This window comes from Ovis aries, chromosome 6, assembly GCF_016772045.2.
Source record: "Ovis aries strain OAR_USU_Benz2616 breed Rambouillet chromosome 6, ARS-UI_Ramb_v3.0, whole genome shotgun sequence".
NCBI classification, from domain to species: domain Eukaryota; kingdom Metazoa; phylum Chordata; class Mammalia; order Artiodactyla; family Bovidae; genus Ovis; species Ovis aries.
This window is the reverse complement of record NC_056059.1, coordinates 7,011,802-7,588,517: the sequence shown is the minus strand read 5'-3', so window position 1 is coordinate 7,588,517 and position 576,716 is coordinate 7,011,802. Positions and strand designations below refer to the sequence as shown.

Below are 576,716 nucleotides of genomic sequence, written 5' to 3'. Positions count from 1 at the left end.
ACCTGCCTATGGGTGTTTGAGTGTCTCCTGCAGAGGTACAGGTCAGCAGGGGCCTGCCGCAGGGGCGGGAGCTCTGGGGCAGCAGCCCTGGGAGTGGCATAAGCCCTCTTGGAGGAGGTCGCTGTTAACCCCAGCTCTATAGAGCTGCTAGAACTTACACAGGACTGGGGAAACAGACTCTTGGAGGGCACAAACAGAACCCTGTGTGAACCAGGACCCAGGAGAAAGGAGCAGGGACCCCACAAGGGATTGACCCAGACTTGCCCATGAGTGTCTAGGAGTCTCCAGCAGAGGCGTGGGTCAGCGGTGGGCTGCTGCAGGGTCAGGGGCACTGAGTGTAGCAGTGCACGTACAGGACCTTTTGAAGGAGGTTGTCATTACCCTCATTGATGGAGATGGTGAGAACTATCAGATTCTGAAAATACTTACAGGCCTCGGTATGCTATTCTATTTAGTTCCTGCATTCAAATCACAGCCACTGATTTTTGTTTAGGTGACAAAAGATAGTACTTGTCCAAATCCATTAAGTTATTGAGCTTTGGAAAGTGAGAGTTCACTTACCAATGGTTACCTCTATTTTGAAGGTAGCCCTGCTTTCTGATGGATCGGATATGGACAGTTGAGAGGAGGCAGGGATAACTCCTGTTGTCTGAGCAACTGGAAATATCTTGGCTTTACTGAGATGCAAATAACTGCAGAGAGAGCATGTTGAGTTGGAGATGTTTGCTAGATGTCTGAGTGGAAAAGTCAGTGGCGGATACACAAATTTCAACTTCAGGAGAGAAGCCTAAGTGATAGATACAAAATTCAGAATTGTCAGTACATGAAGGATGTGGTCATCGTGAAACACTGCAGATTAGCTACTTAAGTGTTTCCCAAATCTCCTTCCCTGTGAGTTCTCTGTTAGGGTTTGCCACATGAGATGTTTACGGACAGTTTGGAAGATGGAGGTATACCAGCAGACCTAACCCTACAAAGGCCAGGCGCCAGGCCAGGCTGTCCAAGCATGCACGCTCTTGCTTATCTGCTTGTGCACCTTAACGGCACAGGCCACACTCAGGCATACAGTTGTCCCAGCTCGCACTGAATTTCTTCCTTTAGCTTCTCCAAGTCCTGCACCAGCATAAGTGCAGCTTGTTCCAGATGTCCAAGCAGGAGGAAGGTTCCAGTTTGTCTCAGTGGATTCCAGTTTTCCCTTACTTACTGGATCTGTGTGGTCCTCACTCTCTCAGGCTTTATGTCCACATTTTATTCTAGACTGCCACCCCTAGTTGATTTACAGTGACCTTAAATCATACCAGATTCAGAGCCAACAGGCTTTCGTAGAAGTTCAGCAGCAACCACAAAAGATCTAATACCTGTAATAAATCCCTTATTCCATATCATGTGGATTCTGCTTTGAACTCTAACTGATAAATGTTACTTAAAGCCATGTAACTACCTGAAATTACTGAGGAATTATAGTATAACCATAGAAAATAAAAGGTCAAAGGATTGGGTCCATAAGTCAGGGTAAATTGGAAGTGGTCAAACGGGAGATGCAAGCGTGAACATCGACATTTTAGGAATCAGTGAACTAAAATGGACTGCAATGGGTGAATGTAATTCACATGGCAATTACATCTACTACTGTGCGCAACAATTCCTTAGAAGGAATAGAGTATCCCTCATAGTCAACAAGAGAGTCCAAAATGCAGTCTTGGATACAGTCTCAAAAGTGACAGAATGATCTCTGTTCATTTCCAAGGCAAATCATTCAATATCACAGTAATCCAAGCCTATGCCCCAACCACAAAGGCCAAAGAAGCTGATGTTGAACAGCTCTATGAAGGCCTACAAGACCTTCTAGAATTAGCACCAAAGAAAAAATAAAAGTTGTCCTTTTCATCATAGGGGACTAGAATGCAAAAGTAGGAAGTCAAGAGATACCTGGAATAACAAGCAAGCTTGGCATCGGAGTACAAAATGAAGCAGGGCAAAGGCTAACAGAGTTTTGCCAAGGGAATGCACTGGTCATAGCAAACACTCTCTTCCAACAACGTAAGAGAAGACTCTACACATGGATATCACCAGATGGTCAATACCGAAATCAGATTGATTATATTCGTTGCAGCCAAAGATGGAGAAGCTTTATACAGTCAGCGAAAACAAGACCAGAAGCTGACTGTAGCTCAGATCATGAACTCCTTATTGCAAAGTTCAGACTTACATTGAATAAAGTAGGGAAAACCACTAGACCTACCAAAATCTAGGTACTACCTAAATCAAGTCCCTTATGATTATACAGTGGAAGTGACAAATAGATTCAAGGGATTAGATCTGATAGAATCCCTGAAGAACTACACAGAGGTTCATAATATTGTACAGGTGGCACTGATCAAAACCATCCCCAAGAAAAAGAAATGCAAAAAGAAAAAATGGTTGTCTGAGGAGGCCTTACAAAGAGCTGAGAAAAGAAGAAAAGTAAAAGGCAAAGGAGGAAAGGAAAGATACATCTGAATGCAGAGTTCCAATGAATAGCAAGGAAAGATAAGATAGCCTCCCTCAGTGATCAATGCAAAGAAATAGAGGAAAACAATAGAATGGGAAAGACTAGAGATCTCTTTAAGAAAATTAGAGATACTAAGGGAATATTTCATGCAAAGATGGGCTCAATAAAGGACAGAAATGGTATAGACCTAACAGGACCAGAAGATATGAAGAAAAGGTGGCAAGAATACATGTAAGAACTAAACAAAAAAGTTCTTAATGACCCAGATAACCACGATGGTGTGATCACTCATCTAGAGCCAGACATCCTGGAGTTTGAAGTCAAGTGGGCCTTAGGAAGCATCGCTACGAGTAAAGTTGGTGGAGGTGATAGAATTTGAGTTGAGCTATTCAAAATTCTAATAAATGATGCTGTTAAATACTGCACTCAATATGTCAGCAAATTTGGAAAACTCAGCAGTGGCCACAGGACTGGAAAAGGTCAGTTTTCATTCCAATCCCAAAGTGTTCAAACTACCACACAATTGCACTCATCTCACATGCTAGCAAATTAATGTTCAAAATTATCCAAGCTAGGCTTCAACAGTACATGAACCAAGAACTTTCAGATGTTCAAGATGGAAAAAGCAGAGGAACAAGAGAACAAATTGCCAACATCCATTGGATCATCGAAAAAGCAAGAGAGTTTCAGAAAAACATCTACTTCTGCTTCATTGACTACGCTAAAGCTTTTGACTGTGTGGATCACAACAAACTGTGGGAAATTCATAAAGAGAAGGGAAGAGCAGACCACCTTACCCACCCCCAGAGAAATCTGTCTGTAGGTTAAGAAGCAACACTTTAGAACTGGACATAGAAGAATGGACTCGTTCAAAATTGGGAAAGGAGTACGTCAAGGCTGTATATTGTCACCCTGCTTATTTAACTTATATACAGAGTACATCATGCAAAATGCTGGGTTGGCTGAAGCACAAGCTGGAATCAATATTTCAGTGAGAGAGATCAATAACCTCAGATATGCAGATGACACCACCCTTATGGCAGAAAGCAAAGAGGAATCAGTTCTTTAGAAAACCTCTTCATGAAAGTGAAAGTAGAGAGTTAAAAAGCTGGCTTAAAACTCAACATTCAAAAAACTAAGATCATGGCATCTGGTCCCATCACTGCATGACAAATAGATGGGAAAACAATGGGAACAGTAACAGACTTTATTTTCTTGGGCTCCAAAATCACTGCAAATGGTGACTGCAGCCATGAAATTAAAAGACACTTACTCCTTGGAAGAAAAGCTATGACCAACATAGACAGCATATTAAAAAGCAGAGACATTGCTTTGCTGACAACAATCCATCTAGCCAAAGCTATGGTTTTTCCAGTAGTCATGTATGGATGTGAGAGTTGGACCATAAAGAAAGCTGCATGCCAAAGAATTGATGCTTTTGAACTGTGGTGCTGGAGAAGACTCTTGAGAGTCCCTTGGACTGCAAGGAGATCCAACCAGTCCATCCTAAAGGAGATCAGTCCTGGGTGTTCATTGGAAGGACTGATGCTGAAGCTGAAGCTCCAATACTTTGGCCACCTGATGCGAAGAATTGACTCATTGGAAAAGCCCTTGATGCTGGGAAAGATTAAAGGCAGGAGGAGAAGGAGATGAGATGGTTGGATGACAACACCGACTCAATGGACATGAGTTTGAGCAAGCTCTCAGAGTTGGTGACGGACAGGGAGGCCTGGCATGCTACAGTCCATGGGGTCACAAAGAATCAGACACAACTGAGTGACTGAACTGAACTGAAGGATTGGGTCTGGAGTCAATCTTACCTTTAAAGATCAATTTTATAAGAAGAAACAAGCAAATGAGACTGAGAAATTATAGGCAATATGGTAGGAAAACAACTACAAAATTTTTCAAGAGAGAGTGATCAATTACACCAATATTACTGATATATCACAAATGACCTTGGCAGTAACAGTTTGGGTGGAGTAATGGGAGCATGGGGACTAATCAGATTAGGTTCCAGACAGGAGAAGATAGAGACAGAGAACATAGACCATCCTTGATGAATTTTGTGGTAAAGGGGGCAGATAACGATAGCTGGAGGGAGAAGCTGTGATAAAGGGAAGATACTTTAGATGATACAAAGAGTCGTGTTTGTATATTGATGAGACTGATCCAGGAAAGAGGGAATTATTAACTCTGCAGGCAAGAGAGAGGCATAATGCTGGAGGGATTTTCTTTAATAATCAAGAGGAATAAGATCCAGTGCCCAATTTAATGGGTTGATCTTATATAGGAGCACTAACTGCTTATCAAAGAAGCAGAAGGAAGACTGAGGTTTTGACTCAGGATCAGGAGAGCAGGAAGATGCTTTCTTGAGAAGCTGTTAAAGTTCTCACTCTTAACCACTAACTAGAACACCAGGAAACCCCAAGCTCTCTTCTGTTTACTATGCTAGGAAGCTAAGTTTTCAGCTAGGCATAAGGACAGGGGAGAAATTTGTAAAGGATTAAGAAGCAAGGAGAGGTTATGGAATAGATGGGAAGCATTAATAGACTAGAAAACATGGATTTCCCAGGAAGCATTGATAGTGAACTAAATATTAGTGCCCATAAATTTAAACTACAATCAGTCAACATGACTGTTTTCTCGAAACAAATTCAGTTGAGAAGATGTGATTATAGTCAATGGAGAATATAGTTTGACCAGGATGGGGGGTTACCAGATAAGTATGACAAAAAGAGAAATGTTGAAGATTATGTATTTTTTTTACTATATACAGAATAAGTAGCTCCTCCAGTAGTCAATGCATTCTTTTGCTCTTGTTAAGTATTTTGTTAATTACAGTGTATGCGCTTTTCTGTTTTCAAATAACAAATATTTACTTAGTACTACTAATAATAGCTGGGCTTCCCTAGTGGCACTAGCGGTAAATAACCCACCTGCCAATGCATGAGACAAAAGAGACGAAGGTCCCCTGGAGGAGGGCATGGCAACCCACTCCAGGATTCTTGCCTGGAGCAGCCCATGGACAGAGGAGCCTGATGGGCTATAGTCTATAGGGTCGCAAAGAGTCAGACACAACTGAAGCAACTGAGCAGACAAACACTAATAAGAGCTAATGTTTACTATGTTGCAGGCACCTTTCTAAGCACTTTCCAGCATTTTTATCACTTAATCTTTGCATCAATCCTATGAGAAAGGTAATGTCCACTCTTTCCAGATGAAGGCACTGAGACACAGAGAAACTAAACCTTGCAGAGGACCAGAGAGTAACTGACTGAGATATAAATCCAGGATGAGGGAGATTTCAGAACCTGGATTCCTGATCATCTCCCTGCAATGGTCTATGAATCAAATGGCCTGCCAGCAGTGATACAGCATAAAAAGCAGATGGTGTTTAATTAACAAATGACTTAAGAAAATATATACCCATAAAACAAAGAGTGAGAAAAACAGATTAATGTAATTCTATAAACACAAAATGTTTCCTAATTGGAAATTCATATATAGGATAAAGAATTTTCAAAATGGATTAAGCATGGGGAAGATGTAAAGAGAAGAGAAGACAGCTCCCCAGGTGGTAGAATAGCAGAAACAAAGTTTGGGAGATGGGCTTAAACCAAACTTACTCTTCCTGGAGCATTTGGTTACTCCAGGAAGAGGAAGGGGTGTGACAGGGTGAGGTGAGGTTGAATTTGGATGAGATGGCACTAGTGGTAAAGAATCTGCCTGCCAATGCAGGAGATGCAAGAGACGGGGGTTCAATCCCTGGGCTCGGAAGATCCCCTGGAGAAAGAAATGGCAACCCACTCCAGTATTCTTGCCTGGAAAATTCCATGGATAGAGGAGCCTGGTGGGCTAAAGTCCATGAGGTCACAAAAAGTCAGACATGACTGAATGACTGAACAGACAGTGTGAAATAAATTTGGGAGGGGGAGGAATGGGAAATAAATTTGCAGGTAAGGTGTTGCAGAGGAAGCCAAGGGCCATGAGATGACTGATGCACATGACTGATAATAGCATGCTTTGAGGGCATGGAGGAGGAATGGAAAATTCGCAAATGTGAAAATAGCTTTGATCACTAACTGAGGAAGCCAAGCAGGGATCGAGAGGAAGCAAGGTGTTCCATGGCAACCAGCTCAATTCCAGAGGGCTCATGGATGGCTATGAAGATGGGAGGGTCAGAATGGCTGCGAGGCAATAAATGACCCTGTTGGTGCAGTACAGCCAGGAGAACAGTGCGGGGCAATGGGGCATTTGTGGTTCATTGGCCAGGACATGGAAACAACCTTGTCCATCAGCACTGTGGTACATATACACAATCTCATCATTTGAATCAGTTCTGATGCTTGGACTCTATGGAACTTGATCACTAACTGAATAAAGGAAGAAAGAAAATACATTTCATGTTTTAAAAAGTTTCCTAAACCAAGATACTATCTAGGTTAATGGCAAGGAGAATATTGAAAAGCGAAAGCTATTTAGAGAGAATGAAAGCTTCTGGACACCAGGATAGGTATAAACATTAAACTTTTCAGCAGTTCACTCACATGTGGCAAAGTGGCTCATTAGTTGCCTAAGAGAAGTTGTACCCAGCATCTAAACCTGGTAGAAAGTTGTGCTTTCCAGTCATAAATTCATTGTGGAGCTCCAGAAGAATTATGAAAAGAGGTGTGCCCTTTTTTGGCTTTTGGGAGCGGGGGGAGTTTCGGGAGTTTGGGCTTCGTTTTGAGAGGGGGACTTGGGTTTTTTGTTTGTCTTTGCCTCCTCCCTAGGCGGGAGTAACACAGTAACAATAGCAGCTGGGCTTATGTATTTCCCTCTCCAGCATAAAGAGGTTTGTTCCACTATATGCAAACCTGGTGTGTAATTATATATTTACAAGATATACACAATAATAGCTAGATGGTAAAACACTAAGGTAGTAAAATGAGAAAAAGCTCAGTAGTGAATTCAAAGAGACTTTAGAAATATCCTGCTGCTCAGTGTACCATGCACAGCCTTTATGAATAAATTTCATGTGTGTGAATGAAGTAAGAAAAGTTAATTTGACAGCTAACAATATCAAGTAAAAATTTTACCCTTTACAGAACTGCAATGCATTTAGATTCCCCCCACACACAATTTTCTCAGGCTTTGGTGGGTGAAATTGTAAGGCTTGAATTTTTCTCACTTCTAAAAATAGAACTATAGTGATTCACGGTTTCCAAGGGGTCTTTGTCAGCTTAGTTAATTGGGAACCTGCTTTCCCAGAATTCCCTGCAGGGCTCTGAGCTAGAGGAACTTGTACAAAGTTTGAAAAACAGCCATTAACCACTGCAGGAGCTACGCTTACATTTATGACAGAAAGGAGCACTGGTCCCACAGGTCCTCACTGTCCTCTCTCCCTCTCCCAAATCCATGCCCAGCTCTTCTTACCACTGCCAGCCTTACTCACCAGCTGTGCCCTAAGCCCACCCTCAGACCATGGTTATGGACCTACAGAAACAAGACTGAAGCGGAGTTCCCTGACTCTTCAGCTTTATTAGGGTATCACTTAATACATTCAGAAGTCAAAGTGAATTGCTCAGTCATGTCCAACTGTTTGTGACCCTGTGGACTATAGAGTCCATGGAATTCTCCAGGCCAGTGGGAGCCTATCCCTTCTCCAGAGGATCTTCCCAACCCAGGAATCAAATCAGGCTCTCCTGCACTGCAGGTGGATTCTTTACCAACTGAGCCATCAAGGAAGCCCAATACACCCAAAAGCATATATTTTTAAGTGCAGTGTCTAATGAGTTTTGACAAATGTATACACTCCTGTCTGCTTTATTGACTATGCCAAAGCCTTTGACTGTGTGGATCACCATAAACTGTGGAAAATTCTTCAAGAGATGGGAATACAGACCACCTGACCTGCCTCTTGAGAAACCTATATGCAGGTCAGAAAGCAACAGTTAGAACTGGACATGGAACAACAGACTGGTTCCAAATAGGAAAAGGAGTACATCAAGGCTATATATTGTCATCCTGCTTATTTAACTTCTATGCAGAGTACATCATGAGAAACACTGGGCTGGAAGAAGCACAAGCTAGAATCAAGATTGCCAGGAGAAATATCAATAACCTCAGATATGTAGATGATACCACCCTTATGGCAGAAAGTGAAGAAGAACTAAAAAGCCTCTTGATGAAAGTGAAAGAGGAGAGTGAAAAAGTTGGCTTAAAACTCAACATTCAGAAAACGAAGATCATGGCATCTGGTCCCATCACTTCATGGGAAATAGATGGGGAAACAGTGGAAACAGTGTCAGACTTTATTTTTGGGGGGCTCCAAAATCACTGCAGATGGTGACTGCAGCCATGAAATTAAAAGATGCTTACTCCTTGGAAGAAAAGTTATGACCAAACTAGATAGCATATTCAAAAGTAGAGATGTTATTTTGCCAACAAAGGTCCATCTAGTCCAGGCTATGGTTTTTCCAGTGGTCATGGATGTGAGAGCTGGACTCCGAAGAAAGCTAAGCACTGAAGAATTGATGCTTTTGAACTGTGGTGTTGGAGAAGACTCTTGAGAGTCCCTTGGACTGCAAGGAGATCCAACCAATCCATTCTGAAGGAGATCAGCCCTGGGATTTCTTTGGAAGGAATGATGCTAAAGCTGAAATTTCAGTACTTTGACCACCTCATGCAAAGAGTTGACTCATTGGAAAAGACTGTGATGCTGGGAGGGATTGAGGGCAGGAGGAGAAGGGGATAACAGAGGATGAGATGGCTGAATGGCATCTCTGACTTGATGGATGTGAGTCTGAGTGAACTCCGGGAGCTGGTGATGGACAGGGAGGCCTGGCGTGCTGCGATTCATGGGGTCGCAAAGAGTCGGACACGACTGAGCGACTGAACTGAACTGATACACTCATGTGCCCACTTTCCCAAATGAAATACAAAATAATTCTATTAGCTTAGAAGGTTCTCTTTTCCATTTAAATCTATTACCCCGTTCTCACCCCTAGAAAACCATGGTTCTTTTATCAACATAGTTTTGCCTATTCTAGAACTTTATATGCGTGCCATCATACATTAAGCAACTTTTTTAACTTGGCTATTTTTGCTCAGGTCTGTGGTCACAGGACCGAAAAAGGTCAGTTTTCATTCCAATCCAAAAAAAGGGCAATGCCAAACAATGTTCAAACTACCATACAGCTGCTCTCATTTCACATGCTAGAAAGTCATGCTCAAATTCCTTCAAGCTAGCCTCCAGCAGTACGTGAACCAAGAACTTCCAGATGTAAAAGCTGGGTTTAGAAAAGGCAGAGGAACCAGAGATCAAATTGCCAACATTTGTTGGATCATAGAGAAAGCAAGGGAATTCCAGAAAAACATCTACTTCTGCTTCAAGGATATGCTGAAGACTTTGACTCTGTGGATCACAGCAAACTAATTTCCTTTTACATTTCTTGTGGGGCAAGTCCAGTGGAATTGAATTCACCCTGTTTTCATCTGTATAAAAATGAGTTTATTTTTCCTCAGTTTTGATAGACATTTTTTCTGGATGGAGAAATCTAGATGGGTTTTTTGCAGTACTTTTAATGAATTGGTTCTATCATGTTTTCTTTCCATTGTTTCTGATATGAAGTCAAATACTGTCTATAAAATTGTTCAACTGTGTAATATTTCTTTTCTCCTCTGGCTGCTCTTAACACTTCCTCTTTATCTTTGGTTTTCAATAATGATTGAAATATATATATATATATCTGATATATATATATATATATCATATACTATGATATGCCTAGTTGATTTATCCTGTTAGGGTTTGCTGAGCATATGGGATCTACAAATTTATTTCTTCATCAAACTTAGGAAAATGTATGCTATTACTTTTTCAAATATCTCATTTTGGGGACTTTACTCATATGTAAGACTTCTGATATATTGCTCAGATCACTGAAACCCTGTTTATTTTTCCTGAATCATCTTCTCTTTATATCTTCCAGTAAGATAAGTTTTATTGATCTACCTGTAAGACAACTTCCCTTTCTTCTGGTATCTCTGATCCAGGCAAAAATACTGGAAAGATTTTATGACTTTCTAAAGGCAACATTTATCTCTGATAGCTTCAGGGTCAAGATTTATGAAAACCTGAACCAAAATGTGAATCTATAGGTGTCAGAACATCTATTTCTGTACAGTTCTGGCACACAATATTCCAAAGATCTATCTCTAATGTAGAGGCACTTGAGAAAATCACCTTCACTGCAACATAAGTAGTATGTTGTACTTCCCAATTATTATGCTGTTATGATTATTTCATATGCCTAATCATCTCAAATATTTAAAACCATAAAATAATTAATATATCTTGTAAAAATTCTCGAGCATCTTCTTTGCCCATTTGTTACGCCTTTATATGGCACTTTGAAAGTTTGAAAATTTACACGACGATACGTGTGTGTCCACAGTTCATAAGATGATACAATTTCAATTTTTATAGGATTGATTTTATCCCAGTTTTTCAATATAAGAATCTAAGTTAAAGAGTGACAGGTAAAAAATTGGAGGCTTTTGTGGCCTATTGTAAAGACTTTTTGGAGACTTCAGGAAAATTGAGAAAGTGAACGACTCTAATGACTACGTTACACATTCTTTTGCAAAACTAGTGATTTCCAGCTCTTTAACAAAATTAAGAACCCAGGCAAGTAGTCAGGTGGGAAAGTATTAAAAATAGTTTTGCTAGGTGGTGTTCAGTATCTCACGAGGAAAGACTGAAAAGAACTGAGTGACGTCACTGATACAAGGCGCCTCGGAGTTTCCTACTCGCTGTCATGGTGATAAGGATTCTAAATAGCTTGCGTCAATTCACAAATGTATTTTGTGAATAAAATCGAGTGAAGTTATCCAGAAGCGAAGTGGAAACACTAGCTTAAACAAAAGAAAAAAGAACAACAGCATATCTGACTATTGAAGCATTTGTTCATATGATTTACAAATGGATGAAAATGATAGGAAATCACAATTCTATTTAGATAACATTAGATACATTTAAAGTTGAGACTGAAGAGTTATTTAAATGCTACAGTGAAACTATACCTGCATGCCAGTTATCAATCTATTGCTTTTCAGCTCCAAATTTACCCTTCATTATCTGTTCTGTGATAATGGACTTCTCATTATCCTGTGAAATAGGATACTATGAAAGTTCTCTCAAGCATCCTTCTTTTGCAGCAAGCATGACATCAAGCATTATTATTAGTGGGAACAGGAGGAATATTGCAAAAGGAAAAAGCCCTTTCCAGTTCTGTTGTTCAGTCACTCAGTCATGTCCAACTCTTTGCAACCCCATGGACTACAGCACACCATGCTTCCCTGTCCTTCACTATCTGCCCGAGTTTGCTCAAACTGAGATCCATTGAGCTGATGATGCCATCCAACAATTTCATCCCCTGTTGCCCCTTCTCTTCTTGCCCTCAATCTTTCCCAGCATCTGGTCTTTTCCAATGAGTAGGCTCTTTGCATCAGGTAACCAAAGTTTGGGAGCTTCAGCTTCACCATCAGTCTTTCCAATGAATATTCATGGTTGATTTCCTTTAGGATTGACTGGTTTGATCTCCTTGCTATCCAAGGGACTCTCAAGAGGCTTCTCCATCACCATAATTCAAAAGCATCAGTTCTTTGGTGGTCAGCCTTCTTTATGGCCCAACTCTCACATCCATACATGACCACTGGAAAAACCATAGTTTTAACTATATGGATTTTTGTAGGCAAAGTGATGTCTCTGCTTTTTAATATGCTGTCTAGGTCTGTCATACCTTTCAAGGATCAAACGTCTTTTAATTTCATGGCTGCAGTCACCACCCACAGTGATTTTGGAGCCCCCCAAAAATAAAGCCTGTCACTACTTCTATTTTTCCCCCATCTATTTGTCATGAAGTGATGGAACCAGATGCCATGATCTTAGTGTTTGGAATGTTGAGTTTTAAGCTGGCTTTTCCATTCTCCTCTTTCACCTTCGTAAAGAGACTCTTTAATTCCTCTTTGCTCCTACAGTTAGGGTGGTGTCATCTACATACCTGAGATTATTGATATTTCTCCTAGCAATCTTGATTCCAGCTTGTGCTTCCTCCATCCTGGCATTTCACATTTCCCAGGTCCAGGGTGCTGCTATTTGGGGGTTTCTTGCACCAACTTCACTGTTGGCATCAGCTGTATATATCAGGCCCTCCAATGTCTCTGCTCCAACACCATTTCCAGAAGGTACAGTCACTCAGTGAGATCATAGTCTCAGGCCCAGCTTGGTAGCCACCTTTTGTCCCTTCTGACATGGACACCTCGCTGCGTGCTTTTGCGCTGCTCTGTCAGTAGGCAAGCTTCTGATGCCATGAATCCCTCTAGGGATCCCTGGAAGCACTCAGGTCCCACAGAGCAGAGTTTCTCCAGGGCTGGATCCTGCAGGGCACAGCTCTCGCTGCTTCTGTCCCCTGCAGAACCTCTTGTGCCCAATGCCAAGTTCCTGTAGAACACCATTTCTCAAGCTCTGGGCACCTGCATGGTGTGACTTTCTTTGACACCCAGCTTCTGCAGAGGACAACTTCTCCACCTCCATGCAGCATGCCACTAATCAGCAGCTTATCATGGCATCTCCTCCAATGACTTTACAGCAGGTCCTGAGCCATAGCACATCCGTGCAGATGGCGTCCACAGAACTCTAGACAGATCCCCAGGGTGTCTCACTGGTGTAGAACCTCAGTGATTTCTCCATCATTTAGTGAGGCCAGCCCTGCCCTCTCCAAGGAGATCTGGGTCTCAGCCTAAGGTGGGTAACTGAAGTGAGGGGCGGTACAGTGGCTGCTAGACTATTCTATCTCAGCCCAGAGATAAGAGATAATGTTTATTATATGTTATTTATTCATTTTTTAGTTTTTTCACTTATTAGCTACTTCCTCATTTTTCCAAATCTTGTTATAGTTAAGACTTTTGTTTTGTTTTGTTTTTAGAGTTAAATTATTATTCCTGTTAAGCATTTTTATTTTAAAAATTACAGCCTTTTCATTTTATATTTTGATTTTCCCTGGTTATTTAAATATAATTCTATTAAATGGACATTATCCAACAGTATATCTTTTACCAGTGAGAAGATAAATGCTTTACTTCCTGATCTTTGGGTCTATCAAATTCATCTTCATTTTGTTTTGGCAGTAAAGACAAGTCAACTGGCCAGAAGAATGTTGTTATATGTATTTCTTTTTTATACATTGTACAGGTTTCTCTGTTGTTATCTGTCATCAACAATTTCCGAGAAATCTAAAGTCATCTCACTTTCTATGTGTTGCCTTCTCTTTCTTTCCCTTGGATACTAGCAAGTTTCTTTCTTTACATTTGAAAATCAATGAGTTTATTTTATATTTAGTAGTTTGTATCTCTTAATTTCATACCCCTATCTTGCCCCTCTCCATTCCTCTCTCCCTACTGAAAAGTGAAAGTGTTAGTTGCTTTGTTGTGTCCTACTCTTCGGGACCCCATGGACTGTAGCCCGCCAGACTCCTCTGTTCATGGAATTCTCTAGGCAAGAATACTGGAGTGGGGTGCCATTTTCTTCTCCAGGGTATCTTCCCAACCCAGGTATTGAACCCAGTTTTCCTGTATTGCAGGCAAATTCTTTACCATATGAGCCACCAGGGAAGCCCCTATTGGTAACTACTAATTTGTTTTCTAAATCTGTGACTCTGTTTCTCTTTTGCTACTATTCCATTGTATGTACAGGTTTCCCTGGTGGCTCCGAGGTAAAGAATCAACCTGCAATGCAGGAGCTGCAGGAGATGCAATTTTGATCCCTGGGTCAGGAAGATCCCATGGTGGACAGCATGGCAGCCCACTCCAGTATTCTTGCCTGGAGCCTGATGACCTACAGTCCATAAAGTTGCAAAGAGTCAGACATGACTGAAGCGACTTAGCATGCACACTTGCTTTGTATGTATGTATGTTTGTGTGTGTGTGTGTGTGTGTGTGTGTGTGTATCATGTCTTCTTTTTATCCATTTATCTGTTGATGGACACTTGGGTTACTGCTTCCATATCTTGGTTTTCTTAAATAGTGCTGCAAGGATATATTGTACAGAACAGGTAAATATAGCTGTTATGTTGCAATAACTGTTAGTGGAGTATAATCTATAAAAATACTGAATCACTATGCCATTGTACACCTGAAACTAATATATTGTAAATCAGCTCTAATTCAATTAAAAATGAAGTTTTGTAATTAAAAAAGAAAGAAAAGTACCTGCCTAGCTGCAAAATACCTGACCAGTAGTCCTCAAAACTGCCAAGGTCATCTGAAACAAGGAAAGACAGAGAAATCAAGAAATCAGTGAAATTCAGAGAAAGGAAAGACAGCCAAGAGAAGCCTCCAAGAATTGTGACATCTGAATGATGTATAGTGTGCTCGATAGGGTCCTGGAACAGATAAAGGACAGTAGCTAAAACCTAAGGAAATACGAATAAAGTACGCATGCATGCATTCTCAGACACTCAGTGCTGTTTGATTCTTTGCAATCCCATGGACTGTAGCCCACCAGGCTCTTCTGTCCATGGAATTTTCCAGGCAAGAATACTGGATTGCCATTTTGTACTCCAGGAGATCGTCCCAACCCAGGAATCAAATCCGTGTCTCTGTGGTCTCCTATGTTGGCAGGCAGATTCTTTACCACTGCTCTACCTGGGAAGCCTATAAATACATTATGGACTTAGGTTAATAATTATATACTGGTATCAGTTCATTAATTGTAACACATGTACCATATTAGTATATGATGTTAGTAAAATGGGGAAATGGAGGGCAGTTATATGGTAACTTGCTTAGACTATGATCTTAATTTTTCTATAAATTGAGAACTTTTCTTAAAAGTAAAGTCTATTTTTAAAAAACTTTTAAAAAATAAAATCAATTGGTTTACCAGAAAATGCCTGTCTTTTTACCTTTATTAATAGTTTTAAGTCACTGAAATTCACCGGGTATTTTAAATCTGCTATTCAGTTTATCCTTTACTATGGGAAATATTCTTTTAGTTTTTTATTGTGATAAGAACAACTACATGAGATTTACCCCCTTAACAGATTTTTAGGTGTGCAATGCAGTATTGTGATCTATAGGCACAATGTTGTACATCAGCTCTTTAAAAATCACTCATCTTGCATAACTGAAATTTTGTACCAGCTGGTCAGCAACTCCCCAGGTCCCCTTCCCTCCAAGCTCGGGCAACCACCGTTGCACGGTTTCTATGAATCTGACTATTTAGACCCAATATAAGTGGAATCATACAGTAACTGTCCTTCTACGACTAGTTCATTTCACTCAGCATAATGTTCTCAAGATTCAGAAATATTGTTGCATATGACGGAATTTCCTTTTTTTAAAGGCTGAATAATAGTACACTGTGTGTATATAGCACAAAGTTTTTTATCCATTCATCTGTCAATGAACATGTGATTTTGTTCCACATCTTGGCTATTCTGAACAATGCTGCGGTGAATGTGGGAGTGCTAATATCTCTTCAGGATTCTAATTTCAGTTCTTTAAGATAAATACCTAGAAGCAGGTTTGCTGGGTCAGTTGGTAGCTCTCTTTTTAATTTTCTGAGGAACCTCCATATTGTTTTCCATAGTGGCTGCTCCATTTTGCATTCTCACCAACAGTGTACAAAGGTTCTAATTGTTCTACATTCTCACCCACACTTGCCTTTTTTTTTTTCTTAACTGTCCTAACAGATGAGAGGTAATATATTATTGTATTTTGATTTGCATTTTCTGATGATTAGTGGCATTAAAAACCTTTTCATACATGTGTTGGCCATTTGTATGTCTTCTTTGGATAAATGTCTACTCAAATCTCTAACTCATTTTTAGTAGAATTATTAGGTTTTCTTTTTATTGAGATGCTGTTGTTGTTCTTTAGTGGCTAAGTCATGTGCAACTCTTTGTGACCCCATGGACTGTAGCCTGCCAGGCTCCCCTGTCCATGGGATTTTCCAGGCAAGAATACTGCAAACGGGTTTCCACTTCATTCTCCAGGGGATCTTCCCTACCCAGGGATCGAACTCACATCTCCTGCATCAGCAGGCAGATTCTTTACTGCTGAGCCACCAGGAAAGCCCACTATTGAGATGTAGAAATACCTTATATATTTTGGAAGCTAACCCTTACCAGATATCTTCAGGAAAGGTACAGGACACAAAATCGGTGTTTAAAAATCAGTTGTGTTGCTATACAGTAATAACAAACTATTGACAAAGGGAATTAGGAAAACTATCCCATTTACAATAACATCAAAAAGAATAAACTATTTAGGGATAAACTTAACTAAGAAAATGAAAAATTTGTATACTGAAAAAGACAAAACATTGATAAAATAAATAATACAAAAACAACTGGAAGGAAAGCTCATGTTCATGCATTGGAAGAATTAATATTGTTAAAATGTCCATACTACCCAAAGATATTGGAGAAGGGAATGGCAATCCACTCCAGTACTCTTACCTGGAGAATCCCATGGACAGAGGGCCTGGGGGACCACAGTCCATGGCATCCCAAAGAATCGGACATGACTGAGTGACTAACACACTACCCAAAGATATGGACAGAGTCAAAGCATGATCTATCTAAGTCTCAATGGCACTGTTACAGAAATAGAAAAGACAATTGTAAAATTCACATGGAATCACATAAGACTTTGAACAGCCAAAACAGTCTTGAAAAAGAAGAACCAAGCTATAGGCATCAAGCTTCCCTATTTCCAAATATATTATAAAACTATAGCAATCAAAATACCATATATAGACATAAAGACAATCACGGAATAGAAAAGAGAGCCCAGAATTAAACCCACATGTATGTGGTCAACAGATCTTTGACAAGAATGGTAATACACAGTGGGGAGAGGACAGCGACTTTAACAAAGAGTGCTGGAAAAACTGGACAGCAACATGCCAAAGAATAAAACTGTCCTCTTCTCTTACACCACACACAAAAATCAACTCATAATGGACAGATTTTGGTTAGAACTCTCGGAAGAAAATATAGGAGAAATCTTCATAACATCGGTCTTAACAACTATTTTAAGGTTATAACATCAAAATTCAGTTCAGTCGCTCAGTCGTGTCCAACTCTTTGCCACCCCATGAACCGCAGCACGCCAGGCCTCCCTGTCTATCACCAACTCCTGGAGTTCACTCAAACTCACGTCCATCGAGTCAGTGATGCCATCCAACCATCTCATCCTCTGTCATCCCTTTCTTCTCCTGCCTTCAGTAACATCAAAAACAGGCAAAAAAAAGCAAAAGAAAAAGATAAGTGGTACTATACCGAACTAGAAGGCTTCTGCACAGCAAAAGAGATAATCAATAGTGTTGAAGACAACCTAAGGAATGGGAGAAAGTATCTGCAAGCTAGCAAAATGGTTAAAACCATTAACCTATTGAATGTGCTCTGTAATATAACAGACAGTAGCCACTTGTGACCATTTAATTTTAACTACATTAAAATGAAATAAAATTTAGAATGCAATTCCTCAGTCATCCCAGCCACATTTCAAGTATTCAATAGCCACATATAGCTAGTGGCTATCATATTGGACAGCAAAGATATAGAACATTAGCAGCATTGCAGAAAGTTCCATTGCACAGTACTGTACTCAAACAGTAGACCAACAGAGTATTGCTGCTGCTGCTAAGTTGCTTCAGTTGTGTCCCACTCTGTGCAACCCCATAGACAGCAGCCCACCAGGCTCCCCCATCCCTGGGATTCTGCAGGCAAGAACACTGGAGTGGATTGCCATTTCTTTCTCCAATGCATGAAGGTGAAAAGTGAAAGGGAAGTCGCTCAGTCGTGTCTGACTCCTAGGGACCCCATAGACTGCAGCCCACCAGGCTCTCCCATCCATGGGATTTTCCAGGCAAGAGTACTAGAGTGGGGTGCCATCTATTAGGCATATATTAATCACTTAATAAATATTTGTTGAATTGCTTAAGGTAGGTGTTCTTTCCTAGGAAAAAGTGATCATATTTTGCTATGTTTTGATACATTTATGTGTAGAAAGTTTAAGCCTACTTATAAAAACTTGACTGCTAAAAGTTCATAAATTTTGAAAATTATGATTTTGGGGCAGTTCCTTTTGAAGAGTGTAGTTTTTCCATAACATTTCACTGACAGAGTAAAGGAGAAGACACTAGTATGCTCATGAAGAGAAGATTCATACACCCATGGTAACTGTCTCTTGCTGTGCTGTTAAAGATATGTAGATGAGGAGAATGATTTCAGAATGCTAAGACCATGTGACAGGTGAGTGCCTCTGGATGCCCCAGTCGATGAGCAGGCTCTCAATAACAGGAGCACAGTCTGATCCATCGTAAGAATGTCAGACAGCTCTCTCCCCCAGCTACTTCCTGTCTTTATTCGGCAGGCCTTCAAGGATGGAGGCCGGACATGAGTTCAGCCTCATGATCCCATCACAGCTGACTGGTCAACCTGCCAGAAGTAGAGGCCAGAGCAAAGCTGAGCCCCTAAAACATTATTTCTAGCAGGGCTAGCCAGCTACCTTGTGGCAAGCTGACGGATTATACTGAACCTTCCCGTAGGATGCGGTGCTTCATCTTCACCGGATTACATACATTTTCTTGGCACAGGTGACCTCCCTTCATGCCGTACTCCTGGCAGTGCCACTGTTTGTGGGCTTTCAGTAGCAAAAACGAGCTGGGTGGTATACACTCTTACCCAGAACAAGTTGGAAGCTGCTCCCAGGAGCACTGACCGCCTGGCAACTCTGGCATTGCCTGTTCAGGGACTCACACTTACTTCCGCAAACAGAGAAAGTCCTCTGGATGCAAGGGGCAGCTGCATGCGGTGAGGAGACCCTGGTGTGCCCAGAAGTGGTGAAGGCCTAAGAGGTACGAACAGGCATTAACAGTGTCTCCAAGAAGTAAAGACTGGTTTTCTAACACACTATTTTTGTGGTAATGTGGATTATAAGAATTTGTAAGCATTTTGAGAATGTTAAAGACATGAAAAAATTAGAACTACTGATGGTGTTGTAGAAGAGATGTGATCAAATGATTTAAAATAAAAACTTTCATAATTTCTAGAAATTATCCTACATCTGGGATATCCCCAATATCAGCAAGTAAAACTGAAATAAGAGTTGAATGTCAACTGAATAAACAAAATAGACTAAATATTTATTATTTAATGATTGCCACAGTGTTTCACTTAATATAGGGCATCTTTATTTGGTCTGGTTTAGCTGATTTTCACTTGTTTCAAGGGTGTGTGGGGAAGCAGTTCCTATTTAGAAGGAATCTGGATATACTGCCTTCACCTATAAAACTAGACTTTGGGGACACAAATTATTTTATCTCTAAGATCTTCTTCCAGATGCTATATTTTCTAATTGTATAAACAGAATGAAAAATAGATAGTATTATGGCATCAAAATATTCTCCCAAGAGTTTAAATTTTTGAAAAAAAAAAATCTGAGGAAAAAGAATAACAAAAAGAGTATCTATTTAAGGGACATGATCAATTACTATTAATAAAGTAGGATTGATAATGAAATATTTCTTCCTAGAAATCAATTTCACACATTTATCCACAAAGGAAAATAAGAGCAAGGAGAGTGGTGAGCACCTGGTTATCTCTTTCATTCTTACTCCAAAGACAATATTGCCAGCATTCAGCATCTGCTCTTCAGCTAATACTTCAAGGAGCTAAAGAAATTTCATTCTAGCTGATAAATCCACTCAAAAGAAAGGCTGATGTCAAATGTGAGCAAACTGTGTGCTGCAGTAGAAAAGCACAACCATTGGAAGTAGATGTGAAGCCTGGTTCTGGTTCTACCATTTCATCATCTTAATCCTCCCGGGTCTTTTCTTCATTAATTCAATAGAGACAATAATACCCTCACCACATACCACTCGTGTGACAGTCAAAAGACACAGTGTGTGTGAACAACAGCTTGAAAAGTGCAACGCGACTTGTTCTTTCCGTTGTGCATAAGCCTGTGGTTCAGAACTCTCCTATTTAGTCTTAGAGACCATGAGTCAGTAAGAAGGAGCAAAGTGGAAATCTGCAGAAATGGCCCTTGTTTGATTGACAGCAATCTCCCCATTCTTAACCTAAATTTTTCATCAAAAGAATAACACTATAAGAACAATGATTTTTCAGTCTTCAGAGTCAAGAACTTAATGGGTAACACTGCAGTTTTCTCCGTGTTCAAGTATGCTTATGACTAGTGCCCTTTTCTTATCAAAGGTGTCCTACTTAGCCTATAATTACATAATCACTACAGAGTGCTAATAATCAAGTAGCAGTCATTACTGAGTGGTCATTTATGTAGTCATTAGTAAGAAACTATCCAATGCTCTCTGGAGAAGGAAATGGCAACCCACTCCAGTATTCTTGCCTGGAGAATTCCATGGACAGGGGAGCCTGGAGGGCTACAGTCCATGGGGTCACACAGAGTCAGACACGACTGAGCGACTGACATACATCCAACACTCTGCATACATGAGGTGCCACCAACCCTCTCTCCCTGCCAGTTCCTTGTTGGAGTGATCGATGCAACTAATAAAGTAACAAGGGAATCACTGGATTCATTTCTAGAAAAGTTGGAATACTATGACTAAGGTTTCTCACTGGAGTAAAAGTCCAGTTCCTTCTTTCTCCATAGAAATAGAGTTTAGCTAGTTCAGGGCTGCCACCCAGAGACTATACTTCCTCCTTCTCTGTGCCATGTGTCACCATTGGCTGAGCTCTGATGAACAGCACGTTTGAAGGGGTGATGGGTAGCACTTCCAGGCCTGGCTTAGAATCATGCATATACCCCACATCTCCCTGTGGAACTCACAGTAACTCAGCTTTGCTCATTCTGATGACAATCGTCAAGGGACAGAAGCATCTGTGTTGGGCAGAGCTGGCTCCTGCGCTACATCACTCATCTCAGCAAAGTGAGAGAGAGATACTTGCTTGTTAGGCCATTCTGGGTTTTGGTCTTTTTGTTACAACACCCCCTCTTCCCTGTAACTAGTAGAGAGAGCTTTGAGACTGGACTCCTTTGGAAATAAAGTGCAGTGCTCTAGCAGCGGAAGGAGTAATCCAAGCGGCTGCAGAGAGACAGACACTGCGTGGCCTCCTCCCTGGCCCTCCTCGCTTCCGTGCCCTGCTTCTCTGTCACACGAGTGGCACGGTCAGGAAACAACAGTGCTGCACTATGAGAGCCCCACCTCACTTTTACTTGAAAACAGTTCTTCCCCACAATAATTCAAAAGAAATCTCTCAGATTGCCTACCGATCATTCACACGCACCACCACCACCACCAGCAACTCAACTCCGTCTTTCACTGCCTTTCGTCCCCTGCTACCAAAGAGACGGAACACTGACCGGCATGGTTGTTGAAGGGCCACATTAAACCCTGGTTGACAGAAGCACGTAAATAAAAGCCACACATCATTAAAGGAGACATAGTAGGTTGAGGGAGATGAGAGAAAGTGAACAACCAGAGCAGATGGCTCCCACAGATGCAGGAAAGTCAACTAAGAAGGGATATACCATAATTCAAGGGAAAACAAACGGGGAGAAAAAGAATGAGACACTACACCTGAAAGATAAAACAGGAGACCGAAAGCATAACCAAGTAATAGAAATGTCAGAACAAAAATGAGAATGAGGACAGAGAGAACTGAAATCAAAATGATAATGGATGACAACTTCCTGCATTTACAGACCTCACCAATTCTTGTGCATAACTAATTTCTTAAAGCATCCTGAGACATCTCTTGATGAGCATTCTCAAATGTGAATTAGACCTCTTAAAAACATACTGGACTCTAACGTGGGATGCTGAGAGTAGAGGAGGTTAGGTGGTGATGGGGTATATGAGAACCCCTATGTACTTTCTGCTTAGTTTTGTTATAAACCTAAAGCTGCTATTAAAAAAAAGTTTTAAAATTTTATATATGCAGTATTATCATTGAAAACATCATATAAGCAAAATTCAATTACAGGAATTTTGTATCTGTAACTGGAAAATACATATGCAAAAGATTATTTGCTAAGTAATGATAACTTTAAGGCAAAGAGAGAAAAGTACGTGGTTGAAGAATCCCACACTCAGCAGCCAAGATACCATTCTTCTACAAGAGAAAAAACAATGCGACTTTCAGGGCTTACAGATTACATACACAACTAAGTGTTTATCTATGGAGCACACTTGAGGAGGTACTCCAACGAAATAAAAATGAGTTCAATTATAGGATCCCAAGCTGGGGGAATAAGAAATACAAGAGAAAACAGTGGTGAGCAATGACTCTTGCATTTTGAATAAATTTCAATTGATAATCATATGAGTAGAAATTAGTGTTTAATTAACAAGTGAGGATTTTAAGAACCAAAGATATTGGAAGGTAAAACGTTATAATAGCTTAGAATTAAAAGTCTAGGTTATCTGAGGAAAACCCAGGAATTGGCAGAAGGCGAGTATGTAATGTGAGGAAATAGAGAAGCAAAAACCTTCCAAAGTCTTACAGGGCAGATGGGAGGAAGTGGTAAGTGAAATGGCCCAGAGAGTACAGATATGTATCTGAGAGTGAAAAACAGGAAGGCAACCAATAAGAAAGAAAAAAACATAACTTCTTAGTGAAAGGAGGGCACAAAAGAGTCTTTTAAAAGGATAAAGTAGGGGAAAAGTTATTGAAGATGAAATATAACCTAGTCAAACAAGAAAATGTAAAGAAAGAAAAAATAACAAAGTAGAATTAAGAATAAATATAAACTGATGCACAAAAAAGCATAATTAAGGGTATCTTCAAACCAGGAACCCTGCACCAAATAACCATGAACAGGCTGAACACTGCTATCAAAATCTATGACCCTCAGTTTGACTTAGAAGCAAAGTTCAAATTGGAATACCGGAAGATAAACAGAAGAAGGGTCTCACCAACATACAGCACATGCTTAATCAAAATCATGACTGGAAAAATAAACAGTCACTTAAATAAAGGCTGTTTACAAACATATGTCTAAAATAAAGTGGTTTTTTTTTTCAATAGCTAAAAATAAGAGACAGATAAAGATATATCAAATAAACGCCAGAAAAAAAGAGGACTGTGGCATTATCAACACAAGACAAAACAGAATTCAAGTTTAAAGAACTAATGGCCTAAAGACTTTATGATAATAATAAACATAAATCTCCAACATTGATGTAGAGACAAAGACTTCACTTACTAAATAATAGAGTAACAAAATCCCGAAGCCAAACATCTGATAAAACTGATAAATTTGTGCGGTATTTTTAGAGTAATAAGTACAGAGGCAATGACTATGTTTTCCTAACAGCTAAAACTAAGAACCAGGAATTTGTTTCCCTTTGCTTATGAGACCATGTTGTTTCATCCAGTTTAACTGTTAATTGGCACACAGGATTCAGACAAGACATTGGTCTAGAAATGAATGAAGTTCAGGGAGCGAAAGATTAACAGAAGTTTTAAAAACATTTCTTCTGTTTAACTTCTACCTCAAAGACCCTGAAAATTGAATTTTATTTGCCATAATTATAAATATAAAGGTGTTAATAAAAAGTGGTGGAGTATTTGAAAACTGAAAAGATATCCAATTATTGTTCAATAGTTCTTATTAACTATACAAATGATCTCAAGAGTGTTGTATCATATTGGAGTCTCTACCAACAGGGAATCCCTGCATTTAGTATATTATCTTAAGTATCTATCCCTAAAAAACCAGTGATGAAACCTAGAACCACACACTGAACTAATGCAACAAGAGGCATGCTCATGAATCAATAGAATGAGAAATTACTGAAGCATGGGGTTCACAGCTACATAGGAAGGCTTATATGGGTAACTAACTGCTAATGAGCTTGTTTGGTACAGTACAAAGAGCTACTTTATCCTTTCTCCCTTTCCCCCTTCAATAAGTCTCTGGAATCTAGTTCTTTCTAGCCTTTATACCTCATCTTATTCACAGAGTCGTCTCATCTCACTTCAATAATTAAAATTCCCAGTCCAATTTTATGTAGTATTGTGCCTCTACTTTCAATTAAATATAAACACATCTCTTCACTCAGCTCAGGTCTGCCTAAGGAATGGGAAGGAAGTGTGGTGAAAAACATAATAATGTTTTTCTAATAATGGTAAACACATTTTCTGGCAATATGGTTGTGAAGCTAAAGAACCCCCATTTACACTCTTCTCCTATAGTTGGGAGTGGGAGGTAAGTGCAGATACATCGTACACACCAAAAATCCTCCCCAGTGGAATCCTCTCCTGATACTCCTCAAAGTCTACTCATTCCTAGGGTCCAGGTAGAGGACTCGTAAATTGGTATAACCTGACTCATAGGCTCTTAACGCATCCTTGTTAACTTACTTTAGATTGTGTCTTTGCATAACTTCACATCAACTGTATGTTTCTTGGTCTTTAATATCTCAGTTGAAACTGAAGGGGAAAAAAAGAGTCCTGCTTTAACACTATAAAGAAAAAGTGAAAGAGAAATAAAATAGCTCATTTGGGAAGGCAATGAGATATGTTACAAAAGTGAGACAGCGAGACTTTTAAGAGCCAGTGAGAAAGTGAGTAGAGCATGTTTAGCAAAGCTGCTTCCAATCTATAATCTCCAAAACTTCTATTCAAGGCTAGAAAACCAGACGAAAGGAATGTAAAATGTTTACTGAATCAGAAACTCGGTAGAAGACAACTGTCTACATCAATCTCATGAAGTCATGAGATCATGCAGTCAGTCTCATCAATTAGTCATGTAATTATTCACTCAATAGACATTTATTGAATATCTACTATATTTGGTAGAGGAAATACAGAAATAAAAATGGCATAACCTTACTTCCCATAGAGAGTTGGCCATCTTATGACAGAGAAAGACATCTAATAAGGGATACCTACAAGCAAAGTGGAGTGAAACAAGACAAAGTCTTGGTGATTGGATGAGGGGATGAGATTATCAGTACCAAATTAAACAAACCAAGAAGAAATTGCATCTTAAATAAATAATTGAAAAACTCAAGTGATATTTTAGTGAGTTCCTAGAATGGGATAGTCAAATTGAAGACTCCATTTATCTTTCGATTTTCTATTAGCTTGCTAAATTTGGTTGGTGTTTTTTCCATAAATGAGAAGCTGCAAAATTGCTATATATATTTAAAAGAGAAAGTGATAAACCTAAGAACTTTATTAACCCACTTGTTTATGGATAATCCAACCTGGAAAAATACTAACAGTTTCCTTTTAAGAAGCAAAATGCTTCATTTCAAACATTTAAGACAAATATGAGACTAAAAGAGTAATGTCTGGATCAGAAAGGATTATATGTATCAATTCAATCCAGTGGAACAGGTTTTCCAAAGGTCAATGGAGGTCATAGTTTTTCTACAGCCGAAGCCATTTGGCAACAGGTAACTAGTGGCAAAGTTGACAAAGTTACCACCACAAGCACCAGAGACAGAATGGCATCTGCGAGCCCTGACCCTCAGGGATCCATAGATGAGTAAGAGTTCACAGTGTTCCCATGGGTAAACTGGATGGGCTCACACTACCTAACCAGAATAGATGGAGAATGGGCTGAGAGAATGCATAAGCAGATATGGAGGCAGATATGGAGGTTATGGGTGGGCTCAACAGTAAGGGGTCCACCTCACCAAGGCTGCCATAGCTACTCCAAGTGCCTAACAATCAAAAATAGAGATCAAGGCTGAGCCACCACTATGAAACTACCCCTCAAGGAGACCAATCAGCCACTTGGTAAAAAACAACAAGCAATTCATTTTGACGAGAATCAGCGTTTACACCAGATTTGGATTTAGCTTTCCCACATGCAATAACTTGATTTAGCTCAAGAGTTTTAAATCATCTAGGGTCTGATTTGTCATCCTAGGACCCTGCATATATCATCTTGACTAAGAGGTCCATTTTTTTCAGCTAAAGAGCTGCCACTATGAATCCATGATCACAGATTCTCCAGGCCTACAACTTATCACATGATCCATAAACCACTGCTTCCCAGAACTTTAGAATGACCTCTGAAAGACTCAACTAAGGCATTCGGTTGCAGATGACATCATGCATTGCTGGGATGTTGTCAGTCAATATGCTATAAATACTTTAAACCAATAGACTTTATATGATGCTGAAAAATAGAGTATTCTAAGTCAAAGCATTAGAGGTAACACCTTTCACCGTTACTCACAGTTACCCACTTGAGAAATGGTACCAACAGAGGGCATGCTAAGTGGGTACTAAAACTAAACTTGGGGCTAAGCTACTGTCTGGACATTTGGGGGTTTATGTGCCAGTATATCAGCAGGGAAAAACCAGCAAAGAACAAAACAACAGATTTACTATAATAGTAATATAAATGGATCCTGGTTACAATGAGATGGTTCTGTTGTTACATAGCAGAGAAGGGATGATATTTCCGGAACTCAGAAATTTTATAATTTTATTAGTGGTTCTAAACCCTAAGTGACAAAGACATGGTAACCAGGGGTTCCAACCACTCACATCAAGCTGCATGTCTAAGGCTGGGTTTCACCAGAAGCAGAGTAAGAAACAAGGATTCACCTGAAAAATGATTTATTGGGAAAATGTTCCTAGGAAAACAAACAGGAGAGTAGATAATGTGAGACTGAGAAGGAAGAAGGCCAAACAACAGTATGATATCAAGCAAAGGGCAACACAGAAATAAAGTGTCCATCCCACAGGACAGCTCTGGGGACCATGTGGGTGACATCTCACAGAGGTACTGAAAAGGAGTCAGCGCATCAGAGTAGCTACATCCTACTAGTCTCTGGCTAAGAGTTGCCCCCTCGAGGATAGAAATCTTCATGTAATTCTGAGTTTCCTTGTCTGTTGGCAAAGTGGGTTCCAGCAGCCTGATGCTAGCCCAGTGCCAAAATGATTTTGGCACTGGGCTAACTGTTGGACATGAAACAACACTGAAAATCAGTGCACACACAGACACAGACACACACACACAAATAGTGAAAGGATCCAAGGAGATGTGGGCAAGGCATCTGCTATAGTCTATCTGGGTTACCGCACTGGGCAAGCAGCAGAGATCAGCAAAAAGGACACGTAAGAGCACGGAACAATCCAGAATGGGGGACGGAAAAGAGAAATGATGAAAAAGAGGGGGAATAACAGTGAAATAATAAATCAAACATGGGACCAAAGTCCTCGCAGAGACTAAGCTTGTAATTTGCCCTTTCAATTTTTGTAAGGTTTTTTTTAAGAAACTGTGACCAGTCACTGCCTTGATACATGGAATCTGAGATGTGGACTGTAGCCAACAGATTCATATTACTTTTCGAATCTTCTCTTTTGCTGTCACCTGGAAAGCTTCCAGCCGCCGGGATCTGCCAGTGTGAGTCTGAGGCCTTAGTCTCAGTCTCTGCAGAGTAGTTCTCACAGGGACAGCAGGCTGGAAGGACCAGGAAAACACCACCTTTTCTCTTTCTCTTTCAGGCTAGAGACATCCTTCAACCATCTCTGGTTGGGATCATTCTGAAACAAGAATTTTACACTATCACCCTGAGCTGTGAGGTTAAGCTTCAAGTCTCCACAATGAGAGCTTTTTCAATAGTGTATCTTCTTTCTAGAAGAGAAGCTTTGCCTCCTTTTCTCACTCCCCTACTCCCCTGCTGTTTTCTGCCCTTTCCAAATACACTCCTTGCACTCAGATCCTTGTCTCAGGGGTTGCTTCTGAGGGAATTCAAACTCTAATAACCAGTTCCATGATTATTGGGCCCTTTAAGCACAAGTTTCTCACCTAGGGGCTTCCCTGATAGCTTAGTTGGTAAAGAATCCACCTGCAATGCAGGAGACCCCAGTTCAATTCTTGGGTGGGGAAGATCTGCTGGAGAAGGGATAGGTTACCCACTCCAGTATTCTCAGGCTTACCCTGTGGCTCAGCTCGTAAAGAATCCACCTGCAATGCAAGAGACCTGCATGCGATCCCTGGGTTGGGAAGATCCTCTGGAGAAGGGAAAGGCTACCCACTCCAGTATTCTGGCCTGCAAAATTAATTCCAGGGACTATACAGTCCATGGGGTCGCAAAGAGTCGGACACAACTGAGTGACTTTCACTTCTCATCTAGAGCAGGTATATAAAAGCACCGAAACTCTTTGAAGGGTCCTTGAAGACATATAGCAGAGTGCTATGAGTCTTACCTCCTAGAAAGAAGGAGAGGAAAATGTCGCTCCCCTGTAGCAAAGATAAGCAAAGCTGGACACTAGGGGAAGCGGTAAAGCCAGAGTTGAATCTGTAGCATCTATTGCAATAGAGAAAAGTCCAGTGTGAACTGAACCCAACTTTGATTTCTACAGAAGTTACTGGGTGCTTTAAAGGATGACTGAAAGAGCAGGGAGGGAATTGAGCCAGGGCTCCATAGAGTGGCAAGGAGTTGATCCATGTGAAATCATCCAGATTTGCTTGTGGAAGCTAGGCTTCTCCCTCCCACAAAGGCCCACAAGACTGGGAGTCAGGGGCCCTACCTTCAGGTATTGACTGGAATAAACAGTACATTCTTTTGGCATCCTTGAGTTTTCTCAGGCACACACTTGAAGGAGGACTAGGGTCATCAGAGCGGTGCAGCCTTGAGCTGTTTCAAGATCTACTGGTGTTTGTTCAAGCCTTTATAGGCACCACCAACCGAAATGGCCAAGAGGAGCCTGGCCAGGGTTTGGTTAGGAGAGAGTCCATGTCACCTCTTGACTACAGAGGGCTGCATTGCTGGGAGGTTGGAATGTGTTTTCTGTAGTTTAGAAGCACCAGACCAGATGAGAAATCTTAACTGAGAAGTGAAAGCTAGTTAGTTCCTTCCTGCAGAGAGAGCAAGCTGACCTCTTCAGAACAAAGTGCTTTGATGTGTCCCAAGAACCAGCTGTGTACCACACAGTACAGAAGGGTGATACGAGGCAGGTTTTCCCAAAAAAATTGCCAGCGTAGAAGAGTCATTGTCTCCAACAGGGAACATCTGCTGGGAGTTGCCCCTAGAAAACCAGGAGCTGAAGAGGGAGCAAACAGCCAGACAAGTAGGGAGCAGAGAACAGACTCCATAAGACTGACAGTCAAGAGGCTCTCAGAGAAGTCTCCAAAGAATCCACAAAAGGTCAATTTGAAGTATTATCTGGGCCTAGAGAGAATGATAGCAGCTTACAACCCAGGCCAGCAAAGTCCAGAGTCTCTGCCCTCCTTTTCCATTTCTCCCTCCATTCTGGACATAGAAGGTCAGAAACAGCCCCTTACAAGTAGGAAAATAGCCAAAGAAGAAAGAGAATAGTAACCTACCTTATACTTATCTCTGGAGGGCAGGAAACCCACATTATGTATGTCTTCTACACACCATAACTTTGACATAGGCTGAGTGTTCTATTTTAAAATTAAAACTTGGTTTTATGATCTAAAGAAACCAATGGACTTTCCATTGCCTAAGAGAACCTAGAAACCTCCTGGAATGTTATGGGTTGAATTGTGTCCCCAAAAGATAGATTGAAGCCCTAAACCCTGGATCCTGTGAACATGACCTCATTTGGAAATAGGAACTTTGCAGATGTAATTAAGTTATGAAGAGGTCCTAATCCAATAAGACTAGTGTCCTTACATTGTAAGGAGAGGAAACTGCCACGTGAAGACAGAGACACAGATCAGTGGCCATGTGGCGACAGAAGCAGAGACTGGAGCAATGCGTCTACGGGTCATGAAATTAAAAGACACTTGCTCCCTGGAAGAAAAGCTCTGACAAACCTGAACAGCATATTAAAACACAGAGACGTTACTTTACCAACAAAAGCCCATAGATTCAAAGCTATGGTTTCTCCAGTAGTCATGTATGGATGTAAGAGTTGGACCACAAAGAAAGCTGAGCACCAAAGAATTGATGCTTTTGAACTGTGGTGTCAGAGAAGAATCTTGACAGTCCTTTGGACTACCTCGGATATGCAGATGACACCACCCTTATGGCAGAAAGTGAAGAGGAACTAAAAAGCCTCTTGATGAAAGTGAAAGAGGAGAGTGAAAAAGTTGACTTAAAGCTCAACATTCAGAAAACGAAGATCACGGCATCTGGTCCCATCACTTCATGGGAAATAGATGCAGAAACAGTGGAAACAGTGTCAGACTTTATTTTTGGGGGCTCCAAAATCACTGCAGATGGTGATTGCAGCCATGAAATTAAAAGACGCTTACTCCTTGGAAGGAAAGTGATGACCAAACTAGATAGCATATTCAAAAGCAGAGATATTACTTTGTCAACAAAAGTCCGTCTGGTCAAGGCTATGGTTTTTCCAGTGGTCATGTATGGATGTGAGAGTTGGACTGTGAAGAAAGCTGACCACTGAAGAATTGATGCTTTTGAACTGTGGTGTTGGAGAAGACTCTTGAGAGTCCCTTGGACTGCAAGGAGATCCAACCAGTCCCTTCTAAAGGAGATTAGTCCTGGGATTTCTTTGGAAGGAATGATGCTAAAGCTGAAACTCCAGTACTTTGGCCACCTCATGCGAAGAGTTGACTCATTGGAAAAGACTCTGATGTTGGGAGGGATTGGGGGCAGGAGGAAAAGGGGACTACACAGGATGAGATGGCTGGATGGCATCACTGGCTTGATGGACATGAGTTTGAGCAAGCTCTGGGAGTTGGTGATAGACAGGAAGCCTGGCATGCTGCAGTCCATGGGGTTGCAAAGAGATGGACACAACTGAGCGACTGAACTGAACTGAACTGATCTGATCTACAAGCCAACAATGCTAAGAATTACCAGCAAAGCACCAGAAGCTAGGAAGAGGGACACCCTTGCTGTTTCCAGAGCGAGCGTGGCCCTGCCAAAACCTTGATTTTGACCTCTAGAGCCATGAGACAGTAAATTTTTGTTATGCTGAGCACTTGGTCTGTGATACTTTGTTAGGGCAGCTCTAGGAAACTAATACAGAGCCTGCAATAATTTTCATACATTTTGTTGTTGTTCTTTAGTTGCTAAGTCATGTTCAACTCATCTGCAACCCTGTGAACTGTAGCCCGCCAGGCCCCTCTGTACATGGGATTTCCCAGGCAAGAATATTAGAGTGGGTTGCCATGCCCTTCTCCAGGGGATCCTCCCCACCCAGGGGTGGAACCCCTATCTCCTGAATTGGTATGCAAATTCTTTACCAATGAGCCATGAGGGAAGCCTTCGTACCACAGTAAGAGCAAAACACCCCACCCTAAATAACATGTTAAAACGACAATGGGGACAATTGAAATTAAAATTAACAAAATTTCATGTATAACCACATCAAAAAAATTTTGAAATAATTTTGCAAAAGAAGTAGAAGACTTATACACTGAAAACTTACAAAACATTTTTGAAAGAATTTAAAACATTTCTAAATAAATGGAAACAAACTTCAAATTGAGTAACTGGAAAGACTTAACATGGTTAAGATTGTACTATTCCCCGAATTTTATACACATTTTTTCCTATATATCTACAAATTTCTATACATTTCATGCAATCCCTATCAAATCCCTGGCTGACTTTCTTTTTTGCATAAATTGAAAAATTTATCCTAAAATTCTTATGGGAATGCAAGCGACACAGAAGAATGAAAACAATCTTGAGAAAGAAGAACAAAGTTAGAGCATTTACACTTGCTGATTTCAAAACTGACTACAAAGCTACGGAAGTCAAGACAGTGTAGTACTGGCATAAGGACAGACACATAAATCAACAGAATAAAATTAAGCACAGAAAATAAACCTTTACATCTATGGGCAGTACGTGAACTGAGAACTTCCATATGTACAAGCTGGGTTTCTATGAGGCAGAGGAATCAGAAATCAAACTGCCAACATTTGTTGGATCATAGCAAAAGCAAGGGAATTCCAGAAAAATATCCTCTTCTGCTTCATTGACTACACTAAAAGCATTGACTGTATGGATCACAACAACTTTTGGGAAAGTCTTAAACAGATGTGAATCCCAGACCACCTTACCTGTCTTCTGAGAAACCTAGATGCAGGTCATGAAGCAATAGTTAGAACTAGACATGGAACAACTGACTGGTTCAAAACTGGGAAAAGAGTACGCCAAACCTGTATATTGTCACCCTTCTTATTTAACTATTTAGTGCATGCATGTGCGCTAAGTCTCTTCAGTCTTGCCTGACTCTTTGCAACACTTTGTAGCCCATCAGGCACCTCTTCAGGCAAAAATATGGAGTGGGTTGCCATGTTCTCCTGCAAGGTTACAGCATGTGAAATGCCAGGCTGGATGAATCACAAGCTGGAATCAAGACTGCTGGGAGAAATAACAACCTCATATATGCAGATGATATCACTCTAATAGCAGAAAGTGAGGAGGAACTAAAGAACCTCTTGATGAGAGTGAAAGAGAAGAGTGAAAAAGCTGGCTTAAAACTCAACATTCAAAAAACTGAGATCATGGCATCCAGTCACATCATTTCATGGCAAATAGAAGGGAAAAGCGGAAGCAGTAACAGATTTTATTCTTCTGGGCTCCCAAATCACTGTGGACGGTGACTGCAGCCATAAAATTAAAAGACATCTACTCCTTGGGAGGAAAGCTATGACAAACCTAGACAGCATATGAAAGAGCAGAGACCTCACTTTGCTGACAAATGTCTGTATAGTCAAAACTATGGTTTTCCAGTAGGCATGGATGTGAGAGTCTATGGATGTGAGAGTTGGACCATAAAGAAGGCTGAGCACCAAAGAATAGATGCTTTTGAATTCTGGTGCTGGAGAACACTCCTGAGAGTCCCTTGGACTGCAAGGAGACCAAACCAGACAATCCTAAAGGAAATCAACCCTGAATATTCACTGGAAGGACTGATGCTGAAGTTCCAATACTTTGGCCACCTGATGGGAAGAGTAGACTCATTGGAAAACACTCCGATGCTGGGAAAGATAGAAGGCAAAAGAAGTGGGTGGCAGAAGATGAGATAGTTAGAGAGCATCACTGACTTAATGGACATGAATATGAGCAAACTTCAGGAGACAGTAGAGGACAGTGGAGTCTGATGGGCTGCAGTCCTTGAGGTTGCAAAGAGTTGGACAAGACTTAGCGACTGAACAACAATTGTTGACAAGAGCACCAAGTAGAACATTCCAGTCATGAGATTCTCTCATGGTTAGGCAGAAAGGGGCTTTTCATTTATAGCAAGAAAATAACAAGGCTAAATCAGGTGTGAGGGTGGGATGACCAAGGCTGCTCTGATCAGACAACAGATCAGAGAATGTTTTACCTTAAAGACAGACTATTCACTAGAGAGATCCATAAGAGGATGGCTCAGGCTGAGTGTGGGTCAAAGTTCAAGGGCCTAGGGTAAGAACAGAAACTTTTCAAAGTTTAGTTAATAAGCATCTCATCCTGATTAATCGATAGGGATAAAATACTTCAGCTAATCATATATGAAGGTGCTAAAAATTAATTAATAGAAACCTCAATTAAATAGGGCTTACCTGGTGGCTCAGACAGTGAAGAATCCGCCTGCCAGTACAGGAGATGCAACTTGATCCCTGGGTCCAGAAAATCCCCTGGAGAAGGAAATGGAAACCCACTTCATGTTCTTGCCTGGAGAATCCCATGGACACAGGCGCCTGGCAGGCAACAGTCCGTGGAGTCACAAAGGGTCAGACAGGACTGAGCAGCTAGCACTTTCTCTTTCAATTAAAGAGTTGGGAAACCAGGAGGGGGAATTTGCCCACCCTGCAACTAATTAGAGCCCAAAGGAAGAACACAGACGCCTCTTTTTCCTCTTTACCATTCACCATCCAACTTTCCTGGCACCGCCTCTCTCTACTATTGCCCACCCAAGGTTCCGTCTTCCTCCTTTTGAAAGCAACACCCTCCTTCCCTTTCCTTGGAGACTCACCATGGTTGCGGACTCTGTACTGCAGTTCTCTGCTAATCCCAAATAAACCCATCCTTGCTGGAGAAACATCTGTAAATCTATTTCTTTCAGGTCAACAAAATAAGAATGAAAATTTGGAGGGTCTGTATCTGGCCTTGTCCTAGGTAATTAAGTGGACATCCCCAAAGCTTACCTAAGTTGTGGGGGGAAGGACCATTCTTTATTTTCAAGAACATTTCCCAGAACACAAAAGGACAGAGGAACTTCTTATGTTACTGTTTTCTAGCAGCACAGGTCATTCTAGGAGTTCGTAGTAATTTCCTCAGTGTTATCACTTATACTACAAAAATTACTTGCTTTCAGGTATCCAGCAAAGGGGAGAAGGACAAAATTTTATAGAATTCTGAGACTTAGAGACCCCAAGGGAAGATGTAAACCAGGGGAAAGAATGAACAAGCAAGGAGCGCAGAGCAGGCCGGAGAATGCAGACGTGAGAGTCTCTAACACACGAAACAAGTCAGAACCCCCAGACTGCTAAGAGGGGACAATCCAGTTTCAGTATATTGAAATAGAGAAATGCCTGCTAACTATCGCATATTGAAGAACAGGCTGTCAACCCGATTTTCAGAGTTAGATCAGGAAGGCAAGGCTGCCATTAACCAAGTTATTACTTGGAGGGCTAAAGACACATCATCTGCCTTGCCAGGGCTGATCATCAATGCTAAGTCTGGGTACCTCTCACCTCAAGGATGAGAAATGAGGGGGAAAAATAAGGAACGTGAAAAATGCTAAACATAAGAGCAAGGAACACTGCCCTAAAGACACAGATGAAAATGAAAATGTCTGTGAAAATGACTTTCTTCAAGAAAAATATGAAAAATATTTCTAAAGAAAGATTTGCCTGGTATTCTTGATGTTTTGTAAAAGCAGGTTTTAATAAAATTCAAGAAGCTTGGCCTTAAGGAGTCTATAAGAAAGAAAGTCAAAGATAAAAGAAGAATTGCATGAAAAAGAAAAAAGAGAGAGAATTTAAAATTCAATGACAGTTTAAATGTCCACTGGAGGCTAAAGAAACAAAAACACAGCCTAAAATTGAATTGCTAATGAGAAGACAGAAACACAAAACTCAGGATGTAGAGAAAATAATAAACATAAGAAATGATTTTAAGCTAGAAATTATAGGTGTTCAAACAAAAGAATGATATTCAGAGACACAATAAAATAAAATTTTTCTCACCTATAATAATTCTTCAAACCAAAAATCTCACTGGACTCCAGGAAATTTTTGTGATTATAAAAAGCACCACACTTTGACCTAACCTGGAGAAGGCAATGGCACCCCACTCCAGTACTCTTGCCTGGAAAATCCCATGGATGGAGGAGCCTGGAAGGCTGCAGTCCATGGGGTCCCTGAGGGTTGGACACAACTGAGCGACTTCACTTTCACTTTTCCCTTTCATGCATTGGAGAAGGAAATGGCAACCCACTCCAGGGTTCATGCCTGGAGAATCCCAGGGACAGGGGAGCCTGGTGGGCGGCCATCTATGGGGTCGCACAGAGTCGGACACGACTGAAGTGACTCAGCAGTAGCAGTTGACCTAACCTGGTAATTTTTTATTTAAACATTAATTTGTTTTAATCCTAAAATCCTTGAGGCAGAAGGAAGTAAATAAAAAATCATGAGAGAGAGAAATAATAAACAAGATTGAGAATAAGGAAGGGAATGGGTGATACAAATGAGAATTTTGGTTTGGTTAAAGATTTATCTTTTTTGTGTTTTTACAAGAACATAAAGCACAGTGGCATGATAACAAACTGGAAAATTCGAATATAACAGATATTTTGATAGGAAAGAATAAAACTGTTAAAACTGACCTAAGTAGGAACCTAAGTAGAGGAAAATAAATTATGGAAAAAAAGTGAAATATAGTAACATACCTTAAAATTTCCAAACAAAGCTCAGAGTATAAGTAGTAATTTAAACAAGTTCTTTTAAATTTTTGAGTAGTAGAAAATTTTTTTTAAAACTTTAATCACGTCTGGAGCCTAGAAAATTATGGAAAACTGTTCAATTCATTTTCTCACTGAACCTAATACCACATACGTATTCACACATACCAACAATAGATGAATTTCATTATAAATAAACAGTTAATATTTTAGGTATGATCTTCTCATTGCAATTTTTTCTAGAACCTCTGAAACAATAAACAGAAAACAAAAATAACTGCTATACCCTTCAGCAAAGAGGATACAATTAACAGAAATAAATGGGAAAAGTTGGTGTATAGGCACATTAATAACATTATTGTTAACAATAAAAATAAAAATTGGAACCAACCTAACCTTTTCAAAAAAACTTTCTATTTTGTATTGGGGTGTAGCTGATTAACAAGGCTGTGACAGTTTCAGGTGAACACCAAAGGGATTCAGCCATACATATATATGTATCAATTCTCCCCCCAAACTCCCCTCCCATTCAGGCTGCCACATAACATTGAGCAGAGTTGCATGTGCTATACAGTAGGTCCTTGTTGGTTATCCGTTTTAAATATAGGCTTCCCTGGTGGCTCAGAGGTTAAAGCGTCTGTCTGCAATGCAGGAGACATGGGTTCTATCCCTGGGTCGGGAAGATCCCCTGGAGAAGGAAATGGCAACCCACTTCAGTATTCTTGCCTGGAGAATCCCATGGACGGAGGAGCCTGGCAGGCTACAGTCTGCGGGGTCGCAAAGAGTATGTAAATATTCATCTCAAACTCTATACTAACTTTTCCCTCACTCTTCCACTCAGCAACCATAAGCTTGTTCTAGAAGTCTGTGAGTCTGTCCCTGTTTTGTAAATTCGTTTGTATCATTTCTTTAGATTCCATGTATAAGGGATGTCATATGATATTTTTCCTCTGTCTGACTTACTTTACTCAGTATGACACTCTCTAGGTCCATGTTGCTGCAAACAGCGTTATTTCACTCTTTTTAATGGCTGAGTAATATTCCCCTGTATATATATACCACACCTTCTTTATCCATTCCTCTGTTAATGGACATTTAGCTTGCTTCCCCATCTTGGCTATTGTAAACAGTGCTGCAAGGAACACTGGGGTGCATATATCCTTTCAGATCATGTTTTTCTCTCGATATATGCCCAGGAGTGAGGTTGTAGTGCCATATGGTAGCTCTTTAAGTTTTTTAAGGAACCTCCACAATTTCTCCATAGTGGCTGTACCAATTTACATTTCCATCAACAACGTAGCAGAGAAGGCAATGGCAGCCCACTCCAGTACTCTTGCCTGGAAAATCCCATGGATGGAGGAGCCTGGTGGGCTGCAGTCCATGGAGTCGCTAAGAGTTGGACACAACTGAGTGACTTCACTTTCACTTTTCCCTTTCATGCATTGGAGAAGGAAATGGCAACCCACTCCAGTGTTCTTGCCTGGAGAATCCCAGGGACGGGGGAGCCTGGTGGGCTGCCGTCTATGGGGTCGCACAGAGTCAGACACAACTGAAGCGACTTAGCAGCAGCAGCAACAATGTAAGAGGATTCTCTTCGCTCCACACACTCTCCAGCATTTATTGTTTGTGGATTCTTTGATGATAGCCATTCTGGTTAGTGAGGTGATACTTCACTGCGGTTTTGATTTGCATTTCTCTAATATTTAGCGATTAAAGAGGGGATATCCCCCCTCAAGAGAGAGGGGATATTTGTATACTTATGGCTTATACGTGTTGTTGTAGAACAAAAACCAACACAACACTGTAAAGCAATTATCCTCCAATTAAAACTAAATCTTTTTTAAAGTACAGTAATCTAGCCTGAATTGATTGCATGTAATACCAGCTCTGTGGAATTGGAAAAAAAAAAAAAAAAGGAATAATAAGCTACAAGTTGACCTATGACTTTATGGTGACAGTACAGATATTTTCACAAAGCCATACACACAGGACAACCTGACCCAAAGCAATATTGCCTTGCCAGTTTCCACTCCTCTGACTGCACAAAACTCCCACTGGCTTACCTTTTATGCCAATATCTTAAGTTCAAATTGAACGTATTTCTCGTTTGTTATTCAAATCCATTTCCTCCAGCTATGTTTATCCAGCTCTTAATAGTAATCTATTAATTAATATAAAAGTGAGAAAAAGTGTTTGCAATATTATCTATCCCAAGGAGTCAGCATTTTAAACAATGATAAGTTCATTTGTTCATAGAAATATTGTAAAAGGCAAAGTTTTAACCAATATATATGAAGATATGGGGTCCTTTTCAGCTAGATTACCATACACACACACACACACGATTTTAAAGTAACAGACTTAGTAAATCAGAGGTAGATGATAGTGAGGTGCCAGCTCAAACCCCCTTTTCTGAGCCAGCGGCCTCATCTCTAGCCACCCTGGTAAATGCTGGCTCCTAAAGGCTCACAGCTGCAACTTCCTGCAGTGAATTGCCTTCTGGAGAAGACTCTTGAGAGTCCCTTGGACCACAAAAAGATCCAACCAGTCCATCCTAAAGGATATCAGTCCTGGGTGTTCATTGGAAGGACTGATGTTGAAGCTGAAACTCCAGTACTTTGGCTGCCTGTTGTGAAGAGCTGACTCATTTGAAAAGACCCTGATGCTGGGAAAGATTGAGGGCAGGAGGAGAAGGGGACAACAGAGGATGAGATGGTTTGATGGCATCACTGACTCGATGGACATGGGTTGGGGTGGATTCTGGGAGGTGGTGATGGATAGGGAGGCCTGGCATGCTGCGGTTCATGGGGTCACAAAGAGTTCAACGCGACTGAACTGAACTGAACTGAAAGGGAACTAAGGAAAGGTATGTCCCCACTCACCATTCAGCCTCACATGCAAACCCACAGCAATGAGTAATGACACACCAGCTCAACAGCCTCAAGAGGAGGGCTGGGGGATGAAGTTCGCTCTTTAATTCAGCCCCTATAGGCCAGGCCCACACTGGGCTTTACTTCTCCCCTCTGTTCTGCTTCGTTCACTTCCTTCAAAGGTTTTCCTCAACACTACCACTCCCTCAACAAAACACTTGTGCCTGAATCTCAGGCTCTGCTTCTAGGAACAAAACTTAAAGCAGTATACCTTGTTTCTTGAAAATAACTTGACATTTAGTTCCAATAATTCCTGAACTGACTCATTTAATAAAAAGATCATCTCCATTTGTCAATTAAAATAAAGAAATGAAGGCAAAAATAGAAGAAAGGGTGAGAGATGCATGCTTCAATTTCTGTGATTATCTTTTATATTTAAATAATTAAACCCATTCCTTGATGAAAGTGAAAGAGGAGAGTGAAAAAGTTGGCTTAAAACTCAACATTCAGAAAACGAAGATCATGGCATCTGGTCCCATCACTTCATGAGAAATAGATGGGGAAACAGTGGAAACAGTGTCAGATTTTATTTTGGGGGGCTCCAAAATCACTGCAGATAGTGATTGCAGCCATGAAATTAAAAGACACTTACTCCTTGGAAGAAAAGTTATGACCAACCTAGACAGCATATTAAAAAGCAGAGACATTACTTTGCCAACAAAGGTCTGTCTCATCAAGGCTATGGTGTTTCCAGTGGTCATGTGTGGATGTGAGAGTTGGACTGTGAAGAAAGCTGAGCACCGAAGAATTGATGCTTTTGAACTGTGGTGTTGGAGAAGACTCTTGAGAGTCCCTTGGACTGCAAGGAGATCCAACCAGTCCATTCTGAAGGAGATCAGCCCTGGGATTTCTTTTGGAAGGAATGATGCTAAAGCTGAAGCTCCAGTACTCTGGCCACCTCATGCGAAGAGCTGACTCATTGGAAAAGACCCTGATGCTGAGAGGGATTGAGGGCAGGAGGAGAAGGGGGCGACAGAGGATGAGATGGCTGGATGGCACCATCGACTCGATGGACGTGAGTCTGAGTGAACTCCAGGAGATGGTAATGGACAGGGAGGCCTGGTATGCTGTGATTCATAGGGTCTCAAAGAGTCAGATACAACTGAGTGACTGAACTGAAGTGAACTGAGTGGCAAAGATGATGCTTCAGTCCAACGTTATTCATAACCTTCTTGGTTATTTACTTCTTTGTTTTTTTTTTTTTTTCACAAGTCACCTTCATCCAAAAGCCTGCTCTTATTATTAAACTGACTGTAGACCTATTTTTTACAGTATTTATCTGTGAATATAAATCTGCTCTTTTGCTGGACCACATCTAAATTTGCTGGTAAAATTCATCTGTTATATATATAACATATATATATATATATATGGCATAAACCCACTACATAACAATCACTGAGATACTCACTGAAGTACTATAATATTTGCTTAGAAAATATCAGTGGAAAAAGAGCAAGAATGTGTATGTATGATCTCCTCGGGAGAAAAAAAACTCCAGCATTTAGATTAGAAATGCATGTGTAAGCTTCAATATTTTCAGAAATACACTCCTCCGTTTTCAGCTTCTTTATTAATGAGCAAATAAAGCACCCTGACACTGAAAACATAAAGGTAACAGATCTGAAAACAAGACGTGCCGCGTGAGCACTTTTTCTTTGCGATGCCAGAGCCGAATCTGCAGAGAAGAAAGGAGGCTTGTAATGAGACATAAGCAGTTGTGAGAAAAGACACCACGGGCAGTTTCCTGACAGAAGCCTGAGATTTAATCACCCGAAGCAGCTTCTGCAGCCGCTGCCGAGGCGCGCTGGCTTCGCCGTCAGGGAGCAGGATGCCTGTCAAGCCCGCAGTGAAACAAACGAATCGGTGCCAACGCGCTGCCTGCGGACAACGGATGATGCTCACTCGCCGTTTATATCCCTCCCACACATTTTGATCGTGTTTTGTGTTATCTACAGAAAATACTGAGCCTGTATATCACTACAAAGGGACAGTGAGGGAGAAAAGATGGTTATTAAACCTGTGAAAAGGGAGAGAGGGGGAAAGCTTCCTTGGAATTTATTTAAGCTACTGAGCAGAATGCTATTGCTAAGCAAAGCTGAGATTCATTTGAATCATAACTTCAAAAGCTATTGAGTTTTGGAGGCAGGTAATTAAATTTTTTTTATTTGGAAAGAGGGGATGGGGAAATGGGCTAATATATTCTGTGTATTGTAATAGTAACAGCTCCATATGTTGGGATGTCCCTTAAGCCAGTCAGCTCACTCATACAATTTATATGACCTTGAGTAAGTAGTCTGTGTATGAAGTGGTATAAAAATGGTACCCCCTAGTTCCATAGAGGCGCAAATAAAATAATGTATATAGAATGGAAAAGAAAACAAAAGATAATGTGTACAGAGACCCTAAACAGATTAGTTCCCTTCCCTTCCATGAAGATAAACTCCCAGATTATCCAGTCTGACCCTGCGTATTGTCTTCCAATTCACTGTTCCATCATAAGTGTTCAATAAATATGTTATTAAAATAATATATAAAATAAAAATAATGACTGTATATCCTAATGGTCACCCCTGCTGGGAGATTGTGAGGCTACACAGAAGGTTGAAGAAAGACAAAAACATAGTCACAGTGTTGAAAAAAAGGCTAATTAATTATAGAACATTCATTAATTTCAGAAATGACTTATCTTGATATATTATTGTGCCTAAGGGAGTAGAATTACATGAAATTTGAGGCATTCAAACAGTTATTACAAAAGTTATTGTTTTAGCTCTGGTGAAATGACAAAAGTAAAATCATGAACATAATAATAGCTGCCAAGTACTGAGCTGGCACTGTGTGCTTCCTAGGAGGACTCGCAGTGAGGTGAATTGTGCCCTCAGCCACCACCCCCCTCCAAAGATGTATTCTCAGGACCTGTGAATCTGAGCTTCATTGGAAAAGGGGTCTTCAAAGATATAATTAAGGACTTTGAGATGCAACCATTTTGGATGAAGAAAGGCCCTAGATACAATGACAGGTGTCCTTAGTTTATAAAAGGCAGAGGGAGGTTAGAGACACATGGGAGAAAGCCATGGGAAGACAGAGACAGAAATTGGAAAGATGCAGCTGTAGGAATCCTGACAGCCACCAAAACCTGAAGAAGCAAGGAAGTGTTCTCCTCTAGGGTCTCTAGAGGGAGCGTGTCCTTGCCAACACGCTGATTTTGGAATTCTCGTCTCCAGAACTCTGAGAAAATATATTGTTTTTTTAAGCCACCAAGTTTATGGTAATTTGTTACAACAACCATAGGAAACAAATATAATACTTTTAGTATTCTCATAATAACTGTAAATAAATATACTGTCCCATTTTCTATACTAAGAAACCGACTCAAAAAACAAAAGTAATTGAGCAAGAGAGAGTGAGCCAGGATTCACACACAGATCTGTCCAGTTTTAAGGGCTTTTCTTTAAGAAGTCAATTTTAAGTCAACCTTTTCTTGAAATCACTTCCTTCACTTCTCCTCATAGCAGGAGCTGTCTCTCTTTGGCTTTTTTCTTACAATTTGCGAGCCATTTCTTAGCAAAAAAGCGAGCAAGTTTACGCTAACCATGCATTAAGTTCTCATATGGTTAGTTCACGTTATTTTATGTAGATAGACTGAGGAGGAGAGAAACACTGAAGTCCTGCTTAGTTAGTGAATGAGAACCGAAAAGGCATTCCTAAAAGTTGGCTTTTGGCGTCTCAGAGTCCAAGGAGACACTGCTGGCTGACTCTGTGTTGTGGATCTAACCTCCTAACTCGTTTATTCATAGTTTCTCAAAGGAGCCTCTGGGTTCCTAGATGATAGTTCCCAAGGATCTGGGGGCTGCCAGTAATCTTTGAGACAGCTCTGACTGGCCCCGCTAGGAATGAGCTGCTGTGCAAAAATAGAGGCTGCCAGGGGGTTTTCCTGAAGCAAAGTCAGACCTGCCAATCAGCTCCAGCCCTGGGTATTCACAGCCACTTCTGAGGTCAGTTGTCACAGACTGTTTACAAAAATGAGTCTGGAAATGGCTTCCCCATCCTGTCCTCTATGGTATATTCTCTTCACTGTTTTCACATCTATTTTTCAAACAGCTTTCTTGAGGTATAACTTACATACAATAAAATTAACCCATTTTAATCCTACATTTCATGTATGTTGGCAATGTACACTGTCACGTAACCACCATGATAGTCAAAACAGACATCATTTTCACCACCACGAATTTTCTCATACCCTTCTGAGGTCATTTGCTTTCACCAGGCCCAGCTTCAGGCATTCATGATCTGATTCCTCCCATTAGAGTTCTCTCTCTCCTAGAACTTCATATAAATTGAATCACAGAGTACATAGTCTTTTGTATCTGATTTCTTTCATGAAGCACGGTGTTTCTGAGATTCATTCAAAATCCAAAATCATTTTGTATAGCACAAAATACTATACAGTAGTTCATTTTCTTTTTTTTCTTTTTCTTCTTTTTTCTATTTATTGCTAAATTCCCATTGTATGGATGTGCCACAATTTGTTTAACCATTAACCAACTGATGAACATTTGGACTTTTTTCAGTTTGAGTATGTTAGGAATAATCCTGCTGTCTTGCATCTAATTTTATTGCACTTCTCTTTTTTAGTCTCCCTTCTATATCTTCAGAACCGTTTTTCTCTTTCCTATCCCAAACTGACCAAAAATAAAGTTTAAGGGGTCTATGGCAGTGGTTCTCAATGTAGTTGCCCCTTGGGGCATTTGTTTGTGCCAATGCCTAGAGACGTTTTTGACTGTCACAGCTTGAAGATGCTACTGGCATCTCATTATGAACCCAAGGGTCTGCTTCACAGCCTACGATGCACAGGAGAGCCCCCACAACAAAAAAAGTGCTCAGGGCTTCCTTGGTGGCTCAGTGGTTAAGAATCTGACGTGCTATGCAAGGGATGCTGGTTTGGTCCCTGGTTCCAGAAGATTCCACGTGCTGCAGATTAACTAAAGCCACGGAGCACAACCACTGTGGCAGCGCTCTGGAGGGTCCCAGGCCACAACTGCTGAGGCTGGCACAGCCAAGAGCCTGCGCTCTGCAACAAGAGCAGCCACCACAAGGAGAAGCCCGCACACCGCAACTAGAGAAACCCCATGCACAGCAGCAAAGACCCAGCACAGCCAATCAATCAATAAATCCTGGGGAAAATAGAAATACTCAACCCAAAATGTCACCAGTGCCAAGACTGAGAAACAAGGCCTAGGGGAGGATCTTACAAAGGGCTTTCCATGAAACTTATTATTAAGTGGGAATTTTAAATAAAAATGTCTTCATTTCTTTGAGAGAAAAAAAAAAAGCCTAGAATTCAAAGAGTTATTTCTCATTTTTATATAGCTGCTGTTGCTGCTAAGTCGCTTCAGTCGTGTCCGACTCTGTGCAACCCCATAGACGGCAGTCCACCAGGCTCCCCCATCCCTGGGATTCTCCAGGCAAGAACACTGGAGTGGGTTGCCATTTCCTTCTCCAGTGCATGAAAGTGAAAAGTGAAAGTGAAGTTGCTCAGTCGCATCTGAGTCTTCACAATCCCACGGACTGCCACCCACCAGGCTCCTCCATCCATGGGATTTTCCAGGCAAGAGTACTGGAGTGGGTTGCCATTGCCTTCTCCTTTATATACCTACTTCTAGTAAAAGATACATAGGCAACAGTACCTAAATCACTGAATTGATTAATAATTCTTTTCTGGAAGTTATGCACCAAAATCATATAGCTCACAGCTGAAAACCTTAGTTAAAACGTAAAGGTGTGTCTGATCAGATAGCAGTTGACAAGCCAAACATCAAGTATTTCAGGACTTGGAAGAGGAGGAAATAGCTATTTTGTCACTGGCCGGCTCTACCCATCATAAAAGGTAACAGTGTTGCACTGCTCGCCTTCCTTTTCCAGTGTCTACTCAGATATCCTGAAATCCGTCTGTTTCAGGAACTTCTAGGCTTCTCACCAGTTTTCAGGAGGGCAAATGAAACAGTCCTCAGCTTGAAGAAATGACCACTTAAGACAGTGACTGATTCATACTTTAGGATAAGCCTACTATGGAAATGAGTTCTGGGAGTATGAAAAGTAACCTCCTGAATTTGGCACAAAACGTTCAATTTATTCAACAGACCCATTAGTTTTCAAACCTTTATACAGTATTCCACAAAGAGCATGGAATAGAAGCCAGAAAAGGTTGACTATCGTTCCAAGCGCAAGATTTGGATTTTATACAAACAGTGCCAAATCCCTGAACCTCTCTCAGCCTGGGCACCCCCCTCTGTGAAGATGGAGGGGACAAGAGCTAATTTAGAATTCGTGTAAGGATTAGGTAATATATTGCAGACATAGGGCCTAGTGTGTTTTGTGTCTTTGACAAATATTGATTTCCTTGTTGCTTTTAACTGTCAGCTTCAAACTAAATGGCTTTTTAGAAAAAAGCATTCTCTTCAAAACACAACAAATATTAATATTTATATAATTTATATAAGAATATATTGTATATATACTGTACATATAAATATGTATAATTTATATAGTTTATATAAATGTTTAAATATTATCCATGCAACATATATTTCTTACCTGATATTCATGAAATTTAAGAGTTAGATTGATGTGTAGAACAAAGGAAACTTTCACAAGGCCTGCTGATAGAACTAAATAATTTGCAGAAGAAAAAAATGTCATAAGAGCAAATCACTTCTAGCTAGCTGAAGTTACACATATTTTTGAATTTAACTGATTTGTGATAGTAAGTTATCAGTCCTTATTACTGAATATGTTCATAATTCATAAAGATATTTCACCCAAAGTGAATCACTACAAAACCTGACTTAACCATAAGGGCTTATACTATAAATATGCTACTTCTTTTTTTCTCATGCATTATTCTATCTCTCCCTATATAATTTTTAAAAGTTTTAGATTTATAACTCTCTTTTGAGTTGTAAAACCATTTGAGACACATTTTACTTGCAAGATATTATAAAAAAAAAACATAATTTTCTCATTTAGAATGTATTGTTGTCCCTCAGCATCTATGGGGGATCGGCTTCAGAATGTCCCTCAGTCTCCAATACCAAGGATGCTCAAGTGCCTTACATAAAATGGTTTAATATATTGCATATAGCCTCCACACATCCTCCCATATAATTTAAATTAGCTCCAGATTACTTTTAATACTTTACACAATGTAAATGCTATGCAGTTCCCTGCAAGCAGCAAGTTCAAGTTTTGTCTGGGGGAGTGTTCCACAATTTTTTAAAAGTATTTTTGACCCCTGGTTGTTGAAGGCATGGATGCACAATCAGCAGATGCAGAGAGCCAGCTGTTAAGGCAAATTTGCACTTTGCGGGGAAGTGGAATACGTCTATGTTTCTATACTATCCTTGCAAATTAAAAGAAAAGGGAAGGACGGAAGAAAGAAAAGGAGGCCAGGAGAGAAGGAAAGAGAGAAGAAAAGAAAAAATATGCATTCTTTCACATTAAGCGTCAGTAGCAATGAAACATCTATGGTGTGGTCCAACAGTGTCTTCCTGGCGCTCACGTCCCCTTGATCTCTGAGCTTATGCCTCACAGAAAGTGGCTAACCTGCATGGTACTAACCATGTAATGACATGGAGAGATCTTGTTTCTCTCTCTTGGAAGAAGAAAATGGAAACAGATGTCTTTCTTTATAGAAGGATTCTCAAAGGGAGTTACATCACTAATGAGGACAGGAGAACCTGGAAGAAGAAAAGCCTGTGCCCAGAGGCAAAGTGGAGTTGGACCTTTATTTGATGATCCCTGAGAAACTGAACTCTCTGTTGGAACAAAGAGAAGGCCACTCTGTACAGAATACCTTTTCCAAATTTGTTTCTCAGGCTATGGATTGCAGATGTGTTTTTAGCATTTTTAGTTTAAATAGGACTGCTGTTTCTTGACTGGAAAGGTGTCCTCATATGAGGGCATCTTACCATGCCCTTCTAGGAATCTGTTTCAAGGATTTTCTTATCTTACTTTTAAAGAGCTATGAGATCCTCTCATGTTAAATTGAACTGGGTATTGAATTTAAAAAAATAAGATAGGGAGAGTTCTTGAATGAAACAGAGAAATGGACAACTAGAATAAAGAATGTAGATATAAACTCATATACAATTACTTATATTTATCATATTGAAAAATATCATTGATGTGATTTACATTAACACAAATCTAACCCTGCTCTTCTTTGTCAATTGCTTTTCATAATAAACTCTGTACTATTATACAAAGGATCACTGTATTACCTGTTTCCTTAACATCTACGCGACATCATTTTTCACTGCTCCACATCTGCCCTAAATATTTAAGCAATTTTAAATGATTTAGCGACTGTAAAAACAGCAATAACAACAGTAATTTTAAATCACCTGTTGTTCCCAGACAAATCTCCAGGCATTTGCCAGTGCCTCTGCGTGGAATATACCTTTTCCCCATCACCAGCTAAAAAACAAATGATCTGCTTTTATGGTTCAGTTTTCACCTTTGGCAGGAGATCTTCCTGGACTCTGCCCAGCTGACTGGACCTCCTATTTCTCTGCACAACAGTTTTACTCTGCCTATAACTCTATTATGTACATCAACATATCATAATTGTCAGTATGATCACTGATTCCCAACAGGATTAGAAACACCACATTATGAGGGTAAAACTGTCCGTTCCTCATCGTGAGCACCTGTTAAACGTTCTGAACCTGAGTGAATAAATGGCTAGGTAAACGAACGAATGAATCAATCGGCTATGAATAGAAAAGAGAAACGTTCTTATGAGTCTTAACACAACTAAAAGTCAAAATCAGAACAGGATTAACATTGTTCATTAGTCAAAATTAAATAAATGTAAACTCAACGTCCCTAGGACTCAACCCTATCAATGCAGACAGGGTTGAGGTGTGTTTTCTAAGTCTGTGAATCTGTTTCTGTTTTGTAAATAAGTTCATTTGTGTCATTGTTTTTAGACTCCACATGTAAGTGATATATATTTGTCTTTCTCTGACTTAACCTCATTTAGTATGATAATTTCTAGGTCCATCATCTGCTGCAAGTGGCATTATTTCACTCTTTTTTATAGCAGAGCACCAGTCCAGTGTACGTATGTACCATATCATCTTTGACCATTTATCTGTCGATGAACACTTAGGTTGTTTCCATGTCTTGACTACTGTAAATAGTGCTTCAGTGGACATTGGGGTCCATGCATGGTCTCAAAGTATGGTGTTCTCTGGATATATGTCCAGGGGTAGGATTGCTGGCTCATATGGTAGTTCTATTTTTAGTTATTTATGAAAACTTCATATTATTTTCCACAGTGGCTGTAGCAATTTACATTCCCACCAACAATGTAGGAGAGTTCCCTCCACAAGCTTTTTGACCATGTGCAACATATTTTTCCTAGCCTTTCTTTCCTCGTCTGTAAAACAGACATGATACTATCTCTCTGTTAACTTGATTTCTAAATTACATAATAATGGTATTATAAGTGATAACCTATTCAAAGTTTGATAAATTCTAATTCACACAAGCTCATATATTCTGGGAGCATGAAAAAAAATTGATAAAAGAAATTTTCTGTCTTTTGCCTTCTTTTCTTCCTTTCCATGCTCCCAAGTACAATAAATGTCATCAGTTTTGCTGTATTCTTCTACCTATAGTCCTATACTAACAGGTAAATTATATATCCTGTTCTGGATCTAACTTTTCATTTTACCATATATTTTAAGGCTCATTCCATACAGCATAGATAGAACTATTTTGTTATCATTTAATGGAGGCTTAGCACTCCAAACTATGGTGTTTCATAATGCATTTAACTTATGATCTACATGGACAGTGGTTTCCAATTTTCACTATATCAAAAATTCTTCAGTTAATGGAGTTGATATTTGCACACACATTAGATATATAAATAGTAAGAATAAATCCCAAAGCAGAATTGCTGGGTAAAAGAATATATTCAATTTAAATTTTAATAGATATTTTCAAGTATTTCTCCACAGAGTTTTAACCAGCTCACATTCCCATCAATAAAACAGTAAATCTCCTGCCAACACTTTCACCCATTTCATTACTAAAAACTTTGTCAATCTAATTGGCAAAACAAAAAAGTGGTTTTTGATTTAATATTAAAAGTGTAAAGTTGAATGTCTTGTTTTTGCTTACAAATCATTTTTTTTTCCTATAAAACCTGGCCATGTTATTTATTCATGTTTCAATTGTTTTTAATAGATTTACAGTCGCTTTCTATATCTTTTGCAGTTAGATCTTCCTCATACATTTCCAAATATATTCTCCTAGGTTGCCACTTGTCATTTGACTTGTTTATAGTATTATTTTAATAAGTTTTTATGTATTTTATCAACATTTTATGGCTTTAAGATTTTTACATTGTTCTCCTCATCTGAAATAACCTTTAATTTTTCAGAAGAAGCTCTCGGTTTTTCTGGAAATGCAGTCATATCTTTCCCAATTGTTGATAATTGTGCATCACCTTTACATTTAGAGACCCTGTGTTAAGGAAATATATCTTACTTAGGAATCTGTGACAATTTAGAATTATTACTGGCTTGTCCTGAGGTAGCAGAGTGAGTCTCTATGGTGGCAAGTGCCATCTTTCTTAATACATCCTAATCTTGTGTTAAGAGGTCACTTACCCACAGAGAATAAGAGAAAGCACTTATCACATAAGATTCATTCAATTATTCTCTGGGTAAAATTCCTTATGCTATGTCGACAAAACACTTATTTGGGGCCACTCCTCTAGATATGGAAAAAGTTTATCCCTCTGAGACTAGAGAACTTTCACAAGTATATCTTTCCTTCTGTAAGGAAACATGAGAAATAAAACCAGTAAAAGTTTCAGTTATGAAAAATACAACATCAGAGAAAGCTCCAGAATTGCTGGTGGGCTTTATTATGTGGAGCCTGGGAAGGCCAGCAGAAGGATGATGGGTAAAGTTTTGTCTGACTCTGGTTTTCTCTGAATATGACAAGTTTGTCTGTGGAGGATTGGGTGGTATTGATGAAAACTGTCAGAATACTTATTAAAAGTCACCAGTCAAAACATTTAATATCTTTTCCCTTTGAATTTTTACCAGACAATAGAACGGTATATGCCACTTCTTTGTTCTACTCAGATACTAGTTCTAAACATACAACAGATGCTCAAGGAATAATTATAGATTAGCCAGGGGTGATGATGTTAATTGTTTATCACTCTCAGTATCTCATAAATGTGTGTGTATACACCTATATGCATATATATGTGTGAATACATATCAGCATCAGTTCAGTCACTCAGTCATGTCTGACTCTTTGCAACCCCATGGACTACAGCATCCCAGGCCTCCTTGTCCATCACCAACTCCCAGAGTTTACTCAAACTCATGTCCATTGAGTCAATGACGCCATCCAACCATCTCATCCTCTGTCGTCCTCTTCTCCTCCCACCTTCGATCTTTCCCAGCATCAGGGTCTTCTCCAATGAGTCAGTTCTTTGCAACAGGTAGCCAAAGTATTGGAGTTTCAGCTTCAGCATCAGTTCTTCCAACAAATATTCAGGACTGATCTCCTTTAGGATGGACTGGTTGGATCTCCTTGCAGTCCAAGGGACTCTCAAGAGTCTTCTCCAACACCACAGTTCAAAAGCATCAATTCTTCGGTGCTCAGCTTTCTTTACAGTCCAATTGTCACATCTATACATGACCACTGGAAAAACCATAGCTTTGGCTAGACAGACCTTTGTTAGCAAAGAAATGTCTCTGCTTTTTAATATGCTGTCTAGGTTGGTCATAACTTTTCTCCAAGGATCTTTTAATTTCATGGCTGCAGTCACCATCTGCAGTGATTTTGGTACATATACATACATATATTTGTGTATCACATATATGTGTGTCTATACATATATTATATACATATATGTTGTAACTGAACATCATGCAAAATATTATCTTGCTCCACACATACCTTTTGGGTCCCATAGATAAGGCCTAATTTATTTGGCTAACAAGGTTAGTGGCAGCATGAAAATTAGAATTCCAGAAATAATCATTCAATTTCTACCGTCAAATCATTATAATTTGTTTTTTTTAAGGAATTTTTAAAAATTCTCATTTTAAAGAAAATTATATAATATTCCTAGGGTCTAACTCAAGTCTTAATTAAGTTTATACATAAGTACAACCCTCTTGATAAGAAGGAAGGAGTAGAGTAAAAAAAAACTGGCTTGAAACTCAACATTCAAAAAACTAAGAGCATGGCATCTAGTCCCATCACTTCATCGCAAATTAAAGGGGAAAAAGTAGAAGCATTGACAGATTTTTTTTCTTAGGCTCCAAAATCACTGTGGATGTTGACTGCAGCCTTGAAATTAAAAGACACTTGCTCCTCAGAAGGAAAGTTATGACAAATCTAGCGAAAGTCACTCAGTCGTGTCCGACTCTTTGTGACCCCTAGTCCATGGAATTCTCCAGGCCAGAATACTGAAGTGGGTAGCCTTTCCCTTAGTTCTCCAGGGGATCTTCCCAACCCAGGGATTGAACCCAGGTCTCCTGCATTGCAGGCGGATTCTTTACCAGCTGAGCCACAAGGGAAGCCCATGACAAAGCTAGACATCATACTAAAAAGCAAAAACATCACTTTGCCAATAATGGTCCATATAGTCAAAGCTATGGTTTTTCAGTAGTCATGTACAAATGTGAGAGTTGGACCATAAAGAAGGCTGAGTGCTGAAGAACTGATGTTTTCAAATTGTGGTGCTGGGGAAGACTCTTGATAGTCCCTTGGACAGCAAGGAGATCAAACCAGTCAGTCCTAAAGGAAATCAGTCCTTAATATTCATTGGATGGACTGATGCTGAAGCTCTAATACTTTGGCCACCTGATGTAAAGAGTCAACTCACTGGAAAAGACTCTGGTTTTCCTGAGTCTTTTGGGAAAGATTGATGGAAACAGGAGAAGGGGGCAGCAGAGGATAAGATGGTTAGATAGTATCACTGACTCAATGGACATTCATATGAGCAAACTCTGGGAGAGAGTTAAGGGCTGAAGAGTCTGGTGTGCTGCAGTCCATGTCACAAAGAGTCGGATATGAGTCAGACGCAACTCAGTGACTAAATAACAAAAATAAGTGGGGATGACCAAAATCTGTTTTGTGGATGTTGATATAGAAAGCTATTCTTTGGCATCTTCTATACCTCCTCGGAAATTTGTCAGATTTACAAGTATTTGCAGAACTTGGCTTGATAATTTTTAAAAACAAAATGTACTTGTGAATTATACTATTTTTGAACCAAATACCTGAAGCCAGATGCAAAGCTGGCACACAATGGTATACAATTGAAATTGTGCAGAAAATTAAAACAGCATAAATATTATACCTCCTCGGAAATTTGTCAGATTTACAAGTATTTGCAGAACTTGGCTTGATAATTTTTAAAAACAAAATGTACTTGTGAATTATACTATTTTTGAACCAAATACCTGAAGCCAGATGCAAAGCTGGCATACAACGGTATACAATTGAAATTGTGCAGAAAATTAAAACAGCATAAATATTATAAATAAATGTCCATGCAGGATGCATTTGCAGTAAGTAGAGAAAGGAATTGGTCCCCTCTCCAAATGTGGTTTGCAAAACAGTTACTGTTACACCTGTCTCTTCCTCTCTCTCCATAACCACAAGGCAAAGCCAACAGGATATGGTTTCTCTGATTGTTCTCTGCCCTGGAAAGGCTCACTGCTTCCGTTCAAACACAGGCAGCAAAGCCCTGACAAATGGCAGCATCAAGAATGACTGATATTCCATGAAAATATTTACAAATTCTTCAAGACAGTGCACAAATACCTGTGATGCAGGGATAAAACTTTTGCATCCATAGCTGACTGATTTAGTTGGGCATTTAGGTGGCCTTGGGTTGAAAGAAAATAGACTGAGGAAAAAGAGTATGTTGTTGATTTTAATTATTCCTTTGCCAACCATGCCATGAACAGAAACTATAAAAGTTTATCATCTGACAAATTTTCCCCTTTCACTGACTTGTAAAGCCAACTTTAACAGCCATTGTGTTCTAAGCTATTGGCTCCAAACTGTTAGAAAGCAGAGAAAGTGCAGGCAGAGGCATGATGCTTTGCATATGGTACAACCTTTGTGTTCCAGCAACTTCATGTTTGCCCAGAGCCATCGTCAAGTGGCAGTCCATGCTTAATAAACACAGACTGAAAACATCTGTAACTCTGCTCTTAGTGCCTCCTATAGAAGTGCCCAAGTCCCCTCTGAGTGAGGGATCTAAAAAACATGAAAGCTGGTAGTAAATAAAATGGTACAAAAGCAAATCTAAAATTTAATTTAAATGACATCATTTTTACAGTAAGCTGTGCTGTTGTTTTGGGGTTTTTTTTGTTTTTTTTTTTTCCATTCATGGTGATAGATGTACATAGCTTCATGGACATGCCAGCATACGGGAAACAATATGCCAAGGTTAGGAACTCACAGTCATTCCACAAAACTGTTTTGAAAGTCTATTATGATATTAGGCATGATAATATATATCAGGGAAACAATACTGGTAATGTACCTGTAGAATAAAAGACAAAATTAACTAGTTCTCACAATGATGTAATATCATATTTCAATCTAACACAGGTTGATGCTAATTTTTAATTAAAAAATAATCACAATGATAATAACCACAATTACCAGTGCTTCCTGAGTGATCAGTGACCTAAATATTGTGTTCAGTGAGATATATATTTATATGCTCTATTTCAGTCTTTAGGTGACTTCATCCTGCTTCCAAGCAAAGTATGGCAGTCCACAATATTATCTCAAGATAATATAATCTTATTCCCTAACATGGCCCCTAATAATTCTTGGACCTTTTAGCAGTCACAAAAGTGATTTCTGTTTATTCTCCCAAGTTTTCTAGGAAGGGAAAGCTCACAGACTGCCACTCGTAGTCAAAGGATTTACCACAGGTAACCTGTGTTGCTAGGCTATCACCTCCCACAAAGACAGAGCAAGAGGAAATCAAGACATGAAAGCTGCAATGGGAATTCACGGTTGTATGTGGTACGGAGCTCTACATGCCACTCAGGCTGTGAAAGAGATGTGTATCTTCTGCTTAAATGATGAAAAGGAAGAGGACAGGATGTGTGAGCAGGAAAGAAAAGGAGGACAGCATTCCAAGATAGGTCAGACCCCAAAGGACTGCAGCCCTGTGCTGAAGAAGCTCTTGCCCAGCTAAAAACTAGGGCCATCCCTCACAGACAGGGCTCCGCCAGGGCATCTCCCAGCTGCACTGATCCTGGTGCAAGTCAGAGATTCAGTGACGGCTTGCTGAGATCGGGGCCATCTACAGACGTGAGACACCCCGGGTCAGCTCCTCTTGGGGCTCCCCTCTTCAGTGATTCTCAGTCGTCTCGGTGCCCTCCTAATCACATCTGACAACACAGAAACCTACAAGGCTCAAAAGAGGTACCCATCCCAGCTCTGACAGGACGTGGGTGTGGAGGAGGTTCGCTCAGTAGTGCCCAGCATGCTCTAGGGGAAAACCACAAATACACTCTGGAACAAGCTATTATACTCCCTTGAGAAGCAAAGGAAAGGTCCTTGGGAATAATCCATAATGCCATGAGAATAGTCTAACCAGGCAGAGATTGATGGGGCAAGTAAGAAGTGAAAGCATTAGTCACTCAGTCATATCTGACTCTCTGTGACCTCACGGACTATAGTCCTCCAGGCTCCTTTTTCCATGGAATTCTCCAGGCAAGAATACTGGAGTGGGTTGCCATTTCCTACTCCAGGGGATCTTCCTGACCCAGGGATTGAATCTTCATCTCATGTGTCTCCTGCATTGTAGGTGGATTCTTTACCATCTGAGCCACCAAGGAAGCCCAAGCAGGGAATGGACAAGGGGGAATACCTTTCTTAGAGAGACTGAGACTCTGACTCAGGTTTTCCCAGGGCTGGAAAGAAGTTTGACCCTGGACAGCAGTGAAATATTCTGTTCACCCCAGCAGGTAACACTATTTTGTTTACAGGTCTCAAAGCTCAGGGACATGGCTTTCAAACTGCACTCCAAAAAGCTTCACTCCAAAAAGCTGTACAGCTCAAAGAAAGGGCCTCCAGGAGCAGCTGTTGAGAAAGGGAGTCTTGGGGCTTTCACTCCCGTTCCCAACAGAGCAGCTCCACTCTGTATGTTTTACATATTAGGGTTTCACAGTTGGAAGAAATGGCTCAACTCTTAAGAATTTTTGAAAGCCCCTGGCTTATGGACAATGTCACAAAAGTTTTTAGAACTGGAAATGTAAACCCCATGACACACACATTTGTTAATAGGTTCTGCATATCTTTTTGCTCAGAGAGTCATTCCAGCATTCCAAGATCTCATTTATAAGCCACTTGACAGCTGTGAAGAAGCACAAGCTGGAATCAAGATTGCCAGGAGAAATACCAATAATCTCAGATATGCAGATGACACAACCTTTATGGCAAAAGTGAAGAGGAACTAAAAAGCCTCTTAATGAAAGGGAAAGAGGAGAGTGGAAAAAGTTGGCTTAAAGCTCAACATTCAGAAAACTAAGATCATGGCATCTGATCCCATCACTTCTTGGCAAATAGATGTGGAAACAATGGAGACAGTGTCAGACTCTATTTTTTGGGGGGCTCCAAAATCACTGCAGATGATGATTGCAGCCATGAAATTAAAAGAGGATTACTCCTTGGAAGGAAAGTTATGACCAACCTAGATAGTATATTCAAAAGCAGAGACATTACTTTGCCAACAAAGGTCCATCTAGTCAAGGCTATGGTTTTTCCAGTGGTCACGTATGGATGTGAGAGTTGGACTGTGAATAAAGCTGAGTGCCGAAGAATTGATGCTTTTGAACTGTGGTGTTGGAGAAGACTCTTGAGAGTCCCTTGGACTGCAAGGAGATCCAACCAGTCCCTTCTAAAGGAGATCAGTCCTGGGTGTTCTTTGGAAGGAATGATGTTGAAGCTGAAACTCCAATACTTTGGCCACCTCATGCGAAGAGTTGACTCATTGGAAAAGACTCTGATGCTGGGAGGGATTAGGGGCAGGAGGAGAAGGGGGCGACAGAAGATGAGATGGCTGGATGGCATCACTGACTCGATGGACGTGAGTCTGAGTGAACTCTGGGAGTTGGTGATGGACAGGGAGGCCTGGCATGCTGCGATTCATGGGGTCGCAAAGAGTCAGACACGACTGAGTGACTGAACTGAACTGAACTGACAGCTATAGGTTGGTAGCAGTTGTATGAACTTACCTGTTCATGCTAAGAGACAGAGAGAGAGCTGATCCTACTCCTCCAGAAGACTGGAGAAAACCGTGCAGTCTGGGGGAACTGTCTCCATTCTGAGTAGTGAGTCCTACACCAGCAATGAGAGCCAACAGAGGGGTGAGGGAAGGTGGGGGTTGATTCAGTGTTTAATGGCAGCCAGCGAGGGTTTGCTTGAACACATAAATATCAATTGTGAGTCCCTACAGAGATACACTAAAGAGTGTATAACTGTGCTGAGAGTAAAAGGGAACTGTCTCAAGAAGAGAGTTGTGAAGAACGGTAGTGTAAGAATTCAGTTGTGATGAACAAAAATGGGAAAGGATTTGAGTTCAGAACCAGGAATAGCCATTTGATGATAAAGGCAAGAGCATCATCTAAAATGGTAGAACTGATGTGAGTTGGGTTCATACAGGATTAAGTCAAGTAATGATAAGTTTATTGTAAAGATAAATGTTCACATGAGGACCAAAGGAATCACATGGCAGTCTTGGAGCACTTGGTCACAGGGAGAGAAGCTCAGAAATAGAGACTGGGACAGAGGTCTAGGGAAAGAACTGATTTTCTTTTTACCTAGGTGGCAGAAGCTTACTGGTTCTCTGCCTGCAAGATATTCAGCTCCTGTTTCCTCTCTTTCCACAAACTATCAACAAGACCATCCATACATTTTAGCTTATTTCCTCGTGGTCTCTCAGTCCCACCTCTTTGTCTGAATTTTTTTTTTTCTTTTTTCAACTTCTGCTTCAACTACCCAATCCCCTGGTCCATATTTCCAGTTTAAATTCACAAGAGTATAATTTGCTCAGCTGATCCTTGTTCAGGCAGAGTTTTTAATCTGTCAAATGGCCTCACAGGTAAGGCTATGGGTTAGACAGGTGCCTGCTGCAGCTCAGATGCTCTCAGTGAGGACTGGGGGTGGGGGTGTTGTGGTACAGACCATATTCACCCCACTTCTGGAATGACTGAGACCTCCTCCCTTCACAGAGGCTGTGGGTGAGATGGTTTCCCCCATGGGGATTAAGAGCAGGGCCGACTTGTCTAATACAGCCGTGATGAGAAACACAGGGAAATAGGGACACGGATTCAAACAGTGGGGGAAGGAAGGGGAAAGGGAGCACATCACAGTGCTACATGGGAGAGTACAGAGATGGAGCATCAGAGGACCTGCCTCAAAGGGGAGGAAGAGATAGTCCTGAGTTGGTGAGAATGTAGCCGGAAAGTCAGCCCCATTCACTGATAGATAAGATACACAGGAAATACACAGATACAGAGAAAAAAGGCACTTAAAATACATAGCAGACAGATGCGTAGATGCACACACAGACCAAAACTAGAGTTTCAATTTGGTCCTTAAAAAAACAGCTGAATTCCTGCAAAACACTTCATCTTCATCATGTGCAGTTACCTCCATCAGTAGCAGCTCATTAATTTAGCACAGGGACCTGAGTAAAACTTACAGTATGTGTATATTAAATAGAAGGAAATAAACAAGGAGGATAGATAAATCTACATTAAACACCAAGTTTTTGATGATTTTTATAGCAATAAATTACTTTAAAATGAAAGCTGCTGCTGCTAAGTCACTTCAGTCGTGTCCGACTCTGTGTGACCCCATGGACTGCAGCCCACCAGGCTCCTCCGTCCATGGGATTTTCCAGGCAACAGTACTGGAGTGGGGTGCCATTGCCTTCTCCGAAATGAAAGCTATATAGTATTAAAACGGAGAAGGCAATGGCACTCCACTCCAGTACTCTTGCCTGGAAAAATCCCATGGACGGAGGAGCCTGGTGGGCTGCAGTCCATGGGCTGGCTAAGAGTCAGACATGACTGAGCGACTTCACTTTCACTTTTCCCTTTCATGCATTGGAGAAGGAAATGGCAACCCACTCCAGTGTTCTTGCCTGGAGGATCCCAGGGACGGGGGAGCCTGGTGGGCTGCCATCTATGGGGTCACACAGAGTCGGACACGACTGAAGTGACTTAGCAGCAGCAGCATAGTATTAAAAAAGGAAAAGCAGAAGTTAAGAAAATGAGCAAACACCCAAGTAGAAAGTATATTTTTCTTATAAGCCAAATGTAGTCCACTTACAGAAGAGACTGTCGGTTCCTTCTTCATATCCAGCTTCCCCTTTTACTTTTGACAAGAATTCAAGTTTTGGATGAACATGCTGCTGCCAAACTATATAAGATTATACTAGGCCTTGTAACTAACTTGTAGCCAATGATACATAAATGGACTCACTGTGTTCCACATTCAGGGAGTTCTTTACTGCGAAAGGCATAGCCTGCTTTCTATCATCTGCAGCACGGATGGATCAGTGACCACCTACCAAGTCAGGGGCCCCCATGACCACCGGATGATTCACTAGCAGGACCCAGAAATGCTGTTAAACTCATGGAATGGTTTATTACAACAAAAGGACAGAGAAAAGAAGCAACGTAAGAAAAAGGCACACGGAGGATCGGTCCAAGAGAAACCGACAGGAGTTTCCAGGTGTCCTCTCCCAGAAGAGTTTCATAGACAGCACTTAATTCTCCCAGCAAGGAGGAGTGACAAGTGTAGAGGGCTCCCAAGCAGAGGAGCTCACCTGAATGTCCATGGTCTTGCTGGGAATCAGTCACCAAGGCCAGGAGCACACACCAACTGACCTGAGTGATACAGCCTCCAGCCCCCATGGAGGCCAAACTGATGGTGCAGTTCAGGCGCGGGAGAATAAAAGCAGGTGTTCACTGTAAACCACATTGTTACCAGAAGTTATGTGCCGTGGTCCAGGGCCTCAGCAGCATTCTTATCAGGTGGGACATTCCAGGGGCTCAGAGGTTGTCGCTGCCCCGAAGCCAGGCAAGGGCCAGTCCTTTCTTTGCTATGTGCAGGGTTGAGCCCCCCAAGCGCTCTGAGTCGACCCCTTAAGGCACAGTGAGCACCCCTCACCCACTGAGCGGCCCTCTACTGCACACTTCCCATGAGGCAGCTTTAGGATGAAGTTATGTAGACAGAAGGGGGAGAAAAGCAGCTGGGTCCACAGTACCACTGGGTTGCCCCTCTAGAACTAGATGACCCAGCCTTTTTCTTCATTTATATCACTAAGAAATATGCATCTATTATTTTAAGCCACTATTTGCCAGGCTGTTTTATTACAAACAGCTGAACCTAATTGAACCACCATTGGGCTCTTTTCACAGCTTTAGGCCATTAAAGCACAGCCTCTCCTTTTGCTTATGAGAAAACTTTACTTATTCACAGTTTATCATATTCCAAATGATCCAGATCAACTCTAAGCATCTAAAGGGACAGGAATTTTATTAGTAGTCCTCATTTGTATAGTTAATTCCTACATGATATACACTGTTGGAACTGAAGAACTAAATGGCACAGTTGCATGGGATCATGTCTGTCACGGTTTACTTTCTCCCAATCTTTGCTTATGGAGAAGGCAATGGCACCCCACTCCAGTTCTCTTGCCTGGAAAATCCCATGGACGGAGGAGCCTGGTGGGCTGCAGTCCATGGGGTCGCTAAGAGTCGGACACGACTGAGCAACTTCACTTTCACTTTTCCCTTTCATGCATTGGAGAAGGAAATGGCAACCCACTCCAGTGTTCTTGACTGGAGAATCCCAGGGACGGGGGAGCCTGGTGGGCTGCCGTCTATGGGGTCACACAGAGTTGGACACAACTGAAGCGACTTAGCAGCAGCAGCAGCAGCAGCAATCTTTGTTTAAACTGCAGTTCCCAATTTCCAGTCCCTACTCTCATTATCTCCTTTCTTTATCTTTTCTTGTCTCCCACAGCATTTGGGACTTCTAGGATCTGAATATTTGTGTCCCTGCAAAACTCATATGTTGAAAATTCTAGGGCCCTGTGTAAAGTACCAGAAGGCGGGCCTTCGGGAGGTCCTTAGGTCACAAGGGTGGTGCCCTCTTTAATGGGATCAGTGCTTATAAAAGAGGTTCCAGAGAGATCCCAGCCCCTTACATCATTCGAGGGCCCAGCTAAAAGGTGCTGGCTGACAACCAGGAAGGGTGTCAGAGGTCAACTGTGCCCAGAGGTCAACCATGCTATTACCCTGATCTTAGACTTTCCAACCTCCACTACTGTGACCAGCAAAATCTTATAAGCCACCCACTGTGTGGCATTTTGTTATAGCAGCCCAAACAGGCTATGGCAGTGACCACATGCCCACGATCTGCTTCACTCCTTTATGTACTGTCTCCAGCCCCACTGGAAGGTGGGCCCCTTGAGGGGCGGAGAATCTTGCCTATTTGCCCACAGTTGTATTTCCAGTATTCAGAAATATGCCCTGCATATAGTATTCATGCAAAAACATCTGTTGAGTGAATGAATGTTTACTATATTTGATATGTACTATTTTCTAGTTAATATATAATATAGAAAGTGAAAAACAACTCTGCAAATACAAAATAAATTTTAAGATTCTGCTTCAGTAAGAGATCATCTTCATAAATAAAATAAATGTGTGCTAGACACAGTTATGATCAGTGGGTTTCAAGTCGTGGTATGATTTACCTACCTATCTTTAGAGAGAATAATGCAGAGCTTTTCCAAAGCTGAAACAAATTGTGTACTTTGGGGCATAACACAACTTGACAACAAACATCCAGCAAATTCTTTCATTAAAAATAGTGCCAAGTAATTGAGCTAAAAAAAATTTTTTTTAATTACAAGAAAAATGAGTTGCAAAGGGTTGGGAATGGTATCACAGTTTTAAAAACATATTTGGAAAGCTGATTTTTTCATATAAATTACACGGTAAGTGAAATGACTGTGCAAACTCTAACACAAGACACTTTCCATATTATTCTTTAAGAAATAAAAACCAATAACATTCAAGTGACAGAATATTATGCAAACTAAATACCATTAATAAAAAGGCAAAAAATACACTGTTTTGCAAAAATGCTTGTCTGGCTAGTCTAAAACACTTCATGAGATAATAGGACAAAATGACACATCAACTCCTTTTAAAGTAAATATTTATGTCCAAACAGTGTAATATGGTTTCTTTTATTTAGAAAAGTAGAAGTAGTGGTATTTTTCAAATTTCCATTCTAGTATCATTAAAACAAATAGAATATGTTCCACTCACTGCTCTATATTTCTGTCTTTGCGCCAGTACCATATTGTCTTGATTACTGGAGCTTTGAGTATAGTCTGAAGGCAGGCAGGTTGATTCCTCCAGTTCCATTCTTCTTTCTCAAGATTGCTTTGGCTATTCAAGGTTTTTTGTATTTCCATACAAATTGTGAAATTATTCGTTCTAGTTCTCTGAAAATTACCATTGGTAGCTTGATAGGGATTGCATTGAATCTATAGATTTCTTTGGGTAGTATACTCATTTTCACTATATTGATTCTTCCAATCCATGAACATGGTATATTTCTCCAACTATTTCTTTGATCTTCTATTCTTTGATTTCTTTCACCAGTGTTTTATAGTTTTCTATATATAGGTCTTTTATTTATTTAAGTAGATTTATTCCTAAGTATTTTATTCTTTTTGTTTTGCACTGAAAAATGGAATTGTTTCCTTACTTTCTCTATTTTCTCTTTGTTAGTGTATAGGAATGCAAGGGATTTCTTTGTGTTGATTTTATATCCTGCAGCTTTACTATATTCATTGATTATCTCTAGTAATTTTCTGGTGGAGTCTTTAGGGTTTTCTATGTAGATGATCGTGTCATCTGTAAACAGTGAGAGTTTTATTTCTTCTTTTCCAATCTGGATTCCTTTTATTTATTTTTCTTCTCTGATTGCTGTGGCTAAAACTTCCAAAACTATGTTGAATAGTAGTGGTGAGAGTGGGCACCCTTGTCTTGTTCCTGACTTTAGGGGAAATGCTTTCAATTTTTCCCCATTGAGGATAATGTTTGCTGTGGGTTTATCACATATGGTTTAACCTATATTATGTTGAGGTATGTTCCTTCTATGCCTGCTTTTTGGAGGGTTTTATCATAAATGGATGTTGAAAATAGAAAATGGATGTTGAAAATAGATAAATCCATGCACCTATGGACACCTTATGTCTGACAAAAGAGGCAAGAATATACAATGGTGAAAAAACAATCTCTTTAATAAGTGGTGCCGGGAAAACTGGTCAACCACTTGTAAAAGAATGAAACTAGAACACTTTCTAACACCATACATAAAAATAAACTCAAAATGGATTAAAGATCTAAATGTAAGACCAGAAACTATAAAACTCCTAGAGGAAAACATAGGCAGAACACTCTGACATAAATCACAGCAGTATCCTCTATGACCCACTTCCCAAAGTAATGGAAATAAAAGTAAAAATAAACAAATGGGACCTAATAAACTTAAAAGCTTTTGCACAATGAAGGAAACTATAAGCAAGGTGAAAACAACAGCCTTCAGAATGGGAGAAAATAATAGCAAATGAAGCAACTGAAAAATATACAAGCAGATCATGCACCTTAATTCCAGAAAAATAAACGACCCAATCAAAACATGGGCCAAAGAACGAAACAAACATTTCTCCAAAGAAACATACAGATGGCTAACAAACACATGAAAAGATGCTCAACATCACTCATTATCAGAGAAATGTAAATCAAAACCACAATGAGGTACCATCTCACGCCAGTCAGAATGGCTGCTATCAAAAAGTCTACAAACAATAAATGCTGGACAGGGTATGGACAAAAGGGAACCCTCTTACACTGTTGGTGAGAATGCAAACTAGTACAGCCACTATGGAGAAAAGTGTGGAGATTCCTTAAAAACTGGAAATAGAACTGCCAGCAGTTCAATTCAGTCTCTCAGTCATGTCCAACTCTTTGTGATCCCATGAATTGCAGCATGCCAGGCCTCCCTGTCCATCACAAACTCCTGGAGTTCACTCAGACTCACATCCATCGAGTCAGTGATGCCATCCAGCCATCTCATCCTCTGTCGTCCCCTTCTCCTCCTGCCCCCAATTCCTCCCATCATCAGAGTCTTTTCCAATGAGTCAACTCTTCACATGAGGTAATCCCACTGCTGGGCATACACACCGAGGAAACCAGAATTCAAAGAGACATGTGCACCCTAATGTTCATTGCAGCACTGTTTACAATAGCCAGGACATGAAAGCAATCTAGATGTCCATCAGCAGATGAATGGATAAGAAAGCTGTGGTATATATTCACAATGGAATATTATTCAGCTATTAAAAAGAATGCATTTGAATCAGTTCTAATGATGCGGATGAAACTGGAGCCTATTACACAGAATGAAGTAAGTCAGAAAGAAAAACACCAACACAGTATATTAACACATATATATGGAATTTAGAAAGATGGTAATGATGACCCTATTTGCGAGACAGCAAAAGAGACACAGATGTAACAAAAAGACTTTTGGACTCTGTGGTAGAAGATGAGGGTGGGATGATCTGAAAGAATAGCATTGAAACATACATATCATCATACGTGAAGCAGATCGCCAGTCCAGGTTCAATGCATGAGACAGGGTGCTCAGGGCTGGTGCACTGGGATGACCCTGAGGGATGGCATGGGGAGGGATGTGGGAGGGGGTTCAGGATGGGGACACATGTACACCCCTGGCTGATTCATATCAATGTATGGTAAAACCACTAAAATAATGAAAAGTAATTAGCCTCCAATTAAAATAAATAAATTAATTTTTAAAAATGTGAAAATAAACTTAAGTGAAGCACACAGGTAGGATAAATAGTAAAACTGATATACCTGCAGAAATGTTAAGTGAGTTATGTAAATAGAACAATAAACTCTCCAATAAACTACTTCATATCACAAATATACTACAAAAAGTATGTTTAATAAATGGAAAGGTGTTACATGTACAGATAAAATAGGTGTAATGTTAGAATTTTCATTTTTTAAAAATAAAGACCACTATTTACTGTTACTTGCTGCTTAAAAAATTTTGCAGCACTAATAAATTTACATGTTTATAACAATTATAAATTTATTCTGGCAATCTTTATATTATATACTAAATTCACTCATCTCTTGCTCAAGGATATAAAGTTTCCACACAAAAAACAATTATTATTTCTCCTCTCTTTAAATCAGACTTGATTGTGTGTAACCTTCCAATTCAGAGAGAGCAAAGTTTCTTCTCTAGCTTCCTTTAGACAGCAGGAATTAAAGGCTTAATCCAGTAAAATTCCAATCTGTGTAGAAAACGTACTACCACCCACTCCCATGAGATTACAGATTTTATGTAATACTTCTTTGCCATATATGGTGGCTTTCTGTCCCCCCTCCCAAAAGCATAAAAAATTTACAAGTCCTCTAACATGAATTTACACTGTTTTTTCTTTATAGCATAATGTAGCCCACCACACTCCTCTGTTCATGGGATTCTCCAGGCAAGAATACTGGAGTGAGTTGCCATTTCCTCCTGCATGGAATCTTCCTGACCCAGGGGTTAAACTCAAGTCTCCTGCATCTTCTTCATTGATAGGTGGGTTCTTAACTGCTGAGCCACCAGGGAGCCCTTATAGCATAAATATATCACTAAATAACTCATTGTATATAAAATTATATTAATAAGTATACAATTTTATTATAAGAAACACAGGTTAAATGCATACTATTTGAAATCTCAAAATAAATTTTAAAGAAAAACATTCTAAGTTTATATAACTTTCTCATCTTGGTATGTTTATTTTAAACATTTTAATTCAAATGAATTTTTAATTAAAAAATAAAAGTACTTTTTCTTACTTAAAAATGTACATGAAAATTTTTCTTTTGTAATCAAATATTCTTTTAAAATACAAGACAACAGTAATCATCCCTTTATAGGATTCCTGAGAACACATTTTGTCTGGGATTGTTTTAATCCTTTAGCAGTATTTTAAAAATCATAACCCACACTATATTGTACTGAAATATAATTTATTCTTACTTTCTTTCTTGTTGCTGTTCAGGTGCTCGGTCATGCCCAACTCTTTGCGACCCGGTGGGTTGCAGCACAGGGACTCCTGCAATTTGCTCAAACTCAATTCCATTGAGTCAGTGATGTCACCCAACTGTCTCATCTTCTGTCACCCCCTTCTCCTGCCCTCAGTCATCCCAGCATCAGGGTCTTTTCCAATGAGTCAGCTCTTCACATCAGGTGGCCAAAGTATTGGAGCTTCAGCTTCAGCATCAGTCCTTCCAATGAATATTCAGGATTGATTTCCTTTAGGATTGAATGGTTTGATCTCCTTGTTGTCCAAGGGACTCTCAAGAGACTTCTCCAGCACCACAATTCAAAAGCATCAATTCTTTGGTGCTCAGCCTTCTTTATGGTCCAACTCTCACATCCATACATGACTACTGGAAAACCACAGCTTTGATTATATGGACCTTTGTTGGCAACATTATCTCTCTGCTTTTTAATATGCTGTCTAGGATTGTCATAGTTTTTCTTTCAAGGACAAGTGTCTTTTAATTTCATGGCTGCAGTCACCATTCACAGTGATTTTGGAGCACAGGAAAACAAAATCTGTCACTGCTTCCACTTTTTTCCCTTCTATTTTCCATGAAGTGATGGAACTAGATACCATGGTCTTAGCTTTTTGAGTTTTAAGCCAGCTCTTTTCATTCTCCTCTTACACACTCATCAGGAGGCTCTTTAGTTCCTCTTCCCTTTCTGCCATTAGAGTAGTATTATCTGCATATCTGAGGTTGTTGATATTTATTCCTGGAAATCTTGATTCTTGCTTGTGAATCATATAGTCTGACATTTCACATGATGTACTCTGCATATAAGTTAAATAAACAGACTGACAATATACAACCTTGTATTCTTTCCCAGTTTTGAACCAGTCTGTGGTTCCATTCCAGAACCGTGGTTCCAGTCTGGTTCTCACCGACCTGTGTACAGGTGTCTCAGGAGACAAGTAAGGTGATCTGGTATTTCCATCTCTTTAAGAATTTTCCACATTTTCTTGTGATTGACACAGCAGCGTGGTCTCTACTTCTGTTGGGTCCATACATTTCTGTCCTTTATCGAGCCCATCATTGCATGAAATATTCCCTTGGTATCTCTAATTTTCTTGAAGAGATCTCTAGTCTTTCCATTCTGTTGTTTTCCTCTATTTCTTTGCATTGTTCAATTAAGAAGGCTTTCTTATCTCTCCTTACTATTCTGTGGAACTCTACATTCAGTTGAGTATATCTTTCCCTTTCTCCTTTGCCTTTTACTTCTATTTTTTTCTCAGCTATTTGTAAGTCCTCTTTGGACAACCTCTTTGCCTTCTTGCATTTCTTTTTCTTTGGAGTGATTTTGGTCACTGCCTTCTATATAATGTTATGAACCTCCATCAGGCACTCTGTCTTCCAAACTAACTCCTTTAATCCATTAGCCATCTCCACTGAATAAACATAAGGACTTTTATTTAGGTCATACCTGAATGGCCTAGTGGTTTTCCCTACTTTCTTAAATTTAAGATGGAATTTTGCAATAAGGAGCTCAAGATCTGAGCCACACTCAGCTCCAGGTCTTGTTTTTGCTGACTGTATAGAGCTTATCCATCTTCGGCTGCAAAGAATATAATCAATCTGATTTCCCTCTCAGTCCCTCTTAGCTTCCCTGGTAGCTCAGATGGTAAAGCATCTGCCTACAATGCGGGAGACTCAGGTTCAATCCCTGGGTCGGGAAGATCCCCTGGAGAAGGAAATGGCAACCCACTCCAGTATTCTTGCCTGGAAAATCCCATGGACTGAGGATCCTGGTGGGCTACAGTCCATGGCATCGCAAAGAGTCGGACACGACTGAGCGACTTCACTTCACTTCACTTCACTTCACTTCAGTCGCTCAGTTGTGTCTGACTCTTTGCGACCCCCATGAATCGGAGCACGCCAGGCCTCCCTGTCCATCACCAACTCCCAGAGTTCACTCAGACTCACGTCCATCCAGTCAGTGATGCCATCCAGCCATCTCATCCTCGGTCGTCCCCTTCTCCTCCTGCCCTCAATCCCTCCAAGCATCACAGTCTTTTCCAATGAGTCAATGCTTCGCATGAGGTGACCAAAGTACTGGAGTTTCAGCTTTAGCATCATTCCTTCCAAAGAAATCCCAGGGCTGATCTCCTTCAGAATGGACTGGTTGGATCTCCTTGCAGTCCAAGGGACTCTCAAGAGTCTTCTCCAACACCACACTTTAAAAGTATCAATTCTGTGGCGCTCAGTCTTCTTCACAGTCCAACTCTCACATCCATATATGACTACTGGAAAAATATAGCTTTGACTAGACGGATCTTAGTCAGCAAAGTAATGTCTCTGCTTTTGAATATACTATCTAGGTTGGTCATAACTTTCCTTCCAAGGAGTAAGCATCTTTTAAATTTCATGGCTGCCATCACCATCTGCAGCGATTTTGGAGCCCAAAAAAATAAAGTCTGACACTGTTTCCACTGTTTCCCCATCCATTTCCCATGAAGTGATGGGACCGGATGCCATGATCTTAGTTTTCTGAATGTTGAGTTTTAAGCCAACTTTTTCACTCTCCTCTTTCACTTTCATCAAGAGGCTTTTGAGTTCCTCTTCACTTTCTGCCATAAGGGTGGTGTCATCTGCATATCTGAGGTTATTGATATTTTTCCCAGGAATCTTGATTCCAGCTTGTGCTTCTTCCAGTCCAGCGTTTCTCATGATGTACTCTGCATATAAGTTAAATCAGCAGGGTGACAATATACAGCCTTGACGTACTCCTTTTCCTATTTGGAACCAGTCTGTTGTTCCATGTCCAGTTCTAACTGTTGCTTCCTGACCTGCATACAGATTTCTCAAGAGGCAGGTCAGGTGGTCTGGTATTCCCATCTCTCTCAGAATTTTTCACAGTTTATTGTGATTTCCCTCTCAGTAGTGTATAATTTGCACAGTAAGAAATGTGTCTCTTAACCAACATTGTATTGCCATTGTCTGGAACATACTAGTTAGACAAGCCTATCATAGTTCCTTGAACTAAACTGCAATATTGTTATATTATAGTTATGTCCATTGATGTGACTATTTCTTCTTTTTTTGTTTGTTATTATGGAAAATTTCAAATAAAATAATGACCTCCATGCTCCCCTCACTGTGTTTAAAAATTATCAGTTCATGGCAATCATTTATTTATATTCTCATCCACTAACTCTACCAATTTTATTTTGAACCAAATCCCTGAATGATATTACTTCCTTTTATAATATATGAATGCTTAAAGCTAAGAATTTTTAAAAACATAACCACAGCACCATTATCACACCAAAATTAATTTAATATTTATTCCTAATGACATCCAATATCCAGTCAGTGAGAATGATTATTTCTTCTATTTGCCCCAAACTATATTTAGTAATGCGGCTGCTGCTGCTGCTGCTAAGTCACTTCAGTCATGTCCAACTCTGTGCGACCCCAGAGACGGCAGCCCACCATGCACCCCCCTCCCTGGGATTCTCCAGGCAAGAACACTGGAGTGGGTTTTCATTTCCTTCTGCAATGCATGCATGCATGCTAAGTCATGTCAGTCATGTCCAACTCTGTGTGACTCGATGGACAGCAGCCCACCAGGTTCCTCTGTCCACGGGATTCTCCAGGCAAGAATACTGGAGTGGGTTGACATTTCCTTCTCCAACATTTAGCAGTATACACTAAGATTACTACTATTACACCTAGAAGAAATTCTCAATTCTAAGAAAGTTTTTAAGTAAAATGTAAAACAAAAAAATATCATTAAGGTAGAATATCAGAGTATAGGGAAAATACATTTCATTTGATTTTTTTATGAGATAGCACAAAGAAAATAGTGCTATTTAAATTTGAATTCCCATGGTGTCTCTGCTTTCATTTGTTTAGAAAAACTAAAACCCTCACAGAGCACATGTGTGCTAGAGTGTGAGCTCATACCTCTCCATTCTCTGATCAAAAGATAAAATTCTCCTTTGCTTATGAATCTAAATAAATAAATAAACAAAATCATCACAAAATTATTAACCTATAAAAGGCTTCACTGTTATGCTTAAGTACTCCAGGTTCAGACTGCTCAGTGGTTACAGAACGTTGGTTGGGTCACAGCTATTTCCTCACCTATAAAGAGATTAAATATCTCCCACTCAAAACGATTGAGTTAATGAAAACAAAGCATCCAGTGGAGTTCCTGACACTTAATGAATCCTTAGTAAATGATCACAGTTGTTTATTGGTGTTGTTTTAAAGAGAAAACACAGACAGTACAGATGGTTGAACTTTCTTTACTTTATGATCTAAATTCTAAAGGATTTTTAAAGCACATTAAGGAACCGAGTTGGAAATGTTTTATTTGCAGAGGCTTCTTAACAGTACATAGAAATTTTAAAACTGCTATTGAAGGCTGCTCCATAGTTAATTCTGGAAGACCAAAACTATCTAATAGTTTCTCATAACTTCCAAGATTACAAAAAAACTATTACTGGGTTTTGAATATAAAAGAGTCCTAAACTATCATTTTCTCATTAAACATATTTTTTAAAAATATACTATTATAGAAAGACTTTGGGTTCATAGTGTTTCCTTAGAATCTATCTGTGTCCAATTTATAACCTACCTTAACACAAAAATGGATTTTTGAAGTCAAGAAGGGGAAAATCTATTCCCCTCGCACTTCCAAGGAGAGAGAAGTGACATGGACCATTGGCACAGTACACTTGGAGAGGTAAGTAGCATCAAGGTGGATATGAAGAAAGACCTTCATATTTAAGGTCTTTAAATATGTTTAAGTTTTAATACAAACAAGGTGAGTTCAGTCGTACACATGAGTTCTTTGTCCAGGTCTCCACCAGGTGCTGTGAAAGGAGGCAGGGAGGAGACTGTGAGAGACCCCCTCAGTGACAAGAGGTACAGAACCCAACCCCATCTCTACCCTTCACTCACACAAAGCAAAAGCCTTAAGCAACTGGGACACAAGTTATAAACCACCCGTCCCCAGGGTCCCGGCAAAGAAAAAATGCCTCAGGGCGGAGGGCAGAAAGAACAGCTATTTGTCCCAGGAGGCGGGTAGGACACTTGGTCATGCTTAGGGGCACAGAGTGATAGAAAGCTGAAGTCTGCTAACACTGGGGCAGCAAGAAGGAAACCCTCTCCCACCCAAGACCATCCAACCCCAGGTATGTGCGTGGCGCACACACATGCACAAATACACACATGGAGAGAAGGAAGAATTTGGCTTTCATGTGAGGCAGGGAAAGAAACGCTGAGAAATTCTACTCCAGAATCCAGAGTACATAGGACCTGCCTAAGACTGAAGCTGGACCAGGAGAGGTGAGTAACAGGCAACAGGAGTCTCCCCTCGGAGGCTGGCAAGAGGATGGAGAGAAAACCCACTGTGGCACATGTGTGCAGGGCTGCTCACCAGGAGGAGTGGACCAGAGACATGGAAAAACCCAGCCAGTATCCCAAATCCAGCATGAAACACAAGGTGGTAGTGGGTCACGCCTGGACGAATCTGAAGTCTGTAGAGCACTAAACGTGATCATAGCAACAATAAAACCAAAACCCAGTTTAACTACTGACCAGTGGGTTCAGTTTTCAAAAGAAATGACCAGAAAGGAGAGGAAGGGATGACCATTTCAAGAAGAAATGTTATTTATTATAATACATACCGAAAAAGGGAGGGAAAGAAAACAATCAAGAGAGAAAATGTTTAACACAAAGGATTCGGAGATAACCAAGATATTAGAACTAATAAAGTCTTTAAAAAAATAACTATGCTTATCATATAAAATTGTAAAGTAATGGTAAAGATGACAAAATTCCCATAAAATGAAAAGTAAAATTTAGCAGAAAATGGAAACAATGTCAAATGGGAATGCTTGAAATAAAAACACGATATTACAAATTAATTCTCTGGATGACTTTCTAATCAGATTGGACAAAGCAAAGGAAAGAATCAATAAAATTAAAGGGAAAAATCAATAAAATTAAATCAATAATTAAATCAAATTATTAAATTAAATAAATTAATTATTTTTAATTAAAAACAAAATTAAATCAATTCAATTTAATCAATTAAATTAAAGAATCAATAAAATTAAATTATTAATAAATCAATAAAATTAAAGGCAGGTCAATGGAATTTATCCAAACATAAAGAGAAAAAGAACACCAAAACAGAACAAAACACCCAAGAGTTGTGGGACAATAACTGTTGGTTAAATAAATGTACCGTTAGGTCCTAAGAGGACAAAATACATAGAATGGGGCAGGAGGAATATTTAAAGAGACAATAGGGAAGAATTTTTTTTAATTAATGAAATACAGCAAACAAACCACAGATCTAAGAAACTCAGAGAAATCTAAGCTGAATATATATACACACGCACACACACACACACACACACACACACATATCAGTTCAGTTCAGTCTCTCAGTCATGTCCAACTCTTTGTGACCTCATGAACCACAGCATGCCAGGCCTCCCTGTCCATCACCAGCTCCCAGAGTCCATCCAAACCCATGTCCATTGAGTCGGTGATGTCATCCAACCATCTCATCCTCTGTCGTCGCCTTCTCCTCCTGCTCTCAATGTATATATATATATTTAAATTAGAAACAGCCTAATGAAACTACTTTTCTTAAATATATATAAAAAGAAAATCATGAAAGCAACCAAATAACAAAGAAATGTTACCTGGAAATAAACAAAGTATTCAGCAGACTTCTTGTCAGAAATGGTGCAAAATCAGTCAACAATGAATTACTGAAAGAAACAACTGTCAAAACAGAAATCTTAACTGAAAAGAATCTTACAGAAATAAAAGCAAAATAAAGACTTTCCAGTGAAACAAAAGTGAATAAACTGTATTATCAGGAGGCCTGCACTATAAGAAAGCTAAAGGTAATTCCTTAGGCAACAGGTTTGGTACAACATTAAAATTTTTATTTACATACACAAATAACAGCTATAAAAGTGGTAAAAAAGAAATGAGTGTAAATTTTAAAGCCATTTTTATATGATGTTTAAGCAAGGCTATGGTTTTTCCTGTAGTCATGTATGGATGTGAGAATTGGACTATGAAGAAAGCTGAGTGCCGAAGAATTGATGCTTTTGAACTGTGGTGTTGGAGAAGACTCTTGAGAGTCCCTTGGACTGCAAGGAGATCCAACCAGTCCCTTCTAAAGATCAGTCCTGGGTGTTCTTTGGAGGGAATGATGCTAAAGCTGAAACTCCAGTACTTTGGCCACCTCATGCGAAGAGTTGACTCATTGGAAAAGACTGTGATGCTGGGAGGAATTGGGGGCAGCAGGAGAAGGGGACGACAGAGGATGAGATGGCTGGATGGCATCACTGACTCGATGGATGTGAGTTTGAGTGAACTCCGGGAGTTGGTGATGGACAGGGAGGCCTGGCATGCTGCGACTCACGGAGTTGCAAAGAGTCGGACATGACTGAGTGACTGAACTGAACTGAACTGAAGTCTCCTTTATCTTATGTTTAAGTCTGCTTTAAAAATAATTTACAATTGCCAAGGTATGGGAACAACCTAAGTGTTTGTCAACATATGAATGGATAAAGAAGATATGGTACATATATACAATGGAATATTACTCAGCTGGAAAAAAAGACTGAAATTTGATCATTTGCAGCAGTGTGGATGAACTTGGCATTGTGCTAAACGGAACAAGTCAGACAGAGAAGACAAAAACTGTATGATATCACTTACGTGTGGAATCTAAGAAATTACAGCAAACTAGTGAATGAAACATAAAATAAGCAGACCCACAAACTTACTGAACGAGCTACTGGTTACCAGTGGGGTGGGGAGAGAGAAGGAGGGAGAGGAAATATAAGCGTAGATGAAAGAAAAGACTTATTACAGAATTATATGAAATCACCTGTGTGAAACTTTTAAAAATTACAAAGCATATATAATTTAAAGGATCTTTGATTCAATAAAAACTTTTTAAGTAATTCTCTAAAATTAAAATAGTAACAATGCATCGTGAAATTTACACAAATGTAGAAGTGAAATCAATGACGAAATTATCACAAATGAACACAGACCAAGGGGAAAAGTTATGTAAATTAATATACAATCATAAACTATAAGCACATGAAGGAAAGAAACATTAGAGGTTTTTCCATAAGCTGTCATTTGCGTTTTTACAGAACATGATAAGAATTTTGAACTGTATTTCAAGAGCATGGAAGATCAATAAATGATAAGCTAGGAGTATCATAATATTTTTATTTTAAAGAGGTCACTTTAACTAAAGATGTGCTTGTTAGGAGGAAAATGGATTCAAGAACATTTGGGAAGCTATTTCACCAGTGTTAAGAGCCAAACAATAGAATTTTGACCTAGAATGGATTCAAAGGAGAAGGGGTGACGTAGAGTGATTTGAGAGACATTTAGGAGTTAAAACCAATGATCTTCAATGATGGAGAGAAAAGAACAAGGTATCTTTTTCAATGTAGGTCATGTAGGACTCTTCTAGAGACACACAGGAAATTTCCTAGGAAAAGAAAGTTAAGGGAATATTTGGGAAAAATAAAATGGATCCATATAAAAATTTCTGAGGCTCTATAACTGAATCACTTTGCTGTACACCTGAAACATTATAAACCAACTATACTTCAATTTTAAAATGCCAAAAAACACATTATTTCAGTATCTGAAAAGCATATTTTTATATCTATAGTATTGATATAATAACATTCTAAAAAACATTTTATTTTGTATTGGAATATAACCCCCATACAATGTTGCAATATGAATATGTTTCAGATGAACAGTGAAGGGACTCAGCCAAACTCCCCTCCATTCCAGGCCGACACATAACATTGAACAGAGTTCCATGTGCTATACAGTGGGACACCATGGGTTATCTATTTTAAATATAGCAGTGATACAATAACATTTAACCAGATGACTTGAATGCTAACAAATTTTAGTGAAAACTTTTTAAAAGTTTCTGAGGCCTACATATTAAAATACAGAATGCTTTATAACATAGTTTTTTCCCAGTGCAAATAGCAAATTGGTATTGTAATTTGTATGCTATCACTTATATGTGGAATTACAAGTATACAGAATACCTGCACTATGGGTGTAGGTATTTTAAATATTTCAATTCCTTGCCTTTTAGGCTGAGCACTGGGTTTTTTTGTGCTGAGCCAGCCCACCATTTATGAAAGCAGGAGAAGGTTATAGGATTTTAAGAATATCTGTGTCAGGACCATTTATTAAACTGATTTTTTCACAGTATGCTTCTGTTAGCCTATTAATGACAAATTAGTACATCACAGCATTGGTGTGTACAACTGCAAAATTTGTAACTTATAAAATATTTAACTTGCGGTATGGTTATTGTTGCTTTTTATTCCAAAATGCCTTGGATGAAGAGAAATTTAATTATTCATACTGCTTTACCTGGAGTTCATTTCTGTCAGATCTTTTAAAACATAGAAACCAAAAATTCTGACACAGAAACTTCTTTGGCATTCACAACTTTATGAAATGTTTTCTCTTAAATTCTTTAAATTATATTCCACAAATTATAGTTCCAAATTACACAGAAATAATGAGTACCAGTAAGTAATGGTGCTTGATGTTCCTTATGTCTAAACAAGCTTCATTATAAATAAGAATATTAAGACAAAGATAAGTGTATGAAAAGTATTTTTCTTTGAATATTTAACTCAAAGATTATACTAATTTTCAAAAATTATGAAAATAGTGAATTTCAACCATAAAGATATATTTTAAAATATCTTCTTCTTCTGGTTCAATGAGAAAGGATAAAAAAAAAAAAAAACATACATCATTTCCCCTTTCCCTATAGTCCTGCTGAAATGTCAGCAAAGTGCACAAAGAATACAGCAGGTCTCCAAAAGCTCTGGATTTGGAGAGGGCGCCACAGCGATCACAGTTCCTCTGTCCAGTGACTCCCCAGAAGAATGCCAATCTTGTTATTCACCAGGATGGGGAGCAAAAAGTGGGCCATGCAGTAATTATCAAGGTTACTTTAAAGAGCAGATTAGAACACTTCCAGATGCTGTGATTAGAACACTGTCCAGTCGGACCCAAATCCTCCCAGTTGTCTCACAAGAGTCACCACTGAGCCTGGCTCTTTTATTTCTAGCTTGCAGATTCAGGATGTCATAAATCGTGAAAAGAAAGCGGTAATCTTTCTTTTCCTAGAAAATTGACCTCATCTAGATTTTCAAACTGGTGTATTGAATTATACCTAGCACTCACTGGTAAACTTTTAAAACACTTTTGTTACAGGTACATATACATGATTTGACAGTTCTAATGTCCTTAATTTATTTATCTCCAGCCTAGAATACTGGAATGGGTAGCCATTTCCTTCTCCAAGGGATCTTCCAACCCAGGGATTGAACCTGGGTTGCAGGCAGATTCTTTACCATGTGAGCCACCAGGGAAACTCTAATTTATTTTCCCCTCTGTTTGTTTTTTTTCTTTCTTTCTTTCTTTTTTTTTTTTTGGTCACACTAGGCAATTATTTTACTTACAATGTTCAAAGAACCAGCCCTTGATATAAGTTATCACAAAGGCCTGCCTACTTAACCCACCAAGTGTTTCTGAAGAACTTCCTCTTCTCTTCGTCCTCATCATTATCACACTTGTCCAGACCACCCTCATCCTTTACCTGGCAACTGTGAAATCTGCCTAGCATCTCCCTTTAACCTTCCTCCAATCCATTCTCCACCTTGCAGGTGAAGTTACCTTCACAATAACACAACTTTTACTCCATCTCCACCCCTGCTTACAACATTCAGGGAGTGCCAATTGTGTGCCCACAGGAAAAAGGCAAACTCTAGCACAGCCTACCCAGTTCTGTTCAGCCAGCTCCCCAGCGGCCTCTGATCCCTGGCCTCGTCTCACCCCGTGCACCTCTTCCTGCTTCATCCACGCTTGATTTCTTTCAGTCGCTCATACCCACCCACCATGCTCCCTTATCTCAGCAGACACTGCAGTGTCCGTCCTTGGTGGCTGACCACCATTCCATGCTGGTCCTGCCTCTGTACTTAGGGAAGCCTCATATAGCTGCACCACTGTGTCCTCTGAGAACTTTTCCTGGGCTCTCTCACTAGGTCCTAAGGATACTCTCTTGGTACCGTGTACTTCTTCCTGTCATGAGTCACAATCACAGTTTTACTTTCTGGGGGGAGTGATTTAGTTCTGTCTCTTTGCCTCACTGGAGGGTAAACTCTATAAGGGCAAGCTCCCACTAATGTCTTCCACTTTACCCTTGGACTTAGTAGAGAATCTGGCACATAGTGGACACACAATGCAGTTTTGTTAAATTGATGAAAAGTGTTAACAAACCTGTGAAACTGCATTGTATGGATGGTGAAAGTTTTGCATGTGAAAATAAATATTTTTCAGCTCTTCAGTATTTCTCCAAGTAAATTCCTCTCCCTCTTTTTCCTCTGCTTTCTTTTTGTCACTCTTAATACATATTTTTTTAATGTCTTAGGATTCATTCTCTAAACTTCTTATCTTTTCAGTTCAGTCAGTTCAGTCACTCAGTCGTGTCCGACTCTTTGCGACCCCATGAATCGCAGCACGCCAGGCCTCCCTGTCCATCACCAACTCCCGGAGTTCACCCAAACTCACATCCATCGAGTCAGTGATGCCATCCAGCCATCTCATCTTCTGTCGCCCCCTTCTCCTCCTGCCCCCAATTCCTCCCAGCATCAGAGTCTTTTCCAATGAGTCAACTCCTCGCATGAGGTGGCCACAGTATTGGAGTTTCAGCTTTAGCATCATTCCTTCCAAAGAACACCCAGGACTGATCTCCTTTAGGATGGACTGGTTGGATCTCCCCGCAGTCCAAGGGACTCTCAAGAGTCTTCTCCAACACCACAGTTCAAAAGCATCAATTCTTCCGGCACTCAGCTTTCTTCACAGTCCAACTCTCACATCCATACATGACCACTGGAGAAACCATAGCCTTGACTAAATGGACCTTTGTTGGCAAAGTAATGTCTCTGCTTTTGAATATCCTGTCTAGGCTGGTCATAAGTTTCCTTCCAAGGAGTAAGCGTCTTTTAATTTCATGGCTGCAATCACCATCTGCAGTGATTTTGCAGCCCCCAAAAATAAAGTCTGACACTGTTTCCACTGTTTTCTGTTTTAGAAAACACTGTCTCCACTGTTTTCTAAATCCCTACAATTTTAGATCTCTTTATATTTTGGTTACCTTCTGGGAAGTTACTTTGACTTTATCTTCCTAATAATAGAGTTTATTTTGATTGCCATATATATTTTTAGGTGGTATGCTCTGAATATCCCTGTGAGTTTTTAAGACTTTTTATGAGTAAATATTATCTCCTTTGAAGTTTTCTTCTACTTTCTGCATTTTCTCTTAGTTTCACTGTCTGTTGATTTGGTTTTGATTTCAGTATTTTATGTTGGAGGCATCTCTCAAATGTTTAGCTATTATCTTTGATTTATTCATATTTAAGGGATAATAGCCAGCAGATTCAAAGTTTTACACACGTGGGTGCATTTTATTTAGGGGAACCCAGCCAGTTTGCTGAGATATCCACAGAGGTAAGTAATCATGTATCTTTTCTGATGAGCTATAATCTGTTGACTAACTTTAATCTACCAGCAATCTGTGCCAAGAGATACAAGTCTAACAGACACAAGAGGTCTGGGTGGCCTCACCACTCAATATGTGGGCTTTTAATAAGCTCCTCTTTTTGGTATGGCACCTCCAGCTGCTATTCTTGCTGTCCCTGGCCTATGGTCTCTTGGTTCAATTTCCCCAAACGAGAAATCTCCGGATTCCTGCCAAAACCAGTGAGGGATGGGTTTATAACTGCACAGAACATAAGAGGGAATAAGTGTCCAATTGATCTTTTAGGACTCCTAAACAATCCACTGGTTTCAATAATAAGTCCCTACCTTTGGAAATCACCACTAACTTTTGGAGCAAAGAAAATATTAGGAGTAATAACATAATTTTTCTAATTATTTTATTCTGAGACTGAAAGTGACTTTATGATCAGTAGTCATCAAATGGGACTTTTCTCTCCAGTCCTGCAATCACTAGCTTTTTCACAACTGGCAAACATAATACTTCACACTATAACTCAGCTATTTCTCTGACAACAGAAACAATATATGCACGTAGGTTTTGGAAACCTAAGAATTAAAACTACTCTAGCTAGGATTTTGTTTTTTCCTTGAGAATCAACATGAATCATTGAGAAAAATAAATTAGGAACAAAAAGACCTATTTATCAGTTCCAGCTCTCTCAAAAACTAGTTCTGTATCTTTTAACAATGCACTCAACTACCCTAACATTAGTTTTTTGATCTGCAAAATGCTAAGACTGGATTAGGGATCTCTAAAATCCTTTCTAACATTACAGGATGATTAAAGCAACGTGCTTGTATGCTGAATAGAACAGAATAATAGACAAAAGTGTGCTGTACTTTACCAGCCCTTTATGGAGCTTTACTCTCTAACACTTTTAGTAATTAGTTGCCAAGATTAATGACAGAGTTATCTAAAAATAAAAATATCATAACATACTCATTATCAGAATCAAGGATATTGAACTTGCAAAAACTGATACCCTTTAATTTCTGGCCTTCTATAATTAACAATTTGTTTAATTTTTTTTTTAAATACTGACAGGGCATTTGTGAAAAGCAGGGTTAGGTTTCTTCCTACAAATGTAGATAATTTCTTACATTTATACAGTTCTTTACAGTTTTCTTTACAGTTTTTACCTGCATTTCCCATCTAATGGACACAATGATCTCAATGAAATCAGTATTAACAGGCACTGGTGTTATCCTCATTTCCAAAGGACAATATAAAGAGCCTGTAAATGTCACAAAAACAGTCATGTCCAACTCTTTCATGATCCCTTGGACTGTAGCCTGCCAGGCTCCTATGCCCATGGTATTTTCCAGGCAAGAATATGGGAATGGGTTACCATTTCCTTCTCCAGAGGATCTTCCCCATCCAGGGAGCGAACTCACATCTCCTGCATTGGCAGGAGGATTCTTTACCACCGAGCCACCTGAGAAACCAAAGAGACAATAACAAAGTCAGGACTTCTCACTTCAAGCCTGATTTCCATATCTTGTGCTGCTTTCCCAGAAAGGCCCTGGAAGGTAAGCATACATCCTTATACATAGAGATGTCTGAGTGGTTTATTAAAGACCCAAATTAACCAGAGATTATGAACTAGTAAGTACTGGATCCAATGTCTCACCATCTTCATTCTCAGTATGACTTTTAGAGTTCAAGAGTAATTTTCACTTCACAACCAAAATTAGCAAGTTCTATTATAATTTTCTGTGTTGGTAGAAGTCAAATCAATGTAGGATGTGTCTAAACTTTGTTCCACCAAATTCAGAACACAAAGTAACGTTTAGGTTATCCACCACAAAAAACAAGAACACATCCTTCTCTTTTTATAACTTCCTAATGTCCCAAGCCTTACAGGGTCACTGAGCATGTGTTAGGCAGGGCGCTTCCTACAGATCTGTAATCCATTCAGAAATATGTTCGTGGCACTGGCGTGCATCCCTCTACACCATCAACCAGTCCACTTTCTGGAACTGAAGGACCATACCCTTTGTTCCCTCAATTACTTCCGTTAGTCTTTAGAAGCACACACTAATCTTCTTTAACTGTCTACAGTGAATGTCCAGTGTGACATCACCTAACAGACATGACCCCTGTACTCAGAGCAAAGTTTTTATTTCTCCCAAGAATGAGTCTTTGGAGGATATGTTCCTCCTTAGGAGCTTAAGTTGTCAATGTCAGTGAGATTCATTTTGATCCAGAATTCACTGAGGCAAGAAATGAACTGAAACGGATCATTTAATCTTGCCTCTCATGAACAATTCCCAACTGTGACTTAGATCTTAAAAAAAAAAAAAAGGTCTGTTTATAATCATATGGAAAGTAATAAAATTATAAATTACAAATTTAAATTTTCACCCTGTGAGACTGCCTAACAATATAAGGAATTTATTGGCTTACGTAACTGATCTAGAAACATAACTGATAAAGTGACTGGATATAGTGACTCCAAGATTACCACGCAGGATCGGTTCCTCTCCAAGTCTCCACTCTGGTTCTGTAGTAAAAGCGTCAGCCTCTGCTCCACACAGTGACTGGCCACAGTACATCCTACCTTGATGGTGTGTGTTAGTCTCTCAGTCCTGTCCAGCTCTTTGGGACTCCATGGACTGTAGCCTTCCAGGCTCCTCTGTACATGAAATTCTCCAGGCAAGAATACTGGAGTGGGCTGCCATTTCCTTCTCCAACCCTGATGGTAGTGAAGTCCTTTTGAATTTATAAAATTCATATCCTTGTGTCTTATCAGAATTTTCCTTCCATCTCACTAGCTCTGTCTGGGTTACCCATCCCTACTTACCCATCCCTCCAAGGATCTCTGTTGGCAGTATTCTGGCCACCCCTGAGATCAACTCCACCACCCTCATATCGTACTGAATTAGATGGGTATTTTTCAAATTGTAAATAATATCTCATTTGTGGACCATACACTCATTACAATGGACTGCAAGCAATTTTTTCAAATACACTAATATAGAACAGAAATAAAAATATCAGAGTGCATTACCATTAGTAATATTTTTGTTGAAAATTGATTAGTTTTATATAAATACAAATGTGTTCGGTAGGTTGTGATGTAATTTTTTTCTGTGAACTACAGTGGAAAAACTGAAAGTTAGAATAAGAGAAATTTGTGTCTTTTCCAGGAAAATCAAGGTGTTGATTGGAAATGGATGCTGGATAGAAAGCAGCTGAAAGATAAATATATACTATATGATATTTATTTGTTGACTTATCATCTTTATAATATGCAAAATATTTGCTTTTTTAAACTAAGTTTGCTAGAGTTAGAAAATTTGACAAGTTTTCTGAGAGTTTGGGAAAGCAATATTTTTTAAAGGCCACTTAAATCTTTCATCTGTGTCACCCTGAACAAGAGGTATATTTCCCCATCTAACAGACTTTTTCCACTTGTGCTGTGAAGTAAGCATGACCTTTAGGTCTAAAGCTCTGTGTGCTCAAATTTCAAGTTATTTCTTCATAGTCCTGTCTTTCTTTTTCATGATGGTTATTTTAATTTTAATCTAGAGACTTCCCTCCAATCAGTCCCTGGATGGCATCTGTGTGTGTAAAGAAGAAATTACACAACAGAGAGAGGACAGGACCAGCAATCAGAGTCTAGAAACCAGCCCAGTCCCAACCAGTCCTAGCAGCTAGGGTCTTCTCATTCTCTGTGGCTCAGTTTCTTGAAATGTTTAACATTTTTAAACAGTGAAGTTCACTTCTAAGAGAGCGCCCATTTTTACATGACTCATTTGAGTGATATGAAGTTGAGTAGGGTTTTTCAGTTGTTAAGGAAAAAGATATATACCAACTTTTATTTCTGTATCCCCAGATTATAACCCAATAAGAGTAAAGAAGTCTCCTAGTGAATGGACAAAAAGGAACATCAGCTCAAGCGTTAAGTTTATTAAGTGAGTTAACAGGTGTTAGATTTCTAGCACATTGTCTGGGTCTTTAACTTCTCAAGAGGAACAGGATATAAATAAATGCCTGGTAAGCAATGTTTAATTTCATCAGTAACAAAAGAAATACAATATAACATGATGATATGCTATCATATCATTAGATATTATAACAAAAGAAACTAATTATATCTTTAGAAACAAGAAAAATCAGTATGAATGGAGTAATTGGGAAAAATTTCACATATCATATATCAGTCTTCTGCAGAGAAAGCCTTGTGTCTCCTCCACTGGCCTCTAAATAAAGCAAACCTACCGTATATTTCCAAAATCCTCAGAAGTTTCTGGAAGGAAAACAAATGAGGGCATGGTGTTTGTCAGAATATTACACATACATATACACAAATTTTCATTATATTACTTGATGGTGTAATCATTCTAGGAAGAACTGCCCTCCAACTCTGCAGCTAATGAACTATTCCTTGCCAGAACAATCCTTATGGACCACTGGACCACCTGCAGCTGTGACTGGAGAACCCCCCACTGCTCTACACCCTGTTTGTGTCTGTCACATGCCAGATTTCCCCAGGAAGAAAATGCTGAGGGAGAGTTTAGTGTGTGAGGCAGTTATTAGGAATTTCTCAGGTTCAATATCTGTGAAAGGAGGAAAGAAAAACCAGAACTAGACAAAAGGAGAAGCTGAGCATCAATGCAATCTCCGTGGAGGCTTAACCAACTCTCTGAGAAGCTGTAAAGCTGGAATGATCCTTCAGAGTTGGCCTGAGTCAAGGAGAGAAGGCCAGCATTTTTTTATATCCCATGTAGATCAGTCATTATTGGAGTCTGACCTTGGCTGGGTTACTTCTCAACAGAAGCAGATTCTGTAGAGAGATGACAGCTGAGGTCTTTCTGCCAATGGCACTCCTAGCAACCAGGGAAGTAAATCCTCCAGCCCTAAAGTGGAAATCTGGGTGGCTTATCACACTGTCCACCACATGGCCCATGTCAATAACGTTGTATTAGCCGAATACCCCCAGGAACCCCCAGAACAGGGTGGTGCTGTTCCTCTCTATTCATACTCCCCCTCTTTCTATTGATTCTGCTATTCAAAGACCCCAGGATATATCCTCCACTGAGAAGAGAGGCGGGGATGTGAGAAGACTTCATATAAAAGTCACATTCAAATCAGAAATCTGTTGTCTGGACATCTCCAGGCACAGTCTGATCTGTGTGCCGAGGGCATGGTCTTTCCTCCTTACTTTCCCAGTGCATGATGTTGCAATGGCTCCATGTTCCCCTGGGACAGCAGCACACCTGCTTCTCTTTGTAACTATCTGTCTTACTCCATTCAGTCTACGATCACAAAACACCATAGAGCAGGTGGCTCACAGACAAGAGACATTTCTGTAATGTGGAGGCATGGTTCCTTGGTTCCCAGCTAATGCCTCTTCATGGTGCTCTCATGTGGCAGAAGAGCAAGGGGTCTTGGTGTGGTCTCTTCTGAAAGAACACTATCATGAGGCCTTCACCCTCATCATCAAGCAAGTCTCAGGAGCACCACCTCCTCACAGCATCACAGCTGGCATTAGGATTTTAACATATGAATCTGGGGGAGAGGGGAATGCAGACATTCAGACCATGGCACTACAGACCTGAACCCAAGAGAAGCCCAGAAAACACAGAATTAAATTACGCCTTCCCACTGCTCTGAGACACTGCTTTTCCTTTCAAGACCTAAAAACTAGGAAGGCCCAAGATCCTCTCCAGGGGAAATGTGTTTTTCCTGTCTTCCCCACACCCATATTCCCACCTATTCCTACAGAGAACACTCAGCAGTACTCAGCCTGCCCTTCCTCCTACAGGGCTCACACTCCCTTCCAGCCAACCCAGATTTCAACATGGGATATGCAGGCTTCCCCTCTCCCACTCTGGACCCTATAAGGAAACACTTTCAGAGTAAATGCCATTACCACAACGTGAAGGCCAAGACTGCAATTGGCTATTAGGGCCATATAAGATCAGTCTCCTATAGGTGGGGCTGGAAGCTTCAAAAGATTCAGAAAGGATGCATCTTATTATACACACTCACACACACAATTGGAAAGGCAAGCCTTTTACAGAAATGTGCAACATCATTCATTCAGGATTTCAAGATAGCAAGTCTGGCATCCTAGGGAACAGATGTTAAAGAGGTTGTGAGTCTGGTTGCCTTTGCAGACCTGCAGCAAAGAAAGAAAAGGCTTCAGCTACTATTTTTCTCATTATGGCAAAATGAGAAAATGCCTGCTTTAGAATCAGGTCTGGAGTAAAAGCCCAGCTTTTCCGTTAATAAGCTGTGCCAATGTATTAAGCGTTACTTTGCCTCTCAACCTCAGTTTCCTATTGGCAAATGGGAGAAAATATCATTACCCTGTAGGGTTTTTGTAAAGCTTTAATGAATAAATAAATAAATCTCACCCCAATATGGTACCTGGCAGATGGCTAAATACTCAGAAAATAAGAGCTGTGATTATCACTTCATGTGGAATTTGATGAGGCCTGTCCTCTCCAAGGAGCAAGCTATACCTTTGTAAACAAGAACGTTTAGATTTCTTCTCTGCTGCATCTATTTTCTCGGTTCTTTTTCACTATTGAATAAGGTGTTTGAAAAGATCAGAATTTCTCAGTTGCATTAAGAAAAAAAATTAGAATCCAAGTCCACACAAGCTGTCAGGCAGGCAAGTGCCCATTAAGGGGAGCAGTGTAGGGGGCCAGGACTTAGGCAAATTTTTCAATGCTGACCACTAAACTTAGTTTCATTCAACCTGTGCAAACTCTAAATCTTCTGTGGAAAGAGAACGAAGGATGAGATAAAGTCAGGATATCAAAACTCTCATAACTTCGGTTATTACTTCTCTTTATCACTATAACTCAGTACTATATCCGAGGAGAATATTTCTCACCAATGAAAACTGGTTTCCAAACAAGGGAGCAAGAGTGGGTCTCAGTCCAGGACATGCCAACATGGAATATTTAAAGCCCCATGAGTAAACGTAAGAAATTCTATTAGGCTTTACAGTTAATCATCCGTATTTACACTAAAATATGTATTTAGTTGACTTCCCAGGTGGCTCAGTGGTAAAGAATCCACCTGCCAGTGCAGGAGATGTAGGAGACACGAGTTCAATCCCTGAGTCAGGAAGATCCGCAGGCGGAGGAAATGGTAACCCATCCAGTATTCTTGACTGGAAAATTCCATGGACAGAGGAGACTGGCAGGCTACGGTCCACAGGGTCGCAAAAGAATCAGATATGACACCAATACAGTATACTAACACATATATATGGAATTTAGGAAGATGGCAATGACGACCCTGTATGCAAGACAGGGAAAGAGACACAGATGTGTATAACGGACTTTTGGACTCAGAGGGAGAGGGAGAGGGTGGGATGATTTGGGAGAATGACATTCTAACATGTATACTATCATGTGAATTGAATCGCCAGTCTATGTCTGACGCAGGATGCAGCATGCTTGGGGCTGGTGCATGGGGATGACCCAGAAAGATGTTATGGGGAGGGAGGTGGGAGGGGGGTTCATGTTTGGGAATGCATGTAAGAATTAAAGATTTTAAAATTTAAAAATTAAAAAAAATAAAAAAAAAAAAAAAAAAAGAATCAGATATGACTGAGCACTCACGTCTGCACACAATTTCACATGGATTTTGCTATCAAAATGATCGTGTGAAATGAAGTTTTATGTATTGATGCTTTTCCCTTCATGCCCACAAAGGAGCTGCTGCTGCTGCTGCTACTGCTACTGCTAAGTCACTTCAGTCGTGTCTGACTCTGTGCGACCCCAAAGACGGCAGCCCACCAGGCTCCTCTGTCCCTGGGATTCTCCAGGCAAGAACGCTGGAGTGGGTTTCCATTTCCTTCTCCAGTGCATGAAAGTGAAAAGTGAAAGTGAAGTCGCTCAGGCGTGTCCAACTCTTAGCGACTGCATGGCCTGCAGCCCACCAGGTTCCTCCGTCCATGGGATTTTCCAGGCAAGAGTACTGGAGTGGGGTGCCATTGCCTTCTCCACTCACAAAGGAGAGTCCTCTTTTATCTCCCGACTGCCAAATCCTTAAGATAACTACATCCATTCTTCTAAGCTTTTCCACAGTCAACGCCATGGCTGCACTCCACCTCTTCTAACTCTAAACCAGAACACAAGACCTAGGAACAGGAAGTTTGTGAAGTCCTTTAACCCAGCTAAGTACACAGCCCAGTAGTTCACAGCAAATAGGGGAGGTCTGAACCTGGGGACCAACCTTCCTCACTGAGAAAACTGCAGTGCTAAGGCTCAAGAATCAGCCTCAGGGAGTAAGATTCTAGCCAGGAGGGAATTCAGTATCCAAAAGAGGAGCCAGGTGGAGGTCCAGAGAAGGGGCGAGACGCTTGCACATGCTGCCTCGTAGAGCTTCCCCCTGTAAATGCCAGGCTGATTGCAGTCAGGATCAGCTCAGTCACATAATCCGATAGTACTGTTGACAATGAGCCCCAGTCTTTTACGAAGGTCTTCTCAGACAAAGTCCTAAAAATAGCAGAAAATCTTTGGTCTCTGAAAACCAGAGAGAAAGGGCTGTGTGACAGAGATTTCTATATTTACAGAATGATAATTTCTGTATTTTCTGTATTTTCCAGAATGATAAGTTCTATATTTTCATACCTGAGTGGTAATTTCACACACAGTAATGCCACTGGTGGAAAAGCCATCCTCCAGGAGAAACATGCTACTAAGAATGTCTTTTGGAAGCACATCAATCCTGGCACCTTGTCCAAGACAAACACTGGACCGAATACAAGGGGTTCTCGAGACATCACCTGTTCTGCTGGTTAGTCAGGCGGAAATCATGTGGTCTCTAGGCTAGTAAAAGAGGCCTATGGAGGTGGCTGAAGCACAGAGAGCCAGCCACGCCAACACTAGTGAGAAGCTCAAGCTTAGTTGTTTCAGTCGTGTCCGACTCTTTGTGACCCCATGGACTGTAACCCACCAGGCTCCTCTGTCCATAGAGATTCTCCAGGCAAGAGGACTGGAGTGGGTTGCGTGTCCTCCTCCAAGCGATCTTCCCAACCAAGGGTTCAAACCCACATCTCCTGTATTGCAGGCAGATTCTTTACAGTGGAGCCACCTGAGAAGCTCCCCTTTGTTTTAATGCAGGGTCTTTCAATCCTTCTGAATTTGGAGAATCTGCCTTCACACACTACTACTTTGTGCCCTTACTTGTTACCTCTCTTCTTTTTCTCTATCACCTCTGTAAGTCCACTGAACTTCAGAATAAAGTTATGGCCACAAAATAAATCATTATGAGGAAAAAGTGCTGGGACAGGGATGGCAGGGTGGAGGGTGATCTAAAAAAGGCCACACAGAGTTTAGGATGGCAGGGCATTGCAGAGCTCCAGGTGGATACAGTAGAGCTCAGTAGCTCATACAAGGTATTATGGAAGTACAAGCAAGGAAACTAAAGAACCAGACAAATTATTAAGATATCATTAAGATTAATAAGACAGTAACCACTTACAACGGAGAAGGCACTGGCAACCCACTCTGGTACTCTTGCCTGGAGAATCCCATGGACAGAGGAGCCTGGTAGGCTGCAGTTCATGGAGTCACTAAGAGTTGGGCACGCTTGAGTGACTTCACTTTCACTTTTCCCTTTCAGGCATTGGAGAAGGAAATGGCAACCCACTCCAGTGTTCTTGCCTGGAGAATCCCAGGGATGGGAGAGCCTGGTGGGCTGCCGTCTATGGGGTCGCACAGAGTCGGGCACGACTGAAGCAACTTAGCAGCAGCAGCAGCAGCAACCACTTACAAAAGCCAGGGTTCTCAAGAACAGTTGTTCTTAGGATCAAGACAAAATTCATCCTACCCGCTCTAGCCCAGTGAAGCCTAATAGAAAGGACCCTAGATTCCTAGACTATGTATATGGTTTATTTATTTCAGGATTTGTCAAAAAGATTAAACTCTATCAGATTAGTGTGACAGAAAATGTGAACCATATAATTTTGGATTTTCCAACTTTCAAACAGAAGACATATTTCACATAAAATTACCAAATATTCAGTGTTGGCCACCAATTGAAACTTCAGTTCAGTTGAGTCACTCAGTTGTGTCCGACTTTTTGCGACCCCATGAATCACAGCATGCCAGGCCTCCCTGTCCATCACCAACTCCCGGAGTTCACCCAAACTCACGTCCATTGAGTAGGTGATGACATCCAGGCATCTCATCCTCTGTCGTCCCCTTCTCCTCCTGCCCCCAATCCCTCCCAGCATCAGGGTCTTTTCCAATGAGTCAACTCTTTGCATGAGGTGGCCAAAATACTGGAGTTTCAGCTTTAGCATCATTCCTTCCAAAGAAATCCCAGGGCTGATCTCCTTCAGAATGGACTGGTTGGATCTCCTTGCAGTAAGAGTCTTCTCCAACACCACACTTCAAAAGTATCAATTCTTTGGCACTCAGCCTTCTTCACAGTCCAACTCTCACATCCATACATGACCACTGGAAAAACCATAGCCTTGACAACACGGAACTCAGTCAGCAAAGTAATATCTCTAATTTTGAATATGCTATCTACGTTGGTCATAACTTTTCTTCCAAGGAGTAAGCGTCTTTTAATTTCATGACTGCAGTCACCATCTGCAGTGATTTTGGAGCCCCCAAAAATAAAGTCTGACGCTGTTTCCACTGTTTCCCCATCTATTTCTCATGAAGTGATGGGACCGGATGCCATGATCTTCATTTTCTGAATGTTGAGCTTTAAGCTAACTTTTCACTCTTCTCTTTCACTTTCATCAAGAGGCTCTATACTTCCTCTTCACTTTCTGCCATAAGGGTGGTGTCATCTGCATATCTGAGGTTATTGATATTTCTCCCAGCAATCTTGATTCTAGCTTGTGTTTCTTCCAGTCCAGCTTTTCTCATGATGTACTCTGCATAGAAGTTAAATAAGCAGGGTGACAATATACAGCCTTGATGTACTCCTTTTCCTATTTGGAACCGGTCTGTTGTTCCACGTCCAGTTCTAACTGTTGCTTCCTGACCTGCATACAGAGTTCTCAGAGGCAGGTCAGGTGGTCTGGTATTCCCATCTCTTACAGAATTTTCCACAGTTCATTGTGATCCACACAGTCAAAGGCTTTGGCATAGGCTATAAAGCAGAAATAGATGTTTTTCTGGAACTCTCTTGCTTTTTCCATGATCCAGCGGATGTTGGCAATTTGATCTCTGGTTCCTCTGCCTTTTCTAAAACCAGCTTGAACATCAGGAAGTTCACAGTTCACGTATTGCTGAAGCCTGGCTTGGAGAATTTTGAGCATTACTTTACTAGCATGTGAGATGAGTGCAATTGTGTGGTAATGTGAGCATTCTTTGGCATTGCCTTTCTTTGGGATTGGAATGAAAACTGACTTTTCCAGTCCTGTGGCCACTGCTGAGTTTTCCAAATTTGCTGGCATATTGAGTGCAGCACTTTCACAGCATCATCTTTCAGGATTTGAAATAGCTCAACTGGAATTTCATCACTTCCACTAGCTTTGTTTGTAGTGATGCTTTCTAAGGCCCACTTGACTTCACACTCCAGGATGTCTGGCTCTAGATGAGTGATCACACCATCGTGATTATCCGGGTCATGAAGATCTTTTTTGTATAGTTCTTCTGTGTGTTCTTGCCACCTCTTCTTAATAGCTTCTGCTTCTGTTAGGTCCAGACCATTTCTGTCCTTTATCGAGCCCATATTTGCATGAAATGTTCCCTTGGTGTCTCTGATTTTCTTGAAGAGATCTCTAGTCTTTCCCATTCTGTTGTTTTCCTCTATTTCTTTGCATTGATCGCTGAAGAAGGCTTTCTTATCTCTTCTTGCTATTCTCTGGAACTCTGCATTCAGATGCTTATATCTTTCCTTTTCTCCTTAGTTTTTCACCTCTCTTCTTTTCACAGCTATTTGTAAGGCCTCCCCAGACAGCCATTTTGCTTTTCTGCATTTCTTTTCCATGGGGATGGTCTTGATCCCTGTCTCCTGTACAGTGTCACGAACCTCATTCCATAGTTCATCAAGCACTCTATCTATCAGATCTAGGCCCTTAAAAAAATTTCTCACTTCCACTGTATGATCATAAGGGATTGATTTAGGTCATACCTGAATGGTCTAGGGGTTTTCCCTACTTTCTTCAATTTAAGTCTGAATTTGGCAATAAGGAGTTCATGATCTGAGCCACAGTCAGCTCCTGGTCTTGTTTTTGTTGACTGTATAGAGCTTCTCCATCTTTGGCTGCAGAGAATATAATCAGTCTGATTTCGGTGTTGACCATCTGGTGATGTCCATGTGTAGAGTCTTCTCTTGTGTTCTTGGAAGATTGTGTTTGCTATGACCAGTACATTTTCTTGGCAAAACTCTATTAGTCTTTGCCCTGCGTCATTCAACATTCCAAGGCCAAATTTGCCTGTTACTCCAGGTGTTTCTTGACTTCCTACTTTTGCATTCCAGTCCCCTAGAATGAAAAGGACATCTTTTGGGGGTGTTAGTTCTAAAAGGTCTTGTAGGTCTTCATAGAACTGCTCAACTTCAGCTTCTTCAGTGTTACTGGTTGGGGCATAGACTTGGATAACTGTGATATTGAATGGTTTGCCTTGGAGAAGAGAACAGAGATCATTCTGTCATTTTTGAGATTGCATCCAAGTACTGCATTTCGGACTCTCTTGTTGACCATGATGGCTACTCCATTTCTTCTGAGGGATTCCTGCCCGCAGTAGTAGATATAATGGTCATCTGAGTTAAATTCACCCATTCTAGTCCATTTTAGTTCGCTGATTCCTAGAATGTTGACGTTCACTCTTGCCATATCTTGTTTGACCACTTCCAAATTTGCCTGGATTCATGGACCTGACATTCCAGGTTCCTATGCAATATTGCTCTTTACAGCATTGGACCTTGCTTCTATCACCAGGCACATCCACAGCTGGGTATTGTTTTTGCTTTGGCTCCATCCCTTCATTCTTTCTGGAGTTATTTCTCCACTGATCTCCAGTAGCGTGTTGGGCACCTACAGACCTGGGGAGTTCCTCTTTCAGTATCCTATCACTTTGCCTTTTCATACTATTCATGGTTTTCTCAAGGCAAGAATACTGATGTGGTTTGCTATTCCCTTCTCCAGTGCACCACATTCTGTCAGACCTCTCCACCATGTCCCACCCATCTTGGGTTGCCCCGCAGGCCTGGCTTCGTTTCATTGAGTTAGACAAGGCTGTGGTCCTAGTGTGATTAGATTGACTAGTTTTCTGTGAGTATGGTTTCAGTGTGTCTGCCCTCTGATGCAGAAATTGGAACTTAAGCCCTGCTAATTCTATAAGTGGAGATGAAGAATTCCACTGTGTAGACTGCACATGCAGGAGCAGAAATTGAGGGAGGTTGTTAGATTTTTAAAAATAAGTAAAGCATACAGAAGTAGATTCACTTTTCTAACTTAATGGAGAAATGGCTTTTTACACTAGAATTAAGAGAAAAATAATTATTTCTTTTGTGGCAAAGGATGTACAAGCAAGAGTAAATAAGATATTTTACTTTATGTTGATTAAAGATATTTTTAATTATAGTCATGATGGATAAGTGCAGTTAAATAAACACAATTAAGCATTTAATAAGGATACTACTGTCTTTTAAATCTCTCAGATTTAAACAGGAAATATCTTTGTCAAGTCAAAGATAACACCAAATCTGAAATTTGACAGTCTATCCATAGACTTACAGACTTCCTGAAAGATATGTAAATCCACTCTGGGCATAGAAAGTTCTGGAACTGAAGAAAAATTTCATTGATATCAGGAGTTCTCATTCTGTGTTTAAGTTTGCCACTCTTTTTAGTAAAACAGGAGACAGTGAACAAGCTTCTTTGTCTTTAGACATGGAAGACCAACTGAGTTTTCTTCGAAAATGACTTAAATATTTTGAGATTAAATTTTTTCCTAAATTTTGTATTATTCTCAGTTCTAATATGATATAAAAGTTACACACCCAGGAAAAGAAATTCAATAGAGCAGAGCAGCCCCATAAAAACATCTATTGAGCCGCAGAGGATTTGTTTGTATATCAGATTCTAACTCATTTCCCACTTACCCAGAGCTCACTGCTATCTGCTTCATATAAAGCAAACTAGACTGTGAAATTCAGAAAGTGCTAAGGTTGGCTAGCAATGCTGCTCAACAGAAAAGGAAGCAATTCTGACACACCTGAGACGCTGAAGAACTTAGAAAACAAAACCCTTTTTTTTCACTTGCCATTTATCTTGGGATGGGGTTGGTCAAAATCATAAAAATGTTTACCAGTTGAAAGCTTTGACAAAAAAAAAGAAAGTCAGCTAATCTCTTTGCATTAAGAAAATACTAGATGCCATCGCATTTTTAAAAATATATTTAAACTACACCAAAGGAGAAATAGGAAGATATATGAATACTAAGAACAAAAGGTAAAAGCAATAAATGAAATCTAATCTGTATTTAATGAGTGTATGATGGGAAAAATCCTGAGCGCTACCAGGGTATACAAAACACAGTTCCTTCCTTAAAGGAGCTAAAATCTAATATACTAGCAAAACAATATAAAGATATGAAATGATAAATAGTTTCACGCATGGAAAATACAAATACTTTGAGAGGAAAAAAAAGGGATGAAGCAACATTGTATTAATTACTAAAAGAAAGTCACAATCACTACAAAGAAGAAAGGAGTAACTTCAGCCCTTTCTTGTCCCTGAGAAAGAGAATTCAAGCTCCAGCTCTGCCTTGGAGGACGGGTGGAATAAGTGTGGTTGTAGTAACATGCTGTTTTACACACTTGAATGTTAAGAAGAGTTTTCACATAAAACTCTAGGTGTCTGTCTGGCTTCCTTTGAACCCTCAGCCTCTATTCTTCCAAGGCAATGAGCAAGATCCTGGTCACAGCTGCACTCCTTGGATGGGTCACACACTGTAAATGAAACCCAAACAGCTTTGTTTATTAGTACCCAGAGTCTGGCCCTTATAGGATTTGAGCTTATAACCCCTGATCTGAGCTGAGGGGTTTACCATCCTGGTGATTGCTGAGCTACCAAAATGTCTAAGTACCTCGGTTATACACTGAAGAAAGAACAGAACGTGATTAGATATGTCTCTATATGTATATATTTAATTTCATAGTTTATTTTGCTTGTTTATATCTTCTTTATCAAGTAATATAACCTTGCTCTACGTTTATCCACTAAGATTTAACTATCTTTGTGAGTATATATACGATTTTTTGGTAAACAAATACAAATATGTTTGACACAATAATGAATTATATGTATATAAGGAAGTTAAAAATATAGAACATTTTTATCAGCTAATAAACTTAAGTGATACACCAGATTGCACGTATCTTCACAGCAGAGTCACTAAAACCATCCAACACTGCATATGTTTTAAGTAGTGTTATGAATCCATAGTGTTCAAATATAAAGTATTGGGGGCTTAAGCTATGAACTCTGGGATGGAACTATTTTCATGAATACTTCAAAAGACTATCAATAAACTATTAGCTAATTATCCACTAAAATGCAATACATGCATTTGAAATATCAACATATATTTTAAAAGAAAAATATCTGTAATTTACATATCTAAAAGGTTTTTTAGTTTTTCTTTCCATATGTACATATGGACTTGGGTTTATATTTCTGATTACACAAAATATTGCTTCTCACTTTATGCCATTTAGTCTGACATCCCAAACACTTCTTCATATTGCACAAATTTCATAACTTTTACCTAGTGGCACCAGAATATTACATCCACTGCTTGTACCTTGCTTTACTTAGTTATTCCCATGTTTTCAGGATTAAATTTATTCTCAGTTTTCACCATAATCATTACTGTAATGAGCTACTTAATTCCTACAGATTTTTTATGGTTTGTGATTCTTTTTAATTACTTTATTTTTTAATTGAAGGATAGCTGCTTTATAGAATTTCGTTTCCTGTCAAACCTCAACATGAATCAGGCATAGGTATACACATATCCCCTCCCTTTTGAACCTCCCTCCCATCTTCCGCCTCATTCCACCCCTCTAGCTTGATACAGAGCCCCTGTTTGAGTTTCCTGAGCCATACAGCAAATTCTTGTTGGCTATCTATTTTATATACAGTAATGTAAGGTTCCATGTTACTCTTTCCATACACTTCACCCTCTCCTCCCCTCTCCCCATGTCCATAGGTCTATTCTCTATGTCTGTTTCTCCACTGCTTCCCCGTAAATAAATTCATTATTATTTTTCTAGATTCTGCATCTATGTGGTAGAATATAATATTTATCTTTCTCTTTCTGACTCACTTCACTCTGTATAATAGACTCTAGGTCCATCCACCTCATCAGAACTGACTCAGACGTGTCCGTTTTTATGGCTGAGTAATATTCCATTGTGTCTGTGCACCGCTACTTCTCTGTCCATTCATCTGTCGATGGACACCTAGCTTGCTTCCACGTTCTAGCTATTGTAAACAGTGCTGCAGTGAGCAATGGGATACACGTGTCTTCCTCAATTTTGGTTTCCTCAGGGTATATGTCTAGGAGTGGGATTGCTGGGTCATATGGTGGTTTTATTCCTAGTTTTGTGAGGACTCTCCATACCATCCTCCATAGTGACTGTATCAGCTTACACTCCCACCAACAGTGCAAGAGCGTTCCCTTTCTTCACACCCTCTCTAGCATTTATTCTTTGTGGACATTTTGATGACGGTCATTCTGACCAGTGTGAGCTGATATCTCATTGTAGTTTTGATTTGCATTTCTCTAATAATGAGCGATGTTGAGTATCCTTCCATGTGTTTTTTAGCCATCTGTATGTCTTCTTTGGAGAAATGTCTGTTTAGGTCTTTTCCCCACTTTTGGATTGGGTTGCTTGCTTTTCTGCATTGACCTGTGTGAGCTGCTTGTATACTTTGCAAATTAATCCTTTGTCAGTTGTTTCATTTGCTATTATTTTCTCCCATCCTGAGGGTTGTCTTTTCACCTTGCTTATAGTTTCTTTTGTTGTGCAAAAGCTTTTAAGTTTAATCAGGTCCCACTTGTTTACTTTTGTTTTTATTCCCATTACTCTAGGAGGTGGGTCATAGAGGATCTTGCTTTGATTTATGTCATCGAGTGTTCTACCTATGTTTTCCAGTAAGAGTTTTATAGTTTCTGATCTTACATTTAGGTCTTTAACCATTTTAAGTTTATCTTTGTGCGTGGTGTTAGGAAGTGTGCTAATTTCATTCTTTAAATGGAGATGTCCAGTTTTCCCAGTACCATTTATTGAAGAGGCTGTCTTTGCTCCATTATATATTCTTGCCTCTTTTGTCAAAAATAAGGTACCATAGGTGCCTGGGTTTATTTCTGGGCTTTCTGTCTTGTTCCATTGGTCTATATTTCTTTTTTTGTGCCAGTACCATACTGTCCTGATGACTGTAGCTTTGTAGTATCATCTGAAGTTAGAAAGGTTGATTCCTCCAGCTCCATTCTTCTTTCTCAAGACTGCTTTGGCTATTTGGAATATTTTGTGTTCCTGTATGAAATTTTTTGTTCTATTTCTGTGAAAAATACCATTGGTAATTTGATAGGGATCACACTGAATCTGTATATTGCATTTGGTAGTATAGTCATTTTCACAATATTGATTCTTCCTACCCAGGAACATGGAATATCTCACCATCTGTTTATGTCATCTTTGATTTCTTTCATTAGTGTCTAATAATTTTCTGTGTACAGTTCTTTTGTCTCCTTCAGTCAGTTCAGTTCAGTTGCTCAGTCATGTCCGACTCTTTGTGACCCCATGAATTCAGCACGCCAGGCCTCCCTGTCCATCACCAACTCCCAGAGTTCACTCAGACACATGTCCATCGAGTCAGTGATGCCATCCAGCCATCTCATCCTCTGTCGTCCCCTTCTCCTCCTGCCCCCACTCCCTCCCAGCATCAGAGTCTTTTCCAATGAGTCAACTCTTCGCATGAGGCAGCCAAAATATTGGAGTTTCAGCTTTAGCATCATTCCTTCCAAAGAACACCCAGGACTGATCTCCTGTCGAATAGACTGGTTGGATCTCCTTGCAGGCCAAGGGACTCTCAAGAGTCTTCTCCAGCACCACAGTTCAAAAGCACCAATTCTTCAGCACTCAGCTTTCTTCACAGTCCAACTCTCACATCCATACATGACTACTGGAAAAACCATGGCCTTGACTAGATGGACCTTTGTTGGCAAAGTAATGTCTCTGCTTTTCAATATGCTGTCTAGGTTGGTCATAACTTTCCTTCCAAGGAGTAAGCGTCTTTTAATTTCATGGCTGCAATCACCATCTGCGGTGATTTTGGAGCCAGAAAAAATAAAGTCTGACACTGTTTCCACTGTTTCCCCATCTATTTGCCATGAAGTGATGGGACCAGATGCCATGATCTTCATTTTCTGAATGTTAAGCTTTAGGCCAACTTTTTCACTCTCCTCTTTCACTTTCATCAAGAGGCTTTTTATTTCCTCTTCACTTTCTGCCATAAGGATGGTGTCATCTGCATATCTGAGGTTATTGATATTTCTCCCGGCAATCTTGATTCCAGCTTGTGCTTCTTCCAGGTAAGTTTATTCCAAGATATTTTATTCTTTTTGTTGCAATGGTGAAGGGGATTGACTCCTTAATTTCTCTTTCAGATTTTTCATGTTAGTATATAGACATGCAAGTGATTTCTATGTATTGATTTTGTATCCTGCAACTGTGCTATATTCACTGATTAGCTCTAATAATTTTCTGATGCTATCTTTAGGGTTTTCTATGTAGAGTATCATGTCATCTGCAAACAGTGAGAGTTTTACTTCTTCTTTTCCCATCTGAATTCCTTTTATTTCTTTTTCTTTTCTGATTGCTGTGACTAGGACTTCCACCACTATGTTGAATAATAGTGGTGAAAGTGGACATCCTTGTCTTGTTCCTGATCTTAGGGGGAATGCTTTCAGTTTTTCACCATTGAGAATAATATTTGCTGTAGGTTTATCATATATGGCTTTTACTGTGCTGAGGCAGGTTCCTTTTATGCTCATTTTTTGAAGAGTTTCAATCATAAATTGGTGCTGAATTTTGTCAAAGGCTTTTTCTGCATCTATTGAGATTATCATATGGTTTTTATCTTTCAGTTTGTTAATATGGTGTATCACATTGATTGATTTGTGTATATTGAAGAATCATTGTATCCCTGGAATAAACCCTACGTGGTCATAGTATATGAGCTTTTTAATTGTTGCTAAATTCTGTTTGCTAAAATTCTGTTGAGGATTTTTGAATGTATGTTCATCAGTGATATTGGCCTGTAGTTTTCTTTTCTGTGTATTGTCTTTGTCTGGTTTTGGTATCAGGGTGATGGTGTCCTCGTAGAATGAGCTTGGAAGTGTTCCTTCCTCTGCAATTTTTTGAAAGAGTTTTAGAAGGGTAGGTATTAGCTCTTCTCTAAATGTTTGATAGAATTCTCCTGTGAAGCCATCTGGTCCTGGGCTTTTGTTTTTTGGGAGATTTTTGATGATGGCTTCAATTTCAGTGCTTCTAATTGGGTTGTTCATAATTTCTATTTCTTCCTGGTTCAGTCTTGGAAAAAATGACTTTTCTAAGAATCTGTCCATTTCTTCCAGGTTATCCATTTTATTGCCACATTGTTGTTTACAATAGTTTCTTATGATCCTTTGTATCTCTGCATTGTCTGTTGTAACCTACCTTTTTACATTTCTAATTTTGCTGATTTGATTCTTCTCTCCTTTTTTCCTGATGAGTCTGGCTAAACGTTTGTCAATTTTGTTTATCTTCTCAAAGAACCAGCTTTTAGTTTTATTAATATTTACTATTGTTTCTTTCATTTTTTCATTTATTTCTGCTCTGATCTTTATGATTTCTTTCCTTCTGCTAATTTTGGGGGTGTTTGGTTCTTTTTCCAGTTGTTTTAGGTGTAAAGTTAGGTTGTTTATTCGATGTTTTTCTTGTTTCTTGAGGTAGGATTGTATTGCTATAAACTTCCCTCTTAGAACTGCTTTTGCTGCATCCCATTGGCTTTGTGTTGTTGTGTTTTCATTGTCATTTGTTTCTAGAAAGATTTTATTTCCCTTTTGATTTCTTCATTAACCTGTTGGTTCTTTAGAAACATATTGTTTAATCTCCAAGTGTTTATGTTTTTAACAGTTTTTTTTTTTTCCTTGTCATTGATATCTAGTCTCATAGCATTGTGGTCAGAAAAGATGCTTGCTATGATCTCAATTTTCTTAAATTTACTGAGGTTTGATTTGTGACCCAAGATGTGGTCTACGCTGGAGAATGTTCCATGTGCACTTGAGAAGTGCAAATGTATTCTTCTGCATTTGGATGGGATGTCCTGAAGATATCAGTGAGATCCATCTCAGTTAATGTATTATTTAAGACCTGTGTTTCCTTATTAATTTTCTGTTTTGATGATATGTCCATTGGTGTGAATGGGGTGTTAAAGTCTCCTGTTATTATTGTGCAACCATCAATTTCTCCTTTTATGTCTGTTAGTATTTGTTTTATGTATTGAGGTGCTCCTATGTTGGGTCCATGGATATTTACAATTGTTATGTCTTCCTCTTGGATTGATACCTTGATCATTATGCAGTGCCCTTCCTTACCTCTTGTAATATTCTTTAAGATCTATTTTGTCTGATATGAGGATTGCTACTCCAGCTTTCTTTTGCTTTCCATTTGCATGGGATATATTTTTCCATCTCACTTTCAGTCTATAGGTGTCTTTAGGTCTAAAATGGGTTTCTTGTAGACACCATATATATGGGTCTTGTTTTTGTATCCATTCAGCTGGTCTGTGTCTTTTGGTTGGAGCATTTAAAATTCATTTTCATTTAAAGTAGCTATTGATATATATGTTCCCATTGCCATTTTCTGAATTGTTTGGGCATTGATTTTGTAGTTTTTTTTTTTTTTCTTCTCTTGTATTTCTTGACTATATAAGTCTCTTTAACATTTGTTGTTTAGTTTAAAAGCTGGTTTAGTGGTAATGAATTCTCTGAACTTTTGTTTGTCTGAAAACCTTTTGATTTCTCCATCAATTCTGAATGAGATCCTTGTCAGGGAGATTCTTCCCTTTCAATACTTATATATCCTGCCACTCCCTTCTCACCTGCAGAGTTTCTGCTGAAAGATCAGCTGTTAAATGTATAGGGTTCCCTTGTATGTTATTTGTTGCTTTTCCCTTGCTGCTTTTAATTTTCCTACTTTGTGTTTAATCTTTGTTAGTTTGATTATTATGTCTTGGCATGTTTCTCCTTGAGTTTATCCTGTATGGGAGTCTTTGCACCTCTTGGACTTGATTGACTATTTACTTTCCCATATTGGGGAAATTTTCAACTATAATCTCTTCAAAATTTTTCTCATACCCTTTCTTTTTCTCCTCTTCTTCTGAGACGCCTAAAATTCAAATGTTGGTACATCTGATATTGTCCCAGAGGTCTCTGAGACTATCTTCAGTTCTTTTCATTCTTTTAACTTATTCTCCTCTTCAGAAGTTATTTCCACCATTTTTTTTTTTAGTTTTTATTTTTTAAATTTTAAAATCTTTAATTCTTACATGCATTCCCAAACATGAACCCCCTCCCACCTCCCTCCCCAGAACATCTTTCTGGGTCATCCCCATGCACCAGCCCCAAGCATGCTGCATCCTGCGTCAGACATAGACTGGCGATTCAATTCACATGATAGTATACATGTTAGAATGCCATTCTCCCAAATCATCCCACCCTCTCCCTCTGAGTCCAAAAGTCCGTTATACACATCTGTGTCTCTTTCCCTGTCTTGCATACAGGGTCGTCATTGCCATCTTCCTAAATCCCATATATATGTGTTAGTATACTGTATTGGTGTTTTTCTTTCTGGCTTACTTCACTCTGTATAATCGGCTCCAGTTTCATCCATCTCATCAGAACTGATTCAAATGAATTCTTTTAACGGCTGAGTAATACTCCAATGTGTATATGTACCACAGCTTTCTTATCCATTCATCTGCTGATGGACATCTAGGTTGTTTCCATGTCCTGGCTATTATAAACAGTGCTGCGATGAACATTGGGGTACATGTGTCTCTTTCAATTCTGGTTTCCTCGGTGTGTATGCCCAGAAGTGGGATTGCTGGGTCATAAGGTAGTTCTATTTGCAATTTTTAAGGAATCTCCACACTGTTTTCCATAGTGGCTGTACTAGTTTGCATCTTCCAGCTCACTGATTCATTCTTCTGCTTCAGATACTCTGCTATTGATTCCTTCTAGAGTATTTTTAATTTCAGTAATTGGGTTGTTTGTCTCTGTATGTTTATTCTTCAATTCTTCTAGGTCTTTGTTAATTGATTCTTGCATTTTCTCCATTCTGTTTTCAAGGTTTTTGATCATCTTTACTATCATTCTGAATTCTTTTTCAGGCAGTTTGCCTGTTTCCTCTTCATTTACTTGGACATCTGTGTTTCTAGTTTGTTCCTTCATTTGTGCAGTATTTCTCTGTCTTTTCATTAAATTTTTAAAATTTATTGTGTTTGAGGTCTCCTTTTCCCAGGTTTCAAGGTTGAATCCTTTCTTCCTTTTGGTTTCTGCCTTCTAAGGTTGGTGCAGTGGTTTGTGTAAGCTTAGGATAGGGTGAGATTTGTGCTGAGTTTGTTTGTTTGCTTGTTTTTCCTCTGATGGGCAAGGCTGAGTGAGGTGGCAATCCTGTCTGCTGATGACTGAGTTTGTATTTTTGTTCTGTTTGTTATTTGGAAGAGGCATCCTGAACAGGGTGCTACTGGTGGTTGGGTGATACCAGGTCTTGAATTCAAGTGGTTTCCTTTGTGTGAGTTCTCACTATTAGATACCCCCTAGGGTTAGTTCTCCAGTAGTCTAGGGTCTTGGAGTCAGTGTTCCCACTGCAAAGGCTCAGGGCTTGATCTCTTGTCTTAGTGAGACAGGCAGTATCTGGTGTGCAACAACCCCACGAATCTGGAATTGAACTGAATGCTCGCCGATCCTTTAAAGAAAAGTGTCTCCAGGAACAGGTGTGAGTGGTATTCACAGAAAGTGCTCAAGAGCACCATTCATGCACACTCATGCAGGGAGAATCAGTAGGGGTGGTGGGGTATTCTCAATTTGTGAGACTAACCAAACAGCCTCCTTGGAAAATATACAGAGACTCCCAGCTCTCCAAGAAAGTCTGCTTTAGTTTCAAAGGCTCTCAGCCATCACCACAGTCCACAGGCTTTCAAAGTTATTTAGTCCACAGGCAAAGAATGCTGGGTAGCATCACAGAGGACCACCTTGCCGCTGCCCACAGACCACCCCTTGGTCACCGGGCCATCCATCAGTCCAGCGATCCTGGGAGGAAGGATGAAAGGGGTGTCCCTGTGCCCGGGACAAGCTCTCAGCAATGTGAGGTGATGTATACAAGGGGAGCCAAGGCAGGTGCAACTCCCACCGTGGATGCCACTGATTCCCAGGCCAGAGGTGTCCGAGGGCCTGGGTCCTCAGGATTGCGGTGCCTGGATCCCAGCACTCACCTATGGCGTGGAGGCTCAGTGGCCTGACACAGCTGCTCATAGCCTTTTTTCCCCTCCTTTTATTTATTTATTTTGCTTTTATTTTTTAATTTAAATTTATTTATTTTAATTGGAGGCTAATTACTTTGCAATATTGTATTGGTTTTGCCATACATCAACATGAATCTGCCACGGGTATACACATGTTCCCAATCCTGACCACCCCCCTCCCCCCAGCCCACTGCCACCTCCCTCCCCATACCATCCCTCTGGGTCATCCCAGTGCACCAGCCCCAAGCATCCTGTATCCTGCATCAAACCTAGACTGGTGATTCATTTCTTATATGATATTATACATGTTTCAATGACATTCTCTCAAATCATCCCACCCTCTCCCTCTCCCACAGAGTCCAAAAGACTGTTCTATACATCTGTGTCTCTTTTGCTGTCTCGCATACAGGGTTATCATTTCCATCTTTCTAAATTCCATATATATGCATTAGTATACTATATTGGTGTTGTTCTTTCTGGCTTACTTCACTCTGTATAATAGGCTCCAGTTTCATCCACCTCATTAGAACTGATTCAATTGTACTCTTTAACGGCTGAGTAATACTCCATTGTGTATATGTACAACAGCTTTCTTATCCATTCGTCTGCTGATGGACATCTAGGTTGCTTCCATGTCCTGGCTATTATAAACAGTGCTGTGATGAACATTGGGGTACATGTGTCTCTTTCAATTCTGGTTTCCTCAGTGTGTATGCCCAGTAGTGGGATTGCTGGGTCATAAGGCAGTTCTATTTCCAGTTTTTAAGGAATCTCTACACTGTTCTCCATAGTGGCTGTACTAGTTTGCAAAGATTCCTCAGGGCAAATTTTCAACAGTAGAATTACAGAGTTAAAGAGTATAAACTTCTCTATGGTTTATGATATATATAGCCAAAGTGTTTTCCTAGAGGTATATAAATTCACATTGAATGTGCCAGACTTGTTAGAAACTTGCCAGCCTTAACCTATTACCATTTTAAATGTCTACACCAATTGAAAAGATCACTGACTCATTTAAACTCGCATTCTCTTGAATATTCAGAATGTCAGAAATTTCAGCATGGGACTTGGTATGCATGAGTGCCCAGTCACTCAGGTCCTACTCTTTGTGACCCATGGATTGTAGCCTGTCAGGTTCCTCTGTCCATGGGATTATTCCAGCAAGAATACTTGAGTGGATTGCCATTTCCTACTCCAGGGGATCTTCCCAACCCAGGGATCAAACCCATGTCTTCCATGTCTCCTGCCTTGGCAGGCAGATTCTTTACCACTAGTGCCATCTGGGAAGCACTTATTTGGAATACTGGATCAAAAAGTTAGATAATCAACTTTTCTTTACCTAAATAAAAAATAAAAGTGAGATATCCTCATAATGAGTGTTGACACCACAGGAAAATTATTTAAAAATAAAGAACTTTCCTCACTTTATCCCAACCCACACTGCCATCAACATGATAATTTATCATGAAACCATCTACATGGAATTATTGGGGTGGCAAAACATTCCTTTGGGTTTTTCTGTAAGATGCTATAGAAAAACCCAAACAAATTTTTTGACCAATCCAATATTTTCTTATTCTAGAATGATGCTTTTGAATTGTGGTGCTAGAGAAGACTCTTGAGAATCTCCTGGACATCAAGGAGGTCAAACCACTCAATCCCAAAGGAAATCAACCGTGAATATTCATTGGAAGGACTGATGTTGAGGCTGAAACTCAAATATTTTGGCCACCTGATCCAAAGAGCCAACTCACTGGAAAAGATCATGATGCTAGGAAAGATTGAGGGCAAGTGGAAAAGAGGGTGACAGAGGATGAGATGGTTGGATGGCATCATTGATTCAATGGACATGAGTTTGAGCAAACTCCACGAGATAGTGAAGGGCAGGCTAGCCTGGCATGCTGCAATCCATGGGGTCACAAAGAGTCAGACATGACTTAGCCATTTAATAACAACAACAAATATCTTCCTAAAGCTGATACCTATAATATTCTTAACTGTCTGATATTCTGATATATTCCAATACTGGAAAAACATCCACCTTTCAAATAATTCTTTATTCATGGTGTTTTCATTTAGTTCTGAAATAATTCTATATACTTGAGGCTTCAAAATAAGATGTGTTTAAATTTCATTCCTATGACTGCCTTGAATAGTGTTTTCCATTGACTGGATTAACAATAAATTTTATGCAGCTTCAACTTTACAATTACCACTAAAAGCAAAATATTCTTAGGGAGGTTATGAAAGACCAGCTGTTTTCATTTGCCACCAGCAACATACATACTTCCTGCTTTTTCTTCAGGTGCTGTTGCGGTTAGACGGTTCTTTATTGACCATTGCAGCCATACAGAATTGATTACAACAAAACCTATTGATCTAATTTGGACTTAGTAGTAAATTATGAGAAGAACATGTTTCCCACCAAAAGGATTATCACATGAAAGACCCCAGGTCTTTCTATTATCGATGACCCCAGGTATTTTTTTATAGTTTGCTTTAAACAAAATAAGAGATAATAATAAGTGATAAATGATAAATACAACAAGCTTAAAAACAATTTTCATGAAATTGAGTTCCAGATTTGAAAAAATATATGTAAACATTAATATTAGCTATCCAAGTTTATTTTCTATTATTTTTTTCTGAAATAGTCCTTTAAATAGAGTGATACTAAATGTATCTTGATAATACTGAAAATGAGGTATGCTTCGCCACTAAGTGTATAATTTGCAAAGACTGTTCTTTATTTTTGTTTGCTAGACTTCCATATGCCTTATCAAAAAAAAAAAGCTTAACTACATTTTGGGAGAATTGCCAGGCACAAATCTAGATCCTAGGATTTGTACTATAGAATATAGTTTCTGAAAAAGAATTCAATAAGTGTTTCACATATCTTTTGAAGACTATTTCAAAGAAAATAATCAAAGACCAATTTCATCAACTAACATTTACATTTAAAGATTAAAATGTTTACATTAAAGGAATAGTCTATGACAGGCATATAATGTATTTTTTACCAAAAAAAGAAGGGGAGAGGAGCGAAGGAGTGAATATTCCAATAAATAATTATAGCATTATATGGTTAAATTAATAGATCAAGTTTAAAAATATAATGCAATCTCAGATGTTGAAGAGGCTTTTGATTAAAAGAAAAGCAAATTAAGCTTAAAATAAAATGAGCTATTCTTAATGGGATAGATATAACCTATAAAAAAGATTCTGTGTGTGTGTTAAGTTGTACAGTTGTGTCTGACACTTTGTGACCCCACGGACTGTAGTCACTAGACTCCTCTGTCCATGGAATTTTGCAAGCAAGAATACTGGAGTGGCTTGCCATTTCCTACTATAGGATATCTTCTCAACCCAGGGATCAATCCCACTTCTCCTGCATTGGCAAGAAGATTCTCTACCACTGAGCCACCTGGGAAGTCCCAAATATTAATATATATTAAAATAAATATTTTAAAATATTTCAGTGCCTAAATTCTTCAGCAAAATGCCCAATTCTTCAGTAAAAACCTTACCTGAAATTGAAAAGTTTTAATTTAGTGCTATTTATTCATTTTAGTACATACTCATAATTACACCAGGAAGGAAATCTCTTACTTGTTCTTAACAGTTCAGTTCAGTCGCTCAGCCGTGTCCAACTCTTTGTGATCCCATGAATCACAGCACACCAGGCCTCGGTGTCCATCACCAACTTCACTCAGACTCATGTCCATCAAGTCAGTAATGCCATCCAGCCATCACATCCTCTGTCGTCCCCTTCTCCTCCTGCCCCCAATCCCTCCCAGCATCACAGTCTTTTCCAGTGAGTCAACTCTTTGCATGAGGTGGCCAAAGTACTGGAGTCTCAGCTTTAGCATCATTCCTTCCAAAGAAATCCCAGGGCTGATCTCCTTCAGAATGGACTGGTTGGATCTCCTTGCAGTCCAAGGGGCTCTCAAGAGTCTTCTCCAACACCAAAGTTTAAAAGCATCAGTTCTTCAGTGCTCAGCCTTCTTCACAGTCCAACTCTCATATCCCAACATGACCACAGGAAAAACCATAGCCTTGACTAGACGGACCTTTGTTGGCAAAGTAATGTCTCTGCTTTTGAATATACTATCTAGGTTGGTCATAACTTTCCTTCCAAGGAGTAAGTGTCTTTTAATTTCATGGCTGCAGTCACCATCTGCAGTGATTTTGGAGCCCAAAAAAATAAGTATGACACTGTTTCCACTGTTTCCCCATCTATTTGCCATGAAGTGATGGGACCAGATGCCACGATCTTAGTTTTCTGAATGTTGAGCTTTAGGCCAACTTTTTCACTCTCCAATTTCACTTTCATCAAGAGGCTTTTTAGTTCCTCTTCACTTTCTGCCATAAGGGTGATGTCATCTGCATATCTGAGGTTATTGATATTTCTCCCGGCAAACTTGATTCCAGCTTGTGCTTCTTCCAGTCCAGCTTTTCTCATGATGTACTCTGCATATAAGTTAAATCAGCAGGGTGACAATATACAGCCTTGACGTACTCCTTTTCCTATTTGGAACCAGTCTGTTGTTCCATGTCCAGTTCTAACTGTTGCTTCCTGACCTGCATACAGATTTCTCAAGAGGCAGGTCAGGTGGTCTGGTATTCCCATCTCTTTCAGAATTTACCACAGTTTATTGTGATCCACACAGTCAAAGGCAGTGGCATAGTCAATAAAGCTGAAATAGATGTTTTTCTGGAACTCTCTTGCTTTTTCCATGATCCAGTAGATGTTGGCAATTTGATCTCTGGTTCCTCTGCCTTTTCTAAAACCAGCCTGAACATCAGGAAGTTCACGGTTCATGTATTGCTGAAGCCTGGCTTGGAGAATTTTGAGCATTACTTTACTAGCATGTGAGATGAGTGCAATTGTGTGGTAGTTTGAGCATTCTTTGGCATTGCCTTTCTTGGGAATTGGAATGAAAACTGACCTTTTCCAGTCCTGTGGCCACTGCTGAGTTTTCCAAATTTGCTGGCATATTGACTGCAGCACTTTCACAGCATCATCTTTCAGGATTTGAAATAGCTCAACTGGAATTCCATCACCTCCACTAACTTTGTTCATAGTGATGATTTCGAAGGCCCACTTGACTTCACATTCCAGGATGTCTGGTTCTAGATTAGTGATCATTATTATCTGGGTTGTGAAGATCTTTTTTCTACAGTTCTTCTGTGTATTCTTGCCACCTCTTCTTAACATCTTCTGCTTCTGTTAGGTCCATACCATTTCTGTCCTTTATCGAGCCCATCTTTGCATGAAATGTTCTCTTGGTATCTCTAATTTTTTTGAAGAGATCTCTAGTCTTTCCCATTCTGTTCTTTTCCTCTATTTCTTTGCATTGATCGCTGAAGAAGGCTTTCTTACCTCTTCTTGCTATTCTCTGGAACTCTGCATTCAGATGCTTATATCTTTCCTTTTCTCCTTTGTTTTTCACCTCTCTTCTTTCACAGCTATTTGTAAGGCCTCCCCAGACAGCCATTTTGCTTTTCGGCATTTCTTTTCCATGGGGATGGTCTTGATCCCTGTCTCCTGTACAGTGTCACGAACCTCATTCCATAGTTCATCAAGCACTCTATCTATCAGATCTAGGCCCTTAAAACTATTTCTCACTTCCACTGTATAATCATAAGGGATTTGATTTAGGTCATACCTGAATGGTCTAGTGGTTTTCCCTACTTTCTTCAATTTAAGTTTGAATTTGGTAATAAGGAGTTCATGATCTGAGCCACAGTCACCCCCTGGTCTTGTTTTTGTTGACTGGATAGAGCTTCTCCATCTTTGGCTGCAAAGAATATAATCAATCTGATTTCAGTGTTGACCATCTGGTGATGTCCATGTGTAGAGTCTTCTCTTGTGTTGTTGGAAGAGGGTGTTTGCTATGACCAGTGCATTTTCTTAGCAAAACTCTATTAGTCTTTGCCCTGCTTCATTCTGCATTCCAAGGCCAAATTTGCCTGTTACTCCAGGTGTTTCTTGACTTCCTACTTTTGCATTCCAGTCCCCTAGAATGAAAAGGACATCTTTTGGGGGTGTTAGTTCTAAACTGTCGTGTAGGTCTTCATAGAACCGTTCAATTTCAGCTTCTTCAGCATTACTGATTGGGGCATGGACTTGAATTACTGTGATATTGAATGGTTTGCCTTGGAGACGAACAGAGATCATTCTGTCATTTTTGAGATTGCATCCAAGTACTGCATTTTGGACTCTCTCGTTGACCATGATGGCTACTCCATTTCTTCTAAGGGATTCCTGCCCGCAGTAGTAGATATAATGGTGATCTGAGTTAAATTCACCCATTCCAGTCCATTTTAGTTCGCTGATTCCTAGAATGTTGGCATTCACTCTTGCCATCTCTTGTTTGACCATTTCCAATTTGCCTGGATTCATGGACCTGACATTGCAGGTTCCTATGCAATATTGCTCTTTACAGCATCGGACCTTGCTTCTATCACCAGTCACATCCACAGCTGTGTATTGTTTTTGCTTTCGCTTCATCCCTTCGTTCTTTTTGGAGTTATTTCTCCACTGATCTCCAGTAGTGTGTTGGGCACCTACTGACCTGGGGAGTTCCTCTTTCAGTATCCTATCATTTTGCCTTTTCATACTGTTCATGGGGTTCTCAAGGCAAGAATACTGAAGTGGTTTGCCATTCCCTTCTCCAGTGCACCACATTCTGAACTGTTAGGAACTTATAATTTCACAAAATGTATGAAAGTTGTAGAAGGGTTTTTCTAAGCAACTAGAGGCAAAGCTTGTGTTGTTATTTTGGGTTTGGGGATTATCTAATCTATAATTTCCTCTGATTTTTGTGCCATTTAGCTTTTCCTTCGAAATCAAAATACCTGAATTGTTCTATCACTTACTTCTGTAAAATTCAACAAGTTGGTTACGTTCTTCAATCTTTGGCAGCTTCATTATTAAAATGGGATAAGATATGGATAATAATATCAATGGGATCCCTTCCTTTCTGCTGCACAAGGAACAAGAACTGCTATATAAAGAAAATCCAGTTCACTGATTTACTAACACCTTAGAGATCTTCTGCTGTTTACATAAGACTACATTTTGAATTTTCAATTATAGAGCAAGATTAAAATATTTTTAAGTACTTAAAAATTAAATCTCTGGATCCTAAGTAGATTGACAGTTATACTGCAATATATCTGCAATAGTTTTGGCTGAAGGTTTTCTTTTCACACAAATAGGAATGATTATGGACTTCTTTAGAAACGGAATGTGTACTACTTAAGTTTTGGAACAATAAGTCTTTCAGTATCCAAATTACTTAATTGTCTTTCCCATTTGACCTTTCAGCACACTGGCAGAATCAAACAAGAAAAATCAAAGAACCTTCACAACCCTGAACTTAAAAGCATCAGGGAACAGATTTTATGCAAAATATTTCCCTGAGGCTTAAGGGTGAGATCACATAGTCTTTCTTTGGCTTCTTAAAAACTCTTAATTCTTTGCTTTAACACTTTGCTGATAAAAGCGGCAGTCAGACTATGAAGGATAATACTCTATAGGGTGATAGATTGAAGTGAGCTTGTCCATTAAGCTACAAGATAATGTGCATTCATGAAGTTAATGATAAATGCTCCTTTCCTACATTAATGCATTACTTTATTTGCCATAATTATTGATCCCTAAAAGCCACTCTTTGTACTAAAATGCTTTAACCAAAGTACTTTAGTAGAAAGTTCATTAGTGACCTCATAAAATGATACACATGCAAAAGGAAAATAGAGTTAAATCACAGATATCAAAAACTTGACTACCACATACACAGTTGGAAATCTTTCAGTATAAACCACAAAAGAACAAGTAATATTAAGAGAAATCTAAATCTTGTGTATGCTGAGTTTTGACCAAAATGGAATTCAACCAAGATTCCCTTGAGGAACACTGCAATGATCCATCATTTAGCAGACATCAGAAAGTAGAAAAACAGTAGAACTATATAAAAACACATTTTCAGTAGATCTAAGACCAAGCTCTTGAATCTACTAAGAATAAATTTGAGGGAGAGAGACAATGCACCCCTGCACAGTACAGCAATTCATCTTCATTGGATAAAGTGTAGGACACACTCAAGTATGCATAAATCATTTCATGTTTGTTCCATCTGTACCATATGTACCTTGATAAGAATACTTTGGACATTGCTGATGTCAATGAGAAGAAATATTACAACAGTCAGACAAAGAAAGGTTATATTCCTTTGCCAAAGATACAGAATTCATTTCTACTAGTCCATGATCAGGAACAAAGTGTCAAATGGCTGTTGGAATTAGAAAAGTTACACATGACATAACTAGAAATTTCATGCTCAGAAAATACCTCATGTTGGCAAATAACGTTGGCTTAGTAAACATGAAAAAAAAGTGTTTAAAATTCTAGCTGTGCAAATTTGCTCTATGTAATACTCTTTAGTGGGATTTCCTGGTGGCTCAATGGTAAAAAATCCACCTACCAGTGCAGTAGACGCAAGAGATGTGGGTTCCATTCCTGGGTAGGTAGATCCCCTGAAGAAGAAAATGGCAACCTACTCCAGTATTCTTGCCTGGAAATCCCGCGGACAGAGGAGCCTGGTAGGTTAGAGTCTATACGGTTGCAAAGAGCTGGACACAACTTGGTTACTAAACAACAAAAACAGTTAGATAGTAAAACAGTTCAGTTCAGTTCAGTCACTCAGTCATGTCCAACTCTTTGCGACCCCATGGACTGCAGCACACCAGGCCTCCCTGTCCATCACCAACTCCCAGAGTTCACTCAAACTCATGTCCACCGAGTCGGTGATGCCATCCACCCATCTCATCCTCTGTTGTCCCCTTCTCCTCCTGCCTTCAATCTTTCTCAGCATCAGGGTCTTTTCAAATGAGTCAGCTCTTTGCATCAGGTGGCCAAAGTACTGGAGTTTCAGCTTCACCATCAGTCCTTCCAATGAATATTTGGGACTGATTTCCATTAGGATGGACTGGTGGGATCTCCTTGCAGTCCAAGGGACTCTCAAGAGTCTTCTCCAACACCAGATTTCAGAAACATCAATTCTTCAGTGCTCAGCTTTCTTTATAGTCCAACTCTCACATCCATACATGACCACTGGAAAAACCATAGCTTTGACTAGATGGACCTTTGTTGGCAAGGTAATGTCTCTGCTTTTTAATATGCTGTCTAGGTTGGTCATAACTTTTCTTCCAAGGTGTAAGTGTCTTTTAATTTCATGGCTGCAATCACCATCTGCAGTGATTTTGGAGCCCAAAAAAATAAAGTTTGCCTCTGTTTTCACTGCTTCTCCATCTATTTGTCATGAAGTGATGGCACTGGATGCCATGATCTTAGGTTTCTGAATGTTGAGCTTTAAGGCAGCTTTTTCACTCTCCTCTTTCACTTTCATCAAGAGGCTCTTTAGTTCTTCACTTTCTGCCATAAGGGTGGTGTCATCTTCATATCTGAGATTATTGATATGTGTCCCGGCAATATGATTCCAGCTTGTGTTTCTTCCAGTGCAGCATTTCTCATGACGTACTCTGCATAGAAGTTAAATAAACACAGTGACAACATACAGCCTTGATGTACTCCTTTTCCTATTTGGAACCAGTCTGTTGTTCTATGTCAAGTTCTAACTGTTGTTTCCAGACCTGCATACAAATTTCTCAAGAGATGGTGTGATCACTCACCTCAGTTCAGTTCAGTTCAGTCGCTCAGTCGTGTCTGACTCTTTGTGACCCCATGAATCACAGGACACCAGGCCTCCTTGTCCATCACCAACTCCCGGAGTTCACTCAGACTCATGTCCATCGAGTCAGTGATGCCATCCAGCCATCTCATCCTCTGTCGTCCCCTTCTCCTCCTGCCCCCAATCCCTCCCAGCATTACAGTCTTTTCCAATGAGCTAACTCTTTGCATGAGGTGGCCAAAGTACTGGAGCTTCAGCTTTAACATCATTCCTTCCAAAGAAATCCCAGGGTTGATCTCCTTCAGAATGGACTGGTTGGATCTCCTTGCAGTCCAAGGGACTCTCAAGAGTCTTTTCCAACACCACAGTTCAAAAGCATCAATTCTTCGGTGCTCAGCCTTCTTCACAGTCCAACTCTCACATCCATACATGACCACAGGAAAAACCATAGCCTTGACTAGACGAACCTTAGCCGGCACTCACCTAGAGCCATACATACTGGAATGTGAAGTCAAGTGGGCCTTAGGAAGCATCACTATGAACAAAGATAGTGGAGGTGATGGAATTCCAATTGAGCTATTTCAAATCCTAAAAGATGATGCTGTGAAAGTGCTACACTCAAAATGCCAGCAAATTTGCAAAACTCAGCAGTGGCCATAGGACTGGAAAAGGCCAGTTTTCAGTCCAATCCCAAAGAAAGACAATGCCAAAGAATGCTCAAAGTACTGCACAGTTACACTCATCTCACACACTAGTTAAGTAATACTCAAAATTCTCTAAGCCAGGCTTCAACAATGCATGAACCGTGAACTTCCAGATGTTCAAGATGATTCTAGAAAAGGCAGAGGAACCAGAGATCAAATTGACAACATCTGCTGGACAATTGAAAAAACTACAACAGTAGAGACATATTCAGTCATTTCTGGTGGGTAAAAGCCTTACAATCTTATCCTGAAGATAACATACACAATCAGTAGATTATGTACTAATCATTTTCTAATAATTGATAATTTATTTTCAATTGTAGCTTAATAGTTATCCTCATGTTTCTTCTTATTGTTCTTTTACTATACTTCTGTCTTTTGACTAGGGCATTCATTGGAAATCTGCTTTATATCTATTATCAGAAGGATTGGAAGGAAACGCAGTGCAAAAGATACGTGTTGGATAATATCATGTGTCTAATAGACAGAGGCTAAACAGATTGATGAGTTCTTTAAAAGGGGCACTTGGAGAAAGTGCCTCAGAGCCATTGATTTTCGGTATGTTAACATTTCTTATGAATATTTCATAATTATTTGTTTATCCACTTTCAAGGAAGAATGCTTCTGACATCTGAGACTGCAAAAAGTCTAGAGCTGTGATTGGTTTCTTTTAATTGGTTGTTACAAGCCAATATTTCAGAAGTGATAAACATACCCTGAAATATTCTTAGTTATATCTAGTATTACAATTTAAATTCTTTATCATATTAACTATGCATTTTATGAAATGTGAAAAACCATTTTATACTAAATTGAAAGTCAATTGCTAAAGCTAAAAATCTCACATTTAACCCAAGGGTCCCATGTTGTGAGAGTACCATAATGGTAGAGGGAAAAGGAAGATTTATGTTCAGTCAATGATTTTTATAAATGACTAATCTACACACGTCACATTTTTCCCAAGACAAAAGTAAATTATATCTTTCCTTCCATAAAGGTCTCAGGCTGAACATTCTGTTTTTATATTTTTCCAATTAATATTATCTTTGATGAAAAATTATAATCTAATCTCCTCAGTGTAAAACTTTTAGCAGATGAGATAGGAAGATATTTAGGGCATGGGGACCAGTAACAGTGTTATGGTCATGAAGTGAAGTGATAGCTGCTCAGTCATGTCTAACTCTTCAGGACCCCATGGACTGTAGCTCACCAGGCTCCTCTGTCCATGGAATTCTCCAGGCAAGAATACCGGAGTGCATAGCCTATCCCTTCACCAGCGGATCTTTCCAACCTGGGGATCAAAACAGGGTCTCCTGCATTGCAGGCAGATTTTTTACCAGCTGAGCTACACTCAATTATCTCAGACAACCACATAAAGAATACTCAATTTCAGGTCTATATCGTCTTTTCTTCCTCTACAATTAAAAAAAAGAAAAATTCTTTCATACTATTGTTTCCTTATTTTTACAAAGGAATTATGTGCTTTCCCCCTATAATTCAGTCAGAATAATATGGAAGAGGAGAAAAAATATGTTACTAAGAAGCAGTAATATATATTTTTAAAATCAAGCTAAAATGGTACTCAGGAATTTTCTAAGAATCTGCTGCCCTTATGAAGCTTAACAGAGGAGTGAAGATTCATCATTATCTTTGATTTTAGTACCTCTCTCAATAAGTTCATTTTATTATTCTCTTCACCCCTCTTCAAAGCTCTTCAATCATTCTAGTTTTATTTTCAGTGCTTTCCTTCAGTACCAAAATCTTGTTGAAATAAAACCTGACTGTGGAATCCTTATAGGATTTGGTGGCAGTGTGATCGTTAAGATTGTGTATCTCCTTCATCTCTGTTATAGATCTTCTTCTAAGGGCATAACATAACACCAATATTATATTTTTTATGGGAAGAAAATTTTTTGTATGTTCTAAAAGTCAGGAGTAAGGGAAATCGTACAGCACTAAATTATTGCCGACCAGAGATCAAACCCACATCTTCTGAGTCTTGCATGGCAGGCAGATTATTTACTGCCGAGCCGTCAGGGAAGCCCTACAAAAATCAGGAGTGAGGGAAATCACACAGCATTAAATTTTTCCAAAATTTTAGTTCAAAATAGCTCATAAGGAAATGACTACAACTTCATTCATCATTAACTATATTTACAGATTTTAATTTTTTTATTTTATAGAAGAAATAATAGTATTTTAAAATGACTGCTGTGCCCCAAGTATGGTATTTAAAGATCAATGGAATCAACAGAGCAGTTTATATCAATAAGAAATAAAAGAAACTTAAGGAAAATCTAGGAAACAGATATAGGAAAAGAGGATCTTGAACTTTAGAGTAAGACTCACTTAAGGTGACTGAAAAATACAGCTACCCACATGTCATCAAAGACTAGAATTTAATGTGTTTGGTCAGATTTGGGGAGTCTGCATTTTAGCAATACTCCCAATGCTTCTGATTCAGACAGTCTATTTGAGAAATACTTAATGAGCAGAACTCAACACCCTGAATTCCAAGTTCAATATTGTTTCTGCCATTATGTTTAAATTCCATTTTTAAGCAAGGGTTATTATTTGGAAATAGAATTACAAAGGAATTAGAATTCCATGGACAGAGGAACCTGGTGGGCTATAGTCAATGGGGTCACAAAGAGTCAAACACAACTGAGTGACCAGCACTTTCTTTTATATATTTATTATATTTACTTATTTTATATATATATGCATATGTATTTGTTACCATAGCACATTTAATGATGATAATTTAAATTCTGTCACTCATATATTCCCTGCGTAGTTTTTGTTCAAGGTGGTGGCATCCTTGTAATCTTGCCAATGAACAGTGGTTGTATTCCAACCCAAGGGTTATGTTTTGAATCCCCACAATCAAGCAGATTCTTTATAGTCTAAGCCACCAAACAAATTTTATATATATATAAACAATCTGGTCTCTAAAATAAATATTGCTGGGAAAACTGGACAGCTACATGTAAAAGAATGAAATTAGGATACTTCCTAACAAAATATACAAAGATAAACTCAAAGTGGATTAAAATTCTAAGTGTAAGACCAGAAACTATAAAACTCTTAGAGGAAAACATAGGCAGAACACTTGATGACATAAATCAAAGCAAGATTCTCTATGACCCACCTCCTAGAGTAATGGGAATAAGAACAAAAGCAAACAAGTGGGACCTGATTAAACTTAAAAGCTTTTGCACAACAAAGGAAACTATAAGCAAGGTGAAAAGACAACCCTCAGGATGGGAGAAAATAATAGCAAATGAAACAACTGACAAAGGATTAATTTCCAAAATATACGAGCAGCTCACACAGCTCAATGCAGAAAATCAAGCAACCCAATCCAAAAGTGGGGAAAAGACCTAAACAGACATTTCTCCAAAGAAGACATACAGATGGCTTAAAAACACATGGAAGGATGCTCAACATCGCTCATTATTAGAGAAATGCAAATCAAAACTACAATGAGATATCAGCTCACACTGGTCAGAATGACCGTCATCAAAATGTCCACAAAGAATAAATGCTAGAGAGGGTGTGAAGAAAGGGAATGCTCTTGCACTGTTGGTGGGAGTGTAAGCTGATACAGTCACTATGGAGGATGGCATGGAGAGTCCTCACAAAACTAGGAATAAAACCACCATATGACCCAGCAGTCCCACTCCTAGACATATACCCTGAGGAAACCAAAATTGAGGAAGACACATGTATCCCATTGCTCACTGCAGCACTGTTTACAATAGCTAGAACGTGGAAGCAAGCTAGATGTCCATCGACAGATGAATGGACAGAGAAGTAGCGGTGCACAGACACAATGGAATATTACTCAGCCATAAAAACGGACACGTCTGAGTCAGTTCTGATGAGGTGGATGGACCTAGAGTCTATTATACAGAGTGAAGTGAGTCAGAAAGAGAAAGATAAATATTATATTCTACCACATAGATGCAGAATCTAGAAAAATAATAATGAATTTATTAGCAGGGCAGCAGTGGAGAAACAGACATAAAGAATAGACCTATGGACATGGGGAGAGGGGAGGAAAGGGTGAAGTGTATGGAGAGAACAACATGGAAACATACATTACCATGTGTAAAATCGATAGCCAACGGGAATTTGCTGTATGGCTCAGGAAACTCAAACAGGGGCTCTGTATCAAGCTAGAGGGGGTGGGATGAGGCAGGAGATGGGAGGGAGATTCAAAAGGGAGGGGATATATGTATACCTATGGCTGATTCATGTTGATATTTGACAGTAAACAACAAAATTCTGTAAAGCAATTATCCTTCAATTAAAAAAAAATTAAAAAGAAAAAAAATGGGCAAAAGTCTTAAACAGAAATTTCTCCAAAGAAGATATATAAATGGTCAATAAGCACACAAAAAGATGCTCAATATCTTTGATCATTAAGGAAATGCAATTCAAAACTACAATGAGATATCATTTCATATCATTTAGATGACTATTATGAAAATAAATAATAGGTGTTGGTGAGTATGTAGCAAAATTGGGACTCATATCACTGTTCTTGGGAATGCAAAATGGTTCAGCCACAGTGGAAAATAGTATGGTAGTTCCTCCAAAAACTAAAAATAGAATTACCAAATGATTCCTCAATTCCACTTTTGGGTAAATACTCAAAATAATTTAAATTGAGGGGGCTATGGACAATGGGGAGGGGAGACAAAGCCATAATCCTATTTCATACAACTTTTGAATTTTGTTCCAGGTGCCTTTCATAACTGAAAAACAGATAACATTCTAGAAATGAATAATGAGCTTTTCAATTTAAAAAAAATCCTTCCCTTGTGGCTCAGATGGTAAAGTATCTGCCTGCAATGCAGGAGACCCAGATTCAATTCCTGGGTCAGGAAGATCCCCAGAGAATCAAATGGCAACACACTCCAGTATTCTTGTCTGGAGAATTCCATGGACAGAGGAGCTTGATGGGTAAAGTCCATGGACTCACAAAGAGTTGGACACAACTAAGCCACACACACACACACACACACTCACAATTTTAAAAAGTGTTGCATCTCTACATCTCTCTAAAATTGAAAATTATTCTTAAAATGGCAAATCATTGGAATATTTTACCTTACCTAGAAACTTAGAAAATAAGACTGCAACAAAATGGAATCTAGAAATGTACATCAAAATGTGTAAAGCAATTTGTTAATGAAGAGGAAAAAGCAAATTATCCCCCCTTTCACCAGCTTTCTGCTTTACCTCCTAGAAGAACAGTTAGTGAAGCAGAAAGTGACTAAATCTAAAATTGGGCCAAGTCTAAGAAACGTTGTAGAAAGAAATATCCCAGAAACAGAGAGAAAACGGAACTGTTCAATTTAGGATAATAACAGCTTTTTTGAAATTTAAATAACAAAGAATTTTTATTCTTTAATAAGGCATGGATTAAAATGACACACCACCGTAAATAAATGTTCCTTTTCACAAGAATGAGAGTTTGTTCAGAGGAGTTAAAGGAGCAGAACTGAAGACTTCATTCTACCGCTGAGGAGAACGTCTGAAAGGCTGTACCTTGAATCTCTGCTTTACCTGTAGATAACACATGGAATCATCTAAGAGTTTAACAGAACTTAATTATCTTGAATAATAAAGTATTTGCAAAAACTGAAGTATTTTGCAAACAATCAAGTCTTGTTTTTCAATCCCACCTACATTTTGATTTTCTAATTAGGAAATTCATTTCCCTTTTTTACATAATTATGAGGAAGCATAGGAGGAGGAGTTAGTGGTCAGTCATGTCCTACTCTTTGTGACCCCATGGGCTATAACCCACCAGGCTCCTCTCTCCATGGAATTCTCCAGGCAAGAAAACTAGAGCAGGTTGCCATTTCCCTCTCCAGGGAATCTTCCTGACCCAGGGATAGAACTCATGTCTCCTGTATCACCTGGAAGTTCAGTTCAGTTCAGTTCAGTTCAGTCACTCAGTCGTGTCCGACTCTTTGCAACCCCATGAATCGCAGCACGCCAGGCCTCCCTGTCCATCACAAACTCCTGGAGTTCACTCAGACTCACGTCCATCGAGTCAGTGATGCCATCCAGCCATCTTAACCTCTGTCGTCCCCTTCTCTTCCTGCCCCCAATCCCTCCCAGCATCAGAGTCTTTTCCAATGAGTCAACTCTTCGCGTGAGGGGGCCAAAGTACTGGAGTTTCAGCTTTAGCACCATTCCTTCCAAAGAAATCCCAGGACTGATCTCCTTCAGAATGGACTGTTTGGATCTCCTTGCAGTCCAAGGGGCTCTCAAGAGTCTTCTCCAACACCACAGTTCAAAAGCATCAATTCTTCAGCACTCAGCCTTCTTCACAGTCCAACTCTCACATCCATACATGACCACAGGAAAAACCATAGCCTTGACTAGACGGACTTTAGTCGGCAAAGTAATGACTCTGCTTTTGAATATGCTATCTAGGTTGGACATAACTTTTCTTCCAAGGAGTAAGTGTCTTTTAATTCCACGGCTGCAATCACCATCCGCAGTGATTTTGGAGCCCAAAAAACATCTGCTGGATCATGGAAAAGGCAAGAGAGTTCCAGAAAAACCTCTCTTTTTCTGCTTTACTGACTATGCCAAAGCCTTTGACTGTGTGGATCTCAATAAACTGTGGAAAATTCTGAAAGAGATGGGAATACAGACCACCTGACCTGCCTCTTGAGAAATCTGTATGCAGGTCAGGAAGCAACAGTTAGAACTGGACATGGAACAACAGACTGGTTCCAAATAGGAAAAGGAGAATGTCAAGAGTGTATATTGTCACCCTGATTGTTTAACTTCTATGCAGAGTACATCATGAGAAATGCTGGACTGGAAGAAACACAAGCTGGAATCAAGATTGCTGGGAGAAATATCACCTGGAAAGGCTCACATAATTATAAGGATTTTTAAAATTTTTATCAGCAGATGAATGGATAAGAAAGCTGTGGTACATATACACAATGGAGTATCACTCAGCCGTTAAAAAGAATTCATTTGAATCAGTTCTGATGAGATGGATGAAACTGGAGCCGATTATACAGAGTGAAGTAAACCAGAAAGAAAAACACCAATACAGTATACTAACACGTATATATGGAATTTAGGAAGATGGCAATGACGACCCTGTATGCAAGACAGGGAAAGAGACACAGATGTGTATAACGGACTTTTGGACTCAGAGGGAGAGGGAGGGGTGGGATGATTTGGGAGAATGACATTCTAACATGTATACTATCATGTGAATTGAATCGCCAGTCTATGTCTGACGCAGGATGCAGCATGCTTGGGGATGGTGCATGGGGATGACCCAGAAAGATGTTATGGGGAGGGAGGTGGGAGGGGGGTTCATGTTTGGGAATGCATGTAAGAATTAAAGATTTTAAAATTTAAAAATAAATAAATAAATAAATAAATTTAAAAAAAGAAAAAAAAATTTTTTAAAAATTACAACTTACTCCATAAAACAGTCATACCTTAGAGATATTGCAGGTTCATTTCCAGACCACCACAGTAAACTGAATATCACAATAAAGTAAGTTGTACAAATTTATTGGTTTCCCAGTACATATAAATGTTTTGTTTACACTATACTATAGTCTATGATGGAGAAGGCAATGGCACCCCACTCCGGTACTCTTGCCTGGAAAATCCCATGGACAGAGGAGCCTGGGGGGCTGCAGTCCATGGGGTTGCTAAGGGTCAGACACGACTGAGCGACTTCACTTTCACTTTTCACTTTCCTGCATTGGAGAAGGAAATGGCAACCCACTCCAGTGTTCCTGCCTAGAGAATCCCAGGGACGGGGGAGCCTGGTGGGCTGCCGTCTATGGGGTCGCACAGAGTCGGACACGACTGAAGCGACTTAGCAGCAGCAGCAGAGTCTATGAAGCGTGCAATAGCATTATGTCTGAAAAACTTTTATGCATATATTGATTTAAAAATACCTTCACACTAAAAAAACACTAACCATTATCTGACCCTTCAGCAAGTCATAATCTTTTGGCTAGTGGAGGGCTTCAAAGATTGCAAGAAATACCAAAACGTGACACAGAGAAAACGTGAGCAAATGTTGTTGGGGAAATGGCACCAATAGACCTGCTCCATGCAGGGCTGCCACAAACCTTCAATTTGGAGAAAAAAAAAAAGGCACAATATCCTTCAAGCACAATAAAAAGAAATATAATCAAACAACTGTTGGGATCCTACCATCAGGGCTCTTGTGGCATTATAGTGCAAAGACGCAGCTAAATACCCTGGGAGGATTTCAAAAGAGGAGCACCTCAATTTGGTTATCTATTTTCTGTGAAGTACTCTTGAACATGAAAGCTTCTAAGTGCTAACTAACACCTTCACCTTGAATTGGAGAGTTTCTACAAATTATCATTTTTTGGAAAATGTCATGTTGCTCTCTTCGTATCATTTTATTTAGTTTTCCCCATTTCCAAAGGAAATACAGTAAGATCACATGGACAGGTTTGTTCCTTTCAAGGACAATACACTGAAACACAATGACCTGAACAGTGTGTCCTTAATATGACTTTAGATCAGAAGTTAAGGTTACTGATTTCCAAAATTCAGGCTTGTATTTCCTTGCTCTCTATTTTCTTCTCAAATCTTTCCCCATGGATGAAGTAAATTCATACTTTTCATTGAAAATGATTCTACTCATTTTAATAAATGGAAAATACAGCTATTAATAGAGATTTGAGCTCTGATGCTGGGAGGGATTGGGGGAAGGAGAAGGGGACGACAGAGGATGAGATGGCTGGATGGCATCACTGACTCGATGGCATCACCGACTCGATGGACGTGAGTTTGAGTGAAGTCCGGGAGTTGGTGATGGACAGGGAAGCCTGGCGTGCTGCAATTCATGGGGTCACAAAGAGTCAGACACGACTGAGCGACTGAACTGAACTGAACTGAACTGAGCTATATTTATGAATTCACTTTCCAACAAAAAAGCTAATCACTCTCTATGCCATACAGACAAGCAGAAGAGAGGCAGGAATAAGAAAGTCTAATTATTAGAAAGTATCAGGTTCTAATGCCATCTGGGTAGGTGCAGAGGAAATAATCTCTGGAGAAATCATAAACACCTGATTTAATCTAAGAGAGACTCTATGAAAAAGCTGAGAGTTCAACTGAATTTTAAAAGATGGGTCCATTTCAGGTGCAGAGAGGACTTCCCTGGCAGTCCAGGGGTCAAGATTCCTCACCTTCAATGCTGGTGGCCCAGGTTCAATCCCTAGTCAGAGAAATAGATCCCACATGCCACACCTAAGAGCCAGCACAGCCAAATAAATAAAAAATAAATATTTTTTAAAATAGATCAAAAAATAAAGTGCAGAGGGGATATGATCATAACAAGCTGGAGAGCTGAGTTAAGGTGTGAAGGAAAGAGCTTTAGAAAGCTTATTTGGGGTAAACCAACAGGACAAGAGCAAAGGGTTGTCTTGGGAGGTACTTTAGTAAAGACAGACTGGTCCCAATATGTAGAAGATCATAACTACCAAGAACCTTGGACTTGAGAATTTTTAGTGTAAAACTCTCAAACAAAGGTTAGCAAATCTTCAACTTTTAAAAAGCTGTAATGAAAAATACAAGTTTGAGTTCAAATGAATTTTAACTAGCATGTGAAAATATTAGCAAAAATCACAACTCATATATATATGTTTACAAAGTTAAGCAATAATCTGAGATTCATCATGGAATGCAAAAAAAAAAAACAAAAACAAAAACATATTTTGGGTGCCCAAAATTAACTTCTATGTCAATAGCCAACAGTTCGGAACATGAATTATCTGCTTAGATATAGAGGTCATATTTCTGAAGACAAAAATAAACAGCCTAAATTGACTTTTAAGCTTTTAAACAGCTTAAATTTAGTGAAAAAAAAAAAGTAGATGAGATATTTTGTCTCTCTCTTGACAAACGCTTGTTTGATTGCATTTTCCACATTCCAAGCAGATGTTTTAAAGTAATTTCAATAAACTTTATCTTAATGACAGAGAAGTCATGACATTTAAATGTCATAAATATTTGCTATAGATGTCTTTTTTCCCAACAGTTAGATCAAAATACTTTAGTATTTATAGAAATACACTACATGTTAGTGGTGGATGTTTCTGAGTATAAAGTTATGAATGATATTTCTTTGTTCTTTCCAAATCTCCTATAATAAACATATAATTTTATTGTAATAAACAATAAAATGAAACAAAGTCCAGTTAATAATATTTACAATATTATTTGGAATAATGATAGAAAAACTAGAAAAAGCAAAATAATGACTCAAATAAGATAAATGGTTATGCTCACATGAATTCCCCTGCCCTTAGGAACTTAGATGTTTTCCAGCTCAAAGCACCAGCATTCCAAAAGTGTGGCCCACAAACTCTTGGTCCAGTAAAGATGTAGCCGAGTTTTACGCAAAGGATAGAAGACAGGAAGGAAGAAAAAGAGGGCAAAGGGCTTGTGCCAGCTGTTTCTGAGGAACTATATTAGTTATCGTCCACAAAACAAGCTACCATGCACTTAGCAACTTTAGCAACGATATTTATCTTGGGTTTTCCTGGTGGCTCAGTGGTAAGGAACTTGCCTGCCAATGCAGGAGACAGAGACGTGGGTTCAATCCCTGAGTTAGGAAGATCCCCTGGAGAAGGAAATGGCAACCCACTCCAGTATTCTTGCCTGAGAAATCCCATGGACAGAAGGAGACTGGTGGGCTACAGTCCATGGGGTCACAAAAGAGTTGGACACGACTTAGCAACTAAATGACCACAATTTATTAACTTACAGTTTCCCTAGTCAGGAATACAGACTCAGCTTAGCCATTCCCTTAGGGTTTCACAATATTGCTGTGAAGATACTGGCCCGGCTGCATTATCATCAGGGGACTCAGCTACGGAAGAATCTCCTTCTAAGATGACCCAGGTTGTCAGCAGAATCTGCTTCCTATGCTTGTAGGAGTAAGGGTTCAGCTCATTGCTGGCTGTTGCTTGGAGGCTGCCCTTGACTCCAGGAGGCCACAGTCCCCAGAGGCATCCCATGGTTTGCTGAGGACTCCTGAAGTTCTTTAACATATGGGCTTCCCCAGTGTGGCCACTTACTTCATCAAGCTGGGAAGGAGGAGAGCCTGTAGAGTTAACATATACATTATATAACACAGCATACAAAGAGTTTTGACACATGACAAGTACTTGTTTTCTGTCTCATTGCAGTATCTGTTGTTATTAATGTGTAGGGATTCATTGCAGTATGTCACTAATGTGTAAGGGTTCTATCATTACTATTTGTCAAAATGCTTAGGTTCTTAGGTAAAAGAGTTGTATAAGACTCACAGAGATAGAGTATATAAAATAACTAAGACTGACTTCAAAGAATGCTAATACACAGTTTATTATTTATAAAGTAATAAAAATTAAATTGATATGGTTCTCCTAGCATATGGTTTAAACTCTATCCTATGCTGAAAATTAATATTTTTCTATATTGAGTTAAAGTTAAGATTTTTCACAAGAGCCAGAAAGCTTTTGCCCCCAGAACAGTCAGGCTTGGATAAAAAACACTTCCATTATCACCTCAAGCTCTTTAATCAGTTTTAAATTTTTTTCTTTTGCTGTAAACACAAGGCTATGACAAGTTTTGGAACTCTAGAGGCTCTCTGCTAACCTTATCCTCTGCTGTGATCAACAAAAGAATTAAGTTCTAAAGGTATAATTTATATACAAAACCACAGGAACAAACTACAAATGGAATCTTTCAAAGATGAATTCTTAAATATAGTTTACATAAAGGGCTTAAGGAAAAGAACATTTTAAGTTCTGGATTCATTTGTCCAACCAACACGTATTTATCTTTTCCAGAGGGCTGAGCTCTATCTGGCAGAGGGGAAAAAAAGTGATCATGGATTCTCAACTTTAAAATTAAAATGAGACTTTGGAGAAAACTACTTTGGGTTTAACCATTAGGTTCCAGTAATTTTAATTCTTTTAAGCGTATGTGTTTGATTTCAAGTGTGAGTTTTAAGAAAAATTAATAAGGGCATCTACATTTTTTTCCTCAGAAGGCAGAAGATGCTGAACAACACTTAAATTTAATGCTAAATGAACTGAGTTTCCATTTTCTATTTCTTCTGTACTACTGAGAGCACTTGCTCAGGTCTAGGGGAGAAAAACTATATGCATAAATTTTCCCTTTCCCAATTAAATTTTCATTTTTATACTCAAAGTTCTCCTAATTCAAATGTTTGGTGGACAGTTCAGTCCAAAAGCCTCAAGCCTAAGAATATTGGATGTGTCGATCCATAATGTAGAGGGCATCTCAATTTTCTCTGCTATTTCTCTTTTATTCTAACAACTTCCCATGTCACTATTTCAAAGATACTTTCAGAGGAGCAAAACAAAATTAATTCATACAACTCCTACTTCTTGAATATTTATTATTTTCTTCAATTTTTTTGAAATTGAAGAATCAGATATAATGGAGAAACATCATACTAAAGTGGTAGGGAAAGTATTCTGCGGGCTTTTTATGAAGCTTGTTTTCACACAAATTGAAAGAGAAATCATCCATTTTACTTGCACAATGAATCTCTCTTGTACTACATGGCATGAGGCCAAGCTATAAAATGATGTTTTAATGTTGCAAGCTAGATCAAAGGAACACCTTAATGATGTTTGGTCCTGCCTGAATATTTATGAAGAGATAGCTTTGAAGACTCACACAGTATGTTCTACAATCTGACAATTGCTCCTATTTCCCCATTAAAATGGAACAAAACAACAGTTATTGATGAATATGCTTATACTGCCAAGTAGCCATCACCCAAGGCTGGTAATTAATTACATACATTATGATCAGAACAGAAGAACTTAAAACTAGTTGCACATTAGGGAAAAAGCTATTTTTGAGGACAAAGCACTTTAAAATTAAACAGAAATGATAGAAAATAATGTGTAGAGGTATTTTTGGCTAAAAAATAAAAACAATTTTTAATGACAGAATAAGGTGATTTCCTTGATCAGGGACAATGTAAAACATTACCTATTATCTAAGAAAGTAATGTCTTTCTCTTCTTTACTTCATTTTAAATGACTCCTGCTGTGCAAGACCCTGGTCCTGGGGCAATGAAAGACACAAAATAAACCAGGGAGGGAGGCAGCCCTCAAAGAGGTAAGCACAGTGTCTGTTCACCTGTTTGAAAATCCTGCTACTTTTTATTATGCCAAAGGCCCCATATTTTTTAACAAACGATTTCCTTTTCATTGATGATTTACTTAATCGACTGTATGGGAAGCCAATTAAAATCTTGACTTTATTGTATATTATGGTCAACAGAAAAAAGAAAAAAAAAAAGAGAATCAGTTTTGCAAACCAAATAATGTATATAATAATAAATGTTCATTCTTACAGACCATAGTTCTCCAGGCCTGGGTCTTGTATCAAAGGAGTGCCAGAGGCAGGGTCTTTTGCCCTTCAGGAACTTTATAAGGTATAATAACCTCCCCACTACCATCCATTTTAAATCTTTTCCTGGAAAAAAAAAGGCTGAAAATAAATAAAGATAGAAATAAACATTAAAAAAAAAAAATCCACAGTCTGGGTTCTCAGTAGTGCTCTAATCCAGAGGATTGTAAAGAGTGGTCTCAGACGAGCAATATCACCTTCACCAGGAAACTTGCAAAAAATGCAAATTCTTCAGCCCTACCCCACTCCTAGTGAATCAGAAACTCTGGGGGTGAGGCCCTGCAACCTTTGATTTAATAAAGCTTCCAGATTACACTAATGTACACTAAATTTGAGAACCACTACTCCAAACTTGTCTATTAAGTTTTAAATTGGTCTTTATAAAATAAGGCAAGATTTTCATTCTACTAAATCAACCCAGTACACTTTTCACAAGCCTGTTTGTAAGGAGACTTAGAAGCAGGTAAAATTCACCTTTTCTGTGGCTTTTGAGAAGCCAGATACCACTTCCATTTCTCTTCCTCCTAACCAATCATTTTTTTGAGAGTTTTGGTTTTGGTCTATTTTCACTTAAACATCTCTTTAGACAATAAAGAAATTTGGGGTATATTTCCTTGAGGTGAGTTAGCAATTTTCAGCTAGAATATGCTTTCTTTTAAATCTTTATCCCATTACATTTCAGCAGCTTTATAATGTCATTAATTACCATAACTATAAACCCAAACTGAATATTTCCAAGAAAAGTAATTCTTATACTTACTAGCCTGGAGAAGGAAATGGCAACCTACTCCAGTATTCTTGCCTGGAGAATCCCATGGACAGAGGAGCCTGGCAGGCTTCAGTCCATGGGGTCACAAAGAGTCGGACACGACTGAGTGACTCACACACACACACACACACACATACTTACTAGCTATTTCACAGCAGAAATACCAATGTATTCTTTATTAATACTTGCATTTTAAAAAACTTATTAGAATACTACATTACTTTAATTTAGACACTGAAAAAATACAAGACTCTGCAAACTGCAGTGAGTTTCCTATTCCTTCATAATCATCACCTCTACATTGAAGTATTTAGATGAAGGGGGACGAGACCATCAAAGACAGAAAGAATTTTTAAACTACAAAGCATAAATTTTTAAATCTCCATTTTTCAATGTCTTGTTTCACAGTAACTAAATTCAAGGTTGACTATTTCAATATACAGAAGTGTATATTTTTGTTTTTTGTCTCTTCTTTTTAATGGTTTCCACAGGTATTTAATTTGTAGACTCTTCCTTTTGGATTGGAAGCTGGGCCTCTAATAAATATATTTTATATTGTCTCAGAGACTGATAGAAGTCTGAACTTTTTCCATTTTTGAGGTAGGTAGTATTTATATAAATAGTAATAGTAGATATGCCAAAGCTATAAACTCTGTGGTTTATCCTATAAGCCTAAAATAAACCTAACACATTAACCACATTAAAAATATTGTACAAACTCATTTAGAGATTATACTAAATTATACAAGTGCTTCGCAAACATGAGGAATTGGACCAGACCACCTTCTCCACCTCTGCCTCAGCCACTGCCACAGTTTCTTTGCTGTCTATAATGAGTGTTTTGCAATTTGGAATCTCTTTAGAGGAAAAATTATTCCCTGGCTTTAATATTTCTCAGTTAAGGAAAGATGACAGGAAGGAAGGGCTGGAGGGAACAATGGTTGACAGTGATATCTGTTGCCACTTTACCTTCTGCTGGGGAAGTAAAGAGAAAGGAAATAGAGGCAACCTACCAATCTGCTATTACACTGACTGCAATTTCACATGTGCACAGATAGGAACTTGTGGAATAGATCTGTAAGATTTGTCTATCTCATAGGAAAAAAATCCCAGAAGATCCCCTGGAGAAGGAAAGGACAACCCACTCCAGTATTCTTGCCTAGAGAAATTCCAACGGACAGAGGAGCCTGGCAGGCTACAGTTCATTGGGTAGCAAAGAGCTAGACACAACTGAGTGACTAACACTTTCACCTTTTCTAAGATGTCTGTACTTCCAGATAGATGGCTAGAGTAGCAGTCAATGGTGAAGGGAGCAATTCTTCCCAAGCACCAGAAAATGTGTGCCTCCAGCACACCTAGCTGAAGAAAGCTTCAAAATACAGTCATAAAAATACTAAATGCATTATTTTATAGTAGAACTTTTCCATTTTTTGTTTGTAGAAAAGTCTGACTTCCTATCCTTATATCAATACATAACAAGTAACAGAAGTGCAGGAAATGTTCCTGCTTTTATTTTCTTATTAAAATATTATCATATTTCCAGGACCATTTAGTAGATGTGCAATAATTTCTTTTTTTTTTTTTTTTAATCACTGGAATGAAGACTGTAAAGGTGCCTGGATGACAGAGGAAGCTGTTTGGAAAAGAAGTATAAAAAAAAATAAATGTAGAATCTTAAAATTCCTGAAAGGCACAAGACTCTGGGGGAGGGGTGAGGTGATGGGTGGGGGAACCATAATAAAATAAATAAAAACCAATTTAACACATGTCATCTGGTGAAACAATTCTACCATCTTGACATCTTTTGTGACTTCCCGAAGGAGTAATTGGTTCAGTTACTTCTGTAACCTCTCAATCAAAAGAGCAAAATCCTCAGGCTTTTAAAGATTTCCACGTTAGGATCTAATCAAAAGTCCAGCCATACAATATCCAAATGCCCCCATTAGTAATCTACCAAAATGTTTAATTTCTGTATCATTTTGGGTCTCTTCAGCAGAAATTTCAACTCAAGCTGCCTTAAGACAAAACTTAATTTGGTGATTCATATTTGAAAATATCCAGAGTTAGGAGCTTTTTTCAGCTGGGTTCAGAGCTCAAATATCCCCATCTAGGTTTAACTTTCCTCCAGCTCCCAGGCACACCTCGCTGAGTATTATCTGCATTCCCAGAAATCAGATGATGCCACAAAAAAGCTCTACGCTCACAACTCACTCTGCAAAGTCCAACAGAAGGGAGTCTCTTCCTAAAGGGGGCAAAATGGTCCCCAAACGGTGCTTTCTTGTCTCTGATTGGCCAGATTTGGTCACATACTTTTCTGTAAACCAACCCTAGCTACTAGGAGGACAGAAAGCTTCCAGTGGCCACACGAGTGTCGTGGGTCACCCACTGAGTGGTTGACATCACCTGAATCAAATGGGCTGAGGGGCGGTGGCTCGATCGTCCAAAAAGTAAACGAGGGTACTGTTTCCAGGAGGAGGAATGCGTAGCTAGAGGCAAAACCATAAAAATCCAGTACAACGTATATCTTTAGTAGATCCACGTCCACCACTTCCTAAAACTTTCACATATGCTGTTGTTAGTGGATCAAGCCCCGGGAGAAGGGCATGGCAACCCACTCAGTGGATCAAAACAAATTAAAAACGGAAAAAAAAAAATCGTTCAACTGAGGCTCCTGGTCAACCTATATCTTAGGACAAGTGCAACCTCACACCTCGTATCCAAAATGTCGCTCCAGTCGTTGGCCTTCATTTGTCTTCAAGAACTGGAACACAGCACGTGGCCTTTAGAAAGCCGGCAAGTCGAGGCAATTACCAGCTTACGGTCGAAGCCGCCCGCAGCGCTGCTAGGTTCAGCGTCACTGGCGGGAGCGCGACGAGAGGGGACGACGAGGGTGCGCCGCACCTTCCCGCGCCGCCTCTGGAACTCACACCCACTTCCCACACACGGCCCAGCCCTTCTCCTCGGCGACCGCTACCAACCTGCCCGCAGTGGCCGTCGGAGCCGGCCGACCGGGGCGGGACACCCAGGGTCCCCACGCCGAGGGCTGGGCAGGCAGCCGGGCGGAGCAGACACGGGCGCAAGGCGGGCGGCTGCAGGCGCCTCCAGCCCCCGGGCTCCCGCCTCCTCCCCTTCCCCCGGCGGGCGAGCGCGCGCGGGCCGAGAGCGGGGAGGCGGCGTGAGGGCGGCGGCGGCGCGGCCGGGCGGGTCCCGGGGCCGCGGAGCGCGTCGGAGCGAGCGCACGAGTCCCCGGCGCGCCCGCCGCTCTAGCCCCGCGGCCGCTCCCGCCCGGCGCCGCCCGCGCTCCCGGACCCGGGCGCGCGAGGGGAGGGGCCGCCCGCGCGCCGTCCCCGCCCGGCTCCCGGCACCGCGTCGCCCCCGAGCGCCGCCCGGACGGCGGGGCGGCCGCGACCCGCGGAGGCCGAGGACCCGGGAAGCAGGATCCCGCGGACGCCCGCAGCCCGAGGGAATCGCCAGGGACCGGCGGTCCTCGCCCAGACACCCGCCCCCGGAGACTTGGAACGCGGACTCCAGAGGCGGCGCGCACGGTCAGGACAAGTTTCTCGCGGTTTAAAGGGGTCCTGAGACTGCCACTCGTTTTATTTAATCGACCTTTCCTCGTCTGTTAAAAATAAGTTTATTTAGACAAAGAAAAGAAAGATAGCTTCCTGGATGACTGGAGGTTTTTAAATACAATCCCGAAAGTTTTGCATGGTGTGGTTATTTGCTTATACATATTTATTAACCTGTTAACTCTTCAGCTGGACAGAAAATTGACGTATAAAATATTATTTGAGAAACATTTCTAGTTCACTGCTGCTTTCAGGCATCGTGTTATTTATCAGCTTCTCCAGCATCTGTCTTCCCCAAGTGGTACCGAAACCTGTCCCTTGGCGACCGGTCTTGCATGTGACACTCTTGCCCTCTAGTGCCTCAGCAGCTTGGTAGCAGTTTGATGGCTAATATTAATGAGATGTTACATAACACGAGGGTACTGGGCCTGAACTGGTAGTATCTGCCACTTGTAAAGCCAAAAAGCCTGAGCCAGTGGTAGTGGATACTGCTGTTTCAGTTTCTTTCCTATCTATTGAAACTTTCTGAAACGTTTGCAGCTCTTTCCGTTTTAATACCAGGTAAGTGTATCTATTTATTTATACTATAATGGATAACTCATAAATGTAAGAGTAGCAACTTTGTTTACAATCGATCTAAGAATTTCAGGATTGAACAAGTGCCTAATTTTATCCTTATAGAAGAAATAGAGCATTTAATTAAATTGAGTGAAACAAAGAAATGTCTTACCCTGGCTTAATTTTAAAGCTTCTCTTTTATAAAATAAAAAGTATTAAGGCAATGAGCTTACAGTTGTTTCAGATTTCCACCAACAACTTGTAATTATTCTTCACAAGATTTGTTAAACAGAACATATGTCTGTTGCTTGTTGGACTAGAAATTTGTAAGCAACACTGGAGATTTAAACAACTACCTATCTATATAGTAATGATTCTCAACAAATCTTTCTATTTGATGCAATTCATTTTATAAATATCATTTAAAATTATACAGCTCATAACATTAAACACAACTGGTAAGAAATATCCTAAGTATTTAACACAGAAGTTTAAAATTAAAAGAAAATACATATATAGTCCATTTAATATATCTACATTTTTTTTAAAGAACTAAGTTAGATTTTTTTAAGGGGCTTACCTAGATGATCTTCCAACTAGTTCTTCTAATATCTGGAAACTACTTAAGCCTCAAGCTCATTTAAAGTTGAAATTTATCCATATTCTCTATAAACATATTGGTTATAGCAACATATGTAATCTGGAACAGTTTTAAGGAAATCACTCCTAAGTGATGTAAACAGCTACATCTTGATATTAAAATACAAATCAAATCTTAAGGCACATGTGAAACTGATCTCAAATCCACTTTTTATTTTTCTTAGAAAATATGTTATCAACTATTGAACAATGCTATTCACCACAAGAGAGCAGAATGATGTGGAAGAGAAACTCCCAAACATCTGATACTCAGCTAAAGGACAAATTTTTCCTTTTTCTTCAGCCAAAGCTCCCTATTAATATTGAACTTGAGAAGGAGATTTCAAAAATAAATTTGAAAGACATTCTTTTGGAAAATAGTACTGAACATATCAGGAGTCTTGCCTTAACAGAAGCTTTTCCCCTTTTCTTTCTCCTATTAACACAGACAATATCTGCCATTTCTCTGATATTTTTATTGTTTTTCTTTATGGTCTTGATGGTAAAACAGAGGTTCCTTTCTTTGTATAAGTAAATATTGATATTAAACTGGTCACATGAGTTAATTTTCTTCATAGTCTTTAGAATAAAGATTCTCATGTTAATAAGCTATTTTAGCTGAAACAAAACTTTTATCTCTTTCTAGAGAGATTTTATAGTTCAGTGTAGTTGAGTTATAGCATACCCAGTATTCTTGCCTAGAGAACCCCATGGACAGAGGAGCCTGATGGGCTACAGTAGTTCGTGGGGTCTCAAAGAGTCAGACATGACTGAACGACTAACCCTTTCCCTTTCCTTCCCTTCGCTTTTAATACATTTCCTTGAGAAAAGTGTTGTCTCTGAAGATTACAGCAAATGTTAGACTAATTGGTGCTGTGACTGAAAGATTTGTTTAAAAAAAAATGACAGTGGAAGAGATAACCAGGCATTTGAGGTTCTTTTTTTCTGAACAGTATATTTTGTTGAAGAAGTTATTATGAGCTAGAATCTTTATATTCAAAGGCTGACTTGTCAATTAAGAATTTTAAAATAATAAAGAAATTACAAAATTTTCACTTAATTCAGAGAATCTTCTATGACTTCATTGAATCCTGGTTGAGTCTTAATTGCTCTTTGGTGATTAATGGCAACTTTTAAATCTAAATAAAATCTGAGCTATAAAATACTTTGTTGTTTGTGCTACAAAAACAGGGAATTAGAATTGGTAATAAAAACACTATTCTCAGCTAAATGAACGCCTTGGGTTTCTAATTGCTCAACAGTTTAGACAGCAGAGAAAAGACAGTGGAAGTCTGCCTGTCCTGCGCTGTGACCACTGGAGATGAGCATCTACGCTGAAATGCATGAACTCTGAGCAGCTGTCCAGATTAGAGGGCGCTACCAGGCCACCACAGTAACGGCCTGCATTATGGTGATAACTAGTCTGAACAACACTTAAAACTGTTTTATAATAGAAGATTCTCTTAGAATACCCAAAGAATTGGTTTTAGAAAACCAATTGGTTTATTTGGCTGCTTGTTTGCTTTTAATACAAACCATATTCTCAGCTCTGGGATGTCACAGTGGGTGATTTATCCCTTCATGTTGCGTTAAACATTGCTCATCAATTTCATGTAAGTTGTATAACTAGGAAAATGTCAAGCCCTTCTGTAATTACTTTTCTGCAATTATTATGTATAATAAATTATTTCACAAAAACTCCTGCAAATTACTGAGAGATGTAACTCTTCACTTGTGTGTGTGAAAGTTGCTCAGTCGTGTCCGACTCTTTATGACTCTTTATGACTCCATGGACTGTACAGTCCATGGAATTCTCCAGTCCAGAATACTGGAGTGGGTAGCCTTTCCCTTCTCCAGGGGATCTTCCCAACCCAGGGATCAAACCCAGGTCTCCCACATTGCAGGCAGATTCTTTACCAGCTGAGCCACAAGGGAATCCCAACTCTTTACCACCTGTTGCGAAAACGTCAGGTAGCAGAGTTCTGTGGTAAAACCTTTTAGCATCTCACTGATGGGTATCCATTTGACATACCTTTCTCTTTTAAATCTTCTCTGATTGCAGGCTTTGAGAAGAAACTGAAACTAGATCTCCTTGTAGGCGGGGTTCTGCCATGAGAGCTCTAGTCTTGGACAACTCCCTTGCTGGCTCTGGGCCTCGGTCCCTCAGCTGGAAAATAAGGCTCTCAGAGATCCTTTCCTGTCCTCTGTATTGCCCAACGCTGTGGAAGTTATTCTGAAGGACTGGACACCGAGACATGAAAAAAAATTAAAGAATAATGCAAAACTAAACTTAAGTGCTACTGTCTAGAATTTTAGTAGTAGATGTGTTCTTGAAATAACAGCGAGGTTATGATAATAGCAGTTAGGACTGCCCAGGTAGTCCTGTGGTTAGGACTTCTCCATCAAGTCAGGATGTACAGGTTCAGTCCCTGGTCATGGACCTGAGATCCCACATGCTCAGGGGCCAAAAACCCAAACCGTAGAAACAGAAGCAATACTGTGACAAATTCAATAAAGACTTTTAGAAAAATGGTCCACATCAAAAAATCTTAAATAAATAACAGCCAACATTCATAGGATGGACACCTGTACCAGGCACCATTTAAGCAGTTTATATATTAATTTTCAGCTCATGTAATCTTCACAAAGATTATGTGAGGTAGATACTGTAATTATTTCCACTTCACAGATGAGGAAATTGAGGCACTGAGAGGTTATCTACCTGTCAAATATTGCATCCCTGGCAAGTGGTAAAGCCGGGATTCAGTTTGACTCTGACTCCAATGCACATACCCTTAACAGCTAAATTACATTCTCTCTCCATAGGCTTCAAATATTTGTGCTTCATACACCTCTTGATATAACACAGGAAACTCATGTACCACTCCAGTCATTTCTACCACCTCTCCCCTTATGGATGAAATGGTCATTCATTTATTCAAGAAAAATTTACTCTGTACCTACTTTTGTGCCAGGCTTAAAGCAGTTCCCAGGACCATTACATGTGATGCCTTCCTTAATGAGCTGTATTTAGTCTAGTTTAGGTGATTTCTTTCTCCTCTCTTGCTACTCCAAGTGGGTTGAGTTTCACTTGTTCTGAAAGCTGCCCGTGACAACAGAGGAGTAATTTATCTGACCTCTTCATTGATGCATCCACAGGGTAGTGAGCAAGAGAACCAGGACCTCAGACCTCCTCAAGACTCCCTATCATACTTTTTATTGCTCCTCTCTGCTCTGCTTTATCTTCTCTATGCGGATTGACTTCCTCTGCCTCTCAGCTTCATGTAACCTGCCCTAAAACACAGCCCAAAACTGCTCTGTAACTTTACATCTTACGGTCGAGGCAAACAGTGGAGACTGGCTTAGCATCTTCTGTTCCCGTGTCTCTGGAGAAGGATAAAGTGGCACAGGTTAACGTCTGTGCTGAAGGCTGCACTGGCAACAGGCATAGTGCCCCGCTGTTAGGCGCGCACTATACATACATTCTAGCAGAATTTACGAAGACAGAGGCAGACATGTTCGCCCGTAAGTCACAGAGGCAGAAACAGCAAGCAGCAGTGGGGGAGTTTTCTTCTCTTGCCTCACTGGATGGCACACCACTGGGGGAAGCGAACAAAATAGATTCCTTCCTTCGTAATTTCTAAGTACAAAGGAGGGAAGTCTCAGTAGAAAGTCATTTTCCATCTAAGGTATTACACAAAGCTAATACCCCCATAAGTGCAGCTTTTCTTCCATCCAGCTTTAAAAAAAAAGAAAAGCCCAGTTCTAGCGACAAGAGTATATTCTTGGTTGTAGTCCATGCAAATCAGCAAATTACTTGCCTACCACAGCAGGGTTCAATAAATATGACACAATTTCACACATTCTTTCTCAGACAAAAGCATGTTTTTTGTCAATTTTTAATATTGCTAAAATTACTTTTAGCAAATCCATGCAATGTATTTGAGGCCTCCCAATGCACTTTTCAATAGTATAAAATGTGGCTAATTTTGTGAAAGAGGAATACTGTCAAGATCTTTTAAATATCTTTCATTTATGTTAGAACCTGAAGTTCTTTAGTTATTAATACTCATTTTCCAGATGGCAATCTTTTTTTTTCACATTCCTTATGCTGCCAACATGATTCTATTTCATTTAAAAATTGATTTTTACTTTGGAGTGATGATGGGAGAGAATGGAAGAAACAAGATAGGTTACAGGGACAAGTAGGTGCTTTCCCCTGCAGATTTTACAATGTTTTGCAAAGTGTAGGTTTGTATATAGTCAGTTCTTCACTATGTATGTAGAATGGCCTGTGATTCCCCCAAAATAATTGCTCCCTCTGTCTTTCATTAATGGTAGATAATTAAATAATGGCTGGCTGATGTTCCCGTGGTGAAAAACAGATGTTTTCCTTTTTAGAACCAGATGAATTGCAAAAGAACTCTAACCACTCTGAATTCTGAGAACTATCAGAAGAGGTAAAAATGGGTATTCAAATAAGTCAGTAAAAGGTACATTCTGGATGTGTCTCATTTATGGCTGTGGTCAAAGTGCTCACTGCCACTGACAGTGTTTGTATTATCACCCTGACTGTTTGAGGCCAGTGTGACTGATTGAGGTATCCATTCATGGGAGATGGTTTTACTTCATGACTGCCCTAGTTTGTGACTGCAGCTACCATTTGTAAAATTTAGTAGAGACTCTTTTTTGCCCATTTTTCAAGTATTCAGTGGGATGTGCTCACTTCAGGCACTGTGTTGATATCAAGAGTATAGAAGTGAACAGGACAGGTGCTTCCAGCTGTTTCCAAACTGTGAGGAAATATTACCCAGAAAATCTACAACTAATTATAACTGGAACGTGCTGCAGAGCGCAAGTAGACAGTGATGTGAGAGTGTGTTCTGGGGACCTGGCAGATCGGGGAAGCAGGGAAGTTTCTGCGAGGCTGGGACATATACGCATAGAGCCACAGGATTTGGAGAATGAAGTAAAATGAGAAGAGCAGAACAAACGTCCAGACAAAGAAAACAGCATGTGAGAGCGTCCTAGGTCAGAAAAGAGTTTCAGGCCCAGCTCCTGCCCACGCGTAAGAGTAATCCATAGAATCAGGCCTGAATCAGGCCTGAGATGTCAGAGGCAGAGGGGAGCATGCCTCCAGTCTTGTGGGATATGTACAGGAATTTGAGTTTTCATCAGCAAGTGAGATGGGTGGCCATCGCTGGACTTTCAGCTGGGAAGGAAATCAGAGTTGTACTCTGATGCTGGGTTGAGAAAAGTAGAGAGGGAGCTGAGAGGGTTTCTGGTAGGGCTAGCTGTTGAGGTGGTTCAAGTGAGAGGCACCCTGCCAGGAAAGAGAGAAGGGCGTTGCGTCTGAGAGTTTTGGAAACTGGAAATGAGAGCACTTGGGTCTGTTTTTTCGATAGGCAGGAGTGCAGGAAAAGAGTGCTGAGAGAAGCCACCAGATGGCTGCAGGAGGGTTTAGAGGGTGGATCGCATGTTTAGTTACGGACAGGTTGAGCTTGCTTGTGACAGTTCCAGTGGAGCCAAGGAGTGGCTGGTCTGTCGTTAGAAAGGGCATGGTTACTGGAAGTTGTTATTATACCAAGTCAGTAGTTCAGTTTGAAATCCTGGAGCTCAGAGGATAGAGGTTTGAATTCCAAATAAACACTTGCAATTTGGGGGAGCATCGTTGGTAATGAAAGCCAGGGGGTGTGTGAGCTCATCTAGGAGAAGGGGGAGAAGGGGGAGGAATTAGAAGCCCAAGGGTGGATACAGTGCCAGTTATGTCTCTTTTGGGGCTTCTTCCTCTGCTGAGACCCATCTGACTTTAGATTCCTGCATCAAAAGTGGATGTACCTCCCACCACGCTGCTTATACTAACATGTTTGTAGCTATCCTTTTATGAACTCTTAGTACATTTTTATTGGTCAACTTCAGGATATTTCTCTCATTTATTATGTTATTTATATCATCATCACAGGTTAACATTTAGTATATTCATTCTCGGTGCCAGATAATTTTCTAAGAGACTTTTACACTTTTATTTCATAATCCTCATCAAAACCATCACAATATTGTAATCATCCTCCAATTAAATTAATTTTAAAAAGAATAAAATGACAAAAACAGTGCATGTAAAAAAAAAAAAAAAAAAACCCTGTTAAGTAGGTACCACAAGTATCTCACTTTTAATGAGGAAACTGCAGCATCTGAAGGGAAGAGCTGCCTGATATCCATTTCCTATGTGTTCCTAGCATGAAAGGGATGTGTTTGCAGTTGCCTTCTCGGGTGGATGATATCTTGAACGTGGGCTGTCAGGTTCTAAATCAGTTCAGCTGCTAAAGGCTGTTGTACCTTGGGCAGGCTGCTTAGCCTTTAAAGGGCCTCAGACGGTGTTGCTTATAGTGAGTGTTCATTGATGTTAGCTGAGCTGCTGTTGCTGGCATCCTCCCTGCCCACAGATGGGATTTGCTTCAGTGTGCCTTATAGGATATCCTCATGAGGTGGTGATGCTTATAACCAGCCCAACCTTGTAACTTCCTGTATCTGCTGTGACTGTTCCAATACTTTGCCTGCCTAAATGGCTTGTTGATATTCTCAGTTTCATATACAGTTTCTTGGTCATTCAGCATATTCCTTATCATGGTCAGATACGTAGCCAAGTTCAACCATAGCTGTCAGCTCTGTGCTTTAAGACAGTGGTGTCCATGGAAACTCTCTTGACCCATAAGCTCATGTGTCTGTTCTTCAGTCAGACCATGCAGAGTCTGTACTTTCTAATATATTGTTGTGAGAGCACTTCAGGAACATACTAGACTTTGTCATACACACTTTGTCACTATACTGAAGCGTTTGCCTTGTTGATCTTCCTGACCTTTCAAAATGTTTTTTATCCCATGTCTTGTTTAAAAAGATCACTGGGAATAACAGGAAACCTACCCTTGGAAATTTCAGTCTGAAAAAGCAGTGAGACCTTAAACAAATCATGTTGCTAATAATAGTAAGCCTTTAGTAGAGGCCTTAAAGGAAAAGTGATTATAATTAGAGTCTATAATCTGGGGACCTGGCCTAAAGGGGAGAGGAGTGGACTTGGTCGCAGGGAGTTTCCTGAAGAACTGAATTTGTGCAGTATATCGAGATTTGCCCGCGACCCACCAATTTTGGCCCTAGTCCGTTTCCTCAACTTTCTTGTTTGTCAGCATCTGACTATTTTGTAGAAGACTGTGATTTTGCTGTCGCCTCACGCGTCATTTGGTCAGCTGCTTGAACCCTCAGTGTCCAGCAGTGGCGCACGCCAGTTTGCACTCTGCCTGGTGCTTTTATTACCGGCGCTGTCCTTCTCCGAGTCCCCAAGCCTGCCTTCCGCCGCCCCCACCAGTAATCAACGTCCTTTTCTCTTTTCCTCCCGAGTCCCTCTTTGTTGTCATCCTCTCTGATAGCCACCTTTGTCTGGACTCAGACCACCCCTACTTGGCTTGTGCAGCAGCGTCTGCTGGAACTGTCCTGATTCCACCTACTTCTCCACTCCATGCAATGCCGCGCGTACTCTCTCTGTGCGTATGATTGTTTTTTGTCCATTCTGGGTGTCACTGCTACACTAATCATCTGTAAACCCTATTTTTATCGTCTCTCTTCTGTCCAGATACATCCAGTGCTGTTTCCCAGTCGACGCTCTTGTGTTCACAGTCACTTTAACCTGCGGCACTTTTTCAGTGAAACATTATTTCCATTTCCAGTCCAATACGTAGTGCTTATGATTAGTTTAGACTGATCCTCAGATAAATGCGCTGTAATCATTGCATTTCATCCTTGCCAGGTTTCTATGCCAGGCATGCACACCACATCCTTATACCCAGATCCTGCCCATCATGCTAGGCCCCCCTCAAGCACCATGTCTCTTAGAAAGTACCACTGACTTTCCTAAGCTTCATTCTTCTCTTGCTCTTTCTTCTGAAACTTGCAGTAGACGTAGTCTGTACAGCACAAATCCCTACTCATTATGTGCAGCATAGAGTTGGCTGTTGTTTCACACGTTTTTCAGTATTTTATACCTGCTAATGGAGGAGGCAGCTTTGATAGGTTCCTCGTAACTACCCTACACAGTGAGAGCTAATGCACCTCACCACCCTGTCTCATCACAGGTAAGAATTTTATGAATTACATGCCTTTCACTTCTGGCAATAGGAACAAACTATGAGACACTGCTATCTGAACTGCAAAAAGTGAGAACAGGTTTTGTATCCACTCAGAAACACTTCACAGCTAGAACTAAAACAGGGGCCTAGAGAGATGTGAGATTTTACATCCTGCTATTGAACCACAGACTATTATATTATGCATAAACATGTACCTAACTTTAAAAGTGCAATTACTTTTCAAAATGAAATAGCTACAGTTAACAATGAAAACTCTCAGTTGTCCTGGTAATTTGGATTTGCTTGAATTACATCTAAACCTGTGGGGAAATGTTTAAAAGAGTAGGATTTCTTTTGGAACATGTCAGATCCCTTAATGGCGTTTCTCTCGGCCAAGGGTGGTGTCCCTTAGACCTTCGGTGGCATGTGAAGTTCAGCACCTCCTTTCTTTGCAGCTGTCCCTCAGACTCATCCATGCCATGTTCTGTCTGCTCTGTGATCACTAAACAGTTTGTGCTTGGACTGTGAGCAATGAGCCTGCACTGGCTTGCCAGAGTCGCGCTCCCACTGCCCTGCGATATCGTCTACGTTCTTGATTAATTCATTTTATTTCCCAAATCAGGAAAACTTAATGGTTCCCTACAAGGCTTTCTTAACAATAAACTTCTATGTTATCTAATCTCTACGATCTGAGTTACCCGTATTTATGCAATTTACTTTTTAGGTATTCCTTACTCTTTCCTTCAACTCTTCAGTGTCCCTTGCCCAATACTGTACTGATTCCTCCTCTGTAAAATCCCCTCTATCTCACATGCCCGTTCACTTACCCTCATCCCTCAAGGCTCTGCCCAAGTCCAACCCCTCCCCACACTGCAGACACCCCCACTTGCCGTGGTGTCTTTGTTTTCTCTCATCCTGTAATAGGCGTTTGTCTCTAATCAACAATCCATACATTACTGTTTGCATTCAAATTACTGTCTCTACCTTATAATCTGGGACCCTTTAAAGAAATTCATTCTACTGATGATTTATATTTGAAATAAAAAGATAGTCATCTCATAATTACTTGAATGAATGATATAGTTTCCCTAAATATTTGAGTGAATAAAGTATGGTATATAATTTATAGGATAAGTAAGATATTTATCCTATAAGTATTCTGCAATTACAGAATGTTATATTATTCATAAAATAAACATATTACTCAGAATATTCCTCATTGATTATTTCACAGGTGAATATCACAGAATCTTAGAGCCAGAATGTTCTTTCTTTTCCCAAACTTTTTTATTTTTAATGGAAGTAAAATTACTTCACAATATTGCGTTGGCCTCTGCCATACTTCCACATGAATCAACCACAGGCACCCCTCTTTCGCTTCCCTCTCACCTCCCAGCCCTTCCCTGCCCTCTCGGTTCTTACAGAGCTCCAGTCTGCATTCCCCGAGTCACACAGCAAATTCCCATGATCTGTTTTACACATGGTAATATGTATGCTTCCATGTCACCCTCTCCATTCATTCCACCCTCGCCTTCTTCCCGCTCCGCCTGTGTCCTAAGTCTGTTCGCTATGTCTGCAGATGCACTGTTGCCCTGTAAATAGGTTCATCAGTACCATCTTTCTAGACTCCATATATATGCATTACAATATACGATTTTTTTCTTTCTGATTTACTTCATCTGTATAATAGAGAGCCAGAATGTTCTTGGTGATCATTTATTCTAACCTTATCATTTTCCTGAGAAGGTACCAGGGCCAAAGTGACAATTAATACTAGACAGAAGTGTAATAAACCCTAATCTTATGAAGAACGTCAACTGAGGTATTCTCCATTAGTGCTTTCAGCTATCGTACAGCTAGCTTTCATCCTGTCTTATGGGCAATAATAAAATCTTTCTTAATATTTTTTATATTCCATGATATTTCCTTGAAAATTGCCAGGACCATAAGACCTAATAAACTTCTGCTCTAAAAAGCACCCATATTTCTTTCTTGTTATTTTTCAAAAGTTACTGAATTTTTCAAAGGTTACTAAGACTTGAAAAAGAATTGATTTCTTCCTGGTTCAGTTTTGGAAAATTGTACTTTTCTAAGAATTTTTCCATTTCTTCCACGTTGTCCATTTTATTGGCATACAACTGCTGATAGTAGTCTCTTATGATCCTTTGTATTTCTGTGTTGTCTGTTGTGATCTCTCCATTTTCATTTCTAATTTTATTGATTTGATTTTTCTCTCTTTGCTTCTTGATGAGTCTGGCTAATGGTTTGTCAATTTTATTTATCCTTTCAAAGAACCAGCTTTTGGCTTTGTTGATTTTTGCTATGGTCTCTTTTGTTTCTTTTGCATTTATTTCTGCCCTAATTTTTAAGATTTCTTTCCTTCTACTCACTCTGGGGTTCTCCAACTCTTCCTTTTCTAGTTGCTTTAGTTGTAGAGTTAGGTTATTTATTTGACTTTTTTCTTGTTTCTTGAGGTATGCCTGTATTGCTATGAACTTTCCTCTTAGCACTGCTTTTATAGTGTCCCACAGGTTTTGGGTTGTTGTGTTTTCATTTTCATTAGTTTCTATGCATATTTTGATTTCTTTTTGATTTCTTCTGTGATTTGTTGGTTATTCAGAAGTGTGTTGTTCAACCTCCATATGTTGGAATTTTTAATAGTTTTTCTCCTGTAATTGAGATCTAATCTTAATGCATTATGGTCAGAAAAGATGCTTGGAATGAGATCACTTTCTAACACCGCACACAAAAATAAACTCAAAATGGATTAAAGACTATGGAGAACGGTGTGGAGATTCCTTAAAAATTGCAAATAGAACTACCTTATGACCCAGCAATCCCACTGCTGGGCATACACACCGAGGAAACCAGAATTGAAAGAGACACATGTACCCCAATGTTCATTGCAGCACTGTTTATAATAGCCAGGACATGGAAACAACCTAGATGTCCATCAGCAGATGAATGGATAAGAAAGCTGTGGTACATATACACAATGGAGTATTACTCAGCCGTTAAAAAGAATTCATTTGAATCAGTTCTGATGAGATGGATGAAACTGGAGCCGATTATACAGAGTGAAGTAAGCCAGAAAGAAAAACACCAATACAGTATACTAACACATATATATGGAATTTAGGAAGATGGCAATGACGACCCTGTATGCAAGACAGGGAAAGAGACACATATGTGTATAACGGACTTTTGGACTCAGAGGGAGAGGGAGAGGGTGGGATGATTTGGGAGAATGACATTCTAACATGTATACTATCATGTGAATTGAATCGCCAGTCTATGTCTGATGCAGGATGCAGCATGCTTGGGGCTGGTGCATGGGGATGACCCAGAAAGTTGTTATGGGGAGGGAGGTGGGAGGGGGGTTCATGTTTGGGAATGCATGTAAGAATTAAAGATTTTAAAATTTAAAAAATAAAAAAATTTAAAAAAAAATAAATAAAAATAAATGTAAGATCAGAAACTATAAAACTCCTAGAGGAGAACATAGGCAAAACACTCTCAGACATAAATCACAGCAGGATCCTCTATGATCCACCTCCCAGAATTCTGGAAATAAAAGCAAAAATAAACAAATGGGATCTAATTAAAATTAAAAGCTTCTGCACAACAAAGGAAAATATAAGCAAGGTGAAAAGACAGCCTTCTGAATGGGAGAAAATAATAGCAAATGAAGCAACTGACAAACAACTAATCTCAAAAATATACAAGCAACTTCTGCAGCTCAACTCCAGAAAAATAAACGACCCAATCAAAAAATGGGCCAAAGAACTAAATAGACATTTCTCCAAAGAAGACATACGGATGGCTAACAAACACATGAAAAGATGCTCAACATCACTCATTATTAGAGAAATGCAAATCAAAACCACAATGAGGTACCACTTCACACCAGTCAGAATGGCTGCGATCCAAAAATCTGCAAGCAATAAATGCTGGCGAGGGTGTGGAGAAAGGGAACCCTCCTACACTGTTGGTGGGAATGCAAACTAGTACAGCCACTATGGAAAACAGTGTGGAGATTCCTTAAAAATTGCAAATAGAACTACCTTATGACCCAGCAATCCCACTTCTGGGCATACACACCGAGGAAACCAGAATTGAAAGAGACACATGTACCCCAATGTTCATCGCAGCACTGTTTATAATAGCCAGGACATGGAAACAACCTAGATGTCCATCAGCAGATGAATGGATAAGAAAGCAGTGGTACATATACACAATGGAGTATTACTCAGCCGTTAAAAAGAATTCATTTGAATCAGTTCTGATGAGATGGATGAAACTGGAGCCAATTATACAGAGTGAAGTAAGCCAGAAAGAAAAACACCAATACAGTATACTAACACATATATATGGAATTTAGGAAGATGGCAATGACGACCCTGTATGCAAGACAGGGAAAGAGACACAGATGTGTATAACGGACTTTTGGACTCAGAGGGAGAGGGAGAGGGTGGGATGATTTGGGAGAATGACATTCTAACATGTATACTATCATGTGAATTGAATCGCCAGTCTATGTCTGACGCAGGATGCAGCATGCTTGGGGATGGTGCATGGGGATGACCCAGAAAGATGTTATGGGGAGGGAGGTGGGAGGGGGGTTCATGTTTGGGAATGCATGTAAGAATTAAAGATTTTAAAATTTAAAAAATAAAAAACTAAAAAAAAAAAAAAGAAAAAGAAAAAGAATTGAAATTATAGTATAACAAGTATTTCACGAAGTTGCAGTTGTTTTCATTATGTTTTTAAAAAACATTTTATAGTACTTTTTATATAATTACTGAGGTTTTCTAAAAAGCAGAAACTAGTGTCTTAATTGTAGCATTTAGTGAAATACATCCAAACTTTAATGACTTTTCAGCATGTGTAATTAACCACAAATAGTTGGAACCTGTATTGCAGGTTGTGACAGCATATGACTCAGGTGACATCTCTGGCATTCGGTTTATATAATCTATACAATTTGATCCAAAGTTCAAGGAATGAAAGGAAACTCCTTGTTAGTCCAGTGCCTTGTTGTATACTGGGGGTAGAGACCTCTGTTCAGTGGAGCGCTTCCCTCTTTCCATTCCTCCTTTGTCCTCATTCAGATTTGGGAGAAGAAAAGATACGTTTTCTTAATTAGCAGACACCAATTCATCTGCCTAACAGGTTGCCACTTGTGCCAGTCACCAGGATAAAAACTTGCTCATTTTAATGCTGCAGATTGAATGTTTAATATTCTATTGTATCTTATTCTACTTTTCAGACTATATTTTCTGTGAGTCCTGATCAAGTGACACGAATGTGCTGCAATGGTGACATAAACTATTGACTGAAACTGGAAAAGTATCGGAAACATCATCTTTTCTTTTCTTCTTTCATTTTTTTATGGTGCTTCTGTTGGAACAGTCTGAGGAAAGTATATGCAACATGAGTTTTATCATGAAGCTGCACAGACACTTTCAAAGGACAGTGATTCTGCTTGCTACATTCTGTATGGTGAGCATTATTATTTCTGCTTACTACCTGTACAGTGGCTACAAACAGGAAAATGAACTGTCTGAGATGGCTTTAGAAGTAGATTGTGGGGACTTGCAGCACCTACCATACCGGCTGATGGGCGTGAAGCCAGCGAAGCTCTCTGATGCCTCGAGGACAGACACCACGGTCCTGGTGTTTGTGGAGAGCCAGTACTCATCGCTTGGTCAAGACATCATTATGATTCTAGAATCCAGTAGATTCCAGTATCACATTGAAATTGCTCCTGGCAAAGGGGATCTTCCAGCGCTTACGGAAAAATCTAGAGGCAAATATAGTCTCATTATTTATGAGAACATTTTAAAGTATATACATATGGACTCTTGGAATCGAAGTCTTTTAGATAAATACTGTGTTGAATATGGTGTGGGTGTCATTGGATTCCACAGAACTAGTGAGAAGAGCCCACAGAGCTTTCAGTTGAAAGGCTTCCCTTTTTCTGTATATGGAAGCCTTGCAGTAAAAGATTGCTGTATTAATCCTCATTCTCCATTGCTTCACGTGACCAAATCTTCTAAGCTTGAGAAAGGTTCTTTACCTGGAACTGACTGGACTGTTTTCCAGATTAATCACTCAGCCTACCAACCAGTAATATTTGCCAAAGTAAAGACCCCAGAAAACCTGTCTCCTCCCATCTCTAAAGGTGCTTTTTACGCCACTGTCATACATGACCTGGGGCTCCATGATGGAATTCAAAGAGTTCTCTTTGGCAACAATTTGAACTTTTGGTTGCACAAGCTTATCTTCATAGATGCTGTTTCCTTCTTATCAGGGAAGAGGCTTACTTTGTCCTTGGACAGGTACATTCTCGTGGATATTGATGATATTTTTGTGGGAAAGGAAGGAACAAGAATGAACACCAATGATGTTAAGGTAAGGCTCTTTATCTCAAAGTATGGTTCGTCTCTCAGTAGGTTTGTCTAGGGGTAAGGGATTTCCTGGGACAGAGGATTTTTATTTTATTGGGAAATTCTTAGGCAAACTGGGATGAGTTGTCTACCCTCAGCTATTTTTGAGATACAGGGATATATCTCAGTCCTAGAACAACTAAGTAGATAATCCATTTTTCTCTGAATCAAGAAAAAAATGAAGAGTGTACTAAAGGATTGAGTTTGGCAGAGTCCTGAAATGCATTTCTGTGTGTAATCAAAGCTACAGGATAGAAACCACTCTGTTTAATTACTTTCCAGAAACTGTCTACTTCTGCAAATGACTATGAATCTGAGACATTAGTTCATTTAAATATGAAATCATGGTGAATTTGTTTTAATGAAAATAAATACTCCCACAAATTTTCAAGATTTGAAGATCTCATAAGTAGCAAGTTCAGATGTTTTGGGAAGTTAAATGCACAACTCATTTTCTCTTATTACTTTTTTTGAAACTCTGAAAATCAACACTACTAAATATAGAGAGTTATGGATATACAAGCATACTTATTCACATACACAGAAGGATTTACATTAATTGTCAAAATTCATTGAACTTCTGGTTCATACATGAAACCTAGCATGCAACATTTATATTGGATTAGATTTCTCATTACGTAAACTGCTGCCCTTAGATAGAAAATGATTATTTGAAGATAGTTGATTATCATTGTGAAGGTATTTTATTACAAAATGTGACTGGCTGTTTAATATTAATGGAATTTAAAATTAAAATGATCTACATTCATCTTAGTTTCACATTCAAAATGCCATTGGATTCTATCTCTGTTATACTACATATTGATTTCACATAAAAGTGAAAGGAAAAATTTGATACATAATTTTTTATTCTATACAGTTTTGACCTTTTGGTAAAATACAGAGTACTGAATCAGATGGAAAAAAAGTCTTGAAATTGCGTTCTTTTCTCCAGACACTGAGCATCTGGCAAATAATAGTAATGTTCATCACACTACTTAAATGAGCTAAGGATACCAGAAGGACTATTAAATGTTACCATAGGAGTGTGAAGACTGAAAAGGAAAACCTTTCATATTCTTGGTAATATTTTAGACTCTTCCTTTTGAGTCAATATAAATTAATTAACAAAAAAGTTGTGCTCAAGTTTTTATTAGTCTTTTGAAATAGTCTTTGAAAGTGTAGCTAAATTAAAACTGAGCTGGTAGTTTAAACATTTATTATGTCCTTGAAAATTATAAACAATATATAATGATTTCTAATTTTTCCATTCTAAAATATTATGATAAAAATGTTTTAAGGCTTTATATCTGAAATATGTCTTTAAAACTGCCAAAATATGTTCTTATGTCATTTAATAAGTAAGATAAATCTCCAAATTTTTATGAAACTCTACTATATTCTCTAAAATTATGCAAAATGCCTTTGGTGCTCTTAAGGTTAAGCCATTTTTTTTTTTAATTTGGGTCTGGGCTAATTTATTTAAGGAACTATTTAACAATAATGGGCTCAGATATTTGAATGCCCTATGATGCTGTGATTAATTAGGAACTGCTGATCCTAAAACTACACAACCAAAAGGGAATGAGGGAAGGATCACAAGTCTGAATGCCAAATTCAAAGCCATGTAGCAATAACTTCCTTCTTACTTTTGCAATATCTATAATGTAGAGGGAAAAGGAATAAAAATTATATGAGTAATGATAAAAAGTGCATACAGAACTAGGAAAATATTTTTGTTAGATTTGTTACTTACTCCAGTTAAATAAGATGTTTGTAAAGAAAAGCTTAAGGCAGAAAACTAGTTACATTGCTGCTGAACTTCTTGACAGCAAAAGAAAGAATACCAGTCTACTTCCCTGGTTTATTTGTCTTCAGATAAAAAACTAAAACTTTACTGAATAAATTCAGTAAGAATTTAACATTGTAAAATATTTTATGAATTGCTCACATTTAGATAGGAATATACTTTCTAACCAACCTAAAGGCTTAAAAGAAAGTACGTTGTGAATTCTTTGATTTTGAACTACTAAGTTGTATCTGTGATTGTGTCTCAAAACATTGGTCTGAACATAGTCATTCACCCATTCATTTGTTCACGGATTCATTCTGTAGCTGGTTATTAAGCACGTCCTGCATGTGAAATATTTTTGGTGATATGTAGATAGAGTGAAAGTCGCTCAGTTGTGTCTGACTCCTTGCGACCCCATGGACTATTCAGTCCGTGGGATTCTCCAGACCAGAATATGGAGTGGGTAACCTTTCCCTTCTCCAGGGAATCTTCCCAACCCAGGGATGGAACCCAGGTCTCCTGCATTGCAGGCAGATTCTTTACCAGCTAAGCCACCAGGAAAGCCCAAGAATACTGGAGTGGGTAGTCTATCCCTTCTCCAGTGAATCTTCCCAAGCCAGGAATAAAACCAGGGTCTGCTGCATTGCAGATGGATTCTTTCCCAACTGAGCTATCAGGGAAGCCCAATATAAAAGTGAAAGTGAAGTAGAACAATAGAATCATACACCTTGGTCTTATCTCATTAGAAGAGAGGGTAGAGAGAGTACAGTTAGAGAAGTTCAGAAAGCACATGGTTGAAAGAAGTGCTGAGCATCTTCCTGCTTAGCACTTGGTATTGGCGTATTACATGCCAGCCATGGAGTCAGGCACCGGGGACACAAAGACTAATAAAGCAGGGCTCCCCCTTATTCGGTATACCGCTGTCTTGTTAGGGATGGGGTGGGAGTGATGAACACATGGGTAGCTTGCAATTTGGTGAGCACAAGAGTAAAGGTGCCTGTGTGGTTTTGTGCAAGTAATGTCGTGAGAAACACCTATACTGTGTGCTGTATCCCAGAGCTATTAAGCCTACTAAGCAGGGCAGATTGAGAAGGCAAGTCTGTAGTGATAGGATGACTTGAGAGGCTGTAGCGACGATATTCTTGGACAAGGAAATGGCAACCCACTCCAGTGTTCTTGCCTGGAGAATCCCAGGGATGGGAAAGCCTGGTGGGCTGCCGTCTATGGGGTCGCACAGAGTTGGACACGACTGAAGCGACTTAGCAGCAGCAGCGATGATATTCAGACAAAAGAAGAAGATTTCTTAAAACTGGGAAATGAGAATAAGGATGGAGAAGGAATGACCAATTTAAGAACTCTATAGAAGGTAAAACTGAACAACTTAGTAGTAACTGGGTCATTGGAGATGAAAGGGAATGTAACCAAGAATGACATTAAGAGTTTCAGCATAGCTGAACAGAGTTTCCACATGGTCCAGCACTCCCTCTCCTAGGCGTGTACCCAGACACATCTGTAATTCAAAAAGATACATGCACACAACCGCTGCGTTCATAGCAGCACCGTTTACAATAGCCAAGATATGAAAATAACTTAAATGTCTGTCAACAGATGAATGAATAAAGATGTGGTATATAAGGACAATGGAATATTATTCAGCCGTTAAAAATAATGAAATAGTGTCCTTTGCAGCAACATGGATGGACCTAGAGACGATCATAATAAGAGAAGTCAGAAAGACAAAGACATATCACTTATATGCGGAATCTAAAATACAACACAGATGGATACGTCTATGAAACAGATTCACAGACATAGAGAACAGACTTGGGAAGGACTGGGAGCTTGAGATTATCAGATGCAAACTATGATATGTACAATGGATGGACATCAAGGTGCTACTGTGTAACATAGGGAACTATATTCAGTATCCTGGGATAAATCATATTGGAAAAAATATGAAAAAGAATATTTATATGTACAACTGAATCACTTTGCTATACAGTGGAAAACACAATATTGTAAATCAACTATACCTAAATAAAAAAAATTTTTTAGTTAAGATTTCTAGCATAGTTGAATAACAGTTGATTATTCCAACAACAAAGAGGAGACAGCAAGGAGGTCATTGGAAGTCATGGTAAAAATTTCAGTTTTATTGACGTGCATCTGGGGCATACAGGTATACAGATGTTTAACAAGTAGTTGGCTCACTAGAGAAGTCTGGGTAGCAAGTGTAGTTTTTGATGTTACCGTGCTGTGTAAGGGATGGTTCAAAGCAAGAAAGTATGTGAGATCAACCAAGGAAAATGTTTATAGAGTGATAAAAAAAAAAAGATCGAGTACAGAATCTTCAGGAAAATCATCTTTCAGAAAACAAGCATAGAGAGATAATCCCATGAATAAGAGTCCAAAAAAACAGTCAGAGATTTGAAAGTTATTATGCTATACAAGCCTTGGGAGTAAAGGGCTTCAGTGAGGATGTGAACAGCAATATAAAATCTATTATCAGGGTCCACTGAGGTAAGAACTGGCAAGTTTCCTTTGGCAAAAGATACAGGTCACTGGGGACTCTTATAAAAATCCAGGGTAACAGAAACACAGCTGAAGTAAATTCAGGAGTAAATTTAAGGTTTAAGATATGAAGAAGGAGAGCATGGAATGCTCAGCAGAGAAATTTTGATATAAAAGAGAGGAGAAATTAGCTGGAGTATAGACTGGAGTTCAAGTGACCAGCCATCCTGGTTTGCTTAGACTAGAGGCATTCAAGGCTACACCTCAGTCCCAGGCAGACTGGAATGATGGATCTCCCTAACTAACTAGGGTAAGGGAAGGATATTTTCCTAGGAAGGAAGATCCAAGAGCTGGTGGTCTAAGAAAAGGTCATGGATGCAGTGGTTAATAGTCCATACTTAACAGAAATATTTTCATCAAGCTCTTTTATTGAATTATTACCACTAAAAAACAATATTATATGGTCCCTATTTTATGTATTAGGAAAACTGAAAGGAATGTGAGGAAATTGAAGGTGACGTACTGTGAAGCTTCTTACAAAATTAGAAGGACGGTGCATATCACATAAATTTTAACAAGAATGCTAATCACTGCAAAAGTGCTTTTTTAGCTCACATGGAACAAAAAACTGTTTCCTCATTTAATTGGGAGATAGGAATTAGCAATGCAGTGTCAATGTTTACCTGCCTTGCTATTGAATAATATGAGCACATTTCCAAGAGCCTCAAAGCTAAGAAGAAACTGTGACATAGCACAAAACACATGACTCTTCCAGAGGAAGAGAATAAATAACAAATCTAAGGGATTGTCTTCATTAGTTACAGGGCTATGCCACAAGCCACAGCCCTTAAAGAACCAAAGAGCATACTAAATAGTTTAGACATTAAAATACGCTTCATAGAGGCAGTATTACGTTCAGTAAAATTGAAGTCAGGATGTGTGTGTGTGTGTGTGTGTGTCTGTGTGTGTCTGTGTGTGTCTGTGTGTGTCTGTGTGTGTCTGTGTGTAATTGGTCTATATGGATAAGACATGTCTCAAATTAACCTTGGGCTAGTTTTGTGATGTTAGAAAATTCAAGCTCCTAGTGTTCTAAGATCTGTCCTCAAACTTCCTGAGACTAGTGGTTCTGGGGGAAAAAAAGCTTTTTGGAGAAGGAAAGTGATATATAAATAGATGCTTCTCCCATTAAAGCATTTTGAAGTTCTACATGAAAGCCCAGCATGATGGAGTGAATACTAACAATTTAAATTCTCTCCTAGAAGAATGAATCCACTCTTGGCCTAAGATTCATTATACCTTTAGACTCAGGCCACACCGTGTAACGTTTTAGCCTTAAAATAGATGGGAAGTGGAACGACAGAGGCTCTGGTAACAGTGGTCTTATGGGTTTCACTGAACTCTGCATTTGGGCTCTCAGCAGATAAAAGGGCCGCGCGTCACTCTCACGGCTAGTCTCTCCCTCCTCCTCTTTCTTGCACACACGCTCTTTCCGATTTTGACAGACTTTCTGACATCCGTGAGAGAATGAAGACCCAGCCCGGCCGTGTCCCAGGCACACTGAACAGGGGCCTGAGCATGGGTAGAGGGGCTCAGCAACCTCCCCTTGTCACAGAACCCTTCCTTCTCTTTCCTCACACTGCACTCTTTCTTAGTTTGGCTGTTTGTCGATTGCCCCTTACATTTCGTAAGTGGCCTCTTGAGAGGACAGCTCTTCAGTCTTTAATAAAATGCTCTGAGTGATTTTATCATTTTTCTTGCTAACGGAAGGTCCCAGACCGCTTAAGGCAAAGAAAGTGCTGCAAACAGAAGTAGGAAGCCATAAAGCTTTGAGAAGTCAGAGTATCAGGCTCAGAGGACAGACCTGGCGGGCTCCTCAGTCGTGCAGGGGGGCTGACACCCCGGAGGCTGAAACTGGAAGCTTCAGTGAAGGGGAGCTTCATGCTGCCTGACTTCACCCTCCGACAAGAACCTTCCCTGCCCCAGCTGAGGTCAAGCCAGAGGCTTCATAAAGTCACTGAAAAAGAACCTACATGCCAGATGTTTGCAGGGAAAAGGCAACTGCAATCAATTGTTCTGCCCTAAGAAGAAATAGAAGGGCAACAAATTTCTCCAGATAGTTCCTACGGGCAGTGCTCTGGATGGATGTCAAGACCTATACCAACCTTCTTCCCCCCATAAACCCATATTTCTCTAATTCCTTTCCATTATCTCTGATGTTTCTTATCTTGTATTTGCTAATATCCACTTTAATTGCATTATGCTCTGGAAGCATGTGTTTGTTTGATACCAACACTTTCTGTCTGCTAGAGTCACTGTATGACTGGATACAGTATTGCTTATAACAACATATATTGTACAATCAAGGTATATCTATTAGCTCATCTTTGTTACCTGTGTTGTTCAGAGCTTCTATAGTCTTCCTGTTTTGATCTCTTTTTTTTTTCTTTTGGATGAAGGAGAAGGAATGTGTACTAACTGATGTTACCAAAGGTGGTGTGTTTAATTCTCCAACTCTGATAGTGGATTGTAAATATATCCCTGTTTTTCTGTCAGTTGTTACCTTGCCTACTTTGAAGCTGTTATTTAAGTGTGTGGTTTATACATATTTATATATTAATATTTTATTATTCTATGGCTACCTTAATAATAGTAAAGCTACAATCAGCTTTTTGTGGGGGGGTAATATTTTAAAATTTTACTCTATCTCATTTTTATATTTGCTCTTCTTTCTTTACATTATGAATCAGGTTTGAAAACAACTCTATGGAATTTTCCTATTTATCTACTATGTCAACATTTGTCTTTTAATTGATATGGTCAGTGTACATACACTTAAATATGATTATCAATGTATATAAAAGTAATTTCAGCTATCTTATTTTGTGCTTTATATTTGTCCCACTTGTTCTATGTCTTCTTCTCTTTCTGTCCTTTTTTGCTTTTACTGTCTGCTGCTGCTGCTGCTAAGCTGCTTCAGTCGTGTCCGACTCTGTGCGACCCCAGGGACTGCAGCCTACCAGGCTCTGCCGTCCTTGGGATTTTCCAGGCAAGAGTACTGTAGTGAGTCGCCATTGCCTCCTCCAGCTTTTACTGTCAGTTTCCTTCTATTTTCTACCCATTTGTAGTTTGTTTTATATATATATATATATATATATATATATATATATATATATATATATATAACATATATATACATATATATATGTAGTTTCCACTGTGGCTTCTCCAGAAATTTAAACATATGTGCTAAACCAGTGCTAATATTAATAATCTTACACCTCAGTCAAAAAGTGCTGGCTACTTTGTCTCCAATCATGTCTGTTTTCCTTTGACTGATGAGTCGTTCTTTTTTCTAAATTTATTTTATTGAAGTATGTGTGCATGCGTGTTAACTTGCTCCAATCATATCTGACTCTTTGTGACCCTATGGACTGTAGCCTGCCAGGCTCCTCTGTTCATGGGATTCTTCAGGCAAGAATACTAGAGTGGGTTACTAAGCCCTCCACCGGGGATCTTCCTGACTGAGGGATCCAACCCATGTCTCTTACGTCTCCTGCATTGGCAGGCAGGTTCTTACCACTAGCACCACTTGAGAATCTGATTTACAATGTTGTGTTAATTTTTGATGTATAGGAAAGTGATTAAGATATATAGAGATAGATAGAGATGTATCTATCTATATATATATATATGTTCTTTTCCATTATGGTTTAAGATATTAAATATAGTTCCCTGTGCTATACAGTAGGACCTTGTTGTTTATCCATCTTATATAAAATAGTTTGCATCTGCAAATCCCAGACTCCCAATCCTTCCCTCCCTGACCACTCTGATGCACCATTTGTTATGGATGTTAACTGCATTCAGTTCAGTCACTCAGTCGTGTCCGACCAACTCTTTGCGACCCCATGGACTGCATGCCAGGCCTCCCTGTCCATCACCAACTCCTGGAGTTTACTCAAACTCATGTCCATTGAGTCAGTGATCCCATCCAACCATCTCGTCCTCTGTCGTCCCCTTCTCCTCCCACCTTCAGTGTTTCCCAACATCAGGGTCTTTTCAAATGAGTCAGCTCTTCACATCATGTGGCCAAAGTATTGGAGTTTCAGCTTTACCATCAGTCCTTCCAGTGAATATTCAGGACTGACTTCCTTTAGGATGGACTGGCTGGATCTCCTTGCAGTCCAAGGGACTCTAAAGAGTCTTCTCCAACACCACAGTCAAAAACATCAATTCTTTGGCGCTCAGCTTTCTTTTTATAGTCCAACTCTCACATCCACACATGACTACTAGAAAAACCACAGCTTTGACTAGATGGACCTTCATTGGCAAAGTAATATGCTTTTTACTATGCTGTCTAGATTGATCATAACTTCCCTTCCAAGGAGTAAGCGTCTTTTAATTTCATGGCTGCAGTCACCATCTGCAGTGATTTTGGAGCCTGAAAGATAAAGTTAACTGCATTGTGTCTTTTAATCCCAGATGTAGACATTCTGCTTTTACTACCATCATGAGTTAATTAGGTTAGCCTAGTCCTTTTCAACAGGTAAGCCAGAGTGATGTCATTAACATACGATTCAGATCATGTTCTTATGCCTAGAACCCCCCAGTGACTTCCAGTCTCAACCATGATAACTGCCAAAGTTCTTAGTCTCCTCTGCCCGCTCTGAAACTCCCTGATCACATCCCACTCCGCTCCTCTTCACTCTAATCCCCTCTACGGGCCTTGCTGTTCCAGCTTTCAGGGTTTCACATGTGCTGTTCTTTCTGACTTAAGGGCTTTTCCCCAAATTGGTTCATGGCTCACTTGGGTGGTTCTTCCTCACTTCTTTCAGGTCTCTATTCAAATGTCACCTTCTCAGTGACATCTTCCTTGACTATTCTTTTTAACATTGCAGCCCCCAAGCCTTCTCATCTTTTCCTGCTAGTTTTTTTCCCTGAAACTTGTGATCAGCTATAATGTGCTGAAACTGGCGCACACATGCCCACCAGGCCAGCTGTCTACATCTCTTCCCAGCTTCAATAACATTGCCAGTAGTTTGGAATTTTGACATGAGGGTAGTATTACCACAAAAAAATGGTAAATGATGCAAACTCAGGCTTTTTTCTTTTCAAAGAGCTGGTCTTAAAGGCTTACAGCACACCACTGAAAAGACTCTATGTGATTGCTTATTTTTGTTGGTTTCTGACTTTGGCTACTAAAATGTAAACGCTGTGGGGACAAGATTTTCTCTTCTATCTGTTCACTGAGGTATCTCCAGCATCTGGAATTGTGCCTGGCTCTTTATATACCTGTTAAATGACTGAATCACGTTCTTCGTGGCCAGAGTATTGGAATTTCAGCTTCTTCTTGGAGCATACCCTTTAGATGTACCTTTAATGAGTGGATTCATGGTAAACTCTCTCCAATTTTATGGTATGTAAATGTCTTTATTCACTCTTGTCTTTGAAAGATAGTTTTAGGGACTTCCCTGGTGGTCCAGTGGCTAAGACTCTGCACTCATAATGCAGAGGGCCCCTGTTCAAGCCCTGGTCAGGGAACTAGATCCCATATGCTGCAACTAAAAAATCCTGTATGCTGCAGTGAAGACTGAAGATCCCATATGCTGCAATTAAGGCCTGGTGTAGCTAAATGAATATTTTTTTTAAAAAGATAGTTTTATTGAATTTACAGAGCCTACTTGATGGTTTCTTCATGTATAAACATTGCTGCTCATGTTTGGAAATATAGGGCTCCCTAGAAGTCACCTGAATGTTTGTGGTGGTAAGATGTATTAGAATCCCCCTGGACTCTAATTGTTTTACAGTTGTCAAAAAAAGTTAGGCAATTTAGAACTGTTGTTGTGAATGTTTATGAAATGCTTCTCTCCCCTTCTTTTAGTTTGGTAGAATTTATTCCTAAATTTTATATAATGTGATTTATAATATACAGGAAAAGACTCATTCTCAATACTACTGTCAAGGTCAAATAGCCATAGTGCTAGCAACTATGAAGACAATTATATGAAATAAATAATTTTCTGAAAATAATTTTTGGCAGTAACATGGGGAAATAAAATACTTTAGCAAAGGGAAAAACTTTTGTATCCATATTCTACTTCTACTTACATTTATTAAATTTGCTACATTGTGAAATGGAATGTATCTCTATTATTATTAATATCAAGGAGACATTTGTTATACAATGACATCCTAAAAGAATGAGTTCTAAATTATTTAAAGGAGACAAAATGCTATTTCTGAACACCACATGAATACATAAACAGAATATCTGATGACTGCTTACATATTTAAAGGTCTGATGTGGTGACTCCACCTAAGCAGGATAAAGAGCAAGACAATCATAGGTGGTACAAAAGCTCCACCAGGCAATGACAAGCTTGGGGATGAGCAGGAGATGACAAGAGGAAAACTCTGAGTACAGATTTAGGTGCTAGATATATTCAGTCCACTTTAGAAAATCAACATCTACTCCATCAAAGTGCTGTGATAAGGATTTCAAGGGGTATACTGATGAATAATGAAACAGTATTTTTTATAAAGAAAGAGAAGAAAGGACAAAATTTTACTTGGTTCTTCCTTCTTTGGATTGATTTTTCAAATATTGCATGATTCTTAGGATTAAATCAAAGCATAAATGGATCTTCTTTTGTATTTTGATGGCTTTATAGGTCCATAAAAGATGCAACTATTTTATAATGATAGGTTTAGGGGCACTTAGTTAAGTTCAGTTGCTCAGTCATGTCCAACTCTCTGCAAACCCAGGGACTGCAGCATGCCAGTCCTCCCTGTCCATCACCAACTCCCAGAGTTGACTCAAACTCATGTCCGTTGAGTCAGTGATGCCATCCAACCATCTCATCCTCTGTCCTCCCCTTATCCTCCCACCTTCAATCTTTCCCAGCATCAGGGTCTTTTCAAATGAGTCAGCTTTTCACATCAGGTGGCCAAAGTACTGGAGTTTCAGCTTCAACATCAGTCCTTCCAATGAATATTCAGGATTTCCCTCCCCGGGACGGACTGGTTGGATCTCCTTGCAGTCCAAGGGACTCTCAAGAGTCTTGACCAACACCATAGTTCAAAAGCATCAATTCTTCAATGCTCAGCTTTCTTTATAGTCCAACTCTCACATCCATACATGACTATTGGAAAAACCATAGCCTTGACTAGAAGGACCGTTGTTGACAAAGTAACATCAATACTGTCGAGATTGGTCCTAACTTTTCTCCCAAGGAGTGTCTTTTAATTTCATGGCTGCAGTCACAATCTGCAGTGATTTTGGAGCCCAGAAAAATAAAGTCTGCCACTGTTTCCATTGTTTCTCCATCTATTTGCCATGAAATGATGGGACTGGATGTGATGATCTTTGTTTTCTGAATGTTGAGCTTTAAGCCAACTTTTCACTCTCCTCTTTCACTTTCATCAGAGGGTCTTTAGTTCTTCTTCACTTTCTGCCATAAGGGTGGTGTCATCTGCATATCTGAGGTTATTGATATTTCTCCTGGCAATCTTGATTCCAGCTTGTGCTTCATCCAGCCCAGCGTTTCTCATGATGTACTCTGCATAGAAGTTAAATAAGCAGGGTGACAATATACAACCTGATGTACTCCTTTTCCGATTTGGAACCAGTCTGTTGTTCCATGTCCAGTTCTGACTGTTGCTTCCTGACCTGCATATAGATTTCTCAAGAGGCAGATCAGGTGGTCCCGTATTCCCATCTCTTTAAGAATTTTGCATAGTTTATTGTATCCACACAGTCAAAGGCTTTGGTATAGTCAATAAAGAAGAAATAGATGTTTTTCTTGAACTTTTTTGCTTTTTCAAGGATCCAGAAGATGTTGGCAATTTGATCTCTGGTTCCTCTGCTTTTTCTAAATCCACCTTGAACATCTGGAAGTTCACAGTTCATGTACTGTTGAAGCCTGGCTTGGAGAATTTTGAGCACTACTTTGCTAGCGTGTGAGATGAGTGCAGTTGTGCAATAGTTTGAGCATTCTCTGGTATTGCCTTTCTTTGGGATTGGAATGAAAACTGACCTTTTCCAGTCCTGTGGCCACTGCTGAATTTTCCAAATTTGCTGGCATATTGAGTAAAAGTAGGAAGTCAAGAAACACCTGGAGTAACAGGCAAATTTGGCCTTGGAGTACAGAATGAAGCAGGACAGGCTAATAGAGTTTTGCCAAGAGAATGCACTGGACATAGCAAACAGCCTCCTCCAACAACACAAGAGAAGACTCTGCACATGGACATCACCAGGTGGTCAACACTGAAATCAGATTATTTTCTTTGCAACCAAAGATGGAGAAGCTGTATACAGTCAGCAAAAACAAGACCGGGAGCTGACTGTGGCTCAGATCATGAACTCCTTATTACCAAATTCAGACTTAAATTAAAGAAAGTAGGGAAAACCACTAGACCATTCCATTATGATCTAATTCAAATCCCTAATGATTACACAGTGAAGTGAGAAATAGATTTAAGGGACTAGATCTGATAAACAGAGTGCCTGATGAACTATGGAGGGAAGTTCCTGACATTGTACAGGCGACAGGGATCAAGACCATCCCCATGGAAAACAAATGCAAAAAAAGAAAAATGGCTGCCTGAAGAGGCCTTACAAATAGCTGTGAAAAGAAGAGAAGCAAAAAGCAAAGGAGAAAAGGAGAGATATAAGCATCTCAATGCAGAGTTCCAAAGAATAGAAAGGAGAGTTAAAAAGCCTTCCCCAGTATCAGTACAAAGAAATAGAGGAAAACAATAGAATGGGAAAGACTAGAGATCTCTTCAAGAAAATTGGAGATACCAAGGGAACATGTCATGTAAAGATGGGCTCAATAAAGGACAGAAATGGTATGGGAGTACTTAACTACTCCCCAAATAGGTAACACAGAGTACATACATTGTTTTGTGTTTTGTATTTATTATCATTTAATCCTCATATAAAATCCTATAAAACAATGACTATAAGTACATCAATTCATATGAAGAAGCTTAGGTTCACAGACTAACTAAGATTAACTTGCCTAAAATCTTTCAACCAGCAAGAAGCAGTCCTGGGATACAAAATGTGGCTTTACCTGCTCCACAAGCTCAGCTTTCCCACCACACCCTGGTCCCCAGTTTCCTCTGAAGACAGCAATGGGGTGTCCATATCAAATCCTTCCTACCAAATTCTATAGCAAATCAGATCTAAGACAGAGTCTGTTACAGCTTGATGGGTCATATCTGAAGCTCTTCCCTGGACTTAAGTTTGGAACAATTAATTACTTCTTGAAATGCCTTGGACTCAAGTAACTGCAATGATTTGGCCAGGGAAGAGTTTACTTGAAGATCTGAGTTCAGTTCATCTACCTGTGCACCAAAGTTCTTCTTTCTAGGGACTTTGCCTGCAGTTCTGGTTACTGTTACCACTTTAGCAGTTTTGATTAAATTAGGGTTGACATAATGACAGATACTTTTGGTGCTAGCTCAATTAAAGAACAGAAATTGCCTGATAATTTAACTTTTTTTCTCTATATACACTCAGATTTTATAGTTCCTATGATGTTTTAATGTGCTTTATACAGGCATTCCTAACATTTTTTTAAGCACACAAATTTTTTCAAATGAAGTAAAAGCTGGTATGTTGTCTCTTGGTCTTTGGGAAGAATGAATTAATAGCTAAAGCACTTTTTGTATTCTTAACTTTTATGGGCCGTTTATGCATAATGGTGGAGAAGGAAATGGCAACCCACTCCAGCGTTCTTGCCTAGAGCATCCCGTGGACAGAGGAGCCTGGTGGGCTGCCGTCCATGGGGTCGCACAGAGTAGGACACGACTGAAGCGACTTAGCAGCAACAGTATGCATAATGGAACTATAGATTCATACTAAATAAGTCTTAAAATCACAATATGAAAATAAATTAAATTATGAGATCTACTTGACATTTATGGGCTGTTTATAAACAGACCAAGGAAATATGCCAACTGGTTTCATTCAACTTCTAAGTGGACTAAAATTTTTAAAGTATTAAAATTTACATATTGGAATTTTACCTTAAAAGATTAAGTGCTTTTTCATTTTCATATTAATAATCTGAATGATTATAAATAATAATTGCTACTAATTATACCGATTGTTATAAAAGCTACGTGTTTGCTTTCTTTTGCAGCTGTAACAAATTGCAACAATTTAGTGACTTAAAATAGCCCAGACTATCATTTAACAATTCCAGAGGCCTGGGTTGCACACGGGTCTCACTGGGTTAAGCTCTGGGTCTTGTCAACGCTGTGTTCTTATTGCCTCACCTTGTCCATCTTCCAAAGTCTATCCACACTCCTTTGCTTGTGTTCCCTTCCTTCATTTCCAAAACTAGCAATGGTAGATCTCTGTGCCTTTCTGTCATAGTCACGTCTCCCTCTGAGTAAAACTGGGAAGCTTTTCCACTTTGTAAGGACTCATGTGATCAGACTGATGCACCAACACAGCCCCTATCTCAAGGTCCCAAACCCTTCTTGCCATATAAGTTGCCATAGTCACAGGTTTCAGGGCTTGTCCTGCACATGTTAAGTCACCTCAGTCATGCCCGACTCTTTGTGACCCCATGTCCACCAGGCTCCTCTGTCCATGGGATTCTCCAGGCAAGAATGCTGGAGTGGGTTGCCATGCCCTCCTCCAGGGGATCGTCCCAATCCAGGGACTGAAGCTGCGTCTCTCATGTCTCCTGCACTGGCAGGCAGGTTCTTCGCCACTTGCTGCCCTGGGGAGCCCTCATGTCTCAGGGCTTAGGATGTGTTTATCTTGGGGAGAGAAGGGGAAGGAGGCACTGTTCTGCCACAACCTATGTTCTTCCTGTAATCATGTCCACAATTCTGACAGCTGCTCAATCCCCAGAAAGACTTTACTGCTCTTCTCATTGGGAAATGAAACTTTGATGCCACACCTATGATCAAATAATTAATTTAACCTTCTGAGTCGACAGTAATTAATTAGGGAAAATTAAATTATTCTGCTCATAAACTTATCCTATCCCTTACACCCTACAAGTTAACACCAGCGAGTAAGTAACCCTTTATTCACTTGGACAGTTTAAGAAATTTAGCCTCCCAAGATTTCTCAGGAGAAGCAGAAGTATGACTATCACCAGTTTACTCCTTCAGTAGTTTCTAAAGCCATTTTTTCTAAAAGTGCAGGTATTATGAGATCAACTAAAAAACAATTTAATAAAAAACCAGTTTATTAGGACTAATTACCATAAAGTTACTTAAGCACTGATCATCAGTTTTATTGCATGCTTTTTCTCTTTCCATTTTATCTTCTTTGACTATCTTGTGTTCCTACATCCACCTCAGTCCTTATTTTACCACTCTGCCCTCTTTAGAATCCATCCTCTAATTACCCCAACCCAAAAGCAACAGCGGAGTTCTATTCCGTCTGCTGGTCCCTTCTCTCCTCCTCTCCCCTGCCTTGATTCCCTGGTGTTTGGCTTTGTACAGCAGTGCCTCATTTTCTCCCCCTTTAGATTTACATATTTATTTTTACGTAACTTACTGTCTCTATTTTTCTCTCTGAACTATATATACTGAGTAGAATCAGCTCTCCAAAAAAAGAAAAAAACTGCATGTAGAAATTAAGCCAGCTGGTTAGGGCATTGAACAATAATCTATGTGGGGAGAAAAAGCTCTTCACTATTCTGTTCTTTGTCTTGGATTAAATAATCTATATACATCAGAACAACATATAACAGCCTTTCCTTGTTCAAAAATCCTAAGAAACAAGGTATTTGAGTCCACATAGAAAGACAACTTACTTGATACTTTTGAGTAATTGAATTGAGTGGTTTTGAAAATAAACCATTCATAGATTAGAGTTGCTGTCATCAGAACATCTTGCATCTTGCCACAGTTGGATTTCTGATCTACTAGAGAATCCCAGGGATGGGGGAGCCTCATGGGCTGCCGTCTGTGGGGTCGCACAGAGTTGGACACGACTGAAGCAACTTAGCAGCAGCAGCAGTGAATAATACCTTTAAGAGGTTTTGTGTTTAACAAAATTTTTAACAAAAAATTATCTGACAATATTTTCAAGAGAAAGAAGGCATTGTAATGAAGGCTCATTTTAACTATAGTGTATTTGCTTTGACAAAAAAAATAGTTTAGGTTTATATTAAAAATATTTTTGCATAATTTGCTAATCTGATTTAGAAATGTAAGAAGCATTTGAAGAGAAAAAAAGAGAGAAGAAAAAAACACTTTCCCAGTCTTTGACACTTCTTAACTGATAAAAAGGAGCATTGCCATTGGTCTGACTGAGGGGCACATGAATAATTGAAGAGGAAAGCTGTATTTTTCATTCTTGTTAAGACTTTATTGCTAGAATTAGACCTCCAAAATTACTGTCACTTGCCACCTCACAAGAACTAACGAGTACTCAATCGCCATTCTCAGTGAAGATCCAGTAGCTCGTTACATTCAAAACATTCTGTTTCCCTGGATGGGATCAGTCTGTAATGGATGCCAGTGACAGAAGGCTGTTCCTCAACCCTTCAGGATAATTCAGAGCTTTAGCAGAGGCTCTGTACTTGGCAATTAATACAATGTCAGTGTAACATCTTCAAGAGAAAGGGCAGCCTAGGATGCTGATTCACTGGACATCTTCCTCTTAAGCCATCACATTCTAACACTGGCTCTCTATTATAATCGAATGCCTTGAAGGAGCAAAGCCATTACTGAACTTAAGTTCCCCCTTTAAGCCCCTGCGTATGACGTAGTCAGCAGTTTATAGCTGTATTTTATTGTTGATGAGCCTAAAACAGAGATACTTTTAAAGTCACCAGTGATGAATCAACTTGCAACTTGTAAATTAACAAAAAGCAGGGTGCTATATAGTTTTTTTAAGAAACAATCCAAGAATTTTCCCCTAATCTCATCTTGACAATCTTTCACTCAGAGCTGTCTAGATGTATTTAGTCACTTACCAAAATGAAACTATTTTCATGAGTTTCCAAATCAGAAGTGGCAAAATAATCATTTAAAATGCTTGTTTAAACTGCAGATTTCCCAGTCCAACACTCACATATTTTTCATTGGTAGATCTAGGGAGAGCAAAGGAATCTATGTTTCATATGTTCACTTAGATGATTCTAACGTAGATGGCAAATGTGCAAGTTCGGAGAAATACTGGTTTAAATAAACTGCATTCGGTATTACTGCAGGATACAAAGACATGGGTCCTATTACTTTTCTCTGTAGAAAAATGTTAACTTTTGCATAAAAATAGTTAATTCTACTTATGCAATGGAAGCAGGTCAAAACAGAGTTAATAGCTTTGCAACTGATTTCAACCTAATGCTCAAAGAATTCCTATTTTGAGCCCTACAGCAAGACTGTTCAACAATACTTTAGCCAATGTGTGTGCATGTGAAGCTTCTTATGGATATAGATAGAGTAGATTTTACATGAAGGCACAGGAAGCAGAGATTTGAGGAGGTGATTCCAGCAAATTGATAGCTTAGTGTGGCCTAGTAAGATGACAATGGATAGTTTTAACATAGTAAATTAATGAGAGGCATGTTGCTTCTGTGATCTTTCAGGAAGAAGCATTAAAGAGGGCCATGAGCAAGAGGTTTATAAGAACTAGGATGAGAAGTGGTGGGGAGGGAAGAAACGGGAGGGACAAAGGACCAAAGAAAGGAAGCAGGTGGGGAAACATAAGAGTGGGATATATTCTTTGTGTTTCAAGTCTAAGTGAATGTGCTTATAATACAAAAATCAAAGAAATCACAAAGGTTTGGGCTGAAAATTATGGGTGGGCTAGAGGTACCCCACCAGGTGATTTTAAAAATCATTCAAAAGGGGAATATTTTTGAATGAAGAAAAGAATTTTATCTTAGAAAGCTTTAAACATTTGTCTCTAAAAAGCTACAGTTAGAGCGGGCTACGCTTGTTTGTTCATTTTGTTTAAAACAAAAATCAATTTTGTTTTCAAATATATCAGTAATACATGTAGTTTGTAATAAAAGCAATTAAACACTGTAGAAAACTATAAAGAGAAAAGACAGGAAAAAAGTTTCCCCTAATTCCCACTAGAGACTGAATTTAGTCATACTTTAATGTTTAAAAATTCAAAAGGTAAAAAGATTTTTCATTAATTTTTAAAATTTTATCTTTATTTAGTTGTAAGAGCAAATTACCATGGTTACATATGTTTACATCTGCCTGCAGTGTGGGAGACCTGGATTCGATCCCTGGGTTGGGAAGATGCCCTGGGGAAGGGAAAGGCTACCCACTCCAGTATTCTGGCTTGGAGAATTCCATGGACTGTATAGACCATGGGTTGCAAAGAGTCAGACAGTACTGAGCAACTTTCACTTCACTTTTTACTTTCATATGTTTATTGCCCATTTGTATTTCTCTTTGGGGAATTGCCTTTTGTCTAATTTTCCATTACAGTGCTTTTGTTATTGATCTGTAGGATGCTATCTCTTTGCAAAGAAAAAGATATCAGTGATGATCTCTCCCTTTTCTCCCCAGTCTGACATATCGTAAATTACTTTCATTCATTCATGTAATTAAAGGGAGGACTTACTTTCCTTATACTTACAGATCCCTCCAACTAGTTATTATTTTTCCCTATATTTCACATTCCATAAATAGAATACTATGTTTTCCACTTGGTAAGGGCTTCCCTCGTGGCTCAGTCAATAAAGAATCTGCCTCAATGCAGGAGACCTGGGTTCCATCCCTGGTGGGGAAGATCCCCTGGAGAAGGAAATGGCAACCCACTCCAGTATTCTTTCCTGGAAAATCCTATGGACAGAGGAGCCTAGTGAGCTACAGTCCATAAGTTTGCAAGAGTCAGACATGACCTAGCGAATACTTGCCATATAAACTACGTATATATGCATCATCCAAGAAAACCTCATGAAAATTCTCACAAATTAAACTGAGGGTTTCATTACTATCAGAGAGACAAAGCTCAAGGAGCCTCTTTCAAAAGATGCCAAGTTCAGCACCTCACGCTACTCCTGCAACGACGACAAGCTCACTGACGTGTATGTAACCACTCAGAGCCTCATTCTTCCCACCCACGGAAGGATGATAATGAAAATAACTGCACCAGCTTTGTCAGAGAGCCTTTGTGAGATGGTAAACCTATAATGTGAAAGAAATTTATAAATTATAAACCATCATCTCTAGGTTTGTTTCATTCTCTGAGATGAGAGGGTTAGATTTAAGCATTGCCAAGGCTTCTGCTAGGTAACTATGTGAGATTTTTTTTTTTTAACATTACTATGGGAAGCCCATCATGAACTGATTGGAACAGAATAATTATATGGTGAAGTAGGATGAGCAGAGGGCCTTCCAAGGTGGTGCTAGTGGTAAAGAATCCACCTGCGAATGCAAGAGATATTAGAAACACAGCTTCAATCCCTGGGTCGGGAAGATCCCCTGGAGAAGGAAATGGGAACCCACTGCAGTGTTCTTGCCTGGAAAATTCCATGGACAGAGGAGCCTGACAGGCTACAGTCCATGCAGTTCCAAAGTGTTCAGTTCAATTCAGTCGCTCAGTCATGTCCAACTCTTTGCAACCCCATGGATTGCAGCACACCAGGCCTCCCTGTCCATCACCAAACCCCAGAGTTCACTCAAACTCATGTCCATCAAGCCAGTGATGCCATCCAGCCATCTCATCCTCTGTCATCTCCTTCTCCTCCCGCCCTCAATCTTTCCCAGCATCAGGGTCTTTTCAAATGAGTCAGTTCTTCGCAAAAGGTGGCCAGATTATTGGAGTTTCAGCTTCAGCATCAGTCCTTCCAATGAATATTTGGGACTGATTTCCCTTAGGATGGACTGGTTGGATCTCCTTGCAGTCCAAGGGACTCTCAAGAGTCTTCTCCAACACCACAGTTCAAAAGCATCAATTCTTTGCTGCCCAGCTTTCTTTATAGTCCAATTATAGTCCACAAGGAGAGTTCTGATTTGGGAGAAACTAGATGAAAAAATCTTCTCTGGTGTGATATTTGACCTGAGACTGGAGAGAGGAATGAATACAAAGACCTAGGGTAAGAGAGTCCCATGCAGAAAGATGCTATGGAACCAGCTGCATATGGTCAGAAATGGAAGAGAAGGAGAAAAGGAAGGGACAAAAGGGAGGTTAGTGAGAGTGAAGCCCAGTGGCCGTGAAGGAGCCTGCAGTGAGGTTAGTTCAGGAAGGCAGCCCCTTGCCTTTCTCCTCGAGAGGAATTTGGATTTTATTCTAATTTCAGGGAGCAACCATTGGAGATCTTTGGCATGGCAGTAATAGGGTCAAATTTAGTTTAGTTTAGTTTTGTTTTAATCATACTGGCTGTCACATGGAGAAGGGACTGTAGAAAAACCAAGGTGAGAACCCAGGCAGGTGGCCTTTGCTGGCCAGGTGGGTCACCGTCAGAAGACAGCAGGTTTGGGGTCTAGTTTGGAGATATTAATCAGTCTGCCGATGGACATTATGTAGGGACCTTCAAGAAAGGCTGAAACCAAGGATCAGCCCTAAGATGTTTGTCCTGACAGTGGTATGTGCCCTGAGTTGGCGACCACGGAGGGAAAAGGAGTGTCCTGCACTGGCTGGAGGAGCATGCACTGTGGACCCAGGCCAAGCCAGGCTCTCATCTTCATCAGCTACCAGCTTTGGCCAGTTTACGTATTAGCCTCTGTGCCTCAGTTTCCTTTTGGGTAAAATTAGACCCATCATACACCTATCTCATAGGTATACCCTAGGATTAAATAATTAAGTACATGTAAAGTACTTAGGGCAGTGCCTATCTTATGGTGTTAAAAGACCCTGATGCTGGGAAAGATTGAAGGCAAGAGAAGGGAGCAACAGTGGATGAGATGGTTGGATGGCATCACTGACTCAATGGACATGAGTTTGAGCAAGCTCCAGGAGGCAGTGAAGGACAGGGAAGCCTAGCATGCTGCAGTTCATGCGGTCAGAGAGAGTTGGATACAACTTAGCGGCTGACCAACAACATAAGGGAGAAAAATCAAGAGTTATTTTGGACTTGTTTTTAAGAATTTTTAGATGTCCAAGTGGAGCTGCGCAGGCAGTTGAGCATGCAAGCTTAGAGTTTAGGGAGAAGTCAGGTGCAAAGATATAAATCGAGAACACACTAACATATTGCTGGCATTTCAAGTCCTGGCGCTGGATGACATCACCTGGGAGAAGACAGTAGAGAAGAGAATAAAACAGGACCGGCCCTGAGGTGCTTCACCATTAAGGTCATGGCTCGATCAACTTAGATGTCAGAGAGATGGCGCAGAGCCTGAAAGAATTATCTCATTCGTTATTTTTAGATACATCTTTTTCTTAAATTAATTCATAAAAATTTCACTTGAAGTTCTGGATCACAACTGTCCTCCATTTCATATTCACATATATACTTTTCTATCAGATCCTCACAAACTATGTAGCATCCTTTTTTTTCATGTTATTCTCTGTCCCTAATATACAGAGTAATACACATGGGCTCTCTCAATAAGTGCCCATTGGATATCAGGATATTTAAAGAATTATAATGAATAATTTATCTTTTCCAAGTTACCATATGAATGACTAGTTACTAAAGACATGAATTATTTTTCTCTGAGGAAGAACATCAGTTGAAAGTGTTTTGTTGAAAAAAAAAATATGACTCTTTTGGGAAAAAAACAGGTTCTAGGAAGATAAATTTATGTGTCAGCCTAGATTCTTCTCTCTCTCTATTGCACAAGGAAGAGATTCAAAGTGTAAAGATAATGAGGTTCTGGACTAAAGCAAATTTGTGCTCAAATCTCAGATCTATGCAAGTTGTGAGACCTGAACAAGTAACTCAACCAGTCTGAACCCCAGTCTCCTTATCTTTAAAGTAGGGGTGATGATAATACCTATATCATAAAGTTTGAAGAAGTCTAAATGATACTGTACTTTGCACACTCACAGGTTGATTTCCCTTTCTCTCCTACAAATTATAGTGCCATTTATATATATTTTTAAAAAACCTTATGGAAAGTTTTTTGCACTTATGCATTCATTATACATATGAAATTTGGTTTATTTTTTAAGTTATATATGCAAATTATAGATTGTATAGTATCTGTAGATATAAAAGTACACTGAGTTATAAAAATATAGTTTAGTTTTACATAAATAAATTTACTCATTTTTAAATTAAAAGGTATATGACAAGATCTTTCATAGGTAACAGGTGAGACTTGTTACATGTATAGTAATTTGTGATGTTCTTGTCTTTTGTTCTTTTCCATTATAGGCTACCACAAAGCCCAGAGCATAGCTCCCTATGCTAGACAGCAGGCCCCTGCTGCTCACCCACACATGTACAGCACTAAGCATATGCCAATCCCAAACTCCCAAACCAGCTCTCCCTCCTTCCACTGTACCCTTTGATAACTACAAGCCTGCCCTCTATATCTGTGAGTCCATTTCTGTTTTGTAGATAAATTCATTTGTACCATCTTTTTAGATTCCACATATAAATGATATCACAAGATATTTGTCTTTCACTGTCTGATTTTCTTAGTATGGTAATCTCTAGGTCCAACCATGTTGCTGCAAATGGCATTATTTCATTCTTTTTCATGGCTAATATTAATACCGTATTTTCTTCATCCACTCATCTGTCGATAGATATTTAGGTTGCTTCCGTGTATTGGCTGTTGTAAACAGTGCTGCTATGAACATTTGGGTGCATGTTTCTTTTAGAATTATAGCTTTGTCTGGATATATGCCCCGGAGTGGGACTGCAGGGTCATGTGGTAGCCCTATTTTTAATTTTTAAAGGAACCTCCAAAGTGTTTTCCATAGTGGCTATACCAATTTACATTCCCACCAGTAGTGTAGAAAGGTATTTTTTTTTCCTCTACACACTCTCCAGCATTTATTATTTGTAGACATTTTGATGATGGCCACTCTAACCAGTGTGAAGTGATACCTCGTTGTAGATTTGTCTGCATTTCTCCAACATTAGCAATATTGAGCATCTTTTCATGTGCCTATTGGTATGTCTTCTTTGGAGAAATGTCTGTTTAGGTCCTCTGCACATTTTTTGATTGGATTGTTTGGTGTTTTATATGAAGCTGTACAAGCTCTTTGTATATTTTGGGAGATCAACTCCTTGTCACTCGCATCATTTACAAATATTTTCTTTCTCCCAGACTATAGGGTGTCTTTTCATTTTCTTGATGATTTTATTTAATGTGCAGACATTTTTGAGTTTAATTAGGTCCCATTTGTTTATTCTTTTAGTTAGTTTATGTATCTATTTATTTATTTTTGGTGGTGCCAGGTCTTCATTGCTGTCCACGGGCTTCCTCTGGTTGCAGTGAGTGGGAGCTACTCTTCGTTTCCGTGCACAGGCTCCAGGCACACAGGCTTCAGGAGCTGCAGCACGTGGGCTCAGAAGTTGTGGCTCATGGACTATAGCTACCTGCAGCATGTGGGATCTTCTTGGACTAGGGATCACACCCCTGTCCCTTGCGATTGGAGGGTAGATTCTTATCCACTGTACCACCAAGGAAGTCCCTCATGTATTTATTTCTGTTTCCATCACTCTAGGAGACAGATCCAAAAAGAATATTTCTGCAGTTTATAATATGTCAAAGAGCATTCTTTTTGTGAAGATTTATTTGTTTATTTTGGCTGTGGTGTGACTTTGTGGCTGCACGCAGGCTTTCTCTAGTTGTGGCAAGCGAGGACTACTCTCTGGCTGAGGTGCACGGGGTTCTCTCTGCAGTAGCCTCTCCTGTTGTAGAACAGGGAAGCTGGATGCGTGGGCTTCAGTTGTTGCAGTCTATGGGCTCAGGAGTTGTGGCTCACGGGCTCTAGAGCACAGGCTTGGTAATTGTGACACATGAGTTTAGTTGCTGCATGGCTTGTGGGTCTTCCTGGATGGGACCAAACTGGTGTACCTTGCCTTTCAGGGTGCATTCTTAACCACTGGACCCAAGGAAGCCCAAGGGTGTTCTGCCTATGTTTCCCTCTAGGAATTTTATCTTACATTTAGGTCTTTAATCCATTTTGAGCTTACTTTTTTATATTGTATTAGATTATGTTCTAATTTTATTCTTTTACATGTAGCTGTCCAGTCTTCCCAGCAGCACTTACTGAAGAGAAAGTCTTTTCTTTATTCTGTTTTCTTACCTCCTTTGTTGTAGATTAACTGACCATGTGCATGGGTTTATGTCTGGGCTTTCTATCCTGTTGCATTGATCCATATGTCGGTCTTTGTGCCAGTACCATACTGTTCTAATTACTGTAGCTTTGTAGTATAGTCTGAAGTCAGGGAGCATGGCTTCTCTGTCTCTGTTCTTCTTTCTCAAGATTGTTTTGGCTATTCAGGGTCTTTTGTATTTCTATATAAATTAAAAAGTTTTGTTCTAATTCTGTGAAAAATTCCATCAATAATTTAATAGCGATTGTGTTAAATGTGCAGACTGCCTCAGGTGGATTTTGCAGTAATTTTAATTACCGCAAGTGTAATTTTTTAACATTGCAGTATAATTGATATGTAAAACTATATTTTAGGTGTACAACATAATGTACACCTAAATATTTGTATACATTGCAAAATGATCACCAGAACTAGTCTAGTTATCATCTGTATCCATAAAAAGCTACAGATTAGTAGCTTTTTTTTTCTTGTGATGAGAACTTTTAAGATTTAGTCTCTTAACAACATTCAAATATTCAATATACTTTGGCTGTAGTCACCATGCTGTACACTATATTCCCATGATTCATTCAATAGTTAGAAATTTGTGACTTTTGATCCCCTTCACACATGTTCCCCATCACCCCCCAGCAATCCATCTTCTGCTTGGCAACCACCAGTCTGTTCTCTGAATCTGTGAGTTTTGTTTTGTTTGTTCATCTGTTTTGTTTTTCAGATCCCACATGTAAGTGAAATAATCCATCGTTTGTCTTTCCCTGTCTTACTTATCTCACTTAGCACAAATCCTTCAAAGTCCATCCATGCTGTCCCAAATAACAAGATTTTCTTTTCATGGCTGCGTAGTATTCCATTGTGTGTGTGTGTGTGTGTGTGTGTGTGTGTGTGTGAAAACATCTTCTTTACCCATTCATACATCAATGGACACAGGTCATTCACATAGCTTGGCTATTGTCAATAATGCTACAGTGAACAAAGGAGTGCATATTTCTCTTCAAACTAGTTTGTTTTCTTCAGTTAACTACTCAGAAGTGCACTGAATCTCCTTCACATGTGACCTAGGTGCTTTTCAAACTGCTTCTTTTGCACTGGGTCCTGGAGTTAGCGAGTCTGTGCATAAGCACTTTAACAGCAGAATTTCACTTCCTCATAGCTCTTTGGGCCTCTAAGACATAAACCTTGTTGGTTTTAAAAGCCCGGTGTTCAGGGGGCTTGTCTCTCCGGTGCAGGTCCCAAGGGTTGAGGTGACTGACATGGGACACAAACCTCACTCCTTAGGAGAAGTGCCATTTTTGTGAGCTAACCTCCCAACCATGGTTGGCTGCACTGGGTGGACAGGAGACACACTTGCAGAGATTGTATCTCTCCCTCTCCTACCCGCCCCAGCATGGCTCTCTTATCCTTTTTTGTGGAGGAGCAGTTCAGCTAGGTTTCGGGTCATTTTCAGCAGGAATTTTTCTATATGTAGCTGTAGACTTGGTGTTTCTGTGGGAGGAGGTGAGTTCAAGGTCTTACTCTGTGGCTGTCTTGAACTGCCTCCTGAGTGGCTCAGCATCTTACACTGATCGGGCTTGCAGAAAACTGCACCTGGGGTTAAGAGTGCCTTCTGTGCTGGCCAGGAATTTGTTCCTTTTTCTCTTTTGTTTCAGTTTAAGGTTTTTTTAATTGAGGTGTGAAAGTGACAGTGTTAGTCACTCAGTCGTGTCTGACTTTTGTGACCTCATGGCCTGTAGCTACCAGGCTTTTCTGTCCATGGAATTCTCCAGGAAAGAATACTGGAATATGTTGCCATTCCCTTCTCCAGCGGATCTTCCCAACCCAGGGATCTAACCTGGGTCTCCTGCATGGCAGGCAGATTCTTTAGCATCTGAGCCACTAGAGAAGCTTTGGTTTGCATTTTTTATTGATGTATAATATTGTGTAAGTTACAAGTATACAATAGAGTGATTCACAGGTTTTTTTAAGGTTATACTTCATTTATAGTTATCATAAAATGTTGGCTATATTCCCCATATTGTACAATATATTCTTGCAGCTAATTTTGTACAAAATAGTTTGTACCTCTTAATCCCTACTGCTATTGCCCCTCCCCCTTTCCCACTGGTAGCCACTAATTTCTTCTCTGTATCTGTGACTCAGCTTCTTTTTTGTTTTAGTCACTAGTTTGTTTTACTTTCAGATTCCATGTATGTGGGGATGTAAGTTATTTGTTTTTCTCTGTCTGACTTATTTCACTTAGCATAATATCCTCCAAGTCCTCCCATGTTGATGCAAATGGCAGATTTCCATTCTTTTCATGGCTGAGTAGCATTCCATTGTATATACGTACCGCGTCTTTATCCATTCATCTGTTGATGAACACAGGTTTCTTCCATATCTTGGCAATGGTAAATAATGGTGCTGTAAACATTGGGGCACATATATCTTTTAGAATTAGTATATTTTTTTCAGATGTATATACCTAGGAGAGGAATTTCTGGGTCATAGGGTAGTTCTCAGTATTTTGAGAAACCTCCATACTGTTTTCGAGAGTGGCTGCACCAGTTTACATTCCCACGAAAAAGCAGTGTCCAAGGGTTCTCTTTTATCCACATCCTCACCACATTCATCATTTATATTCATTTAGATGATAGCCATTCTGATAAGCGTGAGGTGATATCTCACTGTGGCCTTGATTTGCATCACCCTGATAGTTAGCAATGTTGAGCATCTTTTCGTGTGCCTGCTGGCCATCTGCATTTCTTCTTTGGAAAAATGTCTATTCAGTCTTCTACCCATGTTCAAATCAGGTTGTTTCCTGCTTTTAAACAGACTTAGCAGGATCCAGAGGCCAGGGCTGATATGGCCTCATTATTCCCTGCCCCTCAGAGGATGAACTGTGTTAATGAAGTAAAATTAAAGTGAAAAAAAAAATGCCTCTTTGCCATATCACCATTAAGCTATTGTGTTTTTCTTACTTACTGTTGCCAGTTATATTTTATTAACTATGAATTATAATTCATGGTAATTCCCCCCTCTTTCTCCACTCAATTTGCCAGATAAAATAATTGCATAAAGCTACAAACCAGCCTGCTGGCTTCTTGAGACTATAGATATGAAACTGTTTCCTGCAGCTTTGAACATCAGCAGAATTTAACAGCTTTTGCGAATCTAGTACCGGTGCTCATTTTTAAGCCAGGAGCAAACATATGAATCATGTGCAGCCCAGTGTCCCTGTCTTTAGAAAGCTGTTTACTGTCATGTGTGTTTACTAGTACCCCATGGTTTCAGGCAATATGTTTGCTTTGCCCTATCCTATTTTCTCTTTGTACACACACAAATTCCTGTACCAAAGCTGCTCTGGTTTGTTCCAAAACGCAGCCTTTGGGGATGGTTATTTTCCCACGTACATCCTTGTGCAGTTGCTGTTAATAGTATCTTAGATAGACTGGATCTTTTCCTGTCCTTGCATGTTTACAGTTCTCCTTTTTCCACTTGTTAAGAACTGGGAAGGGTCTGAGATTTCATCCTGTTTGCAAGCTAACAGTCCACCCGCCACAGTTCCATGGATGCTATCAGAAGGTGCAAGCCTCCTGAGGCAGAGAGAAAGTGTTCTATTTCTCACAGCAATGGCAGCAGCCACAGTATTCGCATGTGTGCTGCTTCAAGGCCCCGTTCCTGCAGGGCCATGCACAATCTAGATCGATACCCGCACGTGCAGCGGAGTGCATTACAGGAGAGGAATCCTGTCACCGAGGAATCCAAATCTTTTATAATGGGTGGTAATCCTGAGTGACCTTTGCCCCAAGGATAGACATGGTCTTCTTTATACTGGAGAGTAGGCATCTTGCCCTTTGCTCTGAAGGGAGGTACTATCTCTACCTTGCAAGGCTGTCTGTTCTATAAACATCCTTGAAAAGACAGTTCCAAGCGAAGATAGTCAGTGCCTCCGCTCACGCAGGCATGCAAGAATAGCACACAGAATTATCTTCCAACACCACCAAAGCTTTTTCTTCATGGACCTGTGTTACATTTTATTAGTGTTTTCAATACATGCTTTTAAAGTTAACATGGATTTAGTTCTATGAACATGTAATCCCCAAATCAAGTGGGCCTTAGGAAGCATCACTACGAACAAAGCTAGTGGAGGTGATGGAATTCCGGTTGAGCTCTTTCAAATCCTGAAAGATGATGCTGTGAAAGTCCTGCACTCAATATGCCAGCACATTTGGAAAACTCAGCAGTGGCCACAGGACTGGAAAAGGTCAGTTTGCATTCCAATCCCAATGAAGGGCAATGTCAAAGAATGCTCAAACTACCACACAATTTCACTCATCTCACACGCTAATAAAGTAATACACAAAATTCTCCAAGCCAGACTTCATCAATATGTGAACCATGAACTTCCTGATGTTCAAGCTGGTTTTAGAAAAGGCAGAGGAACCAGAGATCAAATTGCCAACATCCACTGGATCACTGAAAAAGCAAGGGAGTTCCAGAAAAACATCTATTTCTGCTTTATTGACTATGCCAAAGCCTTTGACTGTGTGGATCACAATAAACTGTGGAAAATTCTGAAAGAGATGGGAATAGCAGACCACCTGACCTGCCTCTTGCAAAACCTATATGCAGGTCAGGAAGCAACAGTTAGAACTGGACATGGAACAACAGACTGGATCCAAATAAGAAAAGGAGTGTGTCAAGGCTGTATGTTGTCACCGTGCTTATTTAACTTATATGCAGAGTACATCATGAGAAATGCTGGGCTGGATGAAGCACAGGCTGGAATCAAGATTGCTGGGAGAAATATCAATAATTTCAGATATGCAGATGATACCACCCTTATGGCAGAAAGTGAAGAACTAAAGAGTCTCTTGATGAAAGTGAAAGAGGAGAGTGAAAAAGTTGGCTTAACGCCCAACATTCAGAAAACAAAGATCATGGCATCCAGTTCCATCACTTCATGGGAAATAGATAGGGAAACAGTGACTGACGTTAATTTTGGGGGCTCCAAAATTACTGCAGATGGTGATTGCAGCCATGAAATTAGAAGACACTTACTCCTTGGAAGGAAAGATATGACCAACCTAGACAGCATAGTAAAAAGCAAAGACATTTCTTTGTCAGTAAAGGTCCGTCTAGTCAAGGCTATGGTTTTTCCAAAGGTGATGTATGGATGTGAGAGTTGGACTATAAAGAAGGCTGAGCACTGAAGAATTGATGCTTTTGAACTGTGGTGTTGGAGAAGACTCTTGAGAGTCCCCTGGACTGCAAGGAGGTCCAACCTGTCCATCCTAAAGGAGATCAGTCCTTGGTGTTCATTGGAAGGACTGATGCTGAAGCTGAAACTCCAGTACTTTGGCCACCTCATGCGAAGAGCTGACTCATTTGAAAAGACCCTGATGCTGGGAAAGATTGAGGGCAGGAGGAGAAGGGGACAACAGAGGATGAGATGGTTGGATGACATCTCCGACTCAATGGACATGAGTTTGGGTAGGTTCCGGATGTTGGTGATGGACAGCGAGGCCTGGCATGCTGTAGTTCATGGAGTCGCAAAGAGTTGGACACGACTAAGTGACTGAACTGAACTGAATCCCCAAATCACATAAGTCAACTCTTGCAAAGGAATACCTCATGCATCTTTTGTTTAACTGAGTTAAAACTGCAGTTTTTAATTTCTGCTTAATTTGCTTAACCTCTGTGTGCTTCAATTTCCTTATATGTATAATGAGTTAAATAATATTATCTATTTGTTGAATAGATTAAGTAAGATAATCCAACAAGTTGCTGAATAAGTGAAATGAGATTGTCCATCTTTAGCACAGAGCCTAGTAAACATTAAGTACCCATTGCTCAATAAATATTAGCTTTCATTAGAACTGGTTACAGTTGCAGCTTAATGAGAAGTACTTAAAACACCTCATTCACTAAACCAACACCAGTGAGCCCATTGCCACATGTACCTTGGGGTGCTGTTTTGCTTTTTGTTGCTATTGAAGCATGTTATCAGGAATCCACATATGTGTGCTAAATCACTTTAGTCATGTCTGACTCTTTGCAACCCTATGGACTGTAGCCTGCCAGGCTCCTCTGTCCCTGGGATTCTCCAGGCAAGAATACCGGTGTGGGTTGCTGTGCCCTCCTCCTGGGGATCTTCCTGGCCCAGGGACCGAACCCATTCTCTTGTGTCTCCTGCACTGGCAGGCAGGTTCTTTTCCACTAGTGCCACTGGGGAAGCCCCAGTAGGTGGAGATAAAAGGAAGTAACATTTTTGGAGACCTATTATGTGTTTTAGGTTGATTATTTGATCTAGTGCTTCCATGAATTATTTAAATCAGTCTTCGTGGAAGGTGTCATTTAAATCATCTTTTAAAGAAGGTATCATTTTACAAAAGTGTAGACTGAGACTCATTTATTATCAAGGTCATACAGCTTATAAATGGAAGAGCAGAAGTCAAACCCTGTCTGACTAGTACGCCTGTGCCTGTTTAATTTTTAACCATCCCATCTTACTTTCTTCAACGATCTCCCTGTCTTTGGTGGTTTAGTCACTAAGTCATGTTCAACTCTTGCGACCCCATATACTGTCGCCTGCCAGGCTCCTCTGTCCATGGGGTTCTCCAGGCAAGAATAATGGAGTGGGTTGCCATTTCCTTCTCCAGGGTATCTTCCCAACCCAGGAATCAAACTCGGGTCTCCTGCTTTGCAGGTTGATTCTTTACCAACTGAGCTACAAGGGAAGCCCATTGTTAGAACAATAACACATACAGCCTGCTAGGTCTGAGCTATACTTGTGGCCTAAATGACTCTTTTTGTACCGCAGCCTATTGCCAGATGCATAGGTCCACTAAACATGTTTTTCTCAGTCATTTTGAATATATGATTCCTGGTTTCGGTAGCTTTCAAATCTCTCTCAGGAACCTTAATGACAGTGACATCTTTGAGAAATGCAAGCATGACCACTTCTGTAGTATGTTGGCTATTTTGAGAGCCATTAAACAGAAATTATAAAAATAAATTATAATAAGCCTGCAATAATTAAAAAAAACAACCCTCATTCAGGTAAATCCTACAAACTCCTTTTAACTTTGGAAGATAGATTCCTAATGCTACACTAAAGCAAACAAAGGTAAAAACATGCCTTTTTAACAGTTCCAAAGGTATTTTCTTTCTTAGCAACTCTGCTCAAAAAATCGATTATACATTCTTTAAAGAACCTCAGAAAAAATCAGGCTGTGGAAAATAATGATTGCTTCCTAACACTGGATAAAGGTTTGCTATAGATTTGCTGCAGAATTAAGATCGTGTGTTTCCTGAAATCTTTATTGACTGTAGTGAACCAAATCAGAAGTTTTCTGAAATAATGCTTCCAGCTCTCTCAGAAATTCACCACATCAAGAAAACTCCAAAATAAAAATTTTTATATGTCTGATAGACGGGTTCAGACAAATGTCCCAGAATTGCCTGAGGATATTTAAAATTCACATATAATCTTAAACATACATGAACCAGGAAAAGTACTAATAGAAACTATTCTGGTACAATAATTGAAAATAATCATACAGTCCCTGAAAATAATAAATTGATACTATAGGGAAAGCCAGTCAACCAACATAACACACAGAATAAGTGAATGAAAAAACCTTTGCAGCCTTTCATTGCTAACGTTGTTGAATCCAGACCCCATCCTCGCTCACAGTGGTCACTCTTGGTTACTATTAAAACAACTTCATACGTGATTTACCCTTGTTTTTTTTTGTTGTTGTTGTTGTTCTTTAAATTTGTTAGAGGAAAAAAACAGTAGCTGTATAACATGGTCTTGTGAGAAAACCAGAACACAAAGCCAGGAAATGAAGAATTTCACTCTCAGCCTGTTCAGCTTTCCCTAGGAGTTCAGTTACCGTACTGGCTTTTATCTGTTCCACCGAGCATCTGCTGAGAACGTCAGCTATTACGGACTACCACCTAGACACTTGGCCGTTTTGTTACTTCGTGTTTATCTGACATCCTCTCAAGGATTTCAACACGGATTTTTTTTCTGTTCCATACCACTGCCATTTGTAAGAAAGTTTTATTTTACTTGAATGAGACAGTGAGTGAAAAGAAGGTGAAGTCGCTCAGTCATGTCCGACTCTTTGTGACCCCATGGACTGCAGCCTACCAGGCTCCTCCGTCCATGGGATTTTCCAGGCGAGAGTACTGGAGTGGGCTGCCAGTGCCTTCTCCAGGAGATCTTCCTGACCCAGGGGTTGAACCCAGGTCTCCCGCATTGCAGGCAGACACTTTACCATGAGTAGTCACTTATTTTCTCAGGAATGTACTCCTCCTCTAATGTAGTCTGTGGCTACTGCTAAACATTTCTGTGACTTTCTCACACCTTTTTCATACCCATAACTTCTCTGTCCCTTTCATACAATGCACTTAGTATTTTGAGTGTCTTGGAATCAAGGCTCATTCCTAGAGCTTGTTTAAAGTCTGGGCTGCTTTTAATTTATGAGTAGTTTAAGATTATATGTGAGTTTCTCTTTGCACTGAGTTATGAAGTAAAGATTGAGATTCAAACAATGTAATAAAAAATCTTTTAACATTTTCCTTTGATTCATTCATGTGATCCAGAACCTCACATGTACGTCTCCGTAGAAACTTTCATTTTAGGAGAATTTTTTCAGTACCCCTAACATCTTAAAACTTAGTCACTCAGACACCACCCACCTGCCCTCTGACACCTTCTTCCTGATTGAAAGAGGCATTTATGTATATGAGTCACCTCCTGCCAGCTTCACAGGAATTTCATAAAAGCAATCTGCCTACCAGCTTGGCCTGAGGACAGAAAATCATGTTTTGTATCAACGTGAAAGCCACTCTCGCTTGTGGAAAGTCACAATAGAGCACTTTTAAGACCGTAACTCTCAGGATATCCAGCCTTAATCTATTCTCTGTAATATAAAGAGTGAACTTATAAATGCTATGCGTTCAACAGTTTGGTCTCAACTTCTTCCATTTAAAATACTTTTTTGGTGATACAAAAATGAAAGACTAATTCATACTCAAGAAAGACTACATTTATATTATGTATGTAATATACATATATGTGTGTGGTGTGTGTATGTGTGTATATATATATATATATATGGGGCTTTCCAGGTGGCTCAGTGGTAAAGAGCCCACTGCCAGTGCAGGAGATCCAAGTTCAATCCCTGGGTCAGGAAGATCTCCTGGAGGAGGAAATGGCAACTCACTCCAGTATTCTTGCCTGAAGATCCCCATAGACAGAGGATCCTGGCAGGCTACAGTCCATGGGGTCACAAAAAGAGTGGGACACAACTCAGCAACTGAACAACAACAATATATGTGTATACAGATATATGTATACAGAGAGAATATGAATGCAGGGAGAGTGTAGATGAATAAGTAAACATCCTAACAAAACACATTGTCTTTTCATCCCAATACAAAAATATTAGTGTGGGAGGATTTAGAAGGTTAGATTTTAACACAAGGGAGACTGACCTTAACCATTCTCAACTAGGATGGGTGTCCCCAGGTACAGCCTGTGGAATGTTGTCAGACATAAGGAAACTCACCATACTAGGGATAGTAGAGGGGAGTTTGAATGTGGCATTACTTTCTTTCTTTCTTTGGTTTCAATTCCCACCCTTGTTTAAAGTGAAGTTGAAAGTAAGTGGAACTGTCTATAATAAAACCTTAGTCACCACTTGGGTTTTCTGTGAAAGTACCAGTCAGATTGCAGAAATGAGAGTCATCTAGGTGAGGTCCAGTGCTAACTATTTTTTTTTTAATATTGAGAATTAAAATAATAGCAATAGGAGAATTGGAAATAGTGTTTTAAACCATTCCTTATCAAAATCATACTATTCAGAATTTGATGAAAGCAGGTTTTTAGGGTTATCTGCAGTGACTAAAACCATGGTCAAAATAAACTGTTTGATTCCCTAGGTTGTTCCTAGGGCATCTAACTGTGAATGGCAAGCAAACTAACATTCACAGAGTACAAATAAATACGAAACTCAAAATTATCTGAACAACTGGATGGCCATTGCTGTGCTCAGCTGACTCAGGATGGGGCATGGCCAGGGCGTGCCCAGCTCTACCCTCTGCTACTCACAGGACCTGAAGAAGCACTCTGCTCCCCTCAGTCCCATCAGCATTTTACAGTGTTTCTAAGAATGCTAGTTTTACACGATCTGTAGTAACAAACCTACAAAACAAAGAAATTGTAAGTTAGTTTTTGTCAGTTTTGTGTAACTTCATTAATCTCTGAAATGTTTACATGGAAACTAACACAAAGGTTCTCCTTGTGTTTGCAAAGAGGGCCTTTCTAAAACCCACTCTGAAGGTTGCGCATATTTTCATCTGTATTTTCAAACAGAGATAAAGAACAAAGTGGTTAGGAGCTTCCTTGCCACATCAGCTGTGCCTCAGTTGAGTTCACGTATGAACTCACAGCCTCCATGTTCAGACTGTTGCTGACCGTCTGATAATGATGTTATTATGAGATTTTTACATAAGACAAACAAAAATAGGTATAGGTCACAACTGGTCTTTTCATCTAAGGAAATTGATTTTCATAGGTTCAGGGAATGACAAGTTTAACTCCTATTTGGAATTTATGATATTGGAAGGCTCTGTGGAAAAAAGAACATGTTTCAAAGCTTTTTGAAAATTTTTAATCAATCTTGCAGAAACAAGTTAAATAATTTGATTCGTAAATTCTCTCTTCCTTAGTAATGGGATATATATGATTTTTTTAAGTCACTGCAGACAGTAATATAGAGCCTTTGGATTCTAGACAATTCTATCATTGACTAGACTTTCATTTTAGTTTTATGTGAAATTATATTTATAAAGAAAAAATTTTCCACTAGGGAACTGAAGAGATGTTGCCCTGGACTCCTTCTGAGGTAGTAAGAGGATTCCCATCTAGCTTATTTATTTACATCTGAAATTGCTCACCAAGAGCAAATAACTATTTGATGACCTAAATAGAATAAATAGCCTCAGTAAAGCTGAAAAAAGAAGAAAATAATGGCATCTTTCCCAAGTTTAGAGTCAACCTACTCAAAATTTAAATCAAGCCTAGGATTAATTATTAGAAGAATGGTCTGAAGTCATAATGTCAAACAAGTGTGACTTTAGATATTCTGTTTAATAATTTCAAAGACTAAAGCACCAAAGTCTGTGTTCTGTGCTTTGCCTTTGCGTGTGTGAATCCCCCACCTCAGTCACACATCAGCATCTGGTGTGTGTTCCCAATTTCTTTCCACAGGAGAGGCCCATGACGGAGCCTTTTATTAAAAATTATATACATAAGAATAAGAAGGGCTTCTTGTAACTAGGACCCCCATTGTTGACCCTGAGCTATGAAGAGTAAGACATGAACTTTGCAAACAAGGGTAGATGCAGAATGATAACCAGGAAAGAAAATCTAGTCAAAGAAGGCACATGTCAAGCCAACTCCATCATGGAGAGAAATGTCACCCTTCTGACAGCTGAAAGACCGTGCCTAGAGGACAAGGCACAAAGGGGTTAAAGGTTTAGAGCACCAATGGGAGAGACCACCTGCCACTCATAGAAACGAGTGGAACAACTGTCTACTTCCAGCCTGTGGAGCATTCATGGCAAAGGGGTGCCTGATCCTCATGGCATCGTCTCATGGGGCCCTTTATCTTTCCATTAGGAACAAGGAGCCACCTCAACTACCTCCCCCTCCATCCTCATACCCAGCACAGCCCTGCTGTGGCAGGACTTGGTGGGGCATTGAGCACTTCTGCATTTGATACCACATTTCACAAAAAGTGAATGGGGAATATTTTAAAGAGTATGTTAAACTTTAAGAGCAAATCTGATTTGAAGTTTACTTCTGCTTTAAGACATTTTTTGAGACATTTACAAGCAACTGAAAGGCTCATTCTAAAATGGAATGGATTGCCCCATCTTATTAGAACCCTTGGATTGAATATAAAGTCAGTAGCTATGGGCCATTTAACTTTTTATTAATTGACTGTGGGTTCTTTAGCTTTTAATTAATTCAAACATGAATAAATGAACTTCAAGTTTACAAGATAAGCTTGAAATCATGCAAGGCTGGGAGAGCAATAGTAACAAACCACTATTTTTTTCATTAACAAATAAACAATCTAAAATCAGATGTTGAAATCTGCCAGTACTGTTTCTGGTTTTTATCTTACCATTTATTTGAAACTTGTAACCTTTCATAACTTTATTCACTCAAAAAGAAGGAAAAAAATCAAGGAAGGAAGGAAATACTTCTCTTGGGTAAATTAATCAGAAATAAGTAACTTTCAGATGTTTTGTAAACTAGTTCCAGTATTTAAAGAGGCTTTTCTAGTATAAAATAATTCTGGGCCAAAATTCCACAGTTTTATGAAGTTGAAGAGTTTTATGAAATGGTTTGATTGGATCAGCTATGAAAGATAAAATAATGTATATGAATAGAACTGTTTTTCAAATTTAATTTAAAAATTAATTTTTTCTTGGTTTGGTTTGGCTTTATAAATTAACATGAATAATTTAAACTATTTTTTTTTTGGTAGGAATCATGTCAGTCTATAGAGCAAAGTCCTGGGGGTATGAGGGTTCAATAGTAATATGCTTATCCTCATGATCAAAGATAGTGACCTCAGTGCAACAGTTTGAGAAATACCAGGCTTGGCCATCTCTTAAAAATTTTCCAGCTTCAGATTCTGTGATTCTCATTATTTATGATGCATTCTTAGTTCAGCCACAGGCAGAGGACTCTCTAGTCAAGTTTTGATTGCCAAATATTTCCTGCTCTTCCCTGCTCTCTGAAGGAATGCAGAACCCCCTCCATGAAAGAATCTCTGGATCTTTCCCCTTTCCAGTTGTAGTAATATGCTTCCCCTACTCTGGCCACTGCTGCACAGTCCACACAGGGCTAATACTAGTGCCCAAAGTAATGTGCATTTTTTAATTTTTATGATAATTTATTCCATTTTAGGTCTATCATTTTTTCCCTTTTAAACCACTTTATGTGGGTTGCCATTTCCTCCTCCAGGGTATCTTCCCAACCCAGTGATCAAACCCATGTCTCTTATTTCTCCAGCATAGGCAGGTGGGTTCTTTACCACTAGCGCCACCTGGGAAGCCCCAGAGTTAAACATTCTTGTGATCATTTTAAGTCTTTTTCTTTTTTTTAGATTTAGGTTAAAGTATTAAAATTCTATCACGATTTTTATATTCCAGACAGTGTTCTTTACACAGATTACATCATCCAAAACTTACAACTCTATGAAATAGGTATTGAAACACAGTGTTTTTGAAATAAGAAAACTGAGGCTTAAGGAAAGGCACTTGCCAGTGTGAAAAATTACTTAGTGTACTTAGAATTGGGATTCAAGCCCAGGAACCTTCCCTCCAGAAACCACACTATTATTTTTCTGAATAGCCTCACAATTAAAATATTGTCAGAAAGTCAGAGGAAGTCATCCTGGTAGCTTGACTTGGCTTGAAGTCTTTGTCAGATGTTAGACCATTTCTATTTCTGGTCTGGTCAAGACAACTGGCCTTTTCTCTCCATCTTTAGAGCTTCTATTCTTTTTGCTTTTACTGCTGTTTCAAAGAAGCTGGACTGGTCCAAATAATTTTTTCTCAATTTTAGTTCCAACTTTGGCTAAAGAATTGCACTTCTGCTTCAGCTCAAACTACCCTAAATTTCAATTCCGGAGCATTCATTCATTCACTTATTTATTCAACAAATATTTATGAGTAGCTACTACATATCAGGCAGTGGGCCGTCTTCATACAGGCCAAGTCCTTGCTCTCATGTTCCTTATGTTCAGTGGGTGTAGACAACAATAAGCAAACACGTGTTACAACATAGTAGGCCTGACAGTGCTGTGGAAAATGGAGGAGGGGAAAGGAGACAGCAAAGCGTGGGCCTCAGGGCACGGGTAAGCTGCAGCGTTTAAAAGGATGGCCAGGGAAAGCTTCTTCAATACGGTCAAATTTGAGCAGAGACATAAAAGAAATGGGAATCCAAAATGTGCTCATATGGGGCAGAGAGAAAGAACAGCAAGAACAAAGGCCCAGATGCCGGAAGCAGCTTAGAGTTTTTCCCTCACAATAAGAGAGCCTGTGGGCTAGAGCTGAGAAAAATGAGCTGATGCCTGAAATTGCTTGACTCATCTGTAAGTCGTTCAAGAATGTCATTTGGCTTTAAAAATATAAATCGTTTCCCAGAAAACTTATTTTAGACAATATTAATATTTTTATACATTGTTTAGGACTTTAAAGACTTTTCTCAGATATTATCTCATTTTCTCCCTAAAACTTCCTATGACTGAGTGGTAAGTCTAATTCAATTATCCCAGCAACTAACATAGGACATAAAATAGAGTAGGCACTCAGTGAATGTATATTTAATTAATAAGTTTAGTTATGGAGTCAATGGGACAACTTTTTCAACCTTATCATATTCATTTTTATGGGCCACTGATTAGGGTATAATGTAGGGAGGCCTTAGAAGCTATGGTGACATGTCAGACCATTTGCCTCCACCGTAATATATGTGTGTATTTATTTTTTGTAGTAATTTATGCTTTTTCTATCTAACTTTTCCCTTAGGTTCTTCAGTACTTTTTCTTGTAGCTAATTTCCATAACTTCAAATTTATCTAATCTGCCATATTCTTGGAAGCCATTTCATAAAGCTTATCAGAACCTATGATGTAAAAGTGATTCTAAGTGAGAGCAGGAAACGTTTTTTAATAAGTTCAACATTATTAATTCATGCTTCCTGTTGTTTTCACTTCATCTTTTTTTATTTATACACTAACAGTTAGGCTCTAGTCAACTAAGTTGCTAAGCAAAGTATATACTTCTGTCTTTACCCCAGCTTTCATTTAAAAAAAAAAGAAGAAAATTCATAGAGCATTTCAGTCCAAAGGAACCAAACAGGTTCCGTGGTCTGATCTAAAGCCACACTCTGAGTTTCTGTGCTGCGTCACACTGGACCTTGTTACCTGAAGCACCCAAAGGTTATCTGAGCTCTGCTTAGCCCTCACCAAAGCAACAGCTCCTGTCCTGTGTTAACGATCTGCGCACTTTGCGCAACAGAATTCCTGTGTCCTCTTCATGGAAGCCATCACGTCTGTTTACTCTTTAGTTATCCTACAAAAAATGTCAAAAGTTGTTTTCCTCTTCTGGTTGGGTAGTATCATGGCGTTACCTCCATTCATTTGTTCCTTCATTCACTCAACAAGGAGCTAATCGGAGCCCACCATGTGCCAGGCACTGCTTTGGGCACTGCAGATCCAGCATCGTAGAGACAGATGTCATATCTACTCTCTTATAAAGCTAAATGAATAATTCTAGAAGGGGAGAGGGAATGACTGATTATAAATGACTAAATGCTAAATAGTAATATGATATATTCTGTGAAGAAAAAAAATAAACTAGGGAAACCAGATAACAATGATCTGTTTAAAACAGTGTAGTTAACAGCCACTATGGAAAACAGCAATGAGATTCCTCAAAAGACTAAAATTAGAACTACCATATGATCCAGCAATTCCATTCCAGGGTATATATCTGAAGAAAAATGAAAATACAAATTTGAAATGATATATGCACTCCAAGGTTCATAGCAGCGTTATGTACAACTGCCATACTATAGAAGCAACCTAAAGTATCCTTTAACAGATGAATGGATAAAGAAGATGTGGTGTGTGTGTGCGTGTGTGTGTACACACACACAAAATGGACTACTCAGTTCAGTTCAGTCACTCAGTCGTATCCGACTCTTTGTGACCACATGAATCACAGCACGCCAGGCCTCCCTGTCCATCACCAACTCCCGGAGTTCACCCAGACTCATGTGCATCGAGTCGGTGATGCCATCCAGCCATCTCATCCTCTGCCGTCCCCTTCTCCTCCTGCCCCCAATCCCTCCCAGCATCAGGGTCTTTTCCAATGAGTCAACTTTTCGCATGAGGTGGCCAAAGTACTGGAGTTTCAGCCTCACCATCAGTCCTTCCAATGAACACCCAGGGCTGATCTCCTTCAGAATGGACTGGTTGGATCTCCTTGCAGTCCAAGGAACTCTCAAGAGTCTTCTCCAACACCACAGTTCAAAAGCATCAATTCTTCAGCGCTCAGTTTTCTTCACAGTCCAACTCTCACATACATACATGACCACTGGAAAAACCATAGCCTTGACTAGATGGACCTTTGTTGGCAAAGTAATATCTCTGCTTTTGAATATGCTGTCTAGGTTGGTCATAACTTTCCTTCCAAGGAGTAAGTGTCTTTTAATTTCATGGCTGCAATCACCGTCTGCAGTGATTCTGGAGCCCCCCCCAAATAAAGTCTGACACTGTTTCCACTGTTTCCCCATCTATTTCCCATGAAGTGATGGGACCAGATGCCATGATCTTCGTTTTCTGAATGTTGAGCTTTAAGCCAACTTTTTCACTCTCCTCTTTCACTTTCATCAAGAGGCTTTTTAGTTCTTCTTCACTTTCAGCCATAAGGGTGGTATCATCTACCTATCTGAGGTTATTGATATTTCTCCCAGCAATCTTGATTCCAGCTTGTGCTTCTTCCAGCCCAGCATTTCTCATGATGTACTCTGCATAGAAGTTAAATAAGCATGGTGACAATATACAGCCTTGACATACTCCTTTTCCTATTTGGAACCAGTCTGTTGTTCCATGTCCAGATATAACTGTTGCTTCCTGACCTGCATATAGGTTTCTCAAGAGGCAGGTCAGGTGGTCTAGTATTCCCATCTCTTTCAGAATTTTCCACAGTTTATTGTGATCCACACAGTCAAAGGCTTTGGCATAGTCAATAAAGCAGAAATAGATGTTTTTCTGGAACTCTCTTGCCTTTTCCATAATCCAGCGGATGTTGGCAATTTGATCTCTGGTTCCTCTGCCTTTTCTAAAACCAGCTTGAACATCAGAAAGTTCACGGTTCACGTATTGCTGAAGTCTGGCTTGGAGAATTTTGAGCATTACTTTACTAGCATGTGAGATGAGTGCAATTGTGTTTTAGTTCGAGCATTCTTTGGCATTGCCCTTCTTTGGGATTGGAGTGAAAATTGACCTTTTCCAGTCCTGTGGCCACTGCTGAGTTTTCCAAATGTGCTGGCATATTGAGTGCAGCACTTTCACAGCATCGTCTTTCAGGATTTGAAAGAGCTCAACTGGAATTCCATCACCTCCACTAGCTTTGTTCATAGTGATGCTTTCTAAGGCCCACTTGACTTCACATTCCAGGATGTCTGGCTCTAGCTGAGTGATCACACCATCATGATTATCTGGGTCATGAAGCTCTTTTTTGTACAGTTCTTCTGTGTATTCTTGCCATCTCACAATGGACTACTACTCAGCCATAAAAAAAAAAAGAGTGAAATCTTGCCATCTGCAGCAACTTCGATGGACTTGGAGGGTAATGGGTTTAGTGAAGTAGCTCAGACAGAGGAGGACAAATACTGTATGTTTTCACTTATATGTGGAATCTAAAAAATAAAACAAACGAGTGTAACAAAACAGAAACAAACTCATAGACACGGAAAACATACTAGTGGGGAGGGGAAGAGGGGTGGAGGAAAGGTCAAGAAAAGGCAAGGGAATTAAGAGGAATAAAATTAGATATAAGTATATAATGTTCAACACAGGGAATATAACTAATATTTCATAATAACTTTAAATGGAGTATAAGCTATAAAAAATATCTAATTACTGTGTTGTACATCTGAAACTAATATAACATTGTAAATCAACTCTTCAGTAAAAACAGGGGTAAGGAAGTTCTCACCGAGGGGATGATATTTAAGCAGAGACCTAGTAGAGGTGAGGAACCACGTGAATATCTGAGCAAAGTATATCTTTGAAGAGGAAACAGCAAGACTAAGGACCTTGAAGTGAGAAGAAACTTGGCATGCTCCAGGAACAGCATACAGATGCGTAAATCCACAGCTGGGTGAACAGAAGGGAGGATGATAGAAGATAAGGTCTAAGGCAAGTTCCAAATACCATAAGAGTTTTTGAATATTGACTGTCACTGCATCCCAACAGTTCCTGATGTCTTTACTTAATGCATTTCTGGACAGTTTTCTTAAAGTCAGTGTAAAGGATGTGGGGCATCTGTTGGAAATAATTTGGGTAGAGTAGTTCATGTAAGGCTCTTTCAATAAAATTTAGGAAAAAAACATGAAGACAACAGTACTCACAATTGCACGGTCTTTTGGTTTTTGAGGTGAAATGCACATGCATAAAACTACCATGTTAAAATAATTCAATGGCATTAGTGCATTCACAGAGCTGTTCAACCACCACCTCTATCTGGTACAAAACACCAAAGGAAACCCACACCCATTAAGGAGTTCTGTCAATTTCTCCCTACCTCCCTCTGCAGCACCAGTCCACTTTCCATCACCATAGACTTACCTCTTCTGAATACTTCATGTAAATGGAATCATATAGTATGTGACCTTTTGTGCCTGGCTTCTTTCACTTAGTATTAATGTTTTCAAGATTCATCCATATTGTAGCATGTATCAGCACTTCATTCCTTGTTATGGCTGTATAATGTTCCGTTGTATATATGAACTGCAATTGGTTTATCTGTTCATCTACTGATGGGTGGTTTCTACCTTTTGGCTACTGTGAATGGTGCTGCTATCAACAAATTTGTACAAATATTTCTCTAAAAACCTGTTTTCAGTTCTTTTGGATATAAAATGAGGATCATAATTGCTCAGTCATATGATAATTCTATATTTTACTTTTTGAGATACCACCAAACTGTTCTCCACAACAGCTGAATTGTATAGTCCCATGGCAGTCTGATTCTTAAGGCATATCTATCCTCGGGACAGGGGAGCCTGGTGGGCTGCTGTCTATGGGGTCACACAGAGTCGGACATGACTGAAGTGACTTAGCAGCAGCATCAGCAGCATCCTCTATAATCACTTGCCTTCTCAACACCTTAACTTCCCTAGGTTGAAGCTGATTACCTTAGGTGGCAATCTGATTAACTGGTTCTCCCAACTCAAGCTGAAGGGGGACTTTTATTAGAAAAACTAAGGAAAATAAAATTGATAAAGACAAAACATGAAAATTTCTAAAGGCTACCATCTGTGTTGTATAATTTCTTACCCAGATTACTCCAGGCATGATGAAGTACATTGGGGTCAACACTGTGGGGTGGATTCTATGATCCTATATATTTCCTCAACTGAATCCTCAATTGGGTTCTGATGATCCTATATATTTCTTTTTATTTTCTAGAATATTTTTGATTTTAGAATTCACAGTACCTATTATTTATGCGGCTTATAAAATCAATAGCTGAATGCCTACTGTATACCAAGAATTTTGTTATATCAAAGATTTCATATTCTCAGAGAAAAGGATGCCTCAAGTAAGTGAAAACTTGTGTTGAGCTATTTGAAATCAAGGAATAAGACAGTGATTCTTAGAGTGTGGTATAATGTCACCTACAGCAGAATCATCGAGGATGCTTTGGCCTGCTTCAGCACTATAGTTCAGAATCCCTGGCTAGATTCCTGGGTTAGAACCCAGAAATCTGCATTTTATTAAGCTTTTAAAATTATCTTCATGTGTTTAGAAGTTTGAGAAGTACTGAAATAGGGAATGCTTTTATTTTAGCACTTTTTTAACAAATAATTTGAAAACAGAATGTTTTATAATAACCTTTGGATATGAAATATGTTGAAATTAATTCAAGATTAAAAACAGTTTATAAAAATAAAATAGCAAAAGAATGTTCCACAATATTATTGTCAAGTCTTTATGAGTTCACTGCACTAGGAGATCAATCAGAAATTCATTAACGTCCCCATTCAATAAATAGTTACTTGTCCCTCTCCTCCGCCTGACAACATGCTAGACTTCAGTAGTGAAGTGAACTGGACAGAGACACTACCTCATGGAATTTATAGTCCAGCTTTAGTAAAACCCAAAATGTATTTGGTGGGGATGGGGCGATGGCCTGTTGTCAGAGTTTTTTTTAAAGTATTTACCACTTTCGCCTCTTAGGCAGAACAGATAATGCTACTTAAGGGGTTTCCAACATAACTGCAACTGTTAAAGGAAACTTAATTTGCTCTGGAACAGTAGTACATGGTTTGACATGCTTTAGTCCCTTCATATGGAATCCTACACCTCTCCATCCTTTTCTGCTTTGCTGCTGAAAGCAAGTATTTAAAATTACTAAGGTTTAAAAATTATGTTTATTACAACACATAAAAACCTTTTCTGTATAATTGAATGAGTGAGATACAACTTACAGTTGCCTAAGGGTGCTGAGAACTAGCTTTTATTTTTATTTCTTTTTTGAAAAATTACATTAGCATTTTGACTATTTGGGTATATAGCCATAAGCTAAATAGAATATGTATAACAATTTCAAATGAATGCTTAATGAGAATGGTACTTGTTTTCCGTTTTCCTACTCATATGTCATTATTTGCCAATTTCAGTCCAATAAATTTTCTAGCAAACCATCTCTCATGTGTATGATTTAGAGGTTATATAATTTTGCTCTGGACAGTTTAGATATGGTTAACGAATAATTCAAGATGACTGTGTTACTGTCCTTTCCTTGGTTTCCATAAAAACCCATTATTCTTTTACTACAATACAAACAATAAAATACATGAACATTTTGTTGGAAGGTAAAGGATTCACTAAGGGTTTCCCAGGTGGCTCAGTTGATAAAGAATCTGCCTGCAATGCAGGAGACCTGGGTTTGATCCTTGGGTTGAGGAAGATCCCCTGCAGGAGGGCATGGCAATCCACTCCAATCTTCTTGCCTGGAGGATCCCATGGACAGAGGAGCCTGGCGGACTACAGTCCATGGGGTCACAAAGTGTCAGACACGACTGAGTGACTAAAAAAGTTGTTATAATACAGCTACATGGGCCATATTCCTCCTTTGTTTAAAATCCTCAGTGCCGACAACGTGTGCTTGCTCAGTCATGTCTGACTGTTTGCAACTCCATGGACTACAGTGAAATTTTCCAGACAAGAATACTGGAGCAAGGTGCCATTTCCTTCTCCAGGGAATCTTCCCGACCCAGGGATCCAACCCACATCTTCTGCACTGGCAGGCGGATTCTTTACCACTGAGCCATCTGAAGCCCCAGTGCTGATTAGACAACTCCAAAAGTGCCAAGGCTCAATTTTAAAATATCATTTAAAACTTTAGGCATATGCCTGACTTTACACCAAGTGAACAACAGTGAGAAATAGAAGATGGAATTTTGTGACAGGATGATAAGGAACTTTTAAGGTTGACAGAGGAAAGGATGAAAAATTCCACTCATAGGGCTAAAACTCCACTTCTGTGTGCTAGGAAAGGTATTAAGGTCATGTATCCATGTTCTCACTTGATCTTCATGCCAAACCCATGAATATCTGATGTTTGTGTGTATGTGTACATAGATCAAGAGATACAGGAGCTTATATTGGTAATTAGCTGCCCAATTGTTTTTGTTTACTTTAACAGATCTAGCTACATTATACATATTTATATTATAATTAGTATTTGGTTGATTAAGAAAATATTAACCCTAAAAATTCTGTGCTGAAACATACTTTTACCTATTGCTAAAAAAACATATTAAACACTAAAATTTCTTTCCAAGACTTAATTTGGTCACCAACTACTTTTGTTAACTATCAAAAGATAAAAATATAGTTTAGGAAGCCCAGATAGGAAACAAAAAGCTAGCAGATAATTCCCCAAAGAATGTCACACATGTAATGAGTCCTAACATAAATCTCCATATAAAACTCTTTTGCAGTTATTTTTAAAAATTTTGTCTTTTCTATTTGCTTTAATTGATATGTTCATTCTGTTAAAGAAATTTGGAGAAAATCCAAAGATATATAAAATCTCCCATTTCACTCAGTTCTCAGACCCCTGTTTCTTTAAATTAGATCTTTTTTGGTTTTTTTTTGCCTTCAACTAGATCTTTTAATGCCTGTAACTGCTTTTGGCTTTATAGAATGAAGCCTCAAAAACCTAAGTTACTGGGGTAGCATAGAGATTCAAATTTGGAAAAATAATTTTGGAAATAGTCAAATTTTTGTGTTAAATTGTATTCAAATACAGTTCTCTTATAATGTTTATTGGATATTATGTTCCCTATTAATACTTTTATTTGCTATTGTTTAGTTGCTAAGTCTGGTCCAACTCTTTTGTGATCCCATTGTCTGTAGCCCACCAGGCTCCTCTGTCAATGGGATTTCCCAGAATACTGGAGTGGGTTCCCATTTCCTTCTCCAAGGAATCTTCCCAACCCAGGACTGAACCCGTCTCCTGCATTAACAGGCAGACTTTTTTACCACTGAGCCACCAGGGAAGCCCAATACTAAAACATTTTCAGATTTGCTCAGAAATTGTTTTGCTTGGTAAGAGTAAGCAGAATTATTTTCTCCTGAGGAAATGGTTACATCATTGCTATATAAATATGTATTGATACATAGGGCAGAATTTATATTAGACAAAAGAAGGAAACAAATCTGAATGTACAATAGTAAAGTGGTTAAATAAATTCTAATGTATGCATTTGATGTAATGTTCAGCATCCATTAAAATCAATAGATTAAAAATGTTGGATTTGAATGGTTAATGTGATGAGAGAAAGCTTATGATATACTGTTAAATGGAAAAGGCAAAATTCAAAACTGTATTTTTAATTATAATTGATACAGTTCTAATTTTTACTTCATGGCTCTAATTTCACTTAGCTATACATCTGTATAGCTAAGTATATGTTGTTTTTTTTGTTTTAGTCTCTAAGTCATGTTCAACTCTTTGCAACCTTGTGGGCGGTAGCCTTCCAGGCCACTCTGTCCATGAAATTTCCCAGGCAAGAATACTAGAATGGGTTGCGATTTCCTCCTCCAGGGGATCTTCCTGATCCAGGGATTGAACCTGGTCTTCTGCACTGGCAGGTCGATTCTTTACCACTGAGCCACCAGGGAAGCTTATGAAATGTGTGTATGGGTGTGTGTGTATGTGTGCATCTATTTTATTGTGGTAAAAAAGAACAGAGAACACGAAGAAGACATACAGATAGCCAGCACACACAGGAAAAGATGTTAAGCATCACTAATCATCAGGGAAATGCAAACAAAACCACAATGAGATATCACTTCAGAATAGCTAAGACAAGGACAAGAAAGTACAAGTGCTAGAAAGGATGTGGATAAAAAAGAACTCCATTGTTGGTGGGGTTTTAAATTGGTACAGCCACTATGGAAAACAGTATAAACCTTCCTCAAAAACTTAAAAATAGAACTACCATATCTCACAGCAACTTCACTTTTGAGTATTTACCCAAAGAAAGCAAAATTACTAATTAAAAAACCCTATTTTCATTATTGTATTATTTATAACAGCCAAGATATAGAAGCAAGCTAAAGTCTGTCAACAGATGAATGGATAAAGATGTAGTGTGTATATACAGTAGAATATTTGAGATTTAAGAAAAGAGTGAAATCTTGCCATGGGACATCACGGATAGGTCTAGAGGGTATTATGCTCAGTGAAGTAAATAAACAGAGAAAGATAAATACCATCTGATCTCACATGTAGAACGTAAAAAGCAAGCAAAATGAAACAAAAACAGACTCATAGATACGGAGAACAAATGGGTAGTTGCCAAAAAGAAGTTTGAAGGAATGAGTGAAATTAAGGTAATAGGTAAGTGAAATTAAGAGTTAAACTGCTGATTATAAAATAATTAAGTCATGGGGATGTAATTTACATACATATGCATAAGAAATATGGTCAGTAATACTGTAATGACTTTGTATGGGTACAGATGGTTCCTAGACTTCAGGCTTGATCATTTCATAATGTATTTAAATGTCAAATTACTATTTTATATTCCTGAAGCTAACATAATATTGTCAGCTGTATTTCAAATAAAAAATAAGTGGATGAGAAGTATGCAATATACAGATACAGTTATCAATAATATAATGCACATAATTACATTAACATGTAATATATTGCTGACAATTATATGAACACCTAATATTTTATTCCACTTTTTAAAAAGTTTATCAGGCATTCCTGCATATAGTACATCTTCTACATTCCTCATCACAGTTCTCTGAACTAGGTAATTGTCTCCACTTTAACAAATGGAGGGTGAAGTTCAGATAGATTTGTATTATCCGTCACTAACAACAACAACAACAAATTAGTAGCAGTAACTATAACAGCAGCAATAAGAGAGGAGTGGCAACTAGTAATTGTTGAACACATGCAGTTGTGAGAGGGTCTCTGAATAAAATGAATATCTGTTTATCCCCCCAAAAGTTCAGGTCATGAGCATGAGGGGGCGGGCTTCCAGGTATCAGACACTAGGAACAGAAATGATTCTGTTGCAGGTCCAGCTGTACTACGGAAGGGTAGGAAAAGATTTAGTGTGGTAGACTTTTAAAAAGAGTACCTAACTTGGAATCAGGTGATGTATGTCCTTAATCTAGGACCTACCACTAATTTTATCTGTGAAAATAGGTATATCAGTTCTGATTTTCTTCATGTATAATAGAAGTATTAACTAAGATCCTTTACAAGTCTACCATTTAGAGTTACTTTTTGCTTCCTTTAGGTGGGCACTGAACTACCATAGTCTGGGGAAGGGGAAGAGAAGGAATATAAGAATGTGAATTTGAATAAGAATGAGAAAGAAAAGAAGAAAGAGAAGTCCATTAAATACTCACAGCATGATACTTTATACGACATAATAATTAAACCTCAAAATAGCTTTACCTGTCATTAGTACAAAGTTTGTTTATCTGTTTTCCAATGAAAGGGCAAATTAGAAATTTACTTTACCATGATACCCATATTTGAAGAATAATCACTATCTTTGGGGAATCTAAGACCTACAGATTGAAAAGAATTGGATTTTGAAGACCAAAGATGTATCTGAAAAACAACTAACTGTTTCTTTCAATATATGTTTTTACATAATTTCACTTTAAAAGAAGATCTCTTTTTTTGCAATTGGTGAATTACATCCCCTAAAGGGTAAAATGAGATGTATTTTATGTATTAGATACTAGTTTCCTCGAACATGAAGAATAAACTTTTCATTTAACTTCCATTTTCTAACTGACACTTTTTGCTGATTTACTGCATCTAAAGAATAAATATATAAGTATGTAATTATGTAATCTCAGAAGCATCTTGCTAGTTGTAACGTTGTAAAAAAAAAACTACTTTCCATCATTTAATTCTCTCATGCCTAAAGGATTATTTTTACCTTTTGACTGCTAAAGGAAGATATCTTCTCAAAGCCATTCTCTACCTGATATTTTTTTTTTAATTATGTATTTCAGGCCCTGCTTGATACTCAGAATCTTTTGCGTGCACAAATCACAAATTTTACTTTCAACCTGGGATTTTCAGGGAAATTTTACCATACAGGTAAGAGAGAGATTAACTATCCCCATAGTTAGCCTCTCTGACCACTCTCTTTAAAACTGTGGCCCCCTCCTCTTCACACCTTCTTGTGTCTCTCCACTACTTTATTTTCTTCATATTACTCAATCTCACTTAATTTGTTTTTTCACCTTTACAGAATGTTAATAGCTTGAAAGTTTATTCACCATGTTATTATTTAATGGCCTTTTCTCTCTTGAACTATATTTTACATATATAAAACTGTATAAGTAATAAGCATAGTGCTCAATGGTTTTCACCAAGTGTACAGAGCTATGTACCCAGATCAAGAAAGAGGCACCACCAGAATCTACACACCTTCTCCCTTGTGCTGCTTTATAGTCACTCGCTTCCCACCAAGAAAACCACTATCCTGGCTTCTAATATCATGAATTAGTTGTGTATAAGATGTGTATAAAAAGAATCATATAAATGGACTCTTCTGTATATAGCCTGTTTTGTTGAACATTATTTTGGCTTGGCTGACATTATTGTGTAGGGTTGTATTTCTTTCAACTTTATTGTTCTGCAGTATTGCACTGCTTGAATTTAACAAAATTTCTTTATTCCATTCTGTTCCAGTGTGGATGATTGGGTTGTTTGCAGTCTTTGCCTTTCTTTTTTTTGAATAGTCATGTTAAGAATGTTTTAAACACAACTATTGTTGAAAAGAGTTGTCCTTCAGAGGACATATTTTTTTCTGTTGTTTATCAACCAGTAGAATTGCTGGTTATATGGTATACTTATGATCAGCTTTAGTAGAAAATGCAAAACAGTTTTCAAAGTCATGATATCAATTTATATTTCCAATACTACATGAGTTTTCCTGTTGTGTTATTCCTCCAAGTATTTAATAATATTAATATTTATCTTATTATTTTAGCCCTTCTGGTGGGCATGTCAGTTCAGTTCAGTCGCTCAGTCATGTCCTACTCTTTGTGACCCCATGAATCACAGCACACCAGGCCTCCCTGTCCATCACCAACTCCCGGAGTTCACTCAAACTCATGTCCATTGAGTCGGTGACGCCATCCAGCCATCTCATCCTCGGTCATCCCCTTCTCCTCCAGCCCGCAATCCTTCCAGCATCAGGGTCTTTTCCAATGAGTCAACTCTTCGCATGAGGTAGCAAAAAGTACTGGAGTTTCAGCTTCAGTAACAGTCCTTCCAATGACCACCCAGGACTGATCTCCTTTAGAATGGACTGGTTGGATCTCCTTGCAGTCCAAGGGACTCTCAAGAGTCTTCTCCAACACCACAGTTCAAAAGCATCAATTCTTCAGTGCTCAGCTTGCTTCACAGTTCAACTCTCATATCCATACATAACCACTGGAAAACCATAGCCTTGACTAGATGGACCTTTGTTGGCAAAGTAATGTCTCAGCCTCTCAATATGTTATCTAGGTTGGTCATAACTTTCCATCCAAGGAGTGTCTTTTAATTTCATGGCTGCAATCACCATCTGCAGTGATTTTGGAGCCCCCCCCAAAAAAAGTCTGACACTGTTTCCACTGTTTCCCCATCTATTTCCCATGAAGTGATGGGACCAGATGCCATGATCTTAGTTTTCTGAATGTTGAGCTTTAAGCCAACATTTTCACTCTCTTCTAATCAAGAGGCTTTTTAGTTCCTCTTCACTTTCAGCCATAAGGGTGGTATCATCTACCTATCTGAGGTTATTGATATTTCTCCCGGCAATCTTGATTCCAGCTTATGCTTCTTCCAGCCCAGCGTTTCTCACGATGTACTCTGCATATAAGTTAAATCAGCAGGGTGACAATATACAGGCTTGACGTACTCCTTTTCCGATTTGGAATGAGTCTGTTGTTCCATGTCGAATTCTAACTGCTGCTTCCTGACCTGCATACAGGTTTCTCAAGAGGCATGTCAGGTGGTTTGGTATTCACAGCTCTTTCAGAATTTTCCACACTTTATTGTGATCCACACAGTCAAAGGCTTTGGCATAGTCAATAAAGCAGAAATAGATGTTTTTCTGGAAATTTCTTGCTTTTTCCATGATCCAGCAGATGGTGGTAATTTGATCTCTGTTTCCTCTGCCTTTTCTAAAACCAGCTTGAACATCAGGAAGTTCACGGTTCACGTACTGCTGAAGCCTGGCTTGGAGAATTTTGAGCATTACTTTACTAGCGTGTGAGATGAGTGCAATTGTGTGGTAGTGTGAGCGTTCTTTGGCATTGCCCTTCTTTGCATTGGAATGAAAACTGACCTTTTCCAGTCCTGTGGCCACTGCTGAGTTTTCCAAATTTGCTGGCATATTGAGTGCAGCACTTTCAAAGCATCATCTTTCAGGATTTGAAAGAGCTCAACTGGAATTCCATCACCTCCACTAGTTTTGTTCATAGTAATGCTTTCCAAAGCCCACTTGACTTCACATTCCAGGATGTCTGGCTCTAGGTGAGTGATCACACCATTGTGATTATCTTGGCCATGAAGATCTCTTTTGTACAGTTCTTCTGTGTATTCTTGCCATCTCTTCTTAATATCTTCTGCTTCTGTTAGGTCTGTACCATTTCTGTCCTTTATCAAGGCCATATTTGCATGAAATGTTCCCTTGGTATCTCTAATTTTCTTGAAGAGATCTCTAGTCTTTCCCATTCTGTTCTTTTCCCCTATTTCTTTGCATTGATTGCTGAGGAAGACTTTCTTCTCTCTCCTTGCTCTTCTTTGGAACTCTGCATTCAGATGCTTATATCTTTCCTTTTCTCCTTTGCTTTTTGCTTCTCTTCTTTTCACAGCTATTTGTAAGGCCTCCCCAGACAGCCATTTTGCTTTTTTGCATTTCTTTTCCATGGGGATGGTCTTGATCCCTGTCTGCTGTACAATGCCACGAACCTCATTCCATAGTTCATCAGGAACTCTATCTATCAGATCTAGGCCCTTAAATCTATTTCTCACTTGCACTGTATAATCATGGGGATTTGATTTAGGTCATACCTGAATGGTCTAGTGGTTTTCCCTACTTTCTTCAATTTAAGTCTGAATTTGGCATTCAGGAATTCATGATCTGAGCCACAGTCAGCTCCTGGTCTTGTTTTTGCTGACTGTATAGAGCTTCTCCATCTTTGGCTGCAAAGAATGTAATCAATCTGATTTCAGTGTTGACCATCTGGTGATGTCCATGTGTAGAGTCTTCTCTTGTGTTGTTGGAAGAGGGTGTTTGCTATGCCCAGTGTGTTCTCTTGGCATAACTCTATTAGCCTTTGCCCTGCTTCATTCTGTACTCCAAGGCCAAATTTGCCTGTTACTCCAGGTGTTTCTTGACTTCCTACTTTTGCATTCCAGTCCCCTAGAATGAAAAGGACATCTTTTTGGGTGTTAGTTCTAAAAGGTCTTGTAGGTCTTCATAGAACCATTCAATTTCAGCTTCTTCAGCATTACTGGTTGGGGCATAGGCTTGGATTACCGTGATATTAAATGGTTTGCCTTGGAAATGAACAGAGATCATTCTGTCATTTCTGAGATTGCATCCAAGTACTGCATTTCGGACTCTTTTGTTGACCATGATGGCTACTCCATTTCTTCTAAGGGATTCCTGCCCACAGTAGTAGATATAATGGTGATCTGAGTTAAATTCACCCATTCCAGTCCATTTTAGTTCGCTGATTCCTAGAATGTCGACGTTCACTCTTGCCATCTCGTTTGACCACTTCCAATTTGCCTGGATTCATGGACCTGATCTTCCAGGTTCCTATGCAATATTGCTCTTTACAGCATCGGACCTTGTTTCTATCACCAGTCACATCCACAACTGGGTATTGTTTTTGCTTTGGCTTCATCCCTTCATTCTTTCTGGAGTTATTTCTCCACTGATCTCCAATAGCATATTGGGCACCTACTGACCTGGGGAGTTCCTCTTTCAGTATCCTATCATTTTGCCTTTTCATACTGTTCATGGGGTTCTCAAGGCAAGAATACTGAAGTGGTCTGCCATTCTCTTCTCCAGTGCACCACATTCTGTCAGACCTCTCCACCATGACCCTCCCGTCTTGGGTGGCCCCACACGGCATGGCTTAGTTTCACTGAGTTAGACAAGGCTGTGATCCATGTGATCAGATTGGCTAGTTTTCTCTGAGTATGGTTTCAGTGTGTCTGCCCTCTGATGCCTTCTTGCAACACCTACCATCTTACTTGGGTTTCTCTTACCTTGGACGTGGGGTATCTCTTCATGGCTACTGCAGCAAAGCACAGCCGCTGCTCCTTATCTTGGCCGAGGGGTATCTCCTCACAGCCTCCCCTCCTGCCCTTGAACGTGGAGTAGCTCCTCTCGGCCCTCTTGCACCCACACAGCCGCCACTCGGCTTGAATGTACATTTCACTGACAAGTAGTGAAACTGAGTTTCTTTCATGTATTTATTGACCATTTGTATCTCTTCTGTTTTGAAATATCTTAGTGCTTATTGGGTTGTCTGCTTTTTTATTGATCTGTAGAAATTCTTTATATATTTTTAATGACCTCTTTGTCAGTTATATGTATTGCAAATATTTTCTCCTGATGTGATTTTTTCAATTTTTACATTCCTACTGATACTTTTTGATGAACAAAATGTAGTCCACTTTATCTTTTTTTCCTTTTTGTGTCTTTTTAAAGACATTTTTGCATGTCACAAGATCATGAAAATATGTCCCTATATTCTTAAAATGTATGCATCTGAGATCCATCTAGAATTGATTTTTGTTTATGTGTGAGATAAGGGTCAAGATCCCTGCTTTTTGAGCTAGTGTGATTTTCTAATTAATTTGAAAACACTTGTTCTGATTTCAGAATGAGGGCTCTACTCCACAACAAAAAATTAGAAAGCAACCTTCTTTTCTTATAAAGATGTCTAATTGGTACCAAGTATTGAAAAGACCATCCTTTTTTCACTGCACCATGGTGTCATCATTGTGATAAATTAGATGACTATAGATGTGTAGACTCTATTTCTGGACTTTCCTGCCCATTGGTTCTACTTGTGTCATCATGCTATCTTATTTACTATAACTCTATAGTTGATACTAACTGGTTCAGTTCAGTCACTCAGTCATGTCCGACTCTTTGCAACCCCATAGACTGCAGCACTCCAGGCTTCCCTGTGCATCACCAACTCCGAGAGCTTGCTCAAACTCATGTCCATCGAATTGGTGATGCCATCCAAACATCTCATCTTCTGTCGTCCCCTCCTCCTCCTGCCTTCAATCTTTCCCAGCGTCAGGATCTTTTCCAGTGAGTCAGTTCTTTGCATCAGGTGGCCAAATCATCAAAGCTGATACTAATATCTGCTATTTAAATCCTCTAAGTTTGTTCATCGTCTTCAAGATTGCCTTGGCACTTCTGGGCCTTTGCCTTTTTATATAAATTTTAAAGTAGCTTACCAGATCCACAAAGATCCTCACTAGAATTTTCATGTTATTGTTGCTGTTGTTGTTGCTGTCCAGTCACTAAATCCTGTCCTACTCTTTGCAACCCCAGGGACTGTAGCATGCCTGGTTCCTCTGTCCTCGACTTCTCCCAGAGATTGCTCAAATTCATGTCAACTGAGTCAATGATACTGTCTGAATCATCTTATCCTCTGTTGTCCCATTGTCCTTTTGCCTTCAATCTTTCCCAGCATCAGGGTCTTTTCCAGTGAGTCAGCTCTTCACATCAGGTGGCCAAAGTATTGTAGCTTCCACTTCAGCAACAGTTCTTCCAACGAATATTCAAGGTTGATTTCCTTTAGTACTGACCAGTTTGATCTCCTTGCAGTCCAAGGGACTCTCAAGAGGCTTCTGTAGTACTGCAGTTCAAAAGCATCAGTTCTTCGGCACTCAGCCCTCTTCTGGTCCAACTCTCACATCCATACATGACTACTGGGAAAACCATAGCTTTGACTACAAAGACCTTTGTTGGCGAGTGATGTCTCTGCTTTTTATTACGCTGTTTCTCTGCTTTCCTTCCAAGAAGCAAGCATCTTTTAATTTCATGGCTGCAGTCACTGTCCATAGCAATTTTGGAACCCAAGAAAGGAAAGTCTCACTGCTTCTGCTTTTTCCCCATCTGTTTGTGATGAAATGATGGAATCGGATGCCCTGATATTAGTTTTTTAATGTTGAGTTTCAGGCCAGGTTTTTCACTCTTCTCTTTCACCCTCATCAAGAGGATTTTTAGTTCTTCTTCACTTTCTGCCATCAAAAGGCATCATTTGCATATCTGAGGTGGAAGTATTTCTCCTGGTAGTCTTGATTCCAGCTTGTGATTCATCCAGCCCAGCATTTCACATGAAGTACTCTGCATAGAACTTAAATAAGCAGGGTGATAATATACAGCTTCGTCACCCTATAGAATTTTTATTTAAATTACATTAAATCTATTAATTAATTTGGGGAGAATTGTTGTACTAAACATTGAGTCTTCCTATGCTTGAACATATTTGTGCCCAGTGTATGCTCAGTCATGTCTGACTCTCTGCCACCCCAAGGACTGTGGCCTGCCAGGCTCCTCTGTCCATGGAATTTTCCAGGCAAGAATACTGGAGTGGGTCACCAGTTCCTACATCAAGGGATCTTTCTGACCCAGGGATCAAACCCGAGACTCTTGCGTCTCCTGCGTTGGCAGGTGAATTCTTTACTTACTGGGAAGAACTCATATTTAGGTCCTCGTTAATTATACTTGACAAAACTTTGTTATTTTTCTATTTATTCCTTGATGGAGTTTTTTGATGCAGTAGTTAATGGTGTCTTTTTTAAAGTTTTTTTCCCCATTTCTCTGTTAATAGTATGTAAAAATAAAATTGATTTTGTGTACTGATATTAATATTCAGCAGGCTTGCTATACTCACTTATTAATTCTATACTTTCAAGATTCTTTTGGATTTTCTACCTATTCAATCATACAATTTTTGGATAGTAAAAATCTTATTTCTTCCTTTCTGAGCTTTATGAAATTTTTTTCTTTTCCTTGCCTCCTACATTAGCTTGGATGTCCAGTAAATATTAAACAAACATGGTGATAACAACACTCATGTTCTGTTCCTGACCGCAGGGGAAACCCTTAAGTAGTTTTGTTCCTGTTCTTGAGGGGAATTCTTTCAATAGACAATTTCATAGAAAGTCTTTATTAGCTTAAGGAAGATCCCTTCTGTTCCTAGATTGCTAAATCTATGGATGTTGAATGTACTTTATTTATAAATTATCTGTTGTCATTCCTCACTAAAATGATCACTCTACAAACACTTTATTGCTGTAATACCAGCAAGTAGAACAGTGCCTATTGAAAAAAAAATGAATAAAGGATTGGGTGAAAATAAAATTACTTTCTTTTCATCATTAGTATTTATAAGGAACAAGGTCAGAGAATAAAATTTGACCATGTTGTGTTGTGAAAGAAAATCACTCTAAACATTGAGAATAACTAAAAACTTCCTTCCCAAACATAATAGAAATACAAGAAAACATCCCTGGCAACTAAATTTTTTTTGTCCAATGCTGATATTAAAGACCGACTCTAGCCAGTTGCTCTCCTTCATTTCTGTTTCTGAGAGACTCGCCTCCTTCCTTACTTGGGTTCTCCCAAACAGCTCACAGTACGTGTGTCCTCTCTCTAAGCCAAGGAGAGTAGATAGAACACAGGAGGAAGCTAAGGAGAAAGCAGAACAGAGTTTTGTATAAGATCTGAAAGCTCCCACAACACTTAGTTAGGGTTGTCTAAAACCAGTAAAATCAGTTTTCAATGGGAACAGATATAAAAGTTAATCATCTGAATCCTTTGAAGACTGGATATTGTAAAGTCTAATTGAATTACATTGTCTTCCTTTCTAAATGAGTAACTCCTTTTTCTGTTAAAAATTCTATTTTATTCAGTCTTGAAGGGAAGAAGAAAAACAGCACCCTCATACTAGTAAGTTTTACTTTAGGAAAGGGTTTCATCTTATTTGGTTTACTTTTGTTTTTGAAAGACTTGTGCATTTTGTAAAAAATAAAGAGATGAAAGAATAAAAATTATAGTTCCCTTTTAGTGAGCAACACCATATTCTAGGTACTTAAGTAAGCACTTTTCATGTAACTTTTCATTGAATTCTAGGAGTTAAAGAATGTATTATCTTGTTTTCTAGATGATAACATAGAATCTTAGTGGGGCCCAAGGTTATATAGCTAGTTAAGTGTAAAAAAACAAAATACTCTTAACTTTTAGTCAGAGCCCAAGTCTTATGTATTAGGAAAAAATGGATTTTTATCATTTAATTGGCAATCCTTGATTAAGGAAGCTGAATGGCAAAAGGTGCCTTCCCCTTATCTATAGGTTCTTTAGGTTTGTATATTTTTCCAGATCACCAAGAACCAATCAGTTCAGTTTAGTCGCTCAGTCGTGCCCAACTCTTTTCAACCCCATGGACTGCAGCACACCAGGCCTCCCTGTCTATCACCAACTCCCAGAGTTTACTCAAATTCATGTCCATTGAGTCAGTGATACCATCCAACCATCTTATCCTCTGTCATCCCCTTCTCCTCCCACCTTCAGTCTTTCCCACCATCAGGGTCTTTTCAGACGAGTCAGTTCTTCAAATCAGGTAGCCAGAGTACTGCAGTTTCAGCTTCAGCATCAGTCCTTCCAGTGTATATTCAGGACTGATCTCCTTTAGGATGGACTGGTTGGATCTCCTTGCAGTCCGAGGGACTCTCAAGAGTCTTCTCCAAAACCACAGTTCAAAAGCATCAATTCTTCAGCACTCAGCTTTCTTTATAGTCCAACTCTCTCATCCATATATGACTACTGGAAAAACCATAGCTTTGACTAGATGGACCTTTGTTGGCAAAGTAATGTCTCTGCTTTTTAATAAGCTATCTGCTGCTGCTGCTGCTAAGTCACTTCAGTCGTGTCCGACTCTGTGTGACCCCATAGACGGCAGCCCACCAGGTTCCCCCATCCCTGGGATTCTCCAGGCAAGATCACTGGAGTGGGTTGCCATTTCCTTCTCCAATGCATGAAAGTGAAAAGAGAAAGTGAAGTCGCTCAGTCGTGTCCAACTCTCAGTGACCCCATGGACTGCAGTCTACCAGGCTCCTCCATCCATGGGATTTTCCAGGCAGGAGTACTGGAGTGGGGTGCCATTGCCTTCTCCGAATAAGCTATCTAGGTTGGTCATAACTTTTCTTCCAAGGAGCAAGTGCCTTTTAATTTCATGGCTGCAGTCACCATCTGAAATAGTGTTACAGATGAGAACCAATAGTGTTTGTAAATTTTAATTATATCAGAGAATCACTTAACTATGTGAAGAGAAAAGTTATATAAATTAGTAAATGTACATCTTATCTCTAAACTCCACATTTAGTCCATGAATGTTGTTAAGGGCCCTGAATTTGGAGTTGTGTAATTTGGGTTAGAATTAAGATTCTGAATTCAGGTTCTATCCCATATTTCCATTGACTTGTGGCAAGTTACATCACATCTCCAAATATCAATTTCCTTATCGGTAAAATGGAGTTAGTGGCTTTGAGCACAGAGTTCTAGTGAGAATTAAATGAGACAATACTTGAAAAACAGTTAAGATAGTCTCAATCAATGATAGTTTTTAATATAGTATCAGAGTAGGAAATACTACAGAAAAAATATGGAAGAGACACGTTACTTAAATAGATATATAATAAAATAATAATTTACATTAATTGTAAGATTTCAGTGTAGTTTTATAACAACCTAAGAAATGACACTTCAAATTGAGGAATTTGACTTGAGTTCTTCTCTCTCCAGTTCTGACAAAAGTTGGTAAAGTGGAGAAATACAGGAGTGACAAGAAGCCAGGATAATCAAACCATGAATATGTTTCAACTGTTTTATATCATGACGTTTGAAGTATTAGGCAACAGATACTTATTCTCAATATAATTAATTCTGATGTAAAACATCCCCAAAGTAGAATTAAAAGAAATCAGATAAGGAAGAGCTGTAAAGAAAAAAGGAAGGGCCTACAGTTATGACTGCTATGAATTTACATAAGCCTATCAGAGGGGCCCTCTATGACATTCAGAAAAGGACAACAAATAACTGAGCAGTCTTTTAAAGAATTCTGAAATCTGTTGAACTGTCCTCATATGTAAACTTTGAGTAAAGGCCAACTAGAAAAATGAATAAAGAGGAGAGAAGGAAAAAGAGAGGGAAAGGTAGGAACTATAGGAGACAGAAGTGAAGTGAAGTCGCTCAGTCGTGTCCGACTCTTTGTGACCCCGTGGACTGTAGCCCACCAGGCTCCTCTGTCCATGGGATTCTTCAGGCAAGAATACTGGAGTGGGGTGCCATTGCCTTCTCCAGGGGAATCTTAGCAACTCAGGGATCGAACCCAGGTCTCCCGCATTGCAGGCAGATGCTTTAACCTCTGAGCTACCAAGAGAATAGAGCTTAAAAGTAGTTGGAGGGGTGACTTTATTCATAAACCAGGAAATCTCAGCTCACTTTTCCCAGAGGAGGTGGAAATCAGCAATGAACTGATTACTAGGAAACCCCAAAAGAAATCTACTTGTTTTCAGTATGCTAAAGTAAAACTGCAACAAGTAATTGACTTGTAACCTTAACTAATCGGGTGTCCTGAGGACATACAAAATGCTAAGCAAGAGGAGAGCATATAAGTAGAGACATTTAACTTCAGGGAAACCAAAAGAATCATCCTTACGTCAGAAAAAAACAAAAACAAAAACGTATTTAAGCATCACCAGTCACACTTAACAAATATCTCTTTACCAGGGCCACCTTATTTATTACCTAAAAGGCAGCAGGACACAAGACTCTGCCATGACTGGGGTCATCAGATTTCTATGCCCCTGACTGTATCTTCCTATTCTTTTTCATTCCTTTCTAGAAGGCTTCCCAGAGCTTAGAAGCCCCAAGAATGCCTGGTGTGGGTGACTCATTGATCAAGCAATTACTTAATATAATGGCTTGATCAGTTCTTAAATTCTTTAATACAATGTCCCCTCTGTCACATAACACTCTGGTGAGCCTCCACCCCCCATAAAGAAAAGAAAAAAAGAAAAAACTCTAGGAGACACATAGAAGATGTAAGAACAGGAGCAAGAAATACAGGACGGAAGGGCATGGGCATTTTAAATTACCCAGTATGTGCCTGGACTATGCAGACACTTTCTGACAAAAAGAATAAAATAGGTTTTGCTGTCCATATTTTTGCCTACATGAACACCAACATTAAAGGGGTTATATGACTTCCCCACAGCCACACATCTCAAACGTGTTGGAACCTAGAAATAAACTAAAAAGCTTCTAACTCCAAAGGCTGTACTTGTTCAACTCCACTGACATGAGTAACAAGAGTAACATGAGTAGCATGCTAAAGAGAATAAAATAAGGGGACTAAAACAGATTCGATTTACATATGCCCTTTACAGAGAGAGCAACAGTTCCCTCACATCAGCAGAGCACTTAAGCACGTGAAAGTGAAATTGAAGACTGTCCTTGTTGAAAGATTATGTTATTACACCCATTCTATATCCCTAAGCCTGTTCCTCCTGCATACATCAGAACAACCATGCAGCCTCGTACTACATCTTTGCCTTTGGTCTCTTTCATTGCCCAATAAATCATAAGATCTAACTGATCCTTTTCCTGCCAGTAGGCGCTACCTTAATTCTTTCGGAAAATTAAATCATAGAAGGGTGGTAACATGCAGTAGGCTTGATTGGCTGTGCAGGAGAAGTAGTCTGTCCACCCTCATTAGCCTCTAGAGACCCATCAGAAAGTGAAGTCACTCAGTCGTGTCCGACTCTTTGTGACCCCGTGGACTGTAGCCTACCAGGCTCCTCCGTCCATGGGATTGATTCTCCAGGCAAGAATACTGGAGTGGGTTGCCATTTCCTTCTCCAGAGGGTCTCCCCAACCCAGGGATCAAACCCAGGTCTCCCGCATTGGAGGCAGATGCTTTAACCTCTGAGCCACCAGAGAAGAACCAGTCAGATAAGAACTGCTATTGAAAATATGAGGACATTTTTCTCCATGTAGAAGGGACATCATTTGAAGAATCTACCATTCTAGGACCTTATTGCATTGAGTGTCATTGCTGAAATTAAAGTGTGACTGTATAATTTCGTGATGATTAATATCATCTTATGAGATGTCAGGACAGACACCTTACACTGCTCTCATTTATGCTTTAGTAAAGAATCTCTGCCTGGAGAAGCATAAAAAGAGACCCCTACTCCTTCATATAAATTAGAGAACTGCATCATTTCCCACACTCAACTAAACTGCAGATCAGAGAAAATGAAGGAAGTAAAATAAGCCCAAATATGAAATTCAGAAGAACAACAAAGCTGACTCTCAAGGAAATAGAAGTATTTTGATGGAAAGTTTGCTTCCAAGAACTTGAAAGAAAGGACAAGCATGACGAACATGGGTTCCACCAAGGAGCACAGTGATTCTTGGGTTGTTTTACGATGATTTCATTTCTCATCTTCTTTCCATCACCATCTTTCTTTTTTTTCTTTCCTTCAGTTTTCTCTAGTTTTTTCAATAACAATTCCCACATTTCCCTTTTTCTCCCTTTTATGCATTAGTATAAAAGGCAGAGGAAACAGATCAAATTGCCAACATCTGTCGGATCATCAAAAAAGCAAGAGAGTCCCAGAAAAACATCTATTTCTGCTTTGCTAACTATACCAAAAGCCTTTGACTGTGTGGATGACAATAAACTGTTGAAAATTCTGAAAGAGATGGGAATACCAGACCACCTGACTTGCCTCTTGAGAAACCTATATACAGGTCAGGAAGCAACAGTCAGAACTGGACACGGAACAACAGACTGGTTCTAAATAGGAAAAGGAGTACGTCAAGGCTGTATATTGTCACCCTGCTGATTTAACTTATATGCAGAGTACATCATGAGAAACGCTGAGCTGGAAGAAGCACAAGCTGGAATCTAGATTGCCGGGAGAAATATCAATAACCTCAGATATGCAGATGATACCACCCTTATGGCAGAAAGGGAAGAAGAACTAAAGAGCCTCTTGATGAAAGTGAAAGAGAGTGAAAAAGTTGGCTTAAAACTCAACATTCAGAAAACTAAGATCATGGCATCTGGTCCCATCACTTCATGGCAAATAGATGGGGAAACAGGGGAAACAGTGGCTGACTTTATTTTGGGGGGCTCCCAAATCACTGCAGATGGTGATTGCAGCCATGAAATTAAAAGACACTTACTCCTTGGAAGGAAAGTTATGACCAACCTAGACAGCATATTAAAAAGCAGAGACATTTCTTTGTCAACAAAGGTCCGTCTGGTCAAGGCTATGGTTTTTCCAGTGGTCATGTATGGATGTGAGAGTTGTACTGTAAAGAAAGCTGAGCACCAAAGAATTGATGCTTTTGAACTGTGGTGTTGGAGAAGACTCTTGAGAGTCCCTTGGACTGCAAGGAGATCCAACCAGTCCATCCTAAAGGAGATCAGTCCTGGGTGGTCATTGGAAGGACTGATGTTGAAGCTGAAACTCCAATATTTTGGCCACCTGATGCGAAGAGCTGACTCATTTGAAAAGACCATGATGTTGGGAAAGATTGAAGGCAGGAGGAGAAGGGGATGACAGAGGATGAGATGGCTGGCTGGCAACACTGACTCAAAGAACATGGGTAAACTCCAGGAGTTGGTGATGCACACAGGGAGGCCTGGCATGCTGCAGTACACAGGGTCACAAAGTGTTGGGTACGACTGAGCGACTGAACTGAACTTATTCACAAATGTAAGGAGTAACCCAGATAAATTATGGAATTATTTTGTTGGTAATGTTGTGTTACAACCCATGTCAGAGTGATCTAAATACTATTAGAGCTCCACAACACATTTCCCACTCATATTCCCTGAACTGCATTTCCCGCTTATCCTCCATTTCTCTCCAAACTTAAATTATACAAAGATCCTAAAAGTTAAAAATTCCAAAGTCCTTTGGAATGATTGTGTATTTCCTTCTTACACCGATTTTATATGCATGTCTCATGTTTTAAAACTTTAAAAAAGAGTTGTATCACAGTCTCTGGTTGTTCCCCAAGTAACAGATTTTCCTTTGTTACTTCATGTTCAAAGTTTTACATGTATGTAAGATCGTATAAATGGTATCTTCTAAATGCATATGTAAGATTACATAATTGGATGGACAGATGGACAGATATTCATACGGATGAACAGGCAATCAGTGTAGCTGAAATTAACTGAATAATCTTTTCCCTCTTCCCTACGCCCTAGGAACTGAAGAGGAAGATGAAGGGGATGACCATCTTTTGGGGTCTGTTGATGAGTTCTGGTGGTTTCCACATATGTGGAGCCATATGCAGCCCCACCTCTTCCATAATGAGTCATCTTTGGTGGAACAGATGATTCTCAACAAAAAGTTTGCCTTAGTAAGTAACTCACTTTGAACTAAAGTGCACAGACTACTAAAATGACTGGCTTTTTATATTGAGAACATCTGAGGTTGGGGGCACACTGGCACTTTTTAAGCAGGCATTTCTGTGTGATAGTCGGAAACACTTGGTATTGTAGCCTTTCAGTATGTGACTTTTGAATTTGTATTGGATGCTCATCACTATGCTTAATGTTTTGAGGGGTCTAATTTAAAAGGAAATTTTCAGGACACTCACCGGACTCAGCTACATGACATTACGGTCAGAGCTCATAAAATATGGTTCCCATCCAGAAAGAGCTTTCAGCTGCACTGAGAAGACAAAATACACACATAAAACAAATCTCCACTTAGAAAACAAACGTAGTTACCAAAGGAGATGGCGGAGGGACAAAAAAGGAATTGGGGGTTAGCAGATACAAACTACTACATATAAAACAGATAAACAATGAGGTCTTTCTGTATAGCACAGGAAACTATATTTGATATCCTGTAATAAACCATAATAGAAAAGAATACAAAATGAATATATATACACACACATACATATAGATATATAATTGAATTGTTTTACTGTAACAGAAGCTAGCACGACACTGTAAATCAACTATAGTTCAGTTTTTAAAAAATAGTCTTCAGTAAAATGAGATATTCCTGGACCTAGTGCCAAACTGTATAGACATAAAATCCACCATTCAGAGAAGTAAGTGTCATTGAGAGTACCCAGGGAAATGTTGTGTAAATAGGATTTTAGGTACATTCTGAAATAAGAATAAGATTTAAGTGTCAGGGAGAATTTGGAGTTAAATGAGGGAGACACAGGTAGGAGGTGTTCGCTGGCAGGCGGTAATGAAATCGCAATTTGGAAAGGCAAGAGGAATGGGAAGAAAACCATTTCAAAGACATCAAATACATATAACACAGGGAAGGAAGATTCATTTGACTGAGCAAGATACACTGTTTTATAACCAAGAGGATTCTGATCCTGGACAGGAAAATTTATAGTTAAAGTTCTAATAAGTGCAGTACATGGGAAAATGTGCTTGTGATGAGTAGAGATGGTATAGAGAGGTTAACAAACCAACGCAGCATGTTTGGGGTGGGACGCTGTTTATCTTTGTATTATTCTGATGGGCACACAAACATGTGGAGGGGGTCCAGACAAGTAACTCCTTACTGAACCAACATTCTCCTTCCTGGGCAGAGAGTACACTGGGGCAAGGACTGTGTTCTGTCTCTCACAGTTCCCAGTTCATCAACATACTCAGTGAATATTTGTAGTATGAACAACTAAAGCGGCAGAAATTACCTCTCGAAAAGCAAGTGAAGTGTAACATATCTTTACTTATTACAGCATTTTTCTTATTTGCAAGCCCCAAAATTTATATTACACTGTTCATAGATTATGTTGTTAATAAATCTAAACCCATCAGATCATATTTCTAGGTTCAGTTCAGTTGCTCAGTCATGTCCTACTCTGCGGCCCCATGGACTGCAGCATGCCAGGCTTCCCTGTCCATCACCAATTCCTGGAGCCTACTCAAACTCATGTCCATCACGTCAGTGATGCCATCCAACCATCTCATCCTCTGTTGTCTCCTTCTTCTCCCACCTTCAATCTTTCCCAGCATCAGGGTTTTCTCCAATGAGTCAGTTCTTCGTATCAGGTGGCCAAAGTATTGGAGTTTCAGCTTCAGCATCAGTGCTTGTAATGAATATTCACAACTGATTTCCTTTAGGATAGACTGGTGGGATCTCCTTGCAGTCCAAGGGACTCTCAAGAGTCTTCTCCAACACCACAGTTCAAAAGCATCAATTCTTCAGTGCTCAGCTTTCTTTACAGTCCGACTCTCACATCCATACATGACTACGGGAAAAACCATAGTTTGACTAGATGGACCTTTGTTAGCAAAATAATATCTCTGCTTTTTAATATGCTATCTAGGTTGGTCATAGCTTTTCTTCCAAGGAGCAATCGTCTTTTAATTCCATAGCTGCAGTCACCATCTGCAGTGATTTGGGAGCCCCCCAAAATAAAGTTTGTCACTGTTTCCACTGTTTCCCCATCTATTTGCCATGAAGTGATGGGACCAGATGCCATGATCTTTGTTTTCTGAATGTTGAGCTTTAAGCCAACTTTTTCACTTTCCTCTTTCACTTTCATCAAGAGGCTCTATAGTTCCTCTTCACTTTCTGCCATAAGGGTGGTGTCATCTGCATATCTGAGGTTATTGATATTTCTCCCGGCAATCTAGATTCCAGCTTGTGCTTCATCCAGCCCAGCATTTCTCATGATGTACTCTGCATATAAGTTTAATAAGCAGGGTGACAATATACAGCCTTGACGTACTCCTTTCCCTATTTGGAACCTGTCTGTTCTATTGCTTCTTGACCTGCATACAGATTTCTAAGGAGGCAGGTCAGGTGGTCAGGTATTCCCATCTCTTTCAGAATTTTCCACAGTTCATTGTGATCCACACAGTCCAAGGCTTTGGCATAGTCAATAAAGCAGAAATAGATGTTTTTATGGAATTCTCTTGCTCTTTCCCACAGTCCGACAGATGTTGGTAATTTGATCTCTGGTTCCTCTGCTTTTTCTAAATCCAGCTTGAACATCTGAATGTTCACAGTTCATGCATTGTTGAAGCCTGGCTTGGAGAATTTTGAACATTAGTTTACTATTGTGTGAGATGAATGCAATTGAGCAGTAGTTTGAGCATTCTTTGGCATTTTCTTTCTTTGGGTTCAGAATGAATTCTGACCTTTTCCAGTCCTGTGGCCACTGCTGAGCATTCCAAATTTGCTAGCATTTTGAGTGCAGCACCTTCACAGCATCATCTTTAGGATCTGAAATAACTCAACTGGAATTCCATCACCTCCACTAGCTTTGTTCATAGTGATGCTTCCTAAGGCCCACCTGACTTCACATTCCAGGATGTCTGGTTCTAGGTGAGTGATCACACCATCGTGATTATCTGGGTCATGAAGATCTTTTTTGTATAGTTGTTCTGTATTCTTGTCACCTCTTAATATCTTCTGCTTCTGTTAGGTCCATACCATTTCTCTCCTTTACTGAGCCCATCTTTGCATGAAATGTTCCCTTGGTATCTCTTAATTTTCTTGAAGAGATCTCTAGTCCTTCCCATTCTATTGTTTTCCTCTATTTCTTTGCATTGTTTGCTGAGAAAGGCTTTCTTATCTCTCCTTGCTATTCTTTGGAACTCTGCATTCAAATGGGTATATCTTTCCTTTTCTCCTTTGCTTTTCTTTTCACAGCTATTTGTAAGGCCTCTTCAGACAACCATTTTGCCTTTTTGTTTTTCTTTTTCTTGGGGCTGGTCTTGATCCCTATCTCCTGTACAGTATCGCAAACCTCCATCCATAGTTTTCAGGCACTCTATCTATCAGAATCTATCCCTTGAATCTATTTGTCCCTTCCACTGTATAACCGTAAGGGATTTAATTTAGGTCATACCTGAATGGTTTAGCAGTTTTCCCCACTTTCTTCAATTTAAGTTTGAATTTGGCAATAAGGAGTTCATGATCTGAACCACAGTCAGCTGCAGGTCTTGTTTTTGCTGACTGTATAGAGCTTCTCCATCTTTGGCTGCAAAGAATATACATGCTAATATTATGGTTATACTTAAATGTACATACTTGAAAGTACATATAGTAAGAACAGACATGTACAGGAGTTATACATACTTTTTGGAATTCTCAACTTGAAATGATCATGAATTGAAAGAATAATTCAAATTTGAAATTTGGTCATTCTTAACCTCACATGTTAAACAGAGGACAGTTCTTAAAAATGCCATTCCTGGTTTCAGATTGACAACCCAAAATATGGTCTTGAGGCAGCAGAGAATGTTCATAAAATTTTAATGAAACACAGAACCAATTGGCTTTTTTGTCAGGAGAAGACAGACATAAAAAGAGACTGGATCCAGGATCAGTCAGTCCCTCCTGGGTAATACAACATGAAAGAGAACAGAAGCTTTTAGTGATTAGTATATAACACACAGTGGAGAACTGCTGTTGTTTCTATTATCATTATATTCAGTATCATAAAACTGCCATCTTCAGTTTTTGCCTAGGTTTCTGTGTTTAGAGTGACAGGTAAGAGGGACAAAGATCCTCAAGTTTAGAAGCTTATTTTATACTGGGAAGACATTGGTTCATGTAAATTCTACATTTTCTAGTATGTGTTCTCTAATGCCCACTAAGGCATTAGTCACAAAGCTGCTTTGCTGTTAAATTTAAAGATGCAATAAGAAAAGTTCAAGGGTTTTATTTTTTATATATATTCTATATTATTTCCTTAAATTCTTACAGAAGCTCTGCACTGTAGGCATACTTATTCTCACACCATGAAGAAGAAAACTGAAAAGTCAGAGAAATGACAGTGACCCACTCATGGTGATAAAGCTCCCTAGTGGTAGAATTTAAAAAGGGCCGACTGAAAACCAGAAATCCTCTTTTATTTTTAAACTGCATAAATTGTGATTCCAAGCTTCCTCACTAGCCTCCTAAACCAATTCACAGGTGTAATTCTAGATTTCTCTTTTGCCTGGTAACCCAAGGGGGTATCTGGGACTTCTGCTAACATCAGGGAAATTGAGAACTAGAGGTGAAATTCATAGGGCAACATTTCCCTTAGGTTCCCAAATGCTCCTTGAGATAGGCAGAGTTTATAACATGGTGGGAAGGAAGACAAACAGCTGAGTCAGGGGAACTTTCCACATGACTGAACGGCCTTTATCACATATAGACACAGCTTGGGTGTGTGTGCTTGGTCATGTCCAACTCTTTGCGACACCATGGACTGTAGCCCACCAGGTTCCTATGTCCATGGAATTTTCCAGGCAAGAATACTGGAGTGGGTTGCCATTCCCTATTCCAGGGGATCTTCCCAACCCAGGGATCAAACCTACATCCCTTTCCTCTCCTGTACTGGCAGGCTGATTGTTTACCAACTGCACGACCTTGGAAGCCCCATCATGTCTACTTTACAGCCCCATACAGAGTCTACTTTATCTTTTATTTAGTTCAGTGGCACTTTTTATTTATTTATTTTTAATTGAAGGATGATTGCTTTACAGTATTATGTTGGTTTCTACCAAACATCAACATGAATCAGCCATAAGTTTACCCATGTCCCTTCCCACTTCAACATCTCTTCCACCTTCCTCCCCATCCCACCCCTCTAGGTTGATACCAAGCCCCAGTTTGAGTTCCCTGAGTCCTATAGCAAATTCCCATCAGCTGTCTATTTTACACATGGTAATATATGTTTCCATGTTACTCTCTCCATACATCCCGCCCTCTACTTCCTCTGCTTCTGGCCATGTCCATAAGTCTGCTCTCTATGTCTGTGTCTCCACTGCTGCTAGATACAGAGTCGACTTTAATTCAAAGAAACTGTTCTGGAGGAAATTCTGCCTCAATTCTCCACTCACTAGATGGAACAAGCGGTATTGTGCTAATATTGCATTTGGAAATTGGGTCACACTCTGCTTTTGTCCACCAGCTTGGAAGCTCTAAATTTAAAGAGGAGCATGAATGTTTCGCAGTGAAGGAACTGAAAGCACACACAAGGAAGCCACTGGGCGTTCAAACAAGACTAGACACCATGGGTAAAATTTAACATGCACAGGAGTTAGCGAGAGGACATTTAAATTCTTTTCCAACTAAGCGAATCTGAGACTATGATGTAAGACTGTTTGATTGGATCCTCTCTGTCACCATCTACAGCCAAACACTTGCGATTTTCATTGAGTTTTAGCAAACACATCTTATCTATTAATCCTTCGGCACAATATAGACACTTCTGTCTCACAAGGGAATTTGATGTCCATTTTAATTTAGCTTTGAAAGCTCTGTCTAATTGCTCACTATGGAAGGTCAACCAAATCCTCTAAGCAAACTTGCATTTGATGATTGCAGCCATCAGGAAATACAGCTTTAGACATTGATTAGAAAATATTTTTAGTTATCAAATATGGGATAATTCAGGTACTAAGATGAAATTTCAATAGGGGATTTTTCTGAAAGGTACCATTTCTGAGGCAAAGATTAATTGTAACATTAATTACTGACCTACAACACAGTAGAAATATCTTATATAGGTTTTTAAATTGGATAAAATTCCATTAGAAAAATAAAATAACTTACTGCATTTAAACATCAAAAGAATCATCAGTGTATGTACTCTCAACTGGAAACTTGGATTTAAATTTTAGTGAATTATGGTAGTTTAACTTTTAGAGATAAAATAATCAGTAGAAATTTTTATCATAGAACTCGTTACCAATATCAGTGATACCTAGCACTGTTACAGACAATACTTTTAAAAGTGGTAGTTGTAAAACAATGTTCCAGATCCTGAAAACAAAATCTTATCCAGGATTATACATTTTGATTGCATTATCATTATTCTTTCACATAGTGTCCTTTCCCCCCCTATTTTCCAAGTTCAGCAGAACCTGCTAATAATTTACATTATCTGAAATATCTAGTGTCCATTATGCAACTTCTTAGGCTAGTGAGCACATTAACTTTTCTAAAATGGAAATAAAGATTACAGTATCAAAATGTAATTTAAAATATATTGAAAGACTTGCTGGCTTAAGGAATATATAACAATCTTTTAATTAGTTTGCTTGCCAGCTAGAGAATGAATGAATTTTATCATTTTCACTTCAGTGAAGCACTTTCTAAAAAAGGACATTAGGTTGTCATTTTAATGATATTGAAAACAAAGTGTAATTCTAATTATCCTAGTAGAAACAGAGTTTAAATCAGAATTCACAAAGTCAGCTCTGAGCTGGTAGATTGCTTCTGGACCAATGGAACCAGCAGAGTTTAAGAAAGCCAATAGCCATTATTCAATACAAGATGACCAAGATGGTGAAATATATAATTTATTTCATGAAAAGAATGGCTGGAAGAACTTGGAGAGGGCAAGACAAAGAAGGGGAGAGCAAGGGATATATTATCAGGGTTAATATTCACATAAAAGTACTGGTATGGCCATGCCAGTTATTACAGTATTGAAAATGTCAATACCCCCAGTACTACCTTAGACCTTCCCCATACATGTTCCAAGCCTCCCAACTACTCAGCAACTCAAAGGGCCTGGCTCATAGTCACCAACATCCAGCTTCAGCTCTACAGCTGGCACCAGGTCTGACCAATAGTGGACGGCATGTTGACTCGTAAAAATTTTGAGTGTTAACCCTGAATAAGATCAATCCATCAATGAAAGTAAAATCTATACAACTGCTAACTTTGTGTCTATTTTCACCTTTTTTGTACCTCCCCCTTCGAGTTCCCAGTTATTCAGTAGTTTCTGTGAGTTTTCTTTTGTACTATTCCTGCTCCATCTCAAACTTCCCTTCTCCACACCACTTCCAAATGTTTTTATCCCATACCTGGATCACTGCAGCAGCATCCAAACTAGTCTCCCCAACTCCATTCTTTTCCTTTAATTTATGCTCAGAGAGGGAAAGCTGTGCAACTTGAAATTCTATTATTCTGTTTTCCCTGCGTGAAACAGAACCTTGCATTTCAGTGAGAAAGGTTCTTGGCTCTCCAGAGGAAATGTAAGAAGAGAACATTTCGAGCTCCAGATAGCGACCAGACATTGAACTTGGTGTACTCCATGCATCCTCAATTCATCCAGACACCTGTGAACCTAGTTATTCCCGTATTTAAAATGCAAAAAGTGAGCTTCAGAGAGTGTATGTAATTTTCTTAAAATCACACAGCCAGTGAAAATTGGGGAAAGGGTTTGATCTCAGGCCAGTCAAGATCCAGAGCCCACATAACCAGCATGGTTTGTGTAACTGAACGTTGCCCGTGCCATTGATACTGTTATTGATTGCTATTACAAAAACCTCATGACTGGAATGTTACTATTTCTCTGAAGAGTTATATTTAATTTAAACCAATTCAGAATATTAGAATCTGGATTTTTACAATGTTTTTCTTTTAATTGCTGTTTATATGATTTATGTAATTTCTTCTGTTTGTGCAGCCATCACACAAGTATTAACTGTCCTGATGTTTATTATAAATAACAGACAGTATGCGGTAGTTATAACAAAGATCAGTATCAACTTTTCTACTCTGTCAGTATTATTACTTCAGTTAAAGTTAATACCATGAAGTCTTAAAGATTCCTAGTCTATTCAACTTTATATATTTTCAAAAAGATTAAATGTGTTTGCAAATACTTTGGGAGTTTAAGCCTGCCTCTGAATTGTTTATAGTGTTATTACTTCTCAAGGACCCTGAAGGTCCATAGTAAACTCATAACTTCAAACTCTGAGAAAGCTGGATTAAACTAAACCCTCCAATTCCTTCACTGTGTCTCTAGATAATTTTATTTTCAGTTATTTTGCTACAGCATAAAAAAGTAAAGCCTCATAGATTCTTTTTTTCTTACATTTCTATAAACCCCTTCATGTGTTTACTTGAAATCTTGGCAATTCAAAAAAAAAAATCTACCTGGCCTGTGTAAAGTACAAGTGTTTACATCATTCTGTTGAGTATTCTTACAAAAGTACACCCTTTAGTGGTATATTTATTTATGAGACATTCAACAAAGATATGATGACACTTCAGAAATTCTGAAGGGAACTCTAAGAGAGGAATACAGCATGCTCTGTTAAATGGAAACTTACTTGAAATAAATTACATAATTATTAGGGGGGACTAGAAGAAAATCAGTCACTCTCCCCAAACTAATTCTTTTTTCGAGGTTACAAATGAAAATGAAGCTAAGTATGTATACCTTCTTTCTTTATTGGTACTAAATTATTAGCTTAACTTTTGCTTCTGTGATTTCTTTTTTTTCTTCCAGTTTTATTCAGATATAATTGATACACATTCAATATTGTATAAGTTTAAGGAGTGCAGCATGATTTGATTTACATACATCATGAAATGATTCCCACAGTAAGCTTAGGGAACATCCTACATCTCATATAGATATAAAATCAAAGACATATTGATATAAAAATATTTCCTTATGATCAGAATTCCTAGGATTTATTGTCTTAATAACTTTTGAGTTTATCATGTCGTATATTATGTCCCTGGTACTTATTTAGAAAGTTTGTACCTTTTGACTGACTTCGTCCAATTCTCACTCCCCCACCCCCCCACATCTGATCTCTTTTTCTATGAGTTTGTTTGTTTTTTGAAGTATAGTTCAATTCAGTTCAGTTCAGTCCCTCAGTCGTGTGCAACTCTTTGCGACCCCATGAATTGCAGCACACCAGGCTTCCCTGTCCATCACCAACTCCCGGAGCTTGCTCAAACTCATGTCCATTGAGTCAGTGATGCCATCCAACCATCTCATCCTGTGTCGTCCCCTTCTCCTCCCACCTTCACTCATTCCCAGCATCAGGGTCTTTTCCAGTGAGTTGGTTGTTTGCATCAGGTGGCCAGAGTATTGGAGTTTCAGCTTCAGCATCAGTCCTTCCAATGAATATTCAGGACTGATCTCCTTTAGGATGGACTGGTTGGATCTTCCTGCAGTCCAAGGGACTCTGAAGAGTCTTCTCCAACACCACGGTCAAAAGCATCAATTCTTCAGTGCTCAGCTTTCTTTATAGTCCAACTCTCACATCCACACATGACTACTGGAAAAACCATAGCTTTGACTAGACGGACCTTTGTTGGTAAAGTAATGTCTCTGCTTTTTAATATGCTGTCTAGGTTGGTCATAGCTTTTCTTCCGAGGAGCAAGTGTCTTTTCATTTCATGGCTGTAGTGTATAACTGACCTACGATACCATGTTAGTTTCTGTTACACAACATAGTGATTCGGTATTTTTATATGTGTTTCTGGAATTTCTTAAAGCATTAGGCTTACGAAATTTCATTAAAGTTCTTCAAATAATTCAGCTATTCTTTTAGGATACTTGAAGAGGAATATTTGATGTCAAGAAAGGGCTTTTGCTGATGTCATTATTATGGCCTTATCAAATTTATGGTTCACCAAGGATATTTTAATCTCCTACTTTACATACAATATCAATTACTTTTTCCAGAAGAAATGTATACTGTTTGATGAAACATTTTTTTTAGATAAGATTGATAATGTGTATTTTCAGCCCCCATATCTTCTTTTAAGAGATGTTTTCTCTCAAATAAGAATCCTCAGTCTTGGGGGGAAACTAAAAGTACTGGAGGAAGGATTCTCAGTTTACTTTTGTTTCTTTGTTTTATTTGTTGTTGTTTCAATAAGAAAGAGAATAATGTTAGTAAGATGAAAGGAAATCAAATGGCACTTGACCTCTAATGTTGCTTGTCTGTTTTATTTTCTACGATACAGTAAGATAATTTATTACCCCTACTTGGCAAATAAAGAAACTGAGGTTTGGTGAAGCTGTATAACCTGCTCAGGGTGCTATACCTAATGAAGGGCAGCACTCAGACCGAGCCCAGAACTTCTAAATGTGTGCTTCCTCCATGACACTGTCATTCCCCATCCCTGATATTCCCTGGTAAACACTGATCATTTTATGTTGTGGGTTTGACTATCTTTTATTTACCTTTAAAAAAAACTTTTCCCGAAGTATAGTTGATTTACAATGCCGTGTTCATTTCTGCTATATACCAAAGTGATTCAGTTATGCTGCTGCTGCTGCTAAGTCGCTTCAGTCGTGTCCGACTCTGTGCGGCCCCAGAGACGGCAGCCCACCAGGCTCCCCCATCCCTGGGATTCTCCAGGCAAGAGCACTGGAGTGGGCTGCCATTGCCTTTGCATATATTCTTTTTCATATTCTCTTCCACTCTGGTTTATCACAGTATACTGAATATAGTTCCCTGAGCTACATTAGTAAGACCCTGTTACTATCCGTGCTACATACAGCAGTCTGCGTGTGCCAGGGCCTCACTTCCAATCCATCCCTCCCTCTATGGCTCTCTTTGAACATGGGAAAAATAAGATTCTTTTCTCACTGTATAGTAATGAAACACTAGGCTCTCCAGATCTGAGTGACCTCAGAGTGATAAGGTCATACCTGTTTTATGAATTACTATAAAACAAGATCTCATTATTAACACCTTTATCCAAAGACTTTTGTACCTTTCGTTACTGCTGTTGCTGTTTCGTCGCTCAGTCCTGTCTGACTCTTTTATGACCCCACAGACTGTAGCCCACCAGGCTCCTCTGTCCATGGGGTTTACCAGGCAAAAATACTGGAATGAGTTACCATTTCCTTCTCCAGGGTGATCTTCCCAACTCAGGGATCAAACCCATGCCTCTTATATCACAGGCGGATTCTATACCACTGAACCCCCTGGGAAGCCCTTTGTTACTGTAGCCATGTTTTTTCAAACTCCAAACTGTGAGATAAAGACCATCACCTTCCTGGGGTTTCTGTACCCATAGGAATATCAATAACTGGGGAAGTTTTTCTCAGCCTTGGTGTTCCATGTCTTTGTTGGAATTTCATTTTATAGGAGCTTCCTTGGTGGCTTAGATGGTAAAGGATCCGCTTCCAATGCGGGAGACCCAGGTTTGATCCCTGGGTTGGGAAGATCCCGTGGAGAAGGGAATGACTACCCACTCCAGTATTCTTGCCTGGAAAAGCCTATGGACAGATAAGCCTGGTGGGCTACAGTCCATGGGGTCGCAAAAAGTCAGACACAACTGAGCGACTAACATACACACAATCATATCTATTCATTTCATGGATATGATTGATTAAGTCACTGGCCACATGGTTGAACTCAGTATCAGAGTCTCCTCCCCTGCCTAGAGGTCAGGTTGATAGAAGCTGGCTCAATGCCCCAACTCTCTAATCAGATGTTTGGTCTTTCATGCCTGGCTAAATACTGAACTGAGTCATTTTGTTAACATAAATTCAAATCTTTGGTCTCAGGGATCCACTATGAATAAAGGACATTCCTATCACTTAGAAAATTCCAAGGATTTAGGGCTTACCTCCCAGCAACCAGGGATGATGAAGACCAGCCAGTTTTTTAATTATACAACAGCTGCCAACAGAGGATAATTTTAAACTCATAAACCAAACCTAAAAAACACCATGATCATCACTGAAGATTTTTCACATACCAGCCAGCAAACAATTTATATTATGAATTAAAAAGCACACTGGAAAAACTAGAAAGAAATCTAGTAGCCAAATCTATAAATATGAACCAGATTTATGTAAATATGCCTATCACATTTTAGGGTGTTATCACTTCCTTAAATATGTAAGAAGAAAATTATACATGTTAGTTTAAGATTAGATCATGGATTTAAAATAGTGCATTTATATTTAGCATCCAAATATAAGACTATTTCTAAACACCACAAGGATTATGTCAAAAAAAACAGAGTTTTAAATCTGAATCTTAGTGATTACTTGCACAACCCTTTTAACTCACAATTGAAAAAAATGAAAACTCATCTTCCTTTACTAAAGGAGTTATTTCTTTCAAGATCTTTTTCATTACATAGCATGCCAGAAATACCATCATTTAATCACAGGAATGTGTTCTGATATTTACACTCTTAGCACTCAGTACCAAATCTAATTCCCTAACCTAAAGATAAATCCTGACTTGCCTAGTTTGGTTCTAGATGAAGAAGGAAATAAGATTCCTTTAAATAGTAACTTTACATATATTGGGCCACCATCGATTCCATTTCTTACTTCCCTCCCCGAGTTACAGCAAGTGCTGTAGGACCACTCTCAGTGCCAGAGGCCCCACAGGTTCTCACAAGCTAAAAAGTCACGTGTCAGTCATTAGTGTTACCTTAGGAAAGCACTCTTTAGAAGCTTTAAAATGCTTCTCAAATTCAAGGGAATGTGTGTGTATGTGTGTATACATGCATATGTGTCTTTTATTTATGCATACGTCTTTCAGTGAAAAGGTTTTAATTCCACTTCCCCAAACAAGCTTCTATTATCTGAAAAAATGCATTATTTTCCATGTGAAATAATAGCTTATACAGCCACAGCTTTTTAAAAAGCCAGTTTAAAAACTGAAGCAAACCATTTTCTTCTAGAAACAACTCCAAAATATACTACTAAATATAAACATAGGTACACTTTATTGGAAGCCCATTTTATCTGTCAATGTAAATTCTCAGTACTATAAGATAGTTAGACAAAGCATGAAGAACTGAAGAAATGGGACATTCTAACCCAAATGAACTTCAGAAAAGCATTTAGAAGTATTTTGAAATTACTTTGTAATGAAGCTTGTAATGAAGTTTTAGATTTTCTTCCAACTGTGGAATGTAGAATGTTTGTTTTTGTTTTGTTTCCTGTCATTGTGCATTTTTTATTACATTAGTTCATGCACTTGCCAGTCTGAAAAATATGGAAATAGGCAACACATTTTTAGGTCATTAGTGGAAATTTAAAATGTTCTCTTTAGAAAGATTGAAATAGAGGAATATATTAAAGGTAAAGTACTATTCTTGGGTATACACCTGGACAAAACTATAATTTAAAAACATACTTGTACCCTTATGTTCATAGCAGCACTATTAACAGTAGCCAAGTCATGAAAACAACCTAAATGTCCACTGACAGATGAATGGATAAAAAAGATATGGTACATATATACAATGGAATATTACTCAGCCATAAAAAAATAATAATGCCACTTGCAGCAACATGGATGCAACTCAAGATCATTATACTAAGTGAAGTAAGAAAGAAAGACAAAGACAAATACTATATGATATCACTTATGGCGGCTCAGAGGTTAAAGCGTCTGCCTTCAAGGCGGGAGACCTGGGTTCGATCCCTGGGTCGGGAAGATCCCCTGGAGAAGGAAATGGCAACCCACTCCAGTATTCTTGCCTGGAGAATCCCATGGACAGAGGAGCCTGGTAGGCTGCAGTCCACGGGGTCGCAAAGAGTTGGACACGACTGAGCAACTTCACCTTTCATATGTAATTTAAAATGAACCTATCTACAAAACAGAAAACAGTCTCACAGACACAGAAATCAGATTTGTGGTTGCCAAGGGACAAGGAGGGAGAAAGAAGAATGAACTGAGAATCTGGGGTTTGCAGATGCCAACTATTGTTTAGAATGGATAAAGAGCAAAGTCCTACTGTATAGCTGCTGCTGCTAAGTCACGTCAGTCGTGTCCAACTCTGTGCGACCCCATAGACGGCAGCCCACCAGGCTCCCCCGTCCCTGGGATTCTCCAGGCAAGAACACTGGAGTGGGTTGCCATTTCCTTCTCCAATGCATGAAAGTGAAAAGTGAAAGTGAAGTCGCTCAGTCGTGTCCGACTCTTCCCAACCCCAAGGACTGCAGCCTACCAGACTCCTCCATCCATGGGATTTTCCAGGCAAGAGTACTGGATAGCACAGGAAACTAAATCCAATCTCCTGGGATAAACCATAATAGAAAAGAACATTTTAAAAAAGAATGTATATATGTATAAAACTGAGTCGCTCTGCTGGTACAGCAGAGACTGGCACAACATATTGTAAATCAACTATAATTTTTAAAAAGTAAAGTACCATTCTTGATTACTAGCAAATAAGAAATATTACCAAGGGTTTGTTGTTGTTCTTCAGCCGCTCAGTTGTGTCTGACTCTTTGTGACCCCGTGGACTACAGCACACCAGGCCTCCCTGTCCTTCACCATCTCCTAGAGCTTGCTCAAACTCATGTCCATTGAGTCAGTGATGCCATCCAACCATCTTGTCCTCTGTCCTCCCCTTCTCCTCCCACCTTTAATCTTTCCCAGCATCAGGGTCTTTTCTAATGAACTGGCTCTTTGCATCAGGTGGCCAAAGTATTGGAATTTCAGCTTCAGCATTACTCCTTCCAATGAGTATTCAGGACTGATCTCCTTTAGGATGGACTGGTTTGATCTCATTGCAGTCCAAGGGACTCTCAAGAGTCCAACACCACTGTTCAAAAGCATCAATTATCAAGGCTAGTAATAAACAACGATTTCTTCAGGAATGAAGTTATTGTGTTTCTCAAATACATGACTACCAATTTATTCCTTTTAGTCTTTTGATTTTGAGAAAGTTTTTCTGAGAAATAACACATCACTTTTTGATTAATAAAATTGTGTTATCTTCATATTTGCATGTGGAAACATCCGAACATGCAATTTGGGAAAATCTTGAAATTTTAAATTCTATACAGTGTAGTTTAAATGTAAATTCATAATAATAAATGTCTATTACTTGAATAATAATCTTTAACTGTAGTCTCAAAAGTGTTTTGAAGTATTACTTTTATGGGTGTTAATTTTATAGGTGTTAAATTTCTCTATGAGTTACCATATGTCCATTCTGCAGAGAACTGACAGTTTGAGATAATTGAGAGAGTAAAAATTAGAATGGGAGGGAGGTAGACAGAATCAGTTCACACACTTGTTCATTAATATTACTGGAGTGCTTGTTGTTGGCAAGACACTGGGCTTATAGCAGTGGGTAAAACAGAACCAGGAATTCATGGAGCTTATGGTTTAATGAGGAAGAGAGACATTAAGAAACAATTACATGGGACTTGCCTGTGGTCCAGTGGTTAAGAATCTGCCTGCCAATGCAGGGGGCCTGGGTTTGATCCCTGGTCCAGGAAGATCCTACATACTGTGGAACAACTGAGCCCACAGGCCACAACTACAGGGCCCATGTTCTGCAACTGCTGAGGCCCTGGTGCCTGGAGTCCGTGCTCTGCAAGAGAGAGAATGCCTGAGCACAGCAGTGATCACCACGCATGACCAAAGCAAATAAATGAATGATAGATTATAAAGTACTTATTAAAAGCAGAGAAATAGTTATATGAAGGAATATTCACTTACAACCTGTGCTGTGTACCATGGGAAAAAAATGAGCACTACTAAGAGAAGTCTTAACGTGGACTTAGTTTAGATTGGGACTTGTCAGTGGAGGGTTCTCTGAAGATATCACAAATAAAGGAACTAAGAGAGATATCAAATGTATCTAAGTGAAGAGCTGGAGTAGGGAAATTCTAGTCTGGCAGGATCACATGGGAGGGATGCTGAAGTTGGGAATTGCTTGGTGACTTTCAAGAAAAAAATTAATGTGATTAAAATACAGTAAAATGTGGAGAGTGGGACAAAATGAGGCAAGAGAGAGAAGCGAAAGTCACACCGTGCAAGACTCATGACCATTCTAAGATCACCGGGTCATATTTGGGTGTTAAAGTGTTAACTCTGGCTGCTATGTAGAGGATGGATTCGAAGCATGCAAGAGCAGAAATGGGTAGAATGGTCAGGAGGCCATGGAATAACATGGCAGATTGGATTAGGGGAGTGATGCTGCTGCTGATTTTAGAACTGGAGAAAAGTGGATAGATTTAAGATTTATACTAGAGACATACTGAAAGAACATGATAATGACCTAGATTAACAAAAGAATGAAGAAACCTGTCAAGAATACCGTCTTTTTGACATAGCAACTCATTGGTTGATAACTATTTATGTTATTTAGTTGCATGGAGGAACCCTGGGGAAAGAGCCTGTCTGATAGAGCTTGAGAGGTGGAGTTGAAGAGCTCAGTTGTGAGACTGATGCTACTTTCAATCAAGGATTAATAAAAAGAATCAGGAGAATTAACTTTTTAATCTAAAATATCTACTCTCTTAGACTTTTTGACCCAGATTCCAAAATAATGGTGTACTTAATTTCAAATTAAAAGATCTGAGGAAGAGGGGAAAAAAAGATCTGGAAGAGAAGATCAGAAGTTTAGCATAAGGAATAAATCTTCTGAAACAGACTGCCTTCCAGAACATACAACCTGCAATCTTAGCCCAAACTTTTCTGTGCAATAATATTTCAAGTGTTCTTCCTGGTATTGAATGCAAATTTGGGGGCCAGTTTATATTGCCTTCATCTCTTTTTAAAGAGACCACCTACTAACGAATGCTCAGTGATTCACAGGCTGGAGCCACATGGCGTTAGTTGAGGGTAGACAGATCAGGAGGAAAGCAGGCCCAGGAGGGGATGGTGAGTGGGATAGAAGGCACCAAGCCTCATAGGGAGAGTCCCCAAGTCCACAGTGAAAGCAGGAAAAAGGGCCTATCTTTTATTGACAGAGAAAGAGTGGCCCAGTACTTTCATAATTCCACATTATAGTTGAGACACAGATTTGACCCCTGGGTCAGGAATCCCTGGAGGAGGAAATGGCAACCCACTCCAGTATTCTAGATTGGGAAATCCCATGGAGAGAGCAGCCTGGTGGGCTACAGTCTATGGGGTCACAAAGAGTCCAATATGACCGAGCACACACACACCACTAGATTTTTTATCACAGCCATGGCCCAAAACTTAGCTTCAAAAAGATACATCGCCAACGGGAATGTAGTACTGTCTAGAGTAATCTAGTTAATATCATTGAGTTAAGTAGGAATGATAGCGTATCTAAAAATGGAGGCAGGCCAATAATGACAACAGTACTAAACGACATTCATTGAACGTGTATCATGTTTCAGGAACTGCACTCAGTGCTTTCCATGTATTACATTATTGAATTTCCTCCAAACCCCTTGTGAGGTTTAGAGGTCATAAATCATTCTCCAAAGACCACATAGGTGGTAAATGCAAGAGTGAAATGGCCAGATCTGTTTGACTCCAGAAGTGGAGTTTGCTACCACTGTGCCTCACTGCATCAGCATACAAATCAAAGATGAGATTACAGAACCTCAGTAGTTCTTTAGAGTTAAGAGCTAAAATAAAAACATATTTGGGAATATTCCTGGCTTTCCAGGTGGTGCAGTGGCAAAGAATCCGCCTGCCAATGCAGGAGATGCAGTTCGATCCCTAGGTGGAAGATCCCCTGGAGAAGGAAATGGCAACCCACTCCAATGTTCTTGCCTGGGAAATATCCCAAAATAAGGGGAATGTCTCTGTTGTATTGGACAGTCCTTTTCTAACACGGTGTTCTGAAGAGATAGCCGACCACTTGCTGCTGCTGCTGCTGCTGTTGCTAAGTCGCTTCAGTCGTGTCTGACTCTATGCGACCCCATAGACGACAGCCCACCAGGCTCCGCCGTCCCTGGGATTCTCCAGGCAAGAACATTGGAGTGGGTTGCCATTTCCTTCTCCAGTGCATGAAAATGAAAAGTGAAAGTGAGGTCGCTCAGTTGTGTCCGACTCTTCACGACCCCATGGACTGTAGCCTACCAGGCTTTTCCATCCATGGGATTTTCCAGGCAAGAGTACTGGAGTGGGATGCCATCGCCTTCTCCGAGCTGATCACTTACAGGTATTTAAAAACTACCTTGAGCTTTCTGTCAGCATAATTTCTCACACATTTGGAGATACTTGAAGTTTATAACATCGCTCCTGTCATTGTGAATTTCATTCTTGCTTCCTCATATACCTTTTTAAAAGCTGTTTACCTATAATTGTTCACCATTTTCCTTTAAATTTCTGTGGTTGAAATTCACTTGCTTTCCACTGGTCCATTATCACTACACCCCTGTTCTTAAACCACTTTAGATAAATATTTCACTGACTTTTTCTAACACAAAGTATATGTTGGTAATTTTTAGTTGAAAAAAAAATGCCATAGTTTGAGTTTTTAAAAACCAAAGGGGAAAAAAGAAATATTTCAATTCACTTGTAGTGAAATTCAATTTTTTTTTTGGTTAAAAAATATTTTATTCCATGTCCTTCACATTTATAGTGTTTCTATCAAGTGGTCAGTTGTCAATCACATTTCCTCCCCTTCAAAAGTTTTTGTTTGGTTTTGCTATTTTTAAGACTCTATCCTTGCTTTTAGTTTTTACAGCTTTGCTCTGTAAATGTTGATTTTTTTAAAAACTTATCTTGCTTTGAAGTTTAACAGATTTCTTAATGTATCCCATCAGTTTTGGGAAATTACTATTCACTATTTCTTCAATTGCTCTTTCTAATTCTAAATGACATAATAATAATTGCCTGGTAATATGCTAAAGTCACTTCAGTTGTGTCTGACTCTTTGTGACCCCCGTGGACTGTAGCCTGCCAGGCTTATCTGTCCATGGGATTCTCTAGGCAAGAATACTGGAGTGGGTGGCCATTTCCTTCTCCAGGGGATCTTCCCAACTCAGGGGTTAAACCTGTGTCTCTTTATGTCTCCTGCATTGGCAAGCAGGTTCTTTACCACTAGCATCACCTGGGAAGCCCAGATAATAATTGCCTGGTTATGGTAATTTCTAGCAAAGATGCAAATAAAGTGAAGAACATGGAAATTTCCTCCCACCCTTCGGAAACACGAGTATAATCCACTCCATCTCTCGGTCCACCCATTCTCTTCCTCACAGCAACAGTGCGGCAGCCCCCTTTCCAGCATCCTCAGCTACAGCCAACTGAGCTGAGTTCTGAATAATGAAGACTTACAAGCTAAGAGAAAAGGGGTATTCCAGTTAGGTAGATAATATGTACAGTGTACAGCAAAGATGTAAAGGGAATCATCAGAAATTAGGGTCGGGAGATGAATGCAGATAGGACATAATCTACGTTAGGTAGGTTAGGACCAAATTTTGAGAGCCTTTTCTGCTGTACTAAAGGAGTCTGATAGATACTTAAGGGATGACAAACCACTGGCAGCCCATGAGCCTTCTGTGCTTAGGTGCTCAGACACTTGCTTCACCTCCTATTACTATTTAGGTTGAAAAGCAAAGCTTGCCCTGCCTTTTCCATTTTATCCATATCCATTTGTAGCATATTTCTATAATTCCTGATACTATGGTTCTCTGTATGTGAAATTGTGCTTTGGTATGAAGAAAAACCACAACTAATTCAGGTCTGTTTGGGTGGAACTTTTGAAAAATACAAGTAGAAAAATAAAATATCATTTAGGAGAAAAAAATACATGTCTGCCACTGAAGCTACAAGTGTTCTTCTATTAAAAGGCATTTCATCTTATATGCAAAAGACACTTATCAGCATTAGTGGGCCATATGAAATGAAGAAGAATAATTACAATTATACAAAGTTGTCTCAAGCCCCCTCCAAAATAGCCTAGTTGTCGCATAGATTTATGTTTGGAATTTCGAGACTTGGTCAGGACCAAGTGAATAGAAGAAGGCGGAGCTGGGAGAGAAGGGGGACAGAGAGGGAGTGTGTGTGTTTAATTTAGAAAATTTTTAAGCTGGATTCATTTTATATACCAAAGCTGGATTTCAAACCAGCTGAATTTCCAGATTGTTAGGTTCTTTCGGAACTTCCTACTTCACTGTAACCAAGCTTTGGCTTCAAAGAAAATTGGTCTATAAAACTTTTGCCACATTTTCTAGTCAAAAGTGTGTGCTTCTACCAAGGCAGGGGACACTGTCCGTTACTGACCCTCTCCTTGAGAGACCAACAGAAATGCGGCAAAGTTGGTAGAAACTGGGATACGGGCAAAGTAAAATCCTGTTAGCAAGTCTGATGAATGCAGAATGTGTTCTGTGCCTCTCGTAAGTGGTGGTTTCCTTTTGTGGGAAGTACTGCGTGTTCCTCACAGCAAGTGTTTGTCATGTGACTTACTGAGATGGTGAGGAGAGAAGGTCTGGCTGCGACAGGACACCCTGGATGCAGGCTCTTTCACAGTATTCGTTACAATCGCCAGGCCTTCCCCCTGCCTCTCACTACAAACGCGTCGTCATCGAGACTGGTGGAATGGCTATCGGGCTTCAGAAAGTCTAGCGCTCTTCATATTCATCACTTTAATTTTACCATATAATTAAGTAATGATGGACTGAAGCAAATGTATTTATAGCATATGTGAAAGTCCTGGGGTAAAAATAGGATGCCGATAAATCTTCCCACATTCTAACTAACATTTGCTTGGTCTTAGGAGCACGGCATTCCTACTGACATGGGCTATGCAGTGGCCCCTCACCATTCAGGCGTCTATCCTGTACATGTTCAGCTCTATGAAGCCTGGAAGAAGGTTTGGAATATTAGAATCACCAGCACTGAAGAATATCCACACCTGAAACCAGCTAGATACCGGAGGGGCTTCATCCACAAAAACATCATGGTGAGCATCTGTGGTGTGGGTAGGGCACACCACATTCTGCCCGAAAGAAGCAAAGAGAAGAACAAAGCATTAAAAGCTTAACAGAGGGAAAGCTCCATGCAGCAGGAAGCATAGTTTTCACATCCAAGCAAAGGATGTTTCCGTTATAGTCACTTTTTTTCAGTTCTGCAAACATAACTTTAAAGTGATATTTTACTGACACTACTGCTAATAAGCAGGCACTGATGCTAAGCCACTAAAGAGACACTACATCTAACTTGCAGATAATTTATAGAAGCCATCATTTCGTCAGTTACTTAGCATGGAAAACACACACCATCTCTCCATGCCAAGCCAAACTGTCCTCTTTATCAATGTCAGACTAAAAAAAAAAAAAAACTTAAGTATTTACAAGAAGCCACATGTCCTGCATAATCATTAACAAGTCACAATATAGAGTACAAATGAGAGGTGATGTTAAGTCATTTATATCTGTTGTCAAATTCTCTCCGAAGTGTCTCTATTTGGTTTTGTGTTTTTACACTGGTGACAAATATATATTGTCAAAATATATTGTTACTTAATACTTTGTGAGGCCTCTCAAAGTAAGTAATTAGGAAAAAAAATCCTAATTTTTTCCCACATCAGAAGATCTAAAGAGTACTGTGGTGTTAGGCGTAGGTCTCCTGATTTAGACACACGTTTAGACACACATTTAGATCACACTCATATTCTGATCATCTGGGTTTTGATGATCTCTCTACAAATCACTCATAAGACCTCAAATGAAACCTATTATCTTCCCTTCATTCCAGCTATTGGCCCTGCTATTCCTAATTCAGTTTCAGCGATTTGAACATTGTACAATCAACCCCATGTCCAATCAAGTCTCTACATTCCATCAATAATTCCTTCATAATATTGTAATATTCACTACCTTTCTCACAGCCTAATGCACTTCCTTGGCTCTTACTCGTAAACCACAGGGCTGATTCCTATTTCATCTATTTACAGCTTCTATCCACCCCCTACCACAGTCCATCCCATGGACAGTCCCAACCTTTTAATCCTAAAATGCTGCCTTCATCTTGACCTTCCTAACCTATTCTTTCCAGTTGTTTCCACACCCTTTATCTTGCTCTGCAGGGACCTAAAAACAATTTGAGTCTACCTTTCTAGCTCCTATTTTCCCATAGTTAGCACAGACTCACTCCAGCCAAAAAGATCTGCAGCAATATCACTGTGTCCGTGCCTTTGTCATCCCTTCAACCTTGAAAGACTTTCTGACCACTCCATTTATTCCTCAGTATCAAGTCCAGTATCTTATAGAACATAAAGCACCTTGGTGTATCTCTAGCAGTTCAACACCTAGGTCTAGCCTACATTGGTCTTATTCTCCTCTGAATTCCCATAACATATCATCTTGTAACTCCACTGGGAACATAAAGACTTACCACATTTCAAGGTGTTTGTGCCCTAACCAGAGGCTCTGAGGCTCCAGTCCTATTGCATTATAAGGCAGTTTTTCCTCTTTATTCAGTAAGGAACTGATAGAAAACCAAGACATCCCATCCTAATGCCTGGTTGTTAAATGTGACTCTCTGAAGAGAGCCAGAGACCTCAAAGCAATTAGATTGCAGACCTGATTATTCACTCACTCTTTCTAATGGAGATACCCACTGGTAGAGACTCCCACCAACCCTCCCAGCAGCCTCATGGGTGGCATTTACCAGGAACACTTGTTGGCAGTTGCTCTGGATTCAGGCCTTGCTTGTGCATGCATGCTCAGTCGCTCAGTCATATCTGACTCTTTGTGGCCCTTTGGACTATTGCCCTCCAGGCTCCTCTGTCCATGGCATTTTTCGGGAAAGAATACTGGAGGGGGTTGCCATTTCCTCCTCTAGGAGATCTTCCTGACCCAGGGATTGAACCCACATCTCTTTCATTGCAGGCAGATTCTTTACCCACTGAGCCATCAGGGAAGCCCTAATTCAGGCCTTACGTATAGGATATTGGCTTTAGGTCCATTAGCGGAGATTCTCAGAGAAGGCAATGGCACCCCAATCCAGTACTCTTACCTGGAAAATCCCACAGACAGAGGAGCCTGGGAGGCTGCAGTCCATGGGCTGGCTAAGAGTTGGACACGACTGAGTGACTTCACTTCCACTTTTCACTTTCATGCATTGGAGAAGGAAATGGCAACCCACACCAGTGTTCTTGCCTGGAGAATCCCAGGGACGGGGGAGCCTGGTGGGCTGCCGTCTATGGGGTCGCACAGAGTCGGACACAACTGAAGCGACTTAGCAGCAGCAGCAGCAGCAGCAGCAGTGGAGATTCTTGAAATTATGGTTTTCATAACCATCTCCTAGTTAGTTAGGGTCACCAGCTATAAGGTTTCCAGGGGCTTATCAATATATGAGAGTTTGAATTTGATAGTGTTATACTCCCAGGAACAGTTCTAGAGAGCAGATTGCCTAAAACCTCTCTTATTCCTTCTCTAACACAAGAGAGCTATTTCAGGAAACATGGTCAGTGTCCTGTAGCACTGGAATTAGGGAGCAAAGCAATGGGATATGACCCTCCTACACGCTGATGGTCTCCTCAGCCTCCTTCAGTGGCCCACTGACCATCCTAGGGCTCACAGTGACTCTCATCCTCTCAGCAAGCGTGATCCTCCCCACAGTTGCAAGGTAAAGCCTAACACTTCCGCTTCCCTCTGTTCAAATACAAATAATTTGAGAAATAAATGAGGCTCAAATATCTTTTCATTTTTGTCTCTTTCTATTGCATAGAATCAGCTAGATAATCAAGTCCCAAAGTTGGCTCTTTATGTTACCACAGTTTTTCAAGCAAGATATTCAAACTAAATGCTAAAAGTGACTCAGAATCATGCATATTTAAAATGTAAAATTAACCTGGCATTTAATTACATGTAGGCATTTCATTATTTAGCTTTGGGATAATTCTCTCTACCTCCCATACACTACCTCCCATGCCCTTTAAATCCTTCTTGAATATAAAGGATATACCATTGTGTTCTCCCACCTGGACTTGCATGGAATTTTGAATTGGTATTTGTGAAATAACTGCTATTTCCAGGAAATTGTATTTCCATGAGTTATTAAGGAATATATTTGATTTGGTTAGAATAGTTTGGCACTTAGTTCTTTTTTGTTGTTGATTTTGTGTATAACATTATGAGAATATATAATGGTTTTAAACATAAATATCATCAGAGCTAATACTCTGCAATTAAACTGAAGTTCTCTAAATGATCTCATCAAGATAAAATAGCTTCTAAGGACATAACTTGAACCAGTTTACCAAAATAAATAGGATATGTTCAGTTTTTATTTACACAGCAATATATAATATATTGATTGAGCTGAGAATCATGTTTTCTAAGAAAACTTTCAAGGACTAGATTGAAATTTATTATAATGTACATTCAAATGAAAGAAAAAGAGCTGGTATATTTCTAGGGAATTGCAAAGCATGGGGAGTCCTGTAGAGTAATATTTTGACAACGCTAACTGAACCAACTGTGCTTTAAGAATCAAGACAGAAAAAACTGGAGATTGATTGCTTAGGACGATAAGCTGAAGACTTGCTTATTTAAAATTCTGTAAAACTTGTATCTCTCCTAAATATATTCACTTATTTTCTACCACTTCAAGTGAATAATGACAAGTGTAGATCATAAAGAAGTCATTAAATAAAATTTAGCCAAAGATTATACCATCTTGCACAGCTTTTGCTCACCCTTTTAAAATTATACTGCCATTTTACCAGGAAAGCTGTAAGAATTTGAAAAAAAAATCCTTATCATTAAATATATGTAATTGAAATAAATAATGGCTTCTATATACCAAAGATAAAAAGAATACTTTTTACTAAGTGACTTTATCATTTTGTTTGTGATACATTACAAAAATTGCTAACCAAATGCATGATCTCTTTCTTTCTTTTGGAACTGGCAGTCTTCAGACTTAGAATCTGGGGCTGTTGCTACAACCTACAGTGGTCCTGTCAGAGTAGAGCTGAAACTATGACTTGTGTCTCAAATATTTGTTCTAATTTATAATGTTATTTCCTAAGAATCATATTAAGTTACTAATTGACTTCATTTTCTAATGCATGTGTAGAATTTGATATAAGTATTATCCTTAAATTTTTTGCCATACTAGAATTACAATGTATAGCACAGGCAAATCCAATATGTTTTAAATTTCATTTTTACTTTTTTTGTTTTATTTCATAAGATGCTGGAACATACTAGATTTCATAACAGAAGTAATGACTTGGAGATTTAAAATAGATAAGTGGCTAAAATAATTCAAAGTCTGTCTTAGTTTTCACATATTTCTTCCACTGTCTTCAGTATTCCTCCTATAGTGATGTCATCCCCACTTTCCAGATTATGAAGGAATTGAGGGATGAAGGATCTCAGAGATAAAGAATCCACCTGCAATGGAGGAGACTCGTGTTCGATCCCAGGGTTGGGAAGATCCCCTGGAGAAGGAATAGCAACCCATTTCAGTATTCTTGCCTGGGAAATCCCATGGACAAACGAGCCTGGCAGGCTATAGTCCATGGGGTCTCAAGAGCTGGACATAACTCGGCAACTAAATCACCACAGTAAAGAGTTGAATAAAGACACCAACTTTATCTTCCATGAGGGAAGAAGCTATGTCAGCATATTAATTGTTTGAAGGGAACTTTTTCCTTACTTGTTCGTTCTTCCTTCAGGTTCTTCCAAGACAAACCTGTGGGCTTTTCACTCACACAATTTTCTATAAAGAATATCCAGGAGGTCCTAAAGAGCTGGACAAGAGTATCCAGGGAGGGGAACTTTTCTTCACTGTGGTCCTCAACCCAGTAAGTACTTTGAGCTTTTCTCCAAATAGATAATGAAAAGTGACAAAACAGATGAAAAACAGGGCAGGGTTTTGGTAGTTATCAGCCAAATCAATATGAAGTTTCAGTTATAAAACAGTAACTAATAACTAAATGGAACCACGTAGTAATGAGATGAGGAACCCATAGAAGAATCAAGGAAGTGCTCTAGCAAACCCTTTTCTGCACTGGAAAGTGATCAAAATTCATATATTCTTGCTTTTATGCACAATAAAATTTTCACCTATGAAACTCTTCTGTTCCTAATGGGACCAGTCTTTCATTTAGGTGACTGTACCTCTATTTTTTTCTTACTTAAAGTAAAAGTAGATGTGAAATGGGAGAGGAATTAGATAAGCAAATATGGTCATTACTGGAACATTCATGTCAGATCTTGTTTTGCTGTCTCAGGCCAGGGCAGAGCAGCCTGTTTTGTTGGGCTACTACTATTCTTTCTCCTTTACTTCTTAATACCAAGGTGCCAGCTTCCAAAGGAACCATTTGTATTTATTTCTGCTTGAGGCAAGTGTCATAGAGTTTATGAGAAATAACTAATTGAAGTAAGGTGTATAAGGAAAAGAAGGGATTTTTATTTCCCTTCTGAAAATCACTGATATAAAATGTAAAGCTGTATTTACTTACAGTAAATTTGTCCCTAATATCAGCAATATTCAAGATTTTTTTTTTAATGTAATTCTCCAAATGGGAAAAAAATTCTCAGAACCCTCTCTTGACCTTAATTTTACTGGTCTTGCAATCAAAATTGCAGATATTTTTCATTGTCTACTAGTATTCAATAGCTATCTATTTCTCAGCTCCTAGAAAATGAGATAAAAGTAAGTAAGGGTAACTCATCTTTGGGCAAAATAAGCGCACATATCCAAAAATCACTATAGTCTGAATTTGTATGGCGTTTGGCCTTTTGGAAGTTTATTAACCTTCCTACTGGCCAAAATATAAATAATTCTGATTTATATATCAGAAATAACCTGGTTATTCTATCTTCTTCACAAATAGAAGTCTCTTTGGAATCATTTCCTATGGTTTTCTTCTTTTTTTCCCTCAATTCAACCAAAAGAGTTAAACCAATGCCTGATTGTGAACTGAAAACTCAATTAAAATATTCTTAATATGGTAACATTATCACCATAATTTTAAGACTCCTTAACCTATAATCTGTAAAATTCTAATGTTTTCTATTTCCTTTCGTCAAAGAACAATAGGACTGTGAACGGGTAATCATTTATTTGATTTTTTTAAACAACAGTTGCTTTGGCGCTTAAGAAATTCTTAGTAGTATTGTAATTTAGAACTTTGTAAACCAAATGAGTTGTATTTAACATAGAAGAATTCAAAACTAGATCATTCATGACCAATTGTTGTTCAGTTGCTAAGTCGTGTCTGACCCTTTGTGACCCCATGAACTGCAGCATGCCAGGTTTTCCTATCTTTCACTATCTCCCAGAGCTTGCTCAAACTCATGTCCATTGAGTTGGTGATGCCATCCAACCATCTCATCCTCTGTCACCCCCTTCTCCTCTTGCCTTCAATCTTTCCCAGTATCAGGTCTTTTCCAATGAGTGAGCTCTTCACAGCAGGTGGTCAAAGTATTAGAGCTTCAGCTTCAGCACCAGTCCTTCCAATGAATATTCAGGGCTGATTTCCTTGAGGATTGACTGGTTTGATCTCCATGCAGTCCAAGGGACTCTCAAGAGTCTTCTCCAACACCACAAATTGAAAGCATCAATTCTCCAGTACTCAGCCTTTTTTATGGTCCAATTCTCACATCCACACGTGACTACTGGAAAAACCATAGCTTTGACTATATGGACTTTTGTCAGCAACGTGATGTCTCCACTTTTTAATACACTGTCTAGATTTGTCATAGCTTTTCTTCCAAGGAGAAGTGTCTTTTAATTTCATGGCTTCAGTCACTGTCCACAGAGATTTTGGAGTACAAGAAAATAAAATCTGTCACTGTTTCCACTTTTTTCCCATCAATTTGCAATGAAGTGATGGGACCAGATGCCATGATCTTCATTTTTTGAATGTTAAGCTTTAAGCCAGGTTTTTCACTCTCCTCTTTCACCCTCATCAAGAGGCTCTTTAGTTCCTCTTTGCTTTCTGCCCTTAGGGTTGTATCTGCAAATCTGAGGTTGCTGATATTTCTCCAAGCGATCTTCATTCCAGCTTGGGATTCATCCAGCCGAACATTTCACCTGATGTACTCTGTAAATAGGCAGGGTGATAAGATACAGCCTTGATGTACCTGGTGTCCCAATTTGGAACCACTCCATTATTCCATGTCCAGTTCGAGCTGTTGCTTCTTGACCTGAATACAGGTTTCTAAGAAGGCAGGTAAGGTGCTCTGGTATTCCCATCTCTTTAAGAATTTTCCACAGTTTGTTGTGATCCACACAGTCCATGAGGCAGAAGTAGATTTTTTTTTATGTCCTTGCTTTTTCTATGATCCAACCAATGTTGGCAATTTGATTTCTCGCTCCTCTGCCTTTTCTAAATCCAGCTTATACATCTGGAAGTCCTCGGTTCATATGCTGTTGAAGCCTAGCTTGAAGGATATTGAGCATTACCTTGCTAGCATGTGAAATTAGCACAACTGTACAGTAGTTTGAACATTCTCTGGCATTTCCTTTGGGATCGAAATGAAAACAGACCTTTTCCAGTCCTGTGGCCGCTGCTGAGTTTTCCAAATTTGCTAGCATATTGACAGCAGTACTTTAACAGCATCATATTTTAGGATTTTTAAATAGCTCAGCTGGAATTCTATCACCTCCACTAGCTTTGTTCATAGTAAGGCTTCCTAAGGCCTACTAGGCTTCACCCTCCATGATGTCTGGCTCTAGGAGAGTGACCACACCATGGTGGTTATCTGGGTCATTAAGACCTTTTTCGTATAGTTCTTCTGTGTATTCTTGCCACTTCTTCTTAATCTCTCCTACTTCTGTTAGGTCTTTGCCATTTCTGTCCTTCATTGTGCCCATCTTTGTATGAAATGTTCCCTTGGTATCTCCAATTTCCTTGACGAGATCTCGAGTCTTTCCCATTTTATTGTTTCCTCTATTTCTTTGCATTGGTCATGTCCAATATATTTACAATTATTTATTTTTTACTAATTAAAACCCGTATTATTATCTTAATTGAAAAACATCTCATAGTAAAGCTTATGTTAATCTTGAATACTAATTTGGACTAAACTAACTGAACAAACCCTTCAAATGTTTAGCAAAGTGTGCTACTTTTCAGGCCTTTATCAATAACCTTTGGCAAATTTGTCTTGCTGAGGAGATTCACAGGGAATAAGCAGGAGAAAAAACTTCCCAGAACTTGTTCTTTTCTGATTCAGAAAACCTTCAGTAGACAATTACTTTCAGATAAATCCTGAGATTCAAAATAAATGACAGACCTTGTTAGATACCAAAATATATTCAAGGAATCCAAATTAACTTCATCTGGCACGCAAACTCCAATTTTTGGAAGCAACTGTAGTTCCCTGGAGACTTGTGGTTAAGAAGCGCACTTCTAGACTCAGCCCACGTCTTAGCCAAGGAAAGACTACTATCATTAGTTAGTGAGGTCTGCCTTGCAGAACAGACTGAGGAGTGTTTCCCACGGCCTGTTTCCCATGAATTCTCCATCCCAAAATAAAATGTCTGGATAAAGTTTGTGTTAAAATTAAGAAAGGTCCTACTGTATAACACATGGAACTCTGCTCAGTGTTATGTGGCAGCCTGGATATGGAAGGAGAGTTTGGGGGAGAAGGGATACACGTATATGTATTGCTGAGTCCCTTTGCTGTTCACCTAAAACTATCACAACATTGTTAACTTGCTATACCCCAATACAAAATAAAGAGTTTTTTAAAGAAAGAAAAGAAAATGAAAGGTCCAGGTACAAGTAGGCATGCTAGTAATTTAGCACATGACACTTTTTAAGGACTGAATGAGAATGAGAAAATCTGATAGAATCAAGTAGTTATTAGCTACAGGAAAGAAAAAAATTTTAATCATACCAGATTTGAAAGATAGTAATTATGAGCTTCAGTGATACTCCAGACCTTGGTAAGAAGTAGTATTTCATATGTGAATGAATGAAATTTAATGCCCAACAATGGGGTACTACAAGAGCAAATTATATTCCCCCCATAGTGGAATACATTCAGCCATTAAAAAATACATTGTATAATAATTTTTAATGATATAGAAAATATTTATATTTAATGAAAAAAGTAAGTTATTGGAAAACTAGATGTGAGCATGCAAATAAACTAGAATGAATTCAGCAGAATGTTAACAATGGTTGCCCTAGATCATAACATTAAAGATGATTTTTGCTCATTTGCCTAATTTTTATGTCTACATTTAACATGTATACTCTTAAAACCAGCGCACACACACATAAAATGTTAAAGACAACAATAATAAAGAACTATGGAACACTAACAGTGAAGGATATAAAATGTAATTATTTATTTAGTGATATATCAGAGGGAGAATTAGTATTTCCTCATTCCAGTTGTTTCCTATCTGTCCCATATGTCACCTAACACCTGCCTCGCTACACAGTTATTTGTGTACATATATAGCACCTTTTCTCCTATATGAGGGGACATTCTTGCAGAATGATCTATGTGTGTTTCATTTTTGTGCTTCCCATGGTATCTGGATTAATGTTTTAAATCTGGTAAGAGGTCACTAAATGTTTTCTAAATAATTAACTAAACGCAAGAATAGCTATGTTTTAGGGGCATCGCTTGACTCAGGGTCATATCCAAATGTGAGTAACAGTAAGCCTGGTTTTAATATAACTACATTCTAGCAGATTCTCTGCTTTCAAGAGAAAGAAATTCAGGATCCAGGAAATTTTTTATGGAGCCCTAAATGTTTGGCAGGTTTTTATAAGTGATGATGAATTAGCCTGACGTGAAACAATGGATAATTAAAGCTGGAAAGAACCACAAAATTCCCCTAGTTGATCACCCAATTTTAGACTCAAGGCCACGCCGTGGTTTTCTGAAGAGCACCTCAGCCTTATGACTCTGGGGTCGGCGCTTCCACCACTGCAACACACTGCTTCTGCACTCCTCGGTAAACTGGCCTTAATGTGATGCATGTCACCTCTTAATAGGACTCGGTTACCTGGTGCCACGAAAATGTGCGAATGGCTTAAAATTTCTGGCCATTATCTAGAAAAAGCAACCCATTTTTTGAGTGAAAAACAAAAAATAAGTAAAAGCTATAATAAACAGTTATAGCTAAGGAAAAATGTCAAATGTACTTTTAAAGAATTATGAATAATAAACTATATATTTGTCTTAAAATAATAAATCTTATTGATATTACATATAACAAAACATTTAAAACAATTTTTGTTCTATTAAATTTAAGCTTTTAAATTTGCAAAGCCAAAAGACACTGTATTTCATTTGTTTCCTACTTTCCATATTAGCCCTATCTTTCTATCAGTGTTCTTCATGACTAACTAGTATTATATAATTACTTGCCACTGTGAAATTAAGAATAGTCCAAGAAAGCATGATCAAATCTTTTTGATTCTACAGTTAAGAAAAATAGGAATATTGTAAATTCTCAACTCATTGAAATAGATATTTTTAAGAAATTAGACATTAAAGATATGAATATTATGTTATTCTTTGTTTAATCCTTTCATGGTTTCACATAACTTATAGGATAAACAAACAAAAAATCTTTAACTTGGAAAAAATTAAGCCTGGCTCCTACACACCTTTATGGTTTCTTTTTTCAATAATCTCATATATCCACCTTTCACTCCACGCGTACAGAAAAATTTGTAGTTCCCTACTGTACCCACCCCAGTGTTCTTGCCTGGAGAATCCCAGGGATGGGGGAACCTGGTGGGCTGCCGTCTCTGGGATCGCACTGAGTCGGACACGACTGACGTGACTTAGCAGCAGCAGCAGCACACAGGACCTGTTATCTCATCCTGTGCCTTCAAGTGCCTCTACTTCAGGCTGGCATACCTTCCAGAAAATCTGAGCTTATTTATCATCTTTTTATATAAAAATTCCCCCAACTCTCCAGTTTCTCTATGTTCATATAGAACATGGCATAACTGTAACATAACTTGCCCCCAATACTGTAATCAATTATGTTTCTCATCCAATAGTTCGTGCATTCCTTAATAGAAAGCATCATGTTTTATTCTATTTTTAATCAATATATTGCAAAATTTTGTTGCATAGTAGACTCAATAAATGACAGTGGATTAACATACACGCATATAGGTATGCTGTCTTTGAATCTGATGAAAAATCTAGGTGCCTTGGAAATACCCACTCACAGAATTCATTTGACTCAAGAGTTTGCATTACTGTGCTTTCATTTCTCCCAACATGCCATTCAGGGATATCCCTTTGAAAGTTATTAACATTATGAAAGAGCTTCCCTTGTGGATCAGCTGGTAAAGAATCTGCCTGCAACGCAGGAGACCTGGGTTCAATCCCTGGGTTGGGAAGATCCCCTGGAGAAAGGAAAGGCTACCCACTCCAGTATTCTGGCCTGGAGAATTATATACAGTCCATGGGGTTGTATATAATGCTCAAACTACCACACAAGTGCACTCATCTCAATGCTAGCAAAGTAATGCTCAAAATTCTCCAAGCCAGGCTTCAGCAATACGTGAACCGTGAACTTCCTGATGTTCAAGCTGGTTTTAGAAAAGGCAGAGGAACCAGAGATCAAATTGCCAACATCTGTTGGATCATTGAAAAAGCAAGAGTTTCAGAAAAACATCTATTTTTGCTTTGTTGGCTATGCCAAAGCCTTTGACTGTGTGGATCATAATAAACTGGAAAATTCTGAAAGAGATGGGAATACAGACCACCTGACCTGCCTCTTGAGAAATCTATATGCAGATCAGGAAGCAATAGTTAGAACCAGACATGAAACAACAGACAGGTTCCAAATAGGAAAAGGAGTATGTCAAGGCTGTGGGTTTTTTTTTTTGTTTTGTTTTGTTTTGTTTGTTTGTTTTTTGTCACTGTGATTTAACTTATATGCACAGTACATCATGAGAAAAGCTGAGCTGGAAGAAGCACAAGCTGGAATCAAGATTGCCGGGAGAAATATCAATAACCTCAGATATGCAGATGACACCACCCTTATGGTAGAAAGTGAAGAAGAACTAAAGAGCCTCTTAATGAAAGTGAAAGAGGAGAGTGAAAAAGTTGGCTTAAAGCTCAACATTCAGAAAACTAAGATCATGGCATCCAATCCCATCACTTCATGGCAAATAGATGGAGAAACAGTGGCAACAGTGGCAGACTTTATTTTCTTGGGCTCCCAAATCACTGCAGGTGGTGACTGCAGCCATGAAATTAAAACATGCTTACTCCTTGGAAGAAAAGTTATGACCAATCTAGACAGCATATTCAAAAGCAGAGACATTACTTTGCCAACAAAGGTCCGTCTAGTCAGGGCTATGGTTTTTCCAGTGGTCATGTATGGATGTGAGAGCTGGACTATAAAAAAAGCTGAATGCCAAAGAATTGATGCTTTTGAACTGCGGTGCTGGAGAAGACTCTTGAGAGTCCCTTGGACTGCAAGGAGATCCAACCAGTCCATCCTAAAGGAAATCAGTCCTGAATATTCATTGTAAGGACAGATGCTGAAGCTGAAACTCCAATACTTCGGCCACCTGATGCGAAGAACTGATTCATTTGAAAAGACTGTGATGCTGGGAGGGATTGAAGGCAAGAGGAGAAGAAGACAACAGAGGATGAGATGGTTGGGTGGTATCACCGACTCGATGGACATGAGTTTGAGTAAACTCCGGGAGTTGGTGATGGACAGGCTGATGCACAGTTGGTGATGCAGCCTGGAGTGCTGCAGTCCATGGGGTCGCAAAGAGTCAAACACAACTGAGCGACTGAACTGAACTAAACTTTATGAAAAGATGGTCAGTTTCATGCACAGGAAGAAAAATCCAAGGTTAAAGATACTGAAATACCATTTCTTATCCACCATATTGTCACAAATTCAAAAGACTGATAAAATATTCTGTTAACAAGGCTGGGGGAAAACAGATACTCTCATACATCATAGTGGTGCAAAGTTGTGCAACCTCTAAGGAGAGAATGTGAAATGTTACAGCCACTATGGAAAACAGAATGGAGTTTCCTGAAAAAATTAAAAATAGGACTACCCTATGTAGGACTACCATATGGTCCAGTCTGGAGAAGGGCATGGCAACTTGCTCCAGTATTCTTGCCTGGAGAATCCATGGACAGAGGAGCCTGGTGGGCTACAGTCCATAGGGTCACGAAGAGTCAGACATGACTGGAACGATTTAGCACACATATGATCCAGCATTTTTACTTTTGGATATTTGTCCAGAAGAATTGAAAATCAGATCTTAAAGAGATACTGGCTGTCCAATGTTCACTGCAGCATTATTTGCAATAGACAAGAAATGTCCTTTGACAGATGAATGAATAAAGAAAATATGGTATATATGCACAGTGGAATATAGTTCAGCCTTAAAAAGGAAGAAAATCCTATCATAGGCTACAACATGAATGAAACCTGAGGACAGTATATGCTAAGTGAAATGAGCCAGTCACAAAAGGACAAATACTGCATAAATCCATTTCTTGAGGTGTCTAAAGTAGTCAGACTCACGGAAACAAAGTAGAATGGTGGCTGCCAGGGGCTAGAGGGAGAAGATGGAGAGTTGCTCTTCAGTGGGTATGGAGTTCTAGCTATGCAAGATGAGAAGTTCTAGACATCTACTGTACAACCATGTGTACATACGATACTGTACATTAAGCAATTTGCTAAGAGGGTAGATTTCATATTTTTTTACCACATTTTTTCTAAAAGTGAAAGAACTTTAAAAGATACCTTTTTATTTTTCTGACAGTAGATTTTTTAAGGGGGCATATTTTAAGGGGGATATTTTAGTCTCTTTGTATCCCCCAGAATTTATCCTAGCTGTGATTTTTTTTTATTTTTTTTTTATTTTATATATATATATATATATATATATATATTTTTTTTTTTTTTTACCTTACAACATTGTATTGGTTTTGCCATACTTCAACATGAATCTGCCACGGGTGTACATGTACTCTCAATCCTGAACCCCCCTCCCGCCTCCCTCCCCGTACCATCCCTCTGGGTCAACCCAATGCACCAGCCCCAAGCATCCTGTATCCTGCATCAAACCTAGACTGGCGATTCGTTTCTTATATGATATTATACATGCTTCAGTGCCATTCTCCCAAATCATCCCACTCTCTCCCTCTCCCACAGAGTCCAAAAGACTGTTCTACACATCTGTGTCTCTTTGGCTGTCTCACATACAGGGTTATCGTTACCATCTTTCTAAATTCCATATATATGCATTAGTATACTGTATTGGTGTTTTTCTTTCTGGCTTACTTCACTCTGTATAATCGGCTCCAGTTTCATCCACCTCATTAGAACTGCTGGGATGACCCAGGGAGATGGTATAGGGAGGGAGGTGGGAGTGGGGTTCAGGATTGGGAACTCATGTACAACCATGGCGGATTCATGTTGATGTATGGCAAAACCAGTACAGTATTGTAAAGTAAAAAAAAAAAAAAAAAAAAGGAAAAAAATATAATTGATCATTTAATCAATTAAAATGTAATAAAAAATGTGTCACAAATCTAATAAATGAATTCTAAAAAAACAAAAAAAAGAAAAAAAATGGGCCAAAGAACTAAATAGACAATTCTCCAAAGAAGACATACAGATGGCTAACAAACACATGAAAAGATGCTCAACATCACTCCTTATCAGAGAAATGCAAATCAAAACCACAATGAGGTACCATTTCATGCCAGTCAGAATGGCTATGATCCAAAAGTCTACAAGCAATAAATGCTGGAGAGGGTGTGGAGAAAAGGGAACCCTCTTACACTGTTGGTAGGAATGCAAACTAGTACAGCCACTACGGAGAACAGTGTGGAGATTCCTTAAAAAACTGGAAATTGAACTGCCTTATGACCCAGCAATCCCACTGCTGGGCATACACACCGAGGAAACCAGAATTTAAAGAGACACATGTACCCCAATGTTCATCGCAGCACTGTGTATAATAGCCAGGACATGGAAGCAACCTAGATGTCCATCAGCAGATGAATGGATAAGAAAGCTGTGGTACATACATACAATGGACTATTACTCAGCCATTAAAAAGAATCCATTTGATTTTTTTTTAATATTTATTTATTTATTTGGCTGTGACACATCTTATTTGTGGCATGTGGGATCCCTAGTTTTAGCATGCAGACTCTTAGTTGCAGCATGTAGGATCCTGATCCCCAACAAGGGATTCAACTCATACCCCCTGCATTGGAAGCATGGAGTCCCAGACACTGGACCACCAGAGAAATCCCTTGACAGTACATTTTAACCATGAATTTAATCATGTAAAAACAATTTCACAAGTCTAAAATCTGGTATATTCTATAAAACAAATGTTCTGGAGTTCTCAAAAAAATATCATGTTTGAAAAAATTAAAGAAGAAGGATCATTCTAGTTTAAAAGAAACCAGAAGATATAATCTTTTAGTCTCTCAGTTATGTCTGACTCTTTGCAACCCCATGGACTATAGCCTGCTAGGTTCCTCTGTCCATGGGGATTTTCTAGGCAAGAATACTGGAGTGGGTTGCCATGCCTTTCTCCAGAGGATTTTCCCAACCCAGGGATCAAACCCAGGTCTCCTGCATTGCAGGTGGATTCTTTACCATCTGAGGAAGCCCAAAAGACATAATAACCTAATACAATTTTTAAATCTTAAGCCTTCATTCAATCCTGAATTTTTAAAAAATATATAAAAGTCATTTTTCTAGTTATTACTTCTGGGTAACAAAGCATCCCCAAAACACAATGGCTTAAAAAGAAAACAGTAATTATTTTGTCATGACTCATGGTTTCTATCGGTCAGAATTCAGGGAGGGCTGCACATGGTGAAGATTCTGGTCTCCAGTGTCTCTTGAGGCTGCAGTCAGATGGTGACTAGAGCTGAAAACTTGGCGGCTGAACAGCTGCTAGCTGGCAGGGCATCTCCTCACTGTCTGGGGGCTCTTTTCTTGCTGCTTGTTTGTTTTTAATTAATTTTTAAATTTTAATTGGACAATAATTATTTTACAGTATTGCGATGGCTTCCGCCCTACATCACCATGAACCGGCCATAGGTATACATGTGCCCCCCTGTCCTGAACCCAGCCTCCCACCTCTCTCTCCCCACTCCCCTCTAGGTTGTCCCGGAGCACCGGCTTTGGGTGCCCTCCTTCATGCATCAAACTTGAACTCGCGCTGGTTACCTGTTTCACATATGATAATATATATGTTTGATGCTATTCTCTCCAGTCATCCCACCCTCTCCTTTGTGACCTCTCCCCCAGGCTTCTAGGGGCTTCCTCACAGCAAGAAGCCCTCGGGCACTCACACAGAACTCATCAAGTGTCAGGATGAGCAAGGCAGAAGCAGAACTGCCTGGGGTTCAGAAGTCACAGCAGCATGCCTGCTCACATGCTGCTTGCCTGCATTCAGAGAGAGGAGAATTTGATTCCACCTCTCCACAAGGGAGTGACAGAGTTTTAGAAGAGAGAGAAACTGGTGGGGCAGGGGGCATCTTTGGAAAATATGATTTATCACAGACAACTATGGAACAAATAGAGCAATTTAAATAGGAACTGGACAATAGATGATATTTAATTAATTATATCTTCTTAGACATGATTAGATTTGATTTTATAGTGTTCTTCGATGATGCATGCTAAGGATTTAGTGGCAGTGTTTTACTATCTGCAACTTATTTCCAAGTGATTTAGCAAAATAACAGGTACATTTAAGAGAGAAACAAAGAAAATACAAAGCAAATGGAGTGAAATGAAACCAGCTGGAGAATAGGTAAAGGATATACAGATGTTCATTGTCTTAATTTTCTGCTTTTCTATAGGTTTATAACATGTTCCGCAAGTAACTGAGTGGGAAATAATGTAAGTCAGGTCATATTATGTCTCTGCTCACATCTTCCAGACCTTCTTCATTGTAGAAGCCTGACTCCTTACCGTGACCCACAGGACCCCGTGGGAACTGAACCCTTACCTCCCTGATATTATCTCCAGGCAGAGGGAGCAGCAAGTACAAAGACCCCATAAGTGTGCTTGGTGTGTTTTAGGAACAGCAGGTAGTTTACAATATTCTATTTTAATTGCTGCCTCTCAAGCATCTTCTCCATAAACCTCTGTGTACCCATCTCAGAGGGCTTCTTGTGTGACGTGAAGCCTCGGTGCCCTGCCTACTCACTCTTTTCTTGGTTGTAGGAACTTCAGCTCTAGAAGAACTCAGTCAAAGCCAGATCAGTTCTCACTGTACCCCAAAATGCCTGAGAATTCTGTTTAGGAAAGTAAAATCAGAGCTAGCCAGGATAATGTAAGAAAGTTCTGTTACGTTCAAATTAGAATTTCACCTATTTGATATTCCCTGCAGGATGCTCGGTACTGTTTCAATCTTACCTCCAAGGCACATTGTATTGTATTATAACTGAGGTTTAGAGTGTCTCAGCGTTCCCTGTAGCAACCAGTAGGATCTTAACAGGGTTTTACTTTGCAGGGTTTAATGCACTGCCTTTCTCCGTGGCTGCCTTCCACTAACGCTCAGTGTTCCACTGGACCTCGCTTGCCTGAGGGCCCAGAGAGTTGTGCTGCCTACTACAGGCCTCGGTGGTGTCCTGTCTGGGGTGGAGGCCCCCACAGAAGCCACACTGTCATTGCATATATTTGCTCCTAAGGTTTTGGTCTCAGGTCTCAGCAGAATTGCGGTTCTTTCTGGAGGTCATATGATACTGTCTTCAGGGGAGGTATCAGTCCCACAGATAATTGGGCCTTTTGATTTCCAAGATGAGGAGGTTGACCACATCTTTCCTTCCAAACCAGTGAACCCTGTGTTCACTGGGCTTGTGGATAAACTCAGTGTGTCGGGAACTCAGCAAGATAATAACAACACAGGTCTCTCTTATTAGAAGTTAGCTATTTAATAGATATTAGAAGTCAGGGTTCAAAAGTGTTACCAGGCCATCTGAGTGCTCACTGCATTGGCATCAGTAAAGTGAGCAAACCCAGGTGAGATTGCTATCCTGGGTGAAAAAATGCTAAGACTCATCTGGAGAAAACAGGACAGGGAAATGCCAGGGAGGCTTGACTAGGTGTCCTCCATACTAAAATTATAATTCTGAGACTGCCATTTTCCAGTTTGGCAAAAGCCTTTAAAAGAAATCTTCCTATCTTTTAACACTATAATTCTACTCCTATGAATCTATTCTGGATTTTTTTAAAGTGCTAACTGTAATAAGAAAAGACAATGGAAATAAGTGATGTCCAACTGAAAGGAAATGTGTACATAAGGTCCACTTAGGCTATTATGCAGATTTAAACATTTGTGTGTGCAAATAATTTGGCAATAATTTGAAAAGTTAAGATATGTATATTTATGCTAGTTGCTCAGTCACGTCTGTGGAGAAGGCACTGGCACCCCACTCCAGTACTCTTGCCTGGAAAATCCCATGGACGGAGGAGCCTGGTGGGCTGCAGTCCATGGGTTCGCTGAGGGTTGGACACAACTGAGCGACTTCACTTTCACTTTTCCCTTTCATGCACTGGAGAAGGAAATGGCAACCCACTCCAGTGTTCTTGCCTGGAGAATCCCAGGGACGGGGGAGCCTGGTGGGCTGCCGTCTATGGGGTCACACAGAGTCGGACACGACTGAAGTGACTTAGCAGTAGCAGTAGCAGTCACGTCTGACTTTGCAACCCCATGCATACGTCAGGCTTCTCTGTCCATGGAATTCTCCAGGCAAGAATACTGGAGTGGATTGCCATTCCCTTCTCCAGGGTATCTTCCCAACCTAGGGATTGAATCTGCATTGCCCACAGATTCTTTACCATCTGAGCCACCAGGGCAGCCCTATATTATGTATAACTAGGATTCAAAATTATATATAAGCTACCAGAATCTTTCTTTAAAAAATCTATAGATAAAAGTACTGAAAAGAAATGGATCTTTGGACGTTGAAATTTGGGACTTTTTTCTTTCTGCTTTTCTGTATTTTATAATTTTTCTTTTAATGAGTTTCCATTATCTTTTTTTAACAGATAAAGCACTGACTTTTAAAGTACTAACACAAGAGTTTCTATTAACAAAAAATGACCAATCAGTTCAACTATGAATTACCATTTATAGAAATTATTTAAGTCAAGGTATTATATTAGGGGATTTGGTTCAGCAATACTTTTTGAGCATCTAAAGTCTCTTTTTCTTCACATTTGAAAATATTAACACCTTGTAAAATTCCATAGGATAAGTGGTAAAACACTAATATTTCTGTGATTCTGCTTTTTCCCTGTCACAACTGTATGGACTGCAACAAGAACAAGGTGATAAGCCAGAAGGGCCCCTGAGCAGGAGAGAAAGAGACAAAGGGAAACTGTTGATACCTTGTGCCAGACCATGGGCACCATGCTTGTTGTGAAGATGAAAGTGTTAGTCATTCAGTCCTGTCCGACTCTTTGCGAGCTCATGGCCTGTAGCGTGCCAGGCTTCGCTGTCTATGGAATTCTCCAGGCAAGAATACCAGAGTGGATTGCCAGGCTCTTCTGGAGGGGATCTTCCTGACCCAGGGATCAGACCTGTGTCTCCTGCATTGTAGATGGATTCTTTACCATCTGAGCCACCAGGGAAGTCCAAGCTTGTCATAAGGGACTCTATTTTATTCCAGCAGCAATTCCATGAGGCTTTGTGTATATTAACTTATTCCGTCTCAACAGCAATTCTATGAGGCACATCATAGATGAGGAAACCGGGGCTCAAAGAGATTCCCTGATTTGACCAAAGAAAAACAGTAAGAGAAAAGTCCTCATTCTTTCTCTGTCATTGTGCCTTGTTGATAGACTATCCCTGGCCCACATTCAGAGCCATGAAGAGCCTCACTTTAAAACAGAGTGAAGCCACACCACTTAGTCTGGTTTCCCATCCTAAGGGACATACTAGGCACAAACATGAGAGAGAGAGTGATAGAGCAGTGGGAGTGGGAAATAAAGCTGAGAAAGAAAGTAGGGACTCACCCCCCTGCAAAAAAACAAAAGCACCTACAAAAAGCACCCAAGAACTCAAAAAGCACAGCTATGCGCTAGAATAGAACGGTTTTCTGACAAAACATACACCTCTATGCAAAGCTGAGATAATTGGTATATTCAATGCTTTATTTTTCCTATACTCGGTAATACAGGAGGAATGTAGTCCCTGAAAGCTATTCTGCACAAAGATCATCCTAACTCTTCCCCAAGGGCTCTGAATGGATGAGGTGTTTGTTTTGTTTTTGTTATACTTAAGAATCTAGTAGAAGACTTACAACCATGAGGCGATTACTAAACTGAAGGCCCTCAGAATATGCAGTATCCACATTCAGAGCTTGTGTTTTGTTTGTCTGAGTAAAAGCCAAGAATAGACTTAACAGCTACTTAGTTATTGATATGCCTTGAAATATGTTGCTAGAACAATGTAGAAGTGGAATTGAAACATCAGCCAAAGCTTTGTGTGTTACTGTGGTTTCAGCTGAACACCGCGCTTTGTATACACACAGTTTCTGTGGTTTACCTTTAGGCTGTTCTCTGCGGTCTTCCCATAGCAGAGGAATGCGTCAGCAGCACAGCTCCGCTTCCTGTGTAGGCTGGAAACTGTTAACTGCGGCGTTTGGAGATCGTCTCTGAGAGTTCTCTGCCATATGTTAAACTAAACTCGATACGAAAAATCATATCAGTTTCCAGTTTCCCAGAGCATTAAAGAGGGGAAAAAAAGAGCTCAAGCTTTATAAATATAAAAAGCATCTGTCTGCACAGGAAATTCTACTCTGTTATTTTGCAAATGATCCCTACTTATATTTACAAGAGAAATCAGATCTGATGAAGCATATAGGAAGTAACGCACCATTTTGTTCAGAATTTTTAAATATATATTCATAACTCGGAATGGCTGGCTGGACTGTGAACTAACCAGCATTGAACAGAGCTCTCAGCAGTGCTGCCCAGCATGCTCTTAAGCATTTATGCTTCCGAGTGAAAGGAGATGGAATATTTTGATAACTTAAACATTTCTATCAGATGTCATTTTTGTTTAAATGCTCCCACCACTCTTCCCAATTCAGGAAGAGCATTCACAAAATGTTTGGCACAATTTTCATTCTGATTTTTTACTTCTCCTGGACTCTCTGAGCCTTGAAAGAATTCTCTTCATAGCCACTCAACCAGTTGCAGATATCCTTGAGTTCATCTTCAGTGGCCTTCTTGAGAATCCCTTTCTGTGACTTCCTTTCCACTTGCCTCCACACTGTCACCTCTGGTTTTGTCAATTTTTCTGCTCTGACCACCATTGCCTCAGAAGACTGACAGCTGAAACCTATAACTAGAACCCTGACCATTTGTCAAGTCTCCGGAGAACTTCACGTTGCCTTTATAACACTCCCTATCTTACCAGCAGTCCTTTCGGGGTGTATATGGCTCTACACCCACTGACTCACTTCATCAGTTCAGTGCTCCAACATTTAGGCTCGATTTCAGATTGTTTTCTTGCCTCTCAGAGAGTACTCAAAGACTTCCACCAAAATGTTGGTGCTTTCCTGCCTCTTTTTTAATCTAAAACCCTATCCATGTCAGTTTTACCAACTGAACTCTCTTTAACCTTGAAACCATAAACATTTTCTTCCATTTTTTTCTTTTCCTATCTTTATCTTGCCTCTTTTGACTCATTTGCTCATTCTTTTACTAACTTAAGGCTCCTCTTGCTCTAGGTACCATTTATTTCCCTTCTTTTTTCCAATATCATTTATTGGTAATTATCACTCATCCATCACCAGGTTTTGCCCACTTTTACTACTTTCTCTTGTTTATAAGTTGCTGTCTCTTCTACTAAGCTTTCACTTGCAGTTCATAAATCAGCAGTCCCCAGCCTTTTTGGCATCAGGGGCCAGTTTTGTGGCAGACAGTTTTTCCACAGAGCAGGATGGGGGCAGGCGGTGTTTGGTTTTGGTTTCGCTCGCCTCCTGCCATGCAGCCCAGTTCCTAACTGACCACAGACCAGTGCTGGCCCATGGCCCGACGGTTGGGGCCCCTGCCCTAAATAATGCTGAAAAAATATATTAATCTCTCAGTGTAGTCCCGACAATCTAGTCTGAAGATGAAAAAATAGCACCACTTCCTTCACAAGAGTCAGAAGGAGGGCACTCATGGTGCATCAATAATTTTTATTAAAGAAAATTTCTAATTTTCTAACCCCCTCAACCACTTCATTATCTGTCTCTTTCATATCCTATTCTGTGTCCACCTGAAAAGAGTGTACTGTAATTCAGCGCAATTCTGATGTTAACTGCTTGTATTAGCATCAGACTCTACAGGTTTAAGGGCCGGGTTCCCAAGAAAACTGCCTTTACCTCAGATGCCAGCCCCAAGTGGCTGAGGGATCCCCCAGGTCTCCTGGTTACAAATTCAAGCTTTCCCCCATCCCCTCAGGTTGCACAAGCTGCTAGAATGGCCCACAGACCCCAGGAAAGCACTGCCATCGTGATTCCAGTCTTATTATACAGGATACACAGAGCGCAGGGTCTGGGGAAGAACACAGTGCTTCTCTGCCGCTCATGGTGAGGTCAGGGCACGTCAGTGTGTTCGCCAGCCGAGAGGCGCCACTGGCCTTCAACGTCCAGGGTTTTCACTGGGATTCCAATACATGTTTGATTAAATCACTGGCCACATGTGAATTTAATTTCCAGCCCTCTCTTTCCTCCTTTCCTTCAGAGAAGCTCAGTTTGATATCACGTAGGTTAAAGCTCCAACCCTCTAATTACATGATTGCTCTTTCTGGCCTCAGTTCAGTTCAGTTCAGTTCAGTTCAGTCGCTCAGTGGTGTCCAACTCTTTGCGACCCCATGACCCCAGCCCTCACAGCACGCCAGGCCTTCCTGTCCATCACCAACTCCCAGAGTTCACCCAAACTCATGTGTATCGAGTCGGTGATGCCATCCAGCCATCTCATCCTCTGTCGTCCCCTGTTCCTCCTGCCCCCAATTCCTCCCAGCATCATGGTCTTTTCCAGTGAGTCAACTCTTCGCATGAGGTGGCCAAAGTACTGGAGTTTCAGCCTAAGCATCAGTCCTTCCAATGAACACCCAGGACTGGTCTCCTTTAGGATGGACTGGTTGGATCTCCTTGCAGTAGCCTATCCCTATTCTGAGGCATTAGCATAAGCTATGTAGGGCCCACTATGAGTCACCTCAAAAGCATAAACTGTTAGGACTCACCATGAATAACAAAGAACTTCTATCACTAAGGAAATTTTACGGGTTTAGAGTTTTCCTCCCAGGAACCAGGGACAAAGACCAGTCAAATTCCTTAGTAACAACAATCAATCCTCAAGACGGTGAATGGTCAAAGATTTGTTACCACTTCCCACATAAGACAAGCGGTCCAGGCCCTCACCCTGAAATTTAGGATTCAACGGCTTTTATCTTGGGCCCTCAGATGAAACTGAGACTAAAATAACTGCATTTTCACATCCTCTTAATTGTTCATTGGCTAAGCTGCCTGATGATACAAAAGTCAACAGATCTTGACTTCTATGTTTGTCAGGCTGGGATAAAGGAATCTGGAGTTTGGACACCCAGAAGCCTTGGCCCCAGTCTACGTGGATAGACTACAGAGGCTTTCACACAAATGGGAGGTCCTACAGTTACCCAAGGTAGTCAGAGGGGGGCTAAGGCACCTCCTCACTCACAGAACCTCTGTCCTGGCTAGAGTTTTGCAGAGTTTTGCACCTCTCTCTCCCTCTACTTTCCTAACAAAGCGCTCTCATAAAACTAGTTCTAAAGAGAATGTATGTGACACAAAATGTTTAATGAATTATTTTGTTGCACTTATTATTGAAAAACAAAATGAAACCTTTAAAAAAAAGTATTCATCTTCTCTATGATGACTAATTTTACAAATTCCATGGTAGGCCAAGGCATACAGATATTTGGTAAAACATTATTCTAGATGTTTCTGGGAAGATATTTTTTAGATGGGATAACATTTAAGTTAATAATGTGGGTTGGTCTCATCTGAGCACTAAAGGCCTGAACAGAAAAGACTGACCTCCCCAGAAGAAGAGGAAATTCTGGAATACCCAACTACTATATATATATATATGTATGTATGTATGTATGTATGTATGTATGCGTGCTAGGTCTCTTTAGTCATGTACGACTCTGTGCAACCCTATTGGACTGTAGCCCACCAGGCTTCTCTGTCCATGGGATTCTCCAGGCAAGAATACTGGATTAGGTTGCCATGCCTTCCTCATATATATATATATATATATACATATATATATATACATATACACACACACACATATATACATATAATACACAAACATACACATATACATACATCCTGTTGGTTATATTTCTCTGGATAATCCTAACAGACTCTTATTAATAATATTGTGTAATAATACAAAATATCAAGTGTCCATAACTGATCAGTATAAATGTGCTTTTATTGTACATATACCAAAGAAATAAACTGTGGTCTGCATTCTCACCTGTGCCCTCTGACCATGGAAGGTAAATGGTTACAGACCATCCCTGCTGCTGCTAATGATGCTAAGTCACTTCAGTCATGTCCAACTCTGTGCAACCCCATAGAGGGCAGGCCACCAGGCTCCCCCATCCCTGGGATTCTCCAGGCAAGAACACTGGAGCAGGTTGCCATTTCATTCTCCAAAGCATAAAAGGAAAAGTGAAAGTGAAGTTGCTCAGTCATGTCCGACTCTTCACGACCCCATGGACTGCAGCCCACCAGGCTCCTCCGTCCATGGGATTCCCCAGCCGAGAGTACTGGAGTGGGGTGCCATCGCCTTCTCCCTAGGCCTTTACATTTTCCATGAAGTATCTTGTTCCCTATTAATTTTTTTTTCTGCATTCTTTCTCAATTGGCTAATGAAATGAGGCACAAATAAGTCAGGCTTGTATACTTTACTTCTAGGACAGTAAATGTGAATCACCAAATTTCTGTATAAAATATCCTATTGGTTCCTTAGGTTTCTTAAGAAATAACAATGCTAAAGAAACACATAATGTGAAATAGCCATTCAATTACATTTGTAAAGAACATTAAAATATAATTGAAATAGATGCATATGCTAAAGTATATTTGTAAATGCCTGTTGAATTTCAAGGAATATTTTAGGTGTTTTATCATTTTTTTTGAATATTCTAGAACGCATTTTACTTCATGTATGTATGCAGACTAAAACATTTGTAATAGTTTCTATTCATTGTAATTACTTATAAACAAGAAAATCTCACTTTAATAGGAAATCAACTACCAACATTAACATAATATGTAAGATTTGAAATGATAAATCCCTGTCAAAGTCAATAAGTATGAGTAAATCAAAATGATAAATAACTGTATTATATTTATTATAAATTATATGTTTTTATACCATATATAATATGTGTATGTAGATATATAGATCTATAGATACAAAAACTTTCTAAGATACTGTTGCTTCTTATTAACTGGTTTTTGAATACCATTTAGAATTTAAAAGCGGCAGATATGATAAGTTTGGAAGGCAAGGAAAGTTAGCTGAACTAATTTTTACATGAGTGTACTTGTTTATAACAAGTTTATTCTGAAATTAGAGTTAACAAACCTAACAATTTTGAGCATTCACTCACTCTATACCTGTATGATTGCTTGGTCTCATATTAAAGTGGCTTTTAACTTCATTTTCTGTGAATTCCAAAAAAGCTGTTAATTCTAGAAATACTTATTTTTGTTTAGTTTCTCTTTAATTTAATAATAATAATGTTAATATTATTGTTGCTTCTATTTTTTATGTGTCCAACATTTATCTAAAGTTGAGCAGCCTTGCCTCCCAGTTTATAGTGATACCAGTTTGTGTATAAATAGGGAAGATTTTCACTGATAAACAGATGAGCTTCAAGATATACAGACACTTAAAGACAAAGCCAAAATCTCAAGAGCATACACACACACACACATACGCGCGCGCGTGCGCACACACACAAACATACACACCCCTACTCATTTATCCTCTGTTTACAGAATGACAGACCAAAATAGACAAGTGAGTTCATTTTTCAGATAGAGTTAACTTATTCACATATCATTTTTAAAAGCAGAATTGAAGTCTTGCTAGATACAGTAAACCTTTCCCTGCCTTCTGAATCAGACTGCTCTAGACATGATTTGCTTATCTCCTTGTTCTCTAATAAAATTGACATCCACAAAGCGCAGACTGCTTTACATTGAACGGTTCCAGTCATTATACTAATGTTCATATATCAGCATTTCGTAGGGTTTTTTTTCTTCATCTTTAGCAACTTAAGATATTAGCCATTTCTGGCTGCTCTTCTCTGCCAGATATGTCGGTGTAGTGCAGTGTGAGGGAGTCCAGGCTTCGCATCCAGATAGGCCTGAATTTGGATCCTGACTCAGCTGTCTCCTAGCTGTCTGGTTTGTCTGACTGTAAAATGGGGATCATAATATCCAGTCCCTTATGAGTGATGAGATTACAAATAGATAAGAGCCGCCACATTAAGCATGCAGTGTATATGTGTTCCCTGCCACCACCCTCCATAACACTCACCCTGGAAACCTTGCACCAGGTTCCGCTTCTGACCTCTTCCTTCCTGTCATCCATGAACTAAGCATCTACACAATCAAAAAGGTTTGAATTACGTCTGAACCAAAAGTCAATGATAACAGTTGAAACATTTATTTATTCTGCTGCTGCTCAGAAGCTTCTGTCATGTCCTACTCTTTGCGACTCCATGGACCATAGTCTGCCTAGCTCCTCTGTCCATGGGATTCCCCAGGCAAGAATATTGGAGTGGGCTGCCATGCCCTCTTCCAGGGAATCTTCCCAACCCAGGGATCGAACCCATGCCTCCTGCATCTCCTGCATTGTAGGCAGATTCTTTCCCATTGGGCCACCGGGAAAGGTCTTATTTACTCTAAGTGTACGCTATTAGCAGAATAAAGAATGTAAGGCAAAGAACCAACCAGTTTTTACCTTTAAGTAGGTAATATTTGAGACTGTCCTTGGAAGGTGGATAGAATTTAGCCTGAAAGACACATAGGTAGAGAAGCATTCTTTACAGAGGACAGGGATATTAGCCCTAGAACATGAGTATTTGCAGAATAAGGAGTAATTCCATTTTTTCCTTAGTGTATGTGGGGGAAGATAAAACTCAAGAAGGAATATGGGCCTGCTTCACCACGGATTCTGAGTGCGAGGTAAAGGAGTTTAACTTAGTAGAAAATATGGAGTTATTATTATTTTCTAAGCAAAAGAGTTTTGCTTTAGGAAGATTTTTCTGGTGTGAGCATATGGGATATGGGCTTCCCTGGTGGCTCAGATAGTAAAGAATCTGCCTTCATTGCAGGAAACCTGGGTTCTGTCCCTGGGTCGGGAAGATCCCCTGGAAGAGATCATGGCAGCCCACTCCAGTATTCTTGCCTGGAGAATTCCATGGACAGAGGAGCCTGGCAGGCTACAGCCCATGGGGTAGCAAAGAGCGGGACATGACTGAGCAACTAAGCACAGCACAGCACATTTGGGATATAACAGGGCTGGGAGAAATAAAAGTGAGGAGATCATTCAGGAAGTTATCAGAGTGGTTCAGGCAAAAAGTAGCAAGGCCTCACTCTTACACATTGCTAGCAGGAGTGTAAATTAGTACAGTCTCTATGAAAGGCAACTTGGTAATATCTATCAGTATTACAAATGCACATATTATTTTCAGCAATTGCCCTTGCAAGAATTCATGCTTAGATATACTTGCAAAAAGGTGAACTGATGCACACAAAAGGTTATTCATAGTAGCATAAAATCACAAGGACTTACTGGATAAATTGGAGCAATCCGTACAACAGAATTATAGCACATCTATGCAATAAGAAAGAGGAAGTCCCTTTGTGCACACATGGTGAACAGTTTCCAAGATTTAAGCTTAAAAACTCAAGACATAAAACCATGTGTTCAGTTTGCTTCCATTTGTGTTTTAAAAATAAAAAAGAAGAGGAGGAATATATATACATACATGGTTTTGTATACATATAATATTTCTGGAAGAACACACAAACCAGTGATATTGGTGGCTTCTTTGGGGAGGGAGGTGGGAGGGGGGTTCAGGATGGGGAACACATGTACACCCATGGAGGATTCATGTCAATGTATGGCAAAACCAATAGAATATTGTGAAGTAAAAAAAAATTTTTTTTAATTAAAAAAAAAGAATTGAGTGGCTGAAGGACAGGAGGAAGAAGAGTTTTTACTGTATACCTTCTCATGCCTTTAGAATTTTATATGAAGCAATATTACCTAACCAAAGTAAGTTTTAAAAGAAGTAAGGCCTAAAGTCAGAGGGGTAGCTATAAGGTTAGAGAGATAATCAGAAGTTGGTAATGATGGATAAACTTTTATAAAGGAAGAATGTAGACATCCAAGAATAGAAATACACCTACTATTAGTTTGTGTGTTTAAGCAAAGAAAGAAGAAATCATGCATTGCAGCCTGAACCTTTGGGAAATATAATTACCATCCCATCTTTACAAACGAAGCACCTGAATACCTGGAGGTTTACTGCTTCAACAAAACTAACACAAGTGAGTGTCATAGTAGAGTTCTAAATAAAGCTTTAAATGGGAGCCATATTTATAAAAGTACAGAAAATTCCCTTCATGGTTGGAAAGGAAACCTGCCCTCCTCCCCTCGGCCCAGTTATCTACCAAATAAGGTAAAGTTTCGTATTCAGCATGCACCATTCCCTAGACATTGGTGTTTAATGAAACTGTTTATTAAAACCCTTGAAGTTCTTTCAAAATTCTGATCTGTATGAGGCTTGTCTGATGATAATGATGATATCCAATCAAATTGTTGACTTCGGTAGAAATTAGAATCTACATTTCAAACTTCATAACCTCATTAAACCTCCTGGTACCTCTTATGTGTAGTTCTGAGTAGCTGCTACTGTGTGGAAGGGTGGACGGTTTCAGAAAAGAAACATTTTAAAACTTCACTTCTTCTTAAATTTATTTACCTAATTCCTCAGATAATTCACTTTTAGAAACTATAACTCCTTATTATATAACAGTATTACTTATAGATTTTTACCTGTAAATAAGTTATTTTAGAGGAATTAAAACTTCCAGCAATAATAAGAAATAAACCAAATGTGGGATTCCTGCTACAGACTTTCTAAAATAGATACTTGGTTTATTTACAATCTTTTTTGCCCTAATCACCTTTTAGAAACCTCTATCATAGTATTAACTCACTACAGTTTAAAGAGACCCTCCGAACTGCCAACATCTTTGGCAGTAGGAGCTGTGCTAACTCACAAGAGTTTGGATTCCTTTCTATTTCTTCTCCTTACCTATTCCTTTTAGTTAGCCCTTCTAGTTAGCTTAGTTTTAATTAAGTTTCATACAGCACCTTAGCTGATTCTGGTTGGTCTCCTTCAAAGCCCTGAAAAGAACTAAATCACTTATGCTACACTGTGCTAAACTTTCTTAAAATACCTTTTTCTTTTGCACAGAACTAAGCTATGGCCTGTGTAGGCCCAGTGCAGCCCTGGCATTTTTCCTCCCATTGAAGGTATAGAGAGCCTTCCCAGCTAGCTCTGTGGTAAAGGATCTGCCTGCCAATGCAGGAAACCTGGGTTTAATCTCTGGGTTGGGAAGATCCCCTGCAGGAGGAACTGGCAACCCACTCCAGTACTCTTGCCTGGAGAATCTCCTGGACAAAGGAGCCTGGCAAGCTACAGTCCATGGGGTAGTGAAGAGCTGGACACATCTGAGCACAGCAGCAGCAGCAGTTTATTCTTCAGCATTGTTCTTTCTTATCCTCTGAGTCCTCACCCCCTACTTAAATTTCTGTGCAAAATGGAGACCCAAAATCTGTCAACATTTTACAAATCACTTTATTAGAGGGACTGCCTTAAATAAGTAAAAAGAAAAATTTTTAATGACTTTGAATATTTAGAAACTTGGCAGTTAGTTCCTAGCTTTTAAAAACTAGCTTTTCTGTACAAAATAAATATACTTATTCGATATGGTTATTTTTGCCCCCAGGGTGAATTCAGCTTTATGAGCACATATAATTAATTGAAATCTCCTGATGATAAAGCTGATCTTTGTGATTACCTAGAAATAATTCATTCACATATGAGCCAAAATCAAACGTTCATGTAGGTACATTTACTTTGAAAGCTTTTTAAAAATTCTGACAGGTTTTTTCCATTGAAACACCTTAAGGGATGTTTAAGTTCATCTCCTCTCTACGTCTTCATTATGCCATAGAAAACTAGGAAGCAAAATGTTTTCTGCCATGGGGGAAACAATTTTCATTGCAAAACTGAGTATAACTTTTATACTACATTGCTGCTTAAATAAGGATTTCTCTTAATTAATCATTTTTAAATTTATGATAACCTGTAACTATTCATTATCCTGCCACTTTGTAAGTCTAATAGAACGAGAACAGCTGTCCTTCTAGTCTCTGAATAAGTAAGAGTCTTTCAGAGTGATGCAGAGACAATATCAGAACAGCATGCCCAGGGTACACAACGCAGAATTCACTGAAAATTGGTGATCTGAGAGCTGGAGACACTCGTGTGTGTGTAAACATTTGTTCAGCAGCTGAAGTAATGGCAGGACATTAAACCAATAGAATTACTTCTTCTGGCACCTAACAGAAATGTTAATTGATCATCAATCATTAGCTTCTAATAAAAGGGCTGAACTTTCAGTTCTGAATGTATAGCCAGAAAAATTAAGTGAGGGACATAAATGTTATAAAAAAGAAAAGTGTTCCAGGCTAAATTGCTTTAAATTACATTGACCTCATCACTGTACCTTTGAAACCTGTCCCTAATTGAGAGCAATTGATTTACCATTCCAGCTTTCCTGTAAAATCTATCAGATCCCAAATTCAAAATGTTAAGGGCCCTTTGCCAAATTATTCTGCAGCTGAGCTTTCCTTTGAGATTCTTAAATGATGACCAAGGCACAAGCCAGGTAGAAAAACAATACTCAATGAATTTAAGCCTCAAAAATGAGTGACGTCTTTTTTCTCCCACTAGACAGGGTGATAAGGTCAAGGAAAATAATTTTTAGCATAAAATAGCACAAAAATATGGAAGATACTAGGACCAAAGTGAGCTGTGCCAGGGACCACCATGATAAAATGATCAAGTTTCCGGAAATGAAGGAGAATTTGTGAGAAAGATTTCTGGAGAGACTTGTGCTGTACAGGGAGCATGGCCCCCACCACTTTCTGCCTGCGGGAGGGCAGAGGGTGAATGCTGCTGCTCATCTCAGCTCTGCAGTGAGGGCCACTGAAACGAGAAGAGAGCTTGCTATGGCTTCCCTGCCGAAAAGGGACATTTGGGGCTAGAGTCTGCCTCTTGACTCATAAAGCTAAACCATGAGAGAGATGTTGGCTACAATGGTCTGTTACATGTGGTTCTGGGTCGTTGCTACTGTCTGAAAGGATTGACAGTTTCAGAAATGTAACATTTTAAAACTCCAGTTCTTAAGCTGATTTACCTAATTCCTCAAATAGTTCACTTTTAGAAAATATAACTCATTGCATAACAGTATTACTTATAGATTCTTACATATAAAGAAGTTATTTTAGAGGACTGAAAGAGGAGGTGCACACGTCTAATATGTGCCTTCTTTTCCAAAGTCAGGTCAAAGGCCTCGAACTCTCAGGGCCCAGATGTGGAATTCTTGGTAGGAATGTTATCTGGGAATCCTTTTAAAGGGACTCTACTAAAGACTGAGCCTCATAAAGGAAACTGCATTAGTGGGGCCTGGAAGAAGTATCACCAAAGATCTCGAATGACTTAAGTATATTCCATTTTATGACATTGTCAACCACAGAATAATTCTCTGTCTCCCTTTCCCTCCTTCATGTCCATGTCCCAAACACTAAGGGATAAGAAATGTCAGCTAGCAAGATGAAGAATAAAATCACCCACTGGAGAAGAATCAATCAGGCTCTCTTCCCAGCCTCTCTGGCAGATCCTCTCCTGCACCAGGTTGCAGCTGAGAGAAAGAAGAAGATTTAATATTGCATTAGGCTTGGAGTTTTGATTCTTTTCTCTGAACAAGGAGATTTAAACAAGTAAATCAACACTGTGCTAGCAACTTAAAGCTACATGAGTGCTATCTATTCACTAAAGAAACTAAGGAGGGCATGCTGCCTGGCCCAGCCTCATCCAGGGATAAGGGGAAACCACCCACACTGAGTAAATATTAAAGAGACAGTGCAAAAAAGCGATAAGGTTACTTTAATGAATGTATCCCATGAATCTGAAATGTTTCCTGTGTGAGTTACACAATGATTTTTTAAGACCTCAGATATTGTTTGCAATGGAATGGTGGGAACAAACCCCAGATTACAAAAGACTAAAAAGTGAACACAAATGAGATGTGATAGCACCTATTACACTGCTCCTTTAAAGACCCTGGCTGGGAAGGACAAGATCTAAAACATAAAAAAGCTCCAGAGAGAGCCTAAGGTGAAAGAGCCTCAAGCATGTTTTCAGGTATTAGGGAAGGAACAGTAGAGCAGATTAAAAATAGAGGGAAACAGAGGGATAAGTGATAGAAAGAGATCTTAGGAGCTAAAAGTAAAGGGGGTAAAAGGCACTTGGAGATATACTGGGTCTTGAAAACAAAATGGAACACTTCTGTCTGACACTGAAGGCGTCAGGAGGAATTTTAGAAGACGAATGTCTGCAGAGAGGGTAGGAGTTGAAAGGGTGCCCGCCTTATGACCATTACTTCTCCGTCAATCACAATATGACAAACTAGGGAGATTAGGGAAAGTGGAGACTGAGAAAAAGGCCTTAAGAGAAGAATGAGAGTTTGCAAGAGCTGCTGAAGGTAACTGAAGAGTGAAGGGATAAAGAATGAATAAAGAGAATATCAATAGATAGAGGATCCCATAGAAATTGGACCCTGTGCCTCTGTGACCCGGATAGCTGCCACTGTATATTTTTTCTCTAACTGTGCTGAACATCCATTCATGGGAGTGAAGAAATTGAGTGGAAAATTGATGGAAAGTCTCAGATCTGCAGACAATAGAAAGCAAAACGATGGTTGGGAATCTGAGGTGATAGTGGGAGAGCAGTTCAAATTACTGACCAGAGAATTTTGCCTCGTGAAGGAAGTAATCAGATCAACATTGACAGATGCAGAAAAAATGAAGGGATTAAGAAACTAGAGATATAGATAAGGTTGATGAGCTGCTGGAAGGAAACTATAAATGAGAACTGATGTTCCTCCAAACCCATAGTAATATAACAACAAAAACAATAACAAATGGCTATTAGATAGTAAGCAATTGGGGCTCCCCAGGTGGTGCTAGTGGTAAGAACCCACCTGCCAATGCAGGAGACAGATGCGGGTTTGATCCCTGGATTGGAAAGATCCCCCGGAGGAGGGCATGGCAACCCACTCCAGTATTCTTGCCTGAAGAATCCCATGGACACAGGAGCCCGATGGGCTACAGTCCACAAGGTTGCAGAGAGTCAGACACGACTGAAGCAACTTAGCATGCAGGCACACATTAAGCGATTACTGTGTGCCAAGGAGTGCTTTACATGTTTTATTACATTTAATCATCAGAACAACCCTGTGAGGTAGTTGCTATTTTTCTATCCCCTTTTTTCCTTTCATATAAGTAAATTAAAGCACTGAGAGTTTAAATAACTTGCTAAGATCAAAGAGCCAATATGTGGTACAGCCCACTTTCTTAGCCACCATGCAGGCTAAAGTCGAAGACCTAAAGATACCGTTAATTTACAAAGGAAGGAAGTTTCACAGGAAACAGAAGGGAATGGGCAGTAAAAACTAAGTGAAGAGTGGGTGGGCAGAGTTCGAGGGAAGAGTACAGAGCAAACGGGGATAGAGCTGGAAGAGGCAAGAATAAATCATTGAGGAGGCTCACAATTTGAATGGTGCTAAAGTATTATCAGAATCAATGGCACTGAGAAAAATAACTGACCCTAGATTGCCCAGCTTTTTAAGTAAGATTATTAGTGCCAACACAAGGAGCATACTCTACGTAGTAAACTCAGGGAAGTTCAGAAAATAAAGTTGAGGAGACCTCATGCCAGCCCCCAAGGAACTGACAATCTAGACACAAATAAAACTAGTATTTTAAAGCATAATACAAGTCAGAGTTAAGAAAATGTCAGAAAGTCTAAACTGTAATACTCTGAGGCTCAATTTTTGAAAGACTGCATTTGCCTGGAGAGATCTGAAAAATTAGATGTAACCCTCTGGATACATAGGATGGACAAATAGAAAAGTAAGGCAGTGTTTCTAAAGAAGAAACTGCATGGACTAAGCATAGAGGTAGGTGAGTCTAGGGAACACTGGGGAGCAATAAGCAAAGCAGGCTGATTGGTGCCCTGAACACAGATAAGATTGGAAAAGTAACCTGGGATCATGATGTAATTTAGGATGACATCCTGAATTTTATTTAATTCAGAAGGCAATGAGAAACTATTAGAGGGTTTGATCTGTGAAATTATTGGAGCTTTAGGAGCTTTAGGCCCAGGGCCTCATTAGAAGAACCTTCTCCTCAGAAGTTTTAATTTATTTTCCAGAAACAGACATCCTCATGGAATGAAGTACCATCTTGACAGTGGTGAAACTCATATTTTCTTGGTAATAAGACTTCTACAGTTTGATCACTATCCTATGAAAATGAACTGTTTTCCTTATTTTTTTTCCCCTAAAGAAGTTAATTACCTTATGCTTGTCCTCTTCCAGAAAATCTTTTAAAAGCTATGAAATAAAGTAAAAATGAATATGAAAAGCAGCCTATTAAATAGAGAAGTTATGAGGCAATATGCATCTGAGGGGTACATGACAAAACAGAGAAGAATTTTGCTTTGGTTTAAAAATAAAAAACGGGATGGAAGGAGACTTAGGAACCAACAGTATGTGTCTGTGTGGACCAGTTCTTTTTATCAGTCTTCTGTGGATCTCCACACATAACGTCAGCAATGCAGAAGCCCTCCAAAGGCATGGCCAAGAGCACTCACCAAGTTGTTCTTTGTGCCATGGTTAGCTTTAAGTCTATAACATCAAAACATATTCATAAATGTGTCTTGTTTGTTTTTTAAACTTATTAAAAAAGAATCACTACAGAAAAGCTGATGATTTCAATGAACAAAATCTTTCCTGTGGGAATAAACGATGGGTCTGGCTGGTTTTCTTCAAATCATATTCCAGTGGCACCTGCATCTGAAAACCTGAGGATGCTCCTCTAAATGTAGGCACCAGGCCACCCTCCAGACCAGAAAATCAGAATCTCTGAGTGTAAGGCCTGGCGATCTGAACTTCTATAAACTTCCTAGGTGATGTGTACATATGCTAGGCTTTTGAATCTCTGATCACCTGGAAGGATACCAAAACAAAACAGAACTGCTTGCCTAAAGGAGAGAGGTGGGAGGTAAGACATTTGCATTATAAACTCTTTTGTGCCTCTTGAATTCTAAACTTTTTCACAAACAAGATTCGCAAAAAGTGAGCATCATATTTATATTTGCACCTCTACAGAATCAATCAGAGCATCTGGCAAATAGGATAAGAAAGGTGGTGGATTTGAACTAAGCAGCACCATCATAAATGGCATGCGTGCATGCTAAGTCACTTCACGGGCTATAGCCTGCCAGGCTCCTCTGTCTGTGGGTTCACCGGGCAAGAATACTGGAGTGGGTTGCCATGCCCTCCTCCAGGGGCTATTCCCGACCCAAGGATCAAACCCCATCTCTTACGTCTCCTGCGTTGGCACCCAGTTTCTTTACCACTAGTGCCACCTGGGAAGCCCCATAAATGGCATAGTTTATAACAAATGTTAAGTATTGATAACATACTTTTTTCCACCTGAGTTTTGTCTCCCTTCCTCCTGACCTTCTCAAAGCAGAGTAATTACTGCATTGTCAACTGCGTTTGCACCAAGACCTATGATTTGCTCCTTATTCTTCTTGGTAGCAGTTCACTCATCTCTTCTGCCTGGAACTTATCCGAGTCACATGATTGAAGCTGGAAAGTGTAGACAAAACTTCCCATATCTTTCTCTGAGTCACTGTTTTACAACTGGTAACTGTTTCATTCTCATAAATGCCAGGATATATGATGTTTGGCATTCACCTTTTGCCTTTACAGAAAAAAATTATATATAAGTATCTTGCTATACAAATATATGTTAATTGGGCTAAAATTGCTTTCAGCTGTTAATCAGATAGACTTTATGCCTTTGGTAATTTCCAATGATTTGGATTTTAAGCAGTCTTTTGAGTAACAACAAAAATCGCTTGCAGTAGGCTTACAGCAAAAACTGTTATAGAAATGCAGTTGCAACTTCCTTTGACATTTTCCTCCTCATTGGATTCTGTATCGATAGTAAACATAACTTATTTTGATACATTCAATCCTTGTTTAAAGCAAAACAAACAAAACCCCTCAGTTTTGAAATGCTCGTAAAATTATAAAGGCATCTTCTTTAGGAAAAGATTAATATCTACTTTCCCTGAAATGGCAACCTCCTCCAATTCCTTCTTCATTTCTTTCTAGTCTGTGCAGACATTGCTGCCAGGTGAGGGGTTGCCGAGAAGTAAAGGGTCACTAGAGCTGTCACAGATCAGGACAAAAGAAGAAATACAATTTGGAAAGCAAGCTAATTTTTAACCAAAACCTTCTCCTTATATAATCTGTTCCCACCTGGCCTGTTGCTTGTTGTGCATCCCTTCCTAACTAAAAAATAATAAAGAAAACTTGGAGAGGCTACATGTTCATCAAAAAAAAAGATATATACAACAGTATATGTGGCGAGAAAACTATGATTCACCCCCTAGAAAAGAGTTTAAAAAGAAACTGAGACGCTTCATGTCCTGACCAATTATATTCTTTTTATGGAGCACAAAACAAATCCCAGGCTTGAGTCCAAATCCTAGAATGGTGTCACGAGATGACAACCATCACAAAACCATCACTTTGACACAGTCCTTTTGCTAATGGTACACTTTGCATCATGTTAAAGTAGGCATACAAAAATAGAATTGAAACTTAGGAAACTTTCACACTTAGGAAAGGTTCGCTGGTTGGAGGTTAAGTAGCTTTTCTTTTACAGGATTAAGTTCAACACCTTATAAGTATAACCTTAATTCTTGCCCATCAGGTTCAGTTTCAGCAGAAGCAATGTCAACAACCAGCTCATACTCACTTTGGGTCACTTCTGTTTTTACCCGAAAGAACACAAATGGAAATGTGGCGCTATGGTGTAAGTGTCGCAGCATAAAGCGCTCTCCAGGGTTGAAAACAAATTCAAAGGGGTGTCAAATGCACTTGTGTCAGAAGGTCACACAGTATCTCTAAGTTTTTATTTTCTGTTCAATGCAGATATTGTTCAAGTGAAATGCAGACACAGATTTTTTTGATACATTTTTCATAAAAATAAAGCAATAAATTTGAATTAGTGCCTAGCTAGGTTAACATATATATTTTTTACATTGTATGAAAAAATTAGTAGAAAGGCAACATGAAGTATTTTGCCATTGTTATTGGACTACAATGAAAAATGTGGCATATAAAACAAATAATGAAAGACTGCCTATAGTAGATATTAGAAAAGAACTTCCAAACTTAAGAATGATTTTCTTAAGTCTCTCAATAGCCTACTGTTTTGATGAATTTTGAAGGAAGAAAGGAGAGGGTGAGAAAACTCAAACAATTGAAACTACTAAAAAAAAAAAATCATAATAACCAGAAGGTTAAGTTTTAAAAGTCTCATTTTTCCCAAATACCCTAAATGGTAAAAAATCTCACCAAGCAACTCCACGAGTGCATCGGTGTGCTGGTAGCTATTTAAAATCACCCTGAAAGTATTTTTGTCTTTAAAATTCTAAGATTTAAAATACAATCAGGCAGCATGAATAGAAACACAAACATCCTTGATCATACTTGAAATTTTTCATGTTAAAGTCTGTGTGATTTGTTCAATAGAATATAGGATATCACTGTTTCCTTTTATTCATAGTTACAAGTAACTGTATTTCTCTGCTTCTCTACATCAAAATTTTCATCACTACCACTTTACCTCAATAAATTTTCTTAAATATTTCTGTCACTTAATGAATGAAACTATTATGCTCATTATTATGATGATTAAAATAACCATTATTACTATTCATTCATATGACATTATATATTTTAGGATCATACTATTATCACATGAATTATTTTTATGATCTTTTTATAGCAGCATAAATGTCACAGTGGTTTTCATTGCCATTGGAAACCTCATGCAGAATTATTTCCATTTGTCAACACTAACCAAAAAAACCATTTGCATTCACTTAAAGTAATAGCTATAAAAATGCCCTTTCTACATTCCTTACCAATCTAATTAAACCTACAGAATTCAAATTTATTTCATTATAAAAAGTTCCCCATGTTTGCTATAATTTTTTTTTCAATTTATGGATTTGATCTAGGATACCTGCTTGCATAGGAAGAATTTATTTTACCTATTGAAGCACAGAAAACTTTTCTTCGGGGTATTTGATAAACAGTAGACTCAACAAATATGGAAAAGACTTTCAGAGTATTATGGATAGAAAATAGTTGATAGTTATCTTAGTAAAACTTCAGTTGCTGGTCTTTTGTCATTACGGCCTCTGATAAATACAAATCAGAGGATTTTCAGCTAATGCTAATAATGACAACTCATTGATTATTTATGTCCATTAACTTTATGTACTATGTTACAAACCAAATTAAGTTGACTGATATTACAGAATCCCACCCTCCTACTACCTCAAATTATGAATAGTTCACATATCAGAAAGCCGTTATGTGTGAACATCAAGGACATGTTATTCAGCATTGGTCTAGTTGCACTAACAGGGGCTATGGCAGCTGGACTCATTTTTTGTTATGAAATACATTTAAACCTCAGAAAAAAATGCTCACCATGTCTTACTAATAATACATCCATCCTCCGTAGTGCATTAATATAGTGAGAATATGTGAGATATGTCCAAAATTCCAAAACATTTCATGAACTGAAACCCTATGCAAAGAGTTCTTTAGAAAAACTAGCATTGCTATGGTTGCACTGCCCCCTAGGGTGAAAATCACTTGTGTTTATGCTGAAGTTCACTTGCCTTTTTCAGATCAGCATTTTCATGACCCATTTGTCTAACTATGGGAATGACCGGCTAGGATTATACACATTTGTCAACCTGGCCAACTTCGTGCAGAGCTGGACCAACTTGAGACTTCAGACTCTGCCTCCAGTGCAGCTGGCTCACAAGTATTTTGAGCTCTTTCCTGATCAAAAAGACCCTCTCTGGCAGGTAAGATTGGGTCAATAATTGGTATAATTAATTAATCCCACAAACATATGTTCTATGAGTTAATACAAATCTGAAAAGTGAAGGCATCGGGCAGGGGTTGGGGGGTGGGGATAATGTCAATTTTGGAAATGTTAGTAGATTTGAGAAACTTCATAGTGGGCCATATCCTCTGTTCCCAGGCCCTTTAGAAACTATGAATGCTGAAAGCTCAGTGAGAGGGTCAGTGGATGTCATATTTTCAATCAGGAGTGAGGGATCAATTTGCAGATTGCAGTAGGTTGACACAACAGAAGATGGTTTTAGGTATGTGTTAGGTAGGGAGTCGGCCTTGAACACATCCATATACCTCTCGTGACTAAACAACATTAAAGGGGCAGGTGAGGAGAATTCAGAACTGCTATCTGCCTCTGAACCACAGGGTCACCGACAGCTGCAGAATATAGGCAAAAACATTAGTCAGGTATTACTTTGGACATGGGGAAAATGTTTAGAGGCAAAATCACTGAGCTTCTTGAGAGAAAATGTCTACTAAATATGGCATATTCAAACGGTTCCAGGCATAACCCAGATTTCAAAGCTTACACTCTACGTGTCCTAGAATTACAGAAACACACTTTGAGCCTGAATTGCCCACCCCACGACCTAGGGAAAGTAATAATCTTAGCAAGTAGCTGCATAGTGCCTGTCATCTGTGTGACCGAGTTCTTTACATATGCTTCCATTCAGTCTTCACTGAATGAAGGTATAGTTACTACCCCCATTTGACAGATAAAGAAACTGGGGCAACACAGAGAGGCTGAGACACCTAAGAAAGGCATACAGCTGTTGTGTGACAGAATGGTAATGAATTCTGGGCCACACGGCTCCAGACAGTGCACTCTGCATCACTGTTCTAAGTGAGAATTACTGACAGAGCGGATGGTATAATAATAACAATCTTCAGAAGTTGTTGTTGTTTAGAAGTAGAACTCAGTAAATTCCACACATTGGAGTTGCAGTAAGCTCTGCACTTATATTCTATTCATTTATCTGTGAACTTGAGCTAATTGCCTCATAGGCACAAACAGATAACCCCAAGAAGAAACATAACTATATATTTTAGTAGGTTAAAGTCGATGGTTGTAGAAATATCACTGCATACTATTTGGCAGTTAAGATTTTTAAAACAACCGTCTTTTTATTTTAACCACTCCAGAACATCACCAAGTGTCAGCCACTGGAAAGATATGAATCTTTCCTGCTAATTTAACACCTTATTTTAAAATTGTAATCATTATTTCAGTTGAAACCACTTTTTTCCTAGAACAAGAGCAAAAAAAAAAAAAAAAAAAAACCCTCACCTTGGTCTTAAAATCTGTTGTTTATGCTAAATAAGCAGGTGTGTTTAACTACACATGTAGTATTAATTGAATAGAAGTAGAGAGCTGTCCCATTTGCCTATTCCTGAAAAGTATTAAAAGTGCCGTAATTGTTTATGTAATATGCAGCTAGCGGATAAAATTAAGGATATTCTAGATGCAGCTTGCACAGTGAGTTTGGTTAAGTACTATTGTCCAAAAGCAGATTCCCTAAGGTAGTAATTCACCCTCATTTTACCCTTTTGCAGAAATTTAGTGCTTTTTAGCATCATAGTTTGTAAAGTTATAGTTTTAGACATACATTTACTGACCTCTGAAAGCAGCTGAAAGGAATCTGCTGTCTCTTTAAACAGTATTATTATGACCAGATCCATCTCCTTTTGAAGCAAGCAGGAAAGCTTGAAGTTACTTAGAATAAAAATCTGACACCTTATATATTTCAGTGCTGAGTGTATCCTCTCCTAGGTTAGCAGGGCAAGCAAGCACAGCCTCTGCCCAACAAGCTCACTATTTTAAAACTTAAACCACCCACACACAATCAAGACATAGAACCGCCAATAGCAGAAAAAAATAATTAAACCCTCAGTGCTGTGAAGCTGTTTACCCATAATGGAAATGTCTCCCCTCCCTCACCTCCTCAGTCAACACTCACCTTCAGCATGGAAAAGGACTTATTTGAAATCCTCCATGGATGCCACTTTACGACTTTCGTTTAAAACAGGGAGCCACCATAGCCTTGTTTCTGGGGATGTCTTTTCAATGACAGAAGCTAAAAAACTCTAGCACACAACGGGCAGCCACAAAAAATACATATCTCTGTTGTCTTCTCCTTTTTAGAATCCTTGTGATGACAAACGCCACAGAGACATTTGGTCTAAAGAAAAAACCTGTGATCGCTTACCAAAATTCTTGGTAATAGGACCCCAGAAAACTGGTGAGAGCTTTTTATGTTATAATCAACATGTATAAAAATCCTGATGAGTAGACAGTGAATTCTTGCCACAATGACTTCTCAAACTCCCTATAAATACTGGTGAATGAATAACATTTTATTCTCTTTGTTGAGCTGAATTTTTAAGTAAAAAGGACGAAAATAGATATTACATAGTTGGAATATCCAGCAGTCAATTTGGTGGCGAATGTTACTTTTTCCCCAAAGATCCTAATTGAAAATTGCTGCTATTAACATTTCTAAAATCAAAACTAATCCTGTGTTTAAAGAGTGACTTACAAGATTTCATCAAATTTCAAGATGGACGCATATAAGTACCTATAAATCTTCCAGAAATTTAGCCTTTTCCTGACATCTTCCTGATACAGTTTATTTCTAAACTATTTCTTGCAGAAATGACTATTTTCCAAAAGTTTATAAAGGATGTTTGACAAGCAGAATTCCTAAGCATAAACAAAACTTTGTGTTACTTTGTGTTAAGAAAGATATTTATTCATAACCAGAAGAAATCTCTGGCACCTTTTTTTAAGTTGATGTGCAGTTTTTCCCAGAAACTTCTTGTTTCTTTAAGAAACAGTATTAAAATGAAGCCCAGTGGAAGCTTTAAAAATGCCAGACATTCAAGCTGTATCCTGCATGATAAATTATTTGGGGCTCTTCGTTTCCAGCTTCACAGAGAGCAGCCATTTCATATCCCTTCTAAGGGGAATACACTTCCTTTCCTTATTTCTCTAGAAATAACTTGGGAGACTTCTATGTAATATACACAGTTAAGTTAACCTATTCATTTTCTCTTAGTCCCATTTACAAACACCAATCTGTAAACAAATGAATATGGCATGTACTTCTCTTATCCTCATTTATCTCACTTGTCCTTATTTACAGTCAAGAAGCAACTAGAAAGACATTTAAACTAAAGCTTCTTTCGCGAGCTCCCCCTGCCATCTCACAGCTTTGTCATTAACGGTCGCATCTTCTCTCGGAAGCTTGGCAGATCAAGTTTGCTTCAGAAAGCCCTGCAGGATAGACTTCCTCTTGTGTTGCGCGAGATATGCAGACATTTTAATGTCATGGTTACATGGCAGAATCATTACTTGTCATCTTCTGCTCAATTGGGTTTCCAAATGTTTATGTTACAATGTATATATGACATTTACCTTTGGAAGGGAATTTTTAAATCCTTTTCATAGAAATTGAAATTTTCTGTTTTATAGAGATATAATTTGCATATGATAAAATTCAACAACTTTAAATGCATAGTTTTATAAATCTTAGAAATTGTACACAGTGGTGTAACTACTACAACATTTAAGATTTAGAGCACTTCTGTCTCCCTAAAAAGTTTCTCCGCATCTTTTTTCTAGTCAGTTTTCCTTCCCCAATCCTTAGTCACAGAAAACCACCTTCTGGCACTGTAGTTTTGGCCTTTCTAGAATTTAACATAAATGGAAATATAAAGTATCTTTTGTGTTGGACTTCCTTCACTTAGCATATTGCTTTTGAGATTCATCCCTATTGTATCTATTGATATTTTATGAGGTTATTTTTTAAGTGGACAGACATAGCTTCTTGTATCAATTCCATAAAAATTAATTCACTTTATTTTTAATCTTGAGTTTTGCCAAAAGTATTTTTCTGAATAATTTTGCATAAAGGTATAGTCATCTGGATATTCAAATATTTTTAGTGTTGAAACTAACAAAAACAGAAAACCTGAAGCTTTTTTTTTTTAATTTTTGAATTTCTGGTTTTGTGTCTATGATTATATTGTTGAAATACACACACACACACGACAGTTCATTCAGACCCAAGAATATGAGTAGGTAAAGATAGAATTCAGAAACCACAACTTAATTTTTTGACCACTGATAAATTACAGTGTGCCTTTTACTGACTAGGCAGATAATTAGATTGTATTCATTTTTTTTGCTTGTCTTATTAATGCTCATCATGCTATTAAAAGCAAGTAATATGATATAATACAATTCTTAAAAATAAAATTCAGAAAGGAATTTTATCAGTTGATCTCAGAAAGGATTGCCCTATTTTCTTCTTTCACGTTGTAATAGCTATTCTTTTTGTCTTTACAAACACTATATTCTGTTTAATTTTTTAAAATGTATTACTGAATTTTAGCTCAAAAAATGTTATTTTTTTAAAATACAATATTCAGATATTGAGCTTTTTAACTATTTTTAAATAGATTACCTCACTTGACCCTCATAAAGCTGTGATAGCTAAGTATTTTCTTCCCTACTACACGGATAAGAACACTAAGACTCAGGTCATATATTTTTTGTTCAAGTTCAAACAGCTGGTAAGTGCTAGAAATAAAACTCTTGATCCTAGAAGTTATCAGACTCTGAAGTATGCTCTAGAAAGCTTTACTATGGACTTCAAGTAATGGAACATTTTTTTTTTCAAAAAAGTTTTTTATTTTGTCCCGTATTTCTTGTAAGTCAATGATTCTTGAAGTGTGCTGAACCAGAAACTCTGGGATCAGGCCCAGCTCTGTTTTAAAGCCCTCTAGGTGAACCTGGGGCTTCTCTAATAGCTCAGTTGGTAAAGAATCTGCCTGCAATGCAGGAGACCCTGGTTCGATTCCTGGGTCAGGAAGATCCCCTGGAGAAGGGATAGGCTACCCATTTCAATATTCTTGGGCTTCCCTTGTGGCTCAGCTGGTAAAGAATCCACCTGCAAAGCAGGAGACCTGGGATCGATCCCTGGGTTGGGAAGATCCCCTGGAAAAGGGAAAAGCTACCTACTCTAGTATTCTGGCCTGGAGAATTCCAGGTCGCAGAGGTGGACACGACTGAGTGACTTTGACTTTCACTTCAGGTGAACCTGATGCATGCTAAAGTTCGAGAACCACTGTTTTAAGTCGAGTTTGTGAAGATCATTTTTACCTTGTATAGCATAGATTACTGTGTTTCATTCCCTATAGTTATCTATGATTGTAGATAAAATGTTCATTGTTTGCTTCATATAAAATCTAGGAACACTGCCTCTTCCAACTCATTGTTTTAGACAATATTGCTGTTGACAAGAGTTATTTGAACAAATCTATATGGGTACCTATGATATGTCACCTTCTTTCCAAAAATGCAAATTGTGTTATGTCATCAAGAAAAGGCACCAATTTTTTTTTCCAAATTTAGCAATTTAAACAATTTTGACACTACTTTGTATAGGTATGTAAGTACATTCAAACAAACAAACTGGTTAAAAGTTTATATTCTGTCTCAAATTAATAAGCTTTCATAGGCCTTGGGGGGAACTTTATAGGGGAAGCCAAGTATTAATATAATATGTTCAATTATGATGTCTTTCATTTATACAGTACTTTATTAATATCAAAATATCTTCAGGCACAATATGTCATTTTGTCCTCAGAGAAAGCCTAACAAATGATTAAGGCAGGTGATTTTCCACTGATAAGACAAAGCAAAAAGCCAAAGTCGATGACTGAACTGAGGTCAAAAGCCTGTTCTTGCAGTTCTTACAACAGGCCTTTTCTCACATAACACTGTCCTCATTTTTTAGAATTCCTTTCTTAAGATGCTGGTTATCTATTCAATTTAATTCAAGGATTACTTATATGTATGTGTTTGGATCACTGTAATACAGTTTATTAACAACTCGAATGCTAATAGTAAGAAACTGTTTTCATTCAATTAATCTCTGAACCTCTATTGTCTTTTCAGGAACCACTGCTTTGTATTTGTTCCTGGTTATGCATCCTTCCATCCTTAGTAACTCCCCCAGCCCAAAAACCTTTGAGGAGGTACAGTTCTTTAATAGAAATAACTACCACAGGGGGATTGATTGGTAAGATGGGTTATTAGTATAAATCTAAAAGCATATGTACTGTGCGCAGTATTAAATCAGTGCTTATAATCAGCATTTAAGTCTGTTAGCCTCAAACAGGAGTTATCTCTGTGCCTTGATTAAATGACATGAAGGAGCACAGAAACAAACTTTCCTCAGTTTATGAAGGGATTTGTCACCTCGAGAGACTCATGTGTAACTTTAACTTGCATTAATTATCTTTGATGGTAATTACAAATAAAAAGAGAAATACCTAATACACAAGAATTTCATTTTTCTCTACTCTTAAGAAAACACTTTCATAATTTTCTGTTCTTATGTACTGTGCATCAAAGTGATGCTACAGTTCACATATAATATACTATTTTGCTTTGGTACAAAAGGTAAATAAATAAAGTTAGACATGTGTATGCATTTCATGAGTAATGAAAGCTATTTTTTAAAAGCTATCAACAATATACAAAATTTGATTTTGGGCCTTTGAAATTAGAACCATATCAGCCATCTGAAAAAAAGAGTTAATTAAAATTAAAACTTAAAATGTCTACTATACACAAAATAGGTGATGTAGGAGGAATAGGTGTTACAAACAAACGTGTTACTCCTAAAATGTATCTAGGAGTCTTTTAATATACAAATTCTGTGCAGAAAGTGGTGTAAGAGTAAATTCTTATAACCACTACAGAGCATGAACATAAACATTTTGCGTGTAGTTTAGCATAAGGTGTTATATATTAACTTCTGTTGTCAGATTGCGTGATCTCTATTTTATATGTATCAATGCCCTCAAGGTTTGCTTGTGAGCAGTCCAAATGGAAAGCTAAAGAAATGGATTGAGTATAAGCTGTGCTCCTGCTAGGATTTATATATATTCTAACTATTATATATTTTCTTGCCAATTCTTCAGCACACTGGTTGATACTGATTAATTATGTAGTATTAAATAATAGCTGTGAGAGTCAAGGATCCATCAACTACTTCAGCTGCTGTTTCCCACTGACTCAAATAAATATGCTTGTATACAGCAGAATAAAAAATTTAGTCCTTGATTACATCGAGATTAAAGGGATTGATTTAAAACTGCTTTGGAAGTAGAGAGGAATGCAATAATACTTAGATCCCACTTAAGAATATCTGTGAGAATATTCAATTTAAAAAGCAAAGCTGTTCCTAAGACAGTAATGTGTATAGGGACTATAACAGGAATGAACAGTCCTTTAAGTGGTCTCCAAAGAGATGGCATAAATAAGTAGAAAACGAAAGATCGATTAAAGATTTTAATGATAACTTGCTAAAAATACCCCAATTGTAAACACTTTGATTGACAAATTATGCATTTATAAAAGGCAGTTAATACAAACAACAATAACTAAATATCAATCTATTAGCAATAACTAGAGCTTGGCTCTCAAGGACAGCAAACGTATTCAGTCCTTAGACTGGCCTTGCCTGTCCCTGAATGTTAGCACCTCAGCAGTCCCTTTAAGACAACAGAGCCACAAGGTTGAAGTCTGTGTGTTTCAGTGTGCCAAGGTCACTTACAGAATTAGCCCAGGCACAGTTAGTTAACCTGGACACATGGATCTGTTCTTTCTGGAGAACTGGGCAAAACCAGGGCTTCCCTATCAGGCAACCTAAACACAGGCCTCGGGTACAAGCAAAGCAGGGCAAATGAAAATGAAAAAACTCCATCTTTGATCAAAAATAGCCAAGATTTGCAATCAGAATTTCCAAGAAAAATGTTTGATGTAGGCATACAGTTAAGTTTTATATTCTACGGTTTGGTATTATCTTTTATAATTACTTGGGGAGGCAGCGGATGGTTGGAGCAGCACATGGAGGGCCGTACAACCCCGCTAACATTTAGAAACCCTAAACATCTTAATCTGGCTCTGAGTAAAATCACTTAGAAACACAGGGTCAACCCAGAAACAAATAAATGTGGAGTGTTGCAAAATTTACATCTTTCAGTTTTAAGAAAAGTTCTGAGCTGTTATGGGAGTAGCAAAGCTTAAATGAGGCAGGCATTTCACATTTAACCCCCAAATTATTAAACCACTCTACTCTGCTCACCAATTCTTTGAATAACCTGAATTCACATTCTCCAAATGTGGACCTGTTTCCACCCTGGAAATATGAAGCTGAATTCTTTACCATCTTGTGTATTCAGCAAATACTTTTCAAGTGCCCATAAGTACCAGCCAGTATATTAGAAAAATGTGGGCACATAAGCAAACAAGAACTGGCCCCTGCTTTTTCCATGAGCCCCTGGAGTCAGACAAAATCAATAGAGTTTAGGTCCAAGATCCAGAACTGCCTGAGGACTATTTCAGGGCCTAAAGTGCCGTAGGTATAGAGGACTACCAGGAAGGTGGCACAGTTTTCAGATGTTAAAAGTTATCTGATTTCAGTACCTCCTGCCATTCTTTTGTGATTTTTGGATCCTTTCCCAGAATAAGCAAGCTCGGACCAAATAAGATACCAATAAAACACTTGACATGACCTTAGCACCCCCGGAACAAGTGTGGGCATCTAAATTAAAAAGTGTCCTAAATTTTGGCACCTTCTATTAATACACTGTAGACCAGAACAGATAGCAGATCAAACTTTCCAGAAATGTTTACATGTCTTTACCCCTAAAAGAAAGGAACGCCAGCATGACATATGACCAACGAAGCAATTTCCAGAAAAACAGAAGATGATTTCTGTGCTGCGCTGAGTTTGAAGACACCACTTTGTTGTGCCAGCCAAATTACGTAATATGATAACAACTGGAATCCTTCTAGGAGCTTTACTGTGTGCATGGGAGAAAACAACACACTACAAAAAGAACTCACCACATAAATGTTACTGGCTCTCTTTTTCACTAACTATTGAACTACCTTGTCTTGGTAGCTCAAAATCATTGTGGCTTATGAATTGGAGACAGTGTAGGTCTGGAGGGTGAGGCCTTTATTATAAAATGCAAGAAACCCTAAACGTTAAATTTGCCCGACCTTTCTAAAGAGACCCCTTTGCCTTCAAAAGATGTTCTTTGATGCTTCAGAAACACCCATTATCATCTGTTGAATTCACTTCTATTTGACATTTTGTGCAAATGGCACATTATACAAATTCCATTACATCCTACATTTCTGTGCTTCAGGCTACAGGTACGTATTCCTGTCTTCACTCTGCTTGTGAAAAATCTCACCTCACTTAAGGATACGGAACCTGACCTTAGAAAATCTGATAGTATTTCATATCTGGGAATATGTACTATTTAAACTTCTATAATTATTCTAACAAATATCTTACAAATAGCTGTGAAAACAAGAGAAGCAGAAAGCAAAGGAGAAAGGAAACATATAAGATCTGAATGCAAAGTTCCAAAGAATAGCAAGAAGAGATTAAAAAGCCTTCCTCAGCAATCAATGCAAAGAAATAGAGGAAAACAACAGAATGGGAAAGACTAGAGATCTCTTCAAGAAAATTAGAGATACCAAGGGAACATTTCATACAAAGATGGGCTTGATAAAGGACAGAAATGGTATGGACCTAACAGAAGCAGAAGATATTAAGAAGAGAGGGCAGGAATACACAGAAGAACTGTATAAAAAAGATCTTCACGACCCAGATAATCACGATGGTGTGATCACTCACCTAGAGCTAGACATTCTGGAATGTGAAGTCAAGTCAGCCTTAGAAAACATCACTATGAACAAAGCTAGTGGAGGTGATGGAATTCCAGTTGAGCTATTTCAAATCCTGAAAGATGATGCTGTGAAAGTGCTGCACTCAATATGCCAGCACATTTGGAAAACTCAGCAGTGGCCACAAGACTGGAAAAGGTCAGTTTTCATTCTAATCCCAAAGAAGGGCAATGCCAAAGAATGCTCAAACTACCACACAACTGCACTCATCTCACATGCTAGTAAAGTAATGCTCAAAATTCTCCAAGCCAGGCTTCAGCAATACGTGAACTGTGAACTCCCTGATGTTCAAGCCGGTTTTAGAAAAGGCAGAGGAACCAGAGATCAAATCACCAACACCCGCTGGATCATGGAAAAAGCAAGAGAGTTCCAGAAAAACATCTATTTCTGCTTTATTGACTATGCCAAAGCCTTTGACTGTGTGGATCACAATAAACTGTGGAAAATTCTGAAAGAGATGGGAATACCAGACCACCTGACCTGCCTCTTGAGAAACCTATATGCACGTCAGGAAGCAACAGTTAGAACTGGGCTTGGAATAACAGACTGGTTCCAAATAGGAAAAGGAGTACATCAAGGCTGTATATTGTCACCCTGCTTATTTAACTTATATGCAGAGTACATCATGAGAAACGCTGGGCTGGAAGAAACACAAGCTGGAATCAAGATTGCCAGGAGAAATATCAATAACCTCAGATATGCAGAGGACACCACCCTTATGGACAAAGTGAAGAACTAAAAAGCCTCTTGATGAAGGTGAAAGAGGAGAATGAAAAAGTTGACTTAAAGCTCAACATTCAGAAAATGAAGATCATGGCATCTGGTCCCATCACTTCATGGGAAATAGATGGGGAAACAGTGGAAACAGTGTCAGACTTTATTTTTGGGGGCTCCAAAATCACTGCAGATGGTGACTGCAGCCATGAAATTAAAAGATACTTACTCTTTGGAAGGAAAGTTATGACCAACCTAGATAGCATATTCAAAAGCAGAGACATTACTTTGCCAACAAAGGTCCATCTAGTCAAGGGTATGGTTTTTCCAGTGGTCGTGTATGGATGTGAGAGTTGAACTGTGAAGAAAGCTAAGCGCCAAAGAATTGATGCTTTTGAACTGTGGTGTTGAAGAAGACTCTTGTGAGTCCCTTGGACTGCAAGGAGATCCACCCAGTCCATCCTAAAGGAGATCAGTCCTGGGAGTTCATTGGAAGGACTGATACTAAAGCTGAAACTCCAGTACTTAGGCCACCTCATGTGAAGAGTTGACTCATTGGAAAAGACTCTGATGCTGAGAGGGATTGGGGGCAGGAAGAGAAGGGGATGACAGAGAATGAGATGGCTGGATGGCATCACCAACTCGATGGACATGAGTTTGAGTAAACTCCAGGAACTGGTGATGGACAGGGAGGCCTGGTGTGCTGTGATTCATGGGGTCACAAAGAGTTAGACACGACTGAGCAACTGAACTGAACTGAATTATTTTAAACAACATAAATGGCTCTTAATGTGAAAAAATAAGCAAACAGGCAGTGTTTTCACACCAAATCTGTACTGCCCTTTGACACTTTATAGTTGAATAAGGGCAACACACTGGTGGGAATTAAATTATCTTTTCTTGTGATGAGGTAAAGATGTTTTGTCTAAGTCTGTTTAAAATGGCTTTGAACTAAACACACTATTTGTTTTGATCCAGTTTCTTTTTGGCTGAGCACTCATATTTGTCTGGCTCCAGAGGCTCATGCAGTACAATATTTCTGCTTTTAGATACATTTTATACAGTTAGGGTGATTATTGCCACTTGGTGCCTTTGTATCTACATTTTTGTTATTTCCCATACCTTTTTATTGATATTAAATAGAATACAAAGAAAATATATTTAGAAAAGCATTTTGAAAATACACTATTAGTGTTCTGTATGTTTTTTCCTTGGTAACAGGCTTGTAGGACAAATGCCTTAAAGAAAAAGCCTTTTTTTTTTTTTTAGAAAACAAATGAATTTTGTTTGTGGGACACCTTTACCATCTTTGACTCACCAGTGTATGAGTATAAACCAGAGTTTCATTCTGAGAACTATTCCCTTTCTAGGTATATGGATTTCTTCCCAGTCCCATCTAATGTTACCACTGATTTTCTATTTGAGAAGAGTGCCAACTACTTCCACTCAGAGGAAGCTCCTAAAAGGGCGGCTTCTTTGGTCCCCAAAGCCAAGATCATCACCATTCTCATTGACCCATCAGACCGAGCATATTCCTGGTACCAGGTAAGGAAAATACCGACAAAACCCAGCAAGTAGAAGAGGAGTATAGAGAAGGGAGGGTGGTTTTCAGTAAAAGTCACCGCCTCAGGTTTTAACAAAAAAGATTTGTTAGGTTTATATCTTCAAGAAAGTGAATAAATTTCCCTATGTTTCCATAGAGAAATGTTCCCTTTAGTTTTTATTAATTTTGCATTCATTTGATTAATTTAAAATGTATTAATACAATGAAGAACTTAAAGCAAGCGAACTATTATGTGCTTGTAATAGGTGCTTCTACATATCTGTATTTTAAAAGTAAAATGCTATAATTTAAAATCATTCTTTTCATCTAATATGTATATAATGCTGCTATTATTATCTCAGTTTTACAGATAAGAGATATACCTGATTCCACCGAAGCAGATGTCAGATGTTTTGTTCTGTAAAGGTCCAGAGAGTAAATATTTCAGGCTTTGCAGGCCATATAATTGCAACTCTTGCCATTGTACTGCAGAAGCAACCATACACAATATGTAAATTAATGAGCCTAACTGGGTTCCAGTAAAATGTATTTACAGAAACAAACAACAAGCAGAATGCAGCCCGTGGACCATAGACTGATGACCCTGACTCTGAAAGAACTTAAATAACTGCTTGTGTTGAAGAAATAACCTAGCAGCAAAACAGAATATAAGAGCCAGTTCTTCATCCTTGAAAGCCCAGCCAGAGCCCCCTGCTTTAAGCCTCTTTCTCATATAAACATTGCCATCATGATGTTGGTTAGAACCTAGCACAGAAACGATCACCTTGAAAGAATTTTAACAGATTCTAATAATAAAACTTACACACCATACATTTTTACTGGAATAAACATTAAAAAATAATACTAAAAAAACTGCCTCAGTGATATTTTATTAATCACCAAGTGGAAAAAGTTTAATGAAAAACAGCAATATTAAGTATAAGAACATAACAAAATTAAGAGTCAGTGTCTTTAGTCTGTATTATTCTTAGTTAGGAGCTTCCCAGGTGGTACTAGTGGTGAAGAACCCACCTCCAAATGCGAGAGACATGATGAAGCATGGGTTTGATCCCTGGGTCAGGAAGGTCCCCTGGAGGAGAGCATGACAACCCACTGCAGAATTCCTGCCTGGAGAATCCCAAGGACAGAGGAGCCTGGTGGGTCCATAGAGTCGCAAAGAGTTGGACACAACTGCAGTGACGTAGCATAGCATACGGAGAAGGCAATGGCACCCCACACCAGTACTCTTGCCTGGAAGATCCCATGGACAGAGGAGCCTGGTGGGCTGCAGTCCATGGGGTCGCTAAGAGTCGGACATGACTGAGCGACTTCACTTTCACTTTTCACTTTCATGCATTGGAGAAGGAAATGGCAACCCACTCCAGTGTTCTTGCCTGGAGAATCCCAGGGACGGTGGGCTGCCGTCCATTGGGTCGCACAGAGTCGGACACGACTGAAGTGACTTAGCAGCAGCAGCAGCAGCATAGCATAGCATCCTTAGTTATCATTCCTCAGTTTTGTAATTTAAAAACCACTTTCCTGATGTTCATGTGTTCATCCCTTCATTAAATAATTTTACTGACTACCACATGCAAAGCATTGTTTTAAGTATGATTTGAAAGTAAATTAACAAATGTGGATGCTATATTTGAGATTGCTTTCAGTCTAATTGGAGAAATATGTTTAAATAACCAGTCTATAAATCAGAAAGTATTAAGTGACAGATAGACTCCTACAGAGTAATAAAGCCTACCTGATAAAGACCACCAGGGACAAGTTAGATGTATTAATTGGCTGCAGCGGAGGAGCCTGAACACTTGAAGAACTATCAGGCATTTCCCTAAAGAGAGGGAGGATTTGTATGATAGGGAGAAATGTAGATAAAATTAACATGAACTGTTTGATAGGTGCAAGCAGGGCCAGGGCTGAAAAACAGACCAAGAGACTTACTTCCTTAGAAACTCTAAAGTTAAGATAAACATGGAATGTTATATCCTTTGTCTGAAACTCTGCACCTGGGCTGGAAATAAGGCTGCTTCTCTGAATTAAAGTGACCCAAAAAGCTCTGATTCACCAGGCAGGACTGGATGCTGCATTCTCACCGATCTCATACATCTAAATTTCTGACAAACTATGATATTAGAGAACAAAGTTTCTCAGCATGGGGTTCTTTTTTTAAACAAAAGCCATTTTTCCAGGTTCACTAAAGAAAGAACAGATTGTCAGGAAAGGTTTCATGGCTGGGACAGAGTAGGAAAAGATCATGGGATCTTAACAGGCATATTGATAATACTCCGCATAACAGGGAGTGGACATCCTGGAAAAATGAAATCCACAATTCCACACTAATCAGTCATGCCCAACTCCTAGAACCATCCTTTAAACCCAAAACACGGCAAATTGACTGATTTGATCTTGCGCCTTTTACCTTTACTGCTAGGTATCTAGAGAAAAAAGAAAACACGCCTTAATTGACTCAAAAGGAAGCAGAAAATTGGAGCTTGGCAACCACTTAGCCCCTGAAAAATTGAGAATTTGCTGAAAAAGGAAGCTTCAAGGCTGAATGCTAACAAAACATCCTAAATATTACAAATAAATCACTCCACAGTGGCAAAATGCAGGCCTCAACAAAGTCTAGTAGAGTTTGTAGTATAGTAATTTGAATCTCAATTGCAGCAAATTTGCTGTTCAACTAGATGTGGTAAACATCCACAGACCCACCACTAAGCCTGAATATTTATTGGTCAATTTAGGGAAAAGGTGATTTCCTCAGACCCCTGGGCCTGAGCCTGAGCCATTATGAAATGCTTTCCTTTTAGGATTGCTGCTATCTGCATTTTCTATACAGTAAGTGGTTCTGATTCATCGCAGAGGTTACCATTAGGTAAAATAATCTTGGCTTTTAGATGCTAGAGTGTGTATGATAAAAGCTGTGGATTTCAGATAATGCACTTGTCAAGAGTTTTCACCAGTTTCTCTATTTGAATAGCCCATAGGGTTTTTCTCATCTAAAACTGCATTACTAGATGGGACAAAACTATCTGGCAGAACTGGCAGAGTGTTTTGTGCATTATGGATATTAACTGGACATGATAAATGGTTTCTTACGGGCTGAAAGGAGGTGTTAAGGCAACTTTCAAAAGTTTACTTTCAGAATAATATATATATACACACTATGGAAATGACTCAGAAAAATAGGTTAAGAAATTCTATCAAGACGAATTCCGCCTCTACCAAATAATTCTTAAACATATACTCTCATCAGTGTTGTAATTATGGAAATGACTCAGAAAAATAGGTTAAGAAATTCTATCATGAAGAATTCCGCCTCTACCAAATAATTCTCAAACATATACTCTCATCAGTGTTGTAATTTTAAAGCCTGATGCTCCAAGCAAGCATTTTCATCCTTTATTAATTGCAAAACAAATAACTCTCCCTCAGTGAGGCACTCCTTCCTTTAGCTTTGCGACTTGTCACAGAGATTGGTTTTTAATTATTTATGCCTATGGTTCACGTCGGTTTAATTATCCACCTTTTCATCACAGCATCAGCGATCACACGAAGACCCTGCGGCTCTGAAATTCAGTTTCTACGAAGTGATCTCAGCTGGGCCCCGTGCACCCTCCGAGCTGAGAGCCTTGCAGAAGAGATGTTTGGTCCCAGGGTGGTATGCCAGCCACATTGAGAGATGGCTTGTTTATTTCCCCCCCTTTCAGGTATTGAGCGATAAGAATCTACATCATAGTACAGTCTCATTAAGTCAATGACTTTGCCTCTAGGATAGAGGACGTTTTTTACTCATTAAAACATGACTAGCATTTACTCTTCGGCTGTAACTGAGACCCTGGCAAACAATGACAGGCAGAGGTAGAAAAACTAAATCTCTTTCTAGAAGTATTTCAGGATAATTCTCCCTGCCCTATTTTCTAGTGCATGCCTTTCCTGATTGTTAAGAGCTTCAGAAGCTTGATACTCCTGATGCTGATTCTGAGAATAAAGCTTGAGACCCTCTTAACCAAACAAGGCAAACACTGTTTTGCCTTCAGTGACATTATTTCCCTTTGAACCACCTTGCTTGATTTTTCACGAGTCCTGTGTTTTCCTTGGCATCCTTGTTTCTCTCTTTTGCCTAGTGTTAGCCTAGATTACAAAACCAGCCCCTACACTGGATTGCATAAAGCAATCTAATCACATCAGACACAGTGTATACCTGTGTGTCTAGAACCATGCTAGCCACAATGATCAGAGAAGGCAATGGCAACCCACTCCAGTCTTCTTGCCTGGAAAATCCCATAGATGCAGGAGCTTGGAAGGCTGCAGTCCATGGGGTCGAGAAGAGTAGGACATGACTGAACGACTTCACTTTCACTTTTCACTTTCATGCACTGGAGAAGGAAATGGCAACCCACTCCAGTGTTCTTGTCTGGACAATCCCAGGGACGGCAGAGCCTAGTGGGCTGCCATCTATGAGGTCGCACAGAGTCGGACATGACTGAAGCGACTTAGCAGCAGCAGCAGCAGCCACAATGATACCATACATGCAAGCATATATGGCTATTTATATTTCTTTTCAAATTATATAAAATTAAAAATTGTTTCTCAGTCACTTTAGCCACATTTCAAATGTTCAATAGCCACCAGTTAGATACCACACCCTCACAGTATGTCCATCAACACAGGAATTTCTAATGAACAATGCTGGTGTAAACTAAATAGAAACACTCAAGATGTGGGAACCGGAATTGCTTTCCAGGCATTATGGCCCTTCATCACCATCCCCTGTCATTTATCTTGCTGGGACCACCCTCTTCCCTCACCAGAGTAACAAGCAAATTCTTCCCTTTAATCTGCTGAGGAACTTCTGTTTACTTTAAGGTTTTCTGGGACTCTTACCTTTTTCTCCAAATGGATTATCAAAGAATTTCTAAAAACTTTACAGTGCTGCTCCTTTGACTGGAATCATGGATAATATGTCCTCTGTCTCATGGTACCTGGTCCGGTCACTTTTCTTCTTCCCTACAAGTCTTCCCACCTTGAATCATGGAATCATTGCTTTATCTGTTTTTAAAGTTGATTTTCATTTGTGATTTTATAGTTACCTTTCTTAAGCTCTCTTGGTACTCTCAAATTTTTTTGTTTTCATAGTGTTTACAGGAAGTCTCAAACTATAAAACATGAATGCATTTAATTAGTGTGATTTATTTTTTGTTCCATGCCATTAATGAGGATGGCCTGGTTAAGTCTTAGCAACAATGAATGCAAATCCCCTCAGTACAGTGTCTTTCATGGAATAAATTCAAAGTGCAGAATTTTTGTATCATACTATTACATGTCTTTTTCCAATTTGCATTGTCTTTTTTTTTTCCTTTGGTCACTTAGCTGCTAATTATTGATGGGCAACAGCTAAGAACTGATCCTGCTACAGTGATGGATGAAGTACAGAAGTTTCTAGGAGTCTCTCCTCATTATAATTACTCAGAAGCATTAACGTAAGTTTATATTCTAATTAATTTATTGAAGTTTCAGCAGAGAGCTGATTTTAGAGAAGCTGTAGTTTGGTGATGCAGCTATTGAGTTAGCTGCCCCTTACATACTGATTATTTTCCAGTTGATGTTAACCACTTGAGAAAGAACATGTCAACAGTTTGGCTATGAAATGTCCAAAGTCCTCTACTGATTTCTAACTAGGGAAGTTTTCTTTGGACGGGAAAGAGAGGAAGAAGGCATTTTAAGTCTTAAAAGCAACAGCTAACTGTAAAAGAGGTTACTGGAACTGTGTTGGAAGCACTAAGCCTATTTAACCAGACAGCATTGAGACCTCTTGGAAGTATAAGAAGACCTTTTGAACTAGGTGGTTTATGAGCTCCTCTCTCTTTTGTGTAATTTTAAAAAACGAATATCGCACAGCAATAAATAGCTCAATACGTGCTTGAATAAGCAGAGAGAGAGGCGCTATTATTACTCTTACACATACTTCCAATTTTTGGTCTTTACCCACTGTATGACTAACCTTGTCACCTTTTCTTCAGAGGCCTCAGCTGTTACAGCTCTTGTCTGGTTTTCTTTTGCTGGTTCCCACTGATTTGCTGAGGTAGTCTCTCCCATCAGGGTGGGGGCCACGGTGACACAAGAAAAGCAAGGATTTAAGGACCCCACAAATACCTGAGAGTAAGTGGCCAAGGTACCTGCCGCTCTTGCCTCACTTTGATCCTGACTCTGGGCTTTATCTAACATTTTAAATAAAACCTCCATCTGACTTTCTCCATTTATGCTACTGTTGTTGCTGTTTAGTCGCTTAGTCCAACTCCTTGTGAGTGTCCAACTCTTTATGACCACAAGGACTGTAGCCCGCCAGGCTCCTCTGTCTGTGTCTTCTCCAGGCAAGAACACTAGAGTGGGTTGCCATGCTTCCCTCCATGGGAGCTGCCCAACCCAGGGGTTGAACCCACGTCTCCTGCTTGGCAAGGCAGTTTCTTTACCACTGAGCCTCCTGGGAAGCCCAGCAATCAGGTGTGTGAGGGATGTGTTTCTTCCTTTTTCACATGCAACTGGAACAAGCAACTGAGAGAGCCTGAGTTGGATGAGCCATGGACCTGGCTCTCACTGTAGTATATATATTACATATATAATATAATTTTATATTTTATATATATGTAATATATATATAATTTTAGGGTTACAGACAGCCTTAAAGAAACCAATTAAGACTGTATTATGGGATTCTTCCATTCTATTTCTCAGTATAAAACTCAGTTCTATAGATCAGTTGATTTTCTCTTTTCATTGTACTCTTCATGCTATAGCAGTTTAGAAAGTGAGATACAGGATTCCTTTACTTTTCACCATCCCTTACAGTAAAAGGTTTGCAGACAGCCATCTAATATTGCAAACATCTTGCCTAAATCATATGTAGAGACACACATGTAGGAGAGATATTTTGATTTAGAGGACAAAGGAACAGGTGGAACTCAAGAGTTTTGAGCTTCCTCTCTAAGAGTCATTTACTCTGTTGTTACTGTTAACCTTCTGACCTTCATGTTTTCTACAGTGAGAGTCCTATCAGAGCTTTGGCGAGCTGAGTTAAGTACCGACACAGACACTAGCCTCAGGTATTTAACTTTCAGCTTGACCTTAAAGAAAACTGAGTGATTTTAGCTTCAGTTAGAAATTCGAGCCCACTTTCTTCTTTATGTCTTTTTAAGTATCTCTTAGAAAAGAAAGCTTTTATTTTCTAAACAGGTTTCTAACTCAAGTTGGCTTATCTTTGAATCTTTTTTTCTAGAGTATATAGCAAAGCATTGCATTTCAGAAAGAAGAATTGGAGTATTTTATAAAGACATAATCTCTTTTTCTTATGGAATGGTCCTTGACCTGCATGCTGTGTATTTCTCCCCTTTGTATCCAGCTCAGCACAAGCTTTTTATTCACCTCCACTGCCAAGTAAAGGGAGTGTAAACTTAAAGGAAATAATACCAAAGCAAAGTACTACATACAAAGAACTGTGGGTCACTTTGCACCTGGGATGTATCTGACTAAAATTACCCGTTATATGGTTCTGTAGCCTGGTTGGGGGCTCAATGGGTGCAGTAGCAAGATAAGATGTGTGTAGTCTCTGAAACCACAGTTTCTGGTCCAGCAGGGCTGCCCAGGCACTCACCCTGCTGATAAAGATAAGGTACTGCCATTCAGTTTCTTTTCCTATTCTCTTGTCAATCAGTTGGCCGGACACACTTTGGAAAAAACAGCAGTGTATCTGTTGTAGAATATTTGGAATGTCATGTCATTGACTTAGGTCTGAATTCTCCTTCACCCATGCCCTTTGCAGTTGTTCTGAATCCTGCCCTCAAAATTTAGTTATTCTTGTTAAGATAACTGTACTGGTAAGTTGTTTCTCTGGTGCTTTGGACATGTTGGGGATGACTGGGTGTACAAAATGCATGTTCTCAAGAATGTCTTTAATTGCATTATATTTTTCCTGCTAAGGATAGTGAAGACTACCTCTTTGGTAGTTAAAAAATTATTTAAAGCCTTCTGATAATGTACTAAACTGCAAACAGATATGAATTCTCAACTAACCACATAAATTCAGTTCTTTGCACACAATACAATAAATCAATGAAACTAGACCTTTGCAAAAGTTTTACCATACAGTTTTGGCACAAAAGAGTACTCCACTGTAAGAGATCTACAGTCTCCTGGTTATCTTCAATATAAAAACATTCCAATTTCAAAACTATTTTCGAGAAAAATGGCAATAAATCTCCATCATTAAGAGTATTATTTATTCCATTCCACAGTCACTACAGAAGAGTTCAAGACTTCCAAATTTCATAAAGTAATGGATGGTCGATATCTTAAAATGACTTAGTACTGTCATCATGGATTTTAGGTGATATGCTGAATACATAAAAATCTTATCTTCTTGGGACTTTCCTGGTTGTTCAGTGGTTAAGGCTTCGTGCTTCCAATGCAGGGAGCACGGATTCAGTCTCCGGTCAGGGAACTAATATCTCACATGCTGTGTGGTGCAGCCAAAATAAAACCGTTTTTAGAAATCAGATTTTCTTAGTGAGTGTGGTTGTTATCGGAAATAAGCTTTAAAAAATATGAATGGGAACTTTCTCATTCAGTTAAGTAATTCACATTTTACAATTCTTGTTCCACATAACCTTAATCACTAAACTATAAACAGGATTGATATACCAACATTATTTTAGCTTGTATATTATGTGTTATATAGTGTTTAAGCTGTCTAATCATTTAAGGAAAACCAGGAAAAATAATGCTCAGTGTGGCGTTGTGCTAAACTGAACTAGCACATACAGTTTCTTTATGTGTTAAAACTAAAATGAAAGTTTTTTTATAAACTTTATAAAATAAAACGAAAAAATGTAAACTTTTAATTTTCCCATGAATATATCCACTAACGATTATATCCAGCCACCAATGACTGTGACAAGTCTTCACACGTACTGAACCTGACATCTCTATGTCTCAGTTAACCTGTTCATTAACATGAATGAAACCAGACTGAGTTATATGAATTTTTAATAATAATTTACTATGAAAATTTCAATAAATGAACAATAAGGATTTGAAGGTGAATAGTTAAATGAAGATTGTGTGTGTGTGTGTATTTTGTTCTATGGATGGGGTTACCTAAGTCATAGAGAACTGAAGCTGCTTTTGTTGTTTCTAATATCACTTCCTCTGGCAACCAAATCTATTGGTCAAAGAATCCTTTCCCATTTTAGATGAGTTTAGTAAAATTGTGCCAAAATAAAAGTATTTTGGTAGCAAAAAACAGTAGCCATAGTAGCTAAAATCTGCTGGTTCTTAAATGACCTGTGAAACAGCTGGAAATGCTAAGTGAAATGGAAGAAAATAATCTACTCCAATTTCATATAAATTTGTTTTAAAAGTGGTTATAACATTTCAAAATCAGTATACATTTATATGTTCTAAATACTTTATATATATAACAATACTATGTGCTGGGTACTAAGTGCTGGGTACCAAGCCAAAAGTCACTCAAAAGTAAGCTGAGGAGGCAGGACTGAAACACACTTATTCCTCTGGAGTCTGCACTGCCAGTCTATTAAGCTCTTCAAACTGGCACAAAAGCCAGAGAAAATAATACTGTGAAGTTTCACTAATGAATAGTATAACAAGAGGAAGTATTTCCTTTAAAAAACTGAAACCTTAAAATGAGTTTTTTATGTTGTCTCAGACATTATTATAAAAAGACTTCATTTCTAGAGAAATGTGCATCAAGACTATAGTGAGGTACCACCTCACACCAGTTAGAATGGGCACCATTAAACTCTACAAATAAATGCTGGAGAAGGTGTGGAGAAAAGAGAACCCCCTACACTGTTGGTGGGAATGTAAGTTGGTATAGCCACTATGGAAAACAGTATGGAGGTTCCTCAGCAAACTAAAAATAGAATTACCATGTGATCCAGGGTTCCAATCCTGGGAATATATCTGAACAAAACTATAATTCAAAAAGAATACATGCAGCCATTCATAGCAGCACTATTCACAATAGCCAAGACATGGAAACAACCTAATTGTCCATCAACAGATGAATGGATAAGGAAGATGTGGTATGTATATACAATGGAATAATACTCGGCCATGAAAAAGAAAGAAATAATGCCATTTACAGCACCATGGATGCCACTAGAGATTATCATACTACGTGAATTAAGTCTGAGAGAGAAAAATACCATATGATATCACTTATATGTAGAATCTAAAATACAACACAAGTGAACCTATCTATGAAGGACAAACAGGCTCACAGACATAGAGAACTGACTTCCAATTGCCAAGGAGGCAATTGTCCTAGAGCCAGACATCCTGGAGTGTGAAGTCAAGTGGGCCTTAAGTCAAGTCACTATGAACAAAGCAGACGGAGGTGACAGAATTCCAGCTGAGCTACTTCAAATCCTAAAATATGATGCTGTTAAAGTGCTACACTCAATATGTCAGCAAATTTGGAAAACTCAGCAGTGGCCACAGGACTGGAAAAGGTCAGTTTTCATTCCAATCACAAAGAAAGGCAATGCTGAAGAATGTTCAAATTATCGCACAGTGGCCCTCATTTCACATGCCGGCAGAATTATGTTCAAAATCCTTCAAGCTAGGCTTCAGCAATAGGTGAACCAAGAACTTCCAGGTGTCCATGCTAGATTTAGAGAAGGTAGAGGAACAAGAGATCGTATCGCCAATATACACTGGATCATAGAAAAAGCAAGGGAATTCTAAAAAAAATCTACTTCTGCTTCACTGACTATGCTAAAGCCTTTGACTATGTAGATCACAACAAACTGGAATATTCTTAATGACATGGGAATACCAGAGCTCATTACCTGCCTCCTGAGAAACCTGTATGTAGGACAAGAAGCAACAGTTAGAAATGGACATGGAACAACAGACTGGTTCCAAACTGGGAAAAGATTACATCAAGGCTGTATATTGAACCCTCCTTATTTAACTTAAATGCAGAGTATATCATTCGAAATGCCAGGCTGGATGAATCACAAGCTGGAATCAAGATTGCTAGGAGAAGTATCAACAACCTCAGATATACAGATGATACCACTCTAATAGCAGAAAGTGAAGAGGAATTAAAGAGCCTCTTGATGAGGGTGAAAAAGGAGAGTGAAAAAGCTGGCTTAAAACTCAGCATCCATAAAACGAAATTATGGCATCCAGTCCTATCGCTTCATGGCAAATAAATGAGGAAAATGTGGAAATAGTGTCAGATTTCATTTTCTTGGGCTCCAAAATCTATGCAGATGGTGACTGCAGGCACAAAATAAAAGAAACTTGCTCCCTGAAAGAATAGCTATGACAAACCTGGACAGTGTTTTAAAAAGCAGAGATATCACTTTGCTGACATAGGTCCATATAGTCAAAGCTATGGTTTTCCAGTAATCATGTATGGATATGAGAGTTGGACCATAAAGAAGGCTGAGCACTGAAGAACTGATGTTTTCAAACTGTGGTGCTGGAAAGACTCTTGAGAGTCCCTTGGACAGCAAGGAGATCAAGCCAATCAATCTTAAAGAAAATCAACACTGAATATTCATGCAAGGACTGCGGCTGAAGTGCCAATATTTTGGCCACCTGATGTGAAGAGCCAACTCGTTGGAAAAGACCCTGATGCTGGGAAAGATTGAAGGCAAGGGAAAAGGGGGTGACAGAGGATGAGATGGTTGGATGTCATCACTGACACAATGGACATGAGCCTGAACAAACTCCAGGAGATAGTGAAGGAGAGGGAAGCCGGGTGTGCTGCAGTTCATGAAGTTGCAAAGAGTCATACATGACTCAGTGACTGAACAACAACAAAGGGGTGAGTGGGTGGGGGGAGGATGGACTGGGAGTTTGGGGTTAATTGATGCAAACTATTATATATAGAATGGGTGAACAACAAGGTCCTACTGTATAGCACCAGGAACTATATAGTCAATGTCCCAGGATAAACCATAATGGAAAAGAATATAAAAAAGAATATATATGGATGTACAACTGGTCATTTGGCTGTACAGCAGAAATTACACAACGTTGTAAATCAACTATCAGTTCAGTTCAGTTGCTCAATTGCTTCCGACTCTTTGAGACCCCATGGACTGTAGCACCCCAGGCTTTCCTGTCCATCACCAACTCCGAGAGCTTGCTCAAACTCATGTCCATCGAGCTGGTGATGCCAAACAACCAACTCATCCTCTGTCATCCCCTTCTCCTCCTGCCTTCAATCTTTCCCAGCATCAGGGTCTTTTCCAATAGTTAGTTCTTCACATCAGGTGGCCACAGTATTGGAGCTGCAGCTTCAGCATCCATCCTTCCAATGAATATTCAGGACTGATTTCCTTTAGGATGGACTGGGTGGATCTCCTTGCAGTCCAAGGGACTCTCAAGAGTCTTCTCCAATACCACAGTTCAAAAGCATCAACTCTTCAAAGCTCAGAGTGTGGGATTGATATTCATATTTTCCACATAAATATCCAATTTTTCTAGTTCCATTTGCTTAAAAGACTGTCCTTTCCCACTGAACTACTTTTAAAAATCAGTTGACTGTAGATGGGTTGGTCTGTTTCTAGATTCTATTTTGTTCATTGATCCATTGGTTCCAATACTACATAGGCTTCATTATTGTGGCATTATAGTAAATCTTTAAATAAAATAGTATAAGATCTCCAGCTTTGATCTCCTCTTTCAAATTGTTTTGGCTTGTTTAAAACAAATTGTTAGCTTTTATTTCCATATACATTTTATAATCATCTTTTTAATTTCTACCCAAAAAAGCCCACTGGAATTTTGATTGAACTCACAGTGAATCTCTAGATAAATCTGGAGAGCATTGATATTTTAAAACTATATAGTCTTCTGATCTGTGAATATGGTACAGCTCTTCTTTTGTTTGTGTCTTCTGTAATTTCTCTTAACAATTGTCAGTACACAGATCTTGCACATATTTTGTTTTAAATTTTAAACAAAATAAATTTTATTTTGTTTTATTTTGTTTTAAATTTTGTTTTAAATTTATGTTTTATGCTAAATTAAATGTGTTTTTATTTTGATTTCCAGTTGTTCACTGTTTACACTATAATTTTAAGAAAGAGCTGCTGCTACTGCTACTGCTGCTAAGTCGCTTCAGTCATGTCCGACTCTGTGTGACCCCATAGACGGCAACCCACCAGGCTGCTCCGTCCCTGGGATTCTCCAGGCAGGAACACTGGAGTGGGTTGCCATGTCCTTCTCCAATGTATGAAAGCGAAGAGTGAAGGTGAAGTCACTAAGTTGCGTCCAATTCTTAGCGACCCCATGGACTGCAGCCTATCAGGCTCCTCCACCCATGGGATTTTCCAGGCAAAAGTACTGGAGTGGGTCTCCATTGCCTTCTCCAAAGAAAGAGCTAGATGCAGCATTCTGAGTGATATGGATTGAAGGCAAAAGAAAAACATGGTCCTAAATGATAATAACTTCTAGTGAAGAAGAAATTATAGCAATAGAATCACTGAATAACAAAAGCAAGTGAAAGAATCATGAATACTGTTAGCAGTCACTTTTCTAGTCAAGCATGGAAATCACTATATGTTCATAATGAATGATAATACCAAACATAACCAGAGACTGTAAAGAAGAAAAGGCCCTGGACCTGGAATCAGGAGGCCCAGACTTGAGTTGTCACCTGCATACTTAAAAAGTATATAGTCCAAGATAGGTAAACCTCGACAAACATTTCCTTCTTTCTCATTTTTTGTTCAACTAACAGTCGGTGAGTGTTCACAAAGAGCCAAACTCTAAGCTGCTGCTGCTAAGTCGCTTCAGTCGTGTCCGATTCTATGAGACCCCACTGACGGCAGCCCACCAGGCTCCCCCATCCCTGGGATTCTCCAGGCAAGAACACTGGAGTGGGTTGCCATGTCCTTCTCCAATGCATGAAAGTGAAAAGTGAAAGTGAAGTTGCTCAGTTATGTCCGACTCTTAGTGACCCCATGGACTGCAGCCCACCAGGCTCCTTCGTCCATGGGATTTTCCAGGCAAGAGTACTGGAGTGGGGTGCCATTGCCTTCTCCAAAACTCTAAGCTAAGTGCCACTAAATGGGACAAAAACTATACTCCATATCATTAAGGAGTTATAAGGAAAGCTCAAATAAAAGAGTTATATGAAATATTTTAGTACACTAAAATATAAATTTAATGTACTTCTATTATTTTCATTATAATTATACCATAAAATCTTCATTTATAAGTGTTATTACTATAATACAAAGCTCGTACCAAAATAAGAAAGTGTCTCTGGGAAAAAAAATTAAATGGATTATAGCTAGAGAATTCTAAAATTAATCACTCCATGACACACCCAAACCCTATCTCTTCTATTAACCTGTAATCGAACGATAAAAGTACTATGTAAATCCACAGATATGGATGAAGCCTGATGTGTCATTTTTAAACCCTGCAAAAGGAAAGAATGGGCTTGAAACTTATAAAACTTTTCTTTCCAGATGAAGGAGGTAGGCTTATTAATTTCTATTAATAGGAGACCTTCTGCTGACAGTTTTTCTATTAGAAATCTGGCAAACTCACAGAGATGACAGATGGACTGAGAATTCAGAAGTATGCCAAAAGACTTTATGTAAAGTGATGTAGTCAAAAAATATGCCAGTTTCCTCAGTTATAGACTAATATCCAAACTAAAATATTCCATGTTTTTGGTCAGTATATTATATTAGTTGCTCGAAAACTACTATTTTGCTCTTTGTATCTTTTTAAGGTTTGATTCTCATAAAGGTTTCTGGTGTCAGTTACTGGAAGAAGGTAAAACAAAATGCCTTGGAAAGAGCAAAGGAAGAAAATACCCTCCAATGGATCCTGATGTAAGTATAGAGCTTAAAAATACAAACTAAATAAGCAAAATGATACTTTAAAATACATCTATTTTCTTAGAAAAATGATTAAAATAAAAAATTCACTTTCTAAAAATAAAAAGTAACATTTGGATTGGATGCATCCTGCTTGCTTGTTTTGATTTTTCCAGTGATATATTACCTGTCATGTGAGAATAAATGCCAACAATAGAATTTGCCATTTTGAATTAGAACAAAGAAGGCAACATCTCATTCCAAAAAGAGATACATTCACAGAAATTTTAGCACTAAAAATATTAACTGAAACCAGGGCAGGAAATATATCAACTGGAAATTAAAAATAGGACCAAAAGATTTTATTTTCACTAAGTCACTCTGTGGTGGTAAATGTGGCCTGCATAATAATATTAACTACTGGTATACTAAGTTTTGAACTGCTAATATGATAATAAGATTAAAGAATTAATATATTTCCCAAATGTATAACATACTAGCAGATAATTTAAGGTCTGGAGAGTGGAAACACCCAAACTTTGCCATAGACACGAAGCATGTCTGCCATGGCCGTGGTGGTCACTTAAAGCTACAGTTTTCCCACTTTGTTGGCCCTATATTTTAACTTTAAAGCTTACTACACATATATTAAAATGTATTGATACTTTGATTTCATAATCAGTCCTGTTAATGTGCAGTTTGGACATAAGAATGCAAGTAGATTGATTTTATTTTTAAAAATAACTAACTCAAAAATTCAAACATTTGAGACTGTTTTCCCACAACGTTTAATATATTGTGGTAACTAAGAATCCTACATTGGTCTGAGAATCCTAGCATGGTCTGAACTTATCTGAATCCTTTTTGATACTTTCAGGACCATTTTTTTTTTATTCCAGTCTGATAGAGACAGAGCTTTGTCCTCACTAAGCTCATAATTAAATTCTATCTAAAAGACATTCTGGGGGTTCTTTTGATAAATAAAGGGTACTCTCAGAGCTACAGTTTTCTTTGGTGGATTATTAAAATATATCCTTCAGTGCACTATGAAAGCAGTACATATTAATAAATATTCAAGGGTGATTTCCATAGCATTTCAAGACAGCAATATAAAATGTTTCATTTTCATGTATGTCAAAGCTATCTCTCTGTATATTTACTGAAACCAAAACATCTAAGACACTGTAGAACATCTTCCTTAGCATTTTATTTTACTCCCATCAAACACATACTGAGACATGATATTAAATTCATGGTAGAGGAAGATTAAAAGTCTAAAACTTTTCAGGATATCACTAGTTCCATACCCCTCAATAAGGTTTCTCTGTAATACATTCCTAAGATGTTTTTTCTCAAACACCTCTGACATAGATGTGTGGGTTTTCCATACCAAGCAATTCTTTAATTTTCTGCAGATACCAGATAGGTGTCCTATAATTTAATCCAATTCTGACACCAACTACCCAGGGTTAAGTACAGTCCCCACAGATTAAGAGCTCAGTCCCACAAAACTGCCCCCTTCAGACTTCAGTAACAAGTAGTGGGGTCCCAGGTTATTCGCACATCTGTCCAACTTGGCTACCAATCAGGGGTTCCCAAGAATTCCTCCCCAGATTTTGTAATTTGATATAATGACTCACATGCCCCAGAAATGCTTTACTTCCTGTTATTCTAGATGGAGAGGTACACAGGACAAGGTCCAGAAGAGTCCTGAGCACCAGAGCTTCTCTTCTAGCACCCAGCCCCCGTCTGAAGCTGTCTAGGGACCCATACTGTCACTTCACTAGCATAAACTTGGGCAAAGTTTAAAGGAACTTGCTGTATACAACAAAAGGCACTCTTTTCACCCCTGTAACTCAGGAAATGACAAGGTTCTTAGGAGCTCTCTGCCAGAACCAGAGTCAAAACCAAATTTATTTTTCTTATTATATCATAATATCTATACATATGGATTTATTTGAGGGAGTAGGGTGGCTGACTTCATACAGATAATGCCCAGACAGGAGGCGAGAGTAAGGCCTCTTTCCTGCAGGTAACGGAAACACAACTGCGTAGAACAGATTCGAGTAGGCAGTAATGTCACCACACTGCTTGCTTCTCCTACTACAGGAAAAACACCAGTACCCTTCCCCACAAGTATCACCGACACATCATGGGATACACTTGACCCTGGAAATGACGATCTGGTGGATTATCTGGCTTCCACTTTGGCTTTGTTTATCCAAATATATTATAGGAAAGGAATAAAAGCTGACATTTTGAATGAACCACTTAATCAATTACCTCTCCAAATCAAAAGCACTTAATAGTTTCTTTAATAATAGTCCAATAAACAACCTGATACTGAATTATACAATTTCTTCTTTCACGTTTTATATTATAGAGGTATACATTATTATTCCTTTTATTACCTTAATTTCACGTGAGTTTGCATGAAATGGACTACACTGGCATACATTAGCATATATTCTATCTGATTTGCCATCTAAAATGGTACACTTTCTGAACAATCATCAGATAACAATGTATGTAAATTTTGCATACCACTGAATTCTGTCCTAGTAATTTTTGGCCTGAACATATTAGACTCTCAAATAGGACGTGTTGTACTTTACAAATCTCCTATCAGTTATCTTGCCATAGGAGGGAGCAGAAGAACAAGAAGGGGTACTTGATTATGGGGACCAACATACTCACTTCATAGGGCACAGGACAAGGGTCTGGCTGCTGATACAGGCTGTCAGGTTTGAAAATAATGCCAAAAAAGCCAATACATTGAGATGTAGTTGAGATAATCCTCCGTATCAGGAGGTACGATACTGATACGAAACCCCAAGGAAATGTAGGAAGAATGTGGACCTCAGGAGGTTCAATTCTAAAGTTAGTTGAGATGCTGGAGAACCCTTTGTCACAAGGGAAATATAGGGGAGCAAGCTGCAGGATGTAGGCAGTCCCAGGCTGCTGTTGCCCAGGGCTTCCTTCATGAGCAGGAGCAATGCAAAGGGAGATGTTAGGAGAGGACAGCGGGGAAGCCTCTGCACGAAGGCCTCGGGCTCAGCCCTGGATTCCAGGCCTGGCTGGCAGCAGAGGGGGCACAGAATGATCAGGCCCCCAGACAGAGGATCCGGGAATATGTTTCATCTCCACTTTTCTCTGGCCAGGGTACGCTAGCAGGGCCTGGTGGTGGTTTTAGAGCTGATGACTGAGGAGACCCAAAACAGAGAAAAGCAGGGAGACTGACACATGAGCCACACAAAGGTTCGGGTTTTCCCTTGATCGCAGTGATGGTTACAGTACAGCACAAATGTTCAGCCTTGTTCCAGTGATCGGAATTACTGCAAAAACCACTGTTACATAAGTTATCAACATAAAATGACATATTTTTCTATGGCATTTAAGATGGGGGTACCAGATATGATATTTTAAGAGAACAGCAGAAGAAAATAAGATTAATTTAAAATTAATCTTTTGAAGATTCAACTGAACTGAAACCCTCAGAATAGTAAAGCAGAGAGGCACAGATAAAGATCCAGAAACCCACCCTCCATGACATTCCCAACCACAGTCATTTGAACTACATATAAACCCCACTAAGCACCACCTTACAACACAGCACTTTCCATTTCTTACAATTTCAATTATTAAAATATTTTCCTTTATTGAAGGGAAATCTACCCCCTTGTAAATCAGGATAGTTTACTAACAGTGAGTATTTTGTGTATGCTTTAAATGTGCTCTTAAGAAAATATTATCTTCAAATTCTACATGTAAATTAATGATGACAAAAGAGTGTTTTATTTTATAGATTTATCAAGCCAACTCTTGCTCCAAAGCCAGAACAGTTTTAATAGAGCATAATACTGGAACCAATCAATTGTTACAGCTATATTTCTAAACTCAATCTAGCTATTTGAATATTTACTTCTGCACAAATAAACCACATGTTTAATACAAAAGCCTTTTCCCTAGTGAAAACATTTACGTGTTTGGGGTGTGTATTTTGAAGAACAGTCACTATGTTTTGTTGTTCAGCCACTAAGTCATGTCTGATTCTTTGTAACTCCATGGACTGCAGCACGCCCCAGTCCTCTGTCCTCCACTATCTCCTGGAGTTTGCTCAAATTCATGTCCATTGAGTCAGTAAAACTATCCAACCATCTCATCCTCTGCCACTCCCTTCTACTTTTGCCTTCAATTTTTCTCAGCATCAAGATCTTTCCCAATGAATCAGCTCTTTTGCATCAGGGGAGCTTCAGCTTCAGCATCAGTCCTTCCAGTGAATATTCAGGGGTTGATTTCCTTTAGGATTGACTGGTTTAATCTCCTTGCTGTCCAAGGGACTCTCAAGAGTATTTTCCAGCACCACAGTTCAAAAGCTTCACTTCTTCAGCACTCAGCCTTCTTTATGGTCCAACTCTCACATCCATACATGACTACTGGAAAAACCATAGCTTTGACTAGACAGACCTTCCAGATGTTTTTCCTAGAACTCACTTGCTTTCTCCATGATCCAGCAAATATTGGCAATTTGATCTCTGGTTCCTCTGCTTTTTCTAAATCCGGTTTGTACATCTGGAAGTTCTCAATTCACGTACTGCTGAAGCCTAGCTTGAAGGACTTTGAGCATAACCTTACTAACGTTTAAATGAGGACAACTGTACAGTAGTTTGAACATTCTTTGGCATTGCCTTTCTTTGGGATTGGAATGAAAACTGACCTGGTCCAGTGGCTACTGCTGAGTTTTCCAAATTTGCGGACATATTGAGTGCAGCACTTTAACAGCACCATCTTTTAGGATTTGAAATAACTCAGCTGAAATTCTATCACCTCCACTAGCTTTGTTCATAGTAGTGCTTCCTAAGGTCCACCTGACTTCACATTCCAGGACGTCCAGCTCTAGGTGAGTGACCACATCATCGTGGTTATCTGGGTCATTAAGAACTTTCTTGTATAGTTTTTCTGTGTATTCTTGCCACCTCTTCTTAATCTCTCTGCTTCTGTTAAGTCCTTACCGTTTCTGTCCTTCATCATGCCCATCTGGGCATGAAGTGTTCCCTTGAGATCTCCAATTTTCTTGATGATATCTCTAGTCTTCCCCATCCTATTGTTTTCCTCTATTTCCTCTATTTTACAAGGCCTTCTTATCTCTCCTTGCTCTTCTCTGGAACTCTGCATTCAGATGGGTATATCTTTCCCTTTCTCCCTTGCCTTTCACTTATATTCTTTCCTCAGCTATTTGTAAAGCCTCCTCAAACAACCACTTCAGCTCCTTGCATTTCTTTTTCGTTAGGATGGTTTCAGTCACTGCCTTGGGTACAATATTACAAACTTCTGTCCATAGTTCTTCACGCACTGTGTCTACCAGATCTAATCTCCTGAATATATCTGTTACTTCTACTATATAATTGCCAAGGTCCAGCCCCAGTGGATCCAGGGTTATCCTAAGGTGGTGGGACGGAGTCGGCGTCTTTGGAAAAATACATATTTAATTACAGATATAGAGAGAGATTAGAAACAGATAGCGTAGTAGGAAGATTAGTGGAGAAAAAGAGGCTGAATAACTTGGATTACGTGGAATAGCATCCATGCTCCAGATGGGAATTCAGCCAGAAAAATGGGAGCAAGAAAGAAGCGACATCGGGGAATCAGTCTTTCAGGAAACTGATCCGATTTCTTTATTTTTGGGTTTGCTTATATACCTTTTGTTACACATAGGGATGAATACAGAGTCACGCGGGGGTCAGCAGTCCTGACCTTTATCAAAATCAGGTGCTTCACATAAATGTATAAAAAAAAGGTCTTAGGGATATTACATCATCTTCTGGCCATGAGTGAGACCTGCTGACATTTTATGATCCTTTCTTTCTGATAACCAAAAAACTTATTTCTTCCAAGGGTGTTTTTTCTTAAACCAGGCACCACCCTCCAAATAAAGTTACATTCCTATAGGGTGAGGGTGTAGTGAGTTACAATCCAGAAAGGAATTTATTTAACCCAAGGTTAACATGATTAATCTTAAAGGTTAATACTTATTTCTCCTATATGCTTAAGGGTTAATGCTTATTTCTCCTATATGCTAGTTATATTCATTATAAGGGCAGGGAGTATGGAGATTTAGCAGCAAACATCAGCCCAACAAGTGAAAATCCTTTCACCAATGTTCCCCTTAAGATCTATTTAGTCTTAAGATAGTGATAAAGTTACATTTTTACGTAGCAAGGACACAGTGATTTACAACAAAGTACAGTGATCTATTACAAAAGAGAAAATCCATTAACTCAAAAAGTCTAGTAATGCTAACATCAAAAACTACTATATTTCCTTTACTATATTCCAAATACATTGATTAATATAGTCCCAGGTGCCTAAGGATATGGAGGCCTGGCGGCAATCATTGACTCAACAAGAAGAAAAAGCCCTATGCTAATTAAGACTCTCAAAATACTCCAAAACTCTCTGTGCTGTTTATGGTTAAGAGGTAGTAAACAATCATGTGGCAGGAGTATGGATAATCCTGTCATACAAGCTAGTTTGTCAGCAGAGAGGTTTGACCTGAGACATCCTTGTCCCACCTAGAGTAGGGAATTAGCAGCAATTATTGACACAAGAAATGAAAAACCCTTCACCAATATAATTCCTAACCAACCCACCATACTAATAATTTCTAACTCCCCAAAAGAATTTGCCTTTAGTAAGTCTAAAACATCTCATGCCTCTCAGATTGGGAGGCTGTAAACAATCACATGTGGCCGGACGAACCTATACAGGTGGGCTAGATGAAACACTCTTGTCACGCCCAGGAATTTTTATTGACTTGGAGCTGCAAGTTAACTCCTTCTCTGAGAGAAATGGTTATGGGGGAGAGCCCCCTGTAAAGTCAGAGGTGTAGGTGAGGGCATAAAACAGACTCTGGTTTTGGGGTTAGATGCTTGGGAACAGGGGGTTTCCTGAGGCTTGATCACGCCTTTGCGTATGCCAAGCCTCCTTCCTCATGACCTTTGCCATGGGCGGAGTTCCTCACGCTGGCTCCCGGCAATAATCATAAGAGATTTGATTTAGGTCAAAGCTGAATGGTGGTTTTCCCTACTTTCTTCTGTTTAAGCATGAATTTTGCAATAAGGAGCTCATGACCTGAGCCACAGTCAGCTCCAGGTCATGTTTTCGCTAACTGAATAGAGCTTCTCCATCTTTGGCTGCAAGGAACATAGGCAGTGTGATTTCATCACCGTCTGGTGCTGTCCATATGCAGAGCCATCTTTTGAGTTACTGGAAATGCTGTAACTAACATGTTCATCTTTTGAGTTACTGGAAATGCTATAACTAACATGTTCTCTTGACAAAACTCTGTTAGGTTCTGCCCTGTTTCAGTCTGTACTTCAGGGCCAAACTTGCCTGTTATTCTGGGTATCTCTTGACTTCCTGCTTTTCCATTTCAGTCCCCTGTGATGAAAAGGATGTCTTTTGGGGGTGCTAGTTCTAGGAGGTGTGATAAGTTTTCATAGAACCAGTCAACTTCAGCTTCTTTGGCATCAGCGGTTGGGGCATAGACTTGGATTACTATGATACTGAATGGTTTGCCTTGGAGACGAACCAAGATCATTCTGTCATTTTTGACGTTACACCCAAGTATTGTATTTTGGACTGTTTTGTTGACTATCTTGTGCTAAATAAATAGTCTGCATGCTTAAAATCAATTTTAAGCCACAGTGTAAATATCTACAGATATAAATAAACATCATCAAAGTGTATTAAGTATACTCCAACAAATAAAATTGAATGTCCTTGTGCCTCCTCCTCCCCCCTCAGAGCAGAGCATTTCTATCCAGCTACTATCGTGACCACAACGTGGAGCTCTCCAAGCTGCTGCACAGACTGGGGCAGCCTCTGCCATCCTGGCTGAGGCAGGAGCTGCAGAAAGTGAGATAGCACTGTGAGAAAGCTCGAGAATGCATCTCCATGGAACGCTCACCTCTCCCAGAGCTTCCGGGAGCTACCAAAAGGCGGTTTAAAAATATACCTCTTCAAATGAGAATAGAAAAACAAAGTTCTTTCCACGTGCTGGCACGTGGATGATTAGAAACAAAACAAAACTAAAAGTATTTGTTACAAGCCTTGAGGCCTATGGCCTTTCTCTTAACCCATATCTGAGCCTGTGGGGTTATTGGAGACTACTGCGCACTCACGTGTTAATCAATAGCAACCAATATAAATATCAAATACCAATGCAGAACTGTTCCATTTCGTAGTAATATTTACACTTTTATATATCAGCTAAGATTATGTCTCTGTAGACTTGTAGGCTGCTGTTTGCCTGTAGAATGTTTTCTTATTCTTTGATTCTATAAAGTGTCCTACAAAACAGAAAGTAAACGTCACAATGTAGCATAAAGCGCCAGAGGCCTAATGCCGTGAAAACTGCTTGCAAAAATATAAATCCACTGAAGTATTTAGGAAGAATTATAATTTACAATTTGTCCTAGATCAGAGAATGGTAAAGTTATATCTGAGCTTTATCTGCATCGAAAAAAAAAAAGATAAGTATTATAGAAGGAAAAAAGTGATTTTTCATCCACATAGTCTAGTACATTTCCGTAAAAGTTTCCAACGTCTCTATCATTACATAATTATTATTCTGAAAGGTATGTTGTACCAGCTATTGGATGGGAAATAGAAACACACTGAGTATACCAAAACAGTAAGAAGCAATATAAAGTGTACTGACTAAATCCTCTAAAAGCAAGAAATTGTAGGGGTCTGAAGATATCTGATTGACAACTTATGTCCCTTTGCTGTGAGCTGCAGATCAACTCCAGTAGTTCTCACTGGTTCTACAGAAATGTTTGCTCAGAATCTGAGGTCTATGTCATCTCCAGAAACAGACAGACTTTTTAATGTAAACAACTTTTTCTTAATGCTCCCAAGAAAAAAACCTATTAACTGAAATCTAAGGACAGTTTCTCTAGATGATATGTTGGGTTATTTACGTTTAAATACAGAAAAATTACATTTTTTTCAGATAATTCAAAATGAAATTGTATAACACAGAGATCTGTGACAAAAAACAAATTAATGTATGATTTTTAATCCCAGATTTGCAATGGTACAAGGCAGAAAAAGATAATCAAAGCCAAGTGCCATTTTTCTTAGAACATTTTGTACATCACTTTCATGAAAGACAATAGAACACAGTTAAATTTATGGGTTATCTACTAAATTAAATGGAGGAAGTACCAAGATGAGCCAGGCATGGTTCTTAAAATATATTTTACACTTAAATTTTTAATGATTATATGATTAATAAAGTATTCAAAAAAAGAAAAGAATGTCATGCTGATTTTCCTGTACTTATATTTACTTAGTTTTTAAATATACTAAACACACAAGAAATTTAAGTAGTAAATAAATTCCTTGCTATGACTTTATAAGCTTTTATGAATGTAATCAAAAGTATGATTAGAAAAAATTATGCCCAAATAGTTTCATTATAATATGAAACTATTATGGCCATTATAATGGCCATTATAATATGTGAAATTGAATTCTATCAACTATTCACTAATTAGAAAACAAATTTTGAGATACTTTCACTAACTATTCATTTCTAAAATTGTATTATAAAAATTAATTAAATGTTTTAAAGTTTTGTATACCCAAATGATAAGCCAATTTTTAAACAAACAAGCTATTAGCAGAAAGAATTAGACAAAGAACCAGATTTTAAGATCCCTGACAGTAAAAGCAATATCAAAGTCATTTGGACAAAGATGGTAAAGTCAGTCTTCATGCTTACCGCTACCTTTATGAACAGCACATGCCTAACATACTAGAAAATGAATACAGCCTTTAATCTTCACTATTTTAAGAAAATTAGCTTAAGAGGGTCAAACATAGTGAGAACAGTCCCCAGGAGTTACATACAGTATTGTGTTTTCATTTTGACAACATTTCTACTGATTAAAAAAAAAAAAAAGGAAAGGAAAAGAAAAACAATGCATTTACGCTCCAAGGATGAGATGTGCATTTAAACTTCTAAACAAAGCTCCTAATGGTGTAATTCTGTCTGGATAAACTGAGTCAACTAAACAGCTTACCCTTTAAGAAATGTCAAAAACACACTGGATGCTTGTGGGATGAAAGGAGAAATTTACTCATTCATAATATAGATATTATGCTACTTAGAGCAGCAAACCTTTGAAAGGAATTTTGATCACTCAGTGTATCTGGAAGACAACTCAAATTCTAGGGGACACGCACACTTGCTACACTGGATACTCCAGGTGGTTGTTATGTTCCTCTGAAAGTAACATAAATACACATGGGGAAAGAAACAGGTAATGTGATTTCAAACTAGCTTTGTATGGCATTCTTTTTTCATTGCTTAAAATATGAAACTTCCTCAGGAAGAAATGAAATGGTTATTTCAGTGTTTATAGCTATAATATTCTTGTCATTCACATTGAATGAAAATTAATGGAAACATTTTTTTTTCTGAGTTTTTTAAAATTAAAAAAAAAACTGGATATAATTCTGATAGTAGCATGGTACCTCATATGTACAACAATAAACTGTGATAAGAAAAGAGTTTGAGCCTGGTGATTTCAGGTAACAAGAAGACATTTGTTTGATAGTTGGTGTTTGCCTGTGACCAAGTGGGAGGTGGTCACAGAACATAGATACCACTAACACAATTCAAAATGGAAAACTTCCCAGGAAGGCATGAGTGTTATTTGTAATGATATAACCTTAAACAGATCTTCTAATCAATATTAGTTAGTTCTTGTTTAGTTCTAGTAGATATAAAACATTTCCTAGGGTCACTCATGAGACCAGAAAGTGAGAAGGACACACGACTGATACTTAACGGACTTGAAAACTGAAAGTATCAGCATCTCTTACTCCTAGTGCTCTGCTCTGCTCCCTACAAATCAGCTGCTTTCTTTAGAGCTTTATATGGAGAATCCCAGGGACAGGGGAGCCTGGTGGGAGAGTTGGACACGACTGAAGCGACTTAGCAGCAGCAGTAGCAGCTAATCTCTCTCTCCTTAAAAATCTAGCAAAACAGACCATCTATGCAAAAAAAAAAAAAAAAAAAAAAAAAACGGAGGGGGTCAGGAGAGTTAGACATTTATCTACATTTTCCATAGAACTTTCTTTTCTCTATCCCAGCCCCTTTCTTTTCTGAACATCAGGCTTTCCCATGTTGCAACCCACCCTGTCATCATACACCAGTTGATTCTTCACAGGCTTATCTCCCAGACACACAGTTCTCCAGTCTAGGATACACCTGACCCCCAACTTTCCATGTGTGCCACCCTATGTTCTATTTACTCTGAGACCAGCTGGTGAGTGGTTAATAAACCAACCCCATCAATGTTAGTGGCTTATAATGACTTACAATATTTTACTTTTAAGAGATAGCAGCACTGCATTTTCCAGGAGATATGCTCAAGGCTCACCCAACAGTTCAAATAGTTCAGAAGGAAGGGATCTCTCTATTTTGAAATCACTCTCCAAGGCCGAGTTCTATTCTGCCAAAACTGACACGGCGTGGTTACCACCTACTGCCTTCGTCCTGCCCACCCCACCCCACGCACACACACACCCATCCCCAGATAGTCAGGAGTCATGGAAAGAGCAGTGAATCCCTGCGGTGGATAAGCCTTGAGAAATTATTTGTGTTGGCTTGGCATGTTTAACTTCTTTTCACTTGACCTAAAAGCAAACTAAATTTTATAAGGTCAAGCCATTAATTTATGCTTTGAGGATAAGAGCTAAAGACACAATGTGTCATTGATTCCATTCCCAGAAAAACCTAGAATTTACTTTGAGTATGCCTTTCACCTGCGGCCAGTGGTAGCTAAGAGAATTTAAGGGCCATTTCTCCCCGTCCAGTGCTACTACAAGTTCCTGCTATTTTGTCCTCAATTTGTTGTCTACACAGTTCTCTATATATTCAATTTCTTAACAAAATCACAAAAATGTATTCATTTATTTATTAGCAGGTGAAATTTATTCTTGCCCTCCACTTCCACCTTCTTCCTTTAATCCTGTACTTATCTTACTCATTGAGTTTCTATCATTTCTCAGTCTATTCCAAAAAGTTATAGATACAAAGATTAATAGATCACTAAAATTGGAACCTGCTATATTTTCACCATCTCCTTTTTAGAAAAAGAAGAATCATGAATAGTGTCAGTGTTTAAAAAAGACATCCACTAGCCAGAATCAGGTCAAATATTTTATTTGCCTATCAATTCCTTCCACAGAAGTCAAAGCAAATTCCACAAATTAAATACAGTATAAAGTCTCCAAGATATTGCTAGGAAGAATGTATTTACCCACACTTTTTCATATAGAAAACAGAATTAAACTGAATGAAATGTGAAACATTTCCAAAGCACCCAGGATCTGTGACAAATCTTACATAAAACCGTCTATATCAAGCTGTTTCTTGGTTATGAGGGAATAAATTAGGTGTAGGAAATGCCTGCTGTCTGCATTTCTGATGCCAAAACGCTCTTCTTCAAATCAATAAGTGAAATGGAAGGCAGATCTTGCTCTTAAATATTATGCATAATCTATACAGTTGGACCAGAAAGATTGGTCTTCCTTTCTCTATTTGGTAAATACTATTCTCAATCTGAATTTTTCAGTTTCAACCACACTTTAAACAGAAATGCAAGCTCAGGATGCAATATACTCTTAGGGCTACAGTGTATTTTTTTTAGAACTTAATTTATGTCCTTCAAAGTAAACAAAACTTTTAAAAGCCCACAAAACATATACTATCAAAATAAAGGGTCTGCTTTACAGACAGACAAATAAATTGACAAATTTAAAAGAAGTTAAAGATTCTAATTTTAAAAACAATAAAAAGCTATGAAAATGTAATACTGACCATTTTCATTCCCATCTGGGATCAACTTGATGAAACCATGTTGCTTCTGTCCCCAATTAAGGATATCCTAAGTACAACTGGAATCGCAGACAGAATCGATTGGACTAATATAGATGTTGGCCCCAGTATCGGTTCTTAACCAAAATAACACTGAGTAAGTCAGTTTTCCTTTAGGGCCTCAATTTCGCCATCCTTCAGAGGAAGAAGTCAAATGAGATCGTTGGCACCAGCTCCTTACCTTGTTCCATTTTATCACCATTTATTGTGACATGTGGCTCTCTGTGGCTCTCACACATTCTGCCACAGGCAGGAGCCACAAATTATCTAGGTGGGAAAGCTGGAGGCAGGAGTGGGGTCTGAGTATTTCAATCCCTCCTCCCTCCCTTCTGTTTGGAGAATACTCTGGTCTGCTTTTGGCCTGTCGTAAGATCAGCAGAAATCTCTTTTTAAATACATTATTTAAGGCCACAAACATAACCAAAAGAACAAAAATATAAATATATGCTTAAAAAAAATAGGAAGATGACCAAGACGGTAAATGAGTTAAACATTTACACGCATCAAGGAATAAGGGTCTAAATGAGCCAAACCTCTCATCTTTCATGTGTGAACCAACAGAGGATGCTTCAAGTTGACAAACCAAGATGATAAGGTGAGTGATAGTTGGTATTATGGAGGCAATCGACACAATTCGGATATGAATGGTCACTTACCTTTGATAAATGGGGCTGGAGTGCAGGACCAGGGAGAAGCATTTGAATTTTCATTTCCAAGTGCATGTACTACTTTAGCATCAGTAGTAACAGCAATAATCTATCAGTTTTTTAAAAAATAACTATAAATATTCAGGCCCAACAGTAATTGGCAACTGATTTTAGCATCAGCTGGTGGATGTTATCCAGGAGACTAACTGGTAGTCAAGACCTCTGCGGCAATACAGAGCCTTACTTAGTGGTCACATGGCTCTCAAAGCAGTCTGTGGTCCCCCGGCAGACCCAAGGCCTTTACAGGGCATCTGCATGGTCAGAACTATTTTCATAATAATACCAGTTTATCATAGTCCCTTGTCATTGTGCTGATATCTTCACTGTTTTTGCAAGAGTAATCATGGGTCAAACTGCTGGTGCTTTAACAGAAGTCTCCTGCTCATTGTATTCCCCACCATCACACACTCATTTACAAAGTCAGCTTCAGTTAAGAAAACATGCAACAAGGCAGCAAGAATGATTAATACCATTCCATTTCATCCCCTCAATACCCATCCTTTTAATATTTCTCTGTTTGAAAATGTGACATATACCTGGAGTACCTCCACCATACACTGAAGTAGATAGCTGTCTCAAGGAAAAGCACCTGAGCAATTATTTGAGTTGCAAATTGAACTTCTTTTTTAATTTATTTAATCTGACAAAAACTAGTCGCCTCACTCACAGATCATCATTTTGACTTAAAAGAATGGCAGGAACTATGATTATTCAAACTTGAGAATTTTAAGACGTTTATTAACGAAAAAAGTGAGCCTGTCACTTTAAGAAAAACAATTAACAATAAATAACAGTATTTATTGCCAATGATAAAATTTGAGCTTTCAAGTGAAAATTAGAATGTTGTAGATCTTGTGTGCATTACTTGGAGCTTAACAGCATACTATTATTTAAATACATTATCTGATGAGACTGATGGTGATATTAACAAATACGATCTTTTAATATTATATATTAAAATGTACCAACGTTTGGAAGATCTGAATAGTAAACCAGTATTTTCTAAACAACTGATGTATGAGGTTACAAAAATCATTATATGTAGTGCAACCATTATAATGGTAAAACACCCATTCTTAGGCAAGATAACCTAATAGTTTTTAATGTAGCAGAGTGTGAAAAGGTCTTTGATTTGGTTTCAGATTCCACGTTACAAATAGCCTCTAAGAAAATACCACTTGTCCAGTTTTAGCATAGTATCAAAGAAAAATATCCACAATTACCTGAAAGGCTATAAGTATACACTCCCCTTTCCCAAACACATATTTGTGTAAGCTTAGATTTTCTCTACACACTTCAGCAAAAGCAGCATCAAAGGAGACTGAATGCAAAAACAGAAATCAGAATCCACCTATCTTCTACCTAACCCTCTTCCAACAACACAAGAGAAGACTCTACACATGGACATCACCAGATGGTCAACACCAAAATCAGATTGATTATATTCTTTGCAGCCAAAGATGGAGAAGCTCTATATAGTCAGCAAAAACAAGACCGGGAGCTAACTGTGGCTCAGATCATGAACCCCTTATTGCCAAATTTAGACTTAAATTGAAGAAAGCAGGAAAACCACTAGACCATTCAGGTATGACCTAAATCAAATCCCTTATGATTATATAGTGGAACTGAGAAATAGATTTAAGGGACTAGATCTGATAGACAGAATGCCTGATGAACTATGGATGGAGGTTCGTGACATTGTACAGGAGACAGGGATCAAAACCATCTCCATTGAAAAGAAAGGCAAAAAAGCAAAATGGCTGTCTGGGGAGGCCTTACAAATAGCTGTGAAAAGAAGAGAAGCGAAAAGCAAAGGAGAAAAGGAAAGATAGTCCCATTTGGATGCAGAGTTCCAAAGAATAGCAAGGAGAGATAAGAAAGCCTTCCTCAGTGATCAATGCAAAGAAATAGAGGAGAACAACAGAATGGGAAAGACTAGAGATCTCTTCAAGGAAATTAGAGATACCGAGGGAACATTTCATGCAAAGATGGGCTCAATAAAGGACAGAAATGGTATGGACTTAACAGAAGCAGAATATGTTAAGAAGAGATGGGAAGAATACAAAGCAGAACTGTACCAAAAAGAGCTTTACAACCCAGATATTCTTGATGGTGTGATCTGTCACCTAGAGACAGACATCCTGGAATGTGAAGTCAAGTGGGCCTTAGAAAGCATCACTACGAACAAAGCTAGTGGAGGGAACTGAAATTGAGCTATTTCAAATCCTGAAAGATGACACTGTGAATGTCCTGCACTCAATATGCCAGCACATTTGGAAAACTCGGCAGTGGCCACAAGACTGGAAAAGGTCAGTTTTCATTCCAGTCCCAAAGAAAGGCAATCCCAAAGAATGCTCAAACTACCACACAACTGCACTCATCTCACACACTAGTAAAGTAACGCTCAAAATTCTCCAAGCCAGGCTTCACCAATACATGAACCGTGAACTTCCAGATGTTTAAGCTAGTTTTAGAAAAGGCAGAGGAACCACAGATCAAATTGCCAACATCCGCTGGATCATCGAAAAGGCAAGAGAGTTCCAGAAAAACATCTATTTCTGCTTTATTGACTACGCCAAAGCCTTTGACTGTGTGGATCACAATAAACTGTGGAAAATTCTGAAAGAGATAGGAATACCAGACCATCTGAGCTGCCTTTTGAGAAACCTGTATGCAGGTCAGGAAGCAACAGTTAGAACTGGACATGGAACAACAGACTGGTTCCAAAGAGGAAAAGGAGTATGTCAAAGCTGTATATGGTCACCCTGCTTATTTAACTTATATGCAGAGTACATCGTTAGAAACGCTGGGCTGGAAGAAGCACAAGCTGGAATCAAGATTCCTGGGAGAAATATCAATAACCTTAAATATGCAGATGACACCACCCTTATGGACAAAGTGAAGAAGAACTAAAATGCCTCTTGATGAAAGTGAAAGGGGAGAGTGAAAAATTTGGCTTAAAGCTCAACATTCAGAAAACAATGATCATGGCATCTGGTCCCATCACTTCATGGGAAATAGATGGGGAAACAGTGGAAACAGTGGCAGACTTTATTTTTTGGGGCTCCAAAATCACAGCAGATGGTGACTGCAGCCATGAAATTAAAAGACGCTTACTCCTTGCAAGGAAAGTTATGACCAACCTAGATAGTATATTCAAAAGCAGAGACACTACTTTGCCGACTGAGGTCCATCTAGTCAAGGCTATGGTTTTTCCAGTAGTCATGTATGGATGTAAGAGTTGGACTATAAAGAAATCTGAGCACTGAAGAATTCATGCTTTTGAACTGTGGTGTTGGAGAAGACTCTTGAGAGTCCCTTGCACTACAAGGAGATTCAACCAGTCCATCCTAAAGATCAGTCCTGGGTGTTCATTGGAAAGCCTGACGGTAAAGCTGAAACTCCAATACTTTGGCCACCTCATGTGAAGAGTGTGAATAGCTGACTGAGTGGAAAAGACCCTGATGCTGGGAGGGATTGAGGGCAGGAGGAGAAGGGGAGACAGAGGATGAGATGGCTGGATGGCATCACCGACTGGATGGACATGAGTTTGAGTGAACTCCAGGAGCTGGTGATGGACAGGGAGGCCGGGTGTGCTGCCATTCATGGGGTCACAAAAGTCGGACACGACTGAGCGACTGAACTGAACTGATCTTCTACTAAGCCAAAGATTAAAGAGATTTACAAAGATGTAACCCAACATCACTCTTTTCACTAATTTTTTTGTTTTGGAAAACAGTTATATTTTATTAAAACTATGATCTTGTTATGGGTTTGCCCTTGTTCTTAAATGAATTAATATTTTTGGTTCCTCAGTTTGAATTTCTAGTACAGTAAATATTGATAGATATAACCTTTATAAATTTTGGAGTCATCAATAATTTCGTAAAATGTAAGGGCTCTTGAGACCAAAATACGTGAGAATCACTGGCATAGGAGTTGAAAGTAATTTATGTACCATAAACCAAAACTTATACCATCAAGTAATAGGCTAGAAAGAAGACAGATGGAAAGCCAGACTATACCTTCTATCATCTTCCTATTCCACTCCCAGACTGGACGTTGCCTGGCTGAAGATGAAGAAATACTGGAAAGGGAGAAGAGAGGCAAACATGGGTATGAGTTCAGGACGAGAGATTTTCTCTAAAACTGAGGCTCCAAGAAGAGAGAAAGCTGCATCCTGCTTTCCAAATAAAGGTTTGCCAAACAGCAACCTCCTCTGTGTGCTCTGCCCACTAACGGCTCAGGAACGAAACAGTGGCAACAGGACATGGTGTTCTAGGCGTACAATCTAAGACTGCACAGGTTCCACAGTGGCAAGAATAATATATAAAAGTTCCCATTCTCCATGGGAAGCTGCAGAAGTCACTACGAATGGGCCTTTTTAGATCCAAAGGGACCGTAAGCTAGGACCAGGAGGACATCTAATGAGCTGCGCAGACTGACGACTGCAGGATATGAAGAGCCCAGACCAGGGACGCCAGAGCACACTCACCAAAGGCTAAACTTGATGAGACTCATCCAGTGCCAGTAGAGGACAGATGCGTCTGAGGCCTGGTGTCACCTTCTTCCTCATGTCCAAGACCACCCTGACAAGAAAGGAGAGACGCATTCTTAATTTGGGTGTTTCTACTGCTGTCCATTCGCTAAGTCATGTCCAACTCTTTGAAACCCCATGTACTGCAGCGTACCAGGCACCCCTATACTCTGCTGTCTCCTGGAGTTTGCTCAGATTCATGTCCATTGAGTCAGCGATACTATCTAACCATCTCATCTTCTGCCACTCCCTTCTTTTGCCTTCAACCTTTTCAGCATCAAGGTCTTTTTCAGTGAGTTGGCGCTTTGCTTCAGGTGTCCAAAGTATTAGACCTTCAGCTTCAGGATCAGTACTTCTAATGAATATTTGGTGTTGATTTCCTTTAGGAGTGACTAGTTTAACCTCCTTGCAGTCCAAGGGACTCTCAAGAGTCTTCTCCAATACCACAATTCAAAAGTCTTTGGCTTAATTCTTCATTGTTTCTAAAACAGAATTAAAAATCCCTAAAGTGATGAAATAGATCTAAAATGGGACAGTCATTGAAAACTAAACAAAGCTACATTTCTGCACAGGTTGTAGATTATACCCACTATAATAGCAGTCTATCCAGGTTCAATTAGCAACAGTGGAGATGCACAGAAGAACAAGCAGCCAGGGTCAAGAGTGCGGCTGGACTTCCTCAGGAAGAGCCAGGCGTAGGCATGGTGACTTACTAGGCATGAGTGTGCAGATGGAGCACACTTGCAGATTTTTATCTTCCTACAAAATAAGCTGTTCTGTCCTATGGTGGACACAGTCTTGTGTAATATTGCCCTGAGTGTGGGCTGAACCTGTAGCCATGTTGGGAACCTGTAGCCACTCTCTTTTGATTAGCATACCCCACATTCAATCTGTCAAGACACCAACTCCACAGCTGCTCTGAGATAACTTCTTCTTTAACTTGGATATCTTGCCCGCTTCCATCTCTGTTCTAATAATCTACTGTCAACTCCATACCCAAAACAACCGTTTTACAGATTAAGTACTCCTATGTTAAATATCCTGCAGCAGCTCTCCTTTCCAGAGTCTAAGGTCTTCCGTGACCTGATGTCCATTGCCTTGGAGATGACGGTTCACCTCGCACCTCCTTCCCTCTGCGACAGCTGCACCGGTTTCCGTGCTGACTAACATGCAGCCCCTGCGCTGATGTTCCCTCGGCTGTCCACAGGGTCAGCTCCTGCAGTTTTTCTGAGTCCCTGCTCAAATATCATCTTTTTTAAAAAAAGCCAGCATCAACAACCTTACAGAAAATTTCACTTCCCTCGGTTCTCCTGATTCCCATTTCCCTGATCTAATTTGTGTTTTGCCATAGTACCTATAATCTTATAACTAATTGTGTAGCTTACTGATTTAACAACATTGTTGTCGTCTTCTCCTACTCAAATAAGCTTCATGAAGACAAATGCACTTGTTTTCTTTCATCACTGCATCCCCACATTCATGTATGTCATCTCTGACATGTAATAGGCACTCAATAAATACTTGCTGAATTAATTAAATTTAGCAATAAATGGGGAAGAATAAAAGCAAAGGATGATGGTTTTAACATGGCATATTTTCTTCCATTTAAGCCTCAGAAAAAAGTATAACTTTTACCAATCAATAAATTTGGTAAAGATACATATTTCCACAATCAAGCAAAGACTTAAAAAAATATGTCTCTCTTCTAAATAATAAAAAACGAGTTCAGACTTTAAATAATAATGAATTTCTAACAGAACTAAAATTAGCAAAGTAACTTTTTCAAATATAAGATGAAAAAAACCTCTAGCCTTTAAGTAGTGTTTTGTATTTACTAAATTATTTGTATAAATTACCTGAACAATTATTCTAAAAGGAGATATTGCTAGCTTCCTTTATAGATGAAGAAACGGGTATGGAAAGGACAGATAACTAAACCAATATCACACCAGAAGCAAAGTCAAAAATTTGAGATTTGAGCTCAGATTTAAATTTATCTTATACCTAACATCATTCTTTCTCCTTTACAAAACCTGGCAGTTAGAAATTGGGGACCTGAGCGAGATTACACTCAAATCCCAGAGCTAACCTTGGGTTAATTATATTATTTTCCTGTGCTTCGATTTACTCATTTATATCAGTAAATGGAGATAATACTATAATTTCATTCAATTATTGAGACAAAGAAATGACTTAATGAGCACGTGTAGACTCAATAAATATTAGTTATTACCATTATTATCACTATTATTATAATTATTACCTCTAGAAGGTAATAACAAATAATTGTTCTTTTCAGAATCCCTTTATTGTCTGCTCATATTTCCATCTTTAGACATCCTCAGTCATTACTGTTCAGTACTTTAAAGAATGATGATTGCTCATTATTAGAGAAATGCAAATCAAAACTATAATCAGATATCACCTCACCCTGGTCAGAATGGCCATCATCAAAAAGTCTACAAACAATAAATGCTAGAGAGGCTGTGGATAAAAGGGAACACTCATGCACTGTTGGTGGGAATGTAAACTGATACAGCCACAATGGACGAGGGTATGGAGATTCTTTAAAAAACTAGGAATAAAACCACCATAGGACCCAGCAATCCCACTCCTAGGGATATACCTTGAAGAAACCAAAACTGAAAAAGACACGTGTAGCCCAATGTTCACTGCAGCACGATTTACAATAGCTAGAACATGGAAGCAACCTAGATGGCCATCAACAGATGAGTGGATAAAGAAGCTGGGGTACATATACACAAAGGAATACTACTCGGCCATAAAAAACACATTTGAATCATTTCTAATGAGGTGGGTGAACCTACAGCATATTATACAGAGTGAGGTAAGTCAGAGAAAGATAAATATTGCATAGTAATACATATATGTGGTATCCAGAAAGATGGTACTGATGAATTTATTTGCAGGGCAGCAGTGAAGAAACAGAGAACAGACTTACGGACACAGCAGTGTGGGGAGGGAGGAAGGAGAGGGTGAAATGTATGGGGAGAGTAACATGGAAACTTAATTACCACATGTAACACAGAGAGTCAATGCGAATTTGCTATATGACTCAGGGAACTCAAACAAGGGCTCTGTAATAACCTAGACTGGTGAAATGGAGAGGAAGATGGGAGGGAGGTTCAAGGAGGGGACATATGTATACCTATGGCTGATTCATGCTGATATTTAGCAGAAAACAACAAAATTCTGTAAAGCAATTATCCTTCAATTAAAAAATAAGTATTTTTTAAAATAAGAATGATGAGTATTTCAAAATTTTCATTGCTTTTATCAAATGTACTGAATTCCAGGGATCTCTTTCAGGACTCTTCTGATTTCTAAGACATATTATCCATTTGTATAAATTACCATACAAGTAAAAGGCTTTTAAATTAAAGAAATACAAAAGCCATTTCTCTGACATTAACTCTACTTGATTTGCTATAAATTTACTTGGAGAGAATAAACACCTACTAAAACATCTTATATAGTAAATTGGGGTATTTTAATACCACGTAAATTCTTTCATTTTCATTTTAAAAAAGAGTGTTAAGATTTTTCTAGATTCAGCTCAAGCTAAAATTTTTCAGAGTATTGTATGAGTCCTCTCAGTTATTTGAAGATCAAACTGAAATTACTTAATATAATCCTTACAGTCTCAAGAATATGTAAACCTCTGATATTGAGATTTAAGACAGTAAAGATCTATTTCAATTATAAACATTGACTAATAGCAATCAGTTTCAAAGTTTGCCACAAAATGTTCTCTGTAAAATGATTTCCATTATAAAAACTTGAAATATATTGTCATAGGACGGAAAAAAACTCTCAGTTTAAAACTTTTGGCAAAGACAGAGGTAAGATATGCCCCAAATCAAAAAATACATTTTTGTTTTAATATACTAGCTGGAAATTTTCCGTTTGAACGCTGTGTATAATTTCCAACAAAATTTTTTTTCACTTTTACCATCACAGTTTCTTCATTCAACAAACACTCACATTCACGGATCAAGTATTGCTATGGGTAAGATGAATATGATTACATCCTTGTCCTCTGGTAAACTGAGCAAAAATACTTCATTTCTCCAAGAGAATAACTCTCCACTTCCATACAGTTCAGATTAAAAATGTATCAACCTAAGCACTTTAGATAATAGGTAATAAATTAAATCTCTATTTGATTAATATAGCATTTTTTAAACCCATACATCAAATTTGCATATAAAAGTACATGATATTTCAATTATATTATTAGAATCTGCATCTGGGAAAAGTTGTTCCTTTTATAAGGTTTTTAACATTCAGTATGGATATTTACTGTATAAAATTGAAGTCCAGAGGGTAGGTTTGTAGAGCCATTATATATTCTGACATTTTCACGTTATTATCCACACATTCAATAAGTGAATGTATAAATACTCATGCGCAATAATAAATGAATGTATTTAATTTTAAACATACTTGTTCAATTCTTTTCCCATCTAGGTTACTGCAATGAGTAGAGTTCCCTTTGCTAGACAGTAGGTCCTTGTTGGTTATCTATTTTAAATACAGTAGTATGTATATATCAATACATGGATTTATGTGAAAAACTGAATCACTTTTGCTATACACCTGAAATTAAAACATTGCAAATTAACTATGTGGTACATGCATGCTCAGTCATGTCTGACTTTTTGCCACCCCATGGGCTGTAGCCCGCCAAACTCCTCTGTCCATGGGATTTTCCAGATAAGAATACTGGAGTGGGCTTCCATTCCCTTCTCGGGGGAACATTAACTATACTCCAATATTTAAAAAAAAGAAAAAAAACTAGTGTTAGACAGATTTGATAGGATACCAGTGCCACCTAGTGGCCTCATAAAAAAAGGCATGCTTGCCTTTTTCATCCTATTAAGTTTTACATAAACATAAGCTTATCTTTTTGGAGAAGGAAATGGCAATCCACTCCAGCATTCTTGCCTCGAGAATCCAGGACGGGGAGCCTGGTGGGCTGCCGTCTATGGGGTCGCACAGAGTCGGACACGACTGAAGCGACTTAGCAGCAGAAAGCTTTTCACTGATACAGGTGTCAATAATATTTACAGCACTAGAGTAAATGTTTGACATCACAAACATCTATAAAGTATGTTATAAGAGAAAATAAAGGAAAACACAGAATTTTAGCAAGTGACCATTTTCAACTTACATTAATGTCAAGTATATAAGCATTAGATATTTTATAAATATTAGCTTATATAGTATAAAACAGTAATAAGATCTTTCAGTTTAATATACTATATTTATATATTATGTATTAAATAATTTTATTTTGCATAAAGGCACGATAGTAAAAAAATATATAAGGCTTTATTAGTAAATAGATTAAACCAAAAATCAAGGATTACATGCTGTCTGTCTGAGAAGGAAAGAAAGAAAAAACTTTGAGATGTTAACTATTTAATAAAACAAGAGTGCAACATCTCACTGATACGCACATTTCTACAACCAAGGCAAGCAATCGTTCTTGAGGTGACGGAGGCCAATTTAAGATCACTGAACATCCGGCAACTGCAGTTTGTCATCCTAACCAAAAAATGTCTCAGCAGGTTTCTTGCTAAACCTCCCAATATATATGTGTGTTATAGATATTTCAAGTCATTTACTCCAGTGCCGCACCTCCAAAATTTGACTCACCGTCACCTCAAAATTCATTCATCCTATTCACATTTTCAGTGATCCTCACTTGGCCATGTGTTGTCATCCCTCTTCACTTAGCTTAAATTTCATGGCAAATTAATGTGATCCCTTCTATTTTTTTTTTCTTTGCCTTCTTTCACTTTGTTTACTTTCTTGGCAAACCTCCACCTGAGTTAATTCCAACTCTGTGTCAGCTTTACACCTACACCTTTGCAGCTAAGCTTGCTGTGGAAAAATACACAATCATGCTAGTTTTTTATTTGTGCATGCTAAGCCACTTCAGTCGTATCTGACTTTTCTGGGACCCTATGGACTATAGCCCACCAGGCTCCTCTGTCAATGGGATTCTCCAGGCAAGAATACTGCAGTGGGTTGCCATGCCCTCCTCCAGGGGGTCTTCCTGACCCAGGGATCGAACCCATGTCTCTTACATCTCCTGCATTGGCAGGGGCTTTCTTTACTAGTGCCACCTGGGAAGCCTCCAGTTGTTTGTTTGTTTGTTTTAATGTATTTAAATTCATTATAAGAACTGAAGTGAGCCCCTCGTGTGACACAGGAACCCTGCTACATTTCTTAGTCTATTCACACTATCCCCAAACCATAACTTCTCCTCTCTCCTCAAACATCCAACACTCCCTTCCCCATCCTCACACTCCGTTGATGACCTTGCTTTGTATGACTCTGAAAAAAGGGAAAAATTGAATAGAAGAGGCCATTCAAAAGTTCACACAGCATATCACTCACCAGTATCTTGCTCCTGCTTCAATGGACGAACTGTTTGAACTACCATTTAAGCTACTCCTGCTTCCTGCACAAGATCCCACCTCATCAACCAGGTAATTCACCAGCTCGCTCTTGCATAACCAGTTTTCTTCATTTCTACTGGATCATTCCCATCAGAATACAAACACTCTTTACATTCTCCCATGCTTAGAAATTAACCCACCCTTGATCTCACATCCCTCTGAAATACTGTCCTATTTCTCATCCCCTTTATAGTGTAATTCCTCAGATGAGTCATCCAAATCCATGGCCACTGACTGTACTCCTATTCTGAAACGATTCTTTATTTTATCTATGTATTGCTGATTGACCATGCTGCATTAGTCTCTGATGTACAGCAGTGACTCAGTTACCTGTATTTGTTTCTTTTTTTCACATCCTTTCCTATTACAGTTTATCACAGGCTATTGAAGACAGCTCCCTGTGCTATGCAGTAGGGCCTTATGGTTTATCCATTCTATTTATAACAGTTTGTATCTTCTAATCTCAAACTCCCAACCCATCTCTCCAATACCCCCTCCCTGCCCCGTGGCCACCACAAGACTCTTCTCTATGTCTGTGAGTCTATTTCTATATGAAACTCTTCTTAACAAGGTCCTATTCTTAACTGACCTCCACACAGTAAATCCGACGGTCATTGCTCAACTCCCATTTTACTCGTATCATGAGTACCATCACTCTCTCTTATTTGAAAGCCTTTCTCGACTTTCAGGATACCCCACGCCTCCTTGCTTCACTTCTCAACCTCCTCGCCTGGCTCCTGATAGTTTTCCTGGTAGATAAATGTGGACATGCCCAAGGGCTCACTCTTTGATCCTATTTTCTGTCTATATGTTGTCCCGATATTAGCATCCAATCTTGTGGCTCTAAGTGCCACTGTGACAGCTCCCATATTTGTTTCTCCAGCCCAGATCTCTTCCGAGAACTCCGTACTCGTATAGTGAACTCCTCACTCAACTAACAATTCTACGTGAATGTTTAAATGGCATCTCAAACCTAACACGTACCAAACTGTGTTCCTGAGTACACCTCCCCTCAAACTTGCTACTCCTTAGTCATCATCATCTCAGCAAATAATCAGAAATCTTGGAGCCATTTTTCTCTTTTCTCTTCCCTTTCTCTTATATCCTGTATCCAATCTGTCATCAAATACTGTCCACTCTACCATAAAAATACATCCAGAGTTGAATCATTTATTTCTTCCGCTAGTACCACTCGGCCAACATCACTCTCATCTGAATCAGTGCACTGGCTTAACTAGTTTTTCCTGCTCCAACCCTATTTCCACCACTGCTCTTTCTCTGCTCAGTTACTAACATGACTTTTCAACATGTAAATCCAAAGTCATATCATGTCACTTCTCTATTCAAAACTCTCCAATGGCTACCAGATTTCCTCAAACAAAAAACCCTAAAAACTGAACAATGACTTATAAGGCACTAGGTAGCTTATTACCTTTCTAACTTCACTTCCTTACTCCACTCCAGCCAAACTGATCTCATTTCTGTTCCTTGACTTTACCAAGGATGTGAGTTATTGATGGCTGAATAGCAAATTACCCCCAAACTTACTCACTTAAAAAACCCTCATCTCACACATTGGTCAGGAAATCTAAGTATGACCTAGCTGGATTCTCTGCTTCAGCATCTGTCACAGACGGCAATAAACAGCTACAGCTATAGTCATCTCAAGGCTCGGCTTGTTTAAAGATTCATTTCCAAGCTTGCTTACCTGGCTGTTGACAGGATTCTGTGAGCTATTGGTCTGGCAGCCTCAGTTCCTTTACTGAATGTGGGCCACAGGTCATTCTCTGTTCTTTGCCACATACACCTCTCCAATACAGAATTAAGAGAAAGAATGGGGCAAGACACAGGTCAGAGTCTTTTATTACCTAACCACGGAAGTAACATCTCAACTCTTCACCACTCCAGCGAAGGGGACTGCAGAAGGGAGGGAGTGACATGAATGGGGCTCACTAGGAGCCTTGTAAAAGGGTGTCCACCACACAGGTTTGGTGCCACTCAGGGAGCACTGGTCACTTAGACTATTCTTCTTCCAGATAGCAGCATGTTTCACTCCCGCACCCTTTTCAAGCCTTTGACCTAATGTCACCTGCTCAGTGAGACCTTCCGTGAACACTCTTTTTAAATTACAATCCCTACCCCTCAAAGACTTTTCATCCTCTTCCTGATTTGTCTCCACAGCACTTACCGACTTTAACATACCATATGATTTACTTATTGTGGTCGGTTTCTATGCTGTCAGCTTAGTTAAGCTGGTAGTACATTTTCACTTCCTTTCCTGCAGAGTTCTGGGTCAGCATGAGCCACAGAGGCATTCTGCCTGAGATCTGACAGGTGGAAGCGGTCATGTACTTTTAACCAGGAGGGCCAGTGCAGGGTACAACGCCCTGCTGCACATCGTGCATGCTGTCGCCTCTTCAGTCAGCTCATCTTGTAGGTGTGGGGCAGCAGCCCGGTCCCAACCTTCGGCTCCAGGGCTTCTCTTCCAATTTCAGCCACTCTTGAGTCTGTGACAAAGGACTGGCTCCTTGGGCAGATCACCTCCGTCTTCAAAGGTGAACTGCGGGAATCAGGGAGAAATCAATACAAATTCCAACCCATTCCCCCAGGTCCCAGCTCATCCTTGAAGTCCCCTCCACCTAACCATTTGCGATTTGACTTTGGGCAGTAGTCCTGCTCCTCTGACAACTCCAACATTACTTGGTATCTTTTTTCTGCCATTAAAATCTGTAAGCTCTGCGAGTAAAAACTTGGATCCACTTTGTTTACTGCTCTTACCCCAGCACCTAGAACAGGGCCTATGAATGGTATGTAGTAGGAATTAATTACACATTTCCTAATGAACAATTCTTAAAAATATAAGGTACTAAGAATAAACATCAAGGGTGGCAAGAAAAGGGAGAGACTAATAGATGTTCTAGAAGAAAAGCTCCTGTGAAAAATAAAAACTGAAATGTGTCTTAAAGGATGGACAGGAAGGAAATATCATCTACAGTATGAAATAGCATGAAAAAAATGGAGAGGAGCATGCTAAATGTAATATACATTGTATGTTGTCCAGGGATGAGGAATGTGACCTGGGTAAGCCATTACAGTCTCTGTAGCAAGTGACTAACGTGGAAAAAACACAATTTCATTAAATTTAACCTTCCAGGAATATACTCACTTGACTGGAAAGGGGGAATTAGAAAAGTAGGGAGACAACACAGATATGTTGTCTTAGATTAGCAGTATGACAGTAGAGAAAAAAGGTAGATGTGAAACTGTAAGAAAAGAAAACAGGTTTTAACATTATAACTGTATAAATCATTAGTGGTTTGTTGACATATCCGATTCCCCTTCTAAACACATAGCATGGTTCCATTTCCCCACCCTTTTGCAGTTATGCATGGCCACGCAACTTGCTTTGGTCCCAGAAATATGAAGCGATATGACAAGGCCCACTTCAAAATGGAAGCCTTTAATAACAAGTGTGATTCTCTGCCTTCCCTTCTCCTTTCATGTTGCCTAGAAACATTACAAAAGGGAAAGTCTCACTGGTCTGAGTCCCTAAATGGCCAAGAGCATGGCGAGAAACAAACCTTTCTGATTTTAAGCCACTGAGACTTTGGACTGTTTCTAACTGTAACACAGCCTCACCCATTCTGATTGTGGCAGCTTTAACTTAGGTTGACAAGCACTTACATTTCCCTCTTTAAGAGATGAAGCTTAATTTCACTCCCTTTTTGTAGGAGCTGAAGTTAATAACTCACTTCTAACAAGTGCATGCTTGTGCGTGCCAAGTAGCTTCAGTCATGTCTGACTCTTTGTGACACTATGGACTATAGCCCACCAGGCTCTTGGGATTCTCCAGGCAAGAATGCTGGATTGGGTTACCACGCCCTGCTCCAGGGGATCTTCCCAACCCAGGGATCAAACCTGAGTCTCTTAAGTCTCCTGCACTGGCAGGTGGGTTCTTTATCACTAGCGCCACCTGGTAAGCCCTTTTTAACAAGTGATAGTGCTTAACTTCTCAGACTAGCTCGTAAAAAAAAGCATCGGGACTTTTTGTCTCTCGGATCACTCACCTTGGGGAGAACTGAACTGCTGTGACTTGAGGACGCTCCAGCAGCCCTAAGGAGATCCACATGCTGAGGGTTTGAGTCCTCCTGCCAACTATTAGCATTCACTTGCCAAACTGGGAGTGAGCTTGGAAGAGGATCCAAGGGGATCCCACAGCCCCAGCAACATACTGACTGCAGCTTCTACAGAAGTTGCATGAGATGATAAAAACTCATTGCCTTAATCCACCATGCTTTAGGCTAATCTGAGACTCAGCAATAGATAACAAATATGCTGAATGATATAGAAACACACTAGAAATTGAAAATGGAGGATAGAAACAGAGGCTCTGTGACAAACTACAAGGGTGGGATGGGGAGGAAGATAAGAGGATGGTTTGGGAAGGAGGGGACATGTGTGTACCTATGGCTGATTCTGGTTGATGTTTGACAGAAAACCGCAAAATTCTGTAAAGCAATTATCTTTCAATTAAAAAAAAAATAAAGTGGAAAAAAAGATAACTCCAAGGCTTTGAGATTGGAATAATTTGAGAAAATTGTGATTATCACTGACTATAAGTTTCTCAATTTCATTGTAGTTTTGAGGCAAGGAACATGTTTGATTAACAAACATTTGCTGGAGCCTTACAGACAATGGCACCCCACTCCAGTACTCTTGCCTGGAAAATCCCATGGACGGAGGAGCCTGGTGGGCTGCAGTCCATGGGGTCGCAAAGAGTCGGACACGACTGAGCAACTTCACTTTGACTTTTCACTTTCATGCACTGAAGGAAATGGCAACCCACTCCAGTGTTCTTGCCTAGAGAATCCCAGGGATGGGGGAGCCTGGTGGGCTGCCGTCTATGGGATCGCACAGAGTCGGACACGACTGAAGCGACTTAGCAGGAGCAGCAGGTGGCACTACCTGTAAAGAACTCACCTGTCAATGCAGGAGCCATGAGAGACGCAGGTTTGATCCCTCGGTCTGAAGATCTCCTGGAGGAGGGCACAGCAACCCACTCCGGTATTCTTGCCTGGAGAATCTCACGGACAGAGGAGTCCGACTGGAAAAAACAAATGCCCAGAACCGAAACCAATATTTCAGTAAAGATAACGGAGAGGGAATTCATTACGTATTTACTGATGAACAATTTTTAAAAATATAAGGCACCAAGTGCAAACATTAAGGGTGGCAAGAAAAGGGAGAGACTAAGCGATGTTCTAGAAGAAAACCTTTTTCATCTTCTCTTGTCTAGATACCGTACTTCTATTACAGTTTTGTTACAGGTAGTATCACACTGCTGCTTCTGCTGCTGCTGCTGCTAAGTCGCTTCAGTTGTGTCTGACTCTGTGCAACCCCACAGATGGCAGCCCACCAGGCTCCGCCGTCCCTGGGATTCTCCAGGCAAGAACACTGGAGTAGGTTGCCATTTCCTTCTCCAGTAAAGAGAGTGCATGAAAGTGAAAAGTGAAAGTTAAGTCACTCAGTCGTGTCCGACTCAGCGACCCCATGGACTACAGCCCACCAGGCTCCTCCATCCATGAGATTTTCCTGGCAAGAGTACTGGAGTGGGGTGCCATTGCCTTCTCTGATCACACTGCTAGTACACACCAATTGCAAGTTTAAGTTTCCTAAGTATTTTAACGTGAAAATAGACTCACGGGCCATTTCCTGACTATATTTTCTCCCACTTATCTCAACATTCATGAGAGATGTACAGTTATGTAAATTTTGTTTCCCTGATGATTACCAAAGTTTCTACACTAAAACCCTAAAAAGGAAGTAGTATAGTTGAAGAATGAGTATTCTATAACAAATGTATAGAATACAGTTCATGTATTCAATGCAGAATTTAAGTATTTTCCAACAATCATTTTACCAGTCTAACGGCTCCACCTCCACTCTACCTTTAAAATCCTTCAACTAAACTTTTCTTATAATCAATTTTTAATTCCTCTATTACCACATTCTCTCTCCTGAGAATTCACTCTAAGCCTCAAAGATTGAACAGCAGCTAAATTCATTAGATGTGATCTTGAATCCCCTCAAATAAAATGTAGAAATATTGCCATCTTAGCCACAAATTTCACACAGAGGAGAGAAATCATCACAAATGTGTCACGTCTTAAAATGAAAATAAAATAAAAATCAAGACTTTTATCAAGCTTTATTGTAAAAATAGTTTCAGATTTACAGAAAAAGTTACAAAAATGGTACATGGAGTTCCCAGACAACCCTCATCCAATAACCCCTATTGTTAATATCTTATAATAGCATGTATGCCTGCAGGCTGTCACTAAGTCCTGTCCAACTCTCTGCAATCCCATGAACTGTAGCCCACCAGGTTCCTCTGTCCATGGGATTTCCCAGGCAAGAATACTAGAGTGGGTTGATATTCCTGACCCAGGGATTAAACCTGCATCTCCTGTGTCTCCTGCACTGGCAGGCAGATTCCTGACCACTGAGCCATCTGAATGGCACATTACTATTAACTAAAGCCCACACTTAAGTTTCACTAGTTTTCCATTAATGTCCTTTTTGGCTTGAGGATCCCACATTGCCTTTAGTCATTACATCTCATCTCCTCCGGTGTTTTCCATACTTTTTCATGAGCATGATGGCTTTGAGCACAGTTTAGGGAATCCTAAAGTATGTCCATCAATTTGATATTTTTTCTCAGTTCAAGTTTAATAAAACTACAAAAGATCAAAAGTGATACCCTACTACTGCACACATCAGCTGCTGCTACTGCTGCTGCTAAGTCACTTCAGTCATGTCCGACGCTATGCAACCCCATAGATGGCAGCCCACCTGGCTTCCCCGTCCCTGGGATTCTCCAGGCAAGAACATTGGAGTGGGTTGCCATTTCCTTCTCCAATGCATGAAAGTGAAAAGTGAAAGTGAAGTCTCTCAGTCGTGTCCTTCGCGACCCCATGGACTGCAGCCCACCAGGCTCCTCCATCCATGGGATTTTCCAGGCAAGAGTACTGGAGTGGGGTGCCATCGCCTTCTCTGGCACACATCAGCTAGCCTGCTCCATAACACGGCTCAGGCCTTCTTCAGAGGAAGAAAGGCTGGCCTCCCAGCCCCTGCCGGAAAGGCCAGTGCTGTCCCACACATCTGGACCGAGAGTAAGGTGTTTTTTCACAACAGTACAAAAGAGGTTTTGTTCTCAAGGCCACCTACTGCAGCCTGGCCCTAAAATGGCCCCGCACTCACTTCTGCTTAGAGAAATATTCTTTGCTCTGGGCATCAGGCTTCTTGGTATCACCACGAGGCTTCCAGCCAGGTGGCCCATGTCCCCATGTGTGTCAGTGAACTGGAAAGGCCTGAACTAGTCTCAGTGTCTCATCCACAGAGCAGCCAACAGGAAGGTCATTTACGGTAATCTGTGGAAAGATACCTTTATTGTCAGTAGTAAAAAGGTTCCTGAATGAGAAGCCTTCATCAGCCTTTAAGACCCCACAGTACTGAGCAACGGCGTGCTCGGGCTCTGATATCAAGGGAATGTGCATGGCCCCCAGTCTTCCTGTTTCTTGGGTATGTTGATCCACACCAGGCGACAGAAGTGAGAACCCACAGAAGCACCAGTTACTCGGCAGTTGAGTTTCTTAAATTCTTCTGCCCTATCACTGAAAGCAAGGAGCTCCATGAGGCACGCAAAGGCAAAGTCAAGAGGGTAAAAGAAGAACACAACGTATCTTCCTTTGTGGTCAGACAGACTGATACCTTTGAACTGACCATCTGGCATAATGGTTGTTGCTTTGAACTGGGGAGCAGGATGTCCAATTTTCACATTTCCTGAAGACATATTGCTATCAGCAGTTCTCAGAGAGAAACCACACAGCCCAGTCAGGAGGAAGACACCCATCAGTTTTATTTTGGCTGATGCTTTTCTCATGGATAGACTGAGGTTAGGGCTTTGAGGAAGAAAAACACAGAAGGAGGTAAAGTGTTGTCACCATATCTTAGAGGGTTCGCACTATCAATATGACTTATCAGTCTTATCAATATTGCTTACGTGGCTTAGATAGTATTTACCAGATTTCTCTACTGTAAAGTTCAAGCTGGTTGTAGAAAAGGCAGAGGAACCAGAGATCAAATGGCCAACATCCGCTGGATCATCAAAAAAGCAAGAGAGTTCCAGAAAAACATCTATTTCTGCTTTATTGACTATGTCAAAGCCTTTGACTGTATGGATCACAATAAACCGTGGAAAATTCTGAAAGAGATGGGAATACCAGACCACCTGACCTGCCTCTTGAGAAACCTATATGCAGGTCAGGAAGCAACAGTTAGAACTGGACATGGAACAACAGACTGGTTCCAAATAGGAAAAGGAGTACATCAAGGCTGTATATTGTCACCCTGGTTATTTAACTTATATGCAAAGTACATCATGAGAAATGCTGGTCTGGAAGAAGCACAAGCTGGAATCAAGATTGCAAGGAGAAATATCAATAACTTCAGATATGCAGATGACACCACCTTTATGGCAGAAAGTGAAGAGGAACTCAAAAGCCTCTTGATGAAAGTGAAAGAGGAGAGTGAAAAAGTTGGCTTAAAGCTTAACATTCAGAAAACAAAGATCATGGCATCTGGTCCCATCACTTCATGAGAAATAGATGGGACCGAGAGTAGGACAGTGGAAACAATGTCAGACTTTATTCTTTGGGCTCCAAAATCATGGCAGATGGTGACTGCAGCCATGAAATTAAAAGACACTTACTCCTTGGAAGGAAAGTTATGACCAACCTAGATAGCATATTCAAAAGCAGAGACATTTCTTTGCCAACAAAGGTCTGTCTAGTCAAGGCTATGGTTTTTCCAGTAGTCATGTATGGATGTGAGAGTTGGACTGTGAAGAAAGCTGAGTGTCAAAGAATTGATGCTTTTGAACTGTGGTGTTGGAGAAGACTCTTGAGAGTCCTTTGGACTGCAAGGAGATCCAACCCCTGGATCTCCTAAAGGAGATCAGTCCTGGGTGTTCATTGGAAGGACTGATGCTGAAGCTGAAACTCCCAATACTTTGGCCACCTCGTGTGAAGAGCTGACTCATTGAAAAAGACTATAATGCTGGGAGAAGTTGGGGGCAGGAGGAGAAGGGGACAACAGAGGATGAGATGGCTGGATGGCATCGCCCACGCAATGGACATGAGTTTGAGTGAACTCCGGGAGTTGGTGATGGACAGGGAGGCCTGGCGTGCTGAGATTCATGGGGTCGCAAAGAGTCGGACACGAATGAGCGACTGAACTGACTGAACTGAACCCTTTGAAAGCAAGTTGCTAAGCACAGCCCATATTCAAGACGGTATTGGGGTAGGGATGGGAAACTAAATTCCATCTCCTGGAGATAAGTGACTTTTTAGAATAAACGTAAAATTTACTCAATTTCTGAAACACATACTGAGTACCTCAAAGCACCTGATAATGCAATTAAGTGCCCATTCAACATGAGTCACTACGCTAGGCTTTTCAAACAAGTGTTAAGACACAGGAGTTTATAACGTAGTTAGGATGCCACAAGAAACATGCTGGTTAAGTACTACAGTGTCACAAAAAGGGAAAAAATAAAATCCAGTTGGAGTAATGAAGTAATGAAAAGTTTCACAGAACAAAAAATATTTAAGCAAAGTAAAGCTGAATATAATATTGACAGATGAAAACAGATGGAAATTCACATCCATTTATAATTTTAAACTCTCAACAGTGGACATAAAGAGAATGTACTTCAACATAATAAAAGCCATGTATATCAATCCCACACCTAATAGCATACAGTGAAAAACTGAAAATTTTCCTTCTAATATCAGGAATAAGACAAGGATGTCCACTCTCACCGATTTTATTAACATAGCATTGGAAGTCCTAGTCAGAGCAATTTGGCAAAGAAGAGAAATAAAAAGTATTCAAATCGGAAAAAAAAAAGTAGTAAAACTGTCACTATTTTAGAAGACATGACTTCATATACAGAAAACCCAAATATTGCACCAAAAATTATTAGAATAAATGAATTCAGTAAAATTGCACAATACAAAATCAACAAACAAAAATCTGTTACATTTCTACACATTAATAATAAAGTATCAGAAACAGAAATTAAGAAAACAATCCCATTTACAACTGCATCAAAAAGAATAAAATATCTACAGATAAATTCAACCAAAGAGGTTAAAGACTTATACACCAAAAACTATAATACATTGATGAAAGAAACTGAAGACACAAATAAGTGAAAAGATTCTCCATGCTCATGGAGTGGAAGAATATTGTTCTAATGTCCATACTATGCAAAGCAATCTACAGATTCAACAGAACAGAGATCTCAGAAATAACCCCACATATACACAGTTAATTTATGACAAAGAAGCCAAGATTATACAATAGGAAAGAACAGTTTTCTTCAATTAATGATGTTGAGAAAACTGGAAAACCATGTGCAAAAGATCAAAAGTGGGCCACTATCTTACACCATACACAAAGATGAACTCAAAATGGATTAAAGACTTGAATGTAAGACCTGAAACCATAAAACTGCTAGGAGAAAAAATAGGTGGCAAGCTCCCAGACACCAGTCGTGGTGATGATTTTTTGAACCTGATCCCAAAAGTAAAGGCAACAAAAGCAAAAACAGGCAAGTTGGACCACATCAAACTAATAAGTTTCATCACAGCAAAGGAAACCATCAACAAAATGAAATGATAGTTTATGGAACAGAAAGAAATACTTGAAAATCATATGACCTGATAAGGAGGTAATATCCAAAATATATAAAAACTCATAGAACTCAATTGAAAAAAAATCCAATTAAAAAATGAGCAGAATACCTCAATAGATATTTTTCCAAAGAAGACACAAACAGCCCAGAGACACCTAAAAAGATGGTCAATATCACTAATATCAGAAAATGCAAATCAAAAATATAATGAGGTATCACGCAACACATTAGAATGGCCATTATCAAAAAAGATAAGAAATAACAAGTGTTGGTAAGAATGTGGAGAAAAAAGAGCTGTCATGCACTATTGGTGGGAATGCAACTGGTGTAGCCACTATGGAAAACTACATGGGAATTCCTCAAAAAAATTAAAAATATAGAGTGTGATCCAGCAATTCCACTCCTTGGTATTTACTCAAAGTAAACAAAACCATGAACTCAAAAAGATATATGTACATGTATATGATACATGTACTCAAAAAGATATATGTTCATTTCAGCATTATTTTCAATAGCCAAAATATAGAAACAATCCAAGTGTCCACTGATGTATTAGTATGAATGAAGAAAGATGTGGTGTATACACACACATGGGAATACTAAGCTATAAACAAGAAGGAAATCTTTCCATTTGTGACAACATAGATGATCTTAAAGGTATCATGCTAGATGCAATACACTGGGGAAAGACAAACATTGCATGATCCCACTGACGTATGGAATAGAAAAAACAATAGATTCATACTATAAACTGCCAGTTACGAAGCAAGTCCTGGGGATGTAATGTACAACACAGTGACTATAGTTAATAATACTGTACTGCATATTTGAAAGGTACTAAGAGAATAAATCTTTAAAAATTTCTCACCACAAGGAAAAAAAAAATTTTTATAACTGTGTATGAGGATGAAGATTAACTAGACTTACTGTGGTGATGATTTCTCAATACACACAAATATCAGATTATTATGTTGTACAACTGAAACTAATATGCCAACTGCAGGAAGGAAAAAAAAAAAAACTAGATGGAAAGACATCCAAGATGGAGAAAAGAGCATAAACAAAATATTAGAGCGCTCTCTCATTCATTCAGTGTTTTTGCACTGTAACCCGATGGAAACATTCATTTTAAGATCTTCAGTAAATTTGCATAGCTTAGCATAAATGGGTGGTGCTTAGTCTCCCCAAAATTCATTATGTTGATGTCCTAACCTTTGGTACCCCAGAATATGACTATATTTGGAGATAAGATCTTTAAAAAGGTAATTAAGATTAAAAGAAGTCATTAGGACAGACCCTAATCCAGTATGACTAGAGTCCTTCTAAGAAGCTATAAAGATATAGGCACAGAACAAAGACAGAACTATAGATCAATGGAACAAAATAGAAAGCCCAGAGATAAATCCACGCACCTATGGACACCTTATCTTTGACAAAGGAGGCAAGAATATACAATGGAGAAAAGACAATCTCTTTAACAAGTGGTGCTGGGAAAACCACCTGTAAAAGAATGAAACTAGAACACTTTCTAACACCATACACAGAAATAAACTCAAAACGGATTAAAGATTTAAATGTCAGAGCAGAAACTATAAAACTCCTAGAGGAAAACCATAGGCAGTACACTGACAGAAATCAAGCAAGATCCTTTAGGACCCACCTCCCAGAGTAATGGAAATAAAAGCAAAAAATAAAGCAAATAGGACTTAATTAAACTTAAAAGCTTTTGCACAACGAAGGAAACTATAAGCAAGGTAAAAAAAGACCGCCTTCAGAATGGGAACAAATAATAGCAATCAAAGCAACTGACAAAGAATTAATCTCAAAAATATACAAGCAGCTCATCAATACCAGAAAAATAAACAACCTAATCAAAAAATGGGCCAAAGAACTAAACAGACATTTCTCCAGAGAAGACATACAGATGGCGAAGAAACACTCAACATCACTCATTATCAAAGAAACGCAAACCAAAACCACAATGAGGTACCATCTCATGCCAGTCAGAATGGCTGCTATCAAATTCTACAAACAATATATGCTGGAGAGTGTGTGGAGAAAAGGGAACCCTCTTACACTGTTGGTGGGAATGCAGACTAGTACAGCCACTAGGGAGAACAGTGTGGAGATTCCTTAAAAAACTGGAAATAGAACTGCCATACGACCCAGCAATCCCACTGCTGGGCATACACACCAAGAAAACCAGGATTGAAAAAGACAAGTGTACCCCAATGTTCATCACAGCACTGTTTACAATAGCCAGAACATGGAAGCAACCTAGATGTCCATCAGCAGATGAATGGATAAGAAAGGTGTGGTACATATACACAATGGAGTATTACTCAGCTATTAAAAAGAATGCATTTGAGTCAGTTCTAAAGAGGTGTATAAAACGGGACCCTATTATACAGGATGAAGTAGGTTAGAAAGAAAAACACCAATACAGTACATTAATGCATATACATGGAATTTACAAAGGTGGTAATGACGACCCTATATGCAAGACAGCAAAAAAGACACAGATATAAAGAACAGAGTTTTGGACTCTGTGGGAAAAGGCAAGGGTGGGATGATTCGAGAGAACAGCACTGAGCCATGTATATTATCATATGTGAAACAGATGACCAGTCCAAGTTCCATGCATGAAACAGGGCACTCAAGCCGGTCCACTGGGACAACCCAGTCCACCGGGACAACCCAGAGGGATGGGATGGGGAGAGAGGTGGGAGAGGAGTTCGGGCTGGTGGTGTAGGGGTGGACACATGTACATCCATGGCTGATTCATGTCAGTGTATAGCAAAAACCACTACAATATTGTAATTAGCCTCCAATTAAAAATAGTTTAAAAAATGATACAGGCACAGAGAGAACAGGATGTGCAGAAACAGGGTCATCTAAAGCCAAGGAGAGATCTCTGAAGAAACAAACCTATGGTCACCTTGATCTGACTTCTTGTCTCTAGAACTGTGAGAAAGCAATTTCCGTTGTTTAAGCCACCCTATCTGTGGTATTTTGTCATATCAGCCTTAGCAAAATAACAGATGCTCAGTTACAGATTCTAAAAATCACACCCATTTTGGCAAAATTCCCCTCTGTGATTTGTAATTTAAGCATTGTCATTCAACAGCTCTTTCTATTCAACAGTGACATGAAGAGTAAAGATGAAAAAAGTGATATAAGGTCAGCCTTAGGAACAGCTTTAGCTCTTTCAAATTAAAAATTTATAATGCCCTTATAAACTTGTCCATTCCCAACCTTAACAAGACATTTTAGTCTAATTCTAGCAATTTCAAGAAGCTTCAGGGATCTCTTCTGTAGCACTTTACTCGCCAGGTATTGTTGTTATTTAGTCACTTAGTCCTGTTCCTCTCTTTGCGACTCCATGGGCTGTAGACCACCAGGTTCCTGGCCATGCAATTTCCCAGGCAAGAATACTGGAGTAGGTTGCCACTTCCTTCTCCAAGGGATCTTCTCAATCAAGGGACTGAACCTGCCTCTCTTACACTGGCAGGATGATTCTTTACCACTGAGCCACCTGGAAAGTTCAGACCTCTTGACAGCAGTATGCCTGCCAACTGCTGCCACACAGTGCTCCAACTTGTCGGCTACTAAGTAAAAGCTTCACCTAGATCCTCCTTTTTGTTTCACACCAGGTGAAAACTAAACGGGAAAACAGAAAATAAATTTCAGTGGCATTTAACAAGCACAAGTGCTCACTCCGTCCTGCTGACTCTTCGGGATCCCATGAACTGCAGCCAGCCAGACTCCTGGGTCCATGAAATTTTCCAGGCAAGAACACTAGAGTGGGTTGCCACTTCCTACTCCATGCACATGCCTAGGACTAAAAGTATTCCTAAATATCTTTAATTCCCTTTTACAAAAAATAGATCTATGCTTTACTTTCACCCTTAAAGAAACGTAAGTCACTGATGTTAAGACCCAGGTGCGCTCTTTCAAGAGTCAACAGCAGCTCTGGAGACGCTAACTGTGGGCGAGCGGGCAACAGAAGAAATGTTCACACACGCACGAAAAAGCGTCTCCCGCACGCTCCTGTTTTCTTCTCCTAATCTGTGTACAATTCGTGTGGCAAGGCTTTCGACAATGTGTACAAGTACTCCTAAGAAATCAGACTCTCGAAAAACAACTGATTGTAGACCATTGACACCTGTGCTTCAGAAACTTAATTTCAGTGGAACAAGGGAAGCTATGGGCTTCCCTTGTAGCTCAGTCGGTCAAGAATCTGCCTACAGTACAGGAGACCCGGGTTCGATCCCTGGGTTGCGGAAGATCCCGTGGAGAAGGAAATGGCTAACTGACTCCAGTATCCTTGCCTGGAAAATCTCATGGACACAGGAGCCTGGCGGGCTGCAGTCCATGGGGTCGCAGAGTCGGGCACGACTTAGAAACTAGCTTACGGGAGAAACGAAATTTTTTAAGCAGAGAAAAAAAAAAAAAAGATAGTTCCACAGAAATCAACCTACCAAAAGGTTAAGAATAAGAGAACTATCGAACCTGGCGTTTTGGCAACAACAGCGACTTCTAAGGTAACTGTGCTAAGTATACAAGAAACAACACAATCTTCCTCAGCGGACCCGCGACAGCGGATTCCGGGTCGAGCGAGAACTCTGTATGCGCATGCGTCAAAGTCAGACGCCGCGCTGGCAGGGCTGATCTAGAAGGCGCGCGAGAAGGCGGAACACTGAGGAAGGGGCGGGGCCTGCATGCGCATGCGTCAAAGTCAGACGCCGGCAAGCAGGGCTGATCTAGAAGGCGCGCGAGGAAGGTGGAACACTGAGGAAGGGGCGGGGCCATCAAGGGAGCCGGGGGCCAACGGAGCGGGCGGAGCTGCGGCGGGGCCGGGAGGGCGGGGCGGAGGGAGCAAGCGCGTAGGCCTCGCCCCTCGCGGCTCCTCCCCGGAATGGGGTCATCGGCGCTATAAGAGAGCTTGTGCGGGCGAGTTCGGCCTTTTGCGTCCGGTAAGCGTCCGGTTTAGGAGGAGGCGGCCTGTTGTGGTTGTTCTGTGAGGTAAAGTACAAGGAACACGTCCTTTCGGCCTAGCTTAAAATGCAGGAGATGCAGCGGTCTTGTAGTAGTAGATCGACGTTAGCTTTGAAAACGTCTAGGTTCAGAAGCTTGAGTGAACTTCATGTTCGTTCGTTAGTGGGGCGGCCACGTGCAGCCCTGGGCGCTCAGTCGGAAGCCAGTCGCGCGTGGGTCGTGGGCCCTCCGGCAGAAGTTAAGTACCGCTGATGACTCGGGTGAAGGTCATCCGTTGTACTGTCGGTGCCATGTGGCCATCTTGAATCTGTTGCTCTGCGACTCTGAAGAGTAACACCGCATCCTGACGACCCGCCAGTTTTATCCAGGTGGTGAGTAGTGTCTGTAGTTGTCTTTGCTGGTCTTTGCTGGGATTATGAATCTCCATGTATCTTTGGGACCTGTCGGCTGTGGCAGTCTCCCTTCCTAGCCATGGAAGAGCATATTCTTGTTTATTGGCAAAGCTGTCACCATTTAATTGGTATCAGATTCTGACTTGCACAAGTAACATTCACTTTAAAAACTTGCAGTGTGCTGGGTTATTTGGCAAACATTAAACTACTGTTCAAATGTTTCTAGGAAGCTGAGCTAATTGTTCCAGTGGACGATGGAAAGCATAACGAGGTAGGTTCCTATTTTATGCATCTCAGACTCTTAGACCTAAGGATTTGGAAGGCCAGAATTGGCATGTGTTGGCGTTTTGTTATTTAAATAGCCAACTGAATAGACTAACTGCTTAGCTGCTAAAATCTTAACACTATGTACACAAATCAGTCTTGTTGAGCTGAGCTTCTTCTCTTGCAGATATACCAAGAAATCCAAAGTGATGTGAGTGAAGTCTGAGCATCCTGCAGTACACTGCAAAATGTGATTTTAAATCTTGTGTATGGTATTTAAATAGAAAATAAAAGTGTGCTGCTTTTATTTATATAATAAAATGCTTGGTTTGTACATACAATGTTCCAGGAGTGAATGATTCATGGGTACAATGGGAATGGTTTAGCCCCTAAGTCATGTCCAGCTCTTTTGAGACCCCATGGACTGCAGCCTGCCAGGCTCCTCTGTCCATAGGATTCTCCAGGGGATCTTCACATCTAGGGATCAAACTGAGGTCTGATAAGTGTATAGATAACTATAGAGAACAAGAGGCAGCCTGTTCTACTGTTCAGAGCTCCGGGGGTGGTCACATGAGCTAGTAGTGTATGTCGTATTTAGGGAGCACCTAGTATGTGTAGTTGACACTTGGATCTTCAAAAGTCATTTAACAAGAAAAAGTTATAATAAAAGTTATATTTTATGGAGGAACATTCTACCTCAAGGTTGATAAAACTGAAGGTAACCTGCTACCTCACCTTTTAATTAAACCAATCTTTGGTCTAGTTGTTGCAAGGAAGAAGCCAATTATGACTCTTATGTTGGAAATTTTATTTGGCTTGGCTTTTATTATAATCATACTCAATGGCTTGCCTGGAGGTCCTTGCCCACCTGTGAATAGAAGAGATCAACACACTTCTGAAGCCTGGATATTCCTTGGAGATGTTTTGCAAGACTGGAGACCTTTCACTTCCTCACTTTATGTCCCTCTCTGTTCTACCTTTTGACTATTGCTTCCTTCTCTCTGATCTATTAAAGAACTTGGCATCCAGACCCCAATAAGATGGTTACTTTGAGGTTCTAGCCTGCCATCTCGGTCTGCTGGCTCCCCGTTTAAGTCTTGCCTCAACACCTCATTTTGGATGCACATGGCAGAGCAAGGCTGGACTCAGTAACATAGTTAAAATTCCACTATGGATGTTTGCACCAGCACTGCAGTTTAATGACAAGGATGGCCCATGAGAATTTTCCCAGGCTGTCACGCATGTGTACACTATAGTTTTGTCATCTCTAAATGTAAATGCTTGTACAGTTATTCCTTTATCAAATGTGCTTTGAAAAATGTTATAATGGCTTGGCATTGCAATTCTGCAAAGTAGTAAATTATAAAGCACCTGTTTTTACATAGCGCCCTTTACAAAAGGACACAGTAGGATGCAGAAGAGAAAGGGGATAAAGAGGTCCCTTCATGATCAGCCATTTAAAAGGATTACTCAGCATTCTTAATTCTGTGGTTTTGACCTCACCTGTCTTCACCTGTCTTTATGCATCTATCCCTTCTATACACAATTCTTGACGTATTGGGACAGTTTTTTGTGCCCTGTAAGGCTGCATAGAAAAAGACCACCAAGTCGTGTCCAACTCGACCCCATGGACTGTAGCCTGGCAGGCTCCTCTGTCCACGGGATTCTCCAGACAAGAATACTGGAGTGGGTTGCCATTTCCTTCTCCAGTAAGGCTGCAAAGTAAGCAGCTATCCCTTACTCCTTTGAGAAACAAAACTAGGTGGAAAGAGACTCCCTTGTCTTTATTGTGACTCTCCTGGAGTTTGGACTGAAAACCCTACAAGTGTCTCATTGGCCTCTGCTTGTTAACCCATTTGGAAACGGGATACTATAAAAAATCTTTACTGCCTTTTATAAGCTGTCAATGAGGTGTGTAGTCACTTGATACATAACTGGCATATGGGTTAAATATTGCAGTTGTTTTAGAGCTTTCCCACACTACAGACAGGAAAGCATTCTTAATTGTGTATTTTTATTAGGAAGAAAATGAGATGGGTAAGCATCACTGCCACAATGGACATGAATTTGAGTGAGTGAGAGGACCAGGAGCATGGCATGCTACAGTCTTTGGAGTTGGAAAGAGTAGGACACAGCAACTCAACAAAATCTTTATTAGGGCTGTATCAGGATGGCAGGCTTCCCTGGTGGCTCAGAGGATAAAGCTTGCAACATGGGAGACCTGGGTCTCCCCTGGTTTGATCCCCAGGTCGGGAAGATCCACTCCAGTACTCTTCCCTGGAAAATGCCATGAACGGAGAAGCCTGGTAGGCTATACTCAATGGGATCACAAAGAGTCAGCACAACTGATCAACTTCCACTTATCTATCAGGACAGTCTCAGGAAATCTGCAGGTTTCAGTTAGTTACCAGAAAATTTCAATAGGTGGTGCTCTTACACCACAGTCTAGAAAAGAGCATGCTGCTAAGGAAGGAAAATTTTTGTTTCACCAAGCAGCAAATTTGAAGTCATTAAAAGTAATCAGATAAATGTTGGCAAGTACATGGTGGATGAATCAGGTTATGTACTAAACCATTTGAAGGTATTCTTAATGTCATCAGCCAAATTGTGCTAGCAGTATACAAGGTAGCTAGAATGTTTTTTTCTAGTTGCCATAGTGACTTGGTATAAAGGCTTCATTCAGAAATGTATTGTGACATAATATTCCTAGTCCAGTCTGTTTATAATAGGATTGCTTTACCTTTTTGGCTTTTATGCTTTTCTCACTTGTGAAAGGCCAGAAAGATTCATCTGTGGAGACTGCTTATCAACCTTCAGGGAAAAAAATCAGCTTAAAAATTAGATGAACAGAAAACACTGCCACGTGTATTTTAAGTATAGTAAAGGGTATTTTTTTATGTCAAAGGTAGGCTCTTAATATGAATATAGACCATACTGATTGAGTTACAAAGGAGTTCTCAATCCAAATACAAGTAAAAACAGCCTTATTGCACAGTCAATATACAATAATCTCTGGAGAATGCTGAGAAATTGAGACAAGACAGAATAATGAATGTAGTCTCCTGTAAAACTAATTTGGGTAGGCAACAGTGCTAAATAAGAATAGTCATTACTACACTGAGGTATCTGTAACCAGAATGATCACATCATTCTCCAGCAGCAAAGAGGTACATCACTTTCATCAACACAGAACACAAAAAGATCTCCCCTCCCATTAGTTGGCATCTCTGGCTAAATGCCAATGTTGGAAATTTTCCAACATATTCTTTAAATACTATCTTCTTGACATTTCCATGAAGGATTACAGTTTGGTGACCCTTTTTATCCAAGGTACAAAGGCTGAGACTTTGGTATAAACACCAGGGGAATCCTTGGCTCCACAGCCGTATCCCCAGGAGGTCACCCCATACACAACCCAGCGCTCTCCCGGTCGTTCACACACGAGTGGTCCTCCGCTGTCTCCTTGGCAACTGTCCACACGTTTGTGTTCATGGAGGTTTCCAGCACAGAGCATCCTTCGTGTAAACAGACCCTTATAACGATGTTCACAAAACCTCTTGGGAAGTAAGGGGATGGCTGCTTGTTGTAGAGTTCTTGAGTAGGCTGGTCCTATGTGGGCCAAACAACTGGATTAGATTCCAGCTAAAGATCTTAGAGCTATATTTAACAGTTAAATGAACATTTAAGAGTCTTGAAGATAAAAGCCCTATTGTGGCATTAGTGTAGTTTAAATGAGTGATAACTATAAATGATTTTTTTCTTCAGTGTTTGCAGTTGAAGTGAAGTCGCTCAGTCGTATTTGACTCTTTGCGAACCCATGGACTGTAGCCCACCATGCTCCTCCATCCATGGAATTTTCCAGGCAAGAGTACTGGAGTGAGCAGTTAAACATACTCTAATCCTTCACTGATCTGTTTCTCAGTACTAAAGTTTTTGAAGAATAGTTGAGTAACATTTGACTTCCCTGGTGGCTCAGATGGTAAAGAGTCTGTCTACAATGTGGGAGACCCGGGTTAGATCCCTGGGTTGGGAAGATCCCCTGGAGAAGGAAATGGCAATCCACTCCAGTACTATTGCCTGGAAAATCCCATGGACACAGGAGCCTGGTAGGCTACAGTCCATGGGGTCGCAGAGTCGGACACAACTGAGCGACTTCACTTTCACTTTGAGTAACATTTATGGATTTGCCTGCTAGAAAAGGGTAACGTACGGAAAGCTCGTTTGTGTAGGCTTTAGAATTTAAATTCTCTGTATTAAAATGCTGAGAGTGCAGTCATGCTAGTTCTGTATTGGCATGTCCATTGCTCTAAAACTCATCTACGTCAACTGGCAATTACTATCCTCAATATTTCATGAAGATGATTCAGAAACAACTTTATATACAGACAGCCTTAAGTTTAACCTCTTGATGTTAAGATACTGTATTTACTAGTAAGCCACTCATTCTTTGTTTAGTGGCTAAAATGCATAATTGGTAGGTAGGTTCTCCATGACAGCCTTTACTTGCTGTCTAAATTCCACCATTATTGTCCAGTATATTCAACTGCAGTGATTCATTCATAATTAAATCATTTGGTGAAATTTACTTCCTGTGTTACCTCTGTTTAGATGTAGTGCCTTAAGGAAGATGACTGAACTTCCCTGAAGAAGTAATTTTAATACCTACACTTTAATCGTCAATTTGCCTCACAGCTCAGCATAGTGTTTCCTTGAGAAAGCATTTACTCTGACCTGATTTTATTACATCATCCAGGAAATGTTTCCATTTTTTATGGTTTCTCTCAGGATTGGTCCCAATATTCTGTATCTGCTACAGGTGTTTCTACATTTTGCTGCTATGAAATAGTGTTGAATCTAAAGGAAGTGAAAGTGTTAGTTGCTAAGTCTTATCTGACTCTTTGCGACCCCATGGACTCCCAGTCTAAAGCCAAGATTTAACGGATAAAATGAACACTGAAATACAATAAATTTACTAGGTAAAACCTTATTGAAATCACCACCTATAGAAATACATATTGGATGCTGTTTTCAAGAGTACAGTTAACAGTGTTAAATTATTTTTAATGCAGAGTAGTCAGCCCAATCCTTTCTCCTTATTCAACAGTCATTTGTGAATCGAGTACCTGATCCAGGCGAGACTTAAGAGTTCTGTTTCAGACTATCCTAAGCAAACACTGTTGTTGTTTAGGACGTCATGTCCAATTTTTTGTGACTCCATGGACCGTAGCCCACCAGGTGCATCTGTCCATGGGATTCTCCAGGCAAGAACACTGGAGTGGGTTGCCATTTCCTTCTCCAGGGGATATTCCTGACCCAGGAATCAAACCCACATCTCCTGCATTGGCAGGGGGATTCTTTACCCCTGAACTCCTGAGAAAGCACTGCTGCTGCTGCTAAGTCACTTCAGTCGTGTCCGACTCTGTGCTGATGTTAACTCTAGCAAGACAATACAGAAAGCTGTTTGCCTGAGAAGAGCATAAGCTGAACACTATCTGTGGGAAGAATAGGAAGGGGAGAGTGGTGAAGGAGAAACCCAAGTAGGGTGGATCCCTCCTCTTGAACCTCAGCAGCTTTGTTTTGTATTTTGGCTGTTCTTTATTTTTAAATCTCCATAAGATTTAGTTTGATAAAGGGCTCTATTATCAAAAAAAAAACCCTAATACCAAAGCCCTTTCTAGGGTTGTGTGTGTGTCAGTCGCTCAGTAGGGCCAGACTCTGCGACCCCATGGACTGTGGCCCACCAGGCTCCTTTGTCCATGGGATTCTCCAGGCAAGAATACTGGAGTGGTTTGTCATTTCCTTCTCCATTTGCTGGGGTAGCTACATCAAAGTCATCTGGGAAAACTTTCAAACAGAGACAGCCAGGCCCAAGTCCTAAGGCAGCGTCTACGTCCTAATGGAAACCATAGTACCCTCAGGATAGGGATCCAAGTTACATGCAAGCATCTCACACTTGGCAGAATTTCCAAACAAGTAAGCTTGAACCCCCTTTTAAGATTTTGCTACCCACTGTACTGAATGGGGTAGTGATGCTGAAACTGAAGCTCCAATACTTTGGCCACTGATGCAAAGAGCCAACTCACTGGAAATGACCCTGGTGCTGGGAAAGACTGAAGGCAGGAGGAGAAGGGGGCAAAAGGACAAGACAGTTGGATGGTATCACCGACTCAACGGACATGAGTTTAAGCAGACTCCAGGAGACAGTGAAGAACAGGGAAGCCTGGTATGCTGCAGTCCACGGGGTCGGAAAGAATGACATGACTTAGAGACTGAACAACCCGCTGCACACCCAAATGGGAAATCCAGACACAAGAAGGGGGCCGTATCGTCATTGTTGCTTTGGGTTTCTGTTACCTGTGTCTCCCCATCCTGTTACATAGCAGTTGTGGGCTCTCTTCTGTGGCCTCTCTTTCCAGCGTGGCAAGCAGGCCGGCAGAATATGGCTGCTGAGTCTGGCACACTGCTCCTCTGGTCCTTGTAACCTAACCAGGGCGATGTCATAGTCATTGCTGTGCGGGCGGTACAGCCGGTGGGTTACGATCTCCTCAACTCTGATCTCTTCTTCGAACTCCTCCGGCACCAGCGTATGATAATCCCCAACCCGAACCACGTAGTTCCTAGTACTGTTACCGTACCTGAGAGGCAGAGAGAGCTAATGGGAGGCTTGTTTCAAACACTGTAAACTGGTCACTGCCTGCCAGGAAGCTTAATAGAGATAGCTGTAACCCTTCCATATCATTAACTCCTTTTGTTAAGTTTCACCTTTCTTTCCATTTCTCTGACCCCACTGCTCTCTGCCTCCTACTCATGTTTTTCCTTCATTCATTTCACTGTTTAACCCAGGTTACTGTCTGTTTTCTGAGAAGGATCAAATGCGGAGGATGAATGGAAAGTGATCACTAACCAGTCATTTTCCCACCATGAAAAAGGATCAAAACAGGAGCGAATGGAATAGGGCAAAATTACAATCCTGCCTTTGCTGTCATCATTTTTCTGTCATTTCCAAGATGGTGACTTTCCCATGAAGTTGCATGAGGGCAGAAGCCATGTCTGGTCTAACTGTATATCTCCCAGATCACTTACGTAGCACAATCCACTTTACTCCCCTTTCCTGGGAACTGAATGTAAACCAAAACTGTTATCTTCAGGCAACATATATGCATTATACGCTCTCATCTCTTAAATCTTTGTTCAGAGTGAGACCTACTTTGATGCTCATTTGAAATTATCGCCCACCCTTGTTTGTCATTCCATTCCCCCAGCACTCCCACTGTCCTTATCTGCTCTACTTTTTCCTTTTTTAAAAACTCTAACAAACTATCCAGTTTACTTATCATATTTATTATTCTCTGTCTCGCCCTGCTTAAACAAAAGGTACTTAAGGGCAGGGACCTTTCATCTGTGTTCACTGATGAATCTCACACATCTAGTTCAGCAATGCCAGTTAAGCAGAAAGGCAGCATACATTGGTTGATTTAATGAATGAATGCAGATTTTTAATGAAATGTCTTTTTTCCATAGGAACTACTCACATAAAAAATAAGCATAATATTTACTTGATTGATAGGTCTCAGCCTGTCTTTCAGCCAACATACCTTGATTCTGATATATCTACCTAAAGCAGTTTCTCAAGCTCAGCACTACTGACATTAGGGACCAGATTATTCTTTAATGTAAAGGGGGGTCCTGTGCATTGTAGGATGTTTAGAAGCATCCCTGGCCTTTCTGTTCACTAGATGTCAGTTGCACACACACTCACATACATGCACCCAAGTTTGACAACCAAAAATGTCTCCAGACATTGCCAAATATTCCCTATGGTGCAAACTGCCCCCCATTGAGAACCACCAACCTACAATACAAGATCCAGTCCACCTCCTGATCACTTCCTCTTTCTCACTGAACAGTACAGCCCCTTGTTCACTCCCCTCTGTGCGTGTGTGCTAAGTCGCCTCAGTCATGTCAGACTCTTTGTGACCCTATGGACTGTAGCCCACCAGGCTCTTCTGTCCGTGGGATTCGCGGGCAAGAATGCTGGAGTGGGATGCCATGCCCTCCTCCCGGAGATCTTCCCAACCCAGGGATCAGACCCGTGTCTCTTAAATCTCCTGCATTGGCAGGTGGGTTCTTTACCACTAGCCCCACCTAGGAAGCCCCCACTTCTCCTCTGTGGCTACTTAAAACATTCTCAACAGGACTTCCCCTGGTGGCTCAGTGGCAAAGAAATTACCTACCAACCCAGGAGACAGGGGTTCAACCCCTAGTCCAGGAAGATGGATGTCCCCACGTGCTGGACTGCTGAGCCTGTGCCCTGGGGGCCCAGGGCCACGATCATGAAGCCCACTCGAGCGCCCGTGCTCCGCAACAAGAGGCCACCACCGTGAGAAGCCACACACCACTACTAGAGAGTGGCCCCAGCCCACTGCGACTAGAGACAAGCCCATGCAGCAACGGAGTTAAAAGTGGTTCAAAGACTCTCATAGCCCTAAGTAGGGCTCTGACAACACTTCAATATACAAAGTGGTTTTCATAACTATGTCAACTCAAAAACCTGAGCAGTGCAACAAAGATGATCACCTACTGGTGATGTATAAAACTAACAATTTCCTGCGATTCCTTGAAATTCTCCATTTTGAACCTTAAATTATCACATATCTTTAAAGTACAGAAGGCTTTTCATATATTGTGTTTAGACTTCTTGCGGGTTCTACTTCAATAGTTTAGGACTATTTCACATCCTGAAACTGTAAAAAGCAACAGTCATGAAGAATAATCAGATATTTAAATAACTCATTTCTACTTTCTGTGTATTGATATTGTTGTATTGTAAAATTCAGTATGTCTCATTAATATACAGGTTTTTAAAGAAAAATCCCAGGTGATCAACTGTCACTGCATCCTTAAAAGTGCTGCTGAAAGGTTGCCTGTATCTCTGGAGTGGAATTTAAGAAATTAATCTCAAGCTTCACTGTCCAGCTCAGGAGGCAGTGGCCACATGTGCTCTCAGAGCACTTGAAATGTGGATGGTCCAAAATGAGATGTGAAGTGGATGAAACTGGAGCCTATTATACAGAGTGAAGTAAGTCAGAGAAACACCAGTGCAGTATACTAACGCATATATATGGGATTTAGAAAGATGGTAACGATGACCCTATATGCAAGGCAGCAAAAGAGACACAGATGTAAAGAACAGACTTTTGGACTCTGTGGGAGAAGGTGGGGGTGGGATGATTTGAGAGAATAGCATTGAAACATGTGTATTACCATATGTGAAATAGACGACCAGTGCAAGTTCAATGCATGAAGCAGGGCACTCAAAGCCGGTCCTCTGGGACAACCCACAGGGATGGAGTGGGGAGGGAGGTGGGAGGGGGGTTCAGGATGGGGGGACACGTGCATCATGGCTGATTCATGGCAATGTACGGCAAAAACCATCACAATATTGTAATTAGCCTCCAATTAAGTAATTTAAAAAAAGAAATATAGCGGTGAATATTTACTATAAAAAAGTAAAAATGTGCACAGGATTTCAAACATTTAGTATGAAAAAGAATATAAAATATATTGTTTCTATAGGTAATAGGAATATAAAATATCTCAATTTTTATATAATATTTTGGATATACTAAGTTATATGAACTATATCATTAAAATTAACTTCACCCATTCAGTTTTTCAGTCGTTTAAAGTGGCTACCAGAAAATTTAAAGTTACATATACAATTTGTATTTGTGGCTCACAACCTACCTGAAGTAGTGAGGCCATTTGGCAGACTGTTACAGTAATCCAGGCATGAAGTGGCACATGAAGGCAAGATTATCCAAGACTTTAAGACTGGGATATTTAAAAAATAAGTTTCCATGTTCTGTTTCTTTGTTCACTGGCTAAATTTTTAGATAACGTAGGACATATTTATGTAGGTTTCTTAGATGCAAGGATTATTTTATCTAAGTGTCAAAGCCCTCTTTTGAAGAACAGAAAATATTGTTGCCAGACTTTTTTACTGCAACAGTATTTTCTGTTCTTCAAAAGAGGGCTTTGACACTTAGATAAAATAATCCTTGCATCACTACTTCAAGTTTTAACTTTTCAAGCCATCCTTCACGTTGCAGCCAGAGCGAAATAGAAATAGTCAGATAGAAATATCTGGTAATATAACTACTCTTCTGCATACCCTTCAAGGGGTCCCGACTGTCTACACAATAAAGTTCAAATTCCTCCAGTAATACACAAATCCGTCCAAGAACGGCCCTTGTCCACCACTGTGATACCGCTTTTGTGCCACAGTTATTTTAGTGGCTTGAAGAAGAGTCTGACAAACCTATCTTTATTCAAACTATTTGCAGTATCATTGCCCCCTCCTTCACCCTAAGATGGCAAAAACTGATTTTAACTTTTAAGTCTCAAGATCTAGGACACTCTTCCTGCCCTCCCAGAGAGCTGCCCAGACCTTCCTTTGAACACTCCCAACAGCATTGTCAGAGCATTTACAACAGCTTCTAGGACTTGTTGGGCTCCCCGGTGGCTCAGTGGTAAAGAATCCATCTGCAATGCAGGAGACACAGGTTCGATCCCTGGGTTGGGAAGATCCCCTGGAGGAGGGCATGGCTTATTCTTGCCTGGGGAATCCCATGGACAGAGGAGCCTGGTGGGCTACAGTCCATGCGGTTACAAAGAATCAGACACACCTGAGGTGACTGAGTATGCACACACACACACTAGGACTTGTTAAGATGTCAGGTCTACCCTGTTAAAGGCTCCCCTAGTGTAAGACCATGTGATGCTCACATTTGTGAGCAAGGAAGTCGGCACAGAGAAAGCTCTTAATAAATATATGCTAAATGACTTATTTTGGAAGATACATATACTCTCATCCCTAAATTCATGAAGTGAGAGACATCTCACCAATTGCTATGTTGTAACAACACCATCACAGAAGTTTTTATTTCTTTGGAAAAATAAACAAAGGTCCTCACAAAGATCTTCTGTTCTCATAAATGCTGGTTGTTCATGAGAACCACCTGTACCACTTTTAAGACTACAAATGTCCAGGCCACACAAACTCTGAGAACATGAAATCAACAGAGCTGATGTAGGACCACAGGTGATCCAAATTCACAGCAGGACTAGAGAACCACCGAAACAAAGACCGAGAGGCACCGGCTTAACTCCCGTCCCTTCATGCCTGGAATTTCACTGAAGTGAAGTGAGCCTCCTAAAGGACGGCTAGTAGATTGCAATTACATGAACATGTACACACACAGGCACTCCATGCACAGACACTGTCCTCTTCCGACCAGGGAGATTTTAGCATGCGTTTTCCTGTTTAGTCGCTAAGTCGTGTCCAACTCTTGCGATCCCATGGACTGTAGCCTGGCTCTGCCCGTGGAATTCTCCAGACAAGAATACTGGACTGAGTTGCCATTTCCTTCTCCAGGGGATCTTCCCGACGCAGGGACAGAACTTACGTCTCCTGCATTGGCAGGTGGCTTCTTTTAATGCCTAGCCACCAGGGAAGCCCATTTTTGAGTACACCCCCAAGTTAATATGCTCACCAATCAGGAGTTGATATTAAACTGAGAATAAAAACAAAATATTTACCTGACAAGAAGGAAAAAACCCACCACTCTTGTTAAAATGAAGTTCTTTATTAGTATGTATACTTTTAAAATCCTCATTTAAGAAATGGACCAGCTAAACCCAAGAAGTGATTCCCACACTCCTTTCACTCCAGTTATTCTTAGAATAGATTTATGCTTGGAATTTGAAAATCATCTGACATAAGACTGGATTAGTTTGCTAGCCAAATATTTGTCTCCGGTGTCACCTCTCCTGGTGGGTATGATTATATACTTCACAGATAACACTTTGGCTGAGGTTACCAGTGTAGTTTTGGGCTTAGAAAGCATTTTCTATGGTTCTAGACTTCTCAAGAAAACTTATCAAGGAATTCTCTTTTCCAGTGTATTTTAAGGTATTTCTAGTTGAACTTTTGTTATTTTGATAGATTATTTTCAAAACTGCTTCTAAAACAAACATTTCAGCTTTTGGCTGACACGCTATTCAGTTGTTTGCTTTGCTGAAATGCCTTCCACTCCCCCTCGAATAAAAACTGGATGAAATTCCTGGACAAGTTTGAGCAAAAGAGGATCTAAGACAGGGCAGATCCTCCATTTCAATTTTTCTGAGATTCTAGAATTAACAATTTCAAATTCCTAGAATTAAACACAGAAGAGTTAATTCAGGTGGCAGGGTCATTTTATGTGTGTTCTCTCTATAGATTTATCTGTTCAAAAAGACAGCATTTTACATCAGCCTGCACACATCTGCTGCTACTAGAATCTGTATTTCTCTGCTGTCTGAACGTCAAAAAGTGGCTGGCTGAGTTGCTTGGGTAGACGATTCCAATTGCTCATGGAGAAGTGACCTTCTCTGTAAAATCTTTCACGGCCCCTTATACACATGTGGTGTGTGTTCAGGAAATGATTTTAGCATGATTGATGCTATTGTGTACATCACCAAAGACCTCATTCTTAAAGAATTGTACCATGTTCCAGGTCATGCTGGAACACAGGTTTAAGTACAGGACACATTTTGTTTTTAAAAAGTAAGTCCCATTACTTCTGTGCCTCATCTTTATAGTTATAATCTCTAATAATCGAGATATTTCTGATTTTCAGAGCACTAGTCTCTGACAATTTCCAGCTGCTATAGTGTCTCTAGGCAAACAGTCAAAAAGATAAAATCAGGTCAAGCTATAATTCTTGATAAAATCAAATGTGTTGCAGAACTACAGAAATAAAAGAATCCTTTTATTGAAGTACATTCTTTCCTCCAAAATGGTGTTTGTTATCAGAACAAGCAATTAAAAGAAATTAGTTTAACATTCAGGAATTTTTCTATTATATTCCCATACTACCACAGAGAGAGGGTCATTTTATTGTATTTGAATAATTATTTAAAATAAGAAACAGCAAAAACAAGCAATTTGTATTGTGTAAAATTCACAGGGTAATTGCAAAACAAAAACTTTATTTATCCAGGTTTCTGCTTCAAACTGCCAGTGGGATGTTGCATTCCTATTAACACTAGGAAAAATGTGAAAAGTGGGATAGAAGGCCTTTAAACAGTGATTCACTACCTCAGTTACCCCTGTCAGCATAAAAGAATGTTTTGGACACCTCAGCCTGCCAATAAAGTACCTTTATCATATAGAGACGGTTAGCCCATATTATCACTGCAATAATTAGGCACCCAAAAAGGCCCCATGAGTAAGAAACTATAGTTAGGGCTTCCCTTGTGGCTCAGCTGGTAAAGAATCCACCCACAATGCGGGAGACCTGAGTTCAATCCCTGGGTTGGGAAGATCCCCTGGAGAAGGGAAAGGCTACCCACTCCAGTATTATGACCTAGAGAATCCATGGACTGTATATATAGTTCATGGGGTCACAAAAGAGTTGGACGTGACTGAGCGATTTTGAAGAAAAGAAAATTTGGCTTTTGGGCTTCCCTCATAGATCAGTAAGCCAAGAATCTGCCTGCAGCGCAAGAGACCAGTGTTTGATCTCAGGGTCCAGAAGATCCCCTGGAAAAGGAAATGGCAACCCACTCCAGTATGCTTGCCTGGAAAATCCCATGGACAGAGAAGGCTGGTGGGCTGAGTCCATGGGGTCGCAAAGAGTCGGCCACAACTGAGTGACTTAACACTTCACTGATAGTTAAAGCGGTAGAAATACAAATGGAAAGGAAAAGGGTGTGAGAGAGCTAATTTCAAATCACGAAATCTAGGTCCCCTCCCAGTGGGCCTTAAGTTAGACTCCCAAGAATTTAAAAGGAAGTGAAAGTGAAGTGAAAGCCGCTCAGTCGTGTCCGACTCTTTGCGACCCCGTGGACTATACAGTCCATGGAATTCTCCAGGCCAGAATACTGGAGTGGGTAGCCTCTCCCTTCTCCAGGGGATTTTCCCAACCCAGGGATCGACCCAGGTCTCCCAACATTGCAGGCGGATTCTTTACCAGCTGAGCCACAGGGAAGCCCTCTGGAGGAAGAGAACCTCTCAGAGCTAACCACACTGCTTCTACACTACAGTGTGCTGCATGTGTGCGCAGCTGCTCAGTCGTGTCTGACTCTTTGTGACCCCATGAGCTATAGCCCGACAGCTCCTCTGTCCATGGAATTTTCCAGGCAAGAATACAGGAGTGGGGGACTTTCCTGCTGGTCCAATGGCTAAGACGCCACACTCCCAATGCAGGAGGCCTGGGTTCAATCCCTGGCCGAGGAACTAGATTCCACGTATCACAACTAAGACCCAGTGCAGCCAAATAAGTAAAAATATGTATATTTAAAAAAAAAAAAAAGGAATACTGGAGTGAGTTTCCATTTCCCCCTCCAGGGGATCTTCCCAACCCAAGGACTGAACCCATGTCTCTTTCATCTCCTGCATCAGCAGGCGGATTCTTTACCACTGTACCACTGGGAAGCCCCTTCTACACTACAGTCTCTACAATTCCAAAGAAAAATTCTCTATTTTTGCACATTTCCGAGCTTTTGATGATTAAAAGAAGGTTGTTTTAATCCAAAGTCCCTGAACCCAGAAGACAAAATTTGGAGTTTGTTCTAATCACTGGTCACTGTCTTCTAATCACTGGCTTTCAAAAAACTTACTGTAATAAAGGTGTGAGTTGTAGCCTCCTTGGGCACTTCAAAACAACAGACCAAGTCGGATGGATGCGTAACACCTTAGCAAAACAGATTTCTCCCTATTAACATGAAGAGTCTTGCATTCTATCCAAAGCAAGTCAGAATGCTGCATATCATCAAGTGCCCCTCTGCTTTTAAATCAACTGTCTTTATTTTATACTGTGCAGATAATGGGAAGAAATTCAGAATGACATATGGAAGGAATTATCCATTGATCTAGGTTTAAAATACCACCATCTTCTAAAGAGTCCAACATTCTTAAATATATCCACTATCTGGCAACTGATCCCCCACTTTCATCATGTAACCATCATTTAGGGGGTCTGTTTGCGCCAAGTAATATATTAGACACTTGGTTAATAAACACAAATGAGATGATTACTGACTTGAAGCAATAATCTAGAAGGAGCAAGCCAAGAGAGGAATAACGACCTTTAAACAAACAAACCCAAACATGTACCTTAAAAAAGAAAAACGTTTAAGGAAACTCAAAAGTCAGATCAAAGTTTTCAACCTCAAGTGGAATTTTTGGACAATTTCCCTACTTTAATACTCTAAGCCGTGAACCCCAAGGTCTACTTTTAGCAGAGAGAGATCAACTTGAAAGACAAGGAGTCTTGAGCAAGAGGAGGAAAATCTAAACTGAACATACTGAATTATTTTGCTTAAAATCTTAGCCCAAGAATCCAGTTTCTCTGCAGTTTCCTACCTTTCTCTCCAATAGTCAGTGGGATAAAACCATCCTGAATTCTCTACTTTTGTTAATAATAATCTTTGATTCCTGTTTTTGAACCCTCCCATAACAACAACCAACATTTGTTCTTAACTTTACAGATATAAAAAACCTTTACATATTTGTAGATCATTTGTTCCTCACTGTGGAACATTATTGCCTTCATTTTACAGATGAGAAAACTAAGGCTGCTGTTTATTAAATTATTTTTAATTTAATTATATTTATTATTTATAATTATAAATAATTAATTATAATAAACTTATTTATTAAATTACTAAAATAGTCTCCACAAAGTGCAACAATGACGAGTTGGAGGAGCTGGAACTATAACTTCGGTCTTTTTTTCTTTTTTACTGGTGGTATTAAGGTTGCCATTTTTTTTTTTAATGTATTTTTCTTTTATTGAAGGAAAATTGCTTTACAGAATCTTGTTGTTTTCTGTTGATTTTAACATCAACATGAATCAGCCATAGGTATACATATATCCCTTCCCTTTTGAACCTCCCTCCCATCTCCTGCCCCATCCCACTAGTTTGATACAGAGCCCCTGTTTGAGTTTCCTGAGCAATACAACAAATTTTGGTTGGCTATCTATTTAACACATGATAATGTAAGTTTCCACGTTATTCTTTCCATGCATCTCACCCTCTCCTCCCCTCTCACCATGTTCACAAATCTATGTCTGTTTCTCCATTGCTAAGTCACTTCAGTCGTGTCCGACTCTGTGTGACCCCATAGACGGCAGCCCACCAGGCTCCCCCGATTCTCCAGGCAAGAACACTGGAGTGGATTGCCATTTCCTTCTCCAATGCATTAAACTGAAAGGTGAAAGTGAAGTCACTCAGTCGTGCCCGACTCTTAGCGACCCCATGGACTGCAGCCTACCACACTCCTCTGCCCATGGGATTTTCCAGGCAAGAGTACTGGAGTGGGATGCCATTGACTTCTCCAGTTGCTGCCCTGTAAATAAATTCTTCAGTACCATTTTTCTAGATTCCATATATATCCATTAGTATAAGATATTTCTCTTTCTCTTTCTGACTTACTTCACTCTGTATAATAGGTTCTAGGTTCATCCACTTCATTAGAACTGACTCAAAGGCGTTCCTTCTGAGCATTCCGTTGTGTACCACAACGTCTTTATCCATTCATCTCTTGATGAACATCTAGCTTGCTTCCATGTTCTAGGTATTGTAAACAGTGCTGCAGTGAGCAATGGGATGCATGTGTCTTTCTCAATTTCGGTTTCCTCAAGGTATATGCCTAGGAGTGGGATCACTGGGTCATATGGTGGTTTTATTTCTAGTTTTTTAAGGAATCTCAATACTGTCTTACATAGTAGCTGTATCAATTTACATTCCCACCAACAATGCAAGAGCATTCCCTTTCTCCACACCCTCTCCAGCATTTATTCTTTGTAGACTTTTTGATGATGGTCATTCTGACCAGTGTGAGGTGATATCTCATTGTAGTTTTGATCTGCATTTTTCTAATAATGAGCAATGTTGAGCATCTTTTCATGTGTTTGTTAGCCATCTGTCTTCTTTGGAGAAATGTCTGTTAAGGTCTTTCCCCCACTTTTTGATTGGGTTGGCTGTTTTTCTGGTATTGAGTTGTATGAGCTGCCTATATATTTTGGAAGTTAATCCTTTTCCAGCTGTTTCATGTGCTTTTATTTTCTCCCATTGTGAGGGTTGTCTTTTCGCCTTATAGTTTCCTTTGCTGTGCAAAAGCTTTGAAGTTTAATCAGGTCCCACTTGTTTACTTTGTTTTTATTTCCATTACTCTAGGAGGTGGGTCATAGAGGATCTTGCTTTGATTCATGTCACTGAGTGTTCTGCCTATGTTTTCCTCTAAGAGTTTTCTAGTTTCCGGTCTTACATTTAGGTCCCAGAGGTCTCTGAGACTATCCTCTTCTTTTCCTTCTTTTTACTTTATTCTGCTCTTCAGAAGCTATTTCCACCATTTTATCTTCCAGCTCACTCATCGTTCTTCTGCTTCAGATACTCTGCTACTGATTCCTTCCAGAGTATTTTTAATATCAGTAATTGTGTTGTTTGTCTCTGTATGTTTATTCTTTAATTCTTCTAGGTCTTTGTTAATTGATTCTTGGGTTTTCTCCATTCTCTTTTCAAGGTTTTTGACCATCTTTACTATCATTCTGAATTCTTTTTCAGGTAGTTTGCCTGTTTCCTCTTCTTTTATTTGGACGTCTGTGTTTCTAGTTTGTTCCTTCATTTGCGTAGTATTTCTCTGCCTTTTCATTTGTTTAAGTATTGTGTTTAAGCTCTCCTTTTCCCAGGCTTCAAGGTTGAATTCCTTCTTCCCTTTGGTTTCTGCCCTCCTAAAGTTGGTCCAGTTGTTTGTATAAGCTTCCTATAGGGTGAGTTTTTGTTTGTTTGTTTATTTTTCCTCTGATGGGCAAGGCTGAGTGAGGTGGTAATCCTGTCTGCTGATGATAGGATTTGTATTTTTGTTTTGTTTGTTGTTTAGCTGACATGTCTTGCACAGGGTGCTACTGGTGGTTGGAAAATGCCAGGTTTTATATGCTAATGGTTTCTTTGTGTGAGTTTTCACTATTTCATACTCCCTAGGGTTAGTTCTCTGGTCCGAGAAGGCAATGGCAACCCACTCCAGTACTCTTGCCTGGAAAATCCCATGGACAAAGGAGCCTGGCAGGCTGCAATCCATGGGGTCGCTAAGAGTCGGGTGCGACTAAGCAACTTCACTTTCACTTTTCACTTTCATGCATTGGAGAAGGAAATGGCAACCCACTCCAGTGTTCTTGCCTGGAGAACCCCAGGGACAGGGGAGCCTGGTGGGCTGCCGTCTATGGGGCTGCACAGAGTTGGACACGACTGAAGCGGCTTAGCAGCAGCAGCAGCAGGGTTAGTTCTCTGGTAGTCTAGGGTCTTGGAGTCACTGCTCCCACTCCAAGGCTAAGGGCTTGATCTATTCCTCAAGACTGGGAGCGCCGCTCCTCAAAGGACGTGAGACCCACTGCGTACCGCCCTACTCACGCTTTCCAGGGGGCAGCTCTGACCCAATCCTGGATAAAAGTCCCCGGATGCCAGACAAAGTGACAACATCAAACCCTATTCCTATTCCTCCCTGACTTCTGTATAAAATCCGTCAACAGGCACACCAGAGGACTTTAAAACTTCAGTGGCTCTCTAGATCAGTGTTGTTTTTCCAACTCCTGGGGGCCCAGTCATGAACACTTGCTGGGCCATACTAACCTTGGTCTTAATGGCCAGATCTCATTCTCTGGTTACCCAGTACCAAGTTCTATTGATTTCTCTCGGGGTCTCTACCTTCCCTCCCTCCTCTCCTTTGCAACCTTCTACCTTTATTATAGTAGCCTTTCAACCAGTCTCCCTTAAGTTCCTACCACAGTGGGTTTACTCACTTGGTAACATGGGCCAATTTGAATCACTCTAGAAAAAAAGACAGAAGCACGTATGCAAATATTTTTCATATAATTTGAAGCTTGTTCACAGACTCGTAGAGTAATAGCTTTGCTTTTCCCCTCAGATCTATCCCATATATCTCTAATGACATATCTCCTAAAACTCCTCTTTGATCCTATTTCAAGGCTCAAAAACCTTTAGTGATTTTGCACTACCAAGGAAATGAAACAGAGATTCACTACCCTGACATCCCAGACCATTCCTGCTTCTTTACTGTAACTCCACTATACACATTCTGGATCCGTGATCCTAGTAACTGCCATCCTTCAAATATGCTTTATCCTTTCTCACCACTGTGTTCTCAACATTAGACAGTCTCTGCCTCCAGCCTCTACCAATACATGAATTCAGCATCTCTGCTTGAACAGACTCCATAACAGAACTCACTCTTCCTCCCACATACATCCCACTCCAGCTTGGACCTGTCCCAACAACAGACCTCTTTCCTATGCTAAAATGAAAATTACCTCCCATTACCATCTGTGGTATGTAAGTAAGCAACACATAGTAAATTTAATCTGATTCCTGATAATCGCCCCTTTCTGCTTGCCTTCCCTGGTGCACCATGTCGCTTTCTCGTAGGATGTCACTCAGAACCGAGCACAGTTCTCTCCGTTTTTGCCCCCGACAACAGCTTGAGCACAGTAGGACAGAAGAGCAAGGCTCTTCGCTGCTTTGTGTTGGTGCTGTTCTGGCAGGGCTGCCCATGGCTGATTAACTTTGTGGAACCGCGTTACCTCATTGACTCTATTAAGGTTTCATGCGTGCTCAGTCACTCTTAGTCATGCCCGACTCTTTGCGACCCCATGGAAGCTCACCAGGCGTCTCTGTCCATGGGATTATCCCAATACTGCAGTGGGTTGCCACTGTCTCCTCCAGGGAATCTTCCCAACGCAGGGATGGAAACTGCATCTCTTATGCCTCCTGTCTTGACAGGTAGATTCTTTACCCCTGAGGCTGCAGGATGCTAAAACCCATAAGGCCTTTTTCACTTGCGCTGCATTTAAGTCATGGTTCCCAAACTGAAGGCAGCATTTTATTCTTTATTCCACATCACTTGTTAGAACCAGCTTATCAAGATCCTTTGCCACCTTGGATCCTATCTTCCAACCTGTTATGTGTCCCTACCAATTTCCTGGCATCAAAAAATATAATTAACTTGCCATCAGTGTCCTTTTTCAGCTTAGCTATGAATATGTTGAATAGGGCAAGGATAACTATCCTGTTAGCTCCATTATATTCTTTCTCATCATCTTTCTTCAAATGTCCAGACCATATGCTATTCTATCCAGGAGCAAGAGGGTCTTAACTTTTAATGTTCATAAGAATCATCAAAGATGCTTGATAAGAATGCAAACTCCTGGGTCTTAGCTCCTAAGATTCAGAAGATCTAGGATAGCGGCTCAGGAATCTGGGTTTTTAATAAGCTGAATGTATCTAAATAATATTATGGAGAAAAGACCTCATTTTAAAAATGACACTTTTTACTTTTTTTCATCCTATATGTCTCCCTCCTCTGGGTTCCTATAACTGCAATAAAACCTCCTGCTAACAAGGGTGCTATCTGTCTTATTCTCCAAGATATTTCTAGTGCATGGCGCATTTCTGGGAATATTATAGGCTCAGTAATTTTTTGTTAAGTTAATAAATGAATCTTTATTGTCTGTACCACTCATGTAACACATGAATATAATAAACCTACCAATATATAGGTGAACTCGCAAACTCAACTATTACCCATGAATGACAGAAAATATGTAAAATACAGATTTGTGTCTTTTGCAGCACTTTGAACATGGAACATTAGTCCATAAGTATTTATCAAAATAGGTAAGAGGAAACGAATAGAGATTCTAGAAGCAGAGATATATGAGAACTTAACAACACAATTGACATATCAGTGGGTAAAGAATGGAATGCTTAATTTTTAAAAGTACTGCATAAACTAGCTATCCATAAGGAAAAATATAACATTAGGTCCCTTCCTTATACCATATACCATACACACACACACACACACACACACACACACACACACAGATGTAAACAGATTAAACATCTAAACAGGAAAAGCAAAACTAAAATTTTTTGTAAAAAACTAGGACAGTATCTTCTTATGGGGCTAAAGAAGGATTTTAAAAATAAGATATACAAAGCTTTTATAAGACGTCAGAAACTGACACACTTAAGAATATTAAAATTGAAATATCTTCATAAGAAAAAGACTTTAAGCTAGTGAAAGGACATGCCCCAGATTGGTAAAAGGTATTTGTAACACATAATAACAAAGGCTCTGTACAAAGTATATCCAAAAAATGTTAAAATCAATTATAAAAGACAATTGAATAGAAAAATAAGCAAAGGATATGAACAAATAATTCACAAAAGAAGAAGACACAAAATCAGAAGAATAGAATTAAGAAGAAACCCAAAAACTCTCTAAGGCTGGCAAAAACTGAAAATGTTGATGGTAGCAAATTGAGACAGGGATGTGAGGAAACAGGAACTTACAAACTGCTGTGATATAAACAGATGCAGTAACTCAGAACATAGATCAGTAGTGCCTACAAAGTATGAGTGACACCCACACTCCTGGACCCAGAACAATGCGCCCACAGGTATGGACCAATGAGACCCATACAGCTACCGCAGCACTCTTTTTTAGTAATGACAGAATGGAAGCCACCTAACTATCCACCAGTAGGAGAATAAATACTCTGTGGTTGCCTGCATCTTACAATAGGACTTAACACACTCATATGGCAGTTAAACAAAATCGACAGGGATGGATAGTAAATACACAACGAAGCCACATAATCTCTCAAATGAAAAAATACAGAACGAATTTTTGGTTGTAAGAATATTTTAACACTATGGAAATGTTCTATTTAAAACATTTTTTGAGTATTTTTAAATATACAAAATTAGAATAGTGAAACCCCCTGTATTCATCACCTTGCTTCAGTCATCATTAATATTTGCCAAGCAATGGTACACATTTTTACACACTAAAATTCATGCTGAGGAAATGGCCATTATCCAGGGCCACTGAAGGGCACAGGACATGCAGAAAGGACCACCAGGTCCTGCAGGTGCTGCCACCATGAGCAGTGTGACTCTGGCACCCTGAATTCCTCTGCAGGGCTTCCAATCTGAACTGGAAAGACTTCAGATTGGGCTGATAAAATGCCTGGTGGTGGTTTAGTCGCTAAGTCGGGTCCAACTCTTTGCGACCTCATCGATTGCAGCCCGCCAGGCTCCTCTGCCCGTGGATTTCCCAGGCAAGAATACTGGAGTGGTTTGCCCTTTCCTTCTTTAGGAGACCTTCCCAACACAGGGATTTAACCCATGTCTCCAGCGCTGCAAGCGGATCCTTTACCGATTGAGCCACCAGGGAACCCCAAAATGTCTGAGACAACAGGAAATAACCAGGATGCAAACTGACAGGTACACACAGACACAGAAAAGTCTTTCTCTAGAAGACACAAAACACCAAGCAGACTCGAAGGTTCTAAAATTCAAATCAAAACACTAAACGTGGACTCCCTATTCCTTAGCATTCAGAAGCAAATAATTTGAGGTCTCTTCCAGCTCTGTGGGCACATGATTACATCCTCAGACATGTTCTTGGAGAAGCAATAACACAGCTGCCTCCCCTCCAAAGACCCATCTTCTCTTCTCCCTAAACCTAGAGTTTGCTTTAATACCAGGGTCAGCAAGTGACTTCCTGAGAGCTCTCTTTGCTCCTAATGTTACCCCCTTGCTTCCACGACACCACTGGAGGAGACGAGGAATGCCTGTACCTGTCTCTGACACTCCAAGTGTCCAGTATGCTGCAGAGCAGGAAGGGGTTGGAAGAACTGGTAAGCAAGGGCCAAACTGCATTATCTGGAAAGGTACACACATACCTCTTGAAGCAGTGTGCTGCTGTAAGGACCCAGCAGCTACTCAGGAGCGTGGCCCCACAAAGGAGCCTACCATTTCCATGGGATGACTTCAGCCGGAGGGATACTTGCCAAGGCCAACCACCCCTAAGAAGAAAGTAAGCCACTCATCAGAAAAGCAAGGCACATCATCCAGTAAAACAATGACTTAGGCATGCAGGTAGGAGGAAAGGAGTATAAGAGACTTGAGAATGTGAACTCCTTTCCCACTTTGAGAATGATATTCCTACAGCTTTGAGCAGAACACCCTGAAGATTTGCCTAGAACATGTGTGTGCATAGCCCCTAACTCTGACATCCTTGGAAACAATTTGTGTCTTCTTTATATTTCATGATTTGAAGCGTATTTTCTCCCTCACCTAAACACCCTAAAGAAGCTGGCTTTTCTTTTTTTTTTCTGTTGGTCATGCCACATGGCTTGCAGGATCTCAGTTGCCCAATGAGGGATTGAACTTGAGCCATGGCAGGGAAAGCGCAGAGTCCTAACCATTGGCATGCATGCTAAGTTGCTTCAGTCATGTCTGACTCTTTGTGACCCCATGGACTGTAGCCCGCCAGGTCCAGGGAATTCCCCTGAAGAAATATCTACTAAGCCAAGCACTGGTTTTCCATTTGTAAATTCAATAAGCAACAAAATTATATTAAGAATGAGTCAAGTCCAAAACAAATATATTCTAAATTAAATAAATGTGTAGTTATACAATTTTTCAGATTTCCTGGTAAGTCAGTTTGTTTCTGCAACCCATCTCATATATCAGGGGATACTGATTTGAGGAACATGGTCTATATAAATAAATATAGGTCAAAGGGCAGTGAAATTATCGGTGTAATCTGTATTTAGTTTAGAAAATAAGACAAATCCACTATATAATAGTAGAAAATGTCCCAATTTGTAATCCCCTCTCTCTCTGTATAAATAATTCTGTAATATGGAAAATCACTTCTGAAGAAACTTTTACCTTAAAGAATTCTTCCCACCAATGATCCGCTTCTGCCGACGGGGCAATAATCTCAAACCACAAACAGATGAGAGGGACTCTGAAGCAGAACGAGGTTTTTAATTAAACTACCACATTGCTGATACCAGGGAAGAGATACAAGTGACGCATTTCCCTGCAGCTGCTTCCTCTATTTTAAAGTGCCTTTTCTCTTCAAATTATAGGCTATTTTTCTTATAATGGGCTTCCCTGGTGGCTCAGAGGTTAAAGCATCTGCCTGCAATGTGGGAGACCTGGGTTCGATCCCTGGGTTGGGAAGATCCCCTGGAGAAGGAAATGGCAACCCACGCCAGTATTCTTGCCTGGAAAATCCCATGGACAGAGGAGCCTGGTGGACTATACTCCACGGGGTAGCAAATAGTGAGACACGACTGAGCTACTTCACTTCACTTCACTTTCTTATAATAAAAATTGAACGTTGTTTTCTCAATTAACAAAGGCAACAATAATTCACAAGTAGCCATGGAACTATATGAGGTTTCCCACAGTCAGCTGACGTTTCATGGACTGTGGAATGGTCTGGCCCTATCTAGTGCATCGTCCTTATGGCACCCACACCTACTCCTCTGCTGACTATGGAGACTGTTCAGGAGTTCAGAAATACTAAACAAGAGGACTACAAAAAATAATGATCTGAATTATTTAACTGTCACAGACAACACTCTTCCAAGCCACACATACACATGTAACTCAGAGAAGCAAAGCACATTCCCAGGAAGAAATTCTGACACAAATTTACATTTATTCAAATAGCATATTAATATATGCAAAGGATTTACGAAGCCAGTTTAAGCGGCAAATTGGATTTAAGGCTATGCAGTCAAACATCTCAAAATAACAGATTTCTGTCAAGAGTATTAAAAAAAAAGAAGAGTTAAATTGAAAATATATGAAAAGGTGGTATATAAAAGAAGAGTAAATAAGGTGTGACTAGTTTTAAAAATAATTTTAGAAAGTGTGTGTGTGTGCTAAGTTGCTTCAGTCATGTCCAACTCCTTGTGACCCTGTGGACCGGAGCCTGCCAGGTTCCTCTGTCCATGGGATTTCCCAGGCAAGAATACTGGAGTAGGTTGCCGTTTCTTCTTCCAAGGAGTCTTCCCAACCCAGGGATGGTTAAGTATGTAAGTGTAAAATACAGTATGTACTGTTTTTCTATCAGAGTAGGAAGAAAGGGTAGGAATTGTGCCAAGACCATGAAAGTCTAGTCAGCATTAATATTCTGCCATAATAACCAGGTGAAAGGGAGCCAAACAGAAATATCCATAGATATTTCTTCATGGAGAAAGAGGTTCAGCAGTGTGTACCAAGGTCACTAATTTGTCAAATGAGCTCAGAGACATGCTGTCAAACCTTAATCCTCATCTCTTATGATATGAGTCCTCTACATGACACTGTGAGGTAGAAGATACCAGAAAAACACAATAATGTTCCAAGTCAGGTCAATGCATATAATGCCAACACAAAGAATGATGTGAAATTAAGCAAGCAAAACCAAAAGTTTACATCATTCTGGGGCAAAGTACCAGATTGCAAAAAAGTAGAATTTATTGAAAGCCATAAAATTCACTATTATAAAAAAGTTATAAAGTAAAATGGAATCCATTTATGAAAGGATCCCATTAGATGATCAAAAACTGATGGCTTGAGTTTTAATCACCTTATAGAAGTTAACAGGTCTTGAACCTCAACACAAAATAAACAAGTTAATAAGTCAGATTCAGTAATCCAGTTGGTCTAAGATAAAATCTTTTTATTTCAGATATGTTAGCATGGGGACCATGGAAAGGTATCAAAATGAGCACTGCTACACCTTTGGAAGGCATTAAAGCAAATGTATTAATAATGATGAAATAAATATGGTTATTTCATATTGTAAGATAGGTTTATTTTACATAAAAATATACTAAAATATTTCACAGTTACTGAATTTTTATGTTTTTCTACTGCTTAAGAAATTTTCCATAATCCAAAGAATTAGCTATGTTTACTTTGTAACTATATTTAAATTACTGAAGGGAATTTAATTAAGTTACAGTCTATAGTTAGGAAAAATTGGCTTACCAAATCATGTTTATTTCATGTAATACATATATATATAATATAAAACAAAACATAAAGGGTTGCAAATATTCTTCACATTCAAAAGACTCTCAGATAATGAAGAATCATATTAACAATATCCAATTTATTGGATTTCTTTAATGGTTATTAAAAGATGCTAGAAAAAGAGGATACTCAAGTATAGATACACCTGATTTTAAGAAAATCTTAAGTATCAAAACCATGAATTTTTAATCTACATAAATAAATGACTGTTCTTTTCATAAAACATAACCATAGTTTCCTCCAAAAGAGCTAGTTTTTCCCCTTCTTCACTTAAAGCAGTATTTGTTTCATAAAAATTAAACTCAGTTTCTATGAACTCGTCTATTTATCTAAATATGAACTATCCATCACTGTATTATACTGAAAGATTACTTCTTATTTTCCTTGCTGCTGCTAAGTTGCTTCAGTCGTGTCCGACTCTGTGCAACCCCATAGACAGCAGGCTCCACCATCCCTGGGATTCTCTAGGCAAGAACACTGGAGTGGGTTGCCATGTCCTTCTCCAATGAATCAAAGTGAAAAGGGAAAGTGAAGTCACTGAGTCGTGTCCAACTCTAGCAACCCCATGGACTACAGCCTACCAGGCTCCTCTGTCCATGGGATTTTCCAGGCAAGAGTACTGGAGTGGGGTGCCATTGCCTTCTCCTTACATTCTTAAATTTCAGAAAGTAGAATCTACAAAAGATAATTTTCTTTTTGCAATTAATTTAAAAAGCTATCCCTGTTAAGATATTAATAAGAGTGGAGGAAGTGCCCTTCTCTGATTCACCTTTAAATTTTCATTTCTTTCCTGCTTTTATGAAGCAAATATCATTTCTAAACCTTCAAGGATACCAGCAAGTTTGACAATTTTATTACATTGAAAGAAGGAATGGTTATAAATGGCTACGAATGTCAAAGGGAGACAATCTCAGAGATTACAAAATCCTCTAAACCCACTCCTGCCCCTGAACTCTGCTCTCTCTGGGACTCCCACACAGGAAAGCTGGTGAAGAACCACTGCCTCTAAATACTAGCAGAAGGAACAAGGGATTGAATATATTCTTAGGGAAGGGAGTTCATTACCCAAGTACTGCTCAAAACAATAACAAGGGGTTGAGTATTCTTTGACCTTCACAGAAACGTCCCAGAAGGTGACATACCTTTATTACTGTTTCCTGATGCTTTTTTCCCAAGATAATCACAAATAACTCCTGCGTCTTCACTGTGGCGGCAGTCATGGTCTCCGATGTCTTGTCTGACACAGTCGGCCAGGGACCGTTCATTTCCTGTGCACTTCACGTTATCCATATGGATGGGTCCCTCCCCTTCCCCAAAATACGCCATGCTCCTTGCTCTGGCTGGACCCCTGGAAACAGAGCATTCTTGAGGATGTGGAGAGTCAGTCAATCATACATTTGAATAAATCACAACATATACTCTCATCCAAGAATATTTCTTAACTTTCATATATTAATATTAGCATCTATATATGCTAAAAAAAAAAAAAATTCGGAGAAGGCAATGACACCCCACTCCAGTACTCTTGCCTGGAAAATCCCATGGACAGAGGAGCCTGGCGGGCTATAGTCCATGGGGTCGCTGACAGTCGGGCACGACTGAGCAACTTCACTTTCCCTTTTCACTTTGATTCATTGGAGAAGGAAATGGCAACCCGCTCCAGCGTTCCTGCCTGGAGAATCTCAGGGACGGAGGAGCCTGGTAGGCTGCTGTCTATAGGGTCGCACAGAGTTGGACACGACTGAAGCGACTTAGCAGCATGCTAAAAATTATTTTATGACTATCAAAAAAAAGCTTGAGAGATAATAACTATACATTCTTTGTTATCATATTCCACGCCTTCTTGATTACATCTTAATTTCTAATAAGAAAGTCGCATATCAAAAATTTATGATAGTCTTAAACTCTAGTTTAAGCAGGAAAAAAAAAATCTTCTCAAAAATATCTACTCTCTTCCAGAGCATAATACTCTTAAAATCGGCTTCCAAGAAAATTTGAGAATTAAATAATTACCTAAGGAGCTAAGAATTTTTAAAGCCCGCTTTAGAAGCAAAAACACACAAATTTCAACTGGGAAAGAGAAAACCAGGAACCATAGTTAAGAAGGCAGAATTACTTTAGGTATATCACTTTTCTTTGGTTTCCCTCTTTTTTTAATAATATATTACTTCTTATTAAATATCCAAATACAAAATTTTCAGTGAACCATTTCAAACTAACACCATATTCAAAATTCAGTTCCTGTTAAATTAATGACATGATTATGAATAGCCAAGGTTTAATGTTTGAATTATAGGAAAATTATCCTTATAACTTCAAGTTAGGGAAAGATTTATTTTAAAAAAAAAAAAGCATACATGGTATACCTTAAATTAAAAGACTGATAAGCTCAACAAAAATTTTAAAATGCCACTTCACTAAAAACCACCAAAGGAAAGTGAAAAGATAATTTTAAAGTTGATGAGTATGTATACTATAAATATGTGTGTGTTGATGAATGCATTCTCTAACAGAGAGAAATAGCATACAATATACAAATAACTCAAATTTCATCTATAAAATAAAAAACCAGCAACCAGTAGAAAAGCAGGAGAGTTTTAAATCAAAAGAAACTGTCTTATTAAAAATGACAATATAGACCAGATTGCTAATATTAAAATACTTTCTACTTAGTTAGGATAAGGTTATTATACTTTCCTTATAGTTATGCAAGGAACTCAGGCAAAGTAGTTTATTGATATGGATTATCTGAGGAATTTGCTTGAATAATCCCCTTTCAGCTATGAGACCTGGCCTCACAGGCTTGTAGCTGGCAGTACACTCATTTCAAAAATGTACCCTAAAATTTCGTCTGTATTAGTGATGGCTACTCTGACATAAATTACAAGTAAAAATAAGATTTAACCCATTAGAAATACTTATAGTCATGGAAGATCAAACAGGCAACTTTAAAGTTACTCTTTAATTCTTCCTACATATAAAACTTTCAATAGTTGTATAAGTAAAAAATGCTCATTTTATCAAGTTTGCAAAATAAAAATATTAAAAAACCACAACTACACACTGCTAGCTTTGGCACACATTTATGGGGAAAATATTAACTATGATTTTTAATTGTTAAACAAAAACTCATTGTACAGACTAGTGGATCTCAAACTAAGTGGACGATTCTTACGAAGGTGGTTCTGCATCAAATTTCAGTGTAGGAAAAGAAAAGAATTTATTTCCTTAGTGTTGCATGTTTATTTTAAAATTTTTATAGGTTTTACAAGTATATACATCCTGATATATTAATCTTTATGGGCAGCTTAAATTTCCTCCCACAAGTGAAATTTTTTATTCAACAGATATAAACATGTCTTAAGATTCTGGATATACACATTGTTTCATATAGGACAAGTCTTTGGAAAGCAAATTACGCATTTGAAATATGTATAATAAAATATAACTATTTAAAGGAAAGGTATTTTTCTGATTTACTTTGTACATCACAGTTCTGATCTGTCTGGAATTTATTTTTGTTAATATTAGTGAGGGATCTAGCTTTATTTCAGTCCCTAAAGTAACTGTCCTAATAACTCTTCCTGCTGACTTAAAGGGCATTTTTATTTACTTATTTATCATGCTTGTAAGTACACAAGCCACTTCTTGGTCTGTAAGTTCAATAATTCTACACATTAAAATTACCTTTGGGTACCTGTAAAATACAGCACCATCTAAACCCCACTGGATGTCAATTAAAGTAGAACTAAGATGTTAAGTAAAGAGGGAGTGGGGCCAGGCCTGGGTAATATTTTTATGTCCCAAGGTGATTTCCAGGCACAACCAAGGCTGTAACCATCACTGACCTCTTTGCCTATTCCTGTGCCAATTTCACATAGACTTGATTTCAGATGAATATGGAAGTGAAGCCCTCCCCAACCATCATACACACCAAGAAAAACAAAGACTTCGATGAGGAGAGCATTGAAGGTACAGATTAATTTCTATTTTGTCTTCCCATTCAGAGTTGTGGAGTATAAAGAAGTCTTACAGCTTCTGTAAAGATTTACTAATAGCTTTTTTTCGCACAGACCTCAATATTTGTGAAGTTTATTCCTTGAATTTTTTTGAGTTTTGTACCTTTTATAAATGACATTTAAAAAAATTTTCTACTTAGCATATAGGAACATTATTGCTTTTAAAAAATATTTATATTTCATATTTTTACATTAATAAACACTAGTCTAGTGTCTTTTCAGATGATCCTCCTGGGTTCTCTAGGTGGACACTGCATTATTCATATAAAATTCTGGCTTCTTAAAAATTCCAATATCTCAGCTCTTAATGATTAGTGGAAACTCCAGATAAAACTGAGTCATTGCAGTAAAAACAGGCACACTTATTTGTTCCTATTTCATGCTTGTTTGTGATAATAGAGTTAAGGTAGTTTTATTCTATTCTCAGCATCCTAGGAGATATGAGACAGGAATACTGATTTTTACCATGTAACTTTTCAACATTATTATGATAATCATATATGTTTTCATTTATAGACAACACACCAAAATACATTAAATTGAATGCTTCAGCTGAACTACTCTCATATTCTTACAGAAAATTTGAGTGATATTGTTCTTTTAATATACTGCTGATAAATTCATTAATATTTTGTTTAGAATTTTTGATATAGATTAATGAGTTTTCTTTTGGGTATGAATCCTTGTCTAGACTTAAAGTTAAGTTATATTAACTTCATAGTGAATGGAAAGATTTTTTTTTTTTTTGCTGTACGTTTATATTAAGAACTCAGGAGCCATCTGTGTCTTAAAGACTGGTCAAAACTCTTCAGCAAAAGTCAAGAGTCAGTTCTCCTGTCATTAGTAATTTATTTAATTTATTTGGGTTTTTTATCTTTTGTATCAACTGTAAAAATTTTTTTTTTTGGTTTGAGTTTTTAGGGTTTTTTTTTTCTTCTTCTTTTTTTTTTTTTTTTTTTGGCTATGCTACATGGCTTGCAGTATCTTAGTTCCCCAGCCAGGGTTTGAACCTGGGCCCCCACAGTGAAAACACCAAGGCCAAACCACTGGACTGCCAGGGAATCCTCTTAATAATTATATTTTTTGTTGAAATGTACAGTTTCCTAGATAATTGTTCATTTCATCCAGAGGTGCAAATTCATTGGCTAAAAGTAAGTTTATAGTATTCTACAATTTTTAACCCTCTGTATCTGTGCTTATGTTTCTTTTTGCTAATGTTTACTTTTTGCATAGGAACCTAGAATGTCAGGTCCATGAATCAAGGCAAATTGGAAGTGGTCAAACAAGAGATGGCAATAGTGAATATCAACATTCTAGGAATTAGCGAACTAAAATGAACTGGAATGGGTGAACTTAACTCAGAGACCATTATATCTACTACTGTGGGCAGGAATCCCTCAGAAGAAATGCAGTAGCCATCATGATCAACAAGAGAATCCAAAATGCAGTACCTGGATGCAATCTCAAAAACGACAGAATGATCTCTGTTCGTTTCCAAGGCAAATCATTCAATATCACACTTATCCAAGTCTATGCCCCAACCAATAACGCTGAAGAAGCTGAAGTTGAACGGTTCTATGAAGACCTACAAGACCTTCTAGAACTAACACCCAAAAAAGATGTCCTTTTCATGATAGGGGACTGGAATGCAAAAGTAGAAAGTCAAGAAACACCTGTAGTAACAGGCAAATTTGGCCTTGCAATGCGGAATGAAGCAGGGCAAAGACTAATAGAGTTTTGCCAAGAAAATGCACTAGTTATAGCAAACATCCTATTCCAAGAACACAAGAGAAGACTCTACACATGGACATCACCAGATGGCCAACACTGAAGTCAGATTGATTATATTCTTTGTAGCCAAAGATGGAGAAGCTCTATACAGTCAACAAAAACAAGACCAGGAGCTGACTGTGGCTCAGATCATGAACTCCTTATTACCAAATTCAGACTTAAATTGAAGAAAGTAGGGAAAACCGCTAGACCATTCAGGTATGACCTAAATCAAATCTCCTATGATTATACAGTGGAAGTGAAAATAGATTTAAGGGCCTAGATCTGATAGATAGAGTGCCTGATGAACTATGCAATGAAGTTCTTGACATTGTACAGGAGACAGGGATTCAGACCATTCCCATGAAAAGAAATGCAAAAAAGCAAAATGGCTGTCTGGGGAGGCCTTACAAATAGCTGTGACAAGAAGAGAGGCGAAAAGCAAAGGAGAAAAGGAAAGATATAAGCATCTGAATGCAGAGTTCCAGAGACTAGGAAGAAGAGATAAGAAAGCCTTCTTTAGCAATCAATGCATAGAAATAGAGGAAAACAACAGAATGGGAAAAACTAGAGATCTCTTAAGAAAATTAGAGATACCAAGGGAACATTTCATGCAAAGATGGGCTCGATAAAGGACAGAAATGGTATGGACCTAATAGAAGCAGAAGATATTAAGAAGAGGTGGCAAGAATACACAGAAGAACTGTACAAAAAAGACCTTCATGACCCATATAATCATGATGGTGTGATCACTCATCTAGAGCCAGACATCCTGGAATGTGAAGTCAAGTGGGCCTTAGAAATCATCACTACGAACAAAGCTGAGTGGAGGTGATGGAATTCCAGTTGAGCTGTTTCAGATCCTGAAAGATGATGCTGTGAAAGTGTTGCACTCAATATGCCAGCAAGTTTGGAAAACTCAGCAGTGGCCACAGGACTGGAAAAGGTCGGTTTTCATTCCAATCCCAAAGAAAGGCAATGCCAAAGAATGCTCAAACTACCACACAATTGCACTCATCTCACATGCTAGTAAAGTAATGCTGAAAATTCTCCAAGCCAGGCTTCAGCAATACATGAAACGTGAACTTTCAGATGTTCAAGCCGGTTTTAGAAAAGGCAGAGGAACCAGAGAATTGCCAACATCCACTGGATCATGGAAAAAGCAAGAGAGTTCCAGAAAACATCTATTTCTGCTTCATTGACTATGCCAGAGCCTTTGACTGTGTGGATCTCAATAAACTGTGGAAAATTCTGAGAGAGAAGGGAATACCAGACCACCTGACCTGCCTCTTGAGAAATCTGTATGCAGGTCAGGAAGCAACAGTTAGAACTGGACATGGAACAACAGACTGGTTCCAAATAGGAAAAGGTGTACGTCAAGGCTGTATATTGTCACTCTGCTTATTCAACTTCTATGCAGAGTACATCATGGGAAACGCTGGACTGGAAGAAACACAAGCTGGAATCAAGATTGCCAGGAGAAATATCAATAACCTCAGATATGCAGATGACACCACCCTTATGGCAGAAAGTGAAGAGGAACTCAAAAGCCTCTTGATGAAAGTGAAAGAGGAGAGTGAAAAAGTTGGCTTAAAGCTCAACATTCAGAAAACTAAGATCATGGCATCTGGTCCCATCACTTCATGGGAAATAGATGGGGAAACAGTGGAAGCAGTGTCAGACTTTATTTTGGGGGCTCCAAAATCAGATGGTGACTGCAGCCATGAAATTAAAAGATGCTTACTCCTTGGAAGAAAAGTTATGACCAACCTAGATAGCATATTCAAAACTAGAGACATTACTTTGCCAACTAAGGTCTGTCTAGTCAAGGCTATGGTTTTTCCAGTAGTCATGTATGGATGTGAGAGTTGGACTGTGAAGAAGGCTGAGCGCCGAAGAATTGATGCTTTTGAACTGTGGTGTTGGAGAAGACTCTAGAGAGTTCCTTGGACTGCAAGGAGATCCAACCAGTCCATTCTGGAGGAGATCAGCCCTGGGATTTCTTTGGAAGGAATGATGCTAAATCTGAAACTCCAGTACTTTAGCCACCTCATGCGAAGAGTTGACTCATTGGAAAAGACTTTGATGCTGGGAGGGATTGGGGGCAGGAGGAGAAGGGGACGACAGAGGATGAGATGGCTGGATGGCATCACTGACTCGATGGACATGAATCTGGGTGAATCCTGGGAGTTGGTGATGGACAGGGAGGCCTGGCATGCTGCAATTCATGGGGTCGCAAAGAGTCAGATAGGACTGATCAACTGAACTGAACTGAACTGAATGTTTACTTATATTCTCTCTTTCTTAATCAGAATTGCCAGAAATTATCTCATTAATCTTTTTTAAAAAATGGAAATAATTGCTGATAAGTGCCTCTGTAATGAAGAACAATTTGAAATTCAAATAGCCATAATTTGAAGAAAATTGAAAATTAATAACATCCTGAAACTAATATCCAAGATGATTCCCATCAGTTTTGGGTGTGAGGATGAGCAAAGGTAGAAAGCAAATAACAATAAGCTTAATGCCTTGATATTTTTCAAGAAGGGGAAATTACAGATAATTTGTGAAATTGGTAAGAAAATATCTGAAAATCTTTGCTAAAAATTTAAAGAGAACTTTTAGTAAAACAAGAATGCTGAAATTTCAGACAACTAGAGATAGCAAAGAAAGAATATTAGATTGCCTGTGAATCAAAAGCCAGAAGGTCATAAAAGAACCAAAAATAAAGCGTGATAGATAGCATAAAAAGTAGATGACAGATGGAAGTAAACATGTTGAAAATAAAATTAGACTCATTAAATAAACCAAAAGGATAATTTCTTAGCAATTTACCAATCAATGAACAAACTAAAGAGAATGTACCATTTTAGATATATCAGCAAGTAGAATTAGAGAATATTTTAACTAATAAAAGTACATAATTAGAGACATTCTCAAAGATATAGTGAAATCTAATACATTTTTCTTTGACTTTAAAAGAAATAATTAAAGACTGTGTCACCTATAGGGACTTCTGGGTTACAAGCATGAAGTAATTCATAGCTGATAATTTCAGTGAGACAATAGGCTCTAATACACAATGCTTTAAACTGAGACCTGGGTTTGGTCCCTGGGTTAGGAAGATCCCCTGGAGAAGGGAAAGGCCACCCACTCCAGTATTCTGGCCTGGAGAATTCCACAGACAGTCCATGGGGTCACAAAGAGTTGGACACGACTGAGCGACTTTCACTTCACTTCACTTCACTTCACTTCAACTGAGTATCAAGTCCTCCTGGAAGTAGATGATGATTTTCCAAGAGATATGGGAACTGATATGTAGATCATCAAAATCCATGTGTATTCTCTCCTCAAACTGGTCTTGCTAAGTCTTCAAAATTTCCCTTTTCCCACTACACTAAAAAAAGGCATGCCTTTCACTCAGCCAATCCAACCACAGTTCATTGCTCCAAGATTTAAAAGCCTCTGAAGTGGCCAAAAGAACAGTTCAAAACAAACGATAGCAATGAAGCCTCCTGTTATCCAAGGACCCAAACCCCAACCCATCGGTCTAGGAAATGGGAGCTTTTGTCAACTTTTCTTTCTTACGTTGAAAACCCATTTATCAAATTTGTCGTTTTTAATTAGTTGTGTACCAGAAATCATAAAATCCTGATAGCAACATGTTAGAAGAATTTAATTTCTCTATCTCACTCTCTGCATGTGTACACACACACAGTTTTAAAAATATACTAACATTAGGATTCTGCGGGGAAAGAAAATTGAAACTAAAACTTCAAGGAGAAAAAGGAACTATGTAAAATTTGTGAAGGTCAAAGAAGAACATATTCATCTATTTTTTAAATGAATGACAGTATCAAAACACTATATTTATGTTCTACTGGATATAATTAAAAGAATAATGTAACTTCAACTTTTAAATGTCATATACAAATATGGCAGAAATTAAACTCTTTGCAGCTATTTAAACATAAGATTAAAAATTAGATATAGTTAGTTTTAGGTCTCTATTAAGGCAATAGGGATGGGCTTCCCAGGTAATGTTAGTGGTAAAGAAGCTGCCTGCCAGTGCTAGGAAACGTAAGAGATGCAGGTTCAATCCCTGGGTGGAGAAGATCCCCTGGAGGAGGGCACGGCAACCCACTCCAACATTCCTGTCTGGAGAGAGGCATGGTATTGCTGTCATGGACTGAGGCACATGGTGGGCTACAGTCCATAGGGTTGCCAAGAGTTGGGCACGACTGAAACGATGGAGCACACAGGCAAAGCAATAAGCATACACCCTTTGAAAACTCTTTTAAGGGATATAACTCTAATAAACACAGAGTGCAAGAGCAATGTCATATCGAAGCATGCACTAATGGAAGCACACAGAGTTCGAAAAGAATGGACTCTCCATCATGGTTATTCACTCCTAACAAGGTTGGCTGATAGCAACACATTCTCTCTCAACCCTCTAAAAACGATGTGTTCATATGCTAGACTGTCAGACATTATGTAACACACCATTCAAGGGTGTCTTTTATCTTCATTCTAAGTGCGTCTATATTAGTTACCACTCAGGTTCCTGATTCTTATTACTTCATTTCTGTTTCCTACATTATGAAAAAGCTATTTGGATTCTCAGTGTTTCCAAGTACTAACCTCAAGTGCAATATAGGTGGTGGGGGACAGTTCTCTGGTATTCTTATTAAGAAACCTCAAGTCTTCTGACATCTTCAAAGCTTTCTGGATTGATTTCTACAAATAAATGCTTTATTAAAGATTTTTAATAATTCAAAACAGACATGGAGAAAAAAATCCCCTATTCTAATCACATACTTACTTATAAGTTCTTATATGAAATTCTATCTCCTCTCATAGGAAATTATAAAAACAAGTATATGTTCAAATATATGTAGACTGATCAAAAGCTAAATGATTCTCTTCTAAATACTATTTGATGGCAAATTGTAGCTTGTACACTAGAAGATGACCATCCACTTTGTCACAGTAACGTTAAATTACTGATTTATGTATTAAGATTTATTTTAGAAACAATTATGAACTAAGGGGCTTCCCTGGCGGTTTAGTGGTAAAGAGTCTGCCTGACAATGCAGGAGACATGGGTTCGATCCCTGATCCCGGAAGATTCTACATGCCAAGGAGCAAATAAGCCCCTGAGCCACAACTACGGAGCCTGCGCTCTGGAACCCAGGAGCCACACGACTGAGGCCACATGCTGCAAATGCTGAAGTCGATGCACTCTAGAGCCTGTGCTCTGCGACAGGAGAAGCCACCACCACAAGAAGCCCGCATACCACTCCTGGAGAGCAACCCAGCTCGCCGCAGCTAGGGAAAGTCTGCACCACAAAGACCCAGCACAGCCAAAAATACACAAATAAATACTTTTAAAAATAAAACCCAGCATAAAGTAGGATCTTCTTTTAATGCTTTTCTTGATAATTGCTACAGAAATATTGTTGAAGATTTCTACAAACTTTGTTCACTCAGTCTAGATTGTTCTCACCTACATTCACCATTTGAGTTGAATGCAAAATGGACTACATGATACGCAAAAAGCAAGGAAAGATGTAGCAGGAAAGCAAAGTGAAAATGCATTGATGGATATCTGTACAATTTTTTTGCTCCTTAAATGTGACTTAGACACACAATTCAAGGATCATATTTGACCTTTTCTTTCACATTTTCCTTCGTACTTCCAAAGGTAACACTAGGTTTCCTGGATTACCTCTACCAAAAAAATAAAAGTAAGCCAAAAAATTAGTCTCAAGCAGCAATACACTTTAATGGCTGATTTTAGATAAATTCATTGAGAATGTAATCTAAGAACAATATGTGTGTATATATATATATTTTTTTTTAAGGGAAAAACAAATGTTAGAAATGTAGTGAGCAAAGGAAACTTAAATTGTTGACTAAATTCATCTAATGTAGATTCTTCCTCCCTTATTCCATTACCCTATATTTTGAAAGTCAAAAATGTCACATACCACCGATTTTGGATACTGAAAAATCTATATTACAAATAATGAACCCACTGACTACAGAGCAATTGGAATGGCAACTAGGACCAAAACTGAGCAGTACATTGAAGTAGGATCTAAGTAGCTGAAAATAAACTTTGGGCTAAAGCTTTAGGGAAAAAATTGAATTTTCATCAAAATAGAAATAGTTTTAAAAATAAAAGTATATTCTGCATGGGAATAACCAGTTAAGTTTATCAATATTTAAGATACACATAGATGTGTAATTAAAGATATATTTTAAAATTCACACCACTATTAGCAATCCAAAATAAGCCAGGCAAATTATGTTTATTAGCTTAAATTTCATAGCCCTCTAAATTGGAACATATTCCACATATACTTGCAACTCCAAAATCAATCAGACTCTTCACCGTCATTTGTGGACATGCCTAAAGTCTCAAACAATTTTGAGTTTCCCAGTTGAGGTCTCACAGGAGATAAACTACCTTTTTTTAGTTCACCTCAAACTGGAAATAAGTGTCTGTTTCCCATCTCACTTAGTGCCACATTTTTTATGCTATAACTCATGCCTGAATGAAGCCTAACACCATTTCCTTCATAAGGGACATCACAGCCTTCTTCATTCAGGAATACTAGACAGCACTGCAGCAAAATGCTTAGGGGCATTTTAAACAGAAATCATCAACAAAAAGGTGCAGAAATGCAGGGGAGCGGAAAGCATTAGTAGACTACAAAAAGGGCAACTGCTTGCAAGCATGAGAGTTAAAACAAGAAGGCAGACCGTCACTTGGTTTGACCTCAGGTCTAGAAGCAATGGCTTAGTATTTCCTAACTTAAAGTTCACAGTGACTTTACAAATAACAAGAACCAACTGTAATTTCAGTAACAGCAGAATCCCTTATAAGGCTACTGTGTTGTGACATAAATCACAGAGAAAAGGTTAATACGTTTGGCTGACAGAAGCATTGTTATGAATGTTGTTGTTTTTGTTTAGTCACTAAGTTCTGTCCGACCCTTTTGCGATCCCATGGACTGTAGTGGGCCAGGCTCCTCTGTCCATGAGATTTCCCAGGTAAGAATACTGGAGTGGGTTGACATTTCCTTCTCCAGTGTTATGAATAATCAAGAGTTATTGGACTATTTGTTATTAGATAAAAGCTACATTTCTTAAGTAACATAACGTATATGTCTTATAACTATAGAAAAATTTAAACAGACTCTACTTCGTATTTCTTTACCATTCTGAATCAAGTCAGCATGCTGCCAGTATTTTCAACAGAATCATAAATACTAATTTTATACAAGAACAAGAGTAAAAAAAATCATACATTCTGTCAAGGAACCATCCCATATCATTAGGTTTTCTTACTTGTAGCCAAGCTGTCGACAGATCACAGTGGCATCCTCATCAGTCCACCCATCATCACAAACTGTTCCCCACTGGCCGTTGAGAAAAACCTCCACTCGTCCTTCCTTCTCATTTTCTCCATCCATCAGTCTGATTGGAAAACCTAAGTCTCGCGTTAAAAGTAATACTCATTGTTACTTTGATAAGAGCCAAAACAACCAAACTGATGTTAAAGCATCAGAGACTTTATAAAATAGTATTTGCTTTTAAAATGAGCTAAATATTAGATGGACAGTGAGAGAGAGGACATACTGATTTAGGAAAAAAAAAAACAAAACTGTATCCACTTTTGCAGTATCTTTTGAAGCCTTGAGGTTAGAGTGCTTATCTTGCTCAACTTTATATTCCCAGCACTTGAAACAGTGCTTGGCATTACAGAGTACACATAACATCTGTTGTGCACACCTTGATTTTGGACTTCCAGATTCCAGAAGTGTGAGACAATAAATACCTGTTGTTTAAGCCACCCAGTGTGTGATCTGTTACAGTAGTCCAAGCAAACTAATACACTTTTACATTATCTAGTTACTTGAAGGGTCTCCAGCTTGCACCTCTAAGATTGATAAGGATTCAAAGAATACCATCCAACATGGTGAAATTATCAGAACCTAAGGAGGTGATGTTGGAGAAGGCAATGGCACCCCACTCCAGTACTCTTGCCTGGAAAATCCCATGGACGGAGGAGCCTGGTAGGCTGCAGTCCATGGGGTCACTAAGAGTTGGACACAACTGAACGGCTTCACTTTCACCTTTCACTTTCATGCACTGGAGATGGAAATGGCAACCCACTCCAGTGTTCTTGCCTGGAGAATCCCAGGGATGGGAGAGCCTGGTGGGCTGCTGTCTATGGGGTCACACAGAGTTGGACACGACTGAAGTGACTTAGCAGCAGCAGCAGCAGCAAGGAGGTGATGTAATCAGCTAACAAACCAAGTATCATTCAATCTGTGTTCAACCCCATGTATGTAATAACTAGATGACATTTTTTAACTGAAAGGAAACACACTGGCAAGACAGACACATCCTACTTTGATTCCTCGAACTCTTCTTTGTTGCCCCAGAGTTGCTGGCTCTCTAATCTCTGATCACACCCACTTCATGGAACAGGCATCATAGTGGAATCAATACAGCAAAGTCAAAATAACAACCTTCTCTATGCATTGTTTACATTAGCTAAAAAATTTTTGTAATAGGCATGTGAACATAACACAATATATTTAAAACTTTACATTTCTTATTATTGTATCTGAAATTTAGGGAGTCTTTGCAAGAGGAGCAAGGGGAAAAGTGATTCTTAAAGAAAAAATTTAAAGAGATGAAATTCTTCAAGTTTTCATTTTTACACTTTTTAGATCTTTGGTGCAAAATTAAGAAATCATACACACATGGAATTAGATCTCCACATTCCATCCTAGTTGTTTTATGGGCAGTTTTTCACATTCCATAAAAATAAAAATGATAAAGTACTTTCAAAGCCTAAGTTGCATACTTTGTAAAAATAATATATACAATATTTCTGAACCTAATTTTAGCCATTCATTTTATTAAATCACTGGATTTTTGATGCTTGAAGGGAAACTGAATGATAGAAACCATTCTATTAATACCACCTCACTAAGTTCTTTTTGTTATAGCAATAATAACATACATGATTTATTTCTAAAATCTTAAAATGCTTGGGAAAACTAAACAGAGTATATAGTATCTTTCATTATATATCACAAACTCTGATTACAACAGAGTTTTCTTTATTTCAATTTTCCTATAAAACTGATTTAATACATTTTTTTAAGAAAATAATATTTTTCCTAAAAGAAAGATAAAATCTTTACACTGTAAAATTCAGAGACAATGAAGTGTGAAAGATATCTCTGTTAAGATTTAATACTCTGAACTTTAGAATTAATGCAGTACTGGTGGAGAGTAGTCTTAGGGCAATCAGGGCAAGTAAGAGATAGGATGAGATAGGATGTGGAAAATGCGATAATTAATTATTTAAATTTTTTAAAAAGAATGCAGTATTAAAATAAGAAATCTACATATTTACCATCCCACAAATTTCCACCAACTAACATAGGCATTAACTAACTACATTTGTACTAAATCACCTTTACTGACCTAGAATATTGTTTTTGAGCATTCCATCTACCACACACCTAAAATTAGGAAGTGTCTACTGAACTACTACTAATTTTGAGAAAAGTTTCATTCACAATTAAAGTTAAGGTCAATGAGTTGCCTTCAAACAGTTGAATACTCTAATAGTCTAACAGCTCTTATCATAGCACCAAAGAAGTGAAAAAACTAAATTGTTTTTAAACTGCACCATTCCATGATCTCTTTGCAGTCCTTTTTGATAAGTGGGAAAGTAATGATCTCTTTGGATGAATAAATGGTAATCTGATTCTATTGCAACAGAATAATTTGGCTCAGATATAATGTTCTTTGGACAAATGAATAGTTAATATATTACCAAACTTAGGACCAAAGAATTCATAATAATGATCTCATATTTTATTAATAATTATCACCCTCAACTTTTTAAATTTTTAAAAAATGTATCTATCAATATAATCTCAGAAAATTAAAGATTTTAAGGAAATTGAGAGGATTAGTTGTCCTAACTGTATGTGTATATTTAACCACACAGGTCTTCAGAGAACTGAGACTGTAGTATTTGGTATGCTTCCCAGGTGGTACTAGTAGTAAAGAACCCACCTGCCAATGCAGGAGAGAAAAGAGACGGGGCAGAGGGTTGGGGGGTGATGACCCAGGTGATCCTGGGTTGGGAAGATCCCCTGGAGGAGGGCATGGCACCCCACTCCAGTATTCTTGCTTGGAGAGCCCCATGGACAGAGAAGCCTGGCAGGCTATAGTCCAAAGGGTTGCAAAAAGTCAGACACGACTGAAGTGGCTTAGAACACATACATAGTATTTATAATACTTCATCACATGGAGTACTGATGGAATATGCCTGAATAGATCACTCCATGATCCAAATACCTGCTATCTGGGGCTAAGAGGTTCCATGTCTAGCAAACAGGCTCTATCTCTCCCAACCACATGTAATTACTCATCACATAATCCTAGCAGGGTCATAAATCCTTTATAGGAAGAAAGTAGCAAGGGAGGAGACCAAACAGAAACAATTTAAAATATGACCTATGAGGGACAGGGTAAAATGCTGTATTTCTACCTGGTATCATTAGTGCTAGATTAGTGGAGTACGTCACTATGATCTCACAGGTCAGAGTACAATGGGGAATCAACATACACTTTGACAAATTAAAGTATGTGTGCTTAACTGCATGCTCAGTCGTGTCGCACTCTTTGTGACCCCGTGGACTGCAGTCTGCCAGGCTCCTCTATCTGTAGGATTTTCCAGGCAAGATTACTGGAGTGGGTTGCCATATCCTTCTCCATTTCCTTCCCGACCCAGGGATGAAGCCCACATCTCCTGCACTGGCAGGCAGATTCTTTACCACTGTGCCACCAGGGAATAGTTAATACTGTGAGATTCAATACATCCCATTATTTTATAATATGAGGATTCCAGCTTCACAGTCTCAAAACAGGAGGATATAAAAGGGGCTGACTCAAGCCTGAGGTGAGACTTAAGGACCACCGGTGGTTATTTCAACATTTATGTACCAAAAAATGCATGTATACATACAAACAGAGCTATGGTAGAGTCCTGGCAAGTCTTCTGAATATCTCCCTCTATACTTTTCATTCATATTTATTCTGGCCTCCTCATCAGATGTTAAGTCTGTCAAGGATATACAGTAGTTGCTCTCCGCTCACAAAAGGACCTTCATCTAAGAATATTTAAGGTCTTCTCTGTAGCTCAAATGGTAAAGAATCTGCCTGCAATGCAGGAGACCCAGGTTGGACCCCTGGGTTGGGAAGATCCCCTGGAAAAGGAAATGGCAATCCACTCCAGTATTCTTGCCTGGGACAGAGGAGCCTGGCAGGCTCCAGTCCATGGGGTCGAACAAGTTGGACATTGAGTGATTAACACTACACACGAATATTTTAGACTGTTAAATGAGCTAAGTATCTTTTATCTGACTATAAGTCTGAAGAAATTTGGAATGAGGGGATAATAAGTGATGCTGATGGGTTTTTAGTAACAGGATATCTTAGAAAGATAGGTGGGCTGTTTACTCCAATGAATCCACCTTGGGGTCCAGTGAGAAACTTGAAAGATCTGTGTTAGGACACAGCAACGGCTGGCTGGCAAGCAATGACTGACAAGGCCTCAGGACTAAAGACAAATGAATCATGGAGGGTGGGAAAGAGACCTCCTGTTTTGTTCTGATTTATTTTCAATCCTTTCTCAAATAGTTCATTAGAATTCAAGGTAAATGAGAGGCAGAATAAGTAACAATCAGTTGGGGAATGGACATTGCAGTTTCTTTCTTTTATGTTTCAGATACATGAGAAAAGTAGGCTCATGGGTAGAGAAAAATTAGGAGTAAAATTTTGTAACATTGACTCAAAAGACTATTTTTCTCTGAAATAAAATTACTAAAAATTAGAGCATCTGGGAAAAGAGACTTTTTGAAAAGCCAGAGACCAGTGGCTAGACGTGCAGTGGCTACTGGAATATGAACAGTCAAGAGCTGTGGCAGGACCTCACCCAGGGAGACTCTGAATCCGTTTCCACCGGGGTAGCAGGAGATGCCAACATCTTCCCGATGGCTGCAGTCATGCCTTCCCCAGGGTCCCCGCGAACACTGAAGGAAACTGGCTTCCTTTCCTGAGCAACTGATGCCTTCCAGCCATATGGGTCCCATGCTCTCTTCAAAGTGGTTTGCAGAGGCTTGTTTGCCATATCTGTGGCAATAAAACGAACATGCACACAACTGCTGTCTCTTGTTTCAAGGAACCACAAACCATAAAACAAGCAACCTCATTAAGTGTCATGACTTCAGAGGGTATTTGTTCTTTCTCCTGTCCTGAGAACTCAGTTCTAACAGCAGTGTTCACTGTATCACATATTTTGATGATCTTAACAATGTTTGATTGATTGAATGGTAACAAACAGATAATCCTATTCCCCCAACCATTCTTGTGTTTTGTCTACAATTTAACCCACCATCCAGAGAGAATGCAAACAGATAAATGTCAAATTCCTGACCGTGGAAATAACACAGTGCACCAGAAAGTGAGAACTCTTGTATCAGCCTCTGAAAGCCTTCTGAGTGCATTTGATTTCATTAGCTCTCTGAGCCCCTTTCCTATCCTGTCTTCCAAAATAAACCGTGTGAGGAATTTCCTGGTGGTTCAGCGGTTAGGACTCCACACTTTCACTGCCAAGGGTTGCAGGTTCAATTCCTGGTAGTGGAACTAAGATACTGAAAGCTGCATGACGCAGTCAAAGGAAACAAATGAACAAAAAATAAAAACAAAATGTATGTATTGGTTCAGTGATTTCTCAAGAATCATTCCAATCCATGATGAAACTTAGATTTTAACCAATCAAAATCAGAGTAATAACAGTGCTTTTTATAAGGTCACATAAATCTGATTTTTTTAACTTTCATGAATTATATTTGTGTTTCAATTGACTTTGTCACACTGCCCTACTGAAAAACCCCCAGTGCATTATAATATATATATGTATATATATATACACACATTGTAGAAATAGGAAAGATCCACAAAATTAAAAATTACCAAATAAGTCAATCTCTACCTTCATTCATCTTCTCCCCAGTTTGGTTCTTTTGTTCTGCAAAATCCAAACAAACCTCCAGAAATCCCTGAGCTAAAAGATATCTGAAGTGTCTTTCAATTGGTCTATATAAATAATTAAACTCTATCTCATAAATTTTACGTTAGTCACTTTCATTCCATTTTATTATTTCTGTACTAAGAATATGAAGAGATCTTTCAGTCTGAAAGATGAATTTTCCTAATTTTTTCCCGTGCACTTATTCATTAAATTTATTTAACATGATGAACATTTCAATAAATTAAAACAATGCAACTTTCAATGTCATTCTAAGACTTCTATTTTGCTGACTAATTGATCCTTAGCTAATAAAGTAATTATCCTAAATTCCATACTGCTATCACTTTCAATTTACACCAGGTTTCCACAAAATGCAGCAATCTGATTACATTCGTTCATGTCAATTACGTAAGAGACAGCAAGTGGCCATTTTACTTTGGGATTTTGTTTGTATGAAGAAACCCAGAGTTCACCCTCTTTTTTATTCCAAAAGAGCATTCTCTTTCAAAAATTCCTCTGTAAACTAAAATGTAAATGTAGCAGGCGCCTATTCTATCTTCTAACTCAATCATTTAGAATTTTAACAAATATTGAGAACACTTTCAGAACCATTAAGTTCTGATACTCTGTATATGCAAGAAAAACTGAATGTATCTGTGAAACAAAATTTAAAAATGGAGAAAAAAATCAGCATTTATTCAATTGTTTTCACTAATAAGGAAAATATGAGAACGGTATGAAAACAGTAAACAATAATATTTTTGAATTTTTCTAAACTTGCGAAAATGGGATACAGTTCTCAGACTAACAGAGATTTACTCAGATGAAATGGCATTTTAAAGTAATTCTTATTAATTAAATATCAATATTTATTTGGCTAGCATGTCATAGCCCTTGACTTCATAATTATAATTAACTGCACTGCCCATGAAAATTCAAAATATTTGTCAATCTCATACATCCATACCTTTGTGATATCATTATTTACAACAAGAAAATTTAAACTAATTTAAATATTAAGTAAATTATAATATGAACATCATCAGTTATGTTATCAAAAATTATGACTACAGTAATATAAAGGAAAAAAGTGAATAGTAAAATTATATATCTACTACTAGAGCTGTTACAAAGTTATATGTAAGTTTTAATAATGGAAAAATTGGGGGTAGTTTTTTATTTTCTCTTTTTCCAAACCTCTAAAATTTTATATTACTTTTACAACTTTAAAAATATATGTTTAAACATAGCTTGAATGTTTAGCTTCAATGAAAGCATATTTTTAAGTTTTAATAAATATTTGCAATTAATTCTATCTGAAGCTGAAATAATATAATTTTGCTTATTTCTTTTAAACATCAGACAATTACTTCAAGTATGACATAAAAACAGGGAAAATAAGAAAGAATGGGCATTCACAGGCTTCATTCAGATATTAGCTCAAAGGCATCATTTGCAATCACTTCAAGCAACTTAGGTCTTTACTGTGGAATGCATTATGTGTGTGACATGAAATATATTGCTCAAAGTGTGATACTCAGTTTTTAGGAGAATGAGGTCAAGGGTGAGTTCAAAAGGTCATCTCATGACAAGAAAGCTGTTTTTCTCAAATAAAAGTGATAATTATCATCACATTATGAGAAAGGAAATAATGTAATACCAAAGAATTTGACATTGAACTTCTCTGCAATTTTAAACACAGTGATGTTATTACTAACAACATCCAATAGCAGCAATGCATCAGAATAGAACTGATCTTTCACGGCATACAGTCTTACTTAAATAGACAGAACGGGACTTAAAAATCATCCATGGGAAAAAAAATACATAAATCATCCATGGCTCCAACCAGTTATTCAAGAAGAGGGGTGGTGGCAGGAAAGGCAAATGAGATAAACAGCAAGATATGGTTATTTATCATCAAAGAGAATGTTATTGTTTTTTAATTGCTGAACTTCCACATATAGATAGGTAGATAAGAGAGGTAGGAAGGTAGGTAGAATAGACAGGTAGATAATGATTGAGAATATATATTGTTAGTATTAGAGACATTACAAGTAAGGGTAAAAAACAAGACTTTCAAAAATATAGCTTGGCATTTAGCTATCTTGTATCAATAGATCTTACTTAAATCCCAGCTGCCGGCAAACCACATAGGTGTTAAGATCAGTCCAGCCGTCATCACAGACAGTTCCCCACTGTCCCCTGTGATACACCTCCAGGCGACCCTCGTGGGCGCCTTCACCACCTGCAAGTCTGATGACGCCATCTGCGACAAGAAGGAGACACGGAGACCGAGCAAATAATGACCAGAAAAGGCAGAGCAACATTTTAATTGCATGAGAAATATCATCCTACCCAGATCTTCCTCTGGGCCTTTTTTTAAACTCCTACTAGAACTGTCCTTGGTAGCTCGGACAGTAAAGAGTCTGCCTCCAATGCTGGAGATCTGGGTTCAATCCCTGGGTGGGGAAGATCCCCTGGAGAAGGAAACAGCACCCCTCTCCAGGACTCTTGCCTGGAGAATCCCATGGACAGAGAAGCCTGGTGGATTACAGTCCATAGGGTTGCAAAGAGTTGTTCACAGCTGAAGCGACTAAGCAGACAAAGAGAACTGTGCTCAGTGATCTGAGGTCATTAATGGGATTGTTTCTGAACAAAGTCATAACACATATCTGTCCTAACAAAATACTTTCCCTTTTATTTGTACTCCTGTGTCTAAGTCGAAAAATATACCCTGATATAATTCCAAAGTAATTATTTAGATGTCTCCAGATTAAATAATACTTGGGAAATTTCTTACAGCTTTAATCTCCTTAAGTATGAGCAACATTTGTCATTTAAATTTAAAAAGTATAAAAACACAGTAACTTTGAAATAGCTGAAAAATTTAACTGTGAATTAAAAAATACTGAAATATGAAGACAGAATAAGCTATTCTGGTTAAAGAGTGACCAATCATGTCAAAGTATTTATTATTATTCCTTAGGCATTCATAAAGGATTCCCTGGTGGCTCAGATGGTAAAGAATCCACCTGCAATGCAGGAGACCCAGGTTCGATTCCAGGGTCAGGAAGATCCCCTGGAGAACGGAATAAAAATTGGGGTGCACGTTTTGCCTTTGTTCTTTTATCAATAATACAAATCTAAACTGAATCTTCTGAAATTAAATGAATACTTAATTCCCAGAAAATCCTGTAAAGAGCTTCTAGGCATATACACAATATAATAAATTCATTCCCCAAAAAGCATAAAAGGCCATTTCCATCCAAAATAATCCACTGTCCCTCCTCCCAAATGAAATACATAAATAATCTTGGGGGAAAGTCATCCTTTTCATGAATCTCTGGGATCATTCAAAGTAAATTAAGGTCTCCTAGCAACAGAATCATTATTAATGTAAAATTTCACTGTTTGCAAAGCATTGTTACACCTGTTACCTCATTTGACCACCCCAGCAACACTACAAGACTATCCTCATTTGAAAGAGGAGGAAATGGAGGCTCAAGAAGATGAAGTGCTCTGGCTTACAATCTGGTATAAATTTTCTACTTATTTTGTGTATAAATGTGTTATTCTAATCAAAAAACAGTGTGTACAGAAATATGTAACTAAAAAAGTAGACCTTCAGCATTTCACAGTCTCTCAGAAGTATTTGACTTTTTTAAAGAAATATTAAAGCCCTAATTTTTTTCTCCAAGCTCTTTTTGCTGTAGAAACAACAGATTTGCGATGACCCAACTTCTCTTGCCCGTCCATTTCTCTCTTCTTCCCCCCAAACATTTAAGTACATACCCATGCACTCATTTGTGCTCAGACATGTCCTTCTTGCAACACAAGACATAGCTTGACAAGCATGTTGTGATTTGGAACAGTCTGAACATTCAACACAGCAAAGGTTAACCTGGTTCTTTAATAGCGTGCTTTAATCAAAATAGTTTACCAGCTATAAACACATTCTGAGAGTCAAGACAGGCTAATAAATGAATGGACTAAATATATAATACCTAACATCCTAAATTTATCATTGCACACTGATTCTGACTACTGGGTACTATATATTGCAACAAGATCATATGTTCTTAATTACTTTATAGGATTGTGTAGCTTTCAACTGAAAAACTCAGAAATATCTATAAATAAAGAGATAGCATTTTAATATACAGTATATATTCTTTTTATGTCTTATTTGGGGGATTTATTTGTAAGTTCATTCAGTAATATTAGCTAAATTGAGGAGGGAAGTTAAGTCCAAATAGGGGCGAAGGCAAGAGTGGCTAGGTTGACAGGGTGAAGTTCCTACCTGTTAGAGGGGTACAGGACACTCCAGCATCTTCTTTATGGTCGCAGTTATGCTCTCCCCAGGAACTCTTCGGACACTGCTCAATAGAAAGCTCATTCCCGGTGCAGCGTACCTCATCCAACATTACCGGGCCAGACCCTTCCCCAAAATACGCCTGATTCCATGCTTTGGCAATGCCACTGAACAAACATAAGAACATAAGTCAGATGACAGGTTAGTCTGACCCGTTTCTTCTTTTGCCTCTGGCAAAGGTAAACTTATGATTAATTTGTAATTTTCCTTATCAATTCACTCCATTGTAGCTATCCTGGTCCATAAAGTACCAAATAAGAATGAAAGAGCTACAGCCAGAATCTGGGGCCCTGATGACTATAGAACCACTTTGTACCAACCTTGTCATCTCTGGTCTCCGGAGAGAAAAATAAGACTCTTGTCTTTGTTGTTGTTGTAAGTCACCCAGTCATGTCTGACCCTTTGCAACCCCATGGACTGCAGCACACCAGGCCTCCCTGTCCATCACCATCGCCTGAAGTTTGCCCAAGTTCATCTTCATTGCATCAATGATGCCAGCCAGCCATCTCATCCTCTGATGCCCTCTTCTTCTGCCCTCAATCTTTACCACCATCAGAGATTTTTCCAATGAGTCAGCTGTTCACATCAGATGACCAAAATACTGGAGTTTCAGCTTCAGCATCAGTCCTTCCAACAAGTATTCAGGGTTGACTTCCCTTAAGATTGACTGGTTTGACCTTGCTGTCCAAGGGACTTTCAGGAATTTTCTCCAGGACCACAATTTGAAAGCATCAATTCTTTGGCGCTCTGCCTTCTTTACGGTCAACTTCTCACAACCGGACATGACCACTGGGAAGACCATCTCTTTGACCACATGGACCTTTGTCGGCAGAGTAATGTCTCTGCTTTTCAACACACTGCCTAGGTTTGTCACAGCTTTCCTGCCGAGTAGCAAACATCTACTGATTTCATGGCTGCAGTCACTGTCCACAGTGATTTTGGAGGCCAAGAAGAGGAAACCTGTCACTATTTCCACTATTTCCCCCTCTATTTGCCATGAAGGAATGGGGCTGGATGCCATGTTCTTAGCTTTTTTAATATTTAGTTTTAAGCCGGCTCTTTCACTCTCCTCCTTTGCCTTCATCAAGAGGCTCTTTAGTTCCTCTTTGCTTTCTGCCATTAGAGTGGTATCATCCGCATATCTGAGGTTGTTGATGTTTCTCCTGCCTATTTTGATTCCAGCTTGTAACTCATCCAGCCTGACATTTCTCTTGTCTTGTTTAAGCCACGGTTATTTTCAGTTCTCTATTGCTCATGGGCAAACATCTCTTCACTCAAATTTATTTGACTAAATTTACTTCTCTCACAATTCAAAGTGATATCATATTCTCTAGAACCCCAGATTTCAATGAAGAAGATCATGTTTGCCTGTCAAAATGATAAATGACTTCAGAAATTGCATCTTCAGCCCTTTTCAGCCATTTAATTCTTAGACCAGAGTATTTATACTTTTAGTTTGCTTTCCAAGATACTGCATCTATTCCCCATTATTTAAGTTGCCTTTTTCTCCTTACATTATAACTATCTTGAGAATTTAAAACCAAAACAGGAATGCAATTTTGATATATGTAATTCAAATTTTACTATCCAGAAATAAGGTTTTATCGGAACAAAGCCACACTCATTCCCAAATTATTGTCTGTGGCTGCTTTTGCACTACACAAAAGCTCAGTGGAGTAATTGGAAAGTCGAAAGTACTCACTATGTGTCCCTTTACGGAAAATGTTTGTTGACCCTTGCTCTAGAGGAAAGAGACTAATGAAAGCAAATATGGAAACTGATTTAGAGAACACTGAAGGCTGGAGAACGGAAGCAGAGGAGACAGGGTGATTAACGCAGGTCATGGGGAGCCGGAGAGGAAAGCTCTGGAGAAAAGCAGAGTAACCGTCTCCTTGGATCTCTGCCCTGTGACAACTGCTAGAAAAGAAGCAGATCTGTTAAAGACAATTTCAGTGAGTATAATTCCTTGAGGCAAGATTAGGTGCTAACATAAAACAAGGGACCAATATGAGAGAAAACAAAATTTGATCCCAAACTCGGAAACAAAAAATAAACTCCAGATGGTTTAAAAATCTAAATAGAAAGAAGGGAAAAAAAGGGAGGAAGGAGGGAAAGAGGAAGACAAGATGACTAAAAAGTTAATACAATGCAATGAAATAATAAGAACATAGTTCTTGTAACCCTGGTAATAAGGGAATTTCCTGAGCAAAATAAAAAACCGAGAAATCAGAAAACAAAGATGAAAAAAAAGTTAAACTTATAAATTTGAACTATGTAATAAATAAACCAAACACATAAATTTGAACTATTGTATAGCAAAATACACCACAATCAGATCAAAAGGCAAAGTAGGTGAAAGATATATTTGTAAAATATAACAGCAATCAAAGAAAAAAAATTCTTAGAAGTTAATAATCATAATTTATTATCATAATAAAAGACAAAACGACCAACATCAAAAATAGGGTAATGGAGAGAAACAAGCTATTTACAGAGGAAGAAATACCCATGGCCACTGAGCATATGCTAAGATGCTCAACTTACAATAATGAAATTAAAACAGTAAGAATGCATTTTTACATGTCCTTAAAATCCTTTGCACTAAAAATCTAGGCTAAAAGATTAAAAACTAAAGGCCTTCTATTCCCAAGAAAAAAATAACAAAGGTAAAATACTCATTACTTGAGAGTGACTTGAGGCAGGCTGGACAGAGTAAATGAAACACACTGCATTTCAAATATGTCAAAGATGTGGTAGAGGTTCTATGAAAAAGCAAAAGGCCCAGTTAATAGCCTCTAAACTGTGTTCCTTCCTTAAGGGAGGACAATAGATGGGAGATCAGGAGCCCGGGACAGTGACTCTGGAGAAAATTATCTATGTTACAATGCAGCCTTAAAACATCATTTGAGTGTTTTATTTTCTTCCTTATGTATCTCCATATTTTCCATTGTTTACAACCATTATTTTAATGATCACAAAAATCTTTAATTAAACTAATCAGAAAAATTAATGCAATAAATTCAAGAACCAAAACAAAAAAACACTAAGAAACCATGATGTAAAACAAACTCGGTTTCCCAGCTAATTTTTGAGTTTATTAAAAATTAAGATGATATTTGTAAATACACACAGTCCTTCAGCCTATTTCCTGGTGCCCTGGAATGTACTGGCTTTCAGGGGAATACCAAAGAAATGGATAACTCTGCCCTTCAAGAGATTGTCTAATACCAGGGAGAGCAACGTAAAACTCATGGTTTGTTAAAGGCTAAGGAGGACGTCAAGGCTGTATATCGTCACCCTGCTTATTTAACTTCTATGCAGAGTACATCATGAGAAACGCTGGACTGGAAGAAACACAAGCTGGAATCAAGATTGCCGGGAGAAATATCAATAACCTCAGATATGCAGATGACACCACCCTTATGGCAGAAAGTGAAGAGGAACTAAAAAGCCTCTTGATGAAAGTGAAAGAGGAGAGTGAAAAAGTTGACTTAAAGCTCAACATTCAGAAAACGAAAATCATGGCATCTGGTTCCATCACTTCATGGGAAATAGATGGGGAAAGGGTGGACACAGTGTCAGACTTTATTTTTGGGGGCTCCAAAATCACTGCAGATGGTGATTGCAGCCATGAAACTAACAGACACTTGCTCCTTGGAAGAAAAGTTATGACCAACCTAGATAGCATATTCAAAAACAGAGACATTACTTTGCCGACTAAGGTCCGTCTAGTCAAGGCTATGGTTTTTCCAGTAGTCATGTATGGATGTGAGAGTTGGACTGTGAAGAAGGCTGAGCACCGAAGAATTGATGCTTTAGAACTGTGGTGTTGGAAAAGACTCTTGAGAGTTCCTTGGACTGCAAGGAGATCCAACCAGTCCATTCTGGAGGAGATCAACCCTGGGATTTCTTTGGAAGGAATGATGCTAAAGCTGAAACTCCAGTACTCTGGCCACCTCATGCGAAGAGTTGACTCATTGGAAAAGACTCTGATGCTGGGAGGGATTGGGGGCAGGAGGAGAAGGGGACGACCGAGGATGAGATGGCTGGATGGCATCACGGACTCGATGGACGTGAGTCTGAGTGAACTCCGGGAGATGGTGATGGACAGGGAGGCCTGGCGTGCTGCGATTCATGGGATGGCAAAGAGTTGGACATGACTGAGCGACTGAACTGAACTGAACTGAATAATGTTTGTAAAATATTTTTTAAATTAATAAGCAATGAAATGAGAACAAATAAATATTTTAAAAGAGTATGAGAAGAATTTTTATTTTGACCACTGAATAATATGGTTCTGTAAGATAATTTTATAGCCAAAAAAACACTTATTGTTCAAAAATTTAAATTCTTATGTATATTATGGCATATCCACAGAATAAAATATGATGTGACAGTTCCATGAGCAGCTACACTTTTAAGAGTTCTGAAAGACATAGGAAATGCTTCAATGTTAAGTGCACAAAGAGAACCCCAATTAAAATGTCTCTACCTGGAACTTCACTGCATATGTATGCATTCTCAAGTTCAATTTTCTAACACTTGGCTGCTTCCTTTCCTGATCCTCATGTTTCTCTAAGTTCTGGGTTAATCAAATTTAAATATCTTAAGTACAGTTATTCCTTTTGTGTTTTAGGAAGCTTGCCAGCTACCAAAATCTACAGCCACCATTAAAGAGGAGGGTCCACAAAGACAGCATCTCACAAAGAAATTGTCACCAGTACTCCAGGGAGGCATAATATAGTTTCCCTTTGGGAATTCAACAAAGCAAGTACCACTGAGATGAAACATGTAACATTAAAAATTATTTCATCTGAAAGTACTGTGCCTTTAAGTGAGCAAAACAAATTCCAGAGGAAGAGCAGTTGCAGAATACTGCTATGCTGCAAGCTTATGAGAGAAGTATAAAAGCAAAGGAAAGAAAAACAAAGCAAACGAACAGCATCAGTTCAGAGCCTACGGTACTTATAATTTAAAAAAAACTCCACCAAGGTAGATTGTTGGTTATCACACAGGCTTGTGGAAGACTGTTGCTGTCTTGAATATTTGAATATAGTTTTCCTTTTCACCATTTCTCTAAACACAAATCTCCCTCATTCAAAAGATAGCAATGAGCAAATGCTCAAGAAAGATGTAAACACTTTACTCAACCCACACATATGTTCAACATTAATAGAGTCTTCCTTGTGATTCTATCTCTACATTCTTTCCAGGTAGTAGACTACTGTTTGTCAACACAGTCTTTGTTTAAGAACTGTTTATCTAAGTGGAAAAAAAAAGAATCTTGGCTCTCAAGAAAGAACTCTACATTACAACATGAATTTTTAGAATCACGTTTACAACTATGAAAGTGAAACTGTTAGTTGCTCAGTGGTATTCAACTCTTTGCGACCCTATGGACTATAGCCTGCCAGACTCCACTGTCCATGGAATTCTCCAGGGAAGAATACTGGAGTGGATAACCATTTCCTCCTCCAGGGGATCTTCCCAACCCAGGAATCGAACCCACGTCTCTTGAGTATCCTGCATTAGCCAAGTGGGTTCTTTACCAGTAGCGCCACCTGGGAAGCAAATACTTGAGTGATGTTTATCTAATCAAACTTTTGGATCTAGCCTCCCATTTCAGAAGTTACAAGAACCAGAGAAGTAAGCTAACTGGCACCAGGAGGAAGAAATGAGACCAATCCAGAAGGTAGGATATTCTACAAAACAACTGGTATTCTCTTTGGTCTCTGCAACAAGTCAGTGTTAGGACAAACAAGAGAATGTTCTGGATTAAAAGACTGGGGATACAACATTCAGATGCACCACAAGGCCCTGGGCTAAGTTCTGCTACAGAGAAACCACCTGCCAAGGACATGGTGGGAACACTGATGGAAATCTGAGTATGACAGGATATCAGACAATGTAAGAATGATTACCTCTTACATTAGTTGTGATGATAATTTGGCTATGTAGGGCAATGTTCTTATTTTTAAAAGGAGCACACTTAAGTATTTACAGGTAAAATGTTGAAAAAACTTTATTTTGTTTTAAAATACTTTAATATTAACCTACAGTTTTGAAAAAGTGGGGGAGGCGAGTCAGTTGCAAAAACAATTGCAAGAAAATTACAGTTCAAGGTTCAAAACTCATGCTCCAGCATCAAAGACTATGCTTAATTGGACAAAGTGAAACAAGAACTGAGAAGTTTTCATTTTGAGAAGTCTCCACATCAACCCACCGCTACCTACCACAACATGCTAAATAATTTTTTTTCAAATTTAAAGTAAAATATCAACTTTCAGAAGATCTGCCAATATAATTTGAGAGAAACTTTTAGGCCTGCTATACCAATGTTCAAAATCACTAAAGACAAGGATCAGAGGATACAGAATTATAACATACTATTCCAAAGTAATCATAACTAAAGCAACATAATATTGGGTTTTCTGTCTTTATTCCACAAGCTTCATTGCCATATCCTGCACAGGAATTATTTCCTTTGAACATTAATAAACATTCTTTGTTCTAAGCACAACCTAACAAATAAGGAAGCAATGGTCAAAAATTTAGACAATATTTGGGGGAAAGAAGTTGAACTTCAGTTAAAACCTCACAACTAGTTTCATCATATGACTTTGGTAAGTTACTGTGGTTGCCCGTGCTAGTTACTACCTGGGAGTCGGCTCCTGATAAAAAGTGGTAAAAGGCTTAAGATTCTTAAGGATACAAAATCAGTTGAATTCAGATACAAACAGGTTAGATCTATAGGTATACAGATATTCTCTTCAAGGAGACTACAGCCAAATACAATGATCAAAAAGATGGCTTTTTCTATTTGTTCAAAGAAATGTGCAACTTAAACACACCTACCTTTGGGTATGGAAGTAATAAACTTAGAAATGTAAGCAAAACAAAACAAGAACAACCAACCTCAGACCCAGCTGCCTGCAGACCACTTCCGCATCCGCATCATCCCACTGGTCGTCACAGACTGTCCCCCACTGACCGGCATGGTAGACCTCCACTCGGCCCTCACGCACACTGCTCCCCCCAACAAGGCGCAGGATGGGGAATGCAGGGCCTGCAATATGAAATTAACAACAAATTAAACCTACACATTTACACTGAGAAGATCAGTGTAGAAGATCAGGTATACTCTATTTGTTTGCCATTCTCAATCATAAAGTTATATTTAATAAGCCACTTCAGCAATATGGACATATCCACGCATGTCTAATATATTTTATGATAATCTCAACTGATTAAAATCCTCCAACTTGAATTACACTCATACAAATAGCTGTCAAGAGGAAGCAGTCTAAATTCACTTTTCCCCGAGGACCTCAGAAACCAGAAAAGACACACTCAAAAACTGCAGTTATTGAAAATCCATTTGATTTTTATGGTATTGTGGGGGGCAGCATTTTTTTTGTTTACAGTAACTTGAGCATTACCAACATGTAATTATTAAGAATGGCACTTACATCTATGACATACTTGCTTTCAGAATAGAAATATTTTTACACTTGTAGAGATCAAGTCAAAGTTTACATTATCACATTATAAGAAGCTGGTGGACATCGCAGCCAGTACCTTCAAAAAAACAATACTGAAGATTCATTTGTGTATGAATCAATTTATTCTCTGTGAAGAATACCAGAGGCTTCCCCATGCAAATTCCCTATTATAGTCTACAATACCCTTATCTAGTTTTATCAGTTTTTTAATTTTTCTCTCTTTTTCTTAGTCTAGAATTGAGGACACAGGGAACGCCTTTCCCTTTCACTCAAGTACTTCAGATACCCAGCTATGTAGAAGGCATCTAATAAATATTTGTTGACTGACTGGATTGGCAAGCAGTGACTAAAAGCCTAGAAAGAATATCTCAAACAATGAAAAATAACTATCGATATCCATCCCTTCAATTCTGTTTCTTAAACAGCTATTAGGCAGAGAGGCACTGCACAAATGCTTCCCCTTAAGAAGCATATTGCCTTGGGATATGGACAACATGAGCACAGACGGGAGACCACTGGGAAGACCCTGCAGGGGTTCAGGTGCAAAAGGTGTTTGCCCACCACTGGGGGAAATTAGGGCATCTCTTCTAAAGAAGCTGTAGCTAAGAAGGCCAAGATGATGGATGGGACTTCATAAGTTAGACATGGGGGATGTGCAGTTCAGACAAAATGAACCGAATGAACAAAAGCATAGAAGCACAAAGCTGTATGTGTTTGGGAAACAGGCCCTCTAATTTTTCTGGAATAAAGAATGTGAGATGGTCAAAGGTTCAGAACAGGCTGGGTCCCTATTAGGAAATTTAGTTTTATCTTTTGCCAAATACTCATCATTTATCCACTTGAAATATGCTTCTAATTCCTCCACAGTATAAGCAGCTCTCAATAAACGGTATTTGGACATTCATATTTATATTCAAATATCACACCAGAGAAGAGATTTAGATTAGTGAACATGTACATCTACTCATATGCTGATATTTGTAACACAGTTTTTTTTTATATAAGTCAACTAGCACTTGTAATTTGGAAAAGGATAAATGTAGGTTTAATAAACATAACTGTTCTCAACATTATATAGCAGCTTCTTATAATTAATGATTGCTCAATTATGATAAGAAACCTAAATTTACATGTTGTTATGTTTATTTTTCTTTTAAGAAGCTTGGAAAATATAGAAACAAACCAATGGAAACAACATAAATTTCTTAAATTATTATATCCTTCTCTGCCTCCTCCTCTCCCCACCCCCATGGTAAGCTTGGAGAAAACAGAAAAACAAAAAAATTTAAGAGGACATTTAAAATTATCTTCAATCTAGAAACATTATGGCACAATTACCTTACATTTTTTAAAATGTTGTGCTTTATTTTTAAATGGAGTTTTTACATTGGTTGTATAAGCATTTGTGAAAATATTAAGAAGCTCAAAGACAAAATTTAGTCACCATCTCACACCTTCCCAACAAATACATGCACAAAAAAAAAATCATTTGAAAGACATTTCAGTGAAGTGTAGTTGACTCGTACTTAACTTATGGATAAATAAAACTCCCAGACATTTTCATTTATATCGATATTTCCTATGTCAAATACTCAGATACGATCTTCTACTTTGTAAGTGTTGGAAAAGTGCCACATGCCCAGATGCTGAATGTAAATTCGAAACTAAAAGAAAGTGTTAATATTAAAGGTCTGCTGCTGTGCCTTAAGATAGACTCAGTGTTTGCTGCTCTGAGCTATTTGTTTTCATATTCTCATTTAATTTACCATAAAAGCATATTTTTTCATTCCCACTTCTAATTTTATCTCAACCTTTGATATATATATGCTTACACCAACCTTAAATTTATCTTTGCAGCCAGAGTATAAACAAGTGGATAGATTATAGAGAATGGAGAGCTTTTTTTTTAAAAAAAAAAAAAAAAGAGTAGACAGAGATCCTGAAAAAAATGATTGTTTTCAAAATTTTACTTACTTCACTACTTGAAAAACGTTAACATATTTTACCAGTTAGGTTGAACACAGAATACAAGCAATATCTACAAAAAGCAGTGTACCATTGAGCCCGATTCAGAGCATCCCTGATGTAACAAAGTGTAAACATGTATTTGCCAAAGGTAGGATTACCAAGTGGAGAAGGCAATGGCACCCCATTCCAGTACTCTTGCCTGGAAAATCCCATGGGCGGAGGAGCCTGGTAGGCTGCAGTCCATGGGGTCGCAAAGAGTTGGACACGACTCTGCGACTTCCCTTCACTTTTCACTTTCATGCATTAGAGAAGGAAATGGCAACCCACTCCAGTGTTCTTGCCTGGAGAATCCCAGGGACGGGGGAGCCTGGTGGGCTGCCGTCTATGGGGTCGCACAGAGTCGGTCATGACTGAAGCAACTTAGCAGCAGCAGCAGTATTACCAAGAGGTGGAGAGGCAAAGAAAGAAAAGGAAAACCTTACAAGACATAAAAGATTTAGAATGCACCTTGCACCCACAAAAGGACTGCAGTTCTCCAAGCACACCCTTGTATGAGATCTTTCACCATTTCCATTGGGTCTTCCAGTCAGTTCACAGGAACCACCCTAGCTTGGATCTTCCTATGTTTTGCAGAGGGAGCATATCAATTCCTTCCCTGATACTTGTACTCAATCAGAAACCATTGCCCACGGCTGTCTGCTGGCATTCTAAGACCTGGGACATTTGATCACGCTGCTATCTCCAAGAAAATCCAAAAAAGTGTGATAGCCACAGGTTGTGGTCACACATTAAAACAACCATGGACTCCAGAAAACCCACCCACCATTGTGAAACTAACAGCCTAGAAAGAATATCCCAAACAAGGAAAAATAACCAGCAAAGGGAGCTTCTCCCGCTGCTTCTGTTCACATGATCATACACACATCTGTATACTGAAACCATATACTCATCACCAATGCTGCAGATGGTGACTGCAGCCATGAAATTAAAAGACGTTTCCTCCTTGGAAGGAAAGTTATGACCAACCTAGATAGCATATTAAAAACCAAGGACATTACTTTGCCAACAAAGGTCCGTCTCGTCAAGGCTATGGTTTTTCCACTGGTCATGTATGGATGTGAGAGTTGGACTATAAAGAAAGCTGAGTGCTGAAGAATTGATGCTTTTGAACTGTGATGTTGGAGAAGACTCTTGAGTACCCTGGACTGCAAGGAGGTCCGACCAGTCCATCTAAAAGGAGATCAGTCCTGAGTGTTCACTGGAAGGACTGATGTAGAAGCTGAAGGTCCAGTACTTTGGCTACCTGATGTGAAGTGCTGACTCATTTGAAAAGACCCTGATGCTGGGAAAGACTGAAGGCAAGAGGAGAAGGGGACGACACAAGATGAGATGGTTCGATGGCATCACTGACTCAATGGAGATGAGTTTGAGTAAATTCCGGGAGTTGGTGATGGACAGAGAGGCCTGGCATGCCACGGTCCATTGTGTTGCAAATAGCCAAACATGACTGAGCAACTGAACTGAACTGAATGCCTAGGACATCATGCATAGAAGGAGCCCTTATCCAAGGTACCGATTTGTTTTATGAACAAAGTTATTAGAACACTAATAACTATGATTCTATTCTATTCTATAAAGTGAAAATATTTTGTTGTAGTTGCTGTATTTTATTTTTGGTTTCAAGATGGTTTTTAACTTCATTCCATCACAATTTTTCATTACCCAAATAAGTGTTTCATATACAGTATATAACAATTCTATAAACAAATTAGATTAAAACAGAAAATACGTGAAGTGAGGTCAGGGCTTCCCAGGTAGTCCAGTGGTTTAGAGTTTGCCTTGCAATGCAGGGGGACACCAGTTCAATCCCTGGTCTGGGACGATCCCACATGCTAGGGGACAGGTAGGCCCAAGCTTCACAAATACTAAAGCCTGCATGCTCTAGAGCCTGTGCTCCACAGTAAGAAAAGCCACCTCAGTGAGAAGCCCGTGCACTGCAACTAGACAGTAGCCCCTACTTACTGCAACGGGAGAGAGCCCGTGCACAGCAGTAAAGACTCGGTGCAACCAAAAAATTTTTAATCAATACAGTGAAAATGAGTATACTACCCAAAGTAATCTACAGATTCAATGCAATCCCTATCAAGCTACCAACGGTATTTTCACAGAGCTAGAACAAATAATTTCACAATTTGTATGGAAATACAAAAAAACTCGAATAGCCGAAGCAATCTTGTGAAAGAAGAATGGAACTAGAGGAATCAACCTGCCTGACTTCAGGCTCTACCGCAAAGCCACAGTCATCAAGACAGTATGGTACTGGCACAAAGACAGAAATATAGATCAATGGAACAAAATAGAAAGCCCAGAGATAAATCCATGCACCTATGGACACCTTAGCTTTGACAAAGGAGGCAAGAATATACAATGGAGAAAAGACAATCTCTTTAACAAGTGGTGCTGGGAAAACTGGTTAACCACTTGTAAAAGAATGAAACTGGATCACTTTCTAACACCACACACAAAAATAAACTCAAAATGGATTAAAGATCTAAATGTAAGACCAGAAACTATAAAACTCCTAGAGGAGAACATAGGCAAAACACTCTCAGACATAAATCACAGCAGGATCCTCTATGATCCACCTCCCAGAATACTGGAAATAAAAGCAAAAATAAACAAATGGGACCTAATTAAAATTAAAAGCTTTCTGCACAACAAAGGAAACTATAAGCAAGGTGAAAAGACAGCCTTGGAAATGGAAGAAAATAATAGCAAATTAAGCAACTGACAAACAACTAATCTCAAAAATATACAAGCAACTCCTGCAGCTCAATTCCAGGAAAATAAAAGACCCAATCAAAAATGGGCCAAAAAACTAAACAGACATTTCTCCAAAGAAGACATACAGATGGCTACCAAACACATGAAAACATGCTCAACATCACTCATTATCAGAGAAATGCAAATCAAAACCACAATGAGGTACCATTTCACGTCAATCAGAATGGCTGCTATCCAATAGTCTATAAGCAATAAATACTGGAGAGGGTGAGGAGAAAAGGGAACCCTCTTACACTGTTGGTGGGAATGCAAACTAGTACAGCCACTATGGAGAACAGTGTGGAGATTCCTTTAAAAACTGGAAATAGAACTGCCTTATGATCCAGAAATCCCACTGCTGGGCATACACGCTGAAGAAACCAGAATTGAAAGAGACACGTGTACCCCAATGTTCATCACAGCACTGTGTATAGTAGCGAGGACATGGAAGCAACCTAGATGTCCATCAGCAGATGAACAGATAAGAAAGCTGTGATACATATACACAATGGAGTATTACTCAGCCATTAAAAAGAATACATTTGAATCAGTTCTAATGAAGTGGATGAAACTGGAACCTATTATACAGAGTAAAGTAAGTCAGAAAGAGAAACACCAATACAGTATACTAATGCATATATATGGAATTTAGAAAGATGGTAACGATAATCCTGTATGCAAGACAGCAAAAGAGACACAGATGTATAGAACAGTCTTTTGGACTCTGTGGGGGAGGGAGAGGGTGGGATGATTTGGGAGAATGGCACTGAAACATGTATAATATCATATATGAAACGAATTGCCAGTCCAGGTTCAATGCAGGATACAGGATGCTTGGGGCTGGTGCACTGGGATAACCCAGAGGGATGGTACAGGGAGGGAGGAGGGAGGGTGGTTCAGTATGGGGAACACGTGTACACCCGTGGTGGATTCATGTTGATGTGTAACAAAACCAATACAATAGTATAAAGTAATTAGCCTCCAATTAAGTAAATAAAAATTAAAAAACAACTGATTTCAAATGTAAGTCGAACTGTTAGATGAATTCCTTTGAAGACTAATTAGATTGTTGATAGACCATGATGATTTAGACTCAAGTCTGTATTTAAAAGCTTAGGAAAACATTTAACTAAGACACGTTTTTCATCTGGAATGCTGAAAACAGAATAAAAGTAAAGCAAGAGAATAATTTTTTTTTTTTTTTACCATGGGAAAAGCTACACAGGACAGCAGCTGCCATCTTCTCAGAACACGCCCCACCCTGCCAGATGTCTCTTTCACAAAACAGTATATTTTCTTCATCTCCTCGGCAACAGACATTGCTCCAATAAATGGGAATAAGGCCCAGTTCAGAAAATGGGGTTTGTTTTGCGACTCCTTTTCCTCTGGAAGTACAATGCTCAAGGTTAGGTTGATCAAATGTAGGCTAACTTTTATCAAAGCGCTAGGGTTTTACAGAATGGAAGAAATCAATAAAGGTGGATGTGGAAGAAAAAGACAAACATGATGGATTATGTAAATTTCAAGGAAATCAAAACATTAGATCAGAAAGACTACCTATGGCAATCCTTCTAATTAACCTTGAATAACTAATGCTAGGCATATGCCTTTATCTACAGCTGATTTTACACGAAAATGGGCAAATACTACAGACATAAAACAGGAGTCTGGATGGTTATGTGGAAGAAGTGTGTCTGTCCTGTGGTCTAGGGGGACTTGGATTCCAGTCAGCTGCAAATTACTCTAACATGTCTCTAAGTCCTTCCTTCTGATACATGAAAGAAGTCTGGATGCTTGAAGAGTCTTTCCTACTCCAATATTTTACGCTGTCATTTCTAAAACAATTATTATTACCACACCTAGGCAAGGTAATATCAAGAGAGACCATCCATTCTCATTTAAAAAAATTTTACGTATATATAATAGTATTTGCTAGCAAGACTTTGAAATCAATTAAGATAACTCATCTAGCCTACATACTTTTAACCTCTGATAGGTACAATACTGAAATTAAATTTTTAAAAGATTAAATGCTTATCTGAATAACATGATGACCTCTAGAACTGTCTCCATGCGACAGCTTCCATTAAGCCAAGAATAAATATTTGGGGTGTGTCTAAAATGTGAATCTCTCTTGACAGCAATAAAGCCAGGTTGCTCTGCCCTTATTTGAAATTCTCTTTTATTAATGGACTACTAAGAGATGATTTTCCAGGCAAGAGCTCTGGAGTGAATTGCCATTTCCTTCTCCAGGGGATCTTTCCAACCCAGGAATCAAACCCCGGTCTCCTGCACTGCAGGCAGACCCGTTACCGTCTGAGCCACCGGGGCATCTACTAAGAGATGAAGGAATCAGATCAGCTTATTTGAAGTTTATGTTTGCAGAAAGGTAGTTTACATTCTTTTATCAATCAAGAGAATCTCTGTAATTCACATCTCCACTACAGAGCTTGTTTTTAATTGGCGCATAGCTGATTTACAATGTTGTGTCTGCTGTACAAAGAAGTGAATCAGCTATGCATATACATATATCCATTCTTTTTTAGATTATTTTCCCATATAGGTTATCACAGAGCACTGAGTAGTTCCCTGTGCTATAAAACAGGTACTTCTTAATGATCTATTTTATAATAGTAGCGTGTACATATGAATCCCAATCTCCCAATTTATCCCTCCCTACTGTTCCCCCTTAGTAATCGTAAGATTGTTTTCTACATCTGTAACTGTATTTTGTAAATAAGTTCATTTGTACCATTTTCGTTTTTTCTTATGTCAGTCTCATAGAAAATTTCATTCTTCCCTGATTTTCAGGGATAATAAAAGCACGGGGAGAAAGGTTCGTGAAGGAAGACACTGACATCAGCCGACAAATTTGTTACACCGTCAGGCTGTCGAAGAAAAAGCACCCAGCCAACATTCTTTGTGACTTGCCCACCAGCCAAGGACTGTTTGCCAGACAAAACACCGGAGATGAAATCAGTAATTAACATGCTAACACCATAACTCTTTGTAGGCTCTCCCCTTCCTCTTGCTTTTTCCCTGATTTATTCCAACCCTCATTGTAAAAACTTAGTGAAGTTGCTGCTTCAAACTAATCGTTTAGTTAACTAATCGTTTAGTTGCTAAGTCGTGACTCTGCAATCCCACGGACTGCAGCCCACCAGGTTCCTCTGTCCACGGAATTTCCCATCAAGAAAACCGGAGTGGGTTGCCACTTCCTTCTCCAGAGGCTCTTCCTGACCTAGAGATAAAACTTGAATCTCCTGCACTGGCAGGTGGATTCTTTACGGATAAGACACCAGGGAAGCTTAATTAAGTATTGTTGTTGCTGTTGTTCAGTCGCTCAGTCACGTCCAACTCTTTGAGACCCCAAGGCCTGCAGCACACCAGGCTTCCCTTTCCTTCATCATCTCCAGGAGCTTGCTCAAACTCATGTCCATTGAGTCAGTGATGCCATCCAATTATCTCATCATCCCCTTCTCCTCCTGCCTTCCATCTTTCCCAGCATCAGGGTCTTTTCCAATCAGTCAGCTCTTCACATCAGGTGGCCAAAGTACTGGAGCTTCAGCTTCAGCATCAGTCCTTCCAATAAATATTCAGGGTTGACTCCCTTTAGGATTGCCTGGTATGATCTCCTTGAATCTAAGGGACTCTCAAGAGTATCCTCCACACCACAGTCGGAAAGCATCAATTAAGTATTACATTAACCCTTAAGCCCTCAAGGTTAGCCTGTACTAAATACTAATTTCCCACCTTCCAAGTGAGAAGACAGGAAACGCACAAATTAAAACTCTTACTGATCTGACTTAGTGGACTAATCTTTTCATTTGTGTCATCCCATTAGATATTACCACTCATTGATTATTAATCCAAAATATTTGCAAATGGAAAGTTTTTCTTTCAGGCCTTTATTTTTTCATAACAAGATATTTTCCAAGCTTTTTAAAGATCCTTGGTGATAAAGGTCAAGAAAAATATAGGGCATGTATACTTGGAAAAAATAAATGATACACAAAAACAGAACGATAACAACAAAACCAAAACCATTCATTCCAAAATGGAAACTTCTGCTCCTGGGAAACCCCTTGAAACAAAGCATAAAGGTACTGGGCATGGTGGGAGTCAGTGTACACCAGTCCATTTTAAGGAGAGTGCCTAGGGTCAGCCTCAAGGCATGAGGAGGAGAGGGTGAGAGAGGATGAGATGGTTGGATGGCATCGCTGACTCAATGGTCATGAGTTTGGATAAACCCCGGGAGTTGGTGATGGACAGGGAGGCCTGGCATGCAGCGGTCCATGGGGTCGCAAAGAGTCGGACACGCCTGAGCGACTGAACTCAACTGAACTGAGGATGGGAGGAAGGGCCAGCAGCTTCCCAGGAAGACGGGTGCTGCTGGGCCTAGGGAGTTGCCATTTCTTACAGAATCTTCTCGGTGCAGAAACCTATGTCCCAGGATATCACAACTTACCCAGCATGGGATGAAACTGCAAATGAACTTCACCTCCTACACACACACACAATAGTGGAATTTGTGGGTGGCTCAAGGTAGAAAGACAAAAGCAAATGACAGCAACCACAGGCTGCACAGGCTACTGGGAAAATGAAAATCGTAGGACCCAATTCTTTGTTTCCTGGCACTGAAGAATCCGATTGTTAAATCAAAGACCAAAAGATGCTTTTCTTTTTGGACCACTTAGCTTCTGCCCATTTCCTAGCCAATTCAGTTCAGTTCAGTTGCTTATTCGTTACTCTTTGCAAACCCATGGACTGCAGTGTGCCTGGCCTCCCTGTCCATTGCCAACCTCCAGAGTTTACTGAAACTCATATCCATTGAGTCAGTGATGCCAACTAAGCATCTCATCCTCTGTCGTCCCCTTCTCCTGCCTTCAATCTTTCCCAGCATCAGGGTCCTTTCAAATGAGTCAGCTCTGCACATGAGGTGGCCAAAGTATTGGAGTTTCAGCTTTAGCATTAGTCCTTCCAAAGAACACCCAGGACTGATCTCCTTTAGGATGGACTGGTTGGATCTCCTTGCAGTCCAAGGGACTCTCAAGAGTCTTCTCCAACACCACAGTTCAAAAGCATCAATTCTTTGGTGCTTAGCTTTCTTCACAGTCCAACTCTCACAGCCATACATGACCACTGGAAAAACCATAGCCTTGATGAGACAGATCTTTGTCGGCAACCACGCCTCCGCTGAAGATTCCTGGACACTCACGGGCAAGTCTGGGTCAGTGTCTTGAGGAGTCTCTGCTCCTATCTCCTGGGTCCGGGTGCACACAAGGTTCTGTTTGTGCCCTCCAAGAGTCTGTTTCCCCAGTCCTGTGGAAGTTCTGGCGGCTCTATGGTGGGCTTAATGGTGACCTCCTCCAAGAGGGCTTATGCCACACCCAGGGCTGCGGCACCCAGAGCCCTTGCCCCTGAGGCAGGCCACTGCTGACCCGGACCTCTGCAGGAGACACTCAAACACAGCCTGTCTCAGTCTCTGTGGGGTCTCTGGGTCCTGGGGTGCACAAGGTTTGTTTGAGCCCTCTGAGCGTCTCTGGCAGGTATTTCCTAGTCAGTAGGGGTAGTAACAAGTGAAGTGCATTTGTGTATAAAGGAACTCACTCCTCCCATTGGGGGCCCTTTCTTTAGAAGTCTTCTGCAAGAAGTCAGTGAGGAATGTGAGAGAAGGAGAAGGAGGAGGTGACCTCTCCAAGGTAACGGCAGGGGGCCAGCACCCCCTTCAGGTCTCAGCAGACAGATTCGGTCAAGGTCGAACAAACTCACCCCAGCCGCAGCTGGTGACAAACGACTGAGGCATCAGCGTCGTCCCAGTGGCTGCTACAAATGACGCCCCAGACTCCGTTCTCATATACTTCTACTGTGCCTTCAAAGGCGCTTTTGCCACCACGAAGCCGGACTGACCCTAAACGGAAAAGAATCCCCACATCCTTGAATAGAACATAACCCTTTGAACATACTGAACAAGTCCTCGGGTAACATGCTGAGAGACCCAGGCTTTCACTGTTCACAGCAAGTCCTCCTTTCTTTAAATGAGAATTGAGCAGGCTCTTTTTTTTTTTTAATTAACATCCTGATGTCAATGCTAAGGATACTTTCTTTTTAACCCAGGCAAACAGAAGTCCCAAGGGAAAAAGTGGAAGCCTTTGACTAATGGCTGATATTGCATTCCACATATTTGATTACATCACATATGAAGTTCTTATCACTTATATATCACTTTCCATCTTCATGAGAGGTCATAGATTTAAAAAAAACAAAATCAGAAACAAATACAATACTGTTTATAAGTTACCTGTTATTGGCTGTTGTATCTTCCTTCTATCTGTTCTTCCACTAAAGAAGAATAAATGTTTTTCCCCTTTTAGCCTCTACCAGTAGTTGTGAGAAGTCTAAAGATAATGTCTAAAGTTTCAGAAAGGTGTTAAGTGTCAGAATTATTGTCTAATGTTAGGCTTAAGGAAACTGCCCCTAGGGAGAGTGGTGTGGTGTAACTGAACGGCCCTTGAACTTCACTTCTCTTGACACAGGATCCCCACTCAGCTGCTCCACAGTCCATAATTTGAGTCATTCTTCTCAGTCTTAAAAGAGTCAAAAATTTAAATTAGAGCATCCCTGGGAAGATAATATTTTAAGTCTTATCCCTTAACTGTGGATCAAAGTGGTTACTAGGCTTACTGTGGTGAGTATTTCATAACATATGCAAATTCCAGTCACCATGCAGTACATCTGAAACCAACATAATAGCGTACATCAAATATATTTCGGGTTTTTTAAGTGTGCATCAAAGGACTACGCTTCTCTTCTCACCGGCACTTTCTTTAGAGTCAGTCCTGAGGCTGCAGTTGAGATATGCAGAGGTAGAATCAAACTCAGACAACTCAAAAATTTCATAAAAGTCTGTGAAAAGTCACTTAAGATGACCTTTATTTCATAGGTAAAGAAGAAATTAAATTTTACTAAAAATTTCTGGCATATTTTACGTATTTCAAAGTAATCTATGGCTTTATAATTATTTTTCAAAAATAATAGATTCTAAATCATCCATTCATTTCATTTGCACTAGCCTAGATATCTATCACTATTATTTTCCACACAATCGTCCTTAAAAAATGTAACTAAGAAACACATATCCTATCTCTCATGTCATTTAATTCAAACAAAAGGCAAGAACAAATGGAGGCAAAGTTGCACTGCCAAATCCCGATTACTCAAGAGAGAACGTGGGCGTGCATCATTCATACAGCAGATAATCTAAAACTCATTCATTTATATTCTCAGTTCAGTTCAGTTCAGTTCAGTCGCTCAGTCGTGTCCAACTCTTTGCGACCCCATGAATCGCAGCACGCCAGGCCTCCCTCTCCATCACCAACTCCCAGAGTTTACCCAAACTCATGTCTATCGAGTCGATGATGCCATCCAGCCATCTCATCCTCTGTCGTCCCCTTCTCCTTCTGCCCCCAATCCCTCCCAGCATCAGGGTCCTTTCCAATGAGTCAACTCTTCGCATGAGGTGGCCAAAGTATTGGAGTTTCAGCTTTAGCATCTGTCCTTCCAAAGAACACCCAGGACTGATCTCCTTTAGAATGGACTCTCAGAGTCTTCTCCAACACCACAGTTCAAAAGCATCAATTCTTTGGCGCTTGGCTTTCTTTATAGTCCAACTCTCACATCCATACATGACCACTGGAAAAACCATAGCCTTGACTAGATGGACCTTTGTTGGCAAAAGTAACATCTCTGCTTTTTAATATGCTATTTAGGTTAGTCATAACCTTCTTTAATTCAGACCAAGCAAGAGGAAGCCCTGTCTAGCTCAGTGAAAATGTTAGGGGGAAACACCAACTGAAACCGCTCGCCCTGGCCAGGCACCACAGTAGCCTTCTGCATGATTTCTTTTATGACAGGAGGTCCTGGTAAAGAACATGAAACTAACAAGCCACCACCAACCAGAAGAATTTGGGAAAGCTCCAAAGGAGCCACCAATCCCTATGTCCTACCAACTTCCCAGAATCCTCCTCACTGGATTCCATCTTGACTGAGCAATGCCTGTACCAACAGGAAGGACCTGAGTCAGAATGATTGTCCAGAGACAACCGGGAAACTAATCTCATCACCACAGATCCCAAGGCTGTGAGCCATGGGGCAGAGCAGTTCTCCTGGATTCCCTTACATTACTGCTCTCCACCCAGGCCCCCCTTCCCAATAAAATCTCTTGCTTTGTCAGCCCATGTGCCTCCTCAGACAATTCATTTCTCAGTGTCAGACAAGAGCCCACTCTTAAGAGGTCCCCTTTCCTGCAACAAAAAGTGTGAACTATAGAATATTTTTAAAGAAATATGTCCAAAGAGTTTAACTGAACTTTAATGATTTTTTATAATCACAAAATGTCTTCCATAGAGACCCACATAATACTAATGTCATGCACAGTAAAAACATCTTTTGATTTTTTCCAAATCAAAGAATTCATTTGTTCACCTCAAACACATGTTATTTGAAATGATACTTAATCTGAAAGTGAAAGTCGCTCAGTCATATCTGACTCTTTGTGGCCCCATGACTATACAGTCTATGGAATTCTCCAGGCCAGAATACTGGAGTGGGTAGCCGTCTCCTTCTGCACAGGGATCATCCCAACCCAGGGATCGAACCCAGGTCTCCCACATTGCAGGCAGATTCTTTACCAGCTGAGCCACCAGGGAAACTGTTTAATCTATTACCTGTTTATTAATTCACCACCACCACAAATACCACCATCAAATTATTCATGTCAAAGGGTTGGACAAAAGTTCTAGCAATGAAAACAAACTGGAACTCTACTTATGCATGTTAAATAATCACAATAAAATGCAAAATGTTGCCCAAATCACTAAAAAGCTTTCAAAGAAAAAATGATGCAGGCATATTATCTAAATGATTAAGGCATCTACAAATGAGGAGGAGAAAACTCTGCATAATGTGTGATTGTTACCATAACATCACTATAACAAAAATGATAGCACTGGAAATAATTTCCAGGTCAACTATCAGTTCTACCATCATTCTTCACATGCGCCAAACACGCTCTGAAAACCTGGGTTTGTTTATCTGTATTCGCTATATGGCAAGAAATGTGGAGTGCTCATCCAATTTTCCTTTAACAAATGGATACAAATACTTGCAATTCTGGAAAGGCAGTTTGCATGTCAATGACTAACAAATTCTCTGGCAGAATCCATTCTCAACACCAACATCCCCAAAGCACACACCTGCCTAGCAGTGGCCCTCCACATAGTTTATCCTTTCCTTACGCCATAAAAATTTCCAAAATATCTGAGTAATCATCTACTTTGAACTCAGTAAGTATGTCTTACTGGTATGTAATTCCATGAAGTTTATACTTCCAATAATTTTTTGAAAGAACTTTTTAAAAATATATCAGCATGATAATATGCCTAAGATAATGAAAGCATGAACACACAATTCATACTACATACATTTAAGATAAGCAGTAGTTTTTGTTTGGCTTTGGTTTTACTTTGTTCTTGCTTTACTTAGCTCTCTCAGAATGCTTAAGACGGTTGAACTGTAATTGGTTTCCCTTAATTTATGGATGCACCCCACTCCAGTACTCTTGCCTGGAAAGTCCCATGGATGGAGGAGCCTGGTAGGCTGCAGTCCATGGGGTAGCGAAGAGTCGGACACGACTGAGCGACTTCACTTTCACTTTTTTACTTTCATGCATTGGAGAAGGAAATGGCAACCCACTCCAGTGTTCTTGCCTGGAGAATCCCAGGGACGGGGGAGCCTGAGGAGCTGCAGTCTATGGGGTTGCACAGAGTCGGACACAACTGAAGCAACTTAGCAGCAGCAGCAGCAATTTATGGATGAGGAAGCTATGGAGCCAATCAACTGAGCAGTTGCAGAGCCATGACAAACTGCCTCCCAGATTCCTTCCCTTGCGACCAGTCCCTTGCCTCTGAACCTGAGCAAAGACTTAGTATGCAATAAGCACCTTTCAACAGCTCAGGCACCACTTTATGCAATCTGCCATGTTGGCATTCACCAGCATGGTGAAATATTACAAATCTACCAAACATTACATGGGAATAAACTAGCCAGGCAGATCCATAAGACAGTCTTAAGAGTTTCTCTATACTACACAACACGAGAGAAGTGGCTTTCTGGTGATCTATATTTGAGGCTAATCCTCCAGTGGAGGCTGATTTGTCCCATGGGCTGTACAAATTTCTAGGACTATACATTTGCACAAATTTATAGGTACAAAATTACAAGAGGAAATACCCTTAGCTCAATGAAAAAAAAAAACAAACAAACAGAGAGAGAAGAGGATAAAACAATAAAGCAATCCACAAAGGCCAGAGCCTGGTAAACTCATTTCTATTACTATCTTACTAACAATAAAATTCTTCAGACAAATTCTGAATATTTGGTAAATATTTGGTAAATATTGCTCCATTGTCACAGCCTCTTATTACCAAAAATTGATGTCTTCCTCGGTCCACATTTTCCTACTTCCGCCCAGCACTTTGCGATGTTCCTCATAGTCTCAGCTCATGTTTCTCTGCAACACCAAGGTGAATCCAGGGTTGCATGGTCTTAAAGTCTCTCATGTGCCAGTTTGATGGAAAATATTCTATTCTAAATATTCCTATTTTTAAAAAGTGTTAACAACCGTAATCTAAAATTTGAAGTCTCAGAGGTTTTAGATCAACTATAGTAGTCATTACTAATTTACAGACTAAACCAGTAATAGAAAACAGTCTGGAACTATAAAGCTATGCATGATGGCATGTCATGGAGAGGAGCCCCTAGAGTTCATGGAAAGAATTATTGCAAAAAACAAAGAAAACTGTCAGTTGTACCAGCCTCTTGGTATTAACAACTACCTAAAGGCAAAATGTGCCAATACACAACAATGGCCAGGATTCTATTACCTTAACTCCCTGCCAAAAATGTTGAACTTGGGGTACGATGGGGCGGGAGGGAGGTTCAACAGAGCAGGGACATACATATACCTATGGCTGATTCGTGTTGATGTATGGCAGAAACCAACACAATATTGTAAAGCAATTATCCTCCAATTGAAAATGAATACACTTTTTAAAAATGTTGAAATCACTGTCATTTTAGTTTACTACTATTTTTTATTATGTAAACATATCTCCAGTTTTATAAAAGAAAAGGAACATAAAAGATTTTTGTTACAGAAATTGGCTTTATGGATAACTTAGCTAAAAAAAATAAATAAATAAGGATTCCTAAAACAAAGAGACATTCCAGAGGGGTTCTCCTCTGCCATGTTATCAGTCTCACTCAATACAAGGTAGTCTAGAGAAAGAGAGCTAACTAGATTAAACTTCTCTTCACAAGTTTCATTGGTTCTCAAGGCTATTGCAGGGGGCTCAATTCTTTCCCCTCAAAAGATGCTGAAGCACTGACCTCCAGTGACTGTGTGAATTTATTTGGAAATAGGGTCTTTGCAGAGGATCAAGATAAATGAGGTCATTAGGGTGGGCTCCAGTCCAGTATGGCTATGATCTTATAAAAAGGAGAGATTTGGATAGACACACATAGGGAGAACAGCATCCGGAGGTTGCAGTTACATTTTCACAAGCCAAGGAACGATCAGAAGCTAGGAGAGAGCCCTGGACCAGATCCTTCCCTAGTGTCTCGAGAGGAAGTAAGGCTCCGCTGACACTGATCTTGGACTTCCAGTCCCCAGAACTGTGAAATAACAAGTTTCTTTGTTTAAGCCACTCGGTTTGTGGTACTCATTACAGCAGCTCTAGCGAACTAATAGACCCATTCTGGTATTATCCCTCCGTAGACAGCGGGCAAAACCTCCCTTCTCAGCATCCATACTTCAAGAAGACCTAAAAGAAATATCAGGAAAGGAACCAAACAGGTCAGTTATCTTTGTTCTCTAAATCCAGCTCATTCCAAAATTAGCCAAATGAAAAGTTATGCCTGTTTAGTTAACTCCTTAAGATATACAATAGAACTCACTCATGTGACAGAAAAACAGCAGTAGTATTCTGAACAGAATTAAAAATAAATATTTCTGAAATTGTAAAAATCACAGTTTGATAAATGAGTAATAGAAATTTAATGTTATCACCCAAATCCTTTCTCATCCACTACTGAACTTCACAGAGGCACAAAATAATTAATTTTAGTCAGCTCTATTGTTCTGGTGGAATCAGAAATTCATGCTGGTGACATCAATCTATTATTCAGATCTTTGACAAAAAGTATACTTAAAGCTGAAAGTGACGTAGAAATTTCAGTTTATGAACTATTAAACAAACAGAACAAAAGTCCATTACAGATTGGACAATTTAGTACACATATTTGACAATGAATTAAATATAATCTTATACCTTCTACCAAAGGCAAAACTGGAAAAATATACTAAATGATCATTTTCGGTCTTAATTATAAATACACACAAAAAAATCACAAGGCCTAAAAACAAGTGAATAGAGCAATAGTTGAATTTTTCAAGTACAGTTGGGGAGGCTACATTAATTTTTATGTTTTGTTTTTTTTTCCTACCGCTTATTTGATAGTATTCAGGTATTCTATTTTATCAATGATTACACTTACCCATAACTGAAATCAGTTTGCTGCTGCTAAGTCGCTTCAGTCGTGTCCGACTCTGTGCGACCCCATAGACGGCAGCCCACCAGGCTCCCCCATCCCTGGGATTCTCCAGGCAAGAACACTGGAGTGGGTGGCCATTTCCTTCTCCAGTGCATGAAAGTGAAAAGTGAAAGGGAAGTCGCTCAGTCGTGTCCGACTCTTCGCGACCCCATGGACTGCAGCCCACCAGGCTCCTCCATCCATGGGATTTTCCCAGCTAGAGCACTGGAGTGGGGTGCCATTGCCTTCTCTGAAATCAGTTTAGCATTGTGAAATAATAGATTTCATTCAAATCATGTCATGTCAAGATGAAATCATCTTTTAACATAGGAAGTTCAGTTCAGTTCAGTGGCTCAGTCATGTCCAACTCTTTGTGACCCCCATGAATCGTACCACGCCAGGCCTCCCTGTCAGCATCCCCTTAAATATCCAACTGAACTATACTCGCCCCATTAGTCCACATCTATTATTCATATTAACTGTTCATCTATTATTTATGCAGATACCTTTCGTACTGAGAAAAATATGAACTTGTCAGGTTCAAAATGAAAGCTTATCTTTTGAATAAGCAATTCTACCCATTTACACTGGGCTTACATAAATTTATAAGCCCATCTGGGAGATGGTGAAGGACAGGGAAGCCTGGAGTGCTGCAGTCCATGGGGTCCCAAAGAGTCAGACACGACTGAGTTACTGAACACCACCACTACCAATTATTCATGTGTTTAAAACATTTTATAATATTATGCAAAAGAAGACAATATATGCATTTAAATAACTTCAGCAGAAAATTTTACAAATTGTGTCTGAACTATCCACTGTTCAGTTCAGTAGCTCAGTCCACACTTAAACACATGGTGTGGGTATTAACATTTTATTGTACAACTCTAAGTGATGAAATTAAACTACACTTAATAGTAAGTTTATCTGTCTCCCAGAGTACATATCACAGGAAAGGTAATAAAAAATGCCTAGTATTATCTCGACATTTCAACCACAGAGTGGGCTTTCTTAACCAGAGGACTTAGGAGATTTCTTATTCATCTTTGTAAGTTCTGTTCCTGGGCTTCTCTGGTGGCTCAGCAGTGAAGAATTCGCCTGCCAATGCGGAAGCCGTGGGTTCGATCCCTGGGTCAGGATGATCCCCTGGAGAAAGAAATGGCAATCTACTCCAGTATTCTTGCCTGAAAAATTCCATGGACAGAGGAGCCTGGCGGGCTACAGTCCGTGCGGCTGCAAAAGTCAGACACAACTTGTCGAAAAAACAACACCTACACCTTACAATAACAACAACAAACAAAAAAGAAGCAACTAATCTTAGGAAACATCTTGCTAAGAAATGCACAAAATAAACAGAAAAAGCACAGATGCTCCCAGACAGCTCAAAGCCTGGCGGCGTCCGGATGCTGATTTACTGAGTGCAGTTCCTGTGGAAGGCGCTTGGGGGCAGCACTCTCGCTGCTGAGTAGGGTGTGAGCCGCCTCTATAAAGTTCAGATGCTAAGTCTGTTATGTTCTGTGACTCCAGGGACTGCAGCAGGCCAGGCACCTCTGTCCTCCACTATCTCCTTGAGTTTATAATGGCCCCAGCAAAACAAATGCTGAAAGCACTTTTCAATTTTCACCATTTTGCATAAAAGTGAAAATTGTCTCTGGATTTCTTTTGGTTAGCGAAAACAAGTACTGATGGAGGTCTTTCTTAAAACTGAAGCAGCATAAAGCAAACTTTCAAAAAGTGGGGGATACCAGTACAAGGACTCTATGGTCAGGCCATCCCAGATGGAGTCCTCTTGCTCTCAGCACACCCCTCTGCTCCATCAGTCCCTGCGTTACCTATACCCTACTCGTGTAACTGACCTTTCTTCTTAATCACAGAGCCTAATTAGTAAACACCTACATACCTGCCCCAACTCCAGCTAGGGACTGTGTGAACTCTTAGAGCAGAGCATCTCCACCATGACAGCTTGTCAAAGATGTGGTGAGAGGTGTGCTTCTTGCTAGCTTCCCTGGTAACCAGGGAGCCAACCTGAAAAGTCAATTCCCTCTAGAACTGGTAACCTCCCTCTCCACCTCCCAGCCCCAACTCTCACCCCTATTCCTCCTACCTCGCACCCCCTACACACACACACACACACACACACACAGCAAAGCCTACTGCCACGTCCCACCCACCGCCTGCCACACCTGGTGAGATGCTGCTTCAGGAGCTGGCTGCAGACATGTAAGGTCCCCACATCCATCAAACCACGGATGTAGGAGGCTGGGCAGGTACCAGGGCTTGCAAGTTTGTGGTGTGCAGCCCAACAGGACAAATCTCAATCACGCTTCTTGACGGACTCTGTTGGTTCTCTTGAATAACTACCTGCTTCTCCCTCCCCATGTGTTCAGAGGTCGATCCTGACGAATATCGGCAACGCATGGTAACTGCATTTTCCTTCCCAGCGAGTGCCAGGAAGGTCTGACCAGTGAAATACAGGAGGAAATCTGTGCAGGAGTTCTGGGAAGGTCTCCTTGCTCTTTCAACAGGACATACATGAAGAGGGCACCCTACCTTGCTTCTTCAAGTTGTTCTATCCCAATATGAAATCTGGAATAACCATCAGTCTAAGGGTAAAAGCCACACTTTGAAAATAATAGAATCAAAAGAGTAGCAGAGAAACAGAGATGTACTATGTTGGAGCCCGACTACTTGCAACATGAACAACAAACCTCCTTATTTCTTCAGTCATTTTGAATTGGGTTTTCTATTCTTTGCCACCAAAATTACATGAACTGATCGAAGCCACACTCATATCCAAGTTCATAATCATCATCTGGTTTCTCTCCCAAACCTTCCACAGCCATCTTTATTTTCAGTTAGTAAAAACGTATATACATTTTGTGTTAATCTTTTCCCTTCAACCTTATCATGAGCATTTTTCCATCTTCTATAGACAATCTTTGCAATTACCACTCAGGAGCTGCACCACACACCGACTCTTTGCGATCCTATGGACTGCAGCCCACCAGGCTCCTCTGTTCATGGGATTCTCCAGGCAAGAACACTGGAGTGGGTTGCCATGCCCTCCTCAGGGGATCTTCCTGACCCAGGGATTGAACCCACGTCTACGTCCCCTGCATTGGCAGGGGGGTTCTTTACCACTAGTGCCACCTGGGAAGTCCTTAGGACCTGCACAGTTCAGTTCAGTCCAGTCGCTCAGTCGTGTCCGACTCTGTGCGACCCCATGAATCGCAGCACGCCAGGCCTCCCTCTCCATCACCATCTCCCGGAGTTCACTCGGACTCACGGCCATCGAGTCAGTGATGCCATCCCGCCATCTCATCCTCTGTCGTCCCCTTCTCCTCTTGCCCTCAATCCCTCCCAGCATCAGAGTTCTTCTCCAATGAGTCACGTCTTCGCATGAGGTGGCCAAAGTACTGGAGTTTCAGCTTCAGCATCATTCCTTCCAAAGAAATCCCAGGGCTGAACTCCTTCAAAATGGACTGGTTGGATCTCCTTGCAGTCCAAGGGACTCTCAAGAGTCTTCTCCAACACCACAGTTCAAAAGCATCAATTTTTCGGCGCTCAGCCTTCTTCACAGTCCAACTCTCACATCCACACATGACCACAGGAAAAACCATAGCCTTGCTAGACGGACCTTAGTCGGCAAAGTAATGTCTCTGCTTTTGAATATGCTATCTAGGTTGCTCATAACTTTTCTTCCAAGAAGGGATCTCTGAGTAATACATTATTACTGCATATTTAGGTTTGCCTTCACAGTTATAAAACCAATTACTTTTACAAAGGTTACCTTCACACACACACTGCATAAATATAAATATACATGCTTCATAAATATATTCATATTTATATGTGAATAAATATATATTTCATAAATATATATGCAGTAAGAGAGTGTGTGTATGTCTATCTGTGTACAGTGTGTGTCCAGGATAACCACTCATAAAAGGCAATAGTAACTGAACATCTAATTTTCTCCTTAAAATCTTTTTTCACGTTAATAAAGAGTCTGATAATGTCTCCAAATCAAAGTATTTTATACCTGCCTTAGCCTGTAAAGAAAATTGAGCTCAATATCTAAAATCCAGCTAGGAAATATATCAAATCTGTTATTGCTAATAAATGATTTTAGCACCTGCTACATAGAATCAAGACGCAGCATTAAAAAATTTTTTAAAGGGACAGCTTTCAGCCAACTTTTAAATTAACCTTCACTTCAAACACCAGATGGACTCCAAAGAGCATAGCCTGTAAACAACATCATTTATCCCACAAGTCCACTATCTCTATTTAAATCAGATTTGGGCGAACAGATTAGCAGGACATGACAAAAAGTCAGATCTGTGAATCATTCCTTCTGGTAAAATCGCAGTTATTAGGGCACTATTGTTTCTTATATCTATTTTACCCATCAGTCACTTAAGGTTGAGTTCCACTCAGCTGCTTGTAACAAAGAGGAGTTCCCAGCACAGTGCAAGCAAGTTGCCCCACCTGCCAGAGCCAACCTAAGACTAGAAAAGGGATTTCTCTTTCTAGGCAGGAAGTCATAAATTACTGGGGCTTCCCAGGGAGCACAGTGGTAAAGACTCTGACTGCCAATGCAGGAGACACAAGAGATGGGGGTTTGAGCTAGACGATTCCTTGGAGAAGGAAATGGCAACCCGCTCCAAGTATTCGTGCCTGAAAAATTCCATAGACAGAGTAGCCTGGTGGGCTACAGTCCATGAGGTCGCCGAGAGACAGACACAACTGAACGCATTACTGGAGGTCATCAGTTGCCTGTCAATTCTTCCTGTAGAAATGTAAAAACTAATCTGGCTCACATTCAGTTAATATATCATATTCTGGTGAACTAAGTTGGTACTATCCCATACTGGTCAAATAAAAAGTGTGATACCATGTTCTAAAACCACACAAAAAGTTACCATAGGCCTGCCATATGTGCATGTATGCTAAATTGTTTCCCCTTGCGATCCTACCGTCTGTAGCCAGCCAGGGTCTGCTGTCCGTGGGATTCTCCAGGCAAGAATACAGGAGTGGGTTGCCATGTCCTCCTCCAAGGACATCCTGACCCAGGGATCGAACCTGCATCTCTTACGTCTCCTGCATTGGCAGGAGGGTTCTTTACCGTTAGCACCACCCAAATCTAGCAGGATTAAGTCACAGAATGGCAGATTCAGCTGACCTGACCACCCACCGCTACACAGCTTAGGTGGGTTCTGACACCCTCCCCTGGTTTTCCCTGACTGTGGCAATGAGTTTTCAGTTCCCAAATGACCTTGACTGCTCATTAGACACGCACATTCCTCAGCCAGATTCCTGAGATTACTTAAACAGGGTCTCAAGGCTAGAGCCCAGGTATCTGCATTTTAATAAGACCATCCCCCCTCTTCCCGTGCCACAATTCTAATGCTTATTATAAGAATTAACTCCCGGGGCTGATTCAGGGTATTCCAATCCCCCAACGATTCTTTTATCACTAATTTGCAAGTTTCACACACCCAGGGCCCAGGCATCATCTTCCTTGTTCTCAGCCATTCGAGCCACTGGAGTGTCCACGCCCTGCTCCACTCACCTGAGATCCCCCTGCCACCCCTTCAACGAGGTTTCAACCAACTTTCCACCTTGGAGGCACCAACTTCCTCATTTCTCTCCATGCAACCAGGGACACGAAAATCTGGCCTCCAGTGTATTTTTCAAAGGAGGGATTCCGTTACAATTAATCTTTCCTTTTGTTCAAGCTGTTTTTTGTTTAAAAAAAAAAAAGAGAGAGAGAATGAAAACCCTGAATATTTTCAAGTCATAAGAGACTGGAAATCATGTGCATTAGGCCAAACATAGTTTCCTTTCTCTCTCCTTTTAAACTGGTCTTTAAGCTTATAGAATCATCAGACTTTTCTACAGGCTTCCCAGGTGGCTCACTGGTAAAGAATACACCAGCAATGCAGGGGACACAGGAAATTTGAGTTCATTCCCTGGGTGGGGAAGATCCCCTGGAGAAGGAAATGGCAACCCACTCTTGTCAGCGTTCTTGCCTGGAGAATCCCATGGACAGAGGAGCCTGGCGGGCTACAGTCCATGAGGTCAGAAAGAGTGGGACACAACTGAGCAACTAAGCACACAGACTTTCTACATGTTTATATAATTAAAGAGGAAAATGAGCTGTGGAGTGAAACGTGCAGTATCTTATAACGTTCCTATGAGAAATAAATGAGAAAACTGATATATAAAATGCTTAGCTCAGCATCCAACACAGAATGAATCCTCAATAAATCCTCCCTGTTACTATCAGGCTGGGCTGTGCTGGTAGGTGCTCAGTGCGAGGAAAGTCCTTTGAATAGATCTATCCCCAAACTGCCTTCCTCCAGATAAGGAAACCAAAGCTCTGGGGGTTAAGAGTCCTACTCAACACTGTATAGCTACTGGCTGAGCCCAAGTGGACACCAGGGTTTTCCAGAGCACAGTTCCATATTCTTTTCACCACACCAAGATAGCTTTGTTTACACTCCGCAGTGAAATGTAGAACCAAGAAAGCCATAGTTTCAGAACATGTCAGTCATTTTAAGGCATGACTATGCTCAATCAGAAAGCGAAGGGTAAAGGGCACACTGAGCCTGTGAGAGTACTTAAGTTATTACATAGCCAGCAGATTGTTTTCCTGGTTCTCTTTTTTTGTGGGGGGAGTGTATTTATCTCCCATCTTGGGGGGGGGGCTTCTCTTGTTTCCCTTGTGTTCAGCCACTTTATTTCAGGAAGTACACACTATTATGCAGTGCTTAGAGTTTTGTCTGGAGAATCCCAGGGACAGGGGAGCCTGGTGGGCTACAGTCTATGGGGTCGCACAGAGTCGGACATGACTGAAGCGACTTAGCAACAGTAGCAGCAGCAGAGTTTTGTCTGGTGAGAATTAGCTATCAATATAAAGGTATCCCAAAGAGTCTGTACTGATGTTAGGTTTAAATTTCTTTTCAACACAAGAGGGTGGGGAGAATGAACCGCCAAGCTATTCCGAATGTAAAATTTTAAAAATTATATGTTAAACAGAGAACAATAGATCACTACAGGGTTTTAACTTTGAATTCCACTTATTTATACATATATATGTATATACAACAAGAAATATGAAATATAATAATACAAAAATGAACAAAGTGTCAGTGTTTGCTAACCATGAGCTTTTACTACAAATAGTTTCATAGCAAAGAGTGAAACAGCACTAGAGCTCTCTGCTTGATATCACCTCAAATTTTTTATAGCCACATTGGCATTCTGTCTGTGTAAGAAGTATAGGGATGACTTCATCCTCTAGGATGAAGGATAATGGATCTTAACCTTCCTATCACTTCCCTTTAACTCAATGCATTAATGCAACTGAAGGCACAGATAAATAAAAATTTCTGAAGGGAAAGAATGGCCCGGTGAAAGTTTAACCTCCAAATCACCAAAAGGTACAAAGTACAATATATCTCAGAATCACAATTAACGAAGCCCCTGCCACAGAGCTTGGATGGAGAGTTGCCAAAAAAAAAATTTTTTTTAAGGAAAATCCAAACTTTGAAGAACTTTAGGGTTTTCCCCCACAAATATTAAAGAAAAAAACCCCCTAATAACAGTAAACAAAACGCCACCAATTCAAAACAAAGTACTGTTCAAAGGCAGATTCACTTACATTAAATCTATTGTGATCTTTTACATTAATTAATGTGAAACATCTTACCAACTTTATCTCTTTACCAACTAATTTCGGTTTTCTACAAATAACGTATACAGTTGAATACTGGCATTCTTGAAAACAGCCCTTGACTATTATATCAAGATGCTTTTTCCCTAGAATAGTTACTATTCCTATCTTTTCCCTTTCTTTCTTCTTCACTCACTGATATTTACCACGCTGTGCCCCAGAACATTAACATCATTTAACAAGTCGCATTTTGGCCCAGAAAGTTTGCAAAAACTTTTTCAAATACATGTCACCTGAGGGCAGAAATTGGGGGCGGGGGGTGGTAATTGATTGTCATATTAGATTTAATATTTCCCTTTCCAAAACAGGTCATTAGAAACTACTTCTCTTTTGCTTTGCCACTTCCACTTAAATACGGTACCATTCTCAAGGCAAAGCGGATGCAGAAAACACACATCCACGCCACGGGCGCGCGCGCGCACACACACCCCCTTCCCCTCCCCCCACCACATCTCCGTGGCCGGAGACCAGCCCGCAGCCGGGAGCCACGCCCGCACGCAGGAGCCCGACAGGGCAGCACCTTCCGGAGAGACTGTCACCCCAGGTAACCGCACACAAAGCGCGCCTCGCTAGTTCAAAGGTACGGTGCCAAGGCACTCGGACGGCAGGTCCGTGGCCGTCCACCTTCACACAGAGCGAGGCAAACCCAACCCCACCCGCTCTCACTTTCTCCTCCAGGAGCACCTAGGCCACCCAGCCGGGCTCCCCGGCCAGCCCCGCGGCCACTCACCGCGTCTGCAGTCGCAGTAGCCCCAGTCCGCCTTGCCGCCGGCGTCCCCGTAGAAGCACCAGGGTCTGCCCGCGCCGTCCGGACTCCGGCAGAAGTTGTGGCGCTGCCCTCGCAGCTGCGCCCAGCCCGCCGGCGGCGGCCGCGCGAGGAACGGCGGCACGTCTGCCCAGCGCAGACAAGGGGCGCCGGAGTCCGTCGCGTTGGCCCCGGGCGCGCCGGCGGGGCAGCCCCCGGGAGGCGGCCGGGGCGCGCGGAGGCCGTGCGCGCGCGAGGCGCGGAGCGCCGGCGGGGGGTGCGGGGTGCGCGGGAGCGGGGGCGGCGGCGTCTTCTGTGGCCGCCGCTGGGTGGTAAGGTAATAAGGGTCCCGGGGACCCCGAGAGGGCGCATGGTGATGGCGGTGGTGGAGGGGATAACCGAGGACCGAATCAAGGCTGACCACTCCGGGGAGCGCCCCGAGAATCAGAGCCACCGCGAAGTGGGGGAGTGTCATGGTGCCGGAGCCGCGGCGTCTGGTCCATGCTCCCCGGCTCCGCCGCTTCTGAAGGGGAGGCGGGGGCGGCGCTGCGCGTCCCCGGAACCCCCGCGCCTGCCCCCTCCCGCCCTCCCGCGCGCGGACCGCCTCCCGCCGCGGGGCCCGCGGCCGCGCCCCTGCTCGCCGCGCTCGGGAGCGGTCCCGGGCGGGGAAGGCGTGCGCTCCGCGGAGCCCTGGCTCGTGGAGAGGACCCGCCGGGAGAAGGCGCGGACCCGGGCACTATGCCCCCTGGCGGCGGGCACAGGCGCGCGGTCTCGCCCCGGGGCCGGGCTCCGCCTGTCCTTGCCCGGCTCCCGCCGTCCGCGCGCCCGGGCGGCCTCGGGGTGCCCGAGCCAAATCCGAGGGTGCCAACGCGGGAGACGGTCTTGGCTGCTCCTTGCTAGCAGGCGACACCACCACAGCCCCTCCGTCTGGCGGCTGCCAAACCTGCCGCCAGCCCCTGCAGCCCACCTCTCCTCCACCCCCATGCCGCGCCTCATTTCCTATGTTTTGAAATATTTACAAGGGTGGATGGGATTAGTCCCTTGATAAGTCCCGGGGAAAAAGTTATCAAAGCCCACTTGGAATGCCGAAGCCATTTTCCTGAGCTGTGATCTCCTCAAGGACAAGACCACGTTTCGTTTCCCTTTGTATCCCAGTGCTTAAAACCGTGGGCAGCGCTTATTAGGCTCCAATAAACATTTGCTGAAATTAAATTCCTGAACCGACCCAGGGAAAGCAGGTCGAGCCTTTCTACTTCCTGCCACCCACTCTCCACCGGAGCCCTGAACACCACCAGTTGTTTGGTTATTATTGGGATTCAGTGAAGCCCTCTTAATACCAAATTTCCTTTCTAACCAGAGAAGACCTCATCCGTCCGGGTCTCCATCCTATCCAAAAAGCCCATCCCTGTAACACCTGCCTCGTTTTGGCCGAGCATGGGACTTGAGTTAAGCCTACTCATTTGCCTCTCCACAGTGGACCTTGTCCACCGGCAACTCTATAGCTGTTGGCTCGACCTTAGCAAAGCCTTTTCAACACCTCCCCCGACTTGCACCGCCCCACCTCTCCGGCCAGGAAAAAAAAAAGTTGGTTTAGAATCTTTTTAAACATCCCTGAAGCTGAATGTTTTAGGGATTTCCCCTTTCAGTTGTTCCTGACTATGCCACTGAAGTTAAACAAGAAACGAGGAAGGCCAATAAAGAAGGTAATGCTTTGCAGCCTGGCATAATCGTGTTAAAGTGCAGGGGAGCCCGGCTGTCCCACAGTATACTGTTGTTTAGTCGCTCAGTCGTGTCTGACTCTTTTATGACCCCATGACCCTTTTGTAGCCCACCAGGCTCCTCTGTCCGTGGGTTTTCTCAGGCTAGAACCCTGGAGTGGGTTGCCTTTTTCTTCTCCAGGGGGTCTTCCTGACCCAGGGATCCAACCCGAGGCTTCTGCATTGCAGGCAGTTTCTTTAGTGCTGAGCCACCTGGGAATCCCATAGTACACTGTACTCTGAAGAAAGCTTGAACATGACTTAAATGTTTATTGTTAAAACCTAATTCAGTTAGAAACTGAGTTAATTTCCTACACCCAACTCAAATAATCTTAGTTTAACCATTCTGAATCATCTTATTGTTTTCTTAATTTTTCATTCCTGTTAATGAAATATCAGAATTTTACTTAGTTCAGTTCAGTTCAGTCACGCAGTTGTGTCCAACTCCTTGCGACCCCGTGAATCACAGCACGCCAGGCCTCCCTGTCCATCACCGTCTCCCGGAGTTCACTCAGACTCATGTCCATCGAGTCAGTGATGCCATCCAGCCATCTCATCCTCTGTCGTCCCCTTCTCCTCCTGCCCCCAATCCCTCCCAGCATCAGAGTCTTTTCCAATGAGTCAACTCTTCGCATGAGGTGGCCAAAGTACTGGAGTTTCAGCTTTAGCATCATTCCTTCCAAAGAAATCCCAGGGCTGATCTCCTTCAGAATGGACTGGTTGGATCTCCTTGCAGTCCAAGGGACTCTCAAGAGTCTTCTCCAACACCACAGTTCAAAAGCATCAATTCTTCGGCGCTCAGCCTTCTTCACAGTCCAACTCTCACATCGATACATGACCACAGGAAAAACCATAGCCTTGACTAGATGGACCTTAGTCGGCAAAGTAATGTCTCTGCTTTTGAATATGCTATCTAGGTTGGTCATAACTTTTCTTCCAAGGAGCAAGCGTCTTTTAATTTCATGGCTGCAATCACTATCTGCAGCGATTTTGGAGCCCGAAAAAATAGTCTGACACTTTTCCCACTGTTTCCCCGTCTATTTCCCATGAAGTGATGGGACCGAATGCCATGATCTTCGTTTTCTGAATGTTGAACTTTAAGCCAACTTTTTCACTCTCCTCTTTCACTTTCATCAAGAGGCTTTTGAGTTCCTCTTCACTTTCTGCCATAAGGGTGGTGTCATCTGCATATCTGAGGTTATTGATATTTCTCCTGGCAATCTTGATTCCAGTTTGTGTTTCTTCCAGTCCAGCATTTCTCATGATGTACTCTGCATATAAGTTGAATAAGCAGAGTGACAATATACAGCCTTGACGTACTCCTTTTCCTATTTGAAACCAGTCTGTTGTTCCATGTCCAGATCTAACTGTTGCTTCCTGACCTGCATACAGATTTCTCAAGAGGCAGGTTAGGTGGTCTGGTATTCCCATCTCTTTCAGAATTTTCCACAGTTTATTGTGATCCACACAGTCAAAGGCTTTTTGGCATAGTCAATAAAGCAAAAATAGATGTTTTTCTGGAACTCTCTTGCTTTTTCCATGATCCAGCAGATGTTGGCAATTTGATCTCTGGTTCCTCTGCCTTTTCTAAAACCAGCTTGAACATCAGGAAGTTCACGGTTCACATATTGCTGAAGCCTGGCTTGGAGAATTTTGAGTGTTACTTTACTAGCATGTGAGATAAGTGCAATTGTGCGGTAGTTTGAGCATTCTTTGGCATTGCCTTTCTTTGGAATTAGAATGAAAACCTACCTTTTCCAGTCCTGTGGCCACTGCTGAGTTTTCCAAATTTGCTGTCATATTGAGTGCAGCACTTTCACAGCATGATCTTTCAGGATTTGAAATAGCTCAACTGGAATTCCATCACCTCTACTAGCTTTGTTCGTAGTGATGCTTTCTAAGGCCCACTTGACTTCACATTCCAGGATGTCTGGCTCTAGACGAGTGATCACACCATCGTGATTATCTGTGGGTCGTGAAGATCTTTTTGTACAGTTCTTCTGTGTATTCTTGCCACCTCTTCTTAATATCTTCTGCTTCTACTAGGTCCATACCATTTCTGTCCTTTATCAAGCCCATCTTTGCATGAAATGTTCCCTTGGTATCTCTAATTTTCTTAAGGAGATCTCTAGTCTTTCCCATTCTGTTGTTTTCCTCTATTTCTATGCATTGATCGCTGAAGTAGGCTTTCTTATCTCTTCTTGCTATCCTTTGGAACTCAGCATTCAGATGCTTATATCTTTCCTTTTCTCCTTTGCTTTTCATTTCTCTTCTTTTCACAGCTATTTGTAAGGCCTCCCCAGACAGCCATTTTGCTTTTTTGCATTTCTTTTCTGTGGGGATGGTCTGGATCCCTGTCCTCTGTACAGTGTCACGAACCTCATTCCATAGTTCATCAGACACTCTATCAGATCTAGTCCCTTAAATCTATTTCTCACTTCCACTGCATAATCATAAGGGATTTGATTTAGGTCATACGTGAATGGTCTAGCGGTTTTCCTACTTTCTTCAATTTAAGTCTAAATTTGGCAATAAGGAGTTCATGATCTGAGCCACAGTCAGCTCCCAGTCTTGTTTTTGTAGACAGTATAGAGCTTCTCCATCTTTGGCTGCAAAGAATATAATCAATCTGATTTCGGTGTTTAGCATCTGGTGATGTCCATGTGTAGAGTCTTCTCTTGTGTTGTTGGAAGAGGGTGTTTTCTATGACCAGTGCATTTTCTTGGCAAAACTCTATTAGTCTTTGCCCTGCTTCATTCCACATTCCAAGGCCAAATTTGCCTGTTACTCCAGGTGTTTCCTGACTTCCTACTTTTGCATTCCAGTCCCCTATCATGAAAAGGACATCTTTTTTGGGTGTTAGTTCTAGCAGGTCTTGTAGGTCTTCACAGAACCGTTCAACTTCAGCTTCTTCAGCATTACTGGTTGGGGCATAGACTTGGATTACTGTGATAGTGAATGGTTTGCCTTGGAAACGAACAGAGATCATTCTGTCGTTTTTGAGAAGTGGACAAATGAACAATATTAGGCATCCAGTAATGTTTATCAAATCTTTATTTGATATGTTTTACTCAAGATGCTTTTCCCACTGTTTCATTTTTTTTTTTAACTTACACTTTTCTGACTCCTAAAGCATAGTTAAAACTGTACTTGGTGAGAAAGAGTAAAGTTAAAATCCATATTTGGGGGAAGTTGATTTACTTATTTTAGAAGGGGTCAGCAGAATTCATCAATCCCAGATTCTTTTTTTTATTTAACCATTGATTTGTACACTTTATTTTTTAATTACCTCTTTATTTTTCTTTTTTGGTCTGTGCTGGGTCTTAGTTGTGGCACATGGGATCTAGTTCCCTGACCAGGGATTGAACCCAGGCCCCTACATTGGGAGCATGGAGTCTGAGCCACTGGACCATCAGGGAAGAATCACAGATTCTGACAAATCATAGATTCTTTGCCTATAATAGGTGACAGTTCTAAAAGGAATCACCCTTTTTCTTCAAAACTGAGTCTCCGCCTTCTGCCACTCGCATGATGGTCCACGAAAGGCTCACCTGGGGATTCTGAGTGGCCCGCTTAACCCTGCTGCCCTCCTTTCTCTGCGTGGCGCCTACACCCAGGCTTTCACACTTCCTGGGAGCCTGAAGGCAGACCCAGTCCCAGAGCACCTATGCACCTTGGAGAGAGGAAAATAACAAGAAGTGAGTAGAAGAGAAGATGGTTGGAACTGAGCTCAAAGAGGAGGGACCCTGGTGTGGCCTATTCTCCACCTCGTTTTACACCTAAGAGGAGCTGAAGATTTTCCAAGGTCTACTTAACATTTTGGAGAAGGAAATGGCAACCCACTCCAGTACTCTTGCCTGGAAAATCCCATGGACAGAGGAGCCTGGTAGGCTGCAGTCCATGGGGTCGTGAAGAGTCAGACATGACTGAGCAACTTCCCTTTCACTTTTCACTTTCATGCATTGGAGAAGGAAATGGCAACCCACTCTAGCATTTTTGCCTGGAGAATCCCAGGGTCGGAGGAGCCTGGTGGGCTGCTGTCTATGGGGTCATACAGAGTCGGACATGACTGAAGCGACTTAGCGCTTAACATTTAACAGGTTATGAAGCTGACACGTACGAAGTGGAGTTAACCACAGAAAACTCCACATCTGGATGTAATCGCTTCCATTTTAAAGCGTACCCTTTCTGAGTTGATAAAACAGCATGTCTGTAATTGGACTGCGAAGTCAAGGGCCTCGGTCTGGGTTTTGTCCTCTATTTTACAGGGAAAGTATGGCTTAAACAGACCTGCTCTTTACGTATTACTCCCCTCCGCTGCTAATCTCTTCCTTCCTTCTTTCATTCCTCCTGGCTGCTGCCAACATGCAGATGTTTGGGATTTCCAGTTCCCCATCCGATGGAGTGGATTCCCCATTCCCTGGCACGCGTTTCTCACTCCTGCCTCTGACACATTACGGTACCTGTGCTGGGGGCTAGGGGAGAAGTCTCCCTCCACCCCGGAGAGGCGAGGCCCCATCCAGCCACCGCTGTCCCCTCAGACGCGCCTCACGCTGTCACACACAGCAAAGCCGAAGGAAAGGGGGCGGCAGCTCCATCGTGTTACAGCTGCAAGAAGCCCACTGTGGATTCTTTCTTTGCCTTCCCGTCCCTTCAGCAGCACTAAAGGAGCAAGGAGAAGGAACAGAAGGAAGCAGATGACACGCGGCAGGCCGTTCCCAGCAAAAGTCTTGAAAGCCCCCTGAGGTCCCCCAGTCTCTCTTGTCACCTCTGCAGCCTCTAGCTCCATCAAGCAACCTGGGTTACAAAGGCTCAAGAGCTCAACTGTCCCCAGCCTCCCAGGCAAAAACCTAACAAGGGAAGTGAAGAGGGGTGTGTCCCTGCCCACCTCACAGCAGAGAGGAGCTGCAGCCTCGGGGGTGGAACGGGGCGCGAGTACTGAATCCATGTGCATACCTGCACTTTACTGTGGCAACGGTTATACAGGGACATTTGGTTTTACGGTCATTTAGGCGATCATTATGCTTTACCTACTTAATGGACTGAATATACAGGGTTCTAAAACCAATACACCAAATAACTTTTGGATAAGTTTCCATGTACAGTTTGGGTCCTGCCTATATTTGGAAAAGCTAAAAGCAGTATTTACTTGAACAATTCCAAGTGCCAAAATATTGTTAAAAAAGAAACACTGGGCGTTGTTCTTTCACATAAAAGCAAAAATATATTAAATAATATCAATAACATAAGTCCCTGTCTAGGGACTGTGGAAGATTTAAAGTTATAAGACATTATCAGGGCTTTGGTCAAGGGGAGTGGATACAGTAAAATAACATGTAGTATTTAGTTTAAAGTTCTAGGAAATGAAAGATCCAGAAAACAAGTAATGAATTGCTAAATGAGTGGTTTGGGCAAAGGGCCTCTGTTGGCAAGAAGTCTCCGGCAGTAGAGGTCAGGTTTATACCTCTTCCTTGTATTGGTCACACTCTTCTTTGCCAGCCCTCTGCCATGAAGATGTCTGAGGACCCACAGTTGCAACAGCTGTTCCATATTTAACCATATATACCCATGTGTAAGGGCTGTTGCCCTTACATATGGTGGCCGAGAGCCAAAGAAAAGTTCTGCATGACTCATTGTATTCATAATGCTTTTAAGAGGCATTTGATCTCTATTTTCCTTATTGTTTCAAATAGAATTTTATAAAACAGAATACTTGTTTCCATTTATTTTAAAAAGCTCATCTAACCTTGGTGTAATCCCTACATGGAAATTAATTCTATAGATTCATTTTCAGGCTTACTCAAATTATACATAGGATATATGAGGAATATAGATTTTCATTGTTGTTTTGTTGCTAAGGCTAAGTCATGTCCGACTCTTTTGTGATCCTGTGGACTGTAGCCCACCGGGCTCCTCTGTCCATGGGATTTCCCAGGCAAGAATACTGGAATGGGTTGCCATTTCTCTCTTCAGGAGATCTTCCTGAACCAGGGGTCAAACCAGCATCTCCTGCATTGGCAGGAGGTTTCTTTACCCCTGAGCCCCCCACAAGAAAAAAAGGTTAATTTGGCCTTAAAATATCTTAAGTGAGTTCCCTTAGTTTCCTAAGTCAAAGGCTCAGCATCTTTGAAAAAGGGATAGTAATCATGTTTCCAAGATAGATCTGATGGGGGGAGGTAATTGAGATAATGCCTATAAACGGATGAGCAGAGCACTCAGAAAGTGCCAACTATAATTTGGTAGGTTAGCCTCAGTAACTGCCTTTGAGTTCTTAACTCCTCAGAGTACGTCACTCTGTGAAAACCTGCCTCCACAAAGCAGAAAATCCCCTCACTACCATGCACCTGTCCCTTGCTGCACCCCAGCATCTCCCCCCTAAGATGGACAACAAGCATGAAGCCACCCTCGCTCCACTCTCCTGAGCACTAGTCCTGTCCGATGGGTTTTCTTTCTCCTTCCCCCACAGGTTTGGTCCCTGAAAGCCAAGTTGTTGCAGACAAACCCAAATGAACTTTCTGGTCAACCCAATACTAGATATTTTGAGTTAAAACTCTTCCTGAGCAGTCTGCCTAAGGATAATGAGTAGTTTTCAAATCTCTCAGTTGCAAGCGAGCTATGGTCACTGGTAAAAGGAATAAACAGATAGGAAGAAAAACCTGGCTAGAACTGTTTGCCCGTGATCTGGGAAGCACAGAATCTCCACGCTAAAAATGACTTAGAGCCCCAACTCTCTGTCAAATGCAGGAAACCTTTCCAGAATTTCCTAACAAGTAGACTTCCAGGTACTTTTTAACAACTGGGTGGGGGAAATTTCTACTTGGAAGCCAGCTCACTCTGTCTGTAGAAAATCCAAATTGTTAGGAAAATCTTCCCATCTACTAAGCCACAAGTTGCCTCCAAGTGGAAACCTACTTTATCCAGCTATGATGCTGGTTATACTCTCCTACCGATTTAGAGTCCAGCAGACCGGGGTTCAAATCCCTATTAAATTATTTATTAGTTTCCTGGCCTCCAGGGGTAGAGTGGTATTAAAGACTCCTTTCTCCCCAGCTTCTTTCACGTTCAAGAAAGAGATGTCCCGATTTGGAGTGTGCAGATCCAAGAACAGCAATTGATTCGCATTACTGGACTCCCTTAATAGTATTATTGTGGGAGGTCTAAGTCTGTACAAGCATAAATGGTCAATGTCCTATTTTCCCTCCTTTTGCTTACTGTTTTTCCTACTTCATCACTGGAATCTTAGGGACCATAAAGTTGAGATTTGGGTTGAGGTTGGAAGAGAGGGAGAGAAGCAGTTTAGCTGTTTGGTCATTTGCCTACCTGGTGGCTCAGATGGTAAAGAATCTGCCTGCAATACGGGGTACCTGGGTTCGATCTCTGGGTCGGGAAGATCTCCTGGAGAAGGCAATGGCAACCCACTCCAGTATTCCTGCCTGGAGAATTCCATGGACAGAGGAGCCTGGCGGACTACAGTCTGTGAAGTCACAAAGAGTTGGATATGACTAAGCGACCAACACTTCCACGACTGCTAGGAAACTACTTTGGGGTTTGGGATCAGAGCCTCAGCTGATTGTAAAAGTCTGCATTTGCCCGGCTTGTATACTATGCATAAACGTCCTCTGGGGAACTCATTGCCCGAGGATGGGAGAGAGTGGGAGCAGAGATAGGATTTAGGGGTCCTGGCTGCCTGCTCATCCATCAATCACTGCTGACCTCTTTGAAAATAGAGTTTCCCTGTCTGCAATATGGAGATAACTCTATTTTACAAAGCTATAAGAATTAGAAACAGTATATTAAGGGCTGGACAGTGAGCACATGACTATCATTTAAGTATGTGAAGACGATTATCAGGACAAATACGGCAGTAAATAGCAACTCACAGAATTAAAAATGGTACCTCAGATATTATTTCCCCATTGCAGATTTCAATGGGAAAAAAGTCACTCTTATTCCATATACCACACTATGATTACATTAACTTTTCCACAGCTGCATAATATGTGGTCGTTATACAATAAACACAGTCACTCTTGTATTTGAGTTTACTCTTAAACTTTTGTCTGTCTGACAAAATTCCCCATAGCCATTAAAACCCTGTTCAAACTATGAAATCTTCCCTAATCAAGTTCTGCTCTTGGAATATGGGTTAGCCTGGCGTGCCATACACACAGGATTTCTACAGTCACAATCACATTGTTCCAGACTTGCTTTCATTGTAAAATCCCCAATGGAAAGAATTATGCATTCTATAGTGATTGGTCCTTAAATGAAGCCAACAGGCAATGGAGTATTATTCGGCACTGAAAAGAATTACTCAGCATGAAAAGATGTGGAGGGATCTTAAAAGCATATCACTACGTGAAAGAAGCCAATCTGGAAAGACTATATACTATATGAGTTCAAGTATTTGACATTCTGGAAAAGACAAAACTGTTGAGACAGTAAAAAGATCGGTGGCTGCTAGTGGTTGAGGTGTTGGGGCAGGAATGAACAGACAGAGCATGGAGAATTTTTAGGACAGTAAAAATACTTTATGTGATAACTATCATAATGCATCCATGTCATTATACATTTCTCCAAGCTCAGGGAATGTATATTACCAAGAGTAAACTCTAATATAAACTATGGACTTTGGGTGATTATCATGTATCAGTGTAGCTTCATCAGTTGTAGCGAATATGTCACTCTGGTGGGGGATGTTGATAATGGAGGAAGCTGTGCATGAGTGGTGAAGAGGATATATGGAAATCTGTGTACCTTCCCCCTCAGTGTTGCTGTAAACCTAAAACTGCTCTAAAAATTTTAAGTCAAGTTTTTTAAAATGTCAGCCAATGAACAGTGAGCAAATGAGATCCTCAAATAAAATGCAAATGAGCTTTTAATGCTTTTTTCTAATATGATCAGATAGTGTCTACAAGAGAGATCACAAACTAGCCACCACCAAGATGGACATGCCATCCAGATATATTTTGTTTAGTGAAGCATTATTTTAATAATTGAACTGTATGTATTATTGAAAATCAGTAGCTCATCCATGAAATTACGGGTTACCAGCCTTCCTTGTGTGTGTGCATGTTAGAAAGCTTTTGGCTGCAAGTAAAAGATGCTTCAACTCAAACTGGCTTAAAGTCAGGTATTTTCAAGGATTATATGATCTCATTCAGTAGGAAGTACCAAGCAATCCAGGTTGATTGCTTCAGTGCCTAACCATGCCTTTGAGGTGGCAGGCTCTTTATCTCTCTGTGTGGCTATCCAAGTGTTGGCTTCATCTTCAGACTGCCAACAAAGAACAAGACATTACATCTAGATAGAGTTCATGTCTGGAAGAAGAAAAGAGATTTGTTCCTTCTGTGCCCCTTTTGAGGAGCAAAATAATCTTTCCCAGAGGCTTCCAGGGACATTTCCCCCTGCGCTTTGTAGGCCATTCCTGAGCCCCATGCCTGAACCTGTGGTTTCCCTGGTGGCTCAGTGGTAAATAATCCACCTGCCCGTGCAAGAGAGCAGGAGGCACAAGTGTGATCCCTTGGTCAGAAAGATCCCCTGGAGAAGGAAATGGCAACCCACTCCAATATTCTTGCCTGGAGAATTCCATGGACAGAGGAGGCAGGAAGGCTGCAGTCCGTGGGGTCACAAAGAGTCGGACACCACTGAGCATGCGTGCACACCTGTTCCCGCAGCAATCACTGACTGAAAGAATAGACTTAGCCGTGATTAGCTTGGACTAATTTTGTAGGAACTTGGAAAGAGATCAACTGATGTATACTACAAATTGAAAAAATTAGAAGCTCTGGCACTATCACAACCCTAGTTCCCACACAGTGACAAATATCTATGGCTGTTTCCATCCTAGACTTAGGGAACAGTCTTCTATTCACCATGGGTCCTACCTGCCTGGACTTTGTAAGCATTTGCGTTTACTACACCCGGTTTATACTTTTTTATCTGGCAGCAGTTTCATGCTAAGTTATGATATTTCATCTATTTTAGCCTATGGATTCTGGAAACACATGATAAATGTCTACAGTGACATGACAATGTTTTGTCCCACAATTTAGTGGTTTAAAACAATAAGCATTTATTATCTCACAGAGTTTCTGGGAGTCAGGAATTTGCGAGTTGCCGGACTGGGTGTTTCCAGCTTAAGATGTCTTATGAAGCTGCAGTCCAAGTGGTGATGGGACTGCAGTTATCTGAAGGCCTGGCTGCGCTAGAGGAATTGCTTCCCAGATCACTCACAGGCTGTGGGCTGGAGGCCTTAGTTCCTCAGCACAGGGAATTCTCATAAGGCCATTCCCAATAAGGCATTGGCTTCCACCGGGGCCAGTGATCCAAAAGAGCGTGAGCGTGACCAAGACAGAAATCACGAAGATTCTTATGATCTAATCTTACAACTGACATACTGTCACTTCTGCCATATCCTATTGCTCACAGAGTAAACTAGAGTAAAGTAACTGTGCTACAGTGCAGGAGGGGTGTGAGTTCCAGGGGGTGGAGACGGCCGGGGCGGGGGGGGGGGGGGGGGGTGGGGGCTGTCTTTGAGATTGGCTACTATAGCTGCATTCTATAAAACTGTTCTATGAAGGAAATGTGTATATATATTAGGAATTTATAAAGTACTTATTTATTTATTTGGCTGCATGGGATCTTAGTTGCAGCACGCAGGATCTTTATTACATTGAGCCAGATTGTTGCAGAGCCTGGACTCTCTAGTTGTGCGCACAGGCCGGGTTGTCCGGCGGGATGTAAGATCTTCGTTACCCAAGCAGGGTTCAAACCCTGCATTGCAAGGCAGATTCCTAATCACTGGACCACCAGAGAAGTCCCAGACAGACAGATACTTATTTGCAGTGTGACTACATGAATTTTCCCCAAGCTAAATATCTTGGAGGTGTGTTGTCAATTAAACAATCACTTCAGTGAAACATAGGGTCAGCTATAAGCAAAGATGTCTTAATATCCCTAGAATTATCTCCCACTCTCCATTATAAGCTAACTCAGTCTTGTTTTGTATCTGTTTGCAAGGAAAAAAAAAAAAACCCAAAAGATTTTATCAATGAATTCAAGTCTCCAAACTCCTAGTAAAAGACTCCCAAAGTGTACCAGCTGCCTGATAAGACTTAATGTATCAACCAGTGTGGAGATATTCACATTGTAACAGGGACAAAAGAATGCATGGAACGGACAAAGGAATTATGGGCTTTCAGGCATCCCCTGAACGGAGTCCCAGGAGAGCAGGAATTTGGATAAGGAGGCAGCCTCCTGCAGTTGTACCACATGTAAGATTGTCCCTAGTAGGATACTGATAAAGGAAAAGAAACATGAAACAAAAATAGCCCTGGTTTAATTTGATGAGAGCGCTTCTCCGTTGCCTCAGTGGTGAAGGATATGCCTGCCAAGCAGGGGACCACAGCAGGTTTGATCCCTGGGTTGGGAAGATCCCCTGGAGAAGAAAATGGCAATCCACTCCAGTATTCTTGCCTGGGAAATCCATGGACAGAGGGGCCCGGCGGGCTACAGTCCATGGAGTTGCAAAGAGGCAAACACAACTTAGTGACTGATCAACAACAGCAATAACAATTTGATGAGGAGATCACAAAACTTCTCAGTTAAATTGTATTCACCACAACTCCCAGAATTTTGTAATGCAGTGAAGTTTCTTGTCCAAGACATTTAAGCTTCACACATTGCTGTTGCTTTCCTACACACCCTCAAACCAAAAACCCCAAAGCATTAAAAAGGCTCACGCTCATGCATAACACTGCTATAACAACTAGAAATAAAATATGCTGGTGGAGCTGAAATTAGAAAGAATTTCTTTTTTCCCCTTCCATAAAACAGTTACATTGTGAAGTACAGTTTGCCCTCATTTGGAGACTGAAAGATAGATAACAGTCTTGAAACAGAGATTCATTGGCAGTATCTATAACTGAGTTGTGTAATAAACACGGGGCATTAAAAATATGATGCTAGACTAGTCTTTATTTTTAGAAGGCTTAGAAAACCTCTATCCAGTGTTGAAACTCTCTACATATGACTGAATGTTCTTTGCTATCCCATGGTCATTAGAAAAATGAAATATGGTCAGTCAGTTAACAAGAAAAATAATACTAGGCACACAGTATCAGTTCTGTTGGAGCTCACTTCTGAGCCTGAGCAAAGGCAACTTCATGGATGTTTCTGGGTTCCATGGAGGAACCTGAAATAAGAAATGTTAACTAACAAGGTTTTGTTCTGTGAAAGAACAGCTATTAAGGTAATGCTTATGTCTTGTGGAATGTTTGTCTTCAGAAATGTTTTAGGTAAATTGTTTCAAAGACTCAACAATAACTTTGAATAATATTAACCTTTGGAACTTAACTAGCGCAACAGGGCATACAATAATGAAGGCAGAAAGAAGAAATCTGTTAAGAAATAGATCTCTTGAAGAGTTTTAAAATGCTTGAACACTGGAAATCAACACAAAAATCTAAGCAATAACATTAGTTTTAAGAATATAGATAATGCCATAATTTTGGTTCTTGATTGTGATACATAATAGTGTTTGAAAGTTATGATTTTATACTTCATAATTTTCTATATTCTTTTATTTTCAAAATATGTTTGATAAAGATTTACAAAGAAAGCACAAAGGGCACATTTAGTGGAATCCAAGTGAGCACTTAAAAATATATTGTCTTTTTCATAATGAATTTTTCTCAAGTGGTTGGATGGATTTGTGCTGGGCTTATATAAGCTCTTGAGTGAGGTACTGGATCTTATTCGTTTCTGGATCCTCATTACTTAGTATCAGCTTCTCAATAAATATTTTCACTGATTCTAGTCTCTTATCTAGTTCTCTTGATGGTTAGTTGTTTACCTTTGTGAGATGGTTGCCTGGAGTTAAATGCACAGAAGGCAGTGAAATGCAGAGTTTTTTCCCTGCAAGTTAAATTGAGTTTTTATGGAAAATGTTAATAAAAACAAAGAAACTGACTTTATTTAGAACATTTTATTTTGCTACAGATATGTATCTTCCCATTATATTTTCTTTTTTATGCCCTTAGATGATAGATTGGATTAGCAAATCTAGAGGGACTGTGACCAAACAATTTTTAAGCATCTGGAGATGACTTTGGAGCAACGGCAATTTTTTTAAGTGTTTTTGGTGGTCAGAGTAAATCATGTGCTTAGTGGCTCAGTTGTGTCCGAATCTTTGCAACTCCATGGACTGTAGCCTGCCAGGTTCCTCTGTCCATGGGGATTCTCCAAGAAAGAATACTGGAGTCAGTTGCCATGCCCTCCTCCAGGGGATCTTCCCAACCCAGGGATGGAACCTAGGTCTCCCACATTGTAGGCAGATTCTTTATCATCTGAGCCACCAGGGAAGCCCGTCATACAAGTGCAAAATCAATCATGGAATTCACACAACCACACTACTGGAGAATGCTGTGATTTCAGTTTTCATAAATGTCACACTCTAGACCACAGTTCTCATGAAGTTGCAGGATATTAAACAATCTTAAGAATGATACTGAATGAAAAAGAAATTCTTCTATATAAATCAGCAAAAATGAATATATACTATGTTCAGGAAAAACAAGTAAATGGATCCCATATTTCAGGAAGTCATAAAGTTGAAAAAGAAATGTTCTTAGCAACATTGCTATATTTAGAGAAGAAAGATATGGTATTAACAATGCTGCTGTAGATGGTCCCTGACTTACAGTGGTTCAACTTAATAAATTTTTAACTTAATGGCAGCACAGTATGCATTCAGTAGAAATCATACATCATATTTTGAAGCTTGATCTTTTTTTCAGGCTAGCGTTATATGGTATAATCTCACGATACTCGGTAGGAGCAGCCGCCTTCACGATCATGACAGTAAACAGCCAACATACGTTAATAACCATTCTGTCTCCACACAGCCATTCTGTTTTTGACTTTCAGTACAATATTCATATACATGAGCTATTCAATGCTTTATTATAAATTAAACTTTGTGTAGATGGTTTTTCCCAACTGTGGGCTACTGGAACTGTTCTGAGCATGTTTAGGGTGAATGAGGTGAAGCTCTGATGTCCAGTGCGTTAGGTGTATTCAATGCATTTTCAACATGCAATATAGTCAGCTTACCCCATGCTCAGTATATAACCCCATGGTCAGTCGAGGAATATCTGATGGCAGTTGAGGCATATCTGTATTTCAAAGAGAAACTCTTATTCTATAAACTTGACTATTCCTAAATCTAAGTGACTCTGTAGGAGTTGAGAATTTTTATGGTTGCTTACTTTTATAAAAAGGGCTTCTCTGGTGGCTCAGTGGTAAAGAATCTGCCTACGTATGCAGAAGACTCAGGTTTGATCCCTGGGTTGGGAAGATTTTCTGGAGAAGGAAATGGAAACCCACTCCAGTATTTTTGCCTGGGAAATTCCATGGACAGAGCTAAGCTATAGTCTATGGGGAATGCAAAAGAGTTGGACATGACTTAGTAACTAAACAACAATAACTTTAAAAAATGCATTTATTCGGCTATGTTGGGCCTTAGCTGCAGCACACAGGATCTTTGTTGCATCATGTGGGTTCTTTTTTTTTTTTTTTAATCGAAGGATAATTGCTTTACAGAATTTTGTGGTTTTCAATAAGAATCAGCCATAGGTACACCCATGTCCCCTCCTCCCAGACCTCCCTCTCATCTCCCTCCCCAACCTGCCCTTCACCCAGTCACAGAGCCCTTGTTTGAGTTCCTGTTGGCTATCTATTTTACATACACTATTGTAAATTTCTGTTACTTTCTCCATCCATCTCCCCTTCTCCCTTCTCTCCTCCTCCATGTCCGTAAGTCTGTTCTCTATGTCTCTTTCTCCACTGCTGCCCTGAAAATAAATTCATCAGTGCCATCTCTTTAGAGTCTACATATATGTGTCAGTATACTGTATTTATCTTTCTCTTTCTGACTTACTTCACCCTGTATAATATACTCTAGGTTCATCCACCTCATTAGAATGGATTCAAATACGTTCCTTTTATGGCTGAGTAGTATTCCATTGTATATATATACCATAGCTTCTTTATCCATTCATCTGTTGATGGACATCTAGGTTGCTATCGTAAACAGTGCTGCAGTGAGCAATGGGATACATGTGTCCTTTTCAATTTTTGTTTCCTCAGGGTATATGCCTAGGAGTGGGACTGCTGGGTCATATGGGGGTTTTATTCCTAGCTTTTTAAGGAATCTCTATACTGTCTTCCATAGTGGCTGTATCAGTTTACATTCCCACCAGCAACGCAAGAGTGTTCCCTTTTCTCCACACCTTTTCCAGCATTTATTGTTTGTAGACTTTTTGATGGTGGCCATTCTCACTGGTGTGAGGTGGTATCTCATTGTAGTTTTGATTTGCATTTCTCTAAAAATGAGTGGTGTTGAGCATCTTTTCGTGTGCTTGTTAGCCATCTGTATGTCTTCTTTGGAGAGATGTCTCTTCGGGTCCCTTTCCCACTTTTTGATTGGGTTGTTTGCTTTTCTGGTAATTGAGTTGTATGAGCTGCTTGTGTATTTTGGAAAGCAATTCTTTGTCAATTGTTTCCTTTGCTGTTATTTTCTCCCATTCTGAGGGTTGTCTTTTCACCTTGCTTATAGTTTCCTTTGCTGTGCAAAAGCTTCTAAGTTTAGTCAGGTCCCACTTGTTTACTTTCATTTTTATTTCCATTATTCCAGGAGGTGGGTCATAGAGGATCTTGCTTTGATCTAGGTCATTGAGTGTTCTGCCTATGTTTTCCTCTAAGAGTTTTATAGTTTCTGGTCTTACAGTTAGGTCTTTAATCCATTTTGAGTTTATCTTTGTGTATGATGTTAGGAAGTGTTCTAATTTCATTCTTTTGCACGTAGCTGCCCAGTTTTCCCAACACCAGTTATTGAAGAGGCTGTCTTTGCCCCATTGTATATTATTGCCTCCTTTGTCAAAAATAAGGTACCCATGTGTAGGTTTATCTCTGGGTTCTCTATCATGCAGGTTCTTTTGTTGCAACGCACAGACTCTCTAATTCTGGAGTGCGGCTTAGTTGCTCCAAGGCATGTGCAAGATCTTAGTTCCTGGTCCAGAGATCAAACCCACATTATCTGCATTGCAAGGGAGATTCTTAACCACTGGACCACCATGGAAGTCCCAGTTGCTTACTTTTTATTTGCAAATAATAGAGGCAAGAGTTTCTGTTTTGTGTGTGTGTCATTAAGTATCTGCCACAATTTGTTCCAAACTGAACTTGTTATGAATGCCAACTCAAACTTTACATGAATTAATATGGAGCAAAGTATGAAGAATTATAAATAATAAACCTAATAAGTACTAGATCAAAAACACATGCTTAATTCTTCAGATTTGTCTGCCTACTGAACCCTCACATTCAAAGCTTATGTTGCTGCTGCTGCTAAGTCACTTCAGTTGTGTCCGACTCTGTATGACCCCATAGACGGCAGCCCACCAGGCTCCCCCATCCTTGGGATTCTCCAGGCAAGAACACTGGAGTGGGTTGCCATTTCCTTCTCCAATGCATGAAAGTGAAAAGTGAAAGGGAAGTCGTTCAGTTGTGTCCGACTCTTTGCGACCCCATGGACTGCAGCCCACCAGGCTCCTCGGTCCATGGGATTTTCCAGGCAAGAATACTGGAGTGGGGGGCCATTGCCTTCTCCGAAGCTAATGTTAGCAGTGTACAATTCATAGGCATGAGAAGAGTCAAAATAACTGTCTTGACAATTTAGGTTAAATAGTGAGTTGACATTAATTGAACACTTATGTTCACTAAGTGAACCACACTATTAACCATAACATTAACCAGATTATCAACCATATATTTAATGCATATTTATTAATATCTCCTAAATCCCATAATATAGGCATTATTATCCCACTGACAAGGGAAGAGAAAACAGGCTTAGAGAGTTTGTTGTTTATTCCCTAAGTCGTGTCTGACTCTTTGCAACCCCATGGATTGCAGCTCGCCAGGCTCCTCTGTCCATGGAATTCTCCAGGCAAGAATATTGGAGGGGGTTGCCATTTCCTTCTCTAGGGGATCTTCCTGACCCAGAGATCAAAACCACCTCTCTTGCATTGCAGGTGGGTTCTCTACCACTGAGGCACCAGGGAAACCCATAGATTTCAGTACAAATATACAATTCACCAGTTCTCAAAACAAAGCAAAGATTCAGTAGATTTGATTAACTTACAGTATTAAACTGAAGGCTAGAATCAGGCTTTAGTTAATTTCTGCTGTGAAGCTGTAGAAAAGTAGATTTCAGGGGCTTATTTGAGTTCAGTGACTGAATTTATCAGATGGATCTTCACACTTTAGTGCCAGCCAGATACATAGATCTGACCTGTTGAAAGGCTAAAAAGTCAAATGAGAAGATGATAGCTCATGAGAGACCACCTGAGCTTTGCCTGATCAGCTTACGGTTTTTATCACACAGGTGGGTTTTAATGACATGATTTGACTGTTATCCGTGCAAGCTCTGTATTCAGACGGCTTGAGTTCAAATCCATCCTAGTAGCTTACTATCAATTTGATCATTTGGGCAAGTTACATAACTTACATAAGCTTTATAAAATTGTTATGAGAATTAAGTGGGATAATGCTTATAAAGCATTTATTTGGGTCTGGCTCTTTGAGAAAGAAAAAGAGAGGGAAAGGGATCAAAAGAATATTAATTAAAAGTGAGAAGCATTTAGTTCATTAAAACAGGTATTTGAAAACTGCTGTTTTTAAACAAAAACATTTTTTGAAGGAATTATGTACATATAAGCAAGTTGCTTACTTCTTTTAGCTCAGTTTACAATTATAAAATGAGTTCAACTCTAATATTTACCTTGGGCTTCCCTGGTGACTCAGATGGTAAAGAGCTCGCCTGCAGTGTGGGAGACCTGTGTTTGATCCATGGGTCAGGAAGAGCCCCTGGAGAAGACAATGGCGACACACTCCAGTATTCTTGCCTGGAAAATTCCATGGATGCAGGACCCTGGTGGGTTATGGTCCATGGGGTCACAAAGAGTCGGACACAGCTGAGCTACTGACAACACTAATACTTACCTCAAGGACACTCACTGGTGATGACTAAATAAAATAATGCGCTAACAGCATAATACCTGGCATACAGTAAGTTCTGGATAAATGATGGCTGTTAATATTATTGCCACAATTATTTTTATTAAAAAATCAGTACAGAATAGGACATCTTAGGATCAGGGGAGGTGCAATGAAAAAGAACAGGGCTTTTCTGTACTACTTTGTTGACTTTGGCCCCAGATCAGGCCGTTAGACTGTCTTCTGAGAACTAGGTAAGAAGAAAGTTTGGACATGTTTTAGAGAAGTCACAGGTTCACTAACAGTTAGACTCAGCCTTCCCAGGAGCCGGGTTAATATTAGGCGCTCGGGTTTCAAGTGGTCCATGATTAAAAGCAAGCACAGCAGTCTTCTTCCAAGCAAAAATACAGATCCATAAACCTAAATGATACCTGAAAGAACTCCTACACTTCTGTATTTATTTTTATGTAAAGAAAGACAAAACAGATTGCTGGTTTCTGGAAATTTTAAGGAGCTCACCCTCAGCTTCTGCCTGATTTCTTGAATAGTATAATAACCGGCCAAAGGAAGTGGTTTCTAAAAGATGGCAGAGTAGAAGGACGTGCGCTCATCTTCTCCTGTGAGAACTCCAAACTTACACCTCGCTGCTGAACAGCTGTTGGCAGGAGAACGTTCAGTTCAGTTCAGTTCAGTCGCTCAGTCGTGTCCGACTCTTTGCGACCCCATGAATCATAGCACGCCAGGCCTCCCTGTCCATCACCATCTCCCGGAGTTCACTCAGACTCACATCCATCGAGTCGGTGATGCCATCCAGCCATCTCATCCTCTGTCATCCCCTTCTCCTCCTGCCCCCAATCCCTCCCAGCATCAGAGTCTTTTCCAATGAGTCAACTCTTCGCATGAGGTGGCCAAAGTACTGGAGCTTCAGCTTTAGTATCATTCCTTCCAAAGAATATCCCAGGGTTGATCTCCTTCAGAATGGACTGTTGGATCCCACCAAAAAAATATATCTCACATCCAAGGGCAAAGGAGAGGCACCAACAAGACAGCAGGAGGGGCGAAACTGTGTTTAGAATCAAACCCCTCAAACAAAACCTTGTGTGCACCAGGGGACCCCACAGAAACTGAGCCAGACCTACCTTTGAGTGTTTGAGTGTCTCCTGCAGAGGCTGGGTCAGCAGTGGACTGCCACAGGGGCAGGGGCTCTGGGGGCAGCAGCCCTGGGTGTGGCATAAGCCCTCTTGGAAGAGGTCACCATTAATCCCGCCATAGAGCTGCCAGAACTTACACAGGACTGGGGAAACAGACTCTTGGAGGGCGCAAACAGAACCTTGTGTGCACCCGGACCCAGGAGAAAGGTGCAGTCTCCCCCATGAGACTGATCCAGACTTGCCCTTGAGTGTCCAGGAGTTTCTGGTGGAGATATGAGTCAGGGGTGGCCTGCTGCAGGGCCGGGGGCACTGAGTGTAGCAATGTGTGTGGGGGATCTTTTGAAGGAGGTCGCCATTATTTTCATTACCTCCACCATAGTTTGGCCTCAGGTCAAACAAGAAGGAGGGAATACAGCCCCATCCATCAACAGAAAATTGGATTAAAGATTTACTGAGCATGGCCCTGCTCATCAGAACAAGACCCAGTTTCCGGAAGCTTCCATAAGCCTCTTATCCTTAACCATCAGAGGGCAGACAAAATGAAAACAACAATCACAGAAAACTAATCAAGCTGATCTCATGGACCACAGCCTTGTCTAATTCAATGAAACTATGAGCCGTGCCATGCAGGGCCATTCAAGACAGACGGGTCATGGTGGAGAGTTCTGACAAAATCTGATCCACTGGAGAAGGGGAATGGCAAGCCATTTCAGTATTCTTGCCTTGAGAACCCATGAACAGTATGAAAAGGCAAAAAGATACGACATTCAAAGATAGACTCCCCAGGTTGGTAGGTGCCCACGATGCTACTGGAGATCAGTGGAGAAATAACTACACAAAGAATGAAGAGATGGAGCCAAAGCAAAAACAACACCCAGTTGTGGATATGACTGATAATGGAAGTAAAGTCCAAATTTGTAAAAAACAATATTGCGTAGGAATCTGGAATGTTAGGTAAATGAATCAAGGCAAACTGGAAGTGGTCAAACAGGAGATGGCAAGAGTGAACATCGGCATTTTAGGACTCACTGAACTAAAATGGACTGGAATGGGTGAATTTAACTCAGATGACCATTATAGCTACTACTATGGGCAGAAATCCCATAGAAGAAATGGAGTAGCCATCATGGTTAACAAAAGAGTCCAAAATGCAGTACTTAAATACAAACTCAAAAACGACAGAATGATCTGTTTTTGTTTTCAAGGCAAACCACTTAATATCAGGGTAATCGAAGTCTATGCCCCAACCAGTAATGCTGAAGAAGCTGAAGTTGAATGGTTCTGTGAAGACCTACAAGACCTTCTAGAGTTCAGTCATGTCCGACTCTTTGCGACACCGTGAATCGCAGCACGCCAGGCCTCCCTGTCCATCACCAACTCCCGGAGTTCACTCAGACTCACGTCCATTGAGTCAGTGATGCCATCCAGCCATCTCATGCTCTGTCGTCCCCTTCTCCTCCTGCCCCCATTCCCTCCCAGCATCAGAGTCTTTTCCAATGAGTCAACTCTTCGCATGAGGTGGCCAAAGTACTGGAGTTTCAGCTTTAGCATCATTCCTTCCAAAGAAATCCCAGGGCTGATCTCCTTCAGAATGGACTGGTTGGATCTCCTTGCAGTTCGAGGGACTCTCAACAGTCTTCTCCAACACCACAGTTTAAACGCATCAATTCTTCAGTGCTCAGCCTTCTTCACAGTTCAACTCTCACATCCATACATGACCACACGAAAAACCATAGCCTTGACTAGATGGACCTTTGTTGGCAAAGTAATGTCTCTGCTTTTGAATATGCTATCTAGGTTGGTCATAACTTTTCTTCCAAGGAGTAAGCGTCTTTTGATTTCATGGCTGCAATCACCATCTGGATATGCAGCGATTTTGGAGCCCTCAAAAATAAAGTCTGACACTGTTTCCACTGTTTCCCCATCTATTTCCCATGAAGTGATGGGACCAGATGCCATGATCTTTGTTTTCTGAATGTTGAGCTTTAAGCCAACTTTCTCACTCTCCTCTTTACTTTCATCAAGAGGCTTTTAGTTCCTCTTCACTTTCTGCCATAAGGGTGGTGTCATCTGCATATCTGAAGTTATTGATATTTCTCCTGGCAATCTTGATTCCAGCTTGTGTTTCTTCCAGTCCAGCGTTTCTCATGATGTACTCTGCATATAAGTTAAATAAGCAGAGTGACAATATACAGCCTTGACGTACTCCTTTTCCTATTTGGAACCAGTCTGTTGTTCCATGTCCAGTTCTAACTGTTGCTTCCTGACCTACATACAGATTTCTCAAGAGGCAGGTCAGGTGGTCTGGTATTCCCTTCTCTCTCAGAATTTTCCATAGTTTATTGTGACCCACACAGTCAAAGGCTTTGGCATAGTCAGTAAAACAGAAATAGATGTTTTTCTGGAACTCTCTTGCTTTTTCCTTGATCCAGTGGATATTGGCAATTTGATCTCTGGTTCCTCTGCCTTTTCTAAAACCAGCTTGAACATCAGGAAGTTCATGGTTCACGTATTGCTGAAGCCGGGCTTGGAGAATTTTGAGCATTACTTTACTAGCATGTGGGATGAGTGCAATTGTGCAGTAGTTTGAGCACTCTTTGGCATTGCCTTTCTTTGGGATTGGAATAAAAACTGACCTTTTCCAGTCCTGTGGCCACTGCTGAGTTTTCCAAATTTGCTGGCATATTGAGTGCAGCACTTTCACAGCATCATCTTTCAGGATTTGAAACAGCTCAACTGGAATTCCATCACCTCCACTAGCTTTCTTCATAGTGATGCTTTCTAAGGCCCATTTGACTTCACATTCCAGGGTGTCTGGCTCTAGATGAGTGATCACACCATCGTGATTATCCGGGTCGTGAAGATCTTTTTTGTACAGTTCTTCTGTATATTCTTGCCACCTCTTCTTAATATCCTCTGCTTCTGTTAGGTCCATGCCATTTCTGTCCTTTATCCATCCCATCTTTGCATGAAATGTTCCCTTGATATCTCTAATTTTCTTGAAGACATCTCTAGTCTTTCCCATTCTGTTGTTTTCTTCTATTTCTTTGCATTGATTGCTGAAGAAGGCTTTCTTATCTCTTCTTGCTATTCTTTGGAACTCTGCATTCAAATGGGTATATCTTTCCTTTCTTCCTTTGCTTTTAGCTTCTCTTCTTTTCACAGCTATTTGTAAGGCCTCCCCAGACAGCCATCTTGCTTTTTTGCATTTCTTTTCCATGGGGATGGTCTGGATCCCTGTCTCCTGTGCAATGTCACAAACCTCATTCCATAGTTCATCAGGCACTCTATCTGTCAGATCTAGGCCCTTAAATCTATTTCTCACTTCCACTGTATAATCATAAGGGATTTGATTTAGGTCATACCTGAATGGTCTAGCGGTTTTCTCTACTTTCTTCAATTTAAGTCTGAATTTGGTAATAAGGAGTTCATGATCTGAGCCACAGTCAGCTCCTGGTCTTGTTTTTGCTGACTGTATAGAGCTTCTCCATCTTTGGCTGCAAAGTATAATCAATCTGATTTCGGTGTTGATCATCTGATGATGTCCACGTGTAGAGTCTTACTTGGGTTTCTCTTACCTTGGGTTTCTCTTACCTTACTTGGGTTTCTCTTACCTTACTTGGGCTTCTCTTACCTTACTTGGGTTTCTCTTACCTTGGGCGTGGGGTATCTCTTCACGGCTGCTCCAGCAAAGTGCAGCCGCTGCTTCTTACCTTGGATGAGGGGAATCTCCTCAATGCTGCCCTTCCTGACCTTCAACGTGGGATAGCTCCTCTAGACCTTCTAGAACGAACACCCCAAAAAGATGTCCTTTTCATTATAGGGTACTGGAATACAAAAGTAAGAAGTCAAGAGGTACCTGGAGTAACAGGCAAATTTGGCCTTGGGGTACAAAATGAAGAAGGGCAAAGGCTAATAGAGTTTTGCCAAGAGAATGCACTGGTGTTAGCAAACACCCTCTTTCAAAAACACGAAAGAAGATTCTACACATAGACATCACCAGATGGTACATACTGAAATCAGATGGATTATATTCTTTTCAGCTGAAGAGGGAGAAGCTCTATACAGTCAGCAAAAACAAGACCAGGAGCTGACTTTGGCTCAGATCATGAACTCCTTATTGCAAAATTCAGACTTAAATTGAAGAAAGTAGGGAAAACCGCGAGACCATTCAGGTATGACCTAAATCAAATGCCTAATGATTATACAGTGGAAGTGAAAAATAGATTCAAGGGATTAGATCTGATAGACAGAGTGCCTGATGAACTATGGACAGAGGTTCATGACATTGTACAGGAGACAGGGATCAGGCCATCCCCATGGAAAAGAAATGCAAAAAGGCAAAATGGTTGTCTGAGGAGGCTTTACAAATAGCTGTGAAAAGAAGAGAAGCTAAAGGTAAAGGAGAAAAGGAAAGATATACCCATTTGAATGCAGAGTTCCAAAGAATAGCAGGGAGAGATACGAAAGCCTTCCTCAGTGATCAATGGAAAGAAATAGAGGAAAACAATAGAATGGGAAAGACTAGAGATGTCTTCAAGAAAATTAGAGATGCCAAGGGAGCATTTCATGCAAAGATGGGCACAATAAAGGACAGAAATGGTATGAACCTAACAGAAGCAGAGGATATTAAGAAAAGGTGGCAAGAAAACACAGAAGAACTATACAAAAAAAGATCTTCATGACCCAGATAATCACAATGGTGTGATCTGTCACCTAGAGCCAGACATCCTGGAATGTGAAGTCAAGTGGGCCTTAAGAAGTATCACTATGAACAAAGCTAGTGGAGGTGATGGAATTCCAGTTGAGCTGTTTCAAATATTGAAAGATGATGCTTTGTAAGTGCCACACCCAATATACCAACAAATTTGGAACATTCAGCCATGGCCACAGGACTGGAAAATTTCAGTTTTCATTCCAATCCCAAAGAAAGGCAATGCCAAAGAATGCTCAAACTACCATATAACTGCATTCATCTCACATACTAGCAATGCAATGCATAAAATTCCCGAAGCCAGGCTTCAGCAGTACATGAACCGTGAACTTTCAGATGTTCAAAATGGATTTAGAAAAGGCAGGGGAATCAGAGATCAAATTGCCAACATCCATTGGATCATTGAAAAATTAAGAGAGTTCCAGAAAAACATATACTTCTGTTTTATTGACTACATCAAAGCCTTTGGTTTTATGGAACACAACAAACTGTGGAAAATTCTTCAAGAAATGAGAATACCATAACACCTTACCTGCCTCATGAGACATCTGTATGCAGGTTAGGAAGCAACAGTTAGAATTGGACGTGGGACAACAGACTGGTTCCAAATTGGGAAAGGACAAGGCTATATACTGTCACCCTGCTTATTTAACTTATATAAGGAGTACATCATGAGAAATGCTGGGCTGGATGAAGCACAAGCTCAATCAAGATTGTTGGGAGAAGTATCAATAACCTCAGATAACAGATCATACCACCCTTATGGCAGAAAGTGAAGAACTAAAGAACCTCTTGATGAAAGTGAAAAGGAGAGTGTTAAATTTGGCTTAAAACTCAAGGTTCAGAACACTAAGATCATGGCATCCAGTCCCATCACTTCATGGCAAACAGATGGGGAAACAATGGAAACGGTGAGAGACTTTATATTTGGTGGCTCCAAAATCACTGCAATGGTGACTTCAGCCATGAAATGAAAAGACACTTGCTTCTTGGAAGAAAAATTATGACCAACCTAGAGAGAGTATTAAAAAGCAGAGACATTACTTTACCAACAAAGGTCCATCTAATCAAAGCTATGGTTTTTCAGTAGTCAAGTATGGATGTGAGAGTTGGACTCAAGAAAGCTGAGCACCAAAGAATTGATGTTTTTGAACTGTGGTGTTGGAGAAGACTCTTGAGAGTCCCTTGGACTGCAAGGAGATCCAACCAGTCCATCCTAAAGGACAGTCTTAGTATTCATTGGAAGGACTGATGCTGAAGCTGAAACTCCAATACTTTGGCCACCTGATGCGAAGAACTGACTCACTGGAAAAGACTGATGCTGGGAAAGATTGAGGGCAGGAGGAGACGGGACAACAAAGGATGAGATCATTGGATGGCATCACTGACTCAAAGGACATAAGTTTGAGCAAGCTCTGGGAGTTGGTGATGGACAGGGAGTCCTGGTGGACATTGCCAGGGAGTTGCATGCCTTGGTGTCCATGGGGTGCATCCATGGGGTCACAAAGAGTCAGACACAGCTGAGTGACTGAACTGACTGACTGAAAGGAATTGGAAGAATTCCCTTTCCTCAAACCCTAGTGGATAATCTTCCTAGGCTCCCATGCAGGCTGGTCTTACCCTCTCCCTCCTTTCTCCAGGCCTTCTGCATCATAGACACTCTGTGAGAGGTGCCTGTTGTTGTTTAGTCATTAAGTTGTGTCTGACTCTTTTGTGAGCCCCATGAACTCCTCCGTCATGGGATTTTGTAAAGAATACTGGAGTGGGTTGCCATTTTCTTCTTTCGGGGTCTTTCCTACCCAGGGATCGCACCTCCGTCTCCTGCATTGGCTGGCAGATCCTTTTCCACTTAGCTATCAGGGAAGCCCAAAGGTACCTGTGTTGTTGTTCAGTTGCTCAGTCTGACTAAAGTTTCTGACTTTTTGACCCCCATGGACTGCAGCATACCAGGCTCCCCTGTCCTCCACTGTCCCCCAGCATTCGTTCAAGTTCATTGAGTCCGTGATGCTATTTAACCATCTCATGCTCTGCTGCCCTTTTTTCATTTTGCCAAGGTACCTGTATCCTTAGGCAATTTTTAATAGGTAACTTTTCCATCAGAAAAGGGGGGTGTTACAGTTAATGTGACCATTCATCAGTTGCGTTTATTGATTTTTCTTAATGTCAGTAAACAAATTTTTATCATCTCTGTTGCTAACATCTAAATAAGGGGATCCTGTGTAGCCTGGTGGACAGCACACAGACTGTCAACCAAAGGGCATTATATCAAATTCCTCCTAGCCGTTCAACAACTCAGATCTTTGCTAGTTTCTCTCCGAGTTGCATCTGGGGGTGTCAGCACCACCTCAGAGTGATGTGGTGCAGGAACAAGAAAAATGCTGTGCTGGCTACTTCATGACCACTGAACAGATGGTACATTTTCTGTTTCATCTTTTCTCCCTTTGTCTAACCTCATCCTTTGTTCAATATTATTGAAGGACTAACCATTTTTTCCTACCAAGCATGTTGAGTCAAGCTGCAGCTTTACATTCCAGACTGAAGCAGAACAGTCAGGGAAAGTTGCTACACATCCTTGAGAACATGCTAACCTTTAACAAAATAAAACAAAACCCTTACCCAGTGTGCATTTGTGGCTCTGAAATCTGGTAAATAATGTGTAGTTAAGTAAAATCTCAGCTTCTTTGGGAAAGAACTGAACTTCCTTTGCCTTTTAAATTGGTAGACAAAGGAATTCAGACCAAATTAAAGTGTTGTTAAGCCTTTAAAACATAACACGAGTAAGATATTACCTCTAAGGACTAAATTATGCACTGATACTCTTTTGGGTTCTCACACGAGAATTTTAACTTTTTTACTTTATTAAAAGTCTAAGATATTTAGGCCATTAAATTTTATCTATGCAAGTCTGTTGTTCTTGTTTAATGAAGGTATCAGTGGTAGTCATTTCCCTCTCCCTCTTGATTTAGAATACCAGCTGTGGTGACTGGAACACTGTAGTCTGGGTTGATCCCTGAGGCTCCTTACCTATGCTGCAGACGCAGCAAGATTTTTTTTTTAATACCTTTCTTTCTGGAGCACACGTTTGCAAACCAGAGCTTGCTGACATTGCGTATCACCCAGGCTTTAGCTCTTGTCTTTACGATTTTAGGGGCGCTACACCCAGGATTGCCCTCTTTTCTCTACGTCCTCAAAAACGCTGTTTTAGTGGATTCTGTCTGATTTTCCTGAATCTCCTCTGGATCAGAACTGGCCTCTACTTTAATCTTCCCTTTAAATTCTCTTTACAGTTAAAGAAACTCTTTCCACGCGGCCTAGCCTGCTGGCTTTGTCTTGGACTTTTTGCCCTTTGTTTACTTTCTTTGGCCACATTCCTTTTCATTGTTGCTGCTGATTTCTTCCCCCACTGTATTAAGTTCACTGATATTTCAGGCCTCTTGTACTTGCTACTCCCTCTTCAAAGAATGCCCTTCTCTGGGTCTTCACAGAGCCACACTTCAACTCTTGGGTCTCAATCAGATACCACCTCTCCAGGTGGCCTCTGGATCTGCACCGTCTAGCTAAGAACTCATCGTCAGCCTCCCCCCAGGTCACTCTCCATCCCACTGAACTGCTCTCCTTCCTTCACAGCACCTACTGCTGTCTGAGGTGATCTTTGTCTTTTACTGTGGTTGTTGCCTGACTCCACACTCAGGAAAGTACGCGCCATTAGGGCAGGAACCTGTCACTTCTGCTGGCCACAAAATCCCTGGTGTATAGCACAGTTCCCATAGAGGCTTCATGAATAATTTCTTCAAGAAATAAGTGAATGAATCAATGACTGTCTTCATCCTCTTCTCCACCTATTTAATCTTACCAATTAATCAAGGTCCATTTTTTTCCCCTATAAATATCCTTCGAGATGACTCTAGTCCACAATGTTGTTTAAAACAACGGTCCTCACTTTAAAAGTACTAGGCTACCTGTTATTAATAGTATTCCTCACGACTCTGCCCTAAATTTCAGTGGCTAGTCCTCTCATCTGAATGATTAACCTTGATTTAGGTTGGAATCAATAAGTTGGACCTCATTCAGTTCTGAGAGGCTTTTTGGTGAAGGAATGTGTGTGTGTGTGTGTGTGTGTGTGTGTGTGTGTGTGTGTACATGTGTGTGCTTAGTCCCTTGGCCATGTTCGACTCTTTGCAGTGCCATGGATTGTAGCCACCCAGGTTCCTTTGTCCATGGTATTTTCCAGGCAAGAATACTGGAGTGGGCATTATCAGAGAAATGCAAATCAACACCACAATGAGGTATCATTTCACGCCAGTCAGAATGGCTGCTATCCAAAAGTCTACGAGCAATAAATGCTGGAGAGGGTGTGGAGAAAAGGGAACCCTCTTACACTGTTGGTGGGAATGCAAACTAGTACAGCCACTATGGAGAACAGTGTGGAGATTCCTTAAAAAACTGGAAATAGAACTGCCATATGACCCAGCAATCCCACTGCTGGGCATACACACTGAGGAAACCAGAATTGAAAAAGACACGTGTACCCCAATGTTCATCACAGCACTGTTTATAATAGCCAGGACATGGAAGCAACCTAGATGTCCATCAGCAGATGAATGGATAAGAAGGTTGTGGTACATATACACAATGGAGTATTACTCAGCCATTAAAAAGAATACATTTGAATCAGTACTAATGAGGTAGATGAAACTGGAGCCAATTATACAGAGTGAAGTAAGCCAGAGAGAAAAACACCAATATAGTCTACTAACACATATGTGGAATTTAGAAAGATGGTAATGATAACCCTGTATGCAAGACAGCAAAAGAGACACAGATGTATAGAACAGTCTTATAGACTCTGTGGGAGACGGTGAGGGCAGGATGATATGAAAGAATGGCATTGAAACATGTATAATATCATATGTGAAATGAATCGCCAGTCCAGGTTCGATGTATGATACAGGACGCTTGGGGCTGGTGCACTGGGATGACCCAGAGGGATGGTATGGGGAGGGAGGTGGGAGGGGGTTCAGGATGGGGAACACATGTACACCCGTGGTGGATTCGTGTTGCTGTATGGCAAAACCAATACAATATTGTAAAGTAATTAGCCTCCAATTAAAATAAATAAATTTATATTAAACAAAAAGAATATTAGAGTGGGTTGCCATTTCCACCCCAGGGCATCTCCCCAACCCAGGGATTGAACCTGTATATCCTGCATCTCCTGCTCTGGCAGATGATTATTTATCACTGGGCTACCTGGAGCTCAGGCATTAGCCCCAAATATAGCTCAGGATTCTCAAGAGTACCACCAGCCTCTTCAAGATAATACGTTCTAGCGTAATCCCCTCGCCCTCTTTTCATACCAGCCTGCTCCCGACAGTGAGGATTCCAACCCAGACCCACTGCAGAATGGCTGTTAACTGATATCAAACCAAGTTAAGCCCTATATGAGGTAGATAAAAAGAAATAAATTTGGTGCTTCTTGCTTTTCCATATTCTTTACTTTGAGCACCCTCTGTAGCAGTGTACCTCCTGAGTGGGATTCCAAGACCTCCTCTCCTAGGTCCAGCACTTTCCAGCTATTCGTCCCTTCATACCCAGAAGATGGCTTTAGGAATACAGCCTCAAGGCTGCAGGTTCTCCTCTCTGCAAGTCTCCTATCACAAACACTGCCTTACGGACAGTGCGTGCCCCCTAAATTGCTTCAGTCACGTCCGACTCTTTGTGACCCTATGGACTGTAGCCCACCAGGCACCTCTCTCCATGGGATTCTCCAGGCAAGAATACTGAGTAGGTTGCCATGCCCTCCTCCAGGGTTATGGACAGTATCAGATCCTGAGTGTTTGCCAGCAGTTGATCTGATACATTCCTTTGTGCTGGACTAAAAGAACCCTCAGGGCCTCTTCTCCACCTCCAGGAGTCTTAATTGTAGTAGCTTTTTAAGATAACCATCCACTTTGGTGTGTCACCCACAGGAATGAGAGGAAAGGTTAAAACTCTAGACCAGGTAAGAGGTGAAGGAGCGTCAACAGGTTGAGACTGGTGCTTCTGATGAGGAGCTTGTTGAGCAGCTCACATTCTGCTATGTGTGTGGCCAAGGACTTTTTCTTCCAGTTCCCAGAACTGGATAAAGAAGCGACTTGAGCACAGGGGGTGCAAAAAAACCAAAATGATCCACTTGAGCTGTAGATTTCCTATGGTTATTTCTAAACGTCTGCATTCCCGATTGCTCTCTCAGCTTTTCAGCCATTTTCCCCCGGAAGGCTCTCTTTGTCTCTTCCCACACTCATTCCAGTGGTGGTTTTTCTCCACGTCTTACTCAGTCTGCAGTTGCTCTCTCCCTGCCCCATTTGTGTTTTCCTCGTTCCCTTACATGCTCTAATGTCAAAAAAAAAAAAAAAATCCTGCTTTTGGAATTTGTTATGTATATAATGGACATACCACCTCTGAAATATTCCCTTCAGGAAAGGAATAGAGGGAAAAACAGGAGGAAAAATGTTCAAAGAAGCTTGGATCTGTTTCTCATTTTCCTTGTGGGCAGAGGGAAGGGCAGAGTCCAGGCTCTCCTCTCTACAAAAAAACCTGCTCGCCTTGAAGGTTTCTCATCTGCCTTGACGGACTGGAGCCTAATTGTCTGTCTCAAGTCATTCAGTTCATTTCAGTTCAGTCGCTCAGTCGTGTCCGACTCTTTGTGACCCCATGAATCGCAGCACACCAGGCCTGTCCATCACCAACTCCCGCAGTTCACTCAGACTCATGTCCATCGAGTCCGTGATGCCATCCAGCCATCTCATCCTCTGTCGTCCCCTTCTCCTCCTGCCCCCAATCCCTCCCAGCATCAGAGTCTTTTCCAATGAGTCAACTCTTTGCATGAGGTGGCCAAAGTACTGGAGTTTCAGCTTTAGCATCATTCCCTCCAAAGAAATCCCAGGGCTGATCTCCTTTAGAATGGACTGGTTGGATCTTCTTGCAGTCCAAGGAACTCTCAAGAGTCTTCTCCAACACCACAGTTCAAAAGCATCAATTCTTTGGCACTCAGCTTTCTTCACAGTCCAACTCTCACATCCATACATGACCACTGGAGAAACCATAGCCTTGACTAGACGGAGCTTTGCTGGCAAAGTAATGTCTCTGCTTTTGAATATGCTATCTAGGTTGGTCATAACTTTTCTTCCAAGGAGTAAGCGTCTTTTAATTTCATGGCTGCAGTCACCATCTGCAGTGATGTTGGAGCCCCCCAAAATAAAGTCTGACACTGTTTCCACTGTTTCCCCATCTATTTGCCATGAAGTGACGGGATCAATTCTTCACTGCTCAGCTTTCTTCACAGTTCAACTCTCACATCCATACATAATCACTGGAAAAACCATAGCCTTGACTAAACGGACCTTTGTTGGCAAAGTAACGTCTCTACTTTATAATATTCTATCTAGGTTGGTCATAACTTTCCTTCCAAGGAGTAAGCGTCTTTTAATTTCTTGAATGCAGTCACCAACTGCAGTGATTTTGGAGCCCTCCAAAATAAAGTCTGACACTGTTTCCACTGTTTTGCCATCTATTTCCCATGAAGTGATGGGACCAGATGCCATGATCTTGGAGAAGGCAATGGCACCCCACTCCAGTACTCTTGCCTGGAAAACCCCATGGATGGAGGAGCCTGATGGGCTGCAGTCCATGGGGTTGCGAAGAGTCTGACACGACTGAGCGACTTCACTTTCACTTTTCACTTTCATGCATTGGAGAAGGAAATGGCAACCCACTCCAGTGTTCTTGCCTGGAGAATCCCAGGGATGGGGGAGCCTGGTGAGCTGCTGTCTATGGGGTTGCACAGAGTCGGACACAACTGAAGCGACTTAGCAGTAGCCATGATCTTCGTTTTCTGAATGTGGAGCTTTAAGCCAAAGTTTTCACTCTCCACTTTCACTTTCATCAAGAGACTTTTTAGTTCCTCTTCACTTTCTGCCATAAGAGTGGTGTCATCTGCATATCTGAGGTTATTGATATTTCTCCCAGGAATCTTGATTCCAGCTTGTGCCTCTTCCAGCCCAGCGTTTCTCATGATGTACTTTACATATAAGTTAAATAAGCAGGGTGACAATATACAGCCTTGATGTACTCCTTTTCCTATTTGGAACCAGTCTGTTGTTCCATGTCCAGTTCTAACTGTTGCTTCCTGACCAATATGCTACCGGAGATCAGTGGAGAAATAACTCCAGAAAGAATGAAGGGATGGAGCCAAAGCAAAAACAATACCGAGTTGTGGATGTGACTGGTGATAGAAGCAAGGTCTGATGCTGTAAAGAGCAATGTTGCATAAGAACCTGGAATGTCAGGTCCAAGAATCAAGACAAATTGGAAGTGGTCAAACAGGAGATGGCAAGAGTGAACATCAACATTCTAGGAATCGGCGAACTAAAATGGACTGGAATGGGCGAATTTAACTCAGATGACCATTACATCTACTACTGTGGGCAGGAATCCCACAGAAGAAATGGAGTAGCCATCATGGTCAACAAGAGAGTCCGAAATGCAGTACTTGGATGCAATCTCAAAAACGACAGAATGATCTCTGTTCATTTCCAAGGCAAACCATTCAATATCACAGTAATCCAAGTCTATGCCCCAACCAGTAATGCTGAAGAAGCTGAAGTTTAATGGTTATATGAAGACCTACAAGACCTTTTAGAACTAACACCCAAAAAAGATGTCCTTTTCATTATAGGGGACTGGAATGCAAAAGTAGGAAGTCAAAAGGTACCTGGAGTAACAGGCAAATTTGGCCTTGGGGTACGGAATGAAGCAGGGCAAAGGCTAATAGAGTTTTGCCAAGAGAACGCACTGGTCATAGCAAACACCCTCTTCCAACAACACAAGAGAAGACTCTACACATGGACATCACCAGATGGTCAACACCGAAATCAGATTGATTATATTCTTTGCAGCCAAAGATGGAGAAGCTCTATACATACAGTCAGCAAAAACAGGACCGGGAGCTGACTGTGGCTCAGATCATGAACTCCTTATTGCTAAATTCAGACTTAAACTGAAGAAAGTAGGGAAAACCACTAGATCATTCAGGTATGACCTAAATCAAATGCCTAATGATTATACAGTGGAAGTGAGAAATAGATTTAAGGGCTTAGATCTGATAGATAGAGTGCCTAATGAACTATGGAATGAGGTTCGTGACATTGTACAGGAGACAGGGATCAAGACCATCCCCATGGAAAAGAAATGCAAAAAGCAAAATGGCTGTCTGGGGAGGCCTTACAAATAGCTGTGAAAAGAAGAGAAGCAAAAAGCAAAGGAGAAAAGGAAAGATATACGCATCTGAATGCAGAGTTCCAAAGAATAACAAGGAGAGATAAGAAAGCCTTCCTTAGTGATCAATGCAAAGAAATAGAGGAAAACAGCAGAATGGGTAAGACTAGAGATCTCTTCAAGAAAATTAGAGATACCAAGGGAACATTTCATGCAAAGATGGGATCGATAAAGGACAGAAATGGTCTGGACCTAACAGAAGCAGAAGATATTAAGAAGAGGTGGCAAGAATACACAGAAGAACTGTGCAAAAAAATCTTCATGACCAAGATAATCACAATGGTATGATTACTCATCTAGAGCCAGACATCCTAGAATGTGAAGTCAAGTGGGCCTTAGAAAGCATCATTACGAACAAAGCTAGTGGAGGTGATGGAATTCCAGTTGAGCTGTTTCAAATCCTGGAGGATGATGCTGTGAAAGTGCTGCACTCAATATGCCAGCAAATTTTGAAAACTCAGTGGTGGCTACAGGACTGAAAAAGGTCAGTTTTCATTCCAATGCCAAAGAAAGGCAATGCCAATGAATGCTCAAACTACCGCACAGTTGCACGCATCTCAAGTCATTAGGCTATTAGATTGTTAGTTTACTCTTATTTGTGCTCTTCTCTGTTAATATTATCATTATTAATATCAATCATAAGAAAAACAATGAAATTACCTATATTCTTTGTTATTATAACCTCCTCTAATCTTGAGTTAGGTCATTAACTTTTTGCTGTCATGAAAATAGGGTATTATGAAATATCAATATATTAAAAGATGAAGAAAGCTATTGCATCTTTTAATAGGCATTCAGTGGGTATTTTGACAGAAGAGAAATGTAGGAATTTTTATAAAATTAATTGATTCCAGTATAACTTTTCACACAAACGAAATGAAATGTATAGTTTCAGCTTTTTGAATGAAACAAAACCTCTTTGAGGTTTGAATAATAAACTGTGTGTGGTGTAATTATAAGATTGTATCTCAACTTTTCTGCTAAGTCACTTCAGTCATGTGTGACTCTGTGCGACCCCATAGACAGAAGCCCACCAGGCTCTCCCATCCCTGAGATTCTCCAGGCAAGAACACTGGAGTGGGTTGCCATTTCCTTCTCCAATTCATGAAAGTGAAAAGTGAAAGGGAAGTCGTCGCTCAGTCGTGTCCAACTCTTAGCAACCCCATGGACTACAGCCTACCAGGCTCCTCTATCCATGGGATTTTCCAGGCTAGAGTACTGGAGTGGGGTGCCATTGCCTTCTCCATCAACTTTTCTAGAAAACATGAAAAAATGCAGCTGCATTTTTTACCACAGTAACATTACAATCACTTGGTCTGTTGAAATTACAAGTCAAGAAGAAGCCTTTTGTTTCTGCGTATAGATGAACTCTGTGGAACGGTACTGTATTTTTTCAAGCTGTTAAAAATGGGCTTGTTGCTAAACAGATACAGGTTACTATTTAGTGAGGTTTAGTTAGTATCATAATGAGGGCCCAAGGGGTAATTTTCCAAGACAGTTGGGTTTTAAATACACAATGTGAACTTAGCTGGGAAGAAGCATAGACCTTAAAAAAATAAGAGCTAGTACAGTGTATGGATGTGAGAGTTGGACTGTGAAGAAGGCTGAGCGCCGAAGAATTGATGCTTTTGAACTGTGGTGTTGGAGAAGACTCTTGAGAGTCCCTTGGACTGCAAGGAGATCCAACCAGTCCGTTCTGAGGGAGATCAGGCCTGGGATTTCTTTGGAAGGACTGATGCTAAAGCTGAAACTCCAGTACTTTGGCCACCTCATGAGAAGAGTTGACTCATTGGAAAAGACCCTGATGCTGGGAGGGATTGGGGGCAGGAGGAGAAGGGGACGACAGAGGATGAGAAGGCTGGATGGCATCACTGACTCGATGGACGTGAGTGTGAGTGAACTCCGGGAGTTGGTGATGGACAGGGAGGCCTGGTGTGCTGCGATTCATGGGGTCGCAAAGAGTCGGACACGACTGAGCGACTGGACTGGACTGAACAGTGTTCTAGCAGCACAGTGGTGAAAGGTAGCAAGAAACGAAGAGCGAATGCAAATGTGAACCAAGTCAACCCAGAGTGCCAAAGCAGTACTCAGATTTCTCTAATTAGGGTTCAAATGAAAAAGTAGGGCATCACTTATTTTTTTAGAAACATAATAACTATGAAAACATAAATAATTTCTGGTGGAGAAAAACCCATGAGCTCTATTCTGACTTGTAGCTTAAAAGTCTGCTTTTTGTTTTGTCCCATTCGGATAATAACAGCTGCCGTTAGCTACTTCATTCCTAGCAATGGTAAGTGAATTTAATGTGTTGTCTTGTTTGATCTTGTTGAATGATAGACATTTTACATGAGGATACAGAAGTTTGGGGAGGGGGCGGTTAAGTAAGCTGTGCTGCAGCTTAGGAGGTGAAACCAGGACTCAAACCAGAGCACTTGCCCTTCTCCACGGCCCTGTGCTGCCCCTTGTATTGGCAGTTTGCAGGCAGTGAGAAGGGCACAGCCTTTCAACCTGCAAATAGATGTGTACAATACTTTGTGAGCTCACTCATGAAAAACTAAACCAAAGCTAAAATATGAGAGCATTAAGGTTTAAGAAAACCTAAACAAAGCCAGTGGAATTCACAGTCTGAGTTTTTGTCTCATTTCTTTGATGGGTAATGAAATATGGTTGTACTTGGGAGCCTCTCAGAAAAGTGGAGACATTCATGGGAAGAAATATGCAAAACATGATAATCCTTTGGACTGTTGTTCTTATAAAATATAGCTATCTCTTTCAGACAGCAACAACAATTAGTCATGACTTACACATTCTTTTTAAGATATATCAGAGTCCGTTTAAAGTTCCAAAATGTAATACTCAGCACAGAAATAGAGTAACAGATGTTATAACCAAATTAAGGGTTCTTTCCAGACATCTTTTATTGACATTAGAGTGGTACAGAGGCACATTAAAGCCTTTGAATTAAGTGCTACACTCTCAACCTGAGGATTTGGTGGAAAATAACTTCTGAAACTGATGTTTCAATTTCAACGGCTTGTATACATGCTGAATTGCTTCAGTTGTGTCCAACTCTTTGCAACCCCATGGACTGAGGCCATCAGGCTCCTCTAGACATGGGATCCTCCAGGCAAGAATATTGGAGTGGGTTGCTATGACCTTCTCCAGGGGATCTTCCCAACCCAGGGATAGAACCCGGGTCTCAAATCTCCTGCATTAGCAGGCAGATTCTTTACCACTAGCTTGCCACCTGGGAAGCCCTCAATTTCAACTATTCGATTCAAATTGATGTTTCTAACAAGTGGCTTTCTAGTTAATGAATATGTTTACAGATTGCCTTCTTTCTACTTTGTTCTAAAATTTATCACATTTCTGCAATTATTTGCCTATTGTCTCCCTCCCTCACTAGACTGTGAGCCACCGAAGTGCAGGCACTGTGTAGGAACCTTCTTTGTATACCCAGGTCTTGATAATGCCTGGTAACAAGTAGACATTGAAATTTTTACTTTTTAAAACACATAACATAGAAGAGTTTTCAGCCTCAGCACTATTGATATTTTGGGTCATATAATTCTTATTGGGGGGGTGGTGCTGTAGCATACATTATAGGATCTATAACAGCATTCCTCACATCTACTCACTGGATGCCAGTGGTCCCCACCTACCTACCCAGAATATCTCCAAAAGTTTCCAAATGTCTACTGAGGGGGACAGGGAATCACCCGCAATTGAAAACCACTGACAGACAAGAATGCACACTCATGCACAGATGAAAACATGAAACTTTTAATATATTAATTTATTTTTTCAAATTTCTTTGATTAGGCGACAAGTACACAGCATACAAGAATCTAAACTATGAAAGGATATATAATAAAAGGTAAATTTGTCCCCCTCTTCCATCTCCCAATCAGTTTTTGTATATTATTCTAGACCTGAAATATCCAGCAGGTGCCACTAACTACATCCGATTGTTGTGAACTTAAGCTGTGGCCTGCTCTAACTGAGATGTGCTAAGTATAAAATCTGTGATGGATTTTGAAGACTAAAAAAGTGTAAAATATATCATTAATAATTGTTTTACATTTACATGTTAGAATGACAATATCTTGGATACACTATGTAAAATAAAATATATAATTAAAATTAATTTCACCTTTAATAAAGCCATTTTACTACAGCTACTAGGAAATTTTAAATTACATATGTGACTTACATTATATTTTTGTTGTATGGCACTTGAAAATAAATTTTCTATGGAGTTATAAACATAGATGTCCATATATAATGATAAACTTTAACATGTATACATTGTTTTATTTTATACTTAGCATAAAAATTGCATATGGTACTTAATAAATACTTAATAGATACTCACTGAATCAATAAATAATTGAGTGATTATATGTATACATATACAATTGACCCTTGAACAACTTGGAGGTTAAGTCCAAAATCTGCGTATATTTTATACTTGACCCTCCAAATATGCTTGCTATTCCTCTGAATCTGAGGTCCCATATCCCCTCATTCAACCAGCCTTAGATAGTGTAGTACTATAGTATTAACTGTTGAAAAAAATTCTCATATAAATGGACCCAAACAATTCAAATCCATATCACTTCCACATACTTCATTTTATTCAAATGATATAGATATTTTATTATGATCTTCATTTAATTCATCTGTAAAATGGGCATAATAACAACATTGTTGTGAAAATTAAGTATTTATATAAGAACTTAGAATAGTACCCATCAGATTACTATAATCACATATCACTACCCTTCCCTTCTTTGTTATCATTATTGTTTTTGTTGTTACTATTATTTTAAGTAACTATTTTAAAGATGAGGAAACCAAATATCAGGGAAGATAATGCCCCTAGGTTACACAGCTGGCAACTTGCCTGGTCGAAACTGGAACCTTGTGCTTTGACTTACAAGTTCATGCACTCATCTCCATCTCAGGATGCCTCATTATAGTCACTTAAAAACACAAAAAAAGAAAGCATGCAGTGCCTAGATCCTGTTTTTAAATTCCATTACCTTGTATCCAGTATTCTTGCCTGGAGAATCCCATGGACAGAGTAGCCTGGCGGGCTGTCGTCCACATGACTGAAGTAAACAGGCACCTTATAAAAGGTACCAGCGCTTCCCAGGTGGCACTAATGATAAACCACCCACTTGCCAATGCAGGAGACGTAGGAGACGTGGGTTCGATCCCTGGGTTGGCAAGATCTCCTGGAGAAGAAAATGACAACCCACTCCAGTATTCTCAGCTGGAAAATTCCATGGACAAAGGAGCCCCATGGGCTACAGTCCACTGGGCCACAAAGAGTCAGACCCAACTAAGCGACTGAACACACACACATAAAAGGGACCAAGATCCTTAGAATATTGTGTGTCTCCACGTCAGGATTAGGAAGGTGCAAATCTGAAATATTTTGATGCCAGTCAGGAAGTGCTCAAAAACTGGATATGCAGGAGCTTTGTGTACCTTTCTGAAACTTTCAGGTAAATTTCTAGTAATTTCAATTATTTCAAAATATGAAGTCTAAAAAATAGTAAAAGCAATGGGGAAATTTAGTTAGGAATGTCAAAACATATATCTCTGTAACTTATGGGTTAAAGAAGTTATAGTGGAAGTTGACATGTAGGATTGAATGAAATGAACTTACTTATCCAAATTTGTGGGCTAAAGCCATGATGGCAGTTGGAAGGAATTACAAAACTTTTAAAACTTATGTTAAAAATAGCATGAATATAATGGGACAAGTGGATATTATGTACCTCCAAATGTGATACATTTAAGGAAGACATTATATCATCTTTTTAGTATTTTTGTCAAAAATATTTCAACTGCTTCTAATTGTGAGGAAGCAGTCAGACAAACTGAAATTGTGGACACTCTACAAAACACCTGGCCTAGATGCTTAAAAATGGTGGCCATGAAAGTCAAAGGAAAAAGCCCAGAACCCTCTTTTAGGTTAAAAAAAAAAAAAAAAAACACCTTTTTTTTTACCTAGAGTAAAAGAGGCTAGGGTAACCTATCACCTAAATGCAATGCTTGATCCTTGTTTGGGTCTTGAATTAAACAAACAAATGAAAAGCTATAAACATTATTCAGACACTTGGGGAAATTTGAATATAGTATTACTGCTGCTGCTGCTGCTGCATCGCTTCAGTCGTGTCCGACTCTGTGCGACCCCACAGACAGCAGCCCACCAGGCTCCCCCGTCCCTGGGATACATAGTATTAAATTTCTTGATTGTGGTAATGGTATCATGTTGGTGTAGAAGAGTGTTTTTATTCTGTGTGGGTGACCTATGACGTCGGCAATGATATAGATAGAAAGATGATGGTAGAACAATGTGATAGATGTTAGCCCTTGGACTAGAGGATGAGCACTCTGGTTTTTTTGTTTCTTTAGTGGCTCAGTCGTGTCTGACTCTTGCGACCCCATAGACTATAGCCCGCAAGGCTCCTCCATCCACGGGATTTTCCAGGTGAGAGTACTGTTCCAGGTGAGAGTACTGAAGCTGGTTACTGTCTCCTTCTTCAGGGGATCTTCCAGCCTCAGGAACCGGCCCTTCATCTCCTGCACTGCAGGTGGGTTCGTTACCACTGAGCCACCTGGGAAGCCCTGCTGTGCTGTGCCGTGCTTAGTCACTCAGTGTGCCCGACTCTTTGTGACCCCCTGGACTGCAGCCCACCAGGCTCCTCTGTCCATGGGCTTCTCCAGGCAAGAATACTGGAGTGGTTGTCATGCCCTCCTGCAGGGGATCTTCCCAACCCACAGATCAAACCCAGGTCTCCTTCATTGCAGGCAGATTCTTTACCATCTGGGTCCAAAGCCCTGAGAGTTGGGTGTTAGTTATATTGTGAGGTGTTTTTTTTTTTTTAATCATCTCAAGCTTTGAAATTTAACAAACATTTGTTAAGCTCTGTGTGCTGAGAGTATAAAGATAAATAAACAAGCCTCTCTTCCCCAGGAAATCCCAGTTTTGTGGAAGAGTTAACATGATCATTGCTGCAGTACCTGCTGGTAGTATAAATGCCAAAAAAAAAAAAAAAAAACCACACAGAAAATAAGGAAGAAATTTTGTTAACAAAAATTATTATCACTATAAAAACTCAAAAATAAAGAAAAACTTAGAAAATTAAATTCTTATATGCCATCGCCCAGAGGTGATTTCGTCAACATTTTGCTGATTTGACTTCTTTTCAATGCTTACTGTGCATTTTCCGTTCTTCCTTTCTCGCTGTCACTCTCACACTCTCTAACTCCAGTGGAGGATGGAAATACTAAATTGAAGTCACATTGTATTTTCAGTCTTGTGCTCTGATTCCTCCACCCATTAGATCATTGTAGAATCTTTTCCGTGCCATTGAAAATTTCTTTGAAATGTCCATTTTAATGGCTTCGTAGTATTCAATTACATTGTTGAAGATTTTGACCATTTCCAAATATTGTCTATTGTAAATAATTATAATTAGGAAATAATTCAGAGAAAAAGAGTCTGCATGTCAAAGGAAAATGCTACTGTTCATTTGAAAATGGGTGAAATTTAATGTACTCCTTTCATTTATAATGTAGCATGCAATCCTTATCTAATTTTCCAGTTTATAATCCTTATCCAATTTTCTAGTTTATAATACTGCTATATTCAGGTCAGTTGCTCAGTTGTGTCCGACTGTTTTCGACCCCCTGGACTGCAACACGCCTGGCCTCCCTGTCCATCACCAAATCCCAGAGCTTGCTCAAACTCATGTCCACTGAGTTGGTGATGCCATCCAACCATCTCATCCTCTGTTGTCCCCTTCTCCTCCTGCCTTCAATCTTTCCCAGCATCAGGGTCTTTTCAGATGAGTCAGTTCTTTGCATCAGGTGGCCAAAGTATTGGACCTTCAGCTTTAGCATCAGTCCTTCCAATGAATATTCAGGACTGATTTCCTTTAGGATGGACTGGTTGGATCTCCTTGGAGTCCAAGGGACTCTCAAGAGTCTTCTCCAACACCACAGTTCAAAAGCATCAATTCTTTGGGGCTCAGTTTTCTTTGTACTCCAACTCTCATATCCATACATGACCACTGGAAAAACCATAGCTTTGACTAGACAGACCTTTGTTGGCAAAGTAATGTCTCTGCTTTTTAATATGCTGTCTAGGTTGGTCATAACTTTCCTTCCAAGGAGCAAGTGTCTTTTAATTTCATGGCTGCAGTCACCATCTGCAGTGATTTTGAAGCCCAAAAAGTTAAGGTCTCTCACTGTTTCCATTGTTTCCCCATCTATTATCTACTAGTGGCATTTTATACTGAAATAACAATATCACTTAATGTAAGCTTATCTATTAATATTATAACTTAATGTAAGCTTATATATTAATATTGGGGCTTCCCTGGTGGCTTAGACAGTGAGGAATCTGCCTGTAATGTGGGAGACTCTCTGGATCAGAAAGATCCCCTGAAGAAGGAAATGGCCACCCACTGCAATACTCTTGCCTGAAGAATTCCATGGACAGAGGAGCCTGGCAGGCCACAGTCGATGGGGTCATAAAGAGGGAACACAACGGAGCAACTAACATTTTTATCTTTTTACATATTAACATGAAATATTTGTTAAAAATATAGATATAGTTCTCCATTTGAGTTTTCAACTCCCAAAAGGAAATTTTAATGTAACAGTGCATTTCAAGGGAAACATTCTGTAAACATTTGCCAATTATTAAAAATAATTTGCTGTATTTAAAATTTTTCTCCCTCTAACCTTTATCCCTCAAACTTCTCTACTATGGATTTTATCCCTTTAAATGAAAATGTCTTGTGCATTTATGTAAGTTTATTTGAAAGATAAATTACCAGAAAGATTTACCAGTTAAATTCACCCATCCTTTTGGGAAAAAGATGGAGTGTTGTTTGGAGAAGTTTAGAGAGGGAAGCCACGCATATGCACCATTCACAGGGAATAACAGCTGATGAAACTGTCTTATAGGATGATATAGCAATACCCATTAAAAACTTAAATATGTATAATCTTGTTGCTGGGGATTCCCCAGTGGCTCATGGGTAAAGAATCCACCTGTCAGTGCAGATGTGGCGAGAGTCACAGATTTGGTCCCTGGGTCAGGAAGATTCCCCTGGAGAAGGGAATGACAGCCCACTCCAGTATTCTTGCCTGGAAAATCCCATGGACAGAGGAGCCCGGCAGTGTACAGTCTGTGGGGTCAGAGATTCAGACACGACTTGGCAGCTGAGCAACAACAACAATAGCCTTGTTGCTGTGGGCTGAAAGTTTATGTTCAATCATTTATATACTGAAGCCCTAACCCTCAAAGGTAATATTATTAGTAGGGGGGTCTTTCAGGGTTGATGAGGTTATGAGAATGGAGCCCTCCTGGATGGAATAAGTGTGTTTACATCGAGTTGGCCAAGAAATTCGTTCAAGTTTTTTCTATAAAGAAGAAATCTCACCGAGCCCCCCAGCCCCTTGGGCTACAGGGGGTTACAGTGAGTTCTGCAGTCAGAGAGCGTTGTCACGCTGATCTTGGACTTCTAGCCTCCAGAACTGTAATAAATTTCTGCTGTTTATAAGCCACCCAGTCTGTGGTATTTTATTATAGCATCCTGAACAAAGTAAGATACATGTTCTCATTCTTAACATTTTCAAAATGCATACAGCAAACTTTTAATTGTCCTCTGGAGACAAAGAATAAGATGGATAATGAAAACATTAAATTCCCCTGATTTACACACAAGCTTCAGTCCCCCACATCATTAAAGATTTTACTAAATCTTCTAAGAAATGGCAAAATGATGGATCACAGTGTGATCCTCTGCTTTACTCTATCCCCAAACTACTCCTAATAGACATGCTGATTAGTGAAATGGCTAAACAGTTAGCAGCAGTGAGACAGAGTAGAAACAAAATGCTTGCATAATCCCCTAAGAGGACAATCCGTCACTAAATAATTAAGGTTGACTGTGGAGTAGATGTAAATTACCTTTAACAAATCCCTTCTGCTCAGCCCTTTCATTATATCCTGCAAAATGGATTGTATGGAGGAAGTCTTTTCATAAATGGTTCATGGTGGAGGAGGTGCTAGAGTTTCAATGGGGATTCTAAATGAATTAAATGGTCTAAATACAGAGAAGAGAAAAATGGTAATTAAAAAGTTACCAAGTGGTTGGCCAGTACTGAAGTCTCCAATCCTCTTGAGAGACTCCCTTTATGTTATCTTTATTCCTATAGAGAAATAGTAACAAATCAAGTTGACTAGCCACATTCACAGAACACATTTATAATCATGCAAGTGTCCTTAAGTGAAGTAAATCAAGCTTTTTATCTCACAGAGTCACAACTCACTCTTTTCTTAATGAGCAGGACTTTCTGTTGGATAGTTACAGCTAGTCCTCCTGTTTTGAATCTCTGAAGACATGAAATGTGTATTTTAGCCTGGGCTTCCCTGGTGGCTCAGTGGTAAACTATCCACCTGCCAGTGCAGGAGACCCAGGTTTGATCCCTGGGTCAGGAAGATCCCATGGAGAAGGGCATGGCAACCCACTCCAGTATTCTTGCCTGGAAAATCCCATGGGCAGAAGAACCAGGCAGGCTATAGTCCATGGGATCACAAAGAGTAAGACGTAACCAGCGATTAAACAACAACAGTTACCTGCTACATTTCCTAAAATTTTAACTTAAGTATATCCAAAATATTACATATGTATGTGTGTGTGTGTGTGTGTGAGAGAGAGAGAGAGAGAGAGAGGAAAATTGTGACAGTCCCGGAGTGGGTCAGGAAATTGGAAAAGTAAACTTACCTCAACTTCTAAGGTCTATTTCCTCTAACATATGATGGTTGTTTATGTTCACGATCCTAAAGTTTATGAGAAGAAATCAACATTGTCCTTTTGATGTTTCTTTTTATATCAGGATTCATGTCTCATGTTTAAATCCAATTGCCAAGTTAGATAAAATTTATTTTATAGATACCATAGTGTCTGAAAGCATTTCATCTCCTCATTAAATTATTATGTGTTTTAATTTATAATTTTAGTTGTTATTTTTAAATGGAATTCCTTGATGTAAAGTGTTAATTTTTGGAGTATACTTTTGGAGTATAATATTTTTCTTAGCAATCAATCATTGCTATATTATCTTTCCTTTTCCTTTAACAGACTCAACTTTAAAATTCAACATAACTTATTGAGAGCCAGCTACTCATCTTGCCTAGAGTGGGGAAAATGTCACGTAGTTCAGTTCTCGAAGCTCTTCTATAAAGTGGAAATCCCCCTGTGATGACCTGGAGGGGTGGGATGAAATGGGATGAAAGGCAGGCTCAACAGGGAGAGGATAAGTGCATACTTACAGCGGATCCACTTTGTTTTATGGCAGAAACCAACACAACATTGTAAAGCAATTATCCTCCAATTAAAAATAACTTAGGGACTTCCCTGGTGGTCCAGTGGTTAGACATGCAGCTTCCAACGTACAGGACACACTTCCATCCCTGGTCAGGGAACTAGGATCCCACACACATCACGGGGCAACTGAGCCCAAGAGCTGCAGCTAGAGAAAGCCCTAGTGCTTTTTCTGCAACAAACTCCCAGCACAGCCAAAAACTTTAAATTAATTAAAATAAATAAAAACATATTGTAGAAACGGAAAAAGATATTTCTCCTAAGAAAAGTAAAGTGGAAATCTATAAAGGAATCTCCATGCTCAAACAGGGGGTTACAATTTTATAACTTAAGTAATATCAAAGAACTTAACATTTTAAAAAGTAAAGAAAAATATGTTATGAACATCCAACAATTATAAACATGTTAAACTAGTAAAATTGAACTCTAAATTATGGAATTATAGATTTGATTGTTGGAAAGGACTTTATCAGTTTATCTAATTTAATCCCCTTGTTTTGCAAATGAAAAAACTGAGGTACAAACAAGTTAAACAATTCTTTCCAAAGTGAAAGTCGCTCAGGTGTGTCCGACTCTTTGCCACCCCATGGACTATAGAGCCCATGGAATTCTCCAGGCCAGAATACTGGAGTGGGTAGCCCTTCTCTTCTCCAAGGGATCTTCCCAACCCAGGGATCGAACCCAGATCTCCCACATTGCAGGTGGATTCTTTACCACCAGCTGAGCCAGCAGGAAAGCCCTTCTTCCCAAAGCTATACAAATTAAATAGTAGTGAAGATGAAGCTAGAAACTAAGGCTTCCAGTTTAGTGCCACGTACTGACTACCTGATATTAGTGAGTGTGAAGTCACTCAGTCGTGTCCAACTCTTTGTGACCCCATGGACTGTAGCCCACCAGGTACCTGATATGAGCAGTGTATAATTTGTATCCCCCCAAAAACTTTAACCTCAAAAAACAAACAGAATAATAAATAATATATAAGTAAGTAGATGCTGATATATTAAAAAGATACCATGTAAAAATGGTTATTTACCTAATAACTATGTTAAACCAACTGTGTTAAAATAAAGTATATTAGACCACAGTGTTTTAGGTTATGGCCATCTTAAAATTTAAAACTACTTTATAAATTTCTTGTCTTTCAGTAATCTTCTAGGAGCAAGAGGTAAGGAGTTTTTTAACCAATCACTCATTTTCAAAACAATAGCCTTTGCAACACATTAGAGCAGTCAATAACACTTACTGAACATTTTTTACTGCTGGGCCAGAGACTATTCTAGGCCATGGGGATGCAGTGGTTAAACAAGACAACGAAAATGTCTGTTCTTACAGAGTTTATATTCTGAGGAATGGGCATGCACAAGTCTGCACATATGCATACGTGCGTGTACAAGCGTGTGTGGTGGGGGCAGACGAAAAACAACAGCGAAGATATCGTAGAGTGATAAGGGCTGTGAAAAAAAATGATGCTGTGATAGAAAATAGCTCTAGGCTACTTTAGATTGGATGGTCAGTAAAGGTGTCTAGAGGAACTGAGTCCTAAAGGAAATAAAGGGCGAGTCAGGAAATATCCCAAGCCACAAAACCAGACACTATTTAAGGGATTTAAATGGCAGATAAGGTTGGCACACTAAAGAAACCATAAAAGAAGGAAAATAATAACTATAAGAGCAGAGATAAAATAGAGGCCAGAAAAACAATGGAGAAAATAAACAAAGCCAAAAGCTGGATCTTCAAAAAGAACAAAGTTGACAAATCGAGTTGGTGATGGACAGGGAGGCCTGGCGTGCTGCGATTCATGGGGTCGCAAAGAGTTGGACATGACTGAGCGACTGAACTGAACTGAACTGAAGCTAGGTTGACAAAGGAAAAAAAGAGACAAAGAATACATACCCAGTATAAATAAAAATGGGATCATTATTACCAATTATATAGGAATAAAAAGATTATGAGAGTGCTATGAACAATTATATACCAACAAATTAGATGACTTAGCTGAAATGGATAAACTCCATTTATTTAGAAATACAAAACCTACCAAGGTTGAAACCTGAGAACTAACTAGTGATGAGATTGAATCAGTAATCAAAAATCTGACAAAGCAAGCCCTGGACCATGGCTTCACTACCAAACATTTAAAGATGAACTAACACCACTCCTTCTCAAACTCTTCCAAGAGAGTGAAGAGGATGGAACACTTTCTGACTCAATCTATGAGGTCAGAATTACCAAAGCCAAAGACCAGCAAGAAAGGAAACTACAGATCAATATCCTTTATGAGTATTGATGCAAAAATCCTCAATAAGATGCGAGCAAATAGAATTCAGCAGCATACGATAAAGATTAAACACGATGACCAAGTGGGATTTATTCCTAGAATGTAAGGATAGTTCAACATATGAAAATCAGTTAATAATTAATCAATGTACACCACATTGGGCTTCCCAAGTGGCGCTAGTGGTAAAGAACCCTCCTGCCAATGCAGGGGACATATAAGATGCGGGTTTCATTCTTGGATCAGGAAGATTCCCCGGAGGAGGATATGGTAACTCACTCCAGTATTCTTGCCAAGAATCCAATGGTCAGAAGAGCCTGACAGGCTGTGGTCTATAGGGTTTTAAAGAGTCAGACTGAAGTAACGTATCACAGACGCATGCCCAGACACCTCTCTAACAGAGTGAAGGAAACACACACACACACACACACACACACACACACAATTAATTTCCTTCAAGAACTTTTCCTTTGCATTCACAGCTTGGCTAAGTGGTCAGTGCAAGAGGCTTCACTTTTGGCCTGTCTTGGCTTTCTACGTGCCTTCCATACTACACTTAATCATTTCTAGCTTTTACTTTATTTTTAACATTTATTTATTTATCTGCATCAGGTCTTAGTTGTGGCATGCAGGACCTTTCTTTGGGGTGCAGGCTTCTCTCTATTTCCCGCAGTCAGACTTAGTTGCCTCGAAATATGTGGGCTCTTAGTTCTCGGACAAGGGATCAAACCTGTGTCTCCTGCATTGGAAGGCAGATTCTTAATCACTGGATCATTAGGGAAATCCCTTGATTTGTTTTTTAGTGTTTTATTTGTGTTTAAAGGTGATACATATTTTATTATACACATATATTATTCATTCATTTCTTCTAATTTAGTACAATTTTTTTTGCTATTACAGAAAATAATCTTGTATACATCCTGAACATGTCTCCTTGTACACACTGGTGATGATTTCTTCAGAGTATATATCTAGAAGTGAAATTCCTGAGAAGCAGTGTGTGTGCATCTTTAATTATACTAAACATTGCCACATGCTCTCTAAAATGATTATACAAAGTCATACTCCCACCAGCTGTACTTGAGAGTTTGTTTTCCTATGTGCTTGACATTCTTGGTATTGCCAGAATTTTCTTCTCTGTTAATCTTACAGGTTCACAGTGGAACCACCTTATTTTTTTTCCCTTTTTTATTGACACATAGTTGATTTGCAACATTGTACAAAACTCAGCAGAGTGACTCAGTTTTACACATATATACATTCTCTCTCTCTCTCTTTTTTTTTTTTGTAACCAAAACTTTAATCCCAAGGATTCTCACAAAACATGTTACAAATGACAGCATGGAAAAAGAATCTTGCACTGTAACTCAGTTCAGCTCTACAGTGTACCCTTAAACTGGCAGGACATTCGGTATTTTGAGTAGTCTCAAATTTCCAAATAAAGAACTTTACAAAGAGCTATGTATTCTTATACAGCAATCACAGAAGGAACTTACAACCTAAAGCAAAGGGAAACTAACTTCTTTGAAACTTCTTAGATTCTACACCAACTGGACAACCTTTTGTCCAGTGTGAAGACTAGTGGAATTTTTAAACCTCTAATCTAGTTTAAGGGTGCAGATTTAATTTTTCCAGCTTTTGAGTTCACAGCAGCTTTTAAAAACCACTTAACTACAGCTGCGTACCGTATCCCAGCTATGTTGAAAAAATCTTCCAATTTTTGCCAGTTTTTGTTTCCATAATGTTAAACATCGACTTCACCTGGGCAGGAGTTAGAGGTTTATTATCAGCCTATGCAAGACTAAAATTCAAAGCAAATTAAATTTTGTTTAAGGGAACATTTTAAAGTAACAATTTTTGATATTACATGCCTCATATGATCCATTTCAAACCATAGAGAATTACACCTTTGTGTGTCACTGTTCCAACAGACAAACAAATGTGAACAGCTAAAACATTTAAAAAATGCACCAAGCTTATGCAGTCTCAAACAAAACTTGCATTTTCTGTACTTACTCCTGTCAAATGAAGTTGTTTCCTGTACACCACTCTTGAAAACTGATCTTCTATTTCCTTTCATTTGACCTAGATCTGCTGTGAGACCTAGAGAAAGATCAGGATGGCTTTGTGACTTCTCTCCCGGGACAGTGATCTCTCTCTTCTCCTATCTCTGGAAAGGGACCTGCTCCGGCTGCAGGAGAAGCTTCTCCGTCTTGGAGATCCGCGTGGAGGTGGACTCCTCCTCCTCCGATAATCATCTCAAGGGCGACGACCCCCCAAGAAGGAGGTGCGCCACGATTTCGACTTCCCTTTTCACCATTGGATAGTTCCACCCTTCTCGACAGCCGCTCAGTGTTCTCTCCGTCTAGCTCTAGGACAGCATCAGCTGCATCTGGGGGATCTTCAGATTCAACAAAAGCAAAGCCAGGACGGTTTCTAGCAACCCACACACTTCGGAGTGGTCCATAATAGCCAAAAGCTCGTTCCAATTCAGTCTTGTTACCATTGTTTCCAAGATTATCTACGTAAAGTTTACAGTCCAATGGACAGGAATCGCGATGCATTTCGAGATCTTAGGTTAGAAATGCAGAGGTTCAAATCCACAGAACTTAAGCTAGGTCTTCCCGGTTCCTTCCCGCCCGCGTTCCCAGATGCGCCAGCACACGTGACGTCCACAAAATAGCCTACATTCTCTTTTTAAAACATTCTTTTCCATTATGGATTATCCCAGGAGACTGGATATAGCTCCCTGCGGTGTACCATAGGACCTTGGTGTTTATCCCCAAATTCCCAGACCAACTCTCTCCCTTTTCTCCTCTCCCTTGACAAGCACAAGTCTGATCTCTCTGCCTGTGAGTATGTTTCCGTTTTGTAGACAGGTTCATTTGTGCCGTATTTTAGGTTCCACCTATAAGTGATATCATATGGTATTTGTCTTTCTCTTTCTGGCTTACTTCACTTAGTGTGATAATCTCTAGTTGAATCCATGCTGTTGCAAATGGCGTTATTTTCTTCCTTTCTTCCTTTCTTCTTTTATGGCTGAGGAGTTGTAGATATGTACCTCATCTTCTTTATCCATTCATCTGTCATTGGACATTTTGGTTGTTTTCATGGTTTGGCTGCTATGAATAGTGCTGCTATCTTTTTGAATTATAGTTTTGTCTGGATAGTTTTGCGGGGTTCCCTGGTGGCTCAGAGGTTAAAGCATCTGCCTGGAATGCAGGAGACCCGGGTGCGATCCCTGCATCGGGAAGATCCCCTGGAGAAGGAAATGGCAACCCACTCCAGTACTCTTGCCTGGAGAATCCAATGGAGGATGGAGCCTGGTAGGCTACAGCCCATGGGGTTGCAAAGAGTCGGACACGACTGAGCGACTTCACTTTAACTTTCTTTCACTTTTGTCTGGATATATGCCACAGTATCTTTGAAACACAATAAAGCAAAGTGCAATGAAACAACCTATGTCTGTACCAAGAATAACCTTATTAACACTTTTGAGAACGTAGTGAGATTTTACTAATTCAGACAACAGTAACATCATAATTCATACACTGAAATTATATTTGCATTGATAGTACATATTTTTTGGCATTCTTTGGCATTGCCTTTCTTTGGGTAATGAGTTTGAGTAAACTCTGGGAGTTTGCGATGGACAGGGATGCCTGGCATGCTGCAGTCCATGCCAGGTCACAACTGAGCAACTGAACTGAACTGAATATATTTTTTACAAAAGAACATACTTTAGAAACTAAACATATAAATCTGGCTCCAAAGAGCATTATAAAATATTTACCTTTACAAGCACCTCTGTGTTCAGCATTCAGTCGTGTCCGACTCTTTGCACCCCCATGGACTGCAGCGCACCAGGCTTCCTTGTCCATCACCATCTCCTGGAGCCTGTTCAAACTCATGTCCATTGAGTCAGTGATGCTGTCCAACCATTTTATCCTCTGTCGTCCCCTTCTCCTGCCTTCAGTCTTTCCCAGCATCAGGGCCTTTTCTAATAAGTCAGCTCTTCAAATCAGGTGGCTGAAGTATTGGACCTTCAGCTTCAGCATCAGTCCTTCCAATGAATATTCAGGATTGATTTCCTTTAGGATTGACTGGTTGGATCTCCTTGCAGTCCAAGGGACTCTCAAGAGTCTTCTCCAGCACCACAGTTCAAAAGCATCAATTCTTTGGCAGTCAGCCTTCTTTATGGTCCAACTCACATCCATACATGACTACTGGAAAAACCATAGCTTTGACTAGATGGACCTTTGTCGGTAAAGTAATGTCTCTGCTTTTTAATATGCTGTCTAGGTTTGACATAGCTTTTCTTCCAAGGAGCAAGTGTCCTTTAATTTCATGACTGCAGTCACCATCTGCAGTGATTTTGGAGCCCAAGAAAATGAAGTCTGTCAGTGTTTCCATTGTTTCCCATCTATTTGCCATGAAGTGATGAGACCAGATGCCATGATCTTCGTTTTTTGAATGTTGAGTTTTAAGCCACTTTTTCACTCTCCTTCATCAAGAGGCTCTTTAGTTCCTCTTCTTTCTGCCAAAAGAGTGGTGTCATCTGCATATCTGAGGTTATTGATATTTCTCCCAGCAATCTTGATTCTAACTTGTGCTTCATTCAGCTGGCATTTTGCATGATGTACTCTGCATATAAGTATGATAAGCAGGGTGACAATATACGGCCTTGATGTACTCCTTTTCCAATTTGGAACCAGTCCGTTTTTCCATATCCAGTTCTAACTGTTGCTTCTTGACCTGCATACGGGTTTCTGAGGAGATAGGTGAGGTGGTCTGGTATTCCTATCTCTCTAAGAATTTTCCAGTTTGTTGTGATCCATATGTCAAAGCATGGTCAATGAAGCAGAAGTAGATGTTTTTTCTGGAATTCTCTTGCTTTTTCTCTGAGCCAACATATGTTGGCAATTTGATCTCTGGTTCCTCTGCCTTTTCTAAATCCAGCTTGAACATCTGGAAATTCTCAGTTCACACACTATTGATGGCTAGCTTGGAGAATTTTGAGCATTATTTTGCCTGCATGTGAAATGAGTGCAATTGTGCAGTAACCACCTCCATACAGACAGTTATATGTTGGCAGTTACCTCTGAAGCTGGCCACAGTAAATATTCAACAATCGTTTGCTGAAAGAATAAACATTTTAAGTTGTAGTCACAGAGCAGCATAATCCATTAATGAAGCAGTGGATCTTCTGTAATCCTCTACTCAATCTTGTACTTTGGTTATAAAAGTATGTTGTGGAGAATTAGACTATAAATCAGATGTTTTCACTACATCTAAATGCCTCCAGCAGGTTTGAATTAATGATGCTTCTGTTGATAGAAATAAGGAAATTTTAAGACTAGGATAATAAGAATCTATTGGCTAGTTCACAAGTAATTCTTTTTTATTTTTCTTACCTTTGGACCTCTAATACCTATTCTTACCACACCCACCCCCACTTCTGACAATCACCAATTTGTTCTCTGTATCTATGAACTGTTATGTTTATTTTTTAGATTTCACATAAAAGAGATCGTAGAATATCTGTCTCTGACTTATTTCACTTAGCATAATGCCCTAAAGTTCCATCCATGTTGTTGCAAATGGCAAGTTTTTTTTTTTTTCATTTTAAATTTTGTTAAGCAATCTCAACATACTTGACACACATATTTGTTTGTATATATACACCACATCTTCTTTACCCATTCAGTTAGATTGTTCACATATCTTGGTGGTGTAAAAAATGTTACAATGAACATGGAGTTGTGTATCTTTCTGAATTAGTATTTTCATTTTCTTCTGAAAATACCAAGAGGTGAAACTGCTGAACCATATGGTAGTTATATTTTTACTTTTTGAGAAAACTCCATACTGTTTTCAAAGTGACTGCACCAATTTGCGTTCCCACCGACAGTTCGGAAGAGTTCCCTTTGCTCCACATACTTGCCGACACTTGTTATTTCTTGTCTTTTGAAAACAGCCATTCTAGGAGATGTGAGGAGATACCCTACAGTGGTTTTGATCTGCACTTCCCTGATGATCAAGGTGGAGAAGGCGATGGCACCCCACTCCAGTGCTCTTGCCTGGAAAATCCCATGGGCGGAGGAGCCTGGTGGGCTGCAGTCCATGGGGTCGCTAAGAGTCAGACATGACTGAGCGACTTCACTTTCACTTTTCACTTTCATGCACTGGGGAAGGAAATGGCAACCCATTCCAGTGTTCTTGCCTGGAGAATCCCAGGGACGGGGGAGCCTGGTGGGCTGCCGTCTATGGGGTCGCACAGAGTCGGACACGACTGAAGTGACTTAGCAGCAGCAGATGATTAAGGATGTTGAATATCTTTTCTTGTACCTGTTAGCCATCTGTATGTCTTCTTTGGCAAAGTCTCTTTTTAGATATTCTGTCCATTATTTAATCACATTGTTTGTTTTTTGGCTATTGAATTGTGTGAGCTCTTTACATTTCCCGGATATTAACTCCATACCAGGTGATTTGCAAAGATATTCTCTCAGTCCATAGGTTGCCTATTCATTTTGTTTATGGTTTCATTTACTGTGTAGAAGCTTTTCAGTATGATGTAGTTCTACTTATTTATTTTTGCTTTGTCACTTTTGCTTTGGGTGTCATTAAAAAAATTGTACCCAAGACCTATGTCAAGGAGCTTATCACTTATATTTTCTTCTAGAAATTTTATGGCTTCAGGACTTATGTTCAAATCCTCAATCTATGTTGAGTTAATAGTAATCCCGTTTCATTCTTTAGTATTTCCCTGTCCAACTTTCCCAACAACATTTGTTGTAGAGACTGCTCTTTCTTCATTATATATTCTTGGTCCTTTTATCAATGGCCCCTGTGTGTTGGTCTGTTTCTGCGACCTCTGTCTTGTCCCATTGATCTATGTATGTGTTTTTTTCCCAGTACCCAGTTTTGATTTATAATGCTTTATACTGCAGTTTGAAATCAGGGAGCATGATGCTTTCAGCTTTTTTTTTTTTTAATTGAAGAATAATTGCTTTACAGAATTTTGTTGTTTTCTGTCAAATCTCAACATGAATCAGCCATAGGTATACCTATATCCTCTCTCTTTTGAACCGCCCTACCATCTTCCTCCCCATTCCACCCTTCTAGGTTGATTACAGAGCCCCTGTTTGGGTTTCCTGAGCCATACGGCAAATTCCTGTTGGCTATCTATTTTACATATGGTAATGTATGTTTCCATGTTGCTGTCTCCATACATCTCACCCTCTCCTCCCCTCTCCCCATGTCCATAGGTCTATTCTCTATGTCTGTTTCTCCATTGCTTCCATGCAGTACCATTTTTTTATATTCCATATATAAGTGCTAGTATACAATATTTATCTTTCTCTTTCTGACTTACTTTACTCTGTATAGTAGTCTATAGGCTCATCCACCTCATTAGAACTGACTCAAATGTGTTCCTTTTTATGGCTGAGTAGTCTTCCATTCTGTATATGTTCCACAATTTCCTTGTCCATTCATCTGTTGATGGATATCTAAGTTGCTTCCATGTTCTAGCTATTGTAAATAGTGCTGCAATGAAAAATGGGATACCTGTGCCTTTTTCAGTTTTGGTTTCCTTAGGGTATATGCCTAGGAGTGGGATTGCTGGGTCATATGTTGCTTTTATTCCTAGATTTTAAGGAATCTCCATACTGTCTTTCATACTGGCTATATCAATTTATATTCCCACCAACAGTGTAAGAGCATTCCTTTTCTCCACATCTTCTCCAGCATTTATTGTTTGCAGACTTTTTGATGATGGTCATTCTGACCAGTGTGATGATGTTTTGATTTGTATTTTTCTAATAATGAGCGATGTTAAGCATCTTTTCATGTGTTTGTTAGCCATCTGTCTTCTTTGAAGAAAAGTCTGTAAAGGTCTTTTCCCTGTATATTCTGGAAGTTAATCCTTTTCCAGCTGTTTCATGTGCTATTATTTCCTCCCATTGTGAGGGTTGTCTTTTCGCCTTATAGTTTCCTTTGCTGTGCAAAAGCTTTGAAGTTTAATCAGGTCCCACATGTTTGCTTTGTTTTTATTTCCATTACTCTAGGAGGTGGGTCATAGAGGATCTTGCTTTGATTTATGTCATCGAGTGTTCTGCCTGTTTTCCTCTTAAGAGTTTTATAGTTTCTGATCTTACATTTAGATCTTTAATCCATTTTGAGTTTAGCTTTGTGTGTGGTGTTAGGAAGTGTTCTAATTTCATTCTTTTACATGTAACTGTCCAGTTTTCCCAACACCATTTATTGAAAAGGCTGTCTTTTCCCCATTGTATATTCTTGCCTCCTTTGTCAAAAATAAGGTACCCATGTGTGCATGGCTTTATTTATGGGCTTTCTATTTGTTCCATTGGTCTATATTTCTGTTTTGCACCAGTACCATACTGTCTTGATGGCTCTAGCTTTGTAGTATCATCTGACGTCAGGAAGGTTGATTCCTCCAGCTCCATTCTTCTTTCTGAAGACTGCTTTGGTTATTCAGGGTGTTTTGTGTTTCCATGTTAACTGTGAAATTTTTTGTTCTAGTTCTGTGAAAAAGCCATTGGTAATTTGATAGGGATCACATTGAATTTGTAGATCGCTTTTGGTAGTATGGTTTCACAATATTGATTCTTCCTACCCAGAAACATGGAATATCTCTCCATCTATTCCTTCTATGCCCATTTTTTGAAGAGTTTTAATCATAAATGGTGCTGAATTTTGTCAAAGGCTTTTTCTGCGTCTGTTGAGCTCATCATATGGTTTTTATCTTTCGATTTGTTAATATGGTATATCACATTCATTGATTTGTATATATTGAAGAATTCTTGCATTCCTGGAATAAACTCAACTTGATCATGGTGTATGAGCTTTTTAATGTGTTGTTAAATTCTGTTTGCTAAAACTTTGTTGAGGATTTTTGATTTTATGTTTATCAGTGATATTGGCCTGTAGTTTTCTGTTTTTGTGTTGTCTCTGTCTGGTTTTGGTATCAGGGTGATGGTGGCCTTGTAAAATGAGTTTTGAAGTGTTCCTTCCTCTCTAATTTGAAGGAGTTTTAGAAAGACAGAATTCTCCTGTGAAGCCATCCTGTCCTGGGCTTTTGTTTTGGGGAAGATTTTTGATCACAGCTTCAATTTCAGTGCTTGTAACTGGGTTGTTCATAATTTCTAGTTCTTCCTGTTTAGTCTTGGAAGATTGATCTCTTCTAAGAATCTGTCTGCTTCTTCCAGGTTATCCATTTTATTGCCATGTAGTTGTTTGTAAGAGTCTCATAATCCTTTGTATTTCTGCATTGTCTGTTTTAACCTCTCCTTTTTCATTTCTAATTTTGTTCATTTGATTCTTCTCTCTTTTTTTCTTGATGAGTCTGGCCAAAGGTTTGTCAATTTTGTTTATCTTCTCAAAAAACCAGCTTTTAGTTTTATTAATCTTTACAATTGCTTCTTTCATTTCTTTTTCATTTATTTCTGCTCAGATCTTTATGATTTCTTTCCTTCTGCTAACTTTGGGGGTTTTTTGTTCTTCTTTTTCCATTTGTCTTAGGTGTAAAGTTAGGTTGTCTATTTGATGTTTTTCTGTTCCTTGAAGTAGGATTGTATTCACTTAGAACTGCTTTTGCTGCATTTCATAGATTTTGAGTTGTCATGTTTTCATTGTCATTTGTTTCTAGAAACTTTTTGATTTCCCTTTTGATTTCTTCAGTAACCTGTTGGTTATTCAGAAATGCATTGTTTAATCTCCATGTGTTTGTGTTTTTTAGTTTTTTTCTTGTAATTGATATCTAGTCTCATAGCATTGTGGTCAGAAAAAATGCTAGACATGATTTAAATTTTTTTTAAATTTACTGAGGTTTGATTTGTGACCCAAGAGGTGGTCTATCCTAGAGAATGTTCCATGTGCACTTGAAAAGAAGGTATGCTCTCCTGCGTGTGGATGGAATGTCCTGAAGATATCAGTGAGATCCATCTCATCTAATGTATCACTTAAGACTTGTGTTTCCTTATTAATTTTCAGTTTTGATAATCTGTCCTTTGGTGTGAGTGGAGTGTGAAAGTCTTCTACTATTATTGTGTTCTTGTCAATTTCTCCTTTTATATCTGTTAGTGTTTGTCTTATGTATTGAGGTGCTCCTATGTTAAGTGCATAGGTATTTACAATTGTTATATTTTCCTCTTGTATTGATACCTTGATCATTACATAGTGTCCTTTGTTATCTCTTATAATCTTCTTTATTTTAAGCTCTATTTTGTCTGATATGAAGATTGTTACTCCAGCTTTCTTTTGCTTCCATTTTCATGGAATACATTTTTCCATCCACTCTATTTCAGTCTATATGTGTCTTTAGGTCTGAAGTGGGTTTTTTGTAGACAGCATTTAAATGGGTCTTGTTTCTTTATCCATTCAGCCAATCTGTGTCTTTTGGTTGGAGCATTTAATCAATTTACATTTAAAGTAATTATTTCTATATATGTTCCTATTGCCATTTTCTTAATTATCTGAGATTTGATTTTGTAGATCTGTTTTCTTCTCTTGTATTCCTTGACTATATAAGTCCTTTTAACTGTGGAAAATTCTAAAAGAGATGGGAATACCAGACCACCTGACCTGCCTCTTGAGATACCTATATGCAGGTCAGAAAACAACAGTTAGAACTGGACATGGAACAACAGACTGGTTCCAAATAGGAAAAGGAGTACGTCAAGGCTGTATATTGTCACCCTGCTGATTCTGATTTAACTTATATGCAGAGTACATCATGAGAAACGCTGGGCTGGAAGAAGCACAAGCTGGAATCAAGATTCCTGGGAGAAATATCAATAACCTCAGATATGCAGATGACACCACCCTTATGGCAGAAGGTGAAGAGGAACTAAAGAGCCTCTTGATGAAAGTGAAAGAGGAGAGTGAAAAAGTTGGCTTAAAGCTCAACATTCAGAAAACGAAGATCATGGCATTTGGTCCTATCACTTCATGGGAAATAGATGGGGAACCAGTGGAAACAGTGTCAGACTTTATTTTGAGGGGGCTCCAAAATCACTGCAGGTGGTGATTACAGCCATGAAATTAAAAGACACTTACTCCTTGGAAGAAAAGTTATGATCAACCTAGATAGTATATTCAAAAGCAGGGACATTACTTTGCCAACAAAGGTCCATCTAGTCAAGGCTATGGTTTTTCCAGGAGTCATGTATGGATGTGAGAGTTGGACCATGAAGAAAGCTGAGTGCCAAAGAATTGATGCGTTTGAACTGTGGTGTTGGAAAAGACTCTTGAGAGTCCCTTGGACTGCAAGGAGATCCAACCAGTCTATCCTAAAGGAGACCAGTCCTGGGTGTTCTTTGGAAGGAATGATGCTAAAGCTGAAACTCCAATACTTTGGCCACCTTATGCGAAGAGTTGACTCATTGGGAAAGACCCTGATGCTGGGAGGGATTGGGGGCAGGAGGAGAAAGGGATGACAGAGGATGAGATGGCTGGATGGCATCACCGACTCAATGGACATGAGTTTGAGTGAACTCCGGGAGTTGGTGATGGACAGGAAGGCCTGGAGTGCTGTGATTCATGGGGTCACAAAGAGTCAGACACAACTGAGTGACTGAACTGAACTGAACTGAACATTTGTTGTAAAGTTAGTTTGGTGGTACTGAATTCTCTTAACTTGGCTTGTCTGAAAAGCTTTTGATTTCTCCCTCAATTTTGAATGAGATCCTTTCTGGATAGAGTAATCTTGGTTATAGATTTTTCCCTTTCAGTACTTTATATATATCTTGCCATTCCCTTCTGGCCTGCAGAGTTTCTCCTGAAAGATCAGCTGTTAGATATATGGGGCCTCTCTTGTATGTTACTTGTGCTTTTCCCATGCTGCTTTTATATTCTTTGTGTTTAATCTTTGTTAGTTTGATTAGTATGTGTTTTGTGGTGTGTTTCTCCTTGGGTTTATCCTGTATGGGATTCTTTGCACCTCTTGGACTTGACTGACTATTTCCTTTTTCATGTTGGGGAAATTTTCAACTATAGTCTCTTCAAAAATTTGCTCACACCCTTTCTTTTTTTCTTCTGGGACCCCTATAATTCGAATGTTGGTGTGTTTGATATTGTCCCCAGAGGTCTCTGAGATTATCCTCAGTTCTTTTCATTCTTTCTACTTTATTCTGCTCTTCAGAAGCTATTTCCACCATTTTATCTTCCAGCTCACTGATTCATTCTTCTGCTTCAGATATTCTGCTATTGATTCCTTGTAGAGTATTTTTGGGAGAAGGCAATGACACCCCACTCCAGCACTCTTGCCTAGAAAATCCCATGGACAGAGGAGCCTGGTAGGCTGCAGTCCATGGGGTCGCTAAGGATTGGACACGACTGAGCGACTTCACTTTCACTTTTCACTTTCATTGCACTGGAGAAGGAAATGGCAACCCACTCCAGTGTTCTTGCCTGGAGAATCCCAGGGACGGCAGAGGCTGGTGGGCTGCCGTCTATGGGGTCGCACCGAGTCAGACACGACTGAAGTGACATAGCAGCAACAGCAGAGTATTTTTATTTTCAGTAATTGTGTTGTTTGACTCTGTATGTCTATTCTTTAATTCTTCTAGGTCTTTGTTAATTGATTCTTGCATTTTCTCCATTTTGTTTTCAAGAGTTTTGATCATCTTTACCATCCTTATTCTAAATTCTTTTTCAGGTAGTTTGCCTGTTTCCTATTCATTTATTTGGACTTCTGTGTTTCAACTTTGTTTCTTCATTTGTGCAGTATTTCTCTGCCTTTTCATGATTTTTTTTAAAATTTATTGTATTTATCTCCTTTTCCTAGGCTTCAAGGTTGAATTCTTTCTTCTTTTTGGTTTCTACCCTCCTAAGTTTGGTGCAGTGGTTTGTGTAAGCTTCGTATAGGGTGAGATTTATGCTGTTGTTTTTTTTTTTATTTTCCTCTGATGGGTAAGGCTGAGTAAGGTGGTAATCCTGTCTGCTGCTAATTCTGTTCGTGTTTTTGTTTTGTTTGTTCTTTGGATGAGGCATCCTGCACAGGGTGCTACTGGTGTTTGGGTGATTCTGGGTCTTGTATTCAGAGGTTTCCTTTGTGTGACTTCTCACTATTTGATACTCCCTAGGGTTAGTTCTCTGGTATTCTAGTGTCTCTGAGTCAGTGCTCCCAATCCAAAGGTTCAGGGCTTGATCTCTGGTCAGGAACGAAATTCCACAAGTGATTTGTTATGCCATTAAGTGAGATAAAAACACATGGCCAAAAATGAGAAACCAAAGATGAATCCCAGACTAACGGCAGTTACACAATCAGCAAATAATAATTAAAATCATGGACTATACACATATACAGATACATCCGTAGGCAAAATCAAAACAGTCCAACAAAAATCAAGTACAATAGAGTGAGTGACCTGGCGAACAAAGGAAACCAAAAATTATATCTATCAGTTAAGAACAAAACTAACTAAAGCACAAACTGGAAAACAAAACTAAAGGAAGGGGCCAAGTTTGGAATAAAGCAATGAAAACAAAACTAACATATGTTGAGAGGAAAGGTAAGAAAGAAAAGAAAGAAAGAATAGATATGCAAAGCTACATAGAGACAGATAAAGAAGATTTATATACATTAAAGATAACTGCAAGGGGAAAAGAACAGTAGGAAAAGCAAGCAAAGTAATAAATGCAGAAAAAACAATAATAAGTTTTAAAAAATTAAAAAAGAAAAAAAAAAGAGGAAAGAAAAAAAAAAGGAAAACTCCATATAACTGCAAAAGCCCAATATAGAGGCAGAAGTTTATAACAGCAATAAAAAGTGTGATTGGAAGAAAAAAAGAAAAATCTCATAAGCGTAATTAGATTTCATAGCGCCAATAAAATCGACAACTACAACAGATGTTGGCAATTTGATCTCTGATTCCTCTGCCTTTTCTAAATCCAGTTTGAACATCTGGAAGTTCACAGTTCACATACTGTTGAAGCCTGGCTTGGAGAATTTTGAACATTACTTTATTAGCGTTTGAGATGAGTGTTATTGTGTGGTAGTTTGAGCATTCTTTGGCATTACCTTTCTTTGGGATTGGAATGAAAACTGACCTTTTCCACTGCTGAGTTTTCCAAATTTGCTGGAATATTGAGTGTTTCACAGCATCATCTTTTAGGATTTGAAATAGTTCAACTGGAATTCCATCACCTCCACTAGCTTTGTTCATAGTGATGCTTCCCAAGGCCCACCTGACTTTGTATTCCAGGATGTCTGGCTCCAGGTGAGTGATCACACCATTGTGGTTATCTGAGTCATGAAGATCTTTTTTGTATTGTTCTTCTATGTGTTCTTGCCACCTCTTCTTAATATCTTCTGCTTCTGTTAGGTCCATACCATTTCTGTCCTTTATTTTGCCCATCTTTGCATGAAAAGTTCCCTTGGTATTTCTAACTTTCTTGAAGAGATCTCTAGTCTTTCCCATTCTGTTGTTTTCCTCTATTTCAGTCAAACACTGGCCCCCCACATTGAAAGTGCTGCATCTTAACCACTGGACTGCCAGGAAATTCCCTAGTTTTCAATATGTAAGCCTTTCACCTTCTTGGTTAAATTTGTTCCTGAGAACTTTATTCTTTTTGATATAAATGAGATTGTTTTCTTTATTTCTCTTTATATTAGTTTATTTGTGTACAGGAACACAGCAAATTTTTGCATATTGATTTTATATCCTGCAGCTTTACTGATTTTGTTTATTAGCTCTAACAGTTTTTGGTGGCATCTTTAGGGTTTTTTGCATATAATATCTTGTTATCTGCAAGTGACAGGTTTACTTCTTCCTTTCCAATTTGGATGTCTTTTATTTCTTTTTCTCACCTAATTAGTCTTGTGTAGGATTTCCTATACTGTGTTGAAAATAACTGGTGACAGTGAACATCTTTGTTTTGTTCCTCATCTTAGAGGAAAGACTTTCAGCTTTTCACCATTGAGTATGATGTTAAAGGTCCATCTAGTCAAGGCTGTGGTTTTTCCAGTGGTCATGTATGGATGTGAGAGTTGGACTGTGAAGAAAGCTGAGCACTGAAGAATTGATGCTTTTGAACTGTGGTGTTGGAGAAGACTCAGTCCTGGGTGTTCATTGGAAGGACTGATGCTGAAGCTGAAACTCCAGTACTTTGGCCACCTCATGCGAAGAGTTGACTCATTGGAAAAGACTCTGATGCTGGGAGGGATTGGGGGCAGGAGGAGAAGGGGATGACAGAGGATAAGATGGCTGGATGGCATCACCAACTTGATGGACATGAGTTTGAGTGAACTCTGGGAGTTGGTGATGGACAGGGAGGCCTGGTATGCTGCGGTTCATGGGGTCACAAAGAGTCGGACACGACTGAGCAACTGAACGGAACTGGTGATGGTAGCTGTAGGTTTGTCGTGTACAGCCTTTATTATGTTGAGGTACATTCCCTCTATTCTCATTTTGTTTAGAGATTTTTTTGTACATACATGTTGACTTTTGTCAAATGCTTTTTTTTGGTTTCGGTTTAAATAATCATAATTTTTATCCTTCATTTTGTTAATGTGGTATGTCACGTTGACTTCATTGCAGATATTGAATGATACTTACACCCCTGGAAAAAATCCTACTTGGTCATGGTGTATGATCCTTAAAATGTATTGTTGAAATCAGTTTGATAATATTTTGTTGAGGATTTTTGCATGCACATCCAACAATAATGCTGCTGCTGCTAAGTCACTTCAGTCGTGTCCAACTCTATGCAACCCCATAGACGGCAGCCCACCAGGCTCCCCCGTCCCTGGGATTCTCCAGGCAAGAACACTGGAGTGGGTTGCCATTTTCTTCTCCAGTGCGTGAAAGTGAAAAGTGAAAGTGAAATCACTCAGTCATGTCCAATTCGTAGCAACCCCATGGACTGCAGCCCACCAGGCTCCTCCATCCATGGGATTTTCCAGGCAAGAGTACTGGAGTGGGGTGCCATTGTCTTCTCTGATCCATCAATAATATTAACCTATAATTTCTTTCCTTTGGTATCCTGTCTGGTGTTGGTATCAGAGTAATGCTGACTTCTTTAAATGAGTTTAAAAGAGTTTTCTCCTCTTCTATTTTTGAAGAGTTTGAGAGGGATTGGTTTAATTGTCTTTTGAATGTTTGGTAGAATTCATCAGTGAAGTTTTAAACTTTTGTTTGCTGGCAGGTTTTTAATTACTGATTCAGTTTCATTACCAGTTAATTGGTCTGTTTAGATTTTCTCTTCCACCATGATTCAGTCTTGATAGGTTGTATGTTTTTAGAAATTCTTCCATTTCTTCTAGGTTATCCAATTTGTTGACATGCTATTGCTTATAGTAGTCTCTTATGATCCTTTGTATTTCTGTGGTATCAGTTGTAATATCTCCCTTGCATTTCTGATTTTAATTAGTCCTCTTTTTTCTTTACTTTTTGAATATTAAGCATGTAAAAATCAAGAAAGAAAATGTAGTTAGAGCTGACTAATTCCAGTGGTAGCACAATGATAAGAGAGTCTAGGAATTCCTGCAGCTCTGACCCACTCTAGGGTTGTTTCTTAGCTCCTATCTGTTCCTGAAGCTGTTTTACAAATGTGCCATTAAATTTATGACTTATCTTTTCAACAAATTCTCCTACTTGCTTAATTTACCTTGAATTCATTTTGTTGCTTGCAGCCATGCTTGTATTCATAATTTTCACTATTTTAGAATATTTTCTTAGGATAGATTTGATAGCATTGGGATTATTGAGTAAAATTTCTTGATGGTTTTCTGGCCGTTTATATAAATACCTTTTGTTGTGATTGCAGAGGCCAAACTAAATAGAAAAACTTTTCTCACTTCTGCAGTGATATGAACATTCTGATAACACAGGAAATGGCAAAAGTAATTGCTTTCATTGCAGTCTATGCAATTTAGAAGAAGAAAAGGGAATTACTTTTTTAATCATTTGCGCACATTTCTGTGGTAATAGGCAGCTGTTGTTTTAACTTTTCTAATGAGATCATTGTAACTGGGTCCATTAGTAAGATGAGTTACCAATAACCCTAAGATGCTTCATAGCAAAGACAGATTTGTGCATGTGCGTGAATGTGTGGGGTGACTGTGTTGGGAGAGGTGGAAGGGGTCTGAAAAATGAAGGGTAGACTGGAAAAGAGAGAGAAAAGAGATATAGTGGAAATGTGCAGGCCATAGATACACTAACCAGTTTACCTCTCAGGCATGCATAAAATAAAGGCTTCAGTTCTAAGACTGATTGATGGTAATGATTCTTTCCAACCTAACTTGTTCCTTCTATAAATTAAAAAAAATTTTTTTTCCTGTTACTATGTATTTAACTTCATTACTCTGCTTTGAAGCTCCAGTTACCAATTGTGAATACGGTTGTGGATCTTAATAAACATTTGTTTAAAATCTATTCTAGTTCCATTCCCTCATTTACCTTTGGGAACTTCTGTTAAACCCTATGACAAATGCCTAAGAGTTGCTGGGGGGACATGTAGCCTGACTTTGAATCCTCTTCAGGTTTCTTTGTTCCATTCCCTCATTCTATCCTTTGGGAAGACACCAGAAATGCTAGAGCTGGGAAAGTGATTTGAAGGCTGAGTCATTATTATTTCTGTCCTTAATGATAAAAATTGACATAATTATTTTGAATCATTGGAATGTAGCAATTCTTACAAGGACAAAACCCCATTGTGTCTACATCTTTATGGTGTGGGGACATTTTACAAGGTCAGACAAAATTAACTCAGCTCAATTTAAAGAGTTAGGTCTATTTCACATTTTTTTAAGACAAAATTTTTTAATTTACTTGGAAAGAAAAAGATACACGTTTTGTAATGTAAGCTTTGAGAGTCACACTTCTTTTCTGTACAGACACAGCTCAAAATTTGACACACTCAGTATTTCAAGATATTATTTATATGTGTAATCTAAAATATGACAAATGAACATATCTATAAAACAAAACAACTCACAAATACTTTGGATGATAATAAAAATATGAAACTTGCAATTTTTAAAATTGGGCTTATTTATAAAATTTTCAATATTTTATATGTTATTTCTGTTGTATCAGATCTGAAACAATCTTCACATTTTATTCACACAATAGTCATTCATTCAAATAAGGCATTAATTGAGCACCTACTACATACAAGACGGTGAATAAAGCAGAGAATGAAAGAAATGACCTGCTCTCATGACGCTAATGCTCTAATGAAGGATTGAATTTAAAATAAAAACATATAAATATATTATAAACCAAGTGATAAGTGTTATGAAAAGAAAATAAAGCAAGATAATAACAACAGTGATGACTATGCTATTGTGCAAAATTTGCTCAGATTGTCATTGACACAGTTTATAATCTCTTTCTGGAAATCAACATAACTTAAGGGTCAGCTAGTAATTCCAAGTGCCTAAATCCTTCAAAGAATCTATCATATCTAATATTTAATGCACACACATTTCTTAGAAAAGAGATTTTCATATTTGACCTGATGAACTATATATCAAAGTACAATGGTATTTGGTAATATGTGAATAATGAAATGAAGTTAACCAAATATGTTTTACTTTTTGAAATACTGAACATCCTTTACCTGTAAGGAAACTGTGTTGTTAAATTTTATTTTTAAATATGTATTTGAATCTCTGAATACATTTTCTCATAGAAACATTATTAGGTATAAAGATATATGTCGAAGCTTGTATATTCAGCTGAAGTACAGTTTATTGAAATAGTAGAAAATAATATTGCCTCCAATTACAGTAATTGAATAAAGTAGAAAATCTATATAAGAGAACCCGATTCTTTTTCTTGAAGAATGACACTGTAGAAAATTATGTTCATTAAGAGGAAAACAGAACATGAACAGAACATTGAGGGGACTAAAGGGCATGGAAACTTTAGAGGTTTCTTGAATTGGTTATTTTTTATATATAATTTTATTTTAAAGTTATAATTTTCTTTAATTTCTAAGAAACCATGTCATTTAGCACTACTCATATTTAAGTCATAATTAGACTTGACTTTTTTCCCCCTCTCACAAATTAAGAAGAGACAAAAAGAGGGTAGGACTTCTCTTAGTTTTGGAAATAATCAAAGAGGCAAAAAAAAAAAAAGCTTATTTATAAGAATATTATATTTTACCTTTATTTAAAATTACATGATTGGAAATAAACTCAATTTCCAACAGCAGGAAAATGGTAAAGAAATTTAGACTTGGAATATATTGAATCCACCAAAAGGAAAGTTTCTGAAGAATATTTAATGAAGTAGGAAAAAAAATGTTCATTGGAGGATAAAAGCCAGTAACAAGACTGTATACCTCTATAAGATTTTTCTATAAACTTTTCAACCAAAGATTTGAAATTATTATCTCTGGGTGTAGAGTGATTGGTATTTTAAAGATTTTTTTTTTCATTTTTTATTTCTATGATCTGCTTTGTTGATTTTCGCATTTCTGAAGGTATTTTTCAGAGTCTGATTTGCGTATGAGGAAAAGTAAATAAGGAAAGGGTTTTAGAATAACTGTTAAGCATATTTTAAAGATTGAGTGGGAAAAACAATACCCTTAAGAAAAAGAAACAACTGGAAAATATCTGTGTTTACTTAATTCTTCCCTAAGTGAAAGAAATAGCCCGATGGTAAAGACACTCTGGGCAGAAAATCATGGTGGCCCCAGATTTCATGACCTTTGTAACAGGCTTCTATATAAAATTCCTCCTATTGAGCCACGTGGTGTGGACCCTGTTTTCCTGATTGGATCCTGACTGATAGTGGTACTTTTCTTCTAAGAAGTACTAAGAAGCGGTACTCCCTCAATAACAAAAATCTAATGTATGAACAACCTATGAATCTAATGTATGCCTTGTGCACCGATCACTTATCTTTGTCTCTTCCTCTGCACCCAAACCCAGCCCCCCTGTGCCTTTGTGCAATGTCTCTTTTCCTTGCATCTACCGCTGGCCATTCCCAGCCAGCAACCAGTGGTCCTAGGGTGAAATCTGAACTTGGATCAAAAGAGTTTGAATCTCTTTCACAAAGAAGATTACGGAGGAAGAATCCTCACTTAAACGTTATCCTAGACTCACAGATTTAGAGAACTTACGGTTGCCAGAGGGCAGAATGCAGGGAAGGGATAGTTAGGGAGCTTGGGATAGACATGTCCACACTGCTATATTTAAAATGATAACCAACAAGGTGCTACTGTATGGCACATGGAATTCTGCTCAATGTTATGCGGCAGCTTGGATGGAAAGGGAGTTTGGGGGAGAATGTGCTCAGTCACGTCCAACTGTATGCCACCATACGGGACTGTAGCCCACCAGGCTCTATGCCACCATATGGGACTGTAGCCCACCAGGCTCCTCTGTCCATGGGATTTTTTCAGGCAAGAATACTGGAGTGGGTTTCCATTTCCTCCTCGAGGGGATATTCCCCACCCAGGGACTGAACCCATGTCTCCTTTGTTTCCTGCATGGCAGGTAGATTCTTTACAACTAAGCCATTGGGAAAGCCCATGGAAACTATATGGATGGCTGAGTCCCCTCACTGTATACCTGAAAGTATCACAGTGTTGTTAATCGGCTATACCCCATTACAACATCAGTTCAGTTCAGTCGCTCAGTCGTGTAAGACTCTTTGCGAACCCATGAATTGCAGCACGCCAGGCCTCCCTGTCCATCACCAACTCCCGGAGTTCACTCAGATTCACGTGCATCGAGTCAGTGATGCCATCCAGCCATCTCATCCTCTGTTGTCCCCTTCTCCTCCTGCCCCCAATCCCTCCCAGCATCAGAGTCTTTTCCAATGAATCAACTCTTCGCATGAGGTGGCCAAAGTACTGGAGTTTCAGCTTCAGCATCATTCCTTCCAAAGAAATCCCAGGGCTGATCTCCTTCAGAATGGACTGGTTGGATCTCCTTGCAGTCCAGGGGACTCTCAAGAGTCTTCTCCAACACCACAGTTCAAAAGCATCAATGCTTCAGCGCTCAGCCTTCTTCATAGTCCAACTCTCACATCCATACATGACTACTGGAAAACCATAGCCTTGACGAGACGGACCTCAGTCGGCAAAGTAATGTCTCTGCTTTTGAATATGCTGTCTAGGTTGGTCATAACTTTTCTTCCAAGGAGTAAGCGTCTTTTAATTTCATGGCTGCAGTCACCATCTGCAGTGATTTTGGAGCCCAAAAAATTAAGTCTGATTTTATATCCTGCAACTTTACTATATTCATTGATTAGCTCTAGTAATTTTCTGGTGGAGTCTTTAGGGTTTTCCATGTAGAGGATCATGTCATCTGCAAACAGTGAGAGTTTTACTTCTTCTTTTCCAATTTGGATTCCTTTTATTTCTTTTTCTGCTCTGATTGCTGTGGCCAAAACTTCCAGAACTATGTTGAATAGTAGCGGTGAAAGTGGACACCCTTGTCTTGTTCCTGACTTTAGGGGAAATGCTTTCAATTTTTCACCATTGAGGATAATGTTTGCTGTGGGTTTGTCATAGATAGCTTTTATTATGTTGAGGTATGTTCCTTCTATTCCTGCTTTCTGGAGAGTTTTTATCATAAATGGATGTTGAATTTTGTCAAAGGCCTTCTCTGCATCTATTGAGATAATTATATGGTTTTTATTTTTCAATTTGTTAATGTGGTGAATTACATTGATTGATTTGCGGATATTGAAGAATCCTTGCATCCCTGGGATAAAGCCCACTTGGTCATGGTGTATGATCTTTTTAATGTGTTGTTGGATTCTGATTGCTAGAATTTTGTTGAGGATTTTTGCATCTATGTTCATCAGAGATATTGGCCTGTAGTTTTCTTTTTTTGTGACATCTTTGTCAGGTTTTGGTATTAGGGTGATGGTGGCCTCATAGAATGAGTTTGGAAGTTTACCTTCCTCTGCAATTTTCTGGAAGAGTTTGAGGAGGATAGGTGTTAGCTCTTCTCGAAATTTTTGGTAGAATTCAGCTGTGAAGCCATCTGGACCTGGGCTTTTGTTTGCTGGAAGATTTCTGATTACAGTATCAATTTCCGTGCTTGTGATGGGTCTGTTAAGATTTTCTATTTCTTCCTGGTTCAGTTTTGGAAAGTTGTACTTTTCTAAGAATTTGTCCATTTCTTCCACGTTGTCCATTTTATTGGCATACAACTGCTGATAGTAGTCTCTTTGATCCTTTGTATTTCTGTGTTGTCTGTTGTGATCTCTCCATTTTCATTTCTAATTTTATTGATTTGATTTTTCTCTCTTTGCTTCTTGATGAGTCTGGCTAATGGTTTGTCAATTTTATTTATCCTTTCAAAGAACCAGCTTTTGGCTTTGTTGATTTTTGCTATGGTCTCTTTTGTTTCTTTTGCATTTATTTCTGCCCTAATTTTTAAGATTTCTTTCCTTCTACTAACTCTGGGGTTCTCCAACTCTTCCTTTTCTAGTTGCTTTAGTTGTAGAGTTAGGTTATTTATTCGACTTTTTTCTTGTTTCTTGAGGTATGCCTGTATTGCTATGAACTTTCCTCTTAGCACTGCTTTTATAGTGTCCCACAGGTTTTGGGTTGTTGTGTTTTCATTTTCATTAGTTTCTATGCATATTTTGATTTCTTTTTGATTTCTTCTGTGATTTGTTGGTTATTCAGAAGTGTGTTGTTCAACCTCCATATGTTGGAATTTTTAATAGTTTTTCTCCTGTAATTGAGATCTAATCTTAATGCATTATGGTCAGAAAAGATGCTTGGAATGATTTCGATTTTTTAGAATTTATCAAGTTTAGATTTATGGCCCAGGATGTGATCTATCCTGGAGAAGGTTCCATGAGCACTTGAAAAAAGGTGAAATTCGTTGTTTTGGGGTGAAATGTCCTATAGATATCAATTAGGTCTAACTGATCTAATGTATCATTTAAAGTTTGCGTTTCTTTGTTAATTTTCTGTTTAGTTGATCTGTCCTTAGGTGTGAGTGGGGTATTAAAGTCTCCCACTATTATTGTGTTATTGTTGATTTCCCCTTTCATACTTGTTAGCATTTGTCTTACATATTGTGGTGCTCCTATATTGGGTGCATATATATTTATAATTGTTATATCTTTTTCTTGGATTGTTCCTTTGATCATTATGTAGTGGCCTTCTTTGTCTCTTTTCACAGCCTTTGTTTTAAAGTCTATTTTATCGGATATGAGTATTGCCACTCCTGCTTTCTTTTGGTCTCTATTCGCGTGGTATATCTTTTTCCAGCCCTTCACTTTCAGTCTGTATGTGTCCCTTGTTTTGAGGTGGGTCTCTTGTAAGCAGCATATAGAGGGGTCTTGTTTTGTATCCATTCTGCCAGTCTTTGTCTTTTGGTTGGGGCGTTCAACCCATTTACGTTTAAGGTAATTATTGATAAGTATGATCCCGTTGCCATTTACTTTATTGTTTTGGGTTCGGGTTTATACACCCTTTCGTGTTTCCTGTCTAGAGGATATCCTTTAGAATTTGTTGGAGAGCTGGTTTGGTGGTGCTGAATTCTCTGTTTCCACTGTTTCCCCATCTATTTCCCATGAAGTGATGGGAACAAATGCCATGATCTTCGTTTTCTGAATGTTGAGCTTTAAGCCAACTTTTTCACTCTCCTCTTTCACTTTCATCAAGAGGCTTTTGAGTTCCTCTTCACTTTCTGCCATAAGGGTGGTGTCATCTGCATATCTGAAGTTATTGATATTTCTCCTGGCAATCTTGATTCCAGCTTCTGTTTTTTCCAGTCCAGCATTTCTCATGATGTACTCTGTATAGAAGTTAAATAAGCAGGGTGACAATATATAGTTTGATGTACTCCTTTTCCTATTTGGAACCAGTCTGTGGTTCCATGTCCAGTTCTAACTGTTGCTTCCTGACCTGCATACAGATTTCTTAAGAGGCAGGTCAGGTGGTCTGGTATTCCCATCTCCTTCAGAATTTTCCACAGTTTATTGTGATCCACACTGTCAAAGGCTTTGGCATAGTCAGTAAAGCAGAAATAGATGTTTTTCTGGAACTCTCTTGCTTTTTCCATGATCCAGCAGATGTTGGCAATTTGATCTCGGGTTCCTCTGCCTTTTCTAAAACCAGCTTGAACATCAGGAAGTTCATGGTTCATGTATTGCTGAGGCGTGGCCTGGAGAATTTTGAGCATTACTTTACTAGCATGTGAGATGAGTGCAATTGTGCAGTAGTTTGAGCATTCTTTGGCATTGCCTTTCTTTGGGATTGGAATGAAAACTGACCTTTTCCAGTCCTGTGGCCACTGCCGAGTTTTCCAAATGTGCTGGCATATTGAGTGCAGCACTTTCACAGCATCATCTTTCAGGATTTGAAACAGCTCAACTGGAATTCCATCACCTCTACTAGCTTTGTTCGTAGTGATGCTTTCTAAGGTCCACTTGACTTCACATTCCAGGATGTCTGGCTCTAGATGAGTGATCACACCATCGTGATTATCTGGGTCATGAAGATCTTTTTTGTACAGTTCTTCTGTGTATTCTTGCCACCTCTTCTTAATATCTTCTGCTTCTGTTAGGTCCAGACCATTTCTGTCCTTTATCGAGCCCATCTTTGCATGAAATTTTCCCTTGATATCTCTAATTTTCTTAAAGAGATCTCTAGTCTTTCCCATTCTGTTGTTTTCCTCTATTTCTTTGCATTGATCACTGATAAGGCTTTCTTATCTCTCCTTGCTATTCTTTGGAACTCTGCATTCAGATGCTTATATCTTTCCTTTTCTCCTTTGCTTTTCGCCTCTCTTCTTGTCACAGCTATTTGTAAGGCCTCCCCAGACAGCCATTTTGCTTTTTTGCATTTCTTTTCCTTGGGGATAGTCTTGATCCCTGTCTCCTGTACAATGTCACGAACCTCATTCCATAGTTCATCAGGTACTCTATCTTATCAGATCTAAGCCCTTAAATCTATTTCTCACTTCCACTGTATAATCATAAGGGATTTGATTGAGGTCATACCTGAATGGTCTAGCGGTTTTCCCTACTTTCTTCAATATGAGTCTGAATTTGGTAATAAGCAGTTCATGATCTGAGCCACAGTCAGCTCCCGGTCTTGTTTTTGTTGACTCTATAGAGCTTCTCCATCTTTGGCTGCAGAGAATATAATCAATCTGATTTCGGTGTTGACCATCTGGTGACGTCCATGTGTAGAGTCTTCTCTTGTGTTGTTGGAAAAGGGTGTTTGCTATGACCAGTGCATTTTCTTGTAAAAACTCTATTAGTCTTTGCCCTGCTTCATTCTGCATTCCAAGGCCAAATTTGCCTGTTACTCCAGGTGTTTTTTGACTTCCTACTTTTGCATTCCAGTCCCTTATAATGAAAAGGACATCTTTTTGGGGTGCTAGTTCTAAAAGGTCTTGTAGGTCTTCATAGAACCGTTCAACTTCAGCTTCTTCAGCGTTACTGGTTGGGACATAGACTTGGATTACCGTGATATTGAATGGTTTGCCTTGGAGACGAACAGAGATCATTCTGTCATTTTTGAGATTGCATCCAAGTACTGCATTTTGGACTCTTTTGTTGACCAGTACAACATAGAAAGTTTTAAAAAAAAGTTGTCCAAAGCTTCACAGTAAGAGCAGTATGCTCCAAAATACAGCACCTGTTCTTACACATATTGTCTGTGTCACAGGTAATCAAGACCATCTGATCTGGGTTCTGTGCTTCTGCTGGGCAGCAAAAATTTTTACTGGCATTCTAACATTAAATGAGCCCCACTGAATTGCAGGAATCAAAAGATAATTGTCATGCATTTCCTTGTATTTGAAGTTCCTTTAAATGAGCCTCAAGAAGAAGCAAACATTTTTTTTTAATCATGTGGGTGGTTTCTCAAAAATGTCAAAGATTCAATAGATTGCTTTGTCAAAACACAGATAGAAACATAGTTTCTCCTGTGATTCTTTCTCTTATTATCTTTCTAAATTGAAAAGAAAGAAAATACAATAGTAAAAATTAATTAAAGATAAAAGTTTCACAGCAGTGTGTTTCATGAAGTATTTCACTCAGTGGACCAGTGTGAGAAAATGGAATTCACAGGCACCCTTGATCTAAAATGCATTGCTGCCTCTAGGCCGTATCTTTCCTTTTATACTCCTTGTGGTGGAAAATCAACAATTACATTGATGTCAAAATGGTGTAGAACCAGATAGGATAATTTCCAGAATCAAAACCCCAAAATATATGTGCATCTTTGAGCTAGACCATCACCAACTCGATGGACGTAAGTTTGAGTGAACTCCAGGAGTTGGTGATGGACAGGGAGGCCCGGCGTGCTGCAGTTCATGGGGTCGAAAAGATTCGGACACGACTGAGCGACTGAACTGAACTGAACTGAAAGCAATAGTAGGCTTTGTCTCAGTGAACACAAGCAACAGAACCTCTTCCTTGAGAGAATGTTGATCTATGTAAAATGCAGATAAACATCAACAAGAGGCAGGCTGGACATCCATTGTCTCGTCAGAGCTGCTGCTGATTATTTTAGAATTTTAACTCTTTGTAATTTCCCTCAAGGTTTCTCAAACTTTAATTCACTGAAGATTGAACTGATTGTGTCAGTAGCAAAACACTGTTAAATTGTGTTATCATAAACTTGGAGATTTTTTCCAAAGAACTTTCATTTTTATGTAGGCAGTTACATCTTCAGTCTAGTCATCCAGAAAATAGTATTTTCCTATTTTAATTTCCTGTGAGGTAGGTGCATTACTGTTCCAGTTTTACAGAAGACGTTCAGAACAGGTCAGTGACTTAGTGAAGGTCCCATGGGAGGTGAAGGACCTACTGACCCTAGGCCCTGTGGAGGTTTATCTGCTGCTTCACTTTAGATGCTTACAGTGTTGCACCACTTTATTATCCAGGTGGCAATTAAATCTTTTTAAAAACATATTTATTTGTCCTTATAATAAATTCCTAAAATGCAGAAGTAGAATTCAGAAGGCCCTCGCAGTTGAATTGCATAAAGCCCCATCACTCCAAGATAATTGTGGTTATATTCTGCACATTTCCTTCCAGTGTCTTAGGACCTTATGTTTTACATATCATATAGAAAAATGTAATGAAGTCTGATTTTTCACTGTAAAAGCAATATAGAAAGTTAGGAAAGCTATAGTGTGCCAAGAACAAATCAGCAAAAAATTCAAAACAATTGGGTTAGTGACAAAATTTTCTTGTGCTTATGCTAAGTCACTTCAGTTATATCCTGCTCTTTGTGACCCCCATGGACTGTAGCCTATGAGGCTCCTCTGTCCATGGGATCCTCCAGGCAAGAATACTGGTGTGGGTTCCCATGACCCCCTCCAGGAAATCTTCCCAACCGAGGGATCAAACCCACGTCTCTTATGTCTCCTGTATTGGTAGGCAGGTGCTTTACCACTAGTGCCACCTAGGAAGCCCAAATAAAATTTACTATCAACTGAAATTAACTTAATCAGTTTTATTCATTTCTAATTTGCTACATTTTCTTAATCACATTAACAAATTAATATTACACATAAAATTAATACTAACAGGCTATAAAAGCCATATATAACTTTCCACAAACTTTTTTTCCTGAATAGCAAAAAATTGCAACCACTTGAAAAATTGATCGAATTGTTTAAAATGTATGACATCATCTCATATAAATTGAGAAACGTGTCACAGATCTATTTGTATGACAACTTTGTATATTAAAAGGTTAGAGGTAAAAAAGGAAAAACACTTCTATTGATCCAACTTCAGGACAGGTTACTATCATCAGTTAATAGTTTTCAAAGGTGGTATATATAGTTCCAAAAATCACATTTAAAGGCAGTAGGATAGGTTTACTCTCATCTTAGAAAAAAACCCTAGTGTTCTGAGGGGGCTAATAATATATTTTGAGAAAAAAATGAAGTAAGTGCATATGGCCAAACACACTTGAGAAAGAGTGTATATTATAGTTTGCTCATCTTAAAAAAGGTATGTTACTATTTCCTCCTGGAAACATATGAATAATAGCAGTATATTAAAGACTTAGAAATCAAGCATCAAGTGTAACTTTATCTCAGAATTTCTCACATGTATTTGATAAAGAGATTCATCTTTCCCCTGCCCCTCCAAATACTTACGAATATGTCACAAAGATGTCCTGAAGAATGCACTGTGGAAAGTGCAGACAGATCAGTCATTGCCTATTCAGGGTTTCATCCAGTTATCTTGGACACAGAAAGACTGAGCAGTTTGTGAATCATTGCTCTCAAATAACTTTGTCTCACCTGCAGTGTAGGCTCCTATATCCACCCCATTATTTCCAGGTGTCCTGTCCTGCTTGCCTGTCACCTTTCTGTGTCTGCCGCATTATAGCATCCCTTAAAAACTATTAAATCTAGACACATATTGACATCATGATTCCAAATGTAAATCATTATACTAGTAGTAGTAGAAGGAAAAAGTGTCCGGAGATTTTCCCTGAGTCTTCCCTACTCTTTGAAGGGCCATACAACTTACCATCCTTTATTCCTTCTTTCTGTATAAAAGAGGAGGTCTCACTATGTTCTAGATTTAATCTTACCTCTAGAGGCTGGGAAAGAAATTATTTCATCTAAAAAATTTAAGAGCATTAATTCCGAGCTTTCCAATCTGCCTGCTGGAACACAGAGTTGTTAAATGTGTAGGAAATAGCTCCCCCTTCAGCTCCAGGATGGTGGGGCAGGACCTTCAGGGCAGGGAGCTGCCTCTGGCTACAAGTGGCTTCTCATAACTTTCTCTGGGTGCCTTATAAATGTTATCATATTTTAATTTACCAAGGACTTTCCTGGTGGATCAGGTGGTAAATCTGTATGCAATGTGGAAAACTTGGGTTCAGTCCCTGGGTTAGGAAGATCCCCTGGAGAAGGGCATGGCAACCCACTTCAGTATTCATACCTGGAGAATTCCATGGACAGAGGAGCCTGGTAGACTACAATCCGTGGGGTCACAAAGAGTCAGACACGACTGAGTGACTAACACACATAAGGCATGAAAAACATCTGAAAGAAGAACATTAATATGCTAAGAACTTTTGTACACTGACCCACTTTCCAGTTAGAAAAGAACATGAAATATTAAATAAGAATCACAAAATTGTGGAACAATAAGACATACATAAGTATATATATAAATATATACATCTATAACATTATTAGAAACATTTTTGACAAGCTCCATGACATTTTAGTAGAGATATTTTCTATGATTAAAGAATATTATTTAAAATATTAATAATTAAAACCATATTCTAAAATATGAGTGATAGGAAAAGATGGTTATAGCAGGCATTTTCTATTAAAACATGCATGTGGTTAGGCCATCAAAAAATAGTGCCTTTGAATATTTAGCACCTAGAATTTAACCTTCATTTAATTATATAGTTCACATTGCTATGATTTATTAAGTACAGTATGGACAAAAGTGACAGACTACCCAGAAGACTTTAAAGAGTTTTAAGATTAATACCAAGAATACCAAAGCAATTGAAAAATGCAATATGCTAAGCATGACAGAGCAGCATCTACAAGCTATAATTTGTAGTATATTGTTCACACAAGAATTAATGATAGGGAAAATTTTATTGAATAAAAGGTTTAGTCAGTGAGTATGTACAATGAGATAATACCATCGAACAAAACAAACATGCTTTTTAAGCTACCGCATGACAGATTACATGAAACTCAACAAAAGGCAAAATTTTCACAGAGTATTTTGCATTTTCCAGATTTATAGAGCAATTCTCTCTGAATATTAAACAGTCACATTTTCAAATTTTCACTCCTTTCCTAGACTGATTGATTGCTGGAGGCTAATTTCAAACTAATTTCTAACACTGTCAGTGGAGAAATGTATTTAAAGCAAAGATTTATGCTAGTCAGATATCCATCTGTCTTCTATATAAGGCCATTCAAATCCTCCCAGAATCTGTTTTAAAATATGTGCATCCTTTTGCTGGGAACATTACTTACTCTTCTCCCAAATTAGGACAAACGCTGATTATTCATGAGTCAGATGGCTCTCAAATACACAGATTGCATTTTCTACTCTTATTATAAAGTCCATGAAATACTACTCTTGTTTTATTTCATTATTCTTTCCCCTTCGTCCTACCCATTCTCATTTACATCGTCCTTCTCATCAGCGATGTTTACAGTAGTATATTCAATATATGTCCTTAGGCATCCAAAACTATAACCCTGAGAAATAATATTACTTTCTATGTGTGTGTTTTGAATGTACATAAATTGTTTTGCCCCATATAATTCATTCTATATTTCTAAGATCTATCCATATTGCTATAACTTAAAATGATTAACTACTTACTGCTGTACTGTATTTCATTGCATGTATTTATCACATATTCTGATAATCCATTTCCCTAGGGACAGATATGAAGGCTTCTTATAACTTTCTGCTAACACAAATAATGCAATGATATTATTGTCATAAATGTTCCCTTAAAAACTTGTACACAGTGTAAACCCAGATGAAGGAATGATATGTATGCAGAATATATGGATAATTAATTTCACTAATGTTATCAGTTTGCTCTCCCAACAGTGCACAGAGTTTCTCATGACTCCTCATTCTAACCAACATTGGTATTAGCTGACTTTTAAATTTTTCCCAATACTAGGTTGACTTAATTTGAATTTCTCTGACTTCATGTGAAGTTAAGCATCTCTTCATGTCCATATTGGCTATTTAGACTACTTCTTCCATGGATAGTCTATTTTTACTCCTTGTCGAGTTTTTGCTTCCTTGACGACATTAGTAGTTCTTTATATATTCTATTTGTTAATAATCATTTTTCAGTTTTAAATTTTGAAAACATCTTTTAATCTTCCACAAGCTTGTTAAGTTTGTCTATCATATCCTCTTTGTATAGAAATCTTATGAAAGATTTCTATATTGTTATATATGAATTAAAATTCATATACCACCTACACATTTTTGGGGCTGTGTTGGGACTTCATTGCAGTGCTTGGACTTTTCACTGTGATGCTGCAGCCCAAGGGTTTAGTTGTCTTGTGCATGTGGGATCCTAGCTCCTCGACCAGGGATCACGCCCAAGTCCCCTGCATTGGAAGGCAGATTCTTAACGTCTGGACCACCAGAGAAGCTCCTCATTTATTCTTAGAGTTTATAATTTTTTAGTCTTGTCTAAACATCCTTACTGGTGATAGAAGCAAGATCCGATGCTATGAAGAGCAATGTTGCATAGGAACCTGGAATGTAAGGTCCATGAATCAAGGCAAATTGGAAGTGGTCAAACAAGAGATGGCAAGAGTGAACGTTGACATTCTAGGAATCAGTGAACTAAAATGGACTGGAATGGGTGAATTTAACTCAGGTGACCATTATATCTACTACTGCGGGCAGGAATCCCTCAGAAGAAATGGAGTAGCCATCATGGTCAACAAAAGAGTTTGAAATGCAGCACTTGGATGCAATCTCATAAATGACAGAATGATTTCTGTTCGTCTCCAAGGCAAACCATTCAATATGCCCCAACCAGTAATGCTGAAGAAGCTGAAGTTGAACAGTTCTATGAAGACCTACAAGACCTTTTAGAACTAACACCCCAGAAAGATGTCCTTTTCATTATAGGGGACTGGAATGCAAAAGTAGGAAGTCAAGAAACACCTGGAGTAACAGGCAAATTTGGCCTTGGAATGCAGAATGAAGCAGGGCAAAGACTAATAGAGTTTTGCCAAGAAAATGCACTGGTCATAGCAAACACCCTCTTCCAACAACACAAGAGAAGACTCTACACATGGACATCACCAGATGGTCAACACCGAAATCAGACTGACTATATTCTTTGCAGCCAAAGATGGAGAAGCTCTATACAGTCAACAAAAACAAGACCAGGAGCTGACTGTGGCTCAGATCATGAACTCCTTATTACCAAATTCAGACTCATATTGAAGAAAGTAGGGAAAACCGCTAGACCATTCAGGAATGACCTAAATCAAATCCCTTATGATTATACAGTGGAAGTGAGAAATAGATTTAAGGGCTTAGATCTGATAGACAGAGTGCCTGATGAACTATGGAATGAGGTTTGTGACCTTGTACAGGAGACAGGGATCAGGACCATCCCCATGGAAAAGAAATGCAAAAAAGCAAAATGGCTGTCTGGGGAGGCCTTACAAATAGCTGTGAAAAGAAGAGAAACGAAAAGCAAAGGAGAAAAGGAAAGATATAAGCATCTGAATGCAGAGTTCCAAAGAATAGCAAGAAGAGATAAGAAAGCCTTCTTCAGCGATCAATGCAAAGAAATAGAGGAAAACAACAGAATGGGAAAGACTAGAGATCTCCTTAAGAAAATTAGAGATACCAAGGGAACATTTCATGCAAAGATGGGATCGATAAAGGACAGAAATGGTATGGACCTAACAGAAGTAGAAGATATTAAGAAGCGGTGGCAAGAATACACAGAAGAACTGTACAAAAAGATCTTCACAACCCGGATAATCACGATGGTGTGATCACTCATCTAGAGCCAGACATCCTGGAATGTGAAGTCAAGTGGACCTTAGAAAGCATCACTACGAACAAAGCTAGTAGAGGTGATGGAATTCCAGTTGAGCTGTTTCAAATCCTGAAAGATGATGCTGTGAAAGTGCTGCACTCAATATGCCAACAAATTTGGAAAACTCAGCAGTGGCCACAGGACTGGAAAAGGTCGGTTTTCATTCCAATCCCAAAGAAAGGCAATGTCAAAGAATGCTCAAACTACAGCACAATTGCACTCATCTCACACGCTAGTAAAGTAATGCTCAAAATTCTCCAGGCCACGCTTCAGCAATACATGAACCATGAACTTCCTGTTGTTCAAGCTGGTTTTAGAAAAGGCAGAGGAACCAGAGATCAAATTGCCAACATCTGCTGGTTCATGGAAAAAGCAAGAGAGTTCCAGAAAAACATCTATTTCTGCTTTATTGACTGTGCCAAAGCCTTTGACTGTGTGGATCACAATAAATTGTGGAAAATTCTGAAGGTACCAGACCATCTGACCTGCCTCTTGAGAAATCTGTATACGGGTCAGGAAGCAACAGTTAGAACTGGACATGGAACAGCAGACTGGTTCCAAATAGGAAAAGAAATACATCAAGACTGTATATTGTCACCCTGCTTATTTAACTTCTATGCAGAGTACATCATGAGAAATGCTGGACTGGAAGAAACACAAGCTGGAATCAAGATTGCCAGGAGAAATATCAATAACCTCAGATATGCAGATGACACCACCCTTATGGCAGAAAGTGAGGAGGAACTAAAAAGCCTCTTGATGAAAGTGAAAGAGGAGAGTGAAAAAGTTGGCTTAAAGCTCAACATTCAGAAAATGAAGATCATGAATGGCATCTGGTCCCATCACTTCATGGGAAATAGATGGGAAACAGTGGAAACAGTGTCAGACTTTATTTTGGGGGGCTCCAAAATCACTGCAGATGGTGACTGCAGCCATGAAATTAAAAGACGCTTACTCCTTGGAGGAAAAGTTATGACCAACCTAGATAGTATATTCAAAATCAGAGACATTACTTTGCCGACTGAGGTCCATCTAGTCAAGGCTCTGGTTTTTTCCAGTGGTCATGTGTGGATGTGAGAGTTGGACTGTGAAGAAGGCTGAGCGCTGAAGCATTGATGCTTTTGAACTATGGTGTTGGGGAAGACTCTTGAGAGTCCCCTGGACTGCAAGGAGATCCAACCAGTCCATTCTGAAGGAGATCATCCCTGGGATTTCTTTGGAAGGAATGATGCTAAAGCTGAAACTCCAGTACTTTGGCCACCTCATGCGAAGAGTTGACTCATTCGAAAAGACTCTGATGCTGGGAGGGGTTGGGGGCAGGAAGAGAAGGGGACGACAGAGGATGAGATGGCAGGATGGCATCACCGACTCGATGGACGTGAGTTTGAGTGAACTCCGGGAGTTGGTGATGGACAGGGAGGCCTGGCGTGCTGTGATTCATGTGGTTGCAAAGAGTCGGACACAACTGAGCGACTGAACTGAACTGCACTGATAATAAATGTAATGTATTATACTATATATAAATGATATATATTATATATATTAAATATATATTATATAGCATATAATATCAGAGAACGCAATGGCACCCCACTCCAGTACTCTTGCCTGGAAAATTCCGTGGGTGGAGGAGCCTGGTAGGCTGCAGTCCATGGGGTAGCACAGAGTCGGACACGACTGAAGCGACTTAGCAGCAGCAGCAGCAGCAGCAGCAGCATATAACATATATATATACTCTGCTGCTTGTAAGATTCTATTATCTTCATTTCAGTTTATACGTCATGTTATAATTTTGCATAGCATTGATTTTTTGAAGACTTATTCAAGTTTTTTTAGAGGGATGACTTAAAATCTCCAGTTTAAATTAATTTAATAATTTCTCTCAATAGCTCTTTCTGCTTCCTTATATAATTGAAAGTTATGCTATCTGTTGCTGAAATGTTCATATTATATTTTTATAGTTTATTGGTATACTGTTATTCTAAAAGCCACTTTTAGAATTCTATTTTACTATCATGGCTTCTTTTAAAGGAGATTGTTTCATATTTACCTGATATCCCTTTTTCTTAACATATACCCTTTTATAAACACATTTGAGGTAAGTTACTGAATTGTTTCCCTCCCCCAATATAAAGCCACAGGTCTTGCTTACAGACACTTTAAGATCTACATTATAAGTATATAGCTTCATAGAGGCAGATGAGATTACATGATAATTCTGAGTCAGACACAAAATCTACATTCTTCCCCCAACATGTTCCAGATACAAGCTTAGTTTCCAAGTCAGCAGTTCTAATGAATCATGGAGCTTATCAAAAGGTAAATGGGCAAAAGAAGAGGTAATTATGCTATCTGGGGCTACCTGCTTTTAGAAGAGGAGCAGAGGTCTTATTCAGTAATACTTGTCTATGGAACTTTTGGTTTCTTTGTTGCCGGTTGTACTTGGCCAAGCACTTATACTGGAACAGGGATGGCCTTGTGCTGTCCATGTTGACAACAGTAATATCTCAGTATCTTTAGAATTATAGGAAACCATGAGAATTCACCTTTTGGACTGAACCAAATAGCACACCTGAAAACACTGTTTCAGAGCTGATCTGATTCACTGTGAGCAGAAGGCAATGGCATGACTTCTCATCATAGCCTTGGAAATTTTCTTGGGGCTGGTCACTATATCTACTCCTACTACCTGGAAAATAGTATGCTAGGGAACTTCTTTCAAGTTTCCTAGCCATCCTTATGAAAAGGATGTTAAATAGACAACAGCATCTCGCCACCAAAGCATCCTTGATGAAAAACTTGCACGTTTGATAACTAGTCAGATAAGATATACCAGCTAGAGTTCATAAAAGACTTGAAATCTGGGTCATATCTCCAACTCTGGAAGAACCAGAGGTACTTTCATCTATGTCAACAACTTTATCCATGTATGCAGCCTTTGCAATGATGATCTTTAACAGGACCAGGGCTTCATGATTCTCAAGGGTGTTTAGAGGAAAACCTCTCATGCCCCTTATTGGTGCATCTTTCTTTATTCCTCCTTGATGAAGTTCTTTTGTTTTGTTAGACCTCTACTCTAGTGCATTATCTGAAGTTTGCATCACTTCAGATGTTTCAGAAGTGTTATGAAACACTGCGTTGTGAGCTTGCTGCTATTCTTGATCACACTGAAAACTGGAACTGACTAGGTGACATCTGAGTGGCCAGATTAGTTGATAATGAGATGGGAGAGAAAGGCCCCCCTACCCCCTTTGACAGTTTCAGCCTTGACAGCAAGGGGAATACTTAGTTTGACAATATTTCTATTTAAATTCCTTCTCAGTGCCAATTTGTCATCAGTTTGTCAACCTCCTTTACATAACACTCAGTCCCTTGTTCACTAGGCAGTTCCAGTAGTTTAGCTTACGTGTTTGACAGCTTTGGTGGTACTTTTTTTCATTGTTTCCCAGAGCTTGAGGGCCATGTATATACACACTGATCGACATGCTATTAGAGGAGCTCTGAAGAGAAATTTTCAGATGGAAAGCTTAACCTCAACACCAAGTTTCTAGGAAGCTTTGGCAATGATCTTGACAATGGATATGGTGAAGATCTGGCTGTAGGTTTTTGATGCCCAGAGGGAAAACAGATGCAGCCTCCAATGGGGATGCACAGCTCACCCATGTATCTCTCTGAGAAAAGAAACAGTCTCTTTTAAGAAATGCATTTTTTTAGAAACTGTTATATTTTTAATACAGTCTGAAATTTTCTGTCTTGTAATCTGTAAATTTAATGTACTGACATTGATTGAAATTATTGTGATATTTGGAATGTTTTCTGATCCCTTATTTAGTGTTTTGCAATTGCCATATTCTTTTCTTCCTTTTCTACTTCCCATAGGATAATGCATATTATCTTTTGCTAATTTAAAAGTTATATATTTTGTTAAAGTGTTGCACTCAATATGCCAGCAAATCTGGAAAACTCCGCAGTGGCTACAGGACTGGAAAAGGTCAGTTTTCATTCCAATCCCAAAGAAAGGCAATGCCAAAGACTGTTCAAATTACTGTACAATTGCCCTCATCTCACATGCTAGCAAGATTATGCTCAAAATCCTTCAAGCTAGGCTTCAGCAGTACATGAACTGACAACTTCCAGATGTACAAGCTGGATTTAGAAAAAGCAGAGGAGCCAGAGATCAAATTGCCAACATCCACTGGATCATAGGAAAAGCAAGGGAATTCCCACAAAATCTACTTCTGCTTCATTGACTATGCTGAAGTCTTTGACTGTGTGGATCACAACAAACTGTGGAAAATTCTTAAAGAGATAGGAATACCAGACCATCTTACCTGCCTCCTGAGAAACCTGTATGCAGGTCAAAAAGCAACAGTTAGAATCAGATGAGCAACAATGGACTAGTTCAAAATTGGGAAAGGAGTACATCAAGGCTGTATTATGTCACCCTGCTTATTTAACTTTTATGCAGAGTAACATCATGCGAAATGCTGAGCTGGATGAAGCACAGGTTGGAATCAAGATTACTGGAAGTATCAACAATCTCAGATAGGTTGATGATAGATACCACTTTAATGGCAAAAAGTGAAGAGGAACTAAAGAGCCTCCTGATGAAGGTGAAAGAGGAGAATGAAAAACCTGGCTTAAAACTCATTCAGAAAACTAAGATCATGGCATCTGGTCCCATCACTTCATGGCAAATAGATGAGGAAAAAGTGGAAACAGTGACAGATTTTATTTTCTTGGGTTCCAAAATCACTGTGGATCGTGACTGCAGCCATGAAATTAAAAGACATTTGCTCCTTCAAAGAAAAGCTATGACAAACCTGCGTGCTGCTTGCTAAGTCACTTCAGTAGTATCCGACTCTTTTTGACCCCACGGACTGTAACCTACCAGCCACCTCTGTCCATGGGATTCTCCAGGCAAGAATACTGGAGTGGGCTGCCATGCCCTCCTCCAGGGGATCTTCCTGACTCAGGGATCACACCCATGTCTCTTACATCACTTGAATTGGCAGGGGGATTATTTACCACTAGCGCCACCTGGGATGCCTACGACTACACAACATATTAGAAAACAGAGACATCACTTTGCCAACAAAGGTCCATCTAGTCAAAGCAATGGGGTTTTTCTAGTAGTCATGAATGGATGTGAGAGTTGGACCATAAAGAAGACTGAGCACCTAAGAATTGAGGCTTTCAACGTGTGCTGGGGAAGACTCTTGAGAGTCCCTTGGACAGCAATGAGATCAAACCAGTCAGTCCTATCCTCCCAAAGGGAGATAGTGAAAGATAGGGAAGCCTGGTGTACTCCAGTTCTTGGGGTCGCAGAGAGTCAGACATGACTTGGTAATTGCATAACAAGAATAATTGTGTTATTTTGTTCTTTATTGTCTCTTCCTAAAACCCAAAAGACTAGACTCAATTGTCTCTACAAAGTAGTTGTACTTACCAATAGGTATGTCTTGCCTCAAACAAAATAAGGACCTTAGCATCAGTCCATTTCTTCTGTTCTGCCTCAGCCCTTCACCAGCACATATTGGTATCATCTAGCATTTTTGTTCAGAATTGATATAAATATATTTTAAATGCTTCTTTCTCATTCTTTTCCTCAAGTCAATGCTTAATGAACTTATTGTATATCTTTATATTATTTTGTTCATCTTTAAATATAAATATAAAGTTGTTTTCTCCAGAATTTATTTCTCTCTTGATGGAGTATTTCCTCCAAGAATCATTGCAAAGAAGATTTTTGAGGGAAAAAGTTTTGCCTCCTTGTATTATCAAGCCCTTACAAATGTAGTTTTCCTAGAAGTAAAAAGTCTAGGTTAAAAGTTGTTTTGCTAAAATCCTTTGAAAATATTAACTCTCTTACCTTCTTGCACCTAGAGTGGCTAATGAAAGGCTAATGTCAAGCTGATTTTTGTTTCTCTATGGGTGATATGCATTTTCTCTCAGAAATCTTCTAAGATGTTTTCCTTATCTTTGATGTTGCAATGTGAATTGACCACTCCCCATCTCCACCCTTTCCATGATCTACCAGGCAATGCTATCCCTTAGGAAAACTTCTATCACTTTTACCAACCTGGGCACTGTTCTTTGCAGCAACTGTTTCCTTCAGCTGGAATTATCTGGCCAGAGTTGGGGTGCAGCGGGTGAAGGAGTAGGGTGCATGCTCAGGGCATAGTCAGCTTGCCTGCCTTAGTTGTTACATGCCACCGTATCATTACCGTGGGCTGGCACTGAGCTGTAGCTCGTGTTTTTCTGCCCTGCAGAGGCAGTGGAATGGGAAATAATTAGCCAGAACAATGTAGGAGAGAGAAAAGGACAACTCTTCCTCCAAGCAAACCTCCATCCCTGATGCCTAGCTCTCTTCACCTGGAGGTCACTGTTCCCTGTGATCATCTCCTTCCTCTTCCAGACACACACACACACACACACACACACACACACACACACACACACACACACACACACAGCTTTTGTTTCTTGAAAGAGGTAGATACAGACTTAGAAGAAAGCTTTTGTAAATATCCTCAGGTGATTCTGAGACATAGAGAAGTATTTAAACCTTTGGAGCATAGATCAAACTTCTTTGCTCATGATTAAAAAAGTAATAATTGGGCTAAAGAGAGTAAGAGAATGCAGGCACAGGAGTATCTTAGACTGAGAGAAAATGAAATCAAGAAAGAGAGTAAGGTGACCAAAATTCTGGGTAGGAAGTTTCCTGGAAAGAAGTCCAAAACATGAACCTCTTGAATAGTCACCACCTACCTATATAGTGAAAGCAAGTGGGCTGCTAACTGCTGCTAAGTCGCTTCGGTTGTGTCTGACTCTGTGTGACCCCATAGATGGCAGCCCACTAGGCTCCTCTGTCCCTGGGATTCTCCAGGCAAGAACACTGGAGTGGGTTGCCATTTCCTTCTCCAATGCATGAAAGTGAAAAGTGAAAGGGAAGTCGCTCAGTCGTGCCTGACTCTTAGCGACCCCATGGACTGCAGCCTACCAGGCTCCTCCGTCCGTGGGATTTTCCAGGCAAGAGTACTGGAGTGGGTTGCCATTGCCTTCTCCAGCTAGCTGGATCTATTCCCTTGAAAAACTGTACAGTTCATTAGAAGGGCAATGCCTGGCTGAGCTGCTTTGGATAGCTGTTCCCTAGGGCAGTTGTAAGGTCCTTAAATCATCAGAGAACAAGGTCTAGTCCTTTACCTCTCAGCTAGAGTGTCAGATTGAGAAGCAGCTCTCAAAATGAAGAATGGAATAAAGCCATTTTGAGGAGAGTTATTTTATGTCTGTCCTAATGGCATAGAACAGACGGGGAACAGGATGCTCCCTCTCTGGATTTCATTTTCTCTAGGTCCCAGAAATGTAAGGAGTGTTAGTCGTTCAGTCATGTCTGACTCCTTGCAACCCACTAGACTCTAGCCCTCCAGGTTCCTCCATCCATGGGATTTTCCACGCAAGAATACTGGAGTGGGTTGCCATTTCCTTCTCCAGAGGATCTTTCTGACCCAGGGACCGAACCCGGGTCTCCTCCATTGCAGCAGACTCTTTGCCGTCTGAGCACCAGAACTCTTCAACTCGGGTTAAGAACAGATGATTAGAGATCTGGTGATACAGGATGCAAGAGGCTGTCATCACCAGAAGTAGAAAGGGAGGCTGCTGAGAGAGGACCAAGAAGACTCAGATTGTAAATTGATCTAAGAGACATTTTGAACACGTCTTGATCCTGAAAGAAAGGTTTAGAAGCTAGGTTCCCATGATGCTGCTGGTACAGCTGAACTGAGCATTATTCTGTTATTACTACTACTGTGACTGTGCTGAACCACTGTTCCACCCACTCCCCTCCCCCACTGATCTTCTATCTTTCAGTCGAGACAGACTCACAGAATCTGATTAAATTGATGATATTCAGTATTCATCATTTTACTGTGGTATCTATTAAACTACCTATCTGTTTAGATTGCTTAGCTATATCTAGTCTTAAGAAAATTCACCAAAAATAAACTTTTTTGAGACAATGAAAGAATATTCACTAATGAAAAGGGGCCAAGTAAAGAAAAAGGAATAAAAAACTCTCATCACATCACTCTTAGTGGTAGACTAAAAGGTGGCATAATCTGTATTCATTTTCAAGCCACTCTCCAGAAAGTTGTTACTCTTTGATATGAAAAATTCATTGCTATGATTACAGATTTCACATAGCAGCTGGGCTTTAAAAAAATGATCGTGTATCAAGCTTCCATGTGGTATGAAGAAAAATATCCATAATTATCTTAAAAGAATATTAAAGTTTTAAAGGTTTAAACTCCTTTCCAAATATCTACATGAAACCAGATTTTCTTCATATACTTTAATTAAGACAACATATCACAGGAAAATCAATGCAGGGAAATATCTAAGAATCCAGCCATTCTTTATTAAGCCAGACATTAAACAGACTTTTTTATCATGCAAAACAGTGCTACCCTTCTTAAAAAAAATTTTGTTTTGGAAACCATAGTTATTTCTCATAAAATATATTGTTTATGCTAACATACAGTGAGATAGTTATTTTTAAATGAATACATTTTTTCTCAAGTTTTTCTCAGTCCTACTTTCTAATTTTGTAATAATGATTGATATAATCCTCACAAATATAAATTGAGCTCATTGAGATCACCTGTTTTAAGAGAGTAAAGAAGTCCTTGAGAGACTTCTTTGAGAAATCTCAAAGAACCACTGAATTATTTGAGAACCACTGAATTATTTCATTCCTTTTGCACTGCAGTTTAGGAACACAGGATACAAATGGTTAGATGACTTGATCCATGCCATAAAGCTACTTCTTTTTCATAGCTCAAGAATTTTCAAAGCCTAGTTTACATTTATAAATAAAAATTCTGCTTTTATAACTTACATTTTTTATTTTGCTGAATTCTATTACAATATTACTCCTAGTTATATTAAGGTAACTATAAGTCTCTTTTGATATTTTAAAATTCTTTTAAAAACTCTATACAATGCAGTTTATGAAACTTATCATATATTTTAAGTTTCAGTTTCTTTGAAAATCCTTTCAGAATGAATGGATAAATGGACAACTTTTTTTTCTATTTGTATGTTCTATTATTATGTTGAGTTCCACAGAGTTTCAAGTAAGTGAATGCTAATAATACCAGAAAGCTCTTTCATTCCAAAATAAGGAATATGCCTTCAATATTCTAATTATGTAACAGATACATAAACTATAGAATTTTAAGTTTATAAGATGTATTTCACTGATTTTCTACTAAAGTTTTGAAGCTATCCTGATATATCTAAGAGTCTTATTCTAAAGACACAATTTAAAATGGTCTGAGACAATTTTTCAACCTAGCTAAATTCCAAATTTATCTTTCGACTTATTTGCAACCCAAAATTAATTTAATAGATGTAATAGAATCCCACCAGTATCTCTAAGAATGTGGCATCCTTTATGGCATGAACTCTTCTGACGCCATCATGTAATAAATGTGCTGTTCCATACAAATATAGACACAAAATCACACAGCACTTAGAACAAATAGAAACTGTTTTACATAGCATCTTGATGAGGTAAGCTTGTGTTATATCCTTTTAATACAACGAAACACAGAGCTGTGAAAACCTGTTCAGACTTGTCTAGGTTAAATCACAGAATTACTGATGAAGTCAAAGGATAAAAATTCCCATGGTTTCTGGAACTTGTGAAACACAACAATATCCTCTCTTTCATTTAGAATCAGGACATGTTTGAGATATATTAATATATGGTTCCACGTTTTTTATTTACTTCATGCAGCATGAATAGAGGACTTGACTTAGTGGTAAGTAGCATGAGTAGAATTTATCTGAAATCAGAGCTCACTTTTCTTTGTTTCTGTAACTAATTAACAACACTATAAACAGTCCCTTTTGAGGACATACTGAATCTACCAGTAGTTGAATACTCAAAAAGAATTTGCATTTTGAAAAGGAAATAGAAATGTTAAGCATGTAATAAATATTAAGTGACCCCTATGTGCTGGGTATTTGAGATGTGATGAATATGACAGGCAAGGTCACACTTTGAGTGAGGGAAGATGAAGTAAACAAATGATTTCAGCTAATCTAGTGCAAAAAAATAACACACAACAGAGTAATGACAAAATAAAAAATTTAACTTTTAAAATTTAACTATTGTATAGGATATATTAAATTTTTAGGATTAAAAGATGCTTATTCCTTGGAAGAAAAGCTATGACAAACCTAGACAGTGTATTAAAACACAGAGACATCACTTTGCTGACAAAGGTCAGTCTCTTCAAAGTTATGGTTTTTCCAGTAGTTGTGTACAGATGTGAGCGTTAGACCATGAAGAAGACTGAGCACTAAAGAATTGATGCTTTGGAGATGTGGTGTTGGAGAGGACTCAAGAGTCCCTTGCACAACAAGAAGATCAAACCAGTTAATCCTAAAGGAAACCAACCCTGGATATTCACTGAAAGGACTGATGCTGAAGCTGAAGCTCTAATACTTTGGCCACCTGATGTGAAGAGCCAGTTAAGTGGAAAAAACCCTGATGCTGGGAAAGATTGAGGGCAGGAGGAGAAGACAGCCAGCAAGGATAACGTGATTGGATGTCATCACTGACTCAGTGGACATGGGTTTAAGCAAACTCCAGGAGATAGTGAAGGACAGGGAAGCCTGTGAGCTTCAGTCCATGGGCCACAAAGGGTCGGACACGATTGAGTGACTGAACAACATCATAGGATATATCTTTCGCTTAAGTGTACAATAGTACTTGTGGAAGTTTTGGCTAGGACTTCCAAAGTTTCCAAAGTGTGGATCACAACCACCCTCTCGGACATGTAAAAGAAGCAGAAGAAAATTGGCTATAGGGCTCTAAACTATTCTGTCTGCTTCTGAGTCCTCAAATGATCAAGAAGTGGTGATTGGAGGAGAGAATTTTCAGAATTCACTGTATTCACAGAGTTCAAGGAAGGGAGAGAGAGCTTAGTCCTGCTTAACCTAAATCAACAAAGAAGGCTTTAAGGAGACTATGGGGGAACCTGAGGTCTGGGGAATATGGGACTGTTTACTTTCCATTTGGAATGGTTGGTTAGTTGCTCAAAGGGTCATGTGGCCACTTTGTAATAGGATTTCTGGTTTTCCTGAATTCTGGCAGTAAAATACTTCTCCCAGAGGCCAATGGGATAAACAATGTGGTTTTTCCATGAACCAAATCTTGGAAAGCCACTCACTTAGGAAGCCAGCATGGGGTCTTCTTAGATTAAGCCCTGAAGAATAGCCAAGAGGTAAACATAGTCCTCTGCAGAAAGAAGCCAAGTAAATAAAGAAAGCTAAAGAACAGTAGAAAACAGAGATACATTAGCTCTTGTTATGGGAGCCCACAGGGAGAGTAGAGTGGGTCTTGGAAAAACCCATGAAAATGCAAAATGAGAAAGTGTCAATTTTAAGAGACATCCATTGTGGTCCAGTGGCTAAGACTTCACTCTCCACAAGGGAATGAGATTCCACATGCTGGAACTCAGAGTTCCCATGCTTCAACTAAGAGTTGGCATGCCGCAACTAAAGATTCCACATGCTACAATGAAGAGCAAAGATCCCACATGCCACCACTAAGAAGTGGCGCAGCCACTTTATTTACATAAAATAAATATTTTAAAGAAAGAAAAAGAGTCAGTTTTAAACATCTGCCAAGTCCAGAAAGTTTCTATACTAGATCATGAATGGTACTGTCGTACCAATTTAGTAAGAACTTTTCCGGTAAGCTGTCCATTAAGTCCCTTCGATCCCCACACTCCTACCTCAGGGGTGGGAGTCTGCAGGTCTTACTGAGATGTGGAGCTGGAGCATCCCCAGGAGGACAGAGAGAAGCAGCAGACAGCGCGCTCCTTTCTCTGCCTCTGCAACGGTGAGCTTCACGCCTGCAACTGGCCTGAAGACAGGGGGTAAGGAGACAAGCCTTTACCAGACAGCCAGAATTAAGTTGTGACTTCTTACTTTGATTGTTATATGTATGTGTTAGTCACTCAGTCATGTCAGACTCTTTGCGACCCCATGGACTGTAGCCTGCCAGGCTCCTTTGTCTATGGGATTCTCCAGGCAAGAATACTGGAGTGGGTTGCTATTCCCTTCTCCATGGTATCTTCCTGACTGAGGGATCAAACCCAAGTCTTCTTCATTGCAGGCAGATTCTTGCCAACTGAGCCCCCAGGGAAGGGCCCACCCCCCCACAACAAGCCTGTCTCATTGATTGTTATAATGAGATGAAAACTTCAATAACCAAAGAACTGTTTCTAATAAACAAGAATGACCAGGAAAACTATGAAGACTGCTTAAGTTTTCATCCAAGGACAAGGGAAGAACCAGTCTCACAGAAAGAGTAGTAGAAGACGATAATTAATTTGCTTTATGAATATATGCTACAAGCCTTGCTGGGTCAGTATTCTAAATACAAAGGTAATCTTCCTACGCTTGCAGGCTCAGTGTCCGACTCTTTGCTACCCCATGGTCTGTAGCCAACTAGGTTCCTCTGTCCATGGGATTCTCCAGGCAAGAATACTGGTGTGGGTTGCCATTTCCTACTCTAGGGGATCTTCCTGACCCAGGGATCGAATCTCTGTATAGTGAGCCTCCTGCATTGACGGGCAGATTTTTCACCATCTGGGAAGCCCCAATCTTCCTATACATCTTAACAAAATTTTTCCAAATTATACTTTGCCATATGTGAATATGCGTGTACACGTACATACAGAATCACGTGCTTTTCCCCTGCTATGAAGATGATACCTGTTTTCAGAAACTACCAATTCAGACTTGGGTACAGATGTGAAAGAATTCCTTACATATAATGTCATTTCCAGTTTTCCTGAATTAGTTAACTTACAGAGCAGTAATACTGTGCTACAAATATGGAAACTGTTTATTTTGGCCTAAGATGAGACTACCTAAGTAAGGTCCAGCCTTTAGAGACATATTGGAAATTGAAGTTAGAATCCTATCCAGCTCCTCTCCAGGATGAGAAAATGTCCAGTTTTTTCCCTTCAGTAAAGCTCTTCAAGTTTCTGTGGCCAAAGCTGTTTTTCTCAGCTAAATTTCACCAGGATCAACATGCTTTGAGTTATTGTATATTTGACCCGTAAACAGATGAGAGGAAAAACAAAAACAAAAACAGTTGAGATCATTCAAATCCGAGGGAATACTGCATAACCAGTGAGGAGCCAGTGAACGCTAATTCTGCACATTCCTACGTCTTCTGACATAAATGCCCAGAGGAGAAGGCTGGGAAGGAGAAAGTAGGGCGACTCCAGTGATTTCTCTTGGATGCACTGATTTATAATCTGAAACAGATTTAGCATATTAGCCATAATTTGGTCTTAGTATCTGTATTTTTGAGCACATATACAAGAATTACTTTTTCATATTCATTTGAAACCTAGTTCTTTGGAATTTAGAAATTTAATTTTAAATACTGTAAAAATTACAGCATTTGCATTGGCTACAAAAATCTGTCATACTTTTTTTTAATTGGCATAACATTGCTTTACAATATTGTGTTAGTTCCTGCTGTACAGCAAAGTAAATCAGCTGTATGTATACGCGTATCCCTGCGTCTTGAGCCTCCTCCCACTCCTACTCCCCCCATCACACCTCTCTCGGTCATCGCGGAGCACAGAGCTGAGTTCCCTGTGCTATACAGCTGTTTCCCACTAGCTACCTGTACTACACACAGCAGTGTGTAGTATACGTCAATCCATTCCCCCCTCTCCCGTGTCCACTTATATATTATCTACATCTGCATCTCTATTCCTGCCCTGCAAACAGGCTCATCTGTACCATTTCTAGATTCCATACACGTGCATTAATATACGATGTTTGTTTTTCGCTTTCTGATTACTTCACTCTGTATGAATATGTTGCCTGTTTTAAAGAATGTATCCAATGAAATCTGTACTTATGGTGCCTGAGTGCTAAGTCGCTTCAATCATATTCGACTCTGTGCAATCCTATGGGCTGTAGCCTGCTAGGCTCCTCTGTCCATGGAATTCTCCAGGCAAGAATACTGGAGTGGGTTGCCATGCTCTCCTTCAGGGGATCTTCCCAACTCAGGAATTGAACTCGCGTCTCTTAACCTCTGTTACACTGGCAGGCAGGTTCTTTACTATGAGCGCCACCTGGGAAGTTTCGGTATAAAGGTACAAAAATAGTTTTTAGCATTTTTCTGATCCAAATTTCTGGAACAGTGGATTCCTTTATAATAGTACTTTGTAATTTCTGAGACCAAATCTTGTACAGTTTGTATGTGTGTTTTATAAAATATTTTAAATATTTAAAAATGCACCAAATCCCAAACAGATCACTAAAAAGTAAGCAGCACTTACTATTATATCATCAATTCCTCTTTGAATATGAGTTTTACGCATTTATTATTTTTGGCCGCACTGGGTCTTCACTGCGCCAGCTTTCTCTAGTTGTGGCAAGCAAGCTTAGCTGCCCAGCATCATGTGGGAATTCGTTCTTCAGTCAGGGATAGACCCTGTGTCCCCTGCATCAGATTGTGCGTTCTTAACCACAAGGAAGTCCCTATAGGATTTATTTTGATTCATTCCAGAATGTACTTTCTTTTTCTAATTGTTTTGAACATTTCAAATTCTGCAGAGAGAGAATACTCAAAGTAAGAATTAAGCTGTAAAAACAAACACATTTAAAAAACAGTATAAAGCATTAAGGCTGTTAGTTGGAGTCAGCTACAGAACAAAACTTCCTATTCTTTAAAAACCACTGGATAAGCTCCCAAAAGTATTTGCTTCATAAACAATTTCATTTCTTACGTAAGTATGGTAATCTTCTTAGAGAAAGCCCTACATGCAGTTACAGGTATTTCAAACTTAACAGATTTTTAACTCAACATTTTCTGTGTTACATAGAGACACCTGCATGCGTGCTCAGTGGCTCAGTTGTGATCGACTCTTTCCGACCCCATGGACTGTAGTCCACCAGGCTCCTCTGTCCATGGGGTTTTTCAGGCACAAATCCTGGAGTGAGTTGCCTTTTCCTCCTCCAGGATATTGAGATACACTGACCTGTTAAAATAAATTATAGAAGAGATAAATTAGGGGGAAATTGCTTTCATTTCATAGAGATATTTCATTTTATTAAATTTCTTATCCCACAGATCCTTAAAATTGCACTATTAGTGTTTTTGAAATAGGAATAAAGATACAGGGAATGTTGAAGAAATTGTATAGAAATAATAAAAGAATTCATAGAAATTAGAACTATAATGCACTTCCTCCTAATTATAAGTGTTTTTAAAGCCTCTTACTCTTCTCTCTTCTTGATAATTTAAATGTTTTAAAATATCAGTTCAGTTCAGTTCAGTTGCTCAGTCGTGTCTGACTCTTTGCAACCCCATGGACTGCAGCATGCCAGTCCTCCCTGTCCATCACCAACTCCTGGAGCTTACTCAAACTCATGTCCATCACGATGGTGATGGCATCCAACCATCTCATCCTCTGTTGTCCCTTTCTCCTGCCTTCAATCTTTCTTTCCCAGCATCAGAGTCTTTTCCAATGAGTCCGTTCTTCACATGAGGTGGCCAAAGTATTGGTGTTTCAGCTTCAGCATCAGTCCTTCCAATGAATATTAAGGACTGATTTCCTTTAGGGTGGACTGGTTGGATCTCCTTGCAGTCCAAGGGAGTCTCAGGAGTCTTCTCCAATACCACAGTTTAAAAGCATCAGTTCTTTGGTGTTCAGCTTTCTTTATAGTTCAACTCTCACATCCATGCATGACTACTGGAAAAACCATAGCTTTGACTAGACAGACCTTTGTCGACAAACTAATGTCTCTGCCTTTTAATATGCTATCTATGTTGGTCATAACTTTTCTTCCAAGGAGCAAGCATCTTTTAATTTTATGGCTGCAGTCACCATCTGCAGTGATTTTGGAGCCCCAAATATAAAGTCTCTCACTGTTTCCATTGTTTCCCCATCTATTTGCAATGAAGTGATGGATCAGATGCCATGATCTTAGTTTCCTGAATGTTGAGTTTTAAGCCAACTTTTTGATTTTCTCTACTTTCTTCAATTTAAGCCCAAACTTGGCAATAAGGAGTTCATGATCTGAGCCACAGTCAGCTCCTAGTCTTGTTTTTGTTGACTGTATAGAGGTTCTCCATCTTTGGCTGCAAAGAAGATAATCAATCTGATTTCAGTATTGACCAGTGGTGATGTCCAGTTGTCTCTGCTTACTCCTTGAAAGAAAAGTTATGACCAACTAAACAGCATACTAAAAAGCAGAGACATTACTTTGCCAACAATGGTCCATCTAGTCAAGGCTATGGTTTTCCAGTGGTCATGTATGGATGTGAGAGTTGGACTGTGAAGAAACCTGAGCGCTGAAGAATTGATGCTTTTAAACTGTGGTGTTGGAGAAGACTCTTGAGAGTCCCTTGGACTACAAGGAGATCCAACCAGTCCATCCTAAAGGAGATCAGTCCTGAGTGTTCATTGGAAGGACTGATGCTGAAGCTAAAACTCCAGTACTTTGGCCACCTGATTCAAAGAACTGACTGATTTGAAAAGACCTTGATGCTGGGAAAGATTGAAGGCGGTAAGAGGAGGGGACGACAGAGAATGAGATGGTTGGGTGCCATCACCAACTCAATGGACATGAGTTTGAGTAAGCTCCGGGAGTTGGTGACAGACAGGGAGGCCTGCCATGCTGTGGTCCATGGGGTCACGAAGAGTCGGACACGACTGAGCGACTGAACTGACTGACTGACTGAAGCCAACTTTTTCAGCTTCCTCTTTCACTTTCATCAACAGGCTCTTTATTTCTTCAGTTTCTGCCATAAGGGTGGTGTCATCTGAGGTTATTGATATTTCTCCTGGCAATCTTGGTTCCAGCTTGTGCTTCTTCCAGCCCAGTGTTTCTCATGATGTACTCTGCATATAAGTTAAATAAGCAGGGTGACAATATACAGCCTTGACGTACTCCTTTCCTGATTTGGAACCAGTCCGTTGTTCCATGTCCAATTCTAACTGTTGCTTCTTTACCTAAATACAGATTTCTCAGGAGGCAGGTCACAGGTCAAGTGGTCTAGTATTCCCATCTCTTTAAGAATGTTCCACAGTTTGTTGTAATCCACACAAAGGCTTTGGCATAGTCAGTAAGCTGAAGTAGATGTTTTTCTGGAACTTTCTTGTTTTTTCAATGATCCAAAGGATATTGACAATTTGATCTCTGGTTCCTCTGCTGTTTTAAATCCAGTTTGAACATCTGGAAGTTCACGGTTCATGTACTGTTGAAGCCTGGCTAAGATAATTTTGAGCATTACTTTGCTAGTGTTTGAGATGAGTGCAATTGTGCAGTAGTTTGAATATTCTTTGGCACTGCCTTTCTTTGGGATTGGGATGAATACTGAACTTTTCCAGTCCTGTGGCCACTGCTGAGTTTTCCAAATTTGCTGGCATATTGAAGGGCCACACTTTCACAGCATCATCTTTTAGGATTTGAAATAGTTCAACTGGTATTCCATCACCTCCACTAGCTTTGTTCATAGTGATGCTATGACTTCACATTCCAGGATGTCTGGCTCTAGGTGAGTGATCACACCATCATGGTTATCTGGGTCATGAAGATCATTTTGTATAATTCTTCTGTGTATTGTTGCCACCTCTTCTTAATATCTTCTGCTTCTGTTAGGTCCATACCATTTCTACCCTTTATTGTGCCCATCTTTGCATGAAATATTCCCTTGGTATCTCTAATTTTCTTGAAGAGATCTTTAGTCTTTCCCATTGTGTTGTTTTCCTCTTTTTCTATGCATTGATCATTGAGAAAGGCTTTCTTATCTCTCCTTGCTATTCTTTGGAACTCTGCATTCAAATGGGTGTATCCTTCCGTTTCTCCTTTGCGTTTCACTTCTCTTCATTTCTCAGCTATTTGTAAGGCCTCCTCAGACAACCATTTTGCCTTTTTCATTTATTTTTCTTGTGGATGGTCTTGATCACTGCCTCCTGTACAATGTCACGAACCTCCATCCATAGCTCTCAGGCACTCTGTCTATCAGATCTAATCCCTAGAATCTATTCGTCATTTCCATTGTATAATCATTAGGCATTTGATTTAGGTCATACCTGAATACCAGACCACCTGACTTGCCTCTTGAGAAATCTGTATGCAGGTCAGGAAGCAGCAGTTAGAACTGGACATGGAACAACAGACTGGTTCCAAATAGGAAAAGGAGTACGTAAAGGCTGTATATTGTCACCCTGCTTATTTAACTTATATGCAGAGTACATCATGAGAAATGCTGGGCTGGAAGAGGCACAAGCTGGAATCAAGATTGCCGGGAGAAATATCAATAACCTCAGATATGCACATGACACCGCCCTTATGGCAGAAAGTGAAGAGCAGCTGAAAAGCCTCTTGATGAAAGTGACAGAGGAGAGTGAAAAAGTTGGCCTAAAGCTCAACATTCAGACAATGAAGATCATAGCAGCAGTCCCATCACTTCATGGGAAATAGATGGGGAAACAGTGGAAACAGTGTCAGACTTTATTTTGGGGGGCTCCAAAATCACTGCAGATGGTGATTGCAGCCATGAAATTAAAAGAGGCTTACTCCTTGGAAGAAAAATTATGACCAACTTAGATAGTATATTCAAAAGCAGAGACATTACTTTGCCAACTAAGGTCCGTCTAGTCAAGGCTATGGTTTTTCCAGTAGTCATGTATGGATGTGAGAGTTGGACTATGAAGAAGGCTGAGTGCTGAAGAATTGATGCTTTTGAACTGTGGTGTTGGAGAAGACTCAAGAGAGTCCCTTGGACTGCAAGGAGATCCAACCCGTCTTTTCAGAAAGAGATCAGCTCTGGGATTTCTTTGGAAGGATTGATGCTAAAGCTGTAACTCCAGTACTTTGGCCACCTCATGCAAAGAGTTGACTCATTGGAAAAGACTGTGATGCTGGGAGGGATTGAGGGCAGGAGGAGGAGACGACAGAGGATGGGATGGCTGGATGGCATCACTGACTAGAGGGACGTGAATCTGAGTGAACTCCGGGAGTTGGTGATGGACAGGGAGGCCTGGCGTGCTGTGATTCATGGGGTCGCAAAGAGTCAGACATGACTGAGCGACTGAACTGAACTGAATGGTCTAGTGGTTTTCCCTACTTTCTTCAATTTAAGTCTGAATTTGGCAATAAGGAGGTTCATGATCTGAGCCACAGTCAGCTCCCGGTCTTGTTTTTGTTGACTGTATAGAGCTTATTACTTTTTGGCTGTAAAGAATATAATCCATCTGATTTCAGTATTGACCATATGGTAATGTCCATATATAGAGTCTTCTCTTGTGTTTTTGGAAGAGGGTGTTTGCTATGACCAGTGTGTTCTCTTGTTAAAACTCTGTTAGCCTTTGCCCTGCTTCATTCTGTACTCCAAGGCCTTACTCATTACCTGTATTGAACCCATCCTATAGGATTCATCCACCCTCTTCTGTGCGCTCCAGCAGAACTGATTTTTGCAAATAATAGTCATTTAACATCACACTAACCAATACTTAAATATTTTTCCTCATTTATTTAGTTAAGTGTGTTGACATTACTTAAACTGTCTTTGCATTATTTTATGCTTTTCACTTTGCCTTGTCTCACTTGATCCCTTATTTTTGTCATTTTGAAAAGACTAGGGATTTTTTGTGCTAATTCTCCAGGTAAATCAAACATACTCGATTCTCTATATTTTGCCAGTTAACACTGACATATAATCTGTGAAATATTCATCTTTATATTCCAGAAAATGAATCTTTTATAAAATATTTTATGTATTTTTTAAAATTTACTTGATTCCACCAGGTCTTAGTTGCGACACGTGTGATCTCTGACCGTCATTTCAACATGCAGGATCTTTCGTAGCAGCATTCAAACTCTTTAATTGTGGCATGTGCAATCCATTTCTCTGGCCAGAGATAGAAACTGGGCCCCCTTCTTTGGAAGCGTGGAATTTTAGCCACTGGCCCACCAGGAAAGTCTCCAGAATAATTTAATCACAATGCCTTTAAAAAAAATCTATTGACAGATGATAAGAAAAACCATCTTAATCCCTGTTTCTTATGTAGTCCATTCATTTGACACCTGAGGCTTGCTAAATATTCTCTTGTGCTACAGCTGCACTAGATCTTAACCATTGTCCTGTTGGGCACAACACATGTACAGACTGAGAAACCTGCACCCAAAGCCTGTAAATGAATTTCCACGGATGACGGGGAAAATGTCAGATGCTAACTGGCTGTCTCCCATCCCTCCCAAAACAGCTACTTACAACCAACCTTCCCAGTGAAACTCAGAAAAATTAGCGAGTTAGCCTCAACCAGTTCATCAATAAGCATTTGTTGCGTTTGTTGCACATTTGTTGTTTTCAAGGCACGGGGAGAAAGCATTCATTTCTAGTTCTTTAGCTCTTTCCCAAAAAGTTTCTTACCAAATGTATTTTTTAAAAGTCTTTTAAGAATATCTCTTTTTATTTTAGGAGAATTTCTTTCACCCAGTTATAAGTTCAGAAAAAGTACCAGAAAAAAGGTATGTTTTAGGAAAATAGATAAAAATTTCAATATACCTGGAAGATTGGGTACATAAAGGAGAATAGAATGGAAATGGGAGGGGTAACAGAGGACTGTTTTGCATATAATGCTGGGTAGTTTAGATTTTAATCCCCTTGAACCTAGAGCTGTGTTATGTAATATAGTAGCTGATAAACCAAATATGGTTAATTACACTTAATTAATTAAAATCAAATAAAAATTCTGTTCCTTGGCTACACCAGGCACAGTTCAAATCCTCAGTGGATACATATGGCTAGTGGCTTAGTGCAAACAGCACATTTCTATAATTATAAAAAATTTTCTTGGACAGCACTGCCCCAGACAGTGGCTGCTGCTGCTAAGTCACTTCTGTCGTGCCCAACTCTGTGTGACCCCATAGACGGCAGCCCACCAGGCCCCCCCTTCCTTGGGATTCTCCAGACAAGAACACTGGAGTGGGTTCCCATTTCCTTCTCCAATGCATGAAAGGGAAAAGTGAAAGTGAAGTCGCTCAGTCGTGTCTGACTCTTCGCTATCCCATGGACTGCAGCCCTCCAGGCTCCTCCGTCCATGGGACTTTCCAGGCAAGAGTGCTGGAGTGGGGTGCCATTGCCTTCTCCGCCAGACAGTGAGGAAGCATGTAAAAATATTTAGTGGGGAAGCATGTAAAAATGTTTAGTAGAGTCGGAAGTGATAAATTTTAATTTTTCCACAAATCTCTAGTAAGAATTTGATAGACTGAAAACTGATAGGAAAATTAGGCTATGAATCAGGATACATATCATCCAAGGTTGTGTTTACAGAAATGAAGACTAGGGTGTCTGTGTGAGTGTTAAGGTCAGGGAAGAGATTACGGTCACAAAGCAGATAAGGAGGCTGAAGGAGAGCTAAAGTGCTTCTTATTTAGCAAAATGGGTGACTGCAGCCATGAAATTAAAAGAGGCTTACTCCTTGGAAGGAAAGTTATGACCAGCCTAGACAGCATATTGAAAAGCAGAGACATTACTTTGCCAACAAAGGTCCGTCTAGTCAAGGCTATGGTTTTTCCAGTGGTCATGTATGGATGTGAGAGTTGAGCTGTGAAGAAATCTGAGCCCCAAAGAATTGATGCTTTTGAACTGTGGTGTTGGAGAGGACTCTTGAGAGTCCCTTGGACTGTAAGGAGATCCAACCAGTCCATCCTAAAGGATATCAGTCCTGGGTGTTCTTTGGAAGGAATGATGCTAAGGCTGAAACTCCAGTACTTTGGCCACCTCATGTGAAGAGTTGACTCATTGGAAAAGACTCTGATGCTGGGGAGGGATTGGGGGCAGGAGGAGAAGGGGACGACAGAGGATGAGATGGCTGGATGGCATCACCAACTCGATGGACATGGGTTTGAGTGAACTCCGGGAGTTGGTGATGGACAGGGAGGCCTGGTGTGCTGCAATTCATGGGGTCGCAAAGAGTTGGAAACGACTGAGCAACTGAACTGAACTGATTGATCCCACTCACTGAAAGAGGAAACATTTTCGGAGTATAATTAAAAAGATAGGCACAGGGAACTCTACTTAGCGCACTGTGGTGACCCAAATGGAAAGGAAACCCAAAAGAGAGGGGATATGTACGTGTATTCATTTTGCTGTACAGCAGAAACTAACACAACATTCTAAAGCAACTATACGTCAATAAAAATTAATTAAAAAAAATTAATGGATGGGGTAATTGATGAATTCACCTTATAGCTATCTCAACTTTGAGACTGTGAGGGACATGTTACTAAGATGGACAACAGGCAGTTGGATCCATATGTTTGGAAGAGTCATCCTCAGGGAACTTAGGGGGAATTCATGGTCAGGCCACTGAAGACGTTTGCTCCCTTGCTCTCCGGACATCCCCTGCACCCTACTGCCTGCACCCTGATCACATGACTGAGCTTCCTGTGTACTTGCCTCAGGCTTCAGCTAGTGATTCAGTGATTGTTCTCATCAAAGGGTGGTGAGGGGCATGCCCCTCTACTGGTTTCCCAAGTAACTAATGAGCCCTTCTGACTTCAGTTCCCGTATAACTGGTTATATATTCCCATCCCCCCAGTGAAGATGGCCACCATGTCTTGCCTGCCATCTGCCATACACCATGAGGTGTTGCTCCAGGACTTTGCTTCACACATGTTAGTTCCCCCTCCATTGAACCATTTGTGTCTCTGTTGCTAACTCTGGGCTTGAAGCTGGGAGAGCACAGGAGTTGTGGGCCTATGGGATGGAGCCCAAGAGGGGAAATGCATTAATTGTTACCTAGATCTTTCATTTGTTGTTGTTTAGCCGCTAAGTCATGTCAGACTCCTTTGTGACCCCAAGGACTGTAGCCCACCAGGCTCCTCTGTCCATGGGATTTGTCTGGCAAGAAGACTAGAGTGGGTTGCCATTCCCTCATCCAGGGGAGCTTCCCAATCAAGGAACTGAGCCCATATCTCCTGCATTGGCAGGTGGAGTCTTTACCACTGAGCCACCTGGGAAGCCTGCATCTCTCATTACCTCCTTAAAACAAGTGCCTACAAGTAAAATTGCTTTTTCAAAGAATATGAATTATATTGGGGGAATTTTCAAATTTCTTCTCCCCCTACCCCTGCCACACACATTCCCTAGTGGCCCTTATTTTGTCGTGATGAAGAACTATTACTGATGCACATGTACAGTACTCTACAGGTGTGCTGGTGTGGTCTGGTGTTTTAAAATTCATTGGGAGACAGACTTCAGAGTTATATCCCTTTGTTTGTGAAAACTGCGAAAACTCTCTGCTACATGCCAATGGCTTTGTAAATACTATAAGGTAGCATACATTTGCTTCTTTATCAGTACACATTTCAGGTAGGAAAACTAATCATACAGGGAATTCTAAAGAGACAGCATTTGCTATGGAGAAATGTTGAAGGCTAGAAGAGCAAAAAGTGGAAGGTGAGATTAAATAATAAATTCCTAACTTCAGGAATCAGCTGCCAGCCCTAGAGCTGGTAGGATAGAGTATGGAGATGGTATTTTCAGAGCCTAAGAGCAAAGTCACTTCTAGGGACACCCACCTGAGTGTAGGGAAAGGGAAGGTGGGACCACTAAGGAGGGGGTTTCTCAACTGGCTCTATGACTTTGTAAAGGCCACAGCCATTCCCCCAGATACAGAAGCAGAGAGGTGGAGAAATAAGGGACAATAGCTTTCCCATGTTCCACCTTCTAGTCTGCCTGTGCAGAATTCTTTGCAGAATCTTACAGGAAGCCATCAGACAAGGAAAGCTGGGAAATTCAGTCTGTGAACTCTCAGCTCAACAATCATCACAGAGCAGAGTGTGGGTGAGTACGGGGCTCAAGTACAACTCACTGCACTGTGCTTTACCAGGAAAAAACATTTTCCCTCCTTTTGACAGTAAGCTCCTTAAAGAAAAACTATCTGATTTGGTTTTTGGTCACTGATATACCCGAGGGTTGGAGAAGGCAATGGCACCCCACTCCAGTACTCTTGCCTGGAAAAATCCCATGGATGGAGGAGCCTGGTAGGCTGCAGTCCATGGGGTCGCTAACTGTCGGACATGACTGAGCGACTTCACTTTCACTTTTCACTTTCATGCACTGGAGAAGGAAATGGCAGCCCACTCCAGTGTTCTTGCCTAGAGAATCCCAGGGACGGGGGAGCCTGGTGGGCTGCCATCTATGGGGTTGCACAGGGTCAGACATGACTGAAGCGACTTAGCAGCAGCAGCAGCATACCTGAAGGTCCATCATCCTGTCTGTTGTATAAAATGCTCAGTTAATGTCAATGCATATTTGAGTGAACAAAATGTCTATTTACATCATTTATTTAGATCAATAAAAGTTCAAATCAGTACTCATGTGACTGGCAAGTGTATTGTCTTTTACAGTATAGGGCCCTTGGAAGTCAGCATACTTTTTCAAGTAGTGCTGCCACTACTCAAAGGATTTTTAGGACTCCTTTTTTGAAACTGCCTTTCAGAACTACTTATTGAGAAATTCATGACGATTGGTAGAGTCTAGTACTGGTTATTTCCAGCCAAGACAAATGGACATACACAAAAAGGCGATCCCTAGCATCTGACCTCTAGAACATGAACCAAGACATGTTTTACGATGACCCACCTGTTACTGAGTTTAGCCCTTTTGGCCTAGCCTGGACCACTTGCTTTTGATCTGTAGGGTTTAATACTATTTTCAAAAAGTAAATCCCCTCTTGAAGAATATAGACTTGTTACTAATGTTACTAAGTACTTGCCACAATTTCCAACTAAACATGGAGCTACATGACTTTCTTAGCCTACTTCTGCTAGTACTTTGAATTTGGAATAAGATGATAATATGGTGCATAGCTGTAATAACTTAAGACTTCGTCTTTGCTGCCTTCTATAAAGAGGGGAGAATCATTACTGAGCCCCCTTCTACAAGCATGTTATCTCAGTAGACTATGTTTTTATATCTCAGGGTTATTTCCAGCTAAGACAAATGCACAAGCACAAAAAAGGGGTCCCCTGGCATCTGACCTCTAGAATACAACCAAGACTTGTTTTCCTTTGACCCATCTGTTCAAGTCTAAGCTCATACTGCTTGCTGCACAAAAGGCCAGTAATCAACAGGCAAGTAGCTGGGACAAGGAATAATGACTTCCTTTGGAAAATCAGTTAAGCAAGAAGAGAGTGGGCTCACGCCTCAAAGAACCATCTTGCCTGAGTTAGAATTTAGGCTTTTTTTTATAGTAAAAGTGGAGGGAGTAAAGTCAAACGCTTTCTGTTTCCTATCAGCCTCTGGAGAGGGATGTGTTAATCTCTTTCTCCTGGCAGTGATTCACAGGTGGGTCTGCTCCGGATGTTTCCTATGAGAAAGATTTTAGCTTAATGCGCATTCCCTGGAAAGCAGGGTTCCCAGAGATAGGCCGTTTATGTATAATTTAAGTGTATAGACAGCATCCCTTTAGTGATTAACTGATTTTTCTGGGCTTCAAAATCACTGCAGATGGTGATTGTAGCCATGAAATTAAAAGACATGTACTCCTTGGAAGGAAAGTTATGACCAACCTAGATAGCATATTAAAAAGCAGAGACATTACTTTGCCCCCAAAGGTCCGTCTAGTCAAGGCTATGGTTTTTCCTATGGATGGGAGAGTTGGACTATAAAGAAAGCTGAGCCCCGAAGAATTGATGCTTTTGCACTGTGGTGTTGGAGAAGACTCTTGAGAGTCCCTTGGACTGCAAGGAGATCCAACCAGTCCATCCTAAAGGAGATCAGTCCTGGGTGTTCATTGGAAGGACTGATGTTGAAGCTGAAACTCCAATACTTTCGGCCACCTGATGCAAAGAGCTGACTCACTTGAAAAGACCCTGATGCTGGGAAAGATTAAGGGGAGGAGGAGAAGGGGACGACAGAGGATGAGATGGTTGGATGGCATCACCGACTTGATGGACACGGGTTTGGGTGGACTCCAGGAGTTGGTGATGAACAGGGAGGCCTGGCGAACTACGGTTCTTGGGGTCCCAAAGAGTTGGACACGACTGAGCAACTAAACTGAACTGTAACAGAGGACAAAAATGTCAAGGTGAAAGTGTTAGTCACTCAGTCCTGTCCAACTCTGCGACCCTATGGACTGTAGCCTGTCAGGTTTCTCTGTCCCTGGGGTTCTCCAGACAAGAAAACTGGAGTGGGTTGCCGTGCCCTCCTCCAGGGGATCTTCCTGACCCAAGGATCGAACCCGTGTCTCTTATGTCTCCTGCACTGCTGTTCCCTGCCTAAAGGGAAATATAAGTAATAATAAAAATCTCAATAAACACCTTCATGGTGGTATGCTTTTAGCTCTGCTTATTCTTTCAATCTTCAGCTCTGTAAAGTAGGCCCTCTTATCACTCCCATTGTACAAATGAGAAAACTAGAGGCACACAGAGGGTGATTAACTAGCCAAGGCCATTCAGCTAGTAAAGGACAGTCCTAAGTTTAAACCTGGCAATCGGACTCGAGTCTGTGCTTTTAGCAAAAAACCTGGTATCCAGCAATTTTTAAAACGCCAGCACTGGCCACTGGGGAATTACTGGAAAAGGGAATCGACAATACGGCCCACAACTCGGAAACAGTGCTATAAGACCTAGGAAGCCTGCAGTCCCAGGAGAGGGCAGTGAGAAGCCAGGCCACCTGCCCGCACCACTGTGACAGCCCGCGCTCTCTGCAGGGCGGTTACCTTCCGTGACGCCCCGGGCGCCGCAGGACACTCATTGGGCCTCTGCTAAACGGCGTCAAATCGCGGGCGTCCATGGGGAGGCGGGACTTCCGTGGTCCGTGGCGCAAAATTCCGGCCGCGCCGGAAACACCTACTGAGGAGAGGGTATTGGGTACCCGCCTCCTGAAGCGGCTGGAAAATTTTGTGATCCACAGATTCCGAAGAGAAATTGGCGCAAGGGTTCATCCGCTAATTGCCAAGTTTTCGAGGTAGTGGAAAACAAGTCGGGATATGGACAGCCGCTTGCAGGAGATCCGGGAGCGGCAGAAGTTACGTCGACAGCTTCTCGCGCAGCAGGTCCGCGGCCCAGGGAGGGGTCGCGAATGCGCGTGCGCCGCGTTCCCCGTCCCTTTCTCCCCGTTTTTCCGTCTCCTCGCCTGCCACCCGGCAGCCCTTCCTGGTCTTGCGACTTTAATCCCAGGACCTCTCTACCCTCTCTACCCCGAATCGTTCCCCTTTCATGTTGTGGTCCTTGCGGTGGTGCTAAGCCGACCGCCACGCCTGGTCTTCAGCATCCTGTGTGGAATGCCCGCCAGGGGTCTGGCATCCTCAGTGATGAGGATACAAAACTTTGGTGTTTGTGTGTAAGTTATCGCAGTTCACGCGAGGAAAGGGGAGTCGTTAGCCCCTCAATTTCTCTTCACTGTTTAAATAGTCTTTTGTGTCTTGCCTTTTCTCGTATCAGCGCCTGATTCATGAGACTGTGGCTTCATTGTGAAATAGGTTTACAGTGTTTTTTCCTGGGATAATATCCAAAGACCGCGTTGGCAGTAGCCGGAGTGTAAATTTTAGGTTCTGCATCGTGGGTGTTGCAGTCGACTGTGTTGTATACGGTATCCTCGTCATTACCCACAGCTAAATGTTTGAATTCTTTCCTCAGTCACAACAGATCTCTCAAAGAGGTAGCGTTATCGTCACGTAATGAGACACGGGCGCCGGTGGCTAACGAATTTTTCCCTCGAGTCGTTAACCGCTGGGCCAGTAAGTTGAACCCTGGTTTGTCTCTCCAAAGCTTGTCTTCACCGCGGCTGGCGTGTAAATTGACACGTGCTGATTAGTAGAGTGCATATGCAGAAAATGCAGATGCCACCTTTGCTTAAAGTCAGAGGCTGTCTTTTCCTTTCTGCCCCTCGGATCAGTAACAGTGATGGGGGAAATGCTCATAAGCTTTAATGAGGGATCTTAATAGTTATTCAGAAATAGTTATTTTTTTTTCTGTAATGAATCTTGGTTTTAGTAAATGAAAATCAAAGATATAGCTTCTTTTATGACATGATGAAAAGATTTATGGTATAGTGTTTAAAATGTCGGTGCTTGGGGAACTTCTCTGTTGGTCCACTGGTTAGGACTCTGCGATTTCATGGCTGTGGCGTGGGTTCAGTCCCTGGTCTGGGAACTAAGATCCCTTAAGCCCCGTGGTGTAAGCCAAAACGAAAAAAAAAAGTGGGTGTTTGGAATTAGGTCTGTTCCTGTGCCTCTGACATTATGATTTTTTTGACAAATCAGGTATCTTTTTCAAGCCTTCTTTATCCCAATTGCTTTTATCATGTTATGTTTGAAAATGTTCAGTGACTCTTTATTAAAACCAAGTAAGATTTTGACACTTAAGTTTTGAATTCAGACCGATATTTGACTCAAAATACATACATAAAAAATTATTTCTTCAATGTCTTACTATGTACCAGGAACTCTTGCAGATGTTGGTAAGTCCGCTATGAATGATAGGTTATCCTACCTTTAGAGAACTTAAATAGTGTACAGCATTTAATAATGGCTGCCATTTATTAAGTCCATTTTATGTGTCAAGGGACTTGACAAATTTTTACGTATGTTATTTTATCATACAAGTCAGATGCTATCTGGATCTTATAGGTGAAGAAAATAAAGCTCAAAGAATTTACCTTACATGCTGAAGGTGACAAAACTTAAGTTTGCCAGCTTCGGTCTTAGGCCTTTCTGTGCTCTTGCCAATACACCTGGTTCCCTCTTGGAATAACTGGTTAGATACCATTCCACCTGGGTGAGGATGGCCAGTATAGTCAATAGTAGACTTCCACTTTACCAGAAGCCTTTTTTTCACTGACTATGTGAACAAGACAGACTGGTTGCTCTCCAGAAAGTTGTTTGTGTAATATAGACATTGTAATTTTTAAGAAGCATCCTTTCTTTCTGATTTCTGTCTATCCTTTATGGCACAGCCCAGGGCAGAACTTTGTGATGAAACTTGGTCTGGAACTCCCTGGTTTAGGCTTTTCTCGCTCTGTGCATCCATTGTCCTGACTGAATGTTGAGGCCACTGCTGTACATCACTAACTCGTACAGACAATTCCAGTTGGGTTAATCTTCTACCCTAACTTTGTTTCTTACCCAAAGTTAGTTTTTAATAAGTTTTTGTTGATTCGTGAACTTCAAAGTAGAGCACAACTCAGCGTATGTAATTTACTTGATTTGCTTTTGGCTGCTGGATGAAGATATCAGATGCAGTGTGTAAGTAAAGTCGCTCAGTCGTGTCTGACTCTGCGACCCCATGGACTGTAGCCTATCAGGCTCCTCCGTCCATGGGATTTTCCAGGCAAGAGTGTTGGAGTAGATTGCCATTTCCTTCTCCAGGGGATCTTCCCGACCCAGGAATCGAACCCAGGTCTCCCACATTACAGGCAGACGCTTTACCGTCTGAGCCACCGGGCAGTGTATAGGCACACACTATGATTGTGGCCATTGATGCTGCTGCCAGTAATTTACACCTGCTCTTTAACTTGTAGCTTTGTTTTTAAAAGTAGTATACTTTCAGAGGATACCAAATTGTCATAATTATTCAAATAACATATTTAGTGCTACCACAGCGGAAATGGCAACCCACTCCAGTATTCTTGCTTGGAAGATTCCATGGACAGAGTAGCCTGGTGAGCTACAGTCAAGGGGGAATCACAAAGAATTGGACACGACTGAGCGCACACATATACACACCCACAATGGAAAAAGTCTGTTTAATTACTCCAGTCATTCCACAATTTAAAAAAAGTTGGAATACAAGAAGACGATTATGTATGTAAGCACAATTTGATTTAAAACGTTGTCTTATAAAACATCGTATTCTAATTTAGGCCCTGGCAAGAAATCTCATTGGTTTATTCACATATTTATTGAGCATCTAGTATAAGTAAGACTTTATAATAGCTCCTGAACATTAGATATCAACAGGATAGAGTTCTTCCTCGGTGAGCTAACAATTCAGTGGGGGAAGAAGTAGACAAAAGTAAACATAAAATAATTGATGTGTACAAATATAAAGTATAAAATAATATAAATAGGGAATAAACAAAAGTAAAACAAAATTAGTTTGTATTTTGATCTGAATGAGAACTATGATCTGAATGAGAAAATGAGGAGGTAAGAGAAAAATGCAAGGAGACTACCTGTTCTCTCTAGTGTTCATGGAAGAACTCTCTGAGAAAGTGACGTGTATTTATCTGAGAACTGAAGGGAGTGGAGTCAGTCACTTTCATGGGAAGAAGGTTAAAAGGCATTTCCCCTTACAGAAAGTAGATATGGTTTCCAATGAAACAGAGTAGGGGTCAGGAAAATTTTATGGAAGAGTTAAAATATCAGGAACAGTTAACATATTGGAAGAGATTTATCATTGGAAAAACCTTAGGGGAGTCATGGAATAGTGTAAAGAGGCAGTGGGAATTAATGTAATTGTGTAATAAAAATTGTTTAATAAAGGCTGGGCTCTAGTATGCTTTCTTTCCTTTTTTGAGCTCAAGGGGCTATATAATGCAGACTTCCTCATGCTTTTCTTGTGCTTAAAAATATTAAGTGATTCCTCATGGCTTGTAAATTGCTTTCTATACCTTTGGTTTGGTGTTTAAGTGTTCCATGAATTGACGCCACAGTTTGTAGCCAGACTTATCTCAACTGGTGATTTTTTTTACATTTGTATTTTGTAGAATTTACCCAACTGCCAGCCATAACTTGCATAACTATTTTTCAGGTATTTGGAAAGTTTAGTATTGTGCCTGTAATCATTATATAAAGACTTGGCTTGAATAAATCTGAATAGTATTTATTACAGTATGGGATAAATAAGGTATAGCACATGAAGTATATGTACTATATAAAATAAATAAGGTATGGTACACAGATGGATGAAAAGTGTTTAACATAATGCCTATCAAACTATAAACCCTGTTACCTGCTTTTTTTTTTTGGTTACTACTGCTAAATCATATTTTATTATTTACTTTAAAAGAAGATTGGCTCAAGTTAATTGTTTTGATTTCAGTATAACTTAAAGCATAAAATACTTTTCAGCTGTTGAAATCATTCTTAAATAATGTGGTTTTGTTTCAAGGTACTTTCTGTTTTTCCTGGAAGGTAAATATTCCATTTGCTTGCTACGGTAGTTAGGGATTTTTTTTTTTTTTTTTAATATTTGATGTATTAAATGCTGCTGCAAATGGCTAGAAAGGATGCTTAGTGCATTGTGTTCTAATGTTGAGTTTTGCCTTTTCTCAGTTGGGAGCTGAAAGTGCTGACAGCATTGGTGCTGTGTTAAATAGCAAAGATGAGCAGAGAGAAATTGCTGAAACAAGAGAAACTTGCAGGTCAGTAGAATAATGGCTTTTTAAAAATGACATGTTAATATTTGCCAAAGGATCATTGCTTTAATAAACAATAATCTTCGGTATCAAGTATGTTGTTATGATAAGCATCAGCATACCAATTTGGAAAAAATTGATTTTTATTGTCTATGAATTATGAAATGCTTATTTTCTGAATATAAGTAAGTTCTCATTTATGAACCAGTTAGAAAATGGAATATTAGTCTGAGAATTAGCTTATGTACCATATATAATTTTATTTTAAAAATGCTTATTTAAAAAAGAATACCCTAAAAGTAGTATTCATTGATAGTTCGTAAAGCATTTAGAATTTTTCAGTATTGTAGTTACCAGTTAGAACATCAGTTTCACTCAAGACAGATTAGAATGATACGTAGAAATTTCTCTTTGCCATACATACCTTATAAAAACTTATTTTCTCATTTGGTTGCTTTCTCAAAAATAAAGTACAGAGTTATTAATCAGGTTATGATACTTCTAAAATTTATAAACCGAGTGAATGGATACTGTTTAGTTAGGAAAAATTTGCCTTATTCAGTCTCTGTAAAACTATCCTTTAATATTAATGAATATATGTATACATCTTATGTATTTGTGAGTGATATTTCAGTTTTAATTTTCAGGGCTTCCTATGATACCTCTGCTCCAAATGCAAAACGTAAGTATCAGGATGAAGGAGAGACAGATGAAGACAAGATGGAAGAATATAAGGCAAGTAAAGAATGGGACAATGTTTTGGTCAAGAAAAAAATAAGTCCTTACAATCTATAGAGTCTTATCTAGAAAAACAAATTTGACAAAAGTTGAGTTTTGACAAAATACTGAATGTCAGTAGCATATATGTCACTGTTTATATCAGTTTACTCATTTTAATAGAAGAGGTATGTGGATTAAATCAGGTGATGTATATAAAGCACTAAGCGTAATGCCTAGTAAGCTCTAGGCAGCAACATTCTTAAATGAGAGCAAGGAGGTAGATGTACCAGAAACGTTGGATAATTGGATCAGTTTTCAGGAGGCTACAGTACTATCTTTTATGAGTTGTGTTGTTCCATCTTAACAATATAGGGTAGTGCAGTTAAAATATTTTGAGAATTCATAGGCTAGATAGCAGTGTAGAAGCATTTCTAACAGAGGCCCAAGGGAAAAAACCCAACTTCTTAACTTGTAGTTGCATTATTTAGGTGAAAAAAAAGTAAAGGGCAAAAAACCTATCTCCATTTTTTCAAATTAACTGCTATACAGCTATATTTAACAGAAGAGAATAAATAGTTTCAGTAAATCTCTTAAGTATAATTACCTAATTTCATAAAAACTATGTTGTGTGTTGGGCTTCCCTGGTAGCTTAGTGGTAAAGAATGTGCCTGCCAGTGCAGGAGACATAAGAGATGTGGGTTCAGTCCCTGGGTTTGAAAGATCTGGAAATCCCATGGACAGAGGGGCCTGGCCGGCTACAGTCCATGCGGTTGCAAAGAGTTGGACACAACTTAGTGAAACAGTATTGTGTGTTGGTTGCATTTGATATATCCTAGTATATAACTTAAATATTTGTGATTATGTTAGATTAAAGCATATACAGTTCCTCATATTTTAACATCTTTGACTTATGAAATAGTGATTTCTTTTGGTTTGCTCTAGTGGAAGTAAAATTGCCCCATTGGTGGGCCTATCTTTCATGATTTAAGCTAAATTCTAATAATTTAAAGTTTTATATCTAAGGTAAATCTAGATAACTTAGTCAACAAAATTAGTAGTTATAGACAGGTATTGAGAATGAAAAGGAAATTTTTCTTATAAACATAGCTAATGATGAGAAAGCAAAGACTTCAATGTTTGACTTTAATGGTAATTTGAAAAATTTATGTCTTAGGGAAATAAAATATTTATGAGTGTTAATACTTACGATGTAATACATAAGATTCCTCTTATACATAAAATATCTACTTAATCTTTCTTTTTTAAGGATGAATTAGAAATGCAACAGGAGGAAGAGAATTTGCCATATGAAGAAGAGATTTATAAAGATTCTAGTACTTTTCTTAAGGTAAATAATTTTCAGATCTTTAAATTTTCATGTTTCAGCTTTGTGCCCGAAAAGATTTTAAATACTTATTTATGTTTAAGATTTTTTTTCAGTTGTTGAAGGATCATTATTGTTATATAATAAAATATCATTTAAAATCATTCATGACATGTTCTTCTGATGCTTGGTTATTAATATCTGTAGATAACTGAATTATAAACTATCATTTTAGTAGTGATGTTTTTTATTTTTTAAATCTATCAGTTAGCTTATATTTTGCTTGGCCTCATAGTAAAAAATAAAGCTCCGAGTTAATGTATCTGCCACCAGAGTGAAAGCTATTAATTTAATTTTGACTTTTTCTTTAGGGAACACAGAGTTTAAATCCCCATAATGATTACTGCCAACATTTTGTAGACACTGGACATAGACCCCAGAATTTCATCAGGGATGTAGGTATGTCTGATTTGTTGGGGATATGTGATTGCTGGCTGTCGGTTACATGCATGTAATTTATCCATTTTGTGGTTTATTTCTTACAAAATTACTTTTTCCTGACTTGGCTTCCCCTTTCCATTCATAGTACTTCTTGTAAATGCTCTTTTTCCATCAAGCAGTGTTGCTTTTTTCCTTCTTCCTTCCTTTCCTTCATTTTGTTTCTGTGATTATCCCTCATTTTTATTTCGACTTTATTTATTCCTTCTTTGATGCTCTTCCTTTCTTTAGGTAAATCTGATTTTTTGACCTATGTCATTTTCCTTTCCTCTAAGAATTTTTTTTAACATTTCTTGCAAGATAGGCCTACTAGCAACAAATTCCCTTAGTTTTTGTTTCTCTGAGAAAGTCTTTATTTCTCCTTTACTTTTGAAAGATTAATTTTGTAAAGTACAGAATTCTGGATTGGTGTTTTCTTTCTTTCAGTACTTTAAATATTTTACTTCACTCTCCTTTTGCTTGCTTTTTTCCGAGAAGTTGGATATAATTCTTAACTTTGTTCCATAGTAGTGTTTTGTTTTTTTTCCTGGTTTCTTTTAGGACTTTTATTTCTATAGCTTGAAAATGATATGCGTAGGTATAGTTGAGTGTTTCTTTTTTCTGTTTTTTGGTATGTATCCTGTTTGGTACTCTCTGAGCTTCCTACATCTGGGGTTTGATGTCTGACATTAATTTGTGAAATGTTTAGTCGTTATTTTGTTTATTTTTGATTTCCTCATATCTTAGTTGTGGCCTGTGAGCTCACTGTTGTGGCTCAGTAGTGTGGCACATTGTCCTGCTGCATGTGGGGTCTTAGTTCCCCAATCAGGGATCGAACCGTCATCCCCTGAATTGCAAGGTGGACTCTTAACGACTGGCCCACCAAGGAAGTCCCCTCAGTTGTTATTGATTCAGATATTTCTTCTGTTCCTGTGGTTTTTGTCTTCTTCTGATATTTCCATTATACCTTTTGTAGTTATCTCATGTTCCTTGGATAGTCTTTTTTCCCCCCAATTTTTTTCCCTTTACTTTTCAGTTTTTGAGATTTCTGTTGAGATATCCTCAAGCTCAGATCCTTTCCTCAGCTGTGTTCAGTCTACCAGTATGCTCCTCAGAGGCAGTATCCCTGCAGTTTTGAAAATAGCTTGATTAAGATAATTTATGTACTATACAATTCACCCATTTAAAGAATATAATTTAATTTTTTAAAGTATCTACAGGTTTGTGCAGCCATCACCACCATCTAATTTTAGACCTTTTTTTAAAATTGAGGTATAGTTGACTTACAGTATTATATAAGTTTTAGATGTACAAATAGTGGTTCACAATTTTTAAAGTTTATACTTCATTTATGGTTAATGTAAAGTATTGGCTATATTCTCTCTGCTGAACATTATGCTTGTAACTTATTATATAGAGAGAAATTTGTATTTCTTAATTCCCTCCCCAATTTTGCTCTACCTCTTCTATCCCCACTGGTAACCGCTAATTTGTTTTCTGAATCTGTTTGTTATATTCACTAGGTTGCTCTTTATTTTTTAGATTTCACATATGAGACACAATATATGGTATTTGTCTTTCTGACTTATTTCACCAAGTATATTATCCTCCATGTTGTTGCAAATGGTGAAAAAAATAATCACTTTTTTATGGCTGAGTAGTACTCTATTGCATATGTATATGTACCACGTCTTCTTTATTCTTTCATATATTGATGGACATTTAGGTTGCTTCCATATCTTGGCTGTTGTAAATAATGCTGCTAACAACATTAGGTGCATGTGTCTGTTTGAATTAGTGTTCTTAAGATGCATACCCAGGAGTGGAATTTCTGTATTCATATAGTTACTTCTATTTTTAGTTTTTTGAGAAAGCAGTATGATAGTTCTGTACTGTTTTCCACAATTGCTGCAACCACATTACACATCCTTAGAACATTTTTATCTCCCCTAAAGAAACTCGGTACTCTCAGTCATTAGCAGTCAATTCCCACTCCTTCATTGTGGTTTTGATCTGCATTTCCCTAGTGACTAATGATATTAAAAATCTTTTTCTATGCTTATTTTCCATTTAAATAGCTATTTTGGAGAAATGTCTAAAAGCTTTTTTTTTTTTGGTATTTGACTTTTATTGAAAGAGTTCTTTATCTATTCTCAGTGTAAGTCCTTTATCAGATGTATGATTTGAAAATATTTTCTTCCATTCTGTGGGTTGTCCTTTCACTTCTTTGATGGCGCCATTTGCCACACAAAAATTTTATTTTGATGTAATCCAATATACTTTTTCTTTTTTTGCTTGTAAGAATGTTTTCATGGTCACAGTTTAGATGTAGCACAAAAAGTTATAATCGTGAGATAGGCCAGTTACAGAATGACAAAAATGCACACACTTAAAGAGGTACTTAAAATATCAGTAGTACATATATAAATACATACACTTTTATGAGCTACCAAAAATAGTGATTCTCATAGAAGAAGAGAATACAGCAGTGGTTGTCGGAGGCTGGAGAGAGAGGAACACGAGAAGTTGTTGTGCAGCTGGCATAAAGTGTCAGTTATGCGAGATAAATTAATTCTGTAGATCTTGTTGTTCCGTCGCTCAGTCGTGTCTGACTCTATGACCCCATGGACCACAGCATGCAAGGCTTCCCTGTCCTTCACTGTCTCCTGGAATTTGCTCAAACTCACGTCCGTCAAATTGGTGATGCCATCCAACTATCTCAACCTCTGCCTCCCCTTTCTCCTCTTGTCATCAATCTTTCCCAGCATCACTTTTCCAGTGAGTCAGCTCTTTGCATCAGGTGGCCAGAGTATTAAGAGCTTCAACTTTAGCATCAGTCCTGATGAATATTCAGGGTTAATTTCCTTTAGGATTGACTGGTTTGATCTCCTTGCCATCCAAGGGATCTCAAGAGTCTTTTTCATCACCACATTTCAGAAGCATCAATTCTTCAGTGCTCAGGCTTTAATAGTGCAACTCTCATAGCCCTGTGTGACTACTGGAAAAACCGTAACTTGGACTATATGGACATTTGTCAGCAAATTGATATCTCTGCTTTTTAATACACTGTCTAGGTTTGTAATAGTTTACAGCCCAGGAAATAAAATCTATCACTGTTTCCATTTTTTTTCCCTATCTATTTGCCATGAAGTGATGGGACCAGACGCCATTATCGTAGTTTTCTGAATGTTGAGTTTTAAGTCAGCTTTTTCACTCTCCTCTTTCACCTTCTTTAAGAAACTCTTTGGTTCCTCTTTGCTTTCTGCTGTTGGAGTGGTGTCATCTGCATATCTGAGGTTATTGATATTTCTCCTGGCAGTCTTGATTCCAGCTTGTGATTCAACCAGCTCCTTACTTTCCATGATGTACTCTGTATATGAATTAAATAAGCAGGGTGACAATATACAGCCTTGATGAACTCTTTTTGCAATTTGGAACCAGTCTGTTGTGCCATGTCCTGTTCTAAATGTTGCTTCTTGACCTGTATACAGGTTTCTCAGGAGGCAGGTAAGGTGGTCTGGTAGTCCCATCTCTTGAAGAATTTTCTACAGTTTCTTGTGATGCACGCAGTTGAAGGCTTTAGTGTAGTCAGTAAAGCAGAAGTAGATGTTTTTCTGAAATTCCCTTGCTTTTTCTATGATCCAAAGGATGTTGGCAATGTGATTTCTGGTTCTCTGCCTTTCCGAAATACAGCTTGTACATTGAGAAATCTGGAAGTTCTCGATTCATGTGCTACTGAAGCCTAGCTTTCACATTACCTTGCTAGTATGTGAAATGAGCGTAATTGTGTGGTAGTTTGAACATTTTTTGGCATTGCCTTTCTTTGGGATTAGAATGAAAACTGATCTTTTCCAGTCCTGTGGCCACTCCTGAGTTTTCCAAATTTGTTGGCATATCATCTTTTAGAATTTGAAATAGCTCAGCTAGAATTCCATCACCTCCACTAGCTTTGTTTATATTACTGCTTCCTAAGGAAGAAGCACAAGCTGGAATCAAGATTGCCAGGAGAAATATCGATAACCTCAGATATGCAGATGACACCACCCTTATGGCAGAAAGTGAAGAGGAACTAAAAAGTCTCTTGATGAAAGTGAAAGAGGAGAATGAAAAAGTTGGCTTAGGGCTCAACATTCAGAAAACAAAGATCATGGCATCTTTCCCATCACTTCATGGGAAATAGATGGAGAAACAGTGGAAACAGTGGCAGACTTTATTTTGGGGGGCTCCCAAATCACTGCAGATGGTGATAGCAGCCATGAAATTAAAAGACGCTTACTCTTTGAAAAGAAAGTTATGACCAACCTAGATAGCATATTCAAAAGCAGAGACATTACTTTGCCAACAAAGGTCCGTCTAGTCAAGGCTATCGTTTTTCCAGTGGTCACGTGGATGTGAGAGTTGGACTGTGAAGAAAGCTGAGTACAGAAGAATTGATGCATTTGAACTGTGGTGTTGGAAAAGACTCTTGAGAGTCCCTTGGACTGCAAGAAGATCCAACCAGTCCATTCTAAAGATCAGTCCTGGGTGTTCATTGGAAGGACTGATGCTAAACCTGAAACTCCAATACTTTGGCCACCTCATGCGAAGAGTTAACTCATTGGAAAAGACTCTGATGCTGGGAGGGGTTGAGGGCAGGAGAAGGGGATGACAGAGGATAAGATGGCTGGATGGCAGCAGTGACTCGATGGACCTGAGTTTGAGTGAACTCCGGGAGTTGGTGATGGACACGAAGGCCTGGCGTGCTGCAATTCATGGGGTCGTAAAGAGCTGGACACGACTGAGCTACTGAACTGAAGGCCCACTTGACTTCATACTCCAGGAGGTCTGGCTTTAGGTGAGAGGTCACACCATCATGGTTACCCGGGTCATTAAGACCTTTTTTGTAAAGTTTTCAGTGTATTTTTACTGCTTCTTTTTATATCTCTTCTGCTTCTGTTCCATACTGTTTATGTTCTTTATTGTGCCCATCTTTGCATGAAATGTTCCCTTTGTATCTCTGATTTTCTTGAAGAGATCTCTAGTCTTTCCCATTCTGTTGTTTTCCTCTATTTCTTTGCACTGATCACTTGGGAATGCTTTCTTATCTCTCCTTGCTATTCTTTGGGACTCTGCATTCAGCTGGATACATCTTTCCTTTTCTTCTTTGCCTTTCACTTCTCTTCTTTTCTCGGCTATTTATAAAGCCTCCTCAGACAATCATTTTACCTTGTTGTATTTCTTTTTCTTTGGAATGATTTTAGTCACTACCTCCTATACGATGTTATGAACCCCATCCGCAGTTCTTCAGGCACACGCTTATCAGATCTAATTCCTTGAATCTATTTGTCACTTCCACTGTATAATCATAATGGATTTGATTTGGGTTGTACCAGAATGGTCTAGTGGTTTTCCCTACTTTATTCAGTTTAAGTCTGAATTTTGCAATAAGGAGTTCATGATCTGAGCCACAGTCAGCTCCTGGTCTTGTTTTTGCTCACTGTATAGAGCTTCTCCATCTTTGGTTGCAAAGAGCTTCTCCATCTTTTCCATCTGGTGAGGTCCATGTATAGAGTTGTCTCTTGTGATGTTGGAAGAGGGTGTTTGTTATGACCAGTGTGTTCTTTTGGCAAAAGTCTCAGTCTTTGCCCTGCTTCATTTTGTACTCCAAGGCCAGACTTGCCTGTTATTTCAGTTATCTCTTGATTTCCTACTCTTTTCATCATAGGGGCATTCCAGGCCCCTATGATGAAAAGATTCTATAGATCTGCTGTATAGCAAATTGTCTATACTCAGCAATACTGCTGACCATAGTCAACAATACTTCAAAAAATTTAAGAGTGTATATTTTAACTTACTTAAAGATACTTGTTGGGTCGCCAAGTTGTGTCTGACTCTTTGTGACCCCATGGACTGCATCACGCCAGGCTTTGATGTCCCTCACCATCTCCCAGAATTTGCCCAAGTCATATCTATTGAATTAGTGACACCATCCAACCATCATCCTCTGTTGCCATCTTCTCCTGCTTTCAATCTTTCCCAGCATCAGGGTCTTTTCCAATGAGTTCGCTCTTTGCATCAGGTGGCCAAAGGATTGGAACTACAGCTTTAGCATTAGTCCTTCCAAAGAATGTTCATGGTTGATTTCCTTTAAGATTTGATTTGGTTTGATCTCCTTGCTTTCCAAGGGACTCTCAAGAATCTTCTCCAGCCCTAATTCAAAAGCATCACTTCTTTGGTGCTCAGCCTTCTTTATGGTCCGACTTTCACATCTGTACATGACTCCTGGAAAGATCATAGCTTTGATTGACTATAAGGACCTTTGTTGGCCAAGTGATGTCTTTGCTTTTTAATACACTGTCTAGATTTGCCGTAGTTTTCCTGCCAAGAAGCAGTTTCTAATTTTATGGCTGCAGTCACCGTCCATGGTCATTTTAAAGCCCAAGAAGAGAAAATTTGTTACTGCTTTCCCCTTTTCCTCTTCTCTTTGCCCTGAAATGATGGGAATGGATGCCATGATCTTGGTTTTTTTAATATTAAGTTTTGAGCCAGCTTTTTCACTCTCCTCTTTCACCCTCATCATAAGGCTCTTTAGTTCCTCTTCATGCTCTGCCATTAGAGTGGTATCACCTGCATATCTGAAGTTGTTGATATTTTTCCTGGCCACCTTGATTCCAGCTTATAACTCATCCAACCTAGTATTTCCAATGATGTATTTTGTATGTAAGTTAAATAAACAGGGTTGACAATACCAGCCTTGTCCTACTCCTTTCTCAATCCTGAACCAGTCAGTTGTTCCCAGTAGGGGTCTAACTGTTGCTTCTTGACCTGCATATAGGTTTCCTAGGAGACAGGTAATATGGTCTGATATTCTCATCTCTTTACTCTTCTACAGTTTGTTATGATCCACACAGTCAAAGGCTTTAGTGTAGTCAGTGAAACAGAGGTAGATGTTTTTCTGGAATTCCCTTGCTTGGTCTGTGATCCGGTGAAGGTTGGCAATCAACCTGGTTCCTCTGCCTTTTCTGAATGCAGCTTGCTTAAATTTCTGGAAGTTCTTAGTTCATGTAATGCTAAAGCCTGCCTTGGAGAATTTTGAACATAACCTTACTAGCATGGGAGATGAGTGCAGTTGTCCATTGGTTTGAACATTCTTTAGTACTATCCTTCTTGGGGGTTGGGATGAGGATTGACCTTTTCCAGTCCTGTGATCACTGCTAGATTTTCCAAATTTCCTGACTTATTGAGTGCAGAGCTTTAATAGCATCATCTTTTAGGATTTTAAATACCTGCTGGAATTTCGTCACCTCCACTAGCTTTTTGGCAGCAGTGCTTCCTAAGACCCATGTGACTTCACACTCCAGGATGTCTGACCCTGAATGAGAGACTGCACCATCATGGTTAGCCGGGTCATTAAGATCTTTTTTGTTCAGTTCTTCTGTGCGTTTTTTCCATCTCTTCTTGATCTCTTTTGCTTCAGTTAGGTCTTTACTGTTTCTGTCCTTTTTGTGTCCATCTTTGGATGAAATAAATGTTCCTTTGATATTTCCAGTCTTCTTGAAGAGATCTCTAGCCTTATGCTTTCTGTTGTTTTCCTCTATTTCTTTGTACTGTTCATTGAAGAAGACCTTCTGCTCTCTTGCTGTTTTCTGGAACTCTGCCTTTAGTTGGGTGAACCTTTCCATTTCACCCTTTCTTTTTGCTTCTCTTCTTTCCTCAGCTATTTGTAAAGCCTCCTTCTTGCCTTTTTTTGTTGGGATGGTGGTGTTTGCTGCCTCCTGTACAGTATTACAGACCTCTGTCCATAGTTCTTCAGGCACTCTGTTCACTGGATCTAATCATTTGAGTCTATCTGTCACCTCCTCTGATGTTCATAGGGAATTTAAGTCTTACCTGACTGGCCTAGTAGTTTTCCCCACTTTTCTTTAGTTTAGGCTTGAATTTTGTTATGAGGAGCTGATGATCTGAGCCACAGTCAGCTCCAGGTCTTGTTTTTGTTGACTCTATACAGCTTCTCCGTCTTCAGCTATGAAGAATGTAATCAATCTGATTTCAGTATTGACCATTTGGTGATGTCCATGTGTAAAGTCATCTCTTGTGTTGTTTTGAAAGGGTGTTTGCTATGACAAGAGTATTCTCTTGGCAAAATTCTGTCAGCCATTGCCCTGCTTCATTTTGTACTCCAAGGCCAGACTTGCCTGTTATTCCAGGTATCTCTTGGGCTCCTACTTTGCATTCCAATCCCTTATGATGAATCAGTTCAGTTCAGTCACTCAGTCATGTCTGACTCTTTGTGACCCCAAACTGCAGCATGCCAGGGTTCCATGCCATCACCAACTCCCAGAGTTCACTCAAACTCATGTCCATTGAGTTGGTGATGCCATCCAACCATCTCATCCTCTGTCATCCCCTTCTTCTCCTGCCCTCAATCTTTCCCAGCATCAGGGTCTTTTCCAGTGAGTCAGTTCTTCGAATCAGGTGGCCAGAATATTGGACTTTCAGCTTCAGCGTCAGTCCTTCCAATGAATATTCAGGACTGATTTCCTTTAGGATGGACTGGTTGGATCTCCTTGCAGTCCAAGGGACTCTCAAGAGTCTTCTCCAGCACTGCAGTTCAGTAGCATCAATTCTTCGGCACTTGGCTTTCTTAATGATGAATAGGACATCCTTTTTTTGGTGTTCTAGAAAGTCTTCTAGGTCTTCATAGAACTGATCAACTTCTTCAGCATTGGTGGTAAGGGCATAGACTTGGATTACTGTGATATAGAAGAGTTTGCCTTGAAAACGAACTGAAATCAGTCATTTTTAAAGTTGCACCCAAATACTGCATTTCGGACTCTCTTGTTGATTATAAGGGCTACTCCATTTCTTTTAAGGGATTCTTTTTTTTTTTAATTGAAGGATAATTGCTTCACAAAATTTTGTTGTTTTTTATCAAACGTCAACATAAATCACACATGTCTCCTTCCTTTTAAAACTCCCTCCCATCTCCCTCCCCATCCCACCCCTCTAGGTTGATACAGAGCCCCTATTGGAGTTTTCTGAGAAATACAGCAAATTCCAGTTGGCTATCTATTTTACATATGGTAATGTAAGTTTGCCTGTTACTCTTTCCATACATCTCACCCTCTCCTCCCCTCTCTCCATGTCCATAAGACTTCTCTCTCTGTTTCTGCATTGCTGCCCTATAAATAAATTCTTTAGTACCGTTTTTCCAGATTCTGTATATATGTGTTAGAATACAATATTTATCTTTCTCTTTCTGACTCACTTCACTCTGTATAATAGGGTCTACGTTCATCCATCTCATCAGAACTGACTCAAATGCATTCCTTCTTTATGGCTGAGTATATGTAGCACAAATTCTTTATCCATTCATCTGTCGATGGACATCTAGGTTGCTTCCCTTAGGGATCTTGTCCACAGCAATAGGTCCAATGATTATCAAAATTAATTTCACCCACTCCCAACCATTTTATTTCATGGATTCCTAAGATGTTGATGTTTACTCTTGCCATATCCTGCTTGACCATGTCCAATCTACCTTGATTCATGAATCTAACATTGCAGGTTCCTATGGAATGCTATTCTTTAAAACACCCTATTTTACTTACATCACCAGACCCATCCACACCTGAGTGTTGTTTCTGCTTTGGCCCAGCCGCTTCATTCTTTCTGGAGCTATTAGTGGTTGTACTCCACTCTTCCCCTGTAGCATACTGGACGCTTTCCAGCCTGAACGGCTCATCTTTCAGTGTCACATCTTCTTGCCTATCTGTACAGTTCATGGAGTTCTCAAGGCTCGTGTCCTGGAGTGGTTTGCCATTCTCTCCTCCAGTGGATCACATTTTGTCAGAACGCTCCACTGTGACTCATCTGTCTTGGGTGGCCCTTCACAGCATGGCTCATAGCTTCATTGAGTTATGCAAGCCTGTTCGCCATGACAAGGCAGTGATCCATGAAGGGGTCTTACTGCACATACACACCAAAACCAGAGGAACACAAAGAAACTTCTGAAGGTTATTAATATGTCTTACCTTGATTGTGGTTATGGTTTCACAGCTATATGCATATGTTAAACCTCATCAGATTGCATCCATTAAATGTAAGTTTAATGTATACGGTTTTTGTTTATCAACTATACCTCAATAAATTTATCAAAAATACTTCAGTAAAGCTTTTTTTTTTTTAAGGTTATAAGTAATATAGCCAAATTTCATTATTGGCCTTTCTGCTTTTAAGACGTTTTATTTCTCCAAGGCAAAGAAAATGTACTTAGGAAACTATTATGGATTGAGAAAAAGTTGTACCTCTGTTTTGTAGATGATTGAGAGCTGACTCTACTGTGATTGAAACTCAAACATAATAAAATCTTCAAACTTGTTTCATTTGAAATTTGATCTGTAACCACTGATTAAGGATGCTTTACAAAATCTTTCATTTTTTTAATCTTTGATATTAGGGTTGTGAGATGTACTTTTGGTTTTTAACTTAAGATGATTATTATTCTTGTAAGGAAGCAGGATAAAATAAAATAAGATCTTTTAGGAATCTTTGATATTCAAAGCCCTACTTACCCCTACAGTTGTTTAAACAGGCATTATGCTGTTTTACCTAAAATCTCTTCTGAGGTTCAAAGAGTTAAATATTTTTGAGGACATAGAAACAATGAGGCTCCTGCTTTTAACCTTTCTGGGAATTGGAGGTGTTTTTGAAGATCCTAGGCTTGAAAATATATATGAGGATTTGGTTTATAATATGTGGAGATCTGAGATCTTTAAAACTATAAATACTGATATAGGATATGTTCTTAGAGAAAATGACTTGTCTTGGAGTCGGTAGTACAATGTAGATGAGTAATCAGAGTGAGTGAGGTGAGAGCTAATCAACTAATAGGGACTCATTATCTTCCTGCCTAAATTTGTTCTGGGATTGTGTCCATAATTTAAGCCATTTAAGATCGTCAGTAGTAAGGATAAGAAATCTTCATTTTCTCTGCTTTGGATAACTGTCAAACTAAGGGAAAACTGAACAGTCACTAGATCTTTGGGAGAGTTGTTTTTTTGTTTTTTGTTTTTTTAGTGAAAATAAAAGGAAAAAAGCATGAATAAAAAAAAATTTCTTTTCCTGAGAACAGAATGTCTAAACTTGATATTTTAAGCAGATTATTTAATACAATAAGTTTGAAAAATTAAATGGTTAATTGACTCAGACCATCTTGCCTTTAAAACACCTGGGTGTTTGCCTACATATGAAATTAGGGTCATTAGGTATAAAATGTGTTTATGAAGTATTTAAAGATACTCAAAACTAACTTTTTTACAAAGAATGCAAGAATGATAAGTTGGTTGTGTCTTATTTTGTTTTCCTGAGCAGGCTTATCACCTTTGAATTCATTGATACTCAATTGTATTGAAATTTGGAATTTACTATTTTTCCTCCCCAGGTTTGGCCGACAGATTTGAAGAATACCCTAAACTGCGGGAGCTCATCAGACTGAAGGATGAGTTAATAGCTAAATCTAACACTCCTCCTATGTAAGTGGGGTTTTTTCTTCCCAACTCAGGCTTAAAATATTAGTCTTTTTGTCATGTTACCCTTCTGAAGTTTGAAAAAAATTCAGCATCTTTGAAAGGTTAACACACTCTCTCTTCTTTATAGTGAAATGTATTAGTTTAAAACTCTGGCACTGAGTACACAGTAGGTTGTCATTTTATTTGTTTACAGTTTACTGGATAATTTAGAGTATCTTTAAGTATTTTTTTTTTTTTTTTAGAAAATCTTATTTGTTGTATTCTTAACTGTCTTTAAATGTTTTTAAGTATCTTTTCTTCTCAAAAATTACATATTGAAGAAAGTTAGAAAACTAAGAGAGAGAGAAAATAAATGAAAGTTAATTATAACTTGGCATCTAGGGATATTATTTTTAACATTTTAGAATATAAAAATTCATTTTAATCTTTGCTAACAGAATGATGTTTCCCTCAAAAAATGTGTTTAATCCTTAAAATTGGAGACTCTTTAGCTTACTTTGAACATATTATACACTTAACAATTCGCTAAAATGTATGTTATTAATGATTAGAAGAACCACAAAGATAACTGAGTTTGTAGAAAAATTTTTAACAGGCTAATATTTATCATATTTAGAAAAAAATATTTTACATTTAAAGTAACTTATGCATGCATGCATGCTAAGTTGCTTCAGTCCTGTCTGACTCTTTGTGACCCTATGGACTGTAGCCCTCCAGGCTTCTCTGTCCATGGGATTATGCAGGCAATAAATATAGATTTATAGTATATATTATGCCTGAAGATGTAAGGTACAGTAACAATTATTATAATATCTTTGGTCTTTCTTTTTGAGGCAGAAGTTGAGCAGGGAATAAGTAAGTTGTTTGTAGAAGCCTTAAAATTCCAATCTTAGAGTCCTTGGATGTATAGCTAGAAATAATACTGGAGTGGGTTGCCATGCCCTCCTCCAGGGGATCTTCCCAACGTAGGGATTGAACCTGCATTGCAGGTGAATTCTTAACAGCTGAGCCACCGGGGAAGCCCCAAAGTGTTTTATATTTATATTTGAAATACCTTCATACTATGTAGAAATAACCATTAAATAAAGGCTAGTAGTAATTTATACTAGATGGCTGGAAAGGACTGTTAATATCAACACTATTGCTAACAAACAAACTATCAAAAGAAAATTATGTCTCGCTTTAGAAACTTTTTTAGATGGAGGAATTTAAAACAAAACAATTTTTCTAAAGGACAATTGCAGGAAAAATAATGTGATATTCCTTGAAGTATTATGATGATAATGGAAAGGGACTCAGACACTCACATCTGAGTATGGATTTTCAGTATAAAAATGGGAGAGGTTTATACTCAAGATGTTCCTGTGGGTTCCTGGTTTTGCTTTGCAGTATGATTCTATCCATGTCCTCAGGAAGAACAACGGTAGAATATTTTACTGTCTGTACTGAGGAGAGAGATTCCTCCATAAAAAGGTATTTAGTTATTAGCTCATGATGACTTTGAAATAGTATTAGGAAATATTTAAGAAACTTTTCTTCATTACCATCTGTAATCTCTTACTTTTTATGTTTTAATCAAATAGGTACTTACAAGCAGATATAGAAGCCTTTGACATCAGAGAACTGACACCCAAATTTGATGTGATTCTTCTTGAACCACCTTTAGAAGAATATTACAGAGAGACCGGCATCACTGCTAATGAAAAATGCTGGACTTGGGATGATGTATGATGAAACTTTCTACATTGTAATGAATTATTTATTTTTCAAATGAATATATCTTTATTTGATCAGAGAATAATATTATAAATACTGTTTTAGGAATTATAAATATAGATTTATAGTATATATTATGGCTGAAGATGTAAGGTACAGTAACAATTATTATAATATCTTTGGTCTTTCTTTTTGAGGCAGAAGTTGAGCAGGGAATAAGTAAGTTGTCTGTAGAAGCCTTAAAATTCCAATCTTAGAGTCCTTGGATGTATAGCTAGAAATAAGTCTAAAAACAGATTGAATGGTTGATAGCTTTCTGTATTTGGTTAGTTTCAGTGAATGTCAGAGTATTCACACACACATATATATTAGCATAATTTTTACTCGTTAAAGAATTTAACAGTGTAATAGGTTTAAAGTATATATAATCTCAGTCTTATATAGTTGCAGTAAAGTTCTGTTTTCCTAAATAAAAGTGAACAAACTGATAGCTTCAGTGAGTTACATAAAGTAATCTGTTTTTATTGGTCAATAACAAAAATAGCAAATATATATTTATTGAGTACCACTCTATACTAGGCAACTAGGTAGTGGAGATTCAAAGATGAATGAGACTTCGTATTTGGCCTTAAGGAGCACACAGTTGAATGGGATAAGCAATGACCTAGACAGATAATTGCGGTATCATTTTGTTAGTTCAGTAATAGAGGATTGCATAAGGTGATCTGAAAACAAACCTGACCAAGTTGAGGAAGCTGGGGGACATAAAGAGGAAGTGATGCGTGAACAGATTAGCCAGAATTGGCCACTGAGAATGGGCTGGGCTAGGAATTCAAGCTGAAGGCACAGCAAGAGCAGGAGGCAAAGAGGTGAGAATGGAGGTCTGTGTGTATGTTGATGGTGCTGAAACACAGATGGAGACTGTCTAGAGATGCTGTCTTCTTAGAAGCTTGGACTTTTATCCTGAAGACATTAAGGAATCTTTGAGGGGCTTTAACCAGTTTAGTAAAATGGTCTAATTAGTGTGTGGAGAAGGATGGTCCAGAGAAAATGAAGACTGGAGAGGGAAGAGCAGGTAGAAGACTGTTGTAGTAGTCTGGTTAGAAGGTGAAGGTTCCCTGAATTAGGGTGATGGTAGTAAGGATAGAAAGGTGATAAATTCAGTAATGTTTCGTAGGTATGTCTGGTGAGATCTAATGATTGAGATGAAGGAAAGAGGTAAGGATGTTCAGAAGTTTGAGTTTTGGGATAAATGGGTTCAGTTATCACCAGGTGAGAGTCAGTTTAAGAAGAGGAGCAGGATTAGCAGGATTAGGATATGCTGAATGTGTTGATGAGAGGTGTATGAGAGACATTCAAGTGGAGGTTGGAATAGGAGTATGCAACTTAACAGAAAGATCTGGCCATCTCAAAAGACGGATTTTAAAGGGTTAGCATATTAAACCTATGAGAATAAATGAATATGTCTTGAGATAGTATCTCAATTAGGATACAATGTGAATTTTCAGTAAAGCCTCAGGAAACTAAGCATTTAAGAGGCACGTAGAAAAGATGTGAAAAGAATGGGTCACAGATGAATGAGATGAATCAAGATAGTTTGAATGTCATGGAAGCCAAGGACAGAGAGAGCTTCCCTAATTGAGGAGGAGCATGTGATCAAAAGCGCTGAACACAGAAGAGAGGTAACGAGGGCAGTGGCCTCAAACTCTGTAAACTGATGTTTCACAGGAAACTGCTTTGAATCCTTGCATATCCCCTTCTGAGTTAATAGTTGTTACTATTGTTAGTATTACTTACTCTTCAAGATATAACTTCAGTTTTTCTTCCTTGAAGCTTTTCCTATCAGCCTCAATACCTCTGTAACATTTATTTACATTTTTATTTTATTTTACAAGTTTTTCCTCTCCTCTGATAAGTATAATCTATGTTTATTATTGAAACACAGAAATATATATTATCCCCAAAACTTAAGGTTAAAGACGTAGTGCTGTTGATATTTAGGGCTGAGAGGTTTTCCAGATAGGTTGTACAAGTTAATATTTGTTCTGATACTGTTTAAGAAATATCTGTTTTTCCTCATCAAAATTAATATAGAAAATAATCTTTTTTAATTTAGGCAAAAGAAAATTGAAAAATTAATCTTATTATGTCTATGGTTAGTAGTTAGGTTGAGCTTTATTTTCTCTGGCCAATCTCTAAGATTTGGTCAGTGAAATCCAAGAGTTCAAATTTTATATGATAAACTAATAGAGTTTTTGTAATAAAGAAATTCCATTTTGTATGCATATTGAAAAGTTTTGTCTGGAGCCCTAAGAACTCTAAGCTCTTAACCTTTATGTAGTAATAACCTAAAGAAAGTGCCTATAGCTAAATATAAATTTAAAAAGTGAGTTTCTTAGGTATTCTTTTTCATGTTAGAGTCAGTGGAGGTCACTGTGTTTTAGTTAAGAATATAAGCACTTACTTAAAATACCAATATTTAGTATTTATAATTGTAATGTCAAGAGTTATTTGCTTAATGTTCTTCACTGTGTGCCATCACCTACCTTAGCTATGCCATGGATAAATGTGTGTAGGAACGTGTGTGTGTGTGTGTGTGTGTGTATTAATGTTTATTCATATTCTTCAGAGAATATTAGATCAGGCGTTATATCAAGACAAAATTGGAAGTGTAAAACTGAATAGGTTTATGCCTATTGTAATTTATTTCCACTGTCACTCTCAAATAATGTTTCTTTTTACCTAGATAAGTTATAGGTGATATGGTTATGATGCACTCAGGTAAAAGTTAAGGAACTTCCCTTGTAGTCCAGTGGTTAAGACTCTGCACTTCCTCTGTGGGGAATGTGGGTTCTATCCTTGGTTGGGAAAGTTCTACACACCCGTGAGGTGTGGTCAAAGAAAAAAGGAAAAAAAATTTTTTTTAAGTTAAAATTCCTTAATACATGTAACTAATAAGTATTAGCTTGAGCCATGGTTTGTGGAACTTGTTAGCTGTAAAAGGAAGCAGTAGAATAAGAATACCATATAAAATGATTGCTTTTGTAGTCGTTTATACACACTATGGTAGTCCCCAAATTTAGAGAGTTCATTATTACAGAACTTTTTTTTTTTTAATTGAGATACTCAGCACGTACAAAGCCAACAATTGTAGCCTATTTTTTTTTTACATTTCAGACCTAAAGTGATCATTACAATGAAATGTGTATATCGATTTATTTTATTTAGAATTGTTCTGCTGGAAACATCATCCTCCACAAACATTTGTGGTTATGTTTTATTTTAAGTTTGCCCCTAACTTTGAGGTAATTTAATCCCTTTTCTTTTCAGTTTCTTTTTCTGTAAATGGTAACAGGTTGCTCTAAAGCTATACCTTATAAAATTCCATAATTCTATAAATATGGTTTCCTATAAACTTTTCATGGAGAAGGCAATGGCACCCCACTCCAGTACTCTTGCCTGGAAAATCCCATGGACGGAGGAGCCTGGTAGGCTGTAGTCCATGGGGTCGCTAGGAATTGGACACGACTGAGTGACTTCACTTTCACTTTTCACTCTCATGCATTGGAGAAGGAAATGGCAACCCACTGCAGTGTTCTTGCCTGGAGAGTCCCAGGGATGGGGAAGCCTGGTGGGCTGCCGTCTCTGGGGTCGCACAGAGTCGGACACGACTGAAGTGACTTAGCTTAGCAAACTTTTCATATAAAATCAAGTGTATCTATGTGCATGTGTTCATCTGTTTTGTATTAATATAGGGGGAAAAAACCCATAAGAACAAGTTTTAAGGATAAAATTTATTTTTCCATTGTATTTCCTAAAGAAAATTAGTACACTTAAAGAACACATATACTGTAAGTGAAAAGGAAAGTGAAGTCACTCAGTCGTGCCTGACTCTTTGCAACCCCATGGACTGTAGCCTACCAGGCTCCTCCATCCATGGGATTTTCCAGGCAAGGTTACTGGAGTGGGGTGCCATTGCCTTTTCCAGGGGATCTTCCTGACCCAAGGATCAAACCCGCGTCTCCCACATTGCAGGCAGACGTTTTACCATCTGAGCCACCAGGGAAGCATGTATTATAAGTATATAAACATATGCTGTAAGTCCTAATAAATCCCAGTGCTTGTTCTTTTGGATTTAGAATGAATGGGAAACAAGATACTTCAATGCAATACAGTTTTGGTTTCTTCCAGATTATGAAGTTAGAAATTGATGAGATTGCAGCACCTCGATCATTTATTTTTCTCTGGTGTGGTTCTGGGGAAGGATTGGACCTTGGAAGAGTGGTAAGATGGTGGTTTTTTTTTTAAGTGTTTTTTTAAAATTCATAAGAAACAACAGTATGTTGTATAAGAAATTTGAAGATTAAGTTTACATTGTTCTTCATTTGTTAAATAGTACTCAAATATTCAGAAAGAAAAACTTTTAAAAAGAATATGTAAAAAAATTTTTCAGTTAAAAAAGAAAGAATATGTAAAAGACAGTACCCCTTAGTCAGTTAACTAGCTTTCGGGATGAAAAATCAAACTACAATTTACTACGACTTCAGGAAGAGAACAGTTTAGAGATTTGAAATTGAATTGCAGCTCCAAAGTGTGCAGCTTACTGTTGTATACTGTCCGTTCAGTTCAGTTCAGTTGCTCAGTCGTGTCGCACTTTTTGTGACCCCTTGAATTGCAGCACGCCAGGCCTCCCCTGTCCATCACCAACTCCCGGAGTTCACTCAGACTCCCATCCATCGAGTTGGTGATGCCGTCCAGCCATCTCATCCTCTGTTGTCCCCTTTTCCTCCTGCCCCCAGTCCCTCCCAGCATAGTAGCTAAAATGTATTCTGAGTAGCCTTAACTCATGAATTCCAAATGTAACCCGAATCGCATTGGATACTAACACAGCATCTAGAACATATAGTTTGAAGGGATTAATGAGAGTGAGAAAGAAGTTTATTATCTCAGTTTATTTTAGGTACCTTATATTTATCGTATTCAAAACTTTTTTTGTCTTTTTGGTTGGAGTGTTTTGAATTTCTAAATGGAAACAAAATACTAAAAGCTTTTTTTTTAATACTGGTAGCTTTGTGGCTAGTTTTGGTCTCAGATCTGCTGTCCAGCAGTGAAACTTTGGGTAAGGAGGTATTTACTCTTGTGTGTTTCATTTTCCTCACTTGTTATGGGGTAATATTTACATTTTTAGGACATATTATTAATACTTGATATACTACCAAGATCTCATTTAATCCTGGTAATTTTAGGAGGTGTCCGTTTGATAGGTGAAGAATTTAAGTAGGATTATATTGAGATAAATTTGTGCTCAAATCCTGAAGTTCTGCAATTGCTTTGTATTTTTTGTATAAATAGCAAGTTTGAGATTGTTGGATCACATCATTGCTTCCATCATTTATTAACTCCATGGTAAGACTATAACTGTATACTGGGAATCTGTTTTATTGCTGGTATCTCCCTAAGATGCTGTAAAAAATCTAAGAAAATAGAAACACGCCATATGTTTTTATAGATATATTGGTATATTTTATAGTTATATTACCCTGTTTAGATCAAATATCTAGCTTTGGGCTTTTCTCCTACCCCTCAGATTAGCTTGAAATTGATTAGGAGGCTTTATCTTATTTATTTATGCATCAGTTTATCATACTAGTGAAAGCAGATTTTGGCCCAAAATAATTACAAAAATAATACAGCATGAGAAATACTCATGATGAATTTAGGCCCTTGTGATACTTCATGAATATCCAGTGCTAAACAAATATTTGGCAACAGGAACAGATAGTCATTGTGATTTTTGAGATTTTAAGTTAAAAATCTAAGTTCCATTTTGAGGTGTATCTCAGTATATACAATGAAAAGTACATATATTTTATGCTCTACTGTGTCTTTATTTGTACTTGATCATAGTGCCAACAGTGTTGCACTCCACAATTTACTTAATTCCTCCTACTTTGCACTTAGTCAATTAGGGGTAAGGACTGTATCTTACTCATGTTTTTAATCCCAGCAGCTAGCCAACACCTACATATGGTAGGGCTCAAAATGCTTCTCTGGGTACTCACTTAGCTGATATTTGTTATATGTTCATATATAATAGATTCTAAGACACTAAGATTCAAACCTCTCTATTGTCTGGGTTACATAAAGCTGAAAGTAAAGTTTTATAAAGAAATATACAGACAATTTTAAGTCTTTGTATTTTTGAGGTTTAGTTTTAAATATATAAAAATAACATTTTGCAAGACTCATTTGAAAGGAAGTTACTGATTAGAACTTCTTAACAGTTTTTAGCTTTATCAGAGGATAAAAAATTGAGGTGGCAAGAACATTTTACCTTTTGAATTAGTTTTTAATTAAAGAGGGGCTGATTGTTCTCATATTTAAAGGTCACTCTCTGTTGATGACAGTGGAAGGTGGTATAAAGAATTGGAGTATTATATAGTCTTTTCCATGTTTTGGTATTATATGTTTTTATAATGGCTGTATATTTAAAAACAAGTATTTCTTTTTTTCTGTTTCTACAGTAACACAAAATTATTATGACATCTTGGAGTTTAGTGTCTCAAACCTCTAGGAAGTTTTTAATGCTAGTTGATTAAGTATTGTTTATTTCTTTTAGCTAAGGATTTAAAAAAAATTCTCTTATTCCTAGTGTTTACGCAAGTGGGGTTACAGAAGATGTGAAGATATTTGTTGGATTAAAACCAATAAAAACAATCCTGGGAAGACTAAGACTTTAGATCCAAAGGCCGTCTTCCAGAGAACAAAGGTATTGTCTTTACTGTTTTCTATATTTTAATTTTTTTCTCTCAAGCTTTTACAAATGACTCCATGCTGTTTAATTCATTTTGGTGGAAAGGTTCTCTCAGACTTGCACAGATGGCATTGAGCATTAAAGTAACACAGCCAAGTTCATTTAAAAAATTCTATTCACTCAGAGAAGCCTATGCTGTGCTGGAGAAGGTAATATGTATTCCCATATATCCTATACTACTGTCATTCTCAGTCAGATGTGGGCTTTTGGTACTTCTGACGCCTATAGTTTTTCCTTTCTCTGGACTCAGAAAAAAAAAAAAATGGCAGCAAGACTCATAGCTGGCCAGCTGAGATGAATATTTCTCTCCTCTTCCCTTCTTTTTTCTGGGCTTCCCTGATAGCTCAGCTGGCAAAGAATCCTCCTGCAGTGCAGGAGACCCCAGTTTGATTCCTGGGTCGGAAAGATTCCCTGGAGAAGGGGTAAGCTACCAAGTCGAGTATTCTTGGGCTTCTCTAATGGCTCAGCTGGTAAAGAATCCACCCGCAATGCCAGAGACCCTAGTTTGATCCCTGAGTTGGGAAGATCCCCTGGAGAAGGAAAAGGCTACCCACTCCAGTATACTGGCCTGGAAAATTCCATGGACAGAGCAACTTTCACGTTCCCTTCTTTTTTCTACATAAGAACCTGAAGAAGCCCTGAGAACCTCTGATTCATAGAACTGCCCTCCTAGTTACCAGGGTTTAACAGTTTGTCCTCCAGCCTTTCACTGTTCTGGGAGCTTCAGGGGGAGAGTCTTTTTGAAGTCTTTCTTGGGCTAGAAATTCTTTTTGAAGGGAATCCAAGCCATCCTTGCTATTATTGGTTCATGGAGTCAAGTGAGATTAAATTTATTTAAACTTTACGCTGTTGTCCAGATTAAATAGAGGTCAAAAAATAAACAACAAAAAAAGAAATTGTTTGACTTTCACATTTATGTATGTTGAGTATTTTCAGTTTGTATCCTTGCTTAAAGTCTTCTCTCCATTTGAAAAGGCTTACACCTTGTGTATAGATTTGCTCTTGGATCATGTGAGGCCCGATATAAAATCAGATTCTGAAATCAAGTGCCATGTTTCCATAACTTCTGGATACAAGTTACTATCAAGAGTTGCAGAGGAAAACATCCCACAGTCATTGACTCAGTTATCTAAAATGTGACGGTCCTGAGTTTAATGTCTAGCTTCCCTGCCAATCTTCGAAGGTCCAGAGATCCAGGTTTTTCCTATTGTGTTTTTGCCGGTAGAACTATATCGCAAAGATTCAGAGAAGTAGTATTGTTTTGGAATTTGAAATGTAAAATGTTGTGCAATATGACTGTTTATGAAAAGAAATTAATTGGCCTGTTTTTATTGTTACTTAGGAACACTGCCTTATGGGGATCAAAGGAACTGTTAAGCGTAGCACAGACGGGGACTTCATTCATGCTAATGTTGACATTGACTTGATTATCACAGAAGAACCTGAAATTGGCAATATAGAAAAACCTGTAGAAATTTTTCATATAATTGAACATTTTTGTCTTGGTAGAAGACGCCTTCATCTGTTTGGAAGAGATAGTACAATTCGACCAGGTAAGATCTCAGTGGGGGGAAGTGTTAATAGTTCCTTGAGATATAGATGTTAAGAAAGAGTACACGGTCCTTTGTAAAATAAAATGCTTATGACACATTTGACCCCTCTTCTTGGTGTATTTCAAGTATACTAAGCTCAGTCTTGTTTCAGTACTCTTTCAGGATTCTCTTTCCTATCATTCTGATCCTGACAAACCTTTTCTCACAACACCGCCTAAATTAGCCAGTTTCACAGTACTATCCAGACCTTCCACCACTCTTTCCCTCATAGCACTATTACCTGAATTATAGAATCATTTGGGCATGTTTATAGTCAATCTCTTTAGCACCGCAGTCTCACGGAAAACGAAGACTGTCTTATTTTCTTTTGAACCAGCATTTAGGTTATTAAGTAAATACTGTGTTGAAGAAATGCATAATGGACATTTGGTCCTGTCCAAAATGTCTGTAAGACATTTGGTCCACACCAAAAGGTTCTTGATATTTGGCCCTGTCCAAAATCATTTGGCAGGGACCAGATTTGCTCAGGTTTCAAGGATCTTTTGGCGTGAACAAAATGTCTTACTTTTTAGGTAGCACTAACCAAATGATCCTGTAGAAAATAACCATACGTTTGTGAAATAAATGACATATCTCAGCCTTAATTAGTACTTGGCTTGTCTCCTTACATATATCATGATACTGTTTTATCAAAGCTTTAACTTTTTTACTAAATCTGTATAATGTGAATTTACAATTTTGAAAAAAATGAGTAGAAAATAATTAAGCTGTTACAAACTGGAATTTTCTTTCAGAGGGGACAGCTTTTGTTTACAAAGTATTGTTGAAGTAATTATACATTCTGTTTCTTCTCGGAAAATATAAAAGTTGCTTTTAAGGACATTGCATCATTTAATCACAGTATATAAAATCAACCTGTTTGGTTTTACCATGCTAGAAATGTTGTTTAAAGCTGAAAGGAGCCAGAGTCTTACTTGTTTTAAACAGTCTACATTTTATACAAGGTAAAAGTTGAAGAAGGTACAGTGGAATAATTGGCCTTCAAAGTACATAAGAATTTAAAAGAAACTCTGATGTTCATTCTAAAAAAAGTAACCCTTAAGTTGAGGTAGGTATAATGGGATCCATTCTCCCTTCCTCCTCCCTAGACTGGTCAGCTATTCTCTGTGGGTGTGCTTTAGTGAACACATAGAAATATCTTAGTTTGTAGAAACTGGTCTTGAATTTCATAAACTTCTGTAAAATGATAAAGGGAAAAATAAAAGTGCATTCTCTTTACAAAGAAATATTTTGCGTGTGAAATGTTTTTTCTCTGTGGCTTAGGTTTAGAGAAAATGTTTTCTGCATTTAGAAGTTAAATGGTTTTTCTCCTGACAGTTTGTTATTCAGAATTGCGTTGCTTAAGTTATCATTTATCATTGCTTTTTGACTTAATATTGTGGTCAAATAATATGTATCTTAAAATACCACTAATTTGTAATTTGCTTTGACCGAATTTAGATAACTGAAAATAATGTAAATTTTTTGTTGTTGGTTGTAGTATTTGTGTATGCTGTTTCTGTCAGCCGTGTCTTTACTAATGTTTTTAACTATTCTATGAGAAAGGTATGTTTAAATCTATTAAGATCATGGGCTTTTGGTTCTGTTTAGTTGTCAGTTTTGAATTTATGTCTGTTCAAGATTGTTATTAGGTGTATTTAAAATGTAGGACTTTTGTGCCTTCCTTGTAGATTGATGGTCTTAATATTATGAATTGTCCTTCTTAATCCAGTTTCTTAACTTTAAATCCTACTTCATCTAACATTATTACAGTGATTCCAGCTTTTTTGGGGGTTGTGTTTGCTCTGTATATTATTTCCATCCTTTATTTACAGTCTTCCATATCCTTTAACATACCTCTTGTGATCAAACACAGAGGTGGTTTTCATTAAATAGGTAGGTTTAATCTTTATCTTTGAATTGGTTTTTTTTTTTTTAAATAATTGATTGCTCCCTTTCCCATGTTTGGTTTCTGTTTTCTTTTGGTTTTTGTTTCTTTGGCTAAGAGATGTAGGATCTCAGTTCACAACCAGGAATTTATCCCCTGCCCCTTGCTTTGGAAGTGTGGAATCCTGACCACTGGACCACCAGGGAAGTCCCTTAATTGAATTGTTTGGTGGTGGTGGTAGTGGTGGTTTAGTCACTAAGTCATGTCCAACTCTTGCAACTCCATGAACTGTAGCCTGCAAGGCTCTTCTGTCCATGGGATTCTCCAGGCAAGAATACTGGAGTGGGTTGCTGTTTCCTTCCCCAGGGAATCTTCCCAACACAAGGATTGAACCCTAACCTCCTGCATTGCAGGCAGATTGTTGACCAACTGAGCTATGAGTCAAGTCTATATTTAATGTAATTTCTTTTTTAAAAATGTTTTTTTTATTCATTCTTGGCTGTGCTGGGTCTTTGTTGCTGCACAGACTTTTCAGCTAGTAGGGGCTACTCTAGTTATGGTGCACAAGCTTCTCACTTGAGTGGATTTTCTTGTGAAATAGAGGCTCTAGAGCAGGAGAACTTCAGTAGTTCTGGCATGTGGCCTCAGTAGCTGCAGTTTCTAGAATACAGGCTCAGTAATTGCAAACGGGCTTAGTTGTCCCACAGCATGTATGATCTTGCAGGATCAAGGGCAAATTCGTGTCTCCTGCATTAGTGTGGGGTTTCTTTACCACTGAGCCACTAGGAAAACCTTTAATGTGGTTTCTGATATTTGTGGTTGTTCAGTTGCTCAGTCATGTCTGACTCTTTGTGACCTCATGGACTGCAGCACCCCAGGTTTCCCTGTCCTTCACTATTTCCTGGAGTTTGTGCAAACTCAAGTCCATTGAGTTGGTGATGCCATCGAACCATCTCATCCTCTGTCATCCCCTTCTCCTCCTACCTTCAGTGTTTCCCAGCATCAGGGCCTTTTCCAGTGAGTTGGCTCTTTGCATCAAGTGGCCCAAGTATTGAAGCTTCAGTTTCAGTATCAGTTCTTCCAAATTTAAGGTTGATTTCTTTTAGAATTGACTAGTTTGATCTCCTTCCTGTCCAAGGGACTCTACAGAGTCTTCTACAGCACCGCAATTCAAAAGCATGAATTCTCTGGTGCTCAGCCTTGTTTATGGTCTATCTCTCACATCTGTATATGACTACTGGAAAAATCATACCTTTGATTATACAGACCTTTGTCAGCAAAGTGATGTCTCTGCTTTTAAATATGCAGTCTAGGTTTGTCATAGCTTTTCTTCCAAGGAGCAAGTGTCTTTAAATTTCATGGCTGTAGTTATCATCCACAGTGATTTTGGAGACAGAAAATAAAGTCTGTCACTGTTTCCACTGTTTCCCCATCTATTTGCCATGAAGTGAGGGGACCGGATGCCATGATCTTCGTTTTCTGAATGTTGAGCTTTAAGCCAGCTTTTTCACTGTCCTCTTTCACTTTCATCAAGAGACTGTTTGGTTCCTCTTCGCTTTCTGCCATAAGGGTGGTGTTATCTGCATATCTGAGGTATTGATATTTCTCCAGGCAATCTTGATTGCAGCTTGTGCTTCATCCAGTCCAGCATTTCTCATGAGGTACTCTGCATATAAGTTAAATAAACAGGGTGACAATATACAGCCTTGACATAGTCATTACTCAGTTTTGATCCAGTCTGTTGTTCCATGTCCAGTTCTAATTGTTGCTTCTTAACCTGCAGACAGGTTTCTCAGGGGGCAGGTAAGGTGGTCTGGTATCCCATCTCTTAAGAATTTTCTACAGTTTGCTGTGATCCACACAGTAAAGACTGTAGTGTTGTCATTGAAGCAAAAGTAGACATTTTGCTGGAACTCTCTTGCTTTTTCTGTGATCCAGTAGATATTGGCAGTGTGATCTCTGGTTCCTCTTCCTTTCCTAAATTTATTTTGTACATCTGGGAGTTCTTGGTTCACATACTGTTGCAGCCTAGCTTGAAGGATTTTGAGTGTTACTTTGCATGTGAAGTGAGTGCAATTGTGTGGTAGTTTGAACATTCTTTGGTGTTGCCCTTTTTTGGGATTGGAATGAAAACTGACCTTTTCTAGTCCTGTGGCCGCTGCTGAGTTTTCAATCTTTGCTGGCATATTGAGTGCAGCACTTTCACAGCATCACTTTTTAGAATTTGAAATAGCTCAGCTGGAATTCTATCACCTCCACTAGCTTGGTTCATATTTATGCTTCCTAAGGCCCACTTGTCTTCGCACTCCAGGAGGTCTGGTTCTAGGTGAGCGATCACACCATTGTGGTTATCCAGGTCATTAAGACCTTTTTTGTACAGTTCTTCAGTGTATTCTTGCCACTTATATCTCTTCTGCTTCTGTAAGGTCCATACTGTTTCTGTCCTTTATTGTGCCCATCTTTGCATGAAATGTTCCTTTGGTGTCTCGGATTTTCTTGAAGAGATCTCTAGTCTTATTGTATTTTCCTCTATTTCTTTGCATTGAACACTGAGGAAGGCCTTCTTACTCCTTGTTCTTCTTTGGAACTCTGCATTCAGACGGGTATATCTTTCCTTTTCTCCTTTGCCTTTTGCTTCTTTTCTTTTCTTGGCTATTTGTAAGGCCTCCTCAAACAACCATTTTGCTTTGTTGCATTTCTTTTTCTTGGGGATGGTTTTAACCACTGCCTCCCTGTATAGTGTTAGGAACCTCCGTCCATAGTTCTATATGCTGTATCAGATCTGATCTCTTGAATGTATTTGTCACTTCCACTGTATAATCATAATGAACTTGATTTAGGTGAAACATGAATGCCCTAGTGGTTTTCCCTACTTTCTTCAATTTAAGTCTGAATTTTGCAATAAGGAGTTCATGATCTGAGCTACAGTCAGCTCCTGGTCTTGTTTTTGCTGACTGTGTAGAGCTTCTCCATCTTTGTCTGCAAAGAATATAATCAATCTGATTTCGGTGTTGACCATCTGGTGATGTCCATGTATAGAGTTGTCTCTTGTATTGTTGGAAGAGGGTGTTTGCTATGACCACCTTAATGTTTGCTTTACATTGGTACAACCTGTTCTGTGTCCCCTTTTCTCTCATTTCTTTTGGATTAAGAATTCTTATATTATTCAAGTGTTTCTTTTTTATTTTGTTAGATATTCTTTTATTGTTCCTTCACTGGTTTTCTTGGAAATTGCAGCATGTACCCTTGAATTATTAAATTTAAATTAAAGTAGCATATTGGGTTTTTTTTTAAAGGGTAGGAAGGCTATGGTTTAAACTTCATCGTTTCTTTAGTCTTTTAAAGGCAGTTTTTCTCTATATATACAGTCATGCCTGAGTTTTACACACATACTAGATATACAGCTACAGAATGAACTTTGAGTTGTTGAGACTTCTGCTGTACATATACATGAACATCTTGTTTAGAGGTTTAGTAGATGATTTTACTCTCTTATCAAAGTAAAATATTTTGGCAACAGAGCTTGTGGCAAGCAAATATTTCCTCTTCACTGGCTTAAAAGAAAGTAATATGACTAGATGCTCAGCTGGAGTTGTATGTTTTTCAGAAAGTGTAGATGTCCATAGGTATTGAATATTAAGATTATGGCTGTAGTGTTTGAGGAAATAAGGAACAGATTTTTATCTTCCATCATTAACCTTTGTACTCAAAAATAGTTTTTGAATCTGGGAACAATCTCCAGTGGGAACTGCTATTTAAAGGAAGTAGAAAACTGTAAAGAAAACAGCAAAGCTATTTGAACAATAAAAGGGAACATCAAACAGATGGTAATCTTTTTTAGTAATTGAAAAGTCAGTGTAACAACATTAAAGAAGATTTTCAAGAGGGAAAAAGATTCAACCTCACTACTTCCAAGAAGTATTATTTTTTTGCATAATACTTTCCAGTCCTCTTGTGCATACAAATTTTTACATAACTGTGTCATTCATCATTTTGTATTTTTCTCAATATTATGTCAAAATATATGTCAAAATTATTTCTACATTTAAGTAATTATAATGCTTTTAATGGCTTTATAGCATTATTTTAAGTTTTTTTTTTTTAATGTGAGTGGAAGAACCTAAGGAGTAGAGAGAGTAGATAATTATTAAGTATAGCTATAGATATAAACCTAAACAGCAACTGAAATAAAAATACAAATTTTGGTGCCAGTTTGTATTTATAATATTCTATAACTATAACATAATGGGAATTTTCTCCATTCATTTAGGTATGGCCACTCTACCCACTTTATATTATACATTATATCTCTGATACCCTTCTGTCTATATCTATACCAGTTGTACAAAGTCTTAGAGATTTAGATTTTATTTTTTGCTTGTAAACTACTATCTGATTCTTTATCTTTGCCCATTCTTGCACAGATTATTTTAGTATTAAGAAAGAATATCCACTTTGGAAAATTATGTAGTAGAAAGTTAACCATGTAAATAATAATAGGAGCAATTGAGAGAAGTCTGTTCAAGAGGCTATAATTTATTTGGGTCAAATCCTCAAATACATTTCTTCCTCAAGGAGATAGTCTAAGGTATATAACACATTCCAGAGGAATAGTCTTTATTATTGCTTTAAATGTTTAAAAATTGATATATGTATCATATTCACTGAAGCCGGGCTAATTTAAAGTTACTTGGTTCTTAGAAATTAAGGATTCAAAATTTTAATAGAACACTGTTGCAGTGAAGAATTTGTGAGTGGGAGGTAGTGTCCCTTGCAGTTTACTTTGTAAAGGTTTATGTCTTATTTATGGAGGGCAATATAGCATGAAGGAGACAATATTAACTATTTTTATTAAATCTTCGAATTTTTTCTTACCTCTTGCTTGTGTGTTGTGTTCCACAGCACCATATGTATAGTAGAAAATAAACCAAAAGCAAGTAAAAGTCTCATAGGTTCAATTGTCAGTGAGACCACATAGGTGTGCAGTGTATTCTTTCATCTCATTTTTATCAAGGTGTCTACTTGATGGGACATGAAAAGCATCATATGGTTTTATCTGTTATTTTTCTCCAGATAGTAACAGATTTTATCTGTGCACTGTTAGACGATTTAAATGATGAACACAGTTTTGTACAAAAAAAAGGCTACTACATTTTAGAATGTGACTGCAGTAAAATATTTTCCATTTTATCATGGACCTAATAGTCTAAGTCCCATCACTCCATGGGAAAGATGGAGAAACAGTGGAAACAGCGGCAGACTTTATTTTTGGGGGCTCCAAAATCACTGCAGATGATGGCTGCAGCCATGAAATTAAAAGACGTTTACTCCTTGGAAGAAAAGTTATGACCAACCCAGATAGCATATTCAAAAGCAGAGACATTACTTTGCCGATTAAGGTCCGTCTAGTCAAGGCTATGGTTTTCCAGTAGTCATGTATGGATGTGAGAGTTGGACTGTGAAGAAGGCTGAGCGCCGAAGAATTGATGCTTTTGAACTGTAGTGTTGGAGAAGACTCTTGAGAGTCCCTTGGACTGCAAGGAGATCCAACCAGTCCATTCTGAAGGAGATCAACCCTGGGATTTCTTTGGAAGGAATGATGCTAAAGCTGAAACTCCAGTACTTTGGCCACCTCATGTGAAGTGCTGACTCATTGGAAAAGACTCTGATGCTGGGAGAGATTGGGGGCGGGAGGAGAAGGGGATGACCAAGGATGAGATGGCTGGATGGCATCACTAACTCGATAGATGCAAGTCTAAGTGAACTCTGGAAGTTGGTGATGGACAGGGAGGCCTGGCGTGCTGTGATTCATGGGCTCACAAAGAGTTGGACACAACTGAGTGACTGAACTGAACTGAATAGTCTAAGATTATCTTGATAAGGCAGAAATTGTGTGAGATTAATTTTTCAGGTAAAGAACCTAATTCTTAGAGATTCCTCGACCTGCCCTAATGATCAGGAATTGCCACATGCAGGGAACCTCAAAGCACGTGGTCTCCATCAGGCATTTACAGTTAATTTGTAGTTCTTCCTGTTGCAGATACAATGTAATCAAACAGAAACCATCCTTATAAGGAAAATTATCTAGCAATGAAATTGACAAAACCTTTTTACCTGTAGAAATATAATATGTAATGGAAATTCAGAAAGATAATTCATTTCATTAAGCTACATGTTTAAAGTGGATGTTGAAGGATGGAATTTTCACCAGGTTGACAGGATAGAAAAAATTATAGGTACAAGGTGGAGATCAGTGTGCAAACAGTTAACTGTAGTGGTTCATTGTTTCAGCAGTGCGATTAGAAAGCTAGTTCAGACCTTATCATATAAGGCTTCCGATTCCATGTTACTGAATTCTGGCTTAGTGGAAAGCCCAGAAGGTTGTGCAGAGAAGGAATGTGGTTTCAGCTTTGCTTTAGGCTTTCCACTTTTAGAGGAGGAGAGGTTGGGAAAGCATTACCGTATACAAGTATGTCTGTTGTATGTGTAGGGGACAAAACTAGTAGAAAAACAAAAACTCTAAGGGTGGCAGCAGAAATGGAAAGATGGTAACAAGTAGAAGCAGCATGGTAGTAGGTTGAATTTCTAAGACCTGCCAGCTGGGTTAGCGTGGTTGGAAGAGAAGAAGCAAAAGTTAGTTCCAGGATGTTAATTAGAAAACTGGAACCATTTCTACAAGTAGGAAGGTAATACAAAATTTAATAAATTTTTACTAAGCCAGAACTCAGTGTAGTGTCTAATATTTTCTAAATCCTATTCTCACAGAAATATGGATGGAAATGACGATTATATTATAAAAGTTTTTAAAAGGAAAAAACAAAACAAATATATATATGAAATCAAAGACCATAGTTAAATGCCACATGTTCTATGTAAAATATCAATATTGGGTAAGTGATAGGGGCATCTTTGGAAATACACTGGAGATTTGAAATGGCTCCTAAAGATAAGTAAGAGAATTGGGGGGGAAGAAAAAGGTTAATGTTTTTTCCCTCCGTTTCAGGGTGGCTTACAGTTGGACCAACTCTTACAAATAGTAACTACAATGCAGAAACGTATGCATCCTACTTCAGTGCCCCGAATTCCTATTTGACTGGATGTACAGAGGAAATTGAGAGACTTCGACCAAAATCACCTCCTCCCAAATCTAAATCTGATCGGGGAGGTGGAGCTCCCAGAGGAGGCGGAAGAGGTGGCACTTCTGCTGGCCGTGGGCGAGAGAGAAATCGATCTAACTTCCGAGGAGAAAGAGGTGGCTTCAGGGGGGGCCGTGGAGGAGCACACAGAGGTGGCTTTCCACCTCGATAGTTTTTAGGTCACTGATCCTATTAATGCCCCTTCACCTTCTTTCCGATAGTTTGAATTTCACCCAGGAGATGTTTAGAACTCTGTTCCAGCTTGCACTTTGCTTTAGTTTCTCTAAGCTACAGGAATATTTTAATCAACCTCCCTTGCAGTTGTCACTGTCACGTTTTATTCAGGGTAAGTGAGTCATCCTGGCTTTCGTCCTGTGCATGTAACCTGAGTGGAACAACACAAATACCTTCGCTTTCAGAAACGGAATTTAGTCTAATTACAAAGGCTTTTGCTTTTTAGGAATAAAGTGAGCAGTGAAAAAGACCCAGTCTGAAGTATCATACGGGTGCTGACAGTAGTTGATCATGGGCATCCCACCATTGCTGTCACAGCAAATGGGAAGCTGTTTGCAGGCTTGATCGAGTGGAGTTGGGACAGATGGTAAACTTCTCTTAGGGTTTCAACATTTTCTCATTGAAACAATAAAAGAGACTTTTTTTCTTTCTTTTTGAAAAATCTTAAGTAAACTCGTGTAGTTTGATCACAGAAGAAATTAAGAGACTTGGAACAAAAGCCTCCTCCCAGGTTTAAATCTGATCAGGGAGGTGGAGCCACTGGGTGGGCAGAGAGGAGTAGAGCCCATAGACATACTTTTACAAAGAGGGGAAAAGTGCTCATTATAATCTCAGTTGTGCAGCTACCAATGACTGTTACTCATGCTTCCTAAGAAGCTGACGAGGACAAATAGCCAAGCAGCTAAGGACAATAAAACTTTGGTGTGATCTTGGATTGACTTTCAAAGCAGTTTCATATTCCTTAGCAAAATAAAAGAATAAAAGCAACAGATACACCTGGTTATCAGGTGCTTGGTTTAAACATTTTGGGGAATAAAGTACTTGGTGATGGGAAAATAACATGCATCTTTAAACTTGTTATGGAGAAAAGGTAAAACCAATTACAGAAAACCCTCAACTTAAGAAGAGAGCTTGGAAAAATGAACTGCAGTTGCCTTCTAAGGGACTGGTTTTCCAGATAAGTTGTATGAAATTTTATATGGTCATTTCTATACTGTCACTCATGTTTTGCATGAATCTGCTAAATGAAATAATACCATTATTGTTGATAAACATATTTTTTATCTTATGTATGATTTTTCTAATGAAACTTTAAACCTTTGAACTTCGAGAGTCTCTTTTCTGTGAGTGGAATTGTCATTACCAAATGAAAAAGGATTGACCTCAGATGAGACTATTCTCTTGGTCTGTGAGTAGTCCTTTATGTGTATTGGCTCATAAAATGAGGTTATGTTATATCCTTTAAAGACTCAGTTTGAAGATAGGGACTGAATTATAGGAATATGCTTGAGATCCTTAAAAGCGTGATGAATTTTACTTGCTCAACCTGTTAGACCTTTCTAGTACAGGTAGCATTTGACTAATGTTCTTCTTGATGTAGATATGATGTGGAACTGTTCGTTAGAATTTTTACTGAAATGGTGGTACATTTTCAGCTCCAGTAATTAATAGAGAGAACTCTATTTGTTAAAGGTGACCTGGGAATGAAGAAGATAGATACTCAGTTGCCCAGTGGGAGTCCTTAGACACACCAGCTAGGGAGTGATTCTGTCCTTTAAATAGGACTCTAGTCTGGTTCCTGCTCTGGGTCAGCTAGAACAGAGTTCGTGGTGGGGAATATCGTACCCAAATACTACTGAACCATATTAGACCAGGGAATTGTTGTGATGTCAGTCGCAGTGTAGAATGAGACAGCACAGTGCACGAGGCGTCGAGCTTTTTAGTGGGGAATCAAGTGTGGAGTCAGACTCCACAGGCTGCATATCCAGAGTTGGAGTGGGAATCAGGGCTGCACCAGAGTTGGAGTGGGAATCAGGGCTGCACCAGAGTTGGAGTGGGAATCAGGGCTGCACCAGAGTTGGAGTGGGAATCAGGGCTGCACCAGCTAATACTTTGGTAAGTAGAAGAGCTACCTCCTATAAGTCCTTAGCTCATAAAAACTACATACCTCTCTTATTTGTAAACCAAGTAATTGCTGTGCCACAGTTTCACTTTAAATTGATGGGATTGTAATGGTTGGATGCCTGGGACAGCACACTGTAACTGAGAATGATTCCTTTGCATGTCTCTTAAAATACTTTCTACCCATTTTAGTCGTTAACTTACAATGTTCTGATTACAGCACCTGATTTTTAAAACCTATACTTTTTTCATTCTGAACTTAAGAACGTAAGAGTTAGTCTATAGTTCTAGATTTTATTGATTTGGTATAATTTTTATCAACTTGACAAAATGATACCCCAGTTGGGATTCATTCTAAATGATAGTCTTTGATCGGAAAGTCTCTTTTTGAGTGCGCTGTTAAAAACATACGCTTTTGTGTATAAGAAAGGCTTTTCTTGGAACAGTCCTGTATAATCTTGGGGTCCATATAGGACATTAGCATTATCTTTGATGTTCAGTGATAGGGACTTAAGTATATGCTGTCAGTTTTTAAGCTATAAACCTGGGACTCCCCAGGAGGTTAGAACATTTATCTGGCAAATTGAGCCCATTGAAGACTCCCATTTCTGAAAAGTCACATTTGCTTCTGCTCTCAAGATGCCCAGTCAATTACTCATATGAACATTGTTAGGTATAATGCACAGACAAAATACTACCTCATTTAATCTAGATGTTCTTTTTCTGTAAACCCTTTTTCTAGAATTTGACAAAATATTAAAATGATCAGTTTGAGTCTGTGTTATAGTTCTTCTGTAACTAGAGGGGCTGATGAACAATGAAATCAAATAAGGTAGGTTTTTTCCAAAAATGCTTCTAAAAAATTAAATTTGAAGTCAGTGATATAAAGTGCATATAGGAATTAGGTATAGTTTTTTAAAAAAAAAAAAAGGAATTAGGTATATAATGTGAATCAGTGAAGCAAGCCATGAGTTCATTTTATAGTGGAATGATGACTGCAGCCATGAAATTAAAAGATGCTTGCTCCTTAGAAGGAAAGCTATGACCAACCTGGACAGTATGTTAAAAAGCAGAGACATTACTTTGGTTTTTCCAGTAGTCATGTATGGATGTGAGAGTTGGACTATAAAGAAAGCTGAGTGCGGAAGAATTAATGCTTTTGAACTGTGGTGTTGGAGAAAACTCTTGAGAGTCTCTTGGACTGCAAGGAGATCAACCATGCCATCCTAAAGATCAGTCCTGGGTGTTCATTGGAAGGACTGATGTTGGAGCTGAAACTCCAATACTTTGACCACCTGATGCGAAGAACTGACTCATTGGAAAAGACCCTGATGTTGGGAAAGATTGAAGGGAGGAGGAGAAGGGGACGACAGAGGATGAGATGGTTGGATGGCATCACTGACTCAATGGACATGAGTTTGGGTAAACTCTGGGAGTTGGTGATGGACAGGGAGGCCTGGCGCGCTGCAGTCCATGGCATCGCAAAGAGTCGGACCACGACTGAGCGACTGAACTGAACTGAATTCTTTTTTTAGACATTTTGAGTGACTTTGACAACGCTATTTGCATATTTAATGCAGGACTATTTACTTTCATTTACTGTCTCCCTTTTGTCCTGTCTTTGCTGTTTTCCCACATGGGTGGATTTTCTTAGCTCCTCTCTAAGAGAGCAGAACAGAGCACCTTAATAAGTAGTCATTGACTTGATCTCAAGGCCGTGGAGATCTGAGAGAGAGGTGGCAACAGAGCTCACAGGTAAGGCAGACATCATACCCAACGCCAACGGATTGTCACCACAGAGGGAGGATGGTAAGTCTGAAAAGTTCATGTGAAATCTCCCTAGATGTTGGCAGTTAAAACACTTTGTGTCCTTTGCTTACATTTTCCTTTCAAATAACTGAAAGTTTTAAAAATTAGTTTGGCTAGCTAAATTCTGCATACGTTTTAAATTCTGGCTTCTAAATACTGTTACCAAAGTCACTTAAAGAGGAAGAAAAGAATTTACTTGATTTGGACAGGAAACATTCACTTCGAGAATGTTGTTGGTACACTTTGAAACATACTAAAGAGATTGCAAACATGGACTAATGCTTTAAAGTTGGATTATAGGGGTGTGACTGCAGCCATTCATCTGTCCGGTGGAGGGAATGTGGAGGCTAGGCCAGTTTGCCACACTTCCTTATAAAACCCCACATCTCCCCCATCTTTTAGCTTAGAATTACAGCTGTTAATGTCGTAAAAGAGTACATCATTCTGTGGGGGTTTTTTTGCATGTTTTTTTAAAGTAGAGGACAAAATGTCAAACTATTTTGCTGGGATACCCAGTTCAGTAGTTTATGCTGGTTAAATTTCCAGGGTAATTGCTTGGATGTCTTAAGGAATTTGCTGTCATTTTATAGGTTTATGCTTTTCAAGATGGTAGGAACATACTTTGATATCAAGTACAAGGAGAGTTTGGATGTAATAATGTTGCCCATGATTCAGATAAGCTGCACAGGTAGAGGGATTATTTTGCCTTGTCCAAAAAGCAAAGTATTTATAGTGGTAAATAGGATCTCAAGATTCTAGCTTACTTTTCTACTGCTGTATCTTACTGAAATAAAAATCTTACAGCATATAAGTATGATTAAGAGTATTATGCTTATAAATCCAAAGCAAAATTTCAGAAACTATAAGCACGCATGTAAGCTTGCCAGCTAATTGACTCTCTTAATTTTATTTTATTGTTAAGTATTTGTTCATTTGGCTGCATCAGGTCTGAGTTGTGGCACATGGGATCTTTGATCATTTTTGTGACATGCAGAATCTTCTAGCTGCACCATGCAGGATTTTAGTTGCAACATGTGAGCGCTTAGTTGTGGTGTGTGAACTCTTAGTTGCAGTATGTGAACTCCATAGTTGTGGCATGTGGGATCTAGTTCCCTGACCAGGATTGAACTTGGGGGCCCCCTTGCTTGGGTAGTGTGGAGCCTTAGCCACTGGACCACCAGGGAAGTCCTATGACCCCCTGAATTTTAAATCCCATCACTTCCTTGAGATGATGCTGGTAACATATTGGGTCAGAATGTCATTAGAACTTCGTTGGGGAACATTCCCAATTCTGATTGCTTTAGAGTGATGTTTTTCAAGTGAAAGATACCCATTCCATCTGGTACCTGCTTTTGCCTGCTCATTTGGTTCTGAACTAATAACTGCTGCTCACGCTCTTAGCAATTGGTCTTTGTCACAGACTCTGTAATGGCAGCAATATGCTTTCTCAGCTTCTGATGTGCAGCACATAGCAAGTGCTCAGTAAATAAATAACCCTTTACTTTTTGTTTGACTAATAATTGGAAGTAATTCCCAGAGGATTTTTAAAATCGTTCACATTTCACTTCTTTTCCCTTTTGCTGTTTCTTTCTTGCTCCATAAGAGGACTGATTTTCTAAATAGTAAGGATTTTTTTCCTCTCAAGTATTAGAACATCATCTTTGAGGCTGAGGAAATGAAGTCATTTCCACTGACTTACTACTTACCAGTGGACTTACAGAATCAATTTCCTTTGGTCTGAGTTTAAAGGCATCTGACTTCCCTCAGGACATTAGTCTTTAAAATACTGTGTCAAATGCAGCCTATTAAAGTAAGGCAGATTAATTAACCACATCTCTATCACCTTGTTGCTAACAGCTTCAGTAAAAAATTAGACTCTTCCTCCTATTTATGAGAGTGGACCTGAGGGAGAGTAGGTTGCCTAAGAGTGAGGAGAGCACAGGATGACTGTGGATGGGCATAGGGAGGCCCCTGGGGATCTTGGGAAACTGCTGGGGGTCAGTTTCCCTCAGGCAGAGAGGACCTCAGGCAGAGAGGACCTCACTGGGAAGTAGCTGAATGGTGCACACAGAAAAGTTGGTCCCCGGGCTACACATTTATTTCTCCCAAACACAGTGTGGAAGCAGAGGAGTCCTGGACTTAAAAGAGACTGTAAGGCTTCGACACTAGTCATCAGTGTGGACTGAAGACAGGAAATCTTCCCTGCCAGTTCTATGAAATAGAGATTCTGACTCAGGTTGATTTTTACACTCAATCTTAGCCATAAGGCCAAGAAGCAATTATGCTAATTTTTAAAACATGGGTTTTTTTTTTGGGGGGGGGTATACTAGAGTTTACAGCTGCAAATTTATGTCAATATGCCAAATCTGATTTCCCCTAATTCATAAATGTAATAGCCTTCTTGCTGAACAGGCATGATGAGTCCCTAAAACATTGATTGGGTAACATTAAACCTCATGGGGTATTCTAAAACTGTATTTTTGAAACAATATCTTTTTAAAGAAGAGTTTTTCATGGACCTAAGGTATACCCTAGTTTGAAAAATATTGGCTTCAAAGTCTTATTCTGTAAAAGATCTTAAAATAGAAAATTCTTATCATATAAGAGCTCTGTTTATAACTGTTAATATTTTTTAATGTCATGAAAATAAAAAACATACCCTGAAAATCTTTGCACAGCTCATACTCTTGAGACTGGATCTGTAGTCACTATTATGATAGTTTCCTAAACTAGACATTAGTATTTTGCTTCCCAAATTGACTTCATTCTTTATGTAGTTTGAAACTGAATTTTCATAGATGACAGTGTTTCTGGAAATCATATTCATGAGGACATACTTTGGGAATTGGGGGAGTTTAGCCTGGACAAGGGATGTGATAGGGATACATGGTAGCCTTTGAACTTTCTGAAAACTGTCATCAAGTGGAAGAATTCACCTGTGACCTCAGACAGAGTTTGTACAAAAGGAATGAAGTCTGCTAAATTTGATTTTCTAACAGAACTATTCATAAATGGCTGCTTGGGAAGGAGTAAGCTTCTTAGCACATTGTTTCCAAGCAGAGGCCGAGAAACATCTGTTAGATATGATGACTGGGGATTTCTGTTGCTTCTTTCAACTAAGATTTTTTTCCTTTTTATCCAGATTATTCAGTGTTATGTCTTGTTTTCAGCAATTATAATTTATGTAGTTAATTCTCCCCCAAAGAATTGTCTTCTCTGGAAAATTACCAACTAAACTTTTTGGAAGATTTCCAGACCCTCAGTGTGTAATGCCTCCTAGTGGAGCTGAAGTTACCTTTGAACATGATCTAAATTTTGATCTCTACTTTTCGTGGTTTTATTAATAGAGAAACATGTTTCTATCCCGCAGCATTTTTAATAAAGACTAATATGCTACTCCTAATTATTCTCAATCTTATTAGGTTAGATTTCTAGGAAGTGAAGGGAGTACTATTTAGTAACATCCTTAAAGATGTGCCTTTTTGAGTTGAGTGAACTCTGATTTTTCTCATACTGATTCTTCAACATTCCAAATGCAAATTCTTGTTTCTGGTTTATATATTAACTAAAGTTTTGATTTCACAGTTAAAGCAGGTTAGGTTAAGTTTTGGTTAAACCTAAAGCAGCTTGGTTTAATATTTTTCTCATTGAAGAGTTTATTTTAATCTCTGAGACCATCTTTTAATTGGATACTTCTGTAGAATTTAAAGATGCTTGGTTTTAAGGACATAAATTAAGATATTCATGAGACATGTAGTTTTCTTGATTCTTAGCAAGTTTAATGTAAAAACCTAATATTAATAGCCATGAAACTGTGGTGATGGGATACCACTGTGTGCCAGGAACTGTTCCAGGCTTAATCCATGAAACAGCTGAAAAGGAAACTGAAGCACAGAAAGGTGGCTAACTTAGCTGTATCACACACCTGTGTGGAGGAGCCATAGTAGAAATCCACATGGCTGGTCCAGAGCCCGTGCTCTTAGCCATTATGCCCTCCTGCCTCTCAGGGTTTGGGGCATGGGGTAACTTTCAGAACACTATGGGACAGCACTCACACCATTTTCAGCAAGTAGTCATTTGGGATTCACTGGCGCACCTCCATTGTCTATTGGGTTCTTCTACCATTGAAGGGTCTATCTAGGTGGCACTAGTCACAAAGAACCTGCCTGCCAGTACAGGAGACCTAGATGTGTGTTCGATCCCTGGGACAGGAAGATCCCCTGGAGGCGGGCACAGCAACCCACTCCAGTATTCTTCCCTGGAGACTCCTGTAGACAGAGGAACCTTGCATGCTATGGTCCGTAGGGTCACAAAGAGTCAGACCAACCGAAGCACCTTAGCACATGCACCGGTTGATCAAAATCTAGTCTCTGTTGTACTCTGTATTATATTCCTTCCTGTGCTCTTGAGTCTGACTCTTGTAAGGGTTCTGTTTATTTCTATTTCTGTTTTTCTGTTTTCAACCTTCAGCATTCTTAGAGTTGAATGAAACAGTACTGCCACTTTTTCTTTTTCCAATATAATACTGGACTGCCAGTATTTAAATGTCAAATCCCTACCTGTCTTAAAGAACAAAATCCTTCCTTCTGTCTGTGACCCTCTCTCATCCCTTTCTTGAGCTGCCTCCATCTGTCTCCTATTCCTTAACCTTTTCTCATCTAGCATTTAAGCTTATTGACCCAGTAAAACTGCTCTTACCAGTTCTCCATGACTTTTTTTTCAACTAATTCCAATGTACCTCTTAGTCTTTATAGCTTGCCTTTGGGAAGCCTGGAACTTGCCTGTCCACCTCCATGTACCCCTTTCCCTTGGTGCTGTGACACCCTCCTGCCACATCATCCGCCTTCTCTGGCACTTCCTTCTCAGTCTCCAGGTTTCTGTTTTACTGTCTGTCAAGGATTTGTTGTGCTCTTACTATAGGATTTCCCTATGGTTTTTTGTTTTTGTTTTTGTTTTATCCACCTGTGTGGCTTTTCCCCTCTCTGTGTAGATGGCTTGCACATTTCCAGCCCAGAGTTCTTTCTTGAGCCTCAGACCCATATTTTTAGGTGCTGTAGTTGGTCTCACTTGCATAACTTACAACGTACCTTCACGTACAGATGTGAACTACCCCTTACACACAAAAGACACACACATATACACAATCTGTTTCAACTCCATGTTTCCTTTTTTAGGGAATGGTCTATCTACCCAGCTATCCAAAGCAGAAATCGTTTTCAGACACTTCCTTCTCCCTCACTAACTCCAGTTCTTCCCTGCCCTTTTCTGTCAAATACCATCATTTTAGTTCAGGCCACCCTATGTGTCCTCAAAGGGACTATTCTGAGAGCTGCCTAAATGGTTTCTCTGCTTTAGTCTGCCACCTCACAGCCCCAAGTGATCTTCCTAAAGAATGATCTTATCTGGCTTGCCAAAGTTACTTTGAATGTATGCAGTTTGCCTTTAGGCTTAAGTTCAAACTTCCCCTTGACCAGAACTCACTCAGTTTTCTCTTTTGCTGCTTTTTTCTCCTTAGTAAGTAAGTTCCAGTCAACTTTAAGCTTAAACTCCTTTAGGTTTATTGGAAGGGTAGTATATGCTGTCTGTCACTGTGGGCCTTCATGCATATTTTTTCCTTTTCTGGAATATTTTACCAGTACTCCCTATGACCTGGCTAATGTCTACCAAATTTTCCAGGTCTCAGCTTCAGTGTTTTTAAGTACTGTGAAATCTTTACTGACTAAACCCTGCCCCCAGCTAGATTACATGAGATATCCC

General features: G+C 39.4%; 4 protein-coding genes, 3 long non-coding RNA genes, 2 other non-coding genes and 2 pseudogenes across 12 annotated transcripts; 5 read left to right on the top strand and 6 right to left on the bottom strand.

The window, feature by feature from the left end:
• Positions 1–122,899: 122,899 nt before the first annotated feature.
• LOC121819801 (uncharacterized) lies at positions 122,900–129,076 on the bottom strand. The gene is made up of 2 exons (XR_009600974.1): positions 125,183–129,076; positions 122,900–123,272 (listed from the first exon to the last, which is right to left on the bottom strand). It is a non-coding gene; the product is annotated as an uncharacterized LOC121819801 (long non-coding RNA).
• A 20-nt stretch (positions 129,077–129,096) lies between these two features.
• LOC132659989 (serine/arginine repetitive matrix protein 2-like) lies at positions 129,097–132,848 on the top strand. Its single transcript, XM_060417500.1, has 2 exons — positions 129,097–129,919; positions 131,326–132,848. The coding sequence occupies exons 1-2, from the start codon at positions 129,097–129,099 to the stop codon at positions 131,673–131,675; spliced, it is 1,173 nt and encodes a 390-aa protein (XP_060273483.1). The 3' UTR covers positions 131,676–132,848.
• Positions 130,396–307,995, top strand: LOC101111805 (N-deacetylase and N-sulfotransferase 3). The gene is made up of 14 exons (XM_042251120.2): positions 130,396–130,504; positions 144,527–145,671; positions 195,568–195,655; positions 209,887–210,041; positions 230,843–231,028; positions 235,757–235,885; positions 270,260–270,442; positions 272,638–272,734; positions 276,457–276,580; positions 282,357–282,531; positions 286,078–286,248; positions 287,912–288,021; positions 297,327–297,429; positions 305,221–307,995. The coding sequence occupies exons 2-14, from the start codon at positions 144,649–144,651 to the stop codon at positions 305,338–305,340; spliced, it is 2,664 nt and encodes an 887-aa protein (XP_042107054.1). The 5' UTR covers positions 130,396–130,504; positions 144,527–144,648; the 3' UTR covers positions 305,341–307,995.
• On the top strand, positions 155,478–155,550 carry TRNAM-CAU (transfer RNA methionine (anticodon CAU)). Its single transcript has one exon. It is a non-coding gene; the product is annotated as a tRNA-Met (tRNA).
• Positions 307,996–314,988: 6,993 nt separating the features above from the next.
• LOC132659921 (uncharacterized) lies at positions 314,989–324,686 on the bottom strand. The gene is made up of 3 exons (XR_009600973.1): positions 323,813–324,686; positions 315,572–315,665; positions 314,989–315,163 (listed from the first exon to the last, which is right to left on the bottom strand). It is a non-coding gene; the product is annotated as an uncharacterized LOC132659921 (long non-coding RNA).
• A 3,584-nt stretch (positions 324,687–328,270) lies between these two features.
• LOC132659920 (peroxiredoxin-1-like) lies at positions 328,271–337,496 on the bottom strand (annotated as a pseudogene).
• PRSS12 (serine protease 12) lies at positions 331,975–421,727 on the bottom strand. Of its 4 annotated transcripts, XM_027970792.3 has the most exons (13): positions 421,188–421,727; positions 405,838–405,976; positions 401,272–401,450; positions 394,688–394,838; positions 387,701–387,879; positions 385,525–385,666; positions 382,300–382,496; positions 377,619–377,760; positions 365,613–365,818; positions 362,326–362,404; positions 361,332–361,454; positions 344,872–345,152; positions 331,975–342,126 (listed from the first exon to the last, which is right to left on the bottom strand). In XM_027970792.3, exons 1-13 carry the CDS (start codon positions 421,675–421,677, stop codon positions 341,819–341,821), a joined length of 2,616 nt encoding a protein of 871 aa, XP_027826593.2. In that variant the 5' UTR covers positions 421,678–421,727; the 3' UTR covers positions 331,975–341,818. The 4 variants fall into 4 exon arrangements, with proteins under 4 accessions (XP_027826593.2, XP_042107051.1, XP_042107052.1 ...); XM_042251117.2 differs by lacking the exons at positions 401,272–401,450; positions 405,838–405,976 and having other exon boundaries at positions 377,619–377,766; XM_042251118.2 differs by lacking the exons at positions 401,272–401,450; positions 405,838–405,976 and having other exon boundaries at positions 344,872–344,999; positions 377,619–377,766.
• Positions 338,283–338,413, top strand: LOC114115456 (small nucleolar RNA SNORA24). Its single transcript, XR_003589796.1, has one exon. It is a non-coding gene; the product is annotated as a small nucleolar RNA SNORA24 (small nucleolar RNA).
• Positions 421,728–471,954: 50,227 nt separating the features above from the next.
• Positions 471,955–472,476, bottom strand: LOC114115399 (serine/arginine-rich splicing factor 3-like; annotated as a pseudogene).
• A 38,267-nt stretch (positions 472,477–510,743) lies between these two features.
• On the bottom strand, positions 510,744–529,563 carry LOC132659919 (uncharacterized). The gene is made up of 2 exons (XR_009600972.1): positions 529,198–529,563; positions 510,744–517,494 (listed from the first exon to the last, which is right to left on the bottom strand). It is a non-coding gene; the product is annotated as an uncharacterized LOC132659919 (long non-coding RNA).
• On the top strand, positions 529,311–568,353 carry METTL14 (methyltransferase 14, N6-adenosine-methyltransferase subunit). The gene is made up of 11 exons (XM_004009592.6): positions 529,311–529,533; positions 533,755–533,843; positions 534,485–534,572; positions 535,825–535,905; positions 536,253–536,340; positions 547,781–547,871; positions 549,452–549,593; positions 553,776–553,868; positions 556,237–556,353; positions 557,741–557,951; positions 566,882–568,353. Exons 1-11 carry the CDS (start codon positions 529,468–529,470, stop codon positions 567,184–567,186), a joined length of 1,371 nt encoding a protein of 456 aa, XP_004009641.1. The 5' UTR covers positions 529,311–529,467; the 3' UTR covers positions 567,187–568,353.
• The last annotated feature ends 8,363 nt before the right edge of the window (positions 568,354–576,716 follow it).

What these genes read in the sequence shown, in the direction of transcription:
- LOC132659989 (XM_060417500.1), top strand. Translation starts at nt 129,097, where the DNA reads ATGTCGCTCCAGTCGTTGGCCTTCATTTGTCTTCAAGAACTGGAACAC. An exon ending in CTCCAGAGGCGGCGCGCACG is followed by an intron (nt 129,920 to 131,325) that starts GTCAGGACAAGT and finishes TATTTTTCTTAG; the next exon opens with AAAATATGTTATCAACTATT.
- LOC101111805 (XM_042251120.2), top strand. Translation starts at nt 144,649, where the DNA reads ATGGTGCTTCTGTTGGAACAGTCTGAGGAAAGTATATGCAACATGAGT. An exon ending in TGAACACCAATGATGTTAAG is followed by an intron (nt 145,672 to 195,567) that starts GTAAGGCTCTTT and finishes TATGTATTTCAG; the next exon opens with GCCCTGCTTGATACTCAGAA. An exon ending in AGGGAAATTTTACCATACAG is followed by an intron (nt 195,656 to 209,886) that starts GTAAGAGAGAGA and finishes CCTACGCCCTAG; the next exon opens with GAACTGAAGAGGAAGATGAA.
- PRSS12 (XM_027970792.3), bottom strand. Translation starts at nt 421,677, where the DNA reads ATGACACTCCCCCACTTCGCGGTGGCTCTGATTCTCGGGGCGCTCCCC. An exon ending in TGCCGGCAGCTGGGATTTAA is followed by an intron (nt 382,497 to 385,524) that starts GTAAGATCTATT and finishes TTATTGCCACAG; the next exon opens with ATATGGCAAACAAGCCTCTG. An exon ending in ATCAGGAAACAGTAATAAAG is followed by an intron (nt 362,405 to 365,612) that starts GTATGTCACCTT and finishes GTTCTGCTTCAG; the next exon opens with AGTCCCTCTCATCTGTTTGT.
- METTL14 (XM_004009592.6), top strand. Translation starts at nt 529,468, where the DNA reads ATGGACAGCCGCTTGCAGGAGATCCGGGAGCGGCAGAAGTTACGTCGA. An exon ending in GACAGCTTCTCGCGCAGCAG is followed by an intron (nt 529,534 to 533,754) that starts GTCCGCGGCCCA and finishes GCCTTTTCTCAG; the next exon opens with TTGGGAGCTGAAAGTGCTGA. An exon ending in GAATTTCATCAGGGATGTAG is followed by an intron (nt 536,341 to 547,780) that starts GTATGTCTGATT and finishes TTTCCTCCCCAG; the next exon opens with GTTTGGCCGACAGATTTGAA.